At 41.3% G+C, this 576,716-nt stretch overlaps 2 protein-coding genes across 2 annotated transcripts; both read left to right on the forward strand.

Moving 5' to 3' along the window:
• Positions 1–404: 404 nt before the first annotated feature.
• On the forward strand, positions 405–56,195 carry CFAP58 (cilia and flagella associated protein 58). The gene is made up of 17 exons (XM_041415535.1): positions 405–413; positions 6,028–6,164; positions 8,017–8,173; positions 10,186–10,380; positions 12,528–12,665; positions 14,741–14,900; positions 15,137–15,219; positions 16,368–16,559; positions 21,213–21,374; positions 24,209–24,355; positions 27,709–27,849; positions 28,202–28,425; positions 30,423–30,534; positions 32,758–32,862; positions 50,203–50,322; positions 51,807–51,940; positions 56,075–56,195. Exons 1-17 carry the CDS (start codon positions 405–407, stop codon positions 56,193–56,195), a joined length of 2,337 nt encoding a protein of 778 aa, XP_041271469.1.
• A 95,388-nt stretch (positions 56,196–151,583) lies between these two features.
• Positions 151,584–418,153, forward strand: SORCS3 (sortilin related VPS10 domain containing receptor 3). The gene is given in 28 exon segments (XM_041415598.1): positions 151,584–151,855; positions 151,857–152,043; positions 236,779–236,846; positions 278,764–278,863; positions 297,781–297,939; positions 320,824–320,897; positions 339,816–339,880; positions 346,619–346,737; positions 359,360–359,449; positions 361,324–361,503; positions 363,279–363,425; positions 363,868–363,970; positions 366,282–366,358; positions 366,464–366,555; positions 369,529–369,636; positions 385,053–385,170; positions 386,684–386,817; positions 391,017–391,130; positions 392,585–392,756; positions 396,839–397,025; positions 400,028–400,161; positions 404,311–404,434; positions 407,056–407,168; positions 409,010–409,141; positions 410,990–411,089; positions 413,124–413,229; positions 417,342–417,502; positions 418,089–418,153. Coding segments are annotated over 28 exon segments (3,501 nt in total).
• The last annotated feature ends 158,563 nt before the right edge of the window (positions 418,154–576,716 follow it).

The following is a 576,716-nucleotide window of genomic DNA, read 5'->3' on the forward strand; positions in this document are numbered from 1 at the left end:
CCAGAGGGGAAACATTCCTCCGTGTCCTTGGTTAAAATCCCCGGAGGCCGAACTTCAGCAGCAAGACGAACACACAGTTGTTGGCGGACAAGCCACCCTTCGGCAGCGGGGCCATCCCTGTACGCGGCCGCCGCGGGCCCGTGGCTGAAGGTGGCCCCGGGCCCAGCGCGGCCCCGCCCGCAGCCGCCGCCGTTGCTACGATACCACAGCGGCGCTGGCTGCGAGCAGCGGCCTCGGCACCGCCGCGGGCCCGGGCCGCCTCCGCCACCGCCCGGCACCGGCACCGGCACCGGCACCGCCCCTGCCCGCGGCACCGCCACCGCCGCCGGCACCGCCACCTGTGCCGACACCGGCACTGACGCCGACCCACTGCACCGCGCCCGCCACCTCCACCCGACGGCAGCATGGCTGAGGTAACCCGTCACCTGCCCCACCCTTCCTTCCTGTCCCCTGGACAGGACGAAGGCTGCACCTCAGGATAAGCCCGACAACATCAGCCGTGTATCATCTGTAGCCATATTCCGTGTTTATGTGTCACTGTGTGAGCAGAGCTCAGTTAGGTTCTGTGCTGAAAGTAGGAGCGATCAGCTACTTGTACCCAGGCAGTAGTAACTCTTAAATTTTAGGAGCAGCTGCTACATATAAGATCGTGGGTGTGATTCCTGCCCTGCTTCCCCCTCCTCACTGCTCGTCTTTTTACTCTACAGTCACAAACATGAACAAGATCAAGACTGAAGTACCTGAAGGGAGCCTACAAGAGAGCTGGAGAGGGACTTTTCACAAGAGCATTTAGTGGGGACAGGACAGGACAGAGGGGAGCAGATTCACACTGAGAGTAGGTTTAGATTAGATTAGATATTAGGAGACAATTCTTTACTGTGAGGGTGGTGAGAAACTGGCACAGATTGCCCAGAAAATTTGCAGATGGCCCATCCCTGGAAGTGTTCAAAGCCAGGTAGGATGGAGCTCTGAGCAACATGGTCTAGTGGAAGGTCCATGGCAGAGAGTTGGAATAAGATGATCTTTAAGGTCCCTTCCAACCCAAACCATTTTGTGATTCTGTGGCTTGGAGAGGAGGATGAAATGAGAAGAAAGTCCCAGAGCAGGTTTGAAGGAGGGATGCACTAAGTTTCAGCTCACAGCTCACAGCTCAGATTGCTCTTTGATGCTGGCCGGAGCATGGGATCAGCGTTAAAGTTGCCCTTGAGGTTTTCCTGCTGACAGGAATGCTGCTTCCCTGTCCTAGTGGGACCACCTCAGAGGTGCATTTGCAAGGATTTGGCATCAGAACTGAGCTAGCTGAAAAATGTCTTCTCTGTAAGGCTTAACTGCAGCATTTCCCACAGAGGAAAGACTGAATTGTGTTGGCATTACTGGAGCTTTGAGATGTGCTTGTCTGCATGTCTCTGGCACTATCTGGATAGAAATCATAAACTAATCAGACTTTAGAGGGTAGAGAACTAGGCAGAATTAGGGTTAAGATACTGGGTTTCCTCAGTGGTTGATGCATTATTCAAACACTGTCAAGTATGGATTTTAGGCCAGGGAAGTGACAACTTATATAAATAAATGTTTCACAGTGCTTTTGAAAAGGAATCCTATGTAGCATTTCAGTGTGATTTCACCAATTTACTCTGATGTGTTGTTTGTTATTATTGATTTAAACTCTGTCAAATCAAAGTGCTTGGCTCACTAAAAACAGTTGATGTTTTTAGGCTTACAGTGAATTTTCACTGTCAGAAACCTAAAGCTGCCAAGTGATCATAAGGGTGTATGTGGAACTTCTTCATTCTGATGGTTTAAAAACTTAGCTTTGTGATTCCTAGATAGGCTTTAATTTAGCACTTATTTGGGAAACCTCCATGCCTTACAATAAAGTGGTTTGTTCCAGTAAAATTAAGTCGATGTAGCAATCCAGAGTGATTTTTGAGCACTACAGAAATAGAAGTTCTTTGAAATGGAGTTTCTTGTCCTTAGAATTATGAAGAAAATACATTCAGAGTAAATATAAATAGCAGCACCGTCATCCTATGGCCACAGCTTGCAAACCCGTGGTGCTGCCCAAAGCCTCTTCAAGGAGGAGGAAAAGCATGGAAAATCTTGTTAATTTCACTGCTGCTAATCAAAACCTGGTAGATGAACATGAGGAACCATGATGATCCGTACAATTTCCTTTTTGCTATCACATGGCAATACTCTGTGTGTGAACATTAGGAGAGGTGATCCTTCAAGACGTTCCCAAACTGAGGAGACGTCTTGGTAACATCATAAAACTAAGGAGTGGAAATACTGGGAAAATAAGAGCCTTTCCAATTTCAGCAGCTAATCTGAAGCTCAAGCAGGGTATGACTGAACCATACTGCCTACTATTGAACCCATTAAGTGATTTTCTAGTGAAAAAGCTGCTTTACAATATGATCCTGCAAGAAGTAACGTGCAATGCACAACATGGGACGTTTCATTTCTGTGTTGTGAGTCAAGTATGCAGCTGATACTTTTTCAGTTTGGTTATAAGAATTAGTACTCTTAAAGGTTCAGGAATTATTTTGGCATTGTTTAAAATGTTCATGTCTTTTTTGAGGTTTTGCTTGATAAACCCTTTATATTCCATATTATTCTTCTTTCTGAAGGAAAGTTCTGTAAGAGTTGTAGTATTTCACTGCAATTTTGTTATCATTCAAGCAATATGTTTCTCATGTATCCAAGCTAAGTGTTGAAGGAAGTTCAAGTGCTAAAGTAGCCAAGATGATATTCTTCAGTGCTAAATTCAACAAACAATCTGTCCTACAATTTAGTTATTTATAAACCATAAAAGAATCCTGATGGGGCCGTTCTTGTAAAAATTGAACAGTTGCTGTAAAAATGGAATAGTTGCTCCAAATTAAAGCCCTACATCTTGGTGACTTGATGGGTCATTAGGGTAAGAAATAAAAGTTGCAGAAGAAAAATTTTTCTCCATGTGAAGCCTGTTTGTAATCAGTAGGGTTTGTTTAGGGCAGGGGTTAAGCACACAGATCAGTGGCTGGTAAGAGGTGGGTCAGTGATAATCAATAGCTGTTAACTGTCAGGTGGCAGTTAAATGATCTGTTTTGTAGTTTTAATAAACTGGACGTAACAATCTGCTGTTTACAGTAATATCAAAGGAGCAAAGGGCCAAGCTAATCATGAAGGGAATACAATTCTATTTTTCATGGCTAGGGCACTGATCCATGAGTCTGCACTGGAAGAATGCTAAAAGAGGAATTTGTAGGAGCTTGTACTGCCCTGCTTGGAATTACCAAATTTTCAATTTCCAGGCGTATCAATCCAATATAATAAGAAAATGTTTCATTAATTCTCAGTTTCTGAGCAATGAAACTGATGTGATCTTTTGGGGTATTTAATGGAAGCAAAGTAAAGCAGTCACACTTCATAAGTCCTGCTTCACAAGTTCCAGTGTTCAGTACTTCTCTGAAGATTTTTGAATTATTCTAACAGCAAACATCCAGGGTACTTCCTTTAATTATGCAGCAGACTGCCATGCATTATCTACCTATCTTGTACTGCAATTACCCTGTGTTACTGGCACAGTGCAATCTTTCACACTGAATAACAACGTGAATATCTCTTCTATGAAGACTTCCATCATCAAAATTTTACTCCTTTTTACTGCTGAAAATAGCAGACCTATTGATCTGCTCTTACAGCAGAAGACACAACCAAGGAGCAGCTACAATGAAGCTCAGTTTTGCTGATGCTGAAGTCTGTAAAAAATTCTTATTTAGATTTTGCTTATTAGTGTTGCCATCATCCATGTCTTCTTACTTTATTGATAAAAATTGTTATTATCAATACAAATTCAATATAATAGTTTTTACAGGCCAAAGATAAAGTTCAAAAAGCGCAGCTTAGAGTGACCTTAAATCAGTGCTTATCTGAATGGCCTCCCTGACTTGAGCAGATCACTTTTACAAATACTCATCAGAACAAAAGACTCTCTGAAGCCACTAAAACCTTTCAGAGGCTAATTGATTTTATTCCCCAGTTCTATTCCCCAAAACTCCAATCGTAATGATTTAATTCACCAATTTTAATCAGAGTCTAATCAGCCAGCAGGCAGCTCTGATGTAAGTAATCAGCTTTAATCTTATTTTCAATTTACATTTTTCTAGAGAAAGGGTGGTTGACTCTTACCGGTTGACAAATCTGAAACATGTTTATTTACAGCTATATTTTATGCTTTTCTGCTAGTCAATATGATACACTGTGTCTTTGTGCCATTATTTCAGCCCAACATGCACTTATTTAAATTTCAGAATTTAGCATTGTGTGTAAGATATTAATGAATGAAAAACTTATAATTTATTAGATAATACTTAATGCTTTATGTATGATCATTGCTGCATTGAATGGAAATTAGAATTCAAAATGTATGACATAAAAATTGATTTTATATATAAAATTGTTTAGAGATGCTTGATACAGAAGTGAAAAAACATATTTTCAGGCTAAATTTTCAGGCTAAGTAATTTATTAAGTAATGAAAATACTGTTTGTAGGTAGTGAGTTTAATTGACTGTAATTTCAGAATTTCTGAGCAAGGAAAGCCCATTGTTTACCTCTTTATTAGTATGTGTGGAAGAAAAGGAAGAGGAAAGATTCCTCATCTTTATGTTCCAGATGGTTTCTCAAATTTGGATGTGCTGAGCTAGTTGAATAAATAAAATGGAAATGTATTCCCTCTGCAGTTTGAAGAGGCTACAGATGTTATACTTTGTGTTATCTTTCAGCAAAATCTTGTAGCCTGTTACTTCTCTAGTTCTATAGTTTGAGTTTTTAATTTAGGCAGTAAACAGCTAAATATTACATATATTTGATTTTTAAGGGTTCCATAAGTATATTAACAACATAACATAACATAGGTGTCATAATTTAGAGTTTAACATTAAATAGGGTTTTTGTTTTAGAAAACAGAGATGTCAATTAAAATAAAGAATTTCTGTAAACAATTTGATATAAATTATTTTATTTTCTTCCTTGTGGGGATGGTTTCTAAAATTTTTCTAAAGTATTTTTCTCCTGCCTCAATTTCATATGATGCAAGTAGGAGTTGAAAGGGATATTATGGCCTGATATAATGATGCTTCTATTTGGCTTTCCTTGGGGAGACCCTAGAGCTAATGTAGAACTGCACAGCCACACTTGGGGTCTAAATCTGTACAAGATCATGAAGTCCAGAAGTCTGCCAGGAGCCAGCTGAGGAAAGAGCATCATGCTGTGATTTGAAGCTCAGGGACGTCTAGTGTAAAAGTAGTATCTTCATGATTTACTGTGACTTCAGGAACTTTCCTTCCCATCCAGTCACTTGCTGAATTTCTGCATTTCTTTTAGCACAGGATTCCAGAAATGGTAGGAGCTTCATTTGAACCTGGCAAGGAATAAGCTATTTTTTTTTTTTTTTGATTCATAGGGATCTGATTCAAGGGAGAGTGATGCAGAGGGAATTATACAATGAAATGAATCCTCCTCCCCTATCCTCTTTGTGGGTGTCAAACCCTAAGCTTGTGAGAGGCACACAAATCTGTCATTTAAGTAACTCCATGTGTTAAAATTTGGCATAAGAAAAGTGCCTTGTCTAAAAAACTAGTTAAAATCAAATTACACTAAGTCCTCACAGATGAAAATGAACAAAGAGGAAGAAAAGTTGAGTAACATCTTTTTCTCATCCAAATCAAACTGGATGCTCATTGTCCTAATAGGAATTTACAGACACAAGGTATTTAAGTAGATGATACCTTTGTGGGCACTGAATTGTCAGTAAATTTTTACTCATATTGGTGGTACTCACGTGATCAAAGCCTCAGAGAGCCCATGCCCTCAGCCAAAACAAAAGATACCAAGAGAAGGGGACTGTTGTGAACTTAATCATGAAAAGGCACAAAAATCTATTTTTTTCAACTAAGTAATGTGCAAGGCAATTAATTTCTAATTTGTGGTTATTTTTAAACACAATTTAATTTATTTAATTATTTTCCATTTCATTCCTAGGAGCTTGAAAAGGCCTGGAAAATGGTGGATAAAGTCTATGAAAGGGAACAGAAAACGAAGGAAACAATTGATTCACTGCAAAAAGAAATTTCACGCCTAAATAATTTAATGAAGGAAAGAGCTGGACAGGAGTACAAGTAAGTTTTCCTCAGGGAGAGGAAAAGCCTGATCTGATTTTCTATCATTCTATACCTTGTTTAGCCATGTAGACACAGTGGAAAACATAGATCTTTTCTGTCTTTTACTTTTCTCATGAATACACATTTATTTGTGTGTTTATGCAGTGAGCAAGTACAGAATCAGGCTCTGACTGAGTTAATTCAGTATTGGATTAAGCTGAAAGATCAAATAAAATGAATACTATGCACTTTCTCAGTATGTGTCATATTGTTTTATCTGACAAACTCTTCAGCATACTTTGAGAATAGGATCCTGTCAACATTTTTACATTTCACAGCAGCAAGAGCAAGTAGATAAATCAGGAAGGCAGGACACTTGATTTCTCTTCTGTTCCAGCTTTGTTATAAGGCTCTGACACTGTCTGTGTTCTTGTTTGTGTTTTATACACTTTCAAGATTATGTTTCGGTTTTTTTAACCAAACACACATAGATGGACCTAGCCTGAGATGGAGCCTCTAAGCCACTGCATTGTGCACATAATAATCATGCTCTGGAGCTGCTCAGAAGCTGTCCAGAGCCTACTGTTTGTAGTATCAGGTCCTCAGAGACTGCTTATGCTGTAACATGAAGTTAAACTCAAAGATAAGATTAAGTGTATTGACCCTATGGCCTGTGCACTTTCTACTGAAATTGCTGGTGATTGGCCTGCCTGATTATGGCTTAAAATTTTCACACTGTTTAAGGTATTTATTTATAATATGCATGCAGGATATGTATGGAACATGCTTGTCTCTGCACTCTTTGTGTATCCAGGCTGCAAAAACAGGAGGCCTTCAGTGTGCTCAGGCACTTCCCCCTCCAAGAAATGTGCCAGCACATAAACCACCTGGGTCCATGACAAATCTACTCCTCCACCTTTTGTCTCTGACATCTTCTGGATCTGTTTAACAGCTTTCCTTGGATCTAAAACCTTGGTCATTCAGTCTGCCCTTAGTGTAACTCCTTAAAGTCATCTCTCTTTAGCTGCTTTTTGCATTTTCCAGCAAGAGCCAGGAGCTGTTACTTTGCTGACACGTCACTCCTGTTTCCAGCTCTGCCCAGGCTGCTGCCAGCTTACCATTTCTTCTTGAAGTTCCTCTGTATTGCCCTCCAGTTCTGTGCTTAAATACCCTGTCCAGTGACAAGGCTCACTCCTGTTTCCAGCTCTGCCCCGGCTGCTGCCAGCTTACAATTTCTTCTTGAAGTTCCCTCTGTATTGCCCTCCAGTTCTGTGCTTAAATACCCTGTCCAGTGACAAGGCCATTAGATAAAGTAACTCCTTTGCAGATTTCAGCTTTGAAAACCCAATAATCTTTTAGAACAATTAGACTGCTTTTTAAGACTGAGCTTGAACCCGCAGCTTGGACTTCCTTTCATATTGGAAATGTGTCAAAACAGAGTTAGTTTTTATTTTTACATGATGTGACTGTAAGACATACCCTAGTTAGGTGTCCAGTCAGGTGAGGTGCAGCGAGACAGGTTACAACAGTATAACATTTTTAGTTATATTAAAACTAAAATTAGTCCCTGACTAATTTTGCAGTGGGAATAGAAGAGGAAATTTTTTTTCCCTGTTACCTGGGGAATGGAAGGTTTATTCAGACTCATAAGGATGTGAGACAACAAGAAAGAGTTTTGACTTGGCTGATGGTGACTGCTCACAGCAGATAAAGCATATAATTCAATTGACCATCAGTCTTCATACAGAGGAGTTTGAAATAAAAAAAAAAAAAATTAAACTCCTCTTTCTCATAAAAGTCTTTGTCTGGCATAGGAGGAAGAACAGAAATGGCCTGTGACACTGCTTGACTATTATTTCCTTGCTTCCAGTGTTGAGGATTTGCTAAGACTTCAAGAAGAGGTAACAGAAGAGCGAGACCAACTGTTGTCAGAAGTTGTGAAGTTACGTCAAAGTCTCACTGAAATCACAGAGCAACAGCAGGAAACAGAAAAGGCAAAAAATGAAGCAGAGCAATCCGTTTTGCAGGTTTGTTCTGACCACCAGATGGTGATTTTAGGCTTTGTCCTGAGCCTTTCTCCACCCTTGGAATTGATCTCCAGTGACTGGGACACTACCACATGTTCTTTCGCATCTTTTCAGGAGTGCTCTGAGTGGACTCTGCTGTGAATGACTTCTATATTTTTCTGTAGTTTTAGGCTATGTACTTTGCAAAGTGTATTGTCATGTATCAGCTGCTTCCACAGCTTCCCAATACCCCAATGAGGCCAAGGTTGTTTTTTTGTGAATTGTGATAATCTTTAATGCTGAAGAAATGGGATGTTTTCTGTATTTTAAATCATTATGCCTCAAAAGAGACACTTAGAACATGGACCTGGAATAGAGATTCTTGGTCCCTTGCGGTTGGCAGTGGTTGTCATATTATGAGATACCATCGTTCTTAAGAATGTATCAAAATCTGTATTAAAAATAATGAAGTTATTTTCTCTCCTTTATGGGAAGCTTTTTCCAGATTTTTGCTTTTTTCATCATTAGGTACCTCCTACTTTCTCCTTTACTCTGATTCTGGATTACTGGTTTTCCACTTAAATTTTTCACAACACAGTTGTCTGTAGAGAGCAGTCACACTCCATCTCAGCTTTACATGAAGTTAGGCTTTTTATTTTTCTGACCATTTGAGATCACATATTGTGATCAATATGTATGGATTTCTTGAAATGTGTAGAGCAGCTAGAGATAAGAAGACTGAGGATCAGTGGAATAGCCACTGAATGGAAGGTGGAAAAAGATGGAAGATGGCATACAGAACTCTGATATATCAAATATATAAGCATAATAATGAGAAATGAAAGAATTAAAGCAGAATATAAATAGGGGTGGAGCAAGACACCTGGAGAAAGGAAGAGTAGAAAATCACATTTAAACAAAGAACAGAGAAAAGGTAGAAGGAGCATTTAGCTTTCAATTTTTTATAAATCACAAATAGGAAAGTAATGATCAGTCTAGGTTTCATGCACAGAAATTGTTTCTATTTATAAAGCAGATGATGGTAACGTACAAGAAGAGAATATAAAATCTTTGTTTTTCTGACAGCATTGTGGGCATGAGAGAAAAGAGTAAAAACTTGTTGAATCTTGGCAGCCTTAATCTTCTGATACTCACTTCATCAACCCTTAAATTTACAGAATTGTTACAGCATTTGTAATCACCTCCCATTCTTCCAGTATGGAATTATTCTCCACTTCAGACTGCTTGAATGACAATGTCTCTTTGAAGATCCTGTTGAAGAAGCTGTTAGTTCTGGCAACTTTTCATCTGTGGACTCAGAGGGGGAGGAATCCTTAAGCAAAGAACATCTTTCAATTGCTGGTCCCTGGCTGAACCGAATATTTCCATATGGATCAGCCCCCTGTGTCTCCTCTCTGCTGATTCTGCTCCATCAAATTTTTGTGAAGGGAGAGAGCAGGAGTCACAAGACAGTCTATTAAATATGAGAAAAATTTCCTCTTTCAGAGTTCCCACATAGGAACTTTGAGAGTAGAAAGATTGAGACCAGTTGGGAAAATGAACACTGGTCTGACATCTCTCTATTTCCTTTAACATCAATGTAATAAGTGTTTCTGCTAGTCAGAGAGAATAATAAAAAGAAAAATCCTTGCAATACAGCATCAAGCCCCAATTAATTTTGATGCTTCATTCAGAAAGTACCACTTTGCAAGTAACTTATAACAGTAAAGATATTTATGCCACTGCTTCTCCAGATGAATGCTTTTATGTTTGGACTGTATCAGACCCTTCTGTCTGGGTGAACTGACTGGTGTTTAACAAACTTTTGTCATCAATAATAGGGCCCACATCCAGAATTTTTTGTTCAACCATTAGAAAACATTTACTTCTGAGAAGATCTGGCATACAATGATCGTTGCAGTAATATAGAAGCTCTTGTTTTTAAAGTCAAACAGAATCAGAGAGGTGAGAGGACTTGTTTCCTGAGTAAAAGGCAGCAGAATTTAAAATTGTTTTTTTCTCTATTATTATAGCTTCAGCAAGACATCCAGCTGCGTCAAAGTGAGGAATTACGAGAGGCACGAAAGAAGGAAAAAATGGAGACTGATCTGAAAAATCTTCTAGCTGAAATGGATAAGAAGCAAGCTGAGGTCCAGAAGTTGCAGCAACAAATAGAGAATGACAAAGAGGAACAACTGAAAATAGAAAATAATCTTAAAGAGCAGAAGGTAGGGTATATGGCACACTGTATTTATCAGGTCTAAGATTTGAGTAAAATCTGTAATTAAGAAGAAAATGGATTTTTCTGAAAGGAAAGGGAGGGAGAGTAAGTGATTAAATTTTAATAAACATTATTTTTTATATAAATATTAGTTTACTAATAAATAAGTATGTAAAGCTTGCTGACAGATTTCAGATAGATTTCTCACAGAAGTCGGTAGTGGATCACAATTATATCGTTCATCTTGAAAAAATCACAGCAAATGAGACACAGTCTGTGAAGAACATGGATGATCTATAGGAGCAGGAGACTGCCAGGTTGGACTTCTGGCTACATTGCCAGCGTTGCTATTGATTGTGTCTAGTGGCATTGGTAAAATAATTTTACCTCCATCCCCTTCTTTCTTCTTTTTCACAATAATTTTTATCTGCCTCTCAAGCCTGTGAAAGGGCAGGGAACTGTCTTCATAAACCTTTGTGATTTATTTTCCTCATTCCGTTTCTAAAAACTTTATCTGTACATGTCCTAACATAGTGTTCTGCAAGTGTGTGAATTTTCAGGTTTTCAGTCCATTTCCCCTGACTTTGAGAAACTCTCAGAGAAGCAATTTCAGTTAATGGCAGGGGAGATCTCATCACTGTAAACCAGTCCTACCTCAAGGGAAACTTCCTTTTGAGTTGTGTGTTTCTTGTAAATTTATAACTTTTATGGCTTTTTCTTCCCTTCTGGTCCCTGAATTTGAGAAGGTAGAAGTCAGTGCCAATTTTTAGTCAACACAAAGTCTTACTAAAATACTCAAAAAAGAGATAGAGAGAAGACTTGATTAATTTTCTGAATATCACTGATTTGATGCAGCTTTTGAGGGCAGCTCCATCATCTGCCATGGCAATCACATTGTATACACTGGTTCTGTTCCATTCTTGCTCCTTTTTATAGTCTCTTTGAGCCTTTCAAAGTGTAGATTTTAGGAGCATTCAATTATCCAAACTGTCCTGGAAACCGAGAGTTCACATAAAGTGCTCTGTGTGGGCTAATTAACCAGACTTCTTCATTGTCTTCCTTGCCTGTGCTGGCTTGAAGGTGTCTGTGAATGCCTTAAATGGTCTTTTGCATGAAGTCTGTCCAAAACACAGGCTGTCCAACTCTGCAAGGGTCAGGGTAGAAATCTTCAAAGAGGGTAAGACAGCTATTGCAACTTCATCAGGTTATTGTCTCAGTTGAATTGTAGTTGTTGTGATGTCTGCATTCTTTTATTCTTACTCTTATTTTATAAGAAATTTCTAATAAAAGGCCCTTTCTTGTATGACATTGAAAATGGCTTGATACAGTTGCTATAAGCTGTATCCCACCCCCATCCAAGACTCAATAAAGGGTTACCTGAAATTGTTATCCTGACATTTGCAATATAAAAAGGAGTATTTCTTGTTTTTATGCTAGGTTCTACTTCTTTTCCTTTAATGTTTTTTAAAGGTGCAATGTATATTGACTTCATCAGGAGTGAAAAATATGATAGTTGTTCTTTCCTCATTTATGTATGTAATATCTGCAAGGAAACTTCCATCAAGCAGAAGATAAATCTGGTAGCTCCAGTATTGAAATATGTTCTGTATAGAAACCACAATACCACTACTCCATATGTTTAACTGAAGAAAAATTAAAGAGCAGAATGCTTTGTCCTGGTCTCAGCAAACCATGTACCCAGAGAAATGTTATCAGCACATTAATGTAGGATGCTTGCTCATAAAACAGAGCTTCCCTGCCCTCTGCTGATTGAAGTGATTTGAATCTTATACTAATTTTCAATAATTGTATGTATCAAGCTGTATTGTGTGATGGTTGCCAGATGCCTAACAAGAAGTAAGATATCTATTTACCACCTGCAATAAACACCTGCTAAGCTTCCAGAAAAAAAAAAAAATAAATTACACTGGATCTGTTGTTCATTAGAAATTATGATTTCTCCATGTCATTATGACCATGTATCATATTTAGTAATATTAGTAATTTCATCAACAGTGAAGGCTGGTTTTTAAGCAGACAACAATCTGCAGCAGCTTTTGTCTCCTGAGTAGCAGGAAAGTTTGGTCTTCAGGTGTATTTAGGTATTGTAATGAAATTTAGAAGAATTAATAGGATTGTTCTTTAATCTAACAGACCTTGAATGAAAAAGCTGGTAAGGAACTTGAGCAATTGAAGATGAAACATCAAAAGCTCACACAAGAGAGTGAGCAGCAGAGTGCAATGCTTGATGATGTGATGAAGGACATTGGTCAGAAGACGGCACAAATGAAAGTAAGTTCCAGAAGGTGCATCCTCCCAGCTGTGTCATTCCAATGAAATCTTACCACTTGGGACAGGGATGACTTCAGTTCTTGTCCTGATAGTTCCCCACAGGTAGTTTTGGAGGAAACATGAGTAGTTTTTAGGAATAATCTGATGCTGGATGCCATTCGTTCTATGGCAGGTAGTCTTCAACCCTCTCATCTGACATTGTAGCACCTGTTCTCCTGGAGGAGTTGTTTCATAAAACACATGAACCAAAATGTTCAACACTGTTCGTAAAGAATGGGTGGTCACAAACATGGATCTCTTTTCAATCCTGAGATCTTCAAATAGGAGGGATGATTTTCTTACAATGATTAACATAATTTGAATTTTGCCAAAATCCATTGAAAAATGGTTATAAATGATAAAAATGGTGTCCTGGATAGTTTCCACTGAAGAGAATTACTTTCAACACTAATTTCTTCTCCCTTCAAGTATTGATTGAGAAAGTTGAATATAAATAACCAAGATGGTGTTTACTTTCAGATATAAATGGGTTTGTTGCCTGACTTCACATCACTTAACAGTCATTTCATACAACTCAGAAGCAGATGAGTCTCTGTTGAGGAGGAATTAAAGGATTCCTGCACATTCTTATTAGGGTATTTTGAGAGCACTTGACAAAGGGTAATGTATAGATGTTGGATGCTATTATGCTATTTACCATATCTTGCATTTTGTGTCACCATTGGGGTTAAAATACTAAACATTAGAAAATTCAGGTAGAAAATAATTATCTTCTTGAGTTTTATTGAGTATAACACACCTAAATAAAAAGCTTGTTTGCTTGTTAGTCTGATAGAAACTAACCCCTGACTGATTAAAAGCTCAGTTCACAACTAATATGACAAAAATGATTCTGATTTGGATCCTTAATGGAGGCTGATAGGAGCTTTCTTTCTGTTGTATTTTACTAGTGAAACTGAAGGCCGTTTTTCTTACTTATTTGAAAAACAAATTACTCTCTTTTCCAGGTTATCCAGTTTTATCATTACCAATGCCACCTTTATTTAAAACTTTACAAATATGACTTACATCTGGGACTTTAGAGTGTCAGAGGATTTTGATTCTATGATCTATCTGATGCTGATTTCAGGAAAAGTTGATGGAACTTTCAGAGTCATGCTCAAGGACTTCTGGGAAGAAAAAATAGAAGATACTGCCCAGTTAGCAGTTAAGCCAGCTGCTAAAGGTTAAGAGCTTAGTCATGATCTGGGGTGCAGTTTTTGTAGGGATTGTGCCTGCAATACCATCCTGCAGTGTGCTGGGCAATGTGAATTGTCAAACTACTCTTAAACCTCTTGAAGCTTATTGTCAGTAAGAACTAAGAAGATTCCAATTCTCCCAGAGGATGCTTCATAGCAGGATTCCCCTTCTCACACAATCAGTATCTGAGGCTGTAAGTGGAACACAGTGTCTGTGATGGCTGTAAAACCTAGCAGTGGCACTGAATTATACAAAGTTATACTTCTTAAAAGGAAAAAGACTGATTGCTGTTGTGATTATTGGTTATGTTTCCCAGTAACCAGTTATGCAGTACTTTGCTTGATTTTTTTTTCCTCTATTGTATAGCAAATGAGATAGACTCTGGATTTTGCTTTTTCTTTAAAGCCATAGGTTATGAAAGAGATGGGGATAATACATACCTGCTATTTATGGACATGCAATCAAGACTACACTATGGATATCTTTCTCATCACAATCACTGTGCCTAGTACTTCAAATGAAAATTGATCTGCCTGTTTTTAATTAACTGGACTAATTGGGTAGTGCTGTGTGAGGTTTGCAGCTCGAGGTTCTTTGTTGATCATCTTCAGCCCTAAAGTATAAGATTTGATTATAATTTTCATTTCCCAAGCTGGCTTTGTTTAAATTATTTTAAATATTTTTCAATTAGCTAATTATCTTTCTGCAGCTGACCCACAGCACTTACATGTTTTCTTCCTGAGTTCCATGGAGTAAGTGTACACCAAATAAAAAAGCATTTTCTTCCTTCTTTCTGTGAATGCTTTCTCTCCCCTTTCCTTGTTGCTGTTCTGTAGGAGATAGAGGATGAAGCAGCTCATATGAGCCTTGAAATTTCAAAGCTGAGCAAAATGAGAGATGTTCTCCAGCATAAGCTGCGTACTGCAGAGGAACAAAAAGTTGATGCAGAACATGAAAAAAGCATGCTAAAAAATCAAATAATCAGACTGGAGAAAGGTAGGTGCTTAAGAGACAGGTGGATCTGTTTTCTGAGTTCTTTTAAGTTATTCTAGGTACCCAGATAAGCATTAGCATCATCTAATACCTAGGGTTGTAAAACCTGTTCAAAACTACTTGAATTGGTTATGTAATGTCAAGGTTTTAAAAAAAGTCCACTAAATTGTGGACTTCTGCATTTTTAACAGCTGTACAATTTGGACACAGAATTCACTATCTTTCCTCTTTTTCTCTAGAGTTGGAGACAGGCAAAAAACAGGCAGAGGCTGACAAGAGAGCCATGGATGGGCTTGTGAGGGAGAGGGATATGCTAAACCAGGTGAGTTTGCATTGGTCATATTGATAAGCCTCACAGCTTGAGAATGAAGTGCTTGTAGCTTCAACATTCACAGCAACACAGAAATGTAGAATACATAATATTAAGTTAAAGCCTTCAGATTTCCTTAAGCAGATGTACAAACTACTTCTTTTCTGTACATTGAAATAGTATTAATATCCATAAACACACAGAAGATTTCCAAGTTTTAATGTATAAACCATCAGGGAGTTCAAACTGCAAACACATTGTTTGGTATCCAAAGAGTTTGCTATATCTGTGTTTTTACACAGATCTTTTACTCTGTATCTTATGAAGTTTGGTATTAATCTATACAAACTAAGTGTTTGCTAATAGAAGAACAACCAGAGTGTTGATACACTGTGTAGCAGCTTGGCAGGTTGAGTAGTAATCCTTGCTTTTAGATCTGTTTCTCGTACTGATTGCTTCCCATCAGCCCAAGGTTCTTGTACTGCAGTATAGCATTTCATGTTTGTGGGCAGTCCTGAAGTGTTATCTACTAAATTCAATGCTAAAACATGATTTCTGACATGCTTTATTTGGTGTAGATTCACTGTCCTGTGTCTTGAATCTAGCAGAGTTTCTGATTTGACAAGTAACAAATATTTGTTTTGTATAGGGATGGAAATTTTGAAGTGGGACCAGGAGGCTGATTTTGTAAAGATGATATGTTGATGTTTTCTGTTTAATCTTTATGCAAAATTTTAAAGTAAGCTTGGTTAATTTCAAGCTTGAACTTTCTATTGAAGACATGAGAAAGAAGTGTATTTGGCTTTATTATTAATGTTAATGGCTATTGGCAAGCTTTACCATCAAAATGCCTTAAAGCTGGTAAGGATTTTCCAGTCATTAGTTATATCCACTTGTAAACAATCCTGTCAATTTTATTTTTTTTAATGCAGACACTAGTGCTTTAACTTGAAATCAGTAAAAGCTCTATTTAGCAGCTGTGCTAGAGATTTTTGTTTTTTAAATCAGATTTAAGGTTCAAGTATTTCAACTGAACAAATTAGATAAGGAATAATAACACTGAAAAGTCCATAATCCGCTTTGACAATGGCATGCTTTTGTCATAGTGGTGACAGTGTTGCATTTTCAGCTCAGGACTCATTATTTTTTGTTCCCTTTAGAACTTGATCAAGGCTACAAATGCTACTCAGAAGCAGATAGATTTGGTGAAGCTCCATGAACAGTCAAAACAGAACTTGGAGACTGAAATCCAAAATTATAAGATAGAAGCTCAGAAACAAAGGAAAATTATTTACCAATTGGAGAAGGAGAGAGATAGTTTCATCAAGGAACTGAGTGAGCTCAAAGAGAAGGTAGGAACAGCTCTTTCTGTAAGGGGTTCTTTCCTGTCTTACTCTCAGAACTGTGAAGATGATATGTTAATTTTCCTAACATGCCAGTGGGAGAAAGCTTGGACTGGTGGTCTTCATACCCTATACAAATATTTTTTGTTGTCAATGCATGTTGCCTGCTACTGCTTCAGCTCTCTCTAGGGAAACCTTATCAATGGGAAAGAGACTTGTTGATTCTGTGAGAGATTTGGAGTCCGGCCATGTATTGCTCTTATCCAGCAATCAATTGTGAAATGAAGCTAGGGCTGGAGTTCAAACCAAGGCCACTTGACTTCTTATACACGAGTCCCACAGTTGAAACTCTCATATGCATTTGGAAGTTACACTTTGATTGTCCTGTCTTATCTGCAAAGGACCTTATCTTGCATACAACCACTGTCCTAAAATTGAGGCCAGTGAGACCCAACAGTGCTTGACACCTTTGGAAGGTACTTAACATTTTGAAGGCTTACTTCAGTATGTGAAAACATCTCAGATATTCAAGATATATTGCAAAACAAGTTTTCCAGGAGCAGCTGCAGAGAAACACTGCATAAAATTTGTGTTGCCTGCTGCCTGTTATTATGTATAACTTTATTCCTGATGAAGTAAAATCAGGAACATGCTTTTAACATGTTCCATTAATTGCTGAATATCACATTGGAGAGCCCTCCAAAGAGCTCATCGATTTACTGGGATTAGCTCCCAAGCAGTTTCAACTCAAAAGTTATTTGCTATCTTTTCACAGTAAAATTATCCTTCCAACTTCATTTGACCAGGGGCTTTTGAATCATTTTAGAATGGTGTATGCTCTATTGTCTGGAATACCTCTTGTCATTTCCTTGTAAATAATAGTCCACAAAAGTGAGATTTGTCTTTGTTGCAAAGTCATATTTTGCTTCTTTCCCTCATAGTGCATTTCTAACAGTGTAGATATGAGTTAAGAACATTGTAAACTAGGGACAGAGAGTAATTCATAATACTCAGAACTACAAGGCTATTTCTTTTAATTCTATTTGGGGTTGCCCATAGTATTTTGAGGGTGAGAATGACAAATGTTTGTTTGCTTACTTTTTCATTTTTTTCCCCTGCCAGTTTGGGTGTAAATTTTCTATCATTTCTTATAAGGGAGAGGCTCAGTAAATGGCTTATGACACTTGAGATGTTTGTATAATCCTGCCTGCATTGTGACTGCAGCTTTCCAAAGGACTGGCAGGCTTCCTTGGCTCACCAAATGGGCAATTCCTGGCTCTGCTTACAGGTGAAGAGCAGCAAGAACAGTTTTAAGCACGGGAGTATGTGAGACAGCAGTCTTGTCCTTCAAGTCCACATGCAGGGTAGGAGAACATAGGATCAGGATTATTATGTAAATAGGTAATATTTAGGTTCACTGTTTGACCTATTGAGACTTGAGAAGCTGTGTCAAAACTACGGGAGTTATTTCACAGCTGGTGGGGAATGAGCTACTGATGGCAGTAAGGCCATGGCCAGTCAGTGTTCTTCTGTCACTTTTTGCCATCAACCTGTTTTTTCAGGAGGTTGTACCTCACCTTTGGAATTGCATAAGAGTTAGAAAAGAGCCAAACCCATCTAAGGCCAGAGATGTAGCTATTCTGGCTCTGAAATATCTCTGGCTATTTATAGCAGCACATACCGTGCAGAGCTGCAGAATTCATCTTTCAAAATCATCATTTGTAGGCACACAGTTTGTGGTGACTGGGAGTGGGGCTGGCCCAGCCTCATCCCCAGTGGGCACAGCTGTGAGCAGCAGGTGAGCAGCACTGACAGCAACGAGCCTGGAGTGCCCAGGGGCACTGACCAACACCAAAGGGAGCAGAGGGCACACAGGGGCACTGCATCAACATAGTGAGGATAAAAGGTTGGGCTGAAGAACAAGAGGAGCAGTCTTCTGAAGTGATGTGGTGTTATTCTGTATGGGCAGATGCCTGAAGCCTTCTGGTGTGGTATGGTATGGTGTTACTGTGTTTGGGCAAATGCTTAAGGCTTTCTGAACTTGCATGGTGATGCTCTGTGTATTGTGGCAACAATCATTTACTATTAACTGATGAACAGAGTCAACAAAATTATATACACGACAGTAAAATATTTTTAGGGTGAGAGTTCGTGCATGACTTCCTCTTCTAACTATTGCCTTGGCTGACTGCTTATTTTCAAGTTACTGCCACTTGTTGAAAAGTCTTACTTCTAGATTAGCCAGCACAAATGAGAAACAACATCCTTGCTCTTTGTTATGTAGCCTGTATTACTGTGTACAACTTTTAGCAGATTTTTTTTCCTTTTTGAATTGAAATTCTTAAATTATGAAGTGTTGGTTTCTCTGTGTTAGGTTTAGGCTGCTGAAAAGAAGGCAGTGAAGTATACTTTTCAGTTCCATCTGAACTATTATCTGGCTGTGTTTTCTGAGGAGTCACAAAACCAGTCTTTAATATGTTGACTTTTTTCAAATACACCCTTTTAAAATGTTGAGTTTGCAGTTAACAACCTATCCAGGAAAATAAAAATATACATTTCCTTTTTTGAAGTCACATAATCTTTTTGGAAACCTGTTTTTCAATAGGCATATCACTAAGGCCATGGCAGCACTTCCTAGAGTGGTTAAAAATGAGTAAACAAATAAGGACAGCACCATTACTGACCTATTGTGTAGGTTTATAGAACTAAACAGGTAACCAGCAGTAGATGATACTGAAGTGTACAAATAAAAGAGCTACAAGGATAGAGGAAAAACTATGAATACCAAATGCTTTTTGCTTAGCTTTGGGCCCTTATTGCCAAATCTGAGGGGTGTAGTGTGCCTGTTGACTAAACAGGAATTGAGCATGCTCAGCCTCCCACAGGGCTGTGTTGTGAAACACTGCATGTATCTATAAGAGAGAATTATTTGCGTTTAATCATTCCTGAAAAAGCAAAATCAGCATCTAGCCTGTGAGCACAACTCAAAAAACTTTGTCCACAATCTTACTGCAGTTATCTTATATCAGGAACAAGCAAAACACAAATGCAGTGACCTACTTTCAAAACTTGCTCCAGCCTATGATCACCATAGTGCAGATAGAAAACATGCCTTATTGATTTCTTCTCTGTGCTATCACTATTGGCAGATTGTTTAAACAGCAAAGGAAAAGGAGGGAGTGGGTTATAAACTGGGATAAGCTCTTGTTTTTGTATTGCATTGTAAGCATTCATGGGATCACCTGAAGTCAGCTACAATGTGCTGGAATTGTATTCCTGCTTCTGTAACAAAATTTTTGATATTTACCTCTCCCCTATCTTCAAAGTTGGTTGGAGCTACCTGGTGGAAATTTAATTATTTAAGCTCCTGTCCCATAGTTAGGCCTCCCCAAGGCTTTACTGCTGAGGAAGAGACAATGCTGTAATTGCAAACTTTGCAGTTATTGACTATTTGATGTAAGCATTTGTTTTATTCTTCTGCTTTGACATACAAGCATGTATTAAAGTCCAAAACCTTACTTTCAAAAGTGGAGTCAGGAGAACAGGATATGAACTGCATTTGGACATTGACTTCTCTCCTGGATTTTGTCCGTGTGATTCCTCAGCTTTTTTTAATGCCTAATTTTTTTTTCTAGCTTTAGGGATGGCATTGTTTTCTCCTCCTGCGTAGTGAACCTGATAAACTGTGTTTTTGATGTGTGTGCCCCTTAGTATTGTTCTTCTTTCTTTTTTTTTTTTTTTTTGAATGCTGAATTCTATATGAATGCTACTTCCTTGAGCTCCTCAGTTTTAAGATTTGCACAGCAGGAGAACAAGAAAAAATAAATTAATAAAAATATTTTTAAATTAAAAAAAATTTAGACTCTCCTCGTAATGATTAGCAACTATTTGTATTTTTGCCCCTGTAACATAGCAATTATGTGTTTTTATGGTAGTAACTGCTTAACAAAGGTGTTTGTAAAATTTTGTGGTTTTCTTTATTGATACTGCATGTAATCATCTTCTTTCTATAGTCTACAGTACTCCATTCTCCTTAGGTAATCTTCACATAATTATTTCTAATCTTTCATAGAAGCAACTAATGGTGATTACCTACTTATTTAGACCAAGTGTAAGTTACATTAACTGTCTTTGTTATTATAGTAATTATATCTGAACAGTCTGTAGTCATCAACTCTGTGGTCACATGTTCATTAAAAAAATTTGGTTATTAGAATGTAAGAGTGCATGTAGGGCTTCTGGAAATATGTGTTAATTCATCTCATCATACAGCTGCCATCCAAAACAACATCCAAAATCTAGATTTGCTTCATAAAGAAACTGAGTCTATTCTTGATGGAAACTTTTATGTTGATATTATTGGATCCACCCTGTGGCAATATTTTCTTTCAGTAGCTTGTTGTTAAGTTCAATATGTACCCCTCTATAAGTTTTAGTTTTGAGTGAAACCTAGGTATCAGATTAAAATACAATTTTGTCCAACATAAGCAAGTCAGAAAGGTTAAACTTGTATTTGGACTGGAGCAATTTTCAGCTGTAGTTAAAACTGCATATCACAGGGATTTGAACTTGTAATTTTCAAATCACAAATTCTGTCCCATCCTTCTAATCTTGTGATGATGGTTTAATCATGTTAATTTCTTTCCTTTCCTTTTGCTCCAGGTTCTCAATCACATGAAAGATCTTGAAATGCATCAAATTCAGATCTGCAATTATGAGAAGGAAATAGAAGTGCAAGGGGTTAAATTAAAACAGCAAAAAAATCTTTGTGAAACTCTGAGAACAGAGAGGACCCTGTACAGTAAAAATCTGATTGAAGCTAAGGTAGAAGGATACATTTTTCCTTGTGCTTCTCTCTCTGCTCTTTTTTTTTTTTTTTTTTTTTTTCCTGATTTAATTTTAATTTGTTAAAGGCAAGCTCAGTGGATCAATGGCAGAAGTGTTTTTTTCATTCCTGTGGCTTTTGGGGAAATGAATGTTTTGGGTCCCTGAAGTTTTATCTACACCATTTGTATTTGGACTGGAAATAGGAGTCCTCAGTCATGATGTGGAAATATCCCTGCTGCAAACCATGTGTAAAATCATGGTACACTGGAGCCACAGACTCATAAAGCCATCCTGCCTCCAGTCTGTTTTATCCCTTTAGGAGTTGTATGCATGTATGTGAAATAGGGTATAAGGGGAATAAGATTGCCTCCTTAGCCCTGAATGAGTATGAACATTACTGTGAATAATGATTTAGGAAGCAGAGAAACACTTTCCCAGCTGAAGTGGGATTTTCTGATGAGAACCAAAAGCTTCCACTTTGCTTGTTTCTTTCAGAGAGTGTAATTTTCCTCAGGAGATGATTCTTTCCATTCATATCTCCTCCTTGGGGATCTCACTAACAATACTAGGAGAGCAGAGGAGAACTTAAGGATATATTGTTATTCTGATGTAAAGATCTAAAATACTACACAAATCCTATTGTAATTGGCAGATATTGGGACCCTGGGTAGCTGTCATTTTAAGCCTTGGGATATTTCCAAGTAAGTATTTATGAGATGTGTAGTAAATTACAAATTTATACTTAGATTTGAATAGGTAGGTGTTTTATTTGAGAAGCACATGGGAATGAACTGTCAAAGTTCCTAACAAGCTGTGTGCTGAATTTTATGAGGAATGCGCCATTTTGCCATTTATATGGAATGCTTTACTTGACCTTAGTCAGCCTCTCATCTGGTGGATTCAGCGTTGGGATTCTTGCTGCTCCCAAAAAATCTGTCAGGAGAAATAAGGTTGAAAAAATCACAATTTATTTTTTTCCTAGTTATTTTTATTTTAAAACACACTAAATAAATTTGGTTATTTATAAATAACAGGAATCTATGTGCTGAGTTAGAAAATGGAGAAGCCTTTTGGTCTTTTGGTTTTGAATGTTACATGGTGGTAACACTATGCTGTTCATAGTTCCAGTTGTTAGAGGCCAATATTTAAACTTTAACAGCTTGCTTGTCATACTACTAAACTCTTTTAGCAAGTCCTGTGTGAGAAAATAGCTGACCCCAAAAGATGTTTTGGCCAAGGCAGTGTTATGTTTAGCAATAAGAAAAATAGCTATTCAGTGCTCAGTAACAGGTCATCCAGTCATGAAAGAAAAAAAAAACAACCATAAAAGCTTGTTGTTTTAAACATTATGGCAAATTCTTTCTCATTTTGGGAAGTAAAATTTGCACAAGCCTCTTTAGGTAAAGCCGGATGCAAACATTTTTGGATTGCTTAATGTGAAATAATCTTATGCCTACCTTGCCAGTGGTCTCCAGAGCACCATAATGTTCAAGCCATTAAAATGGAAAAGGCATCCTGGCAGGCTGTTATTATGATATAAATAGCTGATGCTTTCATCCTGGGGCTTTCTTTTGGTGCTAGGAGTTCATTTATTTAAGCAAGTTGATTAGGAGACCAGTTTGCAAAATTGTGTATTCTTATTGTTTTGCATTAAATAAAGAATTAAGAATGTATTTGGGTGGGTTTGGGCTCTCTATGCTGAATCTCTGTCATCTTTTACAACACCAAAGAGATTTATAGGCTGTGTACCAAGGACAGCTTTTAATAACTTTTGCTTTCATGGAAGTGGTTGTACATGCAAACAGCTGAGCCTAGTGCCTATTACTACTAATCAGTGCTCTCTCTGTGCTGCTTGGGTGAAGATTGCCATGACTCAAGATCTTGCTTAGCTACATTAGCACTTTGTGCAGGTAAAAATCCCTCATTTGTTGAGTAAATCCACACCTATGGTGGATGGAGCTGAAGGAGCTTTAAGCTACCCTGGTTTGGCACTGGAAGAGGGTGTATCACATGAGAGATTGTGATGTCCTCTCTCTGTGAGGTGGTAGGCTCTGGCAGAGGAGTAATAGCCTCTAAAGCTGCTTTCATTACATCCAGAAGAACATATCTGTCTAATCATTGACTCTGTTAGCTTCCATTTCATGTCATAGAATGTGCTGTCACTGTGGTGAGCTGAAATGCTAATTTTGTACAGGCAGGCACCTTTGCACTGTGAGTAGAAGTGTTCCTACTGACCTGATCTCTCTGCAGTGCTACCAGCCTTTTTGCTCTGTGTTCAAGCTTCAAGTACATGCTAAATATTTTCACAGAGCTTTCTCAAAGACTGAGCCCTCTTTTGAACTTTGCACCTCTGTGCAAACTAGCATATGTATTGGTATCTTACTGAGGGCTATATTTGTTTGCATAAAATAAGCTTCTCTCCAAAGATTTGTGCCCAACTATGCATGACCTTATTGGAAAAGCATGTTATTAGAAGCATGAAAACAGATGGATATGATCAGAATCCTAGTGATTTGGATTTACTGCTAGTTCTTATAGTGTGTCCAGCACTTTAAATTAAATGTCTTATTAAACTCATGATTGATGGTCATTATTTTTGTCAGTGTATCTTTAAAAGGGTTTTTAATTGCAGTGGCATGCCGGCTTAAACAAAAAACTGTTGTTTAATAAAACTGTTTTCAGTTGGATTAAAAAGTGATGTCTTATAGTAGGTACAAAAGATCTACTTTCATGCACCATGGCTACATTTTCCAGCGTCTAAATAGCCTGAACCCAGCATCAAAAACAACTTGCTTTAACCCTCTCTGTGATCACGCTTCCTCTTCTATTAGGATGAGATAGCAGAAATGATGATGAAACTGAGAAATTCCACACGTCAGGTGGATCAGCTGAAAGAGGAGATCAAAGAAAAGGATATAGCCCTTGAGAAAGTACAAGTGGAATTCCAGCAGTCAGAGGCTGAGAAAGAGTCGATGAAAGTAAGACCCTCGACACAGATATTTTCTTTCAAAGGGTGGACTCCGTGATTTCCCAGACTGCATTGTGTTCTGACCTGTGGTAGTTGTTTTACTGTATTTTAATAAACTATTCTGTATTTGAAGTACAAGATCTCAGCACCATTTAGAGATACTAGTTGCAGAAATATGTGTATCTGACAAATTTAATCTCTGCCTAGAATTATAATAAAAGAGTCTGGAATTGTCCGTTGGAAGCTTTGAATCTCTTGGTGACGACATTTTTTACTAAAATGTTCCATTTTGCTTGCAGAGATGTTGATTTTGTGGATAAACTGGTTCTAGCAAACTCTTTAATGTAGACTTTTATAACTCAACTTTTTATTTTTAAGAACTTTTTCTTTCTACTGTTTTTAAGTGCAAATCCCGTTATATTGCACAATGTTGTATTTCTGTGTAACTAGCAAACATTAGCCTTTTGGGAGTTAGGCAGTGCTTTTTAGTAGGGCCCTCTGCAGAGCAAGTTATTTTAATATTGTGGTATAAAGCAGCAAGATTCTGTCTTAAATCGAAGGAAATCTAAGCTTGATGCTCGGGTTCTTCTCAGTGCTGCTGCAGCCCATCCTTAGATAAGCTATTAGATTTGTGGTGGTATTTCAACCCAATTTGCTGTATTCTGAAAAGATTTATGGAGTTGTGTTCACAGGAGTTTATTTTTAATCTTCACTAAGCACTAGGAAAAAAAAATACCAGGAAAAAATGCAAACAAGACCCTCAAAAACCAAAAGTTCCCTGTCACTTTTCACAATGTTTTCTTTTGTCAGTTTATTGCTTTGCTGCTATGACTCCTTGAATTTTCAGCCTCTCTCAGCACACAGAGTTATGACAAGATGTCAATAGGCTTTGTAAAAGGGTGATGAATTTGTATTCTTGTACCTGATCTGTTTCAGAGATGTTCTATCAGTGATGGAGAAGTCAAACAGCATCTCATTCCCTGTGTGCAGCTCTCTGCCTTAACTAGTCCCTAATTCTGTCTCATCATCTCAGAACTGTCTGCCATTTATTTGACAAACATATGATTGCTGCATGGTTTACCCACTCAATTATTCACTAGCAGGTTTGTCCATACACTGACATGACATTACTGACTTGCTTCAGGGCATTGTGGTCTTCCACCTGAGTGTCACTGCTGAGTACTAAACTAGAAAAAAAATCAGAGGCAGCTGATTGTCACAGGCACCAAAGAACCCAATTATTTGTGTTGCAAGCCAGCATCAATTTGTCCTGTTTGCACTGATGTGAATGAACTAAGAAAGCTGTTCCTGGGAAATAAGTTTAAAGAATGTGCTAAATCACAGAGGACTGGGATTCATAGGAATGAGGTTATACAGACATGCTCACCTCAGATGGTATAAAGACCTTAAAAATATGCAATCATGGTAAATCCAAGCTCTATTAAAGCCAGTACAATGCCATCTTTTGGCTTCAGTTGGCCTTCATGCAGGGCTGCAGGTTAGAATTAGACAAAGGATCTCAATATTGGGGAAAAAAAAAAAAAATCTGTGGCCCTCGAAATTGGAGCTGCTGGCAACTCAAGTGATTTGTATCGTTTTGTAGATGTTTATGCATATTTTTTCTGGAAATCTGAATATGAAATCTGACTTGGTATTTCAGCATTCTGTCTTCAGTCCCAGTTATCACTTGTGTAAAACTCCTGCTTTCCTCCCACCTCTAGTATAGCATACCAATAAAAGTATCACTTGCACTAATATTTCAGAATCTAAACAAGAATTTAGTTTGAATTTGGTTTGAGATATTGGTGTAGGTCCCATATATGTTATTTTTTCTCTGTTGCTGTTCTTCGGTTCTTACAAATTCTCTGAACTGACTTCAGGTGAGCTGTGCTGATTTACAGCAGTTTCAAACGTGACCATTTTTTTGCTTGCACAGTGACTGTGTTTATTAATTTCCTTTTCTCTTACCTGATGTATACAGACCCTCATGCTGTGGTTGTGGGCATATTTAATCTAACTGAAAATCCTTGTGTGCCTTTAAGTATTTATGTTCCTTACTATACAAGGCAGCTCAGATTTATTTCAACTGAGTGCGTTCCAGTGAGATTTGTTTACATGAATGTTTGCTGACCACATTTAATGCCACTTCTTGTTTACAATTCATATTTTTCTGACATAAGGAGACCATAGAATTGTGATCTATTAAAAAAAATATTATCAGCAATGCTGAACACAAGAGCAGTTTTACATTTGTGGGCAGCTTTTCTACAGTGTTTATTGAATTTCAGGATGAAGTGACTTGCATTTTTATTCAGCTGATGAATATCTGACACTGACTAAGAGAGCTATGTCTTACACATATAGGAAAATGAGAATTTTATTAAAGAAAATAAGAATGGAATAAGCTATTTTATTATTATGATGGAACTGTTTGTCTTAAATCAATGTTTTTGCAGGTGCACCCTTCAATACAGCCTCAATCTTTCAGCATTAGATAATGCTTATTTTGAACATCATTCTTTATAAGGGTCAGAGTTGTGGTGAAGTCTTTGAGTTGAGGCTTGAAAGTTTCCATAGCTATGAAAATAAGCTGTGGTCAGCTAGTTCCACCTTGCCTCTGATTGTCTAGCAGTGATAAAACTTCTAATAATCCAGGATGACCTTATTATTTTTTATCTACATACATGCTTTAAATTGCAGATTTTGTGCCAGTGGGATAGAATGACTGGGCAGATTCCAGTGTTAGTTTGTGTTGGTGCTGGGCAGTTGCTGTAGCAGTGCATTGCTCCTCCTTGCTTGGGGACAGCGCCTCTTTTCACAGTCTTCCTCATTTACACATCCACTAAAAAAAGTGCTGTGGCTCTTAAATCTTGCTGTTCCCTTCCTGGTTGCCACCAATTCTTTTACTCCAGTCTGAAGCCTTTCTCGAGTTGATGCTGCTTTGTACTATACAGGAGAGATTGTTGCCCTTTTCAGCAAGGTGAACTGTTCTTTCTCACATCCCAGACTGACTATGAATAACAACTCCATTGAAGAGCTTTCTAAATATGTGCTGTATAATTAAAAAAAAAAATTAAATAAGGTATCTCTGAATTACAAATTGAACCATTGTCATAGATAAAAATACTTTCACATTTCTACTGTGTATGAGACAATTACATTAAAATAGTATTTATAGTATTTTTTTATGGGTCTTCAAGCTTGCCTATCTTGCTGATTAGTTCTCAAAAACTAACAAAATGTGTGCCTCTCAGGAAGGTAAAATAATGTATGAAATATTTGTAAGTAACTCTTAATTGTAGCTTTCTGTAATGGGAAGTTATTAATTAACAGTTGCTCACCTATATTCTTTATCTCCATCAGGCTGAACTGCTTAAGATGACAAAACAGGCTCATGAAGCCAAAGCCTATATTGACAATCAGGAGGCAGAAGAGAAAAGACTCCTAAAAATAATTTCTGAAGCTGATACAGAAAGACTGAAGCAGAAGAAGGAATTTGACAAGGTTGGATCCCTAATTTGAGTTTTCAAATACCCTGCATTCTGTTCCCTCATTTGCCCAGTGTATTTTTAAGATGAAGATTCTTAGCTACTGTGAATGTAAGAGTACTAAAGCTTTACAATGCCATTAAAACAAAAATGTTAAGATACTGAAGTGAAAGAAATTTGTAGTTTGTACTATTCAGGTGATTGAACCCTTATAGGGGAAATTATTAGGTTCTTGCCGTATTTCTTTAATTAATAACAGTGAAACCTCTTAATGTCCATGATTTTGACTGATACAAGCATAGTCGCAGTACTCTGGGATTGTGTGAAGGAAGTGTAACTGAGTTCATGGCTTTGCCCCGTGCCCACAGTTGCTCTGTGAGAGACGTGCCCTGGGGACGCAGCTCATTCACCGCAACGAGGAGGTGGCGCTGCTCTACGAGAAGATAAAGATCCAGCAGGCCATCTTAAACCGGGGCGAGAGCGAGTACCGGCAGAGGTTGGAAGACATGAGGATTCTCAAGCTGGAGATCAAAAAACTTCGGCGTGAGAAGGGAATACTTGGCAAGAGTGTGGCTAATGTGCAGGAGCTCAGGTAGGAAACCCAGGGGAATGCATTTCCATAGTGACTGCAGCCATGTGGTTGAGACAGAAAATGTAGTTTATACATAGTAAAGACTTGTATCAACCGTGGAGAAGGGCTTTTTATTGTTTGACCTCAAACACAGACTGGATTAAATTCATTAAACAATTTACCAACAATTAGGAAATTTGAAATATCGTAATAAGGAAAGAAGAGATCTTGGCTAAAGCTGAAATAGTTTCTGTATTTCCCTTTGTACTCTGAGTTACTGCCTACAGAATAAACCTGACAGCAGCAGAAAAGGTGTTCACAGTCCAGTGAGCTCCTAAGTGGTACAAGGCCTAGATTAGTGGAACTCCTTTTGGTTAAGCAATCCACAGAGTATGGGAGACACTTGACATATTCAGAACAAAATCCTGTTTTCGGAGCTCTCTTCTTCTAGATTTAGATGCAGATCTTATGATCTATGAGAAAGTTGTAGTTAAATTTTCATTGAAGATTTTGTTTCTTTAAAACAGCAATCTACTAGCACCTGATTTATCTCCTTCTTCTCCATCTTAATGCTTCCTCTCTTGTTTACCCCACATGTATTTGAAGTGTATTCTTTCCTGATGGGAAACTGGATATTTTCTAAGAATCAGTCTTGATTTGTAAGGAGAGGCAGTTATGTTTTTAGCAGATAACCATTGTACCAATTTGGTGTGCTATCACAGTTTTGGGTGAGATCTTTACTTTATCAGTGTGATTCCGTGGCTTTCAGCAGAACAAATTAACTTCAGTCCATGGTCAGACCCATTGACTCCAGTGGAATTATGCCAGTTTGATTTGGTGAAACAGAAAGGAGAACTGGGCACACAGCATTAGCAATTGCAGTTTTCATTGACTGACTGCAGATAGGAATGGAATTTGAACTTGCTGCCCAAATGCATTCAGCTGAAAGTCTGTTACTGTATTGAAACTCAGTGACGGTATTGAAGTGTAGTGTGCTGCATGCCATGATGGGTGGATCAATTCTTGCTAACTGCAGCAGCAATCTCATACTTTAATGAAGTCCAAAACCATCATGAAAACTGCCTGTCAAAAAGATTCCATTTATCACTTGTGCTGCTAATTAGCTTTCCCGATTTGCCAATTGGAAATGTGAGTTTTTTTTCCCTTCTCCATAACCTTGTCCAACCTCACAGTCAAAAAAAGACCTTTTTCTCTCTAGTGAGCTAAATACACTTCTGAGCTTATCAGGAAAAGATTCAGTGGTGGAGGAGGCACATCTCAATCTTTCACCCCCTTTTGACACTGGAGAATTTAGAGGATCCCATCACTAAAGTGACAAGGGTCAGATAATTACAAAATGTGCCTTTTTTCCTGCTCTTAAACCCCCTATCCCCACCATAATAGCCTAGTTTTCAAAGAATCTTCGTAGTGCTCTATTAATTTTAAATTCAGCAACAAGTCACCTCTGAAATTCCTTAAGGAGGTGTAACAAAAGAAATCAAAGTTCAGTTCTCTTAGGAATGGTGTCCATCTTACTTAGGTCCTAGAGTGTGCTTTATTTGATGGATTGTGTGAGCCATGTACATTTAAAACCTTTCAAACACAATCTGTTAGATTCAACACAGGAGTAACTTGGATATGACCCATGACTGATTTGTAGGTTTATGAACTAACTGTCCTTCTGGCCTTAATGTACATGGGAAGATGTGAAGAGTGAGGTCCAGCAGTCTGTGGAGTAGATTCCCTGGGAGCCTCTTTTCTGAGCTATTCTTAATGAAGCAAGAAAAGAGGTCCAAGTGTGTTATTTTATGGTTCCACCTGTTTAGTGGTATTGTGTTGATACATTTTGCCATCACAGTATTGCTGCAGTGGCAAAGTGCCTCTTTGTGCTTTACATGTAGTGCTTCCCGTGCATCATAGTGCATGGGAGACTGATTTGTTAATGTCCACGTTAGTGCCTTGGTCACATCAAAGTATTTTTGGTGTGTTTTTTCTTTCTATTTTATGCTGGTCTTCAGATGGGAGTTTAATCACATGCAGAAGGAACTGTTAAAGGAACAGACTCGGTGCAAAATTTTGGAAGAAGAACTGCAGAAGCCCTTGCAAGTTCACAGATGGAGAAAATTAGAGGTGATGTGTGAGGATTTTGTGTTTCCAAAGCCCCTATTATGACATCAGTGACCCAGCAAAAGCCTATTTCAATTGCTGTTATGCAAATGATATGGAGGGACTGGGCAGACTGAAATTTCCATAGTACAAATGGAATCCTTACCTGCTGAATGCTTTCCTTGCACAATGCAATCAGTGTTATTTTTGTGGCACTTTCTCAATGAAAAATTGCAGGGAGATTTGTAAAGAGACAGTGAAGTGCTAAAGGGAATAAGAATGCATTAGGTGAATTTACAAGGGGGTGATTCCTTAACATGGATGGTGAGAAATAAGACGATAGGGGAAAGATACAATCTTAGCCTCACTGAGCAGAGAGATGTATATGGCAATGTATATGTGAAGAAAGACAGTAATTGAAAGGCTAATAGAATAGGTAGACTGGAGAATGGACAGATACAAAATCAGAAGGTAAATTACATCTGAGAAAAAAACAGAGTCCTCCACATAAACAGTGGTGGACTCACAAAGATAGTCATTCCAGGTAATGTGAGTTCAACTGCTTTACATAAACAGCAAATCTAAGTTTTCACATGATTTGAACCTGCCAAGTGAAGGGGAAAAATAAAAAATCCATCAAGCATAGATGAAATATATGAACATCAGTTGGCATCACTGGATATTTTTGATGTAAGTCAGTGCCATCTGAGATTCCTCAGTTGCATGGATCTCTGATCTGATGCCAGCCTGGGTTGCTTAGCTTGTCTGATATTGAGTGATAATGTGCTCTGTTCCTGCAGAAGCAGAGCTGAATATTTTGACTGTGCTTACTAGTGTGATAGTGAATTTCTGATCTTTCCATGCTGAGCTTAAAGTTGGATGGTGTGATTAGCTTTTGTCATGGAAGGGAGATATAATGCAGGGTGTTGAACTAGGTTAAACACATCTAGGTACAAACTCTAGCAGCACTTTGTAACAAAGAAAAATCAGGCCAGTCAAAACATCCAGTGATGGGAAAATGAATGTATGAAGAGATTGGTAATGGGAAATCATGTCTTTCCATTCTAGGTAACTGGTTTGTATTTGGAACACAGAGAGGCCAGCAGATGGCAAGATCCATATGAAATAATCCTGATGGGGTTTTGGTTCAATTCCTAATGAACAAACACTCTCATATCACTACAGTAGTTGCAAATTGGCACCGTGCTTGGGCAGTGCTATAAAAAAATCAAGGACTGAGTGGATCATGAGGACTGGTCTACTTTTTAGCCTGGTTTCTCAGGAGATCTGTTGTGTTGTGAGCACTGCATGTGTATCTGTGTCAGTGTCCTAGTTATGCTTGAATTGATTAGTCAATTTAGATAAAATCAGACAAAAGATTAAGAATAATGAGATACCAAGTTCCTTATAGGCTCAAGCGAATATAAGAGAGCTGGACTTTATTGGAGCCTTTACTGCAGTGTGAGTTTAATCCTTCCTTATGAGACACCCCATGAGACAGGAAAAGCCAGATGGGAGGGAGCTGTTATGAGTCCCTGAGTGAGGAAAAGTTGCAGTCAGAGTTTGCCCTTCACTGGAAGATCCAACAAGAAGACGCAAAGTACTGGGAAAATAAGCTGGGCTGGCTCCTCTTTATAGAATTATTGCTTTGCTTCTTAGAGCTTTCTCCACCTTCTATCTATGCCAAAAGAATGAAAAGGAAGGGATGGAGAGGCAGAGAGCTACTAGCTCCTGTTCTTATGGGCTGTGTAGGTAGAGGGCAATAGTACAGTGCAAACACTCTGTCACCATTTTAAGCATTTAATTCCATGGAAGAATGGGATTTCACATGTATGGGCACTTTAGAACCCCATAATAATTCATCAGTGTACCCCCCAAATTTGTTCCTCTAAAATTCTCCACCTGTTTAAAGACTAAATTAGTCTAAATTAGTCTTCCTTTTTTAAATAGAAAAATCTTCTCCTTAAAAACTAAATTGGCACTGTTTGAAATTCTTGAACAGCAGGAGGTACTTACACTGCTCTTAATTTGTCGGTGGACAGCTCCAGTTGCTGCTAAAATAGAGATAATAAGTTCCAGGACTGCTTGGATACATGCAATTTTTTAAAAAAATACCTGAATGTGTCCTCTCCTAGCCCCCTTTTATGCTTGTTACTTTTGAACACTGAGATATGGTTTTAATTTGCAAAAAAGAAACAGTAACTTGTTATAATGTATAATTTTTGAGACTCCTTTGTTCTTTCCTAGGCCAGCGACCCCACTACCTATGAACTGATTCTGAAAGTTCAGAGACTACAGAAGCGACTTATCAGCAAGACAGGTGAAGTGATAGAGAAAGAATTTCTCCTTCAGGTACTGCAGCATCACTATTTTATTACATCTCATTAATATATTTGACTTACTCTGCACTCTGTCTACTGACATGTGCTTCCTGAATGTTATTTAGATGTAGACTTTGGATTTCTTTTGCATGCCCTTTAGGTAGCTTTAGATGGCAGCACTGACTCACTGGAAGAGAACAAAAAGCATCAGATTAGTTGATTTTTATATTCTGGTTACTGATACCTGGTCAGCTCTGGAAAATACACTTAAAGGTTGGCCTTAGTTCATTCATGTTATAGATTAGTCTTCAGGTCAGTCTTAGACTATTTGAAAGGTTTTTCTGTGTCATTTTAAACAAGTATACTATGACCAGAACATGAAGGAAAATTCCTGATTGATTCCATTTGTGCTTTGCTTGGCTTTTGGCAGGAGGAATCCTAAAGAGTTTGTGTGATTTAGATATGCTACTTGCTGGGGCATGTTTGATTTAAAGGTTTTTGTGCTGAACTTTGCAAAACTTTTTTGTGATAGCTTATCTTTTTTAAACTGTATCAGATGTCCCTTAACCCCAGTGATAACAGTAAGATTTATGCTGTAGAATGAAGGAAAGACTGTATTCCTATAGTGCAAATGTTGCTATCAAATATAACAGAGGAGGACTCCAGAGGCTTCTGGCTTTAACCAGAGGTGTTAATCTGTTCTCTCTGGTGACTGTAGGGCTAGCTAGAGATTACCAGCTCTAGATGTGATTTGAACACTTTAAAAACCCAAATAGTCTTGATGCCTGTGTTGGGTATCACTCACTGGAGAGTAAAATGTGACCTGAATCTCCCTCTGTCTTGAGAAGAAGCTCAGCAGATCTTATAAAAACAGGGTTTGTCTCTATTTATTGTTTCATGGGAAAACATTGATCTGAAATTTCGTTTGAGTGTAATTTATGGTGTATTATTCCTCTGCTTGGAAAAATGTGATCTTTATTTCACTGACAGCATTTTAGTGCTATGCAACAGTTAGCGTAAAATGTAGCAAAAATAGCTCCCAATTTACTGTGCTTTGCACATGCACAAAACAAGTTCTGTTAGATAGTCTCTATTTCATATCTGGCCTTATCCTTAGTATGCTCCTATTTTGCTATTATTTTCAGCTGAAGAACTGAGATATAGAGGTATTAAGTTGCCTGCACAAAAAAAATATCTTTGAAATAGTAGGTATTTGAGCTTACATTACTGTACTAGCCATTGGTATAATCTTTCTGTCTCTGCAATGGTCCTTCTGTGGCAACTCTGTGATTTTTTTTATTATTTTTCTAGATTTAAGACAGGGCTTGGCTATATAAAATCTAATTATTATTGCTAGAATTGCTAATGAGTTCCTTTGTGTTCTTAATTCAGGCACCAATTTCCTGTGTAACAATCCTGAAATGAAGGTTTCCCTTGGAGAAATAACAGTGAAGGCCAAAAATACTATGCTCCACACTGTGTTCAGGGATTTAACATCAATGTTTCTGAGCTCTTTTCTGTTTTTCCAGAGCATTTTGAGTCCTCCACCATGACTGAAAAAGGGCTCTTTCATAGCAGGATGTGGGTATGAGGAGGTAACCAGAGATGGAGGACCAAACCCAACTTCTTCCCTTGAAGGGCTCTAAGTGCTACTGATTAGCTCACTGGCACAATTATCACAAATTAAGGGTACTAGCAGAGCTGCTTCTGCTGAGTGTCTGGATAACATTGTACAAGGTATTTCATTATCCTTTGGACTGGTTGTCCTTGGTATGATGGTAGTATCTCTTTTGTAAAATCATACCCTAATACTCACCAAAACAAACCCCTTGCTAATAACTTACTAAACTGAATTTACCAAATTCCAAACAGCTGTGGTGAAGGAGCAAGCCCAAGGAGCACTTCCAGCAGAAGGAAATAAACAGAACAATCACATCAGCTTTCTGGAGAGAGATGAGTTTCACACACCAGGAGGGTGTCTTCACTAGACCACCTTCTGGGCAGTTTGAAAGATTTGAAATGTATTTGAAGTGAAGTATTTGAAGGGTAGTGTAGGATTTGATCCTGACTGAAATTTAGAATTATGGGAAACAGCAGTAATTTAGCTCCAATTTCAGGAATTTTAAATTTTCTTCCCTCAATATAATTTGTATCTTGAGAGTGTTCTTCTGTCTTTTTTCCTATTTTTTTTAAAAAAGAATCCTGGTAAGCCCTTCATGCTTAAAGGCATTCAGCATCTTTTTAATATGGGTCTCTCCTGAAATCAGCTCAGCTCAGTTACTGCTCATTTGCAGGAGTGGGGGAATTGCTGATGACTGGCCTGTGCCTACTTGGCAGAACATCCCCCATGCTCAGAGCTGGAGCCTGCAGACTGAAGGATACAAACTTATTAGGTCAGAGAACCACTGCTATCCCTGTGTTATGTTTGCTTGCATAAGTCACATTTCCTCACCCCCAGTCATCTTCATTCACATCTTGCCCTGTGACAAGGGCATAGCCACTGGGTGTATCAGCTTTAAGATTATCTTAATCTCTTGCTTGCCATACATAATCTTCTATGTGTGTGTGGCCATCATTTTAGCAAATAGGATATTTGTTTAAGGTGAAGCTTGTATCTGTGTCTATTGTGCATATTATGTAGCCTAAATTCCCTCACATCAAAGTGTATTAATGAAATAGAGTACAAAAAACCTTGTGTGTTGAACACTGAGTATTAAAAAAAAAAAATTAAATAATATTAAATAATATTAAATACTTTAGAGTTTAGAAATAACCCATGTGAGGAAATGGTTGAGCCCAGTGTCAGCAACCTGCAGTTTGATTTGTAGGGTCTTCACCCTGCTGCATACTCATGCAGAGCTGTAATGTTTTTATAAGGGAAAAATAATTCCATTTGTATTGTATGCACTGTAGCTCTGTCTTCCTTTTTTACTTTTTGGTAAATGGTCTTTTAAATAAAAGTGCAGGGAACAAGGTTTCAGCTGGATATATCACAGTATATAGATTCATGTAGAAAATCATCTGCTTACTTTACCTCCTTCTGATGTGCATTTGATCATATCCTTTTTATTAGCTTTTTCATTGTTTCTAACCTGTAATTTCTTTAAAACTGAGGCAGATGTAGAAGCAAGCTACAATCCATGCTACGTGATTAAAAGAATGATTTGCTGTGTTTGAGACAGAAAATTTAGATTGCTGAAAATATGGGAAAAACCCAGCTTGATTCTAAAATCTCATGCAAAAATTCACCTTAATCTCTCTTAACTGGTCATCAGGGCACATTTTTTGGATCGGACATTTGCTGAGAGATAGTGAATATGCAGCATGCTGAATGTTGGGTTTCGCTAGAATAGCTTTTCAGAGTTGAACATTTTAATAAAAATGTAAAAAGGTTTCCACTGTTAGAGAAATTACTGAAGTCTTTTCTTGTTTCTGATTTATCTGTGCCCTGTCACCACAGCATTTTGGGTTATAAGGTATCAGCTCTCATATACCAGATAAATATGGTCATCCTGGGATGCTACTTTGAAAAGTAGCTGCAAAGCAGGTGGTCATACTTTCTCTTTTAATTCAGGCATTCTCACAGTTGTGAGCTGCTGTGCTGATGAAAAATGCTGTCTTAAAAATCAGATCCAAACCCAAGGTCTTGAATACTTATGGTCAATAAAAATCCAATGGCATTTTTTTCCAAACATAGGAAATGTTATTTCAGGGATAGCCAGTTTTTCTCTCTGAGTTGCTGCCTTCCTTCTGAATTTGTGCAGTCAAGATAGAGCACGTTTTTGCTTCTTTTCTAAACTGTTGAGTAATATTTCAGGGCTTTGTGGAGCAATATGTTGTGTGTTGTCCAGGAGGTCTCACGGATGGGTGAAGGTCTTTGTGACCTTCCACATGGGGGATGAATGATATGTTGTAAGGCCACAAGGAATAATTATTAATAAACAGGAGTGCTCTGCAATTCCTGACTGCAAAAATACAGTTGCTCACTTTGCATGTGGGGCAAATCCCTCTTGTGACTGAAGCTCTGTTCTGCTGTGTACTGAGCAGTGATGAGGTAAACTTACAGTGGAAAGTATTACCTTGTTAGGATTAGGATTAGTGTGGTTTTAGGAACTTATCCCATTAAAAGTGAATTATGCACTGCTTTATTTGTTTCAAATTTAGTTCTTTCTCTTCAGAGCAAACTCCTCTAATTTGATTTTATGTCTGACTGAGCAGAATTTTATTCAGCTGCATGTCTTGGAATGGATAACAGCATAAAGATTCACATTATATGTCAGTTACCACTTTTGTCAGTCATCTCAGAAGATTGTTCATAAATGTAAAATGTAAATGTAAAAGAAAGTGCAATCTAGATTATTTGTTCAGGGAGGCAAAGGCAAATGTCTTATTTAAGCCTTGCATGTAGCAGTGAAAGCATTGTTTTTCTGTACATAGGTATTGTTTGAAGTTGTCAGCAGTGAAAGCCAGGACTGGGCAGTCAGGATGTGATGCTGTGCTGCCTGTGTCTTGAGCTCATAGTTCAAAGAGTGCAAGGGCAAAAGGCATGATTAGCTCATGTATCTGACTCAGAGATTACAGCCAGATAGCACCCACAAGTCCTTGCATTGAGCCAAGTTTTGAGCTAAGTTGCAATCCCTGCAGAGAACTGACTGTCCCAGTGACAGAGAGTAGGAGGAATTGAAGGGATGCTGCTGTCTCCAGCCCTGTTCCGTTTCAGGTATTGTGAGATACAGGGAGGGGAGAGCAAGAGACTTTCTCTGTGACCTTGGCAGACTACTTAGCTTTTGCATGCCTCACATCAAGTAAAAAGGGAATAAAATAATTTCCATTCTTGTTCTGGTGTGTGAATGAATATATTAGAGACATGACTCAATTCAGTAGCGAAACACTCAAAATAGGCAGATGTTTTATTTTATTTGTGCTAAGTTGGTAGTAGAGCTGTTCTATCCAGTTTGAGGTGCTCGTTGCTATAGTGTCTGAACATATACATAACCATCTTTATTTCTCAGAGCTGGTACTATAGTTTGATAAAGAAATCTGCTTTAGAACAGTGTGTTACCGTGTGGGTTTATGCAGGTTGGCAGCTATTGAAATCAAAGTTTTCTCCCAAGAAATGGAGAAGCTTGGGGATTTGCTTCCCTGTATTTGTTATGCCTTTCCCCCCCATTCCTTATATAATTTTATTTTTTTTAATCCTGTGGGTTTTTTTTTTTTTCATCCCACTTTATGGGAGCCTAGTCCTTCTGAAAAATCATGTCTTTCCCTAGCTTGGGAGTTTCATGAGGCATGCTTCTTCTAAGTTCTTCACTCCTTTCAGTGCTGAAGTGGCTTCCACATAAGAGATGTGTGCTTAAATGCTGACTAAGAGATTTTCTTATCAGACAACCTGCTAGGAAAAATAAGAGAATTCTCTCCTATCCCCTACCTTTATTTTGGTATTAATAAGACCCAGATGAGTTTTTTCTTAGGTGTTATCTTTGCATATTCAAAATGGCAGAGATTTATTTTACCCTCTCAAATTTGGCATTTATTTGTTTTTAGTGCTCAGTGTAGATTCTACTAGGATTTGAGAGTATAAACTACTTGCATGTTACAGGTAGGGTACAGAGTCCAAACTGGGAATTTTTTTGGCAGAATTCTCTATTTTCATAAAAAATAACTGCAATTCACTTCAGGGAGCTAATGACTGTAGAATCCCTAAAAGTTTCTTTTGACCTGCCCATTATTGTTCCTCTGTCATCTTGTCTTTAGAGAGATTTCAGCAGAGGTAGCTTGGGATAGTGCTTTGTATGCACTGAAACTTAAAGGTGAACTGCAAAATCCACTGCCAAAATGCACTCCTTTCTTTACTGCTCCTTTTTCATTTATATATGAAGTCAGCCTTTTGAAGGGATTTTCCATCCAAAAATGAAAAGGGAAATTTTCTTTTTAGCTTTTTATAGTGTAGTAGGACTTGGTGCTTTTCTATCTCTGTTTCCTGGAGGATTTGAGTTCCTCTGGAAGCACTGGATTAATACCCTATCTTACAGCTCAAGCTAGCAGTTCTCTCAGCCCTCAATTAAAAGGGTGAGTATATTGAGCTCTAGCCTTTTATATGCTTAAAAGCCCCATTTCTACCAGCAAAAAAACCACTTTTCTGATTTAGCTTATAGCAGCTCTTGAATGGCAGAAGAATTTCCTGCCAGAAAAATTGCATCTAATTGCATAAGCAGTAGCTGGCATAAACAGATCAGCACAAAGGAATTGCACCACTAACTGAACTGAAATTGGCCAGACTTGTCAAAAACCACGAAAAAAGAGCTGTTCAGGTATGTAAACAGCAAGCAAAAACAGACAGAAAATATTGGCCCACTGTTAGGTAGGAGAAGTGAAATAGCAACAATACTTTAAAAGAGTGAAGTTCAGCAAGGACAAGTGTAAGGTCTTACAGCTGGGAAATTCAATGCAGGAGTGCAGGACAGCCTGGGATCCACCTGGCTGGGCAGCAGCTCTCTGGAAAGAGACCTGGGCATCCTGGTGGACAACAAGCTCAATATGAGTGAACATTCTGCTGCTGCAGCAAAGAAGGGCAGGAGGGTGCTGAGTTATGTCAAAAAGGGCATCATGGCAGAGGTTATTCCACTCTATTCAGCACTTGTCAGGCCACACGTAGAATACTGTGTTCAGTTTTGGTTCCTGCTCTGTAGAAAAGATGGACAGGCTGGAGTGGGTCCAAAAGGGGGCCACAAAGATAATCAAAGGACTGGGAAGCTTGCCATAGGAGGTAAGTCTGAAACTACTGGATTTGTTTGGCTTTGAAAAAACAAGACTGAGGGGAAACTGTATATCCATGTTCCAGTATTTAAAGAGTGGTTAAAAAGATGGTGAAGATTTTCTTTTTACAAGGAATTACATGGCAAAGATGGGGGTAATAGGTACAGGTTACTCCTGTGGAATTCTGATTGAACACAAGAGTAAAGTTGGTAACAATGAGAACATTTGGAAGGCATGGCAATAATCACCCTAGGGAAGTGGTGCATTTCCTAATGCTGGACACTTCTAAGATCCATCTGGACAGGGTACTGGGCCATCTTGGATAGATGGTGCTTTTGCTGAGAAAGGCTGGACCAGATGATCCTTGAGGTCCCCTTACAACCTTCTATTAAATGATTCCGAGATTTAAAAGGTGTTAGTTTAAGTTCTAATCCCAAAGCCCTTGCAGGAGTGGTCTCATTAAAGGAACAGCAAATTTACTGTTTGCTCTCATAGATGGTCACCAATATAAGGAAATGGGAATGAAAGAAAGGTTGGACCATATGAATCTTGAGGTTTACTTCCAACACGGTATTCTATGATTCTGACTGAGAAACCTAAGCTGCCAAAACTTCTAGCCATTGATCAAATGGTTCTGGGGGAAGGTGTGGGGGAGGAGAAAGGCAGAAAAATGCTCTCCTTTCCTTATAACAACCTGAAGTGTTGCTATGTACCTTCAGGGAACAAGAGAAAGAAAACAGTACCGGGTGGAGTGTGAGGTTTGAGGTTATGACTCCAGTTCTAAGTTGGTGACTGGAATTTCAAGGGATTTGCATTGAAATATAGAAATGGGAAATACCATAAGGACTCAGGCCTAACATTTACTTTTTGGCTTTCAGCTGGATATGAATCATAAAGAAAAAGTTTACTTCCCCAGTGTCATGCAGAATTAGGCGGATGTGTCAAAGGCACACAGTAAGAAAAGCCTTGATTTAGACTCCAAAGACAAGCTCTGTTCTTTTTTCATATGAAAAAATAATGTGTGCCCATGAACTCTGGCTGCAACGCAGTTCTAACTTGTGATGGATAAAAAATATCTCACTACCAGCTCAATATTATGATGCAAAACAATCTACTGAATTAGTGCCATCAAAACAATTTCAGTCCAATACCTTGAAACTTATTTGAACTGGAATCTCCAGTGCAGTATGAAGTGACATATGGATCAAGTCACCCTTTAGGACTACTCTTAGATTCTTTCCATCTTGTGCAATTCTTTTCCTTTTGTTGTGTTTGAAAGGTTCATTGCTAAAGTAGGACTTTGAGTTAGGATTTTAGCTTTGACTCTAAGTGGAGATGTTTTGTTTTTAATATTGGTTTTAAATTGAAAGATTGATGTCTTTCAGTAGTTCTATGTCTGGCATGATGATTTTCCCATGCAATTAGAGTATCTCTAGTGTCTTTTGTTCTAACACTGATATTTTTTTCCCAATTAATTTAATTATTTAATTCTTAAAAATTTGATTGTGTAGCCAGCAGGGTTCTCTGAGTAGGGCAGAACCACTCACACTAAGCCAATTGCAGGATAATTGTGTTAAATCTTGGTGCCATTTACCAAGACTCATATGCAATCCTGTGATGATGTAGTAAGGAATCACATCTCAAAAACATGAAAGGTATGAGTCACCTGTGTGAAGGTCTCTTGACGGTCTACATACCTACCTGAAAGTTTTGTGTAGACTTTAATAATTTGATAGATATCTGGGGAATGTCCAGTTCTTGCCCTAGCTCTCCTCAGGAAGGAGTTGATTTTGTATTTATGCATATTTCCAATACACTTCTTAGTGCATTAGTTTATTTTAGACCTTCTAATCTCAGTCCATCTAGAATTAGAAGATGTTCTATGCTATAGAAATTTACAGCATGATAAACTGCTCTTAAAAACACACTGACATTTAGATTCTTTCCCTCCTCCCACATATGTTGCAATTCAAGTGGAAGAGAATAAAGTCTTCCCAGAAAAATAGCCTTTTTTTTGGTATGTTTGTTTAAACAAGGATTTGAAAAAAAGGGTAGGAAGTATGCTGATCACTTTAATGTCACCAGGTGGAGATAATTGGCTGCTCTTTAGGGTGAGAAAATAATTTTCCAATAAAAATAGTGCAAATATTTCTGGCACTGAGAAATGGGAAGCAAAGCAGATTACCTATTGAGCAAACAAAATACTTTTGGTTAACAGTTTTCTTAGTGGAAGAGAGAATTTTTACTGACTCTTTGTGAAACTACCCCACCCTCATAAACAAAACACATTTCCCATGATAAATGGTTCTGGACAGAAGCAAGGTGCAAGTTTATTTGAGAAAATAACTTCTGGGGATCTGCACCATTTTTAGCTCAGCTGATGATGTTTTGGTCAGAAATATTCAGATGTTATTTACAAAGCTGAGAAAGTTGCTGGCAGAGTAAAAATCCCTTAGGCTTTATAGGTGGCAAGCATACATGAATGCTGAATCTGTCTTACATGTTTTTTAAAATAATTGATGTATTTACTTGAGTTTGAGCTTGAAAAAGAACTCTAGTGGGTCATCAGATGTCATCCCTCCTCATGGTGCAAGATTGTTTTAATTACTATCCTTCATAGATGAGTGTCGAGCATAGTTTTGTCCTGCATTCTAATACATGTACTCCCAAGTCCACAAAGTTTAGCATGCCTGAAGAGGTTGCTGTCTTCAAGTACACTGTGGCTTATTCTGAGTTTTCTCCCACACTTGTAACCTCCTGGTGTAGTCCAGGCCTGTTATTTCTGAAAAGCAAGTAGCAGGAGTATTGACACAGCCACCAGCATGAGGGGACTGGGAGACTGAGTTTCATTCCTCTGTGTCTTCAAGGAGTTTTAGTGAATTTTGGCAACTCACGTTGCCAACTCATAAGTGCCTGGACACTCCTTGTGTCCAGAACTCTTGTAGAACGAGAAGAGGATCACTGCCCTGGCTGGAAGCAGTTCTTCAGCATGTGTACAATAAAGATTTAATACCATTCATATACTGAAACAACGATGCCATGTAAGAACCTAAGACACAGCACTGTCATCTGAAATCTGCATCAGCAAAACAGAAACAGTGATCACCAAAGTGTTTTATTCAAATACATTATGTTTGGTTTGAACCCAGAATCCTGAGCGTGGATACCTTGTATCATTGGACTAAAAATATTTTGTAAAATGACCCAATCCTAAAGTTCTTAGTCAGAATTGTCCTTAACTTCAACATTAGTTTGCTAGGAAAAAAGCTTGGATAAAAAGTTCAGGAATTGCTCCAGCAAATAACAACTGAAAACAACCTTGTTTACTCCTCATTCCTGTGTTCAGCATGTATCTGAGAAGGAAATAAATCTGCTGTGCACCCCAGGGTAAAGTATATTAATCAACCAGTTATCTTGTTAAGGGAAAATAAATGACTCGCTGTGCTGACTGAATACATTGCAGCGCACAGACTTTGCAGTGCTGTAGCAATCCGATACTGACTGTCAGCCATCCAGAATCTGCTAGAGGAGCTGAAATATTGCAGGAGTGCAGCAGCAGTGTAGCACAACATCCACAAGCCCATGTTCTATAGGCCCAAAGCTAGAGGTACATCTTTAGTATTCACCCTTTGGCAGGTGTTCTTGTGTTAAGATGAGGGGTGTTCTGCTCTTCCCTCAGGAGCAAGACATGGACAATCTACATCATCCCAGTCAGTGATGGATTATTATCCTGTATGACAGTTAACAGTTTGCTGTAACAACAGCAAAACTCCACAAAGAAAAGAAATTGCACAGGGACAGACAAATTTGTTCTATTCCAGTTCTCTTATTTTCATTCTTACTGTGAATGGTGCTGTTGTTGAGGGAACACATGAAGAAAGATGCTGCAGCTACGGCTGTTTTGCAGCTGTTAGAGGAAGGAAGGCAGAGTCACTGTGGCTGGTTGGTTTTTTTTGGAAGGCTGGGTTAAAATGGTACACAATCAGGTGTAACTTTCTACCCATTTCTCCACTCTTTTTTTGAAACATCTAGAAATGTGCTGCTGAGTGCACATGAGCCATGAACCTCAGTAGGGAGAGTCTCTGCCAGGTGGGGTGCATCAGTCAGCCAAGTGCTGCACCTCATGGAGGCTCAGAGCTCAAGGCTTCCCGTGCCTAAGCAGATACAGCTGCAATCTTAAACAGGGGATGGGACACTTGAGCATAGCAATTGCCTTTACATGGACATTAGGATCCACTGTCTTTCCCTTTCCTTTAGTCCTGTTTCAGTTTCTTTGAATTTTAAGCAGCAGGCAAGGGGAGCTGAAACAGAACTCCTTGAAGAATAGCAAAGTCTCGGCTCTAATTACAGTGAGCTTGAAAGAAGCCGTGCATTAAAACATTAATGATTTCAGAACTGCTGTGTGTGTTTCTTAGATGTACTATTATTTCTTAATAGGTTCCAAAGTGTATCAGGAGACTAGTCTTTTCTTCCCTGAGGTACTTGACATATGCAGGGGAACTTTGCTGTCCTGTCAAAAAGATGTATGTAGGCTTTACTGCCTTGTTAGACAGGTATTGTAGATTTAAGTGGTGGCTTGACTTTGAGACAGCTGTTCAGAGGTAGCAATTCCAGAACACCGAAGGACTTGAAGCAAAGTGCTCTCATCTTTCAGGGAAATCTAAAGATCTAAGTCAAGCAGGTGACTAAAGAGATGTAGGTGCCTAACTTAAAAATAGGTGTTTCTTGGAGGAGCTCTGCAATCTCTCTGACCCTTCAAGGTCATCTGTCAGATCAGTCTGAAGTGAGAACAGAAGCTGGGTCTACTGGGAATCCTCTTCCCAAGCTGTCACCTGCAGGAGCAGCTAATCATTATCAACAGAGCTATGATAATTCTTCTTTGATTCTCTAAAATTTTAAAAATGTAAATGGCTATTGAATAGCTGAAATATATGCTGTTACACTGACATTAAAATACAGAGGTTTTTAAGTCAAATAGTGTAGATCTGAGGAAGAGACTTAATTTTTTTTTTCTTAGAACCCTGCATAAAGTAATTATTATACAGTACAAAGATCCTCATCATTTGCTTTGTACTTATTCACTTAGAATATTTAGAAACCTTGTTGATAAGATTTGTATCTTATCAACTTCTGATCTCCTCCAGGTCACTTCAAGACAAACTCCTACTAGAATGCAAAACAAAGGTTTGTTTAGAGCTCTCTTCAACCCAGCTGTCAAGCTGCAGGCCCTGTGAAAATAGTTGGAATATTTACATCAATCCATGTCACGTCAGGGGCAATTCTCACCTTCAAGGAACAGCTCACTTTCATGTGTGTGTGTATTTCTGCTCACGCATGTAGAATAGGAGATAATTAATTCATTTCTGCAATGTAAAGTAGAAACACTGTGATTAAATGAGCTACTCTGAGTAATGATTTTGTAAACTCTTGTGTAATGTCAATAGTAAGAATGGTAGCTGTAGCTGTTATTTCAGCAAGACACATCCATGCCATTTTCCTTGGATAGATTCTTAACCTTGTGTCTCAGAGTTCAGAAGTTGAAAGGAGCATATGTATTTATTTGTTCTTTGGAAAAAATACTGTTTTCCTACACCCTTATGAGGGAAGATCTGATAGTAACAGTTCCTAGCAATAATAATAATACTGATAAGTTGCAGCTGCACTCCAGGTTCATACTTTGTTGTTCATACTTTGTTGTTCCTGGAAGATGGTGATATTGCAGCATTTAGCTCTTGCTGTTGCAAAAAGCAGCCAAGGGTGAAGACCTTGCGAGGTGCTCCAAGGTTTCTTTCCTCTCTCTTTAAGCTGTTTTGAACATGCCAGTCAATTTGGTACAGTTTGCTCTGTGCCAGACGAAACAGAATTGCTCTTGAGAAGCATTATTATCATCTGGAGAAATAAATTACAAGACCAGTTTGGGCGATGCAGATTTCACCAAAGATGAGACTATCCCAGCCTTTTCCTTCAAGCTGGTGGTTTTCACAGGAAAACCCAAAACATCTAGCACAGTGTTAGTGTTGTCTCACATTGAAAGGGCCTCAGTGTCCTCTTTAAACTTAATTAATACATCCAATAAAAAAACCTCACACTGGTGAGATTAAGAAGTGTCTAGGTAATAATCAAAACAGGAGCTGTTCTAGGGAACTGCATCCTTGCAAGGGTGTTTGCTGATGGATGTGGAATAGACAGGAAAGAGCAGGAGCTTTTGGAAAGTGTTTACAGAGAAAGTTTATACTGCACATTTTTCACAGTGCTGGAGGCAACTTTCTTCTGTTATTATAAAATTTCTGAAGGTCACCATATGCTAATTTTTTTTTCTTTACCTCATAAAACTTTCAAAGATAGACGTCCTGAGCCAACAGCTACTGCTAGGTATACATAACAACAAATAAATGTAGGGCTTATACAGTGAAAATGACTATCACTAGATATGTGTGTCTGTGTATGTATTTAATCCAGATTTCTGTGTCCTGTTTAACACTTATGAAGAGGAATCACTACCCCTGAGGATGCTCTGCTGCTCCATGGCATCATAAACAAAATGTCTCTGGAGTTCTGCACAGCCCTGACATTTTGGTTATAGTGCCAATAAACAAGAAACCCCCTGTGGCACGTTGGCTGACTTGTTATCCCCACCAAAGCCATGAGGAACTATGGAGTGCTTGCATGGTTGCTATATTGCCTTCACCACTTACTACTTAAAATTTTTAGAAATAGAATTTTTATTTAGGTTGAATATTTTAGGGACTGCTGCCATATACTACATCACACACTTTTGCACTACATCTTTATGTTGTGGAGTTTTTTCTTTACCTCAGTTGCTGGAGTCAGGAGCTGGCATAAGTTAAATTTACTCTGATGCAAAGTTTTTGGTGGTTTTTTTTTTTGCCTTTTTTTTGTTTTGTTTTGTTTTGTATTTTTTTCAGTAATTCATGTGATAGAAAGCTTTTGGTACATGATAGGATTTGTGTGGGTCTCGTGGAGAAGGCTCTTGGGGTACTGCTTTGCCAGGTAAATTTGTTGAATTATCTATTTGGAAAGAACTGATAAAAATGAGGAAGCTGGGACTGCAGGGCCTATTTCTGCTGTGAAATCATCTTCATTAAATGTATGGTCATCCATCACCTCTGGTTCAGAAAAAAACCCTGGGCTAACTAACAAGATGTGCCATTTCCTGGTGTCATGGTGGGGGACAGGATGACACAAAATGGGGTCACATCTTTAGAGCTCTGTTCCAGCCTGGGACTGGTGAATGCTTCCCATTCCCTGTCAATGGCCATCAATGCCTTGCTGCCACTTTGGGAATGTATCTGATGGTACTGATGGTCCTTCTCACATGGAAAAGCAAATGGTGCTGTGCTCGTCAGGAGCAGCAGCTTCTTTTGAAGTTGGGTTTTGCTGGCAAAAGTGATTCTTCGTGCTGAAGATGGAGGCAACTCGTGACCACCTGATCCTGGACAATCAACTGAAGTTTGCCAAATGCTAGCCAGTCTTCTACAGAAGAAAATATTTTTTTTCTCAATTTGCTGTAGAGTAAGCAGGCCAGGAGAAGTACAGAATATGGCTGAGACAGCACCTAGTTAAATTTAGGGGAAAGCACCACTTACTTCCCCACCCTCCCTCTCCAAATTAATAGGTGAGAGACTTAGGGATGAAGAAAATTACTGTCATGGCTGGGCTACAGACAGATCTGTGAGCTCCTCAGAGATCCCCTGGGAAACAAACCTAAGACAAGAAGGGCTATTCTAAATTTATGAAATTAATAAATAAACTAAATTTATAAATTTATAAAAATAATATGCCATTTTATTTGCAGAATTTTTACAGCAAGTATTCACAGAGGTCTTGAAATTCTCTTTGGAATGCCTGAAATTTAGCTGTAATCCTCAGCCTGTGTGTCCCAGCATGCCCTACATACACAAAATGAATGTGCCATCATCTCTCCACCATCATCTTGGCTTAGTTTGTGTCATAAACCAGTGAAGCTTGTTGATGTTATGGGCTCAGTCCTACACTGAAACATCTGCTGAATTCCATGGAAATTTCATGGTGGAAGGGTCCCATAAAAAGATTTGTTACTGGCCTAGACCTAATCTGAACACAGGTACGTTACTCTTACCAGTGGAGGCTTAACAGTATGGGTTTACAGAGATTTGATGGATCTTCCTTCACCTCAAGAAGAAGAGCTGTGCCTCACAGTGTATTTGTTCCTTGATGTCAAAACCTCACAACCATGGTAAGGTGTGTGTTGTGATGGCAGCCTGGTGTGAGGATGGAGGGAAATGTGAGGGGAGGCAGTTTGGGATGAGCCAAAGAAACCCAGTCATAATGAATTGACCTAATCTATTACAGAAGACAAATTTTTTCTTTATGAATTTGTGCTGATATTTTTTTCTTGATCATTTCTGATTTCTTATGAGTAGAGATGGAAGTACCTGCAAATGCACCTTGTGACTCACATAGATTTACTCTTGTGGTTGGTGTTTTTAAATTAATTGAAATTAATTTATATATTTTAAATTTATTTTTTGAATCCTGAGGTAAAATTTGAGAAATTTAAAAAATGCCAACCTGTGAATACAAGCTTCTGCTGAGGAGGAAAGAAGTATCCAGGGTTTTCTTTAATGTTTTGCTGACATATGGTGCTTCTAACCCAGTGACAAATTAATTGACTAGATGTAAAAGAGATGGACAGTGCTCAGCAAGGAAGGACAAGATATGCATTATAAGACATCTGGTTCTGCCTCTGTTGGATTATGGATACAATGTACATTGGACACCTAACGAGTCTCTGCTGCATAAAATAGATTCTCCTTACAATAGAATTGCATACTTTGTCTCTAGATGAGGTTATTATACACACCATTGCACAGTGTTTGAAGAGCTTGGTTGGCTTTTGTAGAGGGTAGGGAGAGAAAAAGTTGGAAAGCAATTACACTTAAGACCTTCAATCTATCAATTGCCCCATGTTTATCCAAATTACCATTACACTACTACTACTACAAAATACAAATATATGATACATTCAGGGTTGAAATGTTAATATTGACTGGTTAGATTTTGACAAGGTGGATTATTCTTTTGCAGTTGTTTTTATCTTGAAGTAGAATTTACTTCCTCAGAAAGAAAAGCTGGGAGTTGGAATACCACTATGAAGTGGAATAATAACTCTTCACTCAGACTGAATTCTCAATTCAGTATTTGTTGCTATTCAAACCTCAGTCTGAGACTATTCAGGAGGTTTTGATTTTTCCAGAGATAAACTGTGAACCATTTCATTTATAAGGAACTCTTCCTCAGTAATCTGCAGAGTTTGAGAACATTGTTTGCAAAAGTAAGGCATGATTTGAAGTGATTCCATTTTGGGGTCCCAACTTGTGACCATTGTAGTGCATTGTTTTAGAAAATGATGAGGTCTAAAAGCTCCACACTCCTTATGTTCTTGAAGACTGGACACCTAAAATTTTACACCTTCAAAATAGCAAACCACTTCTAAAAACCCTGGCTTAACCACTAAGAAAGACCAAATGTAGCAGTTTTAGATGGTGTGATGGCACCATTTCCCACATCAACAGATGAATTCTGTGGTAAGAGTTGTAGAGAGACCTTATAAAAAAGACAGTTAAAAGGGGCTTTGCCAAATCCAGTATAAATAATCACCTATCCTGCCTTCTTCTTGGAATTTTTGTCTTCCTCAGTTAAATCTTTTGTCTGCTAGTCTCCTTTTTAATTCCAGTTTTCAATGTACCAGAAAAGAATGTGGTCTTACTTAATAATACTATTTAATGATCTTAGATTTCCAGGGTAGATAGTAAAACTATTGTAATGTGCAAAACTATGAAGGTGGCTTTTTTCAGAGCTTTATTCCTTAGACTACAAACAAGCACACTCTCAAAACACAGCTGAAAGCAGCATTTCAGTACAGAAAGCTGTAAGTGGGTCCATGGTGTGGTTTCTTTTCAGGCATGGCAATATCCAACTCCCACAAGTATTACTGTTCCAACATAAAGGACGAGGAGACACATGACAAAAATTACTTGGTAATTGTGCTAGTCATAATTGTTGCTGTTTATAATTTCTTTCCCAGAGCCCCTGCAGTTAAACTGAAAGGTTATATATATATAATTATCTGTGTATGTGTACATGTGCTTTGCAGGATTTTCTTTGGAAGAAGTAACTCTTTTGTACAGTCCTTTGCTGACATTTCTATAGCCAGCTCACATCCTGTTGGGTGAAGCTGTGATCTTTAATGTAAGGCAATGTGACTCATAAGAAGAAAGATAGCAATAAGCACACTTTCCAGTGATTAATTTCCCAGCCCTGGGTACTCTTCCAGTAAGTGCTGAGGTAGAGAGTGCTTGCTGGTGGTGGTGTTTAAGAGCATTTCATTCATGGTTTGAAGTAGCTGGATGTTTATCTTAATGAGCTCTCCCATCGCTATCACAACAACTTTAAATACCTTATGGCTAGTGAGGAAAGCCTGACACACAGGCAGATTTGTTTCTCCAAATACCTTCCTGACTGAGTTGCAATTTCCAGTGAGGTTGATTTCCTCTCAGGCTGTGCTGCTGCTGTAGTGGTTTGCTAAGAGCTCCTCCTCTTGTCCCTTCCTTAGGAAAAGGAGAAGCTGTACGTGGAGCTGAGGCACGTGCTGGCCCGGCAGCCTGGGCCCGAGGCCACGGAGCAGCTGCAGCAGTACCGGAACATCCTCCGGGAGAAGGTGAAGCAGATCAAAGTAAGAGGTGCCCGCTGTCCCTGGGCAGGGGCTGCAGGGAGATCCTCAGGGAACTGAGTGCCTGCCCTAGTGCACGAGACCGGGAAAGCAGGGTTATCACTGCATCTCCTCAAGGGACAGCACAGAGCAGCAAATGAACTTAGATTGCACACTGTTCTACTTTGTTTAATTAAAATAGAAGAAAAGTCTTATTACAATATGAGTTAGCAGCACGATACTGTAAATATGTTTTTTTACATGAGCATTCTAGGTTATTCCTCGCTTTTTATTCAGCTTATTCTCCTTCCCTTTATCTTAAACTATTAATATCTTTAAGAAGCAAATCAAAGCAATTTTTTTTTTCTTTTTAACAAACTAGTGGGAATATACTGAGAATCCAGTCTTAAGTTACTATTATTTCTCTTGCCATGTGTACATGTATATTTATATTTGCAGATTTTGTGGAGATGACAGGACGAACCTGTTCTAACCCCTTGTCAGTTGGAGGGAGGAGTTCCTGCTTCCAAAAGAATCTTGTAGAAAATTTTAAAATCATAATATTAAAAAGTGATTCTTTGGTAGAATTCTATGATATTCTATGAATAAGCTGATCCTCTCCTATTCTTGCCTGCATGAGAGATCAGTCTCCCCAGGAGTTCATCTACTTCTGCAGCTCCTGTCTCTGTTGAAGTCATCATCTCCTCTTCACTGCATCATAATCACGTCTATACTAACCACAAGGAAAAAAATGCAGGAGCAGATGGGCCCTTAGGAAACAAAGAGGCTGTTATGCAAATCTTAGCTTTCCATGGAGAAGAAAAACAATGTAGAAAATGTAAAATAGAAGCCGAAGTTTAGCTAAACTGAACGTGATTTGAAGTTTTCCATACGGTCCTTATTTGTCCTTAATGCAGTCAATTGCTGCTTTGTATTTCAGGCACAGCATGCTGTAGCATGATGGCATCCATGCCATTTTGGGGTGCCAGGTCAAACTATTACTCTTTTGAAAGAAAGAAGGTGCACTATGCATGCTCCTCCTTTTTTAAAATTTTACTGATTCATGTATAAGTGGCTTTGTATTCATATTTGAGGTGCCTGGTACTACTTTGCCTGTGTGGATTGAATTACCCCACTTAGCAGTGCATCCCTGTGAGTAAACCCCGTTATTATAAAATAATTCCCTGATTTATTAACTTTGGTTTTTTGCCCAGCTTTATGTCCCAGAAATTAAGAGCTAATGTAGCTATTAATGCCATTCCTGTAAAGCTTGGAGTGTATTTTACATGTTGTATTATGGTTAAATGACATAACCTTTATTTTGTAAGATGTTTTTAGGTGAACAGAGGTGAGATCAAATGAAACATCAAGTGGGAAAAAGAATTGTGTAGAAAATGATCATGTCTTACATCATCAAATATAAAAAGAGAAAGTGCTTGTAAAAGTACTCACTTATGTGTAAGTAAAGCAACATCTCCTGTTTCTGCTGTTTGTGTTTTGTTTATTAGGTTTTGTCCTCAGAACTGAGTATGTGTGAAACACAGAGCAAAGAATACAAACATGAAATTGAAAGACTTAACAATGAGCTTCTGGAAGTGAAAAAGAAATATCTGTCTCAGAAACGCAAGGAGCAACAAAAGAAGTATGGGAAAACAACAGTTTTGTCTACACAACTTTCTGCATAAGCTAGATTTTTGTTTTAGACCCTTTGGATCAGAAAGTGGCCAAATTTGACTGAGGTGATACAGTTTTGTTGCCTAATTTTCCTGAATGTTATCCTCCATGTTCCTTCAGTCTGGTCTGGATTTACCATGATCTATGGCCAGGACAAGAACATCCATCAGAGATGTTGCTGAACACATTCTGCAGTCCAGTTAAATTATTGATACCAATGAGATGGTCCCCAGAGAACACAGATTAGTGTCTTGTCTCTGACATCAAAGCATAGAATTATAGAACAGTTTGGGTGGAAAGAACATTTAAAGGCCATCCAGTCCAACCCCCCTGCAATGAGCAGGGACATCTCCATCCAGATGAGGTGCTCAGAGCCCCAGCCTGACCTTGAATGTTTCTGGGATGGGGCATCTACCGCCTCTCTGGGCAACTTGGGCCAGTCTTTCACCAGCCTCATAATAAAAAATTTTCTTCTTATATCTAGTCTAAATCTACCCTACTTTAGTTAAAACCCCTTATCCCTTGTCCTATTGCAGCAGGATTTCTGGGCTGTGAGTGCACATGGCTGGCTCACAGCCTCTCACTCACAGCACCCCCAAGTCCTTCTGGGCAGGGCTGCTCTCCATCTCTTCATGCCCCAGCCTGGATTGATGCCAGGGCTTGCCCTGACTCAGGTGCAGCACCCCACACTTGGTCTTGTGGAACCTCAAGAGATTCCCATAAGCCCATTCTTGAGCTTATCCAGGTCCCTCTGGATGGCATCCCATGCCTCAGGTCAACTGCCCCATTCAGCTTGTCATCTGAAGACTTGCTGAGGGTGGGCTTTTAATGAGAGATTTCTTAGATTTCTGCAGTCAGATGATGTGATCTGTTACCAAGTTTTTCTGTATGCACAGAAAGCCTTTTGTCTTTCCACTCATTTCCATCCTCAGCTGGTGCCTTCCTCACACACTAAAACCAATGGTTCTCTACCACTGCTGAATAGCTGCCTTTATTAATTCTTCCTTAATTTCAGACAACAAATGATTTGATGACTAAATTAGCAAAATAATCAGTGATAAACAGTGACTTTTGTCCATCTGCAAATTGCATAATGTCACCTTAATGTTTGGAATTAGCAACAATTGTGCAGTGCTAATGGCCTTTCTGGAGCTTTAGGATCAGTATGTGAGGCTACCATAATGCCTGATAATCCATTTCCAGCAGCTAAATGTCTCCTTCACAGTAGATTTGATGTTTCCATTTCAGACTCTGGCATCGTGTCTCTTTCTGTTCATAAAATGAGGAGAAGTTTACCCACATTTTGTTGTTATATCTCACCTAGAATTAATTCCTGTCATAAAAACTCCACTTGAAAAGGACATAATTGCTTTAAAAAAACAAACTGGTTGATGGTAGCTGAATGGGGGCATGCTATACAGCAAAAGAAATTTCATATTGAAAGTCATTTAGTGCTGGATACATTGTTTATAGGTTCAGGATAGATACCTGCTAATGGGGCAGCTTGTCAATCTGTTATTCTGGGCAATCATGCCTGTAGTCTGATGAGCATTGGTGTCTCTGTGACATCAGTGTTTTGGAAGCACATTCAGGTACTGTTAGTGGTGCTTCTTCAGGCTGGCATCATCTTGTGCCCCCCCAGAGCCTCAGAAGGCACCAGCCTGTGCTGCCAGCCCTGGCTTGCACCTCTCTCATCTTGTGGCAGCTGAGGGGTGGTGCTGGGCTTTGCTCTCCTCTGCCCCTCATTGCTTTTTACCCCAGTCAAGCCTGTTGGACTGCATCCTGCTTTGGAGAGCCCAGAGGCACAGCTGGGCATACCAGTCCTGGGTAACTGCAACTTCTGCTGTCTCTAGGCTGTGCTTTGTGCTGGCAAGGGAAACAACCTTGTGCAGATCTCCTTCTCCAGCCTGCCAGGTGTGCAAGACACATTGCTGGCTTTCTGCAGCAGAGAGAACCTGGTGTGCAGTCAGGTTCTTCCCCAAGGAGTCCTCTTCCTTGCCATCCAGCCATCCCACAGCGTGCTGCCTCAGGCAGGGCTGGACAGGCAGTGCCTGCTGTGTGGATGCTGGCCAAAGAGCCAGGGCCATTTGATTAATACAATCTCAGATATCTCTAAATTCCAGCTGACAGAAAACCACTGACTTGATTCTCTATATTGCTGGCTAATGTTAACATCATGTCTGAAATAAATGTAGCTGGGTTTGCTAATACAAAGAGGATCCTGTCAGGACAATAGCATTAACGACATTATTGACTACCCTGGTATGAAAGAGAATTAATACTCTCAGATAACCCTACACAAAGTTATCATCTAAAGTTTTTATTGATTTGCACAAGATAGCTTTGAGTTGTGATTTAACATCGTGGTACTGAATAAATGTAGCTTTGTATGTGATGCTCAAGGAATATAGTGACAGTGGGAATTTAGCTTTGTTTTGTGTTAAAAATGAAAATTCAGTGTTTAAGATTTTGGTTGTGAATTTGAAATCCTCTTTTTCAGCTCTCTGATTCTGAATGTTGCTTTTCCCAGTTGTCTTAGCTGTTCTTGTTCTATCTCTTCCTATTTTTAACTTCAGCTCCTTGAACCCTTTCTGCGTCACTATTTTCCTAGTTGCTTCTAGCACCCGGATCCCATTTTGATCTTGATAAGGATTTGTGAGAAAATATGAGGCTTAAATCCACACCAGAGACCTAATCTAGCAGTCCTATATATGTAAAGAACTGCACTGAGGGATGTCAGTAGTAAGTGGGAGCTTTTGCACGTGGCTGGTTGCACATTAATTCTGCATAATATATTATATTATTCAATTGCATAGAATTTTCCATACTGATGAGCACATCTGTTTGTTGTCTTCATGAGGAGCACGAGGAAAAAATGAGCATGGATTCTGGATAATTTCTCTTCCTAGACTTGGAAGCCCAATAGTGAGATGGGATAAGCCATCGAAATACAGAATGTTAGTGCTGTCAGCTGGCATATCCATTAGGGCTACATTAATACAGTTAAAACCAGTTATAAGTGGTTTTCATTTGTTAAGTTCATCTGTGCTATTCTTTTGGCTATTCTTCTTCCTCTGTATGGGTCAAGTTTGGAAAAGGATGCATAGCTAGACATCTGACTCGGTTTCCCCGAACTTCTTCCCATCCAGACAGTTATTTAGGGGCAAACAGGAAAGTAATGATTACAGAAGTGTTTTCCTTTCCCTTAGTGGGGACTGAGCAAAGATACTCATGTGAGAAGGCTAGATTTTGTAGAAGTGTGGTCACACTCACATTTGTTTTACAATCCCAGTGACTTTGAAATAAAGTAATGGTACTGACATTCTTTGTAAAGCCTTGAGACTTCTGCTGTTATGATAAACTAAAAGTTCATAAAGCTCCCCTTGGTTAATCTTAAGTGTCTCAGGGCCTCTCTCTGAAGCATCCAGGAATATCACAGTGAGGTTGGAATATTGCTCTTTGTCTTTGTAGTGCTCTGCTCACCTCCCCAACTTTGTGAGAGTGGAACCAGCTAACTCTTGTTCCCTCCTCTTGAGGCCATCAAAGTCAAGAGCTCCTGGATTCTCAGATGGAGCAGCTCCCTGGGGCTGTCAGTGTACCTACAGCATTTTCTGCAAATGCCACAGACACGGCAATTATCACTGGAACTTTGCTAAAATGTGAAGACAGATAGCACTATATATTCATTAAAATTCAACAAAGGACAAAAACCTCCCCATTGTGCCTTTGATGAATATAGCTGTTTGTTTGGAAACAGGCATATTCCAGCTAGAACAGGATGGTGATTAGAAATCTGAAGTCATGGAGCTCACGTAGGTACTTGCTCTAATGAGGTGCTCTGACCATTTTGGGGAGTAGCACAAAGAAAGCTCATTTATTTCTAATTTTTAATAATTCCAAACCCCATCGGTGGTTTTGTAATTACATCCAAACAGACACCTAGTCTTGGAGGTTTAGCCTAACAGGCTTTAATCAACACTTTTAAAATTGATATGTGGTTGCATCAAAGAAACTCTGGAGGACACAGATTTCCTTGGTTTTTAAACATCTCTGCGCTGCAGAATGGAGGATGAATTTTCTGTTTCTTTGTTTCTATTTAAAGGGAGAAGGAGCGATCCAGCATTGATATGAGGACAAAATTACCACCCCTCAAGACTGATGTGCCTCACTTCAACATAGGGGGCTTTCCTTCAAGCAAACCCATTCCCAAAATTGCAGTCTAGGAATGCACTCAATTAGTTGCATTCCTGTTCCCAGTTTCTTGTTTGAGAAACTGTAATTTTAAAAGAGATTCAGAATCTACTGAAATCACTGTATCACCTGCAGGAAAAAATGGTATATTGTATGCAATAAAACACATTTTTACGCTAGAATTACATTTTATATTGCATTTATATATTTTACATTTTATATTGGAATTAACATAGTTCTTTTTACAACCTGTGTACCAAATGTGCCCATTTGATGCCAGCAGACGCCTGCATGGATGTAAATGGATAGTGGAGATATTTCTTCTTCAATACTGTGTCTCTATTTAGCACTGTAACGCCACAAAATGCCTTAATATGTAGTTATTTCTCTTTTATCTACCTCAGTTGTAAGCACTCATTCCATTTATCTTCTGACTCAAAGCACCTGAAAGAAATGAGAATACAGAAAAGAAGAAAAATTAATAGGCTGATGTTTCAAGCCCTGCTGAGCAAATGCAAAATTAACAAGTCTTTACTTAGATGTACATATGTAGCAGTTCTTTGTGTAGGTAGTGTATAATAGGGTTTATGCAGTGTTTGCTACAGTTGTTAGGAAGATCAAGGAAGTTTGTGGCCACAATGTACATTATTAAGAGCACGATTTTGTTTACTCTGGTAGATACAAAGTGACATAATTATGTCTGTTCAATCTGGGGGGACTGTGCACACTCACTGGGACATGCTGTTCTCCCACACAAATCCTTCCGAGCGATTAAAACTTGGACTCAAAACATGGCAAACTTTATGCTTTAATTTCTAGACACTTGGGCATTTTTGTAACTTTCAGAAATTGTTTTTGTAATACAGCAGGAGCCCTCCAACCTTTCCAGCCAAAAGAGATTTAATTACCATTCATTAACAAGTGAAATAACAAAGTCACGGCATGAGGTGCTGAAGTATAGAAAACTTTCAAGCTGTAAAATAAAATGTTTTGAAACTGATTTGAACGTGGAAGTTTTTTTTTTCCCTGCCTGGGGGATAAAAATACTTGTCCAAAGAGATATGCTGATAAATATTTCACATGTAGGAAAAAAAAAAAGCCCAAAAAAACCCTTTGCAAAGATTTTGTTCTTTTCTTTGGTGGAATACATAATTAAATATTAAAGCTACTGTGGGAAACTTTAATGGAAGTGTTTAATTCAAAAGAATCAAGTTAAATACGACAGGGATCTACTTTGCTTTTACATTGGGGACCAGAACACTTAGTCATCAGATCCATTGTATTTTTCTTTTGTCCCCAAAATAGCTATTATTGCTTTTCTCATTGTCAAGTGCATTATGCTAAAGTTATCATTTTAGGGCAGTCATGCTGTCAGAATAGTGTCTTTTGTGTATCTGACGTGTCCTTATAGATGGAATAATTGACAGCAACTGACATGGGCACTTGTGTTTGATGGAATCCCAAGTAGGTTGTACTGAAGCTTTTAGGAGCTGGTATTTGCTAAGGTCCAAAGTATCCTGCCTGGAGCTGGATTTGCTGTGCTTACACTGGCAAGTAATTTGTATTGAAATAAATCATCAAAGACACATTTATTAATTCACATGGACTAGAGGCACAGTTGGACTCCAAGAACCCCATCACTCTGTAGAGAAGCCGCTGATGGATTGCACTCCAAAATGTACAGTGTGCCCCTTAACTCATCCAGAGGTAATCTGAGTCTGTGCAATCTCCCACAGAATCGTTCAGGTTGGAAAAAACCTCCAAGATCATCCAGTCCCACCTTTGGCTGAGCATCAGCTTGTCAACTAAACCAGAGCACTAGGTGTAACATCCAGTGGTTTCTTAAGCAACTCTTGAGCAGATGGTGGCTCCACCACCTCCCTGGGCAGCCTGTTCCAATGCTTAACCACCCTTTCTGTGAAGAAATTCTTCCTGGTGTCCAACGTGAGCCTCCCGTGGCACAGCCTGAGGCCATGTCTTCTTCTCTTGTCACTTGTTACCTGGGAGAAGAGGCCGAGCCCCTGCTTCTGTCAACTCCTTTAAGGTAGTTGTAGAATGATAAAGTCACTCCTGAGCCTTCTTTTCTCCAGGCTGAGCCCCCCAGCTCCTTCAGCAACTCATTTTAGGACTCTCTAGACCTTCCCCAGCTCCTTTACCCTTCTCTGAGCACACTCCAGTCCCTCCATGTCTTTCTTGGGGTGAGGGACCCAGAAGTGGACATAGCACTTGAGGAGTGGCCTCACCAGTGTGGTCTCACTTTCTCTCTGCTTGTTACCAGGGTTTAGGAGACAAATTGTCTCAGCGGTCAGGGGAAAGGAGGGGAAGCCAAGCAGATGGAATTTGTTCCCTACTTTCATATATTTTTATGAGTGCAGTAGATGATTTTCTGTCTTGAGTTGTATTAATAGTAGCTTGTACAGCATGAGTAAAAAGCTTTTCTGTAAATTATTCTTGACCTAAGTTTTTCCTGTCTTTAAAATGGTTGGGATGGTATTTCTCTAAAGACTTGCAAAGGTAAAATCACTTACATTGAAAAGGTGGCTAGTCTTCAGTCTTCTAGATTAAAAAAAAAAAAAATGTAGGGGACTGCAAAATAATGTGATTTTCTCATACAACAAGTTCTTCCAGCCTAAAGAGCTGGGAATTGAATACAGTAAATTTCACCTACAAGGTAAAGAAGCTTTAATTTGTTCATCCACAATTTCAGGCATCAAGATGTGAATGTGCTGGCTACTATCTTCAGTTTTATTGCATTAGTTACTTACTACCACAGAAACTAAATTCACAGGTTAATTTGGAAAAGAAGAAGAAAAAAAAGACAAGAAAATATAGTCATCAAATTATTGCCAGTAACTTTCAGCATAATCAGGAATAGAATAACTGCAGCCAGTTTAATTTATAGTGCTAGAGAATGAAAACCATTTCTGAGTTCATATAATAGAACGGATTAAAGCACACCAAATCCCTTCCCCCCTGGTCTATAAAAGTCAGGGAGCTTGAAAAATTGCTCTGGATGTCTGTGAACCCAGCTGATGCTGAGGTGCTTTTAGTGTTCAAGGATTTGGCTTGCGCAGCAGGGAAAGGCAGAGCGCTAATGAGAATATCATTTGTTCACTTGCTTCTGCATTGTGAGCAGCAGCTCTGAAGTGCTTCTCTAAGTTTTGTTGCAGAAAAATGTTAATTGAATTCCAGTCTGTGCAAGATGTAGCAAGTATATATTTAACTTCTTGTTCCTGTAAAGATATGTGAAAAGATGGAGGTGAAGGGCTATGATCCATGGCACTTAAGTTAGAGGAAATCTTTCTTCACTTTAATTGCTTTGGATTGGAGCTTGCACAGTAAATCCATCTTGGAGCCTTTTTTAGTGAGCAAAGTATGTAATATTGTTCACTTTCAGAGCTCTTGCAGTGTGTAGATAATATTTCAAGTAATTTCACATCAAACTTAAGCTTTGTCTGGTCTTGTTTGGCAGGTCTGTGTTCAGTGTATTGCATGAGCAGGACACAAAAAAAGACACCATACACTGAACTATCAAGTTCAAATGTGGGACCATGACCCTTCTGGGATCACCTGCCAGCTATGACAGACACAAGAATCCAGTCCTTAATTTACCCTTGCTTGGTGAATCTGGAGCAGCAGATTCACACACACAGTAACATGTCCTGCTGCTGTAAATCTGGGAACCCTTTGAGTCAACAGCAGTGAAAACCAGGACACAGCTCAGACCCTGTTGTGCTGAGATCTGCAAGCCCCAGGATGGGCTGGGGAGGCAGGGAGAGGGGCTGAGAACTTGGCACATGCAGGCTTTTAGCAGCAGCACAGAGCAGAGGCTTTGCTGTGCGGCTTTGCTGTGCTGGGCCCTGGGGCACTGATGGGTCTGGAGAGCCCTGCTCAGCTCCTCCTGGGCACATTTAACAAGCTCAGCCCTGCAGCTGAGCTCCTGGTGCTGTCCTGTCCTTCAGGGAGCCACTGGTGCCTGCTGTGCTGACAGGAACAACTTCAGTGCTGCCTCCTGTGTGCTGGCCAAGACCAAGCTGCCTGCAGAATGAAGAGGGATGGATTGCACTGCCAGAAAAGGGGTCTGTGGGTGTGGAAAGATCAGGTGGAGAAGGTGAAAGGTTTCTCTCCCAGAGCCTTCAAACAAGGAGCGGCTCCGGAGGCATCCAGCAGCATGGCCCAGAGCATTGCCTGCAGGTGGGCTGTCGATTACTGTGTGAGCCCACAGTGCCTGGAGTGCCTGGTCTCAGGCTGCTGTTTTGTACCTTTGTTTAGTGTGACACTGTTGTGTCCTAAAAATGTTGCAAGATAGAGCAGAGAAGGAGATCCCCTTGCCTTATTCCCTGTTGCCCACGTGAGGTTAACAGAGGGCAGAGGTGGCAGGGAAGTCAAAAAGAGAAGCTGGGCAGCAAAAGCAGTGCCTGCCATCACTGAAATGTTAATGACTCTTCCTGAAAATGGAAGATAGTTGGACCATCCCAACTATCTTTACCCAAATTTGGGTATCTAAATCATGTATATTTGTATTTAGGGACTTTAGCAATTGAGTATTATTTTCCTAGCTGGTGGTTTAGCTGTTGTGCCATCTCCTCTAGCAGGGTGTGTTTTTAGTGTGCTTAGTGCATTTCTAAAAGCAGACACTTGATTTTGATGCTCCTTCTCTTCTCTACTTGGATGCTTTGTAAACAGCCTCACACAGATCAGTAACTTGTGCTGTTCAGCATACAGAAAGATGTCAGGATCTCATCCCCTGGGCTTGTCTGGGAGCCCTGTTTTCCAAAGGGGAGCTGAAGCCATGCCTGTAGCATCTGTAGGTGTGAGAGAGCAGGGCAGGACCTGTAGGACATGCTGCAAGTGGCTGAGGTCAGAGCAGCTGCCTGCCCCTCTAAGCCTTACCCTTCAGCTTGCTTTCTCCCTGAAGTGGAGCAGCTGTGAAGGTTTACTGAAATTTTTGGTCCCTCTGCAGACCTCAGTACGTTTAAAAAACCATAAACCTCATCTTAGATAAGTTGGCTTCTTCGTGGTCATGTTGTTTTCGTTTTTCTTTTCTTGTTTTTGTTTTGTGGGGGTTTTGTTGTTAGTTGTGGGGTTGTTGTTTTTGGTTTTTTTTGTTTTTTTTTGGTTTTTTTTTTTTTGTTGTTTTTTTTTTGTGATGAGATCTTCAGCTTACCCAAGACCCAGGAAGAAAAAAAAAAACAAGTGCAAAAGATGTTTTGAAGGATTTTATATTTGCAAAACGGATCTCGACAGATCTGAGTTTCCTTCCATGGTGGCCAGGAGCCTCTCTTTTTCGTGGTGGGCACTTTAATATGCCCAGGTGTGAAGTGGATATAAAAACTACGATTTCAGCCATTCTAAACTGATTTAAACTTCACAGTGCTTCACAGCAAGAGCCATTTCTCAGGGCTCTTTCTTGGCAGAAGACTAAGCAGTAATTTTAAGCCATTGTAATCTTAAATGAGAATCTCTACATGGGGTTTGAATGCACTTCAAGTGAAGTATGTATTTGCAACTTTTGTTGATCCCTCTTAATTTTCCAAGTGTCCCTGTAGAAACAAAGCATGTTTGTGTAGTGGCAAGATGCAGTGATAGCTCATACTTATTGAGACCCATAAGATGATAAAAGCCAAAGTACTAAGGGAGTGGTATATTTGGCATCACCCTGGGATGTTGCTGATTAACCATTCTTTCCTACAAAACATATAGACACTGATCACCGTGACCTCCCCATGAACAGCCTGAAATTCTATCCTAAGAACAGAGTGTTTCTGGAGGAAAGATGGGTATTTCGTTGAAAGAATAAATAATAATAAAAAAAAAATTAGAATGCTGTGCCCAGCTTCTGGCAACAGCACATTTTTCTAGGATTGCTTTGACATTCACGTGATCACGCCGAAAGCTATTCTGTGGCAGCTGAGCTGCAGGAGCTGACCACAGGTACTTAGCTGTCCCAGCTGCAGAGTAAAATGTGTTTGCTTAAACCACCTTTCTCACTTCAATGAAAAGGTGCCCAAAGCAGCAGTTTGTGAGCTTGTTTTACTTTGCAGTCAGGTCAGGCTATGAGCAAAACCGTGAGGGGTGTGACCCTAAGGGTCTTAACTCACAAATTTGGTAAAATCCTCAGAAGGGTTTGGTTTTGCTCTGTAAAGGCTGTGCCTCCCTGTAGCCAGCCCCCTTTGATGAAGGATGTTCAGAACCTCATGATGTTGTTGAAAGACAGGGCAAACTCTGGGAGTTACCTGGGAAATAAATATCCTTGCTTCTGAGCCCCCAGTGGAGCTACCTCCTCCCGTGCAATTTCTGTGCTATTGTTCAGAGGTATTCCCTCTTGACCAGTTAGGAAAACTCATCACTGGAGTTTTATTTTAACTGAGTGTACACAAGTCTTCAGAAATTGCCAAGTCCCTTGCTGATTCAGGTGCTGTAGAGGAAAAAGACAAGCAGACCTGAAATGTCTTGGACCAGACTTTGTTAACAGCCCTGCATTGATTTATTTGCTCAGTGGTGAGCTATTTGCTAACTCCTAGTGCTTGCAGCACTCCTGAATTTGCAGCAGCTTTGCTAGTCAGCTTCTCTTGCCAAAGTTACCTTCAAAATTCCTCAGAGCAACTCTGTTGTGGCTTGGTTTTAGAATGGATTCTGTTGTCCTTGTTGCAGAAAAGCTGTTTCAATTGGTATGCAGCACAGAAGAGGAGTGATGTGCATTAACTGGAAGAAGTGAGCAATTAAGTGAACTTTGGTTACAGAACTCAACAGATTTCTGCCTGGGTATACGAGTGAGGGTTTAGAGTATTCCATTTGCATCTAAACGGATCCAATTTCTACTTTGCTTTTAAAATGGTGTGGGCTTAGTGAATTCAAGTCTCATTTTATTTTGTTTGTTTTCTGAATTTCACCATTGATATTGAATGTTGGTGGCATGCAAACCATTCCAGGACAGAGAGACCCTGACAAATCAGAGAGATGGGCAATCATCAACTGTATGATTTTTAGCAAGGACAAGTGCCAGATTCTGCACTTGGGATGGGGTTGTGTGCATAGATTGGGGAATGAAAATCTGGAGAGCAGCACTGTGGAAAGGGACCTGGGGGTCCTGATTGATGGCAAGCTGAATATGAGCCAGCAGTGCCCTGGCAGCCAGGAGGCCAAATGTGTCCTGGGGGGCACCAGGGACAGCATGGCCAGCCGGGCAAGGGAGGGGATTGTCCTGCTCTGCTCTGGGCTGGAGCAGCCTCACCTCCAGTGCTGGGGCAGGTTTGGGTGACACAATACAGAAAAGACATTAAACTGTTAGAGAGATCTGAAGGAGGCCACAAGGATGGTGAAGGGTCTGGAGGGGAAGCCGTGTGAGGAGTGGCTGAGGTCACCTGGACTGTTCAGCCCGGGGAAGAGGAGACTGAGAGGAGACCTCACTGCAGTTACAGCTTTCTTGAGAGGGGAAGAGCAGGGGCAGACACTGATCTCTTCTTTCTCATGACCAGTGACAGGGCTCAAGGAAATGGCATGAAGCTGAGCCAGGGAATGTTAGGAGAAGGTTCTTCGCCCAGAGGATGATTGGCACTGGAACAGGCTCCCCGGGGAAAGTGGTCACAGCACCAAGCCTGACAGGGTTTGAGAAGTGTTTGGACAATGCTCTCAAGGCATGTGGTGTGACTCTTGAGGTGTCCTTGCAGGAGTGGATGACCCTGATGGGTCCCTTCCAACTCAGTGAATTCTGTGAATAGCTGCCCCTTGGTCAGTAACTCAGGATAAGCAGCCTGGATGGATACACTGAGGGGCATCCTCAGCAATGAGGTGTTTCTGTCTTACAGGACTCTGGAGGCTCTGGGGGTGGTGTTTCTGGTGGGTTTTGCTGTTGGTAGACCCCATGGTTGATCCTGGGAGAAAGAATGTCCAAGAGACTACTTTGGTACTGACCTGGTGTTGGAATATGTTCTCCCCTCTACTTCTGCAGCTCCCACCCAGCTCTCATGGACAGGTGGATATCTCATGTGGATAGGTGTCAGAAGAATGGGATCCATAACCCTGGGAGATCTTATCCTTTCTGTGGCTAAGTTTATATTTTAAATAATATGAGGCAAATGCCCATGTTCACAAGGCACAAACAGGCCCCATATGCCCAGTTCTGATGCTGTGCACAAGGGCTGGCTGGAGCATGGATGAGCTCTGTCCTCCTTCCCCAGATGTGCCACCCTTCCCTGCAGCTCCAGCCAGCAGCAGAGCTGCCATGGGGGTGCTCTGCTCCTGCATGGGAACAGATGCCTGCAGATTCCAGAGCTGTCAGTCATGCACCCTTCATAAGCACTAAAATTCAAATCAGCTGATATCAAGGGGAATTACATGCCAGCATCGCTTGTCTGATCAAGAGCTTCACCTTGTGCTCTTGAGGGATGTGTCTTGTAATTTACTTCAGGATGAGGGATAACTGATTTTTTTTCTTTCCTATCTTCTTTAGTGCAAGCTGGCAGCCAACTCCAGAGCCCTCTGTCCCCCACTGCCTCTCCCCTGCCTGTTCCCTTCACTGGCAGCCTGCAGATTTCTGCTGGGCTTTGATCAAGTTTTGCAGCTGGGACCTTCCTTTCTTCACTTTCTTTTATTCCATGTGCTGCCAGTTCTGGTTTCCTCAGCACCATCCTGTGTCCCTGGGCTGCACCCACTTTGCCCCTGGCTGCCTCCAGTCCCTGAGCTGAGGCATCCAAACAGCCCCAGGTCTGCCTGGAGAAAGAGTGATGGTGTTCACTGCTGTACCCCAGGACTGGCCTCTGCCTTTATCCAGGCATCTACCCTGCCTGGGTTGGAGATGAATTTTAGTGAAGAAGCAAAGCATGATGCAGTGACCATCTCGGGTGCTCTGTCAGCACCGTGGGCAAGACGGGTCACTGAGATTTTTTCTTTTTTTTTCTTTTTTTCCTTTTTTTCTGGAGTTGAAGATGGGAACTTGAGACTTTTTGTGTCATATATTCAGCTAAAATTCACCTGAGCACAGTGCAAAGGAGCATTGGGGTCTGTGATACACTCCTGCCTCCTGATATAAGATAAAACATCTTCTCCTGTAACCTGCCCGATTCCCTGCTGTCAACTTTGCCCCCAGCCTTGTGCATGCATGGACAAATTCCCCCAGGTGAACTGGGCAGGGCTGCACTCTGCAGAGTGCCCCTCTCCTGCCCTCTTCCCCAGCTCACCAGGACAGGCCAGCTGTGCTGAGAAGCCACTGGAGTTTGCTTAAGCCTACCATGAAGTGGAGTGCGGGGAAAGTCTTCCCCTAGGGCTGGGAGAGTGCAGGGCAGCCTTGGGAAACTGCCTTTGGGAGATGCCTGATGGGACAGTCAGCAATCCTGGGGGGAAAAACCAACCCTTTGGTGGCTTTTATTTGAGTCTAGGAAAAGCAGTAAGGCTGGGATGCTGCACAATGCTTCCATGAGGAAATGCCTACATTTAAGGCACAGTCCATACAGTGATGTGCTGCAGGCAGAATGTTGCTCAGGGAGCTGATAAGCGTTGGGAGCAGAGATCCTCAGGGTGGATGAGAGGTTGAAGTGTTGTCTCCAACGTGACTGTGTGGTACCTTCATCCCTCTCCTCTCTGAGCACCTGCAAGGAAGAGAAAGGCAACAAAGTTTTCACACCATGGCTCGCATCTTCCTTGTTTTTGTGTTGGACTCAAGCTGAGGGAGAAGGGAATTTGGAACAAAGATGTTGTGTTAATTGCCTGCTGGGAGGAAGGCTCTTGCCTAGGATCAGACATGGTGAGGTCTGTAACCGTATTTCACCTTCCTCTAGCACAGTCCAGATGAAGACTGCAAGGAAAAGGACCAACACCAACCAGATCAAAACAGCCCTGCTCAGACACTGCATCACATCTTGCACAGGCAGCTGGAAGCACAAGGTATTTCTTCCCTATGGCAGAGTCCCTCAGAGAAAAGTTTCAGGTGTGCAGGATTCAATCATCATCCCAATTATCTCTCAGCTTTTGGCCCAGCAGTGATGAGGACAGGCCCCCCCAGCCGTGCTGCTCAGACAGGGCAGTGGAGTGAAGCTGGGGAGGGCAACTGGGAGATGCTTTGCAGGCAGAACCTGAGCCAGGTCCCCCATACCAGGCATCCTGGCTCTGGGCATTTTTTCTCTTTGATTTGTCAAGAAAAGAACCCAGTTTCAATGCCAAGCCTTGGGCAATCCCTTGCTGGTTCAGAATATTACAAGCATAGCTGCAAATCTACCAAGAAGTTTTTCAAGTCTCTGCTTTCTCTCTGGAATCAGCCCAGCAAAAGCCATGTCTAGGTGAGAAGCTTCATCCCTTTTTTGAATTTTTTTCGTCTAATACCCTTGTCAAATACTTGCAGGCAACTGCAGCTCAAATCATCCCGTGCTTTTCTTCTGATTGCTTTGCCTGATATCATGGTGAGCATTCATATCAAGTGAGTGCATGATAGATGGTTAGATTTATGCTTTATGTTGTGATCTGGGGGTATAAATGTATTTAAGTGACTTATTCAGCTTAAAACCCAGCACAGTTTGCTGCTCTCTCATCAGCATTACAGGCAGAGAGAGATAAAATAGCAGTGGTAATTGTGGCAATGGTGTGTCACTGACAAACAATATGAGCACAAACCCCACTTTTAGAGACAGATGGAGTAGAACTCCTCTGTAATTTCTCTAGAATTATTTTTAGAGTGGGACAGACTGAAATCCCCTTGGGGAGAAGGGCATCATGGAAGGTGAGAATGGCCGGGGCCATAAGAAAACATCAGGACTTTGATAAGTTTATTGCTTATTTAAGGAAAAAAAAAAAAAAAGGGCAAGAGAGAGTGAAGAACCAAGAAGTAAAAGACCTGGCAATCCTAGAAACATGAGCCATTTTCCAGGGAAACTGCTCCCAGAACTAGAGCAGAGTTTAGTGGGTGCAGTGGTGATTAATGGAGCTGTCTGGATCACGGGATTGTAACCACAGCTCAGGGCTGTGCATCAATCACTGGGGTGCATTTATGGGCCTTTCATGCCACCCCCCTCCTTTAAACCTAATTTACTGTGCAGATTAGTTGCCAAAGCCCCTTTGGTCCCACCTTGCCGAGCTTTCCTGCTTTGCTTGCAGAGTTTAGGGGAGGCAGAAGCTGCCTCTCCTCTGCAAGGACTTGTTTCCAGGCTGGTGTGTCTGCCAGAGGGGTCTGGGCTGTCTCATGGCTGCCTTTAGCAACTCTGCTGCTCCTTCCTTATAGCTGGTGCCTCCTCCAGGGCCAAGGGAGCTCTGTTGCCTGGGAATATTGGGGAAGGGTGTCCCTTGCTGCAATGGGTGTGAGGGTGCCCTGCTCCCTTGTGATGGAAGATCTCTGGGGTGGGTGGGTGCCTGTTGGTCACATCTTGGTCCACAGGAGAACTAAAAACACACTCCATGGGTCAGACCTCTGTACTGAAGGGTTTGAATTATTTCTTGGTGGGTTTAGGATGTTGTACTCCAAGCCATGCCTGTTTGCTTGGATGGTGAGCACCATGTGGGAGAAGTTTTTAAGGTTTGGTGGGGAGTTTTTCTGAAGGCCCAGTGTGTTTCCAGGTGCTGAGAGGTGGAGGGAATGCAAGGGCCCAGGCTGTGCAGAAGCAATAATCCCCCTCCAAATGGTGTCAGCTGGGGAAATTAAAATAAGGAATGAGAAGGAAAGGTGCAGTGAGTCTTTCTGGCACAGAGACTGAACATGAGGGAGCAAACATTTTTGCACTGTATATGTGTTAGCTTTTGACAACTGGATGACATTTTGGCTTGCTTGCTGAGCAGGGGATACAGAGAGACTAATGAAGAACTGGAATAATTTGGGATGCAAAGCTAGAGACTCCTGGGAGACACAAGAGGAACATATGCATAATCTTAACATCTTTTTTTTTTGTCCCAGATCCCCAAGTCTCCTTTCTGGGAACTTCACAAACTCTTCCTCTGGATGCTGCTGTAACAACACCCTCCTCTCCCCGCCCCTCTTTGTGCTTCCCTAGTGCAGCAGCTTTGGGTTTTTGTAAGGGGCTCTGCTCCTCTGCTTCCTGACTGCTTGGCCAGGTCTGCTGGAGGGGAGGCAGGACTGTGCCTGTGACACAGCCTGGTGCCTGCTGTTTATCCAGCTGTGTGTGTATGAGCTGTGTGCAGCCAGGGTCAGCTCTGCCTTGGGTTGTGGGGTCTGCTGGGGTGTTCTTGGCTGCTCCTGTTCCTTTCTGGAGCCACTCGTGGTGGTGCTGGAAGGGTTCTGCCCGTGCTGGATGCCCTGGTCACCATTCCAGCAGGTCCTGAGCAGCTCAGCTGGAGCCACGAGGGCTCACCTTTGCTGATGGCGGCTGTTGCCATTGCTGGTGCCATTGCTGGTTGCCATTGCACCTGGTGCAGTATGATTGCTCCCGATTCATCCCTGAACTTATGTAAAGTTTTGCTTGGTAAAGCCAGCCTCATCTAGGGAGAGCTAAGTGCCTGTACCTGTGCAGTAGCTGGATTTGATGGCAGCGTTGGCAGCAGGATGTTACAGGGACAGGTGGTGGCAGGTGGAGCACTGGAATGCTCACATATCTTGGGCTGATGCCTGCGAGCACAGAGCCTGCAGCCCTGCTCAGGCACTGCCAGAGTCTTCCCATCTCTGCTGAGCCCACTCTGCTCTTTTGTCAGAGCTTTTATGGGACTTTTAATAAAGGTTTGATGCAAGATGCCACTGCCTGACAATTTGGTGAGGAGTGTTTCCAGTACAAAACTGTGTTCCTTGTTTATGGTGCAATGAGAGAGTGTAATGATTGCATTCCACATGGGAAAATTAAGCAGGGATCTTTGTTGGGAGAGAAGGAGAAGGGGTAATGAGGTGCACAGCAAGTTTAGTGCACTGTGGAGAATTGGAGCATCTTTCTTCTGTGCTGGGGCTGCAAAGTCTTATCCCATGTGTGAGATACTGGCCAAAAGTTGAGCTAAGAGCAGCCTGACTTGCAAGGACCTCATAGTCTCAAAGATTTAAAAGGATGCTCAGGAGAGCATGCACTGTGGAGAGTGAACAAAGGATCATGGGCAGGGGCTGAGCCACCAGGACAGACTTTCCCTGGACTCAAGCAAGTCTGAAGTGCCCGGATGAGCTCTAAAGACTCTGCTTTTAGAGTTGGATGAGAAGAGGATCTTTGCCCTGGCCTGTGAGAGCAGCAGGTGCTGGTGAGGGCTCTGGCTTACAGGATTTCTGTGGACAGCACCTCCATCCCCATGGCCTCTGTGCCAGGGCCTCTGCTCCTGCAAAGCAGCTGTGTGGGTGATGGGACTTGGAATTCTGGAGCATCCTCCTGGAGCTGCTCTGTCATCTTGGGGCAGATTCTCTGCTTTGGAGGCCTCTGCAGGCAGGATTGAGTTTGCTTTTTTGCAACACTTGTCTTTATTACTGTCACACAAATGCTGTGATCCTCTCCTAGAGTGTCCTCTCTCCATTCTTCACTGAAAGTGGCACCATATCTGCCAGATATTGGGGTATGAGGAAATAGCAGAGCAGTTGATTCTTGAAGTGAGCAGCATCACTTTTTTATCATTAGAGAAAGGACATTAGTGAGTCCTAAACTCTCTCACATGCTATGCCAGGGCAGGCTCTTCCCTGGCTCTGGAGTGCACATTTCCCTGATTCTTGCCTGGGGATCAGTGATGACAACAGGAGACTTCAAGGCACCCAGGGCCACATTACTCTAGGGTGAGAAATGACTGCACCATGTTGCTGCTGACAGGACTTCTCCTCCCTAACTGCTGAGGCAGGGGCACAAAACACTTTTATTCTGAATGTCACTTTTCTTAATTTAAAGTGTGTTGAGAATGCAAGGAAAACAGCACAGCTATGCCAACATGCTGCTCCTCAGCACTGCTGTGCGTTTAGGATGGGAAAGCTCTGATTTACAGAGCTGAAGATGTATTTTCCCATCATCTACCTAATTTTTATTTTATTTTGTTGCCTTTTTGCAATTATCCCCTCTGGGGATATTATTTTTTCTTTAATATCTAAATCATTTTTAAAGGCAAAGTCATCACTGTTTTGGAGCTATGAGTAGTTTTTATTTTTATTATTTTATTTAATACAGCACTCATAAGCAATTTTAAAGCACTGCTTTTCTGTATAAAATGATCTTCCCTTATGGTTTGATGTTGATGCTGCAGTCTGATTTATTGAGGAGGGTTGTAGCAAATGACATAAATACTCAGAAGATAATTGTGTTGGTGATGAAGCCATGCACAGCACATATTTAAAAGACAGGATGCCTCACACTGTCTGCTGCCAAGGTTCCCTGGAGTATCCAGCACACAGAGGTAACTGCATCAGTCTGTAGGGCTTGTGACCTTCCAGCCTGGATTTGGTGCTTGACACAAGCTCAGCCTGGCACCAACTTTAAAGCAGATGGCAAAAGTGTTTGGATCCTGTCTGCTGAGGCAGATCCAGTGGGCAGTGTGGGTTCTGTAGGGGTGGCTCAGGCCCAGATGTGGAGGGTTGAGTGAAAGGGAGGGGAAGGGCAGAGCTGTGGGAGCCTGGAGGAGCAGCAATAGAGTGCCAGGCCCTGCAGCAGGAGCAAAGGCAGCAGGACCAGCTCTGCATGTACAGAGAGGCCCTGGGCTTGGCCCCCACCTCCTTCTCTTTGCCTTCTGCTGCCTCCCATGCAGACACCACCCCAACTAAGTTTTGGTGGGCTGAGCTGCTGCACCGTCTTTAACATCTGATTTGTGGGGAGATAAATGTGGCTGGCAGCAGTTATCATCTGTGCTGAAAGTAAACACAGATTTTTAGCCAATAATGTAATTGTTGGACTTCCATGCAGTGTAAGTTTTTGTGGAAGCCCTGCTGCCAGGGGCTGCATGCACCCTCTGCTCTCACTGTAAGGGTAGGGAGGCTGGTTTTGTTTTTTCCTTTTGGAGCAGGACTCAACCCTTGTTTTCTGGCTCTTTTATCCTTAACATACACCAAAAAATATTGTGTGGAAGTTGCAGGCTTGAGGGGAAGAGAGAAAATGAGATGGTGTGAGGTGGGGGAGGAGAGAGCAGGGAGGAGCAGCAGGGAAAGAGATGTGATGAAGAGGCATTTAAGCAGTAGGAAGGTGGCTTTGTGCCTTTGTGGTGTCACTGGAGAGACTGTAGTGTGGCTATAGAGCCTGCTGTAAGGGATGAACTTCACTGGCCCTTGCAAGGTAGGGCTGTCTCAGCCCTGTGGCTGGGGGCTGGCTGCTCTGAAGGACTTCCTTGTGTCAGGTGCCCCTAGCCCCGGGTGGGCTTGGAGTTCCATCCCTACTGGAGCTGTTTCTGGGGAGGCTTCTGGAAGCCTCTCTCAAGTTGAAAGTTATTTTATTAGTTTTTTCCCCCTACTGGTGGATGAAATGCAGACTGGTGGTGGATGTGACAGTGATGTGCTTGTTTGAAGTTTGCATTAAACCTCTTTGGTCTGGAAACCAAAACTGCAGGCTCTTCTCTGGCCTCTCTCCCCTACCAAGCTCAACAGCTCAGAGTAGGGCAAACTGCACTGAGGTAAATTAGAAAAGTTTGAGTGACTGCATTCAGCTCAGCTTCTCCAGTCTCAGATTCCTGCTGCTCCAGCATCCCCAGAGAGCCCCAGTGCAGGGAAGGAGCTGATCTCTTCCAAGAACTGCAATCCTGCAGCTTTGCTGGCTCTCCCCTCTCATAACCAAGATGAACACCCAGGGACTGCACTGAGTATCCGTGGAACTTTGTCTGTCTCATCCTGTCTCCTTCAGCTTCTCTGGTGCGATGAATTTTGCAGAGTGAACCTCCCCTGCCTCTGCCCCAACCCACTGAATTCCTTGAGTGGAATATCTGTGCAAGGAATTGGACATGCTGCTGACATAACCCTGGGAAAAATCTGTTTTATAGCTAAAGGTCACATTAAGGAAAAAAAAACCAAAAACGTATATTGAGGGCTTCTCTGTTGGAAACAGTGAATTTTCATAGGACAGTAATGGACACTTTTACGGTCTTTGTAGAGGATTTTTGCTGTAATTTTTCAGACTCCTACACTATGACAAGGGACAGGACTATTAAAACAGAAGGATGAATTCTTGGCTGTCTCCCTGTGAGGTACTTCAGGTTCAGTACAAAGTGTCTAAGTAATGGGATACCTCACACAGCTGCTTCATTTTCCTGACTCCCAATGAGTTGAGACAGCAAATACCTCACCAGCCGTGGAGCTGTGGCAGTCTCATGCAACATATCTAAGGGTGATTAATCCTGAGAAATAGCTTGGCCGTTTATCTAGCTCAGGTTCCAGTTGCTGTATTGGGTTGTCTGGGCTGTGCAAAATGTAGAGCAAAGGAACTGCAGGCAGGGCAGGATGCTGGTGCTGGTGTCAGCTCCTCTCTACACTGGTGTGACCTCCAGAGCAGAAAGGGTGCAGAAAGGGAATGAGGGTGTTGCAGTGTAAGGGGTGGACATCCTGCCCAGTGTCCGGCCTGAGACAGAAAATGTCCAGGAGCTGGGGCAGGTGGTGGGGAGCAGCCTTGTACCACCCATGGGGGAGCTCTTCCCCATCCATCCTCTGGCACACAGTGCCAAGGTGTGTCAGCACATCACTGTTCAGCTCCTCCAAACGTCTGACTCAGCTCAAGGGGATTATTTAGCCTCTATCAGGCTAAAGTAAAGCTTGTAGTGCTCTGTTCTGTTTTCTTTGTCTCCTTCTCCTGATTTGGTGCAGCTGGGCTGTCTTTTCTCATGTCCTGCCCTGCATGTCCACTTGGAAGCATGAATTGCATAGAGGTGCTTTCATGATTTGCATGATTGTGCTTTCTAAACAAAGGCCCCTGTGCCCAGGAAATTATGAGCTTTTTGCTGAGGCTGCTGTGCACAGGTTGGGTGAACTGGTCACTGCAGCCATGGCAGGACCCTTCTTTGCCCAGCATGGTAAAAAGGTTGCAACACAGGAGATGCTCAGTCCCTTGCTGAGGCTGCTGTGGAGACAGCACACCCTGAGAATGTCTCATGGAAGGTTGCAGGGGCACCCTGAAACCCAGGGCTGCAGCAGGAGTGAGAGACACTCAGGCATAACTTGTGCTGCCCCCAGATGCTCCAGGCTTTTCTCCCCTCTGGTTACACCGTGCACAAGCAGAGGGGACTGATACCACAGCAGATCTGCCTTTCTCCAGACTCAGGGCAGGTGCTGATCCCTCTGCTCCAGCAGGGTCAGTGCCTGTGCTGCTCCTTTTGGTGTTAAAGACGAGGCAGGGCTCATCCCGGGGAGGCTGGGGCAGGGCTGCGTGCTGGGAGAGAAAAGAGAAAATCGCTGCCCCTGTGCAGCCGCTGCTCTTCCCTCGCTGTCACATCAGAGGCTGCTCCCCGTGAGGTGCTCTCAGTCCTTGCCCTGTGCACAGAGGATGTGACTCTGTGTGCCCTGCTGGAAGGAGAGCTCTTGTGGCTTTATTCTCTTACACGCCTTGGAGGGAGCTGTTGATGGATTAAGACTGAGCTGCTAAAGCAAATACTTCTCCAGGACCTTGCCCTTTACTTTGGTTTGCTCCACCTGAAAAGTCTGTCTGGGTAGAGGCTACTCAGGCTCCTGTTTTGATCTCTTGTGCCAATTCCTCTGCTGATAATTGCTGTTTCTGTGGTATGAGTACAGAGAGAAAGCAGAACCACTCCTCTGCTTGCTTCTGCAGCCAACTGAAAGCTGCAAAATGTCTCCATTTAATTGCTAGAGATTGGTTTATTCTGGTTGCTTGTGGGAGGCTTGCAAGCTTCTGAAGAGCCCCACAAATGTTTGTGTTCTCTTAGAGACCAGGAAAGCTTAAAGGGGAGTAAGAGCCAGGGGAAACAAGGCATGAAACAGAGCAACCTCAGAGGGGGGAAAATTCTGGACACAAGGCTCTGCCACTGGCTATGTGCTGGAGTATGAAAAAGGACAAAGTGACTTTCTCCACAGACTGACACTGTTGCTCCATCACTGCCTTAGTTTGAAGACCCCACAGAAATAATTTGGGTGTTGACAGGAACTAATTGTGCTCTTTTTCTCAGCAGTCCATCTAATCTTCTCCATTGATGTTTCTGCAGTCTTTCCCCTTCTCTTTTAAAATTAAAGGTATTGTTTTTCCTCTTGGGGAGCTGCCACTAAAAGAAGCAATGTTGTAGGCATAGAAACTTTTCTCAGTCACTTTCTAACTTAAAAATACTGACAGTCTTTATGAATGAAAAAGAAAATTCAAAGAAATTTTGAATGCTATCACAGCTGGTTGGGAGTTTTCTAACTAAATGCATTTTAGCAGAATGTGTCAGCTTCTTGAAACTGAAACTCCTCAAGTGCTTATTTTAACAAAACTTGCAACAGCGAGGTGCTCTCAGCTCCATGACAAAAATTTCTGGCTAGAAGTGGGGGGAAAGGAGTAGGAGCAGCTAATGCCTTGGTGCTGGAGTATTTGCTTCTGATGGGGAAGGTCCTGGCCAGACCAAGCTTTGGGACATTGGGTGCCTTGAGGAGCTGACTTGGTGGTGGGAAGGGAATGTCCCCTTCAGATGCCACTGAACCTCAGTGCTCTCATGACTTGTCCCTTCCCTACAGTGTCTGCAGCTTTGTACTGTGGTGTAATGCTGTAGTGGGATACATGAGCTCCTGGAGTCCCCATGGATCTTGTGGGGGCAGCAATCTGTGGGTCACATGAAGCTGTTTGACAACATGCCAGATCGGTGAAAGAAAGATTTTTTTTAATTTTAATTTTTTTTTTTTTAAGGCCAAACTACTTTCCCTCATGAAAGAGAAATGAAAAGGAGTCAGGGGGCAGCTACAGAGAGAATGCACTGGAAAGGCTGTTCTTTTATTTGGGGTTAAAAGCAGATTTCTGTGCATTTCAGGCTATAAGCCCTGCTAAGTGCAGCTCTAGGCAGTCTGGAGCTCTGTGACAAGCACTAATTTTGAGAGATTGTTCCTTGCTGATGGACAATTACACACCAATCACAGCAGGAATCTGAGCATGGCTAATGTAAATGGCCTGGCATTTTGCTATTTGGGAAGTAATGCCTTTTGATTTGTTAATGTTATATAGCTTTTACCCAGTACAATAAAAGTTCAAATGTTCTCCACCTGTTTCATTATTTCTCAGATCTACTCAGTAAAGGCAGGAATGAAATACATAGGCACCGACATTGTTTACAGTTACAGAAAATTGCCATTTTACTGCAGGTAACCACTCCTGTGCATGCCACCTGTAGGGCTTGGAAGAAGGTAGGCTCTTGTCTGGGGCTTGCTCCTGATGGGTCTTGAATTGTTAAATCCTTATGCTACTGAGTCCCACAAACAACAGGACCAGCCCAAGGGACCTGCATCTCAAACAGGAAGCTCTTTGTGAACGTGGTGTCCTTGAGCCCATGAATGTGTCATCATCAGATGGAAGCTGTATGGTAGGTGGTAGAAAGACAAAATAAAAAGTCTGAGACACATTTTTTTCCTGCTAATGTACTGTAGCAATGAGAGGTTCTGGACAAAGGTCGAACTGAGCTGTTTGGTGTCTGTCTGTCAGAGTTGAGAGCAGTTTTGACATTCAGATGTTGCTCTGAGTGGGCACAGTACCACTTCTCTCTCAGCAGCACTGCCCAAAGGTCAGTGCCATCTGCCACAAGTGCAAAACCTCACACAGCTTATGATGCCATGGCTCGGTGCTGTGAATTCCACTAAAAAGGTCTCACTGATACTTGGGAGGTATTTAACTTGGAAATCTGCCTGGAAATTGGTCCTCCCCTCTCTCCCTCTCTCAGGGATTTTTTATTTGGATCAAATATCTGAAAGTTTGGTGTGAGAGCTCTAGGGTCTGCTCAAGGAAATGATGATACTCAGAGGTGTCTCACTCAGAATTGTGTCTCAGACACCCCTGATGACAAGTGCAGCAGAAATTCTGAGGGTGCCTGGGGGTGGCTGCTGTTGCACTATGCAATGAACTGGGATCCAGCATCCCCATGCATGATTAAGTGGGCTGGTCAATAAATCTTTGGCTAGTATGAAGCATCAAACTTTAAGGGAATTTCACTTCCTTGTGCCAAAGAATCCACTCATGAGCATCCAAATTCATCTGAGAGCAGCTTGTTAGTAGCACCTAGATACCACAGTAATTGGTGAGCTATAAATACCAAAGGCAGACATAATATTAAACAGGCTGTGTCATCAATTAGCTAATGACAGAAGCATAGAAACATTGGATAAAAATAACCTGTAGCAGTACAATACTTTCTTCTCACCCCCCTCCTACTCTCCCTCCTCCAGAAATTAGCAGCTCTGGGACACCTCATTTTTTAATATTAATAATTTAGGAGCTGTAACGTTCTGCAATGAACAGTGTCTGATCTGAAAAGCATTCACTTTTTCAGATTGCTTTGCACTTCCAATCATTTTCAAGAAGTAAAGCTGGTAAAAGTGGTGGGATTTGATGCATGGGATTGTTTCAGGTCAGGTAGTGGAGCCTGTGGCACAGCTTCTGAATGGAATTTGTTTAGTTCAGTGGCACTTATGTGATGGCAACAGCTGCCCATTGATTCTCAGTGTGACACAACAAAGAGCACACAGACACAAGGCATGGAGGGGGACCCCAAAAACTTAACTCTGGGCTTGGATTTGCAGCTGTCAATCAGCTGTCAACCAATGCATCTCAGATCAATAAAACCTGGACTTACCCTGATGGAGACAGTGTGGTGTCAGAGTCTGTGTCATGCTTTCATTGCACAGCAGAGCCCTGATCCTACCTGGTGCTACAAGTGGGTAAATGCTGTCATGGGTGGGGAATTCTGGCTCCCTGGGGAGCACTGGCAGTAGCTCCTGTGTTTCTCCTTGTTCTCCCCTGGGCAGAGCACAGGGCTGTGTTCCCCAGATCAGCCTTGAGCAGCCTTGTGGCATTTTCCTGGCCCATAGAGGAAATTGCAGGGGGATTGAGAGGACTGACCTGCCCATCCCTAAGGAGCAAAGCCCCTTTCCCTCTGGATGTGTCTGTTGTAGAAGAGCACAAGCTTTGTGAGGCAGGGATCTCTGCAGCCACAGCTGCATTGCTCTGGTAAGGGCAGAGAGCAGATTTCCTTCAGGACTTTTTCCAAAAGTGCTGAGCTTAAGAGGTTGTGAAGGAGGAGGCAAACAAGGTGGGGTGCAGACAGACTACAGTGTGAGATTGCAGACCCTGTCCTTCAAGTTTATCCACCCAAGAAAACCCCTTAGCAAAATTCCAGGAAATAAAACAGAAGCACAGAAAGCCCTCCTGAGTCCCTGTCCCAGCTATTAATACCCTTATCAAGCTTTTTCCTTTTGGCAAGGAGATGTTCTGGATGTGTGAGGCTGTTCTGAGAGCTGGAGTCTGGGAGCCTTTTTCTCCCTTCTAAGTTTGTCTCCATGATTTAATAATTGCTCAAGATCCTTTTTATAAAGCAGCAAGACAAGTGATCCATGACTTTGTGGATTTTTAGGTGGGTGCAGAGCTGACTGGAAGGCTGTGGGATCACTCCCTGCCTCTGGAAGCCTCAGTGCTGCTGCATGTTTGGGTCATGGCTGAGCTTGTCCTTGAGCTTCAAATGGAGCCCTGGGCTCAGCCTGGTCCCCAGGCAGGGATCACAGGTGGTTTCAGGGCTGAATTTTGATGATGTTCTATCTGGGATGGTGTGTAGCACAAGCAAAAGTGGCTCCTGCTATCTGCTCTGCCCCAGCTATTTTTGTTCTGTTTGCTTGATGGGGCTGGCAGTGACAGTTTAAGATTTGGGCTGTGTGGGTTAAGCCCTGCAGCAGACTTTGTGAGACACTGGGGATGAGGATTCACAGAGGAAAACTTGCTGCTGATCTTTCCATCTCCTTTTGTAGTCAGAGAGCAGCCCTCTCCCCTGCAGGGTGATTCACAGAGGCTAAATTCAGCTCTTTGTGTGAATCAGCCTCTGGGGCAGCTCACCCTGCAGTTGCCATCTCCACAGCAGCCCCAGGCACTGCAGCAGGGGCAGGGCCGGGGTCTGCAGCACTCCTGGGAGCAGCAGGGCTCGTGGTGCTCCAGCCCCATGGAGCTGGAACACATCGAGAGTGCCACGTGCTGCGTTGTGGCAGGGAACCCCCCGAGCAGGGAGTGATGTGTGCTGACTCCACAACTGCAGAAGGCTGAACAAATGCTTCATTAAGCTCTGCTATATTTCACTGTACTATACTATACTATACATTAGATTACTAAAAAACCCCGTTGCCCTTGCCAGGCAGTCCGATACCCACACACGGATCCAATCGGTCAATGAATCCAAACACCATCACCAGAGTCCAGTTAAGAAATCCCTTTGGTAAACAATCTCCATAACACATTCCACATGTGCAAAACAACAGGAACAGCAAATAGAGATGAGAATTGTTTATCATTCCCTTCTCTGAGCTTTCTCACAGCCTTCCCCAGGAAAATGCCTGGGAAAGTTGTGCCTGCTGCTCCCTTTGAAGAGAGCTGTGGCCGCATGCTTGTGATTTGGAGAGTCTGGGGTTCCCCAGGAGAACTGTGATTTGGGGAACCTCCTGATAATCCTGCTTCATATCAGAGAGTCAAGTCAGAAGAGCTCTGCACAGCCAGAGGCAAAAATAGCATTGTAAAAGTTGAAATTCAAACATTTTGACTTTTACAGCTTTTTTCAGGTTCATTTCCTGTCTTTTTCATCACATCATTTTCTCTCTTGCAAGCTGTGGAGATTAGGATAGGGTTTAATGGGGATATCTTGAAATACCTCAGTGTTTGAAAATGGAAAGGAAATCAGTTTATTTTTGTTTGCTTGCTTCTTTGGGAACTTCTTTAGGAAAAAAACCCAAGCAGCCAACTCAAAACAACTTTCAAATATTGCACGCCAAATGCTCTGTTTCTTCTTTTCCCCTGGCTAAAACACCTACCTGTGTGCAAGAAGCAATGCCCTTGTCTCATTGTGGGCAGCTTGAGCCTCATTGATGGGCAGGCTGGAAAAGCTTCTAAAGGAAGGCTCTGGCTACCTTGTGCTGCTGGGATGCCCAGGCTTACAGCAAATCAAACCAGGACAGGGGAAACCGTGGTGGATAGGCTGAGAAAAGAGCAGTGGTGGGCACAGAGAGTGAGGGTGTAGGGATGGAGCTGGGCTGGAGGGGGGCTGGGAAGGGAGGGAGGGTGCCAGGTTCTGCCAGGACTGCTCAGACCAGTGGGAGCTGCAGTCTGTTCCCAGGAGAGCAAGCGGGGACTCCTCTCACTGCTCCTTCTTCCCACTTCTGGCTTTTGTGGAGTTCTAGAAATTGCAAGCGGGGGTGATTTAGCATGTCACTGCTGAACACGGGAGCCTTTGCGGTAATTAGCTTACTGCTAATTAGGAATATCTTTGGGTATTTCTTTGCAGGAAAGCACTGATCCATTTATAACAGTCATCACTTGTGAAGCAATTATCTGAAATTATCTGAAGTTTCCCCTTTTTTTTATATAAAGAATTATCTTCCTTTTCTTTCTTTAATTTTTATACCGAAACATGTTGAATATGCCTGTCAAGGATGATAGGTCTTTGTAATTTAAATGTTGCGAACATATCTTGTGAAATGTCTCAATAAGTAATTTTATTATTTTTAAAAAAGTCAACTAAAATCCCAAACCCAGAATAACCCCACAACATAAAAGCAAGCATGACTAACTCAGAGTAGAAAAAGGACATTTATCTTTTTAAAATTGTGAGAAACTTTTGAAATTCAAAGACCTCTGTGTGCACACCTTTCTCTGTAAAATGCATGGCTGCATGTACAGGTGATGGAGGTGACACTGGTCTCTTCCTTGCTTGTGTATGAGCAGTTGCTCTGGAGAGAAACCTGTGACCTTTGGGTGCCCAGCTTGTTTCATGCTATGAATGTTGTGCTGTTAAACTGCTGATGTTTTATATGTAGCCAAAAGATAGAAATCGAACTGGTCTCAAAGATAATTCACATGGAGTGAGTAAAAAATAAGTGAACTCTTACAGTGAAGCAAAAAAGCAATGGTTGAACCAGAACAGATTTTAACCAACAGATTCATGGTAGTGCAGAGAACTGATCTGAGGTGTGTGAACAGTGCCTGAGTCTTATTTATTCCCAGACACATGAGTTACAGGGCTGATGTATTACAGTACACGAGTTACAGGGCTGATGTCCTGCTCTCTGCTCTGGGAGGCAGCGTGGTGTGCAGGCACTGCTTCCTCCCTGCCTGGTGTGTTTCTCCGGCCCCACTGCTTGTTCCAGCAGCTTCCTCTTTCTCTGTTTGCTTGTGGGCTGCAGAGCACAACTCCCACCCTCTGCAGGCTGTGTGAGCAGGAGGGAGTGGGCTTTGCTGGGCTCACTGGGGTGTCTCGCTCCAGCTCTGCACTGGAAGCTGCTCACCCCGACTTGAAGGGAGGAAGAAAAATGCCACCTTGTTCTCCAAACCTTTACTACAGTGATGATGGCAAGCTAGGCTGAATAAATTAAAAGATGTAAGAGCTCAAAGGGGAGGAAATATTGTGTTTATTTTGAAAAATACATACCACTTGTTACAATGTTTTCATGTCTCATTAAGTTAGCTTAAATTTTCTTCCTAGAAACTGTATGATGTGCTACTCACTGCTCAAACTCAAAATGGGATTTTTATCATTGGTGCTATCTGTTTAAAACATGTTTGTCAGTAAATTCCTCTTATTTCCCCTTTTCTACCCACCCCTGGGTTTAAATAGCTCATAAACAACAATGAAATCAACAAAAATTGTTTTGTTATTCAAATGAGACTTCTTTTTTCTACTGAAAATTCCTTTCTCCCGACAAACTGTGTTTTTTAACAATAACAATTGCCTAAAGCTCTCTGATTTTTCTTCATAGGCAATCATTCTGGTCAAAAACAAACAAAATAGGGAGCCTATTAAGCTAGAGCCTCTTTTGCATACACCTGCAATAATTATTGAGTTATGCATATCAAAATGAATAAGCTGTTGCACAACATAATTGGTTAATTTTAATTAGGCAGGAGCTCATCTTGCTGCTTTGATACAGGAAGATCTTGCTTGTAGGCTGGGCAGTGGTTAGAAATGGACAGGGTACTTCACAAACACAGGACAGGTATCTGTGAGGCTGGGGAGGCTTTGCCATCTGTCCACAGATAACTTTTGGTACTTTCCCACTTGCTAACCTCATGCCTGTTGCTACAGACCCTGAGATGTACTTGGTCAAGGGCTGGCATTCATGAAGTGCACAGCCTGCCTATGTGTGTGCCTATAACAAATATCTAGAAATCTTCACATGCATTAAAATAATTAACTAAGCCTTGCTGTGACTTAGTGAGATATTATCGACATCATTTGACATATCATTGAAAGAGACATGGAACGTTCGAGTGATTTGACCAACACTGACTTGCTCTTGCACCAGACTTGGTGCAACCAGCTATGGGAGGGGGGTCCTTGCAGGCAGCACTGAGGGGGGCTGGCAGAAGGACTGGCTGCTCTGCAGTGGTACTCTGAGGGATAGGACGTAGCACAGAGCTGGTGTTCCCAAAGGGAATACCCTACTGATGCTCTGTAACCTGCTTGGGCCCATGGCTGTCATCAGAAGTTGGGTGTGGCACCAGGTGGCATAAGAGGGGTCCTCAGGTGGTAGTTGCTGGTGGAGGAGGTGGGGACTGCACAACCTCCATGGGGAGGCTTTGTGCCACAGTCACAGGCAGGGGAGAGAGAATGGAATCACAGCAGCCAGTAGCAAGCAGCTCACTATTTTCCAAAAGTTCTGAGAGTTTAAAGTGCTCTGTGGATGAGGAAATGCTTTCCCTTTTCTTTATTCTGGCTGACAGGTGCTCCTCACCCCTGTCTGCCCTTTGGAGAGACGTGGCTCAGGGGAGCCCTGATGGGAGGGCTCCCCTGAGCTCTCCCTGAGCTGCCCACATGGAAAGTCCACCAGTCTGAGCAAACGCAGCCACAAAATGGGCTTCAGACTCCTCAGGCTCAATGTTTATGAATTGCACTAAGGAAAACTGTAAAGAATCTTCCTTTGGGACTATGGCACAGGCAAGAGAGCCGGCAGGTGGAAACACACCCATGGGATGGGAAACTTTTTAATCAGTGTGTCTGCCTGAATCTTTCTCCTCTGTATCTCCTGCAACCACTCCAATTGATTTCTTGGCAATGGAAATCCTTTAGAACTCAAGTTCTTAACAAGCCAAAGGAGAGCACAGAATCAGTTTAGCGCTCTTAATTGACCAAGCTCTCATCAGGGTTGCTTTATCCAGCAAAGATTCAGATCTGGCCATAAAAGCAGCACTATTACTGAGGTGTGGGGTGGGGGGAGCCCGACCCCAGACAGAGCTGAGGCAGATGAGGAAAAGGCAACAATACTAAAACAGACAGTGAAATTGGTGCCTCTAGCTCGCTGTGTTTGACAAGTGAATAGAGTGTCCTCTCACAGACTTGCTTTCCTGGGACAGGGCTGTGTGATGCTGCTAGCTGCTGGCTGGTCCAAGTGTGGTGTGCTGAGGCCAATCTTCAGGCAAGATTTTGGCTGCTGATGGACAGAGGAACAGATGACTCCTTTGTACCTGTGTGGAAGGGTTGGGAGCTTGGATGGAACAGATGCTGAGCAGGGAGAGATGAGGTAAGTGGTTCACTTTTGCATGCATTTAAATCCTTTTCTTTTCCCTTGTTCTGTTATGTTTGTTGCCTTTATGTTTGTTTGTTCCAGAGAAAGAGGGCTCTCCTTTGCTCTGTGGACAGATGACTTCAGCTTCAGGACAAATGATACAAACCCAAGGGGCTTTTAGGTGTCCTTTGCCAAGGCCTTGCAGAACTGTGTGATGTGGGGACAGGCACATTCCAACAAACACATTCCAACAAAACACTGATTTCACCAGTATAGTGACATTACTTCTGTCTTTCTGTCCCCAGCCCCAATGCATGTTATGAACTGGGACACATGGAAATCCTTTCCCCTGGACCCAAAGAGCATATTGTATTTAGAAGGAATGTGATGGCATTGCTGAAAGGATAGAGAAAGGGAAATCTTTCCCTGACTTGCCATGTGTTCTGTCTCAGCTGTGGGAAACAGAAGGAAGATCTTTCAGCTTGGGTTAATCATTAAGAAGAAAGCCATGCTCTGGCTGGCAGTGGCACGAAGGAGGGGCCTGGTTAATGAGAGAGGAGGATTTTTGATAACAGCTCAGGAGGCAGCGGCCAAGTTGTGTCATCTTTGGTGTGCTGGTTATTAAACCACAGGCAGCAGTGGGTAGGTTGTGAGGAGGGTGAACCAAGTTCCAATCACATGTTGTTGCATCAGCTGCTCTTGAATGTGCACTGCAGAATTTGGGAAGCAAGAACTGGGAGAGGGAACTGAAATTCCTGGTGTGCATGCTGGCCTCAGAGCAAAAGTGTCTGTACACAATGCTTTGAGATTTCTCCAGTGATGTTTAGCACAGGCCTGGACCTTGTTATCACTCTCTTTGAGCTATTCTATGTAAAGTACCTTGATGTGTTTAAGAGATAGGTATTAGCATGATGTGGGCTTTTTTTTTTATGTCCTCTAATCTTCTAATTCTCTGGTTATTAAAGCCACAGGCAGCAGTGCGGCAGGTTGTGAGGAGGGTGAACCAAGTCCAGTCAGATGTTGTTGCATCAGCTGCTCTTGAATGTGCACTGCAGAATTTGGGAAGCAAGAACTGGGAGAGGGAACTGAAATTCCTGGTGTGCATGCTGGCCTCAGAGCAAAAGTGTCTGTACACAATGCTTTGAGATTTCTCCAGTGATGTTTAGCACAGGCCTGGACCTTGTTATCACTCTCTTTGAGCTATTCTATGTAAAGTACCTTGATGTGTTTAAGAGATAGGTATTAGCATGATGTGGGCTTTTTTTTTTATGTCCTCTAATCTTCTAATTCTGAAGTGTAAGTGAGATTTGAAGTGTGACGTGAGAAGTGGTGCTGCAGGAATTACTCTCATCCTGTATGAATTTACAGGAGTATTTCTGGATAGCTGAGCCCTGTGGATTTCTATGCTATCTCCCTTATTGTAACCCCATGTTCACCACATGGATAATGCAGTGAAAGTTAATGAAGTGAAACTTTTCTTGTAATTTTGATTGTTGTGCTTACCTGTAAGGTTTGGCTTTTTTTTTTTTTTTTTTTTTTTTTTTTTTTTTTTTTTTTTTTGGTGGGGCTGGGGTGGGATGTTTAAGACTCCAAAACTCTGTTGTAAAGGAGTGTGACAGGAGACAGGCTGTCCTGGGAAAGCAGAGCTGGCTGCGAGGCATGAGGGATCACAAACAAATGGTCCTTGGGCTTTGCTCCTGCAAGTTAGATGGGTTTTGCAGTTTGCCATGGGGATATGCTTGTTTTCCCTCTATCTCAGCTGGTCCTACCGCTGCTACAGTTCCAGGAGCTGTCCTTATGTTTTCTTGCAGAGCCTGGATGGTCTCCCTAATTGTCACAGAAGGGAAATGTCACAGCCCATGACTGCTGAAAGAAAAGGTCTCAGTTTGGGCAGTGGAGCTGCATGGCCTGGGAAATGGAACCCTTCATCTTTATCCCTGCCAGCTGGCATCTTTTCCACTGCTCCTTTTCTCTGTAGTGCCACAAATCCATAAAGCACACCAGCCTGTCCATTGTCCCAGAGCCTCTGATGCTTGGCACGAGCCCTCAAGTTGTAACCATGGCCTGGAGTGGCTGGAGGGTGTGAAACCACCTGGGCACTGAAGGGCTTTGATGGAGCTCTGAGTCCCAATGCCAAATTCTTGTCCACTGCTTGGTGGCCCTCTAGATTGATCGTAGCATTCAAGGAAGGGGTGGTGAAAGGACAAACAGTGTTTATTCCAGAGCTGCACAGAATAGGGCTGGAAGGGACCATGGGGGCCATCTAACTTTCTTGTGCATCAGGTTTGGCCTCAAGCACCAGATATATTTGATCAGAAACCTAGTCATGTTTACATAGAAAGAAGCTTGATGAGAGCCTGAATTTCATTGTCTGAAAGTAGGCAGAGACCTAGATCTACTTTGCTGAAAAAGACAAACTATTTTAAAAGATGTTTTTGGAAATCTAGGCAGTCTTCTCAGTGCTGTGTAATGTTTCAGTGTAAATTCAAAAATCAATTACTTTCTTTTACACTAAACAATGATTAAGCTGTTTAAACCACTTGGCAAACAAACAGCTGCAGCATCCACAGAATGAGAACTTCTGGAAAGGACCATAGTGATTGCTTGGATACTTGTATTTGATTAAATTAGAATACACATATATTTTCCCCTCCTCCTTTCTTCCAGTGCTGAGATGGGTCATGCAGGAAGCTCTGAACTTGTATTTTACATTCTTGTGCATACCTCTGAACCCATCAAATATAAATATTTGAAAGTTTGACTTCAACTGCTCCCGGTAGTTTCTAGATTCCCAGATGAAATGCTAAACTGCATAAGAGTCTGAAGATGAAACAAACTCATCAGTAGCAAAGCAGACCTGAAGATTACATATTTTTGGTAATTGATAAAAGCACCACCTTTTCAGACCCTTCATAAAAGAATGAATCTGTGTATTAAAGCCCCAGATTATCTGTCCAGACTCTGTAGCCATAGAAATCAAAGGCAAACTGTCAGTTCTCCTTCTGTTTTCCTTTCCTCTCCAGCTGGCAAACTTCAAAAAAAGTTTTTTTTTCCCCTATGGGAACCTAGGAGGAAATCCTGGAAAACAAAGGTTCATATTCTTGATTGGCAACAGAAGAAGCAGGGGCAGAAATCAAGGTATTTAGCTCATGTAAGGCTGAGTAATCTGCAGGCAGCGAGGTGATGGTTTGTCAAGACATTGGGAAAATAGCTCTTAATTCCTCACTGTTTGTCTTGTGCCTCTTTTCCTTGTGCAAGAACCCTGCATCCCTGCATAAATCAGCTCCATCCTCTTTGTAGTGGATGGTTTTTGTGAATGCCATAGTTATATTAATTTTTAACATGCAATATGTTCTTACCCACAGGCTGAATGCACGCGAAGAGGCAGGGTCTGCTCTAGTCAGGGTATTTTGAAAGCCCTGTTGCTGCACATGATCTCCCTATAGAAGGAAATTTCTCCCTATAGAAGGGAATTTGGAAAGAGTTTCCTGTTGTTTCTGTGATCTTGCTGGGCTGTGGCTGCGTGGGATGTCGTGCAGTGGGTCACATAATGCTCTGCATCCAAAGGGGGTGGCATCCCTGTGGTACCTGCACTGCACACACAACATGCCTCCCTCACATGAGGCTCCTGCTCCTGAGAATTTTCAGGATACCTTTGTGCCTTCTCTGCTCTGGGGCTGGCTAGAGAGCTGCCTGCCCTTCTGAGCAGTTCAGAGGAGCCTTTCCATCTGCACACAGCTGTGGTGGAGGACTGGCCACTGTGGGAGACAGTTCAACACAGCAGTGCCTGATGCCTGCAAAAGGCAAATATTTTCTGCTTGTATGTATGGCCCCCAAAAGTTTATTCTTTTTGTCAGCTCTTTTTTTTTTTTCCCTTCTGGATTTTAACTTTCTGCTGCTACTTAACTTTGTAAAATAATGAATGACAAAAAATATGTTCTTAGAAATTCATGCCTGAGGCTGGGGCTTTTTCTAAGTAGTTTTGGGTCTTCAGAGGGAAGCTACTACTAAGCAAAAATTACCATAATTAACTATAGTAAACTGCCTGCCATTTGATGTCTGAGACTTAAAAGCTTCTGTTGGGATCCAGACGGTTTTTAAAAACAAGGCCTCAGTGGCCTAATTAAAAAAGAAAGGGGGGAGAGAGAGAGAGAGGAGTAGGAAAGACTGGTGATAAATCTAAATAAATCACAATGGGCTGACAAGAGGAAAGGTAAGTTCAGCCTGACTTCTTGGTCCAAAAATATAGCCTGGGAAGTCTTGCCCCATCATGCTTTTCCTCTGAAGCAAATTGTCCCCTGTTGCTCTGGATCCACTTCAGTGGAAAGAAATTTTGGATCAGTGTTTCTCAGAGCATAAAATAGAGACATCCCCTTTAAGACTTCCAGTCTTGGGAAAACACATCAGATTTTGAGTAAGTTCACCCAGAGGCAGCAGCAGCCCTTGTGATGAATGTGGGCAGCACAAATATTTGTACAGCAATTAACTGCTCAGTGCAGTGATAATAATGCAAATATGTTTTTAGCGATAGTGCTTATAGCAGTTTAAATTGGGGCTATAAATACTCTGATTTCCTGGGGAATGGGTATTCACACCAGCAGAAGCCTCTTTCTGAGCTTCTAAGTTGTTATGCTGCTGCTGCCTCTGTGGGGTCAAGCAGGTTTCACAGAATCACAGAATATGACAGAAGGTGCAGTGCTGGTCACGCAGGGACACCTGCAGAGGTCAGGCATATTGCAGCAGGGAAGGCTCTTCCCTAGCTCTTCTGCATGCTCAGACTGCTTCTCTGCCCAGTGAAATGGGAGGGGTGAGCCTGCTTCTTATCATCTTGTGCTGGAAGAGGCCTGAAAAAGGAGTTCATGTGGTCATGTTCATGGACAGTGACCCCTAGAAGTGACAGTGGTGGACTCTTGTTGCTTTCTAGATGCTTCCCAAGGGCTCTGAGTGATGCAATCAGTTTGTGTTGTGATGTTGGAGGGTGTTTTCCTGTAAGTGCAGAAGCTTGTGGGTCAAATCCTGGCTCACAGCACCACAGGGTAAATACCAGCCTCACCCTGGTGCTGTCTGTGCCTGGTGGGAAGGATCCCTTGAGGCCATGAATTGCTATGTCACTTGTAACATGTCATGCACACTTGTCGTACAGCAGCATTTTGCACTGTCCCTGAGGCTGTGGCCAGCTGTCCAGCACAGTGCCACTGGACAAGCTTTGCTGCTGGGTATTTGGCAGTGCTGTACAGCTGCAACACAGATGCACATCTGGCTGTTTTGAGGGCCAAGTGAATCACAGTGGGAATTGCCACCAGAACCAAGGGTGTTCCATGGCTGAGGACCTGGTGATACCTGCAGGTATGAGGGAGGGAGCACAGACCCATCAGACCCAAAGAGTGCACCCAGAGGGGGAAATGTGGTTACCACACAGTCCCTGGCCTCAGGCTGTGTCTGGCCTGAGCTGTGTCTGGGGCTGAGCGTGGTGACCTCTCATGGATGAATGGAGCAAGTTCTTAAGGGAGATAGCTGCCCCCAAAGGGGCAGTCAGGACACAGCTGCCCTTCTCAGCTTCTGCACCGTGCACCTGCAGGGTTTGTGGGACTCTGTCATGTCACACTTGTGAGGGGGAAGGTGACACAGGTGAGATGTGTCTTCCAGGCCGAGCTCTACCTTGAACTCCTCTCACAGCCTCCATCAGTGCTGCTGGAAGCAGAGATTTGGAACCTCACAACTCCTGGCTGAAACAAAATAAGGAGCAAAGAGAACTGCTTGGAGGAGTCTGAACTTCTGAAGGAATAATTAAACTTTGCTCTTGAGGAGAAGGGGCACTGAGTTGCAGTGATGAAGGTTAGTTATTTCCCTATGCCTTTTAATGAAAGGGATTGAGCTCAGATTTCTCAAAGCCATGATGCAACGATGTTTTTCCTAACTGTCCCTTTTGGCATTTTGGGTGGTGGGAGAAGCAATTTATTTTCCTTCTGATGTTGACTCATCCTCAGTTGTATCTCTCTGATGTTCAACCGAGCTTTTGAGTTTGGCTCCATGGATCCTGCTGTTCTCCCTAAGCCCACAAATAAGGCAGTAACCATGGCAATTCTGTGCTGTTCAGACAAACCATCAGTGCTGGGAACTCTTGGCCTAACATCCCTAAAGGGAAAAGCAAAGCTTTCCTTGCTCTGAGAGCTCAAAGCAGAGAGGAAGGGAGGTGCCAAGAAGGGCTGCTGGCCTCTGTTGGGCTGTGTCTGTGGGGTCCAGGCCAGAGCTGAGGCAGCCCTGGTGGGTCAGAGCAGAGACCTGTGACAGCACCGTGCTGCCACAGCACAAGCACTGCACAGGATGAGCAAAGAGTGATCTACTCTCTCCACATCTATGCTGTGCTTCTGGTGATCTCAGAGGCTTCCAGAACCAGACATTGTGTCTCCTCCATTTATCTAAGTGCTAAAAGTCCTGGGTCATGTTATGGCTTCTTTCAGGCTGCGTAAGTGCAGTGTGATTCCACCTACTAAAACAGGATCACCTTGCCAGTCCTTCCCATGCTGTTACCATTACAGATGTCATAGCTGCATCCTGCCAAACTTCCTTAAGGCAAACTCCAAGCATAAATGAGAAAAAGCTACTCTTTTGGCCAGTAGAGCTAAGATATCCAACAACTAGAATAAACTAGACCAGTGAAAATATGATTTATTATATCCTGTGGACTTTAGGAGAGAAATAACCTATTTGTCTAATATAAAGAAGTGTAAAATGAGATGTGCCATGTTTAATGGAAGGTGTAGTGCAGTAGGGCACCTGAGCCGATCCAACGCCTTCGTGATCCTGAATTTTTTCACTTTCCATTTATAAATGATTAGTGGCAGAGCTATTGTCAGCTTTGATTTTGGTTTTGCTAGTCAGCTCCTGCTGAGACAATTTAACTCACTAAGTTGGCACAAAAAACAAACTTGGCCAAACAAACAAAGTTTTCCCCCAGGATAGAATAAAGGAAGCACATTCTGTCAGATGAGTGAGCTGAACTGGCTCTGGAGGGTCTGACACAAGGACACGGGAGGACAAGGACCAGTGTCCAATAATCAGGTTGGGGGAAGAAAGGAGGAGGGGTAGGAAGACTGGGACTAACTTTTTGGAGTGGAAAAAACCTTTTTAAAGTAGTCTTGTATGCAGCTGAAAGGTGCCATTAGCTGGCATACCTGGCATTGTGGGAGATTAATCCTGTCCACAGATTTTCAGCCACAGTGGCTGGGTCACACAGACTGTGTTAGACCCAATGCCAAAGCCCAGCATGAGGACAGTGTAGTTTCTGTTGAGAAAGGAATGGGCTCGGAGTTAGGAATGGTTTTGTCCTTCTCCCAGAAAGCCTCTACAAGATTGTTTACATGATTCTGCCTTGAACCTAATTATTCAGCAGAAGCTCCACATGGAGCTGCAGTGTATCCTAGCAGAAGCAGAGGCACTGCAGGGTAGACCTATTTTACCTCCCTAAACAGTATTAGACATGGCAAAGAAAGCAGCTGTCTAAGCTACAGTTGTTACAAGCTGTTTTCCCACCTCCTACCTACCCTTTGAGATGATAATGTCTGCAAAACGCAGTGGTATATGTACAGTATTTATGTGCTATAAATTATAGCACTTACTGTGAAGTGCACTGTGGAGATGGAGCTCCCTTTTCTTGTTCTCTGTCTATCTGGGATATGTATTGCCTTTCTTGGTGGAAAGGCAGGGCAGCAGCTTACACCTGCAGCAGCAATTTCTCCCAGGAAGTCAGACACAGGTCTAGATCCAGTTGCAAGTGACTTGGTAGCTGGAGAAAATACTTTGGGGTAGTGGTGGAACTGCTGGAGGTTTCTGGATCTCTCTCTAGAGATCCAGGGAGGTGTAGAGGCAGAAGGGATTCATTGTACTTGGTAATCCTGGGGTCATTTTGGGCATTTTCCCCTAATGGCCTCGTTATTGGGGGGGAATTGGGTATAGGGAAGGCCATGGTTCTTGCTTTCTCCTACCACCTGCTGGGGACTGAATAAATTTCTGTGGCTTTAAGTATTGCAGCAGTCTCAGGCTGCCCAGCATGTAAGGGGCAGTGTCAGGAGCCCTGACAGATGTCTGTATGTGATCTTACAGGTGAGACCTTCTCTGGGCCCGTCCATCAGACCCACAGAGTGCACCCAGAGGTGGAAATGTGGTTACCACAGGCTCCATGCACAGGCAATGCTGGAAAAGGGCCATACCTTCAGCACCTTCAGATAGGCACCTGGACCTGAATAGCCCTCGTGTGGATGCTCAGCAGGGCAGTGTCAGGAGTCCCTGCACATGCAGTGCTTACCCTGTGCCTTACTGCTACGTCCTGCCCATGTGCCTTGCCTTGGAAGAAGATCTGCCTTGTGCTTCACGCCAGAAATGCCCAATTGCACCACTAACACAACATAAACTGCAGGTTATTGGTGTCAGCTGACTGAAATTTTACCAAATTTGAAGCTTCAGGAGCCAGGTGCTGGGCTGCCTTCTCCCCAGCACTCTGCCAAAGCACCTGCTTCTGAGCACCATTCCTTCCCTTCCTGAGCATCTCGTGCCAGAGGCCATGCTGTCTGCAGCTCCCTAAGGCACACACTGTGTGTGGATATGTCCTGACATCTCCTCTTTCTCCTCTTCCAGATATATGCAAGTCCTTTCTCTCATCTTTTCTTACACTTTTTCCTTTCAGCAGCTGAAACAGCAGAGTGAGAGGTTTTTGAACTCTGGCTGAACTGATGGGATATTTTCATAATACTCCACATTTCCGCAATTAGTTGTGAGAGTTTTTAAAATCTAATTCTATTTATTTTTAACAGGCACTGCTCCTAGATTTACTGAGCTGAATGCAATTGCTTAGCTTCATTATTCTGTTGCAATAGGTCTGCTGGCAATTTTATTAAGAATAAGGGATGAAAGGCAGCAAGTTTCTAGGTGGTTATAGTGTGTGTTTGTAGTGTAGATAAGGAGCAAGGTCGAAGGCTCATAACTTTAATCACTAGAGGAAAACACCCTGGAGAGACAGGATCTTATTGGTATAATGACATGGAAGTGAGTCATGAAAAAGGAACTGCTATCAAAACTACCCATTCCTCTTTGCCTGGAGAAGCTGATGCTCAGGAGAGATAATTTGTAGAAATGCTCTAATGTCACATCTATGGCCATTTCCCCTCAAAAGTTATAGGCCAGGTGTGAACTTGAAATGGGAATCCCCCAAGTCAGCTCCTTTCTATATCTGCTAGCTGGAGAGAGCTCCACCTTTGTCGATGAAACTCATACTGAGGGGCTTCCTCTCCCTGCAGAAACCCTGGAGTTTTCCGTGTGTGCAGGGGACAGTTCAGATCCTGTGGAATCTGGCAGGCTGCTGGTGGTGGCCCTGCCAGTGTGGCTGTGGCTTCACCCTGTGCTACTCTTCTTCCTGCCAAGATCCCGTTGGTGTCCTGCATGATTGGAAAGAAACATCATCATCCTTGGGCCTGGCTGTAGCTGCAGCCATCCATTGTGCATGGGGACTCTGCTTTCCCTAAGCAAGCAGGTCATGGAATGCTCTCATTCTTTCTTATCCTTATATGCTGATGTGAAAGCAAAGCTTCAGATTTTTTTGCTTGTGTGTCTGCTTTGTCACTGCAGATGATGATGATCATCACTACTATGATGTTTGACAAGTCATGTCACTGGTTCCAGTTTCCTATCCTTACACACCCTCTGTATATCTGACTAATAGTACATCATAACATAATCCAGGAATTCCAGGGTGAATAAACAAATTTTGGAGGGTTGAAGAGGTAGCCTTTAGAAATGCTAAGTGATAATATTGTCTCCCTGTGGAGGCTGTTAGGAATTGTAACATGACATCTGAGGAAGAACTACCATTATAGCAACACACAGAAGCCAGATGGGCAAGTGATCCACACAGCTTATGTCAGGAAAACAGGAAGCATCTGTCTCTGTGGGTAATGGAAGAAATAATTAATGGATCCATGTACAGGCTGGGAGATTGATAGCTGTAATTTAGCAGTGGCTGTTCAGCACTTCTATCAGCAATGACAAAGTGGCTTGCAATGTTACCTGTTTCTTAATCAATCTCTTGATCACAGTGTGAATGGGGCAGGGCTTACCCACTGGAGAGAGAGATCTTATAAAAGAAAGCAGCAGTGAAATACAGCCATATGGGATACCATATGTGTGGACAACATCTGCAGAGGGCTTCATCTTTTCTTTCTCATATTTTTCCACTTCTCATCTTATTGAATTGTAAAGGGTTATTATATTAATATGTAGATCAGCTTCACAGCCATAGCTGAAAAGCCTGCTGCTGTGAATCAAGCTCCTGTGGCAGGAAAACCTGAGCAGCAGAGTCCCATGGTGATGTCAGAGAAGCAGAGGATTGCTGATTTAATGCTCCAGTGTGCAAAGTCTGGACCTGTTGCAGGGGATGGAGGCTGGTGGGGAGCTGTGCATTACGTGGTTCAGTGTTTTGGGACCACCAAGGTCGGTGTAATTTCTGGCATTTCAGGCACTGTGAAGTCAGAGTGCTCACCCTCATTCCATAGTTCTCCATCAGCTGACTGAAATTGTCTGAGCCTTCTGTAGGTGGAGTAATGTGACAAGGGTTAAAGTGCTCAAAAGCTTGTCTGTTACCCCAGACCTACATCCCAGAAATTTAGTGTGAGAGATCACCTCTGACTGCTGGTGTTGCCAGGTCCATCCAACACCCTGCAGTGCACCAAGCCCCCTGCAGCATGCTGCTTGCTCAGAAAACAGAGCTCTCAGGAGTTTTCCCCACCTGGGCTGTGGGAGGAAGCAGAATATGGCAAAGCTGGGCATCAAAAATGAGCTGCGGGTCTGTTCTTGATCATGGTTCCCTGTGGCAGAGACCTCAGGGAGTTTTCAGTGATTCAGTGACGAGGAAGAGCAGGAAGATGAGAAGGCACCTCCAGGGGGGAAGAACACAATGTCATGGGCACCAGTCCGTGGTCCTCAGCTGAGGCTATTTTGTGCATAGGTATTCATTGGTAAAAGTGCAGGGTAGTCCTGAAGGCTGACTGGTTCAGACACAACTTAAAAGCTTTGCTGAGGAGTAGCTGTAGTAGAAGCAAGCAAAATCCAACACCTGTGCTGCAATCTATAGAGCTGGCTTTGCATCTGGAGAAAATATTTAAAAAGTGTTCTCAGGTGACTGAGGGGCAGTGGGGCCTGTCCATCTATGAGCTCTGCTTCCTGATGTGGCAAGTGAGTTATACCTGACAGGTGTCATCAGGTTATATCCTTTTGTGTGTGTGTGTAAATCAGCAAGTGGAAGGCCTTGCCTTTCACCTGACATGGCCCCAGTTTTGAAATCTAGTGCTGGAGAGAGACTTATTTTGAGGACAGAAAATTGTGGTTTACTGTTTTATAAGTCTGATTCTGTTTATAGCCCTTTTCTTGTTCTGTTCAACTTAGTGAAACAGATTTCTATCCGAAGTAAATAATGTAACTGTTCCCTCCAGTGGAACTGTGATGATTCACACCAGCTTGAGTTTGGTTCCACTAACCTTAACTCCTCAATGCAATCAACTCTAACATAATTGCACTCTCATACCCATGTTTCACATCTTTGACACTACTGCAGCAATTTTATATAACCTGGGATAAGTTCAAACCTGATAAAACTTCTCTAAAATTTACCCAGCTTCTGCTGGGGATGGAGATGATTGGGATTTGATAAGTCTTGATTTCCATAAGATTCAAACTTCCAGAATGTGTAGGGTTTTTTGTGGCATGGTGGGTACCCGATGGCTCTTTGCTCAGGAGCCCTGGTGGCACTGGTGGCTTAGTGGGGTGCCCAGGTGTTGGCACCACTACTCCAGTGAGCAGCTCAGGGAGGGCTGTGGTGCTGCTCTCTGGCTGAGCTGCACTGGAGACAGCCGAGTGGAAGGCAGGTTGGAAACAGACCAGCACCTGCATCTTTTCCTTTGGTGTGATGCTTTGGTGCTGTGGTTAAAATGCAAGGATTTCTGGACAGGGCTTGTGCAGAACCATGGAAATTCACCCTGTGCTGAGCAGAGCAAGACAGCTGGAGCTGACAAGGGGTGATGGGGAACCACAGTGGTTCCTGGGCGTGGGTTGGACTGCATTGATCAGTTCCTTTCATTGAAAGCCCTGAGTCATTAGACAAGAAGGGATATGAAAGAAGGAGGAAGTGAATTTACATTAAGGAAGTGGATATTTCCTTGCCTTATCATCTGGTTCCTTCATCCACCTCAAGGTCCAGTTGTTCATCATACAGCCCTTTAACTGAATGTTCTCTCTTGCCACATTCTTTTCTTGATGGCTTTGTTGTACAGTGAGGAGGTACAATGAATCCTTCCATGGCTGCTGCAGTGACTGTGGCCAAGAACCCATGCCATGGCCCTCTCACCTCCAGGAAGGATTAGAGGGAGCAGGAAAGAGGCAATGAGGCACAGTAAATTGAAACTGTGATGTAATACGGAGCTTTCTTCTCTAAATGTCCTCCATTCACTGAGGAAGGCAAAGTGGTTTGGTGATGGATTTCATGGAAAGGGACACCTGAGAGCAACACCTATTTGAGAAGAGAGGTGTGCTTTATGGAGAGATTGTTTTTGTTTAAGCTTGCTTGGCTGTCAAGATGACAGCTGTGTAGAGATTGTGTGGACAAATGAAGTGAGAGCTAATGCTTGGCTAGAGCAATGCAAGCTTCCCAGGGGGTATGGGTTTGCAGAACTACAAGAAATCAGATTTCAGAGATCAGCCATGCTGAAAAGGTATTGACTGAAGATAAAACACAAGTACTTACCTGCTTGTTTTCTGCACTGCTTTATTGCTCACTTTTGTTTGGCTTTGCACTAAGTAAAGGGATCTTTGTATTCTCTCTCAGTCAGGTCTACCCTTTGCAGGCCTGCAGAGGTCATCACTCTTTCCTTACACAGGAAAGCCTGAATTACACAGAAGACAAGGCTTTGTATTCTGAGTGTGCCAACAAACATTTTTCATGGTTTGGCTGTACCTGCTGTGGACTGATGTGACTCCCTTCACCTCTTGAATGATTCTTTCCACATTTTGCATTTTGGGGTGAGAGAAGAAATGAGGCCAAAGAAATGATGTGACCAAGTAGTACCTGATGTACTGTCCCTGGCAGTGTAGGGGAATCATCTGGTTCCTCATCCACATTCCCGACCATGGACAGATGCTGTGAAGGGAACTTTTTCTGTGGGTGGAAGACTCTTCTGTGCCATGGAGGTTCTGAAGGTTTAAGTTGATTTAAATGAAAATCCAAAGGTCAGGAATTTTCCAGAGGACCCTAGGGTGATCTTCTGAGGAACCTTTCCTTAATGTCTCCACAGGCATGTGGAGACTGTGCCTGCTAGCCATGGACTACTAAAGCTGACAGAGGCTTAGAATGTGAGATCTACTGGCACCATTCCCATCCGGGAGAACGCAAAGTGGTGGCTTGGAGTGGTATCACCAAAATCCTGCCACTGGTGGCAAAGCTGGGGGGTGGCTTGAGGTCTTTTCACCCTCTTCCCTGTGCTACTTGGCTCTGCTTTCCCTGGGACCAAAAGAGTGGTTATGAGGACTGCACCACAGGGCAGAGTCTTGCTTTGTGTGTGGAGGGACGGGGGAGGTCTCAATGGCAGCCTGGACCATGAGACTTCTCACATCATGGTTGCTACACAGTGAGAGCTACAGGGTGTTACGGCTATCCTATTAGACTGCTAATCCTTGACAAGCTCTCCTGGGAAGTGCAAGATCCAGCCTATGTTTCCGGATACCCTCTGAATCCCCTCAGAGCTGAGAAGAGGAGGGTCATGACTGCATTTCCCTTGAAGTCGAAGGAAAACTCCTGTTGACCCCAGTAATTACAGATCAAGTACTTCTTCGTTCTGTCCCTGCAATCAGGCCGTCCATCTGTTTCTCTGTAAAAAGCATCAACTACCTCAGAAAATCCCATCCCCACTCTTGGCAGCTGGGGTCATGCAGGACTCATTGAAGAAAGTAAATATAGGATGTGGGCATGCCTGGCAGTGACAGCTTTCTTGTGGTGCCAGCAGGCCCTTTGCCAGGTAATGCTGAACTCCTGGTGAGAGCTTCTCAGAGCACCTTTGGGATGTGTACAGAAGAGTTCTGTGGTGAGATGAAATATTTAAAACCACTTTGGGTTGAAGCGAGGTGGGAGAGCAGCGGCCTCTTTAATCTGTGCGCAGCTTTAAGACTGCATGTGAATCATTGATGAGGAGGGAAGAGTGTTTCTAAAGCTCTGGCAGGTCATTAAACCTGGTGATGGACTCATTAAACAGGGAGCTGCATGGAAAGCCCTGGACAAAAGTACTGGAGTATTTCACGTCTATTGCCCTGTGGAGTGCCAGCACTTTTTACCTGTGACTTTCAGGGTATGGTTGCAGGGTATTTTATTAATAAAGGCAAATGTCTTAGGCCAGTGGATAGTGTTACATAACAGAAAATGTGCAAAAAGCTTTTTGATCTGTCAGGCAAAAACATAAGAAGACTCAGTAGTTGGAATTCAGGACTCATGGTGTTTCTAAACATCTGATTGCACTGCATAGGGGGGTTGGGTAAATCACCACTGCCGAATCTTTTATCTGGGACTTAATTGGGCTGGGGAAGGTGGGGGGAGTGTTGCAGTGTTAGTGTTCCCATGGCTTCAGTGGAAGAGAAGTAGAAAATGACACTGCCAAGCAGTGTCCTCAAATCCATGTGTGTTCACAGTTTCTGCTGGCCTCAGTGCCCACACCACAGTGCTGCTTGACCTCTACTGTACCTGCTGATCTGTGCCTCAGGCTTTCACTGACCCACCTGCAAAGACTGCACATGCTGTTTGATGGGCTGGATAATTTTCTGGCCATGGCAATGACAAATGCAGTGTCATGTGATCTCTTCAAATGGTTTGAATTTTGTTCTCTTTGGAGAGAATTTTGCTTTTCAGCAAAACTGTGGTGAAGTGTTTGCCATAGATCTGAGTACACCTGGACTTGCTTACAGGCCCTGTACTTCATTTCTGATTGTTAAGTACACAGATCTAGATACTTGAATGTATTGCCCTCTTGGCTTTGGATGGGTTTGCAGGATTTGAACAACATCCCTGATTGCTGTACATTTACATAGCTGTGTTCCAAAGCACTGTGCAAATGTCACACAGAGGAGATGATATCTGCCTTCCATAGGGGATGGACACTGTCCCCCACCTGGCAAGCAATCAGCAAGTGACCTTTTCTGCAGAAAGCTGCAGCTGTCTGCCCTTGTTTCTGTGGCCCACAGGAGAGAGTGGGAACAGCTGCAGAGGAAAATAACCTTCAAATTTGCAGTGGGTAGGAGGAGCAAGAGGTTAGCAATGTGGAGGATGCTTCTGGATTGAGAACTCTGAGTTCCTCTTTCCTCTGCCTCTTGGTCTGGAGGAGAATGAAAGGAGCTGGAAGGACTTAGAGGAAGGACTTGTGGCAGAGGTGTGGGGATTTCACACTCAGATGAGGCCTTAAGGCTCAGGTAAGTCCGTGGATTGCTTGAAGCCATAGGTGGTGGCAGGGTGGTGAAAGAGCACCATTCCCCTTGTGGGGTGTGGTAGCTGCATCTTGGTGTTTATAGCTTCTTCTTCAAGTTATGTTGGGACATCTTACTTCTAAATGCAATTGCTTCTGGCAGTGTGGAGAGCTGATGCTACTTAATATTGCTTAGGCATTCAGAAGAGGAAGTGTAAAATAATTAAATATGAAGTTCTGCTGCTGCTGCACATAAAGTTATCAAAGCTGCTCTGGTTTTGTCCTCAACTAAACAGTAATTGAGTTGTTCCTTTTGCTTTTTATTTTTTGTTCATTGCTTGAAACAAATAAGCTCTCCCTTAAATGAGCTATTTTCAGAAATCCTGTAAGCATTGTGCTCACTGGAGGTGGGAAGAGGGGTATGTGTGAGGGTTTGGGAATGCACAATTTGGTATAAGGAGTGCAGTGGGAAAGAACAAATGAATTCTGTCACTGTAAGTGAAGATTAAGCAGTGAAGAGAGTGTAGCTTCAGCTGGCACTCATTGCATGAACAGCTTGGATATTTCAATAATCAGTTTAAAGTTGAGTTTATCAGGCTTTTCAAGGTGTGTGGTTGCAGCTCAAAGCCATTGAAAGTCAAGAGAGATTATGACGGTGTGGAGTAAAAATGCATTAATGAGATCTCCTCCACTTGTGTGAGGAGGAGACAGAGCTGGGGCTGTCAGGAGCAGTTTTCTGTTGCTTATGATCCTCAGCTCCTGTTCTCAACTAGGAGTAGGAAATGTTTATCTGTTGAAAGCTCAGACCCTACCTGAAGCTGTACCACCTCTGGACTCTCCTAGCAGTCTGTGGCTCTCCAGTCCCATGAAAGCATCTATTTTCTTTCCCTTCCAGTTGAACACAGTGGCCTGAAGTGGACAGGCAGAGATAAGAGCTTATCCTTGCCCAGGTGTCCTCTTGCTGATGGATGTGCATGGGGATACCCAGAGGCTGTGCTGCCTGTGGCACTCCTCTGCCTGTAATAACAGGCAGCAACTCCTTTAGATGCTGCACTAAGAAATTAATCTTTATTTCCCGTCTAATCAAAAACATCTTGTTAGAACAGTTTGTTCCATTTTGGAGCTCTGTGGTGTGTGACCCCTCTGATTTCCAGCCCTCAGACTGGAAGGGATTCTGTCCCTTCTGGTTTCTCCAGTGTGTAGCCACTCTTCAGTTGAGATTTTTGGCATCTAGCAAAGGGCATCCTTGACCTTGACTACAGTCAGCTGTCCCCCAAGCAATTACTGCAGCTGCTCTCCTTTTCAGCCCATGGGGAGGTTGAGACTTGACCTAGAGGGAGGAGTGGTGCTTTGAGATCCAAATCTCTGCCATGGCTGGATGTAATGGTGTCAGCAGGGAATGTGCTTGCCTGGGAGTGTTTTTTGTGTTTGTGCTTGCCTTTTTACTCTGCACGAGAGGTTGGTCTGATCCTTCTGCTAGGCAGGTAAATGTGTATTTGCATAACACCTCTTACTAAGAGAGGAGTGAATACCCAGCCAGACTTCCATCCCAACTTCCATTCTTGTCTCATGAAAGAAGAAAATTGTCTGTGTTCTATTTCCCCTCTGGTGCACTTGATATTAGTCCATAATCATCTGTGTCTTTTTGTCTTACTACTTTCAGCAGATAAATGTAGCCATTTTTTTTTCAAATCCAGTGGGACAGTAGAACATAGAGAGACATGTGGAAGGGAAGTTCAGGGGAGGAAATATCCCAAAGGAAGCTACCACTTTTTTCTGAATCTAAAGGACTGGAAGAAAATGCATTTGAAAAGGATGAAATTACTCAATATAGGTCATGTGGCTAGAGGATGAGGAAGGATGTATGTGCACTTGCTGATTGTGAGCTGGGGAATAGCCTACAAAAGGTTGCTGAGAGCAGCAATATAAAATTAAGAAAAAGGTAAGCTGGAAAGAATAAAAATATTCCTGATAAGAGATATTTAACAAGCTGCGGGTGATTACCTTAAGGGAATGGATAAACTCTCCATTGCTGGGGCTTTTTAAAGTAAACTGGATGAAACAGTAAGAAATATACTCGAGGAACTAATCTTCTGTCAATTTGATGGATTAATGACCTAATTGGTCCTTTGGTTTCCTTCCATCTCTCATGCCTACTGTTCTGTGAGCAGCAGCTTCTAGTCATTAGGAATAAACTAAGTGAAAGGAATATGTTACTGGAAATACTAATTCACTTTCCAGAATTTGGTCATTTTCCAGACCTCTTGGTCTTGAAAAAGCTTTGGTGCTGTAGGAGACAGAATGAGTGTGGGGCCCAGAGGTTGCAAAACCAAAACTTACTTTTTGCTTTCCCTACAGGGCCTTGAGTTGTTTCTGTCTCTTGCATAGGATATTTTTCAGAGACCTGGTTATTCTTTCAAACCTATGGCAATTCATTGCCTCTTCTACATCTGTAGGCTGGTCTGTGCTACCTTGCCCTCTCTGCAGGCTCCTTGGGGCTTCTCCAGAGCACAAATAGGCAGACAGATGGTTTTTACACCACATTCCATGGGTCTGGGCTATCTGGTGAGGCAAACCAGATGGCAAGTTTTGAAAACGTCCTTTTCCCTTCCCCATGTGTTTTCCACCTTCCAAGTTTCCTGTGCTGCCTAACTTCCCAAATGTCCCACGCAGAAATCACATACATGATCAGGGAAAGAGGGAGGGCATGATGGCTGTGTTTTGGTATTGTTGGTTCCTGGAAATGACTTCCTGTGCATTGGAGGAAACTTCAGGATTGTTTAGGTACTCGAGAGACCAGAACCTGCTGGTTCAATGAGAGAATATCAAGGTGGTTCTGGGTAGACACAGCAAGACACAGAGCTGTGACTTCTGCCTAACCCATTTCACCCCAGTAACAATGAAGAATTTTTTTTTCCTTCCCATTCTCCTTGACTGTTCACTCCTTCCTTTGTCTTTTTCTGCACCATTTAGGACATGTGGACCATGGCTATATCTACTGTGCTGCTACACTCAGGATTTCAAGTACTGAGAAAACTGTCTTGTTTCTGGCTTCCTTGTCATCTCTTTCCCTTTGTACATCTGCTGGTAAAACAACCTGGCAATAGATGAAACTTTAAATACATTAGGCATTCATTTACATTTGAAGAGGGAAATAAAATATGCATTACTCACCATAATTCAGATTCATAGACTGTTTCCAGATTACATTTCTGCAATCAAAATTTGACTTTTAAAAACAGTTTTAATGACTGTAGGTGGTGGTAATTTCCCCCCTTTTTTAAGGTTTAAATGGTGGAGTTCTCAGGGCATTCAATGAGCACTTCCTCATTTGACAGAGGTGATCTCTGGATTTCATGATTTCTTTTCAGAGTCTTCAGGTCTGGCAAACTGTGAGAGTCATCAGTCCCTCTAACCTTGGGTGGGGTTGCACAGAACGAGCCTTGGTTGGAATTGGTCCCAGTGTTTTTTATGTTCCTGAACTCAGCTCAGTCATAGCCTGTCTCTTATCTCATTTTCAATGGCTTCTTTTCTCAAACTGCTTACAGGTGTCTGTTCCCTTGGCATGAAGAGTGCACTTACTGATTTTAAATTGGCCAAAACAGCCTTGGCACATACCACTTGAAGCTGGAGCTTCTATAACCCCCTTATGTTTTATCTTCCATTATTTTGATGTTTACATTATTGAGTGCTGTTCCATATTACCCAATTGTAAATTACCACAAAGGAATGGCAGTGGATTGGAACCACTGATCCTCTGTCTATAGTTCAGACTAATCTTAAAATCATTGGTGTAAAGTTCACAAACTTTATGCTGAAAGGAGTTTTCTTCAGACTGTATCCTTATCTTTCTCAGTGCAATGCAGGATTTCTGCTTGTATGGGAAGGGTTGTGAGTGCACAAGTGAAGACTAGTGCAGATCTTGGGAGTGGTTTGAGAGAAGCAGTAGTGAAGTTTTTAGGTAGTGAAGACTTGAAGGTGAAGGAGTGATTTGTTAATATCAAATACCAGAAGATTAGAAAAATAAATGTTTTCTGAAAACATTTGAAGGGGAATGGCCACTGTGCTGTGTCTGTTTCCTTTGGCCACTTGCACTCACTGAGAGCCCTTGGAATAGCAGTTCTGCCACTGAATTGAACTGTGTACCATGCTGGTTAGTTTTAGAATGAAAATGCTAATGCAGGATTTCTGTGTCAAGCCAGCAGAGCTACATTAGCTGGCTGAGCTGCACAGTGCACCTGTGGAATAGAGACTGCATCTCTCCAGGGTACAAGGGTACAGTGCTCCTCACCCTGACCCCTCTGCTTTACTGACATGGTTCCACCTGCTTCTCCTGGAAGGGAATCTTGTGTGCTGCTTCTGTGATGCTAGAGAAGAGGGAAGAAAATCTCCCTGTGCTCAGCTGCTGACCAACAACCAGGCTGCAGCATTATTATTAGTCACGGGTGTCCCTGAGCTGAATGTACCAGCTGAACTGGGACTCCAAGGAGGTGACAGAGACAGTCTCTCAAGGCAATTTTATAGTAATCATTTCCTCAATAACGTGAATGTGGCAATTATGGAGTTCATATTTTCTTTTAGATGCTTATACCATATTTGTGGTTTCCCTTCTGAATTCTGCTGAGGCCTGACTGAGCAGGGATATGGAAGAGGACATGAAAAGAGGCTAAATCAGAAGTGTGAGCCTAAGAGATGTGGGACAGTTTGATTTGGAAGTCAAACTATTTTTCTTTTCCTGGCTTTTGTGTTCTGGTGTTCTCAGCAGCTACCAAAGGCCGATCTTTCACGCTGGAGTCTGAACTTGTCTACTGCTTTGAGGGCTGTGTGTGGGTCCTGCCTCTTGGAAATGCTTCTGAGGCATGGCCAGCTGTGGGCTGAGTCTTCAAGCTGTGTAGGTTTGTGGTTCAGGGACAATAGTACATGACATACAAGCAAATGGTGTGAGTACCATATGGATAATGGCTATTTATTAATATTCCCTTTTCTCTGGATGACATTTGGCAAACTCAACAGCTGGACTGGCCTATAAAGGAATTCAAATGACTTCTTGGAATGGAGACATTCACTTGTTCTGTGAAGATTTTGGTAGAAGACACATCACCTGCAAGGGTATGCCATTTTCCACAGATCCCGATCTCTTGGAGTTCTATTTCTGTTGTGGATTCATGTGAGGCTTAGGAAAGCCATGTGTAACCCAGCAGGTGGTTGTCAACTTTATCATGCTGGCAAGGTGTGGCAGCAGGATGAAAGTCAAGAATTATCTTCCCTATTGATTTACTGTAACCTCTATTCAGCAGAGAGCACAGCTGAATGCAGATACACAGCTCTTCCTGGCTGTGTGGTCCTTCTGTCCCCTAACATGGGTTACAGTGAATAGGAATATAAATCCTGACTGCCAGGGTGCCTCCACTTTTGAACCTGTGCCATTGTGTCATGTTCTTAGAAGTTCCTTTTTGTCTCAGTTAGAAATTCCAGCTGTGGGAGTTTGGTTCACCTGTAAATGAAGAGATTGCAGGAGAGGGGAATAACTACAAAATATCTTTTTTTTTTTTTTTTTGTCCTGAGTTGTTTTCTGCTGTGCTCACTCACCAGCCAGGGTTAAGTGGGAGACTTTCTCCCAGCTGAGCTGAAATGTGGCAGCACTGCACAGAGGTTTTTAATCAAACAGGTGATCTTGGTATCAGTGTTGGGATGTTATGTTTTGAAGATCCTCAGTTTTATTTCCTAATACCCTTATGATGTCTGTCCTTGCAAAAGCTCTGTGGTGTGTTTGGAAGTGGCATGGTGCTTTTCATGATCTTAAGCATGCCTATTAAAACAAAAAAAAAAGGCCATATTGAAAAGCCATTTTCTCCTTGCAGGTCCTGAGCAATTTTGTAAGATATAATAAGATGAGCAATCTGGTTCTGGCAGTGAAAAGAACAGATGCCAAGCTATAATTTCCCTTACCAGAAAATGCTGTGGAGTCACTTTGTGTTGTAGAAAGAAGAATCTGTGTTATTAATAGAGGACAGTTAAAACTTGGAGTCCTGAGAGCACACACTTCATCTGGTCTGTGCCATATGGAGGATGGTAGGCAGGGAGACATCCTGGCCAGCCAGGAGAGATTCCAGCATGGAGTGTAAGAGGTTGTCTGTACCTTGACTTGGCAGCAGAACTGCTGGGTAGCACATCTGATAGCACCAAGAGTTGTGTTTCTGACTATAGGAACTGTTTCTATATTTTTTTGAAGGCTGGCCTCCATGGAAAATGGCAGAGCAAAGTTGGAATTACCCAATTGCACTGAACTGGTAACTGTGGGGCCCTTTTCACACTTCTCTGATGAGCAGATTCAAGGAATTGTTTAAAAAAATAAAAAGTATTCAGAAAGCTGTAATTTGCCTTTGAGAAAATGTACTTTTTCTTATCTCCAGAAATATTCTGGGTACTTTGTTATCCCCACCTCCTTGCCAAGGTCAGACACCAACAAGCTTCTGGAACAGAACATCTGCCCACTTTTTCTGTGGGTACAGACGTGCAGCACTGGTGGTTGGTGCTGAGTCACAGGGGTAAATTCACACCTGAATGTACTATGTATTAATATCCCTGGGCTAGCAAGCTCTAACTTGTTTAGGCAGTTTACAACTTGTTCCCTATTCTGTCCACCTCTCTTATTACGATTGTGTTAAGTGTTGGGTCACAAGTAACCTGTTTTTCTGCAGGCTGTTGCAGAGACAACATTGCACTCTCAGCATCATCAGATTTGTTCATCTCCATTAACTGATGGGCTTATGCTTTCCTTTCCTCTCTTCTTTTAATGTATTTATAGAGACTCCTTTGTTGCCTTTATGTCCTTGTTAGTTGTAATTCAACTTGTGCCTTAGCCTTTCTGATTTATTCCAGCTTGCCCATGCTAGTCCTTTATACTTTGAGATGCTTGTCCTTGTTCCCACTTTCTGTACAGTTGCTTTTTGATTGTTCAGCCTTAAAGTGCTCCTAATGTAACCATATTGGTTTCCAGCTATGTTCACTAGCTTTGCTCTGTACTAGGATAGGCTGCTATTGTGCTTTTTTGTGCAGTCCCTTTCAGCAGTACCAGATCCTCTGCATTCCTCCCTACCTTAGATTATCTTCCCAAGAGACCATCCCTCACAGTTCTGAGTGTGTTCAAGTCTGACACCTTTTTTTTTTTTTGAAGTCCACTGTCCTCATTCTCCTGGACTCTTTCCCTTCCTCTGCTGTCTTATGATCACTTTCATCTGCATTGTTTTCTGTCCTTTCAGTCCTTAACAGTTTCTCCTTATTGGAATCAAGTCTAAATTCCCACTCTTTGCCTCAGCCTTTTAAACAAAGACTCATCATCATCAGAAAGGACCTAGACTGGTTTGTATCGTGCTGTTTTCAGTAACCAGTATCCTCCAGAGAAGGTGATGCTTCTGCTATTTACCCAGAAAAGACTCATCCTCTTGCTTCTCTCTGGATAATTCTCTTCTTCCCACTTTGTCTTGAGCAAGAGATCTGGAACAGGACTTGACATTTTTGTTTTCTGAGCAAGCACTGCTGCCATGAAGTGAAGCATGCCCTCCTTTTTTCTATTGTTATTCCCCCCAAATATATGTGTTTATAGCTTCCCTTTTTTCTGTGTTCTTATTTCTTATAACATCATTTGAAGTAGGGGAAAATTCCAATGTTAGACACCAAGTAAGTAAAACCACAATGGGAGCCTTTATAATCTAAACCAGAAACTGATTTTTCTTTCACAGTGGGCTTTGAGTTACAGTGAAACATCTCTGCTCATTACTGGGATCCAATACAAAGCTGACAAACTAAAGCTGGTGTATTATAGCTTTGTTTTAAATGCTGTTTGCCCCTCTCCTTAATGGGCTGTATCAGAAAATGTATTTCCTGTGTCATTTGAGGCTTCTCCTCTGATACTTCTTATAAATGATAGGGTGAGAAGAAGCAGCCTTCCGTTGCACAGGTGAAGCCTAGATTGGATATTAGGAAAAGTTTCTTCACAGAAAGCGTATGGAGCACTGGAAAAGTTTGCCCAGGAAAGTGGTTCACCAGCTTTGAGATATTTGGAAGATGTGATTTGGTGGTGGTCTGGACTGTGTTAATTTTACAGCTGGATTTGATCTTAAAGGTCTTTCCAACCTTAATGATTCTGGCCTCTCATGGCTTTCTGCTAAAACAGTCATTCCTTTTCCCAGGATAGGCGTATTTGCAAGCTTGGCTGGTCTCAGGTGACATGGATGCCACTGATTTAATAGCAGGAACAGGTAAATGTGCATGTGAATAGGGACAAGCATTGTCAGTAGAACTGATGCATAGTTAAATGAAGAAACAGTACAGATGCAGAACAATAGTTTTTATTGGACTTACCCCTCTGCAATATTTGATAGGTTCAGTGATGGTGGATTGTACTAATGGATATATCAGCTTGTCCCATTACTTTTGAAAGCCACTTTTTTCTTTTTCTTTATTTCTTTTTTTTTTTCTGAATTCCTGGGCTGGAAGTATTAACTCATTATATCAGATGCTGCTAAGTCTTGCTGACTTAGGATGGTTTCCAAGAAGTTATTTACCTAGAGGTGAGAAAGAGAAATGATTCTATTATAAGAAGCTTAAGAGATCATTTGCCTTTCATGTGAGCTGATTGATTCAGCTAGTTCAGATCACAGATGGGCAAATGATTTGACTACCAGCTGAGCTGGGATAGCAGTGGTAGGTTCAAGTTTCTATTCCGCTCTGGAGTAAATCCATTGCCAAAATCAGAGGTGTTCAGAAGCCTGACTCTGAAGAGGGGTTAGAGATGCAAGTGTTTGATTTGGATATCACAATCTCTGAAGTCTCCTCTTGTTTGAAGGCATGTTAAATACCTTTCTATTGTGTCTGGAGCCTGGAAACTTTGAAGGTTCTTTAAAGGCTGGGACACAGTTTGCCTACAGAAGGAAACTCCTCATGCAAGGTACAAGTTATCAACTATTGGAATAAATTAGCCTCCAAACTCATGCGAACACCCTCTTTCAGACATGAAGTGGCCTTATGTAAGAGGAATGAGTGGCAGGGCTTTGAAACTTCCAGGTCAATGATACCCATTTGGGAATGTAAGGAACCCTAATTCATGTGTGCTCCCTCCATCCCCCTTGCTAATCTACCTCATTTTTCAGAGCATTCTCATGATGAAATGACCCACAGTTAAGTCTCCTAGGCAATTACTTGAGCATAATCCTCACAAAGAGCAGTGGCAAAAAATGCAAACCCTCTTCTCTATAATTTTAACTACTGTCAATATTTCCTATCTCTGGCAGCAATCCTACCTGAAGTCTCATTCCCTCCAGCTGTACTATCCAACCATCTGTGCCAAGTTTCAAAGAATTCTTTGCATCTTGCTATATCTGTTTGTCTTTTCTACATGGATATATTTTGAGGCTCAGGCCCAGTCTCACAGGGATGTTTCAGTGGTGTTGCATACCAAGGCAGGCAACTGCAGCAGTGGGTTGTGTAGATGTTGAGCTGAAGAGCAAGGCCTGTATATTGGACTGTTCCCAGGAAAAATCAGCACTGAATTGGTGTTGCCCTGATTTTGTAAGACTTTGTTAAGCCTTCTGATGTTTACATTCTTTCAACAAACTTTCTCACACACAGTTCTGTAAATAACCTATGTTTTGCATTCTTTCATGGAGGTGGAGAGAATTGATGGACCCTTGGTCTGTCCAGTGGCATTGGAGAGGTGGCACTGTCACCCTCCAATTCACTGTCACCTTTAGAAAACTATAAATGTTGGAGTCAGAAAATAAAAGTTCTTCTTTTTTGTTCCCCTCAAGAGCAGCAGTGTCTGTGTCATCATTTTGTACCTTATCACAACAAATTGGTCTTCATATTACCTTTTGCACCTTGGTAATTTTTCATCTACATGTGAACAGACAGATCAACACTGAGCTCTGAAGGAAATAATTTGTTGCATTAACACATAATTATTGGGGAGCCCTGTATCATCACATGAAGTATAAACCTGCTTCTGTGTGCAACAGGATAGCCATCTGTACTGGGGTATTTAACCTCTAGACCTAACAGCACAAAGACAAAAACAGAAAAACCTTCCTATTAGAGCACAGGGATCAGAAGAGGCCTGTGTAATTACTAGCCATTAAATAAAGTATGCCCCTAAGTCTTCAAATGCCAAGGCACATGTGTAATTAGCTGATAAATAGCAAATGAATAATTAGCCAGAAGCAAAATGCAGAGGAGCAGAGGGATGCTATTCACCTTCCCTTTCTTCTTGCAGGGAAGAGCACTATGCACATTGCTTACTTTAATGAAATGTTGGTTATTGGGTTAAAGGCAGAGGACTCAGAATTGGGACACGGTACTTCACAGGATGTCTGGACCCAGGATTTGCTGTCTTATGGACCACTGGTGATATTTATATAGTTTGGAGATGAATGGTGGTCATGCCCTCTGTTATTTCATGTGGGTTGTGTTTGCAGAGAGTCTGAGGGAGGTGGAACAGAAGCTGCTGCTGGAGTAACTGGCAGTTATTCCACCCATGGAAATTATCAGCCTTGGGATGTTTGTAGGACTGGATTTTTGGGTCCAGATTGCAGGACTGAGGCTAGATTTCCAGCTGCCTGGTGCTGGTACAATGCTGATGATACAAGGATTGCTCCAATATCCTGACTTAGAACCCTTGTGATGATGGCAAGGAATGGACCCTTATTCAGGTCACTGTGCTGAGCTACAGCACATCAGCTGAGTTTCAGTGGACTGCCCTTGACTGCTGGGTTAAAAAACAAGCAAACAAAAAAATCCCAATTAATTTTAATCTACTTTCTTTGCAGTCTAAACTGTGCTATATAATCTCACCCATTTTATGATGAGTTTCTACATTTACAGCACTTCAGAAATGTCATCAATCTGCCTGTATGAGCTTCTTCTATTTTAATAATTACTAAATCTTTAAAAATAGTTTCCCTTTAAGACACATCAATATTTCAAGATTTGACAAAAGTTGGAGTGAAACAAATAGAATCAGGCTTAAGAACTGGAATCAGATTTCTTTCAACTAACTCCCCAAATTGGGAATTTTCATATCAAAGGGTGTATTGAAAGGTGTATTGATTGTTCTGAGTGCCTGAAAACTCACCATGTTTAGTAATATAACTCTGGTCTAACAATGTGAAGCAGACTCATTGCACAGTGTCCAAGAAATGGGCTGTTGAATGGAATTACTTGTTTGCATGCAGTATGTTACTCAGCCTTTAGATGTCTCCTGCTGCTGAAGTCAGCTTGGAAAGGGCATTCCGTGGCTATCAAGGAAAAGGGAATGTGAGTTTTGCTGAAGCCTCTTTCTGTTACCTTTAATGGGTGACTTTATATGTGACATTCTTTTTGAGAAAATATCTAATGCCATACACCATGGCAGATCACAAGGGTGGTTAGTGATGCTTCTAGCTCCCAAATCAGTTGAAGCATTTCTTCCCAAAGCAGCTTTTTGGAACTCTGAAGCTTATGATTATGTCTAAATGATTATGTCTAAATATAACATTTTCAGCAAAGTATATATGTATTTCTAAAGTTTGAGCACATAGAAATTAATTCGTGACCATAGAACAGCAAAGATTTTTTTAAACATTAGATTAATATAACAAGAAATAGAATTGGCATGCTGGAAGTGACTTTAGAACTACTCTTTTATAAGTACATACATAAAAATTATTTCATATGCATAAGCTTTTCCTCTCAAATAATCCTGCAGCATTTTGCAGATGGATGTACTAACTATAGCCAATGAAAAACTGAACATTAAAATGCAACCTGAGAAGTGCTAAGATTCAGAAAAAATTGCAGATTTTGAGAAAATTGAAGGCTTGCTTGCTCCAGAAATTGTTTTTAAATGCTGAGTTTTATTTTCCTCTCTCTGGTTTGTATAAAACTGTCCCCACTAAGGATGCAATTTTTTTTTTCTTACAACATTTTTTTGAGAATCTTTTGTGTTTTGCATGATTTTTCCTTTCCCCTCCCCCAAAATACACTCATGAGCTGATGTCAATCTGATAGTGTTGAATACAGCAGTGACTCCACCACCCAGCTTTACTTTTGGAGTCAAGATATGAAATAGCAAATCAGAATCAGGAAATTTACGTGAGCTGTGCTTCAGAGCGTTAAAATCTTTTTGGCAGATGAAGGCTTAAACCCTGCTTCTTTCAATTAGTGCACCACTGTTTTGCTTATCAGGATTAATGATCTTGACTTTTGGCTCTCAATCAAAGAACTATGTCTCCAGTGCAATTCATTTCTCCTACTGAATAGCTGGTTTAGAAGCCATTAAATAACCTCCAGAATCTCCAGTGTTGCTAGAAGCAGCTAAGACTGAAGCTGCAGAGAGTTTCTGGTTGGATTTGATTAGGTAATTTCTTTATCCCACTGCACTTCTGGAAAATTCCAAAGCTTACTGTGTAGAGAACTCTCTGGATATATTTGTGTTGGAATGACCAGTGGAACCTGGTGGAAGGGGATGTGTGAAATAGGCAGAAATCATCATTGCAGAGTGTGTGACAAGAGCCTGTAAGGCTGAAGAAAACTTGTTTTAAGATTCCATCCTTCAGCAAAAGTATAAAAATTTGGCAATCTTACAGGAAGAGTAGTCCTTTAAAGAACTCTGACCTAAGTTTTCACTCCAAAAGCTTTGGAAGCAGACGTGTTTCTAAACAATTTGAAAGACATTATTTATATCACCCTTAAGAAAAACTGACATTTGTTGGGATTGGTTTTGATCCACGTGGTCATTCCTGAGGGTATAGAAATAGATTAGACCAGATCATTTGCTAACTGTATCTTCTGCAATTCTTTGATTATATCTCATTTCATACTCTATCCTGGGATGTGAAAGCATTGGAATATTCGGAACTTCTCCTCAATTATTTTTTCTCACTTGTGTGATGGGAATGTCCCCACATTTTCTGACTGGCAGTAAATCATATACTATCTGTCTAGCTGTAGGGATAGGCAGGCATGCCTTAATTGATCTGTCTATGGTTGCTGTAACTTCTCTTATGTCTACTTTCCCTTTCCATCCAAGCCTGAGGATCTCAGAGATGGCAGTAAACGAAAGAGAATGATGAAAGTCCTTGGAGGACTGAAATGGCTTCTTGTCAGTCCACACCAGATTGCCTTTAAGAGTTAGATTTCATGACAAAAACAGGCTGAGGCTTTCAAAGTATAAATCTAAGCCAGTGCCATGCATAGGGAATATGAATCTTTGCAAATGGTTCTACTGGGGGATGAGAAACCAGATGCAGATCCCACAGTTCACCACAGATTCTCTCTGCTGTTTGCCACCACAGCAGCTCATGGCCTGACCTCCAGGGAGACACAAACAGGGCACAGAAGCACTGCACCGAGAGCTACCAGACAGAACCCAAAGTTCCAGCAGCCAGAAAGGGGAGGCTGCTCATCTTTGCATTGCAGTGAATCTCTCTGCAGAGATTCACATTACAAGAAAATCTCTGGGAAAGAGTACATCTCAGTGGCTTCAAAAGCCAGGCTTCCATGGAGCTCCTTACAGTGCTTTCAAAGCAAGCTGCCTTAGGCTATTTCATGGGTGCTCATCAGCTCAGAAGAAGCTTCTGGAAGAAGATTTCTGCCGAAATTGCTGTCTTTGTTAGACTCTTGGCTGTAAAAGTTTTGTAAGGATGTCCTTGGAAGGCCTTTCTGTAGACAAAGGATTTAAAATACCCAAGAACATGTAGGTATTTGTAAGTGAAAAAATTACCAAAGTCTTTAGATAGCTCATGTGATTGGACCCTGTAAATACACTTTTTATCAAGCCTCTGTTATGGCAACACATTTTCCTTCGTGGATTTCTGAGGCTGTTCTGGAGCTTGATGGGAACCCATCTGGTGTTTGGATCCCCTCTTAGAGACTGCAGTGACTTGTTTTGTGTTTGCAGACTTCTGACTGTCACTAATGGCCAAACAGCAGGGAGCTAAGAGCAGAATGGTGAGGAGGGTGCAGAGGAAAGGTCTTTCACCCCATGTTCCTGAGGTTGTCTTAATTAAGGCATAAAGGGCAAGCAGGGTTTTTTCCTCTTATGCACATTGAAAACAGCTGCTTGTATGTGTCAAAAACATTTCATTCCCTTCATGGCCTTCTCTGTGTATTGATTTGTTCAATTAGTAGTGCATGGCATGTTTTTCTTTTTAACAAAACGATGTGGGACTTTTGACGTTCAAAGGATTGGACAATGCACAGGAAACACACAAGCTGTTGGAAATAGTCTTTGGTACAGAGATCCCTGGGTCTCTTTTCACCCAATACTTACAGCTTCTATAAAGCACAAAGTACTCCACTTTTCCTGTCTTTGCAAAGTATTTATGGCAATAGAGACATACTTTGTTACCTGTAATTGTTGAGACCCTTATAATGCCACTGACTGCAAGACAAAAAAGTGAATTCTATAAAGAAAGAAAACAAATTCAAACAATTTTAGTTGTTTTGTTTCTGAAGTGTTGACATCAAATACCAGACATCAAATGGAGTGAAACAAAGTCCCTAATGTCTTGTTTTTTTGAAAAGATATAATGATCTCTCCCTCTCTGACAGACAGTTTATTTTTGGTCACATTCAAAGCTCTGTTTCCTTTGCTCCTGGTAATGGGAGGATGTGCCCCTGAAATGTGTCTGTATGAAACAAAGATGGAGTTTGAACTGAATGTTTTAAGAAGGATAATCAAACATTTGTGCTACTGTGTTCTTCCCACTGTGCCAGATGTGAGCCAGAGACACTGCTTGATGAGAGCACAGAGCTGAGGTCTGGCTCCTCGGTGACCTACTGATGGCACAGCCATACTGATTCTCCTGTACTATCACTGTCCTCCTCTCTGTTTTTATCTTGCAGTGTTGGACTGCAATTGGACAGTTCTTCAGCCAGATTCCAGAGGAGCTTTCTGGGCTCCTCTGTTTTATTTTCACTGTTCAGAGCTTGAGGTTTTATAGAATTAATATGACTTCTAAGTGGAACGGGCAAAACATTTAAAGAAGCTGTAAATATGTTGATAACTCATTTTCCCTCTTTACTATATTTTCCTCCTGTATAGATTGCTCAGATGGAACTCATGTTGTGGAGGAATGGAGCCTGGATATTTCTGCTCAGAACAGGAGGGGGTCTCTGTCAGACTAAAGCAAACCTGAAAGCAGCCCTTGGCAGTATATGAGGGTTGGGATACTGCTGGCTTCAGGAAGCTGTGCTGACACTTGTCAGCTTGGCATAACTCAATAAGGCTGGCCATGTGCAGTTAAGTCTTTGTAACTCACTAAGCAAATTTTGCCTCAAGGTTCAAGTGCCAAATTCCAGTAGAATTTAAATATATCTTCATTAGCATCTTAGAAAATCCCATCATCAGTGACCTGCTGGGTAGCCTCCTTTTACTGTACATTGTTTTACCTGCCCTTTCATTTTAATTTTTTGAAATGAACTGGGCTGATGCTCATCAGGAATTAAATGTCTCATTTCTTGATAAAGACATTGAGATCAGTAATTTAAACGTATTCTCTGAAAGAGGTGGGGGGAAATTCCATTTTTAAATTTAATGGAACAAAAATTACTTGTATGACAGGGGTTTATCTAGGCCAACTTGAATCCTGTAAGTCTCATAAAATGCTTACTTATTTCAGGTTGGTCTGTATGTGGATTGCTAGTTCCTGATTTTAGGAAACACTGACTGTTTAGTCAGTATCTGAGGCCTTAAGAATTGTTTAGGTTAGGTGAAAAATAGCTGGTGCAACTAAACTTTCCTGATATAATTGCATTCATCCAGTGAATGTAGGCCAGACTTTGTTTCAGTTAGTCTGCTCTCAAAATCCTTTTCTTTTGAAATACATACTCACTTGAGGAACCTCCCATGCCTCAGTAAACAGTCAGTCTAGTTTGAGAGTCACGATTTCCTTATCCTTCACTAAAAGGGAAGTTTCATCTTTCCCTCCTTCTACCCAAAAGGAAGAAGGCTGGAAACCATTCCTCTGGAAAGTGGTATGAGCTCTTACAAATCAGAACAAGTTAGCAGTGAGACAGAGGATCTCAAATAGAGCCCTATTTGGACTTCGGGAATTAGAGAATGAATTTATTTCTAAGGCTTTTTGTTTAGTCAGCATATAACCAACATTTTTTTCTCTTCACACTCAAAATACTGTCTCATCCATTCTTTTTTTTCTGTACCCTTGCTTTTTGTCTCAGTGTGCTGAATACTGTGGTCCCCAGAAGAACGTGGGATAGACATCTATTGTCATATGAGCTGTGAAGGACCCTAGAGATAAAAATTATACAGTTAGAGCTCTTGCTGGCAGCTCATTGAATTCTGACAGCTTTGCTCAGGAGAGGAATAAATTTATTGAGATGTATTAAACTCTTCATCCCTACCTTGGAAAGGGAGGCCTCTCATGGCTGCAGGAGGACCGTGCTGAGGAGCGGCTGTACAGTGTCTGAGAGAGATGGGCCCCAGCTGCCCATCTGACAGGAGCAGAGTTGCCTGGCTGGCTTTCCCTTGTTCTGCTCAAGGGAGTTCCCTTGTGGAATTGAGTGCCAGCAGCCATCAGTCTGGGGAAGGGCTGAAATCCTCTACCTGCTCCTGCTGGGGTGCTCGTAGCAGGACCCTGGTCTGTGTGCAGGGTTAAGGTGGCCTTGGGCAGCTTACAAGGGGCATATCCCAAACAGCTGCAACTCTGAGAGCCTCTGGGTCTGTCTGATGTGTGACATGAGGACACAGCCCACTCATCTGAGGGCATGTCTGGCCTGATGAATATTCCAAACATGGTAATTTCAAGCCTGTGAACCTCTTCACCACAGCAAGTTCTGCTCTAAAAACAAAACTGTCCTCTCTTTAAGGGGCAGATCTGATATAACACAATGACCTTGGTGCTCTGGGGAAGCTTCACTCAGTCTTCTGCTAAAGGCAACTATTCATTCACTCTGCAGCATAATTGCCCTATTTCAAGGCTAGAGCCACCTTCCCTTGGGACAGGTTTCACCTTTGCTCAGCTGAGCATGTGTAGGAGTGATCCACAGGAGCACATGGAAAGCAATTTAAAGCAGCAAATTCCCTGCTGCTTTCAGAAGCTGTTAAATCAGGCAGCTCTGGAGTGAGGAGGGGGTAAAATGCAAGAAATTCTCCCATTCTGAATAGTTCTTTCTGTTGTGAGCTGAAATGGCTATTTTCCTCCAATGCTAAATTCTTCCAGTATAAATTTTTCAACAAGGATTTTCTTTTTTTCTTAACAGCAGTGGAAGAAAAATAAAACAAGATAAAGGTGGGAATGTTGATGAATATGCTACATATTTGTAGTCTGGCATTTCCTCTAACTCAATAGATCTATAACAAAAAAAAAAAAAAGTTTGGATACAGATGAGTAATATTTTTACCACTTGTTTGGCATTGATTGATGGAAAGATTATGTCTGGCTGTTCTGTCCTGAATGACAGAAATAGGTCATGAGGTTGAGTCAAGTTAATAAATGATAAAGGGTACTGGTCCAGATTCTGCCTGCCTCCTACACAGTAAGGGTTTTAATCCAGGCAGTAAACATCTCCCTGTGATTTGCAGTGGGCTGTGCTGGTGTGTGACCCACAGAATGAGGCAGCTCTTGCTATAGAAATGAAGGTCTTTGTTCCAGTGGAATGTCCAGTGGAAGTGGTCCTTAGACACTGCTATGGTGCACTCTTCCCATCACTTCCAATTGATTAAAAGTTTTGGTTAGTTTAAGGCTTCAGCACCTGTCAGTTTTGGATGGTTGGGCTGAGATTCTGCTTGCCCTTAATCCTTCATGTCAAGTTAACCAGACCTGGCTAAGACCCTTCAGTTAAAACACTTGACTTCCTCAGCCTTGTTTTTCTGCTTACCACACATACAGTGAAGCCACAGAGCTGATTTTATGCATGGCCTCGTGGGTTTGATTGGTTTGATTTTCTGGGGACCTTGAAATACTTTCACCAACATGAGTTAGCTCCTCCTGATATGAATAACCATTTCTGTTGTGTTTAGGAGAAATACCCCAAATAGATTGAGAACAGCCATGCATGGAGAACCAGTCTGGACAGGTTTTTATTGTTAATTTGTGATTAATGGATAGACAAACTCTGCAAGTGAGTACACCCTATGCTACTTCTAGAAGTCTGTAGAAATAATCTGTTGGATTTCTTGTTTGACCTATTTTACATAAAATTCCTGGCAGTGTAATGGGTATTAAATCAATAAAGATATGTGCAAATAGAATACCATAAATTTTTCCCAACTCTAATGAAAAAGCGAATACTCTTTCAGATTTTTAATTTTATGTTTTGCTAGCTGATAGCACTTATTACAGAGGTCTTTCTGCTCTAAAATTGAACAGATTTCAATTGAGTAATGCCTAAAGTTCCCATTTGTAAACAGCTCATTAACAACTTCTTTTAACTAAATGGTTATTAAAATATTATCTTCCTCTCCATCAGATCAATAGGACTTTCTTCAGATGTGTGTGTAGCCAGCTGTAACAAACATTGTTCTTATTTATACTGGGCCTGTGCTGTTCATGGTTTGTCTATAGTTTGCTAATGGTTAATGTCCACAGCAAAGATAGCAAACGAAATGTGATTTATCTTTTGTGCCTGACCAGTCTGTTGGTGTCCTGTTGTGGGGGCTCCACTGAACAATCCACTATATCAAGGGTGCTCTGACTACCTTGATCATGGGCGTGTACCAACAGTGTAAGAGAGTTGAATCCTTTATTATAATTTAGGAAGAGACTCCCTCCCCCCCCCCACCTTTTCCTGGATATCCCTGCTTTCAGGTGATCATATTATCTGCTGCTGGCAGCTGCATTTAAGCTGAATTCAAAGCAATACACAGCCAAGCTCAAATCACCAATTAAAGTTGCTCAAGACAGTCATTCAGCATGCACCAAATGCAATTCTTACTCAATAGGAGTCCCTATAGAGAGATGACAGTTTCAGCCCACTGATTGATCCCAGAAGTTACAGTAGAGTCTTCCCCGATTTGTCCACATCCTTAATTCGCCCTTATGCTATTTCTTTCCTTTTAGGTAGAGCCTGAGTGACTCCAGTCATGTGTACCTTTGTTTCTGATTGGTGTAAAAGTCCATTGCTTTGCTCTGAAAAATATAGTCAGTGAAGTATAGAGCCCATGCTGAGTGAGGAGTGGTTGTAACTGGCAGGCAGGTAACTTTGGGGTGGAGGTGTGGGTGAACCAAGCTCATCTGCAGAGAGCTATTTTGCCACAGTTGCTGGTTCAGCAGCAAGACATCTCCTACCTCCTTTGGTTGACAGCTGCTGTGTGATTTATCAGCTACCTGGTACCATCGACTTCCCATCCCTGCAAGGATTACAGCAGAGCCTGGCTGCCATGTCTCCAGCTGCTCCCACCTTCATCTCATCCCTCTTAGGTTGTACAGAAGGTTGCAGGCTGTGTTGTGTGGGGAGTCATTGTGGAATACATTTTGGACATGCCAATTGCACTCCATCCTATAATTTCTGTGCTAACTTCTGCTGGAATGTGCATAATATAACTTCCCAGTTTTCTCTAATTTTGCCCACAGTCATCATCCCACACAGGGATAATTGTGCTAATTGCCCTTTTTAATATAAAGGAAACATTAGTTGAGAACTGAGGATTGTTATAATAAATTTCCTGGAACATTAAGTAATTTGTTTCTCACAGAGTTGTTTCTCTCTGTACTCCTGGTTTCAATCACTATATGCTCAAGTCCATCAGTATCTTGCAATATAGCAGAGGGATTAGTTTGAAAACTCCTAACTACCTGCCAGTGGAAAGACAGGGACAATATTTAATTTAAGCCCTTTGGTAGCTTATCATTCATCATTGTTTTGATTTGAGATGCCACACTACAACTCTGAGATTGTTTTTCAGTGCTGGAGGGAGTACTGTGAACCAGGCCCATGTGGCTTCTTTACAGGAAGCCAATGTTACAGCAAGGAGGAGAAATCTGATCTCTCAAGTCTTTGTCTGGGCTAATAACTGGGAGCCTGCCCCCATTTGTGTCAGCTAACAGCTTTGGTTTCTGTTTGCTGTCTTATGGATAAGAAAGAGAGATTCACTAAGGAGAATTGAAGCCCCCAAACCCTTGAGAGATCAATAGCAGAGCTGGCAGCAGCTGGAAGCCACAGAGAGCTTTTGATGCAAGATGTTGCCTTGCTGTTTTTTAAACATATTCAATTAAAACTGCCTGAGTTTTGTGCACCTTTCTTTTTTGTCTAAATTATGTGCAGCTTTCCTGTTACCTGCTACATAAATGGCAAACCTGGCCTCCCCCAGAAGCTGCTTTCTCTGGAGGATGAAGCTTTTAAAACAAAACAACCCTCCATCACCACATCATCTACAACAAGCCCAGGACGCTAACACCAAGAGCAAAACAAGCCCAAACCCCAAATTGTAAATTCATGTCTGTAATGCCCTTGGAAGCAAAACTGCAATGACAGCTGCCCACTTGCCTTCTAGACTCACAAACCAAGTAGGTTTCTTTGAGAAGCCCAAGTGTGTTTTTGTGTGTCCGCATTCCTCTCTAACCAAACCTCAGGCTGAAGTTGCACCTTTGCGGTCACTACCTCAGAAATTGTCTTAACTTTCAAGAAGTTGCACAAGGAACATCAAAATACATGAAGACTGCTTTCTAGCATGGCTGTTGACTCTTTTTGTCTCCCATCTGTTAGACTGGGAGAGAGAGAAAGAGCTGAATTTTCTGATGTCTACAGAAAAATATTTCCCAGGAAGAGACATTCATTTGGGGGTATCTTTCTATCCAGCTACTTGTACTGAAACTCTTTTGAGGAGGTTCATGTCTCTGAAGCCTCCCCTGGTTCATGAAACTAGTTTGAAAATAACCAGTTAGTTAAAAAAAAAAAAAAAAAAAAAAAAAAAAAAAAAAAAAAAAAGATGAATGGAAGGGGCAGGCACTCCTGAAGGGATTTCCAAATTGTAATGAACATGTCAGAGGGCATATAGATCTGTGAATTAATACCATTAAACTGTACTGCCTGGAGTAAGATTTGCTGCAGAGATTACTTTCAGAAATAGGAAGTTTTCTTCTCCAGGTATATGGATATTGGGCTGTGCACAGAGTGGAGATACCAAGGTTTACTGTAGCTGCCTTTGCTTAATGTTTGGGTTGCTGCAATGCATTTTCTGCAGAGGTGTTAGAATAAATTAAACTGAATTCCTCAGGGGTTGTGCTTACTGGGATGACATGAAAGTCAACCCTGGCTGTTGTCCCAGGAGACGTATGTGGGAGCAGATTTGTCTGTATGATTTTACTGGTTTACTTTGAATTAAGCACTCAAACTCAGTTCACTTTGCTAAAAGCAAAATATGTCGCAGCACTGCTATAACTTGAGAGATAGAAAAAAAAGTGGAGCTCTCAATACTGATTGATTGAGAGGCTCCTTCTCTGCCAGAGGGGTCCTACCTGGACTGTTGGACTGACCTTCTACCCTTGCAGTTGTGCACCAGACAGCACAGACTTTGCTTTTGAAATCAGTATTGCTTGAAATGGTGGAAAACTAGGAGATGGCACTAGTGGAAATGTGTTACCCTCATTACTCACATGATTGCTCCCTTCCCTTAAAGACATGGCTTTGTTATGGTCTAAGCAGTTTTTTAATTCAACTGAGTACATGACAAAAGCGCTGGCGTTGGTGCTATTTATAGACTGCTCCCAATATTTGCTGGATCTAATGAAAGTGAGGGCCAGCATCTTCCAAAAATTTGGTACTGATAGTCTTTTAAGAGGTGCTTGTGCTTCAGCACCAGATGTCATTATGAGAATTTAATGAATACCTATATGGTTACTTTACAGCTGACAGCCAAGATGGAACAGGCTGTGCACATAATCAACTCATGGGTTTTGAGCAGTTGTTGAAAAAAAAAAGTCCATGTTTGGTTCTTGGGGTTCTTATATAGGGGAAGAAAGGGACTTGTCTTATTCTGAGAACTGTTTCTCCAAATTCTCAGTATTTTTCCATTCCCTGCTCACCCAGGTGGGAAATGAGTTAAACTTGTGTTAACTACTCATAATTTTCAAAGATCTTTTTCTCCTCTATCTGTGTTACTTTAATGAGGAGACTTTCCATTGTTTCATCTTTTCTTTGTAATGACACGACCATTAATCAGGTGTTAACCAGGGAAACTAACTCATCATTTTCTTAAACATATCTTTATTTTGAAGATAAGCAGCCAGATTTTTGTTCTCTGATTGCTCCAAATTTCCTATTGCAAACTTCTCCCCCAGCCTACTTTTTTTCTAGTTTTACCTATGTGACTGATTTTTTTGTTTTTTAAATGTTGTGTTTAATGGCAGTTGTTTTATTAGCAGCACGGAGAATTGGGCTGCTTTACCCTAGGGTTAGGGACAGAATTCAATAAAAAATAAAAAAAAAAAAAAAGAAAAATCATCCAAGCAGAAGAAAAGCAACATGTTCACACCCAAAGAGCAGAGACAGTTGGCTAACTGGTTTTGCTTGGCACATGGAGTTCTTCTGCCTGCCACCAGTCTGTACTCTGCCTAGAAATAACATTCTTACTCATGTTGCACCCTGATTTGGCTCTATGGCTTTATTTGGTAGAGAAACTGCTGGAATATCTGACACCACTCTTCAGCCTGGGACATAACACCCCTGTGTGAATTGGCTCTTATTCCCAGCTCTTGCTGGGCCTGGTCTTAGCTGCCAGGCTGCATGCTTGTATTGCAACTTGCCACTAACATCTGGTAATAAATATAGAACTTTCTGCTTATTGCCCTTGATATCTAATTATATTCTGAACTGTTTTTCTTCAGTGCACCTCATAATGTCCAGCTACAAAAGATGAGGAAGACAAGTTTTAACAATTCCCTGCTTAAAAGTAAAAGATGACAGTGGTGAACAATCCTGTTATGTTGCTCCTAATACACTTCCTGGTGTGTACTCAATGGATAATAAGGACCACTGCTCGATGGCCAAAGATGAAATTTTTATGATCATACCCTAGAGATTTGATGGTTTTCAGTTTCCCATAAAGAAAAATGATGTGGTTTTAGTGTGCTAAGCCCACGTAGCTTCTGATGCTTTCAGAACAGGGGATTTAATGGGATATTTCAGCCGCTGAGTGTGTCCAGCCAGAGGAAGCAGGAGACACTGTAGCAGTGGGTTTTGCTGGAGTTGAGCACAACATATGGAGGGCAATGGTGCTTCAGATAAAGAGTGGAAACTCGGGATGGAAAAGCATCCTGCAGACTGGCAAGCAATGAGGTGAGTGTACACCTGTAACCACTGCAGCATGGATGATCTGCCAGGAAGGTCATTAAAGAAATCAATGTGACCTTGACAAGCACATGGCCTGGTCAGACAATATTGATTCACTAATGACATGCTGTTGCATAATCCTCTCCTATTTGGGTCTGATGGTTTCTAGACATGATTGATTTCAATGTTTGCAAGGAAGCACATAAGAAGTAAAGAACATAAATTATTCTGTGAAAGTTGGTTCTTGAAAGTAAAAAATGTTTTGGACAGCAGAGGAGAATTCTGTAGCAGGCTGACAGACTTGTGTATCCTTTTCTTTTAGTTCATCATATTTTGAATCTTAATGCCAACTTCTCATAGAGTCACAAAAATGCTTGGGTTAGAAAGGACCTTAAAGTCTTCTCTTCTGCAGGCTGAACAGTTGCAGCTCTCTGTCTTCACAAGCGAGGCGCTCCAGCCCTCTGATCATTGTTGTGGTCCTTCTCTGGACTTGCTCCAACATGTCTGTGCTGAGTGCTCCAGAGCTGAACACAGTGCTCCAGGAGGGGTCTCAGAGACCAGAAATAAAGGGGCAGAAACACCCTCCTTTTGTGCTCCTCAAGGATGACAAAAGATACACCCTTCCTTCCCACCACGAATCCACAAAGAGCACAGTTCATTGCCATAGACATCTATTAAATACACAATTTATTTGTATGACAAAGTACCAGAGAACACAGAAGACCTCCAGGTATTTGCTAAAATCTGTATCCATGCAAAAATTGAATGTGCTCAAAGAGCTTCAGAATGAGGACAACATCTTCTTTAAGGGGGATTCTTCTGGCAAGGGGCTGAAGAAAGAGTAGAAAATGTTAAGAGTTGAAGACTCTAAACCTGAAAGACTTCCTTTTTGTCTACTTCAGCAATCTCTAAGAAGTTTCTGCCTGGGTTATTTCAAACATTGTGTGGAGCTTGACCTGACTTAGCAGTTCTACTCCTGCTTTATTGCCTTGTACATTTTGAGGAACTTCAACTCGATCCATTTTCTAGGGTATATTTTTCATTCTATAACTACCTGTCAATTTGTTAGTTTTGGATTGTGTTTTCAAGGAAACTTCTAATTCAGACTTGTGCAACCATTCATCAGGTAAAGGACATGGATGAAAAATCTATATAGAAAATAGTTTAATGTCTTCTAGCTGGCTCCTTCCTTTCAGGCACCCCATGAAGGCTCCAGTTCTCATTCAGATATGGTTTGCACCACTGAATTGCTCAGGTTTGTCTCTGGATATACTGAGAATTCTGGAAAGCTGGAAAGAAACTAGTGAGGGAATATAGAATATATAACGATAATGGAAACATTTTTATAATTTAGTGTCTTGAGTTTAACCGGAAGCTCAAAAGTCATCCCATGCATTCAATGCAGAATCAGTCTGTACCTGTAAAAACTGAAGAGCCATTGGTTTCTCAATTCAAGTTCCAGACGGGGCATTCTTTAACTGTATGAAACTCCTCAAATCAAATAGGAATAGAAACGTTGCATCTTGGCTTTAAAAATTCATTCAAAATGGTTTTCTATTTGTAAAATATTTAAACATTTGCCTGCAGTCTCAGGAATACAAGCAAAATTGTGCTACTACATGAAAATCTTATGAACTAGCTCAGAAATGGAAGTCTAGATGCAACTGTAGTTTAGTAGATGACTTGTGTACATAACTGTAAATTATTCTGCAGAAGAATTACTTATTGAGAAATGTTTTATTTCATGACAATTCCATAAATGTAGGAAAGAAATATATATCTCTAAATACATGTATATATAATGTTATCATATGAAATATTCTACAGCAGATATTTGGACCTGCCAAAAGCAGTCCAGGGCTCTGCTTTCACTGACCCTCTGTGCCTTTCCATCCTCCTGAGTGTCTCTTCATCCTTCCTTCTATCTCTGCTCCTTTGACCAGGACTGTAGTTTGCTACAGACTGTGCTTTTGCAATGCATAAAACTGAGTGTCTCTGTGCTGTCAGCCAGTGAAGACAGTTTGTGTTCAGGAAATTGTTCTCTCAGTACTGCCTGCCTGAACCACTTTGCAAAAGTTTTTTACTTGATTGTTTTTTTCCAGCTTCTTGCTTGTTTGCTACCTAAATGTGAACACATGGGAGCACCAGAGGGGTTTCTTTTATGTTTTGTTTTCCTTCTTTTTTTTAGAAAAAAAGAAATCAGTGAGTGGGTTAGTTCAGGTATGATCTGGATGGGACCTGTGGTTGAAATGGACAGCTAGAGAATATTCTTAATTTTTCTTCATGGCCAGTCCTCTCCAGAGGACCTGGGCTGTGTTATTTCCACACTCAATGGCTGCATCACCACCTGAGGGACATCTCCAGCTGTCACCACCTCCCATGTTGGCCCCATGTGGTGTGGTGGTGGCCCAGGGCACATTAGGGGAGTTGTGAGGCTGTTGTGCTGGTGCCTGTGCACAGCTGCAGGTGCCCATCCCACTGAGGCGTGTGCTTGCCTTTGCAGCTGAGAGCAGAGGCTGCTGTGGAGCTCTGCAGGGCACAGAGCAGGATTCATTAACATATTTATGTTGTTCTACAGCCCAAAGAAGCAAAACTATGATGTGTTAAAGCTACTTATCTATTGCTCATAACTACTGCACTGCTTCTGTGTAATCAGCCAGAAAACTATCTTAGGAAGCCCTATTTTGCTTCTTTTGATGTCAAGAAGAAAAATCCCATTTGCAGCAGTGGTACGGAAACAGGAAGGAGCAGATGCTGGAAAAAAAAATCATTTGAAAATTATCTTGAAGAGGGAGAGAATGTGTAGAAGAGACTACAGAATAAATTTCCCACATTTGATTAGGTATGTGACACAAAAAGACCAGAAAACGAAGAAGCCTTTCAAAAGGGGTTGTTATAGGGCTGTAAGCATTGGAGACTAATTTCTGAGGGCTGGAGGTGACACTGGGCTGAAATCTGAAATGTAAAGAATTTTTGGGACTCTGGTGACTCTGGTGACTCTTCAGTAATTCTTGTCCACATGAAGGCACCACAGGGCTTAACATCATCTTCCCCCAACACATGCAGGAGTCCTGTGTGTTAAGCGGCCAGCAGCTCCACCAAGTATTATGGCAGGGTTTGAACCTTCCTCTGCTGCAGCCTTGGACAGGTTTTGGGAGAGAGACAGGACAGAGCACAGTTCCTGGGGGTGAGCATGCAGCTGTTTTCTATTTGTCTCATAGAAAACTTAGAGGCTTGAGTTGGGTGCTCTGGTTTGGCTGGGATGGTGCAAGGCTGGGAATCCACTGTGTCCCTCTCCTGCCATGCAATCTCTCATGCTGGCTGCCACCCCCAGCAAACTTCCCCCACATTTATTGTCCAGCAGGATGCCATATGAGCTGGAATATCCCTCTGTCCAGCTGGGGTCAGCTGTCTTGGTTGTGCCCCCTCCCAGCTTCTTGTGAATCCCCAGCCTTCTTGCTGGCCAGGAAGCAAAGAATCTGAAAAGTCTTTGACTTAGTGTAAGTGCTGCTCAGCAACAGCTAAAACATCAGCATGTTATCAACATTATTCTCATCCTAAATCCAAAACACAGCACTGTACCAGCTAATAGGAAGAAAATTAACTCCATCCCAGCTGACAAAAGGATAAGCAGTGCCAAAGGCACTGATAAGTGCAGAATAAAGTGACTACTTTTAGCCAGTTTAGAGCAGCTTGCACAGCATGCTGGGTTCACTGTAACACTCTGGCCTGCTCCAAGCTTGAGAGAGGCATTAGCTTTGCAGATCTCTTTTTACTGTGTGAGTGTTGTGCTCTTTCCTTGTCTGCCTGCTCCTGGGAGCAAGGGGTAGCCCAACTGCATTTCTTCCCCTGTCTATATTGACTTACTGTTAACATTTCTCAAAGCTTTTTAAATAAAAGTAAAAAACTCCTGGCCCCTTTGGGAAGACATCTGATTTTTCAGGTTTTATCTTTACCATTGATTCCTTTCCAGTTACTTCAGCCAAAGGTGAGGAAGTGATGTGTGAATGATGGATCATCTCTTTTTGCAACTAGGCTGGATGTAAGGGTCAGCTGTTAAGCTGAGATTCTTACAGAAGCCCCAGAAATAGGTACTTTCTACTTTTGTGCAGCCAAGACAATTACACCAGGGAGAACACTCTACAATGCACTGAATTCTCATTTTTGCTCTTATACTTTTTTCTATTCCCCTCTTGTCCCCCAGAGAGTAAACTGGACAAAGACTGCATCAGGGATGTATCCTGTGAGGTCAAACCCATTGTAGACATCTAGTGTGGCCTCCACAGGAAGAATTGCTCGACTCCAGTTGCAAGAAAGTGTCGATAAAGGATTCCTGTACAGAGTTTACTTTTAAAAGCATTTGAAATTGGACCTGAGCTGACTTGAAGCAGCGCATAGAAGAGAAGAAAAATTGACCTGTAGTTCCATCTGTTAGGGGTCTTCAGGTCATCATGACATAGCAAGTGGGCCTATATTTAAGTGGGGAACACTAAGAGAACAGAGAAAGCATCCTCTCCTTAGTTGTCAGCGATGCTCTAGCATTGTTTGTAGTTATGCTGTTTCTCTATTAGCTGTAAATTGGTCTGATAAAAGGTCCAGCATTTTGGTGGACCAATTAGTGGGAGAAAATGCATCTTTCATGGTGCAGGCCAAAAAGGAAATGAAAGTTTTTCCAGAAGTTTGCAGCAAATATTTCCAGGACATTATAATGCCACCTGGCATAATGCACTTCCTAATTCAGAGAAAGGAGGCACAAATAAAAGTGCAAGAAGGTTATGGTTTGGTGCTCAGTTCCAGGTTTGTTTCCTTGGTCAACCAGGTGCCACACTGGACAAGGTTCTGCATAAAACCATTATTTCAAACCTAGGAAACACAACTGCCAGGCTTCTGAGCATTAGAGAGAGAAGAGGATGTATGTAGCTGATCTGCCATTCTGCTGAGGCCAACTTTCATGAGCAAATTTATTCCTTGGGGTAAGGATGTAAATAAGCTCTTTCTCTGGAATCTCAGCACCACGAGTTTAACTTCTCTCTCATACACAAGGGATGGGGGGGTTTGGCCATCAAGGACACAAGGCGAAATCGTGCACTTGGGATTAGGTGATGTCACCAGTTTGGAAGGACTTTTTTCCCACCTACCCATCAAAGTCCAGCTTAGGCTGAACGGTCTGATTTTTCAGTGCTTTTCCATTGCCTTTTAGGCAGTAGTTATTACTGTGGGTGCTGTATGATCATCTGCCTTGTAAAACATTCTCTAACATGGGTATGAGGGCATAGTCAAACAGAATAAGGTTTAGGAATTTTAGGTGATGTGTGGTGCTGGTCCATTGTCTTAAACAGCAAAGCTGGGTGAGGGGATTTCTGGAACTTTTTCCCCTGACAAAAGGGATATTTTAAATTAGAATAATTTACTTTTCCAGTTTCCAGGAGAAACCCACAAACAGCCTTACTAGCAGGCCTGAGAAGGAGGTGAACCTCCTCATGAACTGGAAGATGCAGAATTTGTGGGAGAAAGAGAGAAACATTTTAAGCTGGCATCAAAACCAAAGATGCGATGCTACATTCCACTATCTCCACAAAGTCTCTGGAGAGACATAGATGCTTCAAGAGATGCTTTAGTTCAGAGCCTCCAGTAGATATCAGCCAAATGTCAACCCAAAGGAGTCTCTGACTCACTCCTGATCTTTCAGTCTGTGCCTGGCTCTCTACGTGCCCTTTAGCTTGACTGTGCTTGAAGATGCAATTTGATTGCCAGGGCCACCTCCAATCCTTCCTTTCTCCTTTGTGTGTGTGGAGTTCTTCCACCCTGATTTGTTCCTCCCACCCAGCCTTTGTATAGAGCAACCTCCAACACAAAGTGCCCAAAAAAGGATTGTGCAGTTGTGTCACCATTACACCTCGTCACAGCAGGGAGGTGACTCAGCTGCCACCCTACGTGGCTGGGATGTGTCACCAAGTGAATGATATTTTCAAACACAGCAAAGTTTGGAAGTGGAGTAGAGGAAAAAGGAGGAATTAGGCTATTAAAGGACATTGGGAACACCGATGTTTCCAATAATCTGAAGCTTTTAGTTTAAGAAACATACGGTTTAGAGAAGTATGTTATTGTCACCTAAGCACATTGTGATCTTTTTTTTTTTTTTTAATGGTAAAAGGAAGACTGGTCTAATGCTTAGAAGTTTTGCATATGAACGGAGTAATTTAAATTCAACACTCTGTTCTGCAGCAAATTTCTTTGATTTCTTTTACCCCAGCCTTAAAACAAGGTTGAAAATAGTGCTCCACTTTGAGACCATGGGGAGATTTCAGTCACAGTTCATATACATTGTTGTCATGGAGTAGATCTGTTTGATGGACTCCCCTGGTACATCAGTTTGTGCAGCATACAAACTGCAGGGAGCTCATTTGATGGGTAAAACCATGCAAGTGCAAAACTTTATTTTAGCTGTTGTGGAGGACAAAATGGATTCACTATTTTTGGTGGCAGAGCTTGAACTAAAAATAAATCTACTATTTAATGTAAATCTACCATAGACAAATGGGTGTCAAGGCTGTCATGAAAATTAACATATGGAGGCAGCTTTTCCTGAAAGGACAGGATACCTGTATTCTTCAGATACTAGAAATGGTGAAATAGGAGTTGTTGAAACCCAAGAAATTAGTCTGGGATTTTGGGGAGTGAAATTTATAAGCAGAGAGTTCTTTTGCTACTATATAGAAATTACTTAGGTACAGTGAGCCGTGGTTTACCATTTGTAAATTGGGAAAAATATCCTTATCCTGACTCACAGTGGTCCTCAGTCCTAATGCTAATTTATCAATTTTCTTATAGACCACTTATGTGCCATCCTGATGTCAGCAACTCGAGAGCCTCATTTGGATATAGCCTAAAACAAACTTCCCCGTAGCTTCAGAGATATTGTGGGACCATTTGGAGGTGTTAGACATGAAGTCCTGGCCAGAGTCCAAGTTTAGAGTAGTTCCAGCCTGTTTCCCAGAGAATCTGCCCTGTGTGTTCAGGAGGACATGCTCTTGTCTGTTCTGCGTGTCTGTTGTGGGCTGTTGAAGCAGCTGACACGTATCACCCCAGAGGAGCTGCATGCTATAATTGGTAAATCTCTGTGTACACTAAACCAGTGCATGGCATTTAAGTGTTTTGAGGTTCCTTTGGGGAGAAGGAAACTTACATAACAGGATGAAAGAGCATTCTGTTTAGATGGGAAGAACCTAGATATGTTCTTTCTTTGGTAGAGCTGTAATTCCATATCCAGTGCTTAATGAACAGGCGACAATGATAAATGTTGGAAGAATATTGCTGTTGAACAAATGTTTCAACCCAGCAGATGGAAACATGGATTCATTTAGTCTTTAAGTGTTCAGAAACATGAAAGAAAATTTGTGGAATGAATCTTCTGTGTCAAGAGGTCCCAGTCTGTGCTGTCAAAAACATTAACTGTTTTATTAACTGATTAAACTTACTTTAAAACAAGATAGGAATCATTGCTACCAAAAAGTTGTTTGATAGTCCAACACTTGTGGTTAGAAATCATTGTATATTCCCCAGCTAAAATGTCACTGCATGTTAATTCTTTCCTTAGTGATAATTACTGAAGATTTATATGGAGAATGATCACATTTGGTTTTGCTTTTTATAATGGAAGTTCCACTTGTGGGATGGCTTTTTTCTCTTCTTGATCATACTGTTAGCCCTGTTTCACACCACTTCTGATCTTCGTAACTCTTTGTGATTGTAGGTGACAGAACTGTCTGCTTTTTCCCAGCAGAATTCCTGTAATGGTCTAACAGCTCTCTCTCACTGGAAAGAAGGCACTTCATGTATTACAAAGCTGGTTTTCCCCCCATTCCTGCATCTTGTTGGTGTCATGTGCTGAACAACTAATACAACATGCTCTGTCTTTTCTTTTGATTAGATCCTGCCTTAAAGACACAATTCTTATTAGTCTTTAACTGCATGCTTTGACTGTGATCCTTCAGTGAACTCACTATGATTCTTTCATTCTTGCCCTTGGCCATTTTCTGTCACTTTTTAAGTTTAATTTTATAAGTGGAAAGGCAGAGTAAGACTGTGCCTTATGGGAATTTGCTAGTAAATTCCCATGGCAATGAGGGTTTTATTTTTCAGTGGGAAAAAATATAAGTCTCAGTTGTGGGTGGGGAAAAGGCTGAAAAAGTTATTCTGGTAATTGTTGAGGAAGACTGACATTGAAGTGCAATAATGTGTAGCCCCTGGTACACCTTGTAGAATCAAAAAACTTCTTCAGGTGAGCATGTGTTGTCAAATTGCCTCAACACCAAACTTGAGTTTCTTGTTTTGTATGACATAGTAAGTGACTAGGGGAGGAACTCAGGTGCTTTTGAGTTAATATAGATCCAAGTCCATGCAGCATCCTGACTGTCAGACTTCAGTGGCTGCTAGTCAAAGTTCTCTGAAGGAAAACTTTTTGCTGAATTGTTATTGACTTCAAATTTGCTTTTGAAATTTTTTTGTTGCTTCTAAAAAGCATAAACACAATGCTGCTTTTCATAAAAGCTTTTTAAGTAAGTCCTTATTATCTTATGAAAAATATGTTCTTTCAAACCCTCTGACAGGGCTGGGAGCAACGAGCAACTTGCATACTTTTTCAAGTCTCTGCATAAATAGGAGCAGACAGCAAGAAGTGGGGGGAAAAATGGAAGTGCTTGTAAAATAATTGCCATTATTAAACATGCATGGTTTGGTTTTGAATCTTCTTTATGAGAAAAACTGAGTGCCTGCTGATTTTTACAAATTTGAAGTGAAAATACAATTTTCTTTAAGATTTTGAAAATACTTTTCCCCCAAACTAGCTCTATTTTTAACCAAAATTTCATACAAAAAGGTGAAAATGTGGCAATCCAGCTTCTGCAAGTAACAACACAGCATGAGTTAGCAGGAAGCATGAAGTGCAGGGAGCCCTGGGCAGCAGCTACCAGAGCCTGCTTGTGAAGATGAGAAACCACGATAGAGCCTGAAATCTGAGTAGTCTCCCAGATGGGGAAAGGAAAATGGTGCTTATACAATCTCCTGCCTTCTGTTGCTGTCCCAGCCCTGTCTGGCTGTGGTTTTGTGCCAGCTGTGATGGAGAGATGCTTGCAGCATGGGTTTCTTTGGAGCTGGAGAAGGCTGGCTGGCACAGAGGAAATCGTGTGCATTTACCCTTGACTTGATCCACAACCAGTTTTAAACTCTATGACAATTATCAGCAAAATCTAATAGAAACATTAATTTAAATAATTAATAATTACATAAATAATTAATTTTCCTCTTTTGGACTTTTCAACAGACTGTAATGCTGGTCTTTAACCCTGGAAAAGGGAGGGAAGTGACATAAATCCTGGTTCCAGTGCCTCTGCTTTCTTTGTAGATCTACCATCTCTGCAGCCTTTGGTGATGCCTGACAGCAAGACACAGAGGTGCATGCTTATAGCAGATACTTGCTAACTTCTGACAAGGGAAGGCAGCTGGAGGCTTGGAGTTAGCATTTAGTATCAGAGCTATAGACTGTAATTCTCTGCCTTTGAACATGTGAGTAGGCTTACTTGGTTCTTGCCATATTCCCTTTCCCTCCTTACTAGGGTGGCTATAACATCCTCCCAAGATGCAGTTTCTGAAAATGCTATTACAGTTCTTATGGTGGAAAGCCAGCCCAGCATCCCCATCCTGCTGCTGCTAGAATCTGCCTTCCCTGCTACCACAAGCACTGGGAGCTGTTGATTTAGACCTGACATGGAGATTCAAAGCTAATAAATGTGCCCTGCCTTCACAATGTGTCCTCCTCATTTTGCCTGATTGCTCTGATTGTGCTCCAGGGATCACTGTCAGAGGGGTCAAACTGAGGAATGTGATCCTCCCACCACAATCCTGACAGTATTGAAGTCAGTATTGAAATCAGTCTGTAAGGGCTGAACAATTAAGACTGGAGTGTTGTGTTTGGGTGGCTGGGAATTCACCTCTCTTTCTGGTCTGAGGAGAGTTTAACTCTTGTTGAGTGGTCTGGTATCAGACAGATGGGCTAGTGGAAGGGAACATTGCTGACCCTGACCTCAGTGCTGGGCCATGTTATGTGCTGTGTGATGTCACTGCTCCATATGGGACAACCAGGGGATTTGTCCCAGCCAGCGTGGGGTTGGGGCACACAGGTCCTGCTTGACCAACCTGCTCTCCTGTCTCCTGACCTGCCCAGTGAATGATGGAAAGGCTGAGGATGTGTCTGCCTGTGCTTTAGTAATGTATTTGACCCTGTCTCCCACAGCATTCTCCTGGAGAAACTGTCTGCAGATGGATGGGGTGGGAATACACCTCAGTGGGTGAGAACCTGCCTGTGTGGCTGGGCCCAGGGGGGTGGATGGTGCTGCACCCAGTGGGCAGCCAGGCACGACTGGTGCTCTCCAGGGCTCAGGGCTGGGGCCAGGCATGTTTCATATCCTTTTCAATGGTCTGGAGGAAGGGATTGAGGGCAGACTTACCAGGTTCACAGACAACACTGAGTCGGACAGGAGTGCTGATCTGCTGGGGAGTAGGAATGCCAAGGGAGCTGGACATGCTGGGTTGAAATGCCAGTTGTATGAGGTTCAGTAAGGTGAACTGCCAGGTCCTGCATTTCAACCACAACAGCCCCACATTCAAAAGTCTGTGAAGACTGCGATGTGTAATGCTTATTCTTAGGTTGATGTGCTGGTTCATGTGCTATGCTGGTATGGAGCTCTTTGAGCATGGATGCATGAGAGAGGCTCTCAGGTAGTTTGCACTGTGTCTGATACCTGCTGCTCATTCTGTGCACAATATAAAATCTGCATTTGCTCTCCAGCTCTTTTAAGACTGTGCTGGTTTGATGGCTACAAATTATTAATTTCTCTTCCTACTCTTTATATGGTCTGCTTAGTATGAAAACAGTTCTTGACAGTGACTGTCTCTGCATCACATCCAATATCACAGTCCCAAGTGTGGTGTGATCTTTAAGTGCATTTTCAGTACCTCTGTAAGGAGTTTTTGCCAGAGTACTAAACCAAATTCTGTTGATATGGGTGCATTTTATTACAATGAAGTTCTCCCTCTTCTTCTCTCTCAATTTGGTTTCCTATTTCCCAAACCCAGTGCTGACATCAGGTACATGTATCTCGTCACATGGACAATGGCTCCTTCTCTAAGCTGAACTATTCCTATCTCAAAAGAATGGAGAATTTTGTGACTTACCCTAGGGCACTGCGGTGTAGCTGGCAGCGATAAAAAAAAGCTACAGCAGGGAATGAAGGAAGGTCTTTTCTAGATGATTTTAAGTTCAGGATGTACTCACAATTGAGCTTTTGTTTGCTGTTGTTCTTTTTAAATAACTAAAAATTCAGGGAGTGTATTGGGGGAAGCCACTTCGGTATGTTGGGTGCTCATCTGTCCCGGAGGATGTGGTGTGAACAGGGTGGACAGTTTCCTTCTCTGTGCAGAACAGAGCAAGGATTGTCTGGGTATGAGAAAGGCAAACCAGTGATCCTTCAGACCACGGCCTTGTTACTCTGTGCTTTTATGTTTGAAATCAGGAGATTCTTTAGCTCAGCAATTTGTACTGTGCTGTAAGACAAAATGAATGAAAAGTGCAGTCTAGGGAAAAGACTGAGGCTTTCTTGAGTTTGCACTGAGCTTGCCCCCTTGATATTTTTTTTTGTTCGGTTTGGTTTTTTTGGTTTTTTCCTGACATTTGCCATTTCTGTCAAAATATGTAGGGAGGTCTGAGACTTTGTTTTCAGAACTTAGGACAGACTGGGATTTGAAGGAATACATGGATCACCCTTAATGTATATATATGTTATGTATAATACAAAGCTGGATTTCTCACCTTTTGGCATCATGTACGGCTTGATTCTTACCACTGTGTCATTATTCTTCTTCTTCAGAATGATGCACAGCTTTAGAGTTTTGGTGGAGGAGGGAATGTGTTTTCCTATGATGTTGCTGATACCTTTACTTGGGGGTAAAATCATGAGTAGAAATCCTGGGTAGCTCAATCTCATTTGTCAGATTCCAAACTCCCGAGTCATGTCAACGAAAGGAGGCATAGAACCAAATAACATCCCCAAATTATCTTGTGTATGTGCCTGTTTTCATCAGTCCAGTGAGCAATCTCTCTCCCTCACACCTGAGGGTTACACTGCACTGCTGCTGTGGGGAGGTCCCACATCTCCAGAGGCTGTCCACCTCTGCAGCATCTCTCCTCAGGTTTGTGCTCCTGAGTGTGCTCCTGGCTGGTAGCTGTGCCTCAGGCCTTTCTTGTACTCAGTTCAAATGAGACATGAAAGGACAGTGGAATTATTCCAGCCTCCTCCTGAGTCTGTAGGGATTTTTAAAAATGTACTGTTTTACTTTTTTCTTCTAGAAGACCCTGTGCATGTTTTTCCTGTTTGCAGGGGTTTGGATTTGCTAAGCCAGTTCCCTTGCTCATGGGCACACCATTTCCTGTTTGAAACACAGTGGAAGATTACATATTCTATTTGTTTCAGCACCTTTGTAAACCTCATTTCAGGAAGATAAGCTGTGGAACTGGTGCTGGATGAGGAGTAAATGTGATGAATGGCATTTCTTACCCTCATGTTCAGGCAAGCATTCAGGTTTGTTTCATTTGCATGGAAGTAGATGGGTATGAACAACAACTTGAGTGCTGCTTGCTTTCTCTTCATTATTCACCTTGTTAAGTCCCTATTTTGCTGTGTTTGCCTTTCCTATAATCACATATGTTCTTCTTACCTACACACACTTTGGATGTGCCTTGATAGATTCAGCTCTTGATACAAATTTTGAGTAACTGCCTTGAGTTTAGTGGAGCTTTTATTTAGCTACAACTCTCTCACATGACATGGAGTTAGGGCAATATAAGCCAGAAATGAATCAGGAACAGTGTTTTCATAGCTCTTGACCTCCCAGGGACAGATGCTGGTCCCAATGCCTTTCCTGTCTCATTGGCTTAAGAGTTGCTCTATTTTACCCCCTAACACAACCTGACTCTGCTGCTTCTTGGCCAGGGCTGTTCCAATGCCATAGGAGGGTAAAAAGAGGAAAGAGAGGCATGCCCTGGAAAACACTGCAAGTCTTCCCAGCATTAAACTGAGTTTTTATCCATCTTTCTTCCATGACTTTTAAATTGGCCACAGCCAGTTACAGTGAATGTGAGGCCATGCCCTGCACATTACACACCTGAGTTCAGAAGTGACAGACCTTTCTGGGGAGCTTCCAGCAACAGCAAACATAGAGCAACTAGTGATGAATGAATGGGTGAATGTTTTATTGTCGGGCTGTGTAATGCTGTTATTGTGGCATGGGACAGGAGTATTTGCTGGTCACTAATTCATGTGTGAAGACTCAAGCATTGATCTGTGTGGATTAAATGCATACTGGAGATGTTTTCTGTGCTGTGCCACTTCAAAATCTCTCTCATGATTCAACACATCCAAAGCAAATAATTTTCTGTTTCCCATTTGCCAGTGAATATGTACCATTTAGTTTGTAATTGGAACACAGTATGCTGTGTGTGTCTCTGCTAAATCACGAAAAGTGGTCCATTTTCTAAATTGCACAAATATTTGTCACCTTTGTTTTAAAATGAGAGCCATAAATTTTATGGGGCATGTGAATATATGTATTAGTTTTCCCACACAAGTGAATAAGTCATACTGTGATCTGACATGGGCTTTATGATCCTGCTCAGGTTATGTTCTGTGCTAAATTTTGTCTGTTGCTTCTATATTTAGAATTGAGCTTTGATTTTTTTTTTTTTTTTTTTTTTTTTTTTGGAAAAAAAAAAAAAAAAAAAAAAAGAATAGGCATATCAAAAGGACTGTGCTTCTATGTGTTTTTCATAAGCCAGGAGATACAATGAGCTGTGGCAATTTGGCATGCTGGAGGTGCTTGACAGTCCATTGCGTACTAAATATGGTACATTTAAAAACTTTGATTTTACACAACTGCAGATCCATTTGATAAATGTGTTTTCTAGGGAGTTTTTAAATACTTGTATTGGCTGAGCAAAGTCCTCTAATGCTTAATGGGGCATGACAGTGGCCTCAGCCTAGCTGTGATGTGGAATGTCAGCTGACAGGGGAGTCAGAAAGGGTTATGTTCCTAATCTTATGGGGGATGAAATGCAAATGAATTAATGGAACAGAATTCCTTCACACTTCTGGAAATACAGTAATTTTTTTCAGGTCAGCAAACATTATGGAAACCTTACTGTGTCTGCCTCTGAAGAAACATGTGCCCTTCAAAAAGTGAGAGTGAATCTTCTCCAATTTTGTCCTTTACTGGTACTGCCATTTTTAATTGAATATGTGGGATGTTCTTGGGGTTTTTTGGTGGAGAGGCTGAGGGAGGGAAACGGAGGCAATTTGCAAACAACGTGACTTAACATGATAGGAGTTAATCAGAATTCCTGTGCCAAGCCAGCATTACTCAATAAAAGCACTGCTGCTCTTTCTGAGAGAATAAATATCTTTGTGCTCTTCAGCTGTCTCTGTATTTTGGTGGGGGGGGTGGGGGGGAAGGGAGAAAAAGGGCTCAAAGAAATGGTGTAGGATTTCAGTCTGCCTATTATTTGTAAGATACATGGCATTTGTAGTGCAAAGAAGATGGCAAAGTGCAGTGCAGCCAAAAGTGCCGATGCAGAGTTGGAGTGGGGTTATCTGATAAGCCTAAAAGAGCTTTTGGTAAAATTTTGCCACAGTTGCTCAAAGAAATAGAATTTAGGTCCTTGCCAAGAGCTGTTGAAAACCCCGTTTTGAGCTAAGATCTTTTTTTCTGAGGTTAACAAGGCAGGAGCTTTGTGAATTTGTGATGCAGGATTGAAACCAATGAGGAAACAGGAAATAAGAGGAAATCTGGAAATGCTTTAGAGTTGTTGCTGGGGCCAGTGTGGCTGGGAGAGTGACTGTGGAGGGATGAACCTCACTTTTCAGTGCATTGGTCTGAGGGGTGCTAAACTGAGGTGTGGGCTGGTTTGCAGGAGCAATGGGAATGTTGGCTGAAATAAGGACTACAGACAGATTGACACTGATCTTATTTGTGTTCTCAAGGACTGAGCACAGGGGTAGTGGGATCTTATCCTCAAGTGGAACTGTTGGTCTATTTAAAACATGACTCTGGGTTTCACTGGTCTTACCTCAATATTATTGTTTATCAGTAAGAAACCAACTTGACCAGAAATATGGATACAAGATGCACTCTAACACTGACCACCTTTAGCACAGGAATGTATCATGTGAAAGCTAGGCTTACTTTATGCTTCAATGAAATCTTGTCAGCATCTTGTTCTGCCACATATTTTTCTAAGATTCAGAGACAATTTCTGTCCTGTTCTATCTCTTTTCATCAAAAGCCAGATTTTCACAAGAGATAGTCACTCAGCAGGTTTTATTTGCACACAGACCAGTTTCCTATTCATTGCTTAGGGTGTCATAGGGTGATTGTAATTTACGTCCATACTAAGGAGGCTTTACAGGGGATTTAAGCAGATTGAGCATAGGCAGGACCAGACAAAACAATAATTTATCTTCCATTTTTGCAGTTGCACAATATGAGAAGGATTTTATGAGCCAGGTGGCCAAGGATTGGTGAAACCTACTCTTCTTCCTTATAAATTGAGGAGTTACCTCAGAGCACAAAGCTCTCATTAGATCTGGAAATTCAATGCCTTGATATATCATAAATGTTTTAAGATTAATATGGAGGAGGCTAGATTTCTTTTAGTATTTCTCAATTTTATTTTAGCCCCAATATTATTTCCCAATGGAGGAAGAGTTGTTTTCTTTGGAAATATCACAAGTGGTGGAATATTGAGAATTGAGCAATCATTTTTTGATGCTTACACACAGACATCACCAAGATGCAGGGATACTTACAAAATGCAATGTTCAGGTAGAGTGACCTAAAGAAATTTTTGGATTAAACTTCAGTAACCAAAGGAAGGTGAGTGCATACCTAGCAGTTAGCATGAGTGCATGGTAATGAGGGAGGCATCCTAACTTTTGTCTTTGAAATGTATTGTGTGATTCAGAGATACTGGGGTGTATAAATGATACCACCTTCATTAACTCAACAACTGTATCTTCTTGATTCAACTCTGTGTTTCCAGTGCTAATTAAAAGCACATCCTTTTGACTCCTGGAGAGTTTCTTTGAAGTGGTGCAGCTTAGAACAGGCTGTGGTTCTAAATTTCTTTCATTCTCATTTGCTTATATTGACAACCAGTATAAATCTGCAGGCAGAAAAGTAAATTTGTTCTCCCCTTAATAGGACCGCTCATGCAAGGGCTCTGGGATTAGATTTTAAATTGACACTTTTTAAACCTTTGATATAGTTACAGACTCAGTGAGCCATGCGCATCTTTCCTACAGCTAGACCTAGCTAGAAATTAGTTTTCTCCTTTGTCAAAATATTTTCTAATAAACATTTAGCCTTTCCACTAAAAACAGTGCAAAACACTCAATAACTAATATAGTTTGGCTGAAAAGATACAGCTTTATTTCCTCTTCTAGAGAAACAAAATAGACAAAAAGTAGCTAGGAAAAAGTAGACATCATCTGGGAATTCTGTTTAAAAGAAAATCTTGGGGAAGAAAAGGAAGAGGAAAGAAGCACCAAATGAGCAGTTTCACACTTCTGATCACCAGTAAAGACATACCTCCTCTTTGCACTGCCTTCTTCACCTTCCTTAGGTTCCCTTGCATTATCTCTTTCCTGTAAAAAAGAAAAGAGTTCAAGTGAGGTGGCAGATATATCCCTGCTGTTGTGGCTGTGACAGAACTGCCCTTCCCTTGTGACTCTTGTGACAATCAGGGAGGCCAGGGCAGGTGCCCTGAGCATTCTGCAAGGCAGCAGAGTGCATCAGTCTCTGCTGGGTTTTTCAGGGATTTGTTTGCGTGTCTGGATGTGTTATCTCTGGAAGAGAAGTGAACTTCTCTCTGTGAACAAGGGTGAGCAGAGGCTGGAGGTGGTTTTTTGTGGCAGGGAACTGTGTGGTCATGAAATGGCTTTATTTTCACACTGTGTTGGAGTCTTCAGTGTCTCCAGGTTAGGACTGGAGCTTGTATTTAAATAGCAGTGACCAGATATTTTAAAAAGATGTTTCCAGGATGAAACCCTTTTGTTACTGAGAGTATTGTAACAATCTAGGCTTTAATATTTCTTCTCCTGAGAGATATTGGCAAGGAATTGCTGATTGTACTTTCTTTATAATCATTGCTATGCAAACCAGCATAAATGCTACTCCTTCAGGCACCTGTGTCCTTCAGTCTCAGCAAGAACAGATCAATGCACCATGCAAGATGAGGAGGGTTGTGGAAAGCCAATATGCAGGTCTGGGACAGAATGAGACTTCTGAGGCAGTAGAATTGGGAAAGGAAGCATACAAATAAGGTGAAACTCCCCTTAGAGGTGAAGTGCAGTCCCTGTCAAAAATAAGTTTAACTTCTGCTCAGAGCAGTGAGTGAAATGAATTTAAGGTGCAGAAGACCTGACCAGAAGGCAGAACAGCATCAAGATTTCTGGGCTCTTTAGCTAATTTTGCCATTGACACTATCATAGTTGCCCAGCTGAGCCTGTTCTAATTTTACATCCTTTGAATCATTTGGATAAAATCAATATATAACCTGCATTCCCATTCAAGACTTATGCAGTTTGCAAAGCTCTCTGGGATCTGCTGGAAGAAGGGGACAAGAATGTCATACACATTCTGTTGGTTCCTCTGGTGGCAGGGTATATTCAGAGCAGATGGGGTTGCCAACTTACTGGTTCATTGTGGAGGCATTTGCTCAGTAATGAATGAGGCAGAGGAACAGACTGAGAATTCTGCACTCCAATACCCCACCGAGTGTGCTCAGATGGTAATGTGGAATGTCTGCTCTCTTCAGGGATATAAAGTACAGCATCTCAATGCAGAAAAACAGGCCTTTTAGGAAACTGGGCCGCTAGATTCAGAGGAAATTGAGAAATAGAAAATTAAATCAAGCCAGGTTTTTTTTTCCCCTCAAAAGAAGAATGATCTCTCCTTGCAAATTATCAGAAACCTGAAAGATAATGCAGCAGCTGGGGACTTCTGTATGGGCTTAACTGGCAAGAGGACAACAAGCAGCAGCCAGTGTATCCCAGCAAAAAGGTTGCTAATAATCACATCCCTGCATCAATCATGAGCAGAAGAAATTAGGGAAATAAGGAAGAAGATAAAAGTCAATAATTTTCCTTATATCTAATGAAGTCCTCTTGGACATGTGATTTCTGCTGGGATCTTCTAATGCATCCAGGTTCATTCTTGGTGCTGCAGCTGTTACAGATCACTATTGCTATGGTGTGCAAAGATAATGCCCAGGTTGGGTTTCATAGTGTGAGGACTGCAAAGAAATACAGTAAATAATCACATCCTCCAAAACCTCTTTTGAAAAAAGTAGAACAAAACTATCTTTCTCTCCAGAATTACCTGACACTGCTGATGTTACAGAAAGAAGGAAAACTGAGAATAATAGGTCACACTGTCAGTGCCTATTCTATTATTTATAGAAATATGTGCCAAAATAAAATTAGTTTTGGCCATATTCTGGCAAATGAGCAAACATTTAATCTTGGTGTCTGCTCACAGTTTGATTTTGAGATGATTTGATCCAAATCTTCATTTAATTATGTCAGCTGCCTCCAGGGCTCCCTGACCTCATGTGTGTGATGCGGAAACAGGTGACAGTAGCTGCTGAGGGCTATGGCTGTAGATTCTCCCTCATTTTAGGTGCCTGTAAGAATTTATTTTGGATTCTCATGCACTACTTAATTTCTAATGAGGATTGTGAACTTGGGTTAAAGAGGCACTTTCAAATATTTTTATTTTGGTGCTGAAAAATTGGACATAAGATGGTAGTGTGTGCTTGCAGCCCAGAAAGCCAACCTGCATGAAAAGGAACGTGGCCAGCAGGTCAAGAGAGATTAATCTGCCCACTTGTTTCTACTCCCTGAGACCTCTCCTGGAGTATGGTGTCCAGCTCTGGAGCACCCAGCCCAGGAATGGCATGGACTTGGTGGAACAAGTCCAGAGAATGGCTACAGAGGTGATCAGAGGGTTGGAACACTTCTGTGAGGAAAGGCTGAAACAGTTGGTTTGTTAATCCTGGAGAAGGGAAGGCTCCAGGAAGGCCTTACTGCAGCCTTTCAGTACATAAAGGGATTTATAGCACAGGAGAGACTCATTACCAAGACTTGTAATGACAGGACAAGGGGCATTGGTTTTAAACTGAAAAAAGATATTTTATATTGAGCATAAAGAATTTTTTTTTTTTTTCGTTATGAAAGGGGTGAGCCCCAGGGAAGCTGTGGATGTCTCATAATTGGAAATGTTCCAGGCCAGGTTGGATGGAACTCTGAGCAGCCTGGTCTAATGAAAAGTGTCCCTGCCCATGGCAGGCAGGCTGGAATCAGATGACCTTCAAAGGTCTCTTCCCATCCAAACCTTTTCATGATTCCATGAAATATTCCTATTAAGGGCAATAGGAAAGGGAGACAAAATAAGGGGGATGAAATCTGTTGTAGAAAGGAATATAAAGGGTAAATGAGCATTACTTTCAAGAGCTTTGCCTTGGTGGCTGCACAAATAAAAAAATCCTCTGAAAAGAAGGAATTCCTGTTCCCTGTGCCCCAGGAGATGCCTTTTGCTGCACCCATGGACTTCCAGCTTAGGCAGAATAGGAGGAGGATAAAGAAGAGAAACTCCTAGGGTTTTGTTTGTGAGGTCTAGCAAGGAGAAAGAAGTAGACAAGCAAGATCAAACATAAAAGGCAGCTGAGGGTTCAGCCAGCAGTACTAAGAGCAGTGTTACATTGCAGGTGTGTGTGCAGCCACATCTACAACTGCCAAATCTGGTGAGCAAAGATTTAATCCCTCTGGTCTCAGCTCAGCCAGCACTGCTACATATTTTTTCTTTTTCTGGTATGCAGGGAGTTGTTTTGCTACCTGAAAAAGGAGACTTCTATTCTGGCAGGTGTGGAAATCTAAGTCCAAGACCTAAAGGAACCCTGATTCGAGAATTAGAGGCACAGAATCCCTTCAGCTGCTGCAGGAAGACACGTAACCTCAGTGTGAATGGGTTTGCTTGAGCTCCCTCCTGTGTCTACTTTTGTGATAAAGGTGGGCCTCAATGAGAGACCTAAGCAGGAAAAACTCTTTAGTTGCCAGCTTAAAGTACTTCTGAATCTCCTGTGCTGGTAATGCAGTGATGAAGAGAATATGGAGGAAAGTCTAGCAGGAAGAATAAGAAATATTCTGTTCAGTCTGGGAGGAGAAAAGTTAATTGCAACATAAAAATGCTATTATGGTAGTGATGAGAAATCCACTTGTGGAAAGCAAAGTGTCAGGCTAAACCTGCTATTTCTAAAATTTACTCAATAATTCAGGGTTTCAGTTAATAAAAAACCTTGTTTAAAAAATCTTTTAAGAAAAATTTAAACACTTAAAGATAATATTACCTCTGTTAAGGTATTTGTGATTTTTTTTTTGTCTCTCTTTTCTGTGGTTTTCACTGAGACCCAAAATCTAGGTATTTCAAAATTTCATATCAGTGGTCTTTGAAGATGATATTTTAACCCTGTTTTGTCCCTTTTTCCCTTCAGTATATTATGGAATACTGGAATGAATAACTTCCAGCTGATTTCTTTTTCTGTTTCTCTGTTACTTTCATTGTTTCTTTTGCCACATTGTCAAGCTTCCAGGGATGAAAAAGTATTGAAGAGGTGCAGTGTGAGGAAAGGGAAAACACACGCACTCCACAATGGAAAAAGAACAAAGCAACATAAAATCTTTCATTCCTCTGGGTCAAACTGCAAAATGTAGAAAGGAGGAAAGAGAAGGAGATCCTTCCCTTCCCTCAAAATAAGAAAACTGAACTTGAGATGCTGTGTGGCCAAATGAAGGTCTTTTTGCCTTTAAGTTTCTCTTTTTCTTTGAGGTACCTTGTGAGCCCTATGAGAAGCTGCCATTCCTTTCCAACAAACCTTGCTTGGATCTGCTTGTAACTTTGAAATTATTTTTGAAAGGGGAAGGAAAAAATCCAACCCAAAAAGGCAACCCTGTGAATGGAGAGCATTCACAAAGAGGGATAAATCTGGGTCCAGATGCTCCCCACCTGTTTTTTTTCTTTTTTTTCATCCACATCTTATTCCACGCTGTCCTGTTCCCAGCCAGAGGGCGACTGAGGTGTGGTCATCAGTCTCTAAACTGGCCTAAGAGAGAAATCCCTTGGGTATCAAACTTATGTTTCTAAATTCCTTAAAAAGGACACAATAGTTTCAGCACAGCACACCATGTGATGGTCAGAGGAGTGGACACTTCCTGTGGAATGTATATCTATATAAAGAGGTAGGAGGTGTGGGATGGCCAAAACCCTGCTCAGAATTTCGTTTTGATATAGTGAGGCAGTTTTGATATAGTGAGGCTATTTTACAAAAGGAAACCTGGGAAAGAGGTTTTAAATTCCAGGGGAAGGGAAATCAGTACTGGTTTGACCACTAGAACTGCCACCTTTCTCTCTGTTTGGACTACAGTCAACCCCTTCCAGATTAATAATCATAATAGAGCCTTTGAGCTTTTATCTCATCTGATCTGATCTAACCTGTGGATGTGAAGATGAAAGGTTAATCCCCAGGGCCACCTGCTTTCCTTTACCTTTTTGGTCTGAACGCATTGTTTCTTTGTCTTGCCTGCCCACTTTTGGCATGTCTCCTGCTGTCTTGTAACACTAATCCTGGTTTACATCTGACTCTGTGCAGAGGATGCAGCCTCTTTGAGCAGCAGCTGCCTATTCAGAGATGCTTGCAAGTTTCCTTTACTATTTCCTCTCCTCTCCTGGCAACTCCTCTCAGTATGATTTATGAATTGCAGGCATAGCTGGGGGTGATGCGAAGTATCAACACCTCTGAATTCCAGTGAATAGGAGCTGGGTAATTAATAATACCAAACCAGGAGTGTTAGCTTTGCATGGAGATCACGTAGCAGAGAAGCGTTGTTCTGTATTCTTTGGGAATGGGGGAAGTGAGTCCTAACCCTTCCCTGTGCTGTTAAATCTGCATGTCATTTTCCTTGGATAATTAAGTAATTGCAGCCTTTCAAGGAGAGAGGCTCCCTCCATTTCCCCTGGTAGCTTGCAGATGTAGTACACACACCTTGCGGCAAATCAACGCTAACGATATTGCCATGCGTTATCGCAACCTTGGAGTAGAGCAAGCCCAAAGAAAAATGCTCACCCCTTGCAGAGTGCATCATGAACATTAGGATCTTCTATGTAGCAGACTTATTAATTGCATTTTCATTTGTGTCCCTGAATTTTAACCCTTTTGAGATTGCTCCTCTGCTTGTGAGTGCCTCTGAAATTGCCAAGTGTTGGGCAGATTCAGAAAAGGGACAAAAGACAAGGGTGGTCTCTGCAGTACTGCACTGGAATCTGGACATCCGCAACAAAGCTAAGGAATAGATTCAAACCATCAACAAAAGAGGGAAGTTGTTAAATCATGTGGTAGAACACTGAATAAATATACTCTGTGTTGGAGTAACAAATGTTGTGGTCCGGTGGTCTTTCAAGGGAAGAGGTTCCCTTGAACCTTCCCAAACCTTTCAGGTTTTTGGCCTCTCCACCCTTTACCTGTGAGAGGTTTTGCATTGCAACAAATCCCTGTGCAGGTTTTCCTCCTCCTTCCCATGATGAACTCCCTGATTTGCCCTAGTATATTTTTATTTTGTAAACATCAATCTCCTTAACTGTTCTCATTTTCAGTTTGTCTTGAAAACAACACAAAAGTTCCCTGCTTTCAAGTCATAACCTAAACTTCAGAGAGGGGATTGTCTCTTTGCTGCACTTGCAGGCCTTTACCTGGAGCCTGACAGGAACGCTAGTCATTGCTAAAGTTTAAATTATTATTAATTTGGCAATTGACAATTTTATCATGGAAATACATACAGCTGTGATGCCTGGCCTTTGCCAGCCAGAATTCCTTACACTGTGTGCATTATTCTCTTTGTGGGAATGGTGTTATCTTTCCTAATTTCCTTTGGTAGTGTGCAGCTTCACTTGGTCTCCTCTGAGTCGAAGCTGTTGGCAAAGACAGCCTAGCAAAGGCTGTAAAAGCTGCCACTTAATTCTCTCCTGCTTCCTGACTTAAGAGGTGTTGGGAGCACACATTTGGCTGAGACTCTCCCATTCAAATGTTTCAATCTCTGTTTACATGATACTTGATTTACCTGACTCCTTTAGGAGTTAATTATTGCTGATTCAGTGCACAGTATATCTGGCGACTGCCAGGACTGGCTTGGTAAGAAATACCTGCATACAGCCAGATACCTACTGCTGTAGTTTTGTGTTATTTTTCTTTATTTCCGCCAGCTACCTACTGCTGTAGTTTTGTGTTATTTTTCTTTATTTCCTTCTTGATTTGTTTCTTCTGTGCTAAGTATACAACCTTCCCTTCATGTTGACTAGTATAAAAGTCTTTCTTCAGTCCTGTAGTTCAATTTCTCTCTTGTTTGGGGTTCTTCTTAAAAGAAGGGAAGGAAATAGCCATAGGTGAGAATCTTAAAAGGTGGTGTTTGTTGTGGAAGAGAAAAGAGCACCAAGCTGTTGCAGGTTCAACATCCTCCAGTGAAGTCCCACCATCAAAGCTGGGGTTGCTGCCAGACTTGTTTCTCTCTAGCTTGCTAAGGAAATTCTGCCTTTGTGCACTTACACACAGAGAAATCACTTTTTAGCTTGAATAGAGGAGAAACAATACCAGCTCCTTTCCCTTCTAAGTCTATCTCAAACTTAGGGGAAGGGAAGAGTGGAAGAAGGAAAGATTTGTCTGGAAGAAGATAAAAAATAGAAAAAGGTAACTAGGGAGGGAACAGAGCCTTAGCGAGAGAGAGAACTGTTGCTGTGTCACTGACCATATCAGCCTCATTCTCCCAGTGTGTGCTTCCAATGTGGGATGAGAAAGGCACTTTGTCATTTTTTGGTCTTGTTTCTGCAGGAATGGAACAACATAGGGGAGGTTTCATGTTCACAAAGACTGTCTTTGCACAGCAAGGCAGTATTTGCACTCTGCCTTTTGGTGGCTGCAAAGCCAATCCTAAACCCTCTTAAGCATGAGGCTTCATTAACAACCAGAAATGAAAGGCTGATGACAGGTGCACAAAATTTCCAGCAGTAAGGAAGATTCCTTTTCTTCAGGGAACCTGCAAGACTGAGACATACCTTGGGACAGGAAAGGAGTTGAGGGTCATTTAGTCTTTCTGAATCAATGATCTAATGAACAGTAGCCATATTTCTGGTTTTAATCAGCTTTTCTCTAAAAGGGGTATCTCAGTACTCATAGAGTATTCTTAGATATTGTAATATCTTAAGCCATTATTTGTCCTCTCTTCATAATAATGTGGCATAGTTGGACCCAGCTTTTAGATGAGCTCATTGAATTCAGAAGACAAAGAGGGGCTGAAGGTTTAAATGCCCTGATCCAGAGCTAAGTAATGCTAAGGAGCATATTTTCAAAACCTTGGCAAATGCTTCTCTGAAAGTCCAGTATCTCACTGTGGTTCTAAATTATTTGAAATCTGGGAGATGGGGGATCCTGTATTTCTGACCAGAATCTCTAAGACAAAAATATATGGAACCTTCAATATACAGTGAATTCAATACCGTGAACTTGTGTGCTGCACAATTTATCTTTGTATATGCTGCAAATCTGTGCATTCCTTCCATTCTGATAAGCTCTTCGACATTCCTGATGATACTGATTATCAGCAGAAGGGGCTTTTCTTATCTTGGCTTTAAGATGAACAACAAAACCCAACATTAACTAGAAACATGATTTAAAACCTGCTGAATTTCCCCAGAAAATTGAAAACACCCCTGCCTGCTCTGTGTCTCACCAAGTCTCTTACCTGCACTGTGCAGGCTACGCACCTTTTGGGCAGCCTTATCAGCGGGTGAAGGGAATGCAGCTGTCTGAGCATCCCTGAAGGAAAAGGGCTCTTCTGTCTCCCACAGATATGGTGTGCAAATAGATAAAATCAAAACGAGGGATGCAGTCAAGTTGGTCACCAAACCTGGCATGACATCTCGTGCTGGTAAGCCTGAGGTAGGATTCTCAGAAGACGTTCTGCACTCTGCTCAGCCTCTACCTGCTGCAGTCCCAGCGTGGCCTGGGGCACTTTTCCTACTCTGGGGCACTGCATCAGTGGTGTTGATCCAAGAGACTGGTGCAGTGAGGGGATCCACTTTGTGAGGACCCTGTTCCAAGATCAGCTGAGATCAAGTAGTCCTGTCACTGTCCCTTGATCCAGGCTGTGTAAAACACCTCCCTTGGTGTGCTGCTATGTGGTACCTGTGTTTCTGGCTGTTGTGCTGGGCTGCTGGACTCCTACTTCATCTTTCAGTGCAGAAACCAGACTCCCTCTTGCAGCATCTGCAGAGTTTTCTGCAGCCCTTGTTCAGGAGCTTTGAAGCAAGTCTATCAGTGCCATGGGCTGGCTGTGCTTCAGTCAGACTGTCTGCTGCACACCCTGGCTGGCTGTGCTCAGAGAAAATCTGTCCCATAAAGAGGGTAGTACTGCAACAGCAAAAATGGTGGAGGCCCTTCCTGCAGGTGATGTTTTGTCTGAGGGTACAGGGATACTTCAGCTTTTAATGATTTTTGTTTAGGTAGATTCAGGCTTTTCCTTGGTAAACAAGACAGCATTATCACAGAGCTGCTTTGTTTTCCAGTGACTGGTCTCACACATAGTAAATAGGTTAAAGTTAACTGGAGCAAGCATTGATTTTTCTTTTAGTATGTGTGGGATTTCCTCCCTTGGGAAGGCTTGAGTAGTGCAGGAGACCTTCAGGTGAGGTATATGAGTTTGTGAAAAGAGTGCAGTGTAGCTGGGACATTAATTTTTTTCCCCCTCTCTAAATTTTCCTTTTATGATCTCTTACCTAACTCTTCTTCCTTTCTTTCATGTTCCAGCTCCCACTCAGAAATTTCCTGGGGGAATAGTGACTGGGAGACACGCTCTGGGAATGTGCAGTCCTGCAGGAGGAGAGGGACATGGAGCAATGATAAGCAGAGCTGGGCAAAACAGAAGGGTTGGGGTACTGGGGAGCAGGTCTACAATCAACAGCGGAGGCCGTCATGATGAAGTTATTGATGTATGTGATAGAATTTAACATTTCATAATTATTTTTTTCCCCACATGAAAGTTACAGAATAGGAAAGGAGAAAAAAAAAGAAAACCCCAAATAATCAATGCTGCTTTTGAAGGCTTTGGCAATTGCCAGGCTCTATTTGTTTCTTTCTTTAGATAGTGTCATTAGTCTTCTTCCATCCAAATCACCCCCTCCAAACAAACATAACTCCCCCAATTGCTTTTCTCTCCTTAACTGAACTCAGCTCCCCCTCGGTTATAGACACGTTCTGCTACTTTGTATTTGTGCCACAATTTGCCTTCCGGAACATTTACTTACTTAGAAATCCTCTGCATTGCCTGGTGTTAGGGCATATGGTTTTCTCCACATCAATTAAAACTCAACATGTCCAACAGAATATAACACCAACCCCTGCTTCTTTGAATGGATGTTTGCAGCTGGGTGGGGATTAAAGCAGATCATAATGGATTAGATCAGGGATTAAAACAGCCTGTAATGGATACTGTGTTGAACTGTTCCATTTCTATTCTTGGATATAGACTGTGCAAATCTAGCGTTGTCAGATGACATCCTCACTGTCACTCTGTCATGCAAGAGGCCAGGTTTTGAAGCAAATCTGTTATTCCTGCAACAGGGATGGTACAAACTGGAAAAGCCCCTTTTTCTGTGCGCTGGCGACGGGCACGCAGTTCGCGAATCGTGCAGGAGATGGGGGTGTTGCTCACATTACCTTTGTTTTCTAGAGAAGGAAAGATATTCGAGAGCACGGCTGCTGCTCTCTGGCACTGCTGAGGCAGAGCGGGGAGATTCTAGTACGCAGTCCCACATCATCAGTGGGACTCCCCCAGCTGTGCATCCTGGTATCTAACAGCAATAAGCAGGCACTGATGAAGGCATTTTAGAATTTGCTTCAGAAAGACCAGAGCTTCCTGTGAGTGTCTGTCTGAGAAATTAAGGCTTGGGATGATCTCACTGGCATAGTCGGCACTGAATGTCTGGGTCTGTCCCCGAGTGTGGCAGGTGACAATGACACTCACAGAGGAGATTGCAAGGAATGGCTCTTCAGACTGCAGGGTAGAAAACACCTGCTATTGAAATGGTGGAAGTACTGTTCTAAATAAAGGGCTAGGCTTCATGCAAGTGTTCACCACCACATTCTGTGCCATGTCCAGCACAGCTGGGCTCTTGTGGTGACAAAGAGTGATGTGGTGGACACAAATAAATGCTTTGTCCTGGCAGGATCTGTGAGATGAGATGTGCCCACTAGTCCTGTCTTGGTCTGGGTGGGCTTTGGCCATGAAGTCAAAGATGCTGCTGCACAAATGAGTGACTGATTAGGATCTGGACAAGGACTAGGTCCTAAGCAGTGTTCAGCAAGGCTGAGAAGATAAATGGGACTGGGTGGACTGCACTGTAGGGGACTGGCTAAGTTGTGGCAATTGCTAGCATCACAGTAGTTTTGCTATGTGATGCCTGGGATTCTGGACGTGTAGAGATCTTCAGGAGCAGCAGTGAGCTGCTGCTGGGTCCAGAGGGACTGCAGAAACTTTGATTATAATTTAAGAACAAGTTCTTCCTGTCACAGCTGCAGCCTCACTGCTAGAGGATGGCATTAGGTGGGCAGTGCCTCTCCTCACAGTGCAGAGCAATGGCAAGACATTGGGGTGGCATGAGTGCTGCTAATGCCACATACCTGGGGACTCTGTTCCTGCAGCAGTCGAGTTTGGGGGGCAGTGGGGTCACACCCTGCTGTTTGCTTACAGGCAGCAGCAGTGTGCAGCCTCGGGGCTGGTGTGTCCCTGTGCATGCAGGGTAGCACCTGCCACGAGTGTGTGCAGTTTGTGAAATCCCCTTGCCTGAGGTTTTGTGGAGCAGCTCTGGCTCAGGCCCACGTCACTGCTCCCACACAAATAAAATGTCATCTAAACATTTTGGCAGCACAGTACAAAAGGAGCCGATTCCAAGCCAGGAATACCATCCGTTGCGTTGGGAGTGGGTGATTCGCTTCCCCTACCCCCACCTCCCACGTTCCCTCTCTGCGTTGGGAATTGAGGCTAATAAGGGGCCGCGTTTGTGGATAGAGCCCCCGCAGCCTTCCTGAGGCTGTCAGCGCTGCTCTGTGCGCACCGGCTGCCGCTCCTTTCCCATTCCTGCAGGACAGCTCTTTAGCGACCGCTCCCCCGTTTGCAACAGGCAGCGCTGTGTGTAGCCCCTCTTCCCTCCTCCGGCTCTCTCCTCGCTCCCCTGCGGCAGCCGGGCTGCACGGACACCCCAGCCCGAGCCGGGCCCTCTGTAGCAGGCGCTGACCAAGCGCCGGGCAGCAGCTGGCCAGAAACCTCCCCGCTGCCCAGTGCGGGCAGTGCCAGCTCCGGTCCTGCCTCTGTCCCCCGCTCCCTGCCGGGCTGGGAGACCCGCGATAGGCGGGAGAAAGTGCTGAGCAGCCCCCGCACCGGGCCTGGGCGATGGGGAGGGGGCTGACCGCGGGGAGAGCCGTGTAGTTGGTGGACCCGTCTTTGGACGGCAAAGAATGGCTGATGCGGGAAGTAGGAGGGTGGGACGATTAAAAAATCGCTAATTATCGACACTTTTCAAAGGGAGGAGGAGAACGGGAGAAGGTCGACTGTGGGTTTGATCCGAAGAGAAAGTGCCGACGTGTTGCTGCAATGAATCGGTCCGGAGGGACGTGGCACTGGCACAGATGGCGATGACAAGGGTGACCCACAGGGACGCCCCGCAGCCGCGGGAGGCGTCAGCAGCCTCCCTCTCCCATTCACAGCCTGCCATTACTCACACCTTGTCCGGGGGCTGAAGCTGCAAAGGCTTCTTGAGCTTGGCCAGCAGAAGACAGGTGTCCTGGCCAGAGGAAAGGCATCCGTGCGATGGGAGCGGGAGCGCTGCGCTGCCGTGACCTAAAGAAATACATCCCCCTCGATCCTTCTCCCGACACAGTCCCGAGATGCTGCTGCAGGGAGCTGCCTGCAGATACTGCCCTTTCTTCGTTATTGGCCCCACACAAATCCTGCTAGTCTCCCTTGCTGGACGGTGGCAAGGTTGCTGGGATTCCCACGCACACGCGTGAGTTCCCGCGGCCGGGAGGCTGCGCTTGGGACGGGCACATCCACACGCACGGAGCCGGCTCTGGAGGGATGCTGCTGGATGGCCGGGTCCGCGGGTGCGCTCTTACACACGGGAGGCACCCAAGAGCCGCTCATCCCAGCTGCGTTCCCTCGTGCCCCCGTACTCGTGGCTGACATCCAGCCTTTGTGCGTACACGCACACACACAGGGCGAGGAGCACCCACACCGCTGTAACACGAGTCTATGTACATATACATCAGGAGAAGCGGGGAATGACGGCTGCTTTCTCTCGGCCAGGAGCACACATACCAAATCAGGAGAAAAGGCTGGGTGATGCTCCAGCTGATTCGGTGCAGCGCGGTGTCCCGCTCCCGCCCCCGGCCCCGCTCCCGGCCCCCGGCGGCGCGGCGCGGCGCGGCGGGTGACTCGGCGGTGTATTTCAGCGGCGGCGGCGGCTTGGCAAGGCTCGGGGCTCCTCCCCCCGTGTGGTGGTACCCTCTCACTTGATCAAATCCTTGAACGTGAACAGTTTCACTGAAAAGCACTTTTGAAAAAAAAAAAATATCCAGCAACAGTAAGGAACAGAATCCAACTACCGGGGAGAGTTTTTTTTCCTTTTTCCTCCCCTTCTTTCCTTTTTTCCTTTTTTTTTTTTTAATTTTATTTTTTTTTCATGGTCATCGTCTCAGAGGCTGAGAAAGAGTCAAGAGAAAAGCGAAGAAAAGAAAGAAGAAGAGCGAGAGAAAGAGGCGCCTTTTGCAAATAATAAATATTATAATTAGAATCCGGCCCCTTTCTTCCTAAAAAAAAAAAAAAAAAAAAGCCCTAAACGCAGCGCCTCATCCCCCCTCCCTCTGCAAGCCCCCCGACTCGCTCCGCAAAGGCATGGAGAAGGGGACCAACTGCTTTCCGACCTGCCACACCATTTTTCTCGCCTGGACATGGTTCTTACTTCTCTCTTGGTGTTGCACCGGCGCCGAAATAACTTGCAGATCCTGCTCATCTCCATCGCCCTCCTGGCCGTCCTCCTCGTCTCGCCTTAGGCAGGAGCAGCGACAGCCGCCGCCGCCGCCGCGAGGATTACGGAGCTGGCCGGGCGGCCGAGCGCGGGGCTCGGTCGGGGCGGCGGCCGCCGCGGAGCCGGTGCCGGGCGCGGAGCCGGGGGGTGCCCGCGGCCGAGGGGCAGCGCGGCGGCCGCGCTCAGCCCCGCGGGCCCCCGGAGGATGGGAGAGCGGCGCGGCCGCGAGGGGCCGAGGAGCCGAGGCTGAGCAGCACCACCTTCGCGCTCACCGGGGATGCGGCGCACAACCAAGCCATGGTGCACTGGTCCGGACATAACAGCAGCGTGAGTACCGCCCCGCACACCCGAGCCGAGCCGAGCCGGTCCGGTCCGGCGGCGCTTGGCGGGGAGGGAGCCGGCACAGCGGCGGGACGGGGCTGAGCCTGCCGCTGTGGCCGGGGCTGCGGGGAGGAGAGGGGCGCTGGGCGGGTACCGTGCCCTTATCTCCAGCGGGAGTGGGAGACGGAGCGATGGCCGCAGGAGAAAAGTTTTCCTGGGGAAAGGTGAAGGCGAGGGGGAACACGGTTCTGCCCCCGCCCCCAGAGGCAGAGCCGCCATCCCCGGGCGGCGCGGCGGCAGCGCCCCGGAGGGCCGGGCTGGCCCCAGCGCTCTCCTCTGCGCTCCGGCATGTCCCGTGTGCCTCTTCCCCGGGGACACCCCACTCTGAGTCTCTCCGTATGTGATAAACACCGTGGAACGCTTCGCTGCCTCCCCTGCCTGGGATGTATGATGCACAGGGCTGGTGGAAAAGCCCTCCAGTGCCCCGCTGTGAGTGCTGGAGGCAAGAGAGATCCCATTAATTCATTAAGGGGTGGAAAGCCCCACAGAACGTCAAGGAGCTTTGAGGAGAGGCGCGTAGTGCAAGCAGAGTGGAAAGTTTGTAAAAAAATCCATGGTATCTCACGCCTTTTCCCCGAAGTCAATAATAACGAGTCACTGAGGTGTCCCTGAAAGCTGTGGCACTGTGTGTGTGTGCGTGTGTAGAGGGCATGTCCCAAAAGCCCACGCGTTGTGCCATGATAGTGCAGGACCCTCCCTCACACCCGCTCTGCAACGCCCGGCAGGTGGCTGTGGACAAAACTTGAAGTTTCTTTTGACTTGGTATCAGAAATACCTTTTCTACTCTCATGTAGTCTGGGAACAGATGTAATTTAAAGGACTCTGGGAAACCTTTATGTCTGATGACAATATTCCCATTATTCTGATTATTATAGCTTGTTGCTGCCTTGAAAATGCCTCTTTTATTATTTTGCCACTACTGGAAATGAATATAAAGCAATTAACAGCATAAAGCAGATTGGCTGCATTTTCAGATACATTCTTCATGGAACTTACTAGCCATGAAAAAGCAAATTGTCTACCTACTTATCTGTGTCTGTGCATCAGCTATAGATTTAGTGTGCAATTCAACTAATTTTTTTTACTTGAAATTGTTTGTCTATTTATTGCTACTTAGGCAATAACTCTGACAGCAATGTAGATTTTACTTTGATTTAACCAAATTTTAAAGGCAGTTGTGTTTGCCAGACATGAATTTCACTCTCATTAAAGATGAAAGCAAACATTGAAGAGAAAACAGCTGTATTGTATATTTCAGCACTACACTTGCTTCTAGGACTATTTATTTTTAACACAACATGCCATGTACTGAAGAAAACAACCTATATGCCCTCTCTTTTGTTTTATTTTGATGCTGAATCAAGGGGTGTTGAGTAAAAGAAGCTTAAATGCCTCCCCCATGCCTTCCCAGCACGGATTTCCAATAATTTTGGGTATTTCTGCTTAAAGTAGCAATGAAAACTCATTCTGTAGGCATTTGCAGAGGAAAGAAAGGTTATTTTTTTTCTAAAGCACAGCTTAGAAAGTGATTTTCACAAAATTCACTCTCCTTGGTTTCTTTCACAGAAACATGCTATTTAAATAACTTTATTCCTTATTCTTTAAGTGACTGAGAAGGGAAATGAAAAAAATATCTTGATTGTTCATAGCATGCCATTAGGATTTTGCACCTCAGGATACAATGCATTGAATCAAAAGCACAAGCTAAAGCAAAAGACTGGTGTTTACTGCCAGGGTGGTGTTTGTAGGAAGGAGATGCAAGCAAGATAATAAATTCTAATGTTATCTTTTTGTGATTTTCCTAATATGAGGTCTAGCATTCTGAGACTTTTTCTCTCCTGTCTTTTGCAGAAAACATACTGCATTTAGTAATTAATTGGATTTTTTTTAACTGGGTAGAGGGAAAGTTATATGCAAGTTATATACTTGAACCTGGGTTCTTTCATTAATTAACAGATAAGGCTGAATCCAATGCATGTTTTTCTGCTGCAGCTCAGTTTTTACCTAATTCTACTGTTGGTGTGTCCATGGCACAGAACATGAAGCAATTTGCCCAAGGTCACTTGGGCAAGAAGTGTGGCTTCTTTTGCCAGTCACATTGGTCCCCAGCCCCACATCACAAAGCATAAATTTTCTTAGGTCACAGGAGATGTAAAGCAACAGGAAGGTGTGTTGAAAATGGACAATAGATATTAACTCCTGTCATGATTATGTCCATTAACCTAGTAGAGTAGGTAGGATGTATCTGTATGTTAATATACCCAGGCTCCCAAAGCAGTAAAGAGGCAAACAGCTTGCTTTTACCAATTCTGTTACTTGAACAGACTTCAAAACCTCAGCTTTTGTCACTTGCGTTATTAAAAAAATGATCAATCAAGTTCTGTGCATTCGTGGTGGGGTATTCCTGAAAACTGGATGGATTTGCAAAGATCTGCAGACACTCCACAAAAAGGAGGTCTTTGCAGCTGCTGGACATCTTGTTAACTAGATTGTTAAAACCTTCTGTTTCTTAATTATTGTTATTTTAAAAGCAAGTGTCTGTGAATCTCCTATCCCCCTTTTCTCACATGTCCCTGAAATCACAATTTAACTTACTAAAACATAATCCCTTCCAGGCAACAAACTTTTGTTTTCTGTATTTGCAGATAGTGAGGTCAGGATTATGATAGAGGCAAAAAGCTGGTGAGATCAGGGAGTTTGGGTTCTCTGCTTTGTCCTGCCCAGAGGCTTTTTCTGTGACCTTAGGAAAGACAATTAACCTCTCTGGATCTCCTCTTCCAAGTCAAACGAGGATAGTACTACTTAGCTACCACAAAGTGGTGGTGTGGAGCAGAATTCATTTCTGCTTTGTACAATACCTGAGGATCTTGAAGTGGAAATCATTAGGAAAATACAAAAATGCTAGTCTGTGTAGAAGTGAGGTTTGTGTTCTCTATGTTCTTATGGAGGGCACTTGGTTTAATTCAGTGGATCTGATATTGGAAAAAGCAGATTTCTATTTGGGCTTCAAGTATCAATCTTCCCTAATAGAAGCATTTATTGAGCAAGGTCATGAAGCTCTTGAGGGACCTTGGAGAGTTCAGATAAAATGTTTTCTTGTCAAGGCTTTTCTAAAGAAAGGAGGATTTTTAGTGAAAAATACTGTTATTCCCCAAAGATCTACAAGCCATTCTTTTCCTAAAACCATTCCTCTCGGAACACATATGCCGTGTACAAATTCAGTGAGCAGTTTTGAGTCTACACTTGTTTTCCCTCTCTAGATGTTTATGTTAGTGCATGAAATTTTTCCTTGTTCTGCTCATCAGATGCTCTCTCCAACCTTCTTGTGAAGATGATTAGATTCCTCATATGATCTTTTCTTCCTTCCTCTCTCCCTAATTTCTAGGATAAGGATGTGCAAAAAAAGGTAGCAGCATCTTTAATGCTCTTACAGTTTTAAATTTCACTATGTTGTTTCTTGATAGTAGGTTTTCCAAGAGATTCCAAGAAGCTAATAATAAATAATGTGTAAATAAAACACATTTGTAGGATTGCTATCCTGGTGGGATCACTGGTAGAATGGGAAATGGGAACTGGTTTTTTTTAGGTTTCAGAGCTGTCCCTCTGATGAAAGTCGCTGTTTATAGGAAGTACTTAATTTTGTCCATGCTTTTTCTATGAATTACTACAAATTCTGTGTCATTGTGGCTGGGTTTTTTTCAATATGAGAAGAAAAGATGTGCATTTCTAGCTTTTTCTGGATAACAATTTCAATCCACTGTCTATGGAGATGCTGCAGCTATGATCACTGCATACTTTAGTTATCCCATGTATATATGCCTTTGCCTTTTTCAGTAACCAGAGGCAAACTCCACAGAATCATTGAATATTAAGTGTTGGAAGGAATCTTAAAGATGATCTAGTCCCAATCCCCATTGTCTTGGGCAGGGACTTCTCCCAGATTCTGGTATAAATTCTCCCAAACTTCTGGAATAAAGGTGAGAAATGCACTATAATGCCCCAATAAGAGCAGGAGAGGGCATTTGTCTAAGACATTTGTATATTGCAGGTTGCTGCAGCCAGGCCAAGTTCCTCTATGATCCTAGGGGTTGGATTTTTCATACTATGTGAAAATTTTTTTCATCTCACTGTAGTGGAACAGTGCAGAAGACAAACCAGTGGAAGTCTGGTGTGCTTCAATGGTGCAGCTGCTGCTTGCGCAAACCATGCAATTGCATGCTTACAGCATGATCCAGGCCCTGAAAACTGGGGAAGGCAGGATGAGAGCTGGTCAAACACTGGACGGGGCCTGATTTTGTCTTGGCAGCCATGCTGCACTGTTTTGTCCAGTCAGCCTGTGACTGTCATTTCTAGAGTTAATGTGGTTTCAAGATTCACTCCAAGACTTGGAATATGAGATGCTTTTGGGACAAGATAATAAAGAGGAGGCTAACATTGCTACAGTAGCTTACAGACATTTTTTGGTTGAAGAGGGATTAATATGTGTTAACAGCCCCAACATATGTCATATTGGACATTAGGAAAAGTTTATTCTCAAAGGAAGTGCTGCAGCAAGGTACCAGAAGGCCTTTGGGGATTTTCAAGACTCATGTAAAGATGATCTGTTGGGAACCACTCTGCTCTGGATGGGTTTTCTTTGCCTCCTGCAACCACCCATCTTTTTCTTTGCCCTGTCAAGCTCTGGGGGCTGGCAGTGACGACCAGGTTGTGCAAGTTCTCCCAGTGAAGCCTGTCTCTTCCGGGAACGATTCCTCTGAATGCTTTTGGCAGGGTTCTGGTGTGATCTGCTAATGTACTGGTGGTTGGATGCTGAGACATTACTCACTCCCATGGAGCATTACAAGCTGGGGAGGCCAATGGGATCACTCTGTGCCAGGTAGTTTTTCATTAAGATGCCTTACAATGCGGTGTGTGATGGGCAATATTTGCAATTCCAAATAGACTGCTATGCTTGGAAGGGAGGAAGGGAAATCTTTAGGCAGGCAAAGCTGCATTTAGTTGTCAGCCATGGGTAACGGCTCCAAAAGTCCAGCTGGATTTCAGTCTAAAATGTTTACTCCTAGAATGCAAAAATGGTGACAGAACAACCACATTAATTGCACTGCCTTTGGCAGATATTTTAATTTCTATTCTAGACTGTTTTGTTCTCAAATAGCTTTTGAGTATGCTATGGTCTTGTTGCCATTGAAGGTGGGCCAACTTGGCAAAATGTCTCTATGCATTTCTACTTTTCCTCTACCTTTATTAATGCAGTTTGCTACTAAAGTCCTTCTCCAGGACTTAGCCAATCCCTTTTAAATTAATGTTGAAATAGAAGATTGGAAATAAAAATGAAACCGGCATGGCAACTACTTTTGTGGTTCTGTTGAGTTAGTAGACCAAGGAGAAGGCATCTGGAAAATATTTTTTGTGTTGTTTCTCTCCAGACTGGTTTCATTGCAAAGTTTGATGTTTGGACCTGGGTACTGCTTGTGGATCCCAGGAAACTGGCAGGTTCTCTGGGCCATTTCCCTACCTGGCACAGCAAATGTTCTTGTAGTTCCAAGCTCAGTAACAGAACTGCTCCTGTCTGAGGTGCCTATCAGCAGTTTCTCTTCAGACCTCAGTACTCAGACATTGCCATGATCAGGGATGATGTCCTAGGACTTGTGGCTTAGCTTTCAAAGTGGATTAAATGCAAATAGAAACAGCTTTGTGATTCTTTAATTATTTTTTTCATAATGGAAAACGTTCATCCAATTAGATGATGAAGTCTTTTGAAAAGGGGTTTGAGCAGATAATTTATGTTCAGCAGGAGAGATTTTTCTCAAAAGGGAGGTGAGATGAAACAAATATTTTCTTGAAGGCAAGGCTGTAGGAAGATGAAACTTCCTGAGAGTTTCCAAATTTACAGCTGCATTTGTAGTAGGGGTTTTAGAAAACACAGGAGACCAGTGTTGTCTAATGGGAAAAGCACAGGTTAAGGGCAGAGATCTTTAGTGTTACTTGCACTGAAGAATACTGGAAACCAGTCTTGCAAACAGTCAAGAATTTACTCAAGACATACTGTAGTATCCTTGAGCTCACTGGATGTCTGTGGGTTGAACAGAGAGCAGTACATGCTTACATCAGTCAGCACTTGCACACAATTCCAGATTCATTCCAGAACTGAGGGCCAGGCCTGAGCTCATGGCTGGGGCTGCTTTGAGGACATGGCAGGTGACCTGTCAGTTGTGGAGTTAATGCTTGGGTTTGGCTGGGCTCTGGTCAAGTTTATCTTCCACTGAGAATCTGTGTTTGAAGGTGTTGAATGCAACCTGCCTCAGTTGAGATAGTCAATTAAATGACATGTTCCTTGTGAAGCGTTGAATTCTATAATTGCAGAAATTCCCCAAAGCAGCAAAGTATTTGTTTGGATCCTCAGTTTAAATTGATGTAGGATTGATCTAGGCTATTTTACTCTAGTGGAGAATTCAACCTGCAGGATAGTAAAACAGCGAAAAGTAAGATTGAGAAATGAATACAGAGGTGAGGAAATATGGAGCAGCAAGGACACCTGTGGGCCCTTCATGTTTTCTGAATTACAGCCACAAGACTGTGTGCAGATGAGTTTTTCTTCTCTCCTTTCACTGTCTCCTTTCACTGAAAGGGCCTTTCGCTGTCTCTTGTTTGGCTCAGAGAGTTTGTTACTTTGTGGGAGTTCGACCCACACTGTAAGCCATGCTGGAGACTGCTCTGGTGACATAGGTGGTAGAGCCCAACAAGAATTTTAAACTGAAGTATCCCTTAGCTGGAATATACTTTGCTGCAGTCATACAAGCCTTAAGCTGTAGGAATCCAAAGTAAACAATTTCCCAAATCCTAACTTCTCCTAACATTCAGGGAGAACTGCACCATTGTTGTTAATATTTCCTCCATGCAAAAAGGAGAGCAGAGAAGTGTTTCCTTTCCTGCCTTTATGGGGTATTATGAGACTGAGGCAACTGAAGAAAATCTGCTGCATGTTTGTAGAACGTGGCTGTGTGGGTGTAAACATATTTGATAAATAACTGCCATGGGTCAATTTCCAGCCTTCATAACCAGCGGAGTCGCAGCATGCAATAAAAGTAAGAAAAGATGGATGCTGAGTGATCAAGTCTCACTTTTGTTCCTCCCTCTCAGTGCTGAAGGAGACCTGATTGAAGGAGACCTCCCACTGAAACGAGTGGCACAGCCCTGACACTGAGGCTGTCACGGTGTTTTTTCCCCGTTATATTCCAACATGCGACACAATCGCCAGGCAGCAGCTCTGCAGAGCAGCACAGGGCCTGCGTGCCCCAAATAGCATCAGTTTTAATTAGCCCGGCATGCTGTGGATGGGTCCCTGGGGCGCAGGCCGAGGGAAGGGTGCGGGCTGCCGGGTGAGGGAAGCGGAGCCGGGCGCTAGAGGGAGCGTGGGCATCTGCGAAAGGGAGGGAATGCTGCTGGAGCCCGGACGAGTGCTGGGAGGGCAGAGGCTGCTGAAATATTAATACGGAAACCCGTTCGGAGTCACAGACTCTGCGAAACTCCCGCTGTGTGGGGTTCCCTCTGCGAGAGACCAGAGGAGTCCTGCCAGACACTCGGCCATGGTACAGCGTTTCGCCGTCCCCTGCAGCTGATGCTGGCTCCCTTGTACTGTCTCTAATCGCTGCCAGGCTTTTCCCTGAAGGTGGTTTTCCCTGTGCCGGGGTCTCTCATCTGCTCCGTCCCCTCCAGCCTGAGTCGTGCCTGTGAAAGCTCCAGCACGGCCCTGCAGCTGCCGGCGGTGCTGCTGCTGTGGGCCAGGCCGTGTTCGAGCTGTGCGGCCCGGGGAGCAGCGCAGCCGCTCCTCCGCTACCCTGCCCCGTCTTTGTCCCCCGGGGGACTGCTGACAAAGCCGCCTCGCTGCCCATCTGCTCCCTGTCCTGCGCCATCCACAGCGGCAGGGGATGGCAGGAGAGCTGGGCTCCTTCGCTTCTCTCCCTGTGCCTGATCCGCAGAGGACGCCCTTGCCCTGACAGGTCCCTGCCACTTGGCACTCATGACTTTTTGACCAAGCTGAAGGGTGTTGCACAAATCTTAGGGTTTGTGTTCCTCCTTTCTTTTCTTGTGGATGTGGAGGAATGGAAAGAATTGGAATGCTTACCAGCCACTGCGTTGTGGGACAAAAAAACTTTTCCTGGGAAACATGGTTGCACTAGCTGATCTCTTTCGGACTAAAATGAATGCTTGGGATTAAGAAAAAAAAAATAGGACTGAGCAGCTGCAAATCACTTAAGTCAGTGATGGGGGGACTAAAATGAATGTTTGGGATTAAGAAAAAAAAAAAATAGGACTGAGCAGCTGCAAATCACTTAAGTCAGTGATGGGCTGAAGAACTGGGATGCTGGAAGCAGCTGCTTTGACACTGCATCAGTCTGTAACGTGGGTACTGCTAGTACATCTTCAGTGGTGCTGCTGGTAGGCTCCTGAAATGGGTTGAGCCTCTCCTGAGGATTTGCTAGAGGACCCCAGTGAGGGGTTAATGAAGCAGATGACTCAGCACAGAGCTCCTGCTGACTTTCAGGGCAGAGAGAAATGTGTGGGTTGAGTTCAGATGTGCATCCTTGGGCACTGGAGGAGAGCAGGCTGTGCATGCAGGTTGTCTTGTGATTGTGATCTTGCCATTGCGCCTAAAATGTCTTGGATTCCCTATCCACAAGCAGGAGTTAACTCACATGAAGGTCTGTCACTGAAGCTTGAAATGGATGGACATTTGCAAAAGCTGTTGTGTGGAAGAGAATGTGTAGAACATGATTATCTCACTCTTGCCACAATGCTTTAGGACCTCATGGGTGATGGGGGGATGGAGTGGAAGCTTCAATTGGTTGTTAGCCTTTCCCTGCAGCTCGTGCCTGTTTGAAAAATCTCTCTCAGCTGTGATCAATACTGTGAGGTGCAGGCAGATTTGGTTGGTCTGTGGCCTTATTTGCCTGTTAGAGAGCTGGATCCTTTTTGCACAAGGCAGTGGGGTGGATGGCTGTGCATGTGGAGACATTGCTCTGTTCTAGTCTTCCTGTCCTTTACTACCAAATCCTACCAGTTTTGTGCTTGCAGAATGGCAGACATGACTGTACATAAAAACGTATTTTGCTGCCTCCTTCAGCTGTCTGTTCCGAAGGTCATTAAAAGGAAGGTCAGTAGTATAATTTTTTTTCCTTTTTTTTTTGAGAAAACTGAGGCATGCAAGAGAGGAGGGATATACTTTGGGCTATGATCAGTATTGATGGTCTACTTAATAACAAAAGACTTACTTTACTTCATTGCTACAGCTTAGATACTGTACATAATTTTTAACAAGAGATTGCATGAAAGGAAAAATAGGTGAGGTGTTAAGAGGGGAAAGAACAGGGCTCTCAATAGTAGAAAAGTATAACATGGTCAACTAAAATCATTAACATATTGATCAAGTTAAAGCATTGCAAACTTCTGTCTCAAAGGGTTTTGAGATCATCACTGTCTGCTGTTCCAATCCCTTTACCTTCTTGGCTTGACAGATCAAGCCATTTCAAATTGCAGCTCCTTTTGAGCTGGGTGAGAATCAGCATGATGAGACCATGGGAGCCGTGAATTTGGGCTTTCATTGGAAATGCAGACAGGAGAGGAATCACATCTGTCTGATCAGGGGAGTGGGAGCTGACTCTGAGGTATGTGGATTGTTTGGAATACTCTAGGATGATATCGCATGTAGGTTTGCATACCTGTTTGTGCAATCTTACATGGGATAATGTAGAAGCATGCAAAGTTCAAGCATCTTGTAAACTTCTGTGGTCATTAAGGTGGCCTTTCCCTTCATGTTCCACTTCGCAGCCAAAGGGGAAAGTATTTACCCAACACCAGGTGCCGGTGAAGTACTCCTGAGTGAGACAGGGCAAATTAATTTTCCTTCTGCCCCCTTGGTGGGGCCTGGTTGGTTTTCCTCATGGCAGTCTTCTGCCAGCTGGAGGGCTAGACCAGTATGTGAGGGGTAATGTCCTTGTTCTGTCACCCACAGTTTCTTTCTAGTTTTATTCCCAACCAGGACCTGGCACTTGTGGACAGACACACTGGCTCTCTGAATTTGAATAAACCTTGTGTTTGCAGTGGGACAGGGTTTTGCCTCTGTTTGGCCAAAAGCCCCAGTGCAAGACACAAGACTGGTGAGCCTGCATGTGAAGAAGCACTGTCAGCTCGTGGTCACAGTGTGTGGTGGGAGAGGCAGACATGCACACCTGCCTACTGGGCTCTGAAAAACACATTTGTACCTGGCCTGAAAAAAAGGTTTGCCTGTGAGACAGTGAGATTGCAAACCCGTGGGATAGCCATGCTATTTGAGACAGCTGGTATTTCAGAAGAAAGAATCTTTGTTCAGGTGTTCTTTGGCAACTATTAGAGCAACACCAGGATAAAGCCCCATCCAGTCACAGTGTCCATATCAGGTGTCACAGAGGTATAATAGAGATTGTTCAGCTGTCTATGGTCAGACTTTATGGGTAGCTGAGCCTTTACTTGCAGGGCTTTCAGAAAAGTGTGGGCTATGGAATACAGCAGAACAAGATCTGACCAGGACAGCCCACCAGATTATGATTTCTGCTGAGTGATTTGAGGCCCTGTCCCAGTAGCCATGCTGAACACTTCATCTGGTCTGTGAGCACTGTGTGCTCTCTGAAGGACCAGGAAATGAGCAAAATGCCTGGTGATATTGTTAAGCAACAGAAGTTTGCAATCACCTAACTGTGTGCCCTCCCAGGACTCTTTTCTCTGTGTTTGCTGTCATCTCTGTCATGATCCCTCATTCTGCTGCCTGTTCAGAGGGGTGAAGAGTGGCACAAGGTGTACTTGGCTGAGCATTACAGATGTGCTGGAGGGCTCGCTGTGATTGATGCATCAATCAGCTGGAGCCCTGCCAGCTATGAAGGTGGACCCTGGGTGCCTTATGGTTCAGGCCAGATATTATTTTGGGGCCTGCTTCTTCACTCAGCTCAACTTAGAGGAATTCTGCACCTCTGTGACCTTTTATCCCTGTTGAGTTCAGTTCAAATTGGTCCAAGGATTCTGAAGTTGTCCCTCCAGTGCTAACTCACACATAGCATGATCTGTTGATCCAAAGCAGAAACGGTTTCTTTTTCAAGGTACCTAAACCACAGCTACAGCATTAGCACTGAGGAGTCCTTAATTTTCTTAATTAAGTGTTGGTTTTTGCTATCCTGCCTGGAAACTGTTCCTTTAATCAAAAGGCACCACTGCTGGTAGTGTAGCATTCTAAGTTTGCTTGTATAGCACCTCTTTGTGGCAGGTTCAATGTACCTGCCTTTCCTTTTAATTAATTTCAGATTATTCACGTTACTTGTTCCACCTCACATACTGCAAGTAACAAAGCCTGCCTTTCTGAGTTGCACTGAGGTTTTGTTCGTATGACTCTCAGTTTTCTGTGGCTTAAAAAAAAATTATTAGTGCTTCCTGTAGTGCTCCTGGAAACAGGCAATAAGCTGGTTTGGGGAGATGGAAAAACAACTCACAGAAAGGAGAAATAGGCAGGTCTAGCTCTGCAGAATGAGATCAAATGTTAAATGATAAAATATTAAATCATTTGAGAATGCTATGTCTTCTGTAGAAGAGGAGAGTCTCATTTTCTTTCCCAAAGACAAAGTTTAACAGTAATGAAAGTCACTGACTAGATGATGCTGTTCTCAGACAGGTTGGAATGAGCCAGAGTTCTCCTCATGTGCTCATCCTGGAGGAGACAGGGGTGAGAGGCCAGAGCTGATCCATCAAACATGTCAGAACACTGGAGGGAGTCAATATATGTGTGAAAGTGTTCTGTTTCACACCTGATGGGGAAACACGTTGTCTCATGCTGCACATTCTTACCTGAGAGAGTTGGCTGTAACATTTATTGTCCTTGGTACCTAACAGGTTTAACAAAACTAAGTCTGCTATTACCTGTGTTTGTAAAAATATCAGCTGCATGGGAACACCTCAAAGTAGAATGGGAGGGGACAGAGTGGATCTTTCTGGGCTTTTTTACATCTTTTGAAGTCCCATTTTAATCACTAAATTGTTTAAAAAAATTGGTTTTGAAATGTAGGGGATACTATGCCTACATTTATATGTGTGCAAGGATATGTGACCTGATAACTACAGAACTAGGTATGTAAGCATATAATTAGAAAAAACCTAAGTACCATGTAGCCAGGGATGATTTGGGGCCATAGTCTGATTTTTCCTGCTTTTCATGTGTTCCTTGTCTACACCCTCCTCTGTAACTGTGGGCTCTGATGCTATTATATGGTACTGCAATCCCTTCCTCCTCTTCCCTTTGCTGTGGCCTTTGCACAGTGGCAGTGACTTGGACAGGCTTTAGTATGAGTGAGAGTGAAGGTTTTTCTGTGCCTGTCACAGCTGGGTTTGGCAACCCTTAGTTACACACCAGGTTCCTTAGGTTGAAACTGGTTGTTGGCATGCTGAACTTGGGGCTCTCCTAAAGCATGTGTCCTCCCTTCAGTTCTGCTCTGCTCTCATCTGCAGATCTCACTGATCAGGAGATGGGAGGAAATAGTAGCAAGGTGGAAAAGAGCTGGCAATTAATTGGGGTCTGTCCTTTCAATCCTTTCTGTCTTGAGCTGAAAGCTTTTTTTTTTTTTTTTTTTTTTTTAAATGCTTGTGGAGTTTTATGATTTTAAGAGAGAAGTAGAAAACTGTGTTTAATGATAAACATTTGGAACAAGGGAGGTTTTCTCCCCACCCAGCTGTATGTACAGCACCTTGTGCAAATTTTGTGACTTTAGAGGATGATATGTATGATACAGAAGGCAGAACCTTGCAATTTGTTTTTACCTGCTTATATGGAATTTGAATTCCCTGAAGAGGAGGCAGCATGGGCATTCCCTGCTAGCTTGTTTCTACAGAACATAGATGATCAGTTGTGGTGGGGCAGATGTGGCCTTTTCTGTTCTTTCTGACTTTTTGACACCAGCCTCTGCCAGTCTCTGGAGTGGCACACTGGTCAGTTTTGTGCTTGCTTTCTCCCTCCTGAATTTGGGGCCAGAAGGTGTTTTGCTCCTGTGCTAGTCCCCTGTGGTGAATTATTCTTAACAGTGTTGGCTACAGGGAGGCTGGTAGCTTTTTCAGGTTCATTCTTTATTCAAATTCTCTGCCTCCAGCGGCATGCTTGTGCCTGACTTGTCCTGATGCATTTTCCTTGGGCATCCTTCTGCTATGGCAGCTCCTGCCCAGGCACGGACAGAAAATGAACCTAAAAGATGGAATTAACACCAGAGGAAAAAAAAAACACCAGTCCCCTGAGCAAGGCATGCACAGCCACTGGGAACTTAAATAGTGTTTGGATGATGTACTGCTTTGTGCCTAACTCCTGCTGGAGAAGGGAGGAAAGTGATTATTCGAAGTCAGGGGATCTGACTCCCAGGAGTCTGGGACACAGTCAGTTTAGGTTAGACATGCCATGGCTGAATGATACTTGGAGTTGTCTCAGACAAGAACTGGGCAGAGAAATGCTGTCAGGAGGCTTTTCTCCTTCTTGTTTAGGCTGAATGGGTCATTCTCACCTGCCAGGGTGCATAAATTGCTGTCCTGTGAGCTAAAGCATTAGACCACTGACTAAATGGTCTGTCTTGCCATTAACTGAAGGGAGAGGAAGGATGTCAGTAAATGCATATTAGCCTTTCAAGGGGTACTGTTCAGCCCATATTAGTGTTCTAAAATCCACTCTGATTTATGGTGATTTATGCTGATGTTGCTTCAGTAGAGCTTGATTTCTGCTAGTGTGGGCAGGACCCTAATGTGAATATTTCTGTCTGCAGCCTTAGTTTTGCCAGTGTGGGTCTGTAAGTGTCTTTATGTATCTTCTTTGATTTTTACCCTTGACTTTTTTTCCCCCCCCATTTGTCTTGTATTTTCTTTTCTATTGCCTTGAACTTGGGACAGTGAAAGTGAGTTATCTGATTGTGGGGAACATGACTAAGTCTGTGACTTAAGGGAGGAAGACTCAGGTATTGCTGTAGTGTGGGCAAGTATCTTTCTCTCTTTCTTGTACTGGTGAGAAACTTGGATGTTCAGGAGCACAAGCATGTGCTTTAGCAATAAAAAACAGTAGTGTTAATTGCCTACCAGTGATTTGGGCACTTGAGGGTGAGAATTGTCAAGCTGGAACTTGCCAAGTCTCTGTTCTTTTGGAATATTTAGAATAAAAATCTCAGTGTTAAACTGTATCCTAAATGCTGTTGGTCTTGTTCTGGGAAAAGACAAGTATCTCTTCCTAGTGCACATAGCGTCTCTTAAAGTCTTTTGTGCCACTGTGGGCTCTCAGTTCACTGCTTAGCTAAATATCTTCGCTGCTTCTGGTGGGTAAATGTTTTAAGAGGTCACAAACACCTGCCTGAATGGAAGTTGGAGGGAGGGAACCATTTTTAATAAACTAGCAAACCAGGCTTGTAAACACTGTGCAGTGCTGTAGTCATGAGCTGGGGTTGCCAGCCTCTTCTGTTCTTGTTTTAGAAACAGCTGCTATGAGGAATTTTTTTTTTTTTTGGCTGGGTAGATAAAGAGTACACAGACTTGGCCAGGCAGACCAAGTGCTGTGAGTGATCTCTTTGCCAGAGTGGAAATGGTGTTCTGGATCTCTCATTTCTGCTTGGAGTAGCTTGTCACTGGAACCCTTTGGTTTGTCTTTTGTTCTCTCTCTTTAATAAAACTGCTGTGCTTGGTTTAAATCCTTGCTATTGCAATAAAATCTTGATAAGGACCTTAGCTTGATGAAGCAGGAGCTCCTGTCAGAGCACCATGTTTTATTTCAAGGGTATATTTTTCATCTTCGTGATGCTGAGTAGGGCAACAGTAATACCTTCAAAGTCAATGCTGATGCACTGATGAAATGTCAGTAAGATGAGAATTAGACCCATGTGCCTTCCCCTTCTCTGGCATCTGGCAGGCTTGGACAGGATGGACTTTGAAAGCCTCTTCCATCTGCAAGACTGTGCTTCTACCTGTGTTTCATAACAGACAGCAACCAGGAGAGCATTAACACGGTGATAAATTGCCAAGTGTCAGAAGCCATCAAGCTGCCTGGTGAAGCAGAGGTGTCTCTTGGAGGGGTTGAGCAATCCAGGAATGCAGTCCTTTAGAAGTAGCTTTGAATGATGATGAGGGCTTCACTTGCAAAGTTCCACCAAGCAGTGTCCAAACAGAACATCAAACAAAAATGAGACTTCTTTACTGCCTTGGTAGAGACCATCCTGGCTTGTGGTGTGGCATGTTCTCTTGCTGCTTTGCTTATTGCCTGAGCTCTGAATCAGTTTCACAAATTCCATTGTTGGCTGTGACCTCTGTAGCCCTGCTGTGCTGGTCCTTCACTGCTCCTGGGTTTAGGTTCCCCTCTAGCTCAGGTCCTGCTGGCTTGTCTGACTGGGGCAGGAGTATTTTAGAGGGCCTTGATGAAAACCTAGAGAAATAATCTGGGTTTTGGCTCAGGAGTTAAGCTCCTTAGCACTTGAGGATGAATGACTTAAAGCACAAACAGGCAGTGCAGTAAAGGTGGTATATTTATTAAAGCAAGTTCCCATTAACTCTTTCTCCTTGACAGATATAATATCTCTAGCTGTTCTTGTCCACTGTCATATAAGGTCTGACTCAAAGCCAGTGAATTCTTTGCATTTTTATTGACTTTAATGGGGTTTGGACATGTGCCCAGGATCATAAGATCAGATGTGCTGGACGAGACCAAAAGTCCATCTATTCCCAATGTCACACTGCTCAGTAGCACAGCTGTATCTGGCACCTCTCTGGAATCAGGAATACGTAGTACAGAGAGCTCTGTAAACAACTGACTGCTTGCCTTAGTGTTTTTGAGAGTGTGTGGGCTGGTTGGCAGAAGGGAAATAATTTGGGCTTAATCCCCAACCCCCATCACCACCCTGACAGGTCTCCCCAGGTTTTGACTGGAACCACACACAGACTTGCATTCTGGCTAAAAAAAGACAAACAACCACAACCAACAACAAAATAAAAACCACACCTCCTTAAATTTTAAGAAATTGTTGAAATAATTTTTTTAAATGGAAAGGTGATACTTTTATTTTAAAAGGTTAAAACAAAATATTTATTGTGTAGTTATGAAAGCAAACTCAGCACAATTTAGAAGATACAAAATATGCTGGCCTTATGAAATTGCTATTTTACTGCAGAAAGTCATGCTTGAAGATACTGCTCCTGTGACTTTTTGTGCTATGCTGTCTTGGTATAAAGTCAGTGAAAAAAGGTTGTAAGTTTATGTGCTCTTATTGGAGGAAAGCAGTGAGCTCCATGGGTAAAAACAGAGATTATGGTGTCTGATGCAGGGCCTGCTTGTAAGGTCATGTTGTTTTGTGTTAATTACAGGAATTACCTTGCTGACGTCAGCTTGTAAGTCAGCAGGGTGGATACTCACACACTGTTCTGGAGGTGGCCAGAAAATGACAGTAGTTTAGAGAATTGTTTTTGGTTGTGTTTATTAGTTTGTTGGGGTTTTTTTGGTTTGGCTTTTTTTTTTTTTTTTTTCCTAAGAAGCTTTTAAACTGAAAATTCAAACTGAAATGCACACGTGATTTGTGTTTGTTTATTTGTCTGAGTTTTTTTTAGTTGTGGTTGTCATTTAGTTAATTTTTAATATGGGTTTTTTATTTTTGCTAATTATACCATTTGATGGAAACTAAAATCAAACTCCCTCTTCTTCATCCTGATTTAGAAACTCACTATGGCTTGGTAGGCTGGCTGTGTTTGACAATGGAGGGGGAGTTACACCTCAAATCTAAATTACTTGGTAGCATTTGCCAGCAGAAAGTTGCAACTGAAAGGGAGTCATGGGTGCCTTAGGGGGCAATAGGGTAGAGCTTTCATGTGTTACCACTCTTGCAGGATGGACAAAGATGTGGGAGCTCAACCTTTAGGCTTTACACCAACCACTGACAAGTTGTTTTCCTCTTTGCCTCAGTTTCCCCGCCTGTGAGAGGCAACTGACCTCGTTTGCAAAGCCCTGGGGGAGGGACTGGTGGGAGGCACTGGGTAAGCCCTGTTGTCTATAGCTATTGGCAGCTGAGGTCTGGACCAATGTGCCTTTCTTTCTCCTTCCCGCAGGGAATTGGCCACTGTTCAAGGTAGGCAATAAATGCAAACAGTTCTACTGTATTTTTTCAATCTTAATTTTCTTGGGTGGCAAAAACAGCACAATCAAGTTGTGAGACCTGTGGCCTGTTTGAATGTGACCCTGTCTGTCTGCAGTGGGCTGTAGTCTAAGAGCTGCTGCATACATGTTCCAGTTGAATTCAATTTGTGGTTTGCTTTTTGAAACATAATTTCATTTCTAAGTGTAGAAAGTGTACAGAGCTGAGATTTGTCCTGGTGCTGTGAGGAGAGTCCTAGTCTGATTATTTAAAATGAATTAGTTCTGATGAAATATTTAGCCTTTAAACAACACATTTAATGCAGTGAATTGCATTTTATTTATTAATGGCTGTTGCAATGAGATTTGGAGAGAAATTCTGCTAAAATGCACTGTTGTGATACTGCCAAATATAGTAATGACTATAATATTTTGTTGAATTATTAATATCCACTGTGCCTACAGAGCTACATAAGCATCAGATTTCAAAATTGCTTTTATCTGAAGACTGATATTTCACCATTGTTTTGCTTTTTTTTTTGGTGTTTTTTTCAAACAATTTCTAAAAAAAATTTAATTAAAATGATAAAAAGAAAGCAGGAAGGCCAGTCAGGTGTTGCCAGCATTTAACTCTTTTTTCATTATCAAAGCACCCCCAGGAAATGTGTCAAAGAATATTTCTTTCTGCCAGCACCAGGTCTGTTTGCAAAGAGAGATTCCTCATATGGAGAGCCTGCGGTGAAAAGGAAAGGTGTGTGTGGAAGCCAGGCACAGGGCTGAGGGACATCACTGCTGCTTTAGCAAAACAGCCTCGTCCACTGCCACCTCCCCTGCTGCCGGGGGCTGATCTGTGCATGTCTTCCATCCCTGAGCTTATTGACAAAGAAGGATAGGCAGAGCACTTTTAATCTCTGTGGACCAGATTTTCTGCCTCTAGGACAGACACTAATCTGTCAGAGGTTGGACTTCCAGCCAGTGACTCTTCTCCAATAAACTTGTGGTGCTGGCCCCATAAATGATGGCAAATTCTGTCTGTGGGACCCCAGCGCCTACCTCAGGGGGGATGTGCCTTACCTGTTTTATTTCACATGGTGTCCAGGATGTTCCCTGCTCCTGGATGCTTGGCCTGATGTGAGAATGTGATGGTTTGGCCATTGGTGTCCCCCAGCATTGCTGTGTTCCATGCCAAGGAACATTTTCAGACAAACTCGGACCTGGTTTAGAGGATTGGGTAGCCCAAGAATGCTTGCTTTTGGCACCTTGTGTTGGGGAGAAAGGAAGTTCATCCAGATGGAGGCATATCCTGATGTTCCAAGTGGTCTCTGGACCAATAAATAGGCCTTAACTTGTCTTACTTTCTAATATGGGCATAACAAATGAAGAGCAAGAGTGACATGAAGGTAAAGGTCTCTCTTGATCTGAGCTCTTGTTTTTCTACTGTTTCCTTTGAATTTAATACAAATTGTCTGAAGTCTCCCTGGATTTTATCTGGGGCCTGTAATACCAGTACAGGGTGGTGAAGATGTGGGAGTACACCAAAGATTTTGCTTATCCACCTAAAGCTATTGCTCTGGAAGCATCTAGTTAGACCACTTGTCCAATTGCCCCTTGCTCTCTTGTGTGATGTTTTTGGTTGCCAGGGAGCTGGGGAAAGCTTGCAACACATGCTTGTTTGTTATCAGCAACTAGTGTGTTTTCCTCCTCTCCCCAGCATCTTTCCCAGTTTATTTAATCTTCCAATTGAATATGTTTATCCAAAAGAAGATTTTCTGCATATTTGGGTGTATCCTGAGGTACATTGAAGGGTCTAATTTGTGAGTCTGCAGCCAGAGGTGGTGTGTTGGGTCTGACTGGGCTGGAATTAACTTTTCCCAAGGCAGTGCTCCTGGTGCTGTGCTGGAGCAGCTGTAGCTGGAAAGGTGTTGGTAATAACACACAGTTCTGCCTATTCCTGAGTCACCCCACCCCCCAGAGACCAATAGGCTGGGGTAGGTGAGGGGCTGAGAAGGCAGTGGCATCCTATGACTCCTGCCATCCACATGTGGTTTTTAATGCAGGCTCCTACTTTGTCCCTGCTGTGCTGCCTGTACTCGTGGCCTGGAGAGATGATGTGAGGGAAAATTGCAGGCTTTACTGCAAGGATGGCTCCTGGGAGCTTCCCCAGGGCTTTCTTGTGTCTGATTAGTGGATCAGCCTCAAATCAGTGTCTAGGGAACAATCAATGCACTCAGCTGGGCTCCCTGGCTGCTGGTGAGAGGGTGCCCTGCATCACTGGGGTATTTGAGTGGGGCTGGTAGAATGCTGCAGGGGTGAGAGGAGGCGAGTTCTTTAGAGGGTGAGCTGATGATTCAGGCAGCTTAGAACAGTCCTGCCTCAGAGCTATGCACAGGGGAGGAAAGCACTGGGGGGCTAGAGATGGCTTCAGGCTCCTTTGGGTATTCAGCCCAGAAGGAAAGGACAATTTCCTGCCTGTCCTGATGATCTCTGGCAATTATCTGCCACCTTCTGGTGAGACAAGGGGAGATGTAAGGGGAGAAGGGAAGAAGAGGAAGCTGGAGTCTTAGTAGTGGTTGGGTGGTTCAGGGAGATGAAACACTTGGGAGCCAAGCTGGAAGATAGGAGCAGGGAGGCCAGATGACACTGAGGACTGAGTCAAGCAGTGCTACAGAAAGTAGTGCCCAGATCAGGACTCCCCATGTCAGCAATTTTTGGGCCAATATCTTTCCCAAATAGTTTTCATGTCTGGGGGAGGAATGTGGTCCTGTGATGTACCTTTGGTCTGCATGGATAAATATTCCTCCATGGTGAGGCCATGATCCCCTCACCTTGCTGGGTCCCACGCGCCCATTAACTACACTGGCAGTGAGCCATCAAAATCCACTCCAAAGTACTGAACTTCTTTCACTACACAGTATCATGGGAGAAATATTGAAAGTCATGCTGTTTAACCTCAGAGAAGTTTCTCTGATGGTATCAGACATATGCCACAGTGACTGCACAGAGGAAGGACACAGACACTTGGATTTGTCTCATTGGCTTTGCAGGGCATAATAATCTATTGTGAGGAAGAAAACCACTTCAGCTCAAACAGGCAAAACTTTGTAGTAAACAAAGTTTCGCTTCTGTGCAGGGGGTTGTCAGAGAGAAGTGACGGCAATAAATAGATTAATTAGGTTTCATAGAAACATAGTAATTGTATGTAATCTATCTTGAATATAAATAGAGGGATCCAAGCAGATGATGTGCTGAGTTAACATACCATCCTTGACTCCTATAACTGCTCCAGAGAGCAGAAGCTTCCTTCTTGCTTATTTGCATGCTTGTTTCTGGTGTTTGTTGCTCACCTTTGGCACCAGGAATGGGCAGCCTGCTTCCACATGCTAGAAGACAGATTTTGCTTACCACTGCAAGATACTGTGATGTAATTGTGACCACCCAAGGCTTGGTCTGAAGCCCTGCTGCCTGAAAAAATAAACATGAGCTGACTTATCTTTCTTTAGCTGTCACTTGTGTTGTAGTCTTAGGCTGTGAAATGCATTTATGTGGTGATTGTCTCAGCAAAGATATCATCCATTTTTTCTGAATTTCTAGACAACGTCTATGCATGTTACTTTCACAGTAACATGCATATGTTTGTTTTACACATTGATATGCATGTTACTGTGAAAGTGATTCTTTCTAGTTTTCCCTGCTTAGACTGTGAAGAGAAAGTGGTCTGCTTGCAGGCATGAATTTCTTGGGAAGAGGGGAAAGCACCGGCCTGTTCTTTGTGTGTATTCAGCTGGGCCTGATGTGGGTCAGGTGCTGGGGGATGGCTCTGTCCCTGTGCAGTTCTCTTTGTGTGTGGTAGAGATGCAGCAAGCCCCAAATGCAGGGGATGAAGAAGTACCAGAGTAGTGGTCACTGCAGTGTGATCCATGCTGCTGTTCCCCTCTGAGTTAAGCATTCTCTTTCAGTGGTGTTATCGTACTCTTACTTAAATAAATACTAATGGACTGCAGTCTGTAGAGAATTTGAAGAATACAAGCTACTGTCTCTGTTTTGTTCCAGGAAAGAGAACCCTCGGTGAGCTTGAGCTTCCTTGGTCATGTTCTAATGATGACTGCTGTTGATGCACATAGGAAGTAAACTGCAATAAGGAGAGTTAATTTTGTCAGGAAACTGTGTATTAAAAATTTATACCAGAGTATTTTCCCCAAAATCACTTGTACTCTGCTTGCAGCTGGAAGAAGAAAATAAATATAGAGGAAAGCAGAATGAAAATATTTCAAAATGCTTTATTAATATATTATCTACGGTGACTTTGCTTTCAAAAGAATATTTTTTTCATGTTTAAGTGACATCATTGAAAAATGTTAGCCCTGCTAAAAATTTTTAAAATTCTTAATATATTGCCGTTTACTAGTTTTATGACAAATGTTAAATTGAGTAAGAATTTTCACTTAAAAATTTCAACTGCATGTACATCTGCTTTTAAAGTGGGAATAAAATCAATACTATGAGTCTGTGTAAGACTCATGGGAGAGGAGAGTGTTTACAGAATTACTATTGACATGGTTTTCAATCAATTCTCCAAGAAAATTGAAAATTTCTTGAAAAGTTTTAGCTTTAATCAAAGGACTTTATGACAAAGTACTCTATGAAAAATGCTAGGAAATTGCTTTGATTAGGAAATTGCTTTGGTTGTTTGTTTTTTTTCAGTACTAGAAAAATATTTTAAATATTTTGAGCAACTTTAAAAATTGTGTGATAAATATTTACAAAAACAGGGAAAAGGTTGAAACTTGAAATAGGAGGACAGATACTTTCCAGTCAACTGCAGTCAAAGATAAATCTGTCAACATTTATAATCCAAAATAGGAAGTTTAAATATCAAGTATCATGTGCTGAATTCTTATATTGAACTGCCTACGATCAATCCATAGGGTCAACTTTTAAAATGTCAGAGGTTTAAATGTACGTGTTGACAGGAAACTGAGATTTGCTCAGAACACTCGTGCAGCCCAAATTGCCATTTTTCCCAAACATGGTGCTTGTGACCAGTCAGTCTTGCTGGCAACAGTTCTGAAGTAATTGGCACTGTCTTTAAAGATTGTTAGTGTGGTTGCCTTTTGGGGCACTGGAGCTGATTCCCCTTATGTTTCATCTGGAGCTTTGCCTCTGGTAGTTTTGGCCTTAGTGGATTTTTTTTTTTAATTAAATGCTGCTGCAAGAGAGGAAATGACTTGCGGAATCAGGTGAATTGATGATTATCTCAAAGGAAGATCTGTCTGCTCTTGAAAGTCAAGAAGGAATTCAGCACCTGCTTTCAGAGCAAGGCTGCACAAATGGATGAGGAGAGACAAAGTATGATCAGGGTTTGTGCTGGCACAGAGGGTGTCACCACAGCCCATGCAGACACACCACCTCTGCAGTGCTGGGCTTTGAAAATGGCCCCTCTTAAATAAACAGCCATCTGATAAAGACATTTAGAGGAGCTGAGAGTGCAGCTCACTGATTAGTGAGCTGTCATCTGGTGTCAGGATTTGGTGCCATCTCCTTGTTCTTGGGTGTCTTGTTACCATAAATCTCACGGACTCCTTGGAAACTCTGAGGCACCCTGGTCTTTTGGGAATTATGTCCATAGGTTAATGCCTATTTTGAGGCTGAAATAAGCATTTTTGGGTCTGGCAATGATTGAAAGTGAAAACTGAAACCTTTATGGTGAAAGGAGATAAAAAGGGGAGAGGAGAACATAATGCAGTAAAAGAGTTTGCCCAGCGTTTTAGGTTATTTTCAGTAATATTATTTACTACATCAGTAGTTTAAAACTCTGGATCCAGTCCTCTCTACTTGACTTCTTGTGGTGCTAATGATCTCTGCTCAAAGAACCTTTATTTTAAGCTCAGCATCCTGTGAATGAGATGAGATCCCCCAGGCCTTGACCACCAGCTCTCCCTAGTGCTCTACAAGATGTAAAAGAAGAAAAAAAATTTCTCCTGTGTGATGGGAGAAGAGCTGCCACTCAGATATTACTCAGTGTGTTGTGGGCTGTGCACTGGAGGAGTTGAACTGCTCTTCTCAGAGTCTCTCAATGTTTAAGAACACACTGATTAGGAGCAGGTAAAAATAGCAGTGTAGGAGGTTGCTCACTAAAAGACTCCCTTAAGTAGGAGGAGAAAATAGAAACTTTGCTGATTATCTACATATATGTATATATACACACACACACACAGACAGCCCCTGCTAGGAAACTCTGCAGGGAGTTGGATGTGCAGCAGCTTCTTGTGATCTGGAAGTCTGGAAATAGATGGTTGGTTTATCCATGAAATGTGCTTTGTTACTTCAGTCATCAGCTCCAATGTGTTTGTCACTGTCTTCAGGATTTTTACCTCCTTTCCCTAGTCTCCCAGAACCCTTTTCCCATTCCTAAAACATTTACTTCAGGAAATTGTCTTCCAATAAGTTCTTTCTTGTTTAGTCTGTGCAAGAAACATGTCCTGTGCCAGCCTCATCCCAATCCTTGCCTATATATGAGTCTTAGTGGCTCACATCAGCAAATGTGGTGGCTTTTTCAAGCAGTGCTGAGTGGGGCAAAAGAAGTCCAAACTTTTAAAGAGGTGTGCTCTTGGGGAAGGGATCTGTCTGGGTTTCTTAGGACTTCAGGACACTTCTAACTTTTCAGAACCAGGGATGTATTAAATTTTATGGTGATGCCCCTACTTTTTGCCTGGGGTAACTCATTCTCTGCATGGATCTCTAACAGTTAGTTTTGCTCCCTGGTGCGTGACAGATCAAAATATTAAACTACAGAGACAGCAGAGATTGTGTGCTGCAAAGCATGGTCCTCTCCTTGTCCAGCTCCCTGGTTTTTAATGTGGGGCTACTACTCTGCCTTGGGGGATTTTGGTTGGACTTTGAGTCTTCATGGGAACTCCTGGGTATTTAAAAGAATTCTCTTAGAATGGGTATTCATGAATTTGGCTGGCCAGGGAGCTGTTTATATAGAGGCAGTTTAAGAGTTAACTGTGCTCTATGCAGTTGTGCTGTTTCCATGTATCTTCTTCAAGCCTTTAACTCCATAGCAACCACATGTGCCTGTCTGCCTCCTCCCTGGCTCTCCTCTCAGCCTGATTAATGTGCACCAAAGGCGGGATGTTACTGAGTGATAAATTCTGTAGAGTTGGTTCTTCTCATGTTTTGCTGTGACCCATTTACCCTTCTGGGATTAGAGCTGACCCTCAAATTATGTGACTCTGGTATTTCTGAGGATGTTTCCACCTGCTCCTATCTCATCTTGTAGCTAAGTCTACTGTGGTTGTTTTGTAGTAATTTTCCTCAATAATGTGATTTTTTTTTTCCCAGGTAATTTACTGGAAGGAAGAGAAGTTATAAGTCTATTTTGACATAAAACTAAAGTTATTCATATGCTCAATTTCTGTGTTTTTGAAAGAAAATGCATAGTTTAAGATATGCTTCTGAATTAATTACCTAGAGGAGGAACAAGTAGCAAGTAAATCTGTTTTTTCTCTGTTGCATTTTTTCCTCTGTGTTTTTACTTAAATAGCAATTTGCTTCTGTTTCAAATGAAACTGGTTTTGTTTGTGAAGTAGGAGTTGTTTGGTGAGGTGGAGCTGAGTAACACTGACAATCTCTAAAGATTTCATCATAGGAATGAACAGGCTACTTGCGTGTACCTCCTTAAAAAACAGATAAAAGCTCATGCCCTAAGTTGTGCTAGCTGATTATGGTTGTTCTTTTACTTCCTTGCAAACAGGTAGCAAAATGTGTTACAACAAAATACAAGTTAAACCAATTTTCTTGGCCATTGGGACTAGGCTGTGAGTTTGCATATGGCCAATTACCTCTGCTCATCTGAGAAACAGTAATTTCTTACGTGTGGTAACTTAATTGTTTGTAATTGGCCTGTCTGTACCCTGTAATTTCAAAGCACCAGATAGATGGAAAAACTCAAATGGATCTTTAAACAGATGTGATCCAGACAGCCAGCAGTGCTTTTTGCAGATAGATGGCATGCCAGATCTATGCAGATGTACAATGTTTTTTCATTATCTGCTTTGGACAGGATGGGGACAGAGAACACCAACTCTTGTAAGACTGCAAGACTCCACGGTACTTGCTGGAGACAATGTAATAAGCCAGCTGTCCTTTAAGGATTGCAAAAGAGCCAAGGAAACCTCATGGCATTTGTGGCCTTGAAAACAAAGCCACTCTAGGGTGAAACTGTGATTTTTTAGTTCACCTACAGTAAATTGTCATGCTGGTCTTTTGTAGACTCAGTCACAAGAAAAAATTCAAAGAATCTCTTTAGAGGAAAAATTACCACATACTGTGAGAATATTAGGGTTAATGTATACTTACCTTGACCTCATTCTGCATTAGGTGCTGGAAGTGACCACTGTGGCAAAGCAGAACTGTGAGTTAAATGGACCCTTGTTCTTACTTAGAGTGGCCTTCTTTATGTTTCTGTGGTGTTGTCACCAAAACTGGGAAAACCAAAACCTCTTCAACAGCATTTTTAGTGTTAGAGAATCAAGGCATTACTTTATTCTGGCCAGGATGTGCAACAGAAATAATTTCATCCACACATTGCTCAGGTTGTGCAGAGAAAATAATTCCATCACGCATTATTTTTTCTAGAGTTTTCAGATAATTATACAGTCAAAACCCATAGGAATTCATTGATTCAATGCTCACTGGTCCCAAGTTAGAGAGATCTCAGTATTTGGTTTCCTATTGGTTATCAATCCCTTCTCCTTCAATGTTAATTAAGTTCTCATTCTCTTATCTCTCTTTTCCCAGACCAGGTGTCAGGGCTGAGGTTTGGAATTGATGTTCATTGATGGTCGTTATCTTTTGTGCATCTTCTGAGTTACTCCCAGTTTGTTGAGATGATAAGTTCATCATGGTGAAATGATCCTTTGAGGAGAAACTTCAGTTCCCCTTCTCCTGGGCAAAGGTGAACAAAACCCCTGACTAAACTTATAAAAGTTTTTAAACTTGGTGTCATTTCCAACAGGAGTAATGAGATAATTTTAAAACAGTTGACATCCAGTGAATCAAATTCTTTCCTTTAAGGAGCCATCTTATGAGAGACTCATGATCCATTCTTAATCCAGTCTTTTGTCTTAGTGGAATTCTTGCTCTGAGGAGAATCTGAACTTTTATTATCAAATGATTTGAGCAGGGTAGTGTGCCAAGAGCCAGGCACAGTGGAGGCACACTGGAGAATAACACCTGCTTGTTGGTGGCTTGCTGGCTGGCCTGGCTGCTGTGCTTGGTGGGAGAATGCTGGAATGCCAGGGAAGGTCATTCTGGAAACAGGACTTCTTAAGAGAGGATGCAGACGGGCTGGAGAAATCTCATACCTGATGGCTGTTATCTTCTGGATATTGGGACAGCATCAAGATCTGACAGTTGGAGCAAAAATTCACAGTCAACTTTTAGTTCAAAACCAACTTCAGCTAAGAAAGGTTGTTGTGTGGAGCAGTGTAGAGCCCTGTATTCAGTGTGCTGTTAGTGCCACTTCAGCCTGTGGCATGACAGTGCCTCATTTCCCTTGAGAAGCCATAACCAAGTGCAGAGCTTCCCAAAAACTGGCAAACCTGAAGGCTAGCACATGGGGAGGGGGGAGGTGCCCTAGCCCCTGCCAGAACAGTAAGTTTGAGAACTGGACAAACAGAAAGTAAAAAAAAATAAAGCAAAACTAAAATCTCAAATGTGAAATTTTAGGAACTATTGAACACTCTCTTATTTCTTTGCTGGTAGCAGGGGGTTTATGACATTAATGCTGTCTCAAATTGGTGACTGCCTACAATTGTCTTGCATTTCTCTGTGACTGTTTGGATTCTACTGTACCCACAAGGATCAAAGAGCTGCAAGAAGAGAAGACACTTAGCATTAAAGAGACTCAGAAATACTAGTTTAAACAGTTCTGATTTCCTCTGCTCTAGAAGATAGTCGTATAGTTATGTTCTTGCTGATTCATTATACTATTTCCTCAGAGGAAGACAATTTTCCCAATCTTGGATTTGGCAAGGGATTTGGTTATTGAACACTGAGACTTCCTGGGTTATGTGATTCTTACAACGAGACTTGAGTGATTTAAAGAGTTACTGTTCCTTTAGCAGAGTCAAGGTAAAGGATTTTTGCTGGAGCAACCTTCCCTTAACTCAGTGTGAAGTCAAACAGGTTCTTGTGCTGGCTAATTAACACCTGTGTAATATTTAGCCAACTTTCCTTTGTGTTTTCCAAACTGATCTGTCAAACACTGGCAGTCTCCAAAGTACAGTAACTGCTTGGAGATTCCTGCTAAACTCATTTAAATGAGTTTGTCAGTTTCATGTGGCTGCTTCTTGGTAACTCAGGGTGGTAACGTTGAGAGTGATCCTTTGAACTTAAAGTTTGGAAAGTGGTTTATAAGCTGAACACCAGGTATAGGGAAAAAATCATGGGAGTGCTGTTTCCTCTGGAATGGAACAGCTGGTGCAGTAGTGTCCTGTACTGCCTCTTCCTAGGGACTACAACCTAAAACATGCTTGCAGTAAAATAAGAAAAGAAGAAATTTGTTTTGTTTGGGGAGTTTGGTGACTGGGAATCCTAAAAGCTGGATTTTATTGTCTACATTTATTACTGTTAAACTAACTGATGCTTTGAGGGAAGTTGGAAAACCTTAGTGTTTTGGGAAGCATTCTGTTGCCATCTTGGGAGTGTTCGATATTTCACCTTCTCTTTATTTTTGGCTGTGAAGATATCTGCATAAGAATGAGATATCTTGCTTATGTGTCTCTACTTGCTCCAGCTACGACCAGCTTAATCTCAGATGTAAACAGCCTGAAGACTTGCTTCTTCAGGCTTTGTGAGAATAAACATGATTAATAAAGGGGGGGATAAACATGAGATTAAAAAAGCTTTCCAGGGAATGCACTGGTTCCTTTATGGTGCTGTTAATACTAATTTTGCAAAAGGGTTATTTCTGCGTTACTGTGTGAAAGTCTGAGCTCTGGGGAAACCCTGCTTTTAAGCTGCATAAGGACTTGCAGTACCTTGATTTCCCAGGTGGCACAGGGTTAGAGATTGCACAGAGTTGGTGTGACTCTCTCATGGTTTGAAAATGCTTGGGTTTTGCAAAGTTCATGGAGATCCTGCCTGGAGAGCTGTGCATGTTGGAAGCCTGAATAGGTCAAGCTCTGAAGACTCAGCTGCATCATGCACTTTGCATTGTGCCATATGACAGTTGATTTCTCCTGGCAGCTGGCCGAGCACCGGGAGCTTACGTTTCAGCAGAAGGCTCACTGAATGAATGTGCTTCTGCAAAACACATTCAGTTGGTTCTTTTCTGGGGGAAATCTGTCAGAAACTTCTGAGCAGCTGTAGTTGCAGCTTGCACGTGGGGTAGGGATTGCCTGGTGGTAGGAGTGGGTGAAAAAGAGACAACCACATCTTATCTCTTGCATGTTTCGATAATAGTGGTGGTTGAATCTCTAAGTATTGAATTTCTCTGTGCCAAACCACTGATAGTGACAGGAGCCTTGTTAACCTTGACACTTGTTGGAATTAATGATTTGTAGAAAGTTAACAAAATGATTATTTGATGATTATTCAGTCCTGTAGATTGCTTGAGATTGCAGTGATTCTACTGACTGCTGCAGCCAGCAGGTTCCCACTTGGCTGTTGTGTCCAAGCACATCTGATTCCACTTTGCTTGCCCCAGTGCATTTAGGAGTGAGTGATACTTGCATGTGCTTTACTCAGCATTATGTGCCAAGACTGTCACCCAATGGTCCTTCCCTTTCCTAAAGGTGACCACACTCATCTCAGCTGTAATAACCCACAGATGTTTTATTCTGATGAGCTGTCAATAAGAGGTATCACTGACATAAGGATGGTTAATAGCAGAAAGAGATGGAAAATGGAGATGAAGACAAAATGTTTTCAGGGAGCTTTTAGCAATTCGCTTGTGATCCTAAGTGTTGATCTTGACTGCACAGAAATGTTAGCATGTACTGAGACACCTTTGCTCCATGGGGAGGAATAGAAATGACTTGTCTGCAGGGTGAATCAGGGAGGAAGGCCTGAATCCTGGAGGCTAACATGAGATTCTTGTTTCCAGAGTCAGAAGGTGTTGGCTGAATTGGCTGTTGAAAGCATGGCTGCTGTTTAGGCAACAGATCTGCACAAAGTTCTTTAGAGACATATCAAAATCCTTCCTAAAGAGGTGGACAAATGCAGAATGACTGAAACTGTTGTTTATATTGCTTTTGGAGGTTGTTTGGTTTGTTGCTGGTTTTTTTTTTTATTTTTTTTTTTTTTTGGGCCTGGCAAGACACACATAAGTGTGCACATGCACACATATATGGAGTCCTTGGAACCCAGAGCCCTCTGCTTGGAGTGATGGTACAGATGCCAAAGCTCAAGTGAAAAAGTAATTCTGGGCACCCATTGGTCACCACCTAATCCATACCTTGTGCTTTAGTGATTCTCTCATTTGGTGGTGGTTGAGGGGAGGGGATTTTGTGGAAGAGCTCAGTTCCTCCTCTGGGTCCCTGAAGGAGCTGGAGCTTGGGAACATATTTCTGGGCACATGCTGGCTGGGGGCTTGAACTGGTGATCTCTGCTTGCCTGAATCTTCATTTCCCAGTGCAGTTACATTCTTTAGAGTGGGAATAGGGCTGTGGGGCTGTGTCATTCCTGTCTGATGGAGCAATGGCAGAAAATGTCATCTCTGCAAGCACAGCTCGCTTTGTATTATTGGTGAGTGCCTTTTTGAGGAGGTGATGACTCCCTGCCCTGTCCCATTCTCCCACAGCCCTTCATGCACACTCCTGATTGCACACTCCAGTCCTTAGGAAGATGGTAAGGCATGAGGGACAGTGATTAATTTCCTGCCAGATGGGGAGATTGCAAAGTTTTCTGGGAGAAACAAAGTCTTGCAGCCTCTGACTCTCCACATGGTATCCAAAGTTTTGAGGGAATGGAGGCTTCCATTGGTGTGGATAGCATTGTATGATGCTTTGTGCTCTGAATCTGGAACAGGAGCATCCAGGGACCCAAACTAGTTCATGAATATTTGTGAGCAATTGTTTCTCTTGCTGTTGTGCTGTTACGCAGTCATGAGCAGGTCTTGCCTCCTACTCAGCTTCCTCCTTTGGGAAAAGAATAAATGCAAATGGATTTTGTCTCCTTGCTGCTCAAGGAAGTTGGGCAGTGTTTTGGTGATGAGACATCAGCCATGTATGATCTTGGGATTTCTGATTTTTAAGCTGTATCATTTTAAAAAAAGAAACACACCTGTGGGAAGCTTTATGGTTTTCAGTCGTTATTACTGTGAAGAGGTTATAACTTTTTTCTTCTTTGCATTGTCCTGCAGTTGATTTTTGAGCCAGGAGGGGAGACTTTTCTGTGAGGTCTTCTTTTTTTACTTCTCTTTTTCTTTCTTCACATTGAAAAGAAGGTCTTCTTCTACAAGGCAGGAGGGACTTTAAAAGACTGGATTGGTAAATATACACTGCTTTCACCAACCATTCGTTATTCCCATGTATTTGTTTGCTGCTTCTTACATATTTTTCTTAAATTCTTTGATCAATTCTACTAAAATTATTTTGGGGAAGAAAGTGTGAAGAAATGAAAGTTTCTTTGAAATGTCATAGCTTTTCTAGTGTTTTTTTCAGTGTGATTTATTTTTCTTTTTTTTTTGTGTGTGCTTTATTTATTGTTGTTTTCTTAAAAATAATATTTAACAAAGGTGTTCTTTTGTATACAGTTGTGGGGAACCACTTTAGTTTTTCAGGTCTGGAATAAGAACAAAATGTTTAGATCAAAAGGGCAGAGAAATGTTTGCTTTTGGTCAAAGGAATATGGTATTAGAAAGATATTTGGAAGAAGAATTATTGACAAAGCTCTAATATTTAGGTACTGAAAAGTTTCTAAGTGCTTCTTGTGCTTTATAACTCCTCCCATTTATTGATAACTTGAACTTTCTCTAACCTTAGCTCTTCCAGCAGCTTGTCTGGCTGTACATTCCATGTTGAATCCCTTTTAGAAATCCTTCACATATAACTTAGGTTTGGCCAAATACATGTGTAATGCATTACAGCAAAGAACTTGAAAGCAGAATGAATAGTGCTATCCCATTTTCACTCCATTATATTTGGCAGTGTCTCCAAGCCATGTATTTTCTAAGCTTCAGCAAAACTTGCTGGATTATTTGGATCCAGTGTTTATCTGGGAGGTTTTCGTCATGGGTTGGATTTTAGTTCTGTTGGTTACAAGGTGGTAACATGACAGTAATAGCATTTCCATCCTGCAGAAAAGTGCATTCAGGAATATTACGATCAATTTTGTGGAAGGCTCTGTGACAGGAACATTTCTTAAATGGAGGAGTTAAATGATTGTAGCCACACTGTGATTCCATCTGACTGTTTGTGTGCTGCCAGCTGAGGCTGCTGTGCTTGGCTCTGCAGCAGCCTGTTCCCATGGCCTCCTCTGGGCCAGCACTGCCAAGGAGCTGATCCATCAGGTGGAAGACTCAAAGATCCAGGCTTGTCTGTGCAGTTTTCAGCTATCTTTTCCTCCCCCAGAATTCATCACCCATTTTATCAGGGTTGGCACAAGGTTTGCTGTGGGAATGAACAGCTGGGGGTGGTCAAGTGGCATATGACTAGTGTTCCTGGCAGCAGCTGGGGTCTGTGCTGCATCAGAGTGGTTGCATAACCAGCCCTTGGTTTATTTCTGCACTGACCAGCCATTTAGGCTGTCTAGTTATGGTGTAATTATATTTCAAAACTTCTTCTCCCTGTCTGCCTTTATAGATCTATATAGCCTATAGATGCAATGCTTTTCCAACCAAAGCATCTCTGGATGAGAGTGCCCTGGTGTTCCCCCCTGACTTGGGAGCATGCTATGTCTCAAAAGGTAGCATTCTCGTAGTGCTAGGTAGCCAAGAGCTGGTGGGAATGGAGAAATGAGAAAAAGGAAGCCATTCCTGACACTTCAGGTCTCATTGGAGGCTGGAAGGATTGGAGTCTTTCAGGCAAAAGTGCTGCTGCATGGTGTTCTGTGTTTATTTGAAGTTTGGAGCACTCATGAAAATTGTTTACAAGTAATTTTGAAGTTATTACTTTAATTTCTGGTCGCCATAGGTAGTTTTTTACATTACTCAGCCTACCTGTCATGATCCAGCACTGACTGTAAGGAAAACTAGTAAAAGACTCAGGAGTTAGAGGGTAACAATTTAGCAGCTGTGCTGGTCAGAGCTGCTTAAGTACAGATCAACTCTTTAGATTTCACTAAGTGCTTCTCTGGGTTTATATGACTGCTTGGTGGCTGCAGATTTGCTTCTGCTTCTACTTTTTTTATATGTTTGATAGGGCTGATGAGTTTCCTTTTGGTTTTTTAATGCCTTTTCAGGTATTTTTTGGCTTTCCCAGCGTCTTGAGGATCTACTTCCCCACCTTTCTTGGGCAGGAGGGTTATATGACTGCTGTTATTTTAGCTGGACTTGGAACCAAGTCCTAGTCCTACTAAGAGCTGTATGGCTGTCAGGTGGGAAAGCTTGGTCTGCAAAAGTGTAAATACTCTTCCCTCCTGTGTGTCAGTAACTATAAAGTCGTTTCCAGACTGACTAAATGTTCTGTATTTCAAGCAGTGCTGTGGAAACAGATCCATTTGGCATTATGCATTAGTTGGTCTATTAACAGACGTGGGCTATTGAATGCTGACTACATTTCCTACCAATGAATCATGGGGGCCTTTAGCTCAGTGCTTTGTTACTCATTTGGGATTTAAGGGTAGGTTATAAATATGGGGTCCAATACTCAATGGATTGGTGAGTCTCCTAGGAGATGAGTGCCAGTGCTGGCATGCAGACAGGGATTACTTGGAAAGCTTTATTTTACTTTCATCCTGCAGGGAGATGTTGCCCTGACTCTGATGTGGCTGCAGGTACTCATAAAACCTAGGTGCTTTATCCTGAGACAGGTAATATTCTTGGCAGAACTGGGGGCAGTGACTGGAAACTTTAGAAAGTTAGTTAATTAAAACTTCCTTTGCAAACTGTTTGACAGCAGACTGACTACCAATGAATGAACTGTATTGCACTAAACATGACTAAAAATTAAAGAAAAGAACTGTACCTTCCTGCACACATATCCATCCTTATATGTATGGGTTGATAAAAGCCATACAAGAAAATAGTGGTCATAAGGGCATATTTAGATGTCAGGCTTAATTTTGTTCAGCTGTGTTAACAAAAATTATTTTAATAATCTACTTCATGATTTGGGTTTGTGTTTCTTTTAAGAAGACTTGGTTTAGGAAGGGATAGATATAAAAAGGCTCAGAAATATGGGATGAGGAGTATGTTGTTAAAATGCTTCGAGTGGCAAAGCAGATTCCTGTGGTTTTTGAAATCCCCATCTCTGGGTGTTGTTCCTCTCCGTTGTGTTAATGTCCCGGTTTGTGGGATTGTAGTTGTCACAAATTGGTGACAATCAAAAGATCAAAAGCAAAACTAAAAAGGAGGGGAGGGTGAGTGGAACCTGGATCTGAACTTGACCCCAGGAATGTCTGAGGGGATGGTAAGTTACCTTGAAGAGGGTGGGAGTGAACACAGTGGGAATCTCTTGAGTGGGATTTGCAGCCAGAGAGATTTCAAGGTGTAATTGTGCCCTTATGCATTCCCAAAGCATTAGTGCTGCAAAGAAGCTGTGCTTCTGTCAAGGGTCAGTTTTATTGTGTGACCTGGAAGTAGGAAGAGAGAAATAGCAAATGTGTACCAAATTGTAGAAGCCACCTGTCTTTGTTGAACTTTCTGAAATAATACTCTGTGCTCTGAGTGGAGTGCTTGGGGAAGTTTTGGGTACAGGTAGGCAGGAGGCTTGCAGGTTTGATATGAGGGCTTCAGGAGCCTCTGCCTTTTCTGTGCTGCTGGGTCTGTCCTGGTACTTGCCTCTAGTGCGGCAAATGCAGGGATGTGATCTTAAGGAACAGAAGTGGTGGTGTCACTTGGTGGATGAGCAAAGCATCTGAACAAAGGATTTTCTTAAATGGGCAGGAGATTGTTTTTCATTTTTTTTTTTCCTCTCTGGAAAGGTGTTGGGGTGATCTCATGTAATCATTAAGGATGGACTGGGGATATGGGGTGTTTCAGCAGCTGCAGGAGCAAAGGAAGGACAGCTGTGTTCTCTGAACTGACCAAGTCCTGAGGCTTTCCCATCTCCTTTCTTAGTTAGTAGTGAGTTTGAGGACAGTGGTTAATAGGAATCAGCAATTCTGTTTTTCCAATGGTGTGGAGCCCTGGGAGGGATATGGATCAGTGTTTCCTGAGAGGCCTGCAGTGGGGCTGGAACCCAGGAGTGCTCAGGAAAGTATCCTCTGTTGTTGAAGCTAAGGCAGCTTCATTTTTGTGACACTAGATTTCTTTCTGGTATTGTCTTTCTGTGTATCTCCAGAGTGTGTTGTTGATATACGTTGCAGTAACTCTCGTTAAAGTCAGAGACACCTTTAATAGAGATTCAAATTGCTCAACTGTGACATATAAACTGCAACAGCAGCCCACAATAGATATGTTTATGTGACTAGAGCCATCTGACTAATTCATAGCAATTAACTTATTTTGTAAATTGAACATGTTTTTCTACTTGCATATTGTTCATTGGCAATTTGGGATTTTTTTCAGGTTTACTCATTCTTCAAAATTATCTCCTATGTATCTCCTATGACTCATTCTTTGTCCACGGCTGACTCATGAACTCCTTCATACAAGCATTTAGTGTGGCAGTTAATTTGAATTAGCTTCATAGGTCACTTGGCATTGGTTTGGTGTCCAGTTGGAAAAGTCCAAATGTTGGGTTTCAGGTCCTGGAGCAGAGGTCAGATCAATAGGACAGAACTGTGCTCCATATTTATATAAATTTTCTCTTTCTGTGAATCTTTAGACAGAAATATGCTCATTGAAATTGTTTTAAGAAAGGTTACACCAAAAGATGCTGGACTAAGAGCAGGGCCAGACGGTAGGTTGTCTGGGGTGGTAGGATAGTGCTGCTGAAGTAAATCCTTAGCAGTCTGTTGTGGTAGGTTTTCTGATGGCTCATCAAGATCAGTAAAAATTGTTCTTCAGCAACAGCTTATTCAACCTTCCCTTTTGCTGCCTGGGCAGGTTTGACTGTAGGCACAAGCATGGATGGGATGCTGTCAAATTATGCCCTTGTTTTACTTGGTACCTCTCATCTGAGTGTTCAGTGATGAAGGATGTACATCCTCCCCCTGTGCTGCTGCTGAACTCTGGAGGGACAAGCACCAGTGTTAGCCAGAGCCAGGAGCTTCTCTGCCATCCTTCCTTCAGGATGGGATTATGCCTGTAGCAGAGGGCAGGATGTGTGAGATCTTCTCATTTGCTCCTCACTCAGCCTGGCAATCTGCTCTGAAGGAGATGTGGCAGGTATGCTGTCATCTGCAAATCCAGCACTGGTTGGGTTTATTTTTGCTGTAATGAGTGTGTCCTCTGGCAGACAGGCAGCTAAGAGAAGGGAATGTGTAAGAGCTGCAGAAATTGTTCCAGCTCTTCTCTCAGTGCCTGTTTACTCTTTTGTGATCTGTTTAACTGATTCATAAACTGACTGTGGGACAGGTCACCCATACCTTAGCAATTGCAGCATCCCAGCTAAAGAGTCTTCAGTCAATACACTTGGTTCTATTTGTGTTTGGTATTGGCAAAAATGCTTCTTGGCCTCTGACCCTGCTGAAGGTTCCTGCTGGTCTCACTGCGGTTGTGCCTTGTCATGGGCCTGCCTGGCAGAGCCTTGCTGATGGATGTTTAGAAGGAATGGTGTCTTGTGAAGAGGGAGGTGGCTGATAATGGCTAAACCAACTGTGTTAGTGAAAATGAAATCCTCTCTGTTTGCAAACAGATCTGAAATACTTTATCAGTGTACTCTGGAATTGTAAGAGTGAGCCCATTTCCAAAATGACAGGCAGTGGAGATAGCTTAGCCTGGAGAAAAGGCTCATCCTTACCCTGTGTTATAGGCTGAGCTTGCCTGCATCTGCAAGTTGCTGCTGGTGGCATGTTTTCAGTAATCTCATCTGTCATGGATGCCTAATGCTGTGGGGGCAGTCTGGCAGGCAGAGGTTGGTTAAGCTATGTCAGAGCTTTTTATTATTGAGAGCACGTTCAGTCTGTGGATGTTAGTCAAAGGTAAATTAGAATGCAATTGATATATGCATATAACATGCATATTAATTTTAAATGTGTTTATTGCAATTAGTACTATTAAAATGAATGCCAGAGGAAACAGGGAATGATTAACCTCACATAAGCTTTGTTGTAATTTGTTTAAGAAGTTCAAATTTAAAATGAGACAATCAAAATGTTGCTTGTTGGTAAGGAGGGAAGACAGAGGGGGGTGTGTTTGAGCACATTTTCACAGCGAGTTCATACGGAGCCTTTGTCACTCTCCTCTGGCTTGCCTGGGTGACTCCTCCTCTGCTGTTTCTCTTGTTTCTGGTTAAGGCTTTAGGTTTGGATCTGAAAGATTTGTGGTGCAGCAGCTCTTCTTCCTCGTGATACTTTCTGCCTCTGTCATTTGCTCAGTCTGCTGTCTTTGTTTTAGAGGGACTTTGTGGGGCTGGTGGGAGAAGCATCAGGGGTGTCCCACCAAGCCAAGCAGGCCGTGTGTTCAGAAGAACCCAGAGGATGAAGTCCTCCCTGGTCATATATGAATTTAGGATCTCTGCAGGCAATACATGGCTGTGATCTCATATAGCAGGGCAAGAGGAGGCTGAAATGTTTGAAGCTTAGGCTGTGTCTATTGGAGCTGTTGGTTGGAGTATTCAGCTGGAAGTGAGAGAGTCACCTCTGGTATCCCAGTAATTACATACCCAGACCTTGTGATGATTGTCTTAAAAACTTTTTCTCTCATGCAACTGGTGTTCTCCAGTAGGTGCTGTTCCAGGAAAACAGATATGTGTGGCTTCCAGAGATGTGCTGAACAGAGCTAGGGCTCAGCCAGTGGGTGAATCCTGGAAGAGGATCAGAAGACACTGGTGTGATTTCTGTCCCTGGGAATCTCTTTGGACTGTGATGTTAACTGTCTTCTGTAAGTGCCAAAAGGGGTTGTTTCATCCCTTCTGTAGTCTGTGTGGTCTCACTTAACCCTAGGGATTAGGCAAAGAAAAGACAACGAGCTGATGTGGAGATGTGGCAGAAATTTGCCTCAAGACAAGTGCTGTGGGTGACTCACTGCATCCCTCCTCCTCTCTGCCAGTCTCTGCTGCCTACACAGATTCAGTTCTGCTGATGTATTCTCATCCTGGTAAACTGAATTCATGGTGGAGATTGTTCTAGTCCACCTGGTTAATAATAAAGACACTAATAAAGCTCGTCACCACTTCAGCATTATTATATAAGTATAAATCTGTAAGTAGATCAGGCTTTGTTCCATGAGCAAAGAACAGATATGAGAGCAGAAATGAAAGATACTGCATATTAACCTTGCTATGCAAAAGTAGGGTTGCAATACAGCTGTGGTCCCTACTATTCAAGTGACATAACTTTGATGTTTCCTCCTTCTTTCATCAAGAACTTCTGGTTTCTGTGAAGACTGATTCTGTGTTTCTGGGTGTGCATGTCCTGTGCAGAGACCTAGTTATGGGAGAATTGGGAGCTGCTTGTCTCTGTTGATGCTGTTATGGAGAGATCATAGTGGAGTAATACAGAAAAGATTTCTTTTACACAGATACATATCTGACCTACTGCAGACAAAGTGCATTTGGTAGATGAGCTTGTGACTCTGCAAAGTGCTCTGCACATGTGTGGATTGAGCCAGCTGTAGGGCTTTCTCTGCTGTTCCCTTTCAGATTATGCAGCCACATCCCAAACATAATGACCAGGCTTGTCCTCTTTCTGCTTCTCACCTCTGTAAAAGTGGTGCCAATCTCTGTGCAACTCTAAGAAAGCTGAAATGATGGGTACTCTAAGAAAGAAATGATGGGTAAGCATGCACTTGTTTTTTCTGCTTAATTCTTCTGTCTGAAGGATGACTGAAAGACAACTTGGAAGAAGGGTGTATTTTCTTTCATTTGCCTGTTTGTTTTCATAAATATAACACAGCCCTTCAAAAACAATGGCAAAGTAATGAACACATTGAGAGAAGCCCTAAGAAACCATCCATGGGCTGTCTGTCTTGGATAAAGATGTAATCCCATCCTGCAGTTTAGTTAATCCATGATCTTGGTGTTTGGTATTAGTTGCAGCTTCAGAAATGCTCTATGCCTTCTCTACAGCCTATTGAAAGGAAAAGGCTGATTCATGTTTGGAGAAGAAATGTTTCAACTAGCCTGTCTCTACAGATTGCAAAGGTAGACATGTTCTTCAGCATTTGCCAACCTGATATCGCTGTGATAGAGGCCAGAGGTTTACTCTGATTTCTGCCTCTGCTGCAGAATGGTTAAGCTTTATTTGTAGTCTAAAAGGAGTGACAGCATGTGGCTTCATTAGAGCCTGCTGTTCCTGATTACATGACGGCATGTCCCTGTCTCTGTTTTGGTCACAAGCTGTGATACCTTTGGTTTTGCTGGGGGCAGCTTGTTGGGAATACATTTTGCTTCCCAGACAGTGTAAATAGTTTTGTAGCCAGCACTGTAGCTGTATGAACTTAATGGCTGTCCTAGTTCTGGAAGACATTAATGTATAATGGCCAGCCTTCCAGACATCAGCCACTAATAATAACAAGTCATTTAGGAAAAACCAATGTGTAGGAAATCCATTTGATAATGACTGCATGATGCTGTTGCAAAACATCACTTTCCCAAATAACATTTGTCTGCTTCTTATCCATCATTTTCCTTTAGCATCCCAGGAGATTTGCTTTCTTCATCCTGGGCTTCATTGTCCAGGGAGAAAACTGAAGTCATTCAATACAAGACCCTTGAACCAATTTTTCTGAATCTGCTGAGGACACTGCCTATGAGTCATGGATAAGCAGTTGTAAATCTGCTGGCTTTTTGCGTTTTTTGAGGAGAGGCAGTTGTACGTGTGTGCTGTTCCTTTGGTGCATTAAGCTGCCTCAGCAGCTGTGGTTGCAGCTGTGGCACTTACACCTGTGTAAATAGATGCATGTGTCCAGTTTTGAGACCTGTGCTCTGGTGCTTGTGGTTTAGGCTCTGAGAGAGTCTCAACTGATTTAACTGGTAAGATGTAACCTTCTGTGTGCTTCAAAATGGTCTGTGGCTGGGTCAGGGCACGAACTGTTGTCCACAGACTGAGTGCTACACAGAAGCCAGGGAAGGATCTGTTGTTTTTTGAACATCAGCCTGTGCCTGGCACTTTCCCAGGGAGATAACTTATTTTTATGCTTATAGGGTATACTAATCATTTTTGCTACTTCCTTTTTTTTTTTCTTTTTCAAATTTTGTCTGAGGACACATAAGCTGATTTGAGTAATGCTTGACAAAAAGGTGGAGGCCTTGATGTTAGAAAGCCTTTTAAGTTTCAGCTTCTAACGTGTCCAGAGAAAGGAGACACCTTTGAACTGGGATGGCAGCTCCTGTCATGCTGAGGGAATCCACACGGGGACCTCAGTGACTGGGGAACCACTCTGCCCTGGGCAGCTGAGACACAGTGGGCAGTAGGCAGCAGATGTTTGCCCTGCCCTTGACTTGTTTCTTAGCACCTTGGGGTCAGTTCTCCACTCTTACACCTGGATGGTGGGGGCTGGTTATGTTGGGAGCCTTAAGCTTGCAGGTCTCTGCCTCATTCACAGGAGTATTTTACAAGTCTGGATAGAAAAGAGCCCAAGGGTGTGGGTGGAAAGCAGGGAAAACACAGCTTTGTGCTCAGGGAGTGACTGGCACGGGGCAGAAGGTGGGTGGTGAGAATGCCAAAGAAGGGGTCTTCCAAGGAGCAGGCAGTGATGGCACTGACACTCGCTGTGTGTCATGGGTTAAGCCTGTGATGGAGGTGTTGGAACTGGGGTGTGTGCAGTGAAAGAATTCCTGCTGTTTAGGAGGTAGAGTGGCCCAGCAGAGGGTGGAAGTGTTGGCTGCAGCCCCAGGAAGTGTCCATTGCTGGTTAGCTTGGAATAGAGGACAAGGTGGTGAAGTGGGAGCTCTCTGTGCTTTGAAGAACAGCACACATCAACTTCCAGCCAGCTGTGGGCTTTATCTCACTGATGACTCACTGTGCTGCCAAAGAGGATCCTGTAGTTTTAATCTTGGAAACAGTGACAGTGCGTTGTGTGATTCCTAATGACCAGCGCTGAACCTGGAAGTAAATCCTGAAATCTGCTTTGGCCAGATTCTTCTACTGGCATGGCTTGTAATTAGCTCAGAAATTACTGTTGGGGTGGCAGGAAAGGGAGAAGGATAATGATGTGAGATCCAGATTCACAAAGGTTGTCTGTTTTTGTAGCCATCCAGACAACACAACAGTTGTTAATGTTCACTTTGGACATATAAACCCCGTTTTTTGCGGTTTAAAAAGGATATTGTCAGCTACTTATTTATTGCTTTTAATTTCTTTCTGGCTCTTTGCAATATACCCCAGAGGTTCTTGAATTACATTTCTTTCCCCACCAATTTTTTGTCCTATTCTATTTCACAAAAGACAGCAGGAATTTTTCTTCCTTATTTTTCTATTTTCTTTCTTTTTTTTCTTTTCCCCTTTTTGTCAGGTCTCATGTATAGTTTCTATTGGCAATTTAACCACTTCATTGTGCTACCCCTGAGGTAGCTGCATAGGAAATAAATTTTGACTAACTGAAAGGAACTATAAGAGAATGTAATATTTTCCCTTTCAAAATGAAAATGTACAGGAAATTTCTGAATCCTTGAAAGTTGTGGAGCATCAAGTCCTGTATATCTTTAATAACCTGGACTATAGGCAAAAGAAAAATACCCTGCAATTTGGTCTGAAATTGTGTATTTAGCAAACAATGCCTTATATGATCTAAATAAGCAAGTGCTATGCAGTGGACTTAAAAATGCAGACTCTCCCTTGCTTTGTGATTTTCATCAGTTATCAAAAGCATCAGTCCACATTGTGAGCTTGCTGCTGAGTTCTTGTAATGAGAGTTGAGTATGAGCTATAGAAATGTAAATGGAGCAATCTGAACCTGCATCTTTGCTTTTCCTACTTCTGCAACTTCTTTAATGGGACTGAAGGGAAATAAATCGGCTTAAAAAAAACCCCACAAACTTCCCATTTCATTGCTTTTCTGAAAGCTTGTATGCTTAGTTTTGGTAAAAGCTAATTTTCCCACCAAATTTTAAAACCTTGGCAAGGATGAAGATGAGGGTTTGCAATGGGAACCAGGAGTAAGGGACAGTGACAGTGCTGATGGATGTTGTTATCAGTCTAGATGGTGAGTACTGCCAGGGTGAGCAAATGATACACTGATTTTAATAGTTTATCCTAGTAGTCCGAAAAATAATACTTCAGTCTGGAGGGAAAGAAGAGAAGGAGACCCAGATTGAAATGCAAATGTTTTCATTGAAGGAAAGAAAAAATTGTGTTCAGTCCTGAACAGCCCTCTAACCTTTATGGATTTGCTTCTCTAGGCCTGGGCTTGGACATGCAGACAGACCGTGGCAGGAGAAGCTGAGTTTGTTCGAATGGAGCTACTTGGTGGTGGCTGGACTCCAGGGCTGTCAGTCCTTTGGCTTTTTTGTTAGTTGTGTTTCTTTGGAAAAGGGGGAAAGAGATCCATGTGTAGCACTAAGGCTTCTTGTTGCAAGCAGGGTACACTGGAGGGCAGAGAGGAGGCCATGCTGACAGTATCTCCTTCCTCTTTATCTGGGCAGAGATTGATACACTGCTCCTTAGCATGCAAAGGTGAGACTGAAGCCAGCCTGGTGAGCACATCTTCTAATTGAGTAAGGCTGGTGTGTAACAAACCCTGCTCCTTATTGATAGGAAGAAGGTTTCAGTCTTTTTAAACTTCATTAAACTCTCTGTAGTAATTAACCACTGTGCAAAGCAGTGTTCTCTGCAGTGCTGTTAGCACTGCCTCATCATACCTTATTGATTAATCCAGCCCAAAGTCAGGCTGCTGGAGAGAAAGGACTTGGAGAGAACATGCTTCTACTTTGTCTGTTGTTGGGAGGGGACCAGGGATTTGGTTTTAGGGGAGCAGTGTCTGGCTCTTGAGTTTCTTCTATGTTTTGCTTATTGTCATGCTAGGAGACTGAAGCCAAGGAGTTTTTCCCACTGCCACGAGTGACCAGGGCTGAATGTGACAATGGCTGTTTGGGACCAGCCTAAAGACTATCTAATTTAGTGTTATTGCTGAAGAGGTGGTGGATAAGCAAGAGACAAGTGAAAGGAATGGGGTAAATTGGATTCTTTAGTTGACTTTTGGCCATCCTGGTATTCATTTTTTTGTTGGAATCCATTTCTGTTCAAAAGACCTGACAGTCTAGGGAAGAAAAGGGTAACAGATGCACAGGAAGGACAGTGATGGGGCCAAAGGGTATTTAGCCCAAACACCTTGGTTCCTAGGTGCCTTTTCCATTGGTTTATGCTAAATTTTGCTTTTCATCTGCCTTTAGCATAGCCTGTCTACAGCCAAACATTAAAGTGAGCACAGCACCCTCTAATTCTGCTGATCCACTTTTCCAGCTGTGCCCTTGAGCCTCTCCCTTTAGACGTGATAGTGTGCTGCTTGCTCCTGTGAGCTCTGCAGAGCTAATATAGCTGTAGGAAGAAGATGGATTCTGCTCACTTCATCGATCACCGGCAGCGTTGTCACCCGGGAGCGTTTGTGTGGCTGAGCCCCCCACTGCACGTGTGGCCTGGGGAGGCAGCTCCCTGGCTGGTGAGGATACACCGCTGGTGCCCTCTCCTGGAGGCAAAGCCGCGCTCTGCTAGTCCCTGCAAGAGCATCCCCTGCCTCCTCTGAGTGATTCACGGCTTGGAAACTGAGGCATCACCACAGGGGACTGTGGTGGGGTATCAGAAGACTGAAGTGTGCAGTCCCATACCTTGTGACAAATACCAGATGCTTCAGAAAAATGCTTGGCATCAGTGTGATAATACATGCTGTAGGGATGTTCTTCTTTACCCTGGGTTGTTTACAGGCCCAGGAATGTGATGGTTTAGGTCATGCTATAACCTGCCAGTGGAATTTTAGTGCAATGGTGAAGGTTTGTGTGGCTTTCTTGGGCTGTGCTGTGCCTGGACATAGCCTGTGTAGGGTGTGAGCTATGCTCTGTGCTCTGCCTTGGGGCCTGTAAAGCTGAAAAGTTGTTTGCTTTTTTTTTGTTCTCAGCAGCCAGAAAGATGGTGGGAATTTGGCTGCCAAAAATTCTCAAAGTCAAGTGACACCATTAAAAGGTGAAACTGAGGGATAGTTTCCTCCCTTAGGAGCATACATCGAGGAAACACAACCCATATGTGGAAGCTGCTGCCTTAGACCCCAAGTCTGTGGATTGGTTTTTGTGGCTCCCTTTAAAAGGCCCCTTTTTCACTGTCTGTGAAGTCTTTACAAACTCAAGGACATTTAGCTTAAGGCAGTACATGCTGCCACACACTGCCTCCCTGGCAGATAAATGCAGTGCATATGTTTGTGAAGAGGGTATGGCAGCGTTTCCAGGTTTCTCCTGGTGCTGTAGGAAAGGCTGTGAGAGAGTCAGGTAAGGTGGTACTGAGTGCTAGGAAAGAATCAGGGTGCATTATGGAAAACAAACTGATGGCAGGTTGAGGGAAGCCATCAGCCACCTGGCAAGGCCTATATTCATTTAATCTTATTTAATTAATTAAAATTTAATTGGGATGCTGCATTTTTAAAGCTTAACACTCCCCAATAATACTGAGTCCCTGTATTGCCAGCCAGCTGGCTGCAGTTGCTGTGATACTCCCCTGATTTGCAAGAAAACTGAGTTTCCAGGATCTGCTGAATTTTGAAACATCAGCAGAGGCCAAAAAGGTTTTGCTAGAGTGCACTTTATGATAGACCTGGGGTGATTAGACTATTGCACTTCAGATTCTGCAGGTCCCTTATCAAATACTTAGTTTTGTTAAGAAATTAGCTCCTTTCTGCTTTTTGTTTTAGTTTTTTTCCTTATTTCTCCTAATTATTTTAAACCCCCTTTTATCTCATCTGGAATTAGAGCCTTTAATTTTAGCCAAGTTTTTGTGTGTATATTTGTAAGGTTTTATTTTATACATCTTGTATATTTTCTGTTTTGGAATAAGCTTTATTCTCATCCTTTTGCTTTCAGGAGTGTCTGGAAAAGGAGAGCAAGTAGGAGGGACAGGGCTTCGAGGCATATTTTGTTTTAAATCTCTGATTTCTAGAGAGATTTCCCATCTTAAACTATGTTGGTGGAAAGTCATAGCAATCATTTACTTTCGGAGAAGTCTGACTCTTGGGACAAATCTCTGGAGTACATCTGAACTTCCTATATGTTGAATTCTCCTTGCAGAATATTGATCCTGTTTTCTGGGTTACAAAAGAGAGTTTTGGGCTTACATGCTACATTTGTCCTTTATTAAATCTTCTTAGTTAGGACTGTATTTTATTTGTTCCAGAAGGAGCTGAGGAACTTTAATTTGAGTTGTAAAGCCATGACAATACCCAGATAAACAGGTTTTTCTCTCATTAGGACCAGGTTGTTGAAACAGAGCATACAAGGTGGGAAGCAAACATGGTCAGCTCTAACAATGGGGCAAAGCAGTGCCTGGAAAGGGCCACAGTTGTGCTGGAGCCCAGCATCTCCCAGAGGTCTCTGAGATATCCAGCATGACTCAGCTGTGCTGCTGTGGTTGAACCACTGTAATATTCAATTTGAAAGACTTGCTTCCAGAAGAAAGCCTGGGATGTAGGCGTGTGGCTTTGTATGAGGCCTGGTTCAGTCCCTTCCTCTTGTCAGGAGAGACAATCCTGCTTGTGGAGTGAAAGTAGTTTCTGATGTTATGATGTGTGTGTGTCCATGGGGAAGGAAATAACTTACATTGCCATCACTGCTTTTGATTATTTGTTTTCTGATTTAGTGGTCTGTAGTCTGACTAATACAAACCTTTATGGCTTGGCCAGTCCAGTGCTGCTGTCAGTGTCTGCTTTCCGGCCTCATTCAAGCATCCTCCTGGCATTATGTAATCCCCAGCATAGGTAAGGAGGTATCTTCACTGCTGTTGAATGCTTGAGAGCTGGTGTTGAATGCTTGAGCAAGTCTGCTCCCTTTTGCAAAACTAACCCCTGTCAATAATTTATAAGCACTAGGAAGATCTCATCTAGAAAATGATGTATAATTCTTGTCAGCCATGTTCAAGGAAGAAGAATTGAAAATGAAACAAGACAGGCAGAGATGGGCTAGTAAGATGACTGGGGAAAAGAGATCCCCTCTCATGAGTGGAGACTAAAAGCTTGTAAAACTGGTGGAAATGATGACAGAGATGGGAAGTGCCTGTTCTCTCTAAATGCATTAAAGTCACAAATAGTAGGGAGGAAAAAGGACTAATAAAAACAGAGGGCAGTGTTGGTTCAGGAACAATCAGCTGTTAACTCAGTGAATGAGCTGAAGGTAAAATGGAAAAAAAGGCTTCTGTGCAGAGCAGTGGGGCTGGGTAATGGCCTTCTCAGAGATACCAGGAAGGAAGTGGAGCATTTTATTAAAGAAAGGTAGTTGCTGATGATACCTGGAAGGCTTTGACACACAGAAGTCCTTGCCATTTGTGTGTTTCTAGACAAAAGATGTGGGACACTTTGTTGCTTTCTGGGCACCATATTTTTTTGGATGAATTTACCTGGCAGTAGTCCAGTCCTCCAACAGTTTTCAGCTGATCATGCTGCTGCTGTGTGTAAACAGCAGCTTCATTTCACTATAGAGCAGGTTGTATTTTAAGCTGTGGAAGGTATAAGTGGTGCTTTCAGATAATTCTGTATGTCAGCTTTGAAGGTAGTTTTGGGTGAACAGTATTCCTGGAAACTTAAGGAACAGGTGCTTGCTTCAGAAGATGGTGATGAAGATTGAAATAGCACTACTTATGGCAGAAAAATATCTTCCCTTCAGAAGAGAATGATAATTGTAAAAACTTTCTTGGACATCTAGAAGGTGATTTGGAACACTTGCCTCTTTAGCTCACCTCTCTCTGGAAGAACCTTCAATTTGTCTTTTAATGAATAGGGCAGCATGTTTCCACTGGCTTTGGATAGGAGTGCAGGAGTGCAGGTATTCTTCTTTTCTTTGCAAAGAGCAGGTGGAAGATGACAAGTAAATGATGACATTATTACTCTTGCACTTTAATAGTTTCCAAGGAACTTGCAAGTAAGCGAAGGCAACACATGAAATATTAATGATTTCTCTTTGCTCTTATATAAAAGGTTGAAAGCTTCCAGAGCTGGAGTTCAGGGTACATGAAGCATATGGAAATAACACCTGCAGCTTTGCCTGAAGGGCTAACACTGACCTTTTTTTTGAGTGATAAATAAGGTTTGTTTATTATTTTTTTCTTTTATCACAGCTGGAAAAAAGACATCTGGTTTCTACACACAGGATTCAGTCCCTTTGTCTATATCAGAATACCTTCTAGATTCCTAACTTCTCTCCTGTATGGCTGCCCTCCTTGTTTGAGGGCAAAGTAAGTTTTTGAAGCAAAATATTTCCTTTGTTCATCCTTTCTTCCTGCCCCAGTTAATAGAAGGACCACAGATAAAAACAGTTTTCTATAAATGAATGGAAGAAAATAAACATTACAACATCTGTACTTTTACAACGGGTCATTTCCAAAAGGAAACTACCTTTCAGTATAATGTTGTAGATCTGTAAGCAGGAGGAATGCCCAGTTTGCTCCACAGGTGTTATATCCCTGTATCGTGGCACTGTAGCCCCAGAGCTGTCAGTGGTGAGTTAAGCCAAGGAGCACTTTGTCCTGGCTTCTTGTTGCTGCTGTGTTTGCCTGGAATACAACAAAGGCAGGGAGAATTACAGGTCTGTGATGCTACTTTCTCACCAGGTAACTAGAAAACTACTCAGGACTTTCTCTGGGAGCTGGAGACAGGTGACCTTTAGTAGAAGGGTTCAGTGTAACGTTGTTCTTGAGCTGACCAGAGGCCTAGAAGTGAGAGGTGACATTTACTGTCTCATCTGCCCAAGTTCATGTGTGTACTGGGTATCACATGTGATAGGTGCTGCTGTTGCTCCCTCCCTCCCTCCATCCATCCATCATGTAGTCCTGGGATGGGATGTCAGAAGGGTTGCTCTTGAGTGGTGTGATCAATGTTTCCTGACTCCCTGCTGTCCTTGTCCAAGTGCAATGGGAGATCCTTTGGTACTTAAAGCTGCCCTTGCTGGTACTGATACTGAAAGTTTTGGTCAAATGTAGGTGTGAGGTCCCAGGAGGTGAGTGGCTCCAGCTGGCTGACTCTAGGAGCCAGTTCTACTCATGCCTGTGGAAGGGGACAGACAGTATTGGAGTATCTGCACTTACTGCTAAGTCTGGATTTCTCCTACATAATTTTACTTGTGCATACTGGATGCACATTATTTCATCCTTTTTATCTGTGAATTTAACACCAAACTTTGTTTTCTGAATAATGTCATATCCACATAATAATATACCCATGTCTGATAGTGCCTTATTCACAGACATAAATCTGCCTGTCCAGTTCTTGGTACAGCCATCTCTTGGCATTGGTAATGCTCTCTAGGGGATTCAACAACCCACCTACCCCCACACTCTGGTGGATTAAAGGAGATAATTGTGAAAATGTAACATTTGGTGGTGTAAGTAAGGGTTAGTCAGAATAGAATGAAGAGGAGCTGGTCAGACAGTAAGTACATTCAGTCAGTGTTGGAGAGACGTGTCAGGAGAGAAGCAATGACACAGAAACACTCTATATCTGTGCAACTTTGCTTTGTGTGGCTTGTGCTTTTCCTGTGTTCCTTCATAAGCATTTGATGTGAACAATATCAGGCTCAATGCATCTGAATACTTGAGTGTGCTGAAGGATGAGGAAGAGTTGTGCAAATCCCAGCTGCCATTCTCTTTGGTGACAGGCAGCAGGAGGAATGGATGCTGAGGGACATCTAACAAGCTGCAGTGCATGTTGCAAGAGGGAGCACAGCAATAACTAGATGGATGGTAGCTCTAGCTATGAAGCGTGGGGATGAGCTGGTGAACTCTTCCCATCCAAACCTGCTGGACTGAGTTTTTCCACCTCTTTTTTTTTTTTTTCTTTTTTTTTTTTTTTCTGTGAACAATCTTAAGGGACTCATTGAAAGATAGGACAGGAGATAAGGAACTGCAGGAGGAAGTGTTCCAAGCTGTGCCCCAACAGACCAGAGAAGGACTCTTGAACTCTAGCTTATCCCAGACATGTGAATGGTGGAGGGTGAGTTAGCTGGTTCCTCTTGTTGTACCTTGATGTCCTGCCTTCCTGCCACCCCTTCTGGAATTCTCATGGAAAATCACAGAGGGATTTGTGTTCTGTCCTCCTGCTGTATTGCTGGGTGGTGGATGGAGAGGAGTGACCTGCTCCCTTCATCCCTCGTGGTCTGCAGCTTTTATTGTGCTTATGTCACAGGCTGAGTGGGGTGGGGCAGTGGGAACTGTCCAGCATCTGAAAGGCGTCTGTGCATCAGGATGCACAAGGAGTCCTTTCAATGAACAATGCTGAGTTTTAGGGCTTTTGTAAGCTGAGAATTTATAGTCACAGGTATAGATCTATGCCTTGCTGTTCAGAGCTTTTATCACAGGAAAATATTAGGAGAACTAGATTCTAAGATCAGGACAGTCTGGCCTTTCATGATAAGAGGGGCTACTTGCACAGATTTCTGGTATGAGAACAGCTGGTCCTTCCATGAAAAGAAATCTCTTTTGTGTCTAATCTTCCTGGTTGATTCAGTTTGGGTCTGTGTATAAAGGGCCAGCTAGAACCTGCTGGTGGTATTGAGAGTGTTTCCACTTGCTGGTTACTATCTACATTTTCTTACCACCAAAGGCAAGTGCTTCAAGAAAGCCCTGTGACTGCTGTATCTGTGTCTGCTGAGCTAATATGGAAAATCCATCATTGCCTCCTTCCGTCCCTTTTTGCTTGCATCTAAATAATTTTCCAGGGGCAGAATGAATTTGTCATTGTTATTAAGCAATGGATATAGTCTTAATTCAGACTCATGTCCTGAGGTGTTTTCTTTGCATAACTGGAAGTTCTTTGAGATATGAATGCATGGTTGTTTCTCTGTGGATATTAGCAGGCTGTGTGTGGTCAAGATTGGAGGGTGGATGAAATTGTGCAATGAGTCTCGTTGTCTTGATGGTAGTGAGCAAATAGAATAAGAATGTCTTTATTAAGGTGACAGCAACCTCACACTGCCATTTTTTGTAGTCTGTCATGCCAGCTGGTTTAACTGCAGCATTCTTTTCTCCTCTCCACCTTTTCAAGCTTAATTTTCTTGTAGTGTTAGCATGGAAATAAGCAGCGCAAGCCCCCATGTTCCCCAGCAGCCTGGTCATGGTGAAAGGGTGACAGTTCATTCCCCTTGTGAGCATTACAGAAATCTAGAAGCTTCTTGATTAGGACCTGTCAATATGCTAAGGCTGGCCTAGACTGGGGCATGCTTTTGCTTCTAGCCTATTGCAATGTGTTACCCAAAGTGTTTTTCTGGATTTTTGGTTGCACAGTCCTGTGGTCATCTCACAATGGGCTTTCACCTTTCCACCGTACCCATGGGTCAAGAATGGATATCTCTGTTTTACCAGGAAGCAGGTCATGTTTAGTGACTCTTTGGGGTCAGACTGAGAGCTTGGTCTGGAACTGAAAACTGGTCTCAAAAAGAGTGGGCTGAGAGTCATTCATTATTTTCTCATATTCATGTCTGAACTTGCTTGAAAATGCCTTTCAATGTCTCTATTTCCTAGTAGCACTAAAAATATTGTAGCCTGACTTCTGCCTTAAGCCTCCTATCTCTCTGCAGGTGTCCAAAACCAGCTGTTACATGTCATGATCACTGGTTTATAGATGAGGAGGCTCTGTGACAACAATATTTTGTGTCATACTTGTATTTGCACAGATCACTGAAAAATCAGAAGTGCCATGAGCTGCCATGTTTCCTGATCTTGAAGCTATGGAAAAGAGCATCTAGGGAGCTGAGGTAGGGCAAAATTTCTTGAAACTCCCCCAGGTAAACATCTCTAGCATTCTCTTAGGTTCTCCTAAAGGCATGTGTTTGGTTGCAGGGAGAATTGTGTCAGTAATACACCAGCTCTTTGCATGAAGACATTTCCATCATGTCTGACTTAAGGGGTTTGGCATTGACCATTTTACCTTGGTCGCTGCTTTAAGTTTGAGGAAACAGCAAAATGCGTCCTTGGGCTTCTCCTCTCAGCTGTGCTGCAACCTGTCCTCTGCTTTTTCTGCAGCTGGAAGCAGACTTTCCCCAGCTGCATATTTGTCACTAATTAACATGATACCAGGACAGCACAGGATCCCCCTGTCGAGGAAAACCAGCTGATTATGTATGACAGCTGTCTAATGTAGCCTGAGCTGATTTTGTGCCCATGAAGAAGGTGTTTGTTGAGTTGTTTGACTCCTTTGCTGCAGTGTGGAAGCACTCCACAAATGAACAATCCTTAGGAGCCTTGCAAGGCAGGGCAAGTACTTCAAAGTTTACCAATACCTTGGCAAATTAAACTAGGAAAATTTTGCCAGATTGTATCTCTTTCACAGGTACATGAGAGAGGGATATGTACAGTCTTGGCTGAACTGTGCTGGAGCTCAAGGCTGGCAATGAGTGAGGACGGAAGGTCCTGAGTGAGGAGCACTGACTGAGCTGTGTCAGGAGCTGACCCAGAGAACAGCAGAGGGCAACACACAGCTTCAGGAGGGAGGGGATGCTTCTTCTGCTGTGCCTGTCTTTTGGCTACTGTTATTAGTTTTCCTATGTACTAAATTATTTACTCAACTACTTTTTTCCCCCCCTTTATATATATATATTTTTAAAGAACAAATTAATTGCTTAATTTCCCTTTGCCTAGCTCTTCTGTTGCATTGGGGCAGAGCAGGGAAGCTGGAAATGCCTGTCTATTGGCTATTCCTGGGGAACTAAGGACCTGATCAGCAGCTAATCAGTGTTTTAACTGTAGTTTTCAATATTCTCTCAGTGTTAATGTTGATAATAGATAGTTGGCCCAATTAAAACAAAAAATTATCAAAGCGTGTTTGAAGTGCCCTTAGGTAATTCTGCATGTGTTTGTTGGAGAGCAGCTAGGAAAACAAAATTTGACCTTCTGCAGAACAAAATCATGTTGCAGAGAAGGATGGAGACAGTGGGAGAGCAGCAAGTAAAAGCTGATGTTAATAAGTTGTGGCAGAGATTTGGCTGTACTGGATCATTTTACCTGTTAAATGCACTCTCCTGCTTATGCCACTGAGCAATAAATGGGCGTTATGTTTGAGTCATATAATCCTCTATAGTAGTTCTTCAGTGATATCCAGAGGCAAAGAAGTAGGTATCTTTTTGACCCTGAAGGCAGTTAACTCACATTCTGAGGCATGGCATTTGATTACTGTTATCTTAGCTGCTACAATTATTGACAGTAAAATTAACCAGCTCTTTTTAAAGCCTAGACTTGTTCTGAGTATACTGACCACTTAATGGGGTCAGTTTTCACAGATGTGTGAGGTATGTTTGCTGCAGTTACATGCACAGAACTGGCTGATTGCACACTACAGAAGACCATCAGATGAAAACATTTGCTCAAAACCATTTGCTTGTGCACTTGACATAGTGTGTGCTGTGATACTGACTTGCCTATGGGTGGTAAAGTTGCTTTGTAAAATCAAGCCCTCCCAATTTAGCATAGAAGTGTAGATATCAAAGTTGAGAAGTTCCTGCTTTGATTTTGTGTGTTAAACTGGGTTAAGACTAATTATTTTGTAAGATGGTGCAGGGGAACTGCTAGATTAAAACAGGAGAAAGTGATGGCAATTAGGAGAGGGTGACTTCCATTTTGAAGTCAAGAGCGACTTTGAATGCTGAAGATTTCTTCATTTGGATCCGTTTTCTAGACTGTGGTTTAGAGCATGTGTCTTTGCTGTGTTCTTAACACACAAACATCTACCTGAAATCCTGTGTATTATGATGAACCATGTGCTTACTGTGTATATCTTGTTACTCTTTTAAATTAAATACTCTTTTAACACACATTTTCTACTCTTTTAAATTCCAAATATAAGGACTATGTTTTGGCTGGCCTTAATATCATGTCAGCAGACATGAAATGTGTCATGGTTGTTAGCAGAAGGTTTTTGGTACTGGTCAGGCTTCAACATTGGCAATTTTTTGTGCCATATCAATCAGAAAAAGGAAGCCTCAGTTGGATGGCATGGTCGTCTTTGGTCTATCAAGTTTTTAGACTGCAAAGATTTGTAGAACTGCATCTTACCAACTCAAGAGAAGGAGAAACAGGAGACAGAGAGATTCCTGATCTTAAAGTGGGTGGGTAAGGTTAAATATAGTGTCAAATTGTCTACAGAGCGGGTCAGTTTGAGTTTGCTGAAGTCTATGAAGTTTGCTGAGGACTGTGAAGTCTGTGCTGTTGGGGTGCTTTTGGAGTATAACACTAGTACCAGGTGTCAGAATAACCTGCTTGTCTGCTCAGAATTGTTATAAATGGTAAGAGCTGCTCAGTCTGAGTGCATTATTTGGAGAGCAGCTGCAATACAAGTGATAAAGAGGAGGGATCAACTTTTTATTGGGTTTCAGGACTGGTTTCATTAAGGAGAGATAAAGAAGATTTTCCTCTAAAACCTGGTTTTGCCAAGACTTCCTCTGTGCCACAGAGCAAGACACTAGGCTCACACCTTCAAGGGGAAGATTTAAGTGCCTGATGCCAGCTTAATTTCAGTGGCTGCCAAGTGCTTGAATAGGAGTTGGGATGTGTGAACCTGGTGTCTCGGGCCTCAGGAAAGATGCTTAGGGTAAAGCAGAGGTGGCTTGCAAAGAAGCTGCAATTATTTGTGAAAACACCTTTGTTGAACAAAATGATTCCAGAATACGTTTTGACCTTTGAAGTGTTGCCACACTTATTTAAGATTTAATTTTGTGCACTGGCTTTCCCTTGCAGAGTTTGGGGTCTTGCATAAGCTTAGTTCTCAACTTGTAAAATAGAGATTGTTCATAATTTTTTCAGGTTGTAGGATCTTCTGGGGGTAGTGTTTGGCAATGATCTTGACAAAAGACATGACAATCCAAAAGTATTATCTTATCTGGGTCTTGAAGTGCTATTTTTATGTGAGTAATTGCTCACCAAGATACAGCTCAGTATCCATGTTCTTGTGCTGAGTTACTTAGCTTTGATCACACAAGGGGGGCCAATTGCTGCAAAGCACTTTCCTCCACTCCCTCTTGCTGTGTTCTGGAGCGTCAGGCTGTAAGCTTGGTGTAGGCAAGCAGCACTCAGAAGAAATAAATGAAATGGCCTAGATACTGTGAGGGTCTTGAAACTTAATATCCAAAAGGGAATTGAAAGTCAAAGTCTCTGAAAACCCTTTGTAGCTAACTTTCTAGATCTTCTGCTCCTTAGCAAAAATGCCGCAGATTGAACTGCCAAGACCAGCAAGTATTTTTCCTTGCATTAGCTTCTCTGGGGAGAATGGCTTGCTGGACTCTATTAAAGCTCGAGACTCGAGAGCAGCTGAGGTTTGCAAGTCTTGGATTCTGAACCGTCTTCTGTCTTTAGAGGTAGCATTATTGTTTAGGGTATGGAACATTAAAATGCATAGTGAAGATATATTGCTGCTGGATAATTCTGGGCTGCAGCTGATGTGTTGGCTGTTAGTAGATGCTTGCTCTGCTGGCAGAGTGCTTGGGGCCATATTTGTGGCATTGCGACAAAAGTCTGTGAGCATTATTAATGGGCAGAGTTTCTGGGGAGAGGCATGAACAAATGCCTTCTGCAGAGAACTGGGAAACACTCAGCACCTACTTGGCAGCTTGCAGAGTTGGGTCCTGGATTCTCTGATCAGAAAATATTCTCCCTGTTAATAAACAAAAAGAATGATTTGACAATTGATAAAACAGAAATACGTCTTTCACCTTAATCAGGAGGCCTGGCACAGCCTGTGCTGGTGGCTGGCACCAGCAAGTGTTGGTTGAATTAACTACAATGGATTTATCTGGGAAGCTGAATGGCTTGATTATTCAAAGATGTGTGTTGATGAGGTACTGAGGGATGTGGGGTGAAACCCACTGAGTCTGAAAACATGGCAACTGTATTGGACAAGAATTCAGAAGTTATCTGATCCTGTGGGATGCAAGAGATGTGAATTCAGGTCCTGGCTTGGCTGCTGACTTCCCATGTGGTTTCAGGGCAGGAATTCAAAAGGGACTTGGCACTTATAGAAGAGTAGCAGGAAGCAATTTCAGTCCTCTCAGGATTTATCTTGTGGGTTTCTGAATACTTCACCTCCTCACTCTAAACCAGGAATGAACATACATTTTGGGATACATGGAAAAGTTGAGAATAAGTGTATTTATATATAGGAGGAATCCAGATACAATGATTATAAAAAGTCATTAAATGCCCAAATCTCGGACAGATCAGGCATTCGTCCTTCAGTCAGAGTAGGAAAAACTGGTGTTTCAGGTAGTGGATACCAGCTTTGCAGAAGGCAGATATGGAACAGGTGTGCATACACATGTGTAAACAGACCAAGCCTCAGCAGTTACTTATCAGCACAGTAGGTCTAATTTTGCAGTAATAAACTGTAAAGAAGGTGACTTCCAGTTATCATTCTTCTGGGCTTTAAATGTTTGTTACATCATCTGGAATGGATCAGGTTTGTGGGACATTCTGTTAGCATTTGGTGCTTTTCATGTTACCATCTCTTTCATTTCAATAGTTTGAAACCACTTAATAATAAAAAACCCTTTGAAAACATTTTCCTTTTTCAACTCCACTCTTTGTCTCACATTTTGCCTACTAGCACCCCACCACTGCCTCTCTGTTGATAAACCTGTGTAGAACCATCTGTGTTGCGGTGTGGCGTGAAGTACTTCATGTGGATGGCTCCGCGGCCTGATGATTCTGGGCTGGAAGAGCCCTTTAAGTCAGCTCTTAAAATTATGTATTAGAGCATTCTAGAAAAACCCCAAACCAGTCCAAACCCCCAAACTCACTCTTGCAATATGACCTATATAATTTATTGGTAGCTCCACGTTTGAGAAAGTTGTTGTTCACCTTGGTGATACAGAAATAATGTCCTGAAGATCTATTATCCTTGAAGGCTGCAGATATTAGAGTTTCTTTTGGGAACTGGTGACTTAGAGAAGAGCTCCTATCACAACAAGCACAAAAAAAGACAGATGTTTCTTCTGTTATCTTTCCACTGAACCCAAAGACAAATTTAGTCTGGGATAATAGATGTAGGTCTGCATTTTGTCTGCTTTGTATAATCCCCTCTCCTTGTGCCCAATGGTGTTTAAAGTATTCCTTTGGCTCATTCCAGATGTGATTATTATAATTTTTAATTATTGATGAAGCAATTATTATCATATAATAATTTACTTTGGTCTTTTTGTAGCCCATCTCTTCAAGGTAGCTGTGTTTTTGTTTCTTCTGTGTTGTAAGAAGTAAGAACTTATTCCATCCATCTGCATAAACAGCTGTCTCTGCTGTTGGAAAACTGTGAGTGCTATGTACCCCCACCACTGAACAGCCATCCACAGCGTCTGGAGAGCCCAGAAAAAGTTGTATCTGTTTGCATTTTGGTTAGATCTAGTCAAACTTCCCACTTCCCTTTTTGAGGATGGGAACCCTATCTGCAGAGTCAAACAGCCTCATCTACAATCTTTGACTACAGACTTTCTGAGAACTTTGTGACTCAGTTCTCCTCCATTAACTGGAAGGGCAAAGGTGCCTAAAGACTGTGCTGAGGCTCTCTTGTGAATAGCTGGTATCTTTTTCTGACAGGATTTATTGTTCCAGTAAATGGGATGAAGCTGATATTGTAGAACAACAAAAGCATGCTTACTGCAGGCTGTGGCTGTCTGGGATTGTTTGGAGGGGGTCATACAAAGAGTGTAGTTTCCAGAGGTGTTCTGTCTCACCCCTGCTGACCTGCTGCCACATTGAATCAGTGCTGCTGTTCTGTGGGCACAATGCTCTGCTTTATGGTCATCACTGGAAGGCAAAAATGTAAACAATCATAAGCCCTATGCAATCATAATGCATGTATTAAAACCATGCTGAAGACCACTTTATAGTTTTCATCACAGCAGAATCAAGGCCCCTAATTCTCCCTTGGAGCAGAAGTAAACAACTTTAGGCCTCATGAGCACTGAATGTCTTTTGGACAGATGAGCTAATTTTTGTTGTGGCAGAGCAGTGCGTGACCTAGTTTCAAGGGATGTAAATTGTTCATGTCTCCTGACACTAGCAAATAATGCAGAGTTGGACCTCTTCTTGGGCTGGCTTTCTGATAATAATGAGACCCATTTGTTTTTTCCCGAGTGGAAATGGAATGAGAACACATGCCTTAATTGTGTCTAGGTGTAAAAGATGCTACCTTGTTCTTTTAAGAGCATGAAAGAAGTAAACCCCTTCAAGTTTTCTTACTGAAGACACCAAGCAGGATCCAGAATAGAAACTTGTTGAGTTTTGGCAGTCAGTTTTGGACAAGGGACTCCTATGACTCAGAGCTTCCATGGCAGTCTTTCCTCTTGGATTGGGTGCATATATGGTTTTACCAGAGACATGTGGGTGGAAAAAATGGCTGTGGCTCCTGCTCATTGTGGAAAAAATGATCTGGGTCTACATAAGAGCACCTAATTTAGGATGTTAAAGTGTGGTGTGGCACGGCATTGATAAGAGGAAGCTTGTCCCAAGCTTAGAGCCTTTCTTAGGGCTAAGGTTTTGATCACTGAGACTTTCAGAGAAAATCAGCCTCTGTTTTGCTTAATATTAGCCCCTCTTCTGGTTGCCAGCAGTGAGGGCTGTGAAGTCAGGAGAGAGCACCCTCTATTCTGGTTGTGCATTTTATACATTTTAATGCATTTTGTAGTAAAGGCAAATTGAACAGTCTGCTGCCCCAGGCCCTGTTTTTGGGTTGCAGAGAGATGTGTCATGTTCATGGTCACAGTCATTTTGGGCTTGCAATTCTGTTGGTAATGTGGGACTGCCTGCTTGTTCCGTCAGATCAGCAAACTTTAGAAGATTGGCTGGCACAGATCTTACCCCAGTAAGTCTCTTTGGTTTTATATTGCTCAAGTAATGCTGGTATATGAGTTGACAGGTGGCTGTATGTGGGATGACAGGTTTGCTGGAGCAGCTGTTTTGTTTACATGTGTGTGTGAAATTCCAGTATTGCCACCCTTGAGTAGTAAAATGTTTGAGGGGCCTAACCTTGCCCCCTCATGAGTGGGTCTTGCATTTACACAGCTCTTCTTGCACTGAAATATTTACTGGGAAATTCTTCATTCTTCTACCTCTTCCCTGGGCACACACACACCCACGCCTGACCTAGACAAGAGCATGATCAGGAACAGCAAGTTCCTTCCATGAAAAGGAAAAATGAATAGTGCAATAAGTGAGTCAACTTATTGTTTGGATACTGAATTATTTAACTCCATGCACATCATTAACATATCATTGACCACAGCAGAGTTTGACAGGTGTATTAATTTCATTCTGTTTGCTTGTAAGAGAGCAGATGGGGGCTGGTCAGCCTCATGTGGCAGGATAAAAGGCCTCAGAAACTCTGTAAGATATGAAACATTAAGGAGAATTGGACATTAAGGTAGAGTTCAGGCTGAGTTTTCTTACAAGTAGAAGTAATAAAATATAATTTTATTATTTTAATGACCATGGCATGGCTTGAATTGCAAAGGTCACTCTGAGATCTAGAGGAAGGAAGAAAAGAGTATGATCAAGAGAGCAACTCTTTTTATCTTCTTTGCCATTATCTACAACCAAGGTTACATTCTTCTTGTGCCAAATGGTTATAGCACCAGGCAGGTCTGCAGAGCGATTTAGCTGTATTACTTTCTACCTACCCATGATTTTGTTTGTGAGACAGTTAAATGTGTGCTAAAAGATCTGGTTTTCAGGGTCATGAGTGTCCACAGTTCCAGCTGGCAACAACAATGGATGGCATCTAACAGATCTAGTGTGGACTCTTCCATGCATGAAGAAACTTTGTGTGCTCTGGTTCAGGGCAGCATGTCTCCTGCTGTTGTGCAGAAGGGTTAGGAGCCAGCAGTCTTTCCATAATGGTTGCATCCCATTTGTGGTGTCAGGAACCCCTACAACTAACCATGATGTCCTCCTGCTTTAGAGCTGCTTAGAGCTCTTTTCTGACCATTGGATCCTGTTGTTTTGGGTTCCTTAAGACACAGGATGGCATTTCACCTGCCTTTCACAGGATGAAGTACTAGAAAAAGGAAGGCAGGTAATACCCAGTACTGCAGGTAGATCCAGGTCTTTTTGAGATAGTCTGCAGGATTTGGGATACATCTTTAAAGTCATCCTTGGCAATGTGGTTCAAGAACAGCTGGAAATTTGACTTTTCTATTTTTTCACCAGCTCCCATGGCTCTTAATGTGTTAATGCTGGAGAAATCGTCTTTTAGCATAGGGGACATGGAATGTTGTAGTTGGAGCAAGTTAGGAATTTGCTGGTGAGCTTTGTGTTGAATGCTGTTTCCAGTGCCTAGTCTGTTCATTCCTTTAGGGTTTTCAATCTATGTGTCAGGTCCTTATTCATTATTTGTAGCTTTCTGTTTTCCAGATGTTGACCTTTTCTAAAAGAAGAGTGTAGGAAGAGAGCAGGCTTTCCTAAGTGTATTGTACAAAGAGAAGTAAAATACAGTAAGAAAGGAAGAGAAAGAAAGAGTATATGGTGTCGGGTGAGAGCAGAAATCCAGTTTTGATCATGGTAGTGGGAGAAGTCAGGAAGCAATGCTGCAAGCCTGGATTAAGTGAGAAACTAGCCCATATTGTGTTTACAGAAGGCAAATATTAAGGTTATTACATTAGTTAAACTGGCAAGAAAGCTACCCTTGTTATTAATCTAATATTGCAGTGGCTGGAATTCAGGTAATTGTACCTGTGGCAGACACTTCTAAAAGTTCATGCTTGACTAATACTTCTGGGGGACAAAACCTGACAAGAAATGAATTACCTTAGATACAACGTTCACTTCATAGTCAAGGTCCTCTACATCCATCATTTGACACAAAGCTCTTGTTCCTGAATCTGAGTATGTGCTTGAGCTCTTCCTCATTTTATGTGCATTTTTATTCACTTGCCCACATACACAAATACACATCTTCCTAGCCTTTGTGATTATACAGAAAATGTCACAGTGGGAACTGAAGCATTAGCTGTCTCCCCAGGAGTTCAGGCAGCCAGAATGAATAATTTTCAGAGGTTTGAACAAGCTTGTTCATTAAGTGAGGTGTTAACCCTGAAATTTGCAGATGACCAGTTAAGCACCCATAATGACTCACAAGTGACAGTTTTAGCAAAAACACCCAGATAATTTGTTGAGTCATGAACTCATCCTGTTGGAAGCTCTGTGTAGTGCAGGATAGAAATATTTGGGTACATCTTGCTCATCTATACATGTAGCTTTAGTACAGCAAATGCAGAATGGTTAAGGAAAAATAAAGCCCATGCAGGACATTCTGTGAATACAAATAATGATGATCATGGTCTCACTTTGTCTAGTTAGATGGGATATGGATTAACTGGATAATATGTGACAGAATCCAGGACTTTTTTTTTCCCCAGTGTTGGTTTATCTTGTTCTAGGATACGAAATAATGTATTGCATGGAAACCTGTGCTCTGAATTGTCCACATGTGGATAGACTTGCCTTGATTACATGTGTGTGGTTGTTTGGGGGTGAATAAGCCTCGTCCCAGTTCCTGTACCCCACCTGTGTTGTAATTAACACTGGACCAGAACAGTAAAAGTCCAACTCAAGCCTGGCTGCACTGGAAGGATTTGCTGTCATGTGGTCTGTTGATTGAAGGTTTTGTGGCTTCATACACAAAGAGAAATGTTAGTGGGTGAGTACCACCTCATATGGTGGGGTAAAACCCTTGCCTGGTGTATGAGAACCTCATAGTACCATCGAAGGTCAATAAGAGATACCCTCCTGATGCCACCCATGCCCTCATTCAGGCAAGAGCTGGCAAATTCCACTTTTGTGGGACTGGAAAGTGTAACCAAACACTGAGAATGGAAGAGGCAGCAAGATTGTTTTAGCTGCCAGAAGAAATTATAGCTCTGAATCTGTAATAAAACTGAAAGTATAGCTCTGAATCTGTAATAAAACTGAAAGTCTGGTGCAGATCATGTGAGTTAGGGAGGGCAGAAACAACCATGAACTTTGGTGGCTGTGAGCCAGATTTACTGGTAATCCCCTCCTTATTCTAGTTGCTTTTAAACAACTGACCCAAGACATCAAGTATCTTGGACACAGCTGATCATTTTAGCCAAGGAAGTAACCCTCTAACTCTGTTGTGATGGCAGGTGTTTATCTTTTTGTACAGGGATGGAGAGGATTTACTCTGGTGGAGTGCTGTAAGTTGAAATTTGAAAGTGGAGTTTTGTTTTTCCTCTCTGTTTGGAGGCAAAAGGGAATGGCACATTTAAATGAAGGTTGAAAAACCATTAGCCAAGAACTGGTAGTCCATTATATCAAAAAGGAAGGACAAAGCAGTCCAGGAGAAAAAGCTAAACCTAGGCTTCATGTCAAAGCTTTGAGCAGAGATAAAAAATAAAGAGAATCAGAAGGCCAGAAAGATCCAGTTTATCTCTTCTATTGCGAACACACCTGGTTGAGCAAGGGTGGCCAAAGACACTGTCGCCTTGCATTCCTGGTCCCTGGTAGTCAGAGGTTTGTCCTCGTTGTCAGTAGGACAGGATGACACCAAGTCTTGGCGTGGAGGGCTGAGGAACTTGTTTTCACCCCCACAGTAGGCAACTAAACAATACTTGTTCTTTAATTGCTGATAGAAACCTGACTGGTGAAGCTGATGTATTAAATGTATCACAGACCAGACTCAGCTTTGGCCAAGGAGGACCCATTTTCTGCTGAAATTAATTAATTACAATCAAGGTAAAATTAAATTATCCGGAAGCAGTCAGAGCAATTAGTTCAGCAACTCATGCTTTCTTTGGCTTGCTGGAAGGCACAGGCTGTGCATGTGTGTGCAAAATAAGTTCATGTAACACCTGACACTGCTGTGGTGCAGGAGATGGACTTTTCCCTTACTGCCTTGCTTACAAGGTTCACACACTGTGTCACACACTGTGTCACAAACTGTGGGTCACACCTGCACCTTCTTTTGAGCTGTAATTGCACAGCCACAGCCACTCACAATGACAGGGCCTTGGAAAAAATTAATTATAAAGCAACAGCCAAGCAAAGTTATAAAGCTATGGCCAAGTAAAGGAGGGCTAAACAGCTTAGTGTGCCCACAGGGAATCTGCAGGACTTCCCACAGGCTGGCACTGCTGTTGCAAAGTACTTGTGGTCCTGCTGCCCATTGTCCATCAGCCATTGCTGTTCTGAAAACATGCTCTTGCTCTCAGCAGCTTTTAGGGGGAACTCACACAGCTAAATGTGGTATGATTTATCCCTTTCCATAATATGAAGCAAAGAAATGTATAAAGATGCAGGAAGATTTTAGATGAACTCCCTCTATTATAAGCCATTTATTAACAGCCAGGACACTAAATAAATGCCACATATACACTGAATATAAAGCACACCTTCAGTCACCAACCTCAGGGTTTTGAGCAGCCTGATCTATTAGTAAATCCGTTCTGCATGCTCCATGCAGAGTCAGATGTTAAAAATGAGAACTTCAGTAACTGTTTTGTGTCCCCTATTTACTGTGGCCTTTTGCTGCTCAGAGATTGCAATTTCCTTTTGCTTGAAGCTACATACAGTGAAAATTGGAGTTTATCCCCAATGCTTTCAGATGTGATTGCCTTATTTGTAGGTTAAAATTCAGCCAGCTGGTAAAGCAGGGGCTTTTGCTAAACCATCAGCTATGCTATTACATGCTTTTGGGAAAGTTGCAGCACAGGGCAAAAGAGCAGAGTGCAAGAGGTATCCTATGGAATTATGCTCTTAAATATGTATTGAAAATCAGTTACCATGATACCATTTTCCAGGCTTGTTACCATTACAGATTTACGTGATGCCATCTTCTAGTTTCATTATATATTTTGTCATAAGAAAAAGCCCAACCAATAAACCAAGAACAGGCTTCCTCCCAAAAAACACATCAAACCAACCCACACATCACCAAAACCTGCATTGGAACTTTAACTTCATAAAAACTGGAAAAACATAGCTATGAACTGTTCCTTTGGATTCCTCTCTTATATTTCTTTCCTTTTTCATCCTTTTTTTAAGGCTATAGATATGGCTTTGTAATTTTCTTTTGAACAGCCTTGTTTGGCAGGTTCATAAGTAAATATGTATTCAAAACAACAATAAATACTGTTAGGCAGTTGTATATGCCCTAGGATCTTCCACCAGATGGGTGTATATTTGTAAATCATTAACACAAATATTCTTGTATAATCCAATACTTTAAAATGCTCCAAAATGTACATGGAAATCCAAGCATAAGTTAAGAGTTCTTGTCTATCTCTGCTGTTGAAAGATTTAATCTTCTCTCTGTGTGTCTGTCTTGTGTGTCCCGCTTGTGTGCCCTGGGTAACTGCAGCCTGGGGGGTGAAAGAATGGACTGACCATCCATGTGGAAAGGAAAAAAACAAACAAACAAACAACCAGCTTCAGATGTTTGCTGATGAAAACAAAGTTTCTGTGGAAATGGAAGTAAGGGAGTGTCTCAGATCAGCTGATATGCACAGTTTGGGTTTCCCAGTGGACAGACATCCATGTGGCAGAATCTACACCATACCAGCACAGCTGGTAAAAGCATGTGGTGTCAGCAGGGAGGCTGACCCTGAATGCTCATGCAAAATTGATTTCTGCTCTTACTCTTGGAGATGGGTCCCCCTGAGCCAAGGCTGATGCACACTGGCGGGGAGTGATGCATAGGCAACTTGTTCTGTGCTGCGTATCTGTTGTGACAGAAAATAAATGACTTGTTCTCTACTCTTGTCAGGTTAATGCTTTCCGTGGGCACCAGAGTAAAGGGGGGGGGGGGGGGGGGGGTTGGAAGGGAACCACAATTAAAAAAATGTGGCCAGATATGTGTCATTTCTGACACTGTCACAATAAGGCTAGTGTCTGAGTAGCTTAAGCTACCTAGAAATGAAAAGTCAGGTACAGAAACTTGGGCTAAATTTATCACCCCAAGTGATGCTACGAACCAGAACCTGTCTAGCAAGTTACACTGTCTCCTTCCTTTATGGGGATAAATTAACTGCATTATAGGCCACATAAATTGCATTTATACCACACAGATTTGTAAGGGCTGTATGTCAGGAAGAGCTGTCTTCTCTGCTTATGACAAAGTTGCTTTGGTCTTTTCAGAGCTTGACATATTGAAGCATAATCCAGCTATTTCTTTGTTCTTTCTCCAGCATTGTCATCTTGTCCTTGATGATTTTGTTTGCTCAGTGACTGCGTTTTCCTCTTGCATCCTGTCTTCTTGCTTCCTTTCTAAGTGAGGACAGAATGACAGTGAGTCTTGATGCATGGCATATTTGACAGAGGCTCTTTTAATCCCATTGCTGAAATATCTGTACAACTATGTAGCACTGATTTTGTTCACTAAAATATGTTTTGAGGAATGGAAGGGAGTCAGGTTGGTCTGGAGGAGGGAGAAAAGAAAGTTAAGACTAGACTGGGCTCTCATTTTCTTGCATGTGAACCTGTAAACTTATCTGCTGTGTCCTCTGCATTTTCTTTTGGGCCACTTAGACCAGCAGACTTTACTGTATCATCTTTTACTTCTGAAACAAAGGTCAAACACTGATCCAGTCTCCCTGTACTTGAAAGGGGTCTCAGAACCCTATTTAATAACCTGATTGCTAAGAAGTGGGCTTCCTGCTTTGAGGCTTGTGTGTCAGGCCCTTTTGTACTGTGTGTGCAAAGAAACTTGACTCTGGTTTTCCTTAGGGCGCTGTCTCACGGTAGGTAATACTGAAATACTTGTTCCTGCCATGTTCTAAGGGCACAAACCCAGACTGGATTTGATTCTCATTCATGCTGTCTGACTACTATTGTCTTGCTTCATGCTTTCAGCTTGTACCAAACCGGTTCTATTCTTTGTCCCATCCAAGAGGTGTGTTCATCTTTTCTTCTAAGGGAAGCCATTATCTCCTAAAAGTCACTTTCCTTCTGCACAGCAATCCTGACAACATTACCTTCTCTGGCCTGGCTGAAAATACACAAACATTTACTCCAACTTTCCCCCTGCCCTAACTTGTTCTCACTCCTGTTAATCTCTCCTTCAGTAACTCATCTCCACAGTGCACTGAGGATGGGTCTTGCAGAGTGTTTCCAGAAAGAAAATCCTCTGTTGCTTCAATGAGCAGGATTACATGTTGCCTGTAAGATGCACAAAGTATCCTTACAGTGCACTCAGTGCAAGTAAGACCTCAGCAGTAGCTCTGTGGCCAGTCTAAGTTCACTTAAAGAAAGATAAAGATCATTTTAAGAGACTCTCTTAGAAAAAAATGGAGATACTCAAACACGGTAACCTGGCTTACAAGGAAAACTTGAATGGATGGGAATTGTTCAGCTAAAGAAAAGGAAACTGAAGAGAGATGATAAAATTAATTGAGAACACAGCTGTTTAAGGTAAATAGTTTTTTTGGGTTTGTGGTTTTTTTGTTTTTTTTTTTGTTTTTTTTTTTTTGGTTTTTTTTTTTTTTTTTTTTTTTTTTTTTTTTTTTTTTTACTTTTATCTGTGAAGCATCAGATGAGCAATCATATGTTTAAAATACAGCAAAACAGAGAAAGTTAGTTCATATGAAAAACCTTATAGTGAGTAAAGCCTGCTATAGCTCCCTGGGAGTCCTTTCTTGTATCAGAGATCATTAAAAACAGACTAGGCAAATATCTCTTGGGAGTGATTCAGAGGAACTACATCCTGCCTGGGGAATGGAGGTTGGTTAGACAACATCTCCAGAGCTCACTAATTTAGTTTTTCTACACTTCCAAACCTGAATGATGCTCCAGGTTTGTCATTTGTTGCAGCAGTGGCAGCAGGTTTTGGTTCTAGTTGCTTCTCTCTGTGTGTCCATAAAATCTCGATTTGCAAGAATCATTGTGCAGCTTGACCTCTCCTTCAGTCCTGTTAAATAACAATAACTCTGATACAACTGTATGCAGGCTTTTGAGACAGAAATACCATATAATTCTGTGAGATAAAGCCTGGCATAATTTTCATGGGTTTTCTTTGGGGAAAGGTATGGGTACCTTCTGATTGCTATACATATAGGTACAAGTTTTCAGTCTTTTTCTGGAAAATAGGAAGCACTTCAAAACTGGGTCCCTCTAAGCCACTGTATCTAAAGCAAGTAATTGTATTGTTGTACTTTTCCCTGTGAAAAAGTAATTTCTGTGGAATAACACTGCAGCTGTGGTGATTACATCTTTACTTCAGACTGTGGGAAGAATGATAAGATAAACAAGTGTCAGTAGACTGCAGGAAAAGCTGCAGCGAGGATTGGACTAAGCTATGTTTGGCAGGGGGAGAAATGGAGACTGCCCTTGTGTGGTGGTAAGAGCAGTGTGTGGGGGGCAGAGGCAAGAGTGAATTTCCAGCTGGGTAGGAGAGCTGAGCTGTGTCAGCACAGAAAGGGATGGGAGAGCAGTGAGGGAGGTCAGCCTGACTGGAGATGGAGTCAGATGGGGCTCTGATTTCTGTCTTTCTGGTGGTGCTTGCTTCTCTGTAGCATAGGGTAGTACCTAGATGTCTACTGGATCTCTCGGTGTTTCCACTTTTTTGGGAGAGTAGTAGCCTAGTGCAGGCTTGAAGAGCAACTCATCACCTTGTAGCTGGGGCAAGTAAAAGGTACTTAACCTGTGTGAGCTGTGACAGCTTGTGGCTGTTGCAGGTAACTCTCTAAGCTGCTTAAACTCAGTTCTGCTCAGGTGTCTGTTGCCAAAGCTTGCTCCTGACCTCCAAAGGTAATGAAGCTGGAACATTGACAGTGCACTGTGAAATTATCCCTTCTTTGTCAGTTCTGCTTGTTTTTGGCATACTCTCCTCCATCTAAAGCTGGAGTTCCACAATGTCCACGTTATGTTATTGCTCTGTGATATTCCTGTGAAATCAGCCAGTCCCTGCAGCCCCAGTGGACTGGGCACCCAGCAGCTTTGTGCAGGATGGCAGTATTAGCTGGCAGCACCTCAGGTGCTCATTTAAAAGATGACTGGAAACAACTGTAAGAAGTCAGATATGTGCAAGACAGGGGATTTCACATTCCCCTTCTACTTACAGCTTTTAGAAATGGCATCAAATTGTCAAGGCAACATATTTTTTTTATACTTATGTTTGAAGTGTCAGGCTGCATCTTTAAGTGCTGCATTCCTTAGGGGGAGCCCCAGAATAATCTTAAATTGTGTGCATCTTGATGGCTTTTAAGTGCACAGTGGCAAAGAAAGCCTGATCTGACTTTAAAGCAAACTCACCCTCAATCTGAGCACAGAACTCTCTCCTGACATGGTGCCTACATCAGGCAGTCACTTCTTGGGCTCTGTAAATGCAAGGCACACAGACAAATCTGTAAGTTCTCCAGATTACAGGACTTCCATAGAGGAGGCAGAGTTGTGATAGAGGGAATGTGAAACCACTTCTATGTTCTAAAGAGGCAGTTTGTTGTATCCAATGTGTTTTGACAGGTAAGTGCTATCTCAGCCAGTCCTGGATGTTGCCAGGAGACACTTCAGGTTTAATTAGGGTTGCAGGCCGCAGTTCAAAGCTGGCTATTGTTCATTTGTTCTGCTGCTGTGGCAGATGGGCTTTGAGTCACAAAGAAATTGCCAAAGTCTGTACTGTCTGTCCATAGATCTCCAAAAGACCTTGCTTATATGACCATGAAGCTTGCAATAGTTGGACATCCATCTAGCTAGCTCCAAGGCTGATTCTTGCCACATGATCCATGACTATTGCTCAGTCAATAGAGAAGAATATTATGCCCTTGTAATGAACAAGATGGTTGTATTTAAGAATGCCCTGAGGTGATAGATCTTTTCCATACCTTAATTGAGCAGCAGGTGATCTTTACTTTCTAGGCATGATGCAAAAACCACTTGTGTAGCAGTAGAAGAATGATGGTCTTGTGGGTGGAAAGATTTTTGATTCACAGTCTCGCTAAGTTTGTTGTCTGGCAGATTGGCTGTCAATAAACTGGTGAAAATGTGACCTTGAAATAGGTAAGGATGAGCCTTTTGTCTTACACACATCTCTCAGTGAATCATCCCTGTGCACAGATGTCCAGATGCTTCTGCTTACTCAACAAATGCACTCTGCAAAGCCTCATTTATTACACACCTTTAGCAGACTGAATTCCAGGAGCCTTTGAAATCTGTAGGATTAAATGTGATATGGGCCAGCAGGGAGAGAGGCACATACTATGTGTGATAAGAGATAGTGTTTCCAAAGGTTTCTTTTCCCCTGCTTTTTGACAATTTATTTGTTTACAGGAAAGCAAATTGAGTGATCTGAAATTAAATTTGCATCTGCTTGATGGAATGAGGAAACTACTTTATTTATGTTTTCCAGATTAAGTTAAGTGAATGGTTTATTTTGTTCACTTTACTTTTATTTTTCAAACACATGTTCATGTTTAAATTTGGGTGAATTTAGTTCTGAAATAAAATTCTGAAACAGAAAGTTCAAGCTGCAAAAGAAACCAATGTGGAGGCCAGATAACCTTATCAGCTACTCTTTAGCACTGACCTTATCAAATTTTTTGAAGCAGTATTGCTTTCAGTCTTTCCAATAGGAGAGTTTATTAGGTTGGGCTGAAAAAAGGACCATTTCTCTACCAGACCTAGGAAGAACATCAGAATCTGGGGGTTTGGGGTACAGTGCAGAATTTCTGCTGCATCTGACTTTGCAGAGGAAGTGCTCCAAGCATGACCTTGGCTGCTTTGGGTGCTACTGCTGGGATGGTACTGCTCTGCCCTGTGGGGTTGCCGTATGTGGAGAGGATGTGTAGAGGTGGCTCCACATGGAGCTCTCTGGATTCTGACAGTTTGTTTACATCTGCCCCAAGCTGTGTTATGACCTATTAGATTCTCTCCAGAAGGGGGTTTCCATAAACAGACTGTACATTTTGATTTACCTTGACTTCTCTTTTTTTTCCTTTTTATACGAGGAATAGGGGCAGAAGTTTTGGTTTTTTTTTTTTTTTTTCAGTAGTGATGAACTATCTCAAGTAATGTAGGAAGGTGTGTTACAGGATGGACACAGGGTCCTCTGGCTTTACTGTTGTGTTTGCTTCTCATGTGTTTCTGTCATAAGGGAGCAGAACTCAGCTGTAGAGTGCTTTAGATTGGGTTTGCAGTGGGAGGCTCTGCAGATCTTTTGGTCCAGCTCCTGCTCAGATCAGCTTCAAAGGTTGAAGCTGTGATGCTAGATAAAGCTGCTCAGAGCCTCATCCAGTCAAGTTCTGAATTTCTTCAAGTATAGAGATATCCCAACCTCCCTGGGCCCCTGATTTAGTGGTGAATCAGCTTAATTGTGAAGGACTTTTTCTTCTCCTTTACACCTTGCTAGAAATTCCTTGGTGCCTCTGCCTGCCAAGAAGGCTGGTCCTTGTTTGAAAGACTTGATACCATTTTTTGTAATGATGACTCAGAAGTCTGGGGAGATCATGGATAAGGAAAGTAAAATAATGCATCCCTGAGCTATTACTGTTCCTGAACAGGGCCAGCAGCTTTCAGTTTGAAGGCTGCACAGTGAAAGTAAGATTAATTTTCTGCTCATCTCCCTGTTTCATTAAATTCCTGGTCTCAGCAACAGATTCATTTTGGACTATTTTCTGTTCTTGTTGCCATCTTTGTCATTGGAATGGGATATCAGCATGTTAATGCCTCATATAACCTGTGAATGATGGTAGAGCACAGTCGCTCTTTGACATTTTCAATGCCCTGTAATTTCATTATCTGGTCATTCTTCCCTTCCCCTGCAGTGTAGTGTGTCTGACATGGTGATTGCCACTTCTAATGTCTTTTTCTGGTACTACTTCCAAAGATTTTCCTCTGTCATTATGGGTGCTTTGCCTTTCTTAAAAGCAAGGTAATTCTTTGGGTGAAAAAGAACTTTATCTTGCATCCTCAAACTATATTTTTCTTGTGAGAGAAATAATAAATTGCTGCTTCTTTGCAATTTTCATCCTGAAGGATTTTATAGAACCATGTCAGATACATAAGCGTCACTCTTCACTGTAACATGGTCACTTTTCTGAGTGGAATAGGGGAAGTCGGTGTTTAAAAAGTGTCTCCTCATTCAGCTGTGGATGGGAGAGATGTGTGTCTGGCATGCTCTCGGTGTTCCACTTCAGACAATCATCTTGGCATTTCTCAGATCCCTCATTACTGCAAGGCTGGAGGACAGTGGCAGTGCCCTTGACTTTTCCTGTCATCCTATGGTATGTTAAAAGAGGTTTTTTTTGGGTGGGATACTTCTTTGTTTTGACTTTTGTGGTTAAGGTCTGAAGTTTGTTCAGAGGAGTTGAGAAGTGTCTTGGGATTTGCGTGATTTGGGGACACATAAGGTGCTGTGGATTCCTGCAGGCAATGTGTCCCTTATAGTTCCACCTTCTTATGTAATGAGCTCATGTAGTGAGTGTGTGCAGGTGACTGGTTGAAATCCTGCTTGTAAATGTCTCTATACAGCAAAGATAGTAGAGGTTAGGGCTTGTTTTAGGAAAAAGGTTAGGGCACTCATTAAATGCTTATACTGAGCCAGAAAAATGTGACCAGATTACCAATGCCTCAGTTAACAGCAGGGAATTTTGTAGTGTGTAAGAGTGGGTCTCAGTCATGGATATGTTATATTTTACTAGAGGTTTTGGAAGATCATTAGAAGGAAGTTCAGAAGAAACTTCTCAGGAAAATAGAGATGCAAAACCCAAGAAGTTTGATTTATTCGTTTTCTTTTCCATTGTTCTTGGCATGGAAAACTTCTCAAAGCCTTTCTTGGGATCATTACTCATTCACTAGTAACTATTACTTAGAGTTTGCAAAGGCTTTTCTTGGAATGTTTGGGTGTTAAGAGGCACCTTCTCCTGAGTTCCAACTCTGTTTTGTCATGTGGAAAATTTCACCTTCTTACTACTTCTTTTTAAAAATTGGTTGCTAATAATAATCAGATGACCTAACGTGTGCAGGCTGAAGACTTTTGGTTTCATCACTTGGGATCCATTGATGTTTTAATTAGTGCTAAATGCTGTTGTTTCCACCTTTTCACACAAATTCCTCATGGTGACATTACTGACTCTCCTGGGCTTGAAGTAAGATGCTGTTGTGTTTGTTGCTGCAATGCTTTGGATTTTGTCTGGATTGTGGTAGACTTGCTATGATTCTTATATCTGCAAATCTTGTAATTCTCTACCTCCCAGCTGCATCTGAGCTCTCCTGGTACACATATAAATTCTCTGTTAATTCTGGACTTTCCATGAGACTGAAGAACTGCATGGAGACTTTCTGAGCAGTGGAAATACAGCCTGGTATTTAAAGCAAGGACTGGCACTGCTTGCAGCAAGGACATTTTTATAGACCCAGCCTTGTGTCAGAGCCCCTGCTCTAGTACAGGGCACAGTGAGGTTCTGTATTTTGCACTAGAACTGCCACTGTCCCTGCTGAGAGCTGGCACAGAGGAGCTGGGTAGGAGAGCTGTTTGTGAAGGATGTTGGCCAGGGAAGGTCAGTCTCCCAACTCTCCCCTCTCTTTATTGGCTAGAAAGAAATCCAAAGGAGACCAAACTCCTTAGACTAGAATTAAACATTTTTAAAGAGAAAACATTTAAATTTAATGTCTAGAAGAAGCTTTATGGGACTGACTTTTCAGCCATGCTGAGTAATCTTGCTAAAGAGGCTACCTTGTTTTACAGCTTTAAATCTACTTTGGACAGAATATTAGCAATTATCCCATAGGGAGCAGTCCTGTTCTTTCTGGATGAGCTAATAGGCTTCTTGCATCTCTAATTTCTATTGTGCTGTGAAGATGTGGATAATTGTTATTAAAGGCTGTGAGAAGAAACTGGTCAGCTCATTGCCAAACTGCTATAATTCATGGGTGTTGTACCTGGGCTGCAGTTTGCTTAACATTGAAATCTGTGTCTTCTAAATTGTTTTCATAGAGCTTGGCCACTAAAATTACAGGTTTATTATGTTCATGTGGATCTCTTGTTTAATCAAAAATGCCACACGTGCTGCGAATGCAAAGCTGTTCTTGAGAAGTTTGTGAATCAAATTGGCTTTATTTTTCTTTATGTTTGAATGTAAATACAGTATTCTTGAATGAAAAGGGCTCATGGCATTTGCAAGTGCTTGCAATAGCTGTTCAACAGTGCTCTGTGCTATTCTGACTGTAGCATTGCTAATCTGAGGTATCTAAAACAGCCTGAGATAGTTTATTGTCTTTTTTCTTGGCAGGGAGAGGAGGGAAAATAATGCAATGGAAATAATTAAAAATCATTACGTATATCTATAAATTATATAATACATACATACATATATATATATATATATGTATATAAAATGTATTCATTTGTGTAAAGGAAAAGTAAAAATAAGAGAATATGAGATTTTGTTGTTTTGTTTTGAGGCATTGCTGGCCTCCAAGAGCTAGGGCTTGTAGAAAACCAAAATGCAACAGTCTGTGAGAAATAACTTGAGCTCTGTGATGCAGTGGAGGATGCTGGTGCTCTGACAGCCTGGTTTGAAGCTGAGCCCCTGTTTTAGTGCATCAGTTTTGTAATGAGAGCTGCTCTGGCTGCAGGAGTGTTGTGAGGAACCTGGAGCTGTTGGAATCAGTCTTGTGCTGGTGCAGTTACTAAAGAGATCTGTATCAATTTCCATTTGAACGACTGGACTGGGAAGTATCTTCATTATTCTGTGTTCTACATGTGAATTTACAACAGGTTACACTGTTCCAATAACTAGGTTTACTGAAGATATCTTTGGAGCTCTTGCTGTCTCTCCTGATGTAAAAAGGGACCAGAGAAATATTTCCGTTCTGGGAGGTGTTTTATAAGAAGTAGTTTGTAGATGATCATGTTAGTGAAAGGACAGTCAGAAGACATCAGAGGCAAAAATGAGCCTTTGGATTTGTCCTTTAATCTGTCACAGGTACTAAAAGATGTGCTCACCTTTTTCCTATGTGTGCATCCTGCAAGGTATGACAAAGAATCTGTACAGAGTTGGTACACTGACACTGTCTAGGTGAATCAGCCCTCTGTTCCCCACTGTGCTTCAGCCTCTGGTGATGTTCAGAGCTCTCAGCTTTTGCCAGCTCAACACTTTCTCATGGAAAGCGCATTGCTCCTGTGACTTCGTGTTGCTAACAAGTACAAGACCTGGCGGTGTGACTGGTGAGGGAGAGGAGATTATTCTGATGGTAATCTAGGGCTCTTGCGACAGCAAAGAGGAGAAGAAAACTCTCACAGACCTTGCAGCGTGGCCATTACAGATCTTGTTTAGTCAATTTGCATTCTTGCTTTGTTGTACTGCACAGCCATTCCCTCTTATGTTCTTCAAGGGGCAGAATGATTTTTGGAAGCGTTGAGAAATTTCTGGCACACCACACAAAACATTCCAATGCAGGAATAGTCAGTGGGACTGTTGATGCTCTTTAGAGTCCTTCTGCAGTGATTTTGATATCTCAATGCAAGGTGCAAGATAACCCTGTAGCCCATGGATGTGAAATTCCCTGAAGGTCATCTGGAGACCCTTGCAGAGCTACAAAGGATTTTCAGAGAACACGAAACTTTGTCTCTTCCCCCTTTTCTACCTCCAGATTTTGGGTCCTAGATGTCCTTCTGATGGTGATGCAGGTGCTAGAACAGCAAAGCACTGAGCCTTCCTTTGTCACCCATGAGTAAAAAGGATCTTTAAGGATCCAAATGTTGATCTCAAGTCCCAGTTTAAATGTCAGTCAGCCGTCTCAGTTGTTATAACCATGCTTCTTATAAGAGATTCTTATAAGACAGTGGCTTGATATGAAGAATGTGCTTCAATTTCTATGTCTCCTGGAGGGCAAGACTCTTTCAGGTCCATAGAAATAATTTTTGAGATTCCCTAAGTAAGGAAAGGAGATAACTTTCAGAAGGTTTGACATTGTGAGATCTTTCTTTTGAAGTGAGGGCTGCAGAATGGAGACAGTAGGTAACCAACTGGCCAACTGTCCCTGGGCCCAAACCAACTGTAAAAGGATTCCAAAAGTTGATAGAGCTTTGGATTTCTGCAAAGGTGATTTGCCTCTTTTCTCTTATACAATCCATGTACATAATGTAGAGTCTGAACTTCTGAGTTTCCTACTTTTTCAGCTTGAAATTCTCAACCATAATGTAGCATTAAAAGAGATTGGAATTCAAGTTCCTCTATTTTTCTCAGCTTCTTTTATTTTATTTTTATAAGTAACAGACCACTTAAGTCTTTAAGAAAAATTGCCCTTGACAGCTTCAACTGAGCTGTTCCACATCTCCCCATGTAGGCATTAGCACAAGGTATTTCTAAAGTGGGAAAAAATAATTTTCTGTATTACTAAGGTCAAAACCAGATGAATGGATTTTTTCTTAAACACGTTCTCCTCCCCCCCACCCCCAACCTTGAGCTACTGGACTGCCACTAAAAATTGCAATTTTATTGTGGATCCTCAAAGATTCCTTCATTTTCTCCCAGTCCACCATGAGCTGGTGCCAGTCTTTCACAGGAAAATTTTTTGAGAGCAGGGTGGGGGGGAATATATTAAAACTTTTAGTACTGAGACAGAGGAAGATGTTATATCGGCTCAATGTGGTGGATATACACAGAGGAATCATTCCCAGCTCATGTTCTGGAAATACCTAGTGAGAGAGATTTCATGTAAGTCTGCTTGGTTAGGCCCTCTAAAGGAGATAACATCCTGGCTCCATGGGTGCTTGGCATGAGCAAGAGCTGCTCTGCACAGGAGCAAAGAAAGGAAATTGCCCAGACAGAGTGTGTTTTCACAGCAACATATGAAAATTCACAGATGAAAATAATTTTGCTTTACTATTTAGTGATACAAGACAAATAATAGTAGTAAAAAGCTACTTAAGGTACAAGTAGCTCAGTCATTGTTATGATGATGAAATGTGTGCACATGACAAATGCAGAATAAAAATAAAAACAATAGAGGTGATTAAAATAATGAGTAAAGATTATTTCAAAGGAATATGAGTAGGAAAAGGAGCTGCTAGGGCAGAGTCTGACCTTGCAATAGTTGAGCCACTAAGTTTTAAAGTAGATTTTGTCATCTGCAGATGAGAACTGCATAAACAGAAGTTCAAGGTCAGGAGAGTGAAGTTAATTGGACAGACCACATTTTTATTACCTTAATGTATAAGATAATCAGATCATTTAATTTTTTTTTTAAATCTATAATAATGTAAAAATATGTTAATTGGCTATTTAGCACTCAAACTCTTGCTTCTGACCTTTTGTCTGTCAAGAGCCCCAACTTGTGCTTGTCTCTTACCTTAGGCACTTTCCTATTCTGTGTGTCCCACTCAGTCTGACTGATCCAAGTTGCCTGTGATACTTACTCATATAATCTAAATGATTACTTTTATTTTTATCTTGTTCTTCCTGTGATGATTCTCATATTTCACCTTCCCTACTCTTTAACTGTAAGTACTCTATGCAGATTTAAGACATTGTGATTACATAATGAATTTGTGCAATGATGTTACAGTTGTTTAAAGTGGGTTCTCATGTGTGGTGGAAAATCTGATTATTGGATGTTGATAACTGCAGAAACATAACTTGAATAATTCGTGCATTTTTCCCTCTGTGCTACACTTGACATTTGGCAAACTGCAATAATCCTTATTTCCCTGGGCTGTTGTGAGGAAGGGAATGAGCCAAAGTCTAAGGTGCTTGGATTTGCAGTTGATAAAGATCCAGGAGTGGAAGGTCTTTAACTGGCCACTAAAAACAGATGTGAGGGTTTATCTCCCAGTAGATAATTTGTTTTCTTCCATGGTAACATCTCTAAAACTCCAACTTTCGGATGGGATCTCTTGTGCTAGCAGTGAGGCATTTTCACATGAAGTAAGCCTTTGTAGGCATGAGGCTGGAATGGACTTTAACAGGATATCTACTCTATCTTCTGTCCCTGGGGAGAGAGAGAATCTCTTGCCCATGCACTGATCAATAACAACTGTTTGAGCTGCTAATTGGAATCTGAAGATCACTAATATTTATATATGTATATGTACATATGCAGGAGAGAGGTGAGAGGGTATGTGTGTGAGTGGAGTGAGAGTTCCAGTGTGGAACCTGGAGTCCAAAATAGAACAGCTTTAAGTAACCTGAATTTTCTTGAAAAATCACCTTTATGGGAACATTTTTTTCCTCTCCCTTTCAGAAATGCCCAGACACAAAATTTCCTACATAGTTTAGCTTCTTTTATAGAACCAGACATTCTTGCCTTCAAGAAAAACCCTTTCCTGTCCCGGCAGTTGATAGGATCTCAAAGGGCTATGCTCTCTTATATTTTTTAATTTTTTTTCAATTTTTTTTTTAAATGAAATTGGGAACTGTCCTGTGAAGGTAGTGTACCCGTACTTGGAGTTCAAGGCATTCCTTCTTTTCAGGTCTCCCCATGTCAGAAGCTTTAAATGGCCCTTCAGCAGAAATGTGAGTGACTCCACAGAGATAAATTGCTGCACAAAATCTGCTGCTTCGCAGATGGTATCAGGAGATAATTGGAATAAGAACTGAGCCAGCAAAGTATCTGGGGCCTTTTTTCATTTTCTTCTTGAACTTGGAGGTGTGCACACAGCAGCTTTAAAAGGAAGACAGAGAAGGAGAAGAAGATAAAATTAGTTTCCAAGGCTTTAGAGGGGGGCTTCTTAGCAAAGGGGAAGAACTGGGATATGTGATCTAGTGTGGGTTGCTGAATCAATAGAAATAAATAATGAGTTCTTTGCTATCACCTCTTATAAGGTATGATAGGGGACCCGTAAATCATATCAGTACCTGACAGGAGAGATTGTGTTTATGTTAAACTGAGTTACACAGAGATAAAACTCAGGCTTCTGTTATTTTAAGCAATCTAGATGTCTTTTCTGGTGGGAATGTGTATTTATGTGCAGAAAAACCATCCTGAAAAGCTGGGGAAAATTCTGTAGGGCAAAACTGTGCCGTGTCAGGGGGGTGGATCAGATAATCTGGGGGGTATTTTCTATCTCTGACTTTTCTGACTAATGCTACTCACAAGCTGCTGATAGTGTTGGTGTGTCCACCCTCCTTTCCAGTGTGTTTATTGCTAATTACCACACCTTTTCCATACACTCTCTCCTAATTCTGTGTGACTGATAATTGCTTTTGTATTACACAGACATAGACACAGATGCACACGAGTGTGTGCACTCTCCTGCAGCCTCTGGGACATGATCCAGCTGCTCTTTAAGGACTGCTGTAGGCATCTCATTTATTTCTTTATTAAGGAGGTTTTGCACAATTGTAATTAGTTACAATTTTTGTGTGTGTGTGCGCGTGCACTAAAAGTAAGCATGTGGGTATGCAGGAGATATGCTTGCTGAAACTGAGGCAGGATTTATCAATTTTATTTCTTACTTTCTTAGAAAAAATATTGCATGAGAGAGATTGTCCAATTTTTAATGTGTAGTGGAGACGAAGGAGCCTTGTGGCTGACTTGCAGGCACTATACAGCTAGTGGCTGTGAATACCCTCCCTTTGGTTGATATTGGAATGTCTGCCTTGGGAGGAGGAAAATCAGACTTCTTTTCCCACATTGTTGTAAAACATTATAGTCCAATTCCTTTTCTGAGTCCTGGAGTCATTAGTCATTGCCTTGCTGGTGGGGTTATTTAGCTGCATTCACTACCATGGCAAGGATTTGTATGTGCAAGGCATCTCTGAACATATCCTAAATTACAGTTCCTGCACAAAAATGCCTAAAGCATGAAAGACCCTGTCAGATTCAATTAAAACCACTTTCTAGATTTGTGAGGGGCCAGTAAGGTAAATCCATGACTCTGGAAGAGGTGTTTCTCAGGGGCTGATGCTGATGGGTGCTGTTTCTTTGACAGACTGGGCTTGCCCTTGAATTGCCAAGGTATCCAAGAGAACCAGCACACAAAATTCCTGCCCTGCTTTTGCTCATAAAGGCACAGGAGGAGAGAGTTGGGCTTTCCAGATCTGGCTCTTTCTGCAAGGCACTGTAGTGGTTTTAGTTCTGGGTTTGTTTTGTTTTTTTCTTTTTGCACCCTCAGATTCTGTTCATTCAGTGCAAGTCCTGTAAATGGGAATTTCAAACTGCTGCTTACATCTGGAAGGTGCTTTTGTGAAGATAATGTGATCTGGCTCCAGCTGTGCCAGTGGGAAGACTTCTGCTCTGGCTCCAGCCCATTGTGGTGCCTGATTTATATTGAAAGGGAGGAGGGCAGGGTACAGAAGGAGCCTGCTGTGGCAATTTTCCCACTGGAAAATGATAAGCAACACAGGCAAAGGAGGATTAAAGGCGAATATCCTCCTTTTAGTTACTGGTTCTTGTTTTGAGGACAAATTTGACAGTCTCAGCTGTTTGGAGATCACAAGTTCACTGGAACATGTTTTGCTTCTGTGTGTGATCTTGGGATTTGTCTCTTTCAATTTCAGAGGGCTCTTTTGTCGGCACTGCCTGAAGCCACCCACAGATCATTTTCGTCTCTCTAGAGATTAAAAAAAAAAAAAGAAAAAAGTAAGGAAAAGTCCTTTGCTGCAAGCTTAGTTGGCAAAGTTTTACACAAGTGCTACTCTGATTTCCAGGGGCAGGATTTGGCCTGTGTTTGTTGTCAGTACCTCTGCTGTGTTTTTTATTGTGTCTTAGGATGTGCTATTCATTAATTCCTATTATCTGGAGATAAGTTTTCTTCAGCTATGCTCACCAGACTGGGGAAAGAAGGGGGAGATTGGTATTTAAGGTGTATGTGTTCCTTTTTAGTTAATCATTCTCGTAGTCTGGGTGAACTCAGATTGGTGTTTTATCTTCCAGATGATGCCTTTTACCTTAAATTATCAAAATGTGCTGAATTGGATTCTTTCAGCTATGCTGAATTCCTCAATGGACTCTTTTTCAGAATAAAGTAGTCTTTGATTTTTCATACGTATTTGCAAAGTGGATTGAACCAAACTCTTAAAAGTTGATTTGAATTCTTCTTTCTGAGTGTTCCCATGTAGAGAAACACTTAAAATTTCACTTAACCTCTCTTTGCCTCCTCATCAGTAAAACAAAGATGCCATTACTTGCCTTGTTTCATAGTGGTGATGCTTGCAGAATCTGTTAGCACCTGTGGAATTTAAATTCCTCTCCTGGGAGCTTTGTAATAGTTCTATATGCTTCTCACAACTGGAGATGGCACTCTTGGGTATTGGCAACTGCACTCAGACCTCCAGTGGAAATGAGGATGGTGATGTTGCATAGTGTGATCACTCACGTGCACACGTATGTTTTTGAGGCTGTGTTTGTGTGAAGAGATTTTGATGAGACCAGGATTATGTAGTGATTGTTTTTGGGAATCATGCTACATTGACCCAGGAAAACACTTGTACTGGAATAATTTTCCTCAGAGCAGCCTGTGCCATGCTGTTTTGAATTCTAGGATAAATAAAAAGCAGTGCTGATAGCACATCAGTGTTTTAGGTGTAGCTGAACAGAGCTTCACAGTGTCAGGTTTTCTTTTCTCACTCTGCCCACCCAAAGAGAAGGTCAGAGAGGTGTTTTGTTCCATACAACATCATCCTCAGCAATAGTAACTGTGTTCTAAGTCTGATTTTGTATTGGTCTGCTGGGGAGGACAGTCAATGACTGCCCTTATATCATTTGTTTGTTTATTTATAGTTTCTTCCCTTTCCTTGACTAATGGTAATGTCTTTGTCAGGAATTACAAGTTTTTTTCACTTTTGCTTTTCTGGTTTTCTCCTCCATTAAGCTGGGGTGGGACAGAGTCAATGCCTGGGTTGGTGCTTAGTCCCTGCTTGGGGTCAGCCTACCACACACTTAAGCTCAAATATAGATTGAATATGGAAATTGTCCTTTCCCCGTCTTTTGAGTATTTGCTTGGGGAGAATTAGGCTGGTATTGGTAGCTTTTGACAGAATTAACTTTGAATGAAGAGATTGCATGAAAGAGTGCATTAGAAATTCATGCTCATGAATGTGCATGTCCATGTCCTTGCCAATCAGTCCATCTTTAGCTAATAATCTTGTGCCTTGAAAACCACCTGCCACCACCACCACAAAAAAGAAACCCCAACCAAACAAACAAAACCCCAGAAAGATCCCAAATAAGAAAACATCAGGGGCCTACATAGATCAGTGCTGCTGGTGTTTGAGTCCCAGAGCATTTTAAGCCAGTTTCGTTTTGGCTGTGAGCATTTTTACTGACACTGGTTCCCAGTATCGCGTGGTTGCTCACATTTGAAATTTACTTCTTGGGTGCTGTAGCTCTCATATGGTTTGGGGAATGGCAGATGGAAGTTGCAGACAAGCTTCCTGTGGTTGGCTTGGAGGATAGAAAATGTTGCAAGCATCATGGAAATATGTCTGTGGGGAGGAGACAGAGACCCCAGCATGCCAGAGCAAGTGAGTGGAGAGCTCTCATTTTTCACATGTAAATTTGTTTGCCCTCTTTCTGCTGTGCTTTGTGCTGCCTAGTGCTCATCCCTGTACTCTTTATTAATTACACTTGGCAAATATGTGCACAGGGCTACTGATGAGTTGTGTTAATCTCTGTGCTGATACAGCAAGATCACTCAGAGAAGAGATGTCTCATGAAGGGAACCAGAGCTGGCCTTTCAGATGTCTGTCTGACATCTACTTTGGCTGCTGTGCTCTTCCCTCTTGTGTCTCTATCAATGTCCCCTTTCACAGGAGTGTAGTGTCTCCACACAGCCTTTGGTGTGGTGCTTTTCACTTGTTCTGAAGTTCATTGTCAACCTGCTGGAGGAACAGCAGTGCCTTTGCACTCTTAATTTGTGGGACATTATATATTCCACTCTGGGGTATATGCAAAGCACTTTGCCAGTTTAGAATTGGCAAGATCTGGAGATTGGTTTAATGAACTGAAGTAATTTTCCTTCGTAGTAAAATTTTATTGGCATGGAAGATTGTTGCACCACTAAACACTCTGAAAAGCTTCTGAGTACTTTTGTGATTTGTGGCCTTGGAGATTCTTGATAATTGCCTGAACAATAGGGATCCCTTCAGGAATGTGTTTTTGAGATGGAACGAAATGTGGGCTAATGTTCCTGGTAGTAATTTTTCTGCTTTCATACCAGCCAAGGCTGGTAAGACTCAAGGCTGCTGAATTGGACAGTTTTAGACATTTGCTGGCCTTATTTTAGAGAAGTGGTCCATCATATTGAATCTGGATTTAGTGGTTTGGTATGCTATAGAGCATTGTATCAGGATTCCTCAGTGCCAGAGGCTCTTAATCTGTATTGAAGTATAGACCATTGAAGGTAAATGATTGACAGGTGTTGGTATTTTTTTATATAAGCCTTAAAGCAGGGTATATAGTAGACAGTGAAAACAACTCCAACCTATATGCAAAGTGGAGATGCATGTGTGAAAAATAAAGCACATAAGAAAATTCTTGTAGAACTGGAACATCACTTCTTTCCAAAGAAAATATATTTTTTCTGATTATCCTTTCTCCATTTCCATTTCTGTCTACAAAACCAAAACAATTTGTTAAATTATTCAGGTCATTAAGTTTCATGTAAACTCAGCTTGAAATTGCATTTTCTGGAGGGATTGTATTGCCTTAAGGGAGCTGTAATTCAGCCTCCCTATTTCCACACTCTGTCCTGCATACCCTTTTTTTTTTCATTCTCAACCAGCTGAGCTGCTTGATGTCCCAAGGGAGACCTGCCCTGGGGTGTCCTAGGAAGCACAGTGCAGTGTGTGGAGCCTAGCCTGCAGGAGATGAGGAAATTTCATATCTGAGTTGTATTTCCTGAAGTGAGAAGTATGATCCCATAGCAAAATGCAGTTTAACATTGAGCTGACTTAGAATTAATTTTGGAAAGATTGGTTTGATGAATAGAAACAGTTTGATTTGGCACTATAAAGGCATTTTCTTTATTTTGATTAAATAATGCCTAGGTGTAAATTTTTGCTGTTTCTAAATTGCTTGGAACTTAATAAATTTGCATTTCTTTTCCCCAGAGAAAAATATTTTAATTTATGTTGCAGAGCAGGCATTTTCTATTGGGGGGGGGGGGGGGGGGCAATTACAGATTTCTCTCAGTTCACGGGAAGAAAATGTTTTTGTTTTGAAATAGTGCCTTAATTAAAAAATCTCCCGTTTTCAGTAGAATTCAGCTTTTAAAATGAAAACCATCAAGGTTTTCATGCAAAATTATACTGGCATGGAAAAAAATAAGTAATTTGTTAGTGTTCGCAAAAACAAGCTGAGCTTCTTCAACTACAAAGCAGAAATTGGAATCAAATGTCTCAGCCTGAGTCAAGGAGGGTTTTTCCCTTTTTAATTTTTCTTTTTCCTGTCAGAATTCAGTTTTGGAAAATGTGTCCAATTTTCCCTCTATTTTGTTCCATTCATTTTCAACTAAAAAAAGCTAAAGCATTCAAACAACATGATGTCAGAAAATCTGGTACTTTCCCACATCTGCCTCTGCCTCATGTTTCTTCTCATCATGGCTGGGGCAGCCTGATGGTGCCTCAGAATATCCTCTTGGAAGGGTTTGATGTTTCCTCTGCAGAGCTGTGTCAAACACAGCCCATGAAACAGCTCGGGACCCAGCCCTGCCTCTCAGGCTCCTGTCTGTGTCTCAACCCCATGGTGTTCCCTGAGCTTCCTCTGTGGCAGTGTGTAGGGGGAAAGTGCTTTTGCAGCTTTTCTTGGGAAGGTTGTGTGTTCAGACTCAGATCTTCTCTGGTTTTCAGATTCCCAAACCATTGCAAAATTTGTCTTTATTGAATCTGGGGTGTTTTTTCTCAAAAGCGAGCGGGAGCAGAGTGGAAGCTGCCTGGGTTAGTGATGTGGGAATGTTGCCTGTCCTGGGCTCCTGTGGTGAGAGATTTTAGGGACAGGTTGATGTAGGTGTTAACCACTGCCTCAGGAAATGCCTGTCATTTCCTGGGACTGTGTGTAAGACACTGCTCAAGGGATGCTTGTGCTTTTCATGCATCACCAAGTAGAGATCTATGTTAGTCAGTCATCCCGGGCAAAAATCCAGAAAAGTCATGCTTTTACTATGAATTTATACCCAGAAGCTGAGTAGCATTCAGCCCACTTCTGTAAAGCTGTTGTTATCCTGGGATTTGCAGGGTGGTAATAGATAAGCCATGTCTTCAAAAATGTAGGGCATAGGAGACGTGAAGAGAGAGACACAAAGAGCTGGGAGAGTATGGATGCTGCCTTTAGTTGTAATTGCAATTTAGGGTAGAAATAAGGTAGAATCTATTGCAATTTGACCAAGACACTGAGATTTTATTTACAATGTTTAGGAATGAATCCAGGATCCACTGAACTCAGCTGCCTTCAATGTGCTTAGACTTTGAAACTCGAATACTTTGTGAAACCTCAGCACAGCTGTGAGCAATTTCAGGGTGCAATTTCAGGCAGGGCAGGGCTTGTGCTATAGTGCATGGCTTCCTAGAGAGTCTTGAGAGGAATGCTGGCTGAGTGCCCGTGGGATTATAGGGAACAACCTAAAAATGTCATTCTCACTGGGTTTTAGCTGGGAGAAGGCTGCCCTGCTGGGTGTAAGGGGTGGAGGCACACAAACCATACAAACCTTGGTTGCTGCAGCTTGCAGCTGGCTCTTCCCCCTTCGTATGGGAAGGTGTGTGCAGGGTTTAGGCTGCGCTAAAAAGGATGTTAGCCTTAGCCTTATTTCCCCATAGCACAGCATTGCTTTCAGCTGACATGGACTTGCATATGCTGACTCAAATCTGCCTGGCAGGTTTCTTTTCACACCCTGCTGGAAGCAGCTTGGCTATTATCTTTTTCCTAAAGGTCTCTGTGTGGGGAAATAAAGGGAAAAATGCAATAGGGATGGTAAAAGTGAATCCAGGAGAGTGAAGGATGCTTGGAGCATCTATTCTAAAGTCATTAAGATGGGCACTGACTGCATAGTCACGTACCAAGGTCCCTTACAATTTGAACAGGTTTTTTCCTGGTATTATGCTGACAGTAAATGAGTGCCGCAGCAGCTGTGATATTGATTAATCCTTTGGCATTTTTCTGCAAAGCTTTAAACTTTGCTCTCTCTCACAGCTGGAGCAGATGTGAGGGAAACTGGCCTGTGCTTGAATCCTGCAAGGAGGAAATGATGCTGAAATGTTAAAATGATGCAAAACAAAAATGAAGAGGTGCCCTGGAGCTCTTCCTTGAGGCTGGTCCTGTAGAATCCAAGGGAATGAGCTGTGTGACATTAGTTATGCTAAAAAGGCAAGGAGCAGATTCTCAAATGCTCTTACCTTCCCTCTATTCCCTCATCCCACGTGAGCCTGGGAGCCTGCACAGAGGCTCCCAAGCTGTCAGAATGCATAACTGCCTTTCTGGAGAGAAGGACATTGGGCAATGTAGCTAGTAGCTAGGAAGATTACATTTACCTGTGAAATCTGAGGTCATAGCACCAGGTAGATCAGAGGCAAAGTATATTTCTCTGTGGTCCCCCATGTACTGCTTAACTCCCTCTCCCTCAACCTCATGTTTGCAGGGGCATGACTCAGGAGTGTTTTCTCCAGAAAGTCAGGGAGTCCTGGGGCCTCTGACTGTCCTTGAGCACCAAAGATCCATGTGAAGGTCTGTCTCACTCAGTGCATAAGCAGAATGTCACACTCCATGTTCCTCTTAGCCCTGTGGGAAGGCGATGGCATGCAGGAATTCCCATGCTCTGGAGCCAGTGACAGCAGATGGAGAAAACAAAGCTGACTCTAGGCAAGATGGACTGTTTTGGTGGATGGGGATCTACATTAAAAAAAACTTGTCAGTTCTTTCTATGGAGACTGAATAATTAATGATAGAATGTTGAGAGACATAAGAAATTGACTGTAATTTTAGATTGAACTATTGAATTAACAAGGGTGCATTTGATTCCATCCCTGAATTTGAATAATCATAGTTGCAGAGAGGTCAGCTCACAAAGTCTGATTCATTCCTGGTGGCATGTTTTATTTCAAATGCAAAACATTTTGGGATTAAAGTAAATGTTACTGGTTATACAATTCACTAAGCTAATGATTTCCCATTTTATTTTTTAAATCTACTTTATTGTATAATACTGCAACTTTAATGGATAAATGCTCAGCTCTCCATTAGGTGGTTTCAGATGCCCTGTGTATTGTTACAAAATCTAACATCAACCTTTTTTTTCTCCTCTTTTCCCTTTCTCTCTCACTCCCTCCCTTTCCCCTCTCTAGGTGATTCTCATTCTGACAAAGCTCTACGACTTCAACTTGGGGAGTGTTACGGAGAGCTCACTGTGGAGGTACGTGGAACGTGGAATTGACAGCAACTGGCATGGAGGGCTGCACTGTGTCTGGGGGCTGACCCGGGCTGTGGGCAGCGGGGAGTGCCTGAGTGTATCACAGGAGAAGCTGGGAAAGAATCGTGGACAAATGGAGCTGCTCTGTGGAAAAGGGATGCAAGATTAGGACACATTCCTTTAATGAAGTGGGGTCTGCAAACAGGAGGGTTGTTTCATGTAATGGCACTTCCCTGACACGCAGAGGAGCTTGGTTTCCCTCTCACCTTTGAGTGTCCTTAAACAAGTCCCTTCCTTCCTCTCTCTGCTGTGAGGCTGGCAATGAGAACAGGCTCTATAGATGGGTACACACTTGCTAGAACTGTGTCTGAGAAGGAATTAAATACAGTATATAATATAATCTTAGCTGATCCCAGCGTTATTCCTCACCCCTGTGAGCTAAGATTGCCATCTTGGTAGTGACTGTGTGTTGGGCTGTAAGGAGAGTAGCTGCTGAAGGGCTGGAGATGCCACAGTGTCTTCTCCACTGTGGATATACTTGGATGGGGTCACACAGCTGCCATATTCCTAGTCTGACATGGGAGATGGACTGTCCTGCCCTGGAGAAATATGATTCTGGACAGAGTGTGTGTTTGGAAGTGTGTGTCTGCATTTAAAATAAAGAAATAACCTAAAGTCTCCTCAGTCCCCAAACTCAGCCCTATAAACAGGTCAGTTTCTTCATATTTGAAATCACCAAATTGTTTCATCCTGCCTGTGGAGTGGTATTCCTTTATCAGAATTGCTATCAGGTGTTTTTTTGTTTTTTACCCTAGGTATGTTAAAAAAGAAAAAAAAAAAAAAAAAAAAAAGGCAGCCAAGGGCTGGTGAGACCAAGTGCTTTGTTTTAGATTTACCTGGTGTATTATAGCTATTGTGAAATCTGCTCAAAGTGTAGTTGGTGGAATGGTCAGTGCACTGTAGCCATTGCTTGGGTGTGAGCCCTTCCTGGCAGATGGTCTCTTGTACTTCTTTCTTCACAGATGATTTAAAAGCCCATGTTTGGAGTAGGCTTTGGCCATTTGCTGAAGGTTTATTCCTGTAAATGTATTTAAGGGTTAATTGTTCAGTAGAGCTCTTGAAACTTCTCAATTTGAACAGTACTTAAGAAGCCTAATTGCACTGCACCATGGTAATCTGCAAAAGTATAAATAACGATGCAGCTAATAAGAGAGAACAGTCATTTCCACTTACCCTGTGGAAGGCATACCTGTACTTTTCAAGGTATTAATGCCTTAAAAAAACTTTTGCCTCTTTACATAGCAAGTACAAATGCCACAGTGATTGTACTTTAAAAGTAATTGCCAAACAATCTGCCCTGCATAAATAATGTAACGAACAGGCAAACCTTGTCTTAATCCTGAGCTTGCAGCATCACCTGAGCTCTGCAGAAAGGTAATAGCAGCACCCCTTTTGGAGGCTTCCCAAAGTGATAGAAATGTAATTAATCATCAATACAATTGAAAGCATCCAGCATTTGGTTAGCTGGGAAAACTCACTGCTTTGTGGGAGTGTGTTCTGGAACACTTTTGCAGTGTTCCAGTGAAATAGGGGTCAGTGAGGGACCTGGAGATTCAGAGAAGTTAGAACTTCTCATGTTCTTTTCCTAAGTCTGTGAGGAAAGCTCAGGGTAAGTGCTAGTAGGTAGATCTCCTGGGCTCTAAACCTTATTTTCTGCTGGAAAATTCAGGAATAAGCCATGTTTTACTTGACAGGGGAGTGTGGAATCTTGGAGAGCATCTATGAGTTCCTCTGTAAAGGACATTGTAGAAATGCAAATAGATACTAAGTGTAAGAAATAAGCCAGAGAAATACTCCTTTTCTTGGGATTTCCTGTTCTATTTGCACATTCAGACCTCTGAATCTTTTCATTATTTAAATTGGTGTTTTTCAATATTTTCTTTTAGTTTTTGAGACCCTGAAAATTTTAAATGGAGGATTTGTCTTTGCAGAATGAATGTAAGCCTCCTGGAAAGAGGTTTGCTTTCTTTAGTTACTTTTTGGAGACTCTTTGAGCCCCTAGATGGATCACAGACTGAATGCAACTTCAACTATGTATCAAAAGATGATCTGTACATTTACAAGGGATTTTGTTTTTTTTTTTTTTTCCTGTGTTCTGGAAATACGGCTAAGCCAGGAGCCCTGCCCATCTGAGCTGTGGTGCTGTATGATATCCATCCTGACCACCTGGCAAATACAGTTGCCTTCACAAGAGGGAAGTGTGGCTTTTGTGGCAGAGAGCAATGAATTACACAGGAGAGGATGCTGAGATAGAGCAGAGTGCAATGCAATCTCCAAATACCATCTTGCCTCCACGTGCTGCATGCATCAAAATCTCCTTCTCAGTTCCCCCTGGGTTTATAGCATGAGAGGCTTCTTTTAATGGAAAACTGAATTGCCATATAAAAAGAATTTCTAATCCCTACATCTAAATACAAAAACAAGTAAATCAATAAGAAAACATCCTGAATGTAATTAAAAAATTGAGTGAGAGCAACAGAGGAAGAGAGGAGAATTAGAAATTACATTTGAAAACTGCTCCTATATCAGGCTGGTATGAGCTTAGACAGGGGAAATTCTAGTCAGCATTTGAATGCAGGAACACAGACATTGCTCTAATATCCAAATTCATGCTTCTGGGGCTCAAACAATCACAAAAAAGGTCTTTATTGCTACTGAAGCAGCCAGCCTTGAAGCAGCCAGCTTCAAGGAAAAAACACACACCCACACACCCCCTCTTCCTTGTGAATGCCACATCTCTTCTTTGTCACAGGAGATACCTGTCAGTTGTGGTTTAGATTTTTGTTTTTCCCACTGAGTTGAGTGGAGGTGATAATTTTCCTTCTATGAAAGGAAGCTACTTTATTACTACTTTACTATTTGTGATGGTGTGAGTTGTTTATGAATTTCTAGAGAGACATCTTTTTCATAGGTCAACAAATATAACAGTAAAAATTACTTAAGCTTTTAGATATGCAAACCCTTCATCAGTTCTCATTGCCTAGTGAATTATCTGTGTAGTTGTGAGTCCTGCCTGCTTTAAATAAAAAAATGAATTAAGGGATAATTAGGCCATTAATAATTAATTAAGGGATAAGGCCATAATCTTTCTGTAGAATATTTTCACCCCACTAACACCTCTTCTCCATCAACAAAAGGTAAAAAAAAAAAAATCCCTTTAAATCTGTAAACTTATGTGGTTTTGATTTGAAGTGCTGTTAGAGCACCTCTAATTCCCAGACTCTCTGTAGGCCAGGATCCCTGCAGCAGACTTCATTGTCCATGAGGAACTGTAAGCATGCAGGAGTGATCTGTATGAAATATGAACTCTCTCTCTAAAGAGTAGGTGCCAGGCTCTTCACAGGAATTGTTTAAGCTGTACAGTATTGAGACAGGGTTGTGGGAACATTCTGGATAAGTATTTAAAGTTGATATTGCAGTATTTAAAATGTTTTCAACTGTTTCAACCAGTGTGTATTGAGCAGTTTCTTTCTCCGTTGTTGCCTGCTTTAATACTCAGCAATGTATTAATTTATTTTATTTATTTGGATTGCAGTCGCTAAAAAGACAGCTTCCCTCTCAAGGGAGTTCTCAATCTCAGGTGAAGACAGAGAGCCAACAGGGTGACCCAGAAGACAGAAGAGGCACAAGTGAGCAAGGAGCTATTTATGATCAATGCCACAGCCATGACTGCATCACATCAGCTAATTGGGCAGTGGGGAACAGTTTAGATTTTCTTCCAAAGTGCAAGCACTTGCATGTGTCAGCTCTTAGTCCCTGCTACCATTTTACCCACCTCAGATAGGTCCCCTGGAGTTCCCCTCCTCTGGCTGTTTTCCTGGCTAAATTATATGATTGTACATAATGCTGGCCCATGCATTAACCCAAAATTGTGACTATTTCTGTTTAAGAGGCAAAAATGCTGATGAAGAAATTTATATATATATTTTTTTCTTTCTTGTTTATTAACCAAGAAATTATGTCTCCATGGCAGCAGTCAAAAATCCCCAAGCATTTTTTTTCACTCTTGTGGCTGCTGTGTCTAAAGAGGTTATTCTGTTGTCTCAGTCTTTGTTGAGTTAGAAAAAAACCCTTTCAGCTTTTTAATAGAGGCACCTGCAAAATGCAGCAGCTGCAAAGTTAGTTTGGAGCAGAGAGGAGTAAAACCCCCCAGCTTGGTTGCAGGCTGTCTCATATCATGCATTGCTGTTCATTCAGCTCTGTTTGAAATACCAGAGGGCTTCACATTGTTTCCTCCCATGGACAGTCCCCAGAGACCCTCAGCATGTGCCAGTGTACCTCTAGCATTGCAAAAATTTCCCAGCTCACGCTGATTTCTGTGTCCTAGGTTTGTGTGTGGCACGTAGAGCTGGCTTCATAGGGCTGCTCAAGGTGGGAAAGGGTGAACGTAGTGTGATGTGAACCTTATCACTCTCTACAACTCCCTGAAAGGTGGTTATGGTCAGGTGAGGTTGGTCTCTTTCTCTAGGCAGCAACTGACAGAGCCAGAGGACACAGTCTTAAGCCAAGGGAAATGTAGGTTAGTAATTAGGAAAACATTTTTTATGGAAAGAGTGATAAAGTTCTGGAATGGTCTGTCCAGGAAGGTGGTGGAGTCACCATCCCTGCATGTGTTTACAAAAAGACTGGATGTGGCACTGGGTGCCATGGTTTAGTTGAGGTGCTCAGGCATGGGTTGAACTCAATGATCTTTAAGGTCTCTTCCAAGCTAGTGATTCTGTGAATTCTGTGAAGTGCCCTTTGCAAACTGAGGCTTAGTCTGGTTTCTCCAAATGTAGCAGCTTAGACTGGTGAGTAAAGAAGTCAGGGATCAGGAAATTCAAAAAGGATGACTCAGATTTCCATATCATCCTCCGTGAAACAAGCTAAACCAGAAATAGGTCATGACCGAGCTTTCTTAAGAGTGTTTCTATCCCAGTTTCAATACATTATTTAGACTGCATTATGAATGGCAAATTCTGGTTTGTGCCACAACCTTTTGTTTAGTACTGGTTTGGCTCCACTGGGTCATTGCAGTTTTCCTGGAGTTTGCTGTATTGAAATGCAGTCTCCATGACCAGCAGCTGACATCTCCTCTCAGTATTGTCAAATTTGATTACATTTATAATTTTCCACTTTTATGCTGATGACATGCATCTTCGATATGTGCTATTTTCTGGATGATTGTATTCAGGCGTAAAATTAATGGAGCTGATTTTCAAAGTAGTAATGCTTCCCATTATTGCATCTTCTTTGGCACTTTTTTAATAATGCTGCAAAGTGCAGAAAACCTGTGCTGATGAGGAGAAGGGTTTCTTGTATCTGCAGTGAGCCACCATCAGGGCGTTGAGGGAAGGAGCCAGCTGTGTCTGCAAGCACCCTGATCTCTCTTGGATTTGAAAACCAGGGCAACCAAAAGTTTGGCGTCTCTACTGTTGCTTTTGGCTAGAATGTATAAATAACTTAGCTTAATGATGGTGAGTTTTTTGAGGCTATGGGAGCTAGCTATGAAAATCTTTGTGGTTGAGAGCTGTTAGGTGCAGACTATGTTTGCTGAAGAAGCAAAGGAATGGGGAACCACAGCAGATGACCACAGTGTGGGATGATAGCTGTTCCTCAAGGCTCCCAGCTCCCTGAGCTGCAATCAGTGCACACCTTCAGCAAAATCCCAGAATTATGCAGTTCTTAACCTCCAGTACTCTTGATGATTAGTTGTTTCCACAATGGGTGGTGCAGCTCAGCCTGCAGTCATAGATGCCATAGATGTCATCTTGGCATGGGAACCACACTGGAACCCTTTGGGGCATGCACAGCAACTGCATATTGGCCCACTCCTGAGCTAACTGCTGCCAAATGAAGATGGAGACCCTTAGTTTAACAGTGTGATCTAAACAAATGTTTAATTGTGATGTCAGGAAATCTACTGAAGGGTTCAGATTTGCTTGGGCTGTGTATAGCTGAATGGGATGATTCATGGTAATTAAAATAAAATAATAATTCAGGGAGCTGAACAGAATGAACCACAGGTTTAGCCCTCCTCCAATGCACCAGAGTCCCAGATAGTATCCAGAGCATACATTCTTTGAAGTTCAAACTAGAAGGAGATGCTGTCATTACAAGAAAGGGACAGTGTGAGTTAAAAACTGTTTTAAATGTCTGTTTTGGAAACCAATAGTAGAAAATTATTAGGCTTATCTTAAATTCATGGCTATGCTTTAGGATTAGGGAAAATCAGTAATAGTAATAAAGATAAGACTTTATTTTTTAAGTATAAGACTTTTATTTTTAAGTATAAGACTAAATTCTGTAGAGAAGTTTAATTTGTCTCCTTCCCAATGTTTCCCTAGCTCTGTTATATCCCTCAGATTTTCCAAAAAGGGAATAGTAGTTCACACCTTTGCTTTCTGGTGGTTCCTTGCTGTAATTGTGTTAATGGTGCCTCAGAGACAGTGGAGACCAAGGGGGCCACTGCAAAATCACGTGAAAAGTATTATCCCAGCAAATTAATTTAAAAGCCTTTGTATGTGTCTTGGGATGGTGTGTGGTTTGAAGTCCCACCTTTGCTTATTAAGATGTCTTAGTCCTCTTGTTTCATGAAGCTCATTTGTCTTTTGTGAGCCAGCCTGCTGACTGGTCCATTTGTTGTGTCTCTTAATTGCTTCATTAGTGACCTTTCTGTGGGGGTGGGAATGTCATCAGACAGGGGGCCTTTTGGATTTATTAATTTTTTGTTTGCCAAGGCAGCTTTGAGACTAATTGCCAAGGCTTCCCAGAAGATACTAGTTTACAAATTTTAATGACACTTTTGATTTATTAATGTGCTACCCCCTGCATCTGCTCATCCCTATTCCTTGGTGAAACTCCTACTGAATTAGAGAGAATGAATAAAAACAGAACTGCAGATTGTAATGGTGTTTTAGATAGTCTGCTATTTTAAAAATAAATGCTCATGCTTTATTTATTTATACCTGTGAATCTCTGAAGAGGTAAATCTTGGCTTTGCCTGTGTTCTGCCCCAGAACCTTGTTTTGGTGTTGCACAGGCGTTCACATTTTCATGTGCAGGTAACTCCTGTCCAACCTGTGCTACACATCCCCACTCTGTGGCCCATTCACATAGCTTTTGCAGCTTGAAAATGGGGCTGAAGTTGTTGATGTTCAAATGTGTGGCTGTGAGAGGACTGGGCTGGTCACTGACAGTAGGCGCTGCAGATTTGTTTAGCTGGGGAAGGTGCACTTGGAATATACCTAGGTTGTGTGTTTGCACATGTATGTTGATCTCATAGCTAAAACTGGGCTACTGGGATGCTCCTTTTAATAAGTAGACCTGGGAACTTTTGGATACATCTTGTTTTCTGGCTGAATACAGGGAAGAAAAAGGAAAAGGCAATTTATCAAATTCCTAACTTTTTGAGGAAATGTTCTTGGAATGAAAGTTGAATTCCAAACAAAATGCACAGAGACAAAAACATGCTGTGTTTTGCTTTAATTTTCCATGATTCAGGTAAGAGCCCCAGCCATCTCTCCTGAATTATTTATATTCTACAAAAGAGCTGCAACAGGAGATACTGAGAATCTCTCCAGGGAGAGACTCATTCTAATCTTATGTGTGGAAGATCCAAGTTCAAGCCCTTGTTCTGAATAAGTATAAAGGGAAATGCTTTTTTATTCCTCAAGTAATTACATTGTGTAACTCATTGCTACAGGATGCTGTGAGGCAGAAATAATAAAAGCATAAATGGATTTCAAAAAGAGACTCAGTGAATTAATGGAGGATATTTCTGCTGGTGGCTGAATAACGTAATAGTGTTTTATAACATTGAAGGAACAGACAAATCTACAGGTTTTGGATCAGAGCTGCAGAAGCATCTTTTTTTTTGGTTATGTGTTTGTCAGCAATGAGCTACTCATGCTTTAACTATTCTAATGGAATTGCTGGGATTGTGCTTGAAATGTGATAATCCACAGTATTTTAGTGAGTTTGGGATCTGGAGATCTCTAAGTCCAGAGAACTGGATGACAGACCCAACCAAAAATATCTTTGGCATAATTTAATTTTAAGCTAGTCCTTTTAGGCACTCAGCTGGGTCAATGGACATAGACCTGTTCTGATCTCTAGTCATTCCATTCCAGAAAACTAGATAATAAAATGGGAAATTTAGAGAATTTAATGCCAAAAGATATTTCCGGTGTAGATTTATAAGCATTAGGAGCTCAGTGTGAACTAATAAAATTTGTTGTGGAAAAAAGTGAAGTGTTCTAGGAAGCTGGAAGAATATTCTTGTCTCTGTGTCCTCAACTAATATAAGCTATATTTATTATACCATTTCTGTCCTTATTGGTGGATTTCTTTGATTAGGCTCCTGAAGAAAGGAGACATCCTATCTCATCAGCAATGAATTTCGAGCTCTAGTCATGCTCCCAGGCATTTAGTTCTGGGGCTTTGGTGGAGCAGGTCAGAGGAATCTTTGCCAAGAGCAAATGTGCTTTTGAAGCCTCGCTGTCCCTATGAAGTCATCTTGTCAGGGCTGCCAGGTAAAGTGTGTTTGTAGTGCTTTGCCCACTTGTTTAGAAGCAGCAAGGCAGTACCCAGGAGGGAATCTGTAGCCAAGAACCTGCTGTTGCAGATCCTGTGGGTGTTGTGACTGTTGCTGCATCAGCAGAGCCGCACCTGTTAACAGGAATTGGCTCCTCCATTGCTTCTTTTATCGTTTGGAGCAGCAATTCCACGCTCTCATTAAAGAGCTGCTCCTTTTGTTGAGTTATCTAATCTTACATTCTAATGAGATCTGGATGTCGACTGCAAAACTTTGCAGGAAGCCACACGTAAAGATGAATTTGTTTTGACCTTACTAATGTCTTTTTCTGATCACTCTTTGCTGTGCAGAGGAGTTTCGTTGGCACAGATTAGTAGCGAATGCATTCAATGGGAATCTTTGCCAGTAGTAATGAAAACCACACATTAAATTTGCTTATAAATATGCAAATAGGTGAAAAATAAAACTTTCTTAATAAATTACATAAGAGTTTCCATACTAAGTCTCACCTACTAGGATTGGGAAAGGAGGTGGCCAGAAAATAGTATGTTAAAAATCTTAGTGTTATGTGGTATGGACAGGGTCTCATTGAAGTGAGTGGGTAGAACTTCTCATATGAGGAAAGGCTGAGAGAGCTCTTTAGTCTGGAGAAGGGAAGGCTGGACTGGGACTGGTGGATTGCATCAATGTGTGCAAATTCCTCAAAGCAGGGGAGAAAGAAGATGGAGTCACGCTCTTTTAAGTGTCTGCCCAATGACAGGACAAGAGACAATGCATGGGCACAAACTGAAACTTAGGATCTTCCCTCTGAACATGATGGAAACCATTTTTTACTGTATAAGTGACTGAACACTGGCTGAGTTATCCAAGGAGGTTGTGGTGTGTCCATCCTTGGACATATTCAAAAGCTATCTGGACTGATCCTGGGCAAATGTCTACCAGGTGGCCCTGCTTGAGCAGGAGGTTGGATCAGATGAGCTTCAGTGATTCCTTCCAACCTCAGCAATTCTTTGGTTCCAAGAAGAATAAAGAAGCATTGATCTAATGTTCAGAGCCAGTAGAAGAATGTGGTTCTTAGGACAATATGTAGTTAATCTGTGCATCTCCTTGCTGGAGCCTGTTTTTACCCATGCTCCTAGAATCAGACACAAAATCTTCCAAGGACTGTAGTACATGTGAAGACTTAATCTGTGGCTCTGAAAGTTCCCTGGCTTCTGATCAGTCAGACAGAGATATATGTTGCCACATATTCTACAGGCAGTCAGGCCTGCATAGGGAGCCTCAGGTTCTTGCACAGAACATTTCTGTGTTGGTGCCACCTCGTGCTTGCTGCAGTGCTGCAGGGCAGTGCCCCTATCCACACTGAAGGTGGGCTTTGTATTGCCTTACAAGATTTCTCTTGAACCCAGCTACTCTTTTCCTTTCTCTTCCCATTTCCTTCCTCCCTTGGCTTTTCTGTTCTTTCCAATTAGGCTTCAGATCAAGCCATAAATCTTGGATGCTTTGTACAGCAACTTGTAGAATTTAGTACTTCAGTACTTTAACATGGCTGTGTCTGTTTATATTGATGTTTTATGATGTGGTGGTTTCTTCCCCCCCCCCCCCCCCCCCCAAAATGCGCTGCCATTTTATAATGGCTGTAAATAATCAGAAGGGTGGAGAAAAGCTGTTAAAAAACTTGCAAGAAATCCTTCCATCTTTCTTTTAGTCTGGTCTGTCTCTCTCATTATGTCCATGGTAGATTCATTAAGCTTCTAATGAAGTTAAAAGTGCCCATATGAAGTGGTCATTTCTCCAAATAATATTTACAAAGGGCTACATTTCCCCAGCCTGGAAGGCAGCCTTTGATTTATTTACTTATCACATGTGCTTCATCTGTAAAATCTGTCAGCCAGTTCTTTTACAGTATATGCCTGACCAAATGAAAATGAAAGCTCTTGTACTACTAGATCATGGGAAGCTAGTGCATTTTTACATTTAGGATTTCTACCTCTGAATAAAAACTTTAGAAGACTAGTGAGACCATATTGGTAGGCCTTTTTTCTGGGTCTTTGAAAGCCAGTTACTTTAGAAAATTGACTCCATAAATATTCATAGTTAGTTATATCCAGTTTTCCCTGAAGGCTGCTGTCCAGATGCCCGAATCTAGCAGCAGGCTAGCAGCTGGGCATTCAGCATCCTGCAGGTCAGGTCAGCCAGGCAAAAATATGGTGATGTATTGGGAAGGATGGGTTGATGATAAACCCAAGAATATCCTTTGGCCTCTGTAACAGGACTGTTACATGCTGTTTTCTGGATCTTGTAGTCTAGCTCAGGGTATCTGTAAGGAAGATGACAATAGAAGACAGGTAACAGGAAGATGGCTGGGCTGTTAATACAGCTGTTACTGCCAAGCCTTACCCCAAAATCAGGCAGTTTGTCCAGGGTTGAGAGATGGACTGTGAACTGACCTGGGTGAGTTCTGGTGTGTTCAAAATGCAACAATCTCCAGCTATCTATAACTACTGCCAGGAGGGCAGGGCCCTCTTTTTACAAAAAGTCCTGGAAATTACAAAGGTGCCTGGGGAGAAGTACTCAGAAAGAAAGAGCAACCCATCACTGGGGCCTGGGTTCTGGCCTTGTGGGAGTCTGGACTCACAAAGAGTCATCAGCCCCATGGAAAAAGAAATTCACATTGGTCCTCTTGTACCTCTTTCTCTGAAATATTAGAAATTGTAGGAATAATTTGTTTTAAGAAGGAAGCCTGGTTGCTGATTTTTGGTCCTGGAGGGGATAAGTAGACAGCAGGTTCAGAGCAGAAGTCAGGAACAGCTTGGAAAAGAGTAGTTCACACACAGGTAATATGTCCCAGGTCTTGGTGTGGAAACAGGAGGATCACACAACATCCATCACCAAACAGGAGTGTATGAGTTTCCTTGAAAAATCATGAAGTATGATCCCTCTGGGTCTTGTGTAATTACTTCAGGGATCACAGAGAAGCTTGACCATGAGATACCCCAGACTCGAGTCTCTGTAAAGACATTCTGTGGGAAACCTTGTCCTTTCTTTGGGTTACTTGCAGCTGTAAGTGTGGCTGAGGAAAACCAAGGGAGTAAGATCATCTGTTCAAATGTCAGGTTTCAGATATAATGTTATATTGCCATGGAATAGTTAAGCTACAGAGTAAGCAGTAGACCATGGTACATCATTCAGCATGCCTTTAGCAAAGTAAAGAGAAATGTCCCCTGGAAGATTAAAATCCCATTGGTTCTATTATGTGTAACCAATAAAGATAAAAGGGATGTCTATGAGGAATACAGAGTTACCACAGAATATTTAGCATTTTTCCCCCCGTTGTGCATTTTCTATTTTGTACAAGGCACAAAAGGAACAAAGGAAGAAGAGCTTTGGGGTTTGTCTTCTGGAAGAGTATATGGTAGGGGGGACTAGTGGACCATTTGCCTTGCCTTGAGGCTTGGAGAGTGGTCTGCACCAACACTGCCTAATTGTAGGGGCTGAGGGGTTTTAGTCACACCCCGTGAGGAGTTTGTATATGTTTGTTGTCCTGTGGCTTTTTAACAGTGATGGGCACAAGAACATGGCCCATCTGTGGTGGGAGACTTACAAGAAGTCCATATTTCCTTTTTGAAAATGTTCCTTTTAAATAGTGACAGTGCACATGGTTTCTTTAGGGGACAGATGAGGGTTAAGAAGGCTGTGGTCTAACTTAGTTGTTTAGCTAAACTTGATCCAAGCAGGGTACATGGTGTGTTTTGTCATGAAGCATCCTCTGTCACATAACATATCAGAAGAATCAGTGTTGTGCCTGTGCAGACATGGGAATGGTGCTTTTCCTCAGTATGCAGTAGCAAACTTGTTCTTATGTCTGTCTGGTTCCAGAGCACCACTGGACGTGGCACTTTTCCATGTCCCTCTGGCACATCTGGAATTGGTGGTACTTGCACTGCTAGGAAGCTTGTGAGGCATGCTTGGCAGTGGCGTTGTTGTGGAGCTCAGATCTTGTGGAAAAGTGGGTTCTTGAATTCCTTAGCACAGAGATTCCAGTTTTCTATTGTTAAAGTCCCTGTATCCCTTGCAGAAAGCCAAGTCAGAATCCTTTGTTCTTAGTACTCCTTTCTTGTGTTTTATCTCAGCTTCATTGGTCACTGTGCTCCTTCTCATCCCATGTGACAAAAACCATTACAAATGCTGCAGTAAGCTGTGTTGCAAACTGTTATCTTCAAAAATGACATTCATAAAGGTTAATAATTGGAATGAGCTCTGGCAGTTACTAATTAGCACCATTACACAATCAGCTCACATTCTGGCAGCATTAGGCATACTTAATCAGTCAATTATCATTGATCTTGGAAAGTGGTGCTCTAAAGTTAGCATAAGGTGCCTTTGTAAGTGGAGAGAAGGAATTTGACACTGCCACAGTGGTCAGGCTGCTGGGAACATGTGGTTGGAGGGACCAGTGTGGTGTACCTGATTATGATGGATAGATTGGAATTAAAAATCAGATAGTATAGACTCACCTTCAAAGAGGCATAAATAGGTCCTATCACTGTCTCTCTTTGCCATCTCAAACAGTAGAGGGTGTTCAGGGAGAGAGCTGGCTTTGGGGAAAAATTGATTTAATGACTTCAATGAATTTCAGTTAACGTGTAATGACTTACAAGCTTTTCGAAGAACAGCTGGAGCATAAGGTACTATTTTCCTTGGTTTTATTTTTCTTCATGTGAATTATAGTTCTCAGGGTAAGGAAGTTGTAAACAAGATGGGGAGGCACCAAAGGATTCTAAATTCTAAAGGATTTCTCTTTAGAAGTATTTCATAAAGTGACCTTAATCTTATGAAACTAAATGTTATGATTTATCTGTGCTCACTCAGACACTCAGAGGTGCAGAGCCTTTGCTGCTTCTGCTGGCTCAGAGTGCAGAGGGAGCAGGGCTGGTGCTGCACACAATGGCTGTGGTTTTCTAGCCAGTGTTTGGCTGTTCCCAACTGGACTGTCTGAACAAGCATCTCTTGTAAAACCATCTGTTACTGTGCCTGGCCAGGAAGGTGTGCAGATAGGCGTGGCCCACGCAAGCGAGGATGGTGCCTACAGTCCAGTGTGTGAAGGGGATTTTCCAGATCTCTGTATGGAAAATGAACGTGTGGAGCGATGAGGGATGACGTACTGGTTTCTGCACTTGCTTTCCTTTTATAATTCTGTGTTTTGACTGTTTAAGATATGGTCTGCAATGTGTGCAAATTCACAAGGGATAGAATGGGCAAGTTGTCAACAACATGTTGGAATGTAAGGGGAGTCCAGGATACTGTGAAAGTAAAGCAACTTGTGTAGGTGAAAGGGCCAGGAAAAACATGAGTTGCAATTTGACTCTCCTTTGAAGTTTGGCCCAGGGCCTCCGCCTGTTCGGCAGAAGGGAAAATGCATTGTTATTATTTTGGAATGTGTTTGTAATCTCTCTCTCTCTCTTGCTGCTTATTCTCTGAGTTTTCATTGTGGGCAAATGATCCAGAAAAAAAATATGTTTTGGATCTTACAGGCTGGATGTTTCCTCTAAACCATTTTGTGCAGCAGAAATCTTGAGTATACACTTCAGGGCTGACTGAAGTCAGAACAACATTGATTATTTTTCTCTACATCTGAACATTTACCTTTTCTCTTGGAAAAATCCGCAAGGGGTCTTGAGGGTAGGGACAATGAGAAAACATGTTAGAAATTCAACTCTGGTTCCAGCTTTTGCGAAAAGTTAGCCCAGTGTGATGGGAATTGTTTAAAAAGTACTTGATCATACATCTGATTCCAGAAGTAGTAGAGAGTGAGTGCAAGAGCAAACAATCCAGACCCCCAGAATTTCTTTGACTGCTATCTGAGATGCAGATTCTTCTCAGAAGTTTCAAGGAAACTTAGTTGTAGAAATATTAAGAATTGGAGCATGGCTATGGATTGTACAATGATTATTTAATCTGGAGAGAGGAAATATGTACAGGAAACGTATTTTAGATGTAGTATCCAAATTTGGAGGAGGTTTGACTAGACGACCTTTAAAGGTCACTTCCAACCCAAACTATTCTATGATTCTAAGGAAGTCGGAGTGTTTCCAGGCATTTTTCCAGAGATTTTGGGTCAGGTCTTGTAAAAGTAATGAAGAGAAACATGTCTTCATATATCAAGTACTTAGCCTGAGAAAATTCCCTGAGCTAACCCTGGGTCAGCCCTGTGGGAATCCTGTACCTCAGGAGAAGCTGGCAAGAGTTGCTTCCTGGGCTGGTGTCAGGCCAGGGCTCTGGGTCCTGGGTGCAGATGCTGAACTGCAGAGCTCACACCAGATTTTCCCTCAAAACCTCCAATAATCCATAGCCTGTGTAGGTAATTCTGGAGGTGACAGATGTGCTTTAAGAAATGAGCAAGGCTCAGAACTGGTAAACAGCTCTGGCATTCTGCTGTATGACAAATGACATCACCTATGAAGTGTGCCTTGGTATGGCAACAAATACTATGGCAACATCTGTAAGTGGAGCTAATTTTAGAAAAGAGGTGCCAGGCTACAGTAGCTCAGTTAAGGAAAAACAGTTGGACACTTTGTTCTTACAGCAGTCCTGTAAGTATGCAAATATATACAGCATAATTATTCCCTCCCCCGCCTGGCCTCCCAATACCTGTTCTCCAGTTACTGAGTATTTTGCAGCAGTGCAGAGGCAGGTTTTAGGAAAAACAGCAGAGCATGGATTAAAGCAGAGCATGGATTTCTTGGGAAGGTGAGAAGTGTCCATTTTAAAGGACTTAAGGTACATGTTAGCCTTTGAGGTAGGTGTCTGCTTCTGGTTAGTCGTGCCTTTGGGAGGGAGGGCAGACACTGGTGGATTTTTCTTAATCCTATGTCTGTATTCCAGTGATAGGAGAGCCTCTCACTCATATCTCTTGGGAAAAGCAGCATAACAGGCTTCATATTAGAAGCTGACTATGGACGGAGCTGTGAAGTTGAAGAATTTTTCCTTGAGTGCATTCAGCACACATTTGAACTATCAGCACCTTGTGACCTATCCTACCTTGTCTTGAAATATCCCCATTTGAATATTATGTAAATGGGGTAGTGAAGCCAGCATGAAAATCAGACAATATGGAATAAAAAGTGTTAACTTGACACTGAGGCCGTGGTCTCTGCAGAGAATCTGCTCTGATTTCAGTCCCATCAACAAACAAAATATTGCAGTTCAGATGTGCAGTTTGATAGGATCTTGGGTCTGATGGCTTGAGAACATGAAAAATTCTCATCTCACCTTTTTAATGCCCTCTCCAACTGATTACAGAGTGGAGGCCACAGAGTACAAAAATCAGCTGGCTGATGTTGGAGCAATGCTGCAAACATGTGAGTGCTGTCAAAGCAGCTGTGTTCAAGCCAACAGTGCTGGCTGAACAGCTGGTGGAAGAGCAGAAGGATGCGTTTGAAATGTGAAGGATCTTGAGCAGCTCAGCATCTCACTTCTTTTTCTTAAACAGGCATGAAGCTGTCGCAAATGCTGTTGTGTTTGTAAAGTGAGGCAGTGGATGATTTTTTAGATACAGTACTAAGGAAATTGGTGAATATAGGCAAGGATTTCTTCATAGTGATTTTTTTTAGCTCATGGTGGTCAGGTAGGAGAGATTGTAATATAAAGAGTTCTACGACCTTGTTCACTGGAACAGACTGGTGCTTTGCTTTCTGAGAGTCACCGTCCTTCATGGAGCAAAATTAACAAGTGGTTAGTTACTTGTGTGTAGAGTGGGATTTTATCATAGGGCGATATATTTTAGAGAAGGAATCTTGACACTAAAGTCTTCATTGGACCAGATACCTTCTGGAAGTATTGGGTTACACTCTTGGTGTAATCCTAAATAAAATGAAAACATTGTCTAGAAGCAAATATGGGGATAAGCTGTGAAGTATTAACTGTGTTACTGGTGACTCATGGATGTGGAGCTATAAAAGAAATTCCTAGGTTATAAAGGCAGAAGGAGCATTGTCCTCAGACACTGTGCAAGATCATACAGGAGAAGAAAATCAGTCATAGGCATTAAGCAGAGATTAATTCCTCATCTAACATCTGCTTGATTGAGAGAAAAACTCTTGGGACAACATCCTATCTTGATTGTAAAATGATCAGTAATGAAGAATTTACGTTATCCATTAGTACAGTCTGCTGGAACAGTTTCCCTCTCTTTTTTTTTAAAAAAAAACCCACCCAAAATAGGCAATTACCTTCTTGCCCATGCTTGCCTAGCCTGAGTTTATCAGTTTTTAGCTCTTTGTGCTTTTGTGGAGTAAATGGAAAAGCCCACTATTCCCCAAGCACGTACTCACATCCTGTTTAAAGACCAGTTGTTTTTCATAATGCAGCAGGTTTTTCTACTCTAATGATTCCTGTTTGGGAGAAGCTTCTCTTGACAAATGGCAACAAATCCAATGTCCTCAGATTTCTCATGTTCCAGTTTGTAATGTGGGAAAAGAATTCTCGGAAAGGTGATCTTTGTAGAAGTGCAGCTCTGCACATCCTCAGATTCAGAGATTTAAAGCATAGGGAAGAAGTAATGGTAATAATCTAATTGTATAGTGCAGTCCAGAGAATCTTACTCAATAATTTCTACATTGAGTCCCCAGTGTAGTTTGACGTATTGCTTCTTGGCTGGAAACATACTCAGTCTTTACTAATACTTATAGTCTGTCAATTATGTGATCTGATTTGCATTGCTGCTAGAACTGCATTTCATTTTTGATGCTGCAGCAAATGGACTCTGGGCTGAGTTGGCCAAATTCAGTGATGCTGAAAGACAGGCTGGTTTGCTATATATCTGAGAGCCTCAGCACCTGTGACATTTCAAATTGCAGCCATGGCTCCTGGAAGATGAAATCTAATCCTTGGAGCTCTTTGTTCCTCACTTTCCCTTTCATGGCATTATAATTATTTGCAAAAAGAGTTGAGGGCAGAAAAATTCAGAGGGATGAAATAAAGCACTGGCTCATTCATGTGGATCACTTTTTTTTTTTTTTTCCCCCTGAGATTTTTTTTTTTTAATCTTTAAAAGACCCTTGAAAGAGGGAATTTTTCTTCTTGAGACTGAGGATTGAGAAGGTTTTCTTCCTTTTCAACTCTGCCAAAGGCTTCATGGCTGATGAGTCTATCCCTGGAGGGGAACAGACAGAGACTCAAGCTCTCAGTGGATATTGGATATAGCTGGTGCTTGAGGGAAAGGAGAATCTTTACTTAAGCTTGGTGCTGCTGTAAGATTATTAAGATTCCATGTTGGAAGCATCTTGGATGCCGCCAGCCCCAAGGCTGGACAGAGGGGACAAGGCTGACCCACCAGCAGAGGTGCATTCCTTTGCTGGATGCGCTGTTGGATCCATCCCTGCTCTGGTGTCTGCTGGCTCCTGTGCTCTGTGGGCACCTCTGCAGCCTGGGTGCAGCCTCCAGCAGGTTTTGCATCACCTGGGAGCTGTTATCAAACAGCAAATAGTGCTCAGTGGCCCCAGCTCCTCATCACCAGCTGGGAATGCAGGTGCTCACTACACTGAGCAGCAGGTGCAATCAGGAGACTCCTGCAGATGAAGGTTCTGTGTGCCTTGGCTGGAATAGGGGCAGCTGTAGGGTTAAATGCTCTCATGAAAATTGGGTGAGGTGTCCAGCTCCTTCTTGATTGTTTCCCCTGCAAAAGTTTCTCTTGGCTCAAAGGAAAAAAAAAATTGTAATTCCATGGCTTTGTTCTTCTGAAATAGGAGATGGTGAACAGCAGAATAACGTTGGCTTTTATTTGCTGTAGCTATAAGATCAGGAGATACAGACAAAGCATGCAGCTTTTCTACTGCAGAAACTGATACAGTATTTTCTAAAGATATGATCTTGGCTAGCCTATTCTGGCACAAAAAAAATGGCTCCACATTTTGGAACAACTGGCTTGTGTTTCTTCATGTTATTAGTTACCTGAAAATAGCTCTTTTTTTATTTATTTATTTACATGGGTTTTAGTTTATCTTCCTAGATGGGACTATTTTTTTTTTTAGTCTTTCAACTGTAGTATTTACTTCTCTCATGTATTTTCAGGTGCAGTGGAAAGATGCTCATTGCACAGAATAAAGTACAGTTTCTATTTGTGTTAGATTGCAGATCCCCCTGCATTAGGGGAAAAAAGCTGTCTTTGATTCCCTGCCATTAAATACTTGTTATGTTGTTTATAGTGTTTTAAAATTAAAACCTCATCTGGTCATTTCAGCATTTGTCACCTTCTACTTTTCTGCCTCTCAATAGACCATTTACAAGTGTTTCTATTGGCTTTTTCTGCCTAGCAACATTTGTTGCAAGTAGTTTAGGAAAATAAATGGTTTTCCATCATAAATCCAAAGCTGCAGCAGGACTTAACAACCTTTAGTTATCTTTGCTCAGAGTCGTCTTTAGAAAGGAAGAGCTATCTGATGTGATAAAAATGAAGACTCAGTGCTATGAAATCTCTGTTTACATTCTGCAAACATGATGTTTTTCCATTAGAGTCCTTTTTTTATGAAAGAAATTGTGAGATGTCCCTCGCCTCCATTCTCTTTGCTGAAATAACACGATGGGGCTGGGGTGTTTGTGGCTGATTGCTGTGGCATGGAAGAGAGTTCTGGGACTGGTGTCTCTGGTACTGCATGCTGAGGGAGGGCCCAAATGAGAGGCCAGCTTGACAAATTGCTCTGCAGAGAACAATCTCTTCCCTGCAAGTTTGTGCTCTTTCTGCTGCACAGGTCTAGCATGACCAATTACATTTTGTTGTGTTTAAGCAGTGACATTTCTGTCACTTTGTTTGGCATCCAGTTCCTTATTTTAGGTGCCAGAGCTGTCCCCAACTTGAATTTCTATCTGAAAAGGCAGAGATTCTTCAATTTCTTAGTCCATCTAGACATTTTGATGAAGTATGTCTAACAGGCACTACTGATGATTCTGCAAGTTACAGGATTTTACTGACATTTGGCCTAATATTTAGGGGTTTTTTTTGTTTCAATTTTTGTATCCATTTTGAAGAGCTAAATAGGATTTTTTTTTTTTTATGTTTGAATCCAACAGGAATTGGATCAAGCTTTTAGACCTTTCACATTCTGATGATTACTAATAGCTCTCCATCCTTTCTTTGCCAAATTGCATGTCTAATTAGTTTAATCTTAACCACAAAGAGTAGGCTTCACCATGAAACACTTAATTCTATTTACTCGATGAATTTTGCCCAAATTCTTGTTATTTCACAATATGATTAAAAACTGATTTTTAATTGAGAATAAATCTGCTGGATTCATTGGTGATCCCTAACACAACATAGCTAAGATCTCACTCAGATTTGTTTGTGTAAGTATAGTTTTCCCAGTGCTATATATAGATGGATTTTAGGAAACAAGTATTTTAATAGTTTCTTCCTTAAAAGTCATTGGTTCTACAACAGTCAGGGTGGTGGTGGTTTTTATTAAATTGAAGCTTGCTTTCAATGGTTTTGGATTTCTTTGTGTTGAAGTACCAAGAGTCTCGAAGAGGAAATGTGTCATAGGGTAGAGATGGTTTCAAATGCATTTTGCAGACAAAATGTAGACAGTGTTCTTCACACGATGTCATTAAACCAGAGCTCATGTAGGAAAGAAAGTGAGTTCAATGGAGTGTTTATTAAATTGTGCTGATGTTTTTCTTTCTGCCAAAAACTAATATTGCAAATATGCTTTTTTTTTTTTTTCTTTTGTGACACCAATCTTTTGTATTGTGTCATGTGAGCCATGTTTGAATTTTTAAGACCTTGTGAATGTTCTCCTGCCTTGTGGTTGAATTAAAAGGTCAACTCTTCTTTGGGATGCAGCAGCTCAGAAATCTTTACAGATGCTTTCAAAGAGATTTGGGGGATTTCCCACAAGATGAAGATCTACCTTTAGCATGGAAAGCTTTACATTTCAGTGCACATTTATTTGCACTGGTTATTCAAGTTCAAAGCAAGTTCACTGGAAATGGTGTCTAAATGCCTCATCTCTGGACTCTTGTAGTTGGTACAGCATGATGAAACTCTTGAGGTGGGAGCAAAGTTCAGGAATGAAACTGAAGTTTCTGTATTTTTCACATTGGCAGTATGGAGATGGTTGTGCTCATTCATTTGAGGAATGTGGAAGTCATTTCATTAAGATATTGTGGAAATGGAAACTGTTGCATTATTAGTATAAATGTCATAGGAATCTTAAGGACCAAGCTTGTCTGTGCCTGTATTTTTTTCTATACGAAGTTAAACGTGGCCTTATCAAAAGCATTTGTTGTACACAACCCCCAGAACCTCACCTCTGTATCCAAACCTCAGGCTGGATGCATGAAAACCCTATTTTTCAGATATTGTCTGCAAGAATTCAGTGCTTGATTGACACTTCCTTGATTGACAGTTTTCAAAGGACAGCCTCTGCTTCTTTTACTGGTTGTCAGCAGTAAAAACTTTTTGCAGGTTTAGTGTTCAGTGTTGATTGCTCAAGTTGTTTGGTTGGCTGGAGGTTCACATGCAAGATCAGAGGGTTCTAGGGAAGGTGCTGCTGAGAAAATTAATCTCTCAGGGACAAAGTAAAATGGATTTTAAGAAGGAAGATGTTTCAGAAGATAGATGTAGGAAAATTTAGTGTGTTTTGATTAGATCGTCAATGCTGCATACTTAAGCTGAAGATCAACTCTCATTAAGTTTAATTGGACATCTGTATTAGGTAGGTGTCTTTGAAAATCTTTCCCTTTATACATTCCTCTTTATTACTCTTTTTCTGCACAGGCAGTATTACCCACAGAAATTCATCTGGCCTCCAAATTGAAAAGCTTCTTTTTGCTTTTTTTTTTTCATTTAGGGAGAAGTTAGATGAATATTTTATTTATGGAATGAAGTAGATATTTGTCCTGTTCAGCTACTAATAGTATTTGTATAAATAAAGTTTTCCATGGAGAGAAGAGCTGGGACAGAATTAGTTTTGCTGACACATATCAAGGGAAGAGCTTTGTGCTGTGCTTTGGGAGCTGGGCTGGCAGGGCTTTATGGTGCCTGGCACACGATGGGGGTCACTTGTCCCTTGGCTGAGTGGGCAGGGGAAGGTTGGTGCCATGTGGGAGCTGTTGGGATGTGGTGACTGGTTGCCTTTGTTGCTTTTCTCCAGTCCACAGACCCTGCAGAGAGCATCTTGAGAAAGCCCTACCTGGCAGTGTGCCCTCTTTTGCTTCTGCATCTGGAAACAATTTTTCTTTTTTTGGACCAAGTGTAAGCTGACATCAAAGATGGTTTCACTTCTCTCAAAGGTTATTATTTTAAAGGGCAAACAATGCCCAGAGCAGGATTTTACTGTTCCCTCTGTATTTTTTTTTCTGGTGACAAGCTGATTACTTTTCCTGCTGTTTTATTTTTCCTGTTTTTGCTTTTCCCTGAACTTCCAACTGCCATGAAAACTCCCAAGTGGTATTTGCCCAAATGCATGCAGGTGAGCTTTTAAATGTGAATTGCTCGGTAGATAAATGAGGATCAGTTGCTATATTTAATTATGCAGTCTTTTGTAATGTGTCTCCAACAAGCATTCATCTTATGGATAGTAATTATTCTTAGCATGCCCATCTGAGCAAGATTATGCTTTGGTAATTGGTTTTGAATCCTATATCCATTTTATTTTAAGCAGCACTCACTTTAATCCTTTCTATCAATGTTTGGGGATAGAAAGTGATGTGAGCATGTGGCAGGAGCAGGGAAAGGATTTCTCTTTTTCTTTGCTAGGATGCTGCCAAGCTGACATGGTAGCAGTGGAGGGTGGTTGGTGGTGGTTGATGATGACAAACAGGCTGCTGGCTTGTTTGTGCTCACACTGATACTCTGCACAGTGAGGATGCCCAGGCAGCTTGTGCAGACCTTCCTGCTGTGGCTGGTCCTGGAGCTGCAGTGAAAGTGTGAGACACTTCTGCCACACTGATGATACCACTGTTACTCCACCTGCAGTGGAAGTGTGATGATTTCTCTTTGTGGCTTATGCATAGACCAATGTCCTGGCAACCTTGGACAGCAGGTGGTCAAATAGCTCTTTTTATGCTTTTGAAATGGAAGTTATGATTCTTCAATTAAGTACCTGTATCAGACAGATCTGAATGTAACCTAGAGAAGTGGTTGTTTTGTGGCTTTATTTTCTTTTTCTATGCTTATTTGGTCTTGTTGGTCACACTGGCTATTTTGTTTATGCAAATAAGATCAGATGATACTTTCTGCAAAGATGAATTGGATATCTCCATGCTCATCTCTTAATTTCTGTTTAGTGGGAAACTGAAGCAGAGGAGTTGACATGATGCTTTCATGATCCTAGTGTGTTTTTCCAGATAGAGGTAATAACTCTTAATACAGAGGAAAAAGAAAAAAGGAGGAAGTGCTCATGGCTGGGTTTATGGCTGCTGACAAAAGCACATATGGAAGATCTTTGTATTGCCCTGATGTTTTAACAGATCCCCTCAAACTCAGTGTGGTGTAGCCCTTTGCCATGGATTGTCTCAAATATTTCTTTGAAAGCCTCTCTGGTAACTGCGTATTCTTCCCCACTCAGAACAATCCATCTGCAGAGCTGTGTGGAAGGACAGGGAGCAGAGAGCTTTCCATTCTCCCCAGCTCTCTGCCCTCTGACCTGTGCAACGTTTATGTGGCACTGGGCTTGCAGAGTTCTTGTACCAGGTAAACATGGCATCCTCTGGTAGGTCATTCCCTTGAGCAAAGGCCATTGTGTTTATACAGCACAGGCTATGAACACAGCTCTTGGGAGAAACTGAAATCTCTGTTCAAAGGCTGGTTGCTAAAATTGTCAACTCTGCATGAAAAAACAGTCTTGTATACCAGAATAAGCCCTCAGCTCTCTGGAGGCAGAAGAGCTGCTTGCTGAGTTCCCACACCATTTACTGCTTACCTTTGCACTCTGCTCATGTCTGCTTCCAGTAGCTAGGATGTGTTCAGTCCAAGGCAGGTGTACCCTGAACTAGTTTTGTCAAACCAGACAGATCCAAGTGATTAGTTTGAGTTCCCTAGCTCCATTTGGGGTTTTAAAAAAATGGCAGCTGTCACATATTATTACAGATGAGTGTTAAGGTGGTGTTAATTTTGAGTGGCATGATGCATCCTGGTCATGGTGGGAAAAATTGCATTGTGACAATGCACTTTGCCGTCAGTGGAAGGGTATTTTTACAAAGATCGGCATTCCATTTACAGGAAGGAGTTTATAATTGTTCTTCCTCATACATAAGCAACAACAACATTCCTACAAAAGGAGTGAAAAGGGAGATTAAGAATTCATGTTCTCTGTTGATGATTCCAGTCCGTGTGTGGAGACAGGAGGCTTGACTCCATTTCAGAAGGCTGATTTATTATGTTAGATATTATATTAAAATGCTACATTAAGACTATACTAAAAGAACAGAGAGATCAGAAGGCTACAACAAGAACAGAACAGAATAGAATAACAAAAATCCTGTGACTGCTCACAGCCTTGGCACAGGTGGCTGTGATTGGTCATCAATGGAAAACAATCCACATGGACCCATCACAGCTGCACCTGTTGCATTCCACAGCAGCAGATAGTAATTGTTTACATTTCTCTCCTGAGGCTCCTCAGCTTCTCAGGAGAGGAAAAATCCCAGCAAAGGATTTTCCATAATATCATGGCTACAGTTCTCGGCTTGGGAGAGGCAAGAAACCTATTTGAGAACATGGGTTCAGCTGACTGTCCACTGTAAGAAATGGTGTCAGGAAACCAAACTTTCATCCAAGGATTCCTGCCTATCCCATCTTTGTGACTTGGCAAAAGTTGGATGGGCTAAGAGAGTCATTTCTCACTGAGGTCTGCCCTCCATCTAGCTTAAAAAACAAACAAATAACATCCTTTTATCCTTTTTATTCTTGTTCTTTGGGGTCAAAACAAACTCCACAAGACAGAAGATGAGTTTGGGATGCTGCTAACAGGCAGGTGGGTAACTTTGTCATGCAAGTCTATCTCCACTGAGGGCTGAACACTTCATGAATGTAGATGCTAGGATTAGGAATAATTATTAACATCCTGGGGAGGTAAGGATGGGCAAACCAGCATGCACTGCCTTGTCAAACCAGCATGTCATCAGCACTAGAGCCAGACAATCTTTCATTTTTATTATATTTGTGACATCTCTAATTTCCTTGGCATAATGCACTTAATCCATAATTATAAAATATGCAACTAGTCCTTGGCTTTGCTCTATTCTCGTAACATGAGACTGATTCTGTGTTTTTATTAATTTAACTTTCTATAAGCTAACAGATTGCCATAAAAAAATCCCAGAATTTCTCAACCAGTACAGCTAATAGCTGTATTTCAACAGAGGTCCCATGGTACATGTTGAACAATAACTACCACTTCTGTGCCACTTGCAGTTTTTAATTGAATTTCTATCCCATGGATATCATGTCAGAGCCATTCATCTGCTCCAATAAGTCTTCTGATATTAAACAAGTTCTTCCAAGTTATTGTTGTAGTACAAATATTGCTTGAAAGTTGATTTGCATTGCATATACACTGGTCTGGGGAAGGTACTGCAGTGCAGAAAATCTTGGCTTGTGTAGGCACAAAGCAATTATTTTTGCTGAAATTATTGTACTGTACCTTTCCACTTCTTTTCATGTTGGAATGATAATCTCTGCTCTTTCTGTCCTGCTTAGAGAGAGACACTGACATTGGAAAAAATATTTACAGCTCTCAGTCTGGAGCAAATCACTCCTTGTTTCTGAGATGATGCTTTTGCTTAGAGGCTCTGACTCTTGGAGCTGACTGCACTGGCATGAACTTGGACCAGTGTGTCATGTGGTGGGATCTAAACAGCTCCAGAATTTTAAACTCTGACACTGGTGAAACTGTGCTTTTGGGTTCAGTGCATGGAACTGAGGGGATCCATGGTGTAGACTTTTCTGCCACCATAACTCTACCCTTTTCTTTAATTTCCTAACCTTCTTCAAAAGGTGAACCAAATAATTGTGTTTTGTGGAAAGAAAAAATTTAAACTCCAATTTCCCTTTGCCAGATTCAGAGACTTATGTCTGAGAGTGTGTTTATAATACTGAAGCACTACAGTCTATGACTAATGACTCATTTTTGGGCTCTTCTTACTGAATGGTGTATTTGGCTGATGGTGTAAACAAAAGCTGAGTGAAGTTATTAACCAGACTGGGGAGAGGGTCTGCATCACTAGACTGTTCAGGAGGGAAGGTCTGAACTGTGTTTGCTGGCCAGCAGTACGAAAAAGCAGAGGGAGTGTCTTCATTGCTGAAATAGAAATGAAGCACTGGCTGGCAAAGCTCTTGATGGGAGTTTTCCCTGGGGTTGCCACAAGAAGTGCAGGCGTGCCATATTAATTACATGGAGATTCCAATGTGCAAAATTAATGGTGATTTTCCCCTCTCCTCTGTTTTGTATTGATTAGTATACTAAAATCTATTTGGGAACTATTCAGTCACCTGAGAAGTCATAGTGACTCCCATTATCTGAGCTTTGGAGTTGCTACCTCCCAGCTGAAGTTCAGTCTGACAGTTGTAATTCTGTCTCCTCTCTGATCAAGTCTGAAGGGCATGCTTGGATGTTGCCCTGATTTTTCTAAGATCTTCTATGCCTTCTGGTGTTTACGTTCTTGTAGCAAACTTTCTCACACACTTTCTGTAAATAACTTATTGTTTTGCATTCTTTTATGGAAGAGGAAAAATTTGATAGACTGTTAGTTTGTCCAGTGTCATTGGAGAGGTGGCACTTTCACCCTCCAATCCACTGTCACCTTTGAAAATCTATAAATGTTAAAGTCAGAAAACAAACTCCTATTTTTTACCTTGAGAACAGCAGCGTGTTTGCGTCGTGTTATTTCATGTCCTACAGCGACACTTGGATGCCCTTAGGAGGGTGTAGAGAATCACTCAAATAACTGGCCTGTTCTTGGTTTGATGTGCCAGGGTCTGCCCTTCAGCATGATCACAAGAAGTTCTCAGGAAGCTGCTCCTCTGCAGATTACTGCTGTGAGGCAGGTCTGTGTGGGTGCAGGTTGTGTCAAGGCCCTCAGGCTGCCCGTATGTGAAGAGACATTGCTCAGCTCACCAGCCAGAGGTTTCAACTAGGAGGCATTCCATTTTAAATTTTTTTTTAAAGCATCTTGGATAATAAATTCTCTTAATGGTGTACCTATTGTGATGACAAGGTCTTACTTGCACTGTGGCACAGGGACCAAAGGACATCTGGGTACTGCTGAATGGGCATCAATGGAATCTGTTTCATGCATGAAGAAGCATCTGCCTGAGGGTATCCTGGTGTCCAAAGGTGTAAGGACAGCACTTACTGTATTTTTTTACATCCTGCTTTCTGGATCCATCATAATTCTGGGATGTTCATGGGACAACCCTGGGTTTAGTACTCCCTTGTCTGGATTCCAGCTGTTTTCAGTTCCCACTGAGCTATCTGGGAGGCATTTCAAAGCATGCAGCAAAATCCCATTTACAGCCTGTCTAGAAACCTCGGTGTGAAAAACCCTGCCTCTTTATCTTCCTTGTAAGGTTGCAACTATGATATTAGCTTGTGACAGCAATTATTGATGGTGTCATTAAGGATGAGATAGAATTCCTGGAAATGCATTTAATATTTTCCCCTTTTTGCTGCGGGGACACTGATAAGTGGTGACAGAATAAGATGTAAAAAAAAAAAAAATAAAAAGAGACAGAGAGAAGGTGGGGGTTAAAGAAACCCAAGTTTATCGTTTGCCCTCATCCATGAGGAAGGGAAAATAATTCACAAAAAACTTTGTGTACTAGAGCTATTATAGTGCAATCTTTGCAAAGTTATGACTTGTAGCAAAACCCCATTATTATTTATTTTCTCTATTTTCAGCATCAGTTGTGTAAAGTATGGACAAAGAAATAACCCCTTTAGAAGGCACTCCCAATGTGCTCTTACAGTTGGCTTGAAAAGACAGCTGCTATTTCACCACACTGCCTTGATTATTACAAACACATTGTTTTAAACTCAGCAGCTGTGTAACAGTACATGATGCATATGTACATGGTGTTATATCTCTTTCTGTGCTCTCTTTCAGTAATCACTGCACTTAAAGCTCAGTATGAACTTTATTGACCCATGATTGTAGCTCGTTAACACAGACCTATTCTCTTGTATCTGAGTTAAGGACAAATAAATATTTGTGTCTAAAACAGACTCTGGGAGAAGGTTTTTTTGTCTGCATGGGCTGTGATTAATATGGGCACACGCTAGAGGGGTTAAAGAGGTATTGGGAGAGGGAGGGATGCAGGGAAATGGACTGGGAGAAACTTGGTTAAGATTAGGAGATTTCCTGTAGTGGGAGATCCCCTCAACAGTTTCTATTTTCAACTGCCTAAGTGATGCATGTTCACTGTGGTGCTCATTTAAAAGTGGATGATGCAGGATGTTCTGAGGAACACACTGTACTCTATTGAGGCTTCCAGTTTTGGATGGGATGAGTAGTTGCTTTTGGACATATAATAGCTGAGGGCCTAATGTTAGAACATGAGTAATCTGCAGCATAGTCAAGGCAGTGGTGTGAATCCAGCAGGTTTCTTGTCCAGATGCCCTCACAGGGACCTTTTGAAGGGAGTGGTGGGGGAAGAAAATTCACCTGCTCTAAGCCACTGGCTACTCATCACTGCTGTGATTCTGTAGAATAAACTGCAGAGATGAACCACTTTTCCTGCATGTTCTTATGCTCAGGATGTCCATGCGCTGCTCACTGACCTATCAGCCATGACTAAATGCTTATGCTAGAAGTCATGGCAACGTGTGAATCTCCCTCTTTTGTACCCATATTCCATTTTCTCCACTGTCCCCAGAGTAAAACCTGCAGAGATGTGCACAGACAAGTCTGCAGAACTGCCTCTGCACCAGGTGGTTGATCAGACCCCTGTTTACTGCAGGGGGATTATTATCAGAGCATTCTGTTCAGCCTGCAGGAAGATTCATTTCCAGAATTTAAAAGCTGGTGTTAAAACAAACCACGTGACTTCTGGTAAGACAGCTAAAAGGGATAAGGAAATGGCCAATGATGAGTTGCCACTATTTCCTAATTAATCACAAGCTATTGCAATTTACCTGCTAAAAGATGGGCAACCCTTTATGCTGACATTATCCACGGGGAACTTAATGGTACCTTCCAGGAGTGTAATATCATGCTTCATTTTGTCATTGGCTTTTGAAGTACCAGGTTGAGTAGAATGAAGAAAAAAAAGCCATTTCTTTCCTGGTCTAAATAACATCACTGAAAGAACTTATGTGCTACTGCTTTAAAACATTCCAGGGGCTCTAATCCTGCTGGGTTAGAGCACAATTAAAGATATGCTTCACAGTTTTTTGAATTTGGGTCTAATTTTTTTGGTTTTTTAGGTGTAAGTCCGTGGACAGTGCTGTCGGTAACATGAACAACAGTTGGTTGATCACTAGGCTGATACCCTCAGTTAGACTGGAACCCAGGTTCAAGTGGAAAGCATGGCTAAAGGCCCAAAATATACAGTCATAGACTTGAATGCTTGGATAGACAATTACATGGATGGACTCTGAGCTGTCATGGCACAGGGCACAGGACCTCACACAGCCCAATCCATCTGCCATGGACAGGAAAGTGTGGATCTCAGTTTAGAGTTTGAAATGTCTTCCTCTATGAGAACCTTTGGGAGGTCCCACACTCCAACCTTGGAGTTGGAACTCCAACTTGGTGGTTGGAACAGCAGCAAAATGTTCCCTCCTGTGTAAAAAACACATGGGAAGTCTGTGGCAAAGTAGGTCTCCCAAGATACTTTCCAATCTCTTTAGTACAACAGAATTATTTCTTCAGTGAATCTTGGAGACTGCAGGTTGATTGTGTTTGAGTCTTTCTGTGATTAAATCCAAAGACCTAAAGTAAATCCATGGAGTGTTCAGGAAGGACTTGGATCACGGACAGCTTTCTCCTTTCATTTGCATTGATAATATGCAGGGTACTTAGCCCTTCATAAAATTCATTTAAATAAAAGTCAAGCCTTTATGAATAAAAATGTTCTTAGCACACTACTTAAGAGTAAGGGTATAGGGATATTTATCCTTGTGTTTCGGGTTCTAAACAAAAGTATTCCTCCTCCAACACCTAGATGAAATATCTGCAATGTAGTACTGGAGCCAATTCTCAGTTTGAACAATTTTAAGCTGGATGTTTCTCACTATTTCTTGAGTAAACCTATCAAACTGGAGAGATGACTGGTCTCTTCCAGTGCTTCCTTTTCTGTCCTTGTGTCTCAGCCTCAGATACCTTCCCTCATGAGTTTGAAGGGGATGTGCATTTTCTTGTGCTCTGTTTACTATTCCTTCATTAAAAAGATAATCACTCAGCTATCACCTGGGGGACTTGCTGATGCTGATTGACTTTTCAAGCTGCTCCCACTTTATTGATCTTCTGTCTGAAAAGATTCCAACAGGTTTATTTTCCCAAAGGCAAAGTGTTTTGTGTTAGATGAGCTTCTGTGGGCTGAGTGCAAAAGATGACAGGAAAAGGAGGCTTTTCTGGGGTGAAGTTATGCCTGTGTGGGGCTTTCAAAGATATTAGGCAGTGATGGTCCCAGGGCATTGGTAGAGTGGGAGTGATCAGCTGTGTGCTTTCTGAGCTGCCCACAACTGGCAAACGTTTGGTGGGAAAGAGGGGGACCTCTGCACTATGGATCACAGGAATTTATTAAACTTGATGTAAACTGCAAGCTCGCCTTTTTGGAGAGTCTGTATTGATGCAAGCTTACACCCCAGTGTTTGCATTTTGAAAACACGGTAACTGAAGTCAAGGCTGTTAATCCTCATGCTCAGGGAATGAATAAAACTTACACTCAACCAGTGCTGCTGTGAAATATCTGCAGTGTAGCACTGGATTTAGAGAGGTGTAATGCAGCTGCTGATCTGCCTATTGCACAAACCAAGAAGCTGAGTGACCGCTGTCTTTCTCTTTTGCACTTATATCCCTGTCCCTATATTTCCCATCCAAAATTCTTCACTCTGAGGAACTAGGAGATAATATAATGCCACATGACTGTCTGGATGAGGATGACCAGAGTCATTTGGGAGCATTCAGAACAACCCTAGCTTCTTTCCCGAGGAGCCAGTTATATAACCAGGTCACCCTGCAAAGCAAGTGGTGCAGCCTACAGAAGAGTATTGTCAGCTGTAGAATCTGGCCTGGAAGCACCTTCTGTCTGGTGAATTATGATGTCTCTGCTATGCTATGCTCAAAAATGTTATTCCAAAAGGCTGGGAGGGTTGGCAGACCCTGTCATGGATATTTCAATGGTAATTGGAATGGATAAACTTTGAAGGATTCAGGAATATGCTGATTTTATATTTTATATATTTATTTCTCATATTGAAAGACAACTTGTGCTGAAGTCTGTTCTGGGAGGAATATGAACTCCATAAAATACCTGTTGAGAGCATTATTAGCCTGAGACTTGTATTCTTTTATGGCTCCAAATTCTGTTTTCTTCTTTAGAAAACTAAATTTGCACTATTACTTTGTCTTGTATATGCAGGTTTAAACTTTGAGGATTTTCAGAAATGCAGAATTCTCACTTATCTTCTTTAGAAAATTAAATTTGCACTATTGCTTTTTTCTTGCATATGCAGGTTTAAACTTTGAGGATTTTCAGAAATGCAGAATTCTCACAAATGCAAAATTATGAAATGCTTGCAAAATGCATTATATCCTCTTGGTAATGAGTCTTTATGTTTATAGATATACACAGATATAGTGGGTCCTGACCTTTATTGTGTAAATTTGTGTAAATCTGCCAATATTACTCATTCACTTGTATGTGATAGGGCCATATTGATTTTAACTAATTGGGGATCTGGTGCTGTCCTATTAGTTCTGGAAAAGTAGCACATAGAGGCTCTCAGTGATGTTGTGACTGGAAGTAAAGATGTGTTCCTAAGTCTAGAATGTTCTTTCATTGCCAGTCCCCAGATGTCTCAGCTGGATGCATCTCATGAGCTTCAGATTTTTTACTTTTGGGAAGAGTAAGAGTCAGTTTTTCCCCAGGAAGCTCAGTTAATGTGAAACTGAGTTCTGAGGAGCCTTGCCTGAGGTCAGACAGGATTCTGTGGTATTTATGTTCAGACTGTGTGGGTGTGCTGCTGGGGACAGTAACCTTTGTGGGTCACAAGTAGGGGTAGACATAAGGCTTGTGGGAGAGGGGTCAGCTGAGGTAGGGACTGAAAGGACTGCAGGCTGACTGTAAAAGTTCATTTGGGAATTGTCTGCAATTTTTAATATCTCTGTCTAAGGAACTGGACTAAACTATCTTTATCACCGTCCTCTTTTTTAATTACATCAGTTTTGCAAAGATTTGCTGATGGTTTGAAAAAATTAACATGCCTTGTGTTATTTTAGAGATGACTAAGGTTCATCTAAATGTCCCCACAGCACTGCCTACCACTGATGCCAAAACAGGCAGGCAGTGTCAGAAGCAAGTTTTGGGTAAGTCACCTTCCTGGGGGGCATGAGTGGACACGTGTGCATCCCCAGATGGGAAACTGAGATTTGAGCCACTTGTCCCCCTCTTTTAGAAGGGTATGGTGAGCTCCTCGAAGGGCAGTTTGTATAACCCAGAGTGTGCTTATTCTCTGAGTGGCTGGAAGGAATTTTTTGTCATCCACATCTACCACAAAAATATAGAGTTGAGAGAGGAAGCAGTTCCATAGTCTCCCCTTGACATTTTGTTCAAGACACATTTAGGGGAAGTTGCAGTTTAAATATGCACAGAATAGCATAGATGTTAAATGGAACTTCTAGAACTGCTTCACAAAATCCTACATTCAAAGCACTCCCTTTTGCTATAAAATAATGCAAATTAAAATGATTAGCTACTTCAGAGAATCATTAGAGAAGCATTTTTAGCTATAGTAATAAAAGTAGAAAAGGGCCTGGGAAGAGCCTTGTTTCTAATTAATTATCTAATTAATATCTGATTAATTAATGAGGCTTTGTCATCAAAGCTGTCTTTTATCTTTGAGGCTATTAAAGTGTCCTCTAGACCAAATTTCTTGAATATGTGTTGATAAGGCCATCTTTGCTGAGTCAGTCAAGTGCTTGGAATCAAATCAATATGCTGCCTTATCAGGGATGCATAAAACACCTCTTTGGAAAATTAGAATACATCAGAATCAAGAACATGATAAATATGTCAGATCTTATAGACAGTACGAATGGAAAATGAGTAATGATGAAGTGTAGTTCTTCAGAGCTGTAAAGAAGTATTATTTTTACATAGACTTTACAGTAGTGAAGCAACCAGAGCAGGAAAAGTAGAGGCCCTTGGAAAGTCAGACTCTCTAAGCTCCAGGTTGCCCCTAATTCAAGGTGGCTGAACTCTATCTTGGGGTCTGTCTGCATCTCGTTTGATGAGGTTCTGTGAGGTACCATTTCTACCAGCAGGCATCAGCTTTCCTGGCCACAGAAGGATTGCCAGTTCATCAGTGGTGTAACAGGACAAGCATGTGGTGAAGGGAAGGGCTTATCCCAGCTCTTGAGGAGAAGCCATTTCACATTTTATCAGGTCTCTGTTTATGTTCTTTACGCTGCCAGCAACTGTTGGGAAATCCATATCATACTTCTCTGCTTATCTCTGCTCTCTTCATTTTGTAATGTGATAAATTGTGTAAGTCACAGTGGAGTCCTGACACCATTTGGCACCTGCTTCTAGTAGTAATTTTCATACATATCCAGAATAATAACATTTAAAATGTAGAGCACTAGAACATTATAATAAATAATGAACTTCTGATCTCAGTCAGGATGGCTGAGGTCCTTCCCTGTTGTTTGTACTGCCAGCTCAGTGCATGCCATTTTCTAACCCATTTATGGTGAGAACCACTTTGCTTTGTGCTAGTTGTGTCTACTGAAGGATAGAAAAAGTCTTAAGAAAGCAATATATCTTCATCTATTTTAGGGTGGATAAAGCATCCTCTTAGTTTACAGTTTTTGTCTATAGATACAAAAAGAAAATATGGACAGGCTTGTGAGCTAGAGATACCTAGTTTGTAGGTGGCTAAATTTAAGATGAAATGGCCATGGTAGAGAGAAGATGGAATCTTAAATGGAGGAGAAGAGTTATTTCAGTTTCACAGTAGGAGGCACCAACCTTTGTTGATTTTGTGTCTGTTTATTGTGGGCTGTTCAGCAGCAGTGTATAAAACAGGCTGAGTAACCACTACACCTGCAGCCTGCTTGCTCTGATCAGGTTCCCAGGTTCTCTGAAAGGTTCTCTACAGGGTCTAGCCTACCATCAGGTGTTAGGATCCATCAGCTTGGCTGGGTTTATTTCTGCTTCAGAGCAGAGTTTGACATTCTTTGGTAGAAGCAAAATGTTGAGACATCTTCACAGCTGCCTTTAGCCAAATCTGTGTCCTGCAGTGGCTGAGGTATAGTGCCTCAAATGTCCCAGAGCACGGAATGCCACTCTAGTGCTCAAGGTGGTTTTTTTGGTTGATCTGGTTCTGCTTTACCAAGCATCCCTCAATTTTTCTGCCATTCTACTCATTTCCTGCAATCCCCTTGCTCTCTCTCTTTGTGTCTCAAAAGAGGGCCTTGCTTCTCCAGGTGGTTCTACAAAATATTTTAGATCTGAAACAACTTCTGCTTTTCCACAGAAATGGTGTATCTGAAGGTAAGGGTGCAGAGAAGAGCAGGGATTGGGGAAGGACGCCCTGTTTTCTGATGTGAATGCTCTTTAGGCACCCTGTGTCATGATCTGAGTGGTCAGTTATTGCTGGGGATATCTAAAGCATCACTGTGTTCCTACAGGACAGGTGCAAGCACCATGCAAACATATGGCTTTCAAGTTAGTCCACACCATCCCTGTAGGGTTAATACACAAAAACTGCATCTCCATAGACTGTTCATGCCCATCATCTCTGCCAGGAAATGACTGGTGTGAACAGCCCCCCTGCCCTATGTGACAGTGATCAAATGAAATGCTGGTGAGCAATCAGACACTAGAAATGTGACTGATATTTGCAATTCCTGTCCTTTATTGGCCATAAATCCAGAGGTGGAATATTCTGTATCCTTTTGTTAAACCTTGGAGACATCTAGTGTCCTCCCAAAGGCTCATATGGAATAAACAAAAGATGATACCTTTCCTGTAAAAAATAAAGAGAATAATGTGAAAAAAGGAGAAAAATAAAGAGGAAGCCAGTGTTCCTAGTTATCTCTTCTCACCTTCATTTTGAACTGTGAATCACAATGACTACTGCATCATGGCAGCTCGTTTTTCCTTGCCAGTCTCCACTCTATGTTGTAGATGGAAATTTATCAGCAAAGGTCATCTTCAAATCTTTTGGATGTTTGGTGATGGGAATCACCATTAATCAAAAAAGAAAGGGGGTGGAGGGAGGGTGCTGGATCATAACAGTAATTGAGGTGGATATTCTGCTGTTTACATGACACGCAAACTAAAAGTAAAAAAAAAAAAAAAAAAAGGATTTTTTTCAAGGGACATTACCAAAACTATGATCTGCTTGAGTGTCTTTTTCCCCAGTGGGATCTCTGCTTTTAGATACTTTTGAAACTTTATGGAACTGAAAGTCCATTAGAACTAATGGGTTATGGTTCCAGGAGCATTGAGAATGTAAATCCTGGTGTAGGATGGCAGAAAGTGGTTTTATTTAGATTGTGTTAAATACTTTGGGTCTATGCTGATATACTTTTATTTTTATTGCAGGAAGATTGATATTGCAGGAAGATTGATATTGCAGGGTTTTTATTGCAGGAAGATTGATATTGTTAAAAATTGGCCCCTGAGGCATCCATGACGAAAGATGTAATTGGACTAGTAAAACTAGTCATAGAATAATCAGAGGCATGGATAGCTTGTGCAAGGAATGGCTGAATAAACAGGGAGTCTTGAGACTGGAAAAAAAAAGATCTGTGGAGAATATGACAACAATCAGTGAAATCACAAATGGCAGCATGGGGCTCCATGGTTTTGTACTTGTTAAGTGGCGGCAGTTAAAACAAAAGGGAGCCTCTCCATACAGCACAGAGCTGTGGTGTTTACTACCATGTGGTAGAGAACTTGCCAGAAACTTCCCTGTGGGATTAGACAGATTTATGGAACTAAAAGCCCACTGATGACTCTTGCATGCAAAGACGTCATCTTCAATTTAGGAAGTCTGTGATATTCTTGTAGGCTGGGACATTACACCAGGAAGCAGCACCACATACTTGCTTGAATTCTCTTCACTTCCCCAGACTTTCATTGTGGCCCTTAGTATCCTTTAGAAGGATGCAGACAAAGGGAGGCAGTTCTTTCTGCTTGCAGTTGTAAAATATTATGGTTTTACATTTTTTTTTTCAGTCACTAAAGTCATGGTTGGGTAAAAACAAGCTCTCAACAAATGTTTTCTGTCTTAACTGGCTGATTCAGACTACACACACTGGAACTTCCTTGGCTGGTGAGTAGATTTAGATCTACAGGCCTTCTGTGGATACTTCTGTTATAAGATGTCCACATCCAGACTTATGTCAGCTCCAGGCAGGGAAGGATTAAGAGTTAGATTTTGTTTGTTATCTCCATTGATGTAATTTTTTTATGCTATCAGATGACAGTACCTGTGGTGTCCTGGCTGTGGGGTTAAAAGGTCCTTTGCCATGATCTAGCTGAATGTTTTTGGTTTCGTTTTTTTCAGTTGGGTTTTTTTTCCTGCTGTTTTTTTTTTTTTTTTTTTTTTTTTTTTTTTTTTTTTTTTGGAATGTTTTTGGTTTCGTTTTTTTTCAGTTGGGCTTTTTTTCCTGCTGTTTTGTTTTTGTTTTGTTTTGTTTGCTTTTTCAATTTGGGGTGTTTGTTTGTTTGTGGTTTCTGTTGTTGTTGTGTTGTTGTGGTTTTTTTTGGTTTTGTTTTGAATTTTATTTTGTCAGCAGAAGAGTCTGTGTGTGTGACCAGGTCAACCAGACAGCCTTGAAGTGGTAACAGTGGATCTTTCTGGCCCCTGCCTCACTGGACTCTGACTCAAGAGTCCAGTGTCCAGTCTGTGTGTCATAGCTTCAGAGGGGTCTTTATCTCAGGGAGGGGAGGAAGGGGAAGGGAAAGAAGGAAACATGTTTCACAAGTGATGGAACGCTGGCTGCCTGAGTTCCTGTCTTGTGCAGTTGAGTTCTTTGCAGTGTGTTAATATGTGAGCTGTGTTTGTTTTCCTGTAGCTGGATGTCCAGAGAGATGTGCCTCCTCTCGTGTTTCATGGGATTTACTTTTATGCTGCAGCTCTTCTCAGAGCCCTCATATTTGCTCTCCTTTTGCTGGCTCTTGATTTTCATGAAACTTGTAGAAACTTTGTTCCTCTTGGGTTTTTGTTTTTCTGCCAAACTGGGAGAAAATTGGCCAGTGAGTAAAAGCAAGAAGTTGTTTGAGGGGTATGGAGAGAAAAGTACACTGCAGGCAGAGAGTGAGCGTTCACTACACCATCAGAAGTGAAGCAAATATTAATCTGACATGTTCCTGTTCCTCTCAGAAGTGCACAGAGAGTTGGGATATTCTTCTGCTCATTGAAGCAGAGCTGTGCCCCCACACAGTTTTCAGTGTGGGGCTGCAGGTATGTGTAGTGGGACTCTGGGCTGGAGATGAATGGATCAGCTTTAGAAAAAGCTTAGAAAATGGCTGAAAATCTAAAATCAAAAGCATGATGGCTGCTTCTCCACAAAGAGAGTGACAGCACAGAGGAGAAACCCTCTGACAGGAGGGTTTTGGAAGAGGTTTACTTTTTCATCCCAGTCATTCAGTGCCAACATTTGCAACTCTTTTTCTTCTGAGAGACTGATACATGTTTTATAGCCTATCTCCATAGCTGAATAGCTGAGACTTCAAACAAACAAACCTGCCTTTCTCTATCTGACAGAGCCCTGACATGGGAAGTGTCACAGAGGAGGAGAACTCCAAAAGCCATTCACATGGCATTCTTTCTGCCTCTCCACACCTCTACTTCATTATCTCTGTGACTAAGCAAGTCTTATCACAATATGAGGTCTGCTGGCTCAGGCAAGTTTGTTGGATTTACAGAGAAGCTCAGGCTCAGATTCAGAGGAACGAGATGGATTTTGTTAGCTTGTGGTGCTCTGACTTTGACCAGGTTTTGTATAGACAAGTTTCTTTGTGTATCCCTTGCACCTTGCTCTGCCAGACTGGGGGAGGTTGCAGTGATGGTTTAAACACATCATAGCCTGTCACAGGAGGGCAATGGAATCAAGCAGATGGTTTATTCCCCTCTACTGTTTAAAACAGAATATCATTATGGAAGAACTTGCAGTATCCCAATAAAGCACTAAATTATAAACCTTGCTTTTCCAAATGGAATATGCAGAATTTGGTGAGGAGCAAAAGTCTCATGCAGCCTAGACCCTTAAGGTCATCACGAGAAATGGGGCCAAACCCATATTATTACAGAAATGTGGGACAAAACACATGGACTGAGTTTATACAGGATTGTTATATATGACCAGAGTCCATTCCACATCACAGAACCAATTAGGTTGGAACAGACCTTTGAGATCATCGAGTCCAACCTGTGACCCAACAGCACCTTGCCAGCTACACCTTGACACTGAGTGCCAGTCTCTTTTAGAAGACCTCCAGGGATGCTAGCTCCACCATCCCCCTAGGCAATCTGTTCCAATGTATAATTTCTGTGAAGAAATTCCTCCTGATGTCCAGCCTGAACTTCCCATGACACAACATGAGGCTATGTCCTCTTGTCCTGTCACTTGGGAGAAGAGGCTCACCTCCAGCTCACTACACCCTCCTTTCAGGTAGTTGTAGAGAGTGATAAGGTCACCTCTGAGTCTCCTTTGGTCCAGGCTGAGTAACCCCAGCTCCCTCAGCCACTCTTCACAGGGCTTGTGCTCCACACCCTTCCCCAGCTCCCTTGCCCTTCTCTGGACTCACTCCAGCACCTCAATGAGTCCCTTGAGTGAGAGGCCCAGAACTGGACACAGCACTCGAGGTGTGGCCTCACCAGTGCTGAGTGCAGGGGAGCAATCACTGTAGCATTCCTAGTCCTGTAATGAAAGAGTTTCTGTGCTACAAGCAGTGTATTGAGGAGCATTTCTGAAACCATTGTTAAAAACACTTTCACGTGTACACCTGTGTGTAGTTCGAAGCAATATGCAAACATCAGTTGAGACTGAAGGCAGTAACAACATTCCAAGATGATGAGATTCCAGGGATGGCTTTAGTGGAGCAACCCAGAGAACCAGGTAGGCAGGATCAGTTTGCCATTAAAGGCCTAAACAAAGTTAAGGCAGGCTTTTTGGATGTGACTCGTGGAAACCATGTTTTATATCACTGAGTCTTTTTTCATTTTGATAGAACCACAACTTTTCTTCCCCTCCACCACTTTAATAATGTCCTTGGAAGGGGATCATATTGTGACCAGAGGAATGGGAGAGAATATGGTATCCAGTCTGCTTGTAGTATCAAACAACTGTAAGGTTGTATGGCTAGTTAATTTGGAATTAGAAGTAATCAGTAAAGGAGAAGGGTTCAAGTTAAGATTAAAAGCTGACTCAAAACTTTTCTGTTCCACCTGTGGGTCACATCTCTTTAAATGCTCAGGCTTGGGTAACTAAAATTAGTAGACAACTTTTTTTTTTCTTTTTAAATGCTTGTTTTCTAATTAGGCAATTTGGTGGTAGAGTTGAGCCCTACACTATATGGTTTCATAATCTGAAATGCCTAATTGTAGATGCCTGCTTTTGAAAAAATAATCCATTACCTATGCAAGCTTTCAGCTTCTTCACCTCTAGAATAGAGATAGTATTTCCCAATATGGCTTTTGGGACTTTGTTAGTTTGAATGGATTAGCACAAGACAAAAGCTTTAGATTTTTTGGCCAGAAAAAGTGCCATGGAAATCCAGTATATTATTGTGATATCCTTTGAGATGTTTCTGTGAAGCCAGTGGTGACTGTCAGGATAATAAAGAAAGCCTCAGAGAAGCTAACGAAATAATGATCCTTCTTCCTTTCTAGCTATGCTTTGAAAGGGCAAATGCAATGAGTGAAAATGGTTTAATGAGAAAGAGTCATTAGGGCACCCAGCCTGCATCTTTAGAAGTGTGAAAGCATTTTGGGAGATCTTAAAATTACTCAGAGAACAAACGCAAAGTAGCTCTGTCAGAATATTAAACTGTTATTTGTATTCTCTTTTAATGCTGATTGAAAGCAGTGATCTCTTTCACTGCCTGGTGGCTGGTACATGTGTAGTCACAAAAGTGGCTTGTTCATAGCTGCAGTGTTGTTGGAAGGGTAAGATCAAGGAAGTAGCTCTGCTTGCCCTGTGTCTGTTATCCTCTGCTTAGAGCTTACTGTAACCTGAGGATTTCTGACCTGTTGAATTTGCATAGGAGGCCTCATGTACTGGAATTAATTGTCCTGGATTATTCAGTTTCATTAATAAAGCTGCTTCAGTTTCGAGACTGACTGCAGAGGGAAGGCTGCTATTATTTCTTTGTTTGTTTGATATTGATAACTAGTGAGACAAGAGCTACAGATACTTTGGGTGGGAAAATTCTATGAAAATACAGTACATTATTGTCATATCCTTTGGGGTACCTGTGTGAAGCCCAGTGGGTGATACTACTATGCATTAGTACACAGGAGTGGTAAGTGCAAATGGAGCTAGTACTAGCTCTATTTTTGTATTAAAGTGTTAACCAAAACACAAGGAAATTGTTTGAGACTTGAAGCACCTTGGCTGGTGACTGTTCAAATGAGACAGGCTGGCTCAAAATGTTTAAGGAAAGAAGGACTTTACAAAGTATTTAGGAATCGTCCTTTAAGGATGCACTGAAGGAAATGTGTTGCAGCCACATCAGTAACAAGGCAAGCTTTTGACTTCGTGATTCCTACTACTTGTAAGCCTGAAACCAGCTGGCTGGTTTTGGTCACTCTTGTGTCACCTTGGTGTCACTCTGGACTCTGCTAGCAGCAAGGAAAGCAGCAGAGCTGGGTGCAGGCTCTGGCATTGCTCAGTTTCTCCAGCCACTGTTCATTGTGATGCCAGAAGTGGCTTGGGCCATTTCTCTGCCAGACAGAAAAGGAGCAGAGGATTGGTCTCAAGCAGAACCATAAAGCTGCAAATTCTTGAGGCTTGTTGAACTTACAAAACCAAATTACTGGAGCTCAGTACTGGGAAAGGCACAGAATTGCTGCGTGTTCTCTTATCATCTATCCAGTAAAAAATGTGATTAGAGAGGAGGGCAGGGGCCATGTATTCTCATCCTAATAAAGTTGTAGATATGTCCAAGTAGTATGAGGACCTTTCCTTGTCCATCTGCTGAGGGCTGTGTTTGCTCTGTCCCTGTGACAGAAGCTGAATTGGGTTGGGAGCCAGGCTCTCCCCACTGCTTGCATGGAGTGGGGGAGCTTTTCAGGCAGGGTCTGACACCCCTCCCTGCTAAAGTCAGCTGGTGCTGAGCACTCTTCAGGTGGGGGATCCTGTACGATGTAGCTGTTGGGTTGTTCTGCAGAAAAATCTTGCTTGTTAGGAAAACAAAGTAGGAAAACAGTGGAGAAACAAGCAGGGCAGTGAGGTTTCAAACATGCCCGCAAATGAGGAGGAGGACACTACAGAAAACCCTCTGTGACGAAGCAGCCCTTTTCCCCAGTCACGAATGGGTAATACCACCCCCAGATCATCTGCTCCTCTGGGTGGGATTTGCCAGTGTAGGGGCCTGAATCTGTCTCTGTAACTCAGAAAAATGAAATGCCTGGCAAAAAGTAGGATGGGGGTGACTGAGGACTCAAGATGCCAGTTTAGGCACATTTTTATCTAGACATGAGTTTAGCTGTTACAATTCTGAGCCACATTTGGATCCCCATCTTCAAATCAAAAATCAACCTACCTAAATAAAACTGTTGTTGTTGGATTTAATTTGGATTCTTATGTTGGATTTGTCTGAAGAGAGAATTTGTGCTAAGGGTGCTGCTGATATCAGAGTCCTCTTATGTATAGATACCATTTGTAGTCCCACACTGGCACATGGGGGCAGAGCCTACCCCCAAAGTTGATGTGCATGCACCACAGCTCCCCAGATGTGTACAGTCATGAATGCAGAGACAGACACTGCCCCAAGGACTCAAGTTTTCTTCTCTTTTGTGCTGGCCACCCTAAATGAAACATAAAACTTGTGTTTTAAGCACAATAATGCTCAAATTGTAACTTGGATGATCTGTTTACACAGTTATTCCCTTCCCCTGAGCTCTAATAACCACATAAACTCTTTTTGTCTCCTCTTTTCTCAAGGTCAACAGACTATGGCACTACCTATGAAAAGCTAAATGACAAAGTAGGCCTGAAGACTGTGCTGAGCTACCTGTATGTCAGTCCCACTAACAAGAGAAAGGTAAGGGAGAGCCATTGCACTGGTAGCTATAGAAACAAAATGCCAGCATTCTGAGAGGAATTATGATCCTAAAGTGAAATCTGTTGGTAATTCACAAGAGCTTGAATTTGCTGTCTAAGTTGCACTGGTGTGATTCCATGGAATCCCATGGAACTGATCCTGCTTTACTTGTGATGGTGATGAAGGACTTAATTCCTTTTTAGTGGAGAAGCAAAAATGTTGCCTTTTTTTTTTTGCTTCTGACTGTTACAACTTTAAAAAGCTCACTCAAATATTTCTGGGTTTTTTGCTTACACCAGCTTTGACTATTACACATCTCCCTGCCTTGTGTCTCATTATTAGAAATACTGAGTAAGAGGCATTTATTTCTGCATTTGACTCTTTTTCCCCACATTTGGAGGTAAAGATGTAAATGACATTTTCTTTGGTTGCATCATGTAAGGGGGCTGAAAGCAGAATATGCCTGTGAGAGTGGGTGGAAGACCTACAATTTGATTTGGTTGTGTAGGAGAGAAGATGAGGTCACAGCTTTCTAGCCCCTGCTCACTCTTCCCACGTGATGCAATTAGGGCTGCAGCTGGCTCACACAAGCACAGCCCAGGAACTGCTACTCAGTGCCTTTTTGCTTTAAAATTATTGCCTGTTTTGATTCAGGGGAGCTAGTGGGACAAAAATGCTTTCAGCTACCCACAGAAATCAGTGTGGGAGGGCTGCAGCACGAAGCTAATTACTGACAGTGAAGTTCTGCTTGGCCACTGTAGAGGCCCAGTGCAACATATTTGGCTTGATCACTTCCAAACTGGCCATATCCTGTCTCCATCAAAAGATTTCCAAACTAGTAACTTGCTACTTGTACTGTTCTTATTATGACAGCTGTGTTTTCCAACACTGGTCCGTTTACAGATGTTTTGGGACTGATGTTTATTTCAGTTTATGCCACCATAAGGCAGGATAGATCTGGTTACTAAGTACAGATTAAGATGTTTTGTAGTGAGTTTTCCTGCCCTTCACAAACATCCTATATCCAATATGGAGAGCACTGAAGAGTTAATTCTTCTTCATTCTGTTTCCAAAGCAACTCTGCCCACCCAAAAGCACAGGCAATATGCTCAGTTACAAATCCTACGTCACTGGTGTAAAGACTCCCTCACAAATCAGAGTACAAGGATATATTATTATCTTCTAGCAATTTCTCAGGCTACTGAGCTTTACAGATTAGCAGTATTTTTTTTTTTAATTAAAACCACCTACATTTCATCATATAGTGGCATATAGGCCTATCTTTACCTGCTCTTTACTTATTTGAGATTAGAAATTTAAAATAAATTTTTGGTTTTCTGTCTCAAGGAAAAGATTTTTGACCTATCTGTGCCCTTCTCATCCCGTCTGAAAAATCTTATGAAACGTAGAGACAAGCTGTAAGGAAAACTCATAGGAAACCAGCTTCAGTGCTGGCTGCTGTGGGAACAACTTGCTTCCATTCTTTCTACCTCTGCTAAATACATGAGCACTGTTACTGTGCATGCTTAAACAGCTGGTCTGTCTGAACTGTGCTTTGTTAACCATCAAAGCAACTCCAGATATTCATGTAGCACTTGAGAAATGTCTGAACAAAGTGTCACTGGACCAGAACATCTGAAATTTGTCAAATTCAGGTTTAGGTTTATTATCCACCCACTCCTCATACAGATTCTTGAGGTTATGCACTGAAAAAAATGCACTAGGGCTGTAGTCTTCTCCCAGTCTCCCTGGGTGAATATTATTCCTGTGGCATGGGGAGTAAGCAGAATGGTTTTGCTGAGCTCCTGAGGACAGCTGCCAATACTGAATCAGAAAGCAGTAGGTGAATCAGTTGCATCCCAGCAGAAAAATCCCAGGTCCCTTGTGGTTCACCTCCAGCAGTGGAAGTGCTGCCTTGTTGAACATGATGCAGAGGTCTCTTGTGAGCTGCACAAGAGGTCTTTGCTTGAGGCAGTAAGTGGGAGGGAGGGACCAGCAAGAACACAGTGCACGGAGCCTGTGTCACACATGAGCCATGCAGACCTCTCCAGGCAAGGTGTTTTCTCCTGAGGCACTCACTCCCAGGCACTGGTTGGAGCCTCCCTGCCTGGTAGCTCCTGTGGATTTCTGATGGGTTTGCACATTGCTGCTGGCCCTGTCTGCTCATTAGTGCTTAGAGGATTAGTGCTTACTTGGAGGAGGAGAAAAGCTTTCCATACATTCATTCCTAATTGATTTACTAGTGAGAAGGATAATTACTGCTCAGCTACCCTGCAGAACTACAGTGGGAATTACCTGTCAGATTTCTTTGAAGACCCAAAATGCCTCTTTTCAGCTGTTAAATAGGAATTGTGTTCAGCCAAATTCCCGTTATATAAACATCATTTACCTGAATTGTGGCATAACCCTGGGCTCAATTATGAGGCACTGGGATTTAAAAGCTGGAATTTTGCTTTCTTCTTTTAAAAGAAAAGCCTTTTGTTTCTGATTTCTTTTTTTGAAAAACTTTGGGAATATTTTAATTTTTTTGGCAACCTGTGCTTTATTTGTTGGAGATCAGATTTAGTCTAGCTCTTCCTGGCTTTTACATGTTGCTGCTGAGTGATATCCACCCCACCCTCCTCATGCACAGGGTTAACCAAAGCACAGAGCAAAGACTGAGCTGAATTGTCTGTGGTGCAGATGTGGCTGCCAGAGCTCTGCCTGCTCCAAGTGCTCCTCAACCTGCTGATGGCTGCTCTTGGAGCCAAGATGGGGCTTGTCCATTTCTTAGAAATCACAGAAGGTACTGGGGAAATGCACTTTGCCCGTGTGCAATTTGACATTTGCAGCTATATTAAACCAATATGACAACATGCACGTACCAAAGGAAGCTGCTGGGAATTCTTTTTCCCAGCAGTGATACCTCAGAGGTATCATTCCAAGTAGTCAGGGCCAGCTTGGTGATCTGAGACCACCTTGGGTGCCGACATAAGGGACCTGCCACACATTCTGCAGCCCGCTGTGAATCTGCAGGCTCTGGCTGCATGGTAGCCAAAACAGTCCCTGCAGTGAGCCAGGATTGCTTCATCTTCCCCTGGAGCTGTCACACTGCTAGTTTCCTTCCCTTAAGAAGTAACAACTTCAGGATTTCACAAGGCTTTGTGCGTGTATGGAAAGCCTCTGCTGCTGGGAGTTGAAACTGCCAGACTTGGATCTGCTCTCCTGCAGGTGGTTGGGCTGTTTCTCCTCTCACTTGCACAATAGGCACTTGTGTTTGGATCAGGAAAACCTGTATTGAACTCTCCTTACTGCTGTGAAACTCCAGGTGATCTTTGCCCTTAGCAGTCAGACAGCTCTGAAGTCCTGGGGACTGGCTGTTTGAGAGTTCCTGTTTTGGGCTCTGGTGAGAAGCCAAGTGCCGGCAGTGTTGACCCTTCCAAACCCCTGAAGATGCTCCAGTAGGCAGAGTGTATTCCTGGGCACATCTTCCCTTTCAGTGCATCTGCCCACCCAGTTGCTGGCCTGAGAGAAAGACCACATGTGAAACATCTGCTTTGTCCAGTTGCCAAGTAGGTTGCCACAAGCAGGTAACTTGTGGTAAACTTCAGAATGGAGAAATTTTCATGTTTGTTTAGCAGCACCCTCTCCTTACAGATGAATGGGATTTAACAGCAGATGTTTGAGTGCTCTGAAAAGCTGAAATTAGCAAAATGATTAGCTTTGGCTTTTTTACCCTGTAGCCTGTTGTCTGTCTTTGGGGATATGACAAAAAGCTGCTTACTCTCTGCTGGGCAGAGATTTCAGTTCCCTGCTGACCTTTAATTTAAAGCTGTGTTTTGGGTGTTAGTTACATTTTACTAGAGGCAGATTTTCACAGTGGTCTGGGAATTAAAAGTGTTTATTTCTTTCAAAACACTAAGGGAAAAATCTCTTCTATTTTAATAGGAACATTTCTCTTGACTTTTTAAATTTCCGGTTTCTTTTTATCCTAGTTCTCTTATTTCTTTATGGCTGCTGAAAAAATTCTGTTAGAAAATTGAATAATTTCCACAAAAAGTTAAGCTTGTGATTCTTTGCTTAACTGGCTGCACTTCAAAATGTCACTGCTTGGAGCTGTGGTTCCATATTTTCTAGCATTAGTTGGTCTGCTGGGTAAGGTCCCCTGTTGTGAGAACATTTGCTTTCTTCTTGGTTGTCAATAACAGGGTTCATTTTACAATTGATACCTCACAGAGGGATGTAAAGCCCTTCCAAAAGTGTGCAGAAAGAAGATAGGAATTGAAGTCCCATATATCTGAAGCGCTGCTCCTTTCAGGCACAGAGGTGCCACTTTGAATCTCAAGGAATTGTTGAACCATAGATTTTAGGTATTACTTTTTCCTGTGACATACTCTGTAAAGAGTGCTTATTCTTGGTGAAGATGTTGTTTAGTTGAAAACCCCGTTCTTACAAAGAAACTTTTATCTCTACCCTTGGGAATACTGTGGAGTGGAGATGATGGAGTTAAAAAGAATGCAAAAGAAAGAGAGGAAAAAGGAAGAGAATAACAACTCTGACAAATCAACCCCATTTTCCTGTATAGAGTGTCGCTCAGAGAAGGTGTGGATAAACTGGAGGCCCTGATTGCATTTAAGATCTGAGGTGACAGTTCTGATGTCTTAAAAATACCTTCCTTCATGAATTTTCTTTACAATTCAGTTGGCTGCAGTTGTTTTTAGCTTTTCCCCTGAGCTATTACAATCATTGTTGCAGGTGATAACTTGAAGAATTAAAAGATCTGTGGCCTTTTATGCTGACTGTCTGAACAGAAGCCTCACCCAGGTGCAGTGAATGAAATGAGGACTCCCCCCATTTTTCCCTTGTACCAGAATTGAAGCATTTTAGGTTTTATTTAAAGGTAGACCTTCCAGCTAAGCTATTTGAACAGTAGTTGCACACAGAATAAAGCAGAAATAAAGTTATGGTGCTCAGTTAAAGAGCTTTGGGAAAATGGTTTTTCAGGCTAGTTTCTTAGTTGTCACAGAATCAAAATGGAGGGGCAGCACAAATCTCTGAAGCTGTAAAAGCCAAAGTCATGCTGCAGCTCTCATACCTCACCATTCCTCTGAACTTGGCCCATCAGAAGAAATGTTCAGAGGTATTTAGAGAGTAAGAATTTATGAAAGATAAATCTAATTAGATTTGTTTGTGCAGTTTCTTGGGGGCTGAAGTGCAGCAACTGTTTATGAGCTGGCAGAGAGCAATACTGTGTTGCTGTTCATGTTAATGAAGGAAGAAATTAATTGTCTGTAATACTGTAATTGCAGAGGAATGCATCTACCTGACTGGTGACTAGCTCGAATATTGGGAGTGACATCTCCCTTTACAGGAACTGGAGATTCCAAAATGAGCACAAGTCATTTTGACCTCCCCTTTATTTCTTCTTGCTCATTTGGAGAGTCGCTGAGAACAAAACTTGTCCTGGCCTTCTGTATCTCCAAAGGGAATTCCTCAGCTGTGATTGAGGCCTCAGGGCAGAACCATGATTCAAACTTATTTTGGTTTTGCCTTCATTTCTTAGTTCTCATGCTCCCAAAGGGAATTCTATAGCATTTTGTTTTCTCCTTGCTCTTCAAACGTGTGATAGGTTGATGAGGCAGAGATTCCAGCATGTACCTGAGTCTTGCTAGCCCAACCTGAACTGAGCTGCTGTGCTAAGCCACAGCTCCCATTCATCATCTGCTGCTTTTTCCTTAGACTGCATCCCAAGCTATTGGTGAGGAACTGAGCTGTGGAATATCCTAAAGCCATTTGGGCTTTAGGAAGATGGAAGGTTTCCTGGACCCTTTTTCCTCATTGTGCTGACACTGTGATCAAGGGTCTGTGCTGCAAACTGGCACTCGGTGATGTGATCTCGAGAATGCGTTTATAACTGAAAGGCAGTGTGGCTGAGTTAGAGCCACAGGGCAGGAGTGATGGAACAAGCTCTTTCTACTGTCTTTTATCCCTAATCTTTCCCTTCAGCCTAATGGAATACAGTCACTAAATAGCTCTTGGTTTTGCAGCTGCCATTAACAGGGACTAAATTACCTGACCTGCAAATGCTGCTGTAAAATTCTCTGTGTGCGCCCCTTCTCTGGACCCGCTGAGCTGTATATGATGTTTCTGTGTTTCTCAGAGCTCCAAAATCCATGTCATCCAGTCCAGGTTGATGTGGGCAGATAGGAAAGCTGTGAAACACAGTGCCTGCCTTAGCTGAGCTCAGGTTTGCCTACTCTGGTTGTACCAGTGGGTTGTACAAACGTGGCTGTGATGGGGGTAACATCTTATAAATACACTTCAGGGACAGTCACACTCTGTCTCCAGAACTGAAAATTTAAATAGAGGAATAAAATGTGAATGAAGAAGTAATATTTTTCTTCACTTACTGCTGTTGCAAAGATGATTTCCTCAAGGTCACCCACAACATCTATGGAAAAGTGAGAGGATGTGTGACATGATGTGTTTTATTTACAAGGTGCAGTCTTGTGAGATGTGTACATGGATTTCTCTCTGCTTGTCCAATTAATTCAGCTTGAATTTGGCAACTGAGAAAAGAGATCATTTTTGTAAATGTTTGCAGAACTGTGACCTGCAACTGTGTGAAAGAAATCCTGAATTACAGACATTTTGTAGTACTTCAGGAAGAGGACTTTAGGAATTTCTTGTTTTGAAGGGTTTTCTGTTTTCTGTTTTGAATTCAGCAAAGTCACATTTTCAGAGTAGGTTTTTCTGACCTTTCCTACCTAAGATATATATTTTCCTGATGCTGGATGGCTTGGTTTATTAGTGTTCTGAACATGGTTCAAGATCAATGCCTGGAAAACATTGAGATATAAAGGCATAAATACTCTTAAATCTTTTTCAGTACGTCCAAGTTGGTGTTTTAGTATTTTTTTTTGGTTTTTTTTTTTTTTTTTTTTTCCTGGTGTGTCTGTGTTTGTGTGATTTGTTTGTTTGTTTTTTTTTTTCTTTTAATTATTGTTACTAATATATTTTGAGATTGTGCCTTCTTGTGAATCTTTGTAGTCAAGATGCTCCTGTGAGAGTTTTCTGCCCTCCTGCAGTCAGGGACTGTGGGGCCTGGCATGCCAGATGCCCCACTGGAACCTGACCTGACCTGCAGGGTCCTGTCCCTAAAGAAAGAACAAAGTCTGTTTGCTTGCAGGTTTTAACTTTACCATTTCTGGCTTCACATAAATCATAGAGAAAAACAGAGGTTATGCAACATCTGTGGTCTGAGAGATGACCATTTTCCAGCACAGATAACACAGAATTGGAACCCAAAATTATGAGAGACCCCCAGTGAAAGTTTTCCCCTTTCTTAAACAGGGGCAATGTGATTGTTGCTCTCCAGAGAAGGCTGTCCCTTGGAATTCATGAATGTGAAAACTGGCGATTCCTGGTGTTTTTTTCAGTTAGTTCTTTGAAGAAGCAGATAAGTTTAAAAACAAACAGAAAAAAAATTCCCAGACCCCCTGAACCACACACACTGCTCATCAGCTGTTTCTAAAAATAAATGCAATTGAGATAATTAACAAAATACTCCCATATGGCATTATTTAATGGGGCTGAAGGGAGGAGGGTTAGAAAATAGGTATAAATAGAAACTGGCATTTACAATGTAAGCTATCTTTTCAGTGTTTATGAGGGAAAAGTTGTTCATATATCACAAAACTTGAATTAGGGTTGTCTTTGTGTACCATTATTCTTCTGTATTTTGCACCTTTGTACCTCTATATTCCAAATTGCAAACAATTTTTGGAGCAAAAGGAGAGTTACCAGGTGAGAGTGATAAGCTTGGCAGGATGGTGCATGTCTATGACAGGGCTGCTTTGTCTGCCTCCCTAGAATTCAGTCCCTCTCTCCTATTGCACTCTCTGCCTGCTTCACCTTGTATTGCTCCAGTCAGAGCCCTGTGGAGACTTAGGGATGTTAGAAGGTCATAAAGACAAGAAATGAGGTAAAAGAGCAGAGATCCCATTTACATTCAGATGTAGTTCCCAGAGCTGGCAGTCAGAAGAATAGAGATAGTTTGCTCCAATTTGGACAGGGGTTGTTAAGGACAGATTGGGAGTTATGATATCAACTGAAATAAAGCTGCAATTTTGTCACCTAGCATGAACATTGCTTTTATGAAGTGAGCAGAGTGGACCTGTGTGAGCTTTCAGAGTGCCTTGCCTTGGTTAGAGGGAGGAGAGGGTCTGTCAGGAGGCAGCATCTTGTACAGGGCTGTCTGTATTAACACATGGCCTGTCAGCAGGGTGAACACAGCTGCAGTTCCTGGTATATGGCAATTTTATGAGACTTTTTTCCTTTCTCCATTCTCCTTACCACACTCTGAAACATAGCTATCTCATTTACTGCTGCAGCTCCAATAATATATTAATTTATGAAGTATGAAAAATAAGGTAGTTTTGAATTAATGAGGAGGGGCATGGTGCTTCACAGACAGCAGGATAATCAATCAATAACAGTGAGTCACTATGTCCTGTAATTAAAAAGGAGGGAAAAATAATAGAATGGGTGGAGAGCAGCTCTTGGAAAAGGGGCAGGTGGGTCCTTTTGAAGATCATATAATGATCTGACCTTGATCTTTAGTGATAAGTGCTGGTTCACCAATACTTACTTATTTCTCTTTGAGGAAAATCCTCCCCCCACCCCCTGCCAACCCCAAACCCAATAATAAGCAGCAAAATATCTTTTTATTTCATTCTTTTATAAAGTGAAGAATAGAGAAACTCAGCATTACTGAGTGAATTCTCATTTTAATAGCCTAGATTAGCAGAGTCTGCGAGGCACGTGCTGGCCACAGTCTCAGTTTGTGGTGTATACACACATCTGCCTCTTACAGTGTAACTGTAATGTCAGCTCTGGTGTTATCAATTCTCTGTGAAATAGTTTATCCCAAGCAGGGAAACCTGGAAACACTTCTGTGACTGTGTTAAAATCAGTTTTCTTCAGCGTGGAGCTTGGCAGGGCTAGATCTTAGAGAGCTATTTCACTATGTTGTGGAGTGCTTGAGACTTCTATGTTCATTAGTGGCAGTTCATTGCCCTTTCACCCTCTCAGTTCTAAGAAGCCTGTTTTTCATTGTATACAGAAAGATGTTGCTGGACTCCAAAAGTAAAGACAGGGGTTTTCTAAGTGGTCCACAGGTGCAGTTAGGGAAAACTCAGGCTGTTGTTTCTTATAAATCTAGGCAATCAGCTCTTAGACTTGTCCTTCTGTCTCTGAGGAGAGATTGGTTCTGCCTTTTACAGTGAGCCCTCTAATATTTTAATTCTCTGTTGCTTACAAAACAAGCTCATAATTTTTCTCCCTTGGAACCTTCCCATGGCAGACCAACACAACCCTTAAAAATGCCTGCAAGAAAGCAGCAAAACTCCTGGAGCAGGTGTGCTCAGAGACTGAGAAGAAATCAAGGAATGCAGTACTCAGGACCTGCAAAAGTGTGGAAAAATGTAGTAAGATTGGTAATCTTCTGATGTTTGGCAATCGATTCTAAAATCAAAGTGTCAGGGCTGTGTTGGGGATAAAACTCTTATCCCCCCTTCCAGTTCTGTTTCCTCTTGCACTGGTTCTTCAGAAGCCTACAGTGACCAGAGCTCACTCATGTGCATGAAGGGATACAGAAAGGAAAGCACATGATTTTCCCTGGGCTGTGAAGTACCGGTGGCCTGCTGGAATAGGATGTAGCAGCTGTGGTTCAATCACTGGGGTAGCCACTCCCCTGCTCAGACAAGACTACTGCCATAAACCTGCAAGGACTGTTTCATTGGCAGCTAATTATTAAATGTGATGGAAAATGTCAAAGCCACTGAGGTGCTGGCTGGGAATCCTCTGCCTAGGTCCTGAACCTTCCCATCTCTGGCACCTGACTCTTTGGCACCCAAGTTGGCATGCAGAGCTTGCAACCTCACTGGATGGCTTAGAGCTGAGTGCTACAATGCAGAGCACTACAATACCATCATGTTTTGTAACTTGGGCCTCAGCCTTGCGCCCAGAAATTGGATAGACCTCCTATCATCTTAGCTTCCTCCAATGGGGGATGTTAGGAAGAGAAGTACATTAGGGACAGTGAGGGACATGAGTAATAGATGCCAAGTAAGTAAATTGAGATAGATTATAAGCATCTGGATGTGAACAGTGATAAAGCTGACTGTTGTCTATGTTCACTCTGCAATCTGACTAAAAAAGCAGAAAAATAAAGTGGGTAAGCAAAGGAGAAGCAATGATGCATTTAAAATTGTATTCAGATTTAATGGCCTCAAGGGAGATACATAACACGATTTTTATTTTTCTATAGAGTCATGAAACACTCTAGTGTCCTCAAATGAAATAGATTGCTGAATACAGGCTGCAAAAGTTTACCCCATGAGTAACCATCCATGCACATCTTTTTGTTTTCTGTAATGGGGCAACTACTGTGAGTAAACTCATACCCACATGTAAAGTGTTCTCCCAAGTGAGACCTATAATCAGAGGAGTGTTTTTGTATAAATGGTGTTCTCAGTTCCAGCAGCTGTGGTGCACACAGCCTCTCCTTACTGATAACATTATTTTCTGTAACTATTTCTGCTTACATGGGAAGTTACCATAATGATGAAAATTACTTTGTAGTTGTATGGAGAATAGCACAACCATGCATTTACTCAAATAACATATAATTATAACAGTGAATGCTGCTTTTCTCTTTCTGTGAAGACAGTTTGGGATTAGAGCTGTTCCCTGTCACTAGAAAAAATCTGGTGACCACAAAACAATGTGTCAGATATTATAACAACTGGGGCTTTCCTGTGTAGAGTCCAGAGGAGTAAAAAGGCATCATGCAGAGCTGTGCTATGCAGAAATACCAGACTCTGGAACAATATAATAATATAGCTCAGAAGCTTTGTATTTGTGTGGAAGCACTGGCTGGTGCCTAAGATCACCAGTGGAGGTTTCTTCTACCTCTGGTTCAGGCCCATTTGTAGAAGTGCTGGTCAAAGTGGATGTACAAATCCAGTGATGATACTTGTGACCCATTTGGCAGTTTGTGGAGCAGAACTCTGCATGAACATGGTGTGACACAGAAAAGCCTTTGGCAGATTAGCTGGACAGCACTGCAGTGGCCTCAGGCAGGTGGGAATACCGTGGCAGAGGACTCTGCTCCCATGATCTGTGGGGAGCTGGAGAATGTGCAGCTGTAACAAGAATATAATGGGTTGGAGTGACCTTGGATAAAGGCTGCCTTGCTGTGACAATGAAAAGGTTTTACAACCAAGCATGTGGCTGGCTGTTGCCAGTCAGTCTCTCCTTGCCAGGTCAAGCACATGCTTTTTGGATGGCTTCCATCCCCACTGGCACCTGAAATTTGACAAGCAAATGCTTGCTGTGCCTTGTAATTAAAAGTGAAAAGTACATGTGTCCAGTGCCAAAAAGGCGAGAGAAAGAGGGGAGACATGTTGCTCTGACCTGCTCAGCAGCAAAACAAAGATAAGATGTTCTGCTTTGTTGGGTATGTTATCATGGCTTATTCCACTCCTGTGCATGCAAATTGGATCCAGCCTGGGATTTGGCCTTGTGGGCCAAAGGCTCAGATGGCAGCCTTGGAGTATCTGTGTTCTTTTCCCAACTCTGAGTTTTGTCTAAGTCTTACAGCTATGATAGATTTTAATTTCCCACCTGCCAGTGAGGATGGCAGAGTGGTTTTCCTTGAAGAGCTCTTACTTTATATGCAATTTAACCTTAATTTGCTCCTGATCCTCAGGGCTTCTTGCATGGTGCATCTGTGCTCTTGAGCAGGTGCTGGAGGTGGTGATTAAAATGGAGTGCCCTCTCCATAGGGAAGGGAGTGTGTGAGCTTGGAACTCTCTGAAGTGTTTTGTTTTGGTATTGCAGTTTATGGCAGGTATGGCTGAAGTGCCAAAAGCCTCTTGCAATTTTGTGCCAATCTGAACAGTTAATTGTAATTTTTGTCTGGGTATAATTGGATATAAGAGACAATAGAAGACAACAAAAGATTAACCAGGATTATTGCCTGTAAACAAGTGTGGTAGGCTGATGTGCATCTCCTCAGAGAAGGCATAGTAGTGCTGGTACTCATTTTATCACTGCTCACTTTTGTTTCAAAAACCCTGTTGTTTTATGTTAAAGAAAATTTTTCATTTTTACAGTTCTTTACTTTGTTCCTGATAATGGTTCTCTTCTTATATGTACCCTCTATGAAATACAAAACATTCTGCAGAGACAACCTGCATGTCACCTGAACAACATCATGTACTCTGATCATTCTGTCTCAGTGCTGCAAACATGGGGACACATGGGTTCCCTATGATGTTGCTGTCTTCTCAAACCAGTCCTGGCGGATTACAGAGGTCTCAGTTTCTGGCACAGCTGGAGGAGTCTATGGAACAGGTCCTCCAGAGGAGCTGAATTCTTACAGAAACAGCTGTTGACGTCTGAAAAGTTCAGTGGCAAGCAATGTGATTTTGCAGACTAGAGGTTGTTTTGTAATTACAAAGAATTCCTGATGGGAAGGAAGTTCTGGAGGGAGATTAGTGTGAAGTGTCTAGAATGTCTTGAGAGAGCCATTGGGTTCTTTGGTCACGGTACATATAATGCAGACCCAATGCAAAAGTCTCAGGAAACTCTTATTTCATTGCTGAGTTTCTATGGGTGTCTGAGTCATTTTTCATTATCCAATAATAAATACAGTAGTGAAAGTCACCTTTAACACTTAAAGATTGCTTGGGTTTTATGGGATTGTATTGAAGTGAGTGCCAAGGTATAAAAGCCTTATGGTTGAGGTACTTTTATAACACATGCTTCATAAACCCTTATAAAGTCAGTGCAGTGCACTTCATCCTTTAAGATTACAGCACTATGGTTCTGAGAGTTGGTGATCTGGTGCTATATTCATTAATTAGATCTGCCATTAATGTTAAATTTTGGGCAATAAGAAGTGAATTTACAAGAAGCTGAAATGGGGTAGGTCCAGACAATTTGTCTCTTATGAAACCTCAGTGCCCCTTTACTGCTTGATTGATGCCCACAGGTTATCCTTAACATTAAGGAAGTTTTTGAGCCATGTGAAGGAAGCCCCAAATCGGGGCTGCTCTGTAACACAAAAGTTTGCAATGATCATTTTCTTTTTGACACACAAAGTAATTATATAAAAGCTGTTGCCCTCTTCATGGATGTCTTGTTTGGCTTCCCAGAGAGCAGCTGTCCCTCTTGTCACAGCTGCTGATCCCTAAATGATGGAGTGAATTTCTCTGCTTGTATGTAAATACACAGGATTTCTCTCTAGAGCAGATTTTTATCAGTGACATGTCCCATTTTTTCCTGTCTGATATGCTTGGTGAAAACAGAGGCTGCTTTCATTTCCCCCTGATTATTGTAGAGATGAACATATCTACAGGGCTGTGAGTAGGTATTTAGCCATCTCTGAACATCCATGGAAGTTTGTATAAAGTTAAGGTGTGCTTTCTAGAAACCCTCTTTCTAAACTAGTGCAAATCATTCAAAGACAGCTTTAGCTTTGCTGATTTATATGGGTGTTACTTTTGCTGGTAAGGAGACAGTTATGGTACAGCACTTATTAGCTTCATGGAGAATTGGGCTGATTTAATTAAACTGAAGTTTTTTAGTTGAAATGGCATGTAGATGAAAGGGGAAAAAAGGATGAGATTTTCTTTGCAATGAGTTGCACTTGTCCTCCATGGGAATGGCAGGGAAGGGTTTTAGACATACTGTGTAGCTGTGTTGTAGGAGATCTGGGTTGTGGTCAGACCTCTGAGGGCATCTTTTAGCTTGTAGGGCAAGTAATTGCAGTCATAATGTTGGAGAGGGAAAGAGTGAGGGGGGAATTAATAACCAGGTATTTCCCAGTGAGAAATTTCAGATGGTCAAACATGTAATCTAAAATGTTTCAATGCAGAAAATTACTTTTCCCATCAGAGAGTTCCAGACTGTTCATATTTAACTTGTGATGGACTGGTGTTTTGAAGGAAGAAAACAACTTTTGCATCTTTAAGCCTTTAAATGTCACTGGATTTTGATTTCTCAGTTTTGAAAGGAGAAAAGTACATAAAAAAATCTGAACAAAGCAAAAATCCTCCACTTTCATTGACACTTCAGTATAAATTGTTGAGACTTTTTGGCTTTTTAAACTCAAAGCTACTGTGAAGCTTTGTGGGAAGGAGACATGGGACAATACAACCCATCAAGTGTTTTAAATCAAGTGAAATATTTTTCTTTTTTAAAATCTGATTGGTTTTGTCATTGATGATGTAGGTGGGGCCGGGCTTTAGGAAGGATCTAAAGTGTTTCTGATTTGAGGACCTAGTGGAGGAGGCTGAAAAAAGCCCCAAAAAACCTTTTCACTTTCATGCTGAGCACATTCAATATGGAAATCCCCAGAACCTGTAAACACTAAACCTCAACTTTCTGTCCTTGCAGCAGTGTTTGTGGCAAAACTGCCTTTTCAGTTGTAGGAGAGGATAATCCAGTGATACAGAATAAATTCTAATACTTTGCTAAGGAACTGCATTTCTTTTGAAGCCGTGGAGGCTTGCATGGTTTGTAGGTGTTCTGTTGGTTTTGTTTATTTTCGTAGCTGCTTTGTTTCTGGTGTTTTTTTTTTTTTTTTTTTTTTTTTTTTTTTTTTTTTTTTTTTTTATAATAGCCTTTTACATAGGTGAATGTGAAAAGGACCTCTGAAAATGACAGCTTGTGAAAAGTGCATTCAAAGTGAAGAGGAGAATCAGGAGGCAATGCACAATGGCTTAATGCTGTCTATCTATTTCTCAGAACAAACGACATTTATTTGAACCTGTCTTCTTTATTCATTTGACAACTCTCTGGTGCTCCTTTGCTAATGTAGCTCAGTGGTACTATTGCTACAGATTATTGCACCTATAAAACTGGTCTGTGCTGATTTAGGGAGATGCACTTTGGTAATTTACAGTGAAAATTTATGTTCATTGAGAAAAATAAAAGGCTTCATTGAAAGCTAATATTAATAAAAATGCCATTTATATGGCATGTTGTTTTGGTTTTTTTTTTTTTTTTTTTTTTTTTTTTTGGTCCAGTGGCTGTTTATTAACTAATTCAGCTGCATAAAAAACACATTCCACTGTGATCTCTCTGCTCAGGCTACCTGAATTTCCATGCCTGTCTGGGCATGTTGTAGCATTGTGCCTGTGAGAGGTGTGCTGCCTCATTACTGTACAGTTCAGTATTCCACATCACAGCTCTCTTTGGTGCCTGGCTACCCTGGTACGGAAGAAGAGGAGTGTGGCACCATCTTAACTCGTCCACCTGCACATAACCCATGTGAAAGCAATACCATGGAAGGTGTGTGCATTAACCCAGTGACATACCTGGAATTTTGATCTGGCTAGCAGGAGCTCAGGTTCTCAGTTACAAGTCTTACCCTAGTTTTTGTTATATTAGCCCCATCAGAGGGCATGACTTTGTAGTGGATTTGTGCTGCAATATGGTGCCACTTTCCTTCCTACCTACTTCTGCATTTGAGCTCCTTTAAGGGTCTTACACACTCTCCAACAAATCTGAGTGAATCCTAACTACTGCTGTGGTTTGTGTACCAAATGCATTATGGCAGGCACAGGTATGGCATGTGTCATACTCTTCTTGTTCTTCCTGCCTGCAGCTTGTGCTGTTTATTCCCTGGTGTGAATCCCCTTGAAGTGTTCAGAGCTGGATATGTTTCCTGCTCATGTTCTGAAGATTTCAGCCCATGTATTATAATTAATGTTCTTGCAAGGTGGCCTCTCCATATCATCCTCTTTACATGTGTTGCCTCACTGGTGTCTGGTGTTCTGCCCACCTGGAATTCATTCAGAACAGCTCTGCATGTGTCCTCACTGTCCCCAAAGCTCCTGCTTTAAAGGAGATGCACCATGTCCCAGGCAGATGTCTCCCTCTGTATCCATTCCTAAGGAACTATCCTAAGTTTAGTCTGATTTGCAGCCTGTTTTGTTTCGTCTGGTGCTTGCCATTCATTGTTCACTGAATTTTGAAGGTCAGGAAAAGTATGTTTTCAAGGATTTATCCTTGGCAGTAACCAGTCCTGCCTGCCCTTCCCCTCTCCACTTAAACTAGAGAAAAAAGCAACATTTTACATATGGATGTATATATAAGTAATCTAGAATATAGAAAGACCAAATGTAATTTTCATTTAAATAAAGGCTGCAATTTAATTTAATATTATAGAAAATGATTAGATCTTAAACCCTTATAAATTACATTTGACAACTCTCTGGTGCTCCTTTGCTATTCCTTATGGCAATTATAAATGGCAACACAGGATGCTCTCAGAAATGCTCATTCTGACTGGAATTTGTTTATTGTGTCTTAATGAAAAGTGGTTAATCTAAATCACTAGTGGGGTAGATGCTTCATCCTGGTCCCATAATGAGAAGTGGTAGTTTCAGGCTGAAAGTTCCCTCCCACTATAACTTCCAGGAGAAAAAGTAGGAAAAAAAAGAAAAGCTCAGAGTCTGTCACTTTGCTTTCTCTGTGTGCCTTGTAACAAATGTGTGCCAGTCCGAGCTGCGTGGCTGGTGGTGAGCTTTTGTTTTTCACTCTGACTGAGCCTCCTGCTTTCTCCATCCTGCTCTGTGTAGGACCAGCCTTTCCTGGGAGGATGGATGACAGCAGAGGTGTTGGGTGTTCGTTTCTCCATTTGAAGATTGGAGAGTGGATGTGGAAATTGGGTGAAGGCACGGGGCATGATTTATTTGATGTCATCTCTAGATATGGCCGTTGTTAGGTTCTTCCACCTTTCCTAGTTTGGTGGTTTTATTAGCTGGTCTTGTAACCACTGTTATGCATCCAGAAGAACAAATTGGCCAGATTTGTCAACCATCTGGTGGAAATACTGCCTTTGTTGTCTCATATGACAATTTCTTGAACTATCCACTGCAGATCATGTGAGACAGGGCAGAGGGGATGTTCTGTGTGTGTGCCACTTCATGTCCATGCTACTGTTAGCTGACTTGTGCTCCTTATTTGAGGACAGATCTCCAGAAGTAACCTTTTAATATACAACATTATTAACTATGTAATCCTCTATTACATCAGGTGAAAAATATTTTTATTCCTGAAGTATCCTTTATTTTAAATATAAGATGTCTCTGGATTGTCTTCTTAAATGGCCAGGCTTACATCCATTTCCATTCCATATAAGCAAGTGATTTTTTACTAAACTATGTTATAGTTCTCTGGCATAGGCAATATGCTTTAGGTGAACAGGAGTATAAAATGTCTTTGCAGTCTAATTCAAAAGTGACAGAAAAGTATCTTCAAATAGTTGTGAAATTATTATTGTTTGGGGCATAATGAAATTGATCAGATTAGAAAGAAGAAATGTACCAAAGCATCCTTTAGAGTAGAGATCTTGGAGGTCTCTTCTCAGGCTAATTCCCAGGAAATCAGTTGCCTGTGGGAACGTTTCTTGTTCCCCAGACCGTGCACCAGAGCTCAATGCAAGGGCACTTCTTCAGGACTTGTACTGTGGCTTCCTGTGGGAATGGCTAGGGATTGATTTTGGGGCTGGTAAGTGGTGTATGTGAGGGATGTTGAAGGTGTTTTGACATCAAGCTGGATTCATACAGTTGACTTTACTCTGGGAAAACATTCCCTTCTAGTTCAGCTTTTCATTCCTTAATAGAAAGGATCAGAAGCCATTTACATTATATTCCCTTTCCCTTGGTGACTTCATAGAGTTAATGAGGTGCTTAAGATTAAACAAGCACTGAAATTTTTTGCTTGATGAAGGCCTAACATACCAAGAGTTTTACCATTACTTGAAACTGATTTTTGCTGTCAAAATTAATGTATTTCCCCACTGTAGCCTTGAAGTTGGAGCTCTGTGAAGCTGGATAAGAGAAGTCAATGTCGACAAAGCCCAAAACTGCAGTGGATCTCAGCTAGTTGATCATTCTGCAGTGAGCTAAAAAAGGCCATTCCTAGATCTGTTTTCCTGCTGAAAGACAGTTTCTATATTTGATTCAGCTGCTGTATCAACAACCTGCTGTGTTTAGAACAGCTCTAATTTATTTCCCACTGTTTGCCTTTATTTTATGGTACTGGTATTTGCTTTAATGTGAAGTCGTTTTCTCCAGATGTTAATAAGATGGTATTAATGTTTCCACAACATTTTTCTTGATAACGTTTATGTAGAGATTGCCATCTGATAGTGTGGAATCAACCCATTTTAAAATATTGGTAATAATTTTCTAATTAAAATTAGAGGCTCAGAAGTGTTTTCCTCCCTGTAGAAATTGAGGTCATGCACTTTCCTATGCTTGGGGAAAATTATGTTTTCACTGACTGAATGAATGTCTCTTACTGTACAAATTGGGAGTGTGATATATGAAATGGTGTCAGTGTTTGCCCATGTGCATGTGAACTATACCCAGCTGCCAGCAGCTGATCCAGGAAGGCATTCTGTGTTTCCAGGGAGCTGATGCTCTCATTTATAGCACTGCAAGCTGCCAGGTAATGAGCCTTAAATCTCAGGAGTGCTCGTTGTTTACTTTTGGAGAGAGGATTCCACATGTGGCGGGAGAGGTGGGAGACAGAAAATGGTCCAGGAAAGCCTGGTGTGGCTGCCTGAAGTTTCTATATCCAACCAAAATCAACTATAGTACATAGCATTTTTCTTTCTTGCTGGGCTTTCTGAATTCATCTGGATAAAATGAAAAAAAATGAATCGCTTAAATCAGCAAATGAGTTGCCAAAGAAAATGAAACTCAAATACTAAAAACCCATCCTAATTCTGTGGGATGTTATACTCTTGAGTGATCTGAATATATCTGATAGGAGTCAGTGCTGTATGACCTAACTCTTAAATGATGTTCACTTTCATTGTTCCATTAACAATTTCCCTCCATTTTTCGATTTAGATCATGCTTCTTAGTGATCCAGAGATTGAGAGCAGCATCCTCATCAGCTCTGATGAAGGAGCCACCTACCAGAAGTACCGTTTGAACTTCTATATCCAGAGCTTGCTCTTTCACCCCAAGCAGGAGGAGTGGATCTTGGCCTACAGTCTGGATCAAAAGGTAAGCAATTAATTTAATGTTTCAATGATTTTGAGCCAGGAGTTGAAGGGGATATTGTCTAGAACTGCTCCCTCTCAGAGATGAAGAATTTATAGTGTGCTTTGCTGTTCTCACTTTGCAGGTTTAAATGTGCTCAAAAGCCATGCAGTGACTCCAAAGCTGGTTTGTTAAAAGGAGCTGAGTATTAGAGTGATCATGATGGGTGTGGAAACTTCAGTAGTGGTGTTACTATGAAAGATGAAAAGAATTAGAGATTTGACATGACATATGGAGCTGTTCTAAAAATCTATTGATTCGTAGGCGCTGATTTCTGCGCTGTCTCTGAGGATGGAGCACTCGGGCTGAGTTGGTCTGTAACAGCTGGCTATTGAGCCTTGGGGGTGCTCATTCTGCTTGCAGACTGGAAGTCAGGGAGCAGCAACAGATGAGAAACTCCTCTGTGCCACTTTTAAGACTCTTTGCAGTGCCTTCTGTGAGTGAGACCTCTCCAGTCTGTTACTTTGTCCTTAGCAGGTTTGCTCCTACATAGCACACACACCTCTGTCTTGAAAGGTGCTGAGCAGAGCAGGTGCAGTGTGGTAGTAAAGTGCTGTAGGAGATGTGTGTGTGCTTCAGTTCTGGAGCAGCAGTCCCCACTACAGTCCAAAGCTGGGACATTGACAGGATAATCCAGTTAAAAATTCTATGAAGTTTAAAACTTGCCAAGTTTTTGTCTTTCCTCTCATATGTTTCTGACATCCCAAGACTCTGGAAAGCGAAAACATGCTGAATAACCACTAAGTTTTCCTCATTGTGGTGGGTTGACCCTGGCTAGATGCCAGGTGTCCATCAAGGCCATTCGGTCACTCCCCTCCTCAGCTGGATGGGGCAGAAAATATAATGAAAAGTCTGTGGGTTGAAATGAAGGCAGGGAGAGATTACTCAGCAATTAGCATCATAGGAAAATCACACTCAGCTGGGGAAACTAATTTAATTTATGACTTATCAATACTCTGCTGTACTTTACTTTATCCCATTATACCCTGCTCTATCAAATGAGAATAGACTAATGAGAAGTAAAAACTAAATCCTAAAATACCTTTCTACCACCCCTCCCTTCTTCCTGGGCTCAACTTCGCTCACAATTTTATTTTTTCTGCATCCCAGCAGCAGAGTGGGACAGGACATGGGGGCTGTGGTCAGTCCATCACATGTTGTCTCTGCCTCTTCCTCCTCGGGGAGGACTCCTCACACCCTTTCCCTGCTCCAGCATGCTGCCCCTGCCACAGAAGACAGCTCTGAACAAACTTCTCCAATGTGAGTCCTTTCCACAGGCTGCAGTTCTTCATGAGTTGCCCCAGTGTGGTCCTTTTCATAGGATGAAGACTTCAGGAACAGACTCTTCCAGTATGGGTCCCCTGTGGGTTCACCTTCACCTGTCCTGCCATGGGTCAGGGGTCAGCCTGCCGCACCATGGCCTTCACTGTGAGCTGCAGGGGAACCTCTGCTCCAGCACCTGGGACACCTCCTCCCCTCCTTCTTCCCTGACCTTGGTGTCTGCAGCGCTGTTTCTCTCATATATTCTCACTCTGTATGAAGCTGAAAATTTGTTTCTTCCCTCACTTCATGAATAATTTATCTCAGAGGTGGTGCCCCTGTCACTGATGGGTGTGACCTGGGCCACCAGTGGGTCCATATTGGAGCTGGCTTGTGTTTGCTTTCTTGGACAGCTTCTTGCAGCTTGTCATGGAAGTCACCCTGCAGCTCCCTCCCTGCTATGAAAACCTTTCCACACAAACCAAATACATGTGTTAACCTGTCAGATGTGGGGGTGTGTTCTGGGTGGGATTTTCAATTTCTGCAGTTATTCTTGAAGATTTCTGAGCTGGTCAGTCTCACATCCTAGCTATAGGAACAATATAGCTAAAATGCTGTGCCTCTCTATTTGAGAATTTCCTTTGGGAGGCTAGTGCAAGTTTTTACCAAAGTAGTTACTGAGAATATAATCAAATAATTTCCTATTGCTCTGCTTCCCACTTGCTAAAAGAATGCTGTGGCAGGCACCAGGTGTTTTGCTGCTGTGTTACTAATGATTCTTGAGTGACATTTGCAAGAACAAAGCTATTGTAAACACACCCCTTTCATAGTATCAAGTCTTTACTGTATGAAGGAGTTAGTCAAATGTCAAATAGTTTTCTGCACTCAGAGGATCAGTGTAACAGGGACTTTGAAGTAGGCTGGAAAGACCAATCTATTTATTTGATATCACAAAATGTCTTGATGCTATGTTTAAACTGGAGGTAATGATTTTGCATGATCCTGGTGTTTATACAGACAGGCTTGGAAGAAACAGGCATCTGATGAAGCAGTCATGTATGTGAGAAGTCAGATGAGCCAGATGCTTTTGCAAAGAGATCCATGTGCAGTGAGTGAGAGCCTCTGCTGTTGGGTTGAAGCACTGTACTTCTGCTTGCAGAGCTTTGTCATCTCTTTGTGATGTTAGCCATTAGAAGGAGAAATCAAAATACAAGGGAGGCACATGCTTGACTGTGAGGTGATGCTCCCCTGATCCAGTACAGCAATAACAGGCCAGGAGTATTTTTGCTTCTGCTCCTTCAAAAAAAAATACATCTGTATGCACATCTGAGCTGCTATCTTCTGCCCAGGAAAAAGACAAGAAAAATGAACTGAGCTAGAAACACCCTGCATTTTATCCCAGAAACCGAATAAAATTGTTCAAACTGTAAGAGCAAAGATGAGTTGGTTTGTAGATTGTTGGTCAAGTGAAAATGGAGCAGTGCCAAGTTCAGGCTTTTCCTTGATGTCTGCCTTTGCATTCAAGGCCATTCATGCTTTCCTTCACTGGTCAGATGGATGGCCTGAAGTGCTGTTTCAATGTGGGTCCTAGAATGGAACCATGGAGCAGTGCTTTTCCCAGTTGAAATGTTTGCTTAACACAACTGAGGTGTAGATTGTGCTGAGCCACATCTTGGGTTAGTAAGAGCTGTGAAAGAACTGTCACTCTGAGTAAGGATCACCAGGTTCACTGCAGTCACGGCTGATACTGAGATAATGGGCAGTGCTCTTTGAGTGTGACAGCAGCGCCATGGGAAATCCCCAGCCGAAGTCTTCTGAGAGGCCAGTGTAATGCATTCCTGCATGTCTGGAAACAGGGGCACTGCCACAGTCAAGTGGGAACCAGAGGTCAGCTCTGTCCTTCTCTCAGGTTAGGCCAGTGCATGAATAAAGTGTCTTTTAGGATTTAAGTCCCATCTACTTAAGAATATTCATCATGTCTTTTGCATCTTCATGAGATTGTTGTGGTTGTTCTCTCTTTTTCTCTAGAAGCCAGATCTGGATCTCACAGCTTCCCACTCTACTGTGCCATGCCTTCTCTCCTAGATGTGGTTATGGGATTGTGCAAGAGCTTCTAAAATAAGTGTCTAGGGAGGCTGCAGTGGTGCTCACAGCTGTGAGGAGGCTATCCAAAGGGATGCCATGGTGGCAGGGGCTAATTGTCCAACTGCAGCCTAGTTCTGCTCATGCTCCTGTGTCCTTTGGTTTTGTGCCCATTTTCCTGCAAAGCAGCATAAAGTTGCCTGGCACAAAACAGGTGGAGCTGTATGAAATAGTTCTTGCTTTCTCCATTCCTATGTCCATTTTTTTGGGATAAACTGTTCTGAAATACTTCTGATTTGATGCATGAGAGGGCATTTTCCACCTCTCTAAGTTTTACAAGTGTGTTTGATCCTTAATTCTATTTTAATGACTTTTTTAGGGACAGATTTAAAAATGCAAATGTTATTCTGAAAACAAATCAAGTACATACAATCTGACTCCCAGCAGCAGAAACTATTATGCAAAGGTCTAATCCATCCTCTTGTAACTGTAAATGTGTAAACAAGTTGGAAAAAGTAATTTCATATCTTAGATTAAAATAAGTGTTTCAGATTAATATTTTTCTTATTCACTTTCTTTCAATTAAAAATAATAATAATGTGGTGTTTTAAGTAAGCTGTAGTCAAGTTGGAAATTAATGAGAATGATGAAGCTGGAAATCTGTTTTGCTTAGTATGTTGCTCCACACAGTACAATGAAATCAAATAGGGACAGTTCATATCCCTACAATTAATGGTTTCAGTAACAGTCTAGATAAAAATATTTTAGAATTGTTTTGTTTACAAAAGTTGAAAACAATATCAAAGTTTTGGAATGAAATATAAATAGTCAGTGTTTTGGATCTTCCCATTAAATTTTTTTCCTCTAAGGTCTTCTGATCTACAGTTCCATGGCTGTGATTCAAACCTTTTTTTAATTATTGCTTTATCCTAAACATCCCTCCTTGTTTTTAGCTCATTTCTGCACAGCTCACAGCAATGTTAGGGTATTTGTCTAGTTGATTAAAGAATAACCAACCAACTAAAAAAACTCATTTTGAATGCCCTCTTAGCAGAATTGTTGTTCCTTCCAAGTTGGTGATTTAGAAAGTCTATTCCATATTCTACGACCTTCTTTAGGAGGAGCCCATCTCTTCTCCACAGAACTGTTCCTTGAAATACATATGGTTTTATGCCGAGAAAGCCAAAGACTTTGTGGTGTTACCACTTCCATCAAGTGAAATAATTGAATATAAAAACAGTTCAGTCACCAGTTCTTTTATTACTACTCCCACATAGGTATTGTCCTGCTTTTTCCTGGTTAGGGCAATTCCCAGAACGCGACTGGGTGAGATGGAGTTCAGCAGGCTTTCTGAAAGATACCTCGCTGTGTGGCTGCTGGTTACTTTGTTGATTTAAGGACAAATCACTGTTACCACCATTTGTTTTCTTTTAGTAGTATCCAAGGAGTTATTGAGGATACTTCCTCGGTATGAGTCAACACAGCATATCGTTCTTGTTCTTAATTTTTATAGCCAATTAGGACCCTCCTCTGCTTTGCTAACTCTCCTGTATCATCACATAAATGCAGCAGGGTTGAGCCAAGAAATCTGTGTGTGTGGGCATGAACGTGTAGCAAGTTCACAGACCCTGATATCTTCTCACAGAGTATAAAGCATAGGCTGGAGAAATTTTTACAGGGCTCTAAGCAAACCTGTGTGGGTTTGCTATTCCCCCCAGAGCAGCCATGTGATATTGTAGAACTATCAGGTCCTAGGAGATTAAATGCATCTTGTGAGTTGAAAATCTTGGATCTCTTCCCAGTAGCTTTGTGTGTGTCTACTTTATTGATAAAATAGCACAATCTGATGTGTGCACGTGTTGGTTCTGTTAATGGCCCCCTTAAGTGGCCTTTGGCAGAAGGTGGACACTATGTAAATGTTACAGACAATTTGCTGCAGGTCAGACTGGGTCTCACACGGAGTGTCCATGTTGACTTGGATGTATCACCCAGTACGAAATGGAAAATGGGCCCGCAGCCTCCAGTTTTTGTGGGTATTTGCAGAAAATACATGGGAAGCCATTTTAAACAATCCTTGGATCAAAATGTGGGAAGTGGGATATATGAAAAAGGTGAATATTGCCTATTGGAAAGCGTGGGGAGCTGCTCTGTGGAATGCTGTGAAAGCTTAAAGTCTCCCAACACAAGCTTAAGGTACAGATTTCCTTGCTGCCATTCACAGTAGCTGGAGAGGAATATCTTGAGATGATCTTACATTCCTGAGGCTAATATGCTGAGTGTCTGATTATTTGTCTGATTTATCCAAGAAACCAACTAATTCTCAATAGGCAAAACTTCCCACACTCTGACACCTCTGTGGGGAATGGATGAGTCTGGAGGTAGAAATGGAAGGGACTTTCCAGCTCCATGAAGTTTCTCTCAGAATGGCATTGAAACTTTCAGAGAAACATGCAAAACTCTCTTGCATAAATATTTGTTTAAAAGATAAAAAAACCAAAATTTGTTTAAAAGAGATAAAAAAATCAGTCAATAGGGAGAGAGATATTTAAAATATTTCAAATCACCATTGTTAAGAAAAAAAAAAACGCCCAGGTATGCAACATGGTAGAATTCCACTTCTTCCTTACAGACTAAACTGTGATTTGGAGCCTGCTGGGAATAGGTAACAGGCAGAATAATTCAGTAATACACCAATTTAAATTCCCCAGCTACCCATTACAAATTTGAGAACATTGGATAAACAAGAAGTTTGGCAATCAGTGTCTTCTCCCTCCATAGAGCTTAATCTTCAGCAGAAAGTGAACAAAAGAAAGTGGGTGTCTCATTATCTCTTCGAATGAGGTGATAAATAAGAGGTGCAAGATAACATTCTGCTGTATCACCAAGTTCTACCTGGCAGACAGTATCAGGTCTGATTGGGGAGATTCCTTTGGTGTGGGAGATGTGGCAAGTTATCATCTGAAAATTGGATGCAGTGCATGTCACAGCCTTGAATATCTTGACTAGACACTGCTGAATTTATAAAAAAAAAATCACAGATAAGACTGGGACTATGTGGGAAAGTTTGTTAGGGTTTTTTTTCTAGATTTTTTTTCTAATTTTTTCTAATGTGCTAGACACAGCACCAGAGCCATGAAGGCGGTGTGTCTGCTCCAGGTAAAATGCTCCTCTGGAATTTTGGCTCGGTCTCCCAGTATGACATGGGGCAGTAAGGCAGCTAAGAGTGGGGTGGTTTGGTTGGGGCTTTTCTTGACAATGTGCAGTTGGGCAGGGTGCTGCCAGAGAAATCCAGGGGGAGTTGCTTCAGGAATATAGGCACCTTATTGCAAGCAGTCATTCACCTTTGGGATTCTTTGTGATGAGCTGTTTTCATGGACACATGGAACAATCCAATTTGAAAGGGATCTCAAAAGATCATCTGGTCCAGCCTTTCATGGGAGGGGGAGCCTAGATGTGATAATCTAGCACCCAATCTAGTCCTGTCTTGAATGCCTCCAGTGAGCACTGCTTGGTCTCAGACTTTTTGTGCCCTTTAAGGAAACTTAGGCACACAGAGGCTTCAGGGTTGTGTTTAGGTGAGGCTATTGTACTTTGAGTTGGAACTCCTAATGTTGGAAATGTGATTCCAGGATAGCAGATGCTACTGCAGCTGTGCTGAAATTAAGAAGTGAGAGTTGCTGCATGTCTGAAGTGAGATGTGATGCTGGCCCAGGCCTGTAGGTTTTCTTTCCTTAGGAACTGAGGTATGGGGCTGATGAGCAGAGGCAGGCTGGTGTTTGCCTCACATCTCATTTTGATATAAATCAGCAGGCACACAGACCTGTTACTTGCTCCTCAGCAGCACTTCTGCTCCTGGAATTTAAATGTAATTGTAGTTGTCAGAAGTTGTTAGAAGTGTGAGTAACTACTCCTTTTATCAATAACAGCTCAAGACTGCACCTCTTAGGTAAAACACAGCTTTTCTTAGCAAGATGTGAACAATACTTTTAATGAGGAAAGTAAGTTCTTTCTGCTCCTGCATGGATCCTCATGGTGGAATCACCATTTCATTGCATGATGTGAGAGAACACACCAGGGCTAGTTTCTCATCGTCGTTCATTGATGTCTGAAGAGCACAGTGCCTGTGATTCCAGTCCTATGGATACAATGCTCAGCTTTCAGATTTATCTTCCACCAGTCACTTGACATTTGAGCACCCCACAGAGTGAAGCTGGAGGCATACCTACTGCATTTTTTTCTTTGCCCCAAAGGGAATGAGATTGAGGAAGCTGCCATAATAACAGTTAGTCCCTTCCTACCATACTGAGGAAGGAAATAACATGAGTATATTGCCCACCTGTGAAGGAGCACATAGTGTTTAATGTTTGTTACAAGCCATATTATAGTAACTGCTCATAGAAATCTCTACCATACTGACTGGTCCATTGTATTGCACACTGCTATAAAGAAGAAATCCCTGCCTGAGAGAGCTTGCAATTAAACTTGAGGCTGACAGACAAAGTGGTGTCCCCTGAGAATCTCTAGTGTGTTCAGACACAGGTCATTAAAGTGTTTCACTGCCTAACTACCACTGAGGACTATAACAAAGTCAGAAACTGAACGCAGATAGAGTCCTGTTCCCATGACTTAGCCACAAATAAGCCTTTCATCTCTTTGCCTTTTGAATCCGCTTCTAAGAACATCAGGTTCTACAAACATATCATGTGTCTGTGTTTCTGGACAAGCCACCTGCCAGCAGCTCTCCCAGTCAGGCAGGGTTCCATCAAACAGATAAACTGAAATGCTAGTAAAGTTAGAAAAAGACAAACCAAACATAAAGAACCAAACCACAGACCAAACCCTTGAGATTGGGAATACTTAAAAGCAATTTACAGAAGTCTCTTCTTCAATATGATAATGAACTGAAGAAATGAAATCACTTAACTTCATTTACAAATCATGAATATGTATCAGTGCCTTTAAATGAAAGGAGGACTAAAACAGATATAGTGTTTGTTCAATTCATTAAAAGGAAGACAATTTATCAGGAGGTTTTTTCCACTCCTAAACTAAAGCTATATGCAAATGTCAGTAAATCAAGACCTTGCGCTAATTCTGCAGCATGATGAATATTTTTATAATCCTAATTAGAACCAGTCATTTAGTTCAGCAATTTCCCCCAATCTAGCCAATTTGAAATTAAAATAGATGCCTTGATTACAAAACTCATTAGCAAAGAAGCACCCTTTTTGCTAACCAGTTCATTTGGAATGCACAAGCTGAATGAAGTGAGGAGCACTTGTGTTGTCAATTGCCGTAAGTGAAGTGAGCCTTAATTGTTGGCATTGTGAAGTATTTGTATTGCTGCATGTTTCATTGCAGTATAATATATCATTCATTACACATAACAAAAGCATTTTTAAAATTTAATTAAGTGGTGTTGGTGCACTAGGTAATTTTTATAAAGTCAGATGTCACAATTGTTTGCATTTGAAGTATTGATGGGCATTACTGTCAGAAAGAAGACGTATGAGTCTACATTTATCATTCTGATTATGGTAGGCCTGGCAGTTTTAATAGGAGATGGGAAATTAAATTATGCAACCTTGGCTCTACTTCAGAAATGCCCAATGAATTTTGTCCTGGCAAAATACTGAACTTTGGGCTTGTGATGATTTGTGGTGGCAAAGAGAAAGTAACGGCTTGTGAAACTTGATTTAGCCAGAACAGACTTTCCTATTGCTTGTTATTTATGTTATAGACACTTCATGAGCAGGTTTTACTTTGAAAAGGGAAATACAGAGATAAATGGAGCGAGACACATTTGATGCTTAAATGTGCTTTTCTGCTGGAGCAACCTAGTTTGTTGTGTAACAGAGCAAGGATCCTGTGGCTTATTCCTGGGCCATGCTAAATCATGGCTGTATATTGATTTTATCTGGAGCCTAAGTGGGGTGAAGAGTGGTTATAAATATAGCAGATGGGAATAAAAATGAGGGAGTGAAGTGGGCTGAAGAATAAGAACACCAGGGGCATGATTTATTTTGCCTGACTGTAGAGATCTAAAATGTTGCAATGTGTGCCTACATTGGGTGTCAGGGCTTCACATCCCAGTTAATGGTGATCTACTGAACGGTGTTGATTGATTTCTGGAAGCAAATGGAGGTGACTCTTTTAGGATGAGGTAAATTGTACCTTGGACTCATTTGTATTGACGAGGCCTCCTCTGAGTGTCAAGGAAGTAATTTCCTTTGCTGAGATGTAACTATTTGCTATATTACCTGAGATTAGGGGACTTGAAACCAACCCTGCTGTCTGGATGTGTGCAAAATGGATTACAGGGGATACGATTCCAATATGATCAAAACAGCAAAAAGCATTTAGTTTCCTAGTTCCTGTTATCATGCCTACAGATTCTAATGACCCTCACCCTGGAGAATAGAGCAAACATGATGTGCAAGCTAAGAAGGAGTTTGCAACCTTTTGTTTTTCTTTTCCTTGAGGCAGCCAGCCGGATGGATGATGCTGAGGGGTGAAGGTACAGTCCTCTCCCCCTCATCCCCACAAACAAGCCCTGCACATATCTGTTACATCACCAGCACCCAGGAGGAGGGGCAGTCTGTGAGGGTGCTTCCAGAGGGGGGCATTTCTGTGTGCTGGACTGGGAGCTTGCACTCATGAGCAGGAATGGCAGGTCTGGAAATAGCAGGCTGGCCCTTGCTCTCTGTTCTGCCCCTTTGGAGGGAGCGTTTCAGCTTCCTGAAATCAAAGTCTGAAATCAAATACAGTTGAGACATGGATATCTGAGAGACAAAGACAGAGAAACTCCAGAAGGCACAAGCAGGAGCTGATATTTCCTGGCAGAACTTCCAGTGTGGTTGGGGTGGGTACCCTGTGTGAGAATTTCTCATCAGCAGGTGCTGTATTAGTAAATGGGCCACAAGGCAGAGAGGGTCCTTCTTTTATGTTGTAGCACAGCAGTCTTTAAAAAGTTCATACATTTAATTTCAAATCACTTTGTTTCTATTATGTGGAACTGGTTTATGTAATCCTTGAAGCTTGTATGTTTTTTCTTGGATTGCTCTTTGCAAGCAGGCTTCTCTCTGTTGCTCTTGCCTCTCCTTTTTGAGTCACAACAAACCATCCCTGTCTCCAGTGCTTGTTTTCAGTGGGGAAATGGACCATGTTCTGATCTGATAGCATACCTGAGGTGATTTACAGAAGATGTGTGCAGTCACACATGTAGCAGCTGATATTCACTGTGAGTCCATTGATTTTAGCAGGGAAATGCTCATTAACATCACTGGAGGATCTGACCTGAAAACATGTACAGTATTATTTTCTCACATAAAACGAGATAGATGTGGTTTATGCCTCCCAGTGCACAGGGCTTTTTTCCCCGCTAAAATCTGCCTGGTGAGAGATGCAGAGTCCCTGGGCAGAGAGTCCCTGTGTGCGAGCTCTTACTTGTGTTAAGGCAACTACTTATTTCTGTTGTTCAACCTTGACATATGAAAATTCAGTTTTTAAAAACATTTTCTCCTTTTTTTCTACCTTTTTTCCCCCTTCTGCTGGAAACTTCAGGTAATCAATTTTTCTGGGGAATGAAGGTGCCAGAGGAACAGCTGCAACTTCTCTGTCCCCTCAGTAGGCATGGATGATTCAAATGTCTTATAAGCTTAATGGTAATCCAGTGATTGTTTCAGCTTTTCATGCCTATTGTGTCATTGGTGGAAGAGAAGGCCAGTTCCTGGGTTTTTGGTCTAGCACCTCAGGAACTTGAATCCCAAGTGCTTAGAAATAATGAATTGGTCCTTTAAAAGTAATGAGTTTGCCAGAGAAAAAAAATCAGAGGTGTGTTTGAATAATTTCAGTCGTCCTCTCTTATATGTCTCTTGTGTTTCTGGGACTGAAGAAGTGTTGAAAACCATGTTTTTCAAATGCCTCCTCAGAGTTAACAGAATTAGAAATTTTACCATTAAAAAAAAAAAAGGAATAAAACCGTCAAGATTTTCATAATGTCCTAATTCCAGCACTGCTCTTCTACAGGGCATTTATGCTTCTAAGACACGTATCTTTATTCATGGTTGCAAATGCTGCACTTCTTCAGCTGTGCTTTGGTGCATATTTCAGCTGGCTGTCCATATTGGTTGTCTGGGGGAAGAATGGTGACCTGTTTGTGTAGGGTGTGCACACACCTGTGTGCAGGTTTGAATTTTGGCAGTAGAAACCCCACAGTAGTTTTGTGACAGTTACAAGAAGTTCTTCCAGAGTAATAAAATTCTTTAGATTTGTGTTCAGTTGATTTTTATAGGACTATGGTGGCTGTAAAATGAAAGTTAGGGCATGATGCAGTAAAATTTTGGTTCATTGGGAGTATTGTGGGTATGATAAAAGGAGGAGCTGAGGCACCAAAATGAAGGGTGATATGTTTGAGAGGAGGACAATTGATCAAAGAAACAACAAAGCTTAAAGCTGTATAGAAAATCCTTGTGATTCTGTAGTACAAAAGGAGGAAAATGGGATCTTTCCCACAGCCTCCTACCTTGGGCAACTCATTTCTGCCAGAGGTTCAGTGATCATAAACTGTCTGAATATAGATTTTGTAGCATTTTATACTTGCAGTGTTCAAGAGATAAAAGCATGTACCAATAACATGTTAGCAGAATATACTGGACCCAAGGGGACTTTCCTGCCATACAGTAAGAGAACAATAATGTCATCAAAAGTTTTTGCTGCCAAAACAGGACTCTAGTTTTGTCCTCTAACGTAGCACTTGCTTCAGGCCAGTTGATTTTCTCAGATCTTGGTGCAAGTCCATGAGAGTTATGCACACATACCCAGCGGCACAAATGTCACGAGTCTGAAAGTTCTGCTGCAAAATTGAGTCTGATATTCCCTAGCTGAGTTGTACTTTTTCTCTAGTGACAGCATGGAAAAAACTGCTTTATTTTTCCTTTGCAGCTCTCCACTATGAGTTATGCTGTACCATCACAGTGAACCTAGATTAATGTCAGAAATTAAAGTTATATTAAATCAAGTTTGGTGAGTTGTTGTTGATTATAGTTGTTGCCTTGAATTGAGTTTGTGTAGTTGTGGGGCTTTGTAGAGGCTTTTTTCTTCACCCTACTTCATAAGGTGGGTTGAAGGTACCTAGAGTTTCAATTAAACGGGATAAATGGCTTAAATATAGACACCATAGAATATTTACAAGCCTAGAGAGCTGCTGAGAGAGGCTAGATAAGAGCTTTCTTTTTCTTGCGTGATCTGCAGTTGCAGATTCATTTATTCCAAAGGTACACAGTCTGGTTGCAGGAGCTGGGTGATGGATGAATCAAAGATGACAGTGTAAATGGTGTCTGCCCAGCAGCCTGGAGGGATCCCTGGAACATGTGAGTTTCTCATTTGGTGATTTTTCTAGCAGTGATGCCTCAGTGCAGTGACAGCTTCTGCTCCAGCTGTCAAGCTAAATTGTTCCTGATGGTGGCTGGTATTTACAATGATGCTGTTCATTTGGGTTCCTCCAGCAAACAGTCTTGGATGGGGATGAACTGAATCTCTGTGAAGTACAGGGATGAATCTCTCGTTTTCCATGAGACCTCTTACTCTTCCCTTCCTGCATGTGATCTCTGGCTTGGCTGTGTATGTGTTGAGATGGATGCCTGTAAAATCAGGCTCTGCTTTTCCCTTCAGCTGTTGCCTATTGTCAATGCATGGATTGCCAGGGAATCTGGTCAAAAAGAAATTTGGCTGGCTAGAGGTGAACTGAATTACTCCACTGGATTTTAGGAGCTGTAGTAAGAGGAGTACTGGAGAATATCTTCGATATAGCAGAGCTCCTCATGGAGACCAGAGCTGGCTGTTGAGAAGGAGGGTGAGGCTGAAAGGAATCTAACTTTCTTTATTATATATTCAAGCTTGCAGAAGCCTCTTGATTCATTATAGGACAGGATATGAAAAGTGTGTGGTAAGGGAGATGCCTAAAAAAATGTATTGTACAAGAGCTGGGGTGTTTGAGCAGGAGATAATATTTGCTGAAGCTGCATCTCCAATGCTATCAGAAATTGAGTTTTCTCCCTTGTTTTTATAATCTTTTTGCTCATAAATTTATTTCACAGACAGAGTTGTCCTATGACCAGCTTCTGTGCTCTCTTTTGGGGGACAAAAGACTCCCATGAACTAAGGTGGGCTTTTCTCTGGGCTGGTTTGGTCCAGTATTTGCCCTTTGTCCCAGGCAGCGTAGAGCATAGGCTGTGTGTGTGGATTAGAGCTGTCCAGAGAGGGATTTCTCCCAGTGCAGCATGTTTAATTGTCCTAAGCAGTATCTGTTCACCTACTGTAGTTTCCCAGAAGACTTTCAGGATGGCATTGGGGGCATATCCCTGACCAAAAGAGATGTGTGGTGGCAGCCTATAAATGCCTGCTCAGCCCCATAAATCCCTGGCAGAACCCAGGGCCTCAGGGTGAGGAGGCACAGTGCCCTCAGGGGGGAACTGAGTAGAAGAGTAAGGACAGTTTGTGAGGCACTCTGGACTTTGTGAAGAAATATAAACTCTGAGAAGTGGGGGGCAGCTCCTGAGGACCTGTGAAGTTTGCTGCTTTTCAGCTGGTGAGATAAGAACTGAGTGGAATGGGGAACTGTCCTCTGTCAGGGCTCTCCCTAGTGAGAACAGCGTTTTCACCTGGCTGAGATGAGTTCAGGTGTGTGTCTGCTCAGTGTCTGAGGGTGGTGGGTCACAGAACTGGGGAACTGTTTTGGGTAACCACCTCTGTCTGTGAAAATGTTGATGAATGGCAAACTGCATTGAGTGGCAGGTGTGTGTGTGTTAAATAACATATAGTTTAAACTGGGGCAGAATACGTTGCTTTAATTTTGCCTAAATGACACATACTGTTTGAAACCAGACTAATATTTCTTTCAAGCTGTGTGAAGTTTTTTTTAAAAGAACAATGACTATGCCTCAGAAAAAAATGCTGTTCTAAATGCAGTTTCAAAACCTATTCATTAATGCCCATGTACACAATTTCAGAAATGTTTTTTTTTCCACATGAATAAATAAATCGGAAAAATCTTATATAAGTTTAGAAGTTGGTTTGGTGGTGTGAAATCTATTTCTTCCACTAATCTGAAAAAATCCCTCTGCCATTAAATCCTGGTCTGTATAATATAGAGGTTAACCTACAAATAGTGCCACAGGGTTTGTAAAGGGAGGAGAGGAACAGCCATGCATGTGATTGTAGCTTTATGTCCCACTTTGGCTAATGCCTCAGCTCTGCTGCTTTGTCCCTTGTAGTCTTATGCTCAATAAACATGAAAGATTGGTCTGTAATAGCAATGAATGTACCCAGATGCTTGCACTGTAATTAAAGGCATATATCACACAATAAAGCACATTTGAATGAAAAATCTTCCCATTAGACATGTGGTTCACATTTATTTCCCCTTATTGTTAAACTTCTGGAGTATAACCATTGATGGAGTGTAAGGAGGGACTTCTAAAGGGCTGCAATGTGAAGCCCCCAGGGGCACAGAAAATTTTCCTGTTGGGCTGGGAGGTCACAGAGCTCCTCAGTGCAGACTGACCTGCACAGCAGCATTGGCTTCATCCGTGTGGTTGGTGGATCCAATTAGCACAGACCTCAGACCCAACACTGCCTAATGATTTTTAAGTTGAAGAAACTGGACTAAGGGATCAGCCTGGCATTGAGACAGAAAAATCAGCAGCCATTATAAGTGATTCACTCTCTTGTGAATGTTAAAGAGCTGATCTGAGGGAAAGAGGAGTGAAGCAGCCTCTGCAGGCAACAGGAGCAACCTGAAACCTCCTTCTGCCTCTGGCTGAGCCTCTTGGATGCCAAAGGAAGAAATTCTGGTAGATAACTCCTGGTGCACCTTGTAGCCTCTGGCAGCAGGAGACAGCTCTGCCATCTCCATCCCCTTCTGATCTCTTCATGGTCCCAGTATTGTTCCCTTGTTCCTGTTCTCTACTTTAGTCCTCTCTCAAACTCTAAAGCAGATTTTGAAATGGTTAAAAGAACATGGAGAAAGGAATAAGTAAGCAATCAGAAAAGTTAGCCTTCCCTTAAAATGCCATTTCTATTTATAGTACCTTTTGCGAGTTGCTAAATTCTTTAGAAGTGATTGAAATGTGTTTTGATTGACCAAATTGAACATATTTTTTCTCCAGATTTTCAGTTTTAGGAAAAAAAAAAGAAAGTAATATTTTTCATCTTGCTTCTGCACCACTCTAGCATTTCTGGAGGTGGGGGAAAAGCACAAAAAATAGAGAGCCTGTTTTTCACCCAGGGCTGAAACCTTAGTGATACCTCTGTGATACTCATTTGTGACACTGCTGCAGCTGTATCTGGATTTCTTGTTCCACTAGAAACCAGTCATGGAGTAGAAAAGCAAAAGATGCTCTGCTCTTAGCAGAAATACCAGATTTTTGGCTGAGTGTGCTTGGTGCAATAAGGCTTAAGAAAAATTGAATTTTGAAGGTTTTTAAATGGACTTTTTTTTTTTTTTTTCCATGAGTTTGATCTCCTTTTGTCTTTTTCTTGGAGACGTAGTGGCAAAGCAGAGAGAGCCAAGTCTTGCTTTCAGCGTCAGGTTTAAAGTGACCCATTGAGTGAAAGCATTTTTTTAACTATGAAACCATGAAACATGACATCAGTGCATTGTCTTAACCTGCCTGACTTCATTAGAAACCAGGTTGAGCTATACAAGTACATCCTGAAGTCAGACATTTTCAAAACATTTGGTCTTTGTTCAGAAGATCCCTGACCAGTGTTTTACTGTAGTGGGATGGAGACAGAGTTTCTTTTGCCTGAAGACCTAGTCTTATAGATAAGCTTGTGAAATATTTTTCTTAAAATGCAAAAAACCCCCAACTTCTCAGCTTCAGAAACCTTTACTATTTTTTTTCCTCTCTGTATGGGACAGATGACAAAAATGTATTTAGGCCCCCAACTTCCCAGCTTCAGAAACCTTTATTATTTTTTTTTCCTCTCTGTATGGGACAGATGACAAAAATGTATTTAGTATTTAATTTCTGTCTTATCTGGTTTTCAAAATACCCTATTTTTAGTGTCCCATCTATGACACAACATCTGTAGGGAACTGAGCTGCTCTGGTGAGTCTCAGACACAAATCAGCCTGGGCATATTCTCTTTCCATGACTAAGAAAATCTGGCTGTACAATGCTAGAGAAGAACCTTGGGCTGCAATGAGGTTGCTTGATGCAGCTTTTAATCACCTGGAAAGGAAATCAAAGAAAAAAGATAAACTGGTCCATTTGTTTTCATTACAATTACTAGTTTTTACCACTCTGTGTAAACAAACACCATAAATTTGGTGCTGGTAGACTTCTTTTTACTAAATTCAACCCCACAAGCTGTTGCACAAATCTTTTGGCTCGAGATGTAGGATTTATTTTTAGCTTCTTTAGTGTGGAGCTGTCAAGGGTGCCTTACCTGAATTGTGTTTTCCAGGCAGCTTGTGACAAGAGAAGAAAAAGATAAGCTCTTTTTTTCCATTATTTAGGGGTCCAGAAGCACTTCCAGTTTCAGATCTTGGTACCGCTGGAACCCTGCCTTGCAAGGTGCCAAGGATAGGCAACTCCCTGGGAAAGGAGTTGCCTGGAGTTGGAAAGAACAAGCACAGACAGTCCTTGAGGTGGTTATCAGCCTGAAGGTGACATCAGCCTTTGTGTCCCTGATGGTAACTCTTCACACTCCAGGGATGTTTTACTGAGGCCCAGGCTGAGGGGAATAATGGAATACAAGAAAGAGAGGAATACTCCAAATTTTTCTTTGAATGCAGCCTTTTCTGCTGTGGGTAATAAAGCCACTTCCATGGCAGGAGTTGCTCCTGACCTGGTTTCAGCCACACAACTGAAGTATTTAAGACCTGAGTCCTGTACCTACAGTGCTGCAAGTAACACGTCCTGCCTCCCAGGAGAACCTGAGAAGGGGATTTCCATAGACCCCACAGTTTAAACATTACACTGATGCTTTGAAAGGCAGAGGTATCCACCTGTCCTTAAAAAAGCAGGGATGGAAGAAGTGATAAATAAGTAGGGCGTTTTTCTGGGGTACCAATAGCTGTCTTCATGGCTGTACTGAATCTATCCTGTCTTCAACTGGTCATTGTCAGACATGGCTTATCTGTTCTGTACTTTAGAGACTGAAAAATATTGTGATTTTTTCCTCCAGTTCATTTTCCTTCTAGGAATGACCTTTCTGAAATATTAATGATGACACCCTTCTTTTGCAATTTCATTTGTAACACAGAAGTGTAGAGAAAAGATACACTTTGAGTTTTCTGAGAATTTGAAACTTTTTCTTTAATATTTTTCTATTGCTAATGTTTTTTTTTTTCCTTCTGTAGAGAAAATTTACGATCCTGCAACAGACTTTCTTTTCTGAGTTATCCTTTGCATGCAGTCCAATTTCCTACAGAAATGTTGACCTAATTTTATTTTTCTTCTGCCCTGGTTTGAGTTTTTGGCAGGCACCCTCCACACATCTTGTAGATTTTTCCCACCAGCTCTGGCTGAGAAGGTGCTAGTTTTCTTTGTGCTTTTCTGGGATCAGAGCCATCTTTTCATGTAAGCAATCTGAGCTACTGCTTGGGATCATGCTCTTCTGAGGCCAAGCAGGCCAGGCTAATCTGACCCTCCTCTTCCATAATGTGTCTGCTGCTGCCAAGTTTTTACCACTAGATACAATCTCACCCTCGTGCATTTATTTTGAATACATCTTTCCATCATCTGCTGTATGTATTGTCTGGAGGAAGTATATTTTTTGTGTAATAAATGAATTGTTCCTCTAAATGCATGTACACTTTATCTGACATCATTTGCAACCTTGGATGACTGGCAGGCAGAAAACTATAGAGTGTCTCACCACATGTTTTCTCAGGCCAATAGACCTGATTTCATAGCAATAATATTTGATTTTATTTTCTGATAGGCTTTTATATATGTTCCTGTTGCCCTCCTTCTTACATGTGTATACATGAGAGTCTATAAATATCAAAGATCTTTAGTGAATTTCTTTAGTCTGTTTTCTATTGCTTTTCAGTCTATAAGTGACATCTATACATGCTTCTTGCAGTGATGGAATGCACCCAGGATATTGCATGCTTGGTCTTTCTTGGGCTTGTCTTCAAACTTCATTCTTCTGTGTGCTTCCCCCATGAACACCGAGCAGGTCATGAAATCCATCTCAGCCAGATCATGTGTCTCTGTTGGAGTCATCTCCTTCTGCACTGATCACTGTGAGCTTTTTTAGTGTCAGGAGAGGCAGAAGATTCTAAGGCTTGAAAAATGAGCAGTTTTAGAAGTGTCTTGCATGTCTAGCTCAGACATGGATAACTAACATCAGGGGGTTGAGTCTTCCTGTGTTTCCTTCGTTGCTCTTTCTTCTCTACTCTCTCTATAACTAGAATTGAAGCAGACCAGTTTATCATGCTGTTCCAGTTCTGAGAAGCTTTACTTTTCCAGAAAACCTAAAACCCTTTTTTTTTTTTTTCCCTAGCTCTCATTGGTAAGATAAACAAAACACCCAAACCAAATTAATTGCCCACAACCCTGAACAAGATCTTCCAAGCTAGCCAACATGATGTGTCACCCTGAGAGTTTGTACTGGAGAATTGCAACAGCATTTTTCACATGCAACACTGTGTATCTGTAGCTCCTTTCTTTACAGTTCTGTAGTTCTGAATGTGTTTCTGGCATGTTGCTTGTGTTTGTGGCACAGAATCTGACAACAGGGATAAAGCTCCTTCTTTAAGGGGCTTGCCAATTTACTTGGAAACAACGCTGGTGTGAAATAAAACGTTGCCGCTGTTCTTAGAGTTTGAAGACGAAGCATTCTGCCTGTGGCACATAAAATCCTTATGATTCAGATTTGTGCTGAGCAAAACAAGCAGGAGTTAAGGTCTGCCTGTAGTGAAACAAAGTTGGGTATCACTGAGGCTGCCAACGTCTTTCCTCGCACAGATTGTGTTCTTGGTGAGCTGCAGGACTGTGTTGGTGGATGTGATATGTTTGGTGCTAGCTATGTTTGCTAGTCCTTGAGTGGGGAGTATCATGATGCTGTTTGGATAAATATTTGTCATTTACCTTTTTGATGGTACAGCCTTTCCTGTTGTAAGTGATAGGTCTGACCAGATTCCTGAGTAGAGGCACAGTCAGATCCGCTGCATGCCACTCTTTAGATGGATCAAGAGACAAGACCAGCCCAGACAAACATAAAGACCCATGATGGTCTTAATTTTTCAGTCATCAAAGTCACAGAGGAGGAAGTAGAAGGGCCATACCCTCACAATACCACCCCCATGGTACACTGGAGTCCACCCCTCTTGAACCACTGTGTTGGAGTGCTCCGGAAGGTGGAAATGCCAAAGATGACTTGTCACTAAAGAGCCAGAGCAGAGCTTTAAAATGAGAAAATCTTGGCACCATACCTACGTCATTTTTTTTCCTTTGCTTAGTATTCAGCCTTAGGACAAATTAATTTATATGGAATTCTGCTGTACTTGCCACTAAATTTGTTGTCTTTTCTAAAGCTTGTCTTCCCCCGTGAAGGGAGATAAACAAAAAGTATATGTATATATTCAATTTTAATGCATACTAGAAATCACTTTATTGAATGTTTTATTTATATATTCAACACTAACCTTTGCATTTGCATCTGTAAATAATACTATAAAACTGAACTGGGCCAGAGAGTTCTTTTATGGATTTGTTCCGTCATACAGCTTTAAAACTCAGTCATCTGGTTAAAATTTGAAGTGGATGCCCAGAGTAAGTAGGTGAATAATAAATAAAAATTATTGAAATGAATAATATCCTCTTTATCTCTTTATCTGAAATCACATAAAGGCTGCAAGTTCAGTTTAATCCTTCTGGCATCAGTCAGTCTGAGCTTTAATAGAGAAAAGAAAGGAAAAAACTCAGACCAACAGCTGGTCTCTGGTTTTTAACTTGTTACAGAGTGGGACACTGGGAGACATGAATGATTGAAAGAGATTGTGCTTCATGTCACTGAGCTTTCTGTAGCTACTGCTGTTATGCTGCTGCAGAAGAAAAGGAAATGCCAGGGGCAAAAGATAAAAGAGAATCGAAGGAAATGGCCGTATGTTGTTAATCCTTTCCTCTCAAGGTGAGAATGGTTAATCCATTGCGGAATACAATCAGGATGCTAGATCCACTTGGTCTTGCTTGTGAGCATGACTTAACTGGGACTAAGTTGCCTGAAGCCCGGCTAACTGGCACCTGTAGTCAGGATTTACAAAGGATAACCAAGTCTTTTGATGCAACTGACGCAACTTGGTCTGTGCTGTGTAAACCATGTCCAGTGACTCAAGGAATATTCCTGGCAGGAACTGTGCTAAAGTCTGAACAGAGTCATAGCACTGTAGAATTTTGACTTTGGGGTGTGGATTCTCAATTATTTTTTCTAAAAACCTATGTGTTCTGAGAATTAGTTATCTTAATATTGATGCTGACTTCATAAACCTAATCTCAAATTGGGACTAGGAGTTTTCTTTTCCTGGCTCCTTTAATTAAAAAAGACAAGCGATTCTTTGTTGCTTTATTTTGTATCTACTCAGAATTCCTTTTTGGGCAGAGGACTCTATCATATTTTTTTAGTTAATCACCTGAAAAGCAGAGGAAGTCTGGCTGTTGTGGACTTGTAGTACATTATGTTAGCCTATCTAGAGACAGTGCTAAAGAAATATGGCCAAATTAGAACATTCAGATAATATCTGATCTCCTGAAGAACATGGGGCAGAAAATCTTTCGTAATATTTCTTACAAGCTTTGTGGTGTTGGATGAAGTTCACATAATTGGAGCCCTTTTTGACTTGAAGATTGAAGGATGTGCTTTCATATCTTTCCTCCATATGTGTTTTACTGGCAGCTTGAACTGTTACTGGCTAGACTGGCATTCCTGTTGGCATAAATACAAAGGCCTGATTCTTTTGTCTTTACACATATCAGTTGCTTTAGGTACTTGATGGAGTCTGAATTTCAGTTTCTGACTTTCTTTTGCTGACTGTACAGTGATTTAGTTGTGTAGTTGAGTGCAAGCATAGCAAGAATGAATTAACTGCCTCAGGCTTTGGACACTGCTCAAACAGCCCTTTCCAATCATCTTTCTAAATTGATATATGGTCCAGCTCTGATGTGGCTGCTGCATCTCTGTGGTCAAAGATGCTGCCTGTTCAAGAAAGGTTAATATTCAGTGTGAGCACATGTGGTTTATCTTTCCAGTCACTCTTAGCCATCCGTCACAGTGGTGCCACAGGACACATCACTAGGTTGTGAACCCTTCCAATCTGAACATGGACGTGCCTCCAATTTGCAAATCCAGCCACTGAAATCAAATGCAATGCAGAATCTCATGCTTAAATGCTAGTATTTTCCCATTAGGGACTTAAATTTGGCTGTTACAAACATTGAAGTTTTTTTTCAGTTCTCTTATCTACGTCCTTAGCTGGCAATCAACCCTTGTTATGTTAGACCAGAATATATATCAGATGAAATTTATTTGAAATCCTGATCAAAATGCTGCCTGATATTTAGTTCTCTGTGATCTAGTGGTAAAGCATAGTAGTTATTTCTCAAAGCGTATTTTTTTTCTCTGAAGGACCAAATTTGCTCATAGTTGGAGAAAAGGAGCTTACATATGTTTTGATTGTGAGAGGATGCATTGTGGGTAAGAAAATAATTACATGGAGAATGGTGTTTGTGATATTAAGCAGATGATATATGAAGCAAATATATGTCTGAAACTCAGAGTGGAGTTGCATGGAAACTTGGTTACAGTACAGCTGTGTCATTTCTTAACCAGAAAGACTCAAAAAGATCATTATATTGAAAATTTGGCTTCCAAGGAGAGTCACGTCACTATCTTTGGTGTTTAACTAATGACCAGGTTGATTTCTAACTTACCTAAAAATTTAGATATCATTCTCAATATTAGAAAATATTATGTATTAGGATATTATAATATAATATTATATATTAGGAGCAATTTACTTTTCAATACAGAAGAGGTTTGATTCATTCCATAAAAACAAATCATGACATGACCTTGAGTATAGAGTCACTACCTCATCAGAGTCATGTTGACTAACCTGGTTTGTCTCATTCTGTTTGATACTAAAAACTCACGTCACCTGTTTCCTATTAAGCAAAAAAAGCCAGCTTTGTTATATGGCAGTCAAAGTGAATGTGTTGACAGCTGAAATTTGGAAGGACAAAGTTGTTTGACAATGTTTGGGAAGAGACAACCTGCTTTTTATTCTCAGGAGCCCAGTCTGGGTTAAGAGTAAAGGGAAGTCATTGCCTTGTTAGCCTCCCCTGGCAGTGAGGGTGATTGATAATTGTGTATAATTATTGGGAGCGTTCCATTCATGTTCTTTAGTCTGAGCTGATGTTAATATTTTATCTATCAACAGTCTTCCTTCTTTTTCATTTGAGTTTATTCTTTCTCACTCTCTCTGTCTTCCAGCTGTACAGCTCCATGGACTTTGGAAGAAAATGGCAGCTCATGCACGAGCGGGTCACTCCAAACAGGTTTTACTGGTGAGTGAGGGCTGCTGGCTTGGCTTCCTTTGGGTGGGTCATGGAGGGGAGAAGAGCATCTAACTTGAAGGGATTTGTTGCTTCACTTGAACATGAAGTATACCCTTGGTTTTGTTCATCATCAATGATATAAATTCAGTCCATAGAACACACCTTGCAGTGCAATAGTCTCTCTTCTTGTCTGATAAAACGTAGTTTCTTTTACAGAGAAGTACAAGTCTTTTGATATTTGCAAAACTCCTGCTTCTTCATTGTACGCCTGCTTAGAGTAACACAGAGGAGCTGTCCAGTGCCTCAGTGACAAACCTGTGACCATTAGACTTGCTATTTTTCAGCCCTTTAGAGAGTTACTTTAGCCTAGAACACAGTCTTTGTGCAGAGCCAGCCACTCTGACCAGTCTCCTTATGCAATCTTGGTGAGAAGGGATGATTCACTCTGCTTTTAATCACTCTCTGAGGAGCCAATTTTATTATAGTGACTAGTGAAAGCCCAAGATCCGCAGTTTGCTAAAAATCTGCTTTGTGACTCAATTCATTCTCATTTCCTAAGTGTCAACCTCTCAAATTGGAAGAGTGTCTTAAAATCAGATGATGAAACAAATTTAGTTCCTATCTCCAGGCTCAGCCATCTCAGATGCCTCTTTTCCAAACTTCACTGCACCATGTGAAGATTCAAGAATTGACTTTTAGAGAGAAAAAATTATAGTTCTTCTGGAGTTGAGTTTAGGATTTGGGGCTTGAATAAGATTCTTAATGCCGTACTTACTATATGCCAGATGATGGGGTGTGTGTGAATGTGTAGAAGTGCTGATTTACAGAATCTCTGTATAGCTAAAAAAAGCTTCTGGTTCTTAAGACCCAAAAAGATTGTAATATTAAGGAACCAGAGGGCTACATTTTGGAGGGTTAAAAATAAAAAGAACTTGGAAAACTTAAAAATTTACTCCCAATTACAAAGCATGATGCATATCTATGTCTATATCTATATATCTTTGAGTCAAATTCTCATAGAAATTTTTGCACCTCGTTGAAAGCCCGTGGAATCCAGGCACAAAATATCTGTAGATTGTGTTTTCAGTATTTCCACACCTTGCAGTGGGGGTAGACTCCTCATTTTAAATTATCTACATCCTTCTGCAAATCTCTCTAAACATCTTTTAGACTCCAACATTTAAAACATTGACTTGTTGGCACACGGTCTAGTGATTTCCCTTAGTGTCCCTGAGGAATCTGGACAGTGTGAGAAAATTCTGAACACTGAGGAAAGAAAGTTTTAAGGTTCCTAAGTCATACAGACCTGCAAAATATATCAAAGGTCTAGAACTTGTCTGTCTGTGTTACTGTTCCACAATTCCATAATGTTGGAAAGGAAGTAGTTTTTCTCTCCTGGTTCTGGATGATGGACCTATCAAAAATCCTTTGATCTCATTGTTCATGCTGAGTGCACATGACAAAAACGAGTGTAGATCCTCTCCAGGTGTATCCTTCTGTAGAGCAGAATAGCTGGTCCTTGGAATAATTTTACCCAATCCTTCAAATAACACAAGTGAGCTTAGGGGAGAGACTTTCTTGGAGGATAAAGTTCAAGGGCTAAGCTGACTTGGGAAGAAAAGCAGAACCTCTTTTTAAAGGACAGGTTGTGATGTTGTGCCTTATTTTCTGCTTCCATATATGAGTGTTCAATGGAAATTGCCTGTTTGTCCATTTGACACCCAAATGTGTATTGTTTTCCACAGTCTACCTATTTTTTCATTGTCTTTTGCTGCATGGTTTGAACACTGTTTTTTAGCAGTGCATTATGTCTGTGTTTCAGGTGCCTTTTTCTCTTAGGAAATGTATAAGTCTTCTATAGCTAAAACTCATAGGACATAGACTTAGAAAGTTTTATTCCACTCAGAAACAGCAGAGTCCCATGGAGAATAAGCTTCCCAAGAGAGTGAATTAGGTTTTTCCCAGAGTGGGAGGGATTTGAAACAATCCATAGTGCAGGGATAAGAGGTATTGAAATTGTAGAACATAATAACTCTCCTTAGCTGTTTTATTTCTCTATTTCTTTTCTTTCCCTTTAAAGCTGCAAACTGTGATGGCCTGCAAGTTCTGGCTTGTAAGATCTGTACAGAAAAAAATGCAAAAACCATTTTAGCCTCTGAAATTTGTTGATTTTTAGTGTGCTAAAAAAGAGAGAGAAAAGTGGGTATAGCTGTAATTTTCAGAGGGACTTAAACCACTATTCTGTGAAGCTCAGAGAATCATAAAATAGCGTAGGTTGGAAAGGACCCTTAAAATCAGCTAATTCCAACTTCCTTGTCAGGGCCAAGAGCACCTTCCACTAGACTGTGTTGCTCAAATCTCCATCCAGCCTGGTCCTGAGCACTTCCAGATATGGGACATCTGTGACTCCTCTGGGCAGCCTCTTCAATTGCCTCATCAGCCTCACAATAAATAACTTATTCCCATTATCTGTTCTAAACCTACCATCTTTAAATTGAAAGCCACTACTCTTGTCCTATTACTACATGTTCTTGTAAAAGCTCCCTCTCTTTAGCTACTGAAAGGTGCTGTAACTTCTCCTGGAGCCATGAGGTTCACACAGACCCACCTCTCAAGTCTGTCAGTCTCTCTCTGGATGGCATCCCTTCCCTCAGGTGTGTTGACTGCAGCTCTCAGCTTGCCTGTTGCAAGCTTGCCTTTCCATGTCACCAGCCTATCACTGTCCCTGTCATCAGTCTATCAAATACTACATTATTGAACCTCTGAATTAAAACTTCCAAGAAAGTTGAAATAGTAAGGATATGGAGATGCCAAAATGAGACAAGCTGCTCTTTGGTGCTGCTCTGCACTGTTCATTAGCAGAGGCTCAGGTAAGCATCCTTCATTAAACGGGATGGTCTCTATCTGATTGGAATGCAGCTGGATTTATCTGGGGCAGGCTTTGCTGAATGTGTTTGCCTTCAAAACATGACTTTCATCTCTCAGGCTGCTTTGAATGGGCTTGTGAAGACTATAAACTTCACCCAGTTCATGTGATCAGTCAACCTGACAAGAAGAGGTCTTATTTTTCTCTCTGAGATCTTTCTGAATAATTATGCCTTCCCTGAGAGACCTCACACATAGAGACCTTAAGGCCAGGAGAGAATCGTGATTGCTTCAGAGCCTGTGAGACTGGCATGTGAATTTTCCCTCAGCAGGGTAAGCACAACTTCTCTGTTAGTCATGGACACACAAGTCACTCTGTGCATTTTTTGGTGTAGCTCTAGCAGACAGCATCTGTGATGGCTCTCCACTGGTCAAAAACAAAGCCCTAAACTCCAGTCCAGCTTGTGGCATTGTATCCTGGCTCTTGCTTTCAGCTTCTTTCCTTAGTCATAGTGCTACTCACTGGTTTGTAGTTTTATGTTCTCATTCATTATGGATGTCACATGTCCAACTTTCATGGGACATCCCTCATCGGTTCCTGAGCACACTCAAAGTTTGTGCATGAGCTGAGATTCACCCTTGGGCCACTCACAGTTATAAAAAGCCCCAGGATTTGAGTTCTCTACTTTGGTAGTAGTGATTCATTTGTTAACTACACCCACTGATGACAGTGGCAGAGCTTCAACAGAATGTGTTACTTGATGTGTGTACAGGCATCCAGATTTGGCTCCCACGTGCCTTGGCCTCAGATTTTAATAACTTAGGATCCTGTAAGACTGGAAATAGCGAGTTTACGCTAATGTGATACAGAAATTCCAAGATCAATCAAGATAACTGAAACCAGCATGGGTGCAAAGTTTGTTAAAAACCTACTCAATGTTCTTTTCTTTCAGAGCACATTTCTGCAGCTCCCTCTGGGCCCTATTCATTTTGTATCATGTAACTTAGACACCTGTGCTGCCATGTGGAGGATATGATAAAATAAAACCCGTATTTTGTACCGTAGAAATGCTGGGGAAGCTTCCTCGCCTGTAAAACACATGGTCTGTTCTGCTGACTAAATACTGTTGCTCTCCTGATAAAGACTTGTAGGACTCAAATTGTCCTTAAGTAATTTTTTACTACCTCTGCCATTTCCTGCAGCAGCACAATGGGACCAAGCAGGTGGGCAGGATGGTTTGATCTGGAGCATTCACCAAGCACTTTGCTGGAACACAGCTTTTCCCTGTCACCTTGGATGATTCCAGCTGACTTTGCCTTGTTACCCTGTAGGTGAGACTGGGATAGGAGAGCACCTTGGTGACTGTAGTGGGTGAAATACTCCAATATAGTAATATGAAGTGCTACAGGAGTAGATTAAGAGCACTAGAGGGTACAAGAGAATGAAAAGATGCTTTAGTGGCATATGAAATCCTTTTATCATCTTGTGGTTTAATTCTTTCAAATACAGCGGATCTCAAGGGGACCTGTGTTTTCTGTCCAGTCAGCTAAACAGCTGTGAATATCCCCTGTCCATCTGTCTTCGGAGGCCCTGCCTATGTTTGCTGAGCAGATCACCATCCTGAGTAGAGGAAAGCACTCTATTCCGTTGGACACTGACACCCTTTTTTAGGGTCTCCCCAGGCTTTTCTTTTTTGGAGAACACATTCCTGTTTCCTGCCTTATGTCATCACTGAAGAATATGAAGTAGTGGATATGGAACCATTTTCCTTGGTATGGTGTGGGTTTTTTTTTTTTGTTTTTTTTTTTTTTTTTTTTTTTTTTGTTGTTGTTGTTTTGTTGGGATTGTTTTGGCCTGTTATAGCTAGACATTTCCCTTGTCTCATTTATTTTTTTAAGTCATGCTCTCTGTGATCATGGTGATTCTCTAAAAGCCTGGGAGCAGGAAAGTGGGGAATACCCATTTTCATGGAAAAGAGAGAATTTCTGTTGCGTCTGGTACTTCTGATACTTGGAGCCCTGAAGTCAGCGTGCAGCATGAGTCTAGTCAGTAAAAGCCACTGAAATACACACTAGTGATGAGAGCTGGACAGAAAAGACAAACAAGGCAGGAAAGGACAGACTGGGAGGACGAAAATAGGACATGCACTCTAGTGTGGCTTCAAAGAGCACTGTTTGTGTTTGCAAGCAGAAAAATTAAGTGTATCAGTTCTCAAACACACTACTGATTCAGTCAACAAATCTCCCCAGAATTGTATTTTTCCCCTTCTTTTCCATGATAATCAATCAGATTTATGTTTTGTTTTGGGGTGGATTTTTTTTTTTTTTTTTTTTTTTTTTTTGCATTTGTGAATGCCAGCCACACTCACTTTGATCTTTGAGAGTTAAAAATTGTGAGAAGGGAACACTTTCACTGAAAGAAAGAAAGAGGCTGTGTGTCCACTAACTTGGGCTATGCTTTGGAGTTAAAGGTTTTCTGTCACAGTTGTTTGAGGAATGAGACAACAAATTTTGTCATTTGAGGGCAAGATTTTTTTTATTTTGCTAAGAAAAGGGGATAAAATGTATCAGCCAGTGTATTTCTTTTTAGTTGCAGCCTGAATTTCAGGGTGACTTTAGTGAAGGCTGGTTTGGATATCTGAGAGTAGTGTGGCAGAAGTTAAGGGGTTTGCCTCAGTTTTTCTAAAGGTTATTATCTGGGTTTGTATCTACCTTCACACAGATGTTTGTGTCTGTTTTTATTTATTTGTCATTGTGACAGCACTGATATTTCCCAATTCCAATGCCAATTTTGGTCCATGCAGACTGTTTCAGCAGCAGTTCCAGTAGTGACCTTTGGATATAGCTGACATTACCTTTACTTGCCTAGTTTGTCAGCAAAGAGATGGTTAGTCAAATATGTGCCTGCCTCTCCTGTAAATCCCACTAATCATTAACTGCCAGATGGTGTCATTGCACAGTGCTGGGGAAACATCGCCTGATTTTTTACAGCCAAGTTTAGCGTTAGGAAAACATAGTCTTGTAAATGTCAAATTGACTCTTAAATAATCCTACATTGGAGGTTTCAGTATTAAAACCATACCATACATGGAGCTATGGATAAAAGGAATGACTCCAGTTTGGCATCTATAGATGACACCTACGAGCATCACCAAGGCACTTACCCAGTGGGTATTACTGGAGCCTCCCTTGGGCTAATGACTCATTTGGCTCTGGTAAGGGACTTGCTTCCCATGCCCTGTGGGTAAGAACACCCAGGGAAGGTTTTTCTCATGGAGAGTAAAGCTAACATAAATCTGGAAGTGTTACTCAAGCCACCATGACCATGAATTGTACTAAGCTGAGGAGAACATTTTCAAACTCTAGCCTCAAGCTCTCTAGTAAGAGTTCAGGAGAGATGAGACTTTCTCATAAATTTTTGGCATATATTAGAAGATTTTGTTGCAAGGTCACTTTAGTTAATTAAAGAGTACAACACCATGGTGATAAGAAACCTAATTTTTTTTTTTCCTTTTCACTTAAAAAGGGGCAAAGTGAAACTGTGGAGCTAGGTATTTCATTTTGGGTGCCTACAATTAATGCCATTGGCACTATAGATGTTTAGTGTTTCCAAATGTTAGGTTGTGGGTGACTAACTTGTGATTACACAGTAACTCAGTGACAGAAATATAAATGGAATCTGGATATAGAGTGGGATACTTTTTATTGGCTGAAATAGTTTTTATTTTTGTCGAAAATTTTCAAGTCAATAAAGGTATTTTAGAATTCATGGCAACATTATCAAAATATTTCTCTCAGAAATTAAAGGAAGGATTATTATGAAATACTTGACAGTTTTTTAAGTAATCTTAAAATTTGACTGAAACTTCATTTTGCAATATGTTTTTAAAAACAAAATTAAAGCAGGGAAAGAATGCAGTCTGAAACAAATTGTGTGATATTTTTTCCTAAACATAATCCTATCCTCATTTTGAACTATAGATTGGTAAGTGCCCTTCCAGGGATATTGTGATAGATTCTATGGATATCTAAAAGAATAAAAACCTAAATGACCCTAGGAGCAGGAAAATCCTTCACTTTCTATCTCTGGAAAATGCTGCAGGACTGTTTTATAGAGACTGCACAGACCCACTAGTTCCATTAGTGCCTATGGTCAGTGTAATGTTCAGACTACTGTTCCCCTTTCTGAGCACAGTCCATGTTCCTTTTTGAACAAATTTATGAGAGATCGATAGAAATAGTTGGATGTGGGAAAGCATCTTTGTAGAAGGTAGAAAGAACCCATAGTACAATACTGGAGAAGTATTACAGACTATTTTTAGTTTACCTGGGACTAAAACCAAAGATATTTGGAGGTTTGATGCATGTTTATGCTGACTGATGACTTTAGCTTACATGGAAATTTGTTAGAACTAATCTCTTGTACTATGAAAGCTCTAAGTTGTAACTGATGGATGCTTTAGTATTGTGTAGTGCCCCTCTCCTTACTGCCTGCTTTCCTAGGAAAATAAGTGTTTGACATTTTTACGAAGTCCCGTGGATGTCATGCTAATCAGGCTGCCTAGGCACAAAGCTCTTTTAATGAGGAAAAAAAATACTAAAAGCATTATGGCTAGAAGGATTGTGTGTGATTGTGTGATTTTGAAGGGAAATAATTTTAAGTACTTTAAATTCTCTTTTAAAACCCATTAATTACATAATAAGTGAACCCTAAGTAAAGTGCTGCATGATAAAGTGTCAGTGATTATGTGTACACCTCTGTAATTCTGGCTGCTATCACAGCAAGAATGAGTTCTTTCAATTAAAGGTATATCCTTTGGAAGGGCAATTTTGGAATAAGTTGTCTTTGAAGGACTTCTCTCTCTAACCACCTTCTTTTTCTCTCTAACCTCTTTTTGCTTGAGAAATGCAACATATTTTGCAGAAGGGAGGACTATCCCTCTCCACTAATGTAATGGTGGATGTCCTTACATAAATACTATCAGGCTTTTAGAATTTGTAAATTGTTGTGATTTTAGTACAATTTGTGATGTTTGCCACATTTGTGTCTTTAATGTTCTGTGGCTGGCAGTTTTTTTTTCTTATGGCCTCAAAAAGTAAGGGCCAAAATATTTCTCCTCATTTGCTTAAATATAATATCTACCACTACATATCACCTGTTGCACTGCAGTTAGAGTTTTCAGCTATCAAAAAGCCTTTGGCTTTGGTCTCTCATCTGTCAGGTCTCTTTATCTCCCAGGGGCCAGTCTCTTCTCTTACCTCTCCCGTTGCTGATCTTGGATAATTTTATAACCCCATGTCCCCCACACTCTCTTTGACTGAGTGTCTGAGACTGAAGCAGACTAGTTGAACCACTAGTAAAAAAGACCAGGAATGCTTTAAGGAAGAGTTTGTTGAATATTTCTCCCAGTTTGTATTGATCCCTGGAGTGGGTCCCAGTGCTGTGTCTGTCTGAAGAGCACATGGTGGGAGGACCTGTGTTCTTCTCCTGCAAGAGGGTAACAAATAAGATCAAAACCCATCAAAACAAATAAGTCCAAACCCCATCACTGTGTTTCAAAGACCAGTGTTGGAAGCTGAAATACTGTACTGCTGACTCATGTAGTCTGCCTGGTCTGACTTCATCCTGGCTCTCCTGATGCACGTGAAGTCAGACACAAATTAATTCCAGCCTGTCAGGAACAGTCCCAGAGTAATTCTTTGTGACACTTAGTAGGAAGCATTGATGAAAGCCAGCCCTCTAATTAATATATTGAATAATGCATCCCTCTGAGGCATATGGGGATCTCCCATACTGTCATAGCTTGGCAAAGCTAATCAAAAGCCGGGCTGCCAGGCTGAAAGTATCATCATATTTTGTGTATTCTGGCTAGCAAGGAATAGTCTCCCACTTTTTAATTTTTTTTTTTTTTGGTGGGGAATTCAGGTTAGGTTTTGACCTTTGTTCTATATCATACTAATCTCTCAATTTCTGGGAAAATTGATGAATTCTCAGCGTGGGGGAGAATCCCTCTTGTCTGAAAGATAAACATTTGGGAATTCTTTTAAAATCACTACTGTTCTGAGATGTTTAGGAATTACCTTTTCACATACTCTGATTACAAACATAATTTTCTGGCTCTTTCATTCAATGGCAAAACACCTACAGGCATCAGGAGTGAGCATCTTTTCTGGATCCATCCTCCCTTTGCCCCAGACATCATCCCCGATGGCCCACTTGTTTTCACCTTTACAGCTCTTGTTTCTTCACAGCAATTGTGGCTGGAACCATCCTTGCAGTAGAGGAAGTTGCAATCCAAGAGAGGATTTATCCTCAGCGAGTACATCAGTACTATCAGGGACCATTTTTACTTGAAACAAGATACCTCAAAATTCTTCAGCGAGATTTTCTCAAAGACAATCAGGCACGACCCAGGTAAATTCCAGTTCATTTCCCTGAAGGACCCAGGTAAATTCCAGTTCATTTCCCTGAACTGACTTCAGCTGCTGAACCTTTGGAAATTTGCCTGGCATTAAGCTGACCAAAACCAGTTGTTTTATTTAACAGAAGAAGTTGAGCCCATGCTGTGCAAAAAGAAAAGAACAGTCTTATCATGGCAAAATAGACAACATGTTTCTGCATTAATTTAAATATGAACCATTTGTGTTGCTCAATAACATCCATTAAAGATAAGGAGGTCCGTTTTTATGCCTTCTGCTTGTTGTAAATTAACCAACTCTCTTAAAACGACAATTCATCAGCAGTTATATGAGGCAGAATTCATTCTCGGCAAGCGAAGAAAATGAAACTCCCATCCTTTCATTCCCTGGCATTCCCCTGAGTCTCCTCTGTAGAATGAGATGAGTTTAATTTTGCTATTGTTAAGCACAGTGAGCATGAAGCTACATCAGAATGTAAGAGCAGGAAGAGGCATCTTATTAGCTGCACTACAGGTTCTTTTAAATAATGTTGATTCAGTAACTTGTGTCTTGCTGATCATATAGAGAACAAGGATGAAAAGCCAGTGAATGATGCTGTTTCACTTGCATATTTGTAGTGAGTTAATTGGAATAGGACATAGCAGTGGTTACCATTGCTCTGTAATTATCTTGCAAGATAATTGTTCTCCATTGGGCAGAAGGCAATAAAAATGAGAGGTAGACACATTTCCATGTTTAGTGGAATATCAGAAGTTCTGTAGCTGAGTTTGAGAGAGAAACATATTCACCTGTGTCTGCCGGCAACTACTTAGGAAATAATAAATAATACCTGTAGACTTCAGAGCTGATTTCAGTAGATCTGGATTTTCTCATTTAGGAAAAAATTCTGCTTTTTATTCAAAAAAATAAAGAAAACCAAGCCAAAAACTCTGTCACGTGTTTTAGCCAAAGGGTACAGACAGATTCTTAGGTTTTGCTCACAGTATTTTTGGTTTTCAGGTTTTGATTGAAAATGTTTGAGTGAAGGAGACATGTTCCATTACGATATTGATTTTAGGAGCAATCTGTAATAGTGACTCCCTAAAGCCATTTCTAGATCTGCAGTAGTTTCTCCAGAATTCTTTTTTTTTTTCTTTCTACAAATCATTAGATTTGAACAGTGTGGTGGCACTTTGGAATTTGCCTTGAAGATAGAAACCAGCAGAGCATTACTTTTCATTTGACCTTGTACTTCTCTTTCCTTTTATTGCTCCTCTGTAACAACAGATTAGGAACCCAGCAAAGAGAAGCTCTTGTTTTACCTACAGCTTGACCATACAGCTTTGCTTCTTGACATGACTCCCACTGCAGCATTCTGCCCTGAGCATTCTCACTTGACCAGGGCAATGCTTTTGGGATGGGGATGCTTTGGGATGCTGCTGTTGTGAAGAGCTGGGAGTGTGTCTAGTGTTCAGCCCCCTGGGCAGCCTTGTCTCCTTATTGTTTCTTCACCTGCCTGCATTAGAGCAAAGGACCCATGGAAGATCTCTGGTTTTTTGGTCTCTCCTGCAGCAGTGTTGCTCTTTCACTGACAGAGACCTGCATGTGACTGTGTCTGTTTTATTCATCTCCATTCTGCCTGTGAGGATTCTTCTCTCTCGGATGCAAACTTGTCTTGTCATGAGATGCTTGGTGATCTGCTGGCCTCATGACACTGTTGCTTTTACAAATCATAGCCACACAGACTTGCTGTTTCTACAGGCAGAGCCTGTCTTTAGATATCTGTCTGCTGCCAGAGTCCTTTTTGTTTCCTGCTTCTTTGTCTTTTCCTCCTGTGGTATTGAGACAAATGAGCATCTCATTCTCAGCAGCTAATTGAGTGTGATTTTTTGGGGGCAAGGAGACACATTGATGCATTTATGCTTGCTGGTCCAGAACAGAGTAGTTCATTCTACTCTCTATTTCTTCTCCTTACCTTTGTTCTTCATTCCTTTCTTTCCCTATTCCTTTTCTGGCTAAAAGTCAAAGATGGCTAAAAATCAAAGAAGGAAATAAGCCATTTGTTCTCTTCAGGTTAGTGTCTGAAATACAGAGAAACAGCTGTCACAAAAGGTTAGTGAAACAAATCTATTTTTTCGTATTGTTTTCCCCCAAAATGCATGAAATGAACCAAAAATTCATTTCCAGAATGCTAGATGTTATCCCAGGGTGATTCTTCACAATATCCTGCAACAGGGAATGTAGAGACTCATTTTTCCTTAATTAATACAATGTACAATGCTCATAGGCATGTGGGGCTCATCAGCAAATCCTATACGTATTATCTGTGCCAAGTTTCATACTGGCATCCCCTCTTTGGACAATTTAAGCTTTATTTTTATCCATCTACTGCTGCATTCATTTATTAAATGATGTTTTTGCTCAGAAGCTTTTTGGAGGCACTTTATTGTGCCTAGGCCTCTGTTAATAGCTGAATCACTGAGCCTTAGCATTTCAGGCGTGTCATATTTACAACTGGAAAACATTTGCACAAATGAGGACAATTAAACACACTATCTGATAGTATCTGATAATCTTTATTTTGGTGTAAAACATTTTTTTAATAGGTCATGTTTAAGATACTTCTACTAGGAAACAAACTTGGAAGAATATTACAAGTCTTACAAACATTTCCTTTGAAGGAGAGGAGTAACCCCAGTGAAATCTTTGGTTACAGGACTGCCAGGCTGAGCTGAGGGGTCTTTGAGCATGTACTTTGGTTTTCTAAAGTGATCTGAAACAGGGGGAATTAATGTTTTGTGAAAAAGCAAAGCAATAATCTATAGTAATTCCCTGTGTTTTCATGGAGTTTCCATGTTTTCCTTCAAAGGAGGGTAGCCAAGCACTGGGAAAAATTAACTAACTGGGCTTTATAATATAGTAGGCACTAAACTAATTTTAAGCAAATGCAAAAACAAAAACAAACAAACAAAAATACTCTTATTCTTGTTTCCTAAAGGGATTTGAAACTTTAAATAGCAAAAGTGAAATTGCCCTGCCAAAGAGTGTCCCTTCCAGAAGAAGGCAAACAGAATCAAACCCTTGTGCTGGAATGTGCTTAAAATTTGCAGACCTCTAAACCCCAGGAAAATCCCCTCATTCCTCTCTAGAAATGCCCTCTCTGAAGCAGCTCTGTTGGTGTTGGATGCATTTGGGATAGGGAGCTGATGGTGTGTCATGCACTCAGGCTTTGGGAGGCCTTCAGGACAGTGATGTTTGATGAGCTGATGCTTCAGTACTTCCACCATATCCTGATGCTGGTGCTGCTTGGACTTGGCAAAAGAAAAGGTTTCTTATTCAATTAGGATAAGGCTAAGCCCTCAGGACTGCCTTTGCATAGCCTGGATCAGCTGTACCCCAATGAGTCAGGAGCAGCTCATTCAGCTCCTCAGCCCCAGGACTGGGGCTACACCTGGGAGCAACCAGGGCCGCCCTGGCACAGCTGACACTCCCTGCAGGAGCCTCAGTCTCCGTAAGGAGCTATTTCAAGGGCACAAGTGGGAAATTTAGATGTCACCTGGAGCACATGCCCTGGCTGTGTTGCTGGTCCTTTTAAACCTTGACCAGGTTGTGAATAAGAATCTTTGGCCTTCTACCTGCAAAAGTTTTCAAATATGTTTCATGAGAATGTGCTTATATTTTTAGGGATTTATGGTATATGTTTGGGAAAAATGCCACAGGACCTATGCCTAAGGAAAAATGCCTAAGACCTATGAACTGAATGAGAACTAGACACAGCCTTACTTGTGCATAGGTTTTGGTGTTAGCATAAGGAGAAAAGAGAAAATGGTAAGCAACAGCAGTTTTGGTGTTGCTAAATATGCTTTAAAAGTATTCCCTGTTAATTTATCTGATAAAAAGAGTACCTTCTTTTATGTACTGAGAAGAGAAATAAATGATTCTCTGTGCAGCAGAGCCTGCTGCCTTTAATGGATTCTTTGGTGATGGCTGACATGGTTGAGCCTAAATGCCAGTTTTCCTCTCAAGGAAAGGATTGATTTGGACCTCTTTCCTTTTCTTGGTCTGGTTAATGCATAAAAGAGTTCTAAGTAGCAACTTTGTGGTTCAGGGGCCTGTGATCCACTGAGCTTACAGGGAAGGTACAGGTTTAGACATTTGGTCTTGGTGGGTGTGAGATGCAGGGAGGCAGATGCTTGTATGCACGTATGAAAACACATGCAGATGCCATGAACACATTGTTTTTGAGATACCATGCAGAAAACCTCCTTAAAATTCATTGGGACCATTTTAAAAAGGATTGGCTTTGCTGAAAAGAAATTAGCTGAGAATAAACACTAGGCAATTTTTTCCCTTATCTTGCAAGCTAAGTCTCACAACAATTACTTCTGCTAATGTCCAGAACTATAGCATCACGGAAAGTAGCACTGGAAAAGATGTAGAAAGCTCCAGGGACCTAGCTAAGACAGTTCCTTACAGTATCTTCCTGCCCAGCTTTTTTCCCAAGCTTCATTTGAAATATGCTGTGCAAGGAGATTTTGCCCATAACTCTTCAGAGACCTCATCACATCCTAACACATCCAGTAGCGTCTCCCCTGGCTCAGCCACAGAGAATGATACTGTATTTATGTGTTTAATAAACACATTCTTTGCCCCAACTGTTCTACACTTGTATAGCTCTTAACTATGGTAGTTTATGGTGGTTGGCCCAGGGCTGTGTGCAGGTTGGGTGTATGGGGGCTGTTACATGCCCAGAGTTAATGTCTTCTGGGGGTGATTTTAGACCAATTAATACATAAATTGCCTTCACCAGCTGCAGTTATTGATACCTAGACACATATGATGCAGTATCAGATAGAGGAGAAGACTGTTGGAAAGGTAGGTGTCATTGAGCCTTGTGGAAAACTCCAGGTCAGTTGAGTGGGAATTGAATGAATTGGTTCCTGCTTCCATATATGCACATGGGCATGGCCCTTGTGTTGCTTGGATGAGTTAGAAATACGCACTGCTTGTCTGGTATGACACTAAAGTGTTTACTCACTTCTGGAGCAGGATAGAATTAAAATTACATCAGACTAATTGGCAGCATTCACTAATTTAACTGCACTTGCCTGCAGCAAGAGGAGAGTTTTTCCTCCTTTACATATTATTGTACAATAAATATGTCTTTTTCCTTGATGTTTTTAGCCCTTATTTACTGTACAACATCCTGCTAGGTAGTATCCATCTGTTTCCTCTGTCTCTTTACATGGACACTGTCAATTGCCTTCAGTCTGATGTCTTAACCTGCAAAAATGAGTTTTCAAGTCAGCACCTTGGGAGTCTCAATTTGTTGTAAAAGTTTTGATCTTGTTTCCAAAGCTGGTGAATGCCACTTTGACTGGTCAGAAACTAGACTCACCCCTGGCAAAAAGCTCAGTCCAGCAGGTTCCAGATCCAGTTTGAAAGGCTGGCTCCTGTAGCCTGAATTTTGGCTTTTAGCTTGCTGTAAATCCCAAACATAAATATTGCTCACATTCAGTGATGCTCACTCAAACCTCCAAAACTCTTGGGACCAGGAGATAGAGGAATAGAGCATCTCTTACTCTCAATTGATGGTTTAGGGAGCAAGGATCAACAGGGGCAGTTGGAATTGCTCAGCTGTTTTCATTTAAAATACTAGAGGAGACATATGCCAGTTCTTCTTTTCACCTTTAATGCCTGGTGGGTAATGCAAAATAGGTAGAAAAAAATGCAAAAATTGTTTATTCTAAGGAAGGGCATTAGAGTTGGTAGAAAAAGTGAACTGGGGCGTGCAGTAGGCAGGTAACCTGAAGAGTCTCTGTTTTTCTTTTTTCCTTTCTTTGCATGTGTTGGCATTTTTTATTTTGAAGTATACAACACCTTGTAGTTGGAAACTACAAGGAAACACTTCAGGAATAGTTAAAGTGCAGAATATTGTGTTTTCCATGCCCTTACCGGCTGCTCTCCCTTCCAGAGATGAAATATTAGCAGAGTGGCCTAGTAAATGTGCATCCTTGCACAATGCTCTTCCCTCAGGATAGAGATAAGGATCTTGCCAGGATCATGTCCATCCTTCAAGAGCACAGGATTCTCTTCTGAAAAGAAGAGAGGAAAGACCTTGTGAAAATCAAGAGCTACCATGAAAACAGAAAGGAAAAGCAGCAGCAGCAGATACCAAAAAAGTAACAATCCTTCCTTTTAATGGAACTCAAAGGTAGTTTGAATTCTTAATTGGAAAATGATCCTGTGCCTGCTGCAATTCTGGCTGCAGGCTCCACATTTTGAAAACTGCTTTTGCAGCAGTTGGGGAAAGTGTCAGCAGGAAAAACTGACCTTTCCTGTCACTACTGCCTGCATGCTCTCAGCATTTTGTCATGCAAGGGGTGATTAATGAATAGGGGTGGTGGAGGATGTTGATTTAGCTCAGTTCCTCACAGTGAGGGTGCCTTATTTTACTCCCTATGGCCATCCAAGACAGCAGCACACATGGGTGCATTTTGTGAACCTTGGTTTAAATTTTACACAGATCTGTGTCACCATGGCTCAGGACCTCAGGCTCCTGAGTGTTAAATACTCTTGTCTTTATAAGCTGCTGGACAGGGTTGTTAGCTAGAGCACCATGAAAGCCTTTCCCAGACACCACACTCTGTGGGCTACACTTGGTTGTATAAGTCAGGGGATGCTGACATCTCTCCTCAACATGCTTTATTTGCTTAAATAATATTGAACAGTGTATCCTCCAAATGTTCTTCAGAGTGTAAGAAAATACAAGGCTGTGAAAGTGTCTCTTCTTGTTTTGTTACTGCTCCTGTATTGCCAGACCAGTGAGGTTGTTGTAGTGAGTTCTCAAGGCTAGAGAATTACAACTGGATAAAGGAATAGCTTTAGAGTCTGTGTGTGTGTTTTTGCAGCTGTGCTTCAGGATCTTGCTCTTTCCACTGATGACTTTTTTGCATTCTTCATGTAAAGCCCCTCCAGACAAATGATGAGAGACCATTTACTAAAAATACCTAAATTCAAGAGTCAGAGCAATGCAAAGCAAAGCTCTGTTCCTTGCCTGTGGGAACAGATGTGAGGTGAGGCATGAAGAACCAGCATTGATTGGGGATCTGTTTTGCAATCAGTCATTGGTATAAGAAAGCAGCTTGGTTTGAGTGAAGGAAGGATGACCAGTGCATCACTTTTGAGCTTCATCTGTCTGCAGACAGAGCAGCCTGTCTTGCTTTTGTGTTGCAGAACACTGTGAGCTTTTCAACTTGTAGTGCACTATTTGGTGAACAGAGGAGTACTAGGGGTGTGCTGTGTGCTAGTCCTTTTCTGTCATCATTGTTATTCTGAAAAGAACCATTAGGCTTGTCAAAACTAATTAAGGGAACAAGTAGATGGCACTGGAAAGGAACTTCAAGCTAGAATGACATGTTTCAGGGGATCCCTCTCATTCCCTGGTGCACACTTGAAAGGCATTATGAATAGATCCACAGAGCTCGTGCATGCAAATGCACAATGGTAATGAGTATTCTGGATTTTGTTAGGATATACTTAGGTTCTTCTACTTGCAATCCCTTTTAAAATGAACAGTACTGTGGCAGACTGATGTCTCTTATTACCTGGGCTGAACAGTTTTGCCCTGTTGCTGCAGGGGGAGATACAGTGCCCCCTCCATCTGGAGGGGAGAGACCCAGAGGATGTCAAGGGCTCAGGAGAAGCCATCTGACACTCTCAGATAAGTGTCAGGACACAGCAAATGGCTCTGAGTAGGAACCTTCCAGAAGGACGGATGCCAGGATAGTGCAGTTAAAGCTGAATTTAAGTAGGAAACCTGTTGGTAAGGGCTGCAGGGCAAGTCCCTAAAGTGTTCCCAACCTTTCCCTCCAAGTGCTGGAATTACCACTCCATTTCATTAATTTGTGATGAATAGATATGATGGTAAGCATGTACATCTGTTTCTATTGGCATGTCATGGACAAGGGTGATTGTTATTGAATGACTGAAATTACAGCAGTTACTCTACTCATTTGAAACAGGACTGCTGTGGACTAGAAAGATTGCTTTCTATAGACATTGGGGACTAATACTGCAGCACACTGTAATGTTTTTCACTGATATTTAAAGGAATTTCTGTGTATCCTACTGTCACTTTTAACCGTGTCCATATATTGGGAAGCTTTGATCCCAATAATTGTGTGATCACAGGAACTCGGGCTCATTCTGGCATCCTTACCAATAACAGACAGCCCTTCTTCCTTGTGGGATCACCCTGAAACTGATGGTAGCGATTAAGGAGCAGACTGTTTCTCACTGTGAGTGGAATGATGAAAGCCCTGCCTGTGCTGCTTTGTTTTGCTGTGTTGGTATCTTTTGGCCACAATTCAGAGCGTTGTGAATGGACTTGCTATCGATGCGGTGCTCTCGTTAACAAGCAGTGCCAGTTTCTGTTACCTGCACAGTGGGTCATAATGTAGTTATTTTGACATTTGCAGCACTGCCTGATCTTAGCTGAACTCCAGCACATTTATATGTTTGTCATTGCTTCGGTTGCTGTGTTTTTTGTGGGATTCACAAAAATGTATTAGAGCATCTGTATTTTTAAAATTATTATTATTATTATTTTTACTGTTTTTGCTATTGATGCCCCAAGGATGAAAACAGCAAAAGAATGTGATAAAAATATTTTCAGAGCATTAGGGAATTCTGAACATTGGCTGGCTCAGAGGGAATCTATTATTTACAATCTACTGTATCAAATTCAACTCCCACCGAATTAGAAACTGATTTTTGTCATTGTCCCTTTTTAATCTAACCCTTTGGTTAACTCAGGAGAAGCAGCACCATAAATCTCATGGACATCTATGGATTTTTTTTTCCCCTGCCAGCCATTGCTAGGACTAAATGTTCATCTCTCAGTGATTCTTATCAGCCAGGACACTAATAATAACATTTCTGTTCTGGACTTGACTTTCCCCCTTCCAGGAGGAAAAGTATCTTTTTAATGTGCTTTGAAAAATATTTTTAGGGAGTAAATAACAATGCATAGGAAGATTTGACTTGGGATGCATAAATTCCAGCTAGTGAGATTAAAGAAACTCCTTGTGCCTCTTTTCATAATTGTCAAGGACCATGGATGGCATGGGATCATGGTGTGAATAATGAATACTTTCTCATCTTTTTAAAATCAGAAATTCACCATATGTCTAACACTGTTTTTCTTCTGAAGATGGGGAAAAGGAGATAAAGAATAGCAAGACTGCCCAGCAAACCAGGGACAAATCAATGAACTTAGTCTTTCATGCTTCTAATCAGCCAAATAAAACCTCCTTTAAATTTGCTTTCTGAAGTCTTGAGGCTGCTGTGCTCTTAAAACAAAACTCTAATTTGATTGGGTCTCAGGACCAGCTCTCTTTGCTATCACTAGAACAGTCATAGTAGCCTTGATCTTGGAGACAAGGGACAGGCAGGATCACTCTCCCATGCCTGGGAGGGTTGGTGTAGGGCCCCTGAGCATGGTCTGTGTGGAAATACAAAGGAGACGAGTCATTAAAAGGTGGAGACCTACATACCAGGTGTCCCAAGGTAGGTTTAAACTGGTTTTGTGTTCCTTCCCCAGCTCTGTCTGATAGCAGCCTTTCAGCCAACTGACTGTCCTCTCTCTCTCTCTCCTCCCAGGTCAGTGGCTGGTTTGGATAAAGAACCTGACCTTGTGCACATGGAAGCCCGGACAGCTGACGGACGTGAGTGCCTGCAGCCAGTGCTAAAAACTGGGCTTTGAGCCAAGAATGGAGTGGGAATGAGAATCCACTTTACCCATGTTACATCCCCATTTACTTTTAATTGGCAGGGGAGATGTGGGTCATGGGGTTTCATGTGATGTTCTTATCCTGAGCCTGTAGGGGAAAGTCATGGGCTGCAGGGCTTTTATCTGTGGAGGGGGTGGACAGAAGCACAGTCTATTGGGCTAAGAACCCATCTATCCTGTTCCTTGTTTAGCTGTTTCAGTATCACATAATTTACATCAATCATAAAGAGCTGGGCAACCAGCACTGTACCATGGAACCTCTGTGCATTTCCAGAGGTGCTCAGAACAGCTAGGTGGTACCTGAGAATCTGAGAAATTACCTGCAGTCAGACTTGCCCTCTGGCCAGAATGTTCCTATGCCCCTTTGTCTTGTATTGAAAGTATTTTGTAGTTTTGCTCATAGTGTATGAATAGGTGTTCCATACCAACACATTACAAATGTGCCTGGGTCTGAAGAAGGAAATAGGAAAAAAATTTCTTAACCCCTCACGGAAATAAATCTAGTCACATTTGCAGTGGAATGGATTCCTTCATAGTCAATCTCCAGCAAAGACATGGTATTAGAAGTAAGTTGACTTACTCTCTCCAAAGTGTTTTAGATATTTCTTACAGGAACTGCAGCATAGTAATACATCTTCTCCTTGTGCGGAACTTTACTCCAGTGTGAGGGAATGGGAGCGACGGAACAAGTGTCCCATTTTGGTGCAGGGACAGTATAAAAAAACAACATAGCATTGAGGAGTTAGAGGATTTCTGGGGAAAAAAAAGCCTAATTTTTGTTGGTTGCAAACTTTTCTCTGTTTTAGTCAAGTGCTGCGTAGGCCAGATGTGTGAACAAACTCCTGTCTATCAAGATGGCTTCTCTAAGCTTGTGGATGTTCTAATATCTCTCACTGGCCTCCCACTGCTATTTAGTGATGGCAGCTGAATAAATAACAAGGCAATAACAGCTCAGGGGTGACAGCTGTTTGTTGAATTTGTGGAAAAAGCAAAACAGGCCGACAGGTGGGTGGACAGGGTAGGGAGGCATCTTCAGTGCCTTTGCTGCTGTGTTTACTGTCGCAGGTATGATGGGAGAAGTGGTCAAATGCAAATAAAAAGTCCCAAGCAAGCAAAGTGCTGATGGAGTCTGTTTTGAAACTAAGTTTAAACTTGCTCACCCAGCTATTTGAATATTGGATATGTCAAGGATGTAAACGCTTGAAAGATGTATCCCCAGCTTAAAGACAGCTCTCTTCCTTCAGGTATTGTTTGCTCAGGGGTTTGCTCTTTGTTCTTGTTTTAATATATAAATTCAGCATTTTGAAATTGGCAGCTGATGGTGTTGAGGGTTTCACCGGAAGCCAGGCTTGGCCAGTAGTGTCAGCAAACAGCCCCACTGCAGCTGCCATCCCAGACCTGCTGGGCTTTGCTGGCCCTGCTGGCCTGTACCAAAGGACTCCTCTCCCAGCACAGCACAAAAGTACAGTGCTGCTCTAATTAGAGGTTCTAAGGCTAAAATCAATATTTGTTTGTGTTATAAAGCAACGACAGCCTCACAGCTATAGACTTCCCCAGTGCTCTGTTGTTCAGCTCTGGGTGCTCAGGAATGGGGCACTGACCTTTTCTCCCAGTTAGTTCTGCGACCAAATTGGGCCTTCATGTGCTCAGTGAAATAGCTGAGGCACCTACACGTGCTGGAAAATGGGGCCCTGCAGTTACTTCCTCTTGTCAGAAAGCTTCTCATGAAAGTTTTCCTCAGTATTATGCAGAAGGAAGGAAAGACTTCTTTAATGCCTCTTTTAGGTCAGTCTGGTGGCTCAGTCACTTATTTGATGCATTAACAGACATAGATTTAAGTATTCCCATTGCTTAGTTTAATTCAGATAGAAGAATCCATGCCTTCAATGTCACTGGCTGCTTGAAAAATACATGATACTGCTAGGCTGGGCATTTTTCTTTCCTCTTCTTCTGTTTGCCTCCATGTTTTTAAGTAAAAAAAAAAAAAAAAAAAAAAAAAAAAATGAGTAAAAGCAGCAGAGAAGGGAGGAGAAGGAATGGAAATTTAGGACTAGACTTCTGAATTTGATGATTTCTAAATTTTTTAATTTTCTTTTTCTTTTGGCATTAATGGGACTCAAGAACCTATCTAATACCAATTCAGACCCTGGAGCCTAAAAGGAGCTCTGGAGCTGGGAACAGGTGGTGGGGCATGCTGGAATCTCATTTGTCCATAAATGAGTCAGGGCTTATGGATCCATAAGCTTATGGATCTGGGAGCTGGCAGTCCTGTTCACCTCTCTGGTGACTGTCCTTCAAGATATCTTGCCATGTGGTTTTGTCTGTCCAGTCATTAGGAATGGTTGTGTCTCTGAAAAACCCATCTGCCCCTGTGCCTAGTCTCCTTAAATACTGCAAGATGCTGATAATTCCAGTGCCTATCTTATCTCAAGCTGTTCCCATCTTTTGTAGCAAATGAAGTTTTTCACATTTTTTCGACATCTTGGCAGAGTCATTCTAGCAGAATAATAATCCAGGCTTGCATTTTTAAATTATAAAACATGTAGGAGCCTTGGGCATTGTGCCTTCTGCCAGAGTGTAATAGGCAGCAGCAAGGACAGGGCTGGATGCAAGGGTGCTGTAATGATCACACTGACACAAGCACCCACCAGCATTCCTGGGAAGGATATATTGAACTTTCTGATGTTCAGTGAGTTAATCTTCACCCCACTCACAAACACACTGCAATAAACAGGATTTGAATTATAGGAAAAAGAGGGGGAGAAAAGCTAACCAAAAGGATAAAACAGGGTAACTAATTTCTGGAGAGTCTACATGTCTTTTTCATTGGGGGAAAAATTATTGTGGCCGGTGAGTTTTTTCTCTCTCTCATAGAAACCTTCATGGTGTTATGATTTTAAATCTTGCCTGACACCAGGGCCTGATTTAAGCCGAGCCAATCTTCCAATTCAACTTGTCTCTATCAGCTGCCCTTTTCCCTATTAGCCATGCTGGACAGCTATCCCAGGAGGGAGGCAGGACTTGCTGTCCTGTGTCTAAGTCACAGTCACCTGCACACAGGCTGGCCCTTTGCAGCCTTCAGCACAACAGCTTTGACTGTTTCACTGCCTCCCTTCAGAGACCCACACTGCTGGGGAGAGAGCCTCTTGTGCTCCTGCTTCCTGCCAAAGCTGGCATGGCTGGCAGGAAAATATGAGACATGGTAGCTTGGCTTATTTCACCAGTTTGTCCCTTCCAATTTCAAGAAATTGTTTCTGTTTTGTCACTTCAAAAAGGGTAAAAATACACTTCAGAATCTCAAGATGGAAGACTGTGTTAAATAGCAATGAGGAGGTGGTTCAGGCTCCTCAGCTGGAAAATGGCTGTACATCTGTGAAAGCCATTCCCTAATCCTAAGTGAGGTGGGAAGGGTTTGTGTGGAGGCATGGATGCTGGGATTTGAGCTGCAGCAAGCCCTCCAGGCTGCTTGATGTCCATATTGCCTCATTCACAGATGAGCTGAGAAAGTGGTTAGAGTTGCTTATAAGCATAGAAATTTTTAATGTTGCCTGGGAAGTAGGGAGTCCTTCTCAACTCCTTTTACAGTGGAACATTATAAAAATGCCAAAAGTAACAAAAAATTCAACCCGCTAAAAGAACCCTGAAAATCAAAACACCCAAACCCTTTAATTCTGGTGTTGTATAGGACAATATATGAATTGGAAGTAGTGCCCAGACAGAAACAACCTCCCTTAGGCAATACACCCCCAGTGAAAGGTAAGCAAGGATTTGGAAGCATGGCTTAGTCTCATGTCACCTGACCCTCTGGGTGCATGTCCTTCTACCTTGTGGCTGCCCAAAATGGGGGTGCAAAATTACCTCATTCTGGAGGAGAGGCTGATGATAGCCTGGAAGTTAGGATGGCCTCTTCTCTCTTAATAGAAGCTTTTGTTGAGAGACCCTGTTCTTTCTGTGTGAGAAGATGTGCTCTGTGAATGGCACCCTTTTAGAAGCTTGAGCAGGGCCTTGAGATTGTGTCTCGCTCTGAGTTTCACACAAATGGGAACAGAGCTGCTATATTTTTTACCTGATTTTTAGTGTATTTTAAAGGGATTTAAAATAAAAAAGTTATTTGGGGAAGCACAAAAAAACCAAGACTTAGCTTTATCTAGTATCCTAAAGCAGAGAGGTTTAAAGATATTTTATTTGTTTCTGTGTTTTCTTGTTTTTTTTTTTTTTTTTTTTCTAAATAGGCTTGTATTGTAAAATATATGAAAATAAATAAAACAAAGACTAAATGGAGAATGGGCAGTGAGTTACCCCCCTTCTCCACCACCATCTCCTTGTGAATATTAATCAGGTGCCATCCTTTGAGTATATTTGATTGCTGGTGTAACACACTCAAAATGACACATTTCCCAATAGGCAGGAAGCTCGTTGTCATGTCAACACTTGTGATTTATCTGCATTTATTTGTGACAGGTTTTTATTCCTCTTCCCATTCTGTCACTCAGCAGCAGCAAATTATCCCCTTTTTGGAAGGATAAGAATATCCAGGCGACTGTGTGGGAGAATGTACTGGAGGGAATGAGCTTCTAAAAATACAACTCCTGACCTCTCCTCCTTGTGCTGCCTAATTTTAGAGCTACCTCAAAGAGCAAGTCACTGCTGTTGATCTCTTTGGATAGCATGGCAGCACATGAGAGCCTCTTGTTTTCTGAGAAGTTGCTTTTATCTACTGCAAGGTTGTCTTAGGTTCCACACTGAGGAGCTAAATAGCAGCTCTGGGCCAAGTGTGTGTATATCAGCTGATGAAGAACTTTAATTTATGCCAACTGAAAGTCTGACCTCTCTGCTGCTGCTGCTGGAATTTTATGCTGGGAGAAAGCACAGCTCTGATACTCTGGTTATTGGCACTGTCTCTAGGTCAGGTGTTTTTCACCATACACTTTAATCACTTCCCAGTACTCTGAGCTGGCACCAGCAACATTTTCTGCTGCTTTAGCATCCTCAGTGGGACTAGGATTTCATTACTGCACCAGACCTGTGTGACTGCTCTGACTCAGCCCTTATTAACCTGGAATCCCTGGTGCATCAACCCAGAACCAGGTCTGCAGCCTTTAAACAGGGGCCTTCACTCACTGGGTGGTTGGGCATGGACCTTCATTAGATTAAAGCTTTGCTGTACTTTGTGACTCTTTTAGACAAAATATTTTAGAAATTATTAGTCCAATTAGTAATGCCTCTGACTTGCATTCTTTTTGCATTTTTAAGAGTGTTGCTGGGACAAGACTATAAAAGAAGAAACTATCAGTCTGTGAATCTTGTTTTAGAATTTGGGAAGGCAGTTGGCTGAATCTCAGAGGATTTCAGTTGTGCCCCCTAGAACTTTCCACTGCCCCACATATTGCTGTCACTGTAAGGATACAGACCAAGGACAAGGCAGGTTTTTTGTGATGGAGAATCCTATAAGCAGCTTTGCTGGGCTAGTGACTGTCTTTTTAAACTTCTCTTTTATCATTTTGGGCTCAGTTTGAGAAGGTCCATGTCAGAAAGTCATTGTGAACTAAAAATCACTGCACCAGGCTCACCCCAACCCTTACAAACTTGCTGTTTACTTCATGGATGTTCTGTCCTCACCCTTTGTAAAAAAGCAAAGAAGCATTTGAATCTAAGAGGCCTGTAAAAGTGCCAGAGTGCAAAAGATATGACCCTTTTATCACTCCAGCTGTCATCTTAGTAGTATTTTTATTTTCTTCCTAATTTGCAGTTTTCAGAAGAGCAGTTGAAAAGCAGAGATGGCATATTTAGATTACACGCATCCAGAAACACAGGGCATTCATTGAGCTGTTTCATGAGGCCTTTTCTTAGCCTGACTGAAATAATGCTCAATCCTCTATAACCTCTCTCAAATTGCTGGAGGTGAGCACGTCTTTTCTTGTTCTGACTTTCTGTATATCTGCCTTTTCCTTCTGTTGCTTTCATGTTCTTCTCCCAGTCCTGTTCCTCCTCTCAAGTAATATCAAGGCCTGACAGGATCCCATTAGTGTGATGGTCTTCTGTTCCATCTAGACAGATGCATTTGATGCTTCTTGCAGTGCATATAACTACTGTTAGGAATCTGCAGCCACTCATGCTATTTCATGGCCATGGCATTTTCATTCCGAGCCTATGTTTGCTATAAAGACTTAATTTTGGGAGACGCTTGTGATTTTCACAGAAAAATAAGTTAAATTTAATAGTGTTGATTTAGGCTTTTTTTTCTTTCCTTTTTATGTTTTACTGCCACAATTAAAAGCAGTCAACAAGGCTAGGGGGTTTCAGAGGGAAGACAGGGCTATGATTTCCAGAAGGGTATAGGAATTGGTGAATTCTACCCAGGGTAGCTTCTGCTCTATTTGGTCTCATCAGCAGCTTTCTGATGCATTTATAGTTGGTACCCTCTATTTAAGGGGCATTTTGAACTTCAGTCTCCTGAGGGATGTCTGCGCAACAGGGAAGGGAATGGGGAATGCCGAAGTGTGGTGAATTCCTAACTTCAGAGAGCAGTTACAAGTGTCAGAGACTGCAGGCAGATTCTGAAATAACATCTCCCTAGCTGGAGATAAGACCTTCTTTGGAGCTGCTGATGGTGTTTACAGACAAGTGGCCCCTACGTGGGCATTTCTAATGTGTCCCTATGCTCCCATTGCAGACACCCACTATTTGACCTGCCGGATCCAGGAGTGCTCCGAGACCAAGAGGAGCGGGCCCTTCTCGCGCTCCATCGATGTCAGCTCCCTGGTTGTTCAGGATGAATATATCTTCATCCAGGTACGTTTGCTTCATACAAATGGGACATCAATTCTGCCTGCACAAGGTATTTCTTAGGATAAGCACATGGGACTCCCAGTTCTTAAGAGCTGGGAGTTCATCCCATTGGCTCTGCTGTCTGGGAGGGATACAGCACTTGATCTCCTTGCTCATCACTTGCCTTGAATCATATATTTTTAAAGGTTGTTCATTAAGAGTCCATGATTTTCACAACTTGCTATTTCTGTGGCTAATTCTAAAATCCAAAGGAACTAGAAATGAATTCAGGAGAACAGAGAAGAACAAAGGAAAGGTATGAATGACTATTTTAGCAATTGGAAAGGTTTATGCTGATTTGACAGTCAAATAATGCTAATAGAGTCAACCAAAATTTGTAGTAGGAGGTAAAAAAGCAGAAAAATTGAGGAAAGTTCTTACAGGGCAACTTCAAAGTGATTAGTCTTTAAATTTGTCAGTTGGTGATAATTCTGGAGATGAGGAGAAATTGTCAGAAATTGAATGAGAAACTACACATTTTTGAGATTTTTTGAGAATCCATGGATTGGATGGAACAGGGCCATCTCTCTAAATTTTGTGTCTGTGGAAGCCTGAGAATGAATAGTACGGTCTGGAAGAACACTTCCTGAGGATGTACCATTTGGTTGAAAACTGAGGGCCAGGCTGCAGTGATTCCAGATTGTAGGAAGCTCAGGAGACACAGAAATTACAGACATGGTGATGCAGGGGGAATAAAATGAGATGAAGACTGGATTCAGGTGGTACAAAAAAGACACATGCTTCCCATTTAGAATAAGACTGGGTTATATTAAGCTCCTATTTTATTTCCTTGAGTGAGCATTTTTCTTGACTGTATCCAAATTATGAGAAAGATTTGCTGTGTTTATTGTCAGACTTTCTTATAAAAAGGAAGACTGATAAATTTGTGCTGGGATTAGGTGGAAGACTGTATCCCTGTGGCCTAGGAGGACTGCAGTATGAAAAATGCATGCATTTGAGCAACACTGGCAGACTTCTTCTGAAAGTAGGGGAGTGTGCTGCTCTGGAGATGACCTACTGCAATGGGAGACACAGTTCCCTTCAATCCCCCATGAAACCCAGTCTGCTACTGCTTCCTTTGACCACAGTGGAGATCCACTGCTAGAAAACATTGTGAATTCAGTTTTTGCTACTTATTAAGTAATGATTTGACTAAAAACAATGGCTTTCCAATCGATAAATGCTCTGCTCACCAAGGAGTATTTTAGGGAGACTCTCTTAATGTGGTGGTTTATGTCTGTGGCTAAGGGTGTTGTGGAACATCCAGCTCTTTAAGCATGAGGCCTTACAGATGTTTCTCACTCCACAGCTCTCATCTGTGTTAAAACAAGGCCACACTGTTTAGAATCTTGATCTCACAGTGAGGACGTGGGCCTGGTGTGTGTGTTCCTCTGCCTCAAATCAGAAGTGAGCAGCTCAGGCTATTAGCTTCTAAAAGCTTCAAGTTAAAAAAAAAAAGTGTGTGTGTGTACAAACGCATGTATGTATATGTAATACTCAAGTGTCTTGAGTATTCTTAGCAAGGTTTTATTATAGCTTAATGGGTGTTTGAATTGAAAATCACATCCCCACACTTTACAAAGCTGTTAAATATACACACAGAACATTGCTGCTGCTTTGGGCAGGAGACTCTCCATGCCCAGGCTGTCTATCCCTTTCCCTGTGTTTTGTGTCACACTGGCAGGGTTTCTGCCTGCTGTAAGTGGCTGCAGATTCAGGGCAGGGATTGAGCCCACGCAGAGCTCGAGTGACACGCGGGCACTTCAGATTCCCAGCACACTCTGAGCTGAAGGTGTGTTAAATCCAGGATATGGTCAATGGGCTATGCAGAGTGTTTCCTTGGTACGTGTGTAGGAGTGCTGATAGGTCCTGGGATGTGTTAGTCTCACAAACCATGTGGTATTGCTGCCTATTATGGGATGTGTCAGATTGACTGCTTGCAATGTCTCAGCGTGTTGTTCAGTCTGGGTAATCTTGGACAGAAATGTAGGAGCCAGGTCTTTAGAATTTTAAATATTAGACAGAGATGAATAAATAAATATCAAATTAAATGTTAAGAACTTGGTGAGGTTTAATAGCTGCATAAAGCATTGGTGCATGGGTTCTGATATGTCTGTTCTGGAACAAATCAGAATTAATGTCTTGGAGAGGAGAGAGGAGCTTTTTTTTTTTTTTAAACTTTTGTTATTAAACCAGTAGATTTTTATTCAAAATCTGTAGGCAGTGTTCCTCTAAAATTAGAGAGATCGAAACCTTCAGGGGCAATTTATCTCTTATTTCACCTATTTCAACATGAGCTAGGTCTCTCTTTGAGTATGCCTTTCTCATTAATATTAGAAGGAACCTAAGCAGAGTTTAGTGAATACCCCAGAATTTTTGACAGTTAAAATTAGGGAAGATGAATTCCAGCTGTTGATATCAATGATTAAATTATCTGCATAGAGTTATTTACTAGTGAATATCCATTCTAACCAAGTTGATAATCAGGCCTGTACTGTAAGATTCCTGGGGAGCATTAACTTGTGTAACTGCACTTGAAGCAAACATGATACTATGATCCATAATGGATAGGGGAAAGAAGAACACAGAAGATATTTAAAAGCCATTATAAATCAACAATTCCTGTTGTGCAGCACTTCTGAAAGGATCTTTCAGAATTGCAGTACAAATAAAGAAAATGAGAGTGATCTTACGCTTGAAAATTTTATCTGTTGAAGAGAATTTGAAAAGACTGGCACTTGTTACCAGGCAAAAGAGATAAATAACATAGCCCATGAGGAAAGATGTAAAAGGTAATGTGGAGGGAAGAAAGAAATAGCTACTAAGAGAGAGTAGGAAGAATTATTATGAATAAAACAGTAGGTGATCACTCTGAATTTATTGACTGAGTTTCTATTTGATTGATCAATAGTTATTTAAGGATGCCTATCATGTCACTAGGATTGGATTGGATAATTCTGCATAAATAGATACATTAAAAGAAAATCTTACCCTCTCTTGCGTTTATAAGTTTTCATTTCACAGTATTGCTCTGGTGTAACCAGGAGCCAATATCATAATCTTCTTTCATGATTAATACTTGAAATTCATTCAGCTTGCAAAACAAGTAATTTTTTAGTGAGAAAACCTTGGAATATGTCTGGACTTATGTACTATAGCAGAAGGAGCTAATTTGATGATCAACTTTGCCATTTAATGTCCGTGTCTGTGATGTTCAATTACATAGCTCTGCTCAAGTGAGTACTTGTTACTGAAACAATATCACTTTCCAAACTTAGGTGCAAACATAACCTACAACTGCCTAAAAGATGTGATTTCCTGACAATTGCCTAAACTGCTATGGTATTCTCATCTGCAGAGCCTACATTAAAAGACACGGGGATCAGGGATAGTCATTTGGGATGAGTCTAGATTACTGATACTTTGGAGAATTTAAAAAATAAATTACACAGGGAAATCTGGGAAAGGTATTTTTTTAAGCAAGTCTTGTATCAGGATTTCTAATGGAATTGGTCAGGTAGCTGAAAAGTGTTGAAAATTAAATAGGCTTTAATGAAAATGGTGATTATTTTCCAGGAAATTCTATTTTGAGTGAGACAGCATTGTTTGGAGAGAACATTTTTATTTTCCTACAAGTAAACAAATAATATCAATGCTACTCGGTTCTATAAAGAGAGAATCAGGAATGATCTGTTTGTTTCCTTGTCAACAGATCAAAAATTTCCACTGAAAATGAGGGAAAGCATGAGTAAATGTCACTGCTTATTTCAGGCAGTGAGGAGAATCTGGGCCACAGAAGTCCCAGTACAGTGTTGCTTATTTGGGGGTGTCTGAGGAGTCCTGGGGGCATGAATAGGGCAGTGCATTCCCTGGCAATCAGCTTTGCTGTGGGGCAGTGCTTTTTGCAGAGAGCAGCATTCCTGTGGGCAGACCCATAGCTGCCATAGAGCTAAGTACTAAATAAACTAAATTAAAGGATATGTGTGGGAATGTGCCCTCTGTTGACAGAGTGACAAAACTATCCTTTGTCAGCTTAAAAAGGAAAACGGCCCAGAAGTTTCTCTCCTCGATTAGGTAAAAAGACACCTCATGGGACCTGGGGGACTTCACCTCAGACTTAAGGACAGCCAACTGGACAGGAGCCAAAAAGTCCTGCCTAAACAATTTACTACAAAAAGAAAAGAACAAAGAAACTAATCACTTTTGTGATGTGTTTTACCAGGAGCAAGAACCTCTTACATCTGGCTCAGTTTTTCTCTGTAAAAAGTTTTGATAATTTGCCTTTTTTAAAAGCCTTTCTGTTTCCAACACCACCCCCGAAGCCATCCTGCTGATTTTATGCCTTCTAAGGTAGCCGAGCTAGCTTGGGTGTGATATGGGTCTCCAAGAGCTCATAAGACCTGGCTCGAGGATACCCATATATCAGAGCTGTTCCTGGCTGCCCAAAAGTTATGTGCAAGCATCTCAGGTGAAGTGGCTCAGTGGTTCTTCTGGGTGGCTGGACTCCCACCTTGGATGAGCCTGGCTGCTACTGGAGAGGGATGACATTCACAGTGCTGACCTGTGTGAGGACTGTGTCTTCACACAGAAGCCTGGAGATGGACAGAAATAGTGATGGAACTCTTCAGAACGTCTTACATGACACTACTACTGTTATAGTGCTGGTGACCTAAGGATGTCAGTGGGACAAAATTTACAGGGAGAGAATTTTTTTGTGAGTTGGAACTGAGAGTTAGAGAAGGACAGATAAGATTTTGGGTATATTCACAAGATCCTAAGGGACATGAGAAAGGATTTGGTTCTTTGTTTTTTCTCTTTTTTTACCCATCTATAGATCTAGGTCTCATAAATATGTTTCCATCCCCCTATTAATCTTGTTGTGTTGTGTAAACCCTTCTGCTCTGGAAATCTGTGGATTTACTCCCAGAGATTGTACCAGTCTAGTCTGGCATGCAGTTATTGCTGTCCCTGTTCCTCTCTTAGGCTTCTGTCTCTGTCAGCAATTGGAGACCCTCAGGGTTACTTTGGCCTTTTTGATTTGAGCTGGCTGTAAGTGCAGAGGTGTGTGGATGGGTGATCAATACCTGTCTTGGTTGTTTTTTATGTCTTTATTTTTCTCCAGGATGCTGCAGACTCTGCTATCCCAGTGGAGAGAAGCTGAAGTTGATCTGAGTTGTAGCTCAGACATTCAGCACTTTCCATAGCAGTGACACCACTGGGTATAGACAACTCCTCAGACTTAGCAGCTGATACCTGGTTTGGGTTTGGGGGTGATACAGGCCAAACAAGTGCCTTTGGAGATGAACCCTCTCAGATCTCTCTTTGGCTGGTGGAATGATCCCTGCAAAGTTTGATTGAAAAGGACTGGCTTTTTGCTACAGAGCCTGGCCCATTTCCACTTTAAAAGGGAAGTGCTTTGCACCAGTAATCAGAGAGGCATGATCAGGGGCACTGCCTTATCACTTTCCTAGGCCTTTAAAGAGTGGAAGCATGGTTACCCCTTCCTCTTTCCATCCCATGGTATAATTTATTAAGGTGTTTAGCTGCAGGCTGAAACTCAAGTGTCTCGTCTCTCATTGGCCCCTGCTTCTACTTCTCCTTCTGTGAAGCTTTCTTGTCTTCTTTCTATGCCATTTCATTTGTGATTCAGTCTCCTGGGAATCCTGGGAACTGCACTTCTTTCTTTGAGTCCATATTCCTTCAGGTTGTCCTGGGACAAATGATGATTCCATGTTCAAAGAGCCAAGTTGCTCTCTTGGTGGCCCCTTGTTCTGAGGTTGATGTGATGAAGGAAGAAAAGAGTGTGAGAGCAGCTGGGAAGAGAGACAGGGTCTTGGCTGTGGTTTATGATCCTCCTGAATGTGATGGGATCTGTGGTGTTGCCATTTAGGAGCAAGGGATGGTGGTTACTCACATCCTGTGTATGCAGCAGTGTAGAAGCAGCTGCAGTTCTTGTAGGAATTATAGGAATTACATTAAAAAATGAAAAGTTCAAGTGAAAATGCTCTTCTGTGATACTGATCTTTTGTCTGGCTCTTCTTCACTTTCTGAAGTAAGTTTGAACGTGGAAGACTTGCCTTATTCAGGGAGTTGCACAGCAGGGCAGCATCTCAGCTTGCTCACTGGCAGGAGCGAAGAGGAGCAAATCCACAATTTCTCCAGAGGTTGTTGTGTGGTGCAGCTGAGTGGGAGTCTTACAGTGCACATCTGAATAACTCCTCTGGCTCAGAGGAACAAACGCTTCTGCCAAAATCTGTTGAACCATTTCAGTCTTCTTTTGCATCAGAGAAGTTTCCTTAAAACGTATGCAGATGTCAGTATTCACCCACAATCACTGATAATGTCTTACAAAACCTATGGATAATATTTCCTTTTTTGGTTGCCTGGTGTCTCATCAGAGTGTGTCCAAAAATTTCAGCTGAAGTAATTTGCTGCAAAATGGCATTTAAGTACTTTCTTTTTATTTGATTAAAATTCTGGTTTTATCAGGGTGGATATAATAATTTTTTTTTCCCCAACCTCAGTAGAAAGAAAAATAATTATTATTTATAATATTAGAATTCAGGTGGGGGGGCATTTCTCATTGAGGCATTATAGAGAAGGAAAAAATTTCCTGATTCTAGAAGCTACATATATCTAAGCCCAGCTCAGAGATGTAGTTTATTATTACTGGTCGTAACTATGCTTGTTTAGGAGCACTTGAAAGTACTTATGTTTAGTAGGACATGAGTGTATGTTTCAAGTTTATTGAGTATTTAAGAATAGGCTAAATGGGCGTATTTGCTGAATTGAATTCATTTATCAGGTGAATATAATTCAACCAGCAGCCACAGCTGAGTTGATGCTAATTCATAGGGATTCCTGACCTCAGTTATCAATTAAAAAACTTAAGTGGCAAATTTCCCCAGGAATAAAGTGGTTGTTATTTTTTTAGGTTTTTTTTTTTGTTGTTGTTGTTTTTAATTAATGTGAGATTTCTCAGCATTGAAACAGGATAGAGGGGAGAAATTAAATGTTCATTTCCCAGTATAGAACCGTCTCTTTATTTTCATAGAAACTAAATACACCATGTTCAAATATAAATTTCTTTCCTCCATTTTTTCCTCCATTAACTAGGAGCCAAAGGTCTTAACAGAAATCAATCCATGCAATTTATTTTTAACTTCACCCTGCTTAGCTACGATTGATTTTTATCTTTGCGATCGATGGTAGAGAAAACGGTTTGGCGGGACAATGGAGCACTCTCCAGCTTGTAGGGGCTGGTCTTTGAGTCTTTTATTGAAGGAATCATTAAAAGCTTATTATGAAACTAATAGGATGAAGACGTTTAAATGATGAACACGATTACACCTGTTTTAGTGGTGAATAATGCCTGCTAGAGCTGATCTCTTCTCACTCCTATTTAAAATGCTGGACAGCACTCCAGTGGGGGAAATTAATCCTTACAGATGAAAGAAAGTGCATCCCACGTGCTCGTTAAAAGCTCTTCTTAAAGCAAGACAGGCAGTAAGTAGTTAGCTACTTTCCTATTCACTGCTGGGTGCTTTTCATCCATTTCTAGCACAGTTTCATCTTTTCTGTGCCAAATATTACATTTGGAACTTGAGCCTAAGCATCTCTTGATAAAAAAAAAATTATTAACATTTTTCTTTCTTTATTTATTTTTTATTGATTTTCTTTCTAGGGCTTTTTATGATATACTTTCTTTTATCACTCTCTCCCCTCCCATCACGTTGTCTGATTGATCAGCTGAAAATGTAAAGTATTGCCTTGGCAAACTCATATGTTTCCTCTGAAATCAAAAGGAGGTTTAATGTGTACAATTATGCTCTTCTCATAAGTTGATTTCTGTGTGGGTGATGTGCACCTGCAGCTCTGATGTGGCTTGAGTTTTGGTGTAACTGCATATTTTCTGCAGGAGTTGCTTTTAAAACAAATGCAGTAGTTTTACTAGAGATTACTCTGTCCTTTAGCTGTGTCGTCTTTGCTCTGAGGGGAGAGAGAGCTGAACAGGGAATGCACCAGTATAATAAATGCTCCTTTGTCACAGCAAATTTTCTCTGATGGGTGTGATGCTTTAAAGAGTGTTACGTTTTCAAAGCCAGCTGAATTTACCAGGCAGCTGGAGGATGCTTCATGCACAGAAATTCCACAGCAAATTCAGATAATTGCGTATTGTTCATGACTATGCAGAAGGCATGATGTTAATGAAAACCACAAGGAGATAATTCAGACTGGATAGTACCTGTCATGGTGGGATTTATGCTGGGGCAGTGTTGAACCTCACTACACAGAAATATCTGGTAGGTTGCTTTTCCTGGTCATGGTGGGTAATCAAGAAGGAAGAACATTACACTAGGTTCATGTTCTTCCTCATCTTCTGAACCTCTTCTGACCGGAATTGTGGTAAGGCTTGGGAGAGAAGGCAGAACTTTTCAATCCTCATACTCACAAACCTGTGCAAGGCCTAGGCAGGGCTGTCTCTGAAGAACCCAAAAATCCCTTGGTAAGGGCATCAGTGGAGCTGCCTGCCTGCTGAATTTGCCATGACTCTTCTGTGCTTTAACCCACAATTTGATTTGGGGGATTTTATGCTCACAAGAAGGAGAAAGGGAACCTAAAGTTAAAGCAATGTGGAGGGATGCCAGAGCTCCCTATGGAGGTGGAGAGCACAGATCCAGGGTGCTGCTGCAACACTGATACCAGCTCATTTGGTGTTATTGGAAAGGAGGGGAACTCTACAAGCAGAGGAATCACCTTGGAAAACAAATGGGAGGTTTATTGAAAATAACATCAACTATATACTATTAAGAACGTACTACCAACAAGAAGTGTAAAGTTTGGTTCTGTGAGCTTTTTGCTCACTTTCCTGCAAATTCTTTGAGCAGCAGGAGGCAGACGGAGTCCTCCTTAGCCCACGGGCCTTTCTGAGCTTCAGTAATTTCATGTTTGTTCCATCAATATCTGCCTTATGTTGAAAATTATGGGTTCCAGCATAAGCCAGCCAGGGAGTTGATAAAAAAGCCTCATACACAGTGATCTACAATTCCTCACATCATCTAGGCTTCTTTACAGTCTGAGATCTCTTAACTCATTCTGTTTGCCTTCCAAACTCTTTTAGATAAACAGGATTTTTTGGCTAAGATGAACTTCAGACTAAAGAAAAAAAAAAAGGAAGCAAGCTTCAAAGCTTGCTTTTAAATAATCATATTCAGTCATTAACATGAGAAATGGCTTTGTGTGTTCCTAGACATGTCACAGAAATTACTAAGATAAATAGATTCCATGACAAATTTTATGTACTTTTTTTGCAGTCTTGTGAACGTATTTGTTTTCTTCTGTGTTTGATGCACTCTGTCTCATTACAGGTCAGGAGGGGGAATGAGCCAACATATCCAGACTTTCAGGGCTTTCAAAGAGAAATTTCTCATGTTTCTCTTCTTAAGTGCCAGCTGATATAAGTTAGATGAGACTTTTTTCTTGAATGTGGAAATATTAACGAGAAGTAGTAGCTCATGAGTGGAGGGAGGAAGAAAGAACACAGGTTAGGAAAGACAGATGTGTTTAATGACAAACACATTTGTCCATGGGAATAATTTCTACTGGCTAGAAGCCCAATTAAACACATAAAGTAGAAATCCAGAAAAGCAGATTAATGATCCAGTCATTAGCGATGGGGGAAGAAAAAGACAAACCCAGCTAATTCTGTACTGAGCATGACAGATGAGCTCACAGCAAATAATTGGGTGACATTCATCAAATGTGAACTGAAAGGAGGTATTGGAGGGCAAAACACTGCCATAATCTCTGGGATTTACAGTGTTGGAGCATTTGCTCATAGGAAAAGGAAAAGTTCATCAAAATAAATTAAGTTGGGCCTTCCAAAATTCATTCTGTACCACAGTGCTTGCCAAAACTTTATTGGAGACTTGATCATTTTTTTGGAACTGTTATAACTGTGCATGTAAATCATACAAAGATGAGACCCTGGCTGGGAAAAGCTTACACAGCTCCTGCCAACAGAATTGTGGGTGGCTTCATATTAACTGGCTCAGGAAGACCACAAACCTCAAATATTTCTATTTCTAAACCCTTGTCAAGGTGACCTAGTCCAGGAGGAAGCCTGAAAGGGAGTTTAACTATTGCATACTGAACTTTAACAGTGTTTTAATCCTAACTTTCTGCATTTAAAAACCAGACAAACAAACAAGAAATTCAAACAAACCCCCTTCAGGTACCAGTTTTCAGTGTGATAAAGCCAAAAAAATAATGTAAAACCTTTTGAGTGTGGCAGACTTTTAGTAGAACCTGTTGTGGCACAGAAAGTAGAAGTTGATCACCCCTTGCTATTTTTGCCACTCTATGTTCACTGGATTAACTGGAAGATTGTTGGACTGTTCCCAATCTTAATTGATCCTCACTGCATTTAAAAAGTGTGTCAATATTCATGTCCTCATCTACAAGTTGAAGACCGTGTCTCAGCCCATCAGAAGATGTGGATATTGAGTGCAGGGTTCTTAGCAAGTAGTCACCGGGCATATTCAATTCACGTCAGAATTGAGAATTTGGGGTTTCCATGGAGGTCATAAATATTAAAAGAGAAGAGGGGATATTTAAATATTCCCTGTGCTATTTAGACAATATCTAGAAGTTTGGGAATCCTTTGAGCAGCGCTTGTAGAGCTGAGAGAGATAAAGTTACTGCAAACATGAATTTTTGCCTTTGAGCTAGACTCAGTATGAATCAACTGCACAGTCTGTTCTCTCCTGTGAAAATTTTATTTTGATGTGGAAGTATTAAATGGGAAATATATCTTATAGAAGTAGCACTCACTGACCTTATTCAGCCTGCAGAAGAGAAGGCTGCAGGGAGACATTAGGGCACCTTCCAGTACCTAAAGTGGCTGTAGGAGAGCTGAAGAGGGGCTTTGGACAAGGGCATGGAGTGTCAGGACAAGGAGGAATGACTTTGAACTGAAAGAGGGTAGAATTAGATTAGATACAAGGAAGAACTGGATTATCTTTAAGGTCCCAACCCAGACCATTGAATGATTCAACAGAGCAGGACCCTGAATACTCACTGCTGTGCCAGTCCACAGTGCACTTTCCATGAAGTGAGAGTCCAGTGACTGCTGTTTTCTCCCTGTCTCTTCTATTGGCTTGTTCTGGATCCGTGGACAAGTTGCTTTAGATTTTCCTGTTCATGTTTACCTTTGGCTTTAGCTAAATGTTCTGTGTATAGAGTTTATTTGCTGTCATATAGGTCATTCTTATGACCTTATGCCGTGTGTGCCATAACAGTGGCTGTTTTTGTTTTTTCTCTTGAGGGTGCTAAATACTGTTATGATGACATTACAAGTAAAAATGGGAAAAAATCTGAGGAGGAAGTCTTAGTGTAGAAGCTAGTCCTACTTCTAAACCTCCCTTTCTTTTCAATTTTTCAAACTGTCAATGGAAAAGCCTTGAGTTGATTAGATATCAAATTTCATGACCAATAATAGCATGTCCTTCAAATGACAGCTTCTCCAGGGAAGAAAGCCACTATCTAGAGGTGATATCATTGCTGAGAATACAATTGATGCTGCAGCAATATTCTATGTAAGCTCATTCTAAAATATCACTGTCAGACAAAGGAAGTATATGTAGGAGAGAATCTAGGACCTTTCTCTTAGCTTTATTTAAAACTTAAGATGCCAACAAGTGATATTCCATACAATAGACAAATGCTTTGTGCATTGCTTTATCTTAAGACCTGCAAGACTGCCAAACCATCAGAATGTAGGAAATTCACTGATGTAAGCCTTGTTTTAGCCAGGTCTGAGATGGTGCCAGAAAGAACACCTACAGCAAGAGTAAGTGACTCTTGAGAGGTTTTAGAGCCCATATTTTACAAATTACCTGTGTTAGATCTCACTGATGCATGGCATTTTTGCATAGACTTTAGTTCATTCAGTTCATAAAACTGCAGATTTGGATGTCTATCAGTTCCCCCCACGCACATCCGTTTTCAGAGAGTATAATTTCAGAGAAACCAGTTTCATAGTGACAAAGGGCATCTAAGAGCTTAGCTCCAGCTTTCCAAGAGTACATTTACAGTTAGCAGTAAATGGTGCTAGTGTGGATCTCTGCTGCTAGTCACTGTAAAAGGTTGTTGGAAGACAATCCTGGCCTCAAGGGACTTACAGTGAAGACAAGGCTGAGAAGCAGCAAAGAGGGATTATCTTCTACTTACAGGGGAAGAACAGAAGCACAGAGACTTTAAATTACTTGCCCAAGGTAACTGAGCTGGACCATGTGATGAAATCAGATCCTTCTTTTCCTCCCACTCAGCACTTTTTTCCTGAGATGTTAAAAATCACACTGGATTTGAATCATAAGAGACAAAATGGAAAGTTCAATAGTACAGTTTAAATAATTCTTCATCCCTCTCAGGTTTGTGATTTCTTTGGAGTTAGCCAGATGCCTTTAGGGACAGCTGTGCCCGTCATAGAAAATATACCTGAAAGACAGTTTGTCAAGCACTTCTAGAGGTGTCATTGCAGAGTGTCTCAGAAGGGTCATCACTGACTTTCTTTGTGTTTCCATAGGTGACAACTGGTGGAAGAGCAACTTACTATGTGTCATACAGACGGGAACCTTTTGCACAGATCAAATTACCCAAATACTCCCTTCCTAAGGTGAGTCCATGTGTGAGCATGGATATGTAATATCTTGGGAAGCCAAATATGTGAGGTTCCATAAGGTGAAGTGCCAGGTCCTTCACTTGGATCACAACAACTCCACAGGGTGCTACAGGTTGGGGACACAGTGATTAGAAAATGGCTCAGTGGAAAAGGACTTGGGGGTGTTGGTTGGCAGCAGCTGAATATGAGCCATCAGCTCCTGAGATGGCTAAGAAGGCAAATTATTATCTTTGTATCAAAAATATTGTTGCCACCAGGACTAGGAAAATGACCTGTTATAATACAGATTTGTTGGTGGCCCTCATTTAGAATTGCTGCATGCTATAAAATCAGGGGTACTTTTGTAATTTAAAGATCAGAAGAACTTTAAGGTTAGGTGTCATGGAAAAGTCCTGGAGCCATGTAAAGGAGGACTGTTTATGCTGCCCTTAGTTACTAGAATATTGTTGCTGTACAGTAATAACTATCTGTCATGTGCAGATTAATGAACTCTGCTGGAGTTGTACTTATGTGAGGTTGGCACCAGGGTGATGCAATATTTCCGCTGCAACTGGTAAAAACAGATTGACATCATTGGGCATTTTGCTTTATTTTCACACTGCTGGAATAGGTTGGATACCTCCTTAATCTTTAAGGAATTACAGCTGCTGGGCAAGAACAAACCTCCTGATTTAGTCTTCCTTTGTTGAGGGAAATGGCAAATCCCTCACTGATTGTACTCACTGGGATAGAATTAGGCCCTCAAATATTTTTTCTCCCCATCTCATGCTGATAGGATATGTTAGGTCTATTAGAAATAGCCCCATTTAATAAATCCTAACTTTTCATCTAGATACCTCACACAAAAGATTAAGATGCCTCCTAGGCAGGATGAGGATATTGAGCTGATCTTCCTCCAGATATTCTTTCCTGAAATGAGGTCACTCCATCCTTTGGGAGACTTCCAGAATTATGATTTCTTGATGCAGAAACAGTGCAAGGCCTCTTGGCCTCTAGAGAAAGTTTAAGTATATACAAATAGATAAATGGAATCTTGTATAACCACAGTCATTTTGCTTCTAGCTGAACCTGAACCTGTGTCAATTTCTTCCACAATGGTAGCAAGGATGAAGTGCTTCAATACTCATCACCACCCTGAAAGTAATTTCCATGAACCTGTTTGAAAATAATACCAAGAAAATGCACTGTCAAATTTCTTTGATATTAAAACTAAATGGGGAAACCCTTGTTAGACTTTTTTGTATCTTGGTCAGCAGCAGAAATCCAACAAAGGTTAGTGGGTGGATTATTTGATAGCCTCTATATTGTGGGATAATTATCTCAGATAAACTGTCAATAGAAAGTGTGTTAATAAAAATCACTATCAGCAGCAGCTCAAACTGATATCTCTACCTCACCTTCAAATAAATGTGAACTCCAAGGTTTTTTGAAATCATCTCTTGCCAGTTGGAAGCGCAAACCCATTGTTTCAGCATGTGCATGAAAATTATCATTGCTTTTAGCCTGGTGCCATATAATGCTTAGTGACTATGAAGACTCCAGGCTCCAAGGCTGTGAATCTTCCATGAGTAATAAAACCGACTTAGAAATTTATAAATAAAAAATGAAACTGGATGAAATTCCTTGAAGGTACCAAAAATGAAGAAAGCAAAAACCCTTCACCCAGCTGGTGATTATTTAAAAAGTGAAATGTAGAAAAGTCACAATGCTGGTAATTTATTGGCTTGCTCTAACAGAAAGTTGTTAAACATACCTATAATTCATGCTCCATCTCCATTCTTTCATAATTCATGGTAATTACTACATGTCCCGAAGGGCAAAGAAATACAGAGATCCTCAGTAACAGGCCTTTTGTCTTCTTTTAACAGGACATGCATATTATCAGCACAGATGAGAATCAGGTCTTTGCAGCTGTTCAAGAGTGGAACCAGAATGACACCTATAACCTGTACATCTCGGACACCCGAGGGGTCTACTTCACCCTGGCCTTGGAAAATGTGAAAAGCAGCCGAGGACTGGAGGGGAATATTGTCATTGACCTTTATGAGGTATGCAGTAAAGGTCACCCTACAAAGAGCAGCAGTGGCCTGCTAGTTCAAGCAAGTGCAAATTTCTTTCCAGCCCCCCAGGATTTTAATTTGTTTTAGGATCAGCCCTGAGGCATTTCCTGGATTTGATGCTGAGTTGACTCATGTGGGTATAGCAGTTATTCTGCTGTAGGTGCAACAACTGGTTGGGTTCAAGTCAATGACTGGTTAGCTATGTGTCATTTCCAAAAGGGAAAACCATTATCGTTCTCATCCTAATGTGGATATCCATAGAAAGACTAAACATACATGTTTTTCCCCTTTGGGCATCTAGAGATGCCTGCTCACAGGCGGGGAATCTGGACTGCACCTTCGTGAGCACTGAACAGTTTGTGAGCTATAACCAAAAATTTGTAGGTGCCACTTGCATAGATGACAGTTGGATAACTTCTACCCCAAACTATCTTCTAACCTCATGCTTCTTCCAAGCCTGTCAGCCTTGGCCAGCAACAGTGCATTCAGAGCTGTTCCAGTTCCTGGTTTCCTCAGAGCATTCTGGTTTTGGTGTGTTATTACTTGTTGGATGGAAGATTTGCTGAGATCCAGGGCTCAGTGCTTTGCCAGCAGCAAACAACTAATCATTAATACTAATAGAAATGGTTGCAGGCTGATTACTACTGTTACACACAGAAATGTTCTTGCAGCTGCATGCAGAGGTTACGACTGTACATTTTCTTATTTCAGCCAGAATAATGCTCATTTAACAACATAATCAATTATTTATAAAAATCCAGGTGGTTTTAGTCAATGAGGGAAAATTCACAAATAACACATTGATTAGTATGAAGGACAAGGGTTTATGTTTGTCTTCACCTGGTTAAACATATTTTTCTGCCTCTGAAAAGGTATATTTCTTCTCTATAATGAACCAGCTAAGATTAACATGCATTGTCTCACATTGGCAAACCTGTGTACTCCCCAGTGGTATATCACTGACTTTTCACTGTTAAATGCTAATAAATTTTTACAGAGCCATTTAAAGAGTAGTATCACTCCAGGGGCTTCAGAGTAGAAGGATTTAGATCCTGACAGTTGCCAGGAAGTTGCAGATTTGCAGAAAATTTCTTCTTCCTGTCTCACTTTCACAGCTGTGCAACAGAAACCAGACTCAACATGAAATCTTCTTGGGGATGTTTTGACAGGACCATATTCTGCTGGAATGGGCTCTGCTGAAAAAAATCAAAACATTTGAAACAACTGGCTTGATTTGTCAGAATTTGGATGTGGAAGGAAAGCGAAAAAATCAAGTTTGCAAAACATCAGTGTCACAGCATGTTCAGGATTCCCATCTTTTGTATTGATTTTTTTTTTCTGGTACACAGAAGGATCCCACTGCTTCTGATGTGATCTTCTGTCTCCCCTGTTTTGGCAGTCTGTGGAGGCAGTGGGGCAGAACCCATCCTCAAGCTCACAGAGCTCAAGTGTGAAGGTGCAGCATGCCCATCATCAAGCCCATCATCAGCCTATCTGCAACAACTCAATGAAATCCAAAAGTGGGCTGTTTCCTAGGGATTTGCTTTCTTACCATCCTTGTCTTTCTCTTCCAAAGAGAGAAACCACACAAGACCTTTCAGCTTTGCAAAATATACCTTTAGTGCCATTTGGTGTTCTAAGATTGATTGAGATGCCTTCCTTGCTTTTACAGAGACCTTCCACTCCTGAGAGTGCTCAGATGGACATTGCTTGTGGCCTGTTCTTCCGACGTATTTTTTTTCACTTCTCTCCCTTTTTCCTAGGTAGCAGGGATCAAAGGCATATTCCTGGCTAACAGGAAGGTGGATGACCAAATCAAGACTTTCATTACCTACAACAAGGGCAGAGACTGGCGTTTGCTACAGGCACCAGACACTGATCTAAGAGGGGATCCTGTACTTTGCCAGCTGGTGAGTGGCAGATCTTTTCCAAGGCACAACTGACTCCTTCAGAGCTGCTTATTGTAGTTACTAGGCTAACTGTGTTTTTCCCTCTTGACCTTCTGTGTGTTAAATGAATTCAGTAAATTTCTTTATCTGTAGCTTCATAGGTTTTGAGGGCAAATTCTGACTATCTTTCTTGATGTATTTAATAGAATTCAAGTAAGAATAAGAAAGTTGCTGGGGAAAAGTGCTCTAAGTGAGATTGTTGTCAAAACAAGGGCAGACATGCTTGTTTGTGGTGCAGAGTTCCTGCTTATCCATCAAAGGAACACATGACCTATGTGTGCTAAGAGCAAAGGAATCATTTTCAGAAGGATCAGAGCATTTGTGTGCAGTCACCAAGGGTTCCTCTGATATTTAATTTGATGAATATTAAAGCTTCTGCCTTTTGTTTATTTTCTGCCAACAGCCCTTTTGCTCACTGCACTTGCGCCTGCAACTCTCAGAGAATCCGTATACTTCAGGGAGCATTTCCAGCAAAGAGACAGCTCCTGGGCTGCTGGTGGCCACAGGTAAGAACAAAAGTGCTTCTCATTGCTCACCCATACCTCCCTGGGAGCCTGAGAGTATATGAGGTATTCCCCATTGGTGTAAAACCTTTCAGCTCTGTTTAAGCAAGTGCTGAGCTAATTCACATTAACTCCCATTTGCTTTGGGCTAGGAGAAGGCATATGGCCCCAAGTTCAGAAAAGATTTCAGATATTTGTTGCTCTGCAATAACCCATTTGCAGATGTAAGCCCACAGTTTCAAGGTACCATTACCCAGTGGCATTACTAGGTCCTCTTGTGTTGTTACAACCACTGATGGACATGTCTACCTGCTTGCTGCAGGTGCTCTGAAGGAGAATAGTACTCAAGGGCTGCATTCCTAGGAGGTGTCAATATGTCCCACCTTTTGAGTAGCAAGCACAGAGTTGTCACAAAGTCTGTCAGGTGAACCCTGGGCTTCCTGGGTGCCTGTCTTCTGCATGGCACCTACTTTTAACTCTGTACTGCTGCAAGACAAGCAGCATTTAATCAACACTGCCATTGGTGTTGTGGGATGATTTGGCAGGTTGTGTTGTTTAAATGACAGCCTCCTACAATACTTCATGGTGGCAGTGGCAGAGCCACTGTAATTAATCCATGGGATGGATGGGGCTACCAGCCATCCTCAGCTCTGTGGGAGCTGCTGGCTAACAAAATGCTTCCTGAATGGCTGGTACTATTGCAAGCTGGACTCTGAGCCATGGAGGCAGTTCTGTCTTTTCAAAGAGAGCCTCCTACCTACATTCAAATATGTCTGAATTGCTTAACTGTTCTTTCTGAGGCTCAGTTTATCTCCTTGGTCCTGTTCAGCATAGCAGTGGCCTGCAAGTGTGGGCAGTTAACATATTGTCTGCATGAATTTACACTATTTCCTCCAACCACTTTCATTCTCATGTCCTTCTGTGCTTCTGTGCTGCCAGAATAAGGCAGAACCAGAGACGGGTTCCCTTCATGACATTTATATCTCAACAAGGGAGACGCCATGAGACTTCCAGTTCACTGATCCAGGCCAAATGAAGTGAGATAATTTGGTTCAAACCTCCAGATATCCCCATGCATAGCCAAGTGGAGTCATCACTCCTGGCAGGTTGCACTTGCTAGATGGATGCTTAGGAATAAGCCTAACTCATGATGCTGTAATTACAAAAGCTTTTTTTTTTTTTTTAACCTTTTAGGAAGCAAATAGAGGCAGCAGGACTGTGAGATTCTAGGCATTGATCTAAATTGTTAGTAAATTATGTTCTGTTCAAACTGCCAGTGCATGGGATGAATGCTTTCCCAGTCTAACAATTAACCTTTAAAAGGCGGAATATAATTTCTGCCTTACTGCTTTGTAGATGAAAAAACCTTACCTGTTGGGAATATATACATCTGTTTCCACTAACCAGTTTCACAACAGCAGGATCATCTCACCATGTTGCTGAATGTATTCAAGTACAAGCTTTGCAATTTTTTCTCACAAATGTTGGCTGCTCAAACACTTCATTTACAGTGAGACATTTCCAGCAATGACTGGAAAGTTGGACACTTGGTACAGGACAGAGGTTAGATTCCTGCAAATGGAAGAATTATGTTTTTTTATGTAATTGTACAGCTGCTAAATCCTCTTGACTTGTTTGGGAGTTATATTTTGTGAGGTTTAAATGCATGCAGCTGAAAGTAGAGGAAGAGAATGAAGGAAATAATGGAACATCTTTGCACAGAAAAACAGAATGAAGTGATAACAACCAAATTCTTGCCTTTTTACTCCCTTTCCATGCCTCCATCTGTAAATCCATGTTTGAAAATTTGGAGTTTCCATTTTGGTGTTTAAAATATAATGATACAGAACTTACACTGCTACCTTTAAATCAGTGTCTAATTCTTGAGAACTTCCACTCATGATAAGATACTGGGCTAAGAAGATGTTTGAACTGAAACAGTAGATTTATACTCTTGAACCTGGATGTCCCTATAGACTGACCTTCTCTGTGGCTGCCCACATCAGGTTTTCTTTACAGCCTCATCTAAAACAGTTGGTGTCAGGGAAGAAAATTAAGTAGATGGACAGAATAACATTTCCTATATTCTGAGCACTGATGAAAACACCCTTCTTGAGTTGCAATGCCTCCCAGAGCCAGAACTTTTTTGAACCAGCATTGACACAATAATGTGGTTAGTTGAATTCTGTGATGGTAACAGGAGAGTTTCAGCCTATTTTAATTTCTAATTTTCCAGCATTAAATGTTAGAAATTTAATTAACATTTTCATTAGCATGTTCATCCACAGAATAATGTCCGACACTTGTGTTGCAGGCAATATAGGCTCTGAACTTTCCTACACGGATGTTGGCGTGTTCATCTCTTCTGATGGTGGCAATTCCTGGAGACAGGTATGTTCTGCACAGCAAAAGAAAGCACAGAGCCTTTTGCTATTCTTCTGACTCTTCACTTCCCAGCAGAGTGGAGCACTCATGCAGTACTTCCTTTGTTTGCAGATCTTTGAGGAGGAATACAATGTTTGGTTTCTGGACTGGGGAGGGGCACTAGTGGCCATGAAACACACGTCAGTGCCCATCCGGCACATGTGGTAAGGGAACTTGTTACTTTGAGAGAGTGCCAGTGTCTGTAGAATGAGCAGGTGAAGTCATTCTTATCTATGTTTTACCACCATTTTGTTTTTATTGATGAGTATAGTGATTATTGCACCATTTTATAAATATAATGGCTCCATACATAATCACCTATGTTATGAATTCTCTTTGCACTGGTAATGTACTGTGAGCCTCCAGTGGGGGTTTCTTTCCTACAGACACGCATATACTAAGTCATCCTTTAGGCTTCAGGTATTTCTGAGAGGATGTGTTTCTCGTTTCTACATTTTGTTTACAGAATTTAATGTTAATCTGGTAAGACAGATAAAGGGAGGGAGAGGAGAGGGCATTAGGTGTAGATAATGACAACAGAGATATGTTGCTAACCCCTATAGTATTTGACTATCAGTTTCCAGAGATACTGTGGTGGCAACTGATTAGAGTTGGAGGTGATATAGGGCAAAATGATTTCTCAGTTGAAGACACTGTTTTGCTATAAATGGGTTATAACAGCCTAAGCACTAAAGATACCACTCAAAATTATCCTCTTCTTAGCTCTTGCCCCTCTGACTCCTGCACCAGTTACACATTATGAAATTCACAACTAACACTGTTTACAGAAAATGGCTGTGTTAGCACCACCTTCAATCTCAGGGCTTGATTGAAAGAGGGGCATATCTAGTGGGCTGACCCACCCAGCTTCTAATGTTGTTTAGAAGTGAATTAGCTAGAAATAGATTTCAGAGACAAGATGCATTCCTGTGTAAAATACTGGGTTGTCTCTCAGCTTGATGGTGCTAAGCACATGTCTGTTACTTTGCATGCAGAGCAGGAAATGTGGTCTTCAGTCAAACAGAAGGAGAAAGCAATGGTTTTTGGCAGCAGTGATGAGGTGTTAAGGTCTCCTCTACCTGAGTCATTGTTGTACAAAATCCTCCAGTGAAATTGCAGTCATTCCAAATCTGGACACCTCAAGACACACATTTACAAACTCTGAAAACATTAACAGCTACTTTTTCAATATAAAAAGCTTCTGGACTTTGTTTCTGACCTGACAGACAACTCTGGGATGAATGCAACATAGATTTCTATAAAAGTTTGAATATATTGCATTTGAGCCCATTCTTGTGCTACCTGGAGCAAAGAAATTACTGTTTTAGTCACAGAGTGATAGTGGACTGTTAACCACGGGATGTATTAGCTCCATAACTGGACATATAAAGGAGAGCAGTAACAGAGCAGACTCCTAAGGATGAGCTGCAGACTCCAGTCTGTGCCGTGAATGTGTTGGGGTGTGACTGGAAGCCTCTGAAAGATACCTCAGTTGTCATGGCTATGATTAAAGTGCTCTCAGGAAAGAGGACATCAGGACCGTGTCCCAGTCTTTAGACTAAACCAAGGATGAATCAAGGAAGGAGAAGTTTGAGTTAGCCAAGGGTGGTTGCCACTAGCAGTTGGTGCATCAGACTGCAGCAAGTTGAGCTCTGGAAGAGTGAAAGGTGAGCCCCTCATGGAAAAAGCTGCAAGTCACATATTAACCATTTGTTACTGCATTATTCAAGCCAGGTGCAACTGTTTTAATTGTGTCTCTAATTGTGAAGGCTCTTTGGACATAAAAAGCATGCTACTACAAGTGCCTGTACTTACATATTGGGAAAGATTTGGTCACAGACTGACTTTTCATAGGAGCCGATAGCTCAGTTCACCTTTGTTTGCAGAGGTTAATTTCAGATGCTCTCCTTTTACAATAAGTCTTCTGAAATGGTGTGTACAGTTCTGAGTGCCCCACCCACTCTATTAAATGAGTAGTGATTCAGATTTGTTATCAATAAGTTCCAACAGGTTTCCTTCAAAATTGTACCCTTAGGGGCTTTGGAATTTGCTTCATATTGCTTCAGTAGGCACCTGTTTTATGGGCAGGAGTGGAATAGATTAAAGGGTACATGTAAATCTATTAGTTCTCAGGCTGAGACATTGTACAATAAGTTTCATGCTGGAGAAAAGAGGAGTGGATAATTGAAAAGCTGAGAGAACTTTAGCTAAGCTAATGAAGCATGCTGTTCCCCAGAAGTTGAAATGCTATTTGGAGAGATAAGCATGCAAGCAGAATGCATACAAATGCACAGGTGTATGGGAAGATACATACATTTAAATAAATAGATTTAGGGCAGATAATCTTTCTGTGTGCTGTTGTGCTCCCAGAGTTCTGTGTTCCTATTCTTGCACAGGTGCATTCTGAGACAGGTGAAGGTGTCTTGTTAAGTGACATGAGGGGCAGAGAGTTAGGGAATGGTGACTGCCAGTCTTGGCTTTCCACACCAGAGATCTGAGGTTTTTGTTACCCATGGTTTATAATGCACACTATAGTGGCCTCTTGGTCCTTTGGTGGTGTGTCAGATACTGTCCTACCTACTTGGAGCAGGGGAGATTCAGTGTCCACCAAGAGCCTCCCAGACAGATCCAGGTACTCAGATGCCCATGTGTGCCCACACATTCAACACTCCTCACTCCCACAAATGAGCTACATTTGCCTTTAAGTACTCATAGGGCTAGGGAGATTGTAGCTAATGCCATATGGCATTGGTACATGGATGGGTCAAAATGTCCTGTGGTGGTGAAAGCAATTTTTATGCATTCAGGCCAGAGTTGCTTGTGCTCTGAGTGGTCCTTCATGCCAGGTGCTAGACCCAGAAACAGAACTTGGCAAAGCCTCTTGATCCCTTGAGGTCTGATGTGCAGCTGCATAAAGTATATACGTGTCCTTATTGCCAGTGTTTATGCTTTCTAAAGCTTTGATCTTTCAAAGTACATCAAGAACATGAATTTAGTGGGCTGGGAAATGGCAAAGATTGGTGCTTGTCTGTAAATCCAGCTGCCGGAGCTTGCAGACCTTAGCCAACATTTAATTGCTGCATTTTCTCTAGAGTAAGTCTTTTTATGTGTATAAATGTTGTCTGCTTCTATCCCAGGGTGAGTTTTGATGAGGGAAGATCCTGGATTAAATACAGTTTCACATCAACACCACTTTTTGTGGATGGATCCCTTGTAGACCCTGGCATAGAGACCCAGATAATGACGTAAGTATAGCAGCTCCAGTTTTAAATTGTGATGGCAGAAGTGGTGCACAGAGATCCCCAAGCTCATGGTAACCTCATGATGTGCAGTGCAGCATTGTGTAGCTGCACATGCAGTGTTTCATGAAGGCATAGTGCTGTTTTGTGGATTTTGCTGGTGGCCAAAGGCCTGGCTGGCATGTTCTTGCATCATGCGATAAATAGCCGCTGGAGCCAAGCTCTTTCCAGCAGTGATAGGGGCTATACCAAGGAGAGATGGTCCCAAGCTGTGGCCTGGGAGTTCACATAGGGCCATAGACAGATCTACTTCTCTGGAGAGTGGTGCAGCCTTGGTCAGGTTCCATCTAGTGACAACCAGAGGTCCTTGCTCATAATTACTGCTGAGATCGAGTTCCTTGGTTCTGAAAGCCCAGGGACTGCAGTGCTCTTCAGAAGTCAGAGATCTGTATGACTGTACCTCATGCCAGTTCTGTGCTTGCTCCACTTGTGCAACATAGCTGTCTTTTGATATTGCTGGTGGGTATGAATATCCCCCAAACTTGTTGCTTTTATTGTAGGCCGTACATCCAGTTTTAGCTCAAGATAAAAGTGTTCTCATTGTGCATATGCAGAACTGAGCTCAGAATAACCTTCCTGTTCTGGGGTGTAGTATGCTATGGCTCACCCATCCCATGGAAGGAAGAGCCTGGGCTGGCACTGATGATGCTGGGACCTTCTTCCTCCCAGAAGTGCTGAAGCACTGGGTAAGGCTGGTGGAACCAGTGAAGTGATGTTGGCTCAAGAACAGGCCAGGATTTGAGTTTTAACAACCAGGTAAGGAAAGCTTTTAAGTTCAAAGGCATCTTTAAGTAGTCATCTGACCTCTTGCACAAAGCAGATCAGAGCACTGTGCTCTGCGGTTCTGAACAAAGCATGGACAAGATGCACTGCCTGCATTGGTTTCAGAAATGCCTTCTTACCTGTGCTTCTTTGAACTGGATGAAACAGCTTTCTGAAAAACATCAGAAAGCAAGGTAGCTAAGATACCTTAGACTGAGGCATGCCTGTGAAGCATACTTATAGTGGCATGAAAAAGTGCTTTTGGTTAATCACATCAGATCACACTGTTGTACCACTCCAGTTCAGGGGCAGGACATTGATTTGATTATAAATTTCATCTTGCAGTCAATCTGCTTTTCTGCATCTGCACTTGGAGTTGCTGCACATTTTCACTGCTTGCAAGAGAAAAGAGATTCAGGTCAAGTTTATTTGCTTCTAGGCTTCAGTCCATCTGCATACATATATGGCATAAATGCGTGGGTGGAATTCACTGCTGGTGTCACAGGTAGTGAGAAACTGAGTGCCATCAGTTTCTGAGGAAGTTGGGACAGGGTAATAGCTGTGTGTCTTAGATGTTTCTGCTACTGATTTGAATGTATTCCAACTGTTTTGCATGATTTGTGTTGTTATGCCTTTCAAAACCAGCTCTACGCCAGCTTTACACAAACAGAAGTGACCATGTGCCTATACTTGAAGTTGAGCTCAGCTGCAAGAGAGGAGCTGGGGGAAAATCATATTTTACTCTCCTAACAAATGATCATTTGAACTGGCTTCTGTACCATCTATGCCATGGCAGAAGAAATGTTTGGTTGTAGCCTTGGAGGCCTCAGGAAAGCATAGGTGACTCCCATACAGCACATCCATATCCCCTGTGATAAACTGTCTTAGGAAGGACAGGCTAAGTAATTATGGTTATGCTTTGCACAGCAGCACTCTGCTTTATTCCCAAATAGTGCTGGAGCACAACAAGGCAGCCTCTGTGTCTGTCACAGACAGCTACTGAGATTTTATCAGAGTAGAGGTGGTGTCACTTCTGGTGGCATTGCTCACTTTTCTTTTTTTCCAAAACAATGCCTTGGCTTTGACTTTTTTCTTTTTTTTTTCTTTTTTTTTTTCAAAAAAGCAAGGTCTTTGTTTTGTAGAAGAATATGTCTGTGCGTCTCTTGCCTTTCTATCAGCAAACATTACCCTGTTTTTGCAAAGAGCAAAACTCAACAGCATATGATATGTGAGCCTTTTCAGAGACTGCTGTGAGCATCCTGTTGGGAAAACACATATGCCAATTCCCAGCTAAAGATTAGAACCTGCAGTTCTCTTCGCTCTGAGTGTTTTTTCTGCAAATGCAATGACAATGTGTAACTTTCTGTGTTGTTTAATATGGTGTTTTTTCTGTGAAATTCTTTGTGCAACGTGTGTCAGTTTCCAGCTGCACACACGTGCAGAGACATGCACACGTATGCAGAGAGATAGATCTGAACTCACATAAATCTGCGCATCAGCACCTTCATTGAAATCAGTGGAGCTAATCAGTTGCAACTTGCTGTGGATTTAGGCCATTTGCTTTATAAATCAATGCAGTTTTCTTTTGAGATGAAAAATGCATTATAAATCTAAGGTTATTGTTATTTATATCTCTGTAGTCTTCTGGTGGAGAATGTAGGATAGGAAGTGAGTTATCTTCCTGAATATTGTGTATTAGGTTTGTTGAGAACTTTTTATTTTGAAATCTTTGCAGACATTTTACCTTTATTATTGCCATTGCTATTGTTATTGCCTTTATTATAACTGTCATCATTAGCAGTTTTAAAAACCATTCTTAATAGTCTTTAAAAGCCATACAAAGAAATTTCACATGACACTTGCAATGAATGTTTTGAGAAATTTCTATCCACAGCATGAAAGGAACTGAGGAGGAAAGAGCCCATTTATACAGCTGTATGCAAACCATTTCTATATAAACCATTTAGGTGCTTCTCCCAATGAGAATTTTCATGAACTCATCTATAAGGGCAGTGTAGGGTGATGCTGAGCTTGTGTAAGCTTTGGCTGAGAAGAAATCAATGTCTTTCCATTGCTACTTGCCACCCCCTGAACGAAGATTACACATGGTAATTTGAAGGTACATGGTATTCATGTTTGGGGATAGAAACCCCAACGATTTCAAGAAGCTGAAGAGAGGAGCACAACAGTCTGGGATTTGCATCCCAAAATGATCATAGGGTCAGTGGGAACTCTTAGACTTGAAGCAGCACTGAGGCAGAGAGACCAAGGCTGTGGTCCTATTTGTGTGCTGCCAAACTGGGTAGGTTAGTGGCTTTTAAAAGTTTTTCTCTCATCCCTGAAAATGCAGAATACTTCATCTAGTGGTCTCAGCTGATTCCTGTTAGAAAAAATTTCTTCCATAGATTTGCATCAAAGTGGTCTGTGTTCAACTATTTAAAAAAAGTAATATTCTGAGGGGAATGTGCATACACAGTCATTATACTCCAACTATTATTAAAATATTGCATTATTAACAATATTTTCATAATACTATTTTATTAAAATCAATATATCAGTAGAATGACTTTCCCAACCTTTATTTTGTGCTACATGCTGTGAGAGGCTCTCTGGGCTGTTGAAAGGAGCAAGCCTTTTAGCACACAATTTTGTACCACTTCATAGCTATTAAGTGAGTTTTTTCCATATCTGTATTTATTTTATGAGTATCCTAGGCTTTTTGAATAATCTGTGCTTTGTGCTGTGTATGCTTGTCCTAAACAGTCATAAAAAACTTGTCATTATGGTAACATCGGTAATTTGCATGGGTATAATTCTGCAAGAATTAATTATTTGTTTACAAGCTGGGGGGGGGGCGGCGGGGGGGCTCAATTAAGAACGTAGTTTTGTGATGCACAGGAAGGTATCATGAGACTGTGTGAGCTGGTCTGCCTTGAACTGCTGCCTAACCAAAGTAAATCCACTGTCCTTCCTCCAGTCCTGGCTGATCATCTTCTGCAGTTCCTTTTATTGTTGCTTTGACACTTCTCTCATCTGACAAAAGAGTCAGTTCAGCTCCTTTAGTGCAGAGCTTTGTACCAAAGCATATTGTGCTGCTTGGTGCAGGTCTGGGAAAAAAGGCTGCAGAACACAGAGTCCTCTAGGAAAATAAATGCATGAGAGTGGTGGCTTAGGCATGTTCTCAGATGAATGCCTAGAATGAACTAGCCTTTTTGAAATCTACAGGTTTCTAAGTTCTGTACTGTACCCCTCACTGTTAACTAATGTATCTTTTAATGATGTCATATTCTGATGGGTCAGATCTAACATTTTTTGATTGACAAGCTGTAGGCACAGCGTGTTACTTGTCTGAGGCTGTCAAACAGGGGAAAGGAATCACACTGTATTCCCCTTCTAGTCAGTTGTGATATATCCAAGCTAGTTTGTACCATTCAAATCAGAGACAATATGTTGTCATGGGTCCAGAGAAGGGCTTTATGTTGTTTCAGCTCTGACTCATAATTATTACCCCTGCCACTTCATCTCCTGTGCTAAACATCTCTCCAAACCTATATTAAGAGGAACAACCTTTTTGCTTCACAGCCTTGCATCATTTTAGTAGACTCATTATGTGTGTATGTGTGCAGACACTCATTTACAGATGGGGATCATTAAGTTTCTCTGTACTGATAAATAAATATTTATGTAGACACACCCACGTGTGTATATAAATTTCTATGTAGTTCTACGCATGCGAACTTAATGATCTCTATGTATGTGTGTATGCATAATTGAGCATTAATATTTGCCGTGAGCTGAAAGTTGGTCTGTCAACACTGCTGTGACTGCTGCCCTTGGCTATGTGTGTTAGAAAATGTTCTTGGTTGTAAATGAATAGGGTACAAGTCCTGGCCTTTCCAACACCTTCTTGTTTATGTGGCCATGCAGCTTCACCAGAGATGGAGTGGGAATAATTCTTTCTTTCCAGGAGACCCATAAAATTACTGTCAATCCATCACTGGGTGGCAGAAGAGTGAGGAAGAATGAATAAGTAATTGAGAGATGTTGGAAAAGTTGAGATGGGTGCCCAGGGAGGTTTGAGGTGAGAAAGAAAGTATTAAGAGCACAGGCTGCACTATGTCAGAACAGAAGTCCCTCTATTTCAGTTCCATGTTCCAACAGTGGCAAGTACAGGACACTAAAACTATATATATTATACTAAATTACACTAAAAATATGATTACATGATATACTTTTCACATTTACAAATAAGGAACTTTCTTGGCCAAACATGGTATTCTTTGTATTTCTAAGACATTAGTGAGTTTTCCTAGTTTTGAGAGCTTTCCCTCTAAATGCTTTGAAAAGGTTTTTAGCAGCCACCTTATCCTGTGGCCAGGAGTTCCGTGAGTTACTCTTATTCTGAAGAACTGACTGGCCTGTGGAAGACATCAGCAAAGCAGACACAGGTATGAAGGCAACGTGGACAAATCTGATTCACACTCTGCACAGACTCAGCAAACCGAGTATCAGAAAAGGACAAGAGCTCCTGGGTCCAAGCTCCCACTGAGTTCAAAGTTGCATGGGAGCCAGGAGTAATTTTCCTGTCTTTTTCTGATAAGGTGATTATCATCTTTTCTCTTCAAGCAAGGAAGCATCTGCTGCCTTTTGCTCAACTCTTGTTACATTAAAAGCTAATACAGGAAAGAAAATTACAAGCTGACGCAGTGTCCTTGAAGCATTCTGCCCCTTTGCCTAGGGGTAGGGAGCCATAAGTCTGCCACCTCTGAGTGGGTGTACTGAGAAAAATTAAGGTGAAACCAGTGATAGAAAATAGTGCCTTTGCTGGGATGAGGTCAGAGGAGCTTGTGTTCTCCCCCTGGTGCCAGGCTTTGCCCTCCACAGCACCTCTGCTTAGCAATATCAGCAAATGAGAGACAGTGTGAGTGGATGGCAAAACACCATGAGGTTGTTTTTCCTAGAAGGAATTGAGGCTCTTGTACAACGTGCATGAAGAAAAGAGTCAGTGTTCCTCAATGCACATGGCCTACAGGTGCCTTTAAATTTTCCTGACATCAGTCTGGCCTCTTTTCACTTCACTCTGTGAGAAAAGAGGAAGAAACTGTCTGAAAAAAATACAGATCTTCTGTAACTTTGACTGCTGCTGAGCCACACAGAAATTTGGCAAAGAGAGAATCTGGAAGAAAGATTTCACCAGTTCTCTAGAAAGCTAAATCCAACTTGCAGCTTCCAGTGCAAAAAAAAAAAAAAAAAGAGACAGGGAGCTGTTGTGCTGAGAGATTCTGAACCTTGTCCTTATTTACCTTCACTCCCTCTGGGGACAAGACTTTCCATCCAGCCTGTGCATTCTCTCAGGGCTACCAGAACTGTGGACTTTTTTAAAGATCAGAGAGAAGATTTCAAAGCCTGGTTTATCCAAATTGCATGGGTACCATTAGATGCTAGAAAAGACTGTTAGGTTTTAATTTTTTGTCCCTACTGTGGTTTTATCTCACTTTTCAGTTTTCCTTTTTTGTTCTGTTCAGTGCAATATTTGTTTGTGGTGCAACTGGCATTGTTATTGGCTATGGATTTTCCTACAAGGCTCTGATGTGTCCTTGTGAATTCAGTTTCTCTGTCCTCACTCAGGGGACTGTGCAGACTGCAGTGCACAAACCTATATAAGGACTCTTCATAATAGAATCCATGAAATTAAAGTGAATCTGTTAATATAATGACTGCACACAGAAAAAAAGAAGCAAAATTTGGAACTTGATCTGAGAACAAAAATTCCAAGTACAATTATTAAGTAAAGAAACCAAAATGATTGAGAGAATATTGGCATTTGCCATAGTGAGCTGCATTCGTGTATCATCTGATTTAATTTCAAAACCTTCTGGAAGTAATGAATAGCTTGGACTTTGCGAGAAAGTGATCAATCTGCTAATGGCATCAAGTGACTTTACAATGGACAAGAAAATATGTGTTATGGGAATTCCCATTTTATCCCAGCTGATGATCAATTTATACCCTGGAGTAAGAGAGTTGATTACCCATATCATTATCTTTGTTTTCAAGACTTAAAAACATTATTAACGACCCCAAGATTAATCAGTGTCACTTCCTCCTCCCATCTCCCTCTCTGCCAGAGGAGTAGTCTGCTTTTCAGCCTTTGGATCTCTGCATGAATTCACCTACACAGTCCACAAGAAGCACAATATTGATTGTGCTGTTAATACTTGCAGAGTGAGCTGAGGTCTTTCTGTGGCACCTGTAAGACAAATCAGGTGATGAGAACATCTGCTTAGAGTAATCTTTCTCAGACAGCCCTGTGTGATTTATTTGGCTTTAGGAAAAGGATGTCTGTGATCCAAGACCAGTTCCCAGCAGTTGCACCATGTACTTGGAAGATTCCTGGCAGAAGCCATAACACATGGAGAAGGCATCGTGCTCTGTGGCACGTATTGTCCATCTTTGACTTTCTGGGGCAAACATTACTGTCACTGGAGTCAAGTGCTCTTTATGGACACTAGATCAAATAGTATGCTAAAATAGTCAATCATCAGTTGTATTTTGCCAGTAGGGAAGTTGAGGGAGAACAAAGGACATGCTCGTGGTCAGGCACTCAGCAGACTGTCATTGGGAGAGCTTGGCAGCAATCCAGAGTCCCACATGGGTATCCCACTGTGCAGACTCTTCCCATTTCTTTGGGGGAGGGAGATGCTCAGTCATGTCTATAATGCTCAGACAAGGGGGATGGAGAGGTGAACATATGCAGGGAGGAGGACTAGAGAAGTTGTGTTAGACTGGAATTTGCTGAGGTGAATATAAGAAAGAAGCCCTTGCAAAAGGAGTCAGAATGAGCAGCAGGCTGATAGTTGATTTCTTTTTCCTAGATAAAAGGGCAAGTTTTGCAGTTGTATTTGCCTGGTGGCAATACAATCCAGATATTCTCATCTAGAGGCTTATTTGCTTTGTTTCCTGTGCTGTTAAGTAAGGACAGATGGATCTTGGTCCTGTGCTGTCCTCCTGCCTGCAGGTGGGCTGGTCTGTATGAAGCACCCAGGCCTGATGGAGGGTGCCCAGGAAGGGGCAGGATGCTGTGCACCCAGACATTCCTGAGTCTTTCACCTTTTTGTGAGAGCAAGATGTGAAATATTCTGGTGCTCTGATCACACCAGCCCTCAGGGGACTGAGAAACTACATTGCCTTAGCACCTTCCCAACTTAATCTCTCACTAATCCTGCACAAGGAAAAGGGTGGCACAGCACCCCAGCTTTTCTGGGAGCTTGAAGGCTCAGTGGTGGGTTGGCTGCAGAGTTCACTCTGACAGATTTTTGATCACTGAACTGAGTGAGTGTTGAAAAGCAGCTCTCCAGAACTTTCTCTTCTGAGCCTTCTTCTTTGATATCCAGGCAAAGCTCATCACTGTGCTTCACCTGTCACATGCTTTTGGAGCTTACATATTCTAAGGAATGGCTTCCACACTTGTATTGGACATTTCTCGTTGGAAACCTGCTGATTCATAGGATGAAAGATTGAAATGACTGGATGTGTTATGTTATCTGGCTTCTGGCAAAGCAGCAGCACCTGCCTCTGCTGAGACCAGACCCATGAGGGGATGAAACACATTGCTGATACCTGCCACTATCTTTTCTAGAAAAGAGTGGCAGCACCTTCAGGTTTCAAGGCTGTCAGAAACTGGTTGTCTTTCATGAGTGCTTCGAAGAGAAAGAACTCTCCTGAAAAACAGCATTAAAAATTAATATGCTTTCCCATCCCCCTTCCTAGGTGTCTCATACTCTCTTTCATGTTGCTGGGATTTCTTTTGAAGCAATTGTCATGTAAAGTGGTTTGAGAACATTGGTAATAAATTTTTTAGAGACCAAATTTCAAAAGGTTTGGTTTGTCATTCAGGAAGTTCTTATTTTCTTAGCACTTCCTATTTAAAAAATAATAACAAAAATCCCTGACTCCTCCATTGCCTTATGCAGGGTTTGTGCAGCTAAAGGGGAAATTGAGTCCAAACTGTAGGGCTGCTTTGTAATTACATACTAATTGCACTTGGCATTACTTGCTAACTGAAAGATCATGCTGTACCATGTCATTTGCAGTGGTTTTCCTCTTCTGCTAGCACTATAAAGGAAGTGCCCATTGAACTGATGAATAACACCAGAACTGTTTTCCAAAGCTGAGTGAAATGATCTGCCATGATTGTATTGTAGGATTTTTATTGCAAGGTTTTGGTCTGTAATTCACAGAAACTCTTTGCCTGCCCCATCTCCTGACCTGAAATCTGGCAGTGGTGCAGCTTTCCATGACCAGTTCAATATGGATTGCTCGTGGCTAACATTTTGAATTTCTTTCTTGTGGGCAGCCTTGATGTCATGACATTCAGTTTCAATGGAAATGAAACACATCCTTCAGGTTTAATCTTCAGGAAAAATTCTGTGAAATTCTTGTGTGACCCTTCTCCTTGGGAAATAGAATACAGGTCAAGATTTTCTTGAACAAATTTGTCCTGATGAACGCTGCTGTCTGGCGTTGGTACATTTTTGATAGCTTTACTCCTGTTGTTTTTTCTCCTTCTGGATAGCATCAGTGGAAGGCCTTATACCTGAGAGGGTCTAAATTAGATGGTCTAAATTAGATGGTGTATTTAGATGGTCTAAATTAAACTAATTTGCACCAACTGAAAATCTAGATCCAAATGGATGGTGTGTTTTATTAGGAAGAAAACACACCTCTTCTTTCTAGAAAAAAAAAAAAATAGCAGCTGTTTTTCTTACTTTATTTTGGTCCACAGACAGACACCCAGCAGCCCTGAGTCATCACCCATTGCCCTCAGGCTACTGTTCCTAGTTGACAGGTCAGCCAAAAACAACTGGATTAAAAGCTCCAAAGAGGCTCTTAGAAACCATATTTATTGTTTAGGAAAAAAATTAGACAATGTTTTTTGTTGGCATTTGCCTGCCTTTCCAGTGTCATCTTTCATTTTTTATGTTTCCTTTGTTTCCAGTCTCTTATTCCCTGCATCATCTTGCCAGGCATGAGACAGTTTAACTCTCCCTCTCCTGCTCTCCCTAATTGCTGATTTGTGTGTTCAATTAAGTTCTACTTCCTTGACTCAGTCCCTTTCTATTCAATTTCCTTGTAACTAGTGACCTCCTTTAATGCTAATTCTATCTAAATCCTAATTTAAAAAATGGGAGATTAACAGCCCATTTGGTTTTCTCTAAAGTCATGATTTATGTTTAATTCATGGAGAGATAGTTCATCTATTCATAAAATCTGGTTCCACCAGCACAACTTGCAACTGTTCATTGCTGCTCGTGTGGTTTTGGCCCAGTCAGCTCAGACTGCACACAGGAGTTTGTCTCACTTTACTGCTACTTCCTTACACAGAGAGGGATTCAAATCCAGATTTCATAACAGGCCCTCTTCTTTATGTGAAATTGTCAGCATTTTCTTTCATTGACTCAAAAGCTATAAATATCAACAAGTTAAGGAGGTACATCTATGTACCAAGACATTCCGTAAGTGTTCACTGAGCCAGCAACTCTAGCATAGGCTCACCATTTCCCATGAAATGGGGGATCAGGGTAGCCTGGCTTGTGGGGAAAAAAACCCCAAAGAAATCAAGGCAATTATGAGTGAGACAATATCTGTTAAGATTGCAGCAGTAGCAACATGTGCTCCTCTGCTGGACATCAGAATGAGAATAGCACCTTCAGTTGTGGTGAATGTCCTACTCACTGCTCCAGATCTGGGACTCCCTCTGGTTTCAGTGAGAGAAGATCTTCCTCGCCAGGGACTAGAAAAATTTAAAAAAACAAACCAAAACAAAATAAACCCCCACAAAAACAAAAAACCTCAAACAAACAAACAAAACAACCCAACCAAAAAACAAACCAAAACCCAGATCAACACATGCTTGTTTTCCTGCCAGCAGGTGATTCTTCCAGATTGTGCTTCATAGCACTTCTTGCCCATTAAATATCTACTTCTGGCACTTCCTGTTAGATGCACAGATGTAAATAAAGAGGGATTTTAACTGAAATCACATAGTGATCTTACTTGACTTTCTTCCTTTCTACATCCTCAGAACAAAAGCACAGATTTAGGTCAGCTGAAGTATTCACTAATTTGGATGATTTTACTATTTGGGAATTTTGCTTGCTAAGACACTTCCTCTGCAAGCATTTTACTTTTAAAGTAAAAGGAAATAAAAATCAAGGTTGGTTTCAGGCTTTTGTAAATGAAACAATCTATTTATGATGACACTGCAATTAGCTTTTCTCTCAGTATTATCAATTAAAGTATATGTTTGGCTCTCTTTCTGTAGTTCAGGTTTTACTTTTCTGTTGATCCATCCATCTGCCTTTGTAGCTCATCTCAAAAGATGCTGTCTACTAAATATATTATATTCTTTTTATTTTGTTTTATTTTTTGATATTAAAAATGCTTACAGTCTATGCTGTGAGGCCTAATATTTTTAAAATCTGGCTTCAGATGTCTCTAAAGTACATTGAGAGAAGCAAAAAAAAACCACCCAAGTATCTCACCTTGTTGATGTCTAGTGAAGGAAAACTGCTTCAGAAAGGAGGGTACTTTTGATGTTAGGTGTAGTGAAGATTACCTTATCAGCTTCTTCCTTCTCTTGCATCTCCAGTCCTCTGTCTCTGGACACATCCAAGGTCAGCAGGTGTTGCACACAGAGGAGCTGGGAGAGCTGGTGAAGGGAAAATCTTCCATCTTTATCCAGACCAGCCCAGCCAAGTACAGGCAGCTTCAGTGCTTGCTTGCTCCATATGATGCCCTACCAGTCTACTTCAGAAGTGATAGAAGACTTGATTTAGGCATGAGAATTTACATTTTAATACTTGACCTGGCTGGGAAGCTCATCTGAAACCGCCAGCAGGGATAGATCCACATGGATACAGCCGATGCCTTTCCTGTGGGAGCTTGAGGAGGTCTGTTTTTCACAGCATGAGCAGGGACAGGGATTGAATCTATGGGCCAGAGGCAGGTGAGTTGTTATCTTGTGACCCTCAATTCTTTCTGTTGACCTGTCAGGAATGAGCAGTATTGAATTGCATAAAAAGCACAGCTATCTACAATACAAGGAATGATGAGGCAAAAGCAATGCAATTTGAGAAGAGAGTATTGTGTAAATGTAAAAAGCCTTTTAAAGAACTCCTGTACAAGGTTTTCCAGGCAGTGTACACTGCATTTGTAAGTTACTGTGTATTTAAAAAATTAATGAAAGATATAATTATAGCAGCATTACCAATGATCATTTCTAAAATGACTCCATCATGAAAGTGTAAGCATTTCAGAATTGATTTCCATGTTTCTAATAGTTTTCTGCGAATTAATGACATCCAGCCCTGGCAATAAAATCCTTTCTCCAAGGAAAGGATTGGGAAACATTTTCTGTTTTCTTAACAATGATTTCACTGTCAGCTATGCATAGAGCCAATTGAGAAGATGCTGTCCTATTAGCTAAGATTTTATGTGGACTTGTAACTGCTTACTCAGAGGGATAGAACAGAATCTATGCAGTCTAAAGCCAGTAAATTACCATTCTATGTCTTAGGTTGGAGAACCATTATTAAATTGAGCTTAGTCAGAAAACTGACTCCATCTAAATACCATCTGAGCTCTTGTATTTATTGCTTCTCAAGGACTTCTACATCAGACTGCTTATATGGAAGAATCAAAATATACCTTCTTTGTTGGCTTCTCAAAGCTGGACCTTGAAAACCCAGCTCTCTTGTTCTCTATGCTTCCAACAAGCAATTAAAAGCTTTCAGTTAGACCACGGTAGGCAAAGTACCGAGGCAAAATTTATGGTACCTAATTTCCTTTCTCCCTGTATTATCTTGATAGTTTAGCTATGTTTATTAAAAAAGAAATCTACCTCCCTTATTTAGTGACCAAAGTAAATGGGAAATGAAGGCACATGGAAATCAGGTAAGTTTAATAATCTTAAAAGTGATGTGAGGACTCACCAGTTGAGTAGGGAAAAATAAGGCCCCACAAATCTCTTTTTGCATCTCTTTCCTTGGAACTTGTTTTGTTTCTTTGCTCTTGATATAGAAACCAATATGTAGGAACTGGAGCATTTAGTGCCAAGCACTTATTGATAGCTGGACACTATGAGTTTTTAAAATGTTGTAGCTCTTTGCTGTCTGCCCAAGCCTCTGTTGGGCCTGGCCACCTCAAAACAGATATGATGGGAGAGGTCATGTGCATGCACCTTGGCCACTATGGAAAAACATCCAGTGATGCCATTCATAAAACTGAGAAAGTGGAGCTCAGCTGCAGCACCTGGTTTTGTTCAGTTGGGGTTTGTGCCCTGTCATTGTTTGTTTTGTTCTTTTTAATCTCCACAAAAAATGAAGACTTTCATCACTTCCCTAGGAAAGCTGCTTGATAGAACCTTGGAACCCCAGAGATCACATAGCACTCTCCTCCATTCCTTGTATTTGCTTATAGAAACTGATAGAAGTTTCAAATGCACAACAAAGTCATTCTGAGCTGTCCCATGACGTTCATGGTGTTGGCCAATGCTGTAGGTGGCATTTGGCATTGGTGAGCAGCGCTCAGAAGGTGCAGGTGCTTGGCGGCTTCTGTGCTGCTCTTATCTCAGAAGTCTCTTCCACAGCGATTGATTAGCCTTAACGAGCTTATATTAGGAAAGAGAGGGTGAAGTAGAGAAGTTACTACTTTAAGAATCAGCTGACCCAGAGCCATCTCTGCAGTGAAGAGGAAAACCTCTCTCTGTTAACACTCCTCTAATTCCATTTAGAGTAGTATTCTTTCCATCTAAATTATAGCAATTAGACCCAAAGATCTTCTTTGAAATAATTTAATTAAAGAGTATTTGATGTTCTGTTCTTTTGGAATGCTAATATATTGCCTTCCTCTTAGAAAACCTTGAGGTTTTTTTCATTAATTATCCTGGAAGAATTTCCATGTCAGAAGGAATTGTTTAAAAGCTTTTTAAAATAGATTTTAAAATCAAGTAATTCTGGTGATTTTTGTAAACCACAAAGAAACCTTTTGCTCTCCTGATGGACAGTTAGCTAAAGAACAATCTGAGGAGCAAGATTTTTGTTTTAGATGCATCGATTTGCAAAGTGTTGGATTTCTCCAGCCCTGTCCTCTTCTGGGTTTATGCCAGTGTTTCTCTTTGGTCATGTTCTCTCTTTCTTTTTGCTGTATTTTCCGTGTAATCAGCACCAAATCCTGTACTGATGTAAATCTGCTAGACTAAATTATTTCTGCCTGCTGCATTGCTGTTTTGCAGGGGCTGATGTTTCAGTCATGCAGCACAAACAAGGTTGTATGTGCTGAAAGCAGTTGTAATGTAACAGCTGATGGGACATACCCAGTACCAAGGAAAAGTACGGAGGGGAACTGCAGTTAGAATTCCTATTGAGTACAGTTTTCGAGGCTTTCTGCATCCCCCCACCATGCTCCTTCCCATTCCTCCCTTCTCCCTCCTGCTCCCAGTGCCCTGCACCCCATACTACTTTGGCTTCTGTGGGTTTGTCTTGGTCCAGGGTGTGCCTTCTCTGTGGAGGGGCAGGAATTGCATCTTCTCCTGCAGCATGGCCTGAATGCTGTGGTGTTTCCTGTCATTGATACCCTGCAATTAGGGCTACACTAAGAATGGTTCTGGACAGCCAGCAACAATCTACCTAACAAATCCATTCTACCAGACAAGTCCATCCTCACTTGCTCACTCCTAACCTGAGCCACTTGTTCATGACAGCATACAGGTTCTTGTTGTATAATTCCCAAGAATTATACAAGAAGCTTGTCAGCTTAGTGGAGCTTCTCTGTGAGGGAGAACTTGGACATAGACAGGTGTCCACAGCAAACCCACCGCTTCATACTCTCAGATATTGCCCACCCACCGTTGTCTCCCTGATCCCCATGAGCTGAGACAGGTCTTCAGGGGGCAGCGTGATTGATTTCTGGGTGGTTGTTCTTTCATGGAGAACAGCACAATGCAGAGCAATTTTGGCGCAGACTAGACAAGGAGTGAGTGGAGAGCAAAGCCAACAATTCGGTATGATTACAGTCAACTAGAATAAATAATGGCAGCGCACTGGGAACACAGCAGGATCTGAATTACAGCATGGGGAAGTCTTGTTTTCTACTTCTCTTTTGATTTCACAGGAAAATTTGTAAATCTTGTCTTTTTCCCTCTTTCTTTGTTAGTCTGAAATGATTAGAACAAAAATTTTAATCACGTAAGTGGCTTGGGTAAAAATGTGCGTTAGTGAAAGACTTGTAATAATGAAAAAGTAACATTTACTGTCCTTTAAAACTGCAATAAAGGTGATTAGACTTGGGTTCCATTTTAGTGGATGCTAGGGTCAGGGGAAGACCTTCCTACACAGGCCGTGCATGAGTGTCAGGAAAAGGCTAAACACTCCTGGGATGTTGTAAGAACCAGAAAATATTATTCATGACTGAATACCATTTTCTGGCATTAAGCTCCAAGACTGTATTGGTTTCTGCAGCTGAGATTAATGAGATGTTATTTGCTGAATGGAAGTATGAGTCTGGCTGACTTTTTCTTTTCTTTTGTCTCCCATGCTCAGCGTTTTTGGGCACTTCAGCCTCCGTTCTGAGTGGCAGCTGGTCAAGGTGGATTACAAGTCTCTCTTCAGCCGCAGGTGTACCAAGGATGACTACCAGACCTGGCATCTGCACAATCAGGTATCCCCACGCTCCAGGGGGGCTTTGGTGGGGGTTCCTTTTCCCCTGCTCTGAGTTGCCAGGTGGGAATGCAGTTGTTCTTTACAGCAAAGCATATGGATTTTTTTTTGCATCCCTTGAAGAATGTGTATGAATAAACATGGGGCCAGGCATCTATGGACAAGTTCAGGAGATTACCTTCTATTTTTAGGAATATAATCCATTGCACCAGCTGGATCTTTTTGGCCTCAATGCTTAGGGCAGTGTGAAACTACACCTTATGATTGAATTGTAGATGACACTGAATTCTTTGTAGCTCTGTCACTGACTCATGAAAATAATTTTGTTTCAGTTTGCCTCTTATTTCCCCTACTCAAAAATGAAAATAAAAACATTTATTCATCCTGCAGGTCCTGCAGGTATCTGTAAAACTCTTGAATATCTGTAAAACCCTTGAATCTGAAAAGCTCTTGAATAAAAGACACCAGAGAAAACCACATTATTTCATTCTACTCAAGGATACATGCTTTGTTTTTCATACACTGGCTTATTTTCATGCTGGATATATTTAGGTCCTGAAGCAACTATAACTGAGAGGTCAACAACCTCTGCAGATTACTTATGGGTTACTGGCTACCAGTATGATGTTCCACACCCTGCAGGGTAACTTAGCTAGAGCCAGAACCATTGGCACTGTGACATTCCTGAATGATATCCATGAATGAGAAATGAACATTAATTTGGCATGGATAAGATAATGGAAGTTGCAGAATTGAATAAATGAAAATAATTCAAATGAAAGAAAAGGGAAGACATATGTGTAACCATGCAGCAGTCTTGGGAATCACTGTTAATAGGGAAGAGAAGTATTTCAATTAGATATTGTCCTTTTTCTTACTTCTTTGCAGACAAATTATTTCTGCTAAATAGAAAATTCTGGTTTTAGCAACTCACCTAGATATCAAATGTTTGTTTTAGGTTAGCTGCTCTGAGTAGTGTTCTTGGAAACATTTGCATTCAAAAACCCCAGTGAAACACACATCAAAATGGTCTGTAACAAAGCCAGCTCTGTCACAGAAAGAGCAAGGGAGTTGAGCTCTGTGTTCCACACCTGGGTTTTGTCCCCTGCCCTGGGATTCAGGCCTGAATCTTCTGCAGTAGACTTTATCTGACATATGGAAGAAACCCTGACATACACCCACATTGTCTTTTCAGGATAATTCACAGGACTAGATATTGGGGGATGCCTTCTGAAAGGTGGCATAAGTGGGTGAGATGGCTTGGGCATCCAGGCATTTTGAGCACATTGTCACTGGCATCCCAGCTCAACGCTGGGCACTCTGTACTCATGTGTCCTGCCAAGGAGACTTTTGATTTTGTAAAGCCACGAAAGAGCAGGACTGTAATTCGCCACCCTCCCAGAGATAAATGCTCGTTTTCATTGCCTTTTGTGTCTTTTCTTGAAAAAGTGCTCCATTTAAGACCCAGATGCCACTACAACTGTGTTTCTCCTCTTGTTCCTTGGCCAATGAAGGGCGAGCCTTGTGTCATGGGGGAGAGGAAGATCTATAAAAAACGCAAGCCTGGAGCCCAGTGTTCCCTAGGTCGGGACTATTCCCAAACTGTGGTGTCTGAACCATGTGTCTGTGGCCAAGGAGACTTTGAGTGGTGAGTATGTGACTCTGGGGACTTGTGAAGGGGCTGTGTTTTTGTCCTGAAATACTACTCAGACAGAAAACCTTGCAGAGGAACTGGGTCTGATGCAGCTTTATAGCTGTGATCATACCATATAGCAGAAAGGTGACCCCCAAACCTGCTGAGTGAAGGAGGCTTCCCCTTCTTCTGCAGGAAATATTTGTTCATCTCCATGAGAAATCCAAGCCTGGAATTCAAAAGCAAAATAATTGCAAGTACTGATGGACATTTTATGTCTGTCGTTTCAGAATAGTGACAGCCAGGACTTCTCTGGTCCAAAATATATTCCTTTCAAAAGAGGGAGGGTATTTCTCTCCCAAGGTCATTGACTTCCTAGGGGGCAAGCCAGCAAAACATGCACATTTTTATCATTGTTCCTTTGAATAGCTGGGAACAGTTTATTGCTTCTTAACAATGTTTTATTGAGAAATTTCTGATAAGGCTTCTGTGACATGACTGTACAGCCCACCCTTGTCAGATATAACTACTTGTTTTGCATAACTATTGGTGTTTCTAACTTAATGGGACCATAATTTTCAAATTGCTTTAAGGTCACTTTGAAAGCAGCTTAAAAATAAATCAGGGATAAAATGAGACACTGCTTGCTATTCCTTGACAATCAGAGATAGGAGATGGGAGAATGCATGTCAGGATCTCTACCCAAGGAATTCCTACATGGCACCTGTGATAGGCAATATTTCTAAGATTTAAGACTGTCAATGTCTGTGATGTTTGAGCTTAAATTATCAGAATGTCATTTAAATGGAATTAAAAATACCTTGAAAGCTGATCAGCTGGGAAAACATTTTAATCTTTATAGTAGGTTACTCAGGATCAGTGTCTGACTCAGTATTGGCGTTATTCTTGAACACTTCACCTACCTTCAAATATTTTCTGAAGAGGTGTGAGGCATGAGATCTGTACATTTATTTGGACTTAGGCTCACAGTTCTCTTTTAGAGCATGGACATAGTGAAATGAAAAAAAAAATTAAGAAAAATATTGACCAGAAATAGTATTTTCTTGAATATTGTAGTAGTTTGCCTTTAAGAGAGAGTCAGGGATATAGAACAGAGATTTTCATCTGATCTGGATGGGTATTTAATTTGTTCCTAATGACAGGATTACATCTGAGACTCCATATCTTGACTCATGAGATCTTCCCCCTTTGTTCTCATGATGGGAACTTGCAGGATGCCTTTCTTGCCTTGCAGTATCTGCCCTCGGCATAGGCCTCTGGGGTGAATCCAGCACCAATCTCCAGAGATGCTCATGAATTTGGTTTTTTTTTTTTGTGTTTTTTTTTTTGTTTTGTTTTGTTTGTTTGTTTGGGTTTTTTATTTGTTTGTTTGTTTGTTTGGGTTTTTTTTTCCTTGTACTGTCTTTTCCTCAGCCACTTTATATTTTCACATGGAAGTTTGTCTTTTCCAAACTGTAAGTGGAAAACTGTGGTAGCTAAATTTGCCTTAAATGCTGCCTTGTAAAGGGTCTGCATCAGAATACACCTTTTCAATCACTTGACAGATTCCTTGCATGCATCCAGTATAATTTTTGCTTAACTTTCCCCCTAAGATGAGAGGGTATTGCTGTTAAACTTGTCAGTCTTGCAGAGGAAATGCAATTAGAGGACAACAAGCTGGCTTTTGTTTCAGACCCTGCACTGCCAACAGAATTGTTAACTAGCTTCCAGTTGCAAAATTGTTATAGGTGGTGATGGAGAATCAGAAGAAACTATGGTGAATTTTGATGCTACTCAGCAGGGCTGACTGGAAGAATGTGTGAGACAGTCCATTTGAGGAAAATACTGGCAATGCTGGAAGTGGGGCACTGAGCTTGATAATTTTAAAAGTGATTTTTCAGAGAGGAAGGGTGGACTTGTGCTCTGATTTGTGACTTCTAAAGTATGAGACACTTAGTCAGTTACAAGATACAGGTTATTCAGAATATATTCTAGATTCATCTGCCTTCCTTGGGATGTCAGTATGAGAAGGGGAGATGCTGACAAGTGCCTTTTCTCTGCTCACTGGAAGGTGGACAGGACAGGTGAAAGGACAGCTCCTACTATCACTTGATGCTCTTTCAAGAAAAACTCATTCCCTTTCAAGGAAAAATGTCCACTCAGCCTCCTCTGCCTGGGCTCACAGTTGCCAGTTCTTGGAAGAACTGACTGCTCTGTGCAGTCAGCACAGGTCTCTGAGCAGGTCTTGTGGGTGGCAGGGAAAGGGCCAGCAGCCAGGACTGTGTGAGTACAGTGACCAGCAAGTCCTGCCAGGTGGGCCCTCTGCTTTCTCAGGAAGAAGGTTTGGAGCTGATTCTGGGCTTGGAGCACCCTGTGCCACTTGCTGTGATGACCCCTGCCTTTGAGAGCTGTGGGGAGAGGACAAGTAACTGCAGGAGCCCTTCAGCACATGCTGTGGGGGCTGTGCTCCCTCCCATTTGGTCACAGTGCCCTTGCCCCTGTCTGCCTCACGGTTGCAGTGCTGTTCCCTGCGGTTACATATAAGGCTGATCTAAAATTCAGGGGCATAAATCACAATTATGCCCCAGTTCAACAAATCTTTATGAGTCAGGATCAGGGGTGACACCTGCCAACCCTTGCAGTCATTTCCAGAAGCAAATCCTGGCCTTTTTCTAACAGAGGAAATGGCAGAAGGATGTTATAAGTGGTATTAAGATACTCACTGAGCTTTCTTTTCCCTCCTCCTGCTTCTTTATTTACTCTGTCAAGATAGCTTTCCTGAGAAAGACAGCATAGCAGCTGGACTTGATTATTTCCTTAACTTATGCAAACCCTGGGGCTTATGAGAGGGAAGGTGGGCAACATGTGAGGTTTTAATATACATTTACCAGAAGTTAATGAACAAGCACAGAACCTTGAGGGCACACAGCAATGTTGTCTTTAATTTTATTAAATATTTATGCAGCTCTTTTCTTCTTTGGGGCAAAGTACAGCTCCTTCTGAATATTTTTAATTACAAAGTCCCTGCCAGGCATTTTTGACTGTGCAGGTCGGACCCACTGAGAATGATTAAATTGAATGTTGAGAGAAAGAGCATTAGGGAATCTCCAAACCATTTAAAGTAGCTCACAGAATTTTTGCCCTCTAAGAAAAGAACAGTAGCAGCCTGGGCCATTGGGGACATAGCACAATTTTGTCTCACCAAAGCTCTTCCTAGAGACTTTCTGTTGGCAGTTCAGGCTCTGAACAGGGAAAGGATAAAACTCAGACTGTCCTAAAGGGCACAGAATGCTTTCAAGACAGTGGCTTCTGTAACGTCTGTGTTTTCACAGAGGTTTAGCATGTTGGCATTTGTTAACTTGCTGCAGGCAAAAATCCAGAATCTCTTTTTATTTGTCCTTTGAATCCAGCCTGTCAATAAAGGCTACACATAGAAACCTGATCCAGACTATTAAAACTTATGGAAAGCTTTGGATTAATCCTATTGCTTCATCATTGTATTGGCACACAAAGGCAGCTGTAAAAAGAAGTTTTGGATGTGTCCACTTCAACTCTTAGGTGGTCCAAGGAAGAATCAATACCCTGGATTGCCTTCCCTGTGTGACACAATGCCATGTAATCCTTAGACCACAAAGCTGGTTGTGTTTTATTTTAGTGTTGGAAAAACATCCGCTGGGTTTTTTTCTCTCGGACGAGTATCAGCTTAGCCAGGGAGACATTAACATACATAAATATGCATACTGTGGCTAGTTGCTCAGGAAGTGCTCCCAGTGTTTTATATTCCTAGCCACTGTTGTGAAAAAGTGATATTAGATCTTAGAATTAACCTGGTTCATTCTAAAAACAAAGGCTGCAAAAAACAAACCAAAAGAACCCAAAAAGTGAAATTTAGGTCAGAAATTAATAGGAATAGAAACAAACAATACAATATTCTTTCTGAATCTCTGTAATGTTTTGTTGCCAAATGAAGCACAAGTCCTGCAGTGCTCTGCAAGTTTGGCAGTTCTGCTGTTGTGGGGATCAAATGCCTTCAGTGAACTGTGTTCCTGCCCCTCAAACTAGTCCAGCACTTTGCCTCTGGATGAGCCAAATCCATGATGTTGTGCCATCCCAGCAGAGAACCACCAATACACACCTGCTTTGGGGACACCACCTAAAACTCTGAGCTACTGTAGTGGAGGGTACAGTGATGGATTCGTGGCTTCTCTCCACAGTGACTATGGATATGAGAGGCACAGCAACAACCAGTGCATCCCAGCCTTCTGGTTCAGCCCGTCCTCCCTGTCCAAGGATTGCAACGTTGGGCAGAACTACTGGAACAGCACTGGGTAAGGGTGTCTTGCAATCTGTCTGGTTCTGGTGACTGCAGTAGACGAGAGAACCTGGATAGTTCTTTTTTTCTCTGCATCCCATTATGGTCTTTTTCAGTCTTATCTATGAGGTGATGTTTGCAACAGCATCTGTATGGAAAATTGCCTTGTTCCCCAGAGAGAGGGAGAGGCACGTTAACATAGGTGACACATAGATATTGCATTGCTATCAAGTGATGTGTGATCCCTGGAGCCTAGACTTGGAGTTCCCCTTTGTTGCAAAATTAAAACACAAATCAAAAAGGTCTGCCTGAGAGACAGCTGAACATTTAAAAGGACAGGTTTGAGGTATTTCACATTGTATTGTATTGAACCTCTTACTATCTTACAGCTCCTATTTATATCAGCTTCTAGAAAGGCTCAAATGAGCAATTTTTAGCCTCTTTTATGTTTCTTCCTCTGCCATTTTCACTTTGTACATACAATGCCTTGCATTTCAGACAAGCTTCATGTGCTGATTTCTCCTGGTCTAACCCAGAACAGATGGCAAGTGTTGGTTTATTATGGCAGTATCACTTTGCAAATGTTCTACTATCATGCAGGAAATGCTGTGAGACTTTAGTTTCACTAGCTGGTGCAAACTTGCTATGTTCCTTCCATGACAGGGCAGGCCCTGCAAGTTTAGCAGGGATGATTCTGGGTCGTGTGTCCTGCCTGCTCGATGGCTATGGCAGGAACCAGCTCTGTTCCTGGCTGGTTGGTGCAGGTGGCTGGACGAAGTGAGGCTGCTGGGAGTCTGGAGGCATTTGACCTCAGAGACCCCCTTCAGCTGAAAAGTTGCTTTAAATATGGGATGTAATTACAGGAGCCCTGACCAGTATGACTGCTGGTAGCCTTCTTGACAGAGAGCAACAAGAAAAGAGTTGGGGTTGGTATGGAATTAATAGTAAGGGTTAACCCCCCTCAACCACACCAGGAATAGCCAAGTGTCTTGCTGTTTAGCCAACATCCTCCAAGAAGAGCCAAGAGAAAAACCCGTACCTCAAATAATTTTAAAACTGAGCTGGTCAAAGCCTTTGACATATAAGCGCCCTCTAGCCCAGTAGAGGCAGATAAAACCTAATAAATGGTATAATTAAAAATGTGGGATGCAGGATGCAATCCTGCAGGTGTTGGGTTGGAGGAATTCTCTGCCTTTTTTTTAAGGCAGAGTAATTCACCTCCACAATGTGTCTCTTCTCAGTGATGCTGCTGAGAATCTCTGGAGAAGGTTCAATTGTGATTGGTTTGGCTTTCTCCTACTTAATAAAACGTTGGGTTTCCTTGAGTCTTCCTTTCAGTGAGGGGATCATGCAGGCAGTTAACCTTTGAAAAAACACATGTATTAATGTGGAGGGACAAAACAAAAACAAACCAAAGGAACTTTTCTGCCCACTGTGTGAACCCAATGTCCTTTTGTTACTGTTCCCCAGGTACCGCAGGATTGTGTCTAACAACTGCACAGATGGCTTGAGAGAGAAGTACATGGCCAAGATGGAGAAATGCCCTGGAAAAGCACCTCGGGGATTGCACATCCTCACCTCCGATGGGAAGCTGGTCATGGAGCAGGGGCACAACGCCACCTTCATCATCCTCATGGAGGAGGTGTGTTAGTGGTCTCAGCAAACCTTTCTCTGTGTGGCAGGACTGGTATTCTTTTCCTTTGCTTTTCAGGTTGCCGAGAGGGAATCATGAAATGGTGAATGGTCCTGAGATTTATGAGACTTAAGGAATTTAAGAGAATTGAAGGCTATAGTGACACACACAAGATGGTCATATTGGGTCACACCAAATTGTTTGGTTATCTTGTCTATCAGTGATGATGTTAATGCTGAAGAAAGATAGATATGGTCAAAAATTTTATTTCCCCACTCACTTCTTTCTGCTTCCAGTAAACTGCAGTTTATGGAGTTTATGAAGCAGAAGTGGTGTTTCTGTGATCAATAATTCTGTATCTGGGATGCAAAGCTTGACTGCAGCTTTTCTGGGAAAGGTTAAGAACAGTGGGGTACATGTTTACACTCATGGGGAACAATGAGGGACATTGTTATTTTGCAGTGGGAATTGACTCTCCTCAAAGCACCTCTAGCCCCAGCCCTTATCTATTGTACTTATCTATTGGTACACTTCCTTCTGTAGCCAACAGTAGCACAAGTGACACCAGGCCATGATGTTGCCAAAAGTATCAAAATGTTGAGGCTCTTCTGGCCAGGGACTGAGCTGGTACTGGAGAAGAACAGCTGATTTTTGTCACATTTTCTGTCCTGTGTATGTTACTTTAGAGCAGTACCAGGAGACAGCTGTGGCAGACTCACAGACAGACACATTCTCACACTAAATTAAATCCTTATATAGTAGCTAAGTATTTCACTGGGACCACACTAATCTGACAGGGCCTCTTTCCTACTTCCTCAGAGGTTCACGCATGCTCTGCATTTATACAAGGGGGATTTCTTGTCTACTTGCTGCTTCTTTTCTATTCTGCAGACTTGACATGGTAAGACAATTTGTGTAGATGCTATGAGTGGGAGTTCAGAAAAGAACAGATACAATCTAAAAATTAGGAATCAACTAGTAATTTATTAGGGAGCTCAAGTGGAACTGCTGCATATGAAGAATGATAAACAGATGGGGAATAAGGCAGCAGTCAAGGTAGCTAAAGAGTGGAATCTTTGCAAGGATTTAGAGATTGAAGAGGCAGCTGAATTAATATGTGAGGGCGCTCACTCTTGTGTCTGTTGTTGAAAAATAATGGTAGTTAGAAAAACATTTCATTGGAACAACCTTTTATTTTTTCTAAGGGAAGAGGATCTTTGGAACATGTCTCTGTAGGTGAACAGGTTATTCCACAGAAAATTGTGTGTTGAGTTTGTTTCTTAAAATAATAGAATTTCAAGAAGAAAATAAAAGGAACGCTGAAATTTTGGACAAAGGTATTCCAGTCGTTTAGTGTGAACCTGAGAAGAATTGTTACCAAAGATTTCCTTATAACTTGGAAGAAATAATTTCTGTAGAGGTCTTAATTATTACTTTGCTGCCATACAGATTAATTCCTGGCTTCCTCCACCTTTTCTGGTCAGTCTCTTTACTGGTGGTAGTTTTGTACCTAAGTTTACACTTCCTTTCTGAGCCAAAGAGCAGCCTGACCAGCCCTCCTGTGGATACATCTCTGTGGTCTCCATTCAGCTGTGTTGGACTTGCCCTGATGAGCCAACAGTTCTTTGCTGCCTTCTAGTGCACATCCTCAATATATGGAGGTGACTGACCTTTAGGCGTTCAGTGATGAAATGAAGACTTGATCCTAGTCAATCAAAAACTGAATTTCTCAGGATTTATAGAATTAACTTTAGTAGGATTCTTTCCAATGGTATTAGGAATACATGTGTGGCAATGACTGCAGACAAATAAATGCAGAATGACTGATGGTTTTTCTGTGTTTTCAGGAATATGGGGCTGGACTGAGATTTGGACTTATATATGCAAGGGAACATGAGGAGATAAGAACCTTATTAGACTTTTTTTTAATCTGAGTTGGTTTTTGATCACAAAGAAATACTAGACTGTCAAATAGTTGTTGTGGAGTTGTGTTCTTGATCATGTCTGTTCCCTGATTTCTGTACTCGGAGCCAATCTTTGTGACAGCCCATACCTTGTTCCCTTTCAGTTATTTATGGGGCTTAAAGCAACCTCCACTTCCCTTCTATTTTCATTTATATTTATAAATCCCAGAATATCTGACATCTTTGTCTGGGACTAGCATGCTTGGATTAGTATTTTATGTACTGGATACATGGGTATGAAGAGGAGAAAGAAAACATGATTAGTGTGAAGGGCAGCCTTTGCATTGAAGACCTAGCTCATAATTGGGTGAAAAGATCATCTGCCACTGTTTAGTAAAGAAAAATCTGTTCCTGCTTCTCTGCGTGAAACAGTCTCATTTCAGATAGAATCATATTGGAGAAGCAAGAAGGAAATAGAAAAGAGAATTGTCAGGCAAGGGAGATGAGCTGCCATGACTGGTGCAAGAGATTTCAGCCTGAGGTCATCAGTGATGAATCCAGCCCAGATCAAATTTTTATCCTTTGTTCAGATCTTCCATATGAGATGGACTTGGGGTCTTAGTGCATTCACTTGAGAAGTGGTTTGAAAGGTTTAACAAGCTGTGGGAGCCTTTCTATCAAATAACTGAATATCTCAAGAGTGTAATTTTGCTCCTGCTAGAGAATTTTTTAGGGTGACTTTAAAAACTCTCTGTCTAAAGAATGTTATTGACTACTCAATATAATAGGTAGTTTTAGTGTCAGTACTGCTTTAGTCCTTTCTGATTGCTCTTTGGTTTATACTGAAGTTTTAATGTCCAAGGAGGGCAGAGGTGAAAATGGCACCCTGATCAAGTCAATAGCCAAAACTCCCCTGGCTCCCTGGGATGGGAATGATGGAGCAAGGAGGAAGAGAGATCTAACATATATAATCAAATACCCATATTTCAAAACTACATGCAATAATCCTGACTGTATGACTGTGTGAAGACTCCAAGTATATACTCAAAGTAAATTGGTATCTGAAAAATACCCTTCCTGCCCTCTGATTTCTTCATGCAGGTATAGTGTATGAGGAGGATAAATTCAGTGAGAGCTGCTAAGGTCCTGATTTTCTACACGTGGGACCTGCTTCATTGTGGTCTGGCTTCCTGTATGTTCTCCCTATGCATTTACTGCTATAATGAGATTTATGAGACGACTGTAAAATATTTCTGAATTTCCCATTAAAATAAGGTAAATTTATGAACAGAAATTTAATATTTTTTTAAAAACTTTCAGATCACGTCCTCAGTATATGTAGGGATTGACTTCAGCCCTTCAGGGCTAGGAATATCTCCAAAATGTAGTGGTATCTTCTTCACCCCCAGTGAATACAGTGCAGATCTTCTATGAAAGGAAATTACTTGGCAAAACACATATTTATGCAGAAAGCTAAAGCTAGAGAAATTGAATCTGAGTTGTAGTTTTATTTCAGTTTAGTGAAATCACTGGAGTGGGCTTTAGCTTTGTTGAAATTAGCCTTGTTTTGTGTTACATTAGTCAGCTGGGGGCAAGTATAAAATAAGGCTCTGAGAAACCAAAATAACAGACACTTCTACAGTTCAACTACAGTGATTTAAAGCATGATTTAAACTAAAATAGTGCAACTTCTGTCTCCAGACAATACCTGTGGTGCTGGAATTTCTTGTCCGTTTTTCCCTCCTTCATTTAATAACTGTCATTGACAGTAATCCTAGAAGAGATTTTCTCATCATCTGCTTCATTCTCCTGTGTATCCAGGCCCTGTCTCTGTGTTGACTGACATGAGACAAAAAGTCTGTCAGTCCTCGACGTGGGACTCACCCTGGATAAATTCATCCATGCTGAAGCTTCATGTCTAGATGAAACTGGTCTTCTAAACTCTGTATAATCAAGGGTGGATATTTGCAAGAGATGATTCATGTCACCTGTTTTAGCTACTTTAGGATGAGGTATTGGTCTTTTGCTGTCTGTGTCTGGCCACCTTAGGGAATGACAGAACAAAGCTCGGCTTTTTTTGAAAAGTTACTACTCTGTATCCATGCTAATGAAATGGAACTGAGATGGAAGGTAATATAAATCCTTTTATATCAGTCCAGTTTCCTATTCCAGCCTTCTCTGTTGCAGGGTGATCTCCAAAGGACAAATATCCAGCTTGATTTTGGAGATGGCATTGCAGTGTCCTATGCCAATTTCAGCCCTGTGGAGGATGGCATCCGGCATGTGTATAAGAGTGCTGGAATCTTCCAGGTGACGGCGTATGCAGAGAACAGCCTGGGTTCAGACACTGCTGTCCTGTTCCTGCATGTGGTCTGTGAGTACTTCCACCTGCCAGATTCCCTGGGCCAAAATCTGACCTCACTCAACGTCCCTGCAGCTTCAGTGGGGCCCAAGAATAGGTGCAAACCCACAATGTGAAGCTCATGCTCTTCCAAAGGCTTGGGCTTCTAGATGCTCCTCTAACTTGTTAAACAGACTTTATTGAATGAAGGGAAAGGAAGGGTTTTTTTTTTTTAAAAACAAGTGTATTTGCAGTTCTGAGAGTTATGGAGAAAAGTTTGAAAATGTCTACTGGGCTTTCTGAAAGGGTCAGAGACCAAGCAGCTTATGAAACAAAGTCCAAATGTGTCTTTTCAATACATGTTTAATTCTAAGAGAATTAGATTAAACTACTAAATTTTGAGTCACTTATTCAGAATTTCAGCATTTACAGTGCTAATTTAATGAAATAGAAGCATTGTGCTGAGCGTGCTTCCTGAGATATGAATGTACTGAGGGCTAATGTGCTGCTTTTCACATTTCATGTGTTTGACGTGCATCCCTGATGTTTCTGTCCTGTTTGGTAGATCAATGCAATTTCTCTCCTGCTGACACATGAGCAAACTCAAATATAGAGCTCTGAGTTAACTTCCCAAAGCCACAGGAGAGAGCAGAGTGTGTGGAATGTAGGATGAGACCAAAAAGAGCCCAGTTCTTTGATCTACTCTTAGACTATTAGATCTTCTGTGTTCAGATGCACCCCATTAATTTTGCCCATAATGGTGATCATAGTCTTGTCTGCCTTCCCTCTTTACTTGTCAGAATGTCTTGCATCCTGCCTTTTGCTTGAGCTTTTCTGCTGAAAGGAAGCAAATTAGAAATTTCCAAAACTCAAGAACTTTTTCTCCATTTTAATTTCCAGCTCCCTGTATGAAGGAATAAATGTTCCTTGAAGCTTTTATTATGCTCATAATTCCCTCAAAGTCAATCATGGCTGCACTTAACAACCTGTTATTAGAGCATTAACTGTTTTTTCCTTCACCTTGGGCCATTAGCTGACAAAAGTGATGGTTACCTGGTAATAACAAGCAGATTTGTATGGATTATCTGATTTTTCTCAAAGGAACTACTTTTTCATGGTGAGGATTTTAAAACAGAATGCAATAAGCGACAGTTCCTTGGCCTGGTTTTGCTGCTCCACCCTTTTTTACATCAACCTTTCAGATCTCTCCTTTGACTTTTATAGCATTCTTAGGTAACCAATTTATTATCATTATCTCTGGGGAAATATTTTGCAAGCACTTACATTCATGCTGAGGCTGAAATAAGATGACACCTCAATACTAAACTTTTAATAAGTGGGAGCACTGGCCAATATAGGAGGTTTGACCTTGAAGTTCAAATATACAGACAAATATGCCTGAGAATCATTCTTACTATACAATCACTCTGGTACTGGGTTCCTGTGCTAAAAAAAAAAAATAAATAAAAAAAGAGAGAGAAGAAAAGGCTCCTTGGCCTCAAGCAACATTAATTTTCTACCCTGCAGGTTTATTAGCAGCCAGTTAACTTTTCAGCTTTCTGGAATCTGCTGACAAGCTGCTTAACTTGATATTTAAAGGAAGCAAAGATATTAGTGTTTTTCCTCTTACATGCACCACCACAAAATATTTAGGGGAACCTGCTGTTGTTGCAAACCCAGAGTACTTCCTGTGGTCAGAGTTCAGGAGTGACTTGCTGATAGAGATCTCTTGGGAAAAGGGGGAAAAAAAAGGATCAAGTTTTAAGGTGCCAGAAGCAAGAATAGGGTCCTTTTGTACTTGGAGCTCTGTGTTCCAGTGGTAGAAGCTCTTACTTTCCGATCTTTGTAATTGAAGTAGATGGAGAACTGATTAATGTCCCCATTTCGTGTTGAGAGGTAACACAAGAGGATTGTCTCAGTTAAAATCACCACATTTCCTGCTTCCCACAATGAATGTCTAACAAAAAAAGAAAAGATTATGACTTTTCTTATTTTGTCCTTTCCATCTCACAGGGATAGTCTGTCAGTTTGCTGTGTTTTAAAGGTACTACCCAGAAAGTAACACTGTCTGATGGGCAGCAGTTATCAGCTGAAATTCAGTACCAGCAAAACCAAAAGATAAACAAGAAGAAAAACAATGGAGATAGGAGAAGCTTTGAACAAACTATCAAATAAAACCTCAGTATTTTTTACACATGTTGTTTTTTCTAGAGAGGATCTGCCTTCTGAATTCAGGGCTTCATGCCCTGGATTTATTCTGGGCATTTGCATTTATTACATACAACTTTGCATTGGTACTTTGTTATTTTTTAAGTCTTTCAGAATCAAGTACTCCTGACAATTACATGCTTTGTTATGCCAATGCACACATCTTTCAAGTGGTTCCTGATGTTTTCTAGGGGCAACTGACTCCCCAAAGACTTCCCAAGGTCAAGTCTAAGTCAAAAAGATACCAAGGATTTCCAAAATCATGAGTCTTTATTTTGGAGACCTTTTAAAAAACTGTTTGGGGTATTTAATAAAGTCATAAATGACTCTTATATAACCAGATTTAAGCCATCTTGGCTAAAATGATTTCCCCACAAATCCTAGTAGCTCAGTGACTATATTTTCAAGAAAAAATTCTTTCTTACTTGAGTCCTATCCCTTTCTTGTGTCCTATCCCTTTCTTGTCTCCTATCCTTATGGCTTTCAATAGCAACTTCACTATATAATGCAAAGCCAGTTCATTGTTTTTCTTCCAAATGCATTTAAAAAATTCTTCTAAACACAGCAATGCCCCTCTCTGGAAATTAGCACTATGGAAAATGTACATAATGGGGTGGGGGGGAAGTATTTTCAAATTTGATTATCTTTTTCTGTTGTTCATTGACTGCTGAAATTCTCATTTATTTCTAAAATATAAATAGACTGTCACTGGACTGTCACTGCTGACACAGGACTTTTGATTTATTTAAAAGAAAAATCCTTGCTGTTCACAACTGTGCAGGGAGGATTTAACTCAAAGCCTTTAATAATGAGTTCTCTTCCCACAGGTCCAGTGGAGCACGTCCATCTGAGTGTTCCCTTTGTTGCCATCAGAAATAAGGATGTCAACATTACTGCAGTAGTTTGGCCCAGCCAGGCAGGCACACTTACCTACTTCTGGTGGTTTGGCAACAGCACCAAGGTACAGTCACTCTTTGGTTCATTTTTTTTCCTAAGCTTGTCACAACAGTCAGGGAACTCTCTCAGCTGTAATAAAAACTTCTTGCCTTTGTCTGTTTTGTGTTTTAGTTTTTAACTTGGCTGAAGAGGGTTGTCATTATCTGAACTTCAACCTTTGTGAATTTATTTCCTTCTGTCTTGTGTTGTTCTTAGGAGCTATTACTTTCTCCATCTGGTTGTTATCAGCCCTACTGAGATTTGAAGACCACTGTTATTACCAGTGTTCACTTGCAACTTAACTGAACTATATGTGGAATAATGCTGGCTTTCAACACAGTGTTTAAAAACTGCTGGTGTTCAAATAACCAGGGGGGTTTCCATTATGTGCCACTGTGCAGTACATAATGCTGCATTCCAGCACAGTACTTTAAAGCTCTTGGTGTTCAGATAAACAGGTGTATCTAGAATTTCAAGCTGAAGAGTCTGCCTGTGTTAGAGAGGGGGATGAGACTTCTTTGTAGTGAATTTTCAAATTATGTGTATTGTAACTGTATGTATTATAAGGAGCTTTTTTAGCAATAGTTAAAATAAGTGAAAATACAAGTTAGTGTCATGCTTTCAAATAGAGAGAGCAGCATTGCCTATTAGCTACAGTTTTTATTGTGGACTTTAGGAGTGAGACAGGCACTGTTCTCCATTCTTACAGTTGTGAAATGTACAGCTGTTAATTTCACAATGTAGTTTCTGCTGTTATTTACAAAAGCAGTTTAAAACATGTCACTATCTACATTTGCAATTGAAGGTGTGCACTGAGGTGAGATTGCAGAAGAAAGAAAAGGGGATTTTACATGAAATATGGAGCTTGAGATAAAAAACTGGCACACAAGTATTTTGTGTTCTCTTTGAAAAGCTGCTTAATTTTAACCTCTTACCCTAGCCACCAACAATATCAGTAGAGGCAAAATAAAAACATTAAGTGCTGCTTCTACTGGGATTTTATATCCAGTTAGGAAGTTCACTGTAAGAACTTGATGATTTTTGTGGAAGCATAGTTGAGGCAGTGGAAGAACTCAGGACCAAAAGCCATTTACTGTAACTTGCCAAGTTACAGTGCCCTAGCTGAACTATGGCAACCACCCACATATGCACATCCAGTCCATGGCAAGTACCAGGTAATTCCACACAGTTTATACTGCATTGAAATGCAGGGATGCAAAATCATGTTACAGTTAATATTTTTGGCTCAGTGCTCACACATGGAGAACCATTAAAGTACATCAGAGATAATTTAGGTACTGGTAACTTGATCATCTGCTTAAGCCCTCCAGTGTAGAGTTTTCCTGCCATTGTTTTTGTCCTTACTATATAAGTTGATTGGGCCTTAAGAAAGATTTTTTGAAATAGAAAGCAATCTAGAAAAGGTACTGCAAAGCAATGGTGTTTGCTGAAGATTTCCATGCAGTTCTCACAGTGCTTGCTTCTGGGTTGGAAATATGATCTGTTTCATCTTCTAGTTTAAATTTCAGGCCTGTAGGTAGCGAGTACAAGCAGATGTGGATGTATTTGGGATGGGTACTTTGGACATAGCTGAACAAGGAGTAGCTGATCCTTTGACACCTTGGCATGATTGTACTCATTGCTGAAATATGGAAGAGTAAACATGGTGCCCCTTACCTGTGTCTGAATCTCAGACCCAGAGCACTGTTCAGTCTTTGCAAAGCGTTATTTCCAGATACCTCATGGAATGTACTACAACTCTGACAGAAGTATGCCAAGAGATATAGATGTAACTGTATCAGCCACCTTTTGTCAGAACAGCAGTCTGTATCACATCAAAATTCCTCCTGGGATGTTTAAGGTGTATGTCAGATCCTTCTCAGTGCCCACTCATGAGTAAACTATGGTGGTTCTGAGTAGAGGTGAAAGATGGGGACTCTGAATTAAAGGATGAGGTGTGTAATATTGTGACTGGTACTATTAGATGATAGGTTTTTGTTCCATGCTGAGGGATTGCAACTTCTTTTCCTGTTCAGCCCGTAGCCATCCCAGGCAGAACCAGATGTGTCTCGTGTCACTTGCAGTCTCACTCTCTGTGCTGCTGCACAGGAGAATATTGTCTTAGACAAAAATGACCTGGCTGAGACTCCTCTATTGCTCTGCCCACCCTGCAGAAACTCCGCTACTAAATTTCTACTGTTATGGATTTTGCAGTATGCCCAAAGGCCAATTTGCCTGGATTAACACAGGTCCAGTTTAATATATGTATCCAGCTGTCTAATAGGCTTGAGCAAATGAACCTTAAACTACTTGATTTAATTTAGAGTTAGTTTCCAGGTCTTGATTCTTGAATTAAAATTAAGGAGTTGGCTGAATGTTAAAACTCCATGATGGAAGTGAAATCATCCATGATAATGGAATGTCCAGCATACACATATACAAAAAGAAAAAAATGTAATTTTAAAGGCCAGACTGCATCCTCTTATCTGCCGTTGCACAGAACCACAACCTGTAACCTCCAGGAGGATTGCTGATATCACTGCAGTTTGACAGAGGCCCATTCAGCTTCTCCAGGGTCTGTGTATATCTCAGTAAATGTTAGCTGGGCCTCCAGGGCTGGCACGAGCTGGTGCCCTTGGACTGTGTGTGCCATGTGATAAGACTTTTTGTTTTTTGCTGCTTTTTCAGCTCATGGATGAGGGGGTCTAAGGAAGGTGGTGTTCTAGAGAGAGAGAAATGTGTTTGCAGGTCTGGCCTGTGCAGGTGGAAATTTTGATTTGGCTATGAAAATGGCATTTGTGACCACTGTTGTGAAGTGCAGTCAGGCTGGCAGCATGATGAGATAAAGTGTGAGAGCTGGAAGGTGAAATTAGGAAGTTTTCCTTTGAAAACCAACTGGAAGTACAGTGAAGGGACAACAGCAATGGTACAATGGCTTTATCTGTTCTCTTAGACCTCTGTTTTTTGCAGTGGAAATGTTTCCATTTTTGTAGTTTCTCTAAATAAAGAGTTATTTCTGTAGACCAGCTGTCAGATCAGTGGCACGGTGAAGGCTGAGCCTTTGATTTTCAGTTGAGGTGTGTTGACCCTGTTTAGACACCAGCTGCCCACTAAAGCCAGTTTATCACTCCCCTCCTCCCATGGGCAGGATACATAAAATATAACAAAATCAGGTCACAATAATGACAGAGAAATGCCACTAATTACAATTAAGAAACAAAACAGCCTTGACTTTATGATATTAGTGTAATTTATTATCAGTCAAATCAAATAATGAGAAATAAAACCAAATCTTAAATCACCTTCCCACATCTCTCCTTTCTTCACAGGCTCAATTTCACTCCTGAATTCTCTGCCTCATCCTTTGCCAGCAGTGCAGGGAGACAGGGAATGGGGGTTGTAATCAGTTCATTATGTGTTGTCTCTTGCAATGCTTCCTCCTCAGGGGGAAGACGCCTTCCACTCTTCCCCTGCTTTTGGGAGGGAGTGCCTCCCATGGGAGACAGTTTTCCATTGATTTCTTCAATGTGGGCCCTTCCCATGGGCTGCTCCAGGGTGGATCCCTTCCACAGCCACATTCAGTTGTCAGCAGGAATTATGCCATGCTTTCAGCCTAGTTAGCACAGCTTGCCAGCTTGTGGCTGCAGCTTGCTTACAAACTCACAGCATGGACAGGGCAATGCTGGATGTCCTCACTCTGACCTGAGCAGTGTTGCTCTGTGAGAGATAAATGGATTTGTGCTCATAAAAGCAAAGGCTGGCCCTGAATCTGAACAATATGGATTGTTTGAAGAAGCATCTGCATCTTTGGTTTATTTTCAATATGAGGTTGGGTTTTGTACAGCAAATATAGCAGCTGAGCTGGTTGTGTGTGTACAATGCTGCATTCTAGTGCACTAATTCTGCAACTGCTGACTGTGGTCTGCTGAGGAGTCCATACAATAATGAGTTGCAGTTCAATGGAAGAATATTTCAGAAAATATTTACTGAAATGAGAGAAAGCTCTGTCTGTGGGACACTGCTCACAGGATTTGGGCCTTAGCAGGACATGCAAACTGGCAGCACCACACCTGTATCATGGACCAAGGCTGTTGCCTGGTGGATTAATCAGGTGCATGTTGTGATCTTGAGTTAATCTCACCCTGATTTTGTCATTTGTGTTTGCCTCCTACAGCCCCTCATCACCTTGGAGAGCAGCATCTCGTACATGTTCACTGTGGAGGGGATGAACACTGTCACTGTGCAGGTTGCTGGGGGCAACACCCTCATCCAGGACACCAAGGAGATCGCAGTGCATGGTACCCTCAGCCTTTTGCAGTCGCATCTCAGGGGGTGAAGGGCAGACAGTCATTGCTGATCCAGAATAACTCTAGGAACTTGGTAATGCCTGGAGGAACCTCTGAAGACAAACCTCTGATGACAGAGTAGCTCAGATATGTCATGATGACAAAATACAGAAGTTAATAGAATGGTGCAGCTAATGAAAATTACAGTCTCAGCATTAATAAGGTGGCTGGTGTCTTCTGTGCTTGTTCATCTGTCTGTACACCCAGACAGGGAACTGCCAGAAATAAAAAAAACTTGAACCAGACTGCATTCCTTCATCTTCCCAGCTGTGGAAAGAAATAGTCACAGTGCATGACTAAGGTGATCTGAATGCAACTGGTGTCTCTGTCAACGACTGTACAAATGACAGGGGTCAGGAAGCGTCTGGAAAAGAGGACAGAAAGGACTCTGTTGTTGGTATCACTGCCCATCTTTCCTGTCACAGCTGGAGGTCTGAGTATGCCCACTGGACTTACCCATGGGTAATGTTTGGAATGTTCTTGCCATATGGGCATGTCATGGGCTTCAAAAAGCACCCTTTGACAGACAACAGAAACCCTGTTTGGGGCTTGATAAATCCTGGGTGAAAGGGCTCTCTCAGCAGCTTTGACCAGGACTTCTAGAACAATTTCCCCCCTGGCCCAGTCTTTGTTTTCATTATCCAGTTTTTGGCATTCAGCATTTGAGAGCAAGCTTTTCTTTGGACTTCAAGATTTATTGAGAAACCTGGGTTTCAAATAACTTGGGCTAATTTGAAGCTCAGCAATGTGTATTTGCACTGTGTGTGTCTTATTGCAGTAATTAAATACAAATAAATGTCCCACTGTATACTCAGATTTAATAGCAGCTAAATAGATATTTATTGATTGTCTGGCCATGAAATTCAATAGCCTTTAATAATTTGTTAATGTGATTTAGTAATAACTTGACTTGCTATTATCAAATATTAGGAACCTTCTACTTCATAATTTTGAGCACTGCAAAATGCAGCGTTTACTTCTTGGAAATTTCCATCCTTCCATTAGTTTCTGGAATAAACCTGAATCAAATATGTTTAAGAGTGATATCCACAGGTGATCTTGATCTTTAGCCCCAGTAGCTCCTCACTCTGTTTTTAAACACCTTGGAAAAAATTTTGCCATTATGTTCAGAAGATCCAAGTTTTGGGTTCTATCACAAAGAGAAATGAACCCATTTGATCCAGTCCAAATAGTCCTATCCAGTGCTGTGCTGCAGACTGACCTGGTCTAAGGAAGAAGTCCTTCCAGCCCCTCAGTCTGGTGGTGAGTTCAAGTCTGAATAAATGAGTGATGCCTTTAGTAAACATGTCCTCTGATAAACTTGTATCCTCATCTGTGTCCTGAGTCAAGTGATTATGGGTCTAGGCCATAATCTAGGCATGGATTTCTGGTGTTATCAGTTGAGGAGATATAGTCAGGTATATCCTTAATTTGAGATTAACAGAAAAGAATTTGCTCAAAAAATAAATTGGACATGGAACTAAGGGCTCAAAAGTCAAAGACTTTATATATCTGACTCTGGGTTAAACCTTCAGAACCTGGGAGACTTTCCCTGTGCTCTTTGATACTTGTTTTATTTAAAAATATATTGCACCGTCTAAAAAAAAAAATAACAGTTCTTGCAAAAGATGCCTCATAAATGGTGTGCTGGCACATCCCTGCTTTTCTGTGGATTTCCTCATTTATACTCTGGCAGGTTTATCTTGATCTAAAAGTAGTGCCTTCTTACAAATGATTAATGGTACTTATTTGAAGTGTCTGGAGATCAGTTGCTTCAAGGTGAGGCACAGAACATCTCCAAAATCAGAAAGGAGAATCTTTTACACTGAAAACTTTCATAAGAGTGTGGTTCCCATCCTGGATCTTTGCCTCCACTGGCCCAAATCCCTTGTGCACAGATGCCATAAGGACTCCAGACTTGGTCTTTGGTGAGACCAGCAGGGAGAGTTGGAATTGGAGAAAAATTTAAAATCATTCTGTATTTTAAGTCTAGGATGCTTTTCTTCCTCCCAGCAGTCATTCAGTCAGGACAGAACTTCAAGGTGTTCTGTCAATAGCCATTGCTTGATGAGCCAGTCATTACCACCACTGGGTTCTCCTTTGTTGGGGAGTTAACCACTCCTGGTTTCCCTCTAGGAGGGTAAACAGAAAACATAACTTAGAGCAATTGTTCACTCTGCAATTGTACAGACAGACCTTCCAAATTTCAGCCAGGTGCTGCCTTATTTGCTGGTCATCCTTCTTGTGAGCAGAATCTGAAGTTGAGTGGCAAAATTACAAAGCCCAAAGGTATCACAAAGGATCCTCTCACCTCTCTCATTCTCACTTCTATTTCTCTGGGGAAAGCCAGAAACTGGCAACAGATCAAAACATCCTTTATAAGTACCACTATAAGCATTCTTTCCTTGCAAGCTCTCTGTCCTGCTTAGTGTTAGCCAGCCTTTTTCTTCCTTCAGCCTTTTCTCACTCTCTTGCTTTAAGATAGTTATGGTCCTCCTGTTGTCTTCTGCACCCTTGTCTGTACACTAAACACTGCCCATTTAATCTTCTCATAAAGACTTTTTCTATTGCAGAATATTTCCAATCTCAGCTCCTGTCATTTTCTCCCAACTTGGATTACCATAACCCTGACATCCCTGAATGGAGACAAGATGTTGGCAAAGTCATCAAGAGAGCACTAGCACAGGTGAGCGTCTGTTTCCTTGTCTGTACTAACATTGACTAAGCTGTTAAAACATGCACTTTTTTGACATGCTAGCTCAAAAGAATGGGTAAGCACAGCACCGGTGATGGCACTGTCATTAAAAATCAATAAAAAGCTTCTTAATATTATGGATCTTTTTACAGAGCCAATCTGTATTGCTGATTTTGTGGAAACATTACAAATACTTTTATTAATATTTCTGTGTGCTTTTCAGCTTTTAATATCCCTGAGGATTTTGCAAATTCTAGATTGTAATACTATCATCATTATCCTTATTTTTCTAAGTTGATATGACAGTATGTACTGTTTTCTATTCCAAACATTTGGTTAGTGTTAGTAAGTGTTGTTAAACAGCTGATCCACTTCATCCCAGAAGATAGACATTGTAGTATTCTGGATACATGAGGAAGATATTTTTATCTTTTCCTGATAGTCAGGAGTTTCACATGCAGCTAAGTGCAGCAACTGGTGAACATTTTGAAGCTCTGCTCCCTTTCCAACTGGGGCAAAAAATGAGGATTCAGAAGGAAAATAAACTTACCTTTAAAATACAGGATAAAGAGAAACTTGTGTAGTTGGAAGGTACAGAATCTTCCTTTGGGATTAATTAGAATATGTAAACTAGTACTCATATTCTTTCAGGAAAGGGGACAGAATAACTTATGATATCAAGTAGTCAGGGACTTTAGTTTTGTGTGAAATTAGGAGCTAGATTTAGACAAGCTTTCATGGGTTTGGCATTCTGCCAAAAATGTAGCTCATTGGGGTTTTTTTGCTTTAGCTACAGCTGTTCTTAGAAATGGAGGCTGATTATTTTTACTGGGAAAGTACATTCCTGCTCAGCTTTTCTCATCTGCAGCCCACTCAAAATTCACAGGTTGTAAGAGTTTCCTTGGTTGTTTTTGCATCCTGAAAAAATGTGAAGTTTATTTTTTTTAACTGTTTTTTCCTTTTACTATAGTAAAAGAGTCAAGCTTGCAGGATAAAAATAATTAATTAGCTTGTAACTGCGAATGGTTACAGAACAGTAGAAAGCTGGTAGAAGTGGTTGCTTGTGTATCCCACCAGGAATGGTGGTGGCCCCATTGGTACATTTCTGCTCTGCTGTGAGGCCAGGGAGTTTGAGGTGGGATAGGAGCAGAGAGCTAATGGAGCTAATGAACCTCACATGGCAGAGCATTTCTGAGGGAGGGGAGGCTTCCTGCCCTACTGAGGATGCATGGCTTGGATTTGGGAAGAGAGGGAAGCAGCCCCAGTGGGCAGGTCTTGCTGAAGGCAGCTGTGAGAGCCTTGGTTCAGCAAACTGAGCAGCTCCTAGCACAGCCCTCCTGGTCAGCCCTGGGACTGACGTCTCCCTCTGGGTACATTGCTATTCATGTACGGCCAACGTGGACCCCTGTAACCTCAAAGTAGAAGGGGATTGCAGGCACTTTTCATCATATTGGCCCTGTTGGTTGCACATTTACCAGTGGTTTCTCTGAGACAAACTCTCTGGATCTGACTTTGGGTCAGTTATTCTTTTGTAGCAAGAAGGACTATATGGAACATTCAGATCTGGAGACATGCTAGGTTTGGAGTTTGGGTTGAGATCTTTGACCCCAGGGGTGTTGTCAAGCCTACATTCATTTCTGGAAAGGAAGTAGAGAGCACCTTTAGCAGAAGCTAGTTTCTGACCCACCAAATAGGCAGAACAGCTCATTAGGACCACAACACCTACAGTGAAACTGGAAAATAACAATTTGATGGGAACACCATTTCTGAAAGTCAGTGGAAACATAAGTAACAAAATAACATCTAGAGACCTCTTTTTACTTTTCTTCTAGGTGACTGGTATCCCTGATGAACAGATCCTGGTAGCTGTGTTCCCTGGGCTGCCTACTTCCGCTGAACTCTTCATACTGCCCCACAAAAACACAACAGAGAGGAGGAAAAGCAGTGAGGCGTCTCTGGAGCAAGTAAGGAGAGAAGAATTCATTTATTCCTGTCATATTGTTTGCAGATGGGCTTCTGAAGCTGCACAGCATTGGAAGTACTTACAATAAGTGTGGTGGAAATGGATGCATCTGGGACTGTGGCAGTGTAGTTTATGGCATTAAAGAAAATTATTTTCAGAGAAAAACCAGGAATACCTCACTGAGATATGTCACAGTCTACCACTAGCAGAGATTCTTCCTAAATCAGTGGAGTGTCCTTTATACAGTAGTTACGGCCAAAGGAACCTTGAATATGTACTCCCTCTACTCCCTGGAGGAATGCTAATAAAAGGAGGCCAAAGTAGCAAGATAATATACTGAGGTTTACTAAAAATAAATCAGACTCTTCAGCTCATAGATCATCACAACAAGACCTCTTTTTTTTTTATTTTTATTTTTTATTCTGCAGCAGTGAACAGCCTGTGCAAACTATATTTGGAAGTTGCAAAATCCATCCATTTAGATAAATAGGTAATTACAGTGATGTATAGCAACAGTGATATGCAGGCAAGGAAAGAACAACAGCACTAGGCTGCTGGAGCTTTCATGTTAGAATTACCAAGTGATTAAATCAGGTCTATAAAGGCAAAGGAGTGAAGTACTGCTGGAAAGGCTGCTTGGCTCTAGCTAATGTTCCTGCATGCAATATTTTTACAGTGTGCAGACTATGTGTGAGCCCATTGCCAAGTAACTCTTGTAAGTTTGGATCAAACATTAAGTTATTCAGAGGACTGGTGAATTCAGTGGAAATTCTTGTCACCCACTGATAAAGTCAGTCCCTGAAGAGTAGTTTCTTTGTCCTAGGAAGTTATTAAAGCTGGTCTCTTAAATGTATGGTGGTCAGTGTTCAGGAAAGATGCATTGAGGTGGGAAGGCTTGAAAGGCTTTTTGGAGGGATGGTCTTGGAGTAATTTCTGTCCTGTACAGTAGGATCTACAAGTATTAAAACTCCTTCTGAACAAACTGTTGTGTCAATATTTCATGTATCAGTGTTATGCTCACATCTCAATTAGATTTCTGACTAATTGACTATGAGGCCTAAAGCACTAGTGCTCTCATTTTAGCGCTCTCTCAGTTGTTCTTTGGCACTTGTTCTTGCCTTCTGCTTGAGGAGCTCTGCCTGGAGAGTAGGTCATTAGAACTACTCATTAGCTGTGCCCTGTCCATCAGAACTACTCTATGGAGATCAGGCATTAACAAACTGAGGCTCTGGGGCAACCAAATAACACATCAGAGCTGGGCTGCTGATCTCCAACTCAGCAATTCCAGTACACCCAGTCCAAGGCTCCTTTTCTAAGTGAAGGACAAATATGGCAAATTTTCCACTGACCTAAACTGGATGGTCTCATCCCCAGCAGCCTATTTAAATAGAAACTACATAACAGAATCATTGGGAAGAAAGAAATGTAGGTCTGGACTGCCTAATTTAGTTTTGTTATCCACCAATGAAAGGCCAATATGTTAGTGATTTCCAAATGCATTTGATCGCACTCAAAGGATATTGTGGAAGGTGAAAAGGTCTTTAGTTATTTTTCTTCTTCTCATAGCCCCCAAAAAAGAAAAACAAAATTGCAGACCTTCTAGATTTGCTTCCCACCAGAGATATAATACCATACAATGAGAGTCTCAGAAGTTCTGTAAAAGAGACTTACATGGGATGACACCCAGTTCCACCTAAAGCACGCGTGCATTACTCTCCACTTCCTCGGGCCCTGCTGAAGCCAGTAAGAGATGTCAGCCACTATTCATGGGCTTTGTGTATTCCTGAATGTTCTTCAGACTTTGCAATCTTCTATACTTTAATTGTTGTATCTCTTCTTATTTCATCAGGTAGTAGAAATCCTTTTTAATGCTCTCAACCAGAACCTGGTCCAGTTTGAGCTGAAGCCTGGCGTTGAAGTGGTTGTCTATGTTACTCAGTTAACATTAGGTGAGTGTGGAGTCAAAGGCACTGCTGTGGTTCTCCTGAGACTTCAGACAACTCCATGGGAATCAGTCTACATCAGAGCACTCACAGTTTGGCATGTGGCACTGGGCTATGTGCCAGTTGAGACATTTTGGTAGAAGCAGGAAGTGTTAAAACCAACCCATCGGGGCATCTTCATGCTCCAGTTTGCACAAGTATAAAAAGTACCTTGTAAGAGTTCCCTGTGGCTTAATTAACAAGTACATTGGTGTTTTTCAAGTGTTTCAGAAAACCAGGTGAATGGTCTTCTATTAAGTCCTTATTGAGCACCTGTGGAATTCAGTGGGCTCTTACTAAGTTTCATGAATGTTGGATCAAATCCTTATAGCAAAGGGCTTGTTACTGTTATGACTAGCCAGGAAGCTTTAAAGGGGCAAAGTATTCAGGAAAAGATTGAGGTCTCTTACAGGGAATATGTGCCTGAATATTGACTTCCAAAAATGAGAACTTAAATTTCAACGCTACCTATCTCCATTTTTGCACAAAGTAGCAGAGTCCATTTAAGCTTTGCTAATCCCTTTACTTTAAACCAGCCTAGTGTGAAGGTCTCAGCTATTGATGAAACAGTGATGGTTACAAAGAAGGTGATGGATTTATTTTTGCCCTTACTTTTCATGACTATCCTTGCAATTGTCTGAAATGTGGGATCTTGTGCAAGTGCCCTTGCTGATAGCCTCTCTGAAAGTTTGGGATTCATACCCCACAATAACACACTTCAGCTTCTTCTCAGAGAGCCAAAAGCTGGGCTAAATCAAGGCTCATGACCTTTCCTACAGGCAATGCCTTTTTACCTTCACTCTCTAACTGCTCCTTTGGAATGCGAGTCAGATGCTAATAGGAGTAGCCTGAAATGGATTAATTTGCAAAACTGGGAATGTGATACAATGTCTGAGGTCTCCAGGTGGCTGGAATTCTCAAGAATCTGACTTGGTTCTAGCAAGGCACTGCATTTAAATTACATTTTGCAGCTATTCTTGCCCCCTCTCAGTGCAGGTACTACATTTGTTTCTTGACCATTTCCATAGTGTTTTGATTTGAAATGACAGTCTTTTCTACAAAAGAGCCAGAAGTATTAGCAGCAGAATACTGGCAGATCAGACTGTTGGGCTTGGAAATTTGACAGTGAAATCAGAACTGGCTCTATTTGCATGACTTTGTCCCTGTCTTCAGAGTGACGGAAAAAGAATAGAGAATAGTAAAACACCAAAGCCAAATATTTATGCAAAATGAGAAACACTCAGCTGCTACTTATAATCATTTGTGCATCATTAGAGACTTCTCATCAGACACTTGATCTCAGCACAGTGCTCAGGCCATTAAGATGGTGTGCTCTGATGAGCTCTTGGAATAGCTGCATAAACAAGGTATAGGAATATACTGAATTTAGCCAGACAAAATGTCAAGGATCAAAATCTCCAAAATATTATAATGTATTGTGTGATTGAATCCACTGTTATTGCTTTGGGCTCCTCCACATTATGAAAACTGACTCAATTTAAAATTCTCTAAGGTCCTGTATGAGGATGGACCTTGATGCTTGTCACAAGAGTAGGTCCCTGTCACACGTGAGATAGATGAATATCCTTGGAAGATGGGAGTTGTGCTGTTCATTGATGCTCTAAGGTATCTTCTCTGAAGGGGAATAGATATGTATTAAGCCATGCTTCATAAAATTCATTTCCACTCTGGTACCTGGAAAAACCTGAAAAGTAATAGCCCAGAGAGTTAATACAGGAGTGATTGGGCATTCAGCTGAGCGTGGCTTGCTGTGCCTTTTCACTCAGGGATGTTAGACTGCACTGTCTTGAAAAAGGGCCTTGACTTGAAGGACAAGACAACCAATTTGTTTCCTACTGATTTGGCTTGCCAAAACCAGCATGCACCATGCAGTAGGGATAAAGCAGATGTGACAAAGACAGAGTTGAACTCAACTCTTGGTACTTAATGTGTTGCCTTGTAATATCCCTGAAGTGTGATGCTTTGCCTTTCCTCCTGCAGCACCACTTGTGGATTCCAGCTCGGGTCACAGCAGTTCAGCAATGCTGATGTTGTTGTCAGTGGTGTTTGTGGGCTTGGCTGTTTTTTTAATCTACAAATTCAAGAGGTAAGTTGGAAAACTTTGGGGTGGGAGGAGGAGACTCTGGGTGGTTTACAGGAAACCTAGGCAGAGCTGTGCCAGATTTGCAAATGAAGAGTGAGCTGTGCTGGGCATTTGGCTTCAATGAATGCAGCTCCCTATTTCTGCTGCTTACAGAGGAAACCATCTACTGCTGTTTCACCACAAAGCTGGTGCTCCAAAACATCACCAAGAGCTCAGAAATCATCTTCTGCTTCAGATGTATTTAAACCACAGACCAGAAATGGGAACCTTTGTGCTCACTGAATACTGAGAAACACAAAGCAAGCTTAGTCAAAAACCACACGATGGATGATTTCACAGTCTATGCCCACCTGCCAAGCTGCCTTAGTGCAGCAGCATCTCATTTGTGTCTTATAAAGTGAATAGGTTAATCTTGCAGAGGAACAGGTGTGTTTGTGTTAAAGTTGGGAGACTCAAAGCCAGAAAAATTTGTGTAAAGCACCAAAATGCCTTTGGGAATATGTGCTGAGATTTACCTTGACAGATGTTAATATAAACCTTTTGCTTCCAGACAGCAGGCAGGACCAGGTCTGGCCTGTGGCACTTGCCTGCTGCTAGCTGTAAAACAAAATATGTGATAAGAATGGCCTGTTTGCTGAAGGCCTGCTTTATGAAGATATATTTTAGACAGATGGAGCTCCTTAGGAGAAACTTTGCATTCAGTATAGTACTTACAGTATGAAATAGTCTGTGTGCCTAGATCCTGACCAGTGGCCAAATATTGTGTTAGAAACATAAGCCGAGTCTGCCTTAAAAATTAAATAAATAAAACTTTCTGGACATAGTAGTTCCTCTAAATGAAAAACTAGCACTTTTCCAGATTCCAGCTAAATGTTGCTTTCTCCAGCTTTTCTGCTCTGCAGGATAAGGCTAGTATTCTCTAAGGATGCTAGTGGGATGCAAACAATATTCAAAATTAAATTATATGATAGGACAAGCACCTATCCTAATCTCCAGGTTTGAAGTTTCCCTCCTTGCTAACATCTTGCTTTAACGATTGTCTTAATCAGTGAGTGGCACTCCTTGTAGTGTTGATCCTGTGCACACTGCTGTTATCAATCTCCCACTGACTTCAGTGGCCCAGGACAATTTCCAGGGAAAGCATTTGTGTAACTCTGCTCAGAGGCAGATTTCAAAGCCTTCAGCAGGACCTCTTTTTGCAGCCTGAAATCCCCTCTGCTTCTGTGAGGTGACTACAGCCAGGGGAATGGGATTTGTTTAAGACATCAATTTAATAGTGTGCTTGGGAGGAAGCTGATGATTACTCTCACACCTAGATGTAGGATGAGGAAGGCAAAGTCTTCCTGGGAGATGTGACAAGCTGTAGGTACAGCCCTGCATAAGACATGCTTTCCCTTATGTCTTGGTGAGATGGTTTCCTAGGTTTGGCCTGATGTCCTTGGCCCTGTGGTCAGCAGTTACCACTGCTGTGGTTACCACTAGCATCTGAAGAAGGGTCTTTATATTCCAGCTGCCAGAGAACAGTGAGGAGATTAATGCATTTTGCTCTGGCACTCTCTGCCTCATTTTTGCTACTACAGCACATAAAACTGACTCTTGTACTACTTAAGCACCGAGCTTTGAGTACAGCAGCCATCAGCCTTCTATTATGCTCTAGGGCTATGGAGACCCTGCCTTGTTAAAATCTGTCTGAAAGTTGATTGTATGACAAATTGGGAGTGAGGAGGAAGGTGGTCAAAGCATCAGTTTTGCTTAGTCCAAAAGCTTATTAACTGGCTTATCTCTCTGTCCCAAAGGGGAAAAACCCAGATCAAATTGACAAAGTTTAGGGTAAGTCATACACAGAGTGTTCTTAACTTGATTTTTCAGAACAGAAAGCAACTTTTCAGCTCTGTCTAAAACCCCTCGCTCAGTGGAGCAGAAGTGAAGCATGCAATGATTCTTAATGGAAAAAGGGGAGCAAACCCAAAGGCTTTCCTGTGGCTCTCAGTGATGCAGAGGTCCATTAGCCACGTGTACTTCTCTGATTAATGGTGGTCCCAACCTGAATATAGAACTTCTGCTTACTGGGAAAGGTTATGGGAGAGCATAGGCTGACATGATTTTTTAATTCTACGAATTCATAGATTTGGTGCTTTGCTGGTTTGCACACAGACTCCTTATTACAAGTCCATCAATTTATAGACTCAGCAGGCATGTTAAACACTGCTGCCAGAGAGATGCTTATTGAGGAGGTCCCAGTGGAAAAGGAAGGAAGAGGGAAAAAGTATGGAAATAATCTGTAAAAAAGTTGTTTATTTTCTGGAAGATTGAGCATACATCAGTCAATACTGTGTGTGTATGAGTGCTGAGCAGTGGTGGGGCTGTGGGGCAGTCCATGTGTGTGTCCTGGGACAGCTGTGCAGGACAGAGTGCTTGTGTGTGCTCAGAGTGATGTGGTTGTGGCCCCCTGTGTCTGTGCTGGCAGGCACAGCAGGATTAGGTACTTGGGTATGCATTCACATATGTACAGCCATCTCAGTTTCTTTTTTCCCTAACTCTCTGAAGTACCTTGGCTCTCTGCCTCACAATTCTAAAGAGCTTTTCTCACCTTTCCACATGAAGTTCAGAGACAATCACTGCTCTGCTGTTGCATTGTTTGGATGTAGAACTGTCTTCTGCTCTCTCCAGGCATGTTCTCATGTCATACATCTCCAGACAAGTTCTGGGCACTTAGATCCTATGGGAATGCATTAGTTCTCACTCATTTCCTGTGTAGTTCCTATATCTTCTGGTGGCATTTACAGCATATTTAAATATTAGAAGGTAGGAGAAAGGGAGAAGATCATGAGATTCCTCATCTGCTGCTAAACATCCCAAATATGTCCTGCCTTGATGCTGGTTAAGAACAGAATGCTAAATCAAGCCAACAGCACAAGCTGGTTGAGGCCAGAACTTCAATGGAGTAAAATCAGCGTAGATCTATTGAATTCATGGGAGCTGAAGGCAATTTCCACTGCTTTCTGTCTCTGAAATATCCAACAGCAGATAGATCAGCATCAAGCTGATCATATAAAATATGGAATTTTATATTACTTCTTTTGAACACATCTTCTTTCTCTCTCACTCCTGTGTGCTTTAAGGAACTCAAAATATTCTCCAAATTTTCCTTATTGGAGCAGTGTGAACTGCATGGCACGAGAGCTTTCTAAGAGCATTAGGAAAAACCAGTCAACTTCCAACAGGCAACGCAGATAATCCTGGCAACCCCCATGATGCTTAACACATTCCTTTTCAGGTCTCTCATTTAAACTTGCATTCCTCCAGGGATTACTACCTGTCTGTCTAGGCCTGTATAATCTGTCTACCTGACTGACTCTCAAAGATATCACTCTAGCAGGCCAAGGTAACTTTGCCTGGGAGAAGGAGGAAGAAATAATCCCTTCACTTCCTTGGCTTCCTGAGCAGCAAGGAAAAATAAGTCCCTGCAAACTTGCATGATCCATAGCATGACAAACAGATTTTTGCAATGGAATGGTAACAAATGGACTTTGGATGGGTGTTATGAGGTCCAAATCCTTCCTGACTTTGAGGCAGGAAAAATTCTTTATAACTCTTTCAGATGTGGCAATTTCTTCTGAGTCAGTGTGGGCCTGTCAGCAGCAACAAGCCCACCAATTTTTTTGTTCCATTGATACTAGTGCCAAATTGATTTTTACTTTTGGTTTCCAATGCAACCCTGATCACACAATAAATACTGAGAGAGTTGACAATTACAGCTGACAATTGTACTTAGTTAATTGCTGCTGTCTGAGCTGGGTGCAGTGTCCACTGTGTGCACAATTTCTCATTTAAAAGGGCAGAACATTGAAGTTTGCAGCTGAGGGAGACTTTGTGCACATGATGTGAAGACAGCAGCCTGAGATTTGGAATACCTTTGGCTGCTTTTGGAATTGGTAGATGCTAAGGGCACTTTCAGAGAGGAACATCTGTGTGGTACTTTCACCTTTCTAAGAGCTCATACTTTGCATCACTGGTCTGGTATTGGTCTCAGCTTAGTTTGTCTCATTAATAAATGACATGCTCAGGATCCCTGTGTTACAAACCATAACTTCTCATTTTCCTTTTCTGTGCAGGAAAATCCCTTGGATTAATATCTATGCCCAAGTTCAGCATGACAAGGAGCAGGAAATGATTGGCTCTGTCAGCCAAAGTGAAAATGCCCCCAAAATCACCCTGAGTGAGTTCACAGACCCTGAGGAGCTGATGGACAAAGAACTGGACACACGAGTGATGGGTGAGAGACAACCCTCTGCTGAGTTTTGTTTCACAGTCTGGGTGAAGACTTTGGTCTTTTGGGTATTAGGAGAGGCAGTGACTGTGACTCTGGGTAAAAGTAGAGCCCTGAGGCACTGGGATAGGGAGTAGATATCTCTCAGGAGCAGGATAATGGAGTTTCTCTTCTAGCTTTTCAGCTTTTCCCAGGGTAGGAACCTGGCTCCAGCAGCAGCTATAAAGAAGTTAGTAATAGCTGTGGCTCACACCTATTCCTGCTCATGACCCTGCCTCTCTTGTGGAGGAGTGCCAAATTCCCTGCGCCTTCAGAAGAATCAGCTGAGCCAGGCTCACAGTGTTGGTGTGCTGTGATTACAAGCAAATATGTCCTTAATAGCTTAATGAGTTTACTGCTGGTCAGCTGAGCTGTAGTAATTGGGTTTTCTGCATGCTCCCTGCTTATTGCAAATACATAAAAGAATGTGTTATGTTTAAGCATCTTTTCTGTCTTTACACTTACACTACCACATCCTAAAGAGTGAGAAGCAATATAGACCAAACTGTTGAAGCCACTGCACTGATTCTCTTCTCCATTTTCTCCTCCACAGGAAGCATCTCAACAATTGCCAACAGTGAAAGCACAAAGGAAATCCCCAACTGCACTAGTGTTTAGTACTGAGAATCCACTTGGTCTACAGCATTTCTGAATTTTTATTTGTAATTATTATTGTTATAATTATTATTATTATTATTATGAAAAAAGAGTTATATGTCATTATTATCATTTGAGAGGGAATGGGGTGGGCTTTTCGTGTTTACCAGGGCTGCATTCATAAATAGAAGGGGTTCTTCATATTTAGAGAATACACATCAGATTAGAAATAAAAAGCAAGAATGGATCAAGTGTGCAATAAAATTTGAATGCCAGCTTCCTGTTACATACAGAATGGCAATTAAGTATTCAAATCCAACAGATAGGTGTCGTACCTTAGGCAACATGTTATAAGTAAATTGTCCCTTTTCAGCCCTTTTCAGAATAAGTCATGAATCAGCTGCTACATCCTGCCAGAGGGTTCAGACTGGGTTGTTGGACCAGGCTCTGCAACATGCCAACATCCCTCGCTTTCCAGTGACATGCATGTCTCAGCTTTTTGCAGGATCTTGCCTCTTTTAATTGCTTTTCATTTCAGTCACCCTCTGGCACTGTTGACTGCTGAGAAAGGAAAAGACAAAATCGGAGCAAACACTCATGTCAGTGTTCCTTGGACCACAGAGTGGCTGGAGGGGACAGCACCACAAGCAGTGGAGGAGCGAGCCTGAGTTTATGAATGCAGCCCGAACCCTGTGCATGTGAATAGCGAGGATGCCGAAGGCCTACTGTAGATAATTACAATGTACATAGCTTTTTATTTCTTGGGAAATAATTTAATGTTTAGTAAAAGAGGATATGTTTAAAAGAAAACCTGAACCACACACACACATGCACGCCCACACACACACAGACACACACACACACACCATGTACACGCCAGCCAAACAGGGACCCTGGTGAGCACTTGAGTCACACTTTGGTTCCAAGTGTGTTCCAGTTGTCTGTCATATTTCAATCTGACACTGCTCTCTATAAAGAGAGTAGTTTATTTCTCTATGTATAACTGCAAGCCTTTTTTTTACATATATATATATATATATGGTGTCATTTCCTGTGATGGAACAGAAAAAGATATTAGCAGCCAGACTATGAACCTGTCATAAATATTTTAATGACGTTTATCATCTGTTCATCCTTGTCACTGTTGCCCACTTCTCAGAATGATCTTAGTGGCATCTGTTAGTGAAAATGAGGAAAAGAGTCCTGAAATATTATCACCATCTTTGTGTAGGTAAATATCAGTAGCCTATCTGTTAGTGAAAATGAGGAAAATCACCATCTTTGTGTAGGTAAATATCAGTAGCCTTGGCATATCCAACACAACCTCAGCTCAGCCATGGGGCAGGTTGCAGTAGCTTTATTCCCTGGGGGAAGTCATGCTTTTTGCCATTCAGCTGACGAAGTGAAGTGCTATTTAGGACGTGTAAGAGTAGTAAATTTTGGCTGAACATGATGTATGCGATTAGGGACTGCTCTTTGGAGAGGGCAGTGAAGGGTCAGACCCACATTAATGAGCTGTGAAAGGTTCTTTCTTGTGAGTGCTGCAGAATGGCAGCTTCCAGTTCAGAGTGGAGATTTCTGCATGGTGGGTTGGTGTTTTCTGATTAGAATAGTGAGGTTAATGAAGAAAAGATATTGAAAAAGCTCTTTAGATTTTTTTTTCTACACTGAACTGAGGTTATCCCTATGAAGAGGTGGAGTTTTGGGGCAAGAGGTTGACTTAGTTGTGGGTTACTTTTTATCCATTTTTCTGGAGTTGATGATGTCAAAAATGAAGATTATTCTGCAGAGTATTGACTTGTAGGACCCATCAGGAGAGAAAGGAAGACTGGGGGCATGTCTGGTAAGATGTTCTAGTTTTTGTGTGCTAATAGGAGGCAGAAATGACAGCAGATGACAATGTTTGTTATAATTTCTTAGGATCTGGGTACAGGACTTCAATCACCTTTAATATACCTGGGCTGAAGTGAGGAGATGGGTGGAATTTAGGTGTTACTTGCTATCTCTCTGCATTGCAACAGGCCAGTGGGCTACAAACCAGCCTCAGCCACATGTGTTCACTCTGTTAGTGAGCTGGAGTGTCTTTCAAAGGTTAAAATCTTGGTGGCTCTGCAGGTGGAAAGAAAAGTGGTTAAACACAATTTTTCAAAACTCAGGAGGTGATTCAAGATTAAAATTGTAAACCTAAAAAATAAGGAAAGACTGTTTCTTGAGAAGTACTAAAACGAAATATTTTCGGTTCTTTTCAGTCAGATTCGTGGGGGTTTTTTTTGTTTTTTTTTTGTTTTGTTTTTGTTTTTTTTTTTTTTTTCTGTTGATTTAAAAATATTTCTCTTCTGTTTTCCCCCTCGCTTTCCTGCTCTGGTTTCTAATACAAGGTGAAGAGTGATGGCTGTGTTATTTTGTTTAACCTTGGTTTCCATCCATCACAAGTGCATAAACTGTTGCATTACTGTCTCTGTTCTACTGAAACACCACAGTAGTTTACAGTAATGGCGATAAGACTGCTAGCACAAGGCTATAGCTTCCCATTTAGGTATAGGTGGGAGGGCAGTGCATAAACAATGGTCCCGTGGGCTTTGAGCTAAAGTGTGGGCTGATCTCAGTCGTTGCTGACCATCAGGATTTGAGGTACTGCTGTGGTGAGCTGCTGCAGAGGACTGAATGTAAAATACTCAGTATTTTCTGTATTAACTTTTTCCTGTATAAACCATGAGGCAGTGACAATTTTCATTATTGTTTGGAATTTTATAGGTTTTTCATGGGCTTCATCTCATGTTGTTTTAACAAGAAAGGCAGAGGATTACAGTTTTCACAATTCTTCTTCGTAATTTCTTTTCACGGTTTTTTTTACATTTTATTCCTTTACACTTTTAAAAATTGCTGTTAAATGTCTCAAATGGGAGAAAGTAAGAAGGAAAAACTGGGAGTAAGCTGTTGAAAGAAATGGAAAAAATTTCACTTTTCAAAAAGAAATTTAATCTCAGTGAAGGCTGAGAAATTTCTGAATGACAGTTTTGGAGAAACACCTGTCTAGAAAGTAATTTTCCATCCAAAATGATCCTAAAGTATCCTATAAAGCAAAAAAGAAAAATCCGTGAAGCCAAAACTGCGTATCAGTAAAATTTGACTGATTCTTATGCTTGCTAAAACTTCTTCCTCCATAAGACTTGGTGGGTGTCACTGCCTCTCAGTGTAGTTTGTCAGGACCAGGGTGTGGGCTCCAGGCACATCCCCAAAGTGGGAATGGGACCACAATTACCAGGTCATTCCTGCTTCTTTAGGGCACAGTCATGGCCGATGGCAGCTGGAGAAAGCTTGGGTTCATGACTGAAATCTGCTCCTTTAGAATACAAAAAGGGTGATTACTGCACTCCTGTCTGTCCGTGGGACCTCTGTAAGGTTTGGACTGGGCAGCCAGTCCTGTTTAAAGTTGAAAGTACTGCGCTGCAGCGTTGGCACAGACTGGAGTATTGACCACTTTTGTCTTGCTGGGAAATAACAACTTGGGGTTGTCATTAGGGTTTTTTTCCCCTGCAAGTTTTACCCCTGAGGGAAATGTAGTAGAAGCTGTAGATTGTTATTTACCTGAGTAATGAGGGAAATAGGCAATGCCATCAATGGAACATAAATAGCTCCCACACTGTAATTATGTAAAAAGAGCAAATGAAAGAGAGAGGCAGAGAGCAAGAGACCTGGTCAGTGTCCTCTATCTCTGCCAGCCTTTCCCCCATGATGGATTAGCTGTAATTTAGGAATAATGCATGAGGTCTGGAGACTTGATGCAGCTTTTGGTTCTGTGTGGCTGACAGTCTGATATAAACCATGAACAGATCCTTTCTTTAGTTTAACCAGTACTCAAGAACCCTACTGCTAAACCTGGAAGGATCAGAGGTGAGACCAGAGTGACAGAGGGCTACAGAATGTTTCAGACACACTTGCCATCAATGAGAGCATGTGTAGGAAGTGTGCATTTTCTTCTGGACTAAACTTTGTTTTCACAGATGTACAAAGATGTCCTGATGTCCTATTCTCCTGCCTTTCCCTTCAATCAGCTCCCACACCTTGGTTCATTCTAATGAACCAAACCAGAATCCTCACATTCTTTCTGATGATGTTGGACAATGCATTAAACCCAAACCACCACTGTGGTTTCAAAGGATTAAATGAGACAGACAATTGCAATACCTGTATTGAACACAGTAATACAACTGCATGAGTCATATATATACATATATATATACTGTTCTTGGTTTTATTGTTCCATTTGAATATTTCTACTGTAAAAAAAGGCAGTGGTTTTGAAATTGTTGAAAATAAATGTATTTTTGTACATCAGAGTTACCCCTGGCTGCTTTTTCAATCCTTGTTCTTTTTAGATTTCCTTTTGGCAAAGTGTTCTTTCTCTACTGAATTTCCCTTGCCATATCTATCCCTCCAATTCTGTTGTTCAGGGTCATGCATGCACATGGAGTGTCAACAGAGAAATGTTCTAGGGCAAGATTTTTAAGATAAAAGAGAAAACAACTACCTTCTTAGTGCTTCCTTCCTTCTTAGTGCTCCTCTCCAAAAATAATTATCTTCTTACCTTTCCGTTCTACAGGCTGATTCTCTTTGGAGCCTCAGAGGTGGATAGGAGGGGAGAACGCTCTGCTTGTACAAGCACAACACCATAAATCCCATGCTCTCACCTAGCTGATTTTAGCTTGTAAGAGACTATAAAGTATCAATGCGGGAAAAAAAAAAATGAAAAAGTTCCTCCACTCCTTGGCACCAAAGGCTGTTGAAAAACAGAAAAGAGAGCATGGAAATATGTCTCTGGATATGTAACAGCCATCTCCACCCATGCATGTGCATGCATACCCCACTCTCCCTCCTTTCCTTTAGGTCTGAGGTCCATAACTGCAGTTGTTTCTGTTTTTCCTTTATGTCAGAAAGCTGAGAAAGGCAGTGAAGGACTGGGCTGGCCATCCCTGAGTGTGGTGTGTGAGGTGCTTTCAGCATCGCAGAAGACCTCTCAGCTTTTGAAATATTTGTGTCTGCCCCCCTTTACAGCAATGGTAGTGTAACACTTGTGTTTGTGGGTTCCTGAACTACGAGTTATGGACAGACAAGCACAAAGGAAGGAATTGCAATGGCTTAACAAGCTACCACTGAGACCCTGTGCTTGACTGTTCAGAAACCCAGCTAAGTGCAGCTGCGGAGTCAAGTGCAGGCACTTAAACTTCATAGCCTGGAAACATGAGCAGTAGCTCAATCTTTGCCTGAATTCAGCTGGTTTTTTTCTGTGATGGATGGACCTCTTATTCCTTTTATTAAGGGCACTGTAAGCATTGTTTATGACATTATGAAATTGTCATGGTTGTGCCAAATACCCCTCTATCAGGGAATAGGTGCTGCTCAGGAAAATGCATCATGACTGCTCCTGGAGTCAGCTCCTCACTGTCTTGTTTCACTCATGGCATCAAACACTTCAACAGGCTGTGCTTCGCTGACTTTGCTTTCTTAGCCTGGGTCTTCCCTTTCCCTTGGCCCTTTCCCCAGTGAAGTACTCTTGATTATTAAGGACTATCAAAGCCCCATTGCATTACTGACATATTATTGTAATACATCACTTGAGTGCTGGTCTGCTGTTGTATATCATGGTGCTACATCAGGGAAATGGCAGGTGACAGGAGCCCCAGACCCAGAGACAGATCACTTTTCTAAGCTTTATGGCCTGCAAAATTTTTTTTTTTTTTGCCAAAGACAGCAAATAAAGGCAAGGAAAGCAGTATTGGACTGCTGCCATGAAGCTTTCAAAACCTTTAAATATATTTATCTCTACATTTTTCCCGTGACCCTGAAACATTAATTAAACAAATTTGCTGATGTTTCTATATGAGACCATAGACATGAGTTTATTTTGGGTCATGGAGGAAAGAAAAATTACTCACTAGGAACTGTTTCATACATGTCTGTGAGAGAGCAGAAAAGAAAGATTTTTTCCTTGCAAAACAAAAAATAATTTGTTCTTGAATTAAAAAAAATTATTATAAGTAGGTCAATTGACTGTATTTTAAATGTAGTTGTACAAGTAGAGGCAGGACTGAAGGCAATTGTGCTGTTGGTGCTGGGATTTTACCCTTGATAAATATAAAAAGATTTTTTTTTACAATTGCTTTATGGTGGTTCTGCCTGTTCAGGCCCCCTGATATCAGTGATTTAGTCTTGATTTACACCAGTTTGAGCTCTCACATTAAGAGGAGTTACATGCAAACTTCAAGGATGGAATAAATCCTTTTTAATGCCTTATTGTGAATGTCAAGAAGTTTTAAGACCAAAATTTAGGGGAGATTGTAATACTACTACTAATAAAAAAGCACATACAGGGATGTAGTTGGAAGGAAGGAGTAGTGTGTTTATTAAATTAAACAGAAATGTTATGATGATGTATGTTTTTAAAATGTTGTGTTGGCTACATGAACCTGAAAGGCAAAAAGGAGAGACAAACTGGAAGCCAGATGTGAAGAAGAGTGAGGAAGAAGAGAGGTGGCCCAGGTTGGCTGGGTTCCTGTGGCTGACCAGAAGGCACAGTGAGAAGCACAAGGTTGGTTAATAATTTAATGATTTTAGCACAGGAAGTTTCTAAAGTCTCAGTCTGGATCAACTGAATCAATAGGAGATGTAGCACATTCAGGCTGTATAAGGTGGAGTCATCTCTGCTTCCACATCCTGACGCTTAGCATTGAAATTCAAATTTTAAGCAAGAGATTCCCTACTGAAGTCCCAGTGTTGAGCATTGAGGATCCTGACAAAGCAGTGTTGGGTGAGTGAGGGCTCAGGAAGAATTTGTTGGCCAATTTCAAAGCTCAACCCAGGGACGCATGTGATTTTATTCAATGGGTTGCTGTGAAAAAGAAGCTGCTCCTGATGTGGGTTGTAAGGACAATGGACCTGAAGAGGTCAGTGGGGTAAGGGAAGGAAGATGGATGACAGAACACTTCAATATTTCTCAGTTCATGGGACACAATTCTCCTTCATGGATATTAATTTGTCTGTATGCTGGGTGAAGCAATGAGTTAAAATCCTTGTCTGGGAGGGGAGACAAGGATGAGCCTTACAGGGAATGTGTGAATGGGCCATCAAGAATTGACTAAGGCAATTGCCTGGGCTAGGACAAGCTGCCTATCCTTGTCTTTTTGAAATGAGCATTCCCTGAAGCGACCCTCAGAGAAACCAGGGAGAGTAGAGAAATTTTAATGAGTACAAGGGGTGGTGAAAATAAATGTGAGATAATCTGACAACCAAGATAAGTCAAAGTCAGCCTGGGGAGCATCTGCTGCTGCCACATCTGGAAACATTTGGGTGCACTTACACTTGTACACACCCCTCATTTCAGAGTGGTTCTGGGTCTCATGAGAGTCCACAAGGATGGAGAAAGACTGAGACCAAAAACATGCCACACAGAAATGTTTCTCTTCCCTCAGGAGCCCTCCACAGCATGCATGTGCTGAAGGGTGTGAGGTTTATTGCAGGCAAGTTTGAAAGTCTAAATCCATTTGTGGCTCTGGACCTTACTGCCTAATAATATCAGCTGCACTTGGAATACTCTAAGATACTGTTAGCAAAACCTGTGAGACTATGGTTGTAATTTTTTTTAACCTTGAAATGTTTCTGTCAGTTCCAGTCTACAGGCTGTTAGAGATCTGACCAGAACTATAAGATGCTGAGGGACTTTCCTTTTTTTTTTTTTTATTCAGAAAAGTCTCAGCATAAGCTTCAACCCCACTTTCACCCACTGCACTATGGGACTATGAATAATTTACAATGTGGATAATATTTACTGTGTGAACAATTTGTCCATTTCTAAAAGGAAAAGTCACAGAAAGGGCAAGCACATGCAGTCCTGTGGCTTTGGTGCAGGGGAGACTGGAGAAGATGCTGTGGCCTCAGTGGGCGCTTTTCCCCTGGATCTGTCATTAACTCCTGCAGACCCTGGGGCACACCCTCACTCGACACAAGCCCTCAGAAGCATGCCACGGCCCCTATAATTTACCAGCAGAGAGAGGGGGATTTAAGACCAGCTGCAAATTACTTATCAATTCAAAATACTTTCATCAGCCTTGAAACATAAAGTGATCCTGAGTAGTAGGAGGGAATTGATCTAATTTATTTATCTGCTCCATTAATGAATTTTTGACAAAGCTATTCAGAGAACAAGATGTGAAGATGATGCAAAGTCTAAGCAAATTAGGGTAGACTATGCCAGGCTGAGAACCAAATTCCTGCATATCAGTCTGGTGGAAGTTTCTGGGCTTAGGAACTCCTAAGTCAGTCCAGGGCTGCTCTGTGGGGAAGGAGAGCAAGAGGGAACTGAGGAAAAGGTTCAGTTCCTTGCCTAAGTGGCTCTTTGGACTTAAACCACTAACCCAAGGTCATGCATTAGTTGCTGGTTTGGGCTAAGGTGGGTGTCTGCATGCAGTTAAGCTCCATCATGTCTGAATCTTAATTTCCATTTGCAGCTGCTGCACACCAGCAATCTGCAGACTGGGCTGGACCCTCCCCACAGAGCATCTGGTTTACATTAGGAACTCTGGCTGTAGGAGAGCCTAAAAAGGATACCTGGACTGGAAGGTGTGAAAGAGTGTATGTGGGTGTAAAAGGCTTTAAAGGGATCACTCTGGGCCCAGAAGGGTGCAAGGGTTTGTTGATTTTCTTAGATAGTAAAACCCTGCCTCTAGTTTTAAATAATAATTAATAGCTCATCAGGAATGTTGGCTTCAGAAGTTATTACTATGTTTCAACAGATGTTCAACCAGTCAGATTATTTAATTAGCTTCATGCTCTTTAACCTCATAAATCTGTGAAAGCTGTAAAAAGGAAAAGGAAAATGAATTCACGAAAATAAATCAATACCCTAGACCTTAATATTGCCTGAAAAATTTTGATCCAAGCACCACTGAAAAGTTTGGGGAGCAAACAGAATGCTTGTGTTTGGGCTACAAATCACATGTGAGCACAGTTTTAGAGGAAAATGCCCTGGATTCTCAGCACAGCAATCTTGGAAAGTGGGAAAGCTTTACACACAAAATGCCTTTGTGTGTAGGGAGCTGGTTTGGCATTGGAGAAAACTTGCATGTGGCCCCTACCTCTAGTACTGACTTAAGATGTGACTTTCAGAAACTCTGTTTTTTCCTGTCCTTCTTAAACAGTGGAAATGTTGTCTCAAGCACAGCCCAACCCTAAGGATATTTATGTAAATTTCTCCAGAGAAGAGGGTCATCATTTCAGACACTATTTGGAAGAAAATCTTCTCCACTTCCCGTTCCCCAGGATGCCTTGGGAGACTGGCTCCCTGATTTCCTCACCTCTGTTACTTCCTCAGCTTGGGTAATAGCAGTGTCACTCCTTCTGTTGCACTAAAAGCCTTTTTGTGTTGATTTGAAGTGGGTGGATTGATAGCCTAGGAACCTGCCAATGTATCTGCAGGGCCCCAAGGCCACCCTGCCCGGTGAAGATGGAATACTAAGTGACAATTTGGTTGCTTCACTCACCGTGGTTCATCTGTACTACTTGGGGCTGCTGCAAACAACAAGGTTAGTGTTCGATATATGTGAATCTGACTTTGGAAATTATCCTCCTCTGTTCGGTTTCAGGCCACTCAGTGAGCAAATATTCCTATTGCATGGCAAGAACCAGCCACTGCCAAGATCCTGGACCAGCAAATAGACTGGTGTCTCTGCATTCACTGCACTCATGCATTGTGTGATTACAGGGGACACAAGTCAGTGAATCAAAGCATACAGTGACCCACTTCATCCTCAACATGCTTGGAAGTAAAGGGTTTTATTCCCATATGTGGTATTTTAAAATATGTTTTCCTCATCTTCGTTTCAAAAAAATACTTTGTTAACAGAGTTTTGCCCTCCAGAGACCAACTTCAAACGAGACATCATAGAGGAAAAGCTCCATTCAATAAGGGCTTTTTTGTACCTTTTTTGGCTCCAGCAAACCATTTTTTTCCTTATTTTTTCCTTCCAGCAATTTAATATAATATGTTTCACAATATGCCTGACTTCCATAAATCAGAGGGGATGGAAACCTGCACATGGCAGGAATGGATTTGCTCCAGAAACTTATGAAGGTCAGTTTTGACTTTTTGCTCTGAGCTCTGTGGAGTGGGACTGAGGTCAAGCATGGACAATATAGTAATTTCCTTGAAGCCTGCAATTAAATGGTTTTTTGGTTGCATGAACCTGGTAACACTTTCTGCACAGCATGCACCAGTCATTGCTCTGGACTGTGCTTTCCTGCCTGCAGCTCTGCAGTGGGTCTGCTCCTCATGTTGCTATTGCTGTGATAGGAACTAACCTCACCAATTGCATTTCTCTATTTTTTATAGTCAGATACTTTCCTACGGCTCTGTTATGGTTTGGTTTTCTGGTTAGCTGCTTTACTTCACCTCCTGCACCACCAGCTACTTCTCTGCCTTATATCCCTGCTCAGAAATTTCTACTATGCAGCCAGTTTAGTGGGGAGGTGAAATTCACCCTTGTTAATTCAAAGGTGGGGCAGCAGAGAAATCTGGCTGTGGAGGATGGCCATCTTCTGCATCTTTACTTCACCACCACAAAATTTAAGTTCAAAAGGTTCAGGCAATGTGACCTCCCTCCTTCTGAGGGTAAAAACCATCATCTGCTGTGTCTGCCTGCGGTCAGGGACGCCTTTCTGCTGAAAGCATCTTACTCAGGCCAGGCTTTGATGTCACCTGAGAAGAAATGGCAGGACTCAGCTAGTGATCAGTTTATCTTGTTTCCCTGTTCCCATCCTGTAGGAAAACAAACGATGTTTACATTTGTTGCCTTTGCTGCCTCTCTGTAGAAAAGATGCTACCTTTTTATATGTTGGTCTCATCACTTTTTAGCCGTGACAGAACTAAGAATAAAATTGCAAGGGAAGAAAATGCTTGAAACAGTTACATTTTTTTGTTTGATGAAAAATACCTCCCAGGTAAAGGAAGACATTTTGTGCAGGGTATGAACAGGTAGGGCTGAGGTTTTCATGGTAACCTGTCTTTAGTACTGTTATTACTGCCAGTACCCAAACAATATTCAGTTTTCTAGCAGTTAAAAAGAAACCATAAAAATATCTTTCAGTACAATCAGGAGGGCTTCTTTTAGAAGCTCCTCTTTTAGAACTCCAATGCCTTTAAAAACATAGAGTTTTTTTCCTTCCCCTTTCATTTCTTTAATTTTTTTTTTTAATGAAGAATACAACAGGGATTAAAATGAAAAAGGATCTGGAATCATTTTGACTGAGAGGAAAGAAATATTTGTACATTATTCATTGTACTCTCGGTTATTCATCAAAAGTTTCATTCTTCAACTAAAGTCTTTTCCTTATCTTAAAGCCACTGACATGAATATATATCACCAAGTTAAAAAGATTGAATTACACTTCTCCTGCTGCTGCTGAGATTCATGGAAGCTCAAAGCCCAGCCTAGTCCCTAGGTGTACCGAGCCACTGCATTTTATGATTTTCGGAGAACAACGCTAACAGGGTTTGTCTCTTCATTGTGATATGGAGATGATTGAAAATATGCTGCTGTATTGCTTGATAAAAGACCGTTGCCAAAAAGGAGAGCAGCTTTGTCATTTGAGAACATTACCCATGGGGTTTAAGAGACCTACTTGACAGCAAAAGCTCTAGCAGATTTTTTTTTTTAAAGCAATATGTTCTCCATTGCCACTGTCAACAGCTAGAACAAGAGATAAGAAGGAGCTGAGATGTGATCCATAAAATCTTCCTCGAGTATTGTGTTGCCCCATAAGTACCAGGGGAACAAGTGACATTTTCTTGCTCTGGTTCTCAGTGCTTGTTCAGAGAGAGAATCACTCTTGGTTTGTGCTGCTCTTGGTTCATTCCCAGCTCACAGTTCCTGATGTCTGCTCTGTGAGTGCCCAGCTTCCAAATGAGCAGGGCAGAGCGCGGTGCTGCAGGCTCAGTGTGGGGACACTGCCCACCCTGGCTCGCTGCTTTTTGGAGTTGCAGAGGAGACTTCTGCTGCCACAGTAACACATGAAGTGCAAAAAAAGGTGTTTTAAAGTGAATTTGGTGTGTTTAATGTGCACAGGCAGGACATGTCCTCTGCAGGATGTACTGTGATGTCTTGAGGAAAAGATGTAGAGAAGCTCTACTCCCCAGCCATTTGTGTGATGGCAAACAGAGCCATTTTTAGGTCCTGCACAGGGGTGCAGGGTCAGCAATGAGAACAGAGCACTCCCGACTTGGCAGCATGCAGGATATGGCACAGCCTTGCTCTGAGCATTCTCAGCTGTCACCCCTTTCCTTACCACTGCAAGGGAGGAAGGGCTGTCCCTGGTGATCCTGCACCAGGGCACAAACCTTGTGGCATCAACTTCAAACTCACTGAGATGGGACAGTGAGAAGGGCTTGCATGTGTCCTGGCTTTCCTAGTGCAGCCTGATAAGGTCGGTCTTGGCTCATTTTACATTTGACATGCAGGGGCTTAATTTTTTTCTTGATCTTTTTGAAATACATTAAAAGAGCCAGTTCACACCAAGGGGCCTCAAATTCATGACAGACAGGAGAGAAGTGCTGAGGTCCTCTCTCATACCTGTGTCACAGGTGCTGATGTGGGCGCAGGGGCAGCTGTTAATGTCCCAGGATGAAGGAGCCATATCCAGTCTACAAATGCTGCTGTGACCTTTAACAGGAGGGAACTCAGCGGAAAAGAAAATCCCCTTGCTCTTTGTGGCCTTGTGTCAGTTTCATGACAGACTCTTAGATAGAGATAACATTTGCACCAAGTTTGTTGTGCACTTCTGGATGCAAGGCTACCAAATAGCATGTAGGATAACAGCAGCAGCAGCACAATGCAAAAATATTACCTAAGGATGTCAAATGCTGTTGCACAGCTGTTTGCTTTGCCAGCACTTCAGACCTAGGGCATTTCACTGCAGAACTGGTTCTGTACACAGGCACACAGAGCCCTCCAGGCCTCCTCAGCCCCTGCTCCTGTCATGATCCACGAGTGCATTTTTCTGCCTGTCCTGGTAGTTGGGCACCCACCAATCCTTGTTTTGCTCCATAACAAGGAGTGTTTGATGATCTGCACTGAGCCATATGTCATTCTGCAGGAACACACCTTTGACTGGAAAATGGACCACTGCAATTTGAGGTGGTCTGAGCTCTAACTTGCCAAGAGCATGTGGAGATAACTTGAACTGAGAGGAGCTTGAGAGAGGGAAGCCATATCTAAAATCTCCATGGAAGTTCAGGAAAACCAGATTTAATAATTACAAAATGGCCGGGGAGGGGGGGGGGGGGGGGGGGGGGGGAAGTGACTTGGTTATTGACATTTCCGATTAAATGGAACCAGTTTAGTACGGTTATGGAGAGAAAGGTATTTTTAGAAAACATAAAGGGCCTTTACACATCTCTTTATTGTCCTTGGCAGTTCAGCAAAGGTTGTTTATCTGGTTGCCTCACTCCAACCATAATACTTGCAAACTTTTTCCTTCTTGCTGCTGTAAAGTTCAGAAAAGAAGACTGGGATTTAAACTCAACCCACGTAGCCCTCAGCTTACCTATTTGAAGAAACAGAGTGTGAGAGGCCCAATGAGAAATCACATTTCTGTGATTTGAATACCCTTCCTTCACCCTAAATTATGAAGTGAGGCTGGGCAAAAAGTAGCTGAGGCGGTGTGGTTTGCTCTCGTGCTGGTTGAGCAACAGGGCTGAACTAGGCAGATGACCAATTAGTGAAGGCAAAGAGCACAGGAGCAAACTCTTTTGAGCCAGGCTGCTGCTCCAAATGAAATGAAGGGGTTTTCGGCCTGTGCCCAAAATTAAATGAGGCTTAAGTTAATCCAGATGTCCTAGCTATGCCCTCAGCATCAGTACTGATGTACAACATGCTTGTGCTAGGGGATGTTTTTAACAACAGGACAGAGACTGTGAGGAATTTGGAGAGGTGTCTGCTTTGTTTTGAACTCTTAAACCTCTTAGTTTCCAAGACCTGTGCAAAAGCCTGAGGAGGTTTTTAAAGCATAAATAAGAAAATACTGAAAAATCCCACTTGTGCCATTTCTGCTACCAGAAAATGTGCCAGTAGGAGCAGGTTCCTGAGGTAATAAAGAAGGAGGTCACAGCCCATCAGCTCTGAAGCTGCTGGACTGGGAGGATGGTGTAAATCAGTGCAGTGCTCTGATGCCAGTCACTCACTCCAGCTTCCAGGGAGCTGCACTGGCTTGTACCAGCCCTAGCTCTGACTCCTTGCAGTGCTGGATTGAGGTGTACCAGCCCCAACCAGAGAACAATCTCTTCAGCAGCTGCCCTTATTTCACAAGTTAACTTTTTTGTCTGTTTCCCCCTTCTGAACTCTGGAGCTCTCTCTTTCCACATGAGCTGAGCTTCCTCGAAAACGATTGTTTAATGGGAACATCTGGTATGTGAATGGAAGACTTAGTACTCCTTTTCCCTTCAGTAAATGCTCATTGCATACCTTAAAAGTTGATCTTTAGTTTTCATTCCCTGAGCAGAGAAAAAATATGGATCATTACTTGACAGAACAGCCTGTGCTCTTTAGTTACCCAGCTTGTACAGGTGTAAACTCTGAGCCTTGACTTACAAGCTTTCCTTATAATTAAAAGCCTTCTGCTGTAAACTCTTGGTTTCTGATGAAAATGTAGCAATCATTATTGTTGTTCAATTAGTGCTAATTAGATATTACCTATGTGCAATACTCCTTTTCATTCAATAAACACAATCTGGGCTATTTCTTTTTTGGGAGGAAAAATATCTTACAAAAAGAACCCCACAAAAAATTCTGAGTTCTTTTACATGGGTGCTGTTTGGAACTGTGGAAAATTTTAAAATGAAACATAAGTAAGTATAAAAAAATGCATTATTTGCATCTTTTTCTCTTTCCTCATCCTCTTTGCAATGCAGGTGCTACACAAAGATAAATGCTGCATGGGCTTTTATAATAACTGGCTTGGTAATCACCTGGTGCTGTTGGTGAATTCATAGTCTCTATAAAGTTTTGTTCACACACTCTGATGACTTTTTGGCTTAGCCAGCTGTACTTGGACTCCTTGCCAGCTGAAAATGATTTACGATCATCCAATGGGAATTGTATAGGCCATATAGAAAAAGTGGATGTGCAAAGTTTTAGGGAAGATGCTGCATATTAACACAGTTGCTCTAATATTGAATCAAGATGACTCCCAACAGATTTGTTGTGATTTATGCCATCCCTGCCCCTGACATGAACAGTTTTGGAATGAAAAATTCGAGGCTGAGCTTCCCTTTGAACTCAGGAATACTTTAAATGGGGATCTGGTATCCATGATTTCTTTAGGACAGGCTCATAAACTCTACAGATGAGAGCAGTTTTGCAAATCCCATGGCAAGGAAGGTGGATATAGCAGTGGGCACTATCCATCCCTGCTTTGAGTGGTAAGATTCTGCTGTGAATCAACCTGGTACAGCAGTGGCACTGATTGTACAAATGAAATGATGGGCACTGATTTAACTAAATACATTGGAGCCTCCAGAAAAGACATAAGAGAATTGTGTTGTTGGGATTGAAGAACTAATTATTTTGGCTAAGGGAGAGCAGGGCAGACTTCCACTCTTTACAACTTCCTCACTCTGTACAACGCCCTGAAATGTGGTTATAGTCAGGTGGGATCAGTCTCTTTCTCCTGGCAACACTGACAGAATCAGAGGTCACAGTCTCAACCTGCACCAAGAGATATACAGGTTGGATATTAGGAAAAATTTTTTATGGAAAGAGTGATAAAGTTCTGGAATGGTCTGCCTAGGGAGGTGGTGGAGTCACCATCCCTAGGTGTGTTTTAAAAAAGCCTGGATGTGTCACTCAGTGCCAGGGTTTAGTTGAGGTGTTAGGGCTGGGTTGGACTCGATCATCTTGAACATCTCTTCCAACCTGGTCATTCTGTGATTCTGTGTGACTTATGAAAGGAAGCAGCAGCTTCATGACTCTGAGAATCATGAAATAGAGCCATTTGCCATTATTTTGGAATGATTCAATGTCAAACAGACAGAAAATGATGCCAAAGTTTAGAAAATGCCATCCTGACCTCTCTGTGTCAGGTAGAATTATCCTTCCCTGCTAGCTTGGGTCAAAACTAACAAGTAAAATGATTTACAATGGCATGACTCATCAGCCTGTGCCTCATCCACCTGCCCAGCCAACTGTCAGGGAAGCACTGGCTGCATCCAGCTCTGCACTTGTTCCAGTTCATCCCCAGTCAAGCCAAGCAAGGTGTACACACCATTTGAAACTGCCTGCACATGCTGTTTGAATGACAAGCAGAAAAGGAAACTCCAAATCAGAAGCCAGAGCCTCCTTTCCAATGACTGACATGCTAGGGCACATGGAGTGCTTGTGAGGATCCCCTACCCTTCACTGCCCTGCAAGCTGCAGTAAGCAGCATCTTGTCTGTCTACTCTCTCTATTCTTGCTTTTTCCCACTCTGCATTGTCAAAAAAGTCACATTTTGAATAAAGATGAGAATTTGTTGCTTTTAAAATCTACTTAATCTACTTGCAATTCCCTGTAGGGGAGCTCTGAGCCTCCTATAAAAGACCTCTTGGTTTTTTGGCCTCCAGTTGTCTGAGATATTTAGAAAATCTGTGCCATATCAGCTGGGGCTTTCAAATGACCTCGTGCACCACTAGGTACAGTCTACATAGGACTGATTAAAATATATTCACCTGGTGAATGACAGCTGAGCTGTCTTGAAAATCAACCCATCTCCTCTTTAATTTGGAGGCAATGTGTCCCACTCTCTTCATTTCTGCCTGACCATGTCCTCTTTTGCTGCAGCAAGACACTGTTCTCTGCGTAGGCAGCTTGGTCCCACGCCTCTTCCCCTCTACTGCTTCTCTTTCAAAAATGCAAACACTGTTCATCAGCAGCCTGCTGTTTCCCAGACATTTTACTACCAGCCTTGTGACACTGGCAATTTGGATCATTTTGCTCTAAGTGTATTTCATTGTGCAATTATAGTATCAGGACTGTGTCAGGTGAGCTATACAAATGGTACTTTGAATGCCTCTTTGGGGGTTTTGCCTGTGTGTGGTGTTGTTTTGGTTCACTTTTATCGAGCTTCAGTCTCAGAAATACTAGACTGCGCATTTATTCTCTGGGTTTTAACAACCACCATGGTAACTATCAGAAACCACAGTTACACACCTTCATTTATTATTTCAATGCTGCCTTCTGAGTTTTATCATGGAACTAGGCTAAGTGAGTTAAATGCAGGTAAAAGGTAGCCAAAGAAGATTAAAGCCATGACCACCACTCTCTCTGCTGTGGTCAGAAACTTATCTTTCAGAATCTATTTTTGATTTACTAACGCCTCTTAATGACAGAGTGGCTGAGTTGCGAAGGTTTCACTCAGAAAGAGAAGAGATTAGGAGGGATCTTCTGACCTTAAACACTAGAATTAGAGCTCCCCCAAGCTATTCAAACCAGGATTATTGTTTGTTCTAAATTGTGTTTAATCAAGAACTTTAAGCAAAGAGAAATACTCTGTTTTTAGAAGTTTCTCTGATGAAAAGGGAAAAATGGCCTGTTGGATGGATAATTTCCTTCTTGGTCTCTTCTTTCACTTTTCCCATCACTCTGGGCAAACCTTTTATAGATATTTATCTTTATAGAAATTAACCCTTATCCGCAAAAAAAAAAAAAAAAAAAAAAAAAAAAAAAAAAAATCAATCCCCCAAAAAACATACCAAAACCCTTAACTTAATGATTTATTTCCCCAAGAGACTTGTGTACTTTGTCTGTGGAGCAACTCTCTACATACAGGCTTCTATTTTCTTGTTTTCCTTTAGGGGGTATTAACTATGTAAACAACTTCAAAACAAAGAGGCAGGATTGTTTCATTAGGGAAAACCATTCCTGCTCCCAAAGGCCTCCTGGGAAGGAGGAGAAGTTCATTAAAACCAGGGTGATGTGAAGGCTTTGTGAGCATGCAGAAATGGAACCACCATGAAACATTAATGACCTCAATGCATTAGCAAATCTTAAGCTAGAGTAGAATTAGGCTGCCTCTGGGGACTCAAGTGCACCTCCTTGGATTTTGTTTTTTAATGCTAGGGAAAATCTAGCCTTCAAATTTTAATTTCAAGAGCAAAACACTTTGATGGTGTGAACTGAAGAAGGCAATCAGGCTGGCCCTAGGCCCCTGACATGAAGAAAGTGAGCATCCCAATTTCCAGCTGCTGCTCTTGCTCCAGTCAGTGGTATTGCCAAGACAGAGCTACTTAGTCCACATTGCCAAATAAAGGCTCACCTGATTTCTTTTCCTTTTGATTCTCCATGAGCAGAGTCTACTGCTGAATCACTTTTTGTGCTTTGATAAGTAACCCCATGCTGGCCATTTATAAAGCACTGAAAAGACATTTGGCAGTGTTACGTCAACAGTAGGCAACTGTTCCAGGCTGCATTAATCCCAGTGGAAATTACTGTATAGGTCTCTCCTGTGAGTTATGATCTCTATTAAAGTTGGGTGACATTTCTCCAAGGAATACTTTGTTCAGCAATGGCAGAAAAAAGCACAATTTCAGATGCATTGAAACCCTGCGAAACAATTTATGCTGAAATCTACAAACATTATCAGTCTGAAGAAAAATATATACCCCTCTCCCCAGGAAATTTAGTTTAGAAATGATGGATCAAGTTTGTTTAAAAGTTGCTATTGAAAAAGGAGAACAAGCCTTTGATGAGAGGTGGTGTCTTCCACAGTTTTTGAGTTCTTTTGTCTGCCCTTCCTCTTCTAGCCCAGGGTGGAGGGAGCAGGTCTCACTTGGATGACAAAGATTTCAAGACTGGAGGATGGGGACAATCTGGGGAGTGTGCCTGTGATACAGATTGTTTGGGAAGAAGGCATATGGTACAGACCACTGCTTCTCATCTTGGGCAGTGTGTGCGTCCTTGAGAGGCAGGAAAGCTCATCCTGAGTCCAAGTCGGGCACCAGCCAGCCCAGGGCCCTCCTTTTGGCAGTGGCTGTATGCAAAGGCTATGGACAAGAAGGAGCAAGGCAAGTCTGTGAGATACTTCTATACTTGTGCTCTGCCTGCTTCCAAATATGACTAGGCTAGGGACTTTCTGAGTCTGATGGGGTTTGTGTAACCCGGAGAGGATCTTTTCCAAGCACCTCAGCACTTTCCACGGGACCACAGCATCCTCCAGTAAAGGATACCTCTCCCTGTGGTTTGCTCAGACTGAGAACCACCAGTCTTGAAGAGAAGGAGACTAACCTTTCTCCTCATTGTTCTTGTTTGCTTTTTTTAGATTCACAGCTGTCTTTTGACCCAAATGACAATGACATTTCTATGGTACAATTGTCCACTGTCTATGGTGCATGAAGCATGTTGGGATTGCCTGAGCCAAAGAACTAATGATTCAGTGCTATTTCTTATGTCATTTTGCTGATGCCAGCTGAGCTGCTTCTCTTTATTTCAGCCCTAAAGTTAGCCAAGAACACCAGATCCCACCACCAGCAAGATCCACAAAGCACCCACATTATGAAGTCCCACTGTGCCATGATGCTTGAATGGCACTGGTTGGTGAGGTCAGGGTGGAGATGAAAAAGTGGCTGTGCTCTCTCACCCCTGCCTGTTAGGTGTCAGTAACAGACAGGGACATTAAATACCCCTTACCACCACTGAGCAGCCCTTGCAAGCAGCTGTGTGTATTTGGAGGGAATCCAAGGGAGTATCTTCACATTGGCAATCATTCTGAGCTATAATTTGATTTCAATTCTTTGTCCAGAACAATTATTAAGAATGTCCCCTCTTAAAAAAAAAACTGGCATGGTTGAAATTCAAAATAATCCCACAGAAACTGCATTTTTAAGTTTTCAGTTAATTCTTTTCATAAAAAGAATGAAATGTCTTTACATTTGTAGACACATGATGTAGTGCATTTCCTGCTTGTCTGAAGGATAAGTTCTTCTATGAAGCAAAGCTTTTATTCAGGTTTTAAACTTTAATGTTGGTTAAAAAGTAATAACACATCTATGAGGCATGGTTATGGAGGTAAATATTTAAAGGAATTGCATAAATCTGCCTACTATCAGGGGCAAGGCTTTGGGAAGGATGCTTCCAGATTTGGAAAGGGAACATATTTATCTTTGGATCAAATATCAGTCCATCCTCCTCTGCCTTTCCCCAGTCAGTTGAGGACCTGAGTGTCTCTGCCAACAGCACTGTGTCATTTTCTTTGTGATTTGTGCATGCCTGGTGCATTGATTTTTCCATGGCAGAAAGCAGAGCAAGCTTTCTCTTTAGTGGAGAACTCCAAAATACAATGCGTAAAAGAGAATAATTGTTTTTAAAAAAGCAGCTTTTCACTGTTCTTGATTCTTGCTGAGACAAACAATTCTGGAACCATCCTCAGACTGAGCTTGCCAGCATGTGTGCTATCAGCCTCTGGGTAATAGGCAGATTGGGAGTTGGCTGTGGGGTTGTTTTTGGAAGGCTAATACCCCATGCAGCTTGTGACACTATTAGTTATTTGCTGCCTTAGAGCAGCAGGGCCACATTGATCCTTGGGTGTCCTGGTGGTGCAAACACATGTTATCCTTTAGCTCTCAAGCCCTGACTCCATCAGCTGGTGTAGACAGAACTACACATCCTGGAAGTCCATTTTACAACATTCCCCCAGGAGGAGAGACATCTCTTTAAATGGATGTGATAATTTTCTCAGGTTTCAAAACTGGAGGCTTGAGAGCATCCATTTTTTTTAAATTCTAACCAAGGAAATAAAGATCTAATTTTTATTTTTGTTAATAATGACAGTCAAGTCTTTTACTGCTAAAGTGGAAAGTACCAGAGAGGGAGCTGGGAGGTTTCTCACTATCTGGGAGTCTGTATCAGTTCCCTGGGCCAGTATGTATACAATAGCCCAAAGTTACTATTAAACAGAGCAAGCTGTTGGTATTTTTAAAAAGGATTTGGTCTTGCTGCTTCTGCAAATCCTAGAACAAGAATGATAAATGCCTAGAGGTGTCAAACTTAGGTCTCCATGTACCCCTCTTTACTTTCAGAGCTGTAGTATCTTAAGTGGTGGACATCACAAAGTCACCCCATGTAAGAGTTTCTCAGCTTGGCACACTTTGTTAGATGCTCTTTGCAGCCACGACCAAAAAATTCAAATCAGAGAGATTTACAGAGCTTCCTGGGACAGATTTTTTTATTAAAATAATCACATAAATGCTGGTTAAAATGGACATGTGAATGTGTTTGGTCCAGCTGCCCACTCAAAGGACTTTCACTGCTGCTAGAGGAGACCAGGTGTGGCTTCAGATAGCTGAATCTAGAGAGTTGCCAGAGAGATCCCACACCTTTAGTGTCCTGTTCCTGTTCTGCAGCAGCCTTCTTGTAAAAAAAAATGTCTTCTGTCCCATCTGGACTGTCAAAGCTGAAACCTTGGTCATTGTTCCTTGTTTTAGTAACAGAAGCAACTCCAGGAATCCTTGATATCTTTCCTTAAAGTGTTTTTGTCAAATATGGGGTGTTATCTCTGAAGCAGGTGCATTTTGTTGGATTATAGAGCACAGTAGTCATTCCGAGCTGGATCTGTGACCACATTATTGACAATCCACCCTCTCCTGTAGACCATCAGTACAGTGAACAATACAGCAGTTGGCACCTTTCCAAAAATGATTTTTGATAGGGGGAAAGGAAAACCAGAAATGCAAATCAGACAGCTCTCCAGGTTGCTCTGTTGTAAGTCTTGTGGTTTTAGCTCTCTTGCTTTCCTTTCTCCTGCCCACAGTTAATTACATGGCCAGGCTGGGAAGAGAGGAATATTAAAAAACCCTGTGTGACACAGTTGTTGTGCAGTCAGATGCCACTTTTGGCCAGAGTCAAGGGAAGGAAATTAATTAAATTGTCCTGCCTTGCCCATGGAAGAAGATGCTGCTACTGAGCAGAGAAACAGTCTCATCAGTTCTGGTGGAAGAAGGAGACCTGAGGAGGGCAAGGGGGAAAGGTGAATGAATGTCAGTCACCATTCTTACTGGTGGAGTAAAAAGTAGCATTTCCCTGCTCTAGATTGTAACAGGGATTGGTTTATGGATCTCTCATTCTTTTCACATTTGGCTCTTTTCATATGAAATCTGGAGACCACAGGCAGACAAAAACTAGACTTGGCAACTTCTCATCCAAAGCTGCTTCTGGATGGCCATGATGCCAGTTCTGACAAAGGCAGCCACTCCTCACCCTCCCATCCCAATATCCTTCCCTCATTTATTTTACCTAGTTCTTTTTCTTGTTCCCCTTATGCAGCTTTTCTCCCTGTTGAGAGTATAGTGTGTATGTTCATGCACATCATGTCCACCGTCAGCTGCTGGACATGACCATAACACTGCCAGAACAGAGGAGAGAGACATTTCTGAAGAGTCCAGTGTTCATATTCACATATTTAAAGACTTTAAAGAATAACGTGGATAGGTGACTGAAAACATGTTCTGATGGCAAAGGTAACAATGAAATGAAAACATTCTGCCAATAAGGGAAGTTTGTTAAAGAACAGTGTGTAACTGCAACACATGGAGAATTGGGACCCAGGATGGGGCAATGGTGTCGTCAGACAAGTCCCAGTGGAATGCTGTAACACTTAAGAGGGATCTTTCTGGTCCAGAAGTGGGATCTTTCTCTTTCTGCTCACTGTGTTTTGATGATGTGGAAACAGACAAGGAATAGCACAGACTTTTCACACTTTTCATTGTAAGATACAACAGGCACAGAATGGAACAGAGAAGTTCCACCTGAGTATGGGGAAGAAATTCTTTACTTTGAGGGTGGCAGAACACTGGAACAGGTTGCTCAGAGACATTGTGGAATATTTTTCCCTGGCATCATTCAGCACTGTCCTGGACACAATCCTGTGCAATCTGCTCTGGGTAAGTCTGCTTTAGCAGGGAAGTTGGACTAGATGATCTCCAGAGGTTCCTCCCAACCACAACCATTCTGTGATTCTGTGATACCAGAAAATTTCCAGTGGCATACATATTTCCACATTCCTGTGCTTGGCAGCAGATCTAAGTCTATGTTTTCAGAACTTTCCAGTTTAACACCAACTGTATTTTCCTTTCCTTTGCTGTCAGAAAAAAGGCCACAATAATCTGGAATAGATTGTTCTGTTCACAGCAATATGAAAAAGCTCTTGTTCATAATTTCTATTCATTTGTTTTGCTTTCTCTGAAACCCTAACATCAGTATGTGCAATCATTAGTTCTTATTTAAAAAAAAAATAACAACAACCCAAAATGTAATTTAATTACTAATAGTACTGTGATTAAATTTGGCCTTTCACTTTCCTTCAGAGTCAACCTCCTCAATTCCATCTCCCCAATGCCTCTCTCTGTAGTATCGATTCAGTACTGTTAACCTTTCTTTATTACTTGTTTATGTTTCCCCATCAGTTTAAAAACATCAATAAGAGGCTTTTTAAAAAGGACAGAAGCAACAAATAGAGAGACATTGAGGAAAGGTCAGGGATGCAGAAGAAGGCAGTGCCTGCTTTGTGGAAGGAGCAAACAGACAGTACAGAAAGGTTAGTGGTCCTGCTGCTGAAGTGAAGGAAGGATTTGTTTATTCTGCAGAAATGTCTACTACTTGTGCAGCTTTAGCAGCACAAACATCTGTTCAGCCCAGTCTGAGCTTTGGGGTACTGGAGTGGAGGGGCTGGGCATAGCACCAGGAACGTGGCTGAGGTGGTCTGCAGGATCCTTCCCTTCAGGGATCAGGAAGCTTTAGGTGTCTTGTGTTGATTCTACTTTCTGTTTGAGCATAAATCCAATCTGAGAGCACCCTGCTCTGCTCAGGGATGTGCTGGGTGTAGAGGTGTTGGTTGGCTGTGGCAAGGAAGCAGAGTGTCTGCATCAGTGTGACTGGGGGCGTTCAGCCAGCAGCACTCATATCCTCAGGCCAAGCACCACAAAGAACCCCAGGTTGGCTTTCTCTGTTTTGGTGTCTGCTGAACTAGGAAAGCACCCCAGCCCAGAGGAACTGGGTCAGAAACCTCTGCCTCCTCCTCCTCTTCTTCTTGGCCCATAAAGCTGTGATCTGGGCAACTTGGAGCTCACTCCCAGATCAAATCCTCTCCTGAGTGATCCTTTCCATTTGCTTTGAAAGGAACAAAGGATCGAGCCATTATAACAGTAAATTTTTCAAACACTTCAGGGATAATATAAATCCTGCTCAAAGGTCTCCAACAGCAGAAGCCCATTAAGACCTTCCCATTCTTGGCACCCCAGAGACATCAGGGCAGCTGGAGAGTAGAAGGTTATTGTGGTGGAGAAGGGGAAGGCACACCTTATCCACCCTCAGCTCTCTGAAGACTTAAAGATTCCTGGCACTTAAAAGTGAAGTGTTTTTCACTATTTGCTCTGATGTTACCACTGCCACTATCAGACCATGCCACTGCTAAGTCTTCAAGAATGGTTTCAGATTTTTCTGGTCTCCAGAAACTCTGTCTTATACTGGAGAAGGTTTTTCAAACAAAATTGTAAGAAAATACTATTTTTTCCCTTCTCATGGTTTAAAAGCTGTAATACATTTAGCTTCAAGAAAGCAATCTCTTGCCCTGAAGACTTCCTTGCTTTTGCAGTCCAGTACAGGCACAGTGCAGGAAAAGTTATCTAACATGGAGAAGACCTCCATTCCACACAGTCAGTGTTCTCTTAAAAGTAGATACAAAAGTCATCTTAGTTATTAAATACACATTTCTCTTGACCTTTTTAGGAACAGATGTAATTACACATGACATGTCTTCAACTCAGAAAGCAGTAGAAGTAACATATCTTTCCCGTTTTGAGAGGTGGTGTGATGGTTAGAGAGCATTGAAACACGAAGGTGATCAGCTAGCAGTCCTCAACACAATTTGTAGTATTTACAGGGAAAAAAACCAAAATCAAACCTCAGACTAGAAGTAAAACAGCATTTTAAATCCTTATGGTAGGTACAATGTTGTCAGGATATTACATCCTTACTCTTCTGCAAATAGATGATGTATGCACATGAGTATCATGCATTTTCTCATATAATGACATTAATTACTTACTTGAAAATTCACCTGACAGAACAATTTTCACTGAAACTTCATGAACAGACATTTCTTCTCACCTTATCCTTCAGTCTTAAAGTGATTTCTTTACTGAGCACAGTGTGGCTGTTTGTACACAAAGAACAACTCTTTGTGTTGGGTTGTGCAAAGGAGTTTGATTTTTCTGAGATTCCTTCCCGTCTATAGAAAATGTGTCCTGGCTTGGGCTGTTTAGCTGCCCCGTGAGATCACTGCTCTTGACATTCATCCCCATTTATCCTCCATTCCACCCCAAGGAGGAAAGTCTTGGGAGTTTAAGTGCTGTTCATTCCTTAAGTTCAATTTTCACCAAGTATTATGGAAAGGCAAGGGATAGAATGGATTTCTGCTTTTGACTGCCCAGTCACCTGAAGACCTTTACAGGCAATCAGTAAAAGTATGTTAAAGCTTTCATTTTTCTTTTCTTTTGAAGTTCTTTATTCCATCACATGATGGATATTTTAGCCTTAGGAATATTGCTTTTCTGCTAGTTTACAATAATACTATTCTGTAAACAGTGAGTGGCTTATCTGTCACAGAGACAGAGGTGACACCATTTGCTCTTCATCACTACAAGGTACACTTGCAAATGACAGTTCTGGGTGACAGAAAGTGGGAAAGCCAACAGAAAGAGAGCAAACTGTGTGAGTCCACCTCAGTGAAACCAACTGCATTCTAGTCCCTTTAGTCAGGTACCTTTCCTCATTTGGGGAATGTGCAGTTGCTGGGTTAACTCAGTATAATCTCTGCTATGGCATTTGTACATAAAACCACTGAGGAACTGTCACTGTGCTGTGAAGAATGCAGTCACGCTTTCAGGGTTGCCAAATGGAAATGAAAAGAAGGAGGGTGTCCCTGGGCCATGTGATAAGGTGATGACCTTGCAATAAGTCCTGTCATTCGACATAGGGTCTGAATCACAGTCTCTGTCTTTTGTTGTTATGATGTGATTCCAAGAGTCAGAATGAAATGAGAGACAAAAGTTTTGTTCTAGAAAAAGCTGGAGCCAAACTGTACTTCCAATATTATCTCAAGAACATGAGTAAATCCTTTCTGCAGAAAGTTTTTCTCTGCTAAATCAGGATTTCTATCACCTGTTTTACCCTTGTTACACCTCATCACTTTCCCAAAAACATTGAGATAAAAGTTTTCTGTAGCAACACACTTCCCTAGCCAAGAGCATGGTATGTGCAGGAGAAAAGAGCTTCTGCCTGAATGGCCTTCCTCCATACTCCTTATTCTCTTATTTGGAAATGAGTTTGTCACCCAATCAGAGAACAAAAAAGAAGTCAAAATCAACAATGAATGATGAGTGGAACATACACATCTCTTACACCCAGACAGTTACATGACAGTTCCAGTCCTTGGTGGCAGTGATTTAAGAACTGACTGATTATAATAGATAGACAATAAATCTTCATTTACAAAACAAAATGAAACAAAAAAATAATAACAAAACCTGTCCTTCTTGGTGATTCTGAAGGGCTGCAAGAGTTTAATCTCTAGGATAAGAGATGGTAGGATAAATGTTTTGCTCCAAGAGATGGTGGAATAAATGGTTAAAGGCAGTGTGAAAAAACTCATTTCAGCAGCAGAAAGAAATGATGTCTGAGCCTTTCAAGTCAGCTGTTAGCAGTGATTTATAGGGATCTAGGTGTCTTCCTTTTGAGGTAACTGTTTACACCAGGGAAGTCAAGACATCAATAGTCAAGATGAGTTAACTGAGGGGATTAAGAATTAATTTCTTTAGGTATTATTAAGAAAGAGGTTTTTTTGGTTTTTTTTTGTTTTTGTTTTTTTTTTTTTTTACAAACAGTGGCTCTGCTTTTCCTAGATCCCTGGCACAGGTCATCTTAGATGTATAGGTTCAAGCTGAACACATTTCACTTGTGCAAGTGATAACCCAGTAGAGAGATACAGGATATTGGAGGCAAGACATCTTTAGGAATAGAAGCAATATCAAGAACAATGCTTTTGAGTAATCAAAGCACTCACACCATGATAAATCCTCAGTGGAGAAGCTGCAGAATATAGTTTGTAGTCTGTTTTAGCACAAAAGACTGTATTACAAATGAAAGCAAATTCTTGATCTTACCTATTAGCAATGGATCAAAATTCCAACTTCCAAAATCAATGCACATAATCTTTAGAATAATAAAACCAGAAAAATTAAAATTTGGATGAAAAGGTAGAAATACTAGGAGTATGATGGAGTATTAGAGGACCACATTAGGAAGGAACATGTAGATTCACTGTTGTGGATGCATTCTCATCAAGGATGCCGTTGTAGAAGATATGTTGGTCTAAGCATACATTTTGTGTTGGTTAGCTATCAATTAGTAATATCAATGAAATGTCATAGTTTTTATGTTCAAGCCAGCCTGAATAGGTCCTTCTGAATCTGGAGAATCAGTCAGGGAGGAAATCATTGAGCACAAGGAATGACATGAAGGTGGGGTTCAGGTTCTCGACTCTGCTCTGAAAAATTCAATGCCTAACCAGGTCTTGGTTCCTTAATGAAGCACTTTTACCCCCCAGACATATTCTGATGGGGCTCATCAGACAGTGTAGTCTGTAAATACAGATAAAATTGTTTTTAACCTGGGACTCTACATAGTATTTTCAGGAAAGAATCCAAGTGATCCACAATAAAGTAATTTTCTCTAATTATGGTAATGTACTGTTGATAATTAGTCTAACCAAAAGAAAGTAACCAAGGAATTTTTATGAAATCAATTAAGTGGAAAAAAAAAAGAGAAGATGGATAATGAGGTGCTCTAAATATTGAGAGTTTCATATATGTGAACTGTGCTGCAGGATGGATTGAGCACTTATGGGTGGGCAGAGAATAACCTGTCTTGGTAACAATCTACTTCCTTCTTCCCTTGAAATACCACTGATCTCAGTCAGTAGAGATCAGATTGAAGGTTTAAATATTTGAAACATCAGGTGTCAATTAGGAACTTGGAAGAAAATTTTCTTGTCTATCATTACATCATGTGATGGAGGACTCTTGAAGAGCATGAAGGCAATTTTTTATGGGAAAAGTCATGAGCAGTCTTAAATTCTTCTGCTGCAAGGTATTTATGCTGCAAGGTATTTATGCATGTAGCTTCTGCAAGGACACTGTGAGGGTGTCATTGGAACAGTTTGTCCTGAGAGGCTGCAGAGGCTCCATCCCTGGTGATGGGCAGGTCCTGGGTAAGCTGCTCCAGCTGACCCAGCTTTGGGAAGGGGTTTGGGCTAGCCTACCCTGAGAAGCCTGGGGAAGTTATGCTATGATATTTGACACTTAGGTAATTTGCTTGCTCACAGATACATGGTCTGAATGACTAAACAAACAGTAATTCTAAGAGAAGGAAAAATTAGTAAAAACCTGACAAGAAAATAAACAAATTAACAATAACTTACTCTTAAATTTCATCTGTGTTGACAATGATTAACTGTCGTTTCCTTTGTGTGGACTACTGCTCAGCCATTTCTAAAATAACCTTTTATCATAGCTTATGATTTTAAGTTTTCCTGAATTACAAGGCCTGATTTAAGCTAGTCTTAACTGTCACCTGGTTTAGTTTTTGCTAGCTGCTCCTTGCTTCACCAGACTCCATTAGTCTTAGCTATGCTTTGCTCCATTCCTTGAACTCACTATGTTGTCCAGCTGTTTCTCTGTTTTGCTGCCAGATTTTGCTACTTTAGCGCCTGTGAGAGTGGAGAAGAATACACAGCATCAGCTCAGCTCACAAGAAATTAGGAAGTAGCTTTTTCTGTTCAAACAGCTGCAAAATCTCCTGATTCTCCGTGTCCCATCTGAAGCCTTTGAACTGCATTGCTAGGAGGGACTGTCTAAAATTAATGGGATGCCCAGACATAGCTAATTAGCTTAAATTTCTGTACACTACTGTGAACACAAACTTCACCTCCTTTACTATGTAATTTCTAATTTTTCAATTATAACACAAGAATGCAGAGCAGCCATATTTCAGGCATTTTTTTCCACTTATTATTATTTTTTCTTATTCTTCTCTTTTTACCACATGCCCACTGCATTTGTTGTTTTTTTGGTTTATTTTTCTCTTACTGGGTTTGTTTTTGAACCCTTCTGAAGTTCATAGGGTAGAACGAGATACAGGAATCTTGCCTTCATACAAGTCTTGGCTCCAACCTGTTCTGTGCATCTAAACCTTTGTCTAGAAGTGACCAGAAACAGATGATGGGCAGAGTCACTTTTACAGCTTCACACAAACAGATTGTACCAGAAAATTGTGACCTCAGTTAAAAAATGAAGGTTGAAATAAACTCATTTTCTTTTCAGTATATTCTTGAGAAAGAAGCAATGCTTCACATTCAGCTGTACTATGATTCCTGAAATACTCTGGAGTGCTTTTCCTTTAGGAAGGAATATATAATTGTATGTAATGGTATTAGGTGTTAATCCTTACTATAATATTTATGTTTTAGAACAACTGGTGTCACTGTACAGTCCCTATGTGTACACATAGTAAAAGAAAATCCCTATCTCAAACACCATACTGTTCAAATTGACAAGGCAGACAAAGGCACAAAGAGACTCTCATGATCCTCATCTTAGAGATAAAAATTCAAACCTTGGGGACATTAGACGAGTATTTTGTTGTCATACAGTGTTATTCTGCTGAACAGGAAGATGAATGGAATCTTGGAATGTTTAACAATAACTAATAACTAAATCAGTCTGGAAAAATTATTTGAAGAAACACAATCCAACAGTGAGTGGTCTCCTGGATTCAACTCATTCAGTATTGTATGACAAGATGCCAGAAAGGAGAATCATATGGGTAGGACACACAGAAAAATATCTGCTATTAGGATGGTATGATAATGTTGCAGTTTTAGCTCTCAAATTAGAATGTTAGAAAGGAAGAAAATATAGATGGGAAAACCTGTGATAAACTGCTACAAAAATGTTTTTGAGATGTACATCTGAGTGTTTTGATGAAAAGTTCTTGATAATTCTTTTGTTGGGATATGTTGCATATCTAACACAGTCACCAATCAACCCTTCTGCAGGGAGTGCTTGGCTGTGAAGAAAACTTCCTCTGGAATCTCAGTAATGAAACCCATTCCCATACTCCTGTCTACCACCAGCCCTCTTTCACTCCCAGACAAGAACTGTTTCTCCACCAGCAGCTTCCACAGCCTGTGAATCAAATGCCTGTGCTGGCTGTTTAAAAAACCACTGGATCCAAGTCTCCAGCTGCACTGCTGCAGAAAACACAGCTATAAAGCATCTGGCTTATAGCAGCTCAGGTCTTACCCTCCAAGGCAGAGAACACAGTGTGTTTAAAGACCTGAGCAGGGTCTTTATAAGATTTTGTCAGGAAAATCCACATACATCAGAGATTTATGTCCAAAAAGGAAAAATATAAGTCCTGCAATTTTATTTGAATAAAAGGAGAGAGGCCACAGGGTTTTCTCACTCAAGGTTTCAAGAGGACTCAGCCTCCTTTTACTGCTCTTAAGCCCCAGGTTTTAGCTCAAAAGGCCTGATATGAGAGGGCCATGCTGCACCCTGCCAAATTGCTGTTTTCCTGCTAGGATGATGAGAGTGTGTTTCATGTGCCCCGAGGTGGCCTGGATGGTGTTAGAACACTGTCCTGGGTAGGGGAAAGCAAACTTTTTTGCTGTTTCCCAGTGACATTCCCTAGGTTCTTCTACGTACGCAAAGAAAAGGCTACATTGGATCTGAAGACTCTGCAGCTGAAAAGGTGCAAGTATGGAATGTTTCTGTTGGAGCAAAAGCAGAAACAGGGAAAGCAGTGTGAAAGCCAGGGACTCCCATAGAATCAAACAGCACCATGGAAGAAAATCCATCAGAACTGCGAACTACAAAAAGGACATTTTTGCCTTAAGAAGCAGTGGCTTAGTGCAGTCTGGGAGAGTGTATAAAGGAAGTACTGCTACTTACTTGCCCTGCTCTTACATTCTTCCTAGAGGATCTTTTAAATTCTAATGTTGGAGATGCTCAACTGATGGGATGAAACCTTATGGGCAGATTTGATGTAGTCCCTTACTAAGATTCCTGCAGTTTCGCTCCTAATTCTCTTTCACAACAAAAGAAATAAATGAATTATCCAGGAAGGCAGAAGAAGCTCATGAAAAGCTAAGGCCTCATTGCAAAAATAATAATATTAATCATAGTAGTAATAAGTTATCAGTCTTGCTCCAAAATTAGTGCAGTCTTTGTAAGAGCTTTGACCTTGAATTTTCCTTAGTACTGGTCTAAGTTACTCAAAAGAACTGTTGTCTTCCATGACCCATCTAGTACATTTTAAAATGGAGGAGGGTGTTTTAACAACTGAGAAGTTGCAAAATGTAACATCTATTCATATCCATCTCACCACCAAATCACTGTGTGCCATAAATAAGAGAGGCAGACATCTTTAAAGCTCCTTGGAAGGAGAGGTTTAGGGACAGAAATGGTCATGCTTTGCTTGCCAAGTAGGACAGTGTTTAGAGTGAATCTGTGACCTAATTATCAGACACCCATTGAAAAATGCAGAACTGCTTGCAGGATCACCTTATTGTTATGCAGAAAACTGGTGGTCTTTGCTTTTAGCCAGCAGATTCACGTGCTCAATGCTATATGGGAGCAAATGGTTCACAGCATAATGAGCCAGAGAGCAAAACAGTGCTTAGATGGGCTTTTAATGTGGAATTATTTAAGCCTGTGTTGTTGGAGAGGGTGGGCACAGCTGGTGTGCATGGCTCTCACTGAGCAGCTTCAGGAGGTGGCCAGGCCTGGCTTCTCTGCTGCTTACAGTGCACAGCTCCCCGGAATTAAAACCCCATGCAAACAGATTTAAGTGTTCGTGACTTCTAGCTATGTCTGAATTTTAAGAGTGGTTTGGAGGAATGAATTTAAATCCACATCCCAAAGGCAAACAATGCCATAAGCTACTGAATTACTCCTGGCCCTTTTCTGTATAGCACTGTCTCCACAAGCAAATCCCTTATGTCCTTTCATTTATACAGCCAGGTGGTCTATTTAACCTGCTTCATCCCCAAACCTGCTCTTCACAGCATTTAATAATCCACCATATGGGTCAGTTTCAGGTGTGGGAGTTGTTCCCACTAAGCTGTGTGAATCCTTGAACTCTGGGCTCCTCTTTCCTCTGTTAGAGATCATGCTTACATGCACAGAACAAGTTCCTGTAGGATCAAATCCACATTGCTTTGATGTGACTGGCATTCACTGCTGCTTATCTTGGCTGCAATGGCTTTGGGATCACCACATTCATAAAGGAATGTTTTTAAGTTTGTACACTTTAAAATAACTTTTGAAGAAAACTTGAGAAAATTTTAGAAAAGTGGATAGATGGACAGACAGATGGACAGATAGAGGCAAAAGCAAGAGGTTTGACACTGTGACCCCAGTATGATAACTCAGGGGATTTCATGAGGTGAATGAATCCCTTACAATTCTGGCATCTGAAAAGACTTCAGGTCTTTTTGAGTATCTGAAGCCACCCACTTCATCTTTCTGTGCTTCAGCTTCTTCAGCTACAATAAAATACCTTTGCCTTTTTTTTATTTTCCTGGCTGTGAGAGCTGTATCTCTGAAATTATTTTCTAAGGGCAATACTCTTCACTTGAGTTATGGTGATCCTTCCAAACTCGTGTTACTTGAGATGCTCTGTGCTGCTGCCAAAAGCAGGAGTGGTGTAACAGGAGATGCTACACTGATGTGGGAGATGTTTTCATGGATGTAGTAGGAGAACACACCATCTCATTAAAACTCACTTATAGACAGAGCCTTAAGCATTGCACTCAGGCCACTTCTGACCCATGTAACACATTTCTGCCTTGTGGACTAAACAAAACTCTTGCTTAACAGAGACCAGCAAAGCTCCTGAGAGATGAAAAGTCATCTCTGATACATGAGGGTTCAAGCAGCAACTGTCTCCAAATTCTATTCAGTAAATAAGGACTCCAAATTCTTTTCAGTGAATAAGGACTGCTCTGCTCAACAATGGGACATTTGCATGTTTCTAGTCCATTGCTGAGGAAAGTTGTCAGGAATCCATTTTAAGTGAATCTGATGTAATTTTTTGTCTGTGATGGATTAGCAATCTGGCCAACAGTTGAGTGGTGGCTTTTTAAGATGCTACCTGAATTGCTTTCTACTGAAATACAATTCACAGGCATTTCTCTGTGTCCTCCAGTGTTTCTCTGTGCTTTTCATCTTTGCCCTGTAAAGTAAGACAGAGCTGTACTATCCCCATTAAGGAGATCAGATAGTACATCTCCACGATCCCCATTATCACTGAGAGCTGATCTAGGGTAGAAAAGGGCATTTCCATCTTCCTTCAGCCCCTCAGCTCCTGCAGACTGCACAGCTCAGTCTGAATTTCAAAGGATTATGGTCTGGAGTCTGCTTTTGATTATAGTGATATAAAGCTGGAGTCCTCTGGCTTTGAGGGACACGTCTATCGCATTTGCAAACAGACACAGGTTTTCAGAGAGTATTTTTGCTCCCAGTCTGATGTGTTGGTGTGCAAACTTTGCCCACCTTTCTCCCTGGCCTCCAGCTCCTTCCAATCACTCATTCTGAGATTTTGTTTATAAATGAGTAATGAACAGGGGGAGAGTAAATGATCTGCTGAGAACTGAGATGAACCTTATTAATATTCTGTCTTTTCCCTCAAGTCACAGGGTAGGTGACCACAGCCCCATCAGGGAAGTCCTCTCTGCTCAGTTCTTTGGAGAAACAATTATAAAATGCAAATATTGACAGAACACATCAGTATCTCACAATCTTCAATATTATTTCCTGGACACGGGTTACATGTAAGAAACAACATCTAATAAGCCTTTTTCCCATTAGACTGTTAGTTGCTGTTCAAATAAGATTGGGTAGGGCAGGGAGAAGGCTGAAGTGGATGTGTTTTTTCATGAGCCAAAACCTGCTGAACAGGAGTCACATCAGACACATCCCAAAAAAATCTTCTTTGCATCCTTAACTGACTGCCAGGGTCACAGCTCTTTTCATGTCAGCTGCATCCTGGGAAAACCTGTCCTTGTTTCACTGGGAAGAGAAAGGCTTAAAGAGCTCAAGTTTGTGGGTGTTGAAACAGGGGGACAATGAGGTGTCCTAGTGTTCAGTCCCTTCTTATCATTGTGACCACAAAAAATTCCCACCCAGAGCTCTCCTCTGCCTCTGTCTGTTCCTCAGGAAACTGATGCCAGTCCCTCTACCTTTATTTACTTTGTCAAGGCTGCGTTTGAGTTAGAGGAAAAATGGGACCCTGGATTAGGACCGAGACTCTCGAATGAGGTGATGTATGATAAATTATCACACAGACATCCAGGGAAAAGCCTTCTGATATCACAGTCAAAAAAAAAAAAAAAAAAAAAAAAAAAAAAAAAAAAGGGATAGCACAAGGGATTCCCAGACTCTGGGAGCACCATTTGGTAAAGGATGATACAAAACCAGGGAGATTTTAATGAACAAGTCAAGCTTGGATTTGTTTGTTTAGCAGCTCTGCCTTTTGATGGATATGGCAAATCAGGTACATTATCGAGAACCAAGAAAAACTCCAACTTAAAAATGGAACAGACTAGAATTTATTGAGAGGTATCAATACATTAGTCCAAACAAAACAAAACAAAAAAAAAAAGGTAGGTGTTAGGATGTCTTCTTTTTATGTTTGGGTACTGCTAAGTCAATCCTGACTGGGAAAAATGAAGCTCAAGTCTCAGCAATTCATCCTGATGATGGGACAGTATTTTTGCCTTGTAAAACTGTATCATGCTAATGTTCTTGCTGCCATACTCATAAGGTTTATGATTTCTGCCTGAATTTTCTTGTAGTTCTCTATTTTAAAAAGCCTATTAAAATAACCAGGTTACTTGCAGAAAAGGTTAGTCTTGCAGAATCACATGGAAATGAGACTCAAGAGATCTGGATTTGACTACTGACTGTCTCCCTGGACTCCTACATGAGCTTCAGCAGTGGCTCAGGTTGTGGGTATGGAAGTGGGTTAACTTACATTGCAAAACAAGTTATCTTCATTATAAACAAAACGTGCAAAGCCTGCAAACACAAGATACAGGCTTTAACTGTTCTAGTTTTGTCCCAGGAATGATAAACTTACCCCTGGATTAACTGGGGATAAGCATTTCATCATCTAGGACATCCACATTTTCCTAGTTTTTTTTCCTTCATACACAGTTTTGATCGGGCGATTTGTTGGGGTTTATACCCTGTATTTTATTTTTTAGTTCAGACAACTCTTATTCACAGTCCTTCATTACCTCCCTTCTTGAGCTGGGAGGAACCTTTCCAGATGTGCAGCTGGAGATGGAATGAATTCAGAAGTTCAAGGGGGGTTGGGTGAATAATTTCCATCAAAAAAGTGAAAATAAGAGAGTCCTGCTGTGCTAAGGTAAAGCTTTTGCAGAGGTTCCATTTCTTTTTCTGGAAACAGAAATGATACAATGCTTGTGAGTTAATCTTTACAATAATTCCAGAAATCAAACCTCATTTTTATAAACTAATAGTTATTCTTTAGTGAAGTGATTCCGATTGGAGACACAGAAACCCTTTCATCAATCTAAACTGATTGATTTTTTTGCTTTGTTTGGTCAGTGGTGTAAATGCACAAAAGAAAAATCAATTGTTTCTGCCAGGCCTATGTTTTATGAGGTGAGAGGCTCAACACCTCTCTGTGTCTGCCCCCTCCAGAGCCTGTGGTCACAACAGAATTTCTTTTAGCAGTTGTCCTGATTTCAGCTAGGCTCCTCCCCATTTTCTTGTCACTTCTTTCCCAGCCTTGGCCATGCATTTGTGATCCCACATGGTTCTCTTCACCACAGTCCTTTAAGAGGCTACCTAGATCACAGAACTGAGCTGTTTTAAAATAACCATTCCTTCCCTTCCCCTTCCTAATAAGGTTTATTTTTAATCTAGACCATTTCCTTGAGTGAGTGATCAGAGAACAATGTGATTCACCAGGTTGGTTACACCAAGGCAGCTGAACTGGTGTTTTACCAGTTTTTGTGTTTTACACAAAAGGGATTAAAGCACTAGGAGGAGGTGGTGCTGCAAGAGGCACTTGCAGTTGCCACTGATTTAAGCACTGTTATATGGCCTCCAGACAGAGCTGAGATTGCAGAGTCCTTTGGACTCCACAGGTTTTAATCTACTGCTAATGCTGTGGGTTTGACGATGCTAAGGCTGAGGATAAGCCTTAGTATGGACTATTAGATAGAGAATTTATCAGATATTGATTTAACTCCTGCTAGGTTATCCAGTTTTCCCTCACCCTTCTGCTGCTTCAGTTTCATTGCTATTCATGTCTGAAGAACTGTTAGTAAAAATTAGGGTTGGTAATTTGGGTTTGTAATTGGATCTGATAACTAAATAAGTGGGGGCGGGGGAGGAGGGGGGAAGAAGAAGGAATAATGTGCTAATTGTGAGTAATTACAAGCCCAAATTAACAACTCTATTGCCTCTTTTCCAAAGCAAACATGCCCCACTTCAATTGAGTTTCAGAAACTAGAAGGTATCTGTTGCAGGCTCCCAAGCAAAACCTGGAAAAGGGATTATTCTAGGAATAACCACTGAGACCTTTCAGAACTAAACTGCTAGACTGGAAAACATCCTTGGCCCAGGTTCATGGCACAGAAGTGGTAGCTCTGGTAAAAGCAGTTTTCAGAGATCAGCAAGAGCTCAGGCACAGAGCACAGGGAACATTTCTGCAACACCTTTCATTCCCTGCTGCAACAAGCAAGGAAAGTAGGACAAGTCTGAGGAGTTCCTGTGAGAGAGAGAGTTACAAGCAAATGGAAAATCAAACAAAACTTCTCCCTCCCTCATTGCAGCCTTCAGTTGCCATCTCAAGGCCCCACCTGTCATGCCTAGGAAGTGTTTGTGGAAATAGACTTTACCTTGGCCATTTTTTACTTGCCTATCATTTGACATGTGACCTCCTGAGAAATTGCCTTGCACACAATATTAACATGTTGATTGACTGAGGAGAAGGTTGGCCTGTGTATGGGGTGGGCCAACCCCCCCAGAAGATCTAGGTTTATTTTCAAGCAGATTTTCTATGTTACCATGATTTTATCACCAACAAGCAGCTGTGTTGCTACAGCCCTGATCAGCATGGCTGGGAAGCTGCTTGTACCCACTGGACAAATGAACAAATATGTTTGTCCTTCTGTGGAATCACAGTTATGGGAATATCATTGTGTATTGCAGCTCATTTGTGGTTACAAAATGGAGATTATTCTTATGACTCTCTGTGTCCCTTAGGGACAGAGCTATGACCAAAAATGTAGAGTGGAATCCTTGTCCAAAAACTTTTGTACCACTCAGAATTTGGCCATTACCTTCTGCTGACAGACAATTGTTATACTGCTTAACCATGAATTTATAGATGAGATCTTAGTCTTGCATGAATGTTTTGGCAGCATCAAAACATTCATTCCCAAAAGGCAAGAAACATTTAGGTAATCTGGGAATTTTTGAACTGCCACAAATAGCAAGGTGGGTTTAATAGGATACACTTTAAAGATTCAGCAGTAACAGTTCTTTTGAAGGTTGACACCACCCTGGCTTGAGAAAATGCCTCTGCCTCTAACTGATATCCTCACTTCTCTTTCCCCAAAAATCAACAACAGAGCCCTCTTGACCCACTCTGATGTCCTAGTTAAAGCTTATGTGTTACATTTCTAATATAAGCTGTCATACAGTGGTCAGTCGGCCTATTTTCTCAGGAGATTGCAAAAAAGAGTTTACTGAGAGCTCATTTTTGCATTACAAGCTATTGGCAAAGAGGCAAGGAAACAATCAATAACTAGACCATTCAGGACCTGAGGAAGGATCTAAATTGTGGAGCTGTTACCCTCTGGACTTGTGTGTACAGTCCAGAAATACTGCGGTTGTGTGGGCATGAAGATAAAAATCATGATGATAGATGTCCCAAAGGCAGCTTTTCCATATATCTCTGGGAAAAAAATTGGGAGGACTAAAAAGCCACCCTGAAATCCTGTATAACCATTATCCGAATATACCAGCTTTCACAAAGAATTCATTTACACTTTTGTTTTGCTCATTTTTTTGCCACTCCCTTCAGGTTCTCCTGTTTGCTTCTCCTAATATGGACCAGTAGTTGCCTCAGCTCCTAATTTTGCAAGCCCAAAATTTTTTGGGCTTTTGTTTTGTGTTTTTGTGATTTTGGGCTTTCTGTTTGATCCATCAAAATTCCTCAGCCCCTCCATGTACAGAGAAACACTTTTTTACTCTCCCTACATTGCTACACGCAGTGTCCATCTTGTTGATGCATCCAACTAAAAACTGGGAATACAAGAGCTGTGATACCCATGACACTCAGCAAAACACTCATCTTCGACTCCTGCTTCTTAGAACAGCTTTAGTTTTTAGAAATCTTCAGTCATCTAGTCTCATCTCTCTTGGGAGCATGTTACTTTGGTGTGTTGGTTCAGAATATTGTACATGTAACACATTTACAAGCAGTTTGCTCTGTGTATCCTTGATCACTGTGCAAAGTCTTAGGCAGAATATTAAAAGAGGAGACAAAGCTGGGATTCAGGTTCTACAAATGCTTTTCTCTTTCTTCTCTTTTCTCTTTTTTCTCTTTTCTCAGATTTGCTGTCCTCCAAGGATACACAAGTCTGAAGAGCTCTGCATCCTTACAGTGACTGCAATATTTGCCAGTGTACTGACAAAATACACCTGATGAGCAGCGGCTCTCCTGTGTCTCCCTCCCACTCTGTGGCTGTTTCTCTGTTTATACATGTCTCCAAAAATGAGAATGTGGGCTTGAAATGTTTTCTCAGTCCTCCCACTCCCGTTTTTTTTTCCTTTTTGTGAAGCCTTTCTCCTCCTCCTTATCCTATTCTTCGTGTCTGTTGCAAAGCACGCTGAAGCAGTCTGCTCCTTGTCACATTTTAGGAGGAAAATGACATTGATATTGGATTAAATGCAAAAAGAGACTTTCCCCTTGTGAAAACAGCCTAATTGATGTCAAATCAAATAACTTTAAAGAGCTGTGATGGCTACAAATCGGATCAGAGAGGGCAACACCAGTTCATTCTACTTCACGGAGGGGCTGTGCTTTGCAGTTTAAGCAACAACACTTTGGCATTCAGAGCTTCTTTATAATCCAAACAAATCAAATCTCAAATCTTTTTGATCTTGATGCCTCACAATAGCTTATGATTAAAACTGCCGCACTGGAACCTGGGAGTGGATTATTATTATAAATAGCTGCAGTCTTGCCATTCCTTATTCTTTTCTGTGGGTCTGGAGGCTTGAGGCAAGAAAAGCTGGGGAAAATATAATGGATAATAACATGGGAGTTCAAGTGGGAGCAGGGGAAAAAAGTTTCTTCTATTAGATTAATTTTAAAGATACTAAGATTCTCTGGCTCTTAACCTCTGTGATTCAGATTTTAACCTGAAAGGTAACAAAACATAAAGATTATTTTAAAAGCTAAAACCTATTTTCCCAGTGGTGATTCTCGAATTAGAACTGAATTATCTGTCACTCTGCATTACAGTTTTAGACTGTCCATTCACTGTAGCACAGAGACGCAAGCTCACTCTTCCCAGGTTCCTCATGGCACATGAGTTATCCCAAACTCTGCTCTGGGCCACAGAACACAGTAAATCTTTTAAAGAACAGCAAGAAGTCCAAAAATGAAGCTAAAAATGGTTGTGAGCAGAGATGACTAGCAGAAGGAATTAGAAGCACTAGAGGAATTTTTAACCAGGAGGATCACCAGTTTACTCATCAGGGGAAGTTTTCCTTAATTCCATTTGAATCCAAAAGCTTTAGAGAGCCTCAAGCCTTTTCTAATAAGGATATTAGAGAGGGTGGGACAAAAGGCACTTTTAACCCAGAAGTCTCAAGGCACACCATAACCCTTGGCAGTGCCAGCCAGCCTGTCTGAGAGGGCAGGTAGTGCACAGGACACTGCCAGCACAGCTGGGAGGCTTGAAATCAATCTCAAATACCATTGCTTCTATATTTCTGCCAAGAACTGTGAGCTCTATTAATTGTATGATGAAAATATGGGAATATCTCTGCCTGTTTGTATCAAGAGCTGTCAGAGTTTTTCTTCCAACTGTAGCCATCAGCAGGTGTCCAGGGAGCAGTAAGAATGAGACAAGTGATTTTTCAGTTTCCCCTGAATGTTGTACCTACCATAGTATTTCATATCAGGAGACTTCCTGAAACTGGTTTCCTTTGCCTACCAAGGAGAAGAACCTTTCTGGAAAACAGGAAAATCTTCAAAATGAAAATTCTGTGCATGTTTTTAAGGCAGTGGACTAGATGTTTCAGTGGATTGAATAAGTACAGAGAAAATTAGGCTATTTAGTTGATAACAATGCAGGCAAAATTATTTTCCTTATTTCCAAAATTTGGAACATTTTACTTTAAAAAAAAAAAAAAAACACCTTTTTTTTGTTGTTTCAGATTTACATATGTAATAAAAATATATAAGGAACTTAGATGAAAATCAGTAATGAAAACCTTGGAAAATTTTTCAATTATTTAATAAAACCCTTGCTTAGCAATATTCTCTTGCTCCGTTAGGAAGGGCAACCCAAGCCAGATCAAACCTTATCGATAGGGTTGCCCAGATCTGCTCTGTGGCTCTCATTTTATGCCAATTTAGAAAGAAAGCATTGTGTACTTTCAGGTGGAGCACACCAGGTTTTAAAGCTGACTTCAATTTTTCTTTTTCAGATTTTTCTTTTAAAGAATAAAAATGGAAGACAAGATAAGCCATGTGTTCAGGTGGGTTTAGTATAAATTAACATCATTCCTTGCAGCAGGGACTTTGCATATTCTAAGGCAGCCAGGCTGTGTGTAATGTTTTACTCTCTGCAGAATGATAATTAGTATTGAAGACTGATTCTCAGTCTGATTGCTGGCACACATTTACAATTTATCTCATGGCAAGCTCTGGGTAGGAGACATTTTCAGAACTGATTGGGAGTTAGGCAAAAAAGATTTATGCTAAAAGATAACCCTTATAATTTAGTTAACAGACAGTCTTAAACTTTAGTTAACAGACAGTCTTAAACCTAAAATTAGACTTTCAGGTTGTTTTTAGTATTGATGAACCACTCCTATATAGGTGTGTGGAGGAGGGAAGGGTGGACACTCACACTAGAGAGACCAGACAAGCTGAACCAGGAGGTGAAAGCTAACAATGAGAAAAGAGCATGGAAGAATAAAAGTTTCAATACTGCTTTTCACTGTTTAGTTTTGATACTGAGAGAAACACCAGCTCGATTTCTTTGTTTTGCACCCACAGCACCAATCAGGAATTGATAAGGCAGATCACCTTTAATGCTGGAAACCATTTGTCTTGTAAATGCAAATCGTGGCCAGTAAATAAAACTGGAAAAGTCTGCCTTTTCTGCTCTTCACTTTACAATACAAAGCTGATCTGACATATAAACAATAAATCTTATGCTGCAATAGGGGCCAAAGGAGAGGGACAGAAAAGGATTCAAATAATGACAAGTAACATGAACCCAGTAGAATGGCTTATAAGATTTATTTTTTTCTCCAGCAGTCTACAGAGTTGTCAATATGCCCAATGAACTTGGCTTTGAGGAACAAATCACAAAGAATTTAAAGGACAACAGACTAAATCAACTTCAGTTTTTTAGCGCTGGAATTGTCCTGGAAGGACCTTCATTTACAACCACGAGTTCCTACTATCTTTAATTTTCAGGCTTTTTCAGTCATCTTGGCCCATTCAGTCATTGTCCTCCCCGTTGAGGCTACCCATGAGGAGAATCAATGTCCGTGTGTGATGGTAATTTCTGGGATGTGGAAATACCTTCAGCAAAAAGACCCTAAAGACATCATATTCTTTCAATAAGAAAAATATTCAGCCCAAAGCAAGACAATAGTTACCATATTGCTGTGTCTTGGATGCAAAATAGCAGGCTTTGAAACTGCAGCATTGAGCTAACAAGCCTGCCTGGTGGTATGGTGTGAAGGGGCAGTGATTTAAAGATCATTTTAAACATTTACTCTCTTTTATTGCAGTGAAGACTTTCCCTTCCCCAAAATTTAAAATTTAAAATGTGCCTCTTCTGAGCATAAGGGCAGTGCTTTTTGCTTTCTGAGACGGAACAAAGTATTTCTGTGATGAAAAAAATATGATTTTGATTTTAAGCAGTAGGAACATTTTCCCATTGCATAATTTTTCATGCTGTGGAAACTAACCATCCACCAAATATTTCAAATGTGAACTCTCAAACAGCTCTGCTGAAAGATATTTTCCTCCTCATTTTATATTAAAGCATAGATCTGAAAGTTGTGATTGCAAATAATACTCTCCCAGCATCCTTTCTCCCAGATATCATGGTATCATTCCCCAAATTCCCTATGTATAAAGGAAGTTTTCCATCACTTTGTAGGACCTGAAAACAAGAAGGATGAAGTTAATGGGCTGGAAAGGAAGTGGGTAAGTAAGGAACCATATAATTTCATTTTTAATCCTCAAAATGGTGGGAGGGGGAAGACAAAACAAATTTAATCTAAGTACATGGTTCATAGATATGTGTATGAAAAAGTACAATAGCACAGACTCCACCTAGTGAACAACTGTACAGCCTCCCTTGAGCTCTGGTGTATAACACTGATTTACACCTTCTAAGAATCTGCCCTGGGAGATTAATGAGGCTAATTCCTCTTAAAAAAAAAAAATATTGCCTTAATCCAGTTAATATTTGACATCCCATTAACCTAAATTAAAGGCTTTCTTGTAGGTTTTTAATTTAGCACACTGACCCCCAAAATGGAAAGGCCACTCACAACTGCAAACCCCACAGTGCAGCCACCACAGTCTCCGAATTGCAAGCATCCTCATCATCCCAAAAGTGTTTGTCATCTTGGCAAGCAGGAATCCTTTCTTCTGTGAGTGACTTCCAGCAGATTTTCACTGGTGTGGTTTTCCATTAAAGTTCATTAATTTCTGTGTCTTTGGTGAACTAATTAGGGGAAGGAAAGGAATATACATATGGCCGTTATTTCATTTTCTGAGGTTTCATGGGTTCTATAGAAATTTTCCAAAGGGTGAAAAACCCTTTGCAAATTATGCACCACAAGAAAAGCCCAGGAGAGTTTCCCCACATCAGCTGGCAGCTCAGATCTGCCCTGTGCTTTGAAGGTGAGGTCAGAGTTCAGCAGGAGGCTGCCACTGCAGGGTCAGGTTTAGTTTGCCTTGAAGACTCTACAGAAATCTCCGCAGGCAGCTCTGAGCTCTCCTGTAAAACAGAACATCAGGGTGCTTCTCATCATGGCAAAAGGGCTTTTTGAAGAGAGACAGGAGCAAGTGCTTTCATACTGGCCATGCTGTGTTTCTGTCAGGTGGAGCATGCAAGGAAGCTCCGGGGGTGAACATAAGCTGCAGAAACTGTTCTGAAGCTCTGGAGATACAAGGAATTTTTTAATGTAGCCTGTTGCTATGCCTTCACTGATGAGGGTGCCCTGCATCAGGCTGGAGAGAAAGGCCTAATTTGTTTCAGAGACAGCCCAGTGACAAATTAAGTAGCTTAATTAGCTGGAAGGTGTGTGCAGAGATAAGTTTTTAGGTACCCAAATTGCCACTCTGTTTTTTTCCCCACTCTCTGTAGAGCAGATGCCTCTGACACATGTTTGTGTGCTGGGCTCAGTGGGCAGCTGGGCCAGCTGAACAATGGAAGGCAGCTCTGTGCCCTCACCTGCAGCTGGCATGAAGATAATGGTAATTATGGGGTTGTGTTTGTCATGAAATGTGTCTCCCACTGAGACAAATGTCCCACCATGCTGTCCATCAGAACAGATCTGCCCTGCTCCCCCTGGCCCTGGGGCTGACCCACACACTGGAGTGACCTACATCACTCAGAGGGTGAGAGTTTCTGTCTGCTCTTGGGAACAAACAGAAATATCAAGCACCTGCTTTCTGACTGAAGACAAAGTCTCATTTTAGGTACCTAAACCAAAAATTGAGTCTATCTCCTTGCTGAGCCAGGAAGAGAAAAAATGTTTGGTTTCTATTTCAAGTGGCTTGCATACAGTTATCTAGATGTATCTCAGTTATCTAGATGTATCTCTCATGTTATCTAGGTGTATCTCAGTATTTCCAGGGCTGGAAACTTGTTGTTAGTCCTAGACCTTAACCTGAAAAAAGTACTGACATGTCTTCTCTTATTCAGGCCAGCCAAGTAATTCAGGGTGGGGATAAATCCACAGAACAAAAATATGTCTATTATTTTTTAGCTCATATAGTCTCTGCTCTCCTTTCAAAATAAAAAAGAATTCAATCCTCCCAAATCCCAGTGGATCCACCAGCCTCACAGAATTCTGCTTTAAGAGGGAATAAAATGAATTTAATCTCCATAGATTGCATTGCACACTGCATTGCCAGCTGCTTTCTAGCAGGGGCTGCTGTTGCTGAAAGGTCATAGTGCAAATCCCTTGATTAAAAAACAGCAACAAACACATTTTAAATGGGTAAAACCATAAGACACTGCTGTAAAACAGATTATGTGAAGTAGATACTGTTAAAACAGTTTAAATGCATCTTTCAGGCATCAGTTTAGTTATCTCAAAGCATATTAGAGAGAGCAATAAAATTTAATGGCCAGCAGTAAAGTGTTTGTGCGTGGCCCTGAACACGGCATTGCCCAGCTGGGGAATGTTAGCTCTGCCACACAGGCCAGGCGTACCCAGGAAATGGGATTTGGGCCCCACTGGAGCTGGCATTAGACCTGCCTGGGGACTGCTCAGCAGAGACTCCAGAGAGCCCACGGATGGGGCAGGAGAAGCCAGTGCTGCTGTGGGGCTGTCGGGGCAGTGGGTCCAGGCTGCACCTCCCAGGGAGCTGATTCACTTAGAAACTCTGAGTGTCGCGTGTTAGTGTGTGGAGACACAGCCCCTGCGAGGATAGAATGGAGTTTCAACCTAAAAGTGGCTGTTTTTCCACCATGACATGAAGATTGGAATGCTGACTTAGTCAGGAGGCTCCTGGTTTTCCTAGGTAATTGCAAGGTGCCTTGCCTCTTTCCTAGACTATGCAGTGGTGCATCCTAGGAAAAGCCAGCACTGTGCCATTGCAGAGATGGTGCTGATGGTCATTTAACATCAGCCACAAACTTCTGATGGACCAGCCCTGGGAGCCTAAACCTGTCAGTGCACATGGACACAAGTAGGGTCATATTCATTTAATAAACTTGTCTCCAAAACGAGCAGACAGGTATCTGGCTTTTCAGTATTTCTATTTTCTCTTCCTAAACATGCAAGACTCCCAGAGGCTTTGCTTCACACAACCTCAGGCAGCAGTCTGGCTGGTTACATCTGGCTGGTGCAGCCTGCTTAGTTGCTTGGGCTTTTCAAAGTCCAAAAGCTCATTTCCTATCTAGGGCCTTATTCCCAATCAGGGACTAAAACTCAGCAATGGCTTGTGATGCAATTAGTCAAGTGCTTTGTTCCCAAGTCTGATTCCTGGACTCTGCTATGCTGTTCCTTTGTTTTTGCCCATCCCTCAGCTCAACATCCCTGACTACAACAGGGAGAGACCATCTCCCGTGGGATAGCTCCTCCTGGTCACTCACAGAAAACAGGGCCTTCCCTTGCCTGCAGCTCTCCAAACCTGGCTGGAATTCACATTTTTGATAGAAAGTGGGCTTAAAAAGGAAATCAAGAGAGAGTCAGTTTGAAGTGTCCTCTGTTTATCCCTGCTGAAACATAAAAGCAGGAAAAGAGAGGAGAGGAGAGGAGAGGAGAGGAGAGGAGCTGGAACACTGCCATAAGTAGCAGGCAGTGATGCATATTCAGGATAACTGGAGCAAACAGAGATATATGCATGGGCACAGATTTTTCTTTTCCTCAGAGCATGAATTATGCTATTTCTTAAATAAGTAAAAAAAATGGTTTCAATCAGTTCTATTTGTTTCCAACTGGGAGGTGAGCATAGGCAAGGAGGTGAGTGGGAAGGGGACCTGCATTTTAATTTGCACACTGGCTAACTTTTTATGCTTTAACCTCCCTCAACTTGTCTCCCAGGACCATGCCAACCTCTCTTGCAGAATAAAGCATGGAAGGGGCTGTCTCACACACACAGCATGGTTTTGCCTTCATTTTTTCTGCTGTTTATCACTAGCCAGACTGCACAGCTCTGACTTTGACACTGGCCTGGACTGGTGCATTGACTCTTTATTGAAATGTTCTATTATTCTGTGAACAGGAGCAGTGATACCAGCAGCATGTCACTGCTGTGTTTCAGGAGCATTCTGATATAATTCCTCAACCCCAGAGCTTAGAGGTGCCGGAAAGCATTGAATGTACCTTCTCAAGGTGAATAAACCAGTCCTTGGCATTGTTTCAGCTTACCTCATTTGTGAAACTGAAGTGTTGCATCCTTGCTTATCAATACATTGCATCAAATTATTGCCTTCAGCTATGGCTTAACCTGGTTATTCTCATCCTTTGTGTGACACAGGCAGAGTTTTACTCATGTACCCAGCAATGGAAGTTGCTGATTATTCAGTGGCTGCTAGGTTTGAGTACTTATGAGACTGATCAACCAAGCCAAGAAGTAATAAATTCTCCTTACACCTTGCTCTCCTCATTTGGATAAGCAACTGATTAAGCAAGAGGCTGCTTTTAATTCCTGCTCATGGAGCACAGCTTAGCTGTTGCTCCTCATATGCTACAAGGGAACATCTCACCTTCTCCCATCAGTTATGCACTGCTTCCCTCTACATCATGCCATGCCTAGCAACTGAAGCAAGAGTCACTTAATTCTTTTTTTCCTCAGCAGAAACTTATGTGCCTCTTGGCTTAGGTGGATGAAAAGTCTCCTTAAATCACAAAATCCTTAGGCTCAGGAAGCAATGGGAATATAAAGCTTTAAGCCCACTCATTTTAAAAATAACCTACATGAGGTGAATATAATTTTAAATTTATTTTTTTTCTGAATTCAGTCAGTGAGCTATGGACCACTTTCAGTATTAAGAGTGCTGCTCTGTGAGTTTCAAAACTGGCTGGAATGATGTCAATGTGTTTTGGCTGTATAGGAAATATAGGTTCCAAAATAATTAATTAAATCAGATACAGATGCCTCCCCATGTATTCTCACCAGCCAGGTCATCAGCCAGTAAAATGAGCTAAGATTCAAAAATGCCAAATATTTATAGATATGGCCAGAGGTCTCCCTCCACAGCAAGGTACATCTGTTCTCTTTCTCCTGCTAGACAACAGAAGACTACTATTTCTTTTTATTTATTTATTTTTTTTTTTTTACCAAATGTGTCTGTGTGTGGGAAAACATATTAGAACTCAGGAAATTACTACAAAGGAAAGGAGATAAAGTTTTTGTGTCCAACAAAATTGCCTCAGCATCTGGCAAATGGGAGGAAAAGGGAAAGTAGGGAAATGGAATAAAAAAGAAAAGCAAAAAAGCAAAATAATTATAAATCCATCCTTGTTACATAATGTACACTGCAGGGATTTTAAAGAGTGGAATTACATGTTACTTATTGGTAATCACTTGCCTAGCAAGGTGTTTGGTATCTGCTGACTTAAGTAGCAAAAGGAAGCTGGTGCATTTCTCTTATCACTGTTTAAATGTCTCTGCAATCCCTGCTAACTGGATTATCAGTGCTGGAGCTGTCATTGTGCAGGCCTGGCTGCCAGGCTCGTAGGAGGAGCAGAGGTGTGTGCCCCATGTGTGCCTCTACTCCTGCACAGCTTTGTCCCTCTCCTTCTTTCATCGTAAGAGGGCTCTGGGACATTCCCACTGTGTCTGGGTAAAAGAGTGTTTCACAGCTAGTGGGCAGATAGAAAAATTGGGATACTTCTAACAACAACAGGTGAAAATATATACAAGCTTTTGCTGACTATTCCAGTGACTCACAGTCTATTAGAAAACTTGCACACATTCTGAAAAACAGTAAAAAGGACAATAAGGCTATTTTAAAAATCAGTGTAGAGGTTCCTCTCTGCTTGAGGCAGGCTCTGAAGCATTAGAATTCAAATTTCTTTAAAATTAAATCTCCAAACCCTTGCATTTTAAAATCAATTAATGATTAATTTATAACCTAACAAGGCTCCAGAGAAAGGGGATATTAAAAAATATAATTGCTATACAGTTCTTAATAGATTAGAAAAATAACCATTACTCCCTTCAAGACTAACAGTGGGAGAAAAAAAAATTGTATTGATTTTGGTTATGAATACATTAACCCATATATTACTAAGGAAGCAGAAACTATTTTCTTCTGACTGTAATGAAGGGTGTAATCAGATGAGTTCCTCCAAGTCAATGTTAATTAGTTAATACCAGTCAGTACCAGTTAACTTTGGTTGTTTGTCTGAGGTGAGCTTTGGAGGGAGGGGGAAAGATATTTATTTAGGCTGGTATCTAGATTATTTTCTGAGTTGTGCACATGTTTCTGGAGGATTTGTTCTTCTCAGAAGCAAAATGTATTGGGGGAAAGCAGAAAAGGGCATTTATTATGACAGGAGAAGAGATCAATCTCATTGTGACTTCACATCACACTCTGTTGCTCTCTGGCACATGAACCCATCTCCCTCTGGGTCACTAGAAATACCTGGGGCTCCTTTCAGGCCACAGGAACTAATATGCTAAACACATGATGAGCTGCTTTAAAGTGAGGGTTTGCTGCTGTGGTAGAGGGGGGTCTTCCTCCTTCCTCCTGCTCCTGTTCCTTTCCCTTGCCCTGTGCCAGTTTCCTGTGTGTGATGCCTGCTGAAATGGTTCAACTGTCAAAGCAGACAAAAAGCACTTTACATTTTGCTGGGTGTGCTTTTCAGGTTGTCTGTTGAGCAGAAGCAATTCACAAAAAGGTCTGGTGAGCATCAAAGCCTGTGCAGACACAGCAAGACCACAGAGCAGAGCTACTTATTTTGGTGTCACCAACAAGACTAATTCTGCTTTTCTCACTTTCACCTTCAAGAACAGAGAGTAAGGCACAACTGGCAGTTGTGGGAGGGCTGAGGGAATAGGTTAGGGGTTTTTCTGAGCTGTTTCTGAAGGTGAAAATCTTCAGTGAGAACTGTCACACCTTAAGCCTTTGCCTGGTGGTGACATGCTCTGTCTAGTTCCCCAGACAGCTGTGATCACTCCTGCCTATTGCCACTCAGCATAAATATTGTATGGCTGCATTATGGATTAGGAAATTAGCATCATTATCAGATTTAGATAGAAAGAAAGCCTGGCTAGATGTGAGGAAAATGGATTAAAATTAAAAAGAAAAGTTCTGTTAGTGACTAATGCTAGAGGAATAAGTCTGGAGCTGAAACTTCCTTTTATCCAGGTTAGCCAGCCTTGTGTGAAAACCACAGTTCATGCATTGGTAGAGGCAGATTTTAGCTTAGAGCTATATCAAAGAGAAATTTGATTCCTGCAGTCTGATTTCCCTGTTATCTTTAATGGATTAGCTGGTGTATTGACAAACAGGAAAGGTGGCAGGATTTCAGATGTAGATAGATGCCCACCAGGAATTTGAATGACTTCATCTAATCCTTCTGCAGGGAACTCTACCAATAGCAAAGTAATGACTTCTGAAACTAAATCAGTTCTTGAACAACAGGTACTTGCTGAAGTTCATGACTCCAGTGCAGCTATCCTTATTTACACAATAGTTCCCAATTCTGCTAACAATTAATCTGGTCTCTCTGTTGACACCAGCACACTTACACAATTTTGAAAGAGCACAGTGAAGTGTCTAGAGAGAAAAATCTCTTTATTTCCTGGAGCTGCTATTCCGCAACTGCTTGTTATTTCCAGCATCTTCTGTTTCTCCTGTCATGAAGGTACATTTCTCACTTTAAATTGACTTCATCCAATCGTCTTTTTGTTTTTCTGCATCTTCTAGTATATTTGTTTTTCTGAGAACACACTCACTGCACTCATTACTGTAATGATTTAATGGCTTTTAAATTCCTTCAGCCCCCATCAGTGGGCTTTCAGTTTTTGTGCTGCAATATTTAATACAACTGTACTGAAGGAGGGGGTGGAAGAAAGGACACTCTTCATTAAAGTCTTCTCCAGGAAAGTGACTTTTAGAATGGGATCTATGAACTGGGCTCTTTTACTTTTCCAGCTTACATAGACAACTGTTAAATCTTTTTCCATGCAAGAAAAAAATCTTTAAAAATACTGTTTTCATTCAATTTCATAATAGAAGTTCTATTTCTACAGGGAAAAACAAAAGAGCAAAGTGATCTGCCTTCAAGAAACTGATCAAAACTGAAAGTGGGACTGGAGGACATATAGGATGGCAGATGATTCACCTCTTCTTGAAGATGGACAGATGTTAATGACAGTGCTCTCTCTTTGTACCTTTCTCTTGGCATCTCTCATGATCATTTGTATTGTGCTTCCTTTCACAAAGAGATCTGTATGTTTTGAGAAATCAGGAGACTTTTTGTGGAATAAATACTTTCTTGTCCCTATGTATGTCTTTGGCTGCTTGCACATTCCTCTCAAAACTCAAGCTTTCCCTTTTGCTCTCCCTCCACATCTGGGCTGGGCTGTGGGCTGGGTGACAGTGCAGAGGGAAATGTGGGGCGTCCTTGGGGAGTCTGGGTTTTACAGGACTGCAGGTCAAAGCTCTCTGCTCACAACCCACTGCACAAAGCTGCTAAAAGAGATGTACTCCACCAGCTCTTCTAGAAACCTGCAATAATCACTCATCAAGATCCTGGTGCTGCAGCATATTCGAGGAGAAACAGCCTAGAAATACTTTCCATCTTAGGTATCAGGTCTTTCAAGAGAGATTTGCTCCTGCTGAAATATTTCACAAAGTGCACAAGTGGTTTTAGAGGTGTTGAAGTAAATACTGCAGTGCTAAGAATAACATTCAGAGAGGCAGCTGGATGTGCTACGTAAAGCTGATATCAGGAGATATAACAGGAATTCAGCAATGTACAATGAAACCATGTATTACCTGAGATTTATATCTTTCTACAGTTTCAGTATTTCTGGTTTTACTAAGGAAAAAAGGACTCCAAAAATGTGCTGGGTAAGATATACTGGTGATGGGATCTCACCTGGCAATTCTACAGATGCTGCAGAATCTGCTAAATCCAAAAAAATTATAGAGATTCCTTTAGCAGCTCTAAGAATGGGACAAGATGTTATCCTGTTGAAGATAGCTTCAGGAAATTGCATCTCCAATCAAACCTGCAGGCCTTGCAATTTGTGTTGAAAGCAGATTGGAGTTGGAATTCTCCTTACCCAGGGGAAAAGAAAGCTGCAGGGGCAGAAGAAAGTTAAAGCTCTCCTCCGTGCAGAAGGTGATGTCTTCAGATCTTCCAGCAATAAATCTTTAACTTCTGGCAAGCTCAAGTAATTGAAACACTGACTGTGAAGGAGGTGTGGCAAGCAGCACAGGTAGAGCTGTTCACACTGTAAACAGCTGGAGTTAGATGAGGAGAAACCACAGCCCTGGGGCTGATCCTGTGAGGCATCAGAGTTTACTTATTCCTGACACCTTACTTCTCCCAAGCACTGCTGTTAGCAATGGAAAGCATTCACATGGTTTTGCTTGAATTGCTTAGCTATATTCTCTAATCTATTCTCTTAAGGAGCTTCTGGAGAGACCCCAGCATCTTCTGTTTTTTGTGATGTGAATGCATTTCGTGGGGAACTTTGCTCCCTCTTGCCATCCACAACCTCTCTGTGGTGCTACAAGCCAGCTGGGTCAGTCTCAATTGCTTCATATCAGATTCAGTTGCTTAATTGGAGTCCATGCTGTAGAAACTTTGTGAACTTGCAGCAAAAATAGCCCAATTAAGTACATTTTACCTCTGAAAATGGACACAGTATATGAACTAGCCATCCCCTTTCTCAGCAAAACTCAACAATAGCTAAATGAAGCTAACATTTTCCAACTCAACAGTTCTCTAATACACAGCATTTAAGTAGGAACTAAAAAGAGGTTTTATTAGCTGACCCAGAAATTATGACCAGTGCCCAAGAAATAGCCCATTCTTAGCAAAAGGAAGAAATGTAAATTGTTCAGCTACAAAAAAGGGAAAGGTGCCTGAAAAACATTCCAAAGTCTCCTTATAGTAGAGGTAAGTTTTCACTAGAAGTGCTCACTGACAAAAGCCATAATGCACTCATAACTATAGATGCAATTATATATCTGAATATAGAATATAAATATCCTCTCCCATCAATCAGAAAGAACCCAGAGTCTCTGCACTGATTTCAGTAAATCCAGTCAGCAGCTTGGACTGAATATTTCACATTGCACTGGGATTGAATTTAAACTTTGCTACCATAACAGATGGAGAACTCACATTTTGAGTGTTTTCTTGACTACCACAAATGAAAGCCTAATCACAAAGTGGGGTTCACACTTGAAAATTAGATGCATGAAGAAGAGGAGGAACTGTGTGACAAAAAGTTCTAACATGCTGGGTAGCAAAATGAGTGAAATAAAGCAGATGGTCTGCAGTCTTATTCATAGCATGAAAACTCAAAAGTTTGGACACTAGTGCATTACCCATGATATTAAATTAACATACCTCTTGTGTGGAACTGAAGCCAGACAGCATCAAAAAAAACATTTATAAAATTAATACTAAACTCTTTTACCTTGCAGAAATAGGATGGCTGTATTAAAAAATGACTATTGCAACAGTCTCTAATCATCTCCTCAGAAACAAAAAATAATTTTGGAGAGTCATAGATCACCTGTGCCAACACCAGGCCTGGGAATGTTCCTTAGCCTTGTTAAATCTACTGGTACTGCCAAATACTGGTTTAGCAGAGATTATTAGGGTTAGGAGAGATTTCCTGGGTTAGGAGAGCTTTCACAGAGCCCACACCAGAACTGTGACTTGTGTTTTCTGGCTCATTACATTTCTGTTAACAAAAGCTTCATGATAAGGCACAGATGTGCTGTTGTTTGCTTGACTGGGGAGAAAGATTATTGCAGTGTGATAGAGAACCCAAGCAAAACTAATTTTTGAGAAGTGCAGTCTTTCCAGAATAGAAGCTTCAAGTAAGACATGAGATGTTTCAAGGAAGAAAACCAGCACAGCTCTACAGCAGACAAATCCTGTTTGCCTTCTCTCCAGATGACTCCCCCTATTCTTCAGTAAAATTTTAATGTGACAATGGCACTTAGAATCCTACAAGAATTTCACGTAGACTGCAACAGTGTCAGGTAAATTAAAACAAGGCTGGCAGCAGTATGTGCCCTGAGTGAATTCCTTGATAAACTCCACTTTGTCTTTCTTTCAAATAATTCACTTTAATTAGTGCAATCCTATTCAGCAGATTATTCACTTATAAGCTTCCTCTGAGGAGCATATGGAAGTTAATGTCAGCCTCTAGATATAAAGATTCATATTCCTGCTCTTGTCATCACACACTGAGGTTCTTTCTAATTCCAGTCTACTTTCAGATGTGTAAACCCCCTCCTTAGGCAAAGCACAGCGATCCCAGGTTTACCTGTTAGTTGTGGGGCTTCTGTGACTGCTGACAATCAGCCGTGGTCAAGATGCTCATTTCAATTTTCCACTTTTCTCTTCAGCTGTGAGGCGGGATGACAGAAAATTTATTTTGGTTTTTTGCTGTGGCTGTCTGAAACCAGAAAGAAATTATGAGGAATTGGAGATTAGCACCTCAGGACAATTAATAAGGAAATGGAGAGTTAAGCACACGCAGGGTCAGTTTCAAATGCAGGTTCTGCCTTTATTTTGATGCCTCTGTCTTCTGATTATAAAGGGTAGGTGTTAGATTTGTTTCTCTAAATAAACTGCCTTCACATTTCTAGGCAGATATATTGCATATGCATTGTCAGGAGTGTATTATAAAGAAAAAATTCTCAAATAAATTATTAATTTGGTGGAATAGTCAGCATTTGAAAACTGTATTATATAAGGGGAAAGGTTCACAAACTGAAGGAGGAAAATTATAATAATAATAATTAAGAAATATTAAATAGATTCAACCAATTACATTATTCCTTTCATTGAAAGCAAAATTAATCATCAGTTAAGAAGAGCTGGCTTTGTGTCTCTATCCATGACCTCCTCACTGTGAACTATTCTGTGAATGTATACATGCTTTTTGCTGAGTAACACAATGTCCCCATGTAGGTTTTTGGGAAAGGAAAAAGCTGTAAAAGGATTATGCAAGCTGTGGTTGTAATAACTGCATCCATTCACAGCCAGTTCCTGTCTGGCTGAGAAGCCACAATGTTCTTCATCTTCATGTAAGGAAGTCACATTTTTGTGACTATCTTGATATTCTGTGTTGGATTGTGGTCCTACCAGACCAGTTCACAGAAGAAACTTTTCCTCTAAATTCCTTGTTTTAAGTGACAAACACACAAAAACAAAACAAAACAAAAACCCCCAAAACAACAACAACAACAAAAAAAAAAAAAAAAAAAACCAAAAAAAAACCAAAACACAAAAAAAACCCAACCAAACAAACAAAAAAAACCAACTGTCACAGAAAACAGATGATAAAAAAGGTAAAAATTGCTAAGGATCATAGAAACCTTCTCCCAAATTACCGTTTTACTCATTGAGACAAAGCAGCACCTAAAAACATGTATTAGGCCAACACACAAAACGCCCTCAATCTGTCCAAAAGGCAAAATTTGTTCTTCTTTCTCCTCCTGCACCTGCATTTCTCCTCTTTTGTCCCGATTTCATCTGATAGTTTAATGGCAAATTTTACCTCATACTGATTCTCAACTCTCTATTTCATTTCTCCCTGGCCTAGTAATAAGATTGCAAAGCTCACATTTCAGTTTCACCCCGTGGAGAAGCAATGCTGATTTGCTTTCCTTCCAGATGCGAAGCAACCCGTTTATGTTTAATATTCGCTCTTCAGTCACACAGAGGCCTGCAGATTTAACTACATTTTTATGCATTATAAAGGCACATACATTTGAAAGAATAAAATTCCTTCTATCCAACATCCCTCTAAATGGAGCTGAGGTGAACTCGTGTTTCCCTGAGGCAACCTGACATTTGAAGAACACTTTTAACCCTTTCGGTTTTGAAATGCACTTTATCCCTTCTTATCTCCCTGTGTTCCTGTGCCTCCAAGTGTTTCCCCAAAACAGGCAGAGAGTAACCCTCCAGACAATGTGCCAAGGCTGGAAAAGAGAGCAGGCAACTTTAAGGTGTACTCCCAGATTCTCTGGAGGGCTCAGCATCCCTTCCCAAGGCTGTGGAAGGAGCACCCACAGCCCTGCAGTCCTCTGCCACCTTGACTTAGCTCCCAGTCCAGTGAAACTTTCAACCTTATCAGTTAAGGGAAATTCTCATGTCAAGTTGTAATAATTCATGGCTTGCCCTGGATATCAGCATCAAGTGTCCAGGCCCTCAGGCTCTGCACTGCCAGAAGAGCAGGAGATCCTGGCTTTGTGTTTTGGGTAAGGAACATCCCATGGCACGAGTCCAAGCCTTTTGCAGCACCTGCAACCCCACTGTGAATGGCACAACATTCCTTTTGTCTTCATGTGGCAGACAGGGATCACTGAACAAGAGTCATACCACTGCAAAACTCATACTGAAAGAGATGGCAAAATATTCTAGAGCAAGACACATTTCAATAGCCTTCTTAACCTGTGTATTTGTGGATGGCTTGTTTCTGAATGGTCTTTGCAAGCCTCATTTGCAAGTCACAATATATGGTGAATAATTGCGATTACTGAGAGAGACTGTGATGATTTGCTTTGGACCAAAACCCTCACAGAACCTGTCTGTCTCCAGCACCAGCTGGAAAGGAATTTGTGAAGTGGAAGCTACTTATCACATGATGAGAAATGAAATATTTTATGGACTTATCCTTTTAGATCTCAAAATCTAAGGACAATTTTTCTTTAATCAGAAATCAGTGTAGACCCATTACAGAGCATCAGATGGAGTGGTACTGACTATTCTCTTTCAGTTTGTTTAAAGACAGGGTCTAACCATGATATTGTTGACTGATTTTTGAAAACAAGCAGAGAAACAGCTGACAATGCATACTGCAAAATCTAGAAGCAAAGGCTGGTTAGAAATTAGTGACAAGGATTTCAAAACATAAAGCATGACCCATCTTGTAACAGTGAAAGGAATCACTGAACAAGGTGACTAAAGATATGGTAGATTTACCAGCATATGAAGCTTTGAAATTAATTTGTTTTCAGCCACAGCAGTTTATGCAATTTAGGACATGGCCACATCAACCTTTTTCCCCAGCAGAAAAGAGTGGGAGAGACTGCACAGCCAAGGATAAGACTATTCATTTCGGCAGTATGCTTACATCAGCTAAAAGCTTCCTGCACCCTGAGGAAGCACGGAATACTTTGTAGTATAAATAAGATTATTACTCTTGAGGAGCTTATTCATTGTGTTTGGAATGCATCCCATACAGTTCTGGATGACTGCAACTGAGGTAGTCACCTTAGGCTTCCATGCTAATTACTGAAGGAAAAAATAAAGCACAATTCTTACGGCTTGGATGAATCTCAAAGTGTTTTTTTTTTTTCTCTCCAGTGAGTCTCAGCAATGGCTTGGAGATATCCGCTTTGTGAATCTCATCCCTTGAACTGGTAGCTGAGACAGTGAGGTGATACTAAAGAAATTCCATGCCTATTGATGCATTAATCTTTCCTAGGATACCTGAGGCTCACGACTATGCAGCCCCTGCAAGATATTCACAAAGGTAATTTCCTTTAAAACTTCTGCCAAATTCTTGTGTTGTGTGACATCAAGTGAGAGAGAGCAGCGTCTTCTGCTGATCTCAGTTTGGCCATGACTTCAGGCTGGAGGCAGCAGCTCAGTCCTTTGGGGGAGATGCACAGAGTGAATCCTTCATAGGCAGGGCTGGATTGTGACCACCTTGCTCCTGGGCAGCTGCTTTGGTCTGGAGTAAAGCTCCATGGTGTTTTTTCACTAGCTTGAAAGCAAGCCCTGCTCTGGGAAGGGATTCTGGGCTGGATCCCCAGATGGAAGAAATCCATCTGGACTTCTAAAGATGTTTGAAGGGGTTTCTCTGCAATAGATATTAGGGACATATTAAGGACTTTAAGGAATATCTAGCCAGAGTATAGAAAATTGTATTTCATAGAAAACAGACTCCAGGCACCTTCAGTGACCTTTAAAGAAAGAAGCAGTGTCTTCCTTAAACACATGGAGAGATGTGAGAAAAAATAAAAAAGTAAATGACATTTATTTAATTTTTCATCTTTCTAATGTAATTTCAGCATGATCTGAAAGACAGCAGCATGAGCAGAGATTGTTACTTCAATAGGATTATTGTCAGAAGCTGGCTGTGTTTGTACTACAGTGTGGATACATTTCCATGTTTGATAAGTCACAAAGACTGCTAAATGTATTTCATTTTAGATATCAGATTTGCAGCAATCTATTTTTCTCATATCTGAAAGATTATATCTGTGAATATCTCATAGAGGGCTGAAATCTGGACTGTAAGTTCTAAAGTCAGTTTGTTTAAATTTTGTCACATGGTGGTGATTTACTGATATGTCAAATGGATGTAACAAGGTGCCTGTGTTTAAGAACCTTCCTTATTTCCCTGGATGGATCCAGAAACTGTGATCCTATCTCTACTTGTGACACTGAATTCCCCTGAATTCAGTCAAATCCAATGTTTGGATGCAGACAGAGGCTGTGAGCTAGGCTGGAGAAAAGCTGTAGCTGCATCCTGAGCCTTCCTTACATCTAGGGATAGCCCCAAATGCACATTCCATAGGGGACACAGGCCCTGCTTGGTGGCTCTCCCTCAACATGAAGTCCACAGTGCTTTACAGTGGTATTATAGGGGTAAGAACCAGGAAAAAAGTCAGATGGACTTTTCCCTCGCTGCCATCTGCCACAAGGGAGTGTAGGAGTTGTGAGGAGTTCAGCTGGTGGGTATCCAATGTAAATACAAGTTGTGCACCTCTACACTGCTCCCAGACTCTTTCACAGGTGCCTGAGCTTTGATATTATTTCTAGTGCTGGATTTAATTTCCCTCAGCTGGCAGACACCCAATTAATTCTTTGAAACCGTAGTTAAGCAACAATGATTTACAGTTAAGATGTCTCAGCTAATCACAGCATAATTAATTGCCTGTAATACTTTTATGTCCTAGAGAAGGAAGCCTTTAATACCAAGGACTTCTGGCTGCACTGCAATGATGGTTTGGAGGACATCCCTTTTTTTAAAAGCTATTGCCTTATTGTTTGGGAAACTGAGAATTCCAAATAGCTTGAATATAAATTTGACATTTTGATATATTGTTCATTACTGCAACATTTTCAGCTCTTAGGTAGGATAAATAAACACAAACCATTTGAATTTCATTTGCCGATACACTGTGAAATTTCCCACTAAGAATGCAGCAGACAATATCCAAGATCATAATTTAGAACTTTTGTATGTTTACCAGAACGTGGGATAAAAATAAACTCACTGGGCTGGGAATCAAGACTTCTGTCTTTTCCTATTTAATGAGTTGTCAATGTAATCTGGAGGAGACCCATGACCCTCAATGAACAGTGGTGGTTTGGAAAAAGACAGGAAAGTTGCCTTCAGACAGTCACAAAACCCTTATGAGAGTCAAACCTGAACTTTGGATGGCTGGTGGGAGCAGGATCGGCTGCAGGACCTTTCCCTGGCAGAGTCCTGTGAAGGAAAATCTTTGGCAGGAACTCGTATCTTCCAGAGCATCCTTTGGTAGATCAGTCATGCCTCTGCTGAAACATTCAGAATCATAATTCTAAAAGCTAATTATTTCTCTTTTAATCATTCATTTAATCCTGATGTCAAAACCCCCTGTGTCCTGTAGGACCCCCTGCAGCAGCATGTGATGTCCTCCAAGACAGCAGGGTTTGGGGAGGATCTAGAGGAAGGCTCTTGCTGGCACAGCCGGTCTGATCCTGCTGAGAAAGGGACAGACATCAGGATCAAGTCCTGTGGAACTTCATCATATCCTCCATGTGGAGTCCCTGGCCAGGCTCAGGGCTGGATGTGCCAGCAGAAGACAATTCTATCCAGTGCTCTATGGCCAGGCCAGGAAAATGATTCCTGGTAGGCACTACTTGAAAATTAAGCTCTGGCCCTTTTCAGCAAGCTTTGATTGGAGAGGCAAGCTTAATTGTCAGAAATACCTTTTCCTGCTGTTTGATAGTCAGCCTTTGCATTTGGCAGTTCTTTCAGCCTTCCTACTGCTTCTACTAGAAAACTGTCAAGTGAACTCCTGATGCCTCATTAAAAAATAATAAAGTGATTAAAAATTTCAATTTAAATTTTTTTCTTGAGAGAGATGATTGTGAAATGTGCAAATAGTTTTTACATTTCTGTTAAGAGAGAAAATAACCACTTGACTACTTTTAATTTTTATTTCAAATAAAGTATTTTGAGTGACATTTTAAAACACACCACAAATTAAAAATAAAAACAGAAGAGAAATACACTATTGTGTATGCAAAATTTTCTTATGTTCTCATACCAACCCTCTTGAAGAAATTCAAACAGGTTTTCCATAAAAGGTACCTCAAAGGCCCATGAAGAGCTATGCAAACAGGTTTCACATTGAAGTGAGTAATGCAGGGCAGTGACCTACACTTGCAATCTTCTGTCTTTGGATAAAAACCTTTCTTTCATTTTCCACAGTGAACAACCATTGACACCATTTGACATATCCAGAGTGTGCCCAGTACAGTAGCATTCTGAAAAATCACTCATTATTATTCAAAATACCATTAAGGATAAGTGAATTTCCATTCATGGGTCTCTGGGAAGCTGGATTTGCCATCTGGACTATGGATGATTCCATTAGGAGGTACACTGGCTCAGGTGAGTCACACAGAGCCTTGCAGCTCTATCTGGGTCAAATTTGGCCATTACAGCAGAGAGACAGAGAGAGAGATCGCATCCCAAGTCTTTGATTCTCTCTCGCCTGATATGGAAGGAAAAATATGGTTTGTGCTGCTCAAAGAAGTCAGAGAGAAAGGATTTGATAAGATTTTTTTTCAGGGATTTTCTTTCTAAGTATATTGTCCTAGAGACCTCATTACTGCTTGTGAAAGAAACCCCAAAACCAAAACAGCTCTGTGTTGTTACAGGACACGAAACAACACGACGTGGACACGCTGCTGCTTTCAAGGCAGAAAAGGGAAGTTTATTTTCTGACTCCAGCATTTATAGATTTTCAAGTGTGACAGTGGATTGGAGGGTGAAAGTACAACCTCTCCAATGACACTGGACAAACTAACAGTCTATCAAATTTCTCCTCCTTAATAAAAGAATGCAAAACAGTAAGTTGTTTACAGAAAGTGTGTGAGAAAGTTTGCTACAAGAATGTAAACATCACAAGGCTTAGAAGATCTTAGAAAAATCAGGGTGACAGCCCTGCTGCATTGCTGACATTTCAGCCAGTCTGTCCTTACTTCTCTCAAACATTGGCTGAGGACACATTCCCTGCACAGCCCTGGGTGCTGCCCTTCAGGTGGCCAGGAAGGGACACCAGCCATGGCACGTGGTGTCACTTTGTGTCACAAATCACTGATTTGTGTGACAAATCAGTTTGTCTCTCACAAATTGTATCTCGTTTCCTTTGCTGAACTGACCACACAGGCCTGGGACTCTGATCCTGAGTTCACAGCCTTGACTCAGGATTAAATGGTTTTCTGAATATTTAGTCCATGGAGAGGTGATGGCAAGAGCTCACAGATGACAACGTTAATCACAGTACATCCTTGTCTGCAAGTAACCTCTGAAATTCATATGTTTTAACCCACCTAACCTATGGAACAATTAAACTCAGGTGGACCTTTGATTAAAAATAACAGTTAGGAACATTTGCAAATTCAAACGGAATATGTTACATTTTTAAAGCAGAGGTGGCAGAATTACAGATTGTTTCGTGAATCCAGCAGGAAAAATTTAATTAAGATCAATTTAATTAATTGCTGCAGACCCAAATTAGTATTCTGTTAGTGCCAGGACATTTAGTTTCTCCTCTCATTTTTTTTCAAAACTGTGGAGCTTTCCCTCAAATGTGCAATATATTCCTGGGCATTACTGTTAAATTTAAACATGAAAAAAAAAATAGGTAACAACTGCCAAGGAATATTAACATTTTTCTTTTCTCAGTTACTGTAGATAATTTTCGCTCCCCTCCTTCATTTTGGTATTTTTGCCTTGTGCACCATTTGTCATGGTTCTTGAGCTCCAAGCCCTGACAACAGCAAGTGGGATACAGCCCTCTCATTTCTTTAGGGCATCAAGAGCAAGTAGGCATGGAACCCACTCTCTGAACCTGGCAGACTTGTTTCTGCTGAGAACCATTTCCTGACAAAATATCTTATCTGCTCATAAAAGAAGTATATTTTATAACTGGAATAAAAATGAATCATGCTGGTCCTTTCCCACTTTCTGTGGAGGATCACAAGCAGAACCTGCTCACTCAGGTCACAGTGCTTGTCTCTTTAGGGCTGGAGCACAGGAGAGTACCTTTAATTTTGTGGTAGGTCTCACAGTCCGAGTTAAAGAAACCAAAGGGTTTCTAAGGCTACAAAAAATGTCTCTTTATGTAAATAGCCTTCATCTATTATTCATACATCTATGCCCTGGGTAGACATATGTCTATCACTGCAGTTCACAAAATAAATTGATTAATGATTTTAATGATTAATGAATTAATGATTCTGCTGTACAAGCCAACACAGGAGAGGGCTAGGATGTTGAAAGGGATCAGGGAAATGTGTGGCATCCTCCTACTTCTGTTCATGGCAGGAGAGAGAATGATATGTAAGCATGACAGCATCCTAAATATCCTGTGCACCTGTTCTGGAAGTCAAAACCCCACTTCCTCCTGATCTCAGTAAGATCTTGGGTGAATTTATGCAGCTCTGAGGATATTACTGCTTAATCAACTATGATTATTCTGAAAATCCTCAGCTGAGAGATATCTAGTTTTCATGAGTAGGTCCCTACTCCCTCCTCCTCCGTGTTCTAGGACTGCTACAAAAGCCACCTTCCTTTGTCAGCCAGGGAATCCCCCTCGACTATCTGCACCCAGAAACCAGGGCAAGGAGTGGCAGCTTTTTCCACAGCACCACCATATCCCTGCCCTGTATTTACTGCCATTGTTTCAAGGCAAAGCAGGCAAAACAAAAGAAGCTTTTGTTCAAGAGACAGATGTGCCAAGAGAAGATGCAGACATGGTTGCTCCCCTTTTACACCTAAAGCAAAATAATATACCTAGTCTGTGTCTGTGGGATTACGTCTGGCACTTATTCACAGTAGCAACACAGGACAGAAAAAGAAGATACAGCACGTGTCTCCAGCCACTTAAAACCACCTGTACATACACACGCTCTTATACTATATGGTATATAGTATATAATATTTGGTATAGAATTCTTATTATATTGTATAAATTACGTAGTATATAAATATATTTAACTGATTAGATTGAACTGCTCCTTGGAAACAGATTTCTCAACACCTGACCAGCTTGGACCTGGCCCAGGGCCAGGATTCCTTCACATCTGAAAAAATGAGAGCTGCTTTAGTTCTTTGGAAAATTCTTCATTTCTACCAAATGACCACATCACAAACTCTCCTGATAGGGTACCACACTCATCACATGAAAAAGATGCAGATTACTGGAAAATGCCAAAAGAGTTCCACCCACCCCCTTCACTAAATAGGTCAATGGAATTGCAAGGGGTTTTTCCAGCAACCAGACAATGTGGCTGAAATCCTGTGGACATGTCCCCTCCTGTACCCCACTGTGTTCCTGGCATCCAGAGGTAAAAGTGTTTTTCTAATCAGCATGCAAGGCAGGTGAGCTGTGGCTGAAAGATGATTGCTTGCAGCCCCCCCACAAATCCCCAGTATCAACAGTGTTAAAATAATACAAACATCATTAGTGACAAAGACAGATTCATTGCCTCCAGCCAAACTATGCTTGTTAAAGGAGTTCTGTACAGCTCCAAAACTGGATATGAATTCTAATAAAGTTTGTTTAAAAATGTAATGGTATTCCAAAAGCAAATGTGCAAAACAGGCAGTTCTGATTTTAACAAATCTACTCCTTGTTACTCCTCAGAGACCTGTGGGTTTGTTGAGAAAGGCCCTTTTTATCCCCTTTTTTGAACACCTTTTACAGAGAACACAGCAAGCAGGATTCTTTCCTTATTCCCACTCCCAAACATTTTGGGTCTACTTAAAAGAAGCAATTATTTATGTACATGTGCATATACTGTGAAGTTGCCCAGATATGCAGCATGCAGAAACCCACGGAGAAATTTTATTCACAGTAGTGAGGCATAGCCATGCTCTAATCCCAGAGGGAGAAGCTTCCTTGACTTCCTTCACCAGAAGGTCATGTTCACTCTGAGATGATGCTGTTGGAGCTCCCACCAGTGCTAGATTTTATTGAAAAGAAACAGAGTGAATCTGAACTGACAGATATCCTGGGAACTCTTCCAGGATATACAGTAGCTCTGGAAAAGTAGGGCCATTTAGTTTGTGTTTGCCCTCAGATGAAGAAGGAATGAGCATAAATGGTAATTATGAAAGTAAAAGTGAAAAAAAAAAAAAAAGACAAGGACACAACAATGCCAAGCTCAAAGAATTTTCTCTGAGGACAGATGCTCCATCCCTCCTTTTGAAAAAGACTCGGTTTTTGTCCTAGCCATGGATTTTATAGGAGGACAGAAACTACCACCTTCAATTGAAATTAAGAGTCTCTGGATTTTGGTGTGCAAGTTTTCATTAGAGGTAACAGGGCAAAAAAAAAAAAAGAGAGATATTCCCTTAGCAATTTAGCAATGAACAGCCAAGTGGATACTGCACCATGGCAGCTCAGGTGCTGCTTGGCAGGAGCTGCAGTTTGGAAGGATAAAGCCATGGCTGAGCAACAGCTCCTACACCTCAGGGCCACCCACACTCTTCCCAAACTGCAGGGCAGTCCTGCCATTTCCAGTGATAGTGGGGAGCAAAGTACAGGACAGGATGAATCAACAGCTTAGCTGAGTAAACTTGTGCACTTAGAAGCTTCTGAGAGAACAGGAGGTTAAAATTGAACTTAAGGGTTCTCCATATGGGGTACAGGTACTCCCAGCCTTCCAGCTTGGACCAAGCATAGTGAATAACATATGAAATCACATCACTAAATAAGAAACATAATAATAGACTGCTACCGGTTTCTTTATACTGTTTTGGAGAGTGTACTTAAAAGATAGAAAGATGCATTGCTGCTATTTTGATTTTTTTGTCAGGAGGGGTGTGTTTCAGACTTCAGAGATGCTACAGAAGCAATTACAGTGGTAAATAAAACTATTATTAAAACCTTGACGTTTTTAACTGCTATTTGCGCGTAATCACTCTTAAATAAATGAAGGAAAAGTAAATGCTAGGAGAATAATTTGCTGTTAATCAAGACTAATAAAGTGAACAGCTTCATTTCCTTTCCAGACTTGTCTGATTTTAATCTTGCTGAAGTTTGGCAGCAGGAGAGAGCAAAAAACAAAGTTATGCTGTGATGGTGTGTGTGCAGTTAGAAATTCTGGAGTCTCACTACTGTGGGTCCTGTTCTTTTCCTCTCCCTTATCTTTTCCCAGGTCTAATGCAGCTGATCTGTTTAAGTGTGCATTTTACATACTAGGATTGGTAGTAGTGTAATGCTGAAGACTCTGAAATTCTGGACACTTCACCTTTATCCTAAAAAAACACCATTTCTTCCCAGAAACTGGGCTCTTCTCCAAGAGAAAAGTTCAAAATATTTTGAAGGCAGATGCAAAGAGTCTCACTGATTTTGATGTAGTTCATTTCACCTGTGCTCCCTACCTCTAACCACCTAGATTGCAGACTTTTCACTTAACAGTGGGATCATAATCTATTTATAGATCTGTAGAATAGGAAAATGGAATCAACCTCTTTTTCATAACCTAGTTTTAATTGATTTTGCTAACTGAAACAGTATGATTTTCCTCCTTAGGAGCTCATATTGGGATGTGAGCAGAAATCCTATTCCAAGGTTATAATGTTAGTGCAGTATCTGACATGAAAAGCAGAAGTGGCCACATGGCTCAATCCTATTGAGTTCCTGCAATGATATCCCTGTGTACAGCAGTGATGAAGGCGTATGACTCTGTGTAACCACAGGCAAAACATTTATGAACGGGTGCTTATTATTCAGTTCTACATTATGCATCTAATAATTTCTGAATGGAAAATAAAGTTCAATTCACTCCAATCACAATACATTGTTGCTGGTAATATTGAATATAGCTTCAACAATGACAAGACAATTGCCAGTAAATTTATACTGGATGTAAGCAAAGGTGGGAGAGACTTCCGCAAATGTTGCACAGTATTTTAAACAGGTAAAGTTTGATTTTGACAATGACTCTACTCACAAAGCACCTCATTCTTTTAATTTATCCTGTTATTAGCCCATTCCAGAGGGGTGATACTGGCAATGAAATAGAAATTATGAATATCAGATGTTCCGTGAGAGCCCTACAGCAACACCTCTGAACTCCCTCCTCCCTCTTTTCCTTTACCATCCCTACATCTCTGCATGTTCTTTGCAGCCAGGGCTGGGCTGGGCTCACTCCAGCTCTCTCACTTTTGGCCGTGTAAGTGGGGATTTGCACTGCACCGTTTGAGACTGATTTGTGTGAGAATCCCAACCAGTCCTGTGCAGCATGGTTGACAGACCTCACAACTCCAGTTCCACCCGTATTGCATACCAAAGGCCAGAGACAGTAAGGTCTGGTATCCAAAACCTTCACTTGCTATTTTTGGCACTTGCTCCACACCATCCTAAGTACTTATCCTCATAGGCCTGTCCATGAACTGAATAGCTCTGTAGTTCTATTCTTCTCATCTCCTACTCTTTCACCCACGTTTTGCTGCCTTTAGGTGTCTCGGGGGCTTCCAAAATACCTGCCATATATGTCAGGGCTTGCACCACAGCCAGATACAGTAGTGCTGCTGGCAGGTTAAAGAAAGGGGAGGAAAGGCTGTGCTGTGACATGACAGCCCTGTCCTTATTCCATCCCACAGAGCAGTGCAAGGACAGTGAGCAGGATGAAAGGTGAGGTGATTTTTCCCTCAGATTCCTGTGTAAATCCGTTTTATGTCACCTCTTCTTTCAGAATTTGGAATGGACAGAAAATGAAATAGAGGGTGGAAGGTCAGTATGTGGGAACTCTACCTAAATCTACCTCTACCCAAAGCCTAAGCACAAAGCTCTTCATCTGCTTCTCCATTTTAATTTCCAGGTTTCCATGAATACATTCACCAAATAAATTTATGAGAGGGGAGGAATAAGTTTTTAATCCCTGTTAGTGAATACTTCCAGGGAAAGATTTCATATTCATCCTGTTCTAACCAGACATTTGATGTGGCTCCAGTTGGAACACACACACTTGTAACTGTTGCACCAGGGTCTGGCTTTCAGTAGTGTGATATTTGCAATGGTTGGCTTGGACTCCATCTGGAGGTGGTGAATTATTCATAGAAATCAAATGGGAGACACTTGTAAATACAAAAAAGACATCTCCTTCTTTGAAATAGACAGTTTTCAAGGATAAGAACTTAATTTTAGAGTAATAAGGAACTCAATTCTCATGTGTGATTTAGCCCTCACTTTTCCCCAGTATCTCTCCCCAAACTTGACCGTAACCTGGAAAGAACAGGAGAAAAATTTGAAAACATACACTGTGCTGTGATAGGCTTTCTCTACACTGTCCTTTGCTAAATCTCTGGCATACCTAAGGAAGGAATTTAATCTCTACAATAATTGAAATCACTTGTATTCTAAGAAACAAAAAAATGTAATCACTTTTTTTTTTTTTTTACTGTTATCTCTCCTTGTTTTCTAGATTCCTATTTGGAAACTCCAATGAAAAAAAAATACCTTAATTAAAAAAAAAAAAAAACAAACACACAAGCTCCAAATACTACTCTTTGGTTCAGACTGATTTTGGACTACACATGTTAATTGCTTGCAGGGTTTGGTTCTTTCAAAAAATTCTTTGCCAATCTTGGATCAATGAACAGTTTCTGTTAAATCAAGGTTTGAGAAAAATAAGAAAAACATAGAGAGGGGAAACTAGAGTGCAAAATGAATGTCTAAGTCATAAAGCTGTCATATGACTATCTAGGATGGGTGTTAGGAGTTTGCCAAAGACAGAAAATTGGGCCAGCAGCATTGAACTCTACAGTTTTACTGAAAAAGTGTCTTTGTGCCATTCAGATGATGCTGGCATTTAAAATCTCTACACTGGAACAGTTTTTCAGAATGTTGTTCCTCTTGCATCTCAGTTTTATCTTCTCCTTTACCCTATTTCTCCTTTACCCTATTTAAAATTAAGTCAATTATTTTTCAGCAGCACCGTCCAAGACTGATAATTTATTAGAAATTACCACCTTTGAGAGATACAAAAATGACATTCCACCCCTTATCCCAATATCGTGAACATACAATAAAAAACTTTCATTTCACTTACTCACACCTTTGACACTTATGAATTCCTCTCACCTTACTTGCTCAGACCTTTGACACAGTTTCCTTCTGCCTTACATTCAACAAACAATGACATTCATATATGAGTCTCATCCCACAATCAGGTCTCCCTGAGGTACGCACCGTGTTGTTCCATGTTGTCCAAGGGGACACAAAGTAGACAATCAAGAGCAATAATCCCTGGGTACTGGAGGCAGTCTGAGTTTGCAGGGTACATTTCAGGCACTGCCAAGCTTGCAGCACCCTGGAAAGCAAATAGCATGTTTAAACATCAAGATTGTTGGGCTACAAAGTGAATAAACATGTATTCTATCTACTGTGTTGTATATAGGTAGACTGCAGTGGTTCTTCAGGCACTGTGTGCTTCAGCAGTGGTACTCCTTGTCATGGAAAACTGGTTATTGAGATCAGCTTCAAAAGCAAATGTACAAGCTCTTGTGTAGAAATCCTTTGAGAGCTATGAAACAGGAAGATAATCTTTCTGTCTCAGGAAGTTCCTGCACTGTTATCACTAGAAGATAAGACTTTCTGCCAGCAGTATCCTCAGCTCACTGTCCTTGTTCATATCTGGGCATGGGGATAGAGGGAAAATACCAGGTTAGATGTTCCTGTTTTCTTGGTATGGTAATTCTTACATTTTCTAGTACACCAACAATAACTCAGGTGGTATCTAGGAGCACAAAATCAATCCCATAGAGAACTGGGTTAGAGCAGAGGTTGGATCTACAAAAAAGCCCTTGGGACACCTCTTCTCTCTTCCAACACCCAGCCCCTCTACCAAGCCTGACCCAGTGCTTTTGGAAAGGCTGTTTCTGGGTTTAGCTCACACAGCTGAGCTCCCTTTAGCCCTGCCCATGAAACTCAGTTACCACAAGCTCCTGTGTTTCTTTTCAAGGATTTTCCTGCTCTTTGCTGGTTTTCCTTGGCATGGGCCTTCCAGCAGAGATGAGGCAAACACTAGACATGTGGCTGCTGTGCTGGCGCTGCCAAAAACCGCATCAGTGGGAGATCCAGATGAGCAGATGCAGCCCAGCAGGCCTGTGTGGACTGCCTGCACAAGGCTCTCTGTGCTCAAAGCAGTGCCAAGTGCCTCAGCAATGGGTAATGGGCACCATGCCCTCCAAACAGACAGCCACAAGCAGAGACAAACTGACAGCACATCCAGGCATTCAACATCAGCCTGGTGTGGGGCACTCATCCTAGCCAGATGACTCAAAACAGATGGCCAGACCTGCAGATCTTTGTTTTACACGTCTTAATTACACACCATGTTTACTGACCCTGTTGGAAAGGCTCTCTTTTAGGAGCTTTCCTGTGTGCACAAAACAAGGTTTCACAAGAGCTGTCAGACATGTGACAGGGGAACAATTGCCTTATGGAAAGAAGCAGCTAATTTCTCTGTCGTTGGCAGATTATGGTTATATAGGAGGGGACTGGACTGTAATTAATCAGATTAAATTCAGAACAGATACATGCCAGAGAAAGGCTGAAAAGCAGTCTCAGTGAAGTGCAGAGAGGAGGAGCCAGCTGTGCAGCTCAGGCTCCGGGGATTTTTGCTGGACACAGGGTGAATGGGAATCAGTACCACATTGCTGTCAGAAGGGTAGACCTTTTTTTGAAAAAGGTTTGTGGCCACCACCAATTTGAAAGTCCAGGAAGATGGCCTCTCTGTACTTAATAACCTTTACTAGACCTTTTTTTCCCCTGTTGATGATTTTGCAAGACCTGAGATGTAATTATTCCAAAGCCCTAATGAGGCAATTTGGTAAAGTGTAATTTTATACATCCTACACAAACAGACATTTAGAAAAAAATGGAGAAAGTCCAAAGGAAAGCAGTATGGGTAATAAGTGGTTGAGGAAACATGACCTAGAGTGAAAGGCAATTGAAATTAGGCCTATTTAAACTGAGAAAGCAAGAGAGGTCTATAATGACAGTTTTCTACACTGTCAAATGCTCTTAATGGCACAGGCAGAGCTTAGCTGTTTTTTTGAAGGTAATAGGACATGAGGTAATCAACTCAATTTGTTACCAGGACATCACAAGTTAGGATTGAAAAATGAGTAATTTTGCATGAAAACTTGGAGGGGGATTTTAAGACATTAAATTTTAAGAGACCAAACGAAAACATGACGTGATCTAAGGATTGGGTTAACAAGCACTGTCCAGCTCTGATATTACCCCACACACAGCAAAGGTATTTTTACATCACCGCTATGACAAAAGTCATGCGGTCTGTGTAGGAAGTCAGGACAACCTTTTACAGGAAATTTCAGGAAGTACTTATTTCTGGTATTTTCATTTCCCCCCACTTTTTACAGAATTGTTCTTGTCATAGAGTTGTAGCAGCTCTCCACATCAAGGGGGAAAATTAGAATGAGATGTTTTAAGGATGAACAAAGGAGGCAGCTCAGTTCTGGCATCTTAGGCCTGAGCTTGCCTGTGGGTTGCTTTCTTGCTTGCTCCAGGGGTTAATGAAAGCACTTCTACAGAAAAGTATGTTTCTCAATTATCAAGGTGCTGGATTTCTACTGTGCATAAAATCTACTGTCAGAAGGGATCTTCATGTCTATCTGGTTCCACAGCAGGCCATTTCATTAACCAATTTTTGCTCAATGCACCTATTTTAGTGGTTTTTTTTAAAAAAAATTCTTCAATGTATTTGGCCTTGGACAGCTGCTACTTCTTTTGCTGAACATCAGATCATTTAATTAGAGAAAGAGACTGGGCAGGTGTTCCTGTGCCAGTATTGGGTCCATATTCAAAGTGGCAGATCTTGAAGAACAACTAACAGACACAGAAACAAGTGGAGAGAAAAACATGGACACATATTTTGTGTCCCTTCCACACACTCTGAGATCATCAAGCAGGGGAAATATTCTCCTCAGTACATTAGCCACAATGCATCCTGGTTTGGATAAATGAAAAAATTATTATTAAAATTGTGTTCCTCATTTGAATTAAAAAAAAATAAATAAAATGAAAGAGCCCTAGATCTAATAAGCCTCCACACATTTATAATATTCTCATTTGGAAGTTACAAGGCAAGTAAGCTGGAGATGAGCTAAACATGAGAACAAATAACCATGAATGAAATGTTAAGAATTTGAAAACAAATCCATTTGCTAAAAAGCATAAATAGAACATCAGTTTGATTGGTTAAATGCCAAATTAAATGTAAAAAAGAGACTAACAAAATAAAATCAGAGCAGAAAATATTATTAGGAATTAAGCTAAGAGAAAGTATATGTGAATATTTTCTTTCATGATTTACACAGGCCTGTTTTGGGAGGGAGAGGGGCAAGTTTGAAGGGCAGCTGGTAGGTTTGCAAAAACAGCAGGATGCTGTGGTCAACACATAATGAAGGGAAAGAAATAATGCAAAAAGTTTCTTTTTCTGGTCATGTTTGTAAGAGAACTGAGCTCTCTAGCCAAGTGATATTGTGGAGGATTTAAGTGGTGGAGCAGGGGATTAGATGCAGGGAGAAAATCTCCATTTGCTTTTCTGAAGCACTGTGAGAATATGCCCTAAACCCCATCTAGCTGCATGTCTGGGTGTCACTGGAGAGGTGTTTCTGGAACATCCGGAGAACCCTCTGGAAGCAGTCAGGACCCCTTCCCTCCCCAGCACTGAGGTGACAAACTTTGGAGCAGATGGCCTCTGACTCTTTGCAGGGATGCTCTGGGGAGGCAGCAGTGGTTGATAGCTGGCCATCAAGGAGACTGCTCCTGGACAACTCTGGCACCTCATGGAGTGGGTGATGCCATCAGGTTTCACACCCCTTCCTTCTCCCTGCTGGCAAAGGAGTGCAGATGATGTGGAAAGGAGCAGTGCCTGGGAACACCCTCACCTTTCCTGTCACAGCAGGAGCCTCCTTGGGCTGCCCTCCCTTACACTTCCAGAACTAGAACAATTGCTTTCAGAAGGAGGTGAAGCTGTGAGAAAGGCAGAAGATGGCACAGAGTGGGTTATCTGTTTCTGACACAGAACAGAGAGACCCAAGACAGATTTCTGTAGAAAGGGAGCCCCTTCAGACAAGAGTTAAAGGGGCTAAGTGCTCCCTAAATCTTTGTCTCATCAATATGTAGCAAAGGAGCAGAGGCCAACTCTGCTGTCTCATGTCAAGGAGAAGAAAAGGATTCCCCTGTACTTTCTGGAGTCCACTTGTCCATTTTTGCTTTAATACCTCATCATTTAAAGAATTCATTTTGCAGCCTGCACTCCTAGTGGTCATGGAGGAAACTCCTGAGAAAATCATATCAGAGGCCCCTCTTTTCCTGTCCTGCAGCATGAATTGTTAACACAAGATCTGTGTAGACATGTATAAGTCTTTTATAGAGTAAGAATATTCACACATAGTGCCACCCAGAAAAAAGTGGCTGATCCTGAGTCAGTTATTCCAGCACAACTTAATTTTGAGACAAGCTCTTCAGGACAGAAAACCTGTCATCAAGGAGACTTAAATACAGATGACTGAGAACTTTCCCCCAACCATTTCCTTGATTAAACAGCATTTCCATTTTAAATTGGATGGAAATCCAGAATATTAAACTTTTAGTTTTCTGGCATAAACTCGGCATTTTTTCATCAAAACTGGTTTGATTTCTGCTGATTATAGATCCTTCTTTTGAGTAGAATCAAGGGATCTGTGCCCAGGGTGTGCTGCCTTCACCCCTGTGACAGCCTTTTATCACCTGGGAGGATCCACACACCGGGCACTGTGAACCAGAACCCTCGGCCAGCTCAGCTGACAGCAGGGCTGTGGCCAAACTGAGAGAGAAAATGCAGACCTGTAAACAAAGAGACAGAAAGCTTTCTGATTTATCCTCTGTGCCCTAGCAGGGAGGCTTGGTTACTGTTGAACTGCCTTTTGCCACGTGGCTGGAAGTAATTCATCTTAAGAGCATGGTTTGACTGATGTGGCTTGTCTGTGCAGCTTAGATTAAAGGGAGGAAGGCAAGGTACAGCCTGGAGTGGCTACAGGACTCATAGATGCTCACAGAGCAGTGCAGTAATATCTTGGAAATCTCTGTTTAAGAAGTCTAAGATTTCAGAGGAAGAGCAAGCAAAAATAAACCTCCAAGTCTTAGTTTAGACACATGAGGAAACATTCCACAGGACTGCCCATGCCATTTTGAATTAGCAAGTTGTTCTCAAACAAGGTGTAATGGGAAATAAATCTTAATGAAAGCAAACAACACCTTGTGTTTCACAGCCTGTCACTTGTCTTGCGTACCACCCCAGAGAAGGGCACTGAGAAATTTCTCACAGAAACAAATTTAGTCTCCAAAGCAACTTAATACTGACAGAAATACACCCACTACTACCACTTCTCCCCTTTACAGATATATTGTATTTTCCATTTTCCTTTCAGGATTAACAAGGCAAAACCAAAATACATTTTGCTCCACACACCTTCAGTCTATCTGTTGTTGTAAGTCTACATACACAGAAGTGAACTTTAAATTAGGAGGGGAGAAAGTAACAGAGTAAGATATATTTGTTTTCTATGGGCAGCAGGAGCAGAGCCAAGAGAAGACCTTTCTGAGGAGATGCTCTCATGAGTCAAAGGGGTTTGGACAAGCACCCATTAGCTGACCCTTCTTCCAATTTAATTGGGAGCTGCTTCACCCATGGGCAAGTGCTGGTCTTTCCCAGAGCTGCCACGTGTCTAGCCATCAGCTGTCAGACCAGATTTCCACAGCACTAATGTTCTCTGAGCAGGGGGTAGCTCCTTTATAATTCTCTGCAGGTTCCTACTGAAGGCACTTGTTTAGTTTGCTTGACCTTAGACCTGGCCTTAAATTTACTGACAACTTTATAGAGACTGGACCTGTCAAAGCTCTGAATCAGAGTAACTCAATGATTTTTCATAAAACCTCACCTCCAGGAGTCATGTGACTTATATCTGATTCCCTCTTTTACAAAGTATAGAATTAATAACTACCATGCTTTTGGAAAAAAAGCTGCAAAAAAATAAAACAGTTATTGTATCTTACAAACACAAAACTAGGCGACCCAAGAAATACACCATAATTAATTTCAAATAAAGAAATTATATATACTGTAAAAAAAACCCCAAAACACCTAAATGTTGTGGAGCATCTCGCTCTCAGGAGCCAAAGTTTTTATGCTATATTTATGAAATGGGTGTTTTGTACCCACAGAAAGACAGTACCTCAGAGAGACAGGCTGAGCTGCTTCCCCAGAGCTGTGTGCTCAGCAGAGGCCCCAGCAGCATTTGAGCAATTTAGCACTTCCCAGGAAACCACACAAACTAACACAGCCTGTTTATTTCCTCTTTCTTTCAGTACTCCCACGCTGGTGCCTCTGTAAACAAAAACATTGATGGATCTGAAATATGTATGACATAGAGTCCATGGCAGTCACCCCCTAGCAAGCTGTTTCTGAGGCTGTTTACTTGGGTGTGACCATGAATTATTCTCTTTCTCTTACTCCTTTTATTTTCTTTTGTGTATCTGAATATGCCCTCTGTTAACGTGCCAAATAACTGCAACCATCTATGCCATGGAAGAAGAAATAAGAATACTCACTCTACAGTAAGATGTTTGCAGAAGACTTCAAGAGTCAGTAAAGAAACAATTTCCCTACCTAAAAAACAACAATAACAAAAAAAAAAAAAAAAACAAAAAAAAAACAACTGTCCCAAAAACAACAACAACACAAAAAGCAAACAATAAACCAATAACCAACAAAAAAAGCCCAAACCATCAAACAAAATGACAAATTAAAAAAGGCCAACCTACCAAATTTTTGAAATGTCACTGAAATTTCTGATGATCCATTTAACTTCTAGAGGGTGTGAGCCTTAATTCTTAATTTCAAAGAAACCCCTTCTATCAGATGACTAATCCCAACAGAAGGCTTAAAAACTCACTAGGGAGAGGTTAAAGTGTGAAAAACAAGGAGCCAGGAAATTGCTCATGGAGCCCAAACGGAGTGTATCTTATCCAACCCTTTTGTGCCAATGTTTTCTGGTAGCAAACAGAGACTATTCACTTTGGAGGACTTGCCTGGCACTGGGCATCATCCAGCAGAGGCCACAGCACAGTCATGCTTTAACTTCTCGGCAGGAAAATGAATTGTGGTAGATCCATTAGTGCAAGATTCAATAAAACAGCAATGAAATTTGTTTTTTTCAACATATGCAGAGAGATGATTTATTTTAGTTATGACTGGAGGGAGGCAATGTTGAAATTCCTGTATTAACCTGCATTCTCCACTGAGCCTTCATTGGGCCAGGAAGAAAGAACCCAGCAAAGTATATATTGTGTATAGACAGCATTTTTCTTTTGCCTTTCAAAAATTAACTCCTTTTCACGTTTATGCAAAATTCACAGCAACCAAAATCATTCCAGAGACAACCTATTCCTGTAATTTCATTTTCTTTCAGAAAGTACCTTCCTTTGTGAAAATATCTGGTAAAAGTAATGGCTTCACCTTCAAGGTGCGTTAAATCACAGCTGGAAGCCAAAGATCAAACACATCCACCTAAAAAACCCTTTGAAACCCAAGAAGAGATACTCTGACATCCAGAAGGGATAGTGATTCATGTGGTTACATTTTCTTTTCCTACTCTATCCCCATGTATTCGCCTGTTAGGATTCCCTGTTCCATCTCAACTCTAAGACCCCAATTAATCAAGACCCTGAATTTACTTCCTGGCAAACTTCCCAAGGCAGAGGGCCCTGTGGCTCTCCAAGACCCACATGATTGCTTTAATTTGCAATATTTTCTGTGTCATTAGCAGCAAATTCGTACATTTATACTAAGAGACCAATTAATTCCTACAAATAAAGGCAAGTCTAGCAAAAAAATTTGGTCAGGGGTTTTGTTTATGCTTTATTAAAATAGGTAATGTGCAGAATAATCCACCCTCCCAAAACTCACAAAAACCTCAGTAGTACAAAGCAGCACTGGGGTTTGTCTGTGATTTTGACCTGCCCTGTTTCACAGTTCAGTTCCTCTGCTCACCTCTTGTCCTGCTCCAGACAGGATGATTTTCACACAATCGTTCTGTGTAACAGAGCCGCTCTTCAAGAGAACAAACCACACTGTGCTGTGGGGAGCACAGAGTCTAGCAGGCCATTTTGGGAACAGACTGAATGAGGAGGAGGAAGGGAATGATGAATAAAAATTGATATGAGTACAGAATTAGGACCAGGAGGGGAGCGAGAGAAATGGATCAGAAAGTGTACAAATGTCAGAAGTGGCAAAAGGGCATTAATGAAACTTCAGAATGATTGCAGGGGTGATATATTTGAGGTAGGAACAAAGAGCTATGAAGGAAAACTGTCTTCTCATCCTGTCCTTTGCCTTCTGCTGCAAGAAATAAGATTGACATGAAGGCATGTCATCTTTTGGCTTCTCCTGCCCTGTCCCCTAAGGCTGTGTACCCACACAGAGGGTCTCCAGCTGTTAATCTAATTTCCTGCCCAAGGTTTAGTCTCCTAAGACAGATCAATCTCCTGTAGGGCTTTTGGCAGGCATTTGGAAAGAGATATTGTGTGAGAAATTTGAATTACCACCCTGAATGATAGGACTGATGGTAGACAGCAGAAAACCCACTCCCTTCACCTCTCTGTCCTGTCCTCTGGAGACTCAGTAGCAACGAAGAGCTGCTGCTCTGCTCTACACAGGGAGCATAAATATTCCAGAAGGGAAAGGAAAAATCTGCAGACAAATAGGATCCTTTTTACTCTGCAGATATATATAAGCAAATGAAGAGGAAAACAGGAACATTGCAAGAATATTGCACTCAGCAGGACATACCACCACAAGGGGGTAAGAATGAAATTGCCTTGCAAAGAAATTTTAAAAAAAGAACAAAATCTGAAACTATAAGAAAGTTGGATTATGCACAGCTCTAGCCCATATCTCAGCAGTATATTATATTCCACTGTCTTGTTTTCCCTTTGGGTGTTTATTTGCATTTAAACCAGCCCAACATCTGGTGGAGGACAGCACTGCATGTTTCAATTCCTCCGCTTGGATAGCATCACTTTAGAATAAATGAGTTCCTGAATGCATTGCATTGGGAGTTCAGTGATTTGTGTAGTTGGGTTTTGCACATTCATTTGGAGAGACAAGTGGGATTTGAAGCAGGTGATGAGGGAAGAGCTGCATGTATGGCTAACTCAACATGTACTACATATTCTGAAGAATGAAAAACATGGTGTGTTGCAGGCTAGATAAGAAAACATTTTAAAATCATGTCTCTGTGATAACAGAATAGCTTTGAGGAGCACTGCTGATAAATCACAAGGAACCACACAAACAAGGAAAAAATGGGTAATGTTTGTTAATACCATGGCAACTCTCTGGACACACAGAATTCTATTTGTGACAATTCAGTTTCTAGCTCGATTTTCTGTAAACAAAAACAATTTGTTCAGCTTCTCTGCCTGACTTTTGTGTTGGATTTCTAACAAAACGCCCTTAGTCCTGGCAAGTCAAGCAAGATGCATGGTGACATGCCAGCTTCCCTGAAGCATTTTAGGAACTACCAATTGCACATCTATTCACCTGCATGTAATCCACTTAGGTTTGTCTGCTGCAGACCATGGCGTTCTGTTACACCCTCGTGTTTTCTGCACAGTCTCTCATACCCAGTGCAGAACTAAAGTGTGTCCCATCTTCCCTTATAGTCTTGAGTTGTTTGGGAGGCTTAGTCAACAAAAAAGATTTTACCTAAATTAGAAACAACCTGGAAGACAAAAAGGAACCAGCTATTAGAGTTATTGTGCTAAAGATATGAGGTCCAAGTGCATGGCGTGGAGAATTCTAGACAGAATAACCCACACAGGAAGCAATGCATGGGGGTCCCTGAAGAGAGGACAGCTGGCAAGCACAGAGGCAAGAATTCAGGTCACCAATTGCATACAATAAAAAAAACCCTCAAACAATCCAAAGATTTCAATTTTTCCTGCAAACCTACTTACATGTTAAATTGGAGCATTTGCTTTCCTCAGACCTCAGGAAAAGTACCTGCTATCCATTATAAGCAATTTAATCCTTATGAAAAATTGACACATATCCTTTAATAGGCTTTTGCACACATGTTTATATGCATGAGCTTTTTTGAACCACCCTTTGGAATGTCCCATGTCCTCCTTGTGATCTGCACAGCCCAGGACTTTTTAAAGGAAATGCAAAAAAAGGAGATAGCAGCAGGCAGATGTACAGAGCTGTCTAAGCTCATTCTGGGGCTGAACCACAGCTAGTTCAACTTCAGTGATATATTGAATATATGGCCAAGCAATGGTCCTCTCCTTTTCTTAGAAAACAGGAGGCAAAAAAAAAGAGAGAGAAGACTTGGTAGAGTGTTCTGGTTCAGGAACCTAACATATGGCAATGTAGGAATTTCATCAATTTGAGCAGAGCAAAACAGAAATCTGTGTAAAGCCATCTGAGTTTTGTAACTCTCCTTTTCCCTAAAAAATGCCTTGATTCCACAGGGTACAGAGCTGCAGCGCAGAACTACACTGACAAAAATCAGGAAACAAGTTTCAAATTATTTTTTTCAGACACACCAAGGCCTTTTCTGTGCTCAGGACTTTATGGATGACTTTAAACCAAAAATCACTGAGAAAACATTTTTCACTTGAGTATTTCTGACGAGCAGCAGTAGTCTTGCTTTCACTGTCTAAAAATGACACCTCTTTAAATACATCCCTCCAAACAAGGGCAGCTTGTTGGTTTTTTCCTTATTTTTGCAGAAGCAAGTGTCCCTAGAGCTTTTCAGTGCCAAATCTCTTTCCAGTACATAATCAAAACCAAATCAGCAGCAAAGAAATAGCTTGTTTAAAATAAGCAGTAGCAATGATTGCATGATCTCCTGATTTGATAGTTACCTTTCTTTCTTTGTGGAAAGGGTATTTGTGGGCCTTAGAACAGTTGCATTTATTTTACTCCTGTCTTTTTGATTTCAGAGAGCTTTTGCCTGTAGTGCATTTCACCAGAGAGGGGCTGTATGGCCTGTGCCTCAAGCAGTTAAGGTAAAAAAAAAAGATGATCAGGTGATATTAATTCCTTAGTAGGTGCTACAGATAAGTGGAAAAACCTTGAGTGTCCACACTGATAAGGGGTCTGTCAGGGAGTAAGGAAAAGTGCAATATTCCTGGAAGTGCTTTAAATTGCATTTTCATTCTTGCCTCCTTTTCCTGCTGTTTCAAAGGTTTGCTTGGTGATGACAAGGTGAAACTAAGAGTGACTGATAAGAAATCTAGCTTAGGAAAACTGAACTTAGCCTGTCCTGGTGGCTCTGAGAAATAATGCCCAATTTACTGTGACTCTTCATTCATATTTATTTAGTCCTGTTGCTCTAAGTCTTGGTACTCTGAGCATTATCTACTGGAGCCTGTCAAAGATTGTAAATTACCCCCTATCAAAAAAACTCCGTTTATAGTAGAAGGAGTTCTCCAACTTTAACTATGACAATCACTTAAAAATGGGATTATTGGTGGTGCAGGAGTGTTTTTTGGGCCTGGTCTTGTATCAGTTATAACTGTGATAACCTGTTCTAGGATCTTGTCAAACACGAGTGCCCAGCTGTTCTCTTGCCTTCCCAACATTCAGAAGTGCAAGCTTCCAAACCATTCCAGCTGCTGACCACAGCTCAAATTCATTCCATAGGACTCCAGACACTTCCACAAGATATTTTACCTCCTGCATTGGAAACCAATTCTATCCCACATCTCCTTTTGAATATGAGAGAGAAATGCCCTTCTAGAATGTTTTACAAGGCATGGCCAATTTCTCATAATCCTTTGAAGTGCCTCCTGACTCCTGAAGAAATTAAACACCCAAGTTAGACACTAAAGAGAGGCAGGACAATTTTAGGTCTTTGGTTCCAGCTCCACTACACTGTGAGCCACCTCTCAGGGCTGATGTTGACTTCCAGCTGCTGGTTTGTGCTGAAGGTTAATAGAAAGTGTTTGTGGGAACATGGCACAATTCCAATGTCCTTATTTTTTCCTTGGAAAAAATAAGGAAAACTAATAGGCATCACTAAATAGAAGTCACTGGTGCTGGAAAACTGAATGAGAAACAAGCCCCTTGTGCATGGGATAGTCCGAGACAAAACTATAGGTTCAAGTCTGTAGTTTCTTGAATACTGACAAGATTTAATCAAAGCACAGAAAATGCATTCTAAGGATAAAATATAAACAGGATAAGATTCCTAAGATATTGCATACTAAATCCCAGCAACCAGAAAAAGAAACAATAGGTTGTTTCCATTTCCTTGTCTTTTCCCTGTATAGCTCCCAGCTCCTGCTGGGTTCAGCAACTTCCTCTGTGTCTTGAACATCTACAGGAATTAAAGTTCTCTAGAGCTTTTGATTCACTTTTAAATTCCAATCTCAAGAAGCATAATTTTGTATATCACTTCCATTAAACAAACTGGGCTATAACTCAGTGAAGACTTTCCAGTTCTAAGTAGTTAAATTGATGATTTCAGGCAGTTTACAGACTATAACATGGGGTTAGAGAGAAACTCAACACCTGCATTTACATAATTACTTTTTAATTACACTAGACTTTTTCAGGAGGAATATTCCAAATATGTGTAGGTCTTTAAATAGTCTTAAAATAACCCCAGCTAAATGAGCTCTCAGGGATATACAGAGCAATTTTTAAAAAACCCCAAAACTGTTCAATGGGGTTTTTGTATAGTTTTCTTTGATTTTAAGTCTTCAGGTAACGCTGTGGCTAGGGGAGTTAGTAAAGGAAACAAAACTGTGGCCACAAAGTACTTGTGTATCAGAATAATGAAAGATATAAATTTGAGCAGACTAACATCCACAACATTTACATGCCTTGAATAGTAGATAGATAAGCACTATGAAATTAGAATACTTCCTTAAACAACTACATTATATGGAAACATTCCTACTGAGGTACAAATTGGCAATGTAAAAAGAGCAGCAGGTGCTAAAGCAAATCCCACACTCATTTATTCAAGATGAAATCTTGCCAAACCACATACATGTCAAATTTGCTGCTCCCAGTAATACTGGGAACTGTTCTATTAAGGGCTGACTTCCACAGACAGAGAAACCCTGTGTTGTTTTCCTGCAGCCAGGCACAGCCAATTGGACCTGCAGTAAAATGAGTGTCTTCCAAGCGTGCAAAGCACTGACTGTTTTTAAGCCCCATGTGGTACCAGGCACTCCTCCAGAACCAGGGAGTGTAGTAAAGTGATTATGGGATTCTGTGACTGATGGCTCCATCACATGGCTGAGATTCATGGCTCACACAGCCATGCTTCAGTGATGGGTACTGGTGTGTCTGCATAAAATGCAAAGGAATTTGCATTTTAATGTAGCTCAACCAACAGCAGAAAAGGGTTAATGCTAGTCATCTTAATTTGCAGTGTGCAAAATACGTGCCTAAAGACAATAGCCACAGCTTGATGTCATGTGTGCTGATTTAATGTGGCATCTGAGCCTCTGCTGTGGAAAAGTCCTCAGTGGTCTGGTTAAACCACATACCCTCAGGCTCCCTAACTTTTAGGTATCTGTTCACACTGAGTCTCAGCTTTCTGCTGTTCCCTTTCACTGTTTCTTCTGTTGCCTTTGGCTATCAGCTTGCTGTGTACTTTAAAAAAGGCAGCATTGCCTCTAAGGATATTTCAGGCTTTTCTTCTTTTCAAGATTAGACAACCTGTACTCTATTACTTAACTAGAGGAAAAAGGGCTACCCTTTTAGCCTTTCCATTCTTTTAAGGATGAACATCCCCTTATTCTTCCATTTCTTTTCTCTTATTTAACATGGCCATCAGTGTAATACTTTAAATGCTCTCTTTTCAGAATACAAAGGTTTTAAGACCATCTAGATTCTAAAATAAGGTTTCACCCTGCTGCCTTATGCGAAAGAACTTGGGTTTTAGTGGCTAGCTTCTCTCCCTCACCAAAACCCTTCTCCAGCTTTCCAGAGGAAATGGTTCCTCTTCTGGACTGCTTGTTCATTGGGTTCTGCAGCTTCCTTTCAGAAAAATGAAAGAGGCAGTGCTTTCAGCTCTGCAGTCCAGGGGGCCATGAAAGAGGCACCAGGGGCTTTTGGGGTGAAGCATTTTGTCATAAGCAAGCCATGGTTATGGAAGCCATATTTCTGTTTTCTCAACACAAGTAATAAAACGTGAGAGTACAGCTGCCTTCCACATAGGTCATAACACTTAAAGTATAGATTGTAGATGCTAAGAATGCCCCTGAAGTTGCCCATGGCCCCTTCTTAGAGAGGGGAACATATCTGCCTTTTTTTTTCATAGGGTAGGTTCTAACATATGGCAATACTTCTCTGACTTGTTCAGTCTTAAAATCAAAAAACAAAATAAAACTGGAGAAGAGCAGGGAACTGGTTATCAGCTCACAATCAATAACATGTACTATACAGTGTCCTTTTCTCCCTCCACATCCTGAAATCAACAAAAGTTGGTTGGAAAATATTATTAGCAGAGACAAGCACTGAGCACAAGAGAAGCCAAAGAAAAGATTCCAACACCATTCCCCTTCCAGTGTTCAGATGACTAAGAAAAAGATTTTTTTAAAGCAAAATGTTTTTCCCTTTAGGCTAATTTACACAAGCAAAAATCCCAGACCTTTGAAACCACACAGAAAAGCATTAAAGCAAATGAGTTGTTGCCAAACCAGAGAAAAGAAGCCTGCTTCCTGCTGTTGCAAGTGGGAGAACTCTGGAAACTGTCTCATTATGTTATCAATATTGATCCTGGAGCCAGTTAGGATTCTCCCTCTGCTAGTTCTTCTGAGAGGCTTTTCCAGAGCTCTTTTCTGTTGGTTAGCAGTTTTCTCCCATTTATGAGCCTAAATTATTATCTTTATTTTGCCATTGCTTTGCTCCTACCCGTTTTACTTCTCTGTTTCACAGCTTCTTCCAAATAAAACCACCATCCTGGATCTTTGTCAACTGGCAATTGGAGACATTTCATTTCAGGCCTGGTCTAGGGCCCATTTAAGTCAACAGGAGCCTCTGTTGAGTTCAGTATGCTTTCCAAGTGGGCCTTTATAGGCCATCCCTGTAGTCAGCTGGATCTTAGAGTTCTAGGTTGATAAACCACTGTGCCTGACAAAATTATACTGCAACTTACACACTACAGAATCCTTCATTTACCAGCTTTTGTTGGCCAGCTGAGGAAGGAAAGACAGGGAGGCAGAATATCCAACATTTCATTAAGAAGACAAAAAGGAAAGGCAGAAAGTGGAAAACTTCCTTATGAAGTCAATATGGTGACATTACCTCTAGAATTATTTTACTGCCATTTGTCTTCATTTCATTCCTTTGGTCACTTGGGCACTGCACAAAACCAACATTCCTGGGAAGAAAAACACACAAATGTTCTTTTCATATCATTCAACACATACTTTTTTTATCACCTGTAAGAGGGAAACCTTCTCATTCTCCCAAGGTTACATTACCATCAAGTATAATTAAGAATTACAAAAATGTAAAGCTATTTGTTTGCTATCAAATACATAAGGGGTCCTTCATTCTAGCTTTTTAGAGTTTTTCTCATGTGTCACCAAACAAAGCTCTATTTTATAGTTATAAAGCAATCATTTGACTTGTAGTGCTAAAACCACTCCACCTTAAGAGGTCAAAACAACACACTTTTAGGAGTAACAAAGCTGTTGTCAATGGATTGTTTGACCAACATGACAGACTAGAAACTTAAGGGATGATTCATGGAGACAAAGTAGTCACATGAAGCAGCAGATGTTAACTGTAAAACTAACTTGAGACACAAACAAGCTACAGGGAAAAGACTGGCTCAGTTCAGGATTTAATGTGACCTAAACTCAGCACAGCAGAAGGGAAAGTAGAAATGGTGTGAGCTGGAACATCACAGTGGTAAGCCCCAGAAGCTCCAAGCATATAAAATCCACACTAATCCAAAAATTCCTCAGCAGTCTTCCTGGAAGGGTTAGGTTTGTTTGTTACCTTCCTCTGTAACTCCATACTCAGTTAAGGAGTTGATTTAACTATTTAAATGTTTGCAATCATTAACCTTTCAATAAAAACACAGCTTCAGCTTATTAAGCTCATTAGCCTGTAACAAATGAAGCTTTTGAACATGCCAAGGAGGAAAAATATAACTGGATTCAGAAAGCAATTAGATGCATTTGGAGAGGATGGTAGGTCTCTTGAGGACTGTTCAGCTGAATAGTATAGCTGTAGATACAGTCTCTGATTCAGGAGGTCCCCAGGCTGCAGGGTGGTTGGTTATATCAAGGGAACACCACACTAGCTTTTCTGTCTCTTTCTCTCTTACTCTTTGGCCTCTGGGTCAGGTAGCTCTTTGATCTGCAGCTTTCTTATGTACTATTAATGCATGGCCAACAGCCACACACAGTGTCAAAGTAGCCAAAAGAAAGTAGGAGAAAGCTTTGGTTTTCACCTTACAAACTGAACAGTGCAGTGACACCAACACTGGAGCTGAAGCTCTCCACAAGTCTTGCTGTTGACCAAAGAATGAATGCTGCTCAGCATGGAGCATAAAAGCTTACTCAGCAGCAGCTGATACCAGAGTAATTAGCAACCACACACAACTGGCACAAACCATCTCAAGCCTTTGATTTTTTCCTTGTCATTTTTCTTTTTTTCTTTTCTTTTCTGTTTTTTTTTTTTTTTTTTTCACTGAGGCAGGAGCACCCTTGAAACAGATGGATTTGCACAACTACACATCACAATGGGTCAGTTCTGAGTGCCTTGGAAACCTAGACTCTGTCAGGAAGTAATATGTGGCTGTATCACCGTGCATTTTACAATTTCAGACCATGTGTTGTTTTCTTGGAGGATCACTCTTTTTGTCAAAGCTCTTTGCGACATTTTTGGGACATACCTCCTCTCTTCACCCCAGGATTTCCATCAGGAACAAAGCTTCACGTGCACAGATTTCAACTCCGCCACATGTTTTTCAGGAGCCTGCTTCAAATATCAGCAGTATACTTACAGGTGAAGTTTTCAGTTGTCAGATGGCACAGTTGCCTGACAGACTGAAAGCAACACCAAAATAATAGGGAGCTATTCAAGCTACTTTTATGATTAGTGAGAGGTAAACAGTATAAATCCACTTCCAGCATAGTTTTTATTCCAGTTTTCATGCTTGCCATGAGCTCTACAAATTTCATATCTTCAGTCTTGTGTGCTCTTAATGCCCCAGAGTAATGTTATTGCTCAAGTAAACGCTAAATCTCAAGGAACCGCTCAAAATCACTGAGCTGCCTGCGCATCTGTTTTATCCCAAAGAAAGTTAAGGAAGAGGAAAAAAAAGAAATGAAACATTTTGTTCTGGATCATTCAACCTGAGCACTGTTTGCTAAACTGCAGCCTTGTGCCTGAGAAAAATGTTGCTCTCCTTAGTGGCTGGGATTATCTGTACTGTCCAATATGCCACATGGATTTACAACTCAGAAGAAGCATTAGAGACCTCTCTGCTATCAGGCCAAGAACAGTTGGAACACGTTCATTCTGACAGGTTTTTATTGGCAGACCGAAGCCATTTGCACCAAGGCAAAAGCTGTGTCTTTCAATCTCCTCTGTGTGGCAGGTATCAATGCTACACGTGCCAACTGTGGCAAAAACAAAACGTGGGCACGTTTGTATTCTGTTTCAAGATCATCATCTTGTGCAAAGTTGTCTGGAAAGCTTGATTTAACTTTCTGAGGTTTCAGATTTCATGTACCACAGCATGAACTTCTGACTGTCCCCACCCAACTCACATCACGGAGATGGTTTCAAACACAGCGTGGTGGCTTTTACAAAAGAGTACTCACATCTGACTGTGACAAGCTACTGTACAAGAAAGGCTTAAGAATTATACTAGGGGCCTTAAAATTCAAGTGTTTTGAGAGATTTCCTGAGATTTCATCATGGGTGACAATGGTATTGATTTTAAAAGGGCAGGTTTCGCAGGCAGAATAACATGCTCCATATGCCTGGTCAGTTTGTTGAAGAGCCCAAAATGTGTATCTGTTGAATATAATGAACAAGGAATGATAGATGATGTCTCACACTCCCCAGCTTGTAATTAAACAGGAGGGAGAGGCTGCAGGGTAGAGTGGGGAAAACATCCTTCAGCCACAAATCCTTGACTCAGAGATGCCAGTTGCTCAAAAGAGGTTTTAACATCTCTGACAAGAGGACAGCAAGGGAATGGAAAAGTAAGCAAAACAAAGCACTAGAAGGGCATTTTAACATTGTGTTAGTCAAATGAGTGGATAAATGATGACTGTATATTGGATGGCAGTGGGAGGGTTATAAACATTAGAGAAACAATTGCCGCTAAATGAGGTGTATCCCAGGCAGCTGTCCTGATGCATTAGGAGGCTGTTTTCAAAAGAAAAGATTATCCCATCAGCATTAAAACAAAACAAAACAAAACGATCTCTTCCACACAGCTCACATGCCATGAATAACTCAGCAGCACGTGAGTCAAACCCTTCCAGAGGCAAGCTGTGTTCCGTCTGCCTCCTTTGGGGCATTATTTTAGCATGGATGTGCTCTCTCTGTAAACCTTAATTATCAAAGCGACTGTATAAGCAAGCTAGCCTGCCTTCTTTATTGGGACTTTGGTCTTTTATGCCTCTGTGATCTGTATGTGACAAATCTGAGAGCCTCCATGCTGGCCCAGCCGCCACTGGAGGGACTTGGTTGATGATTCTCTAAGTGTAACTATAACTGTATTGCTCTGATCCCCAAAATTATTGTTTTCTTTCAAGGTCCCCTCCCTTATTTTCTTTTTTTAATTTTTTTTTCTTTTTTACCATGCCATAGAGATATCTGAGCTTTCTGTATTACTTTAGTAGAAATTTCTAGCATGCTGATTGATGTAAGTGCAGTGCTGCCTGAGGAAGAAATACATTAAAACTAGCAGTGCTTATTTTGTTACTATTAGCAATATATTCAGTTATTTCAGAACACTTTTCTCCAGTATGCTTCCAATTACATTATTTCACAGGCAAGGAAACAGAGGCAGAGATAAACACAACATCTGTCCTGGGAAACAGTGTCACAGATTAAATACTATTAAAGATTTCTTAATTGTAGTGCACTGACCTGTCCAGAAACCCTGCTTCTCTTTGGCATGTGGGGAAATTATGGCCCAAAACTACTGTGGTTGCTACTTCAGTGAAATATTCTTACTTCTGAAACCAAGCTCATAACCAATACTCCTTCATGTCCTTATTATGCTAGAAGCCTCAATAATGCTGACTTTAGGGAATTGAAAGACTGGGTCTTCCCCATTGCATTAACTGATGGATGCTGGCAGAAGGCTTTCAGGCCACATTTCTTTTCCAGTAGTCAGTAGATCAATAGTGATCCATGGTTCTCTCTCAGGTGTTCCACAGAATGATTGCAAATCCCTTTTAACCACCAAAAAATGTGTCCAGGCATAGCAATACAAAACCAAAATAAAGGAAGAGGCAAAGTCTACAACTAAGTTTTACTGGACTGAAAGCGAAATCTATTCTGGCACAAGATGGTACATGGTGTTTTATCTAAAACACTTCACTTGCTACAGAGTGAGTTGTCTCAAAGATTTGTATAAGAGTGCTGAGAGGTAGGCTGCAGAGATTCTGCCACTATACAGCCCATCACCTTGGAAAGAAATGAGAACTACCTGCTGTTTACTGCGCTGACAAGACAGAGCTGCGTCAGAGGGAATGCTGATATATCCCTCTGAAATGCCAAGATTGTCTGGAGCAAAAGAGCAGCTCAGTAGGATGGACTGCATAAGCATAAACAGTTTGCATAAACACAGTACTGCTTTCTCTGAGCATTATTGCCACTGTGCTACAATTGCATCCAGATCTGCTCCAGGGCATCCTGGTCTGCTGTGCACACTGCAGCCATCTCAGGGATTAAAAAGCAGCTCTGCCCCCAGGGCACTGGAGCCAGGTGGGCAAAGGGAAACCTAACAGCTGAAGCACAAGGAAAAGCTGGCCTATGTTTTGGGGAGGCACTGACCATTTAGAATAGAGCTCAATTCAGAATAAAAGTCTTGTAAACTGACTTGTAAAATGTTCCATTTTATTTAAAAAGAATAAAATGCCCAACTACAGAAACAGCTGGCCCAGCTGCATCTGGAAAGTAAAAAAAAATGCAGCCTTCTCCAAAGAGCAGCTGCAGCAGGAGAGATGAGCTTCCTGAGGGAGCTGGTCTCCACCAGGCTGTTTTGCCCCCCCTTCAGCAGGGCAGCCCTGCAGGAATCCTCCCCCAGGGCACGGCAGGCACTCAGCAGCCTCATGCCCACCTCCACCTCTGCACCCTCTGGGTGCCCAGACAATGTTTGTGCTGTACTGCCACCAGGACTGGGCCCAGCAGAACCGCCTGGAAAGACTGTGTGTCCCTTCTGAAATAGTGCTAGAGTGTTGACCTCCACTCTGGACTTTCAGAAGTCCATTTTGGAAACAGCTGATGTAGGGAAAGCAGCAGAAATGAAATTCTGGCATAGGCTTGGAAAGAGTGATAGTGGCAGTGAAGGAGAAAGTCTTTAAACCTGACAAAAGGAAGCATCTTCCTTGTGACTGAAAATAACTGAGCTTCTAGCTACAGTCTCCTATTCCCTACCAGGGGAACTCCATAGGGGTGTTGCCAAAAGCACCTAGTGAAGATCTCTCAACTATCTGGGTAGCAAAGCAGCTGTACTGCTTAAAAACAGGAAGGATCTTGGCTCCAGTGTATTCTGCCTTTCCACATAGCTGGGAGGAGGAAATGGGAATTGCTTTCTCCATTGCATATTCTTTGAAAAACTGTAGTTTTCCTGTGGGATTGCCTCCGTCAAAAAATTCACCTGAAATAATTTTCTTTCTCTGTGCCCCTCTCCCTCACTTTCTCTCTCTTTATTCAGCAGCTGAATATGAAATTCCTTCAACATTGGAATAAAACTTTTTTTTTCTTTTATTTTGAGAAATAAATTTTTATAATTCATTTGATGAAAGCTTCTGTTTTACAGGGAAATTAATTCCTCCTTCAACCCCACTTCATTTAATTGCAGACACTAGAAAAATAATCATTCCCTCCAAACCTGACAGGTGTCACTAGAAGGTGAGAAGGAACCACTATTTCTTTCAATACAGTCTTTTTAAAAATATGCTAGGTACATGGAAATACTTATTCATCCATCAGTTGAAAAGTTCATTTCTTCCTGCTGCCCTTCACCCCACTTTCAGGGCTCCCAAGACAGCTGTGGCTGTGTAACATAACTGAGTTTGGTATAAATAAGAGCTGAGAAAGTAGAACAAATTAAGAACTCCTCCAGCCCTTAGGCTAAGTATCACTCTCTTATTTGTTTTCTTCATATACTAGGCTTAATACTTTTTCTCAACTGGGTACAGAAGCTAATATAGTGCATAATCAGAGGGAAAGTATCACCTTACAGAAATCTCATTTCTTATCACACTTGAAATTTCAGTGGATACTGGCAATACTTTTTTTCATAGTATGTAGGCAGAATAGAGAAGAAACAACTCATGAGAATAAATACTCTCAGGAGTAGGGTCTCGTTTGTATTAAGGAGTCTAAACACTGCAAGTGAAAGGAGGTTCAATCTTCTTTCCCCCCCCCCCCCCCCCCCACACACACACACAATGTATGCTACATCATTGCTGAATCTAAGTAATTTCCATGGAGGAATTCAGCTGAATCACAAAACCCTAAATGCACTCTGTCTCTGGTGTGCCTTTATTGATGGACACTCACAGACCACCTACAGTTCACGTTTGCCAATCACAGCAATGGCATGAAGCTGTCTCCTTATGTACAATATGTGCTTGACCCCCTCCACAGGGTCCATCCTTTCTGTGGGACAGGTGGATCTGCAGGACACATCTGTCTGCCTGGCCTGGTCTGCAGGAATTCAGCCTGCGAGTCATAACCTACTCACATAGAGCCTGTCTCTCCAAAATGGGTCAGGAGTTCAACAGAGTGCAAGTCTCAGAGCACTCCCCTTTAACCAGATGATTTTCACAATTCATCCACTCATAATTTGTCTGTGGTTAAAAAAAAAAAAAAAAAAAAAAAAAAAAAAAAAAAAAAGAGTGCTAGAGAGAGAAATATTCAGATAAAGCCCCTCACATTAGGAGAGAAGCTAGTTAATCAATATAGCTCCTATCCTTTCAGGAGTCTTTTATTAAAAAGTAAATATCATAATAGAAGAAGGAAATTTGCAAAAAAACCCACTGAGTTTGAACCAAATATTCATCAGTTTGAGTAGAAATTGATAAAACTTAAACCACAATCTCTGCCCTCCAAGCCAAGCCTCAAGACTCCCCTTCAGTCTCTGCTGTATTGGAGAGCAGGCAGAGCTCAGCCAGCCACATCACCTGGCTTGTGAACAAATTTGTGCACTGATTGTCTAGTTATCTAAATTAAATGAAAGTCTGAGATGAAAAATGGGGTGTAAGAGAAAGAAAAAAAGCAAAGATGAGAAGTTCTTTTACTTCTTCAGTCAAAACCCTCCCCACAAATTTTTTGTCTTTGGCACTTTCTATGTTAGATAGTAACAATCTACAGTAAAGAGCCTTCATGGGGGCAATTTTTGCCTCAGAGCTGCACTCCAGAGGCAGGACTGTCCTCCTGTCTCCTGGGGGGATTGTAGAGTGTCCTGGGTGACACCAGTGACTTGGGCTCAGTGACTAGTGTCAGCACAGGAGCAGCCCCTTCCCTAAGAAGACAGAGAAAGACCCTTGCTATACCGCAACAAACCACGTACACATCTTCTCTGAAGGTAGTTAAAGCAGATGGAAATATCTGCAGAGACTGTCCACAACTCTTACATTAGCTATTTCAGTTGCCAAGAAATTCTGAGCATTGCTGTAAGGACAAAAGACAGATGCAATGACAGAATCTAAGGGTCATGCTCAGACCAACCACTGCAATGCTGGACATTAATCTAGCATAGGGAAATTCATGCAGCCTGTGGTTAATTCATATTCCCCTTATTCAAAATCCTGTCATGCATTGCATGACACTGAACATGGCTCCCTGTACATCCTGCTGATGAGGAAAAGCAGAATTGCAAGCTTACATACCCCTACTAGATCCACTGGACTACAATTTCTTTTTTCTCTACAGTGGGTGGAGTTGAAATAAAATGGAGTTTATTTTATTGTTTAAAGTGCCACCATACAGTCCAGAACATGTCTGATTGTTTATCTGAAGATGAAGTAAAACACAGACTTGGAGTGACTCCCTTTAAGTAACCAACAATACCTAAACATCTTCTGAACAAAGTTTGAAGGACAAGAATACTTTTTTATCCATTAAATATCTTTGATATTTTCTAAAAGATGTAAAGATAGTTCTTGTTGCTTTCAAGGTATATTTTACCTCTGTATTTTGTATAGATGAGGGAATATTGAATAGTACTGCCACATTTGCAATCTAATATGTTATTTGCAAGCCTTTATTGTCCCCTGAAATCTCAGGAGCCTAAAGATATCTGATTTTTCCATATTCTTAGATATTCTTTCATACACACTATCTCTAGATACCAACATTTCAGGAGCAACTGAAAAATTCTAATCTTCCTCTCCACTCTTTTGTCCTCTCATGAGCAGCAACAGAAACAAGTCAAAAGATCACAATGTGACTTTTTAAAACCCTCTGACTACTGAGCTAATATCACGAACTGTCTGGCAAGGGTTTGACTTGGGATTTATCCTTGTCTCAGCTTGGCAGTGTACGTGCTGGTCTACTTGTTATAGCAGACAGATGCATGATCCTCAGAGCACTTTTCCTGTACTTCTCCCTGAATTGGTCAATGCTTCACAGGAGCTGGGAGAGAGAATTCCCTAAGTCTCTGTCTTGTGGAGCTGGATGCTTCTAGCAGTGCACTGCTCATGGGAGGAAAGGAAAGGATCCAGCTTTCCATGCAATCAGAACCACATGGAAGCAGCTGCACTTCCTTAAAGGGGATCTTTATGAGTAGTAATAAGAAAACCAAAAAGCCCTGCAGAGTGGTTTACTCTGGAGGTTATGCCATGCTTAGCCATGGGCTACGAGTCTGATGAACAGTAATGACTCAGAGCCAGGATCTTTCCTTTGCACTGAAGACCCATTTGTCCCTGGCATAAGTGACTGGTGCTGAAGGGCCCCCACTGGGTTCTCTGGAAAGGTGCATTGCCTGCAGATGGGTCTAAATTGATGAGGGATGGATGGATGGATGGATGGATGGATGGATGGATGGATGGATGGATGGATGGAAGGAAGGAAAGAAGGAAAGAAGGAAAGAAAGAAAGAAGGAAAGAGGAATCTCATACTCAGGTATTGCCAAAATGGAAAATTATGAAGTGGCAATTGTGAAGGAGTAAACGGTGAATTTGAGGAGCAAATAATTCATTACATTAACTACAGAAACAAATATTTTTGTCTTGGAATCTCCTTCTCTCATACAGATGATTTTTTGTTTTCTTTGATCACTTTCTAATCCCTGATTCAGTAGACTGTATCAAAACCAGTCCTGTTCATATCTAACTGCCTGGAAATTACCTTTTCCTCTTAGAGCTGGTCATTTCTGAAAGCCTGGCTCCTCAATCAGTTGCAAAACAAACACAGCTTGGTTTTTGGAAGTGACTTTTTTATTCCATCACAAGCAATTTCCCTTTCCAGCTATGTGGGAACTTGATGTAATCTTGAAGAGCCAGGGAAGAATGCTGTGCAGGAAAACCAGCTTGTGAGCTCTGCTAGGAAAACGTGTCCCTGCTTCCTGCCCACGACCCCACCCTCATCTCTGAACCAAGGCATGAGGCTGCACAGCTGCCACCAGGCACAAAGTCAGGGCTTCCTGTGCCATCGTTTCTGCCACTCTGGGCTGAACTGTGTCTCGGAACAGCTCCCAGAGCAGCTTCATCAAGCTGCTAATGCCAACCAAGTAAATAATGCAAATATACATTAGTCTGATAGAGCGTAACAGCCACCAAGTCTGTTGTGCTAAGCAGTCCTTAGCTGTATATTTACCGGATCAATGGAGTGCTTAGAGCTTTGACACATAAATCAGTATTTACGTAAGTTTTTAAAGAGCTATTAGAAGTAAAAGAACATTGCTGTCCATATATAGCAATTATATGGAATCAAACCTTCTTCTCTCTTGTGTTGCTTGTTTGTTGTTTTTTTTTTTTTTTTTGTTTTTTTTTTTTTTTTTTTTTTTTTTTTTTTTTTTTTTTTTCTGGTGTCCCCAGAGCCCTGATCAGCAAAGGCCTTTCAACACAACTGAGTGAGATCAAGTCAGTGTCTGAGCTTGACTCATTTTAAGCATGACTTCAGCAGAATATGGAAGGTACTCAAAGGATGAAACATATTCCCTTGGTATCCTTTCAGAGCAGCTGACACTACCCAGGGCACTTGAATTATGTCTTGTTTTTTGTACAAGAAGAAAATGAAAACAGTGTGATGCTGGTCTGCTCACTCTGGGGCATTGGAGTTGGAGGAGGCAGGTGATTTTGTCCCTCAGGGCATTTATACAGAATAGGAGATTCTGTGGTTGTGGACGTTCTCTGAGAAAACTCTTAGGAATTTACGTGGTGGATGCTGGACTGAAATTCATTACTATTGTGGCCACAAGTCATCTGGTCTTGCAGGTGCATCAGGTCATACGATTTCTTCTTTCAGTTTTTTCTGTTGGCAAGTAGGATGGTGGTTATGTACGGCATCATGTCTCTTCTTTTTCCAAAGACATCAGATATACAATTTGGAGTACCAGATATCTGCAGCATTTTGGGTTTAGGCCAGATAAAGCAAAATCTGTCCCTAAATTTCAGGGGATATTGCCATTTATGAGATGATGATTACAGCTTGTCCAATTTCTTCATTGGCTAGGATCTAGGAAAAGGTGAAATGAGAAGAAACACGCAATCCCGGTCTGTTTGAGCTTGACTGTCAAAGAAACACTCAACATTTCACAATTAATTCTTGGTCTCCAGAGTCCTGACTCTCATTTTCCATGTCAAAGCATCAACTATTTGATGCTTCTTGTTCCAGACCCCAGTTGTGTTGATCATGGCCTTTGTACACGACTCTGCTACAGCCATTTGAATAATTAGTGTCTTATGCAAAGATTAGTACAATCTGCATAAATAAATAAGAAATTGTAATAAACAGCATGTATGGCAGCAAAATATTGGTTTAAGAATTCCAGTAATGATCATGATTTATTAATGTCCTTGTCAGCATCTGTTGCTGAAGGAATTATGTATGCCTCAGTAGGATTTGCCTTTATTTGTTGAATGTAAGTCAGATAGAAAACAATCATGTAATGAAAAGTATGATGGTTTCTGAATCCCATCTTTTTAATGACTAAGGGAGAACTGCCTCATGCCCTCTCTGAATCTACCCTTTTTCTATAACTTTATTATTTGCAATTAAAAACCTCTCTAAATTAATTTCTCAATCTGTGTACTGTATTCTTTCAGCTTCCATGGTTGGGCAAATCCAGCCCAACAAAGCTGATTTGGATATTTCAATGCCTGATTGTGAATTGAAGAGTAACATGCTATTGTTATATAAATCTCTCCAAAGGAGGAATAAGCAGAGGTGGGAGAGCTCAGAAATGGATAAACATCAATTTTCCTATTCAGCTAGCCCTATCACCATTTCTGGGGAAACCATTGGTGTTAAAAGTAGACTAAAATGAGGAATGGATGCATATTTATGCTATATATATCATGGTGCTCATTTAAGCAAGCTATTTTACAATCATGACTAATATTTGCATTTTGATTTACATTTTTTTTATGCTTTCACATGTCTTGTCATCTACCTGGATTTTCTCTCCAGGCATTTACTAGGGATCAACAAAGGAAAAAAAAAACCAAACCCCAAGCGCCCCCGCCCCGCCCCCCCCAAAAAAAAAAAACAAAAAACGAACCAACCAACCAACCAAAAAACCCACAAAAAAAAACCCCCACAACAACAAAACAAACAAATAAACAAAAAAAAAACAACCCCAAAAAACCAAACCCAAAAGAATCACTGTTATTTTCACACATGTTGGGCAGGAAAAGCAAAATTCTTCAGAACTTAAAATTCATTTTTTATTCTAATTTTAATTGCAAAAGATCTTTAAGTACTTTAAGGTAGGGCTGACTGAAAATCAAATTTTTACAGCCACTGTGTAAATGACACTTCTTATAACTTTTGCAGTATCTTCATTCCCCATGAGATGTAGATCTTTTGGGTGTGAAAAAGTACAGTGGCTGAAGTTTTAGAATCTTTGGGTTCCCAATCCCCCCAAAAACCTCATATTTAATGATTTAATCATTGAATATTAAGGAGTGAAAAAGAAATGTCTTGTCCTCTCCTGGGTTTAAGTACTCAAATATCTTGATTGGGATGGAATCCGCCTCTCACCCATCCTGCTACTCTACATTTCCTATCAGCTGTAGAGTGTGTTTTCCTATTTGCATGCTGGGTCTTGGCTATCCCATTTGAGTTAAATTAGATCCAGTTTCCTGCCAATTAGAAAAAGGAAAACCTTAGCTTTTCCCTCCTGAACCAAGCACAGGTATGGAATCCATGGCACAGCAGTGAATAGCACAATGAGTCTCAGAGATGGTGGGAGACTCATTGTGCAAATATTCCTCAGATGCTTCTGTGCTGCCTTGAGGCAGAGTTCCTATAGGTTGATGGAAGTAGGATGAGCAGGAAACAGGAGATGGAAAGAAAGAAAACTGATTTCCAGATGTCCAAATATCTTTAAACCTTTAGGATCTCAGCCTAGTGCTTTGAGACCAGGATTAAAAGTTTGCTATCTTTCCAGTCACATCAGAATGAGCACCTTAGACTAGAAAACGCTGGACAAAATGATCCATTGATCTGTTAGTCAGAAGCCCTACAGCAAATCCAGGGGACAGCAGAAGATTTTGAGATGCAGTAGAAGCCTGTTAAACATATTGCACTGGTGTACAGAAATGTCATTTTCTTAAGAGCCTTATAACACAGATAAATAGTGGCTTAAGGACAGAGATGGCCTTTGCTGAACCTCATACATTCTCCTGATCTCTGTGAACTCTGCTCTCCAGAGGTTTATTCCAGATATTCATACAGTGCTTTTTTTTAGATAAACAATAATAAAAATTAGTCTTTCCTGAGGCACATCAACCCTCTTGACACACTTATTTCTCTATATCTTTTGAAAAGTTTTTCTTTTTTTTTTTAAAGGCATTTAATGAAATATCACTTGGTGTGATATCAGTGACATCTATTTTTTAAACAGATTTAGTCCATTAACCTGTTCATTTCTGTATTGTAGCATCTCATATGTGTTTAGTCTAGCAAGTTTATACCTTCACCAGATATTTTTTGTTAAGGAGACATCTTAATTGTAATGGCTAATTATATTATTAACAAATATCTGTTTTTTTAAGCTGTTGGGAAGTTGATTTTTGTAGTAAGAAGCAGCAGAAACATTCTTAAGAAAAAGAAGACATGAAGAACTGTACATATTGCAAGAAAGCATGATACAAAGAATGGCAAACATTCTATCTTTGCTATGCTGCTCTTCTATTGTTGCTCTTGTTGAGGAGAGTCAGCAGCAATAAAGATATGGGAAGATACAACTGGTGCTCCAATAAGGGTGATGCCTTTCCAGCATCCCAGGGAAAAGCCACCAAGCACATGGAGCAGAGGGGAAGAGTTGCACTTTCAGTGCCACCAGGACAAATACAGCAACTACTGAAAAGAAAAACAAAACAAGCAACCGGCTTTAGCTGCCGTCATTGCTGGTTTTTTAAAATAAAATCCCCGGCACAGAGATGAAATTGGAAAGATAAAGTAGCAAAGCTTGTTCAGGTAACTTTAGAAAATTTTAGAAAGCTTGGAAGGATTAGTGGACAGAAGTAGGCAATTTTTTTTACATGGCATTTCTACTTGCATTGTGTTGCAACTGTTGCTAAGCAAAGTGCAAGATGGTTTATATTGTCAGATTTATGTGGTAAAATTGAATGTAGTGCTTGCCTATTTTAAACACTGGAAATATCAATTAAATGTCAAACTATATTTGACTTCAATCCTAAATGGTTGTAAAAACACTGTTCAAATTAAGAATCATTTAGCCTTACTTCCCCTTCTCTCCCTGTCCCCCTTTGCTTTTGCAGTTAAACTCATTATAGGACATTGTTTGGGAGGAGCTAACATTTTTTTTTTTTCTGCTTGAAGTCTGGTGATTCTCTGGGCTTTACATCACCATTCTTCCCTTAAAAATCAATGGCTGAGGACTGCAGTCTTACTTCAGTCTGAAGAGTCTGAGACTGTAGTTTTAATTATGGCTTGAAGTAATGTAATTCTGGATTTTAAAGGCTCATACATCTCCTTGACAGGCCATCTGAGTTTATTGAAAATTTTGAAAGCAATTAAATCAATTTCTTGGACAGTTAGTTAGAAAAAGAGAACACATTGATGCTAATTGGAATGTAGACATAATATCTCTTATACCTCTGTACCTTTGTGAGATGTTTTACTCGTTGAGGGCTCTCACCAGGAGCCTGCTAAGAGAGCAGAAGAGGTGCCTGCTGCTCCTTCTACTCAGTGATATCTCAAGTTCTTGATCCTCAGTGAGCATAGCAGCATGATTGAGTGGTGAATTCAGCACTGCCAGGCCTGGCTATGGAGAGAGTGAGTCTGGAAAGATTTCTGAAGGTTGGGATACGTTGGCTGACAGTACCTGGTACAGTCACACCTCCCTGTTCCAACGTTCAGTGCACACTTATTCAGCATCTGCAGTAAGGCTGATGTTGGCTCGGGTGATCCTCAGAGACATTAACTGTGGTGTAACCAAATCCATTCCACTTTCTGCCCAGACAACTCTGCCATGCTGCAAGGGAGAGCCTCTGCCTGTTAACATTTTTTTTCAACAGTGATTTTGTGACTCATGTGAAACACAGAGCAACAGGACAAAACACGACTTGGAAAGGAAGAGATTTATGTCTTTTACTGTGACATTACCAGCATCTGCTGCAGATTCATTCAGTTTTATTCGTTGTTTCTCTTATCAAAAAACTTGGACTGAGCCTGTTCTCAAGAAATAGCACAAACCAGAATTATTTTCTTTTAACTAAGGGAAAACCCCAGCAAGTACAATGGAAAAAAGGAAATACATGTTACTGAAAATATTTAGCTATTTGTTTTAAGAAGAATCTCATGAAAAAAAAAATAAAGAAAACAGCAACAACAACAAAATGTTCTTTGCAAAAGACACAGAATAACAGTGTGGAAGCAATGGAGAATGGTAGTCAGAAAAAAGGCTTCTCAAGTGAATCTTTGATCAAGGAACACTATAGGTATTTCAAGAGGAAGGTAGTATTTATCTGAAAGTCTAGTAAAATAAATTTCAGCTTTAAAAAGACCTTCCTAAGATGACAACAATGGCTTCTTTAAGTGATGTAATTCTTCAATAATGATCCTCAAGAACTAAGAAGAGTTTAACTATCTGAAAAAAAATAAAAATAAACTCAAAAGTATTCATTGAAGTGGCATCACTCTTGTAGTTAAGGACCAGCCCTGACTTCCCCAAACAAAGAAGGAGTGAGAGAGACAGATACTGCAGTGCTCTTTGCTGCCCTCACTGGGGTAACTTTGCCTGTCAAGATGTTCACTGTCCTTTGGGACAAAATATTACATGACTGAACAAAGAGAAACTGTCAGCAAAATTTGCCAGTGTGAACCTGATTTGACAGCAAAAGCACAGGGAAGTTGTGTGACTATTTCAACATACCACAGTGTTCAAAAATGAAGCAAGAAAGAGACCCAAATCTCTTCAATCTTCTACTTCCCCTGGACACCAAGATTGCAAGGCAGGTTCTGCCAGGTGTGGCAGACAAAGGAGCTCCTGACATTTTTGCTGCCCCTCATTCTGGACAAATCAACTGCTTCTCACATCAGGCAGAATCTCCCGACACATGGTCATTGCTGTCAGTGACTTTCTGATGTCAGATCAATAGCACAGCACTGCTTTGGAGTTACAGCTCAATTAGAGAAGAATTCTGACATAAAATTTCAGAGGCAAAACCAAATCCTGCAGTAGAGTGCCACAGGAATGACCCTTTAAAGAATTAAATGGTGTTTGTCAAAGATACTTCAGATTTTCCAAGGGATTAGCTCTTAGCACCTGATTTGTATGGTGTGCCAGGAAATGGTGACAACCTAGAAACTGTTAAAATTTGTTTCTCTTTTTGCTTCACAAACTCCCCTCCGTCATTTTTGAACTTTTAGTTGAATTGGGCAAACTCCATCAGATAACTAGATGCAAAACAATCCCTTTTCTCTTTCTGTCAAATAAAAATCTGACTTTTGGTGTGATACTACTTTAGGATGCCTGTCTGCATCACTACAGAGCTAAGCATTTCTGTTGTAAATGTAATAATTCTCTCTTAACAGGTAATTACACAAATATACACATACATATAAAATAAAATCTTTTCATGACTTGATAAACAAATAGGTAGTGATGCTGTTTTTTGGAAATCTTTGCAATAACTGTGCTAGAAAAGCCGGTACCTTCAGAAGTGAAAGTTAAAAGTCAAATGAAGCTTCCAGGCCTTTAGATCCAGCAGCATCACTGTGTTCTGATCTTACAGTCTTGGAAGATCTGTTGAAAGGTTGAAACTTATATCAGTTCCAAACAGATCCATTTTTATTTGCTATAAAGAGAGAATGGACAGTCACTACAGTCCATTTGAGCAGTCACAACTTAGACTTCACTGGATAACAAGATTTCTCACGTTGTTTTTAAACTTGATTGGAAGCCACATCCTCATGGAAAGAGACCTGCAACTCCTGTGTTCATACCTGACTGGTGGTGACAAGGAGACAATGTGAAGTTTCAGGGATCTCTAATGAAACACCACACTGAGCTCTCATCCTCAAAAAATAGGACTTCACTTTTCAAAAGCAGACATGGAAAACACAGGTATGATGTTTCATCAGCTCTGTGATTTCTTCTCCAAGTTCAGACTGCAAGGAATTTATGATTTTAATGTTTGAATAAATCCCTGGCATCAAAATTTACTTCTTGCCTGCAGTATGAATTCCTCTTCAGACACCTTTCTGTACTCTTTTTTGCCTTGAATGGCAAAGAGCAAATCCTCTGTCAGGACTGGAGAGCAAAATAAAGCTGATGAAGGAGCAACTTTCACAGTCCCTGAATGGCCATGTTTTTACTGTGTTGGTCTGTGCTAACAAAAGTCAGCCCAATCTTATTTATTTTTTTTACTGAAAAGCAAGACATTGAGTTGCAAATTATGTTTACAGTGTACAGATCAGATTTGGTACTACTGCATCACCTGAAAATTGACCCCAAATTTCCTCCTATGCTGGGCATGGGATGTTAAGAATCCCCACCAGAAGCTGCTTCTTTTCATGTGCAACTCCAGAGACAACTCTGCAGAGGAAAACTGTATAGCATTGCAAAATGAATCTCTTTACCCTGCTAACCCAGGAAAAACTCCTGATAACAGCAAACACTTTGGAGAGGACCCTAGGGAAACCTAAGGCCAGTAAATTCTTCTGTCTAGGGACAGGAAACTAATGAAAGAAGGGAAAAGCAGTCACCCTTGTGAATGCAGCAGTACTTTTTGATGTCTTGATGAGAAGCCTGTCTAGGAAGACACAATACATGCTAAGATGGAGCAGAACATGGGTCAGGTCTTGGGGGCTGTACAGACTGCTGCAGATCCCCAGCATGACATTGGACAGGTCTGATTGAGAGCTCTTCCAGAAGAAATGGTGCCCAGTGGGAAGTGTCCAGGGTATAACATTCTTTATGTTTAAAAATTGCAGTGATCTTGCAGTGCTATACTTTTCTGCACTCTGGCTGAGAGGACTGGCAGGCTTGGTTATGGGGTTGTGGCACTACTTGGGGAGCTGTGGCACCTGAACAGAACAAGAAAGCTCTTGAAAAACAAGGAAGACACTTCACCTGTGAAACTGTTCTGGTGAATTTGCAGTGTTTGTACAGATGTATGGAAATTGAAATGGAACTGTTTTCTGCAGTCAGAATATGTAGAGGAAGAATAGATGGTAGCCAAGGTTGGTGCAATATACAAACAAACTTGCCAGATAGTCACCCAAAGTTTGTGAAATCCACTTCCTAACAGATTAGAAGTTTCTTGTTAAAGGCTCTGTCATAATGCTGCATAGAAGACTCCTGAAAGGTTCCAAAGGTCAAGCAGGAGATGATTAGCTACAATATCAAAGCAGAGGGACTCATTTAGTCCAATGTTATTGATCTTAAATACAATCTCTTCTTTGAGAGACAACTTCTAAAAGTAAAGTAAAAATAAAAATAAGAAAAAAAAAACCCTCATTCAAAAGCAAATCACAACATGACAATTGTAAAGAAAATGAAAACACTGTATTTCTGTCTTCCAAGAGGCTTTGGAAAAATGCTGCCCATGATTTTGCATCTAAATACACTTTGAATCAAAGTTTTTCATCAGCCAGCCATACAGCATATTTCTAAAAGTCCTGATGAATAGAAATGCTTCCAAGTTGGTCGGCTATAGTAACACCCAGTGGTTCACATAATGATGGTATTTACTACCTTGAATATTTGAAAAATGCATCTACCTTGACCTTACATCTCCAAAAACTCACAGTCAGATGCATTTGACTCTCCTTTTACTGAGATCAGGCAGAGATGAAACTGAGTCTTTGAAGTCAGAGGCTTACTGCCCACATGCTGGCCGAATTTCCCCTGCTAGGAGAAACTTTCCTTTACAAATTCATCCTCATAGAACTGGTTTTTGAACACTAGGCCCATGTATCTTGAAAGTCACATGTTTTTTGAATGTGCCACTGGCAATATCTTGGCCATGCTTTCACAGTCTGTAATATTAGTATTTTTCTTCGTAGAGGAATGTGGAGACACAAGCACCAGATATACTAGTCCACAATAACATACTGGTAAGTACATTTCCAGTAGAGCACTGACATTGTGTATTGATTACACAATGGCCATCGCAACTGCTTTAATTATTTCTCCATGAAAAGTGATAGAATTACTGCAGCACACACTAGTGTGAAGAGATATTTGCCTCAGAATGTGGAAATCATAACTGTATTTAGGCCAGCTGAAAATGCTACAGACACGGGACCCTTCTAAAAACACCAGGCAGAAGCAGGAGAGGATATCAAGAGCGATGGCAGAGACCAAGGAGTCATCCAGAAACAAGCCTGGAAGAGACCTTTGCTTCTGTGCACAACAAAAGAGGGCAGATTGACATACAAAAATAATTATTCATAAATGTTTTCAGTGAAACAACAGCACTGCTTGTCTGATCTCTGCCCATCAATGACAATGAAAGGTGCATATACCTGATGTCCTTTGGGGATACAGCGTAATCTACAAGAAAATGTTCTAGGTGAGAATTTTGGAGATCTCCCTGCTCTGCCTGTCTCAGCATTCCTTTTTTTGCTCCAATGTCTTCATTCCCATTTAGGGTACTGGCCATTTTTGATAAACAACTTTGAGATAATCAGGTGGGACTCACTTCAGAACAACAAAAATTGAGATGTGAGTAGTGCCACACTTTTCCAGTGATCTATCTTTTCCTCTCATCTGAAAGATAAGCTACTATAGAGCAAAGATGATCTGTTATATTCAATCCTCACTTGCTCTGGCCATTTTGACAAAAGACACTGCCACCTAGAGTGAATTATCCAGATTTTTGGAAATGTGCATATGAGACTTGCAGCTGCTTGTGCATCTTCTTACTACATTTGAAATATGTAAGCATAGCTTCCCTGTATCATCTTTTTCCAGAAGCTCCCAGTGTTTATAACTGTTTTTTCCTGACCCCACTGAAAATAAAGAAAAAAAATAAATAAATTTAATCCAGACTGAAGCTCAAGGTGCAGTTACCACTTTCAAGGTTAAAGTGACATTTCTATATAGCTATCTTTCCCTGGGAGCACGTGTGCAACCTCAAGTACTTTCAAACCATGAATGTTCTGCAAAAGTCAATGCTCACAAACATCTTAAGACATTTGTAAACTCAAGTACTATTGCAAGACAGAACCAAAAACATTCCTTTTTTACCAGTAAAAGATTAAAAGGAACAGTTTTGAATGGCTGAGGACAAAAGGACAATTATTCCTTCTCTGTTTTTTAACAAGGCTGTTATGTCCAGTACACACATGCACATATAAATACTAATAAACTTACAAGTAAATGATTTATTCAAATATTTGACTGTGATCTCTGTTTAACTCATAGAGTGTTCATGCTTTTCACATGAATTTAACATTACTTGCTTGAACTGAATATAGTGTCCTTATATATTATTTTTCAATTCTCCTTAGACTTCCCAGGAACTCTTCCCTTAATATCACTGCATTTATAAAAATTTACAATGAAAATTTATGGGTAAGAATCCCAAGGATCCTGCTAAATAAGGAGATACATTTTAATTAAAGAATTTAAATGGATCACTGAAAGACTGGTGCCAATCCTCTTTTTTTTTTTTTTTTTTTGAAAGAATTTAAATGGATCTCTGAAAGACTGGTGCCAATCCTTTTTTTTTTTTTTTTTTGAGGTTTTCAATAAAGAAATATTATCCTTCAATAAAAACTGCTTCACTCTGGGGCTCATGTTACTCTGTCAGTCATTCTTCAGAGACAAAGAAAAAGCTTCTTACATGATATTTGAAAATGGAAAATAGACATTTTTCAATCCAAAGGGAGCCAAAAAATACATGTATTTGTGGAAATCTATGTTACTATAATATGTTTGCTGCAGCTCCAGTAGGAAAGAATACTGTGTGAATAGAATTGTAATGAAGGCAGCTACATGTGAAAAACCCTTTGTGCTAAGGTTTTGATCAAAGGAAAAGAGAAAAATAATCTAAAAATAATAATAAAAATAATAATAGAAAAAACAAAGATACCTTGCTCAAGCAGAGATTCTTGTTTACTTCTCTGATATCAAGGAATAGACCAACCCAATATTATTACCTAAAACAATAGAGAATTCACATTCTTATCTAGGTGGGCAACTATTATTGACTAGTTCAAGTTGCAGCTGAACGTAGAATTGCTCCTGGCAAAAAAGTCATTAAGAGACAGCACCGAGAGTTGTACAGATGCCTACAGGCACTCCTGCATTATCAGCTTTAATGGAGATGTTCATGATATTTGCTGAGTGTTTGCTGCATGAGTTACACACTGAGTCAGGAGAGGAACAAGAGGGTTTTCCATAACCCTAAGGTTATGTGTTGATGATCTTGCAGTTATAGACTGAAAAAGTGCCTACGACTCAGTTTAATGACCCTCTTGGTTTAATACCGCAGCATATCATCGTTGGCAGACATGAAACATCTGTTACAATCACATTCCAGAGATTCTGTAGTGGTAAAGGAATAAAGAAGCAGATGGGTTCCCTAATGTCAATGGCATTTGTGTTTATTTAGAGATCACATATTGAATCTCAGGCAGACTTTATGTTTTGGTCCCACTTCCAGCAGCAGGGTTTAGAACGGCTAATTTCAACAACATGAAGGCTTTTTGAAAGGCAGGATGACCAGATTATTGATACATCCCTGGATTTGTATGTCAAAAAAAAAGCTTATTTCCAGGAAGGAGGTTTTATTTTGGGGAGACTGAAGCCTGTATTTATGATGAAAATGTTAATTTTACAGCAGTTTAGATATACACATATCCAAGACAATTGCAGTCTGACTTCCAAGATCATGCCAAGACTGAAGGCTTGACCCAGTTTTTGGCTCCACAGAAAAAGTACCAAGGGTCTGTACCATGTCTGCTGGTGGTGTGACACCAGTTCCCAAGCTGGATGGAACAGGGAGAGCTCAGGTACACCTGTGTGTGAGGCAAAATTATCTCCAAGATTAAGATCACTGTTCCAGATAGATATCAGTGTTGATCTTCATGATATTTTTCAGAAAAATGTTTATATTTTTATGGTTAATTTTTCCTGAAAACATCAGATTTTCCTTAAATCTTGAGTCTTTCTCTCCCATAAACTCTTCACCTTGTACTTTGCTGTCCTCTACCTAAATTTGACACCTGCTAGATAGCTGAAATTTTCCTTTCCTTTCTTTTCTTGTCAGAAGTTTAAGATTTGAATGTCATGATCACTGAGTCACCACACCAGCTGAGTTCAGATCCCTCATAATTTATCAGCTACGCAAATAAACTTATTTTACTTCATTATGTGGCAGGAATTTGAAGAGAAAATGCCTCAAGATGACTGAAATTCTATTGCCACCAAGCAGAGTCACTCGGGATTGTACACTGGAGATGGCGTTTAACTTTGCATCTTCCATCAGCAAAAGCAAAATTGCATTTATTACCTCCATTTAAAAGCAATCTTATCTCTCACTGTTCTCCTTTTTGGGGTTTTAGCTCCATCAGAATTGCTGTTAGTTATCAAATTCTTGGCTGCATCTCACACTTCTAATTAAATTTGAGGCCTCTCTTGTCCAGAAACCAGCAGAGAATAGTTAAATGGGGCTTCTATAGTGACTGATGCAAAACAGTTGTATTCACGATGAAATACAATTAAAATTTTAATATATCTTATCTGCTACAGCCAGTGATCCAGTTGGAACAAGCCAGTTGCTGCTGCCATGTCCTTGTAAATAGGGATTCAGGAAAGTGACTTTGTCTCTGCTGAATTGTGTGAATTGCATTGCTTTTCTTAAAAAAGACAAAAAAAGAGGGAAAGCATCAAGGCCCAAGATGTATAACTTCATATATTTTAATTCTATGTGCCAGAATTATTTTGGGGATTTTCTTTTCAATCTGTGAAGACAAACTGATTTATGCCACTTGAATTTCTGTCCCACAAACAGTTGGAACAACAATCAGCCATTTGTTTCCAAGTCAGACAAAGGCTGTCAAGTTATGCATACTCATATGCAATATATTTGCCAGGCTTAGAGACAAGAAACCAACACAAATCAAAGCAGCAGCTACAAAAAATTACAATGTGCTTTTACAGTCAAAGTGCAAGAGTCCATTCCTCTCAACAAACAAGAGAAGATGGTTGATTATATGGGAGGAATTAATCATAACCACAAGTATGTATCTTTTATAGTCCGTGATATTTGACAGTGGCTAAATAGATTTCTAAGCCTTCACCAAAGGAAGTATGAACAGAAAATCCTATGGGGAGCTTGGAAACTCTAGAAGAAATGAATTAAATGTGTTTGTATTTCCCACTGAATCAATCCACACACTTTCTCTCTCCCCTATCTGTATTTTTTTATGGTTACCTTAAGGAGACCTTTAGCCATTCTTGGGAAATGAGGAAGAAATTCTCTTAAAAATGCAGGATTGCTCTTTTCTGTAAATGTGGTGGGAGAGGATAACTGTGTGAAATTGCTTTGCAATCTCTCTCGGAGTATTAAAAAAAAAATCAATGACATTGAGTAGGAGCCATCTGCCTAAGAGTTAGATATCTAGGCTAAGGAAATCTTGAATATACCACTTGTACAATCAGCAAAGTGTTTGGCATCACCAGCAAGAGATTGATTCCACCTTATATTAGACACTTAAAGCAAATGGGAAAAATGACCCTCTGGATATGCCTGCCTTTTGCTGTGGATAGCATTGCAGCCTAAGCATCTAACTTTTATCTAAGTGAAACTAAATTCACCCATACTACATAGAAACCAGTGTAAAAAATTTCCCTATTTATGCCTACAGTCCACAATTTCATTATGCATTGCAGCCAAGGGATAGCTATCAAATTCCCATGGGAAATGTAAAGCTCTAAGGGGATGGATTTGCAGGACTCAAAATGTCCCAAAATGTGAGACAAAAGATAAGCACTGGTACTTGGCTGAGCAGTGCTCTTCACCTTTCTCACAGCAGGCACTGGGACAGGCAGAGCTCCCCACTTATGGCCAGTGAAGGCAGCTTGGGACTTGGGATATGAATTCTCAGCTTGAGACAAATGTTTAGTGCCTCAGCACTCAGACAAGCAAGGGAAAACATTCCCTGACAGTCCTCTCAGTACAGGCTGATTTTAGTGAGAAACAGCAGCTTTGATTTTAAGTGTCCGGGGTGAGAATAGAATCCTCAACTCAGGTTTTGTAATCCATAACAAAGGCTACAAAATATCCTTTTTTAGTACTAAGGACAGGTCCAGCCTATAGTGCATCTTCTGGATTGTGAGGCATCAACTTGAATAAAAGCTAGAGCCCATTTGGTTGCTGTGGTTCCTTCCACATCCACCTCCTTAGCATTCTGAGTGTTGTCCTCACTGTCAAAAAGAACAACATTCCGTTTTCCAGACCTCCCCTGTTAAATCCATGCAGATTTGTTAGTTAATGCTGTAAAGGAATGGTTTCATCAGGCTCACAGCAGTGCCTCTAAAAGATAAGTGTTTATAAATCCCTATTAAAGCTTTTGTGAGATGTCAGCACGGGGCAGGGGGAGAAGAGAGGAGGGAAAAATGAAATGGGGTACCTGGTGGGGCAACCAGGTGATGAGTTGATGGAACTCCTACATTCCCTGAGCTGCTGCCTGGGGTGACAACCTGGTACCATGGCAGCTCCTGCTCTCCTGTATCCCAAAACTAGGCTCTGTATTCATCTTCCTTAATATTTCACCCAGACTGAACCTAGAGATGAGTTCCATGTGGCTAATTCTGGTTGCTGTTAAATTTCTTTAACATGAATAAAGTCAGCCACTGAAGTTTTTATCAGAAGCTGGTCTTGCAGCTGGCAACACCCTCCCTGTGTTTCTATTACTAAAAGCCATCAACCAGGATTTATATTTCAGCCATACCATTTGTTTCAGTACACTTACATTTGTTACAGTAGGTTTCAGGCACAGAGCACATGAATTAGCTATTTCCAGCGACACTGACAGATGTACAAAATACAGACACCACACACGAAGCACAAACAAATCTAATCATGATTTTTCCACCATTACCACTATTCATAGAGGAATGGGATGGATGGACTCCACAGTGCTGAAATAGCATCACTAGCTTTGTTCAAGCACTGCTCACTGCAATAGCATCACTTATTACAAATGTTCCTTCTCATGGTGCTTGATGAATGTGCTTTAAGCTGGCTTTTATTTTTGAACCCTGACTCAAAAAATAAAGTTTCCAGAAACAGTCTGGCTATAGAAACTGTTCAAATAAACACAAAACAAAAGAAAAACCCCGAAACACAAAACAAACAAAACTAAAAAACAAGCACCAAAAAGCTCCAAGAAAAAGAAAGTGATGTTTAAGTTCTAGATTTAGTTATAGTCAATACCCAGAAATAGCTTTACAAGATTACATTTTTTTCCCAATCACAATTAATTTTATTCTGAAGGACAAGGGTAGAAAGAGAGAAAAGGCTTTCAAACTTATGTAAGCCAGGTGATAATTCATCTACTTGCTCATGTCCACGGCTGTATCCTGACCTGATAATGGACCCACAAAAGTAGCTGCCTTTTTTTTTTTTTTTAATAAAACAATTTTAAAATATTTCATCCCAATAAAACATTTTCTTCTAAATATTTTAGAGTCTGAAATTGTTTGCATCTTACCATATTACAAAAATGCAAGTCACTGTCAAAATTAAAACAGATTTGGACAGAAGAATTCTTATAAATTGTTGTTTCTGAAATGTAAATCCAGCAAATTCTGACACCACAGTCTTCCTTAAAAAAACCCAGTGTCAAATAGCTTTTTGTTTTGAAAAAGATGTTTTGTACTGGATTTAGATTTTTCAAGAATGGAAAATATTGATTATGTTATTCTTTCCTAGCTCTCAGACAAGATGATAACTTACTTGTTGAGCCCTGGATGAATGATTGTGACTCCTTTCCTATCAGAGCCACAGAGCCCACATTTCAGAGCAAGGGATGTGAGGATGTTCTTGTGTTCTGCTCTGGTTTTTTGGGGCACTTAGGGTCGAACCCATCACTCCCTGGTTTACTGGGAACAGTTACATGCATAGGATGCCAAGTTTAATTTATGCAAATTAATCTGCATCAGACAGAGAGGAAGCAGAATACTGCCATCTCCCACCTGATAATGCAAGATGACTTACACATTTCCAGGGAATAAAGGCAAACTTAAGAGATTATGCAGGAGGATCTCCTGGTGGTTCTTTGGATGATCCAGAGACCATTCAGCAATACCTAAAATGCATTTTCCCAGATATCAAAGCAATGCCAAAACATAAATATGGTTATCTCACCAAATCATAATAACTGAGCATGAATCTTCATAAGCCAGTGGTTGTGTCTTAGCTCTGTGTGTAAAAATAAAAGAATCATTCCATTGTGAATATATTCTTAAATTGTACTTGTGTTAGTAAAAACATGTAACCATGGAGTTATTTTTCTTACTGGAAATTTTTTTACGTTTCCTAATATCTCATGGATGTTTTTAGCTGTGATTGAGGGACTAGATGGAAATAATATAATGCTACAGGGAATCTTCTTGATCAAGCCTTGAAATGAATGGATCATTCATTGAGGAATAGGGAAAAAAAATCACTTGGAATTTTCCTTTGCCCTGTAAGGATGCACCACCTTAACAACAACTCTGTTCCAACAATTATTTCAAATTGCAATGAAGGAGAAGAATCAAGATGAACACATAAAACTAGATGCTTTCAGTCTAGATGCATCTTCTGTTTCTGGGAGATCTGAAGAAATTTTGATTACTGAGCTCAAAGTGGATGGGCACTTCCGTGGTGCACAGCTACAGCCTGAAGATTCAGAAACAGGAGTTGACTTTTGAGAAGTGAAAGTTAGTGAAAAACAAACTTGCAAAGAGCAACCAAAAAACCCCCCAAAACCATGCAGAAAAAAACCTAAATCCTCCTGTGACAGATAACAGGCTGTGGCTAAACCCTGCTGAGCTCATTTTCAGTTTTGCTTCACAGACCTTGATTCAGATTACAGCACTTCAGGGACCTTAGGAGGTATTGATTGAGGAAGTTTTTGGAAGCCACGAAGTTTGTCTTGGGCTCTTGAGAGGAAGAGAACTGAGTGAATAGAGAATCCTCACTGGAGGACTGGAATAAAGCACATGGAGTTAGCTCAAGCAGCTGTTGCCTTGTTGCACGCAGTGTGACAAGGAGGGATTTATATAAATGAAATAAAGTAAGGGAAGAAAGAACTAATGATGCAGATTATCGAGAGTATTTTGCTGAAATCTTGGTAAGAAGGATGTGACTGTGCCAGTTGCACTGTGGTGATTTCTCCTAGACTCTTTGAAGCCACCTTCACATGTGAGCAGAGGCATTCAAACCCCTTGGCATTCTAATAAGAACATGTTTTCTGTGGAAAACTTTCTTAAGAAAACTGTTTTTCAAAGTGGAAAATTTCCTTAATTTTTTTCACATCCATTGCAACAGTTAAATCAGTTTCCTTTACTGTTCAGAAAATTATATTTTTAAACAGAGAACCAGGATATGCAAAGTAGAAAAAACTTAAGCCATAATCATTTAGTTTGTATTCTTTCAGACTTTGTCAGTAGTCAGGTTGGTTTTTAGCTGGTGATAGGGCTTGGATCAGAGCTTGATTTCTCCTACAGTCTTCTGCCTCCTGTATGAAACCTTTGGAAACTTGGGTCATGGGGTCATATCTGGACTCTGAGGTTTAGGTGTTAGTGATGTAGTGTTTCTAGAGAGAGACCTGTTCCTGCAGAAGGGAGCTATGGTGGGTTTCTACTTCACTTGCAGGGTTTTCTACCTTCTTACCACATCTTTGTAGCTTCCCTCAGTAAAGCTGCAAAAGCATTAATTTGGCAGCTCAGTTTGTCCCTCCACTTGATGCACCCTTGTTACTCTGACTCTGACTGGGTACCTGAAACAGGGCAATATTCATGTCTGGTGACCCCCAAAAAGGATGCAGGGGGTCAAGCACAGCCCTGGGGACTGGGTCTCATGAGTTTGTGTCTGATCTCTTTCTACTTAATGCAACTTACAAATGTAGCTCACAAATCTACATGTGTTAATACTTCAAAATTACATTTGGAGATGCCTCAGTGAATTCTAGCAGGAAAAAAATGCAAATAAATGTAGATTTCTGTTATTATCAGCTTCATCAAAGCAAACAGCCAGCAGAAGGGCCATTATTAGACTTTGATAAGAGTGCGTATTGAATGATTTCCCTAAGGAATTCAGTAAAACTCATCTCATTCCATTTCCATTTATATAATAATCTCAGTTGTTTCACACAGAAACACCTGCAAACAGTGTTGTCTGACCTCTTTATTAATTTATTTTATTTCTTGAAGGGGAAAAATGCAAGAACTGCTCTTTTTAAGTACTATATTGTAATTTCAAAATGTGAGAAAGAGTCTGGAATAAAGGTATTCCAAGACAAGCTGAGGAAAGTAGTGTCACAAATGAATAATCCTGAATTAATAAAGTAATGTCTCTGCAAAGAAAATGCTTTTGTGTCACAGATGAAGACGAGACTGAAAAAAAGAGAACCAGGAAAAAGAGAATGCCGAAGAACAAGAATTTCTTTCCTGAGAACAAATAAAATGAGGGAATTTGGTATGAATAAGTAACTTCCACATCTTATAACATTCCTGCCACATTTGGCAAGTAATCAAAGTTGATTTTCTTTCCATTCAAAGGCATCATCAGAATTATTAGCTTTTGTAATACCTATCTATATATAAAGCTGAGACATGTTTATAACTCTATTTCAGTGCTGGAAAAACTTCTCTTGCATAATACTGTACAAGGTCACCCACAAAAATTCATTCCTAGAAACAATTGCATCTCCGATGTAAAATAAATTCTGCATGCATTTTATAGCTGATATTAAGCTGATATTATCACCTTTGTAGAAAATATCCTTCCCAAGGAATCTATTCTTACAGGGAATGTTTGTCTCCATGAAGGGTTTGTGAGGAATTGCAGGGAACAATTTGCTGTGAGTAACAGTGATTCAGTGCAGCTGTCTGCTAGTGATTTACCTTTCTTCTCTTGTGTAACCCTGCCAGACTCATGGTTTAGTTGCTTGGCAGGACTTTTAGTAAACAGTGCTTGGGCTGTGTTAAAATCATTAAGCATAATTGGTAATATAACCACTAGCAGTTGCATCTAACGAGAAAGGTGCAAAGATTTGCAAAGCCTTTGCTTTATTGGATAGGGAAAATTATGGGAGAAACTTGGGCCTGCAGAACAGAGAGCTGGAAAGACACCACAGAGCCTAAGACTCTTCCACATCCTAACCATGAAGTATTTGATTCCTGGTGAGAAATTTATAACTCTATTTTACCTTAAGGTTGATGGACTATCTTACCTTTGTGTGATTCCAAATATCCCTGACCCAAATCTGCTCCACAGCCCCAGACCATTAAGAGACAAAAAGTTCCTCCAGTTTTGAGTCACTCAAGTCAGATTATGTACATCTGCTCAGGACTGTATCTTCCTTAGTTCAAACACTCTTTTTTTTTTTTTTTTTTTTTTTTTTTTCCTGACACAGAGGTGATCTGTGAATGCTCTTCATACTGTCAGAGAACAGAACAATGGGAAATGGTCACAAACCATTTCCAGAGAGGTTCAGGCTGGACATTAGTAAAGAATTTCCTGAGTTTATTGGCGATGACCACCAGGGAGGGTGTGGCATCCCCATCCTAACAGTTTTATAAGATTTTCTTTTAGAGCCATGGTTGACCTGAGCTACTGATGTTGACAGTACACACTGAAGCTGGGGCTGGACAAGGGGACCCCTGGCAATACCTTCCAACAAATGAGTCTATGATGGTTCCCAGATGTTTAATTCAGCAAAATTATTCTACTTCCTCTTGGGCTTTGTTCCACCAGATGAAACAAAATTAACTTAGGGTCTCTACTGACTTTACGACCCCCTTTTTCACAACTACTTCTGTATTTTTCTGCTCAGTTCCACCTCCCTTCTACATTTGTATTCCACTGTAAATGATGTTTCTAGGAACCAGCTGGGAAAAGGTTTTTCCTTTTTCTAATGTCTTTTCCAGAGACATTGAATATTTTCTTCTGGAGGAATTTGTATATATCCAAATAAATATGTTTATTTCTTGGTCAGATCTCCCAAGTGGCTCTTGCTCATCCTATTGTTGACTTATTTACCTAAAAATTACTTTTCCTTTGCCACTTCCTAAAAATGGATTCAAGAATAAATATGACTTAATTTCTATAAGGATATTGACTATACTTTCTGGGAACAAGTATTTAACTTTAATAATCTGATTTAAATGAATACAGACCTTAAAGTCATTTTATTCCTACTAGTAATACTCAGTTTTTCTTTAATTTTTTTCCAGTTCCTCTATGTGTCATAGCAAATTTCATAAGCACAGCCTCTCTATGTTACGTTTCTGAAGTAATATCATCCTGATGCCAGTTCTAGGGAATTTAAAAAAAAATCTTCCCTTCAGCTAAATATTTCTTATTTTAACACATACCATTGTAATCCCTTCTCTAATCATGACTTGCCTTGTAGTTACTCTACTAATAATGATTTTCTGCAGTGCAACTGCTCTGTTCCCATGTTGCACCATATCAAATGCAGCTGTGGAGCCTGAATAGGTTATTTCCCTTACCTGAAAGAAAAGAATGGTTCCTTATCAACAGAGGAATTAAGCACTAATAAAAGACAGCAGTTTCCTTTATTGAGAATTGAAACTATGACTGTCTGAACATAGGAATATGGTGCCCCTTAAGGTATCCTATGGTATCTGCTCACCAGCTACTGTTCTACAATGTCACTGCTCTTCTGTGAGTCCTGTGTCACATCAGCCAAACCTGTGTGCCTGCATTGGATAGCCCAGGACACCTCAAAGGGCTCTGCATGCATTCTTCCAGGACACCAAATTGAACCATCACTCTCCTTGTAAACTGTGTGCATTCTACAGCACAAATTTATGGGGGCACATGGTGTTTGTTTGGCTGGCTGCTCAATGATGTCCACAGAACGACAGCTCCTCTTGGGAAAGAGCTGGAATTTAGTAGGAGATTATGAACTTTATCCTATCCTATATCTGGGTGAGAGCTGATGTCTGACCTTCCAGGATAGTCAATAAACAACCTGCTTTGGAGACTGCAGAGCTGCTCATTTAGCCCACTGTCCGCTTTAGAAGGACTGGAGTCCCCACAGACTGCAGCAGCTTTTTAAACACCTTGCCAGGCATTCAGATGTGGATGTCTGTACTTAAATCCCTTGATCTAGCATACATTCCCACCCTAAATTCCTGCTGCCTGCAAGTGAAGTGCTGAATGCCTGGATGTCTCCTTCCATCCCTGTGTGTCTGTTCACCCCCCAGCAGAGCATTTGAACAGCTCAGTGCTTCTCTCCAGTGTGATTTTAAGTGGCTGGTTTGATGAAGCATCCAGCTCAGGAGACTGTTGCATCCTCTAATGAGTCTCAGTTAGGCCCTTGCTCACAGTACCTAACTGACATTTTTGCTTTGATCAGTGTCAGTCCATTAAACCCATCTCTCAGAGATCCCTGTGCTCAGCTTCATGACTATTGGGAGATTATTAGAATATAATCATAAGCAAATAGACATGTCTGCTCCTCTGGGCAATGATGTCATGGTCATTTTCTGGTCTGACACATCTTGCTTGTCAAAGTGATCCATCAAGAATTTAAAGGAAGGTAAATTAACTGCAGTGTTGTCTTGTGCTGTGAATTTATGCATTTGTGGTGCTTTGGTTGATCACCTGCATTGCTCAGCTGCAACCAACTAAATGAGACCTTTTACTGATGCAGCATTCTTAAAGTCATCTGGCCCATTGTTCCTTATGTGCTTTTTAAAATTGTCACAGTAGATTAACTAACTAATGGTGGCTGGGCAGGAACATTCATCCTGGGTAGGTTATTGCAGAAGCTGAATTTTTGCTTCTGCTATTGGGAGCAGCTGGTTCTGGTCATGGTTGGTGAGAGAGGACTGGGCCATTGGGCAGATCCAGATTAGGAATGCCAGTGTGGCAAAGGTTTTGTAAATACAGAATGCAAATGCAAACATAATGACCTCAAAAAAATGTGATTTCTCTGTGGTATATAATGGCATGAAACATCCCACATCCCTTAAAATTCATGGCATAGGGATTTCTGAACCATAGCTGTCCTGGAAAATAGTCAATAACTTTTTAAATTTATTTCATCTATCTTGTTTGGTAGATGGTCATGTAAAAAGTTTCTGTGCATTACAAATAATTCTAAAAAATGTTTTTGAGGTATTTAAGTTTCAGAGAATAAATATGGTGCTTTCCTGGGGATATTTTGAAATATTTTTACCTCTCCTCCCTTTCACTTCCCTCCCTTCCATCTGCCAAGTAAAGGGAAGTGCAGAAGTAAAAGGAGAAATGTAGAGTAATATTAGAATTTAGTCATATAAAAAGTATCTCAGCTTCAGAAAATTAACTTTTTCCTCCATAAACTAGAACACAATTTACAGACACAGGAGAAAAAAACCAAAAAGAATTAAGAAAAGCATACAAAATTAAAGCAAGCCAAATCCACAACATTTTAATAGAAGTCTCTATTAAAAGAGGATAAAGACTAAGTCAAGTATCTATATAGAACATAAATAATATTGGAGCATGTAAGAAGCATTATAGTTAAGATTGGTTGCATATTGATTTCCACTGGTATGTAATTTAGGTCTAATTTCCCATGGAATCATAATTTTTAGTCCTTTAAATCCAGGGATAAGTGATAAAACACTGAAGGATTAGATGAAAGCATTCATGGAACAGAGATCTCCTTTTCAAGCCTTTCTCTCCGCCTCTCCTTTTAGACAGAAAGAAATAGTTTCTCATCTGAGCCGGTGAAGGTTTTTGAAGCACAGGAGGGAGTATCTATGCATCAGCCTTTCTGTCTGCCTGTCTGTCTGTCCATCTGTCCGTGAAAGTCCCTGTCACAGTCACACGTGAGTGCCAGCGGGGGGAGGAGGGCTGGCAGGCAGACAGTGAGCACACAGTGACAGGGGACACCACGGTGGTGTCACATTTGGGGGTCATAAAAGGCTAATGGAAGACAGGAAGGTTCACCCACAGCATCACTGGGAGCTGATATTGCCAGCAAAGGAGCTTTCAGGCTCAGGGCTCCATTTAAGAGGCCAAAATTGAAGCAATCTAAGCTGCATGTAGACGTGAGTTTCTGAATTACTCCCTGCCTGGAATACCAGCAGGGCTCAGGGCGGTGTGACTTACACAGTTGTGTGTTTGTCTTTTAGAAGTGGGGAAATCTGCAAAAAGGAAGTGAAGTTTCTCAAAGAAAGGCAAGAATTACATCTGTTAATAGAGAAGGTGCACATTTATGTAGCTTGCCTTCTCTCTAGACAGCAAGGAACAAAACTGCATGAAATACAGTGTTTTCCCAGGAGTTAGATCTTGACAATTATTTATAAGGAGCTCCCATAAACCACTTTAACAGTATTTTAATTTAATGCACTTAGTGCTTTCATAGTTGTTGTAAGCAGAGGGAAGTTTTACAACCCAGCTGAATGTGCACTGGGATACCTATTGTTGGCACTTAGAACACAGGAAATGATGCCTTTCTCCAGAGAGCAGCCCTGCTGGGCACACGAATCAGCTCCCTACACACAGCCCTCCTGAGTCCATGTGAGCTGAAAAGAACAGCCCACTTCTCTCCACAGAGTCTTCTAAACAAAGTAAAACTGATATTTTTGATTCTTTTCTTGTTTTGCCTTAGATGGAGCAATTTCATTTGGACTGGAAGAGGGCAGTGGGCTCACACTTTGTCTGCCCTGGGAGTAGTTGCCTGCTGTGCAACATCTCTGCACTGGCAGGGCTTAGCTGGCCACAGCTACTGGGGGAGTAACAGCATGAACTTCAGGGGCCTGTGCTATGGAGGACTGCAGACTTTAGTGTTTCCCTTCATTGTGAAATCTTCAGCAAACAAATAAATCCCAGAAAGAACCTGCTCTTGATTTGGAGGCATATTCATCTGACACTATCTGTTGTGAGAAGTCTGCCTATTCCCAGAAGCAGCATATTCCAGAAGAAAAAGCTCCTCCAAGGTAAATGCTGTGGTAAACAGATGGAGTTTGAATCTACATCTCTTTTCCAGTGTAAATGAGATTAATCCACCTGAAGCTTCTGTGAGTGTCTCCTGGCAACTCCTTAAATTCCCAGTTGTCTTCAGCAAATCATGACATTAAGTAGCAAACAATCCACTGAGACCAGGGGCAGTGCCTCAGTTCCACTGCTCTTCTATGTGACCGTGCAGACATTCAGCACCTCATTCTCAGCACCACTGATGGTTATTGTGACACTGACAATTCATTTTACCAGCTTGTTTCTAGATGTGCCCTCCCCATCCCATGGAAGTTCAGGTGCATGTATGCCCTGTGTAGACTCAGAAAATGCTGTCTTCTTGAGACCTGCAGAGCTGTGGCTGCATTTCACCCCTTCAGCCTTCTTTCAAGAGCTGTGAGCTTGGAACCCACTATAGAACTCTACCAATGCACTGTGGAAACTCAGTATTTTGAGCTTCCAAGGTAACTCAAGTTTGCCAGATGTTGTGATTGCTTACAACCAAGGTTGGTCAGTCTGCTCTCACCTCCACAGTAAAAAGCCCTGGAGAAAGTGTAACCATTCATAGCCACAGGCTTCTGGGGAGAATGGAGGTATCCTGCAGTGATTGTCAAAACAAGAAATGGATTCCCTGGTGCAGTGATAGAGATGTACAGCAAGTTTCAGCAATCTAATTAGTTTCTTGATCAGAGGAAGACAACTCTTCAAGGCAAATGAAAAGGTCATTGCAAATCCCAGAGAAGTATTCTTGTCTTTTGTCATATTTGCTGACAGGTATTTAAATACAACCACTGACTTTTCCTGTAGATAGTCAGCAGATGCCAGACAGCTGCCAAGCAGCAATGAGTTTGTACCACTGCCCTGACATACCAACAACAGGGAAGTGGATAAAATTGCTAAGTGTTCTTTCTGGGCTGCTGGGAGACAGAGCCGTGGCAGCTAACACTCACAGGTCTGAGTGATGCTTAGAGGACGTGGTGACTTCTCTGATGGCTTAGCCTGGTACACAATATTAGCAAGGGGAAGGAAGAGTCTCTCACTGAAGCGCTACGAAAGGATGTGGGAGATTAGATCCTCATGAGACTTGCTGTATGATATGACCTTGGCAAATTCTCTTAATATCTTTCAGGACTGCAACCTAACTACACATTGACTGCAAGAATGACTTCAGGTGCTGTGGATGAGGTGGGCTTTTTCACCTTCTCTGTCTATAAAACAGGGACAAAGGTACTTCCTTTTCCCACCTTTTCATTATCACTTCTTTTGACTGTAAAAGCTTCAAGGCAATTATGATCTGAATGGATATATTCACATTATAGCACAGGATCCTACATAAAGAAGATGTTGACATGAAAGAAGCTCTCATGATGAGAGGAGTAACAATTTTTATTGCATGCATAAAGTGTACAACCAGGTTTCAGTATTAATAAATATTTTTATAGGAAGACAAGAAAAAGTACTAGCTCCTTCCCATGGTACCTCATTCCATTAACCAACCTGACCTTCTTCCTCTGTCAGGATTATTCAGTGTCCCTGTTCCATGGTTTCCTGCTTCCAGAACACTTTCCAACCCAACGTGGAAAGAAAGTGTGTTGATAGGCCACATGGACACTTCTCAGAGAGTGGAACAGATATATTGATTTCTGTAGAAATGTTCTTACAGACTGGGAAAAAGAGGTTTCTTGCTGGGAAAAGACTTCAGCATTTAAGTTATGAACTTGGAGAGAGAGTAGGGGATTTTACTTAGACTTGTGTATTGCAGACAGGTCATTGTCTGCACTTAGAGACCTGGTGAATCAAACCTCACTTTTCAGATCATTAGATGATAAATGCATTAATCAGTTAATTTACTAATTAGGTAGAAATGCACCTAAAAAAGTAGAAGTTACTTTTCTTTTATTGGAAATGTGATGAAAGCAGGATGGATATCATATCCTATCCTCTTGAAGGAATACTAATCCATGGGTTAATAGCATGCATGTGTTAAAATCATAAATTCATAACTTGATGGGTTCTTTTACATGTATGAGTTTATCACTCACTGATCATCTCTCCCAAAACCAAAGGTAAGATTTCACTTTCCTTTGACTTCCATGTCCCTCTGGTATGCAAATGGACAAAATAGATGTGTGAAATATCTTTAGGTGTTCAAGAAAAAAAAGAAGGAAGAAAGACATGATGTAAAACCAAACTCAAAGAACACATTTGCTCCCTAAAAAGCAGTGAGGCTTTTTTTCCTCCTTGCTTTTCTAAATCCTGCTTGCACAAACAATATATGAAATGCTCAGAAGGAAATTCTGCCTGTTAGTATCTATACCTTCTTGAATAAATCTTCAGACAGAACAAAACTTTAAAGTCTGATCCGTTTTAATCTCCAAGTAGGCCCAGGAATTTAATTAATATTATTATGGAAGCTAGAGGATGGTAGCCCTCCTTCCCATCAACACTGTTTAATTTCATGGCTACACATAAGGTGCATTTGTGTCATTGACATTGTGTCTGCCAAAGCTTCTAGTACCACTTCATAAGGCTGAGCTGCATCTTGAATTGCTTTGCAAGGTGCATCTAGTGAAAAAAATTATTGCTTGAAGCACATTGGGGCCTGAAGAGAACAACATCTTCTGTGTTGTTCCTCCCATAACCTTTATGTCTCTCTGTGTGCACATAAACTATGTTCTGTCTATACACACTGCCTGTCAATAGGCATGGAAAATGGCTTTCACAGCATTTACAAATGTTCAAGGAGAAGAAAGGGGGTTTGTAGGAATATTGAAGTTCAGATTCATCACAGCAAACAGAGAGGGTTGAATTACAAATCCGAAAGAGGAATATTGAGAAGGAATTTGACTTTCTTAAAATGGGGCTTTCTTTCTTTCTTTCTTTCTTTCTTTCTTTCTTTCTTGTTCTCTTTCTTCCTTTTCCTTTCTCTCTATCTTTCTTTCTTCTGTAGGAATACACAAACTCTAACCCCCTGGGAATAAATTCACCTTAAGAAATTGACAGAAAACCAAGCTTGGGACAAGGAAATTAGCCCTTTCTAAAATTGTTTTTCACCTGATCAGTTCATGGCTGATGCCAGTAGCATTGTAAAACAAAGGATCATGCATAGAGCAGGAGAGAGAAGCCAGAGCTGGGAGAAAGGTGGAAATGTCCTCTCCAGTAGAAATTCTGGCTTCTCCCACTTGAACTGGCATGGTAGGTACAGCACTGGCTGGCTCAGCTTAGGTCCTACATGCACAAATTGGGATGTCTCTTCTGAGTCAATTGTTTACAGACATGAAAAGAGCAGGAATATTTTAGAGCCTGCCACCAGGCTGTCCCCCTTGGACAGAGGAGCTGTTTGAGGTGTCTACACTGGGGAAAAACTTGGTTTGACATTGTCACTTCATAGGACAGCTTCCCCCATACTCCATTTCTGATCAGACCCTAATCAGGAAAAGACGTTGTAACCTGGTTTTGATACCCAGTCCCTTCCCTCTATGCTCTAACTTTTTTTTCTTTCTCTGACTTTATAAAGTACAGCTCACTTGTCTTCTCCTTTCTGAAGTAGGTGTGATTATTTCACCACTCTATGTCTATGGCAACTGAGAGATGCAATTATGATGTGACTTATTCAGGTTGTGAATGTGCCTTCAGACAGCTCCCAAGCCTCCCAAGCGCCCTAGGTGTTTGTTTTTACCACAGAAGTGCATTTTCTCTGAATCAACTAACAAAAATAGCCTCTTTTATTAATATGCTTGTAGCATAACTCTTAAAAGAAGGAATATCTGTTCCTAATTTGTCTTGCTTGGATAGAAATTAACATTTGAACTCCACAGGAAGAAAAATCATGTCCATTAATGATTCCTCATTCTAATATTTATCATGTAAAAACTAGCACAGTCCAGATTATGGCACTAATGCATTGTGACAAAGCATTTTTAAAAACTGAATAAATAAGTTTAAATTATAAATCTTAAATTACAATTTGAATTTCAACTATTATGAAAAGGAATACTAAGGAAAACAATTAGGAGGTCAAAGAAAATGTGGCATTTAAACAATACAAAAATAGGGAGGTGGTTCATTTGGTTGTTTTTCTTTAAACTTTTATATTTTACTTTGTTCAGGGATTGGAATGGAATCTATTTAAACAAGAATCTGAGGTTAATCTAAAGTGACATTTATTTTAGTTTTAAGTCAGGAATGCAAAACAAAATCTTTCTAGTCAGAGCAGTCCACTGTGTTTGTTGAGTCCTTGTGGATTAAATAAATTTAAAAATAAAATCTAAGTATATTTCAAAGCTCACCAGAATACTAAATGTAGGAACAGGCATAGGTTTTTTCCCCAGAAAACATTTAAAAAGCCTGAAGCAAGTTAACAGTCTAAAGGCTATTTTTGCCTGATTTCTTCTGCCAGGAGCAGTGGCAGGAATATTCTCCCAGGAAGTTGTGCAACACAAGATGCAAACATTTTGGAGAGAAGCTGAAAAAACTTTTTGCAGATCTCAAGCTGCAGAGGGAGTTCAGGTGCTCATTTAAAGATTATTGGCAAGCTGAAATCCCAGATTTCTCCTTACCTCATGAAGCCTAATTACTTTATAAGAGAGCAGTGGACTAAATTAGCCTCTGGAGGTACCTGTACCTCTCCATTACCTCCACAAGGAGCATTGGGTGAAAATGCTCAACAGTTACCTGGGCATTAAGTACAATTTTCAGACGTTAACAGTATTGCTGAATCTTTCTTCCCCCCTCCCCACCCCATTATATTGGTTGCATAACATGTGCTGAGGATGCTGGGTTTGGGTCTGTGCAGTCTGAAGAGAAGGCTGAGGGGTGCCCTCGCTGCTCTCTGCACTCTCCTGACAATGGGAAGGGGCGAGGGAGGTGCTGGGCTCTTCTGGAGGCTGATGCCTCGAGTCTGTCAGTGTTTAAGAGGCATTTGGACAAACTTCAGGAACGGCCCTAAAGAGGTCAGGCACCTGAACTAGGTGATGACTGCAGGTCCCTTCTAACAGGAATATCCTATGCTATCCTATATATGTGTAAGCCTCTGCCTGTATTCACATACATATTCCAGACTGTGGCTAACACTGCAGAGCTTTCAAGATAGAATGAGGCTCTTGTTCCTGAAACTCCCAGCTGCTCTGACTTATGGAGAGATACTGGATTTATTTTCACCTGATTTATGCATCTTTCATTCAAACCCAACTGTTTCTGGTCAAATGTCATACACAAATTTTTTAATGTGAACAAAGATGAAAGTGTACTCTCTTGCTTCCTTTGTCCTTATGTTAACTACTCCAGGACTGAAATATTGCAGATTTTCAAAGGAGAGGGACAGTCTGCAGCCAGGGGATTCATGCCAATGAGAACAGGACCCGTTCTGCAGACAAAGAATCTGCACAGAAATTCAGCACAACACAATCAAAAAAAGATCAGTGACATTCATGGCAGATATCTTTTCAAGCCTCTTGTCTGGAAGAAGCTCCTGTGCACTGACCTTATATATGGTTTGTGAGACTGGGCTGGTATTCGGAGTGTTAAAGTGACAGGAGAAAGAATACTTGTCTTTCTAAAGATTTTTGTGCCTTTGGTAACAGCTTCAGCTGTGATGTCTCTGAAGACCTGTCTTTGTGACAGTTTTGTGATTTCTAGTGGGCAAAAAAAGGAGGAACCCTTTAGTGAGATTTGGCTGCACCACTACACTTGTCAGATGCCTTTTAGTATGCAAATCAAGAATGGTTCTAGTTAAATCCAATTCTAGTCTTTTTTGTTTCTATTTCTTGAAGTATATAAATCCTAAACATTTTCAACCCCTCCAGACACAAACATTCTCCCTCATTCACAAACACAGAGCCAAGTCTTGCTTTAAAAAAGCCAAAGCAACAATTAAAACCAAAGCCACTTTGGTATTGAAAAGACTCAGAAAGAAAATTCTGCTTGTCTATTTACTGAAAAAACCAAACCCAGAAAAACACCTGTTTAATGTGAAGCTAAAAGATGGTTGTATGCACACACACATACACACGCACTGGTCCTTCTGTAAAAAATCTGTTCTGGGTGGGAGAAGAGGTTTGGCAATATGGATACAGATACGTTAAATTCAGAATAATACATAATTTAAATTCAGATATACTCATAAAGGTAAAGAAAGGTCTTCTTATAGGTGAGCAGCACAGAGTTAGAAGAGAGCTGACAGGGTGAGGATTACTCCTGCCATCACTCCTGTGATGTGTAGTTTTGCTGTTTCCATAATCTACAGACATGCCCTATGGATTTGCCTGGAATTTAAGAGACCCTACTGAAATGTGTCATTTTGCCCCAACTCCTTCAGGTGAGGTCCTAACATCAGTCGTTGTTTAAATCTCCATGGACTCTTTCCCCAGAAGAGGAAGCAGGGGATTAACAGGTTCCTGCCAGGAGTTACCTCCTCAGCAGAAGGAAATGCTATTGACTGTTCAGTACTGCAGTGTGTACATCAGCCTGGGAGCTGCAGCAGAAGGAAAATTGTAGCAAACTGCTCCTAACACAGAAATGTCAATGGAGGGCAGGTAGAACTGATGGAGAAGATAATACCTGGAATACCCTCAAGTGTTACCAAAATACCTGATCCTTTCTTCCTCTCCTCTTTGCAAACAAGGAACATTGCCTCACAAGTGTAGTATGAATAATTATAATTATATATATTTTTCAAAAAATTGCAATACTCAACTCTGATATTAATGGAAATTACTTTAGTGCCACATAAACATCAATCCAACCAGCAATCTGACCTCTCACAAAGAGGTATTTTGCCCTTCAAAGGGTCTAAATTCCAAGGCAAGCACCAGGATTTTAAATAGCTTGTTTGATAGAACCAGAATGATCCATTATTAGTCATAGTAGAGGAAAAGCAAGGTAATGTCCTTGCAGGGGAAGGAACGTATCCCTTTACACAGTCAGTCACAGACATTTTTCAGTGATTATCATTCATGAACCCTTCCACCTTCAAGCCAGTTCAACCCTGCCTGGTATTTCCTCAACATGGAGAACATGACAATAAAGTGTCATCTCTCCTCAAAAAAAAAAAAAAAAAAAAAAAAAAAAAAAAAAAAAAAAAAAAAAAAAAAATTGCTGTCTTATGAACATGGAAGTTTAAGTTTACCTAACAACACTGAAACAAAAGTTATTGCTGCTCATTGGGGTCATAAATGTCAGCAGTGGCACTGCAGTGGAGAGAATGGTCTCAGCCAATGCTGTTCATCCACACTTAATGAGAGGCACAGCCAAATGCAATCGTAGTGCTGGGCAGAGTGAAACTCTCTGGTATCATTACATATTATCTCCAGTAATAAAATCATGCCCATTAGGCCTTCAAGAACATGAACATGATAGTGGGGAGGTAAGCATGGTGTAGGGATAGTTCATTTTTAATTGCTAAATCATTCCCTGCTAGAACTCTAATGGCTGAGATGAGGCTTCTCCTACTGGTTTCAGTGTTCATAGTTTCTTTTGGCTTTGGGGTGGGGCTTCAAGTTGCTCTGATTTTTGCATAGATACCACAAAAGTGGAGGGTGATTGATGTAGGAAAGTAGAAGGCTGATACTCTGAGAGTGAGGGGTTATTCAGGAAGTGGTTGTTTTTGAAAGGAATTTGCAATTTCTTTTTTTTTTTTTTTTCTCACAGATGCCAGAAGTGAGACGCCTCCTTTCCTCATTCACTTTGTGATGGAAGACATCAGTTTTCCCTACAGGCTAAGCACTGCTGAGGGGAGTAGGAGTTAGGGTCTGTGAATCACAGCAGAGGGTTAATAATGTAGATTAATGTGCAGGGATGAAGTAAACAACATGAAGATTTCATGTCAAGCCCACAAATGCCTTGTTTTGACTTTTCAGAAAAATATAGGTATTTTAGGATCTCGGAAAAATCAGCTGACAGATTTTCCAACAGCAGCCACAGGTAGAAAACTTGAGATTTCCTAAGACAGATCCTGGTAAAACATGGCATGTTTCCACAGCAATATCTGAGCACTCTGGGAAGGGAAGCATTAGCCAGTTCTAATGCAAACATACAGATCAGAATTTGAGGAGGATGTCGGTGTTAGCAGGTTTTGCATTTACAGAGAGAATCAGGTGCTCTGTAATGAGTGGTATGTCTCAGCTTGCTCTGAGTATTCCTAGCCCAAGGCATTTTGGCTGCAGATGGTTCATGTCTATGAGCTTTGTCGTGTTTGTGGGACAGTTTTTTGGGGTTTTTTTGGAAGCAATGTCTTGGTGAAACAGTTTCAAGATAATTTAGCAATAACAGCAATAGGCCATATGAGAAACAAAAGCTAGTTTTTTGTTGAAGTGATCTTCACTAAAAAGATTAGGCTTGCTGCTTGCTGCTTTGAAAGAAAATGTGCAGGTGAAAAGACAGGAAAGGAATAGAGCATTTGTCCTTTTTTTTTTTTTTGTTCCAGCTTCATCAACACAGCACTAATTGACATAATCACTGCTAGCTGCTGCTGTTCTTTTAATTTTTCCCACAGGCAGCTTCTTCCCTTGGTGTGCCTGTATCAGTTGGGATATTAAGAAACACTTGCTGACAGTGATGTAGGCAAGGGAATGAATGACCACTGAACTGTTGCACAGTCTATTTGACTGGCATCCCAGGATGGTCAAAGGTTTTGAAGAAAAAGAGGTTCTGCTGCCAGTCTGCATTACTTTCAATTTTGTTAAAGAGAATATTTTTTTTCCCACCAAGCTAACAAAGGGAATTACCTGGAGAAGCCCTAGGAAAGAACAAGAATGTTGTATGTAATGGAATAAGGTACATCAGTATACTGGAGGGACCTATTGAATCTTGGGGAGACATAAGAAACTGGGACTATGGATCAGGATGAAAAATCTAGGTGTTTCAGTGGGTGTGTGTGTAGCTGTAGCTATTCCCCTAAAAATAGTGAAAGTACAAGTGTGCAAGGGACTTCCAGCTGATATCTTCCAAATGAAAAAATTACTTTGTGGAGGATATGAGATTTCTGAGTTGGCATGATTGCCTGGGGAAAAGGCAAAATATTTTTTATCTTATTATTTTATTTCAGCTTTGCCTAAATTGGGAACTCTGTGGATCAGTGCATTAGCCTATGGGAAGCGCATGCCTTCTACTCACAGCCTTTTTTGTGTTGGCCCTCACTGTTGAACATTTTTTCTCATAAAGCACAGGATTCTCTTCTCAACATCAAATGTCACAGAGACCCTGGGAAACTTGGGTCAGTTCAGCCCAGGCCCTGTAAGAGAAGAGGCATCTGGATGCCCATCCCCACAGGCACTGCAGGCAAATGTTGCTCAGCATCAAAGCAATCTTCAGTGTTTCCAATCTAACGGAGACTGGTGCATGGAAGCACCAGATTTTCCTATTTCTCTAAAAAGAAAAAAGAAAACGAAACAAAATTTTTGACTTAGCATGAGAAGAACACAAATGTGGAATTATCAGAAATTTCACTTTTTGGCAAGCTCTGATAAGTGCAGTAAATATGAGCTAAATGTATTTTCTTTTAAAGGAGTTTGTAGTTGCATCTGATTTGTTAGGAGGGAAAGACGTAGCAGCTATACTTTGGTGGTGTAAGGTATCAATTAAGCAGCAGGAGGTGCAGGGCATACAGCCTGTTTATAACTCACATTTCAAATTGTTTCTTTTGTGGAGAAAGAAGCAAGTACCCATCGTGCCTCTTGCCAGAAGGTTTAACTCCAGCCATCCATTCATTATGACACATTTGTCTGATGATTGCCTATACAGTGGCATCAGCAGTGCAAGTTTCAAACCCAGCTGGTTTCTCTCTGATACAAAGGAGACAATTCAATTCCACATGAGTATAAGCTCAAATTCTGTCTCTTTGTTCCATGGCTTCTCTTTCCAACAGGAAAAAACAATTTGTGCCATTTTTGTGACAGATGTACATAAAAATATTAGAAATAGGGAACAGTAGTGAGTGCTTTCTCTCAAATAGTCAAGGAAATCCTGACTTTTCTCCCAGAATACTTTAATGATCTTGTGGAAATCACCTGGTTTCCCCAGCTCCCAAAAAGGACAATAATATCTTAGCATTTCAAATGTGTGTGGAAATGATAAATACTTATTCAGAGATACTCAGGAAGAGGACGCAGCAGAAGTAGATTTACAGATAAGTGATATGCTTGTTTTTAAGTATCCGTGAAAGCAAAAGTGATTAAGTGACTCTGCAGAACAAGAAAAATTGTTTAGTTGTAAAGCTCTGCAAAATGGCATAGTGTGACCTAAGCTCAAGAAATTACTTCTCATTTTCTCTTCATGTCATGAAAGTTCCAGCTCCTCAATGAAAGCAGCACAACAACGATTTGACATGGAGTATTGTATGAGACATTTATATATCTATTCAACTTGACTTTTAACTTCGTCCAGCATCATCCAGCATTCACCTTAACACCCAAACACAAGAACCTCAACTCTAAAGAGTCATTCTACATAAACAGCATCTGTGGACCAAGCTTTGGCTTCATCTCTTACCCACAATGTTACATCTTCCAAGAGAATCTGCAATTGTTAGTTGTGTTCTATGGACAAAAATTTGCAAGCATGAGGCCAGTCTGCGTAAAGAGATACCCACCAACATCTGCACACACAGGTGAGGCAGGCAGAGTTTTATTCTGTTTCCAGAGAAGTCCAGCTCTGGAATCCAGTGAAGCACTACGTGGCAAGATGCTGGAGTATGGACTAGCCTCTTAGTTCCTTCTAAGATTAGAGACCTATCATTAGTGGATGCCATTTATGAGGATGTACCAAATTAAAGTTGGAAAATCTATACAATACATTAATTAAGATAAGCCAGAATCATAAATTCTTAGAAGACTTACTTGCTCTATTCTAACCCCACATGAAAAATGAAAAAATGTATTACAAGGAAAACTTGAAATTAACACTTGTTTGCTCACATTCAGAAGTAGAACTTCAGTGATGGTAGGAAAAAAAAATCTATTTAATTTTCCTATTATCACCGTTGGCAGTTAAATATGAACTGCTGTGAAATATGGGGGTTCAGGCTCCAAAATCTTTGGTGTAGAGGTGTGGAAGATGGAAGTGGAAGGGCAACAGAAGTAGATAATTGGATCTGAAATCACTTGTAAGACCCAGGAAGATGTGAGGCTTGAGCGGGGAGGAAGGAGTAAGAGAGAAGATAAAAGTCAGAGCAGACTTATGCAGCAGTGTGATTGCCAAGAAGAGAAATTGTTGTTCTCATGTTTCTTTTTCCTCTGGCAGAACCAGAGCCACAACTGAAACAAATGAGGTGAAATAGTGATCATAAAAGATCTCCTGCCTGCTGCCATGACTGAGATAAGAATGAAAGAAACTGACACAGGACCTAATTCAGGGCAAGGCTGGGGCTTTGTAGAAAATAAAGCAAAACGATAAAAGAAAGACAAGACTGGGATAAGTGATAAACTGGGTCCTCCATCCTAACCCTGTCATTTTTTCAGCTAATAAATATGAAGATTAATTGACAAAAATAGAAAATTCACTGCTGTTCATGGGATTGTCAGTGTTTGCAGCAGGACTGCCCACTATGTCATTGATGTTATTCTTTCCTTCCCTAGAAAACAGAAGCAATTAACTCAGCTAAATGTGATTCCATTGAGGCTGGGTACTCATTGTACTAGGGAATTATACACTAAACTGTGTTAAAGAAAAAAGACAACAGGCAAAAAATAGAAAATGAAAACTGGAAGAACCGCAGTTATTTGTGAAACTGTTTCAAATTTTGCAGATAGTATCAGCACTTCTCCCTTGCACTGAAAAAAGGAAATGGTTTGTGGATAATTGATTTTTAAAAATTAAAACTATAACACTTCACTACTGTCAAAATGAGAAATAATACCTTGGATGTAAAGCTTTCACTAATTGAGAATTTTAAAATAAAAAGTTATGAGTGTCTTTCTTTAAAATGAAAACTTGTCAATATGAAATGTATTAAAATGTATTTTAAAAATATAAAGAATTTTTCAATGCCAAAATAAAATGAATCACTTTTCTTGGGATTGAACACAATATGTACAGATGGCTTTTAGGAAAAATAAAAATGACCAAAAAGATATCTCCATTTTCATTTAATCTACAGCAAGTTATTTTCCTGATTTTTAAAGTCAACTGCTGAGTAAAAGATCTGTTCTTCATTCTGATCTAGTTGTGATCTAGACAGGATGATGTGAAGAGCCATAGTCCCTTTAATTTACAGACAAAAAAAATAGAGCACTGAGAGAAAGATGACTTTCCAAGATTACATGTGACAAGTAGATGGCAGGTAACCTAAACACCATCTTAAATAATACCCTAATTTTACCTCTACTGCATGGGGAACAGCAAATGGACTTTCAGACTGCAATATACAGGCAAATTCCTTCTCTGTATAAAATAAGACTTGCCTGTCTAGAAGTAATTTGCACAGCATTTCAAGGTATCCATCCCAGGTCTTCACATTTGTTGACAAGGGCAAGCACCTGTGGATAAGACAGCCACAAATTGATCATTATCTGGGGCAATAACTGAAGATGAAATTCCCTTTTCAGCCCTGAAGTCCTTACTCTCCAGTACATCCAAGAGGATGCCTGAGGATTTCATGAGCAATTTTTCCACCACAATGCAAATTAATCTCTTTGAGACCCTGATATTTTTTAACAGGTGTGTTGCCTGGAAGTAATTTATTTGGCAGAAATTATCCAGTTTCTTTCCTCATACCTCTGTGATATACTCAGGACCTGCTTTTTCCCTTACTGCTGTGTAACAATCTCAAGGTTAAAGCAGCTGAGAGTGTTCTGTTCATGCATCCAAGACAGGGAAGCACAACACTGAGGTTAATGCATAGTCAAGCAGGGAAGTTTGAGCCCCAAATTCACACTGGTTTCAAGAGGAAATTGAAATGCTCTAGAAGTCACTCACTGCTGGCCTACATCTTACTTCAGCCAGGCTTTCTTTCTGGAGAAGGTTTCTCAGCTGGAGGCATAAGGAGAGCAGCTGGTAGCTAATGAGGACAGAAATGGGATGGCAACAAGGCAGCTCTGCAGGGCAACCACTGAGGGCACTGAACTGCAATGGGCATTCAAGGCTTTATGGAATTTAAAGGCTGTCTTTGCTTTCCCAAGATGCATGTGGAGAACAGAGAAAACAGAGTGAGAGCTGAACTGAGCTGGCCTGGGAATGAAAACAAATTTGGACTGTGCTTACACTGCTGCAACTTTTACATTTGTAGAATTTTGAGGACACTAGGGGATCCTGGTACAATAATTGTGCTTTTGTTGCCTGCTCAGAGCTCTGAAAACCTAATCCCATGTTCTCAGTCTGAAAAGCATAGGTTACTCTGGGACCAGTTACTCAACATATATTCAGACTCTCAGAAGTGGATATACTGTCCTTACTCAAAGTCACGTTTGTAATGTGAGCATCAACACAGAGAAGTGCTCAGATATAAGATGACTATTTAATTATCAACAGACACAGACCCAGCTGCTGTTGCAGTTAGTGGAAAGTTTCCCTTACTACACAATAGGAACTTCAGAGAATCTATATTTTAGCTTTTATTTTGGCATTCATTCAGTATCTTGTAATGACCAGCATAAAATCTTTCAAATCACTAAAGGACCACTCACTGCAGGGGAGGAACATCTGTACACTTCCAGAGAACCATGACCTTCCTGTGCTAAGATCAAGAGCTTATTTGACTGAGATTTCAAGCCCTTTTTAGATAAACGGAGAGGCAATTACTCCCTGGCTCCTCTCTTTTCTGTGTAGAGGGAACTTTGGCTTTCTGAAGCACCAATTAAAAAGCCCCACAACTCTCTCTTTGAATTGCTTCATTACTCCTGTTAATTGTCTCGTTTGAGTCTCTGCCAGAGTGAAAGTACCTTGTTACAGAGCTATGAACCTACAATCAACTTTGAAAACTTCCACTTTACAAGTGCAATCTTGTGGTTTTTTGTTTTTTTTTTAACCCCAAATTAAAAAGGAAAAAAAAATAGAAAAATATATTGGGTGTTTCCTAAGTCAAAGTCTTTAATAACATGTTAATCTAAGTTTTTATAGATTCTAAAATGCAGTTATAGACAGCTGAAATTTTCCTACGGCTTACTGTCAAATATACAAGAGAGTGTTTGGAAAGTCTATAAGCACTGTAATCATGGATAAAATATATTCTGCAAGGGGACTTGAAATTTGCAGTAATTATGTACCATTTAGTTAATCTGTCTACATTATTTATGAAGAGTATTTTGTAGTTAAATACTTGAAGAGTTGACAGGGTAATGTGCAACAGCTACTTGGAACAGAAGTGATGGAGAGGCAGTAAAAAAATAATTTCAATTTCAAATGACTCTCTTTGTGTTCATTTCCATGTTTGTTTTTAACTCAAAGACATAGCGTGAGATCTCTTTTTTTAAAGGAAGATAAAAATAAAAGTATGCTCTGTGTGTGCATAACTTCTGTGTACATCTGTAAGCCTACTTTACAATGAGATACAAATAGCTTGGGTTTTTCCAGAGACTTCAGCTACCTGTCCTTTTCCACACTCAGCTCTGTGGATGCTGCTTCCCACACAGATTTTTCAGTTACAAGAGGAGTTGAATTGGTTAGAGGTCAGTGTCACAACATGTTTTTTACATCATAAACGAGATATAAATATGCAAATGTACTGAACCCTCATCCTCACAATCATAGAAAATGCAGAACAGGAAAGACAACAGGGTGCAAAGATGCCTGGGCTGTTTTCCTTGCCCTTTTCCCACTACCATGCAAGGGGACCAGGACAAACCACCTTTCTGCAATAACACCTGTAATCTGGGAAAAGTAGGAAGGAGAGATCAGAAAATGTGAAATGTACTCATGTTCAAAACTGGGCTTGACTGATAGAAAGTCAGGTGAAGTGTCCCCTGACTTCACAGGAATTGTTGTTGTGCATTTCTGAATTCCCTGGGGGGAAGAAGCAAGGTGTCTGTGTGCAGGGAGTGGGGAGGATTTGGTGCATGTGTACAAATCCTCCCAAAGCACCACACTACCACCAGCTGGGACAGGTTCATAAATTATTTCTCCTTGTTTTTCCTCTACCTCCTAAACCCTGAGATTAACTGTCATTAGAAAAAATTCCCATCTCCCTCTGGGATTTCCTCCATGAATAAAATCTGCTTTATTTGCCCACGTGAGCTGTCTGTACAGCACGTATCAGATTCATGTGTTGTTTATAACCTCGTGAGACATAACATGCAAAAGCTGTTCCTTCAAAATCAAATTAATGCCATTCATTATAAGGTGAGTGGTGACTCATCACCAGATGACAAGCCTGTTGAAAACAGGAGTTATTCCTCGTGCAAATTAGTGGCATGAATTTTTTAAAATTTTTTTTTCAAGCTGGAACTGAGTGCACTCACTCTCCCAAAAGGGAACCGTCAGTCAGTCAATTTTATCAGGTCTTACTGAACATGCAAAAGTATTATTTTTGTCATTCACTGACATCCATGGTTATAATAGATGCCTGTAAGGCACTGCCACTAAAATAAGCTTTATTTGAATCAGGTCTCTTGCTGCTTGGGGTTTTTTATTAGTTTTGAAGCAAAAAGGCTTGACCATCTGGTATGTGCTGTAGTATGTGCTATGGTATGGGCTATGGCAGTGGCTGGATCCAGCATGGTTACGTGCCACATGTGGCCAACACAAGGACTGAACAAGCAGCTGCAAGAGAAAACTGCCTCTTGTGACTGCAGCCTTCATTGTGCTGGTTTGATGAGGTTCTGGTAGCCTGAAGGGAAAGCAGATTTGATAGCAAAGTTCCATAGAGCCACAGGCATTTTATATTCATTATTTATTTCCTGAAGTCAGAGGACTGGTTCCATGAAAAATCCCAGCAGGGTTTTTCAGGAAAAAAATTCAGGCAGATGCAGAAGAGAAACAGTTGTCAGAGGAAGAATGTTACTTTTTCTCTTCTGATTCCTTGTCCAGAAATGTGGGACATGTCTTGTAAGTTACTTTCTACATTCATTTTTCAGTAAAATGCTGTGAGCCTTACTGACAAAAAGAAACATATAGTACTTCTTTATGAAAATAAAGAAAAGCTAGAAGTATAATCTGCTGATGTGAAGTACACAGAGTCCTGCCAGGTTCTACAGGGCTTGACACAAGAGCTGCCTTCTCTGTCTCATCAAGGAATGAACTCTGGGAATCTGTCAGAGCAGCACTGCTCTTATTACTGCTGTGGTAGGAAGGATGCAGCAGAATTAACTCATCCAGAGCCTGCCTGGTTGGGAATGTGGCAGTTCTGCTGCCATCATTCCTAACACATCAGAGGAAGACGGCAGCTTAGTGCTGCCTGGCTGCACAGTGCTGCTCTGTACCTGCCTGAACCTTTCCTTGACATTTTTGCCCTGCAGAAAAGGTGAACAGCGAGGAGTCTTGCTTTGTACACGTTGTATCCCATCTTTGGATCGATCATCCTGAGATGCAGCCCCAGCTTTCCTGGCATGAGCTTCAGCAGAGCCTGGAGGCTGAGATGTGCAAAAGGGGCGAGGACCAGCTTCACTGAGGAGAGGGAGTGAAGAGACAGAGAAAGATCTGGGTCCATCTACAGTGCAGCTGTTGCAATATACTGCAAATAAGCAATTCCTCTTTAATTTCTTGTTAAGTCAGAAGAATTTCAGCTAGTATTAACCTCTCTAGTTGAGGGAAATGCTGCAGCATAGCTGTGAAAGGACAGAGCCCAGCTATTGGTACTCAGAGCAGTCAGGTGCTCCTTAGTTTTGCTTTTAAACCATCTTTGATGTGTCTTCCCTCTGCAATGCAGACATGAGAAGAAGGTTACTTTACACTGTAGCTAATGCAGAAAACACACCTGAGACTGAGACATTACTGACTGATTCCCTTCAGCTTCTTGTCACCTCCATGTTTGCCATCCTTGGCTCAGATGCACAGCAGTAAGTACAGAGCCCATGCTGACTGAGGAGAACTGAATCTGCCCTAAAAAAATTGATGAGACCTTAGGCACCTTTTCTTTTAAGATATTTTTCCCTTGTACAGTTATAGAAGGCCACTGACCATTACAGTGACAAGAAAAATAAATAGGCTATGAAATTCATGGTGTTAAACTCCCATTTGGCCTGAACTCTCAAGTGTGAGACTTTTTAGTTTTTCCTCTCCCTTTCTGGCATTCAAGGTAGGCAGGATATCAGGAGATGCTTGGCTCCTGACCAGGGAGCCATCCCCTCAGGAACAATTGGCATTTACTGCAGGAATCAACAATGACTTTGAAACACAATTCCTTTCTGACTCTCCCTGTGATTTTGCTGAAGAGGGTGGGTATTTTTAAAAAAGGAATGCCTTGAAGGATACATGACACAAGAAATGACACTTTAGTGAAAAGGAGCTGACAGGTTTCCATCTGCTGTGCAGGTTTTTCATCCCGACTGCAGAGTGCAGAACACACTCAGATGCACAAACAGCCACTGACAGACCATGAGTGCCCCTTGCTATGGCACTGCTCACTCTGCTGCTGCAAATACAGGGACCTCAGACCACGGTGGAAGAGAGAGTGGGCTGAAGAAAGAGATGCACAGGTGACAAGAACCCGTTTTTATGCTGGTCTCTGAAATCTGAGCAGTGCTACCCACAATGTATGAAGACTGGACTGAAAACCATGATTCTTTCATCAATTTCTGATATTCTGTTCAAAATGAAAAGCTGAAATGGGAATAATTGTCAAATTTTTTTTCCTAAACATTTTTTAAAATTCTGAACTAGATGTTAATATATATTAAATTCTGAAATTAGATGTTATATGCTTTTAAAATAATTAAATCATACTTCAATATTCTAGTAATATGAAATTATGACATACTGATTACAGTGTAAGGATTACACAAAACGTTTTTACCTTTTTAAAATGAGACTTCAAATTAAAGTAGGAAAATTGAAGTAATGTTACATTCCTTCATATTTTATCATAGGAGATGTTTCATGTTCAGAAATGTAAACTGGATCTTATTTTTACATCAAGTGAGCTTCTGTCTTTCAAAATTGTAAAGAAAAAGAAAAACAGTTCATTTGGTAGGGTTTTAGGCCATTTTTTTCAACAGAAACTGAACACAATTATGAGGTTTTTCAAAGGAATAGGGAATAAACCCATTAGCTCTCTGGAGTCTTGCTTTGACTTTCCTATGGAGTTCAAACAGAGATCAGATATTCACGGAGGGACGTGCCCATTTTACAGCCTTTGGGCAAGTGAAGAAGTTGAACTCAGGCCATTACCTGTACATACCATGATACTTCTGACAGATAAAAAATTACAGCTGATTCACAAATATTACCCAGGTTCTTATTCACTGAACACGAGGGTGCTGTGTTATGATGGAAACTGAATGCAGACCTAGGCATGGTACTGAAGTTATTGCAGGCAATTGGAGTTGCTGCTTTCTTTTTCTTCCTTTTAAAGCCCCCTACTTATTCCAGACATGAAAATCTAACCAAGAGTAAAAAATAGTGAGCTTTGTTTGTCTCTTTTTTTTTTTTTTTTTTTTTTTAACCTCAAAGGAATTCTATTTAAGAATGAGATTTATGAACACTGCTTCAAAGTCCTTTCACCAAAGGGCTTTAACATGGAACATAACAGGTGCTAGGATAACTTTTAACCCAGACAAATAGATAAATAAATAAAATATTTGAAAATTCAACTTTGTTCGCAGTGGACGTAAGCAGTTTGACATTTCAGACTAGAATCCCAGATTGTCTGTTGAACTCAAGGATTAAAGAATGACAAGTATTTTTTCCTTTTTTGCTTTTGTAAAAATGCTCAAAGAAAGCAAGAGGCACAGTCCCAGAGAGCTGTAAGTGAGTATAACAACCCATTTAAAAGGGCAGAGGAGAAAAGGAACAAGGAATGTGCTTCCTCAGGAGTCTGGTGTTTTGCTTCTAAACTGACTTGAGAGATTTCACCTTTGTTTTATTTCTGCATTAGAATCCAATTCAAAGCTTTAATGAAATGGAATTTTGCTGAAATCCCCCTTTCCACAATAAGAAGGTTGGAGCTTTGATGAGCTTCAAAGTCCTTGGACTCATCCAGGATGTCTTCTCTAGGTCTTAGGAATATTTCTGGCCACAGTGCCATTGATCTACTCATTGTTTTTCTTCAAATGTCACATTGTTGGGACCAAACCAGGGTTTAACAGAGTTTGTGCTCTGAAAAGCTCTACAAAGGATCCTGCTGGTGTTTGGTGGGTGAGTCTGTGCTCACTCTCATCTGCTTTGGTTATGGGTCTGTCACTTCACTCGCCTTCCTACCACCAGGAAGGATTAAATTCTTTATTAGAAAACTACTTTAGGCTCCATTCTTGTAAGACACCTCTGTGGGTAGGTGTCTTGCCTCCCTCTTAACATGGATCACTTTGAAATGCTTGACCCAACCCAGGCCAGAAAGCTCAGCACTTTGGAAGATCAAGTCAATAAGCAGCTGATTGAACTGCAGAAATGATCAGCTGGAATTCTCTGGCTTGTGTTCTGCAGGTCACACTGAATGATAATAATGGCTCACTCCAATCCTCAAATCTAGAAATTGATGAGCTTAAGTAGATTACTAATATGCAGAAGCCTGTTCTGGACCAAGGCTCAGAGTAGCAAAAACAGAAAAAGAATCAAAGAAAACAAAGAATTTAATTTGCTGCTGCTTGCCCATCAATATTTGATTCCTTTATATATTTTGCATTTTGTGATCTTTGTCTTTTGCATCAAATTTAAGATGGATCCAAATGAACTCCTGCACACATTTAATTATCATTAAAGATATTTATCCTGAAGGGAAGAAAGGTGCTGACAGATTGCTTTTTTTTCCTGCTGAGCTGTTCTACTATTTGACTTTGCAACCAGTGTTGCTTATAAGCCGAGAAAGCAAATGTTATAGATGTTTCTGTCCTCCTGAAAGTCCTTTCTTAATTTTTTGGTTGTTTTTGCTGTTGGTTTTAACATAAAATCTGAATTTTGGAACCAAACCAAGTGCATATGACATTTTATTATAAAACTAAATAATCACTCAAAGGACAAAGAGATTTGAAACACAGATGGATAAAGTGGGAAAAGGTTAATAGATTTCCTGCACTGCTTTCTTTGAGGAAAAGAAGGTCTCTCCAGTGTGTCTGTCTGCCTGCCATCTCACCCCTCACCATCATTATTGAATATACTGGTTGATATGAACTGAATCTGACTGAGAACTTGCAGGGGAAATCTCAAGAGAAGTGACTATACAATGTGAGACAGGGATTCTTCCACAATAACTCACTCTGCTAAATGTGGGAATGTTGGCCTTCATGCTCTCAAGATTGAGGGGTAACAGTAAAGAAAATCCTTACAGATGTTGAAAATGGTGGGCAGAGCTTTAGCTGTGTTCTCAAGACACCAAAAAAATCTATGTCCAGGACCTATCACAAGCAAGTCCTGGCTGTCGTCCCCTCATTGTTGTCAGCACAGTTTGTATTAACTTTCAAATAAGTCCTCCATGTATGCAATGTTTTCCCTTTTTTTCTTTTTTCTTTATAGCAATTTTGGTAGTGAAAATGTTGAATCTGTCTTCTCTAAGAACTGGTGGACACACTAACAGCTGGACTGGTTAGCTCAGCCTCATTTCTCAGTTCTATATAACTGACTGATAAAACTTCCAGTTCATTTGAATAATAATAACCTACATTTTTCCAAACATCTATCTAAGTAGGTACACGACCTTTATTGTCCAAGGACCCCAAAGCACATAAAATGTACTAATTAACTAAATCCCACAATTGCTAAGTACAATAAGCATGAGACTGACATTAGATTACTATTTCTAATTATATCTGGAATGCCTAAGGTCTATTAAGAAAAGCTCAAAATCTATTACAAGTATAAAGATTAATCTCACCTTCCCAAAGGCAGAGTTGTGAAAAAAACTCTGGATTCCTGCCTCCTGCTTCCTGGCTCAAGCCATGCACATGATTCCTTTGTTTAACTGTTTGCCCATTAAATCCCTGATTCAGCAATGTCCTGTAGCACAAATTTAATGTGAAGCTTACAAAAAATTCAATTAACTCTGTGTTGCATCTAATACTTTGAGACAGGGAAATACTCTGTAGAAGACCTGGTTGAATAAGGCAGTTAAGGGTGTATTTCAGGTCTTCAGTTAACAAATTCCCTGATGAAGGCGTTTTCCTAAATCATTCTGCAAACTGATCTACTAATCACCCTGCAGTCCTTCTAATAGTTTAAATTCTTTAAAATATGTTGCTAATATATTGTATTTCAATGCAATACTTTTGTGTTGACTTGATTGTTAGCACATGTACAGCTCTACCTCCACTAAATAGATCACAGTGTAGAGCAATGTGTCCACCAAATGTATACATTAGCACTGCTCTATAGTAAAACCAGAAACAGCAAGTTTATTCTCTCAGTAAATATTTAATGAAGGGCATTTAATGTGCAACACAACTTCTGAGACTGTGTTTTTATCCTTGTGCCATAGCTTTAGAAATGCTTAGCTCAGAAGCATTCAGCTTTGAAGGACCCACAAGACTGCTCTGTCAGGCCTTGCCCAGCAGATGAAACATTGATTGGAAACTGCCAATGCTTTGGGGGGGAAAGGCAGCTGCAGTTCTGCAGCCTGCATCGTGTGATAACTATTTCATTCATTTGCAGAAGGAGTTTGCTCATTAGAGACCCAACATGGTTTATGAAATCTCAGCTCCACATGGTTCATTTACAAATGCTGCTTTTTCCCATTCAAAGAAAGAACTGAACTGAGATTACGTGAGGCAATGCTTGACAAACCCGTACTGGATACCAGATTAGACGAAGCCACTGGCTCACTGATCACTGAGCCTGGTCTCCAACAGTGAGCAATGTCAGATCACGAGAAACACTTTCATGGCAAGCAGATTGAAGATCGTGTCCTCACAAATTTGTAGCACTTGATTTACTGACAACTTGTGGAATAAAGAGACACCTGAGGGATGTTTTTCTATGAAGTTTTGCAGAAAACAGGCAATGGGATCCCTTTTTGTCTGACAAACTTGAATAGAATTGATCAGGGGTTTAGAAAGTTATTGGTGAGGAATGGAAAACCAAGCCAGCAGGATGTGACTCTCTATGCACATGCAATTACATGTGTGTGTTTGTACCCTCTGTACAATACACACACCTATACCTTTGATTCCTCAATTTCCTATTAGAACTGTATGTTGAGAGAATGGCTGACTGTATGTGAAAGATAACACAGCTGGATTTCCCACTCTTGGCTGTATAGAAAGAATATTCATTCTGTGCTTTGTGATAAATTTACTAGGTACACGTGAGGATCTGCCTGCCAGGCTTCTAGAGTTCAGTAAAATTATTTCAGAGACTTCTCTCCCATGGTGGTCCCTCCTCTGTGGGACGTCAGTTCTGTGGCACAGAGGTAAAATGGGAGGACAGTCGGGGGTCTGAAACTGCAGCTACCCATGCAGGTCTCTGTAGAACCCTGTCAGAGCAGAGAACAGACTCACTTTGTATGGAGCTGACTGACCTGCATTGGAATTTCCTTCAGTCTGAAAGGAAGTTTGCCCCTGAAGCACCACCAGGGGCAATGGCCCTGAGCCCAGACCTCACCCATCATTAGGCTGAACTAAGGATCATTGTGTGTGACAGCTGGCACCACAGAGGCAAGGGTCCCTCTAAAACAAGACTTGGCTCCCACACTCTTCCAGAAGTTTGCTGCTTGTGTTCAATCACATGGGCAACTAAAACAGTGCCAGGGGCCTTTAGCACTTCCTGAAAGGGAAACAAAGGCGCAAAATTGTCCTTACAGTTAACAACAGCCATCCCTTCCTGTCTAGAAAAGAGGACTGTTTACCACCCCTTTCCTTGGTCAAACACCTCTCCCCTTTCACCCCTTCTAGAAGGCAATCTGTGCCCGAGGAGATTTGAGTCTGGTCTCTCCAGCTCACTGGCAGGAATCGGGCAGTGGGAGATGATGGGACAGTGTCTGCCACGCTGTGTGCTCCTGAGGTTGCCACTTAACTGGGTACGGAGGTAAATCAATCCATTAACTTATCCTAACCACAGTCCTAATTAGCTGCATATGTATAATCAGCATGCTCCCAGGCCTCTCATCAGGGAATAGTGGGCTGACAAACACAAATTTGTTACTCTGCATCTGCTGCCAGATTTGGAAATCTGAAGTTTCTGAAAATGAATTAAAGCAACAAAACCCAACCAAATTTGTCAGCTGGCATTGTTCCTTGTGAACAGATGGCTGGGAACACCTTTTGTGAAGAAAGCCCTTTTTGATAGGAGGACAGTACAAGCTCACAGTTAGGATGAAGTATCTGAAGTGAGGAGTACAGACCCTTCTCTCCTTTTGTAGGGTTTCTATATCCATCATGAAAGACAAAGAAGAGAAGAACTCAATGCTTTAATTCCTGACATTATGCACAGTGTGGATTGTGGGGTGGGGATTAATTTTTGGATCCAAATATTTCATATAGCCTGACTGAATTTGCATACTGAAAAGATGCTCCCCAGAAGCATTAACCCTGAAAATGATGGGTGTAGAGGGCTGCAAGTCAAAGTAATTCTCTCATTTGTGTTAGAAAGTATTGATTTTGTAGCTTACAGTGATGTTTTTTCTTTGCAGCGTGATTTTCATCTGAAACCATAATGTATTATTGAACTACTAAAAGCAGTCGGAATTGTTAATAAAGGAACTTGTATAGATACACTCATGGGCTTGCCAGTGTATCAAAATTAGTGTTCTTATTTTATGTGGTTTTATTACATACTTCTATTCGATATGGATAAAATCATAGCTTTGCTTATACTCCCTAAAAGTTTTAATCATGTGCCCTATAAAGTTTAGCCTTGCTGAATTACAGTAGTAACATAATTTTCAGCTCATGTGGGTTTTGTTGGATTTTTTTTTATTTTCTTCCCTGAATGCATGTTGAAAGAAAGAAGTTATCTTTATGGGCTCTCTTATATTTCATTTTCCATAATTACTGGCTATTTTGTGATATTTTCCATGGTCATATACTGTTCAATGATATGTGACCTTTTTTCTGCTCTCTTTATCTCAGTTGAATATTTTACATATTTCAGTTATGATTAGGAGAAAAAATATTCACAGAAGAGTCATCAAAATAAATATTAATCTTTCCTATAAATCTTAACATAGTCATTATGTGCAAGCTGGAACCATAGCTAAGAAAACAGGCTAGCAAGAAAACCCAACACTATAAGCAAAAATATTGTTCAATGGTAACAATATTCCACAGTTTAAAGCTGAGGGAATTTTAACTAGATTTAACAATATGGTTTAATCAGTTCAGTAACAAAACCTGTGTATAAAAAGTTTTGGAAGGCAAATGTATTATTACATTTTCCTTCTTTTCACTGAAGAATTTCGAGTTAGAAATTAATATTTTTCTCCAAGTAAATTTACTTTCAGTTGAAAAACATTTCCTTTTAAAATGTTTATTATTTCATGGCAGAAAATAATTAGTTAATCTCTAAATTTTCCCTTTGGAAAAATGAAATTCTGTGAGAACTATTTCAGCAAAGTTTGGGACAAAATCTCTTATGCTACCCCAGAGAGAAAAGGTTTTATAATTGCAGTAAAGATTTAATGGCTCTCTGGAGGGAAGCCTGATACTTAAAAAGTGGTCAGTAATACTCTTAGGATTTTTTTGAATGTTCATTTTCAGAGAACAAATCTAATTTATTCTAAATTTGGAAGCAAATTTATCATCTGGTTGAGTCACTTCAACTGAGTTCTTTGCATCGTCCTGTGTTAAAACTGCATCCAAGAAATAATTTCAACTAGAAATGATCAAAATAAAAAATTAGAAGATGAATTCTGGTTACTAAACTTCCTTCAGACTTCAGACAGACTTTTAGGAAAAATAAAAAGGTTTTCATTTTCCAATTAAATTTATAGTGAGTTAATAATCTTGGGTCATATTGATGACCCAAAGAAATGTCCATGATAATGACATTTCCAGGGCTGTCTAAATTAAACTTTATAGAATCTCTATTTCTGAGCAAAATTTCATATTAAATCTCTAAATTTACAAGTGTTCATTCTTCATGTTGGATAGGAAGGAGCATTGGTTCTGCTTAGAACCTGCTGAACATACCAGACTGAAAATACTTATTCTATTAGTGGGGATTGGCAGCAATGTGACACAATGAGAAGTAGATCCTTCAGAGACCACTCACCCCTACCTTTCATTGTGCAGATGAAATGAAGGCTTTGAGAGCTCATCTCCTGCTCAGGGCTGAGAACACTGTGAGAGCAAACCAAGCCAAGACACTCCAGTTAATGCGCACAGCTGGCAGCAGGAGATGCAGGACCTGTCCTTATTCAAAGGGGAACTTCATTCTGGCCACCCACCTGCTTGTCTCAGCGAGCTGATTGTCAAGGCAGCCACCTGAAATCCATTACTGAGATGAAAGGAAGCAGCTCTGGCACTGAGAAATGGTGGATGAATTCTCTTTCATTCATACTTGTCTGAAATTCCTTATCACTTGAGGGAACTTTTGTCCAATTGATATATTTCAAGAAAAGAAATCAGTTTTAGCCTGTGCAGTGCTTTTCCTCTTCTAACATCTAAACATTTTACAGAAAGGAGAGTGGAGAATCAAGCTTTCATTATTGTCAAGGGAAGAGTGGTGATTTAGGAACAGAATAGTTTTCTGCAGACAGTCAGGTAGCAGTGGAGATCACACACCAACCCACGAGTTCTGCCTCCTAGTTCATTGCTTCAGCAGAGTTGTATAAAATCCTGTATTCCTACCTGCATTATGTGAATGGTAAAGAGACTTTCAAAAGGTTTAAAGAATTAAAATATATTCTTTGCACATAACTTATGTGTTGATTTCTTCTCTGGAGAGATTTTGGTTATAGGTGACTGAGAAAAACTAAGTCTTAGAGTGAAACACTTTCATGGGTTGTTTTTGATTCTATTCTAATATTTTGTATGACAAAATAGACTTAGTTTTCATGTACCTTTATCTGACAGGATGCCTCCTTTGGTACTCACAATCTGTACTAAAATACAAAAGGGTTTAACCAGCTTTTCATTTTTCTACAGATAAGGCACACGATGAGGTGAGAGGAAGTGTTTGGTGTCTCTCAGTCCATTTCTCAGTCATTAATGAAATCCCCAATGCCCTGACATCTCCAATTAGTACACTCATCTGTTACCTTTGCTTTGCTCAGGAAGGCTGATGTATTATAGAAAGAAAACCAAGGCAAACTAGTTGCTGATTAAATAGTACTGTGCTTACACAGAAGGGAGAGTGCAGGGGGGGGGTAAAAGGGAAACAAACAATCAGGGGTGTTAAAATTACTGATTTAGTTAATTATCAGTGCACAGCTTCAGGCAACTTTCCAAGCCCTGGCTGTGGGGAAATACTCTGATTAGTCGTTCTGGAGGTCCTCAGCTAGCTGTAAGACACAGGTATGTTGTGGGAGGAGGCAGCAAAGATGAAAGCACTTGTAAAATTGTCTAGAAGATTCTTTTCTTGACCAGGGAACTCATATTTGTCTCCAAATGAAAATTTGTCAGTCCAAACTCACCTTGAATTCTGAGGTTCTGTAAAGTGAGCAGATGTTTATGGTAATTTCTCAGCTCCCAATTTATTTTTCTTTGCTGTCACCTTACAGTTGGTGTCTTCAGACTGTGACAGAGGATTAAATTTAAAAAAAAAAAAAAAAAAAAAAAAAAGAGAAACAAGAATTAGAAAACCTATTAACTAAAATTTATATGGTGTTAACAAGCATGAATACAATTGACAGATTCAATATAAAGGCATCCTTTTTTGGCTTAAGTTCACGAATCAAACCCTTAGCTTCTGGCTCTGAAATTCTGCCTAGTAGTAAATTTCACAGTTCGACTTGGAATAGATTCTTTGTGTTTTTTTGAAAGGGTCTTTAAAGCACAGTCATATTCAAACTGAGAAAGCAAATCTTTCCTTGCAATGAATAATTGCCTAAGTGATGCTAAAACAAATACATGCTTACTTGCAATTCTCAGCCTAATACAGTACTGTTGGGAGAGCTGCCAATAATGCAAATAATGTAAATTAGAGTGAGTAGAACCTGTGTGTTATGAACCAGGTTTGGAACAAAGCTAGTGAGCTCATTTCACTCAATTCTGGTGATAAATACTTCAGATCATTATTAAGCTTCTTTGGCAACGAACATCGAATCAATAGTGTAATCAAGGGTAAATGCAGAATACAGCTCAGCCATGTTTAATTTAACAATATGTATAGGAGACAGAACTTCTCCCTGCTTGCTTGGAAACAACAGGTTGGTAGGTTTACTCACATTTCGTGAACTGCTATTACAGTGAAATTTATCTTTGTAGTACTTTAGTACTTCTGCGGAGCTACCTACATCTGAAGTGTAAAATAGGCGCTACCTATCAAGGTTCCCTCTTCTGTGGATGGAATTAGGTTCCTCTCTTTTAGACATTTATTTTAGGATAGGGCTGTTCAGCCTACAGAAGACTTCACCTTACAATTGCTTAACAATAAATGCCTGCCTTTCATGATGTAAGATGTGTCTTGTGGTAGGACCATGCTGTCAAACTATTTCTTCTGAGTAAACCTGCCTTAATTATCTGTTGAATTTGAAATGTAGCTTGTGTTCTGGGTATGTAATTAGTTCTTACAGTTTTCTCTGTTCATTGTAGCATTTTACCTTACAAGCTTTGAATTGGTGGAGGTAAAAAACTGCATAAAAAGGATAGAAATATGTCAATTTACTGAATAATTCACCTAGGAAGAGCTCTTTAGAAGACTCCTGCTCAAAATAAGGCTCAGAGTTAGAAAAGCTTGCTTGTGGTGTTGTTTAGGTAAATTCCAAAAATCCACATGGAAGCATAATCCAGAGTTTCTTGGCACTCTGGTGGAGGGCTGCTGCCATGGTGAGTTTTCTCAAAAGGTGAAATTCCCATTGCTGCATCTTGTGGCACTTGTTCCTTTTCTGCACCCTGAAGTTTGTCTGTTTCTTTTGCTGAAAGCACTGACTGTCCAGCTCCTGTTGAAAACAACAAGCAGCTCTTTCCTTAACCTCCCCTTGTGCAGGTTGACACATTCATCTCTCTCCTCAGTTTGCATCAACATGTCCATTTGTCATTTGCATGGGTGGCCCACAACCAGATGCTACTCCAGAGGCCAATTTAACCAAGTTCCAAGTAGAAGAAAACATGAATTCCTTTGTTTTGCTGTTTTACTTTTAACCCAGACCAATGCTCAGCTTTTGCTGCTATAAGGATGCCGTGCTGAGAAATATTCATTTTGCTGCCCATAGGCATTGCTGTGCACTTCACTGCAGAACTGTTCTTTGTCCAGCCCAATAACCTCCTTGCATTGTTCCATAGAGATTTTATCTCCTGGCGCAGGACGTTGCACTCAAATTTTTTCTAACTTCCTGAAATTCCCATTGGCCTGCTTTTCTGTGACCTCTCTGAACAGCAGCCCTTCCCTCCAGGCTTTCAGCAGCTCCCTCTCCCCTGCCTTATGAAATACCACCTGCAACTTGGCTGATGTGTGTTCTCTCCTGTAAAGGAGGTGGTTAATGAAGATATGAAATATCATTGTCCCATGACTCCCGAGGAAAACACCACAACATTTAGACTTCGAACTGCTGTACCATTTGAAAAATTCAGCTGGTTTTCCACCCACTTTGTAGCCCACCCGTGCAGTCCCTCTCTCCCCAGTTTGGTTCCAAGGAAGCAAGCTCAGATGAACTATGATCACCAGCCACCCCTCACCTGCAGAGTCAGTTACCCCATGATAGAGAATTTTCCATCATCTGGGTGTGGGAGAGAGCGGGGCAAGGAATATTTTCCATCAGGAAGATTTGCACACATAGAACAACTCTGGTTTCTGTTTTCCGGTTCATCAAAAGAAACCCACAGCCTTCTGCTGAGTATGTGACAAACTCCACATGTGAAGGGTTTAATAAGGCCATTATTTGTATGATGGACAGCCCAGAGCAATTCACAGTAAGTAAAAAGAGGTACCTTAGGACTGTGAAATCTAAACTTCTTTGTGGATCTGACCCAAAGAGACTTCTAAAAGCCCTACCTTGGGTCTCTAGCCTACCATTAGAAACAACTCTGCTGCTGGAGGGGAGAGGAGCAAAATGAAAGTCCTTTTACCTTAGTGATCAGTAAAGATCCTGTGCTACTCCCAGGGCCTAGGCACATTTGAGTACAAGTCCTTTACCAGTTTAAAATATCCCCTGCAGCTTCAGCTAAAGATCTGTCTACTTTTAGACTCTGCAATACTGTGCTCTGTTGGAGATTGTTGTATTCCTCTGGGGTTCGAAATATTAGCCTTCTAGGGGGCACAAAAGGAGCCAAAAGGAAAACATTATTGGCACATTGCAAATGTTTATCTCTGTTCACAAAGTTTTAACTGTCCTTCAGAGAACAAACAAACAGAAAAACCCTGATTCTAATTGCAGCTAATTTGCTATAAGGTGGCTGCTTTATTGTCATTGGTTTCTTGTGAATTAGGCAATTTTACACATATTGAAGTGATATCTGACCCAAGGAAACTATTAATAAAGCTGTTGAATAACTCTATCAAGAGCATAGCACAGTCTAGTAAATGATCAAGGAATAATGTGGTAAAAACCAACTCATAAGGTTAAAATATTCTTTGAAGCTTTAAAACTGAGATTTCCCAGTGCAGTGACCTGAGTGCCTTTGTCAGTCTCTGGGAGATGAGTTGCTTCTCACATGCAGGGCATGGGGCTCATTCCCCCACTGCCTCTGGAGGGGACAGGGAGTTGCTCGTGCCTTGCCAGGAAGATGTTTCCTCAGGAGTTGTGGTTTATGTGCTCTGGTCAGGAAAAAGTGCACAGCCCATGCAAAGTCACCTGCCCTCTGGAAAAAACCTGGGAGCCAGGTAACCACAGCCGGACTGAAAGGCTCCCAGGCAAAGGTGTACGTGAATTTTTGAGAAAGGGGGTTGTCTCTTTGTTTCCTCTACTTCTTTTTGTTTGTTTGTTTTTAGGGGAGAGAGTTTGTGGCTAATGTAACATCGTTACACATCCCTTTGTAACATTTCTGCCTTCTCTAGTCCCAAGTCATTGCTCTGTTTTGGCTCTTCCGAAGGCCAGGCCTGGCTTGTCGTTTTTTACTTCTCTCTTGGTACTGCACCAGTCAGGTGTCGAGGGACCTATCCATGTGTCTGAGATGACTCCTGCTCTTCTTTGAAGAGGCTGCAAAGGCTGCTGAGCTAGTAGGGCACTTTCCTTTCTTCAATCTCACTGCAAAGGCCTTCTCTAGTTCTTCTGCCCACTGAATCCACCCTTTGAAAGCTCTGCCTCAGTCACTTACTCTACAACAGTCCGGGGCAGGAAAAAAGGTTTCTCAGATGATCTCCCCAGTGGAGCTGGCACTAGGGGATTTTGTAACAGCACTTTGAACTGTGGTCTCTGTTATACAAGAGGCTCCAAAGGACTTCTAAATTCATTAAGTCCTGATCCCCTAGCATTATTATCACTTCTTGGAGATGAGAGCACCAAGCCTTAGAGCAAGCCCTGCAGGTAAATGACAGGCCAGGACTGAGAATGGGGGTGTATCACCCCAACACCTCAGCAGTAACAAGGAGAAAACTTGGCTTTATCAAAGCCTGTTGATGTGACACTCTGCGTTTTACACAGATTTCACATAGCACTACATTATTTATTTTAGTGCAAGTGTTCATGGTAAAGGCGCATAACTTGCCATGATCAAAGGAAATTTATGATATTCCTAAGGAAAAATGACTTGAATATTAAATTATATTAACAATCTCAATTTATATTGTAGATAATAATGAGGCTTTAGAATGTAAGGTAATTGCATAAATGGCCTCCTTGTCCATCTCTGTATTTTGAGTTTTTAGTTGCAAGGGGTAAAGAACACAAAGTAGGGGGAAAATAACTTGCTTCTCAGCGCCAGAGATGTAGTCTCTACCACACTCCTGACAGAAATCACTCAATCATGGTAATCCATGTGTGCTCAGACAGCTGTTGATGCTTGACAAAACTGACAGGAACCACAGAAGGTCTCTTTGTTAAGATATACAACACTGCAAGCACAGGAAACTGAATATTCTAGGAAGCTCATGATGAAAGGAAAATATAAATGTCCTGCACAGTCCTGCTTTGTGAGCACAAATCAACAGGCTGGAGGCTGCTTGCTATTCCAAAGTCTGTCATGGATTTATAGTTTGACCTTGGGAATAGCTCTTCTTGTTTCCTTTACCACCTTTTGCATTACCAGAAGAGGAGTGAATCAGAGTCAGATGAAATTATAATGTGATTGAAAGCCAGAAAATGGCCTTTTCCCTGTCATGCCACCCAAAGCTTTGGCTGTCCTGGTTATTGGGAAAGAGGCAGAAATAGTGCAGACCTTCTCTCTCATTGTATAAGTTTATGTTGCCTACTTTGAAATAGCAACGTCCTCAGCTCCCAGCCACCAGCCACTGCTGCAACAATAAATAACAAAATGATGTACTTGCTGGGATTAATGAAGTCTTGAACAAATAGAAATGGCTGTTCACAGTTCCAGGGACATAGTGACTCATGAACAGGCAGCAAGGCCATTGCTCAGGCAGAGCTCAGCACTGAAGCTTCAGGAGGAAGCAGGAGGGTCTGGCTGGTGCTGCTCCCCACGGTGTGAGCCACAGCTCCCAGCCCCTCTGCCCTGCCTCAGCTGCTCTCAGTGCAATACCACATTCTGTGCATGTTCCCTCGCTCCCTACAAATCACTTTGGGTGAGCCAACAGCCATTTCAGCCTTTCAAAGCAGCTTGTTCTTATTCCTCAAGAAAGTGTTTATAGCTAGGATTTAATAAGTCTGTAGTGCTTTATATTTTGGGAAAAAAAATAATCACATTCTGCCCTACACAAGCTATGTAAACAAGAGCAGTGATTATACATTCAAGTGATGAAATGAATGTAATGTTTATACAGTAGGATAATAGAATATTTCTGATTCAATTGGTGGTTATTTGTCATAACCAATGGGATTTTTATTTTAGTACAATAGGCTCTGACATATTCACCCTGGAGTAATTGTGTTCACAAATTTGGTATCTCTCCAGTCTATCTCCTAGATATTCTAGCCCAAGATTTTCATGCTGTGCAGCAATTAATTTTGTGAAGCTTCTATGTGTGTCGTGGTTTTTTTTAGGATTTCACTCTTTGTATTCCCCTCACACAGTTCTTCAGCACAACTGAAACTGAACTCTAGTGGTATTAATAATAGTGCGAGGCAATCTTTCTTAGCTAAAGTTAGAAATCTGGTTTTCTTCTTCCTTAAATCACTCTGATGATGGTAACTACCTGTAATAAAAATGGACGTGCAGTAATAATACATTTACTTCTTTACTGTCATAGCACATTTCCTTTTTCATCTCTCTCTTCATTTCTTCCATCTCTTTTGTTTTTGAAATATTCTCTTTTCCTTTATTCAGTTCTTATCTGAAAGAAATGAAACACCTCATTCTCCCCTGTTTTTTTTCCCTCCCACACTTTCTCACTGTAAGACACAAAACATCAAGCTCAGTAGGAGCATTAACAGGGAGACAGACAGGACTGCCTAGAGCCTTTAATTAGAACCTTCCACATCTCAGTAGAATATGGATTAATGAAAGACTGTGCATTGTGGTTGTTCACGTACTTTTTTTCTTTTCAGACAACAAAGAAGAAATCAAAGTCTTCATTATGGGAATGTCTATTGGACAAATCCAGTATAACACCTAACAGACACATCACACAACTAAGGAATTACCTATTCTCTTTGCTATCTTATGTGCTTGGAAGAAGCTGAGAATTCTGTAGAAGCCAAGAAATCACCAGAATGTCTAAACCTGTTTTCTCTAACCATGGAGAGGATGGACCTTCTAGAACATGCAAGTTTGAGGTCTTAAGAAAGACAAAATTTTCTGAGGAAAGGCACATTAATGATGCAGAATATGCACTCAATGAAGAATAACTTTCTGCTGATTCTTTGGTATTGTCTTAAGTATTTATAGCTACATGGGACAAAGCAATAAACTTCTATCACATCTTCCAGGTAACTAATGTGAGAGATCAAAAGCACTTCCCACCACAGAGGTTTTATTACCATCTTGTCACTATTGTTGCAGGTCAGAGACCTTATATGACCTGAGGCAACCCTCCTTGTGCTCAGAACATTTTCTATTGTGTTTTAATCCCTTTATAAGTCTCTTTGTAGCCTCTGTAATGGATTTTTTTGTTTTATTTTTAACACTTCCTCTTCATACTAACAGGAGGATTGCAAAGGTGTACTATCTGTAATATCTCTAAGAAAGTAATAGGTCCAGGACCCAGAACAAATTACTTTGTTTCTTGTCTTTTCATTGTTTCTTTCCTTTTTCATATAGAAAAAGGTTGTTGTACAGAATAGATGATGAAGATACATCAATGCGTCTGGCTTGGTCCATGCACAAAATTCAGGTCTATTGTGTATACAAATCCCAGCTTTTGTGGTGAGAATATTTAGACTATAAATGAAGAATAATTAAAAAATCGGAAGGCTAATGAATGTACATCAGTACTGTGGATTTAGTTTGATGCTTCTGGAGGACATCTGCCCTACAGTCTGTTAATGAGTGAGGAGCTACTCCTGCCAGTGAGGAAAATATTCATGCTGCTTTCCACAGATGGAAAAAGTGAATGTTAATGTGGGCATTCATAAAGGCTACCCTCACCAGGATAATACTAATCTGTTTTATTGTCCAGAGCATAGCCCAGCACGGGTTTTCAGGGTGACTCTTTCAAGAAGTTTCTGTCTTTCTTTTGGTAAAGGAAAGAGTATGGAATGCAGATTTTGGGAGCAACCTAAGACAAGATTTCTTTTCTTGGCTCAGTTCCTAGATTTCCAGGATGACAATTGACAGGATGTATCAAGAAGCTAACTTTAATTAAAGAAAACAAACAGGAAGAAAGTGTTATCAGGCGTGGGTGAACAATATGGTGCTCTCCCCCAAATAATTTTGAGGAAACTTAAAACAGTATTTTTGTTAATGTTTCCAAGGAGAATGTGGAAACTCAAAACTTCAACCTAGTTTTTTTAAGTGAAAATACACCTAGAATGATTTTAGGTTACAAAAAATAACAAAATTAAAATGTTTGTTTAAATATAAATATTTGCATGGCCCATACCCTCTCATGATTATTAATTTTAAAGTACTAAAATGGATTTTGTACTTCAAAAAAGAACCCAAAAGCTTTCTAATGGAAAGACTATTGCAGCTTTTTCCCTTCATCTCTGTGTTAGCATTTGAAGACAAAGCAAGGGCAGCCGAGGTCCCTAAGGTTAGAATAACTCTACTGTGTGGCTAAATTTGTTTATTCATCTGTATGACTCAGAGGACTTATGTGAATTCATTCTAAATAGCAGAAGACCGTTAAAAATGAGTGCTAGTCATATAATGTGCCAGCGTGTGTATTACTTGTTCCTCTACTGGCTGATTTGCTACAAGATAATAGCCTATTATTGCTACCAGCTGCTAATTAGCTGCTAATTAATAGGTTGATAGACTCTGAAGCCAGGAGGGACCATTAGCTCATACAGTATGACCACAGAAGTTTTAACACATCTCACCCATGCTACCAGAACTTGTGACAGGCTGTTAAAGCCAGTCCTTGGCAGCAGCAACCACACTACTGAAGTTACCTAGAAACTGAAAATCTCCTGGAGCTTTTACAGTTATTCCAGTATTCTACCACCATCAGTGATACTTAGACCTTCATTCTCACTGAATATGTTTGCAGCTATTAGTTGTTCTCCACCAGGATAAAGAGCTGTTTATTATCTGGTACTTTCTTGTGACAAAATTGCTCACTTATTGTAAACGAGGTGCCTCTCCATCATATGATTCACAAACTACATAGGCTGTTCCTGTTGACTGTCTGTCCACAAAATTTCTCATTAATCTCTGGAATTATTTCCTTATACTCTTGTCACAATTTTATTAACATTTTAAAAAAGCAGCGAGATTAAAGCATCTGGGAAGTTTTACTAGGTGGAGGATTGAAAACAAGCTTTATGCATCCATCACACAGAAATGTCATCTAGGTATTGTCTTGAATTTGTTAGAGGTGATGAGGCAGTTTACCACACTATAAGGTGCTTCACCACCCCCATCATTTAATCTATTAAACAATCTTTTCATGTAGAAGGGATTCTTTTTGAAACAGAAAGGAAGGTGATACACCCTGCACTTAAAATGCATTTAGATTTTCATAAGAGCATGCAGATAACCATTCCTCTGTCATGTCCCAAACAATGGGAATGTGTCTTCTGTTTCAGTGTGTGTCTACAATGTGATGGAAGAAAAGGAACAATTTCCCTGGAAGCAGACTGGCATAAGCACAGCACAGTAACCCTGGATCCCCCCATTCTTGCTCCAAGGCACTCGATTTGGCACTCTGATTCCTTAAGCCTTTATTGTATCTTCCAGCAAAGGTCACATTTTCATTTTCTGTGACATTAACTCTGAGGAGATCCAATGTGATTTCCTTTTCTTACTTCACATTCTCTTTACTTCTCACTCCATCCCCCCCTGGCACTGGTTTATTTTATTTATTTATGTGTAATTTATGGTACATTTTTAGGTTCATGTGTGGCAAGTTATACATTATTACATACTTGATTGCATATAGACTTGTGTGATTATAACAAATGAAGCAGAAAAGTAAATTGGTTCACAGCTTCTTTTCTACCACTGTTATCATTCTCAGTGTCTGATATCATGTGGAGAGGAGTGACACCAGAGGTACTTTATTCTGTGTGCATTATTATCATGAGGAAGACATCATAATATCACTGCTTGGGTGAGCTAAAACTGCTGGAAATGCAGTGCCAGATTGCACAACCAGGTACAAAAAGAAAAAGTACAGTCAGCTACACACAATGGACAGGGTGACTACAGGCTCTTAAAGTTTTGGTGTGATGTTCTCCTAAGCCACCTGGATACTGAATGTTCTAAAGGATCCATAGATATTCTGAACTTTGTTTATTAAGAAACTTTTCATCACAAAGTAAATTAGCCAGCAAATCTAAACCACTGAATGTTTTGTTGTAATCCTTTTACAGCTTCTCAGCTCCCCACTTAGATTTTCTTCAACCATGGAGGAGCATACTCCTTTTTCCTCAGAAAATAAAATGAAATGCTATCAGTAATTTAATAAATCCCATAAGATCCTTCTTTAAGAAGAAATATGTATTCTGGAATACACATATGCACAGGGTTAGGTTATTAATATGCTTTTGTGCAGACTGGTTTGGTTTCTTCATTCTGGCTTTACTGTATAAATATACTTATCAGTCACCTGTTTTCTGGACCAATCTTGTGAGCTGGAGTTCATATAATTAAAAGATGTATATGTTAATTCTGGGAGTATAAAGTCTTTAAAACAGACATGTGCTGAGTAAAGGGTTGTGCAGCAACTACCATGGTGTGGTCACCTCAGCTGCCAGAGTTTGGATGCTGCCAGTGCTATGGGTTCACATCATCAGAGCTCAGCAGCTGCTTTCCCCACATGGGCTGGCCTCAGCTATCTGTTTCCATTCTTTGGAACAAAAACAATTAATATGGTGCTGCAGAGCATTACTGGGGATAGCAAAACATAAACCATTAACTGCATCGTGTGTAATCATTACTGGTATAAACTTCCAAGAACATTTCCCAGTCCACTGGCTATTTTATTAAGCTGTAAGATGCATCTTTTGTCCCAGTTTTTGACAGCAAATCCCCCTGTCCTTATTTCATGAAACACAGTGGTGCAGTGATTCACTGGCTTCATGCCAGGAGCTAATAGAAAAGCCAGAAACTCTGTTTAAATCTTTTGTACTCAGCTAAATTCTTTATATAGTAAAAAAAGTACTACTTGCTGGTCCATGGGGACCTAAGAGCATTCCTGAGGATGTGTGGTACATAATTTAAGAAGAAATCCTAAGTGATGGGAATTGCCCTGTACACCTGGACTGTCTGATCAAGATCCACATCCATTTGACCTGCTCCACATCTGATCAAGACCCACAGGAGAGGGCATGGGTCAATTAGGGACAATTTTGTCTATTACTTCCTGATGTTCCCTCTTTGAGCTATTTTTTGAAGAGTTCCTCTAAAATGCTGTTCCTGAATATGTTGTACAACTTTTTTTGCCATGATAAAACATCCATTGTTGGAGCACAACAATCCAATAATTCCCAACAGAAACCCCCACAGTGTATGTATATATGCATATAAATATAAACACAAATATATATATATATATTAACAATTTATTCTCTCCTATGAGTAGGAAACAACAAATTCAGACACAGTGGAAGGATGTTAAATTGTTTTTATTTCATTTCCTTTAAATATAGAGTATGCCAGTTCAGCTCTCAGAGGCATTAACTGAAAGAACCCAAAAGCAACATAAACAAATAAAAAACAAATTTAGCACTTAAAAACAACACCATAGTAACCTGACTTTTATTTCCAAGTCAAGGTTGTGCCCAGAAAACCTAATATTTGAAAATTATTTTTTAGGCTCCTTATAATTCTCTCTTTCTGGGTATAACATCTCAGGAATTTTGGGGATTTTTTTGACAGACAGAATGAGAGTTTTGGCATTATTTGTTGTTAGATACTACATAGAAAACAAATACCAAAGGAAAACATTGAAACTGTTGAAGGGAATGCAAAAAATAAAGGAAAACCTATTATAGCTGCAAGGTTCAATAACAATAATTAAGGGCCTTACTGCTGATTATATTACAGAGTAGTAATTGGTTTTTTGTACTGAATGCTTATGGCATGTACTTTGTCTCTGCAGTACCTATGCCCTCTGTGGGCAAACACCAAGTCCATTAAAGCAACACCAAAAAAAGAGGTGGAAAAACTTATTGTAAGCAAATTTTTCATATGACCTAAAAAAGGCTCATTATTTCCTAGCAAAGTCAATAACACACTCTACCAGGAAGGTCCCAAAATTATTATAACTAATATCAGAAGATCAGGTCCTTGAAATCTCTGAAAAAATCTGTTCTTTCTGTAGGACTTGCTGGCCTGGCTTTGAAAGAAAATCATTACCAGCCTTTTCAAAAAGGCAGCCTTCTACTGCAGCCTGCAATAATCTTATGTTGGCTGCAAAAGGCATCTCCTGGCACTTGCTCCACTGCTGGTCTCCAGATTGTCATTTTCTGGAGTACATTAGTCAGCAAATTGTGTGCTGATTCATTTATAGCAGTATACAAAAGAGATGGATCAAACCTTGACAGAGGAAACAGAGAGACATACACATTAGTGGAATGGGGACAAAATGCACTGTGTTTTTCAATAGTAAATTAAAACTGGACAAACCTAATGCTTTTCTGTTATTTTTAATCAGAGAATGGGTTTGGAGTTTTGTTTGTTTGTGGGTTTTTTACATAGAGACTAAGAGAAAAAACCCTAAATGATTACTCTATTTTGTGTTGCCCTTGACAGCCTGGGCACAAAGTCCTGCCATAACTGGTGCCAGCAGCATTTGGTTATGATGCAGACACAGAGAGAAATGTAAAAATGGGGCAGAAATAAGTTCATTTTCTGCCAAGGACTGAACATGTGCAGATTTTCCATGCCTGTTCTCCTGGCTTGGGATAGGAAGAGTTATAACAAGTTGCAAGGAAAGGAAAGGAAGAGCTGGAAAGTGTTTGTATGGACATTTATTACATGACATGCTGGAGATTTTATTTTATTGTGCACAGTCCAGTGGAGACATATTGCAGAGATGCTGTCTCACCTATTTAAAAAGGAATGGCTGAAAAGAGAGTCAGGGTGTGTTAGGAGACTGGGATATGAGAAAGCCAAGTTTAGTTACTGTCTTGACATCCACTTACTTACATGACCTTGGACAAATGAAGGAATTCCTCTGTGAAGTTCCTCATCTATTAAATGGTGCTAGAAGTATTAAATAGGTGCTAGAAATACTTCCTGACTTAGTAGTAGATGATGTGGGGAAAAATACATTAAAGTTTACAGTATGTTCATTTCCTATTTTAAAAGGGTCTGTGTGAGCATCATTCTTATGGAAGCTGCCACTGGATTTAATGGAAACTGATGATTCCCAGTGAAAAATTAAGTTGTTAATAAATTATATAAACTATTAATGGGCTGTGTATAGTTTGGTTCTAACTGCTGTATCTGGAAAACTCAGTTTATTGCATTATTTGGTTTCTAAATTTTTTCCTACCTGCAACTTCAGGCCTTATATTGCTCAAACACTCTTCAACTTTGAGTGCTCCAGAAAAAAACTTTACTGCTGAGGAAGTACACCCTATCCACACAGGAGACGAATCCTGCTTGCCCAGTTAGGGCTGTTGGTGCTAAAGGACACAGCTGTCCAAAGTTGTAGTTGCAAGGTTGAAATTGTGCTTTGTCCACTGCCATAGCTGGTGCCTCCCACACTCATCCTTAAACTCAGTTTAACAGATGTGTGCTCACACAAGAGCTGGGGACCTGTCAGCTTAGTACTCCCCTGGATTTTGTTCTAAAAACATAACTGCTGTTAAAAGGCCACAAGAATTAAGTAGAATTAGGACAGAATCAGAAGATGGCAAGGAGAGGAAAACATCTTGGAACCCTTTTTCATTTAAAATGTACTCATTGGGGAAAATGTCACTCACTGCAGATGAAAATGCAGTGCATTGCTGAGCAGGTGTAAGTAATTTTGTCTAATTACTACAAATGGCTTTTCCATGTATGTGAACCAGTTGGGATTACTGAATGATAAAAACATGTAGGAAGAAGGTAGATTTGGAGAAGGAGGAAAGAAATGCTTTTAATAGCTGATTACAGCGAGTACTCTGGGGTAACAGAGATATTTAAAATTATCTTAGGCAGTTTTATAAACAGAAGTTATTCCAGCAGGATATTTGAAATAGCCTTTAGGAGGCACATGGAAAACAGTAACATCTGCAATGGTTTTGTGAATCTCTAAGTATGAGAAATCCACTAAAGCTAGGAGAGGCATGCCAAGTCCCATGATCACCAAATGTTTCAAAGAAGTTGCCTGGTTGTGATTAGGATAGCTACTTAGACTACATCAGAAATCAGCTTTCTTATGTTAAATGATTAGTGGCAAAATTTAGTTGGGGGGGAGGGGGGGAAGAAAAACTGTTCTGCAGTGATTTGTTTTGTTAGAATTGAACTAGAGACATCGCAAAGAACCTTATGTGTTCTTGCAGACTTCTATGATTTAGCAGTCCCTCCATTTTTCAAGGAGGAAAACTCTATAAAGAAGGCCATAAGAGAGGGAATCAGCTGTTTGCAGTCATACTGATCATAGCAGCTAGGGCAATATTATTCACATGCATCAGCTTTTGGGTGGTCCATCAGAACTTGAAGTGATCAAGCAGGAGCCTGGTAACATTTATACCAAGAACTTGGGCAGTTCTAATCTCCTCCAGAGGATGGCAACCATTCACCCTTTGGCCATCATCCTCCTCTCTGGCTTTCTCCTCCGGGGTTCTACTGTCAACCCCTTAGTGCTGCTGAAAGATTGAGCAAACAGTATCCATCTTGATAAAAAAAGATGAGCACCCATTAGGGAACAGTCATTAATAAAATACTTCCTCTCTAGTAGCACTCCCCTTGCATGGGCTGCTCGAGGCTTTGCCACTGTGTGTGGTTTAGGACCTTTCTCTGTCCAAGCTGAGATGCCCATCAGCTCCTGCTGTGTATGGAGTGCCTTGGGAGCACAAGGCTCACCCTGTTTGCCTGACATTTTGACATGCAGAGGGTGTGATATATGATTTCAAAAGGTCAAGGACAAAAGCATGTTGCTACGGTGGGTAGACATTAACTCCTCTGTGTGATGTGCTGTGTTTAGCAGCACTAAAGATATGTGCTGAGGAGAGGGGTATCTATGTTCTAATCTATTTTATCTCAGCTAAGGCAGGTGATGCATTGTTCTTTGAGCAGCAGCACAGTAGGACCCATTCTTCATGCACAATAATACCTGAGAATCGTTTCAATGGTTTATGGCACCTCACAGAAAGTCAAGATTTGGTGGGGAAAACAGGAATTGGCCTGAAAAACAGGTTGGCTTTATAAGAGGGGAGAGACAAATTATAAGTGTGACAAATGTGCTGTGCATGGTTATGCCAGAATGTAAAAGCCACTGGTCCCCACCTAGAAGTTGAATTTCCCCTTCACTTGAAGCACAATCTATGATCATGTGTGCATTTCCAGCTCCTCACACAGCAGAGTAATCTGGGGTGGATTACAGCTGCTGCTGTTTCCCTCCTTGCTGCTGTGCACAAACAGCCACTTGCACACTGGCAGCTCCTCACATCCTCCTGCAAAGCCACTGGCACTGAAACTGCAGCATTACTGTAGCTCAAGGTTGCTTGAGTGTGCTTTCCATTTCCAGAAGGATCCCAAACACTCCAAAAGCTTTATCATGGGTGTAATGAGATCTTGGAGCAGAGGATAGGAGTATGGACCTGCAGCTGCATTCCAGTTATGCTAAATGTGCTTTTATTCCTTTTTTTTTTAATGCCATGACCACCGGCTGTGCAACAGGTTGAAAAGAAGGCTTTGGAGTACTCTGAAAAGCAGCTTTCTCTGGGAAGGATGACTTGACCTATGAGTGGATATATAGTGCTGCAATGTCAGGTTCAGAGGACCTGAGGAAGGAAGGATCTCACAGCCCATCAACACAGCAAGGGAAATAACAGAGCAGTGGGTCGTACTTGAACTTGGACTGTCAGAAGGCAAGGGTTAGCTCTCCTTCAGTTTCTTCCTATACAGCCATAACACTACACAAATGTGTCTCAGGGAAAGCAGCTGCCTTTACTGAA

The sequence above is a fragment of the Onychostruthus taczanowskii genome, unplaced genomic scaffold (assembly GCF_017590055.1).
Source record: "Onychostruthus taczanowskii isolate IOZ18803 unplaced genomic scaffold, ASM1759005v1 scaffold5, whole genome shotgun sequence".
Classification (NCBI taxonomy): domain Eukaryota; kingdom Metazoa; phylum Chordata; class Aves; order Passeriformes; family Passeridae; genus Onychostruthus; species Onychostruthus taczanowskii.

What these genes read in the sequence shown, in the direction of transcription:
- CFAP58 (XM_041415535.1), top strand. An exon ending in CAGAGCAATCCGTTTTGCAG is followed by an intron (nt 8,174 to 10,185) that starts GTTTGTTCTGAC and finishes CTATTATTATAG; the next exon opens with CTTCAGCAAGACATCCAGCT. An exon ending in CTGAGAAAGAGTCGATGAAA is followed by an intron (nt 24,356 to 27,708) that starts GTAAGACCCTCG and finishes TATCTCCATCAG; the next exon opens with GCTGAACTGCTTAAGATGAC.